Genomic DNA, 576,716 nt, shown 5'->3' with positions numbered 1-576,716 from the left:
AAGGAAATGCAGGATGGAAAAACTTAGAGAAACCACCCCCAAATATTCACACAGACTATTTGTGCCTGACCTGTGGTAGAGCATTCCAAGCTCGTATTGGTCTGATCAGACATATTTGGGCACACTGGAACTTGACTCTAGCAGAGTGATGTCATTTTGGTCCTCTTCAAGAATGAAGGACAACAACTAACCAATTAACCCCATTTTACAGTTGAGAAAACTGAGGTTAAGTGATTTGCCCAAGGACACAGTATCTGAGGCAAGATTTGAACTTAGGTCTTCGTGATTTCAAGCCAAATGGTACCATCTAGATGCCCCTCTATGTATAATGATGATAATGATGAGGTGTAGTCTAACCATCAAAGATTAAAATATAGGAAATACTCACTCTAAACTATAGAGAAGTTATTCCATTCAATTCAATAAAGACCTACTTGTATTCCAGGTACTGCATTAGGCTCTTGGGATAAAATAAGAAAAACATCTGCTATCCTTAAGGAGCTTATATTCTATTGGGAAGAAATAGAATGTACACAGAAAAGTAAATGCAAAATGTATACAAAGTAATTTCAGAGAATGTGGGAAGGCAGACCCAAGATGGCAGAGTACATTGTGGTCTAGAAAATGCACCAGACTGAATATTGCTTGAGAAACCAATCAAGTAATCAATAAACATTTATTAACCACCTAATTCTGTGCCAGGTACTGTGCTAAGTACTGGGGATACAAAAGGAGAGGAAAGATAATCCCTACCCTCAAAGAGTTTACAATCTAATGGGCAGACAACATATAAATATATATATGTGAGGTATATGCAGGGTAAACAGAAAATCATTAATCACAATGAATCATTTTTACAGCCAATGTCAGCATAGGGAGATTGACAGAAAAGTTTGTGGACCTTGGGTCTAGGCTGGGCACCAGAGCAAGAAAGAGTCTCAGATCCAGCACAGAGGGGCCTACACCTGTGTAGAGTTCAGGAGTAGGTGCCAACTATCAGTTCTATTGCTTACTACCCAGTTCAGAGACATAGAGGTCTCAGTTCCAGCTTCTGACAAAGTCAGAAGCCTGCAGTAGAATTAACAGGGCAAGTATCTCAGATCAAAAGAACCCTAGAGTTCTGTTATTCTAACCAGCAGAGCTTTCCAGCTGTCTAATAGTGGCTTTACCTAGCAGCAGTCTACTGTTGCTTAGCACAACTCAGATCAGGAACTTGCAGAGCTCATATCAGAGGGGCAGTAATCAGACTTGCCCTGTATCAGACCACTTTGGAAGCACTGAAGGTTTGTAGGTCCTCAACCTGAACTATCCCTGAGAGCCTGGTATTGTTATTGTTGTTTGGTCTTTGTGGAAGAGGACCAATGACAACAGGAGAGTGATGTCTTGACTTGCAAGTGAATTGGATTTAAGTAAGGCAGAGTTGTGCAAAGTTATCAGCCTCTCTCCTCCAGAGTCATTGGAGTCCAGTGGCAAGACATAGGCCAAGACAACTGGCGATGGCCCAGATGCAGTAAGAGACCTTGGCTTTTAACCTAATATCTTTCCCAGGGCTCAGTTTGTCTGAGGCAATGTTTATTCAGTAATTAAAGACTAGGTAAGAATTGAGGCAAAAGATGGCTTAGTTTTCCCTCATAAAGAATCAATCTGGCACCTACCCAGCAAAACTGAGTATAATCCTTCAGGGGAAAAAATTGTCATTCAGTGAAATAGAGGACTTTCAAGCATTCCTGATGAAAAGACCAGAGCTAAACAGAAAATTTGACTTTCAAATACAGGACTCCAGTGAAACATGAAGAGGTAAACAGGAAAGAGAAATCATAAGAGACTTATTAAGATTGAACTGTTTACATTCCTGCATGGAAAGATGATATTTGTAACTCATGAGAACTTTGTCAGTATTAGGGTAGTTGAAGGAAAAAAATTGTACGTATGTATATATAGATAGAGGGCACAGGGTGAGTTAAAGATTAAGGGGTCATATCTGGAGAATAAGATTAAGGGATGAGAGAGGATGATACTTGGAGAAGAAAGGAAGAGGTAGAATGGGGTAAATTATCTCACAAAAAAAAACAGAAAAGAAAAGTCTCTCACAGTAGAGGGGAAACAGGGGAAGGTGAGAGGGAATGAGGGAATCTTATTCTCATAGGATTTGGCTTAAGGAGAGAATAAAGTACACATCCAATTGGGTATGGAAATCTGTCTTACCCTATAGGAAAATAGGGGGAGAAGGGGACAAGAGAGCAGGGGGATGATAGAGAGGAGGGCAGATTGGTAAAGGGGGTAATCAGAAGCAAATACTTCTGAGGAGGGACAGGGTGAAAAGAAAGAATAGAATAAATAGGAGGGCAGGATAGGATTAAGGGAAATAGAGTTAGTTTTTCACAACATGTCTACTAAGGAAGTGTTTTGCGTAACTGCACATGTACAACCTATATTGAGTTGCTTGCCTTTTCAATGAGGGTGGGTGGGGAGGGAGGAAGGGAGAAAATCTGGAACTCAAAGTTTTAAAAACACATGTTTTAAAAAAAATGCAACTGGGAAATAAGAAATACAGGAAATGGGGTACAGAAGTCTATCCTGCTCTACAGGAAAATAGAAGGGGAAGGGGATAAGAGAAGGGAAGTGGGAAGGGGACGGGGTATTCAGAATGCATGCCATCTTGGGGTGGGGGGAGGGGTGAGAAATTTGGAACTCAAAAATTTGTGGAAAATTTAAAAAAAAAATTTTTTTTTAATCTAAAAAAAAAAATCAATCTGGGAGGGGAAGAACCTCAGAATTTCTGGCCAGAATAGAAACAGTTCCAATTTATACTCACTCTGAGCCATCAAAACCCAAACAATGAACAAGTGAGGCTTGGAAAGGGACCTATTATTGGCCCTTCAGTGAAAGCTAGAGTGATTTGAATGTAAAAACATAGTCAAGTAGATCCATTTGAATCACAATGGGCTTTAACAAAGCCTGGTTTTTCCAAGCTAGTTTTCAAGAAATCATAAAACTACATGAGACAACAGAATTAATTGTCCTAGTTTTCAAAAATATATATAATAGAATAAATAAATAAGGAAGAAAAAAAATCTAGCCCACACACCTCAAGATACTTTGTGAAGTATAAATGATAAAAATTTATATTACTTGATTATTGATGTGGTTTGGGGTCGTTGGGAACCCCAAAATCTCAGGGTACAGGGCTAGAATGAATTTACAAACTCAAACCTCCTTCTAGTCAAATGACAAGGTTTATTGTAATGCCAATAGAATGGAGCTGGGTTCCTAGTGAACCTGCAACTTTATGGGGTTGAAACTAGTGCTTATATACAAAAAGGATAGTGAAAAGAATCTAGATTAAGGAGTGGTAAGTAGTCTGGGGTAGGCCAGATGCAACAAGAAAGGAGTATTAAGTAGGCTAATTAGGTGATCTAGATGAGATTAGGGAGTGGTCTATATATGCAAGTGGTCTGGGTGGACCAAGATGGACCAAAAGGAATGTCAAATAAGCTAATTAGGTGATCTAGGTGGGCCGGGGTGGTCCAGTTACCTTGACTGGAGATGTCAGTGTTCTGAGCTGCTGAAATGTATGGGAAAATTCAGGGACTAGATTGCTTTCAAAGATATGGTTCCATCACCCTATCATTGTGACTCCCCACATGGATAGGAAAGGGGGGAGGAGGAGGAGGAGCCTAGAATAATAGAATCCTCAATACCCCAAGAAAGCAGCAACAGGACCAACCCATACCTTTCCTCCAGAAATGCACAAGGTCTGACTCTAACATAAAGTTGGAATTCAGAAAGTAGACTAGAAGAATGAGCAGACAAAAAATAAATCTCACTATAAGAAGCTATTATGGTGCCAGTAATGCTCAAGACAAAAGCCCAGAAGAGAATGATGCCAAAACATTTGTAGGCAAAGCCTCAAAAACAAAACAAAACAAAACAAAAAAACACACAGCATGGATACAAATTCAACTAGAATTCCTAGCAGAAATGAAGCAAGAGTTTTTAAAGAGTTTAAATTTTTTTTTTAATAAATGAGAGCACTAGAAGAAAAAATTTGAAAATAAATGAAAGCCATAGAAGAAAGAATTGGAAAAGGAATTAAAAGCTTGGCAGAAGAGGTATAAAACCTTACCAAGTTGACAAACTTGAAAATTAGAATAAACCAAATAGAAATTAATGATTCTATGAGACAGCAAGAAATATTAAAACAAAGTAAAAAAATTGAAAAAGAATAGAAGAAAATGTGAGGTATCTTATGATAAAAACAACTGATCTGGAAAAACTGATTAAGGAGAGATAATTGAAGAAACTTTGAATGACTGAAAACCATGACCAAAAAAAGAACCTAGCCATCACATTTCAAGAGAAGTACCCATATCTCTTAGAACCAGAGAGCAACGTGGAAATAGAAAGAATCTTCTAGTCACCTCCTGAAAAAAAATCCAAAATTAAAACTTCCAGGAACAGCATAGCCAAATCTCAGTTTCCAAGTCAAAGAAAAAAATATTTCAAGTAACCAGAAAGAAAGAATTCAGGTACTAAGGAGCACAGTCAAGATCACACCTGATTTAGCAGCCATTACAAATGAGCAGAGAGCTTGGAATATAATATTCCAGAAGACAAAGGATATAGACTTACAACTAAAAATAAATTATCCAAAAACCCGAGTATAATCTTATACAGTACAAAATGGATCTTTAATGAAATAGAAGAATTCCAAGAATCCTTGGTGAAAAGACCAGAGGTGCATTACCCACAGTCCAAACATAGGAGTTAAGAGAAACAAAAAAAGGTAAACATAAATGAACAACCTTTAAGGGACTAAACCAGGGGTAGCCTTGAGGCCACATGTGGCCTTTGATACTTCAGTGGGGCCTTTTGACTGAATCCAAATTTTACAGAACAAATTTACAGAAAATTTGGATTCAATCAAAAGGCCACACTTAAAGATCTAGAAGGCCACATGTGGCCTCAAGGTTGAAGGTTCCCCACCCTTGGTAAACAAATATAAACTGCCTACATTCTAATATGGAAAGATGATTTATGATTTGAAACCCATAATCATCAGGAATCATAGAGAGAGTTTCATTAGACAGAAGTCCTGGGAACAGTTCAGTTATGTCTTCATGATCTTAAGAGAAGAATGGAAAGGAAGAAGAAGAGAAATAACTGGAGTGGTGGGAAAAAGGAAGGAAGGTTAAGGGAAATTATCTCACATAATTAGGGTTCAAAAGTAGACATCTATACAAATAAGGAGGAGAGGGGCAGAGAATGGTTAACACTTGAACATTACTCCCATGTGAACTGGTCAAAGAAGGGAAAAACACACACACTCACACTCACATACACACACATACACAGTTGGGTACAGAAATATATTTCATTTAATAGGGAAAAAGGAGAGAAAAGAGAGAAGAGAAAGTTAGAGGGAAGGTAGATTAAAAGAGATTGGTCCTAAGCAAAACAAACTCTTGACTAAAGATATATAATAATACTTACAGCTTTTTTTGAGGTGGCAAAAAAATGAGGATCTGAGTGGGTGCCCTTTAATTGATGAATGGCTGAACAACTTTTGTTATATGAATGTGATGGAATACTATTGTGTTGTGAGAGATGATGACAGAGATGAAACCTGGGAAGGCTTGTATAATGGATAAAGGGTGAAGGGAACAGAATCAGGAGAATAATTTATACAATGACAAAAATAGGGCAAAGATAAACAATTTTAAAAGACTTTAGAGCTCTGATCAGCATAATCACCAACCTGTTCAACCCATCTCCTGATAGAGAGGTGACTTTGTCTCAGTGCAGAATGAGACATATGGCATATATGTGCAAAGATACACACATATGGCATGACCAATTCAGGAATTTGTTTCACTTGACTATAACTTGTTTATAACAAAGTTTGTTTTTTTGTTCTCTTTCATTCTCAATTGGGTGGAGTGAAAGGGAGAGAAGGCAGATTTTTGCTGAGTGAAAAAAATAAAATTTAATTAAAAAAAAGTAATTTCTGGAGGGAGGGCCATATATGAAGGTAAATTTGTTAACAATATAAGAGAGTCCCAGGAAGCATAATGGAAGGATCAGGTATAGTGAGATTGGGACACAGGTGGGCTGAAGTCAGTGAGAGAATGGATTGTTAAATTTTAAAGTAAACATTTACACTTCAAAAATTGGCAAAATGCTACAAATAAGGGCTTAACTTATCATTTTGTGGATTGCCTAGGCTTTAGAAAATGATGGACAAAATGTTAATAATGCACATTAAACTTAAAAGTTTGTCCTGCATTATTTTTTTTTTCACAGCCGATTTTAAAATATTTACCCAGTACACCCCTTGGTGGGACTGATATACATGGGGATGAAGGAGTAAGTTGCGGTGACCAAAAAAATGATCTTCTGCCTAGGCAGTTTCCGGTCAGTATCAAGAGAAAGAAAGCCAAAGGGGTGAGCCTTTGTAGGCTGCAGGGAAGATGGTGAATGAGTCACTGGTCCTGTCTATAATAGTCAAGGCTGGAGTCTCAGGAATTCTGAGGCCTTGCCTCCAGTTTTTAGCCTCATCCTCTTTGTCCCAGGACTTACTACCAGGATGATTATCTGACCTTAGCTCTGGACCAGGAAGTATAGTTTGAAAAATAGAAGCATCTGACTACTTATGGGGGGACCCTGCTCCCTAAAAAGCTTGATGCCTACAGCAAATAATCTTTGGTTGGAGATGAAAGATTGTACTGGATTAAGACTTTTCTTTTCAGGAACAGAGAAGCCATTCCTTAAATAAAAAAAAAAGCTGGAAAGGTTTTTCCCTCTAGGGAAGACTATTGTTAGCTCCTGGCTGAGAGCTTCTGCTTTTCTAAAAAAACTATAAAAAGCCTTGAGAGTTTTAAATTAAAAGAGCATGGCAGAGTCTACTCTTCACATGAGGAACCCCTTAGCACAATGCTTGGCATATAGTAGGCACTTAATAAATGTTTATTGACTGACTGACTGTGGAAGAAAAAGTACTGCATCCAAGGACTTTAGTTGCAGCCCGATGCTGGAAGTAGAGATATGCTTTACAATCATATGCACAACGAGGCTGTACCTGGCAGCATCTGACAAAAACTATTTATTAGTGGAGCAACTTCTGGCAAAGACAGTGTATCCAATGAAGAACAGTAGGGAATAGACCTGACAAGAATATATTGTTGGCCCCATAGCATCAGAAGAATGAATTACCTTTCCATATGTGCCCTGTTCCCTGTGTGTGTCCTTTCTTCCCACTGATGTTGTGTACGTTTCTGGGACAATGTGCCCCAGGGAAATATTTTCTTGTTATGTAGTTTGTACACTCTGGCTTGCTTTTCTAGAGCTAGGCAAGCTATCTCGGCCTCTTGGGGTTCTAGAGTATCTGAAGGAGTTGAGATTCCCTCCTCTGCTGACATTGACTAAAGCCTCTATCAGGGGTGTTTCACCTGCTATTAAGTGCTAGTGTATAGTGCCCCAATTCCATTTAACCACTTAGCATTGATTAACTTTTACAAAGGGACATTTACTTCAAAGATACAGCAAGAATAAACATGCATTTCTCCCAACACATCAGAGGTATATCCTCCACTACACTACTTCTGTATCTGGAAAGAAATAAGCTCAAAACTTGGCTCAGTTCCTACATAACGCCAATCCCACCATCAAGTTCATGTCCAGATGCAGCATGACTGCTGGATGAGTCCTCATCTCAGCTTCCACTGGCCTGAGTCCAGAAGGTTACTCCTGAAGTTTACTCCTTGACCATCAATGCTAGGCTGGCTTCAAAACCTGGCCTGGAATCTGACTCCCAGGTTGCCGTGGCTCACTCTCCTGATCTTTTGAAATGTAAAGTCAGAGACTCCAATCCCTTCATTTAGAAAGGAAAAGAACAGAGGCCAAGGACTGAGGCCTGCTCCTTGATGAGAAGAAAGTCCCAAGACTTCTTACCCTTATAGCATTTTCTCTCAGTGGACACTTTGAGCAAAGGAGTCCAACTACAAACAGCAGCAAAAGGACTTAGGCAAGAGAGACATGGAGAAAGCTGACTAAGGACTTTTGAATACTTCCACATCCAGTTAAAGAGCCTTCTCTTCACCATGTGATTAGCAGACCAAAACCAGTTACAAAATGTCTGCCCATGCACCACAGGCCCTCCAAGGCATTTCCCTTACATGTCATCATGACAGAAGCAAAGTCATTAGCTTCTCCAGATGGAGAGATCCCATCTGAGGTGCTCTACCCAATAACTTTTCATTCCTATGTTATCAGCTCTCTTTGTTTTGAACTAATCACATATTTTTGTTTAAAGTTGAATCCATCAACAGGGGCTCATGGAGTATAATTTTAAGTAGATGTGGACCCACAGAGTACCTAGAACCTGGAATACCTAGCTTGAACCTTGTCTGAGGAACATAAAGTATCCTATAAGTTGAGGAGATGTCAAAAGGTGCTCCAAGATGGTAGGCAGTGTGGTGCATGCAGTAGAAAGAATGTTGAATTTGAATTCAAATGATCTGAGTTCAAGTCTTGACTCTATTTGTGTGATGGTGGGCAAGTCACTTTACTTTTCTGAACCTGGTTTTCTTATTGTTACCAATGAAGGCTTTCCTGTGAAGGGGGAGGACACATCAAGACAACGCACCCCATTCTAGAAATGATTTCCCTGACTTAGGAGCTCTCTTCAGTCTTTCAGCGTAGTCTATAGTGTGAAAGAGAATGTGGAGGAGGGATTTCAGAAAAGGAAAGCTAAGTAAAGGAGATATGATTTCCCGGAAATGCCTCTGTCTCCCCCAAGAATTTTCTTTGACCTTCCAAGCTGCTTAAACTCTCCAGGAGAATGTGAGGATGGGGTGGGGGAGTTTGGGGCAAAGGAGTGCTTGGAAGGACTGAATGCACTCTGTGCATTTTCTCTGGTTGTCCCCCATGCTTGGAATGTGTTACCTTTTCAACTCTGCCTCCTGACTTCCCTGGATTCCTTCAAGTCCCAATTAAAATCCCATCTTCTACAGGAAACATTCTTCAACCCCTCTTAATTCAAGAGCCTTCCCTCTTTTAATTATTTCCTATTTTTCTTGTATTTGGCTTATTTGTACATATTTGCTTGCTTGTTGTTTCCCCCATTAGATTGTGAGCTCCTTGAGATTAAAGACTTCTCTCTTTTTGTATCCCTTTAGTGCTCAGCACAGTCCCTGGCACTTAGTAGGCACTTAAATTAAGTTTATTGATTGACCACAATGGTCACAGTTAATGTTAGATAACTTGAATTTGTAGTGGAAAATGGAAGGGCAGAAGACAAAATAGGTTAGAATTCAAGAGTAGAGGGCAGATGAGCAGGTAGACTCAGCAGGAAAAACTTATATGAATGGATGCAGAGTGAAATAAGCAGAACCAGGAGAACATTGTACTCAGGTAACAGCCACATTATTTGATGACTCAGTTTGATAGACTTAGCTCTTCTCAGCAATGTAAGGATCTAAGACAGCTCCAAAAAACTCACAATGGAAAATGCTATCTATATCCAGAGAAAGAACTTGGGAGTCTGAATGCAGACGGAAGCATACTATTTGCTCTCCTTTCCTTTTGTTGGTTTTGTTTCTTCTTTCTCATGGTTCCTCCCATTAGTTCTAATTCTTCTTTACATCATGACTAATGTGAAAATATGCTTAATATGAATGTATAAGTAAAGCCTATATCAGACTGCACACTGTCTTGGGGAGGGAGGAGGAGAGAAAGGGGGAGAAATTTAGAACCAAAATCTTATGAAAGTGAATGTTGAAAACCAAAAATAAATTAATTAATTATGAAAAAGAAAAGAAAAGAGAAAGAGTGGAGGGCAATGTTTTCTAAATCACTGACTATATATGGCCAAGATTGTGAAGGTAAGGAAGTATAGCAAGAACAAGGAGGAAATGAGCTTCTGGACATTTCTTGTAGGGCCAAGAGTAGTTCCAGGCAGAGTATGAGGCAATAGGAAACACAAAAAGGACAGGAGATTACGGTCAGAGAAAGACATTTCAATGTTCATGGCATTGGTTGTGAAGAAGTTTAGGGTTATAAAGGCTGTTGGGGATGATCTACCCCAATCCCTGCAGTCTGCAGAGTAGGATATATGCATTCTCAAAAGGTAAAGTCTGTTCCCCAAAGTTGCACACAGAGAATTAGCATCAGACTCAGGACTAGAACCTAACTCCTCTCTTTGACTCCTACTCCAATGTTCTTTCAGTGTTAGATAGGCTCTAACTTTCTCTTCATCCTCTAGACACATGACTATTTCACTTCTGGACTGGGAAAAAGGCCCCTGTTCCATTCTGGTTTTCTTTTTATCTGTCTAATCTATTCTCAGTCTCCTTTGTTATACCCCAAGGCTTTGTCCTGGACCTCTTCTCTCTCCATTTCTTATCTCTTGGTGAGCTCATCAGTTGTAATGGATTTGACCATCACCTCTTTGGACATGAATCCTAGGTCTATTTTTCTAGATATACTGCACTACCAGTCAGACATTTAAAAAGGCATATTCCACAGGCATATCAAACTTAACATGTCCAAAAGAGAAGTAATTTATCTTCCCCATTTTAGTTGAGTGTACCTCCTTACTTCAGTTAAGCATGTTCACAGTCTCAGGGTCATCCCTGATACTTCCCTCTCCTTTTTCATTACCATGTCCAATCAGTTGCCAACTCTTCATCACAAGGCTACCAACCCAAGTTCAGGTCCTCATTAGAGAAAGCTAGATAGTACAGTGGATAGGGGTTTGGACCTCCAGTCAGGAAGACCTGAGTTCAAATCCAGCCATAGACATGAGTGGTGTCACCTTAGAGAAGTCACTTAACTTCTCTCTGTCTCAACTGCACAATGGGAATAATAATAACACCTGTGTCAAAGGATTGCTGTGAGAGACAAAGGGGAATATATGAAAGATTTTATGAGTATGGAAAGGTAAGGACTTGACAACTAGATGTGAAGGAGGAGGTAAAAGAGAGTGAAAAGTCAAGGTTGCACCTAGGTTGCCAACCTAAGTGATGAGAATGGTGATGGTGCCTTCGACAGTAATAGCAAACTTAGGAAGAGAGAAAGGAGAGAGGAGTAAAAAGCATAACAAAAAAATAAAGTGTAATAACAATAACTAGCATTTATGCAGCTCTTGAAGGTTTTCAAAGCGCTTTACAAATATTTAATTTTATCTTCAGAACAACCCTACGAAATAGGTGTTATTATTCTTCCCATTTTACAAGTGAGGAAACTGAGACAGACAGAGGTTAAATGACTTGTCCAGGGTAACAACACAGCTAGTAAGTGTCACATTCGAATTTGGAACTTCCTAACTTCAGGTGCAACCCTCTATCTAGGAAGCCACCTAACTTTTTTCCCCCCAAAGACTGGAAAGGTAGTAATATGCCATACTTAAAGAAACTTAAATACCAAACAGAGCACTTTATAGTTGATGTTGTTGAGTGGGGGAGGTGACATGACCAGACCTGAGTATTAGGAATGCTGCCTTCCAGGTGGCAGTTGAATGGAGGATGGATTGGAATGGGAAATCATGTGAAGCTGGGAGACCAGTCAGAAAACTTTTGCATAGTCAAAATGAGAGGTGATCAGGGCTGTGTGAGTAGAGAGGAGGCATATTCTCACACATGACAGATGTGAACGGAGAAATAAGATTTGAAGACAGATTAGATATGTGGGGTGAATAATAGTAAGGAGTTGCAGATAACACTGAGGTTGTGAACCTGAGTAACTAGGTGAAGGGTGGTATCATGGACATTGTTAAGAAAGTTGGAAGGAAGGGAGGGTTTGGGAGAAAAAAATTATGCATATTTTGGACATGTTGAGTTTGAGATACCTATGAGACATACTGTTCAAGGTATCCAAAAGGCAATTGGTGATATGGGACTGGAGCTCAGGAGAGAAACTAGGGCTGAATAACATAGATCTGAGAATCATCTGCACAGAAATAATTGTGCATGTGGGAGCTGATGAGATTACCAAATGAAATGTTATAGAGGAAAGAGAGAAGACTTAGCATAGAGCCTCTGGGGATAAACACAGATAGTGGATATGATGTGGATGAAGATTCAACAAAAGAAACTGAAGAACAATCAGATAGGTAGGAAAACCAAGAAAGAAGAGAACTGAAAAAATATAGGAGGATAAGGTGGTCATTGGTATTGAATGCTACAGAGAAGTCAAGAACTGAATGGATTGAGAAGAAATCATTACATTTGGCATTTACGAGACCATTGGTGACTTTGGAGACAGCAATTTCAGTTGAATGATGAGGTTAAGAAGTCATATTGCAGGGGGCTAAGAAGAGAGGAGAGAGAAAGTGAGGACATCTAGTGTAGGCAGCTTTTGAAAAGTGTTAACTTGAGAAGGGAAGGAGAGATATAGATTAGCTGTTGGGGATGGTAGGATTAAGTGAGAGTTTTTAAAGAGTGCTTTTAATTGGAGCAGCTAGGTGGCTCAGTGGATAGAGCACTAGCCCTGGAGTCAGGAGGACCTGAGTTCAAATCTGGCCTCAGACACATAACACTTACTAGCTGTGTGACCATGGACAAGTCACTTAACCTCTTTGCCTAGTCAAAAAAAAAAAAAGGAATGCTATTAAGTCATAATGTTTGTAGACATCAGAGAAAGAGCCAACAGATAGGGGGAAATTGGAGATTAGGGAATGAGTGTGATGGTGGGAGCAATTTGCTGGAGTAGCAAGGGAGGGAATGTGATTAAACCTTGAGGAGGCAGCTAGGTGGCGCAGTGGATAGAGCACCGGCCCTCAAGTAGTCAGGAAGACCTGAGTTCAAATCCTGCCTCAGACCAAACATTGACATAGCTGTGTGACCCTGGGCAAGTCACTTAACCCCAATTGCCTAAAAAAAAAAGTACCTTTAGAGAAGCAAGAAGTACTACCTGTTCATGTGAGATAGGAGTTACAGAGGAGATAGTAGGCAAAAATAGGTCTGAGTGATGTGAGATGAAGAGGAAGGAAGAAGACAGCTCATCAAATTGCCTCAATTTTTTTTTTTGGTGAAATATAAGCCCTCCTCAAATGAGAGTCTGGGAGGAGGTTGCATACAATGAGTGGCTTGAGGAAGGATGAAAACTTTTGGAATAGCTACTGTGATGAATGGGATGTTGAATTGATTAGGGATGTATAAAAGGATTGCCTTGCTACCATGAGGGTTTAGTTGAGATTATGTAATGTAAATTTTTAGTGGTCATCACTACTAGCAGAGTTTTGTGATTTACTCCAGCCTTGTTCAGCAGTATGTGAATTGGAGTGAATAGGGTAAATGATGGGACTAATCCAAAATTCAAGTTTGACAAGGCTTAAGTGGGCAAGGGATTGGAGAATAGAAAATAGTGTAGCATTGAACTGGGTCACTCAAGGTGGGGAAGGGAAGAGAGTTCATTCAATGCAGAAGTGACAGCTTGAGAGTAAGAAGGAGGACCACAGTAAGAATGAAAAATAGGGTTAGGTGGTCAAGACATAAGTAAACATGGAATGGACAGCTAGGTGGTGCAGTGGATAGAGTGCCAGGCCTAGAGTCAGGAAAACCTGAGTTCAAATCCAGCCTCAGACACTTACTAGCTGAGTGACCTTGGGCAAGTCACAACCCCATTTGCCTCAATTTCCTCATCTGTAAAATGAGTTGAAGGAGGAAATGACAAACCACTTCAGTATCTTTGCCACAAAAACCCCAAATGGGGTCATGGAGAGTTGAATATGATAAAAACAACAACAAACATGGAATTACAAAAGAATATAAACACATAAAGAAATTTTGGAGTTCATGAACATGTAAGCAGAACAGTTGTAGGTGACAGCAAGATCAAACATTTGATCATCTCTGTGTGTAGCTGAGGTCATGGGAATTGGGGAGATTGAGGAACTAGAAAATTAGGATATTTGAGGAGGTATCAATATGTATATAGGCATGAGATGCATGAGGACCAGAGTTGAGGTATGAAGACTGGTTCAGGCACTGAACTCATTGAGGAAGGAAGGGGCATTAAATATCTTGCAAGGTGATAGATAATGGCCAGTAGGATGTGGATTGGTTGTGCAAATTTGCACAGCATAACTTCAAAGGAGATGTTGCTATGATGGCTGTAGGAAGAGTCTGGAAATGGCAATAGGGAGTAAGGAGTGTTCTGACTCCTCCACCATGAATGGTGTTTGTGTGGCGGAAGAGAAACAAGGTAGAATTATGAATGAAAGTACAACCAGTACTGGAAAGAGTGGTTAGGGATGCAGAGTTCTCTGGAGGGTGCCAGTTTCTATGAGTGTCAAGATGGAAGGAGTGCGAAAGAAAAAGGTTTAGGATGAATAGAAAGGTCAGGCAGATGTTGAGTGGGACATTGGGAGAAGGGTAAGTTCCAAGGGGATGGGAGCAAGGGAGTTGGCAGTTGGGAATGAGGAACAGGATTTATATATCAGTGACTAGGGGGTTCAGAATCACTAAGATGAGAGGTAGGAGAAGGCTGATCATTGAGGAATGATTATAAAGGCTAGGCCAAATATCAGTTTGGAAAGAGGTCTGATCAGGGAGCCTGTTGATTAGGCTGTCTTTCCCCACTCCAATTTATCCTCCATATTATTGCCAAAATAATTTTCTTAAAGTCTAATCTGACTATTTCCCCTGCTTAAGAACATTTATTGCTTCTGGGATAAAATACAGAATGTCTCAGAGTTTGGTATGTAAAACCCTCCACAATCTGGCTCCAGTTTATCCTCCCAGGTTTATTGAGCTTGTATTCGACTCTTTTACACATTCTAGGTTCCAGCCAAACTGTCCTATTTACTCTTAACTGAACTTAACACTCCACCTCCCACATCCACACCTTTGCACAAGCTGTCCTTTATGTCTATAATTCTCTCCCCTCTTTACTTCAGTATCTTAGAATCCCTAGCATCCTTCATAGCTCAGCTCATATTGCCATCCATCTCTGATTGGAAGACTTTCCTGATAACCCTCAGGTACTACTACTTTCTCTCCCTCAGATTATCATGTGTGGGGTTTTTTTCTGCTTCCAGACTGTATTCTCCCCCACCCCCAGTAAAAAGAATTCTTAACTACTTGGGACTATTTTTTTCACTTTATCTTTGTATTCTTTGTACTTATGCATAGTATTTTGTGTGTGGTTGGCACTTTATAAATGCTTGTCCAGTTGAATTAGATGTGGAACTATTAAATTAGATCTGGAACCATTCTACAGTATTGCTGAAAAACGAACTTGTCAGACAGAGTGAACTGCATGAGCAAAGGCAACGATACAGCTAAGCCAAGCCTGAGACAAGTTCAGCATCCATCAATCAAGTAGCCAGTATGCATAAAATACCTGAAGGAGCATCTGGGGAGAAAGGTAAGCCAGAGTTAAAGAGGGGATGCCAGTCATAATGGTGAGCTTGATCTGAGATGTATGTTCCTTTCTCCCAGCTGAGGCACTGGGGCAGTCCTGGAAATTGAGATAAATGGTTTTGCTTCTTTGCCTGGATTCTCCTCCCTTAAGAAAGGGCTCAAGCCCTATCTTTTTCACAAAAGGGTCTCTAGGGCCAGTGTATCAACCTCACACCAGGGTACCTATCTCCTGAAGACAGGTCAAGGCCAATCTCTTCACTCTCTAGGCTGATGTTTTATTTTTTTGAATCTTCCTCTCAGTATTCCGGAAGGTAGCCTCTTAGAACCTGCATATCAGGAACATAGAGCTTGCTTATTGTGGCTGGGAAGTTTATGAAGCTTCTCTTCATTTTTCTCCACTCCCATGCCACTCCTACTCCACACAGCATTGTGTTGTGTCTCATCTTGCACCCATATGTTATATTTATACTGTATCACAGATATGTGCACACAGGATGCCTATTCTATTGGACCTGTGGTCTCACCTTAGACAGAAAGTGAATCACTTCCATCCCTGTCTTTCCTTTGGCTCTTAGCACTGTGCCCTATATACAGTAAATCTGTGCTTATTTAATTGAATTTCTCATACCCTTCCTGAAGGTGGATACAGCATGCCTTGGACTGTGCTTGGAGATCATTTGAGGGTTCCCTGCTTCAGGCTGAATAGTCCCTACTTTAGAAACCCTGGCTGCCTTCTCCAAGAATATGGGACTCTATATACCATATTGGCCAGAATGACCCTGGTTGTAGTGCCTCTATTGGAGACAAGGGGGCAGCATTATCACAGGGAAGCTTTAGTGTGGAGTCCAGGCTTCTAGGCAATTTCTTATGCTGTCTCATGCTGTAGGGCAGAGAAATGCCCAGCATTTTAGTGGACCCGCAGGGATACACTTACGTGCACCCATCACCCAGTCAGTTGAATTAGTCGTGTCACTTCGGGAAGTATGTGCCAAAGAAAAGAATGAGTGCTTTGGGCAGGGTGTCTATACTCTAGACCATGATGGAACTTGTGGCTCAGAGGGGATTGTTTCAGCTGTGTCAGGGTTCTGGTTGGGCTCCAGGGAAGGGATAGGTATCTCTTAATCATCCCTGGAAAACTTGGTGATGAGGGGATGACATCTCCAGAATGTCTGGAGTTTTCTTCAATCAGTCAACCAATTACTCAATAAGGATTTATTTTGTACCTACTATGTGCCAGGCATTGTACTAAGTCCTTCAATTGACTGGTATCTCAAACTTTCAAATCACAGACTCAAAGAATGTCCAGAAAGGTCCATTCACCCAGTTTCTCCATGGTGGAAGCTTGACTTTTTCTTCTGCCTCACCTCTCATAAAGAAGTCTTGCTGATTCTATCTCCCCATTCAGAAGCCAGCAGACTGACTGAGGGGGCAAGGTGATTAAATTGAATCACAGAGAAAGGGCTCAGGAAGGCCAGAGTTGAGAGATTCCTTTTAAGGTACTTGGGAGTCAGGAAGATTTTCCTCTCAGGGTTGAACTCACTAAACTCTAGAAACTTGGATAAGAGAAGCCAAAGGACCAGTTTTGGATTTTAAGATGCCATGTATAATGCAAAGAGTTGAATGTGAAGTCAGAGGACCTGGGTTCAAGTCCAGACTCTGTTATTTGCCACCTGTGTTACCTCAGGTAAGTCACCTAACATCTCTTGACCTCTGTTTCCTCATCTATAAAATAAGGGAAAATTGGACTATGTGAATATTACATAAACTCTTTCCAGCTATACTGTAAATTTGTGATCTATTCTCCTTTCCATTTCCTCTCTACAGCAAAATAGCCTCCTAACATATTTTCCTACCTCCATTCCTACCCACTCCAATCTGCTTCATACCAATGTCTAATCTTTTTCTGCACCTATCCAAACAACATCTAGTAGTGTCATCTCTTTGCTTAAATTGTCTATGACAATTTAAAATTCAGTTAAAATTCAAACTTTTTTGACTGACTTTCCAAGCCCCCTCTAATTTGTTACTACCCTATATTTCCAGTCTTATAATTACTCCCTTCCATAATCTCTGTAATTCAAACTGGACTACTCTTCCCTCTTCATATCTTTTCTATATGATTTCCCTTTGCCTGAAATACCCTTTCTCTCACCTACTGGTTTTCTGCCCATCCTTTAAAGTTATTTTTCAAATGCTACCTCCTCTATGAAGCTTTCCCTGATCCTCCTGCTAGTCATGACTTTTTTCTCCTAGAACCTCACATAGCACTTTGCTTAGCTCTTCTCTTTAAAAAACAAAAAACTTGTCATGTATTAGCATGTATTATAGTTATCTGTATTAATTTTTATCCCTCTATTAGACTTAGCTCTATGAAGGTAGGGTCCTCATATTATCTAAATGTTATATCTCTCCCAAGTGTTTAGTATAATACTCTGCACACTGAAACTCTTAATAAATGCTTGTAGAATGTTGAAATCAATATTTCAATGAAATGGAACCTACATTTCTAATCAAACCCACCCCTATTTTTCAGATGAGGAAAAGGAGGCCCAGAGAGGGCAAGGTCAAGTTATGAATTGACCCCAGGTCTCTTGTCTCCCAGGGCAAAGGTTCTGTCCATTATATATCAGAATGGTGTTATGGTCATTCCCTCCCATCCCACCCCCCTCACCTCCAAAGAAAGAACCTCTTTGGGGCCTCACACCTTGAGAGGCAGTTTTACTGGCACCCAGAAGAGGGACAGGATGAGGCAGGACAGGTCTGGAGCCTAGAGCAGGCCAGTTGTGGTGGGGAGGAAAGCTCAGTTCCTTCTGGCCTCCCTTTCAGCTCCCTCTCCCCTTCCACCTTTCCCTTGACCCAATCCAGCTCTACAATGTCCATGGCAACTGGAAGTCCTCAGGACCCAGTGGGCAGCAGTGAGTGGCCTCAATGTTCTTCATATATTTCTGAGCCAGGAATATTGCAAGTCTCTTCTGTTGGAAAGGGGACAGGTCCTCACCCACCTTCCAGGGGAAGTCTGGGCCGTGGGGATTTGGGGAGGTGCTTTGATTCTTCCACCTTAATTTCTTTCTGGACTTATTGTTCTTAGTCTTATACTTCTGCAATATAGTCAAGCACCATTTGCCATCCACACAATATTTCTGGCACACGGCAGCCTCTTGCTCTGGGTTAGCTGCCTGCAGCCAGTGTTTCACAGCCGCCACAGTCTCATCCGTCATCGCTCTGGGGTACCGGTATTTTAACAGTTTCAGTAGCAGGTAGTTGCCTCGGTTGCCCTCCAAGTCGATAGCGCGGGGGGCCTGATCGTCATTGTTCTCCGAGGAGAGAGCCTCAGTGTTGACCGCTTCATCCAGCATGCGGCGGATGAGCAGCACAGGTCCTGGATAACAGCAAAGCTGCTCTGCCACGTTGAGGTTGAAATGCTCCCGCACAGTGCGTTCTACCAATCCGTTGCAAAAGGTAGGTAGCACTTTCAGGGCCAGCGGCATGAGATCGTCAAAGGGAGCGTCTAGCACCAGCGCACCCAGCTGCGGGTAAGTCATGGTGGCCCACGTAGCCGTGAAAGTGCCAATGGACCAGCCATAGATCACAACGCGCTCAGGTAGAAAGTTCAATCTGTGCAAAGCGTATTTGACTACCACATCCATGGCATTGGCGTCGTTCTGTGGTGAGGCATCGCTGCTGCTCCCAGCGAAACCTGGGTGGTTCCAGCCCAGGACCGAGTAGCCAGCCTCCAGAGGCGCCGTAAGACAGCCCATCTCATAGAAGCCTGCGTTGCCCTCGCAGCAGATGACTAGGTGCAGGCCGAGGTTCCAGCTGCCAGGCTGCTGGCGTCGGTCCAGAAACATGGTGTCAATTTCTTTGCCATCACAAGCCTTCAGCTTAGCCCGCTGTCCTTTATACCTGTCCAGGAGGAGAGCTTGGCCCTCGAGCAGCATCGGCAGCAGCGCTTTGGTAGTGATGAACATGGACCCGGGATAGACGAGCCAGCGGCCTAACGAGTGTGCCAGCGCATAACTGGCCAGCTGGATCTGGGAGCCACAGCGGCTGCCTTGCGGAGTAGCCTGCATCAACAATACACCCTCAGCAGCCTCAGCTCTACTCCGTGCCGGGTGGCCATTGCTTTGGGTGCTTACCTCATCCCAGAGAAAGTCCACCGGCCAGCTCCTGAAATCATTGTAATTGTCGTCAATTAAAGTTTTAAACACGTGCCCAAGTGACTTTGCGAAGCAGTTCATACACATAAGCAGCAACGGGCAGGAGCTTCCATAGCGGGGTAGCGATAGGGATGAGGTTAGGGATGACATGGGGAAAGTACTAGGGCTAGGGAGGTTTGAGGAGGAAGAGGGAGAGTCTACAGAAGCCCCAAGGGACCATCAAATGTCAGGCATCACCTTGGAAGAAGCAGTTGAATGGCTGGTCAGCTTCTGTGGTTTCCATTCTTTGCCATTCTCCCCCATCTCAGAGTAGATGCGGCTCTGAGCCAGCCTGACCCTCAGTCCCCTTATAGGGGCTGCCTTTATGACCTGTGCTAAGTCATCAGTTAGGGGACACTGAAGGCCAGACAAGAGATGGTGATGGGGGTGGTCTGCTTTGTGAATTAGCATTGGTCCAGAACTGGTCAAAACAAAGAAAAAAAGAAAGGAACCATGAGAAGCTCTAGGTCATGAGTTTTTAAAGGTATGGGGACTGGCCAGATCTTGCTCCTTCAAAACATTCAACACTTCTAAATTAAAATCTCAGGACATCTAGGTGATGCAGTGAATAGAGTGCCGGCCCTGGATCAAGGAGGACCTGAGTTCAAATATGCCCCTCCCCCACTTACTAGTTGTGTGACCATGGGCAAGTCACTTGACCCTGTTTGCCTCAGTTTCCTCATCTGTAAAATGAGCTAGAGGAGGAAATGGCAAATCACTCAGAAGAGAGGCAGCTGGTGTTTTAGATAGAGTTCTGGACTTAGAGGCAAGAGGAACAGAATTTGAATCCCGCCTCAGACATGTAATAGTTTGTATGACCTTGAGCCTAGTCACTTAACTTTTTGGGGCCTCAGTTTCCTCATCTGTAAAATGATGTCCTCTAAGGTTCCTTGCATCTCTAAATCTACGAACCTATGATCTTCTATCCTAGACTGTGGGTCATGTGAGTGTTAGGTGTAGAGAAGGGTGTATGTTGAGGCCCCGGAGTCCTGGATTTAGAGTTGGAAACTTGGTTGGAATTTGAACTCTGCTAGTTACTATATGTGTTACTTTGGACCAGTTGCTTCCCCTCTTGGGGTCTCAACTTCCTCTGCAAAACTGGGGGGGGGTTGGAGAGTATAATCTTTAAGGTTTCTTCCATCTCATGATGGCCTTATAATCCCTTACAGTTTAACTGGGGTATGTGAATTTATTTTTTCAAAAATATTTTTGGGGCAGCTAGGTGGCGCAGTGGATAGAGCACCAGCCCCCAAGTCAGGAAGACCTGAGTTCAAATGCGACCTCAGACCAAACACTTGATACTTACTAGCTGTGTGACCCTGGGCAAGTCACTCAACCCCAATTGCCTAAAAAGCAAATATATGTGTGTGTGTGTGTATGTATATATATATGTATGTATTTGATAACTGCATTTCAGTAAATTAGCTTACTTTTTAATCTGTTGTGCTTTATTTTACACATTTAAAAACATCATTCTGAGAAGGGGTCCATAGATGTCACCAGGCTGCCAAAGGTATCCCTGACACAAAAAAAGAACCCTTTCTATGGACTTAACTCTCTTGCTTCCCTCTTTTCCTAGGATTAATGGGCACACTAGAGGAAGAGCTCTGAAATTTTACTTTCTCCTGAACAGCAGCTTCCAGAATCACAGAATTTGAGAGGCAGAAGGGACATCATCCGTCATCAAGTTCAATCGATACAGGAAAGAAATCCCCTTTACAACATACCCCACAAGTGATTGTCCTGACTCTGCCTGAAGAAGACCACCTAGGAGGTAAAGCCTACCACCCTCGATACAGTTCATTCTACTTCTGGACTGCTCTAATTATTATGGAGTTTTCTCACATCAAACCTAAATATGCATTTTTGCAACATCCATGCATCTCTCCTGATTCTGCCCCCTCGGGTGAAACAGAAAAAATCTAATCCCTCCTCCATATGGCAGCTTTTCAGATACTTGAAAGTTATTATATTCCCATTAGGTCTTCTCTTCAACAAACTAAACACGCACACTTCTTCAACCAATCCATATAGGACATGGACTCAAGATGCTTCACCATCCTGGTTGCCTTCTTCTGGACACTTCAGTATATGAAAGTCTTTCTTAAACTGTGACATAATGTGAACTGAACACAATACTGCTGACATGGTCTGATCAGGGAAGAGTACAAAAGAATTATCCTTATTCTTGGACTTTATTCCTCTCCTGATGTAGCTCAATATTATATTAGGTTTTGGGGGGCTAGTGCACCATACTGCTGGCTCATATTGAGCATGTAATCCATTGAAATCTATACATACACACACACATATATATGTAGGATTCTCTATATGTATGTGCATATGCATATATATATTTAATTTTATTTTTTTTCAAGAAAAACCTCTTTTGTCTCTCTTACTTTCCCCCTCCCCTTGAAAAACAAACAATAACAAAAACCTTATAACCAATGTACACGGTCAGGTAAAACAAATTTCCATGTTGTGTATGTCCACCGCCATGCCCCACCTCCCCCCTAGAAAAACTAACCATGTCTTATTCTGCACTTCGAGTTCATCACTTCTCTTGTTAGTAAATGAGTAGCATGCTTCATCACTGGTCCTCTGGAATCCTGGCTGGTCATTTTGTTGATCAGAGTTCTTAAGTCTTTCAAAGCTGTTTGTCTTTACAATTTTGTTGCTATTATACAAATTGTTCTCCTGGTTCTGCTCCCTTTATTTTGCATCAGTTCCTACAAATCTTCCCAGAATTCTCTGAAACCAAACCTTTCATCATTTCTTATGGCACAATTGTGTTTCATTATATTCATATACCATAATTTGTTTAGCCTTTCCTCGACTGATAGGCATCTCCTTAGTTTCTTTGCCATTACCAGAGCTGCTATAAATATTTTTGTATATATGGGTCAGGCCTATTAGTGGTATCTCTGGGTTAAAGGGTTTGCTCAAAGTTTGGTAACTTTTTGGTCATGGTTCCAAATTCCCTTTTTTTTTGGTGAGGTAATTGGGGTTAAGTGACTTGCCCAGTCACACAGCTAGTAAGTGTTATGTGTCTGAGGCTGGATTTGAACTCAGGTCCTCCTGACTCCAGGGCCAGTACTCTATCCACTGTGCCACCTAGCTGCTCCCCAAATTGCTTTTAAGACAAATTGTTATTTTCTGTTATGTTAATAACGTATCATTGATTGGGATCCAGGCTTTTTATTTCCTCATTCAGGGACCAGCCCCTGTAGGTCAGTCAGCCAGTCTCTGAAGGGCATGGCTGATAGAGAAGATTGCCCTAATCCTCGGGTACATGCTTCTCAATCATAGGCAGGACCCCACCCAACTAGGAGATCTCTTCCATTTGAAGTGTAAAGAGAATCTAATCTAAGTAAATTCTTTCTCTGGGGGAATAAGCCCATCTCCTTGCATCCCCCCGCTGGAGGTTAGGGTGATGCAGCTCATGAAGGAGAAGACCAATCACAGTAGTCTGGTTGGAGACGGATTCTCTGGTCCAGGTTGCTGGAGGCCCTGAGTCTTGTGATCAGCTGGAGAAGCTGTAGCTCACCTCCTCGTTTAAAGATCCACCAATCAGGGTTAATTACTCCTGTCAGGGGCATTCCCTTTCAAAAAAATATTCAAGGCATTCAGTGTCTCCACTAGGTGCCTTTGGTTACCAAAAGAAACCACTGACCATCAGTTTATTGATTATTAGTTAACTTAATTAATAAATTGGTTATTAATTACCTGGAAACTGTCTTTCAGGTTTTTCATTCATCACCCTTTTCAGAATGGCGGAAGCAATTCACAGCTCCACCAACAGTACATTAGTATCCTACAGCCCTGCCAACATTTTTTTGGTGAACTTTGTTAATCTGATGACTGTGAGATGGAACTTCAGAGTTGATTTAACATTAATTGCCCTAATTATTAGTGATTTGGAACCTTTTTTTTTTAATACAGCTATAGATAACTTAGATTTCTTCCTTTGAAAACTGCCTGTCCATATCCTTTTACTGTTTATCAATGGAAGAATGGTTCTTGTTCTTACAAATTTTAATCCACTTCTTATATATCTTGGAAAGAGACCTTATCAGAAAAATTTGTTGCAAAAATTTTTTTTCTACCAGTTACCTGCTTCCCTTTTAATTTTAACTGTATCGGTTTTATTTCTACAAAACCTTTTTATTTTTATATAATCAAAATTATCAGTTTTATCTTCTTTGATGCTTTCTATCCCTTGTTAGAAATATTTTCCCCTATTCATAGATCTGAAAGGTAATTTCTTCCTTGTGCCTCTAATTTGTTTATGGTATCAACCATTATGTTTAAGTCATGTATCCTTTGGAGCTTGTCAAATCCCAGATCTTTTTCAGAATAATTGCTGGATAGCCATGTCTCTTCTATCTTATACTTGTGATGTTGAAGTGAAAGACCATTTCCATTTATCCCTACTGAATTTCAGCTTATTAGATTCAGCTCAATGTTCTAACCTGTCAAGATCCTTTTGGATCCTTATTCTGTCATCCGCTGTGTTAGCTATTCCTATTAGCTTTGTGTCATCTTCAAATTTGCATAGCATCTATATATTTATCCAAGTCAAGCATAGATCCCTAGGGTTACTTCCCAGGAGAAATCCCACCAGTTACATTAAGGACTTTTTGAGTTGAGCCATCCAACCAGTTCAGAATCCATCTGTTTGTATTATCATCTAATCCACATCTTCTCTCCAGAACAGCATAAGAAACTTTATGCAAAGCTTTGTAAAAATCTACATAAACTATACGCACAGTATTTTCCTCCTGTCCTAGTTTAATAATCCTATCAAAAGCAAGGACAAGAGGCTAGTCTGGTATGAACTGGTATGATGATGCTATACTAGCTCTTTGCTGTCACTACTTCAGTATCTCACCAATTATCTCTTTAATGATCCATTTTAAACATTTCCCAGGAACTGAAGCCAAGATCACTGGCCTATAGTTTGTAGAATTTGTTCTCTTCTCTTTTTTGATATTTGCCCTGCTCCAACCTTATACCTCTTCCATTTTTTCCATGATCTTTCAAATATCATCAATAGGAGTTCAAAAAATAACTTCTGTAAATTCTTTTAGAAACTAAGGATTTGGTTCCTCTGAGTGATTTGAATTCATCAAAGGCAGCCAAGTGCTTCCCTACTCTCTCCTTACTTATCTTGGCTATCAGTTCCCTGTTAGTCATTTTTATTCTGTCATTTCTAGTGTAAAAGTCATTCTCCTTTGCAGAGAAAACAGAAACAAAAGTTGAACATTTCTAACTTTTCTCTTTTGTTAGCTATCATTCCCTCCAACTCAAGCAAAGCTCCTATCCCTTCTTTGATCCTCTTTTTTCTTCCAAAATAGCTAAAAATGCCCTTTTCATAGTCCTTAGCTTATTTCATTAGCCTCAGCTCATTCTGAACTTAGCATTCCACAGACCACTTTAACTGGATACACTTTAATAAGCATTTTATGTTACCTACCCTTGCTTCCATCATCTGTACATTTCTTTTAAAAATCTAAGCTGGTTGGCAAATTACCACTTCATACACATCAATCTCTTCAGAGATTTTTCCTCTTCTCACTGGAATTATTCCTTTTGTCTTCCGAATTTTACTCTTGAAGCATCTCCCATCCCTCCTAGGCTTACTGCTTCCTGTCAAACATTTTAGTTCGTGGGATGATCCCTACTTATATTTCCTGTGGATGCTTTGAAATCTACTTTTCCCAAACCTAGAGGGCGTGCCAAGCTTCCTAATGGTATCCCTAACTTCCTTCAAGAATCATTTCAGGTCCCATCTCCTAGAAGTCTAGCCAGATCTCCACAGTTGCTAGTACCCTCTTCCAGAAGAAAGTTTTGTTTAAATTTTACATTGCATTTTCTGTCTATATGTTGTTTTCCTTGGGGACAGGGACCATTTCGGGTTTTGTCTATGTATTCCAGAGTCTAACACATTGACCAACACATGGTAGGTGTTTAATAAATGCTTTTTGAGTGAATGAATAAATGGAAGTTTTAACTTCATGGATTTCTCCCCCTGCCTATACATCCTTATCTTCTGAGCTGAGATCTTAAGGAAGGTGTAAGAATCCAGGGTTTCCTTGAATTCTTGGAGTGATATAATGATGTTCAAGAGTGACCAGAGAGTCACCCTCACCTTGAACTAGGGAGTAACCATCAACCTACATTAGATAGAGAGTGGCCTAGTTTCAGCGGAGGCTAGGACCTCTTGCTTCTTCTTATTTCTCCAAAAGGAGGGAAGAGAATTCACATTTCTGTAGCAGTTGGAGGTTTACAGAGCATTTTATTCACAACAACCCTGTGATGCTACAAGTATCACTATCAACATTTTACAGAAAAGGAAATCCAGAGACATATCTCATGTCTTGCCACATGGCTAGTAAGAATCAGAGCTGTGACTCCAACCAGGTCTTCTTACTCCAAGTTCAGTCTTTTTACCATTACTCCAGTTTTATCCCCTATAAAGTTCCTTTCTAAAAGTTACCGCTGCCCTGTGTCCCATTCCCACCTTTGCCTAATCCCACAATGAACTGGGTGATGGAGAGGTGATGTTCAGAAGAATTCACTTTTTTTTTTTAGGTGTTGCTATTCAGGTTCACACTCATGGACATTTGTCATAATGTCAATGTCTCTTGCAGGTCACTGGTGCATCTATAAGAGTAAGCCAGAGGCCTTAGCTTTCCCAGTGATCCCAGCTAGAATAGATTTTTCTTCAGAACAATTTATATTTCTCTTTTTTGACTCTCCATTTTTATCTACCTAAAGATCCTGGTCAATGGACTAAGAACCATGGAATCCCAACTTGCTTCACTCCCCCACTTTTAAACCAGGATATAAGGAGCAGGATGGAGATCAGTGCAAGGGTCTACAAGCACAGACAATGAAGAGGGGAATCAAGTTCAAGTTTATGATTGATTTCAAGACTTACCCTAAACCCCCTGTGATTCCACTCCTAGGGACATATGGATGAAGTCACCTAGTGGAGAAGCCAGGGAAGGCAGTGGGTTTCTGATGTCTTGTCAGCTAGATCTCTATGCCCCAATACCATTATTCTCCTGGTTCTTCAGAGTGGGACAGATATTATCAAGCATCCCAATCCTGCAGGTGGTGGGTACCACCCTGGGGTTATGGTCATATCTAGTTCCTAAGGGTAGGGTAGGACAGAGGCCAAAGACAGGTGGTTGAAGAGCCTGATGACTCCAAATGTCAGGGATTTTACAGAAGGGCAACTTCAGGAAGCTGGGACCTTCCCAGGAAAGAGGGGGTAGGGATTCAGGTTGGAAACCCCCATCCAGCCAAGTGCTGTCCTAGATCTGCTTTGCTGCAACTCTGGTAGTGTTTGACCTTCTCTATATTTGAGGTGGGAAGGAGGTAGAGACTTCCTCTTTCTCAGCCTCCTGAAGTCCATTCCCCTCCAGCTCTGTCTCTCCTACCCTCACCCCAGCCAAACCACCTCATTCACCCTTGTTCCTCTTTGCCAGATTGTGGGGACAGGTTCTCCTTTCATGGGGAAGAAGGGGTTGGGGGAGTCACCTGATTGAGGCTCTGAGGAGCCTCTGAGCTCTGGAGGAAGAAGCTGTAGAATTAATATCCACCTTTCTGCTAATCAAAAATCTGGTGGAAGGAGGACCTAGCACCTACCCCTCAGAGAAGTTGACCTGTGGTAGACAGTTTTGTGCTTCTTTTGAAGAGTTTTAAAGTATGAATTTAGAAGAATTCCTTGTCCCCCACCTTTACGCCCATGAATATCTGAGCCTCTGGAAGGAAGATAGACAGATCCAGAGAGGCTAGAGAGGCCAAGGGACTCCTCCTTCCTTGCTGGCATCCATCATTGTCCCATTGGCTCCAAGCTTTAGCCTTTTCTTCCCCACTTTCCCTGAGCACATTAGCCTAAGAGGGAGGGCAAGTATCTTTGGGAGAGGGAAAGACTCTGTCCTGCCCCAGTAGACAGGCATCTATCTGTAAGTGAGCATATCCTGAGAAAATTTACTTCTCTAATCCTGGAGTGGAATGAGCCTTAGATTTGGAGTCAGAATTTGATTTGAATTGGACGTGTAATACCTGTACAATAATCAGTAAGCTTCAGTTTTCTCATTCAAAAATTGAGAGAATAATATTTGCTCTACCTACCTCAGTAGTAAGTCAATAAAGATTCATTAAGTGCCTATTATGTGCCAGGCACTGTGCTAAGCACTGAGGATACAAAGAAAGGTAAAAGACAATGTCTGTCTAATACTGGACACAACATGCAAGTAACTATGTATAAACAAGGTATAGAGGAAAAACTGCAAATTATTAACAGAGATAAGGCACTAGCATTGCAATCGGGGGAAATCGAGAAATGCTTCCTATAGAAGGTGAGATTTTAGGTGGGACCTGAAGGAAATCAGGAAAGCCAGGAATCAGAGATGAAGAGTGAAAACATTCCAGGCATGGGGGATAGCCAGTGAAAATGCTTGGGTTTGGAAGTATCTTATTTGAGGAACTGCAAAGAGACCAGTGTCACTGGATCAGAGTAATTGGGGGGAGGTATGGGGTGCAAGAAGACTGGAATGGAGGGGGTGGGTCTAGGTTATGAAGGGCTTTGAATGCCAAACAGAAGATTTTATATTTGATTCAGGAGATGACAGAGAACCACTGGAGTTTATTGAGTAGGTTGATGATGTGGTCATTAGGAAGAAAGTGTTTTGTAATACTTAAAGCAGGTATATAAATGCTGGTTATTAGTAATATAAATGGTGAAGATATACCTTCTTTGCCTGAGGGATGTTCCCAAAATCTTGAGGATTGGGGGAGTAGGCATGGGGAATAGGGAGGGCTAAAGAAGCTGCTGAGTTCCCCAAAGGGGAGGTCCTTAGACAGAGGGGAAAAGAGTCAAAAAGTGAAAGTAAAATAATAGATTGAGTCAGAAAGCTGAATCTGCAAGGGATTGGGGAGAGGTGCCACTAAGAAGTTGTAGCAATTTCTAATTAAGGGAGAGTGTTGGGGACTGGAAAGGCAGCTAGGTGGTGAAGTGGATAGAGGGATAGAGTGCCAGCCTTGGAGTCAGGAGGACCTGAGTTCAAATCCAATCTCAGACACTTACCAGCTAGCTGTGTGACCCTGGGCAAATCACTTTACCCTGTTTGCCTCAGTTTCCTCATCTGTAAAATTAGTTGGAGAAGGAAATGGCAAACCATTCCAGTGTCTTTGCCATGAAAACCCCAAATGGGATCATGAAGAATCAGACACAATTGAACAACAGGGTCTGGAAATCAACAAACAAAAGTCAAGGAGGTCAAAAGCAAAGGTCACCCAAAGGTGTTAGTTCTCTTTAGCCTTCTCGCCAAGAAAGGGTTTTTCTAACCAAACCTCAGAAAACTTCCTTTATTTGGCATTGAAGTCCTTCAGGATCTGGTCCAAGCCTACCTTTCCAGGCTTATTATACACTGCTTTTCTTCACCTACTTTATGTTTCAGACAAACTGACCTGCTTTCTTTCCTCTGTACAAGACATTCTATCTCCCTTTGCAATGACTGTCTCATCTCACCTTCTTACACCCCCCCCAACCGTACACTCTCTCCTCACCTCCACCCAGCTTCCTTTAAATCCTACTTCTTAAACGAAGTCTATCCTGAACCCTCTAGAAGTGACTTTGTGTCTACTTTGCATAGACGTAGCTAGGTGGCTAAATCCTGTGACTCTGTACAAGTCAGATCTTCTCTCTCAGGCTTAATTTCACCACCTCCCTCACAGGCTTACTGTGAGGATTAAATGAGATACTGTATGTAAAACACTTTGAAAACCTTAAAATGATACTAATTGTTTTATGTTGAATTTTCATGTGTAAATATTGTTTTCTCCCAGTAGAATATAAGCAACTCCAGATCAGGGACCATTTTGGGTTTTGTCTGTACCTTCCACAGTGCCTGGCACATAATAGGTGCTTTATAAACACTTGTTAAATGAATGAATGAATGAATGAATGAATGAATGCTTCAGGAAAGCTCCTGCCCCTACTGGTATGTCCTTCTCTTCTGGGCTGAAATTTTAATGAAGGAGTAGGGATCCAGGGTCTCCCTTGAATTCTTGTAATGGCATAATGATGCTTAAGTGACCAGTAAGCCACCCTTGCCATATGGGTAGGCAGTTCCCACCAACCTGGGTTATGAAGTAGCTTAGGCTAGGAAATGACCAATTTGAGAAATTCCTTGGCGTGACCTTCTGATTCAGGGGGTAACAAATATGTCCCTCTCAAAGCAAAAGTTGGCTGTAGATGCTAAGTCTTTTCCATAAATTCTAAACTCTTATCTTAATCCCTGTGTCCTGGCCTTGTCCTGGTCAAAGCAAAATTCTACCACTCTGATCCTTCAGCCTGAATGTTTAAAGTCCTGTTCCTTCATTGAGATACTTTCGACTCCAGTTTCCTTTCTTTCAACATCTTTTTGCCACATATCTTTATAGAAATTGCCTCCATACTATCACACACAGATAACTAAAATTGTTTAACAAGAAAGTTACCCAAGTTGCCTTCTTGATGACTTTGGTACAATACCAGGATTGGTGTTTCCAACATATATTTCCCAAATATCCTGAACTTGGGTTCCTCCCCAGCAGAGCACCTTGGCCACAGTCCAATCATTCATTCCATGCAAAAAATTGGTTTAATTCATAGGACTTAAAATTGGAAGATGTCATGGAAGTCATTGATTATTCTCCCCTTTTTTAATAGATAAGCAATCTGAGATATTTTAGGAAGGGCAAATCACTTGCTTAGACTCAGTCACACAGCAAGGAGAGCGGAGGTTCAAACCATGTCCTCCAATTCCTAATCCAGCCTCTTTCAACAACACCCTGCTGCCTCTCAAGCCATCAGGAAGCTTTGAAATGTCTGGTGGGCTTTTGGCACTCTATCCACAGAATCCCATCTATGACTCACTTCTTTTGATTCTCTCTCTCTGCCAGGAAACCTCACATTACATACTGTCACAGACAGTACTTCCTATCACCATGAAAAGAAATGAAACCAAACAGTTCACCACAAATGTTTCCAAAGATGCCCAGATCCTTCATACCAATTCAATTTAGCAACCATTTATTGCGCACCTACTATATATGTGCAAGGCACTACTTCAGGCACTGGGGAGAGAAACAATCCTCATCTTCTGGGAACTTTCTACTGGAGGGCCACATGTATATGAAAAGGTACAGCATGAGCAAAACTGAGGAGACAGAGAACATTGACAATTGGTAGAGTAGGGTAAGGATTAAGAGAATAGGGGAAAGGGATCAGGGAAGGCTTCATAAAGGAGGTAGCTCATGAGTTGAGCCTTTAAGGGAAAGGATTCTGAGAGGAGTTGAGGAAGTGGTATATTCCAGGCATGTATAATAGCTTGTATAAATTCCTGGAGATGGGAGATGGAGTTACTGTTACAATAATAATAATATACTTTGAAGTATAGACTTCATGGAAGGGAATAGGAAATGTAGGTGGCAGCCTATTTGTAGAACGCCTTAAATGACAAGGCTAAGGAGCTTGTATTTGTAGGCAACATGGGGCAGGTAGCCAGGTGGTGAAATGGATAGTGTGTGGGCCCTGGAGTCAGAAGACCTGACTTCAAATCTGGCCTCAGACACTTACTAGCTGTGTGACCCTGGGCAAGTCATTTAACCCTGTTTGCCTCAGTTTCCTCATCTTGAAAATGAACTGGAGAAGGAAATGGCAAACTATTCCAGTATCTTTGCCACAAGAGTTGGACACAACTGAACAAAGGCAATGGAGAAGCTACTGAAGGTTTTTTTTTTCCTGTGGGGGAACCTTTGCCTTGGGGAGATTATTTTGGCAGCTGCATGGAAGATGGATTGGTTAGGGTAAAGATTCACATCAGGTATGCCAGCCGGTTATTACTGGAGTCCAGGTAAGAAGTGATAGGGCCTGAACCAGGGTAATGAACAGAGAAAAGAAGACAGATGCCAGCGAGACATGTGGAAACAGATCTGGGAAGTCTTCATCATTGAATGGATATGGAGATCAGGGAGAGGAAAGATTGAAAGATGACTTTGAAGTTGTGAATCTGGGTGACAACAGAAATAGGGGAGTTTGGAGGAGGTCAGGTTTAAGGTGAAGAATGATGATTCAGTTTTGGATATGCCCACATAACATCCAGGAGAGACACACTGCAAGAAGTTAGTTGGTGGTGCATGATTGTCTAATGTCCTACCTCCTCTGGAGCCATTTCCTCAATCTGTACTCAGACTTTGGCTTTATGTTCCCAGAGAGTCAGCTGACTACTTATTTCTCAGGGTCCTGGGGGAAACCCCAAGGGTTTAGGCTTTTGTTATTGTTGCTCATTAGACCCCACTGGTATCCTTCCTATTAATTAGATTTTAGAAAGTAATTCTAAAGTGCCTAACTTCTATTTGTGCCCTCCATCTTATTCCAGAAGCTTACCTTATTATTGCTCTCTCTTTTCTGTCCTCTCTTTCCCCCTCTACTTTCTCTCAAAGTAGGAGACAGAGACTTACACTAAAAGGCGTGGAAGAGGCACTGAGCAACAAAGAGCTTTGGAATAGGTACTGAGACAAGTGGGATAGATCAAGGAAGAAGAAAAAAAAATTGTGCCCCAGTGAGGGCCAAGTTGAAATTAGACGGCATTAATTTTTTAGTGGACGTAGCTTTCACAGTGGTATGACTTCCTCCACAGCAGTTCAGCAGCCCAGGAATACAAAGAGAGAAGACAAATGCCAGGAGCGGTTTAAGGTTGAAAATGGGCACAGAGAAAATTGTGATAGGTCAACAAGAGAGTCAAGAGTGAAAGATGTACAAGGTCAAGAGTGAGAAGAGGTGAAATCAAGGACAAAGTAGGGACAATAATAGAGAGGGGCAGAGAGAACAAGGAGGGATGCAGCCAATAGAAGTGCAATGAAGATAAAGCACAGATTTAGGAAGGGCAAAGGAGAAATAAAGAGATTGTGATCAGAGCATGGGCTAAGTAACAGAACATGCAGCTTTCTCATGAAGAGCTGTCTCATTCAGTAAGATACTGGATAGACAGGCTGCCTCTTCTCATCGGCTTTCTCTTCTTCCTCCATGTGAATTTGATGTGGGACCTTGGAGATCTGAGCTGACCTCTTCTCTGCAGAACTCATTGGGTGACAGGGCAAAGGCCAGTGAATGATGAGGGGCCTCAGCAGTGGGACTAGAAGCTGGGAGGATAGGCAAGGAATGAGCTGAGCTGCCTCTTAGTGGGCAACGTTTTGCTGAAATTTATATTGCGACTTGTCTCTCCATGAGGTAGGGAAGGAAGCCAACATAGTTATAGGTGAGAAATGGACATTTTGGGACAGGGGGAAGAGGATATGGAGGGAAATCTGGGTTACCACTTGGTGCCTCTTCTTTTTTTTGTGTGTGTGCTACTTTCAGTCTCAAAACTTGGGGGAGGGTGTCTCAGAAACCCTAGGATGGAATTTTAATCCAAGGATGGAATTCTGAAGGGACAAACAGACCCTTGAAGGACAGAGGGTGGGAGCCTATCCTGTAGGCTTTTTCTCAGGAGAGGAAAAAGCAAGGACTAGGAATTAGTCAATCAAACATTTTTAAGCTCCTGTTATATACCAGGAACTGTGCTAAGCACTGGGGATACAGTCCTTGCTGTAGAGAGTTCACAGTCTAACGGGGAAGACAATATGCAATTAGCTGTGTACAAACAAGATATACTAGATAAATTGGAAATAATCAACAGAGAAAAGACACTAACTAGAATTAAGGTAGATTGGGAGAGGCTTCCTGCAAAAGATAGGATTTTAGCTGGGACTGAAGGAACCCAGAGAAGTCAGGGGACAGAGATGAGGAGGGAGACTATTCAGGTAGGGGGGACAGCTACTGAAAATGCCTGGAGTCAAGAGAACACTCATCCTACCTGCATGTGGAAGAGGGTCTTGGGGTGGTTGGGGTGGATTTCCCATTGTAGGAGGCAATAGTGCCCTAAATCTCTAGCCTACAGTCATGTTTCTTCAACCTAGGTTTTCTATAAGGAGGAGACAAGAAAGAGCATCTCATCTAAAGAGAAGGACCTTGTTTTATACAGTAGATGGATTCCTGAAAAGTTTATGTACAAATCAAATTTGTGCATATCAAATCATATTTTGAATATACCAGGAAAGCTGATTATGGACATTGAATCCTTCCCTAATGGTGATTTATCGCTCTTATAAAAACACAATTTGTCATATTGGGTTTTTCTAGAGTGGGACCCACCCCTGGCATCAAGAGACTAAATGGCCCAGTCCATGGGAAACATTTGAAAGATAGAGTTGTCAGCCAGAGCCCAGAGCCCAGAGCCCACATCAGAGACAGATCCAGAGGGAGCAAAGGTTAAATCTCTCCTCACCCCCACCCCTTAGGGCCCTGCTTCTTTGCCTTGTGTCTGGCTTGTCCCCCACCCTTCCCCTTGGGAAAAGTCACTGCCCCAGAGTCGCCAGCTTTGCTATGAGACAGGAAAGCATGTGACAGGAAAGGAGCTACCCCTCCATTAGTCCACTTCTGAGCAGCCCCCCTCCAGCCAGGACCAGATGCAACCACTGTGACCTCCTGCCCCCTCCCACCCCCATCTGCTCAGGAAAGCTTTAGAAAGGGGGGCAGGGAGGAGAGGTACATATCTCCCTGTTAATCAGATCTTAAGAGACCACCCCTTTTCTTCCTTCAGACTTCACAATCCTCCCACCGCATTCTATCCCTCAATACCAGCCCCCAAGAGATATCTGAGCTCCCACCAACCCCTTGCCCCCACCCCCTCAACTCTCCCTTCTTATTCTGAAGCTCTGTGGCCTCTGACCTCAGCCCCACTAGCCCTCAGGGTCGTCAAGCCAGCTCTGATCCCTCCCCCAGAGCAGCCACTGCAGCTGAGCTCCTCCAGGCCTCTGCAAGCTGCCAGGAGAGACCTCTCCCTTCCCTGGCCTGTGTTCTCAGTGGCCTCCAGGGAGCTGAGTGATTTATTCCGCCCTGAGCCCAGCAAAGCCTGTGAGAGGAAGAAGCTAAATAAAGAAAGGAGAGCTAAAGAGGCCTGTGGAGAGGGTGGGGGAGAGCTAGGAGATGGGGTCTTCCCCAGGGTGGATGGGGGAGATCTTGGATCATATGTGGGGGAGGATTCCTTACGCTAGGGTCTCCTCTGGAGAGAGAAGCCCCGCGTCCAACTACCTCCTGAGAACAAAGAATAAGGTTCTGTCCGTGGGTTGAGCAGACCACATGGGTAGTCTGAGCCCCAGAGGACAGAGAGGGAGGGAAGCTGAGCAAGTTGGCAGGAGCGAAGTGGGAGGGGGGAGAGAGGAAGGGTGGAAAAGGGAGAGAAGGATGCATTGCTTAGAGCTGAGATGGAGAGGTAAGGGCCACGCCTGAAGGCAGGGCAAGGCTGAGAGGAAGGAGAAGGGGAGACAGGCTTAGAATCCGTGGGAGATAGGGACAGGGATGAAGAGATGAGCGAGAAGCAAGGTTTCCTTTGCGCAAACAATTCAGCGCAGGAAATGGGGTGCGGAGGGAGGAAAGGTGGGGAACAGGGTCAGTGCCTGAGGACAGGCAGGGGAGAACTTCCTGGCGGATGCTGGGGTCAGGCAGGAGGGGGAGGAAATGGCCAAGACAGCTGCTGAACATCTGGTATGGAAGAGAATACCCAGAGCCCTGAGGACAGCTGAGCAGCCAGGGAGTCGGGGGTTCAGGGGGAGGGATGGTTACCGCCAACGCCTGGCTTCCTGTGCAGCTCATGTTATGTTTACCTCCATCTCTTCCTTTGTCTCCCTTTACCCCCGAAATGAGCTTAACTTCATTTCCTTGCTAGCCTGAAGGTGAACCTAGGGACACACTATGGCCCCTGAACAGAGCCAGGGTCCAGAGCAGATTGTTTCAGGTAGGGCTGAGCCTAGGGGCATCTGAGTTTAGGCCAGGACTGAGCACATGCATATGTAATTGGTTCTTACCTCCACCCTAGAGACTGAGGAAACTGAAAGCTGGAAACAGCTCCTACCAAGTAGTTCTGAGCTAAGAATAAACCTTTACCCACATGTTAAAAGCCCTCCAACCTCAGGTCTCAACCTGCCCTGTATTTAGTGAATGGCTATACTGACCACACCTTATATATGACCCTTCTTTGAGGACAAGAGATAATATGGAGGCTCAGCTCTCCTCCTGCTAATCCAATCTCTCCCTCATACACACTGACCCTCCCTCCTCTCTCAGTTCCATCCGATGAGATTTTCATTGTCTATTCCCTCATTTCATTCAAGGATAGTTGGTAACTGTTCCTACCAAGTAGTTCCAGGCTAAGAATAAACCTTCCTCCACATGTTAAAAACCCGTATTTGGCAAATGGCTATACTGACCACACATTCTGCATAACCTTGCTTTGAAGAAAAGAGATAACCATGGTCTTCCTCCTGCTAACCCAATTTCTCTCCTTCATGCAGACTGCACTGTTCCCTAGTTCCATCCTCTAAGGAAAAGGATGAGATTCCAGCTATCTATTCCCTCATTTCATTCAAAGATAGCTTATCACACACTGGAAAAGCCTAGAAATGCTGCCTCCATCATCCTCCTGTCCCATTCCTACCCTCCCCTACCACTATCACCACACCCTCCTCCCATTACAGGGAGGGAGAGAGAGAGAGAGAGAGAGAGAGAGAGAGAGAGAGAGAGAGAGAGAGAGAGAGAGAGAGAGAGAGAGAGAGAGAGAGAGAGAGAGAGCAATAGTGCTTTGCACTGCTTATGAGAGGCCAGCTCCCTTCACAACCCACCTAGTCCTTTTAGGACACTGATATTGAGGGCTCTCAGCCCTTTACCATACACACTCAAGACTCCAAGAGCTACAGTAGATCTGGAAACAGTAGAACCAGCTCAAGAGATGTGACATTTATAGACTCACTGTATCTTATAGAGCTTTAGGTGAATTATCTCAGGTATCTAGCAGAGCCCGTGGGTAGCCCGTGAGTAGGCACTGATGTGGAAGAGAAGGTATGATTTAAAGTGGGAAATGGAGTGGTGAGGGCCAGTAGTTTTCTCCCCTGCACTCCAAATTTACACTGTCCAGATTTTGTACTAACATCTCTGTTACTTCTTCCCTTCCCACACTTCCCCCAAAGCTCTTTAAGGTCAGGGATTGTTTTAATTTTGGTCTTTGTATTCCCTCATGACTGTAAAAAAGAAACTGGAAAGCTTCTCCAGGCAAAGAAACCAACCTTTATTAAGAGAAACAAAGGTGGGGTCTACAGTCTGCCCAGTACGGTCTGAGACCCAAGATACAGGATTCAGTGTTATTAATAGGTCTCTTCATTCATGGATGGAGCAACAAAGTCCTCTAGAAGCTGATTCATGCAAAATTGCATTTTGCAGGTCACTATGTCCTAACTTTGTGATGTCCTAACTTTATACTTTCCATGATGTCTCAATTAGCCCTTTATAGGACTTTCTTACTTTACCATTTTAATGTAAAGATTAATATATAGGTATGATTATGATGGTCACATACTTAAGATCCATGCTTTATAATAGTTTAGATGCACTCCTAGGGTTAACTAACACAGGAATTTCCCTGGGACTATATCATAGTTTGGTTACACACAAGTTTTTTTACCTGGAACCATATTTTTACTATAAATCACACAGTTATTTTTATCCTAATGATTATAGCAGGTAAAAGATTAGTAAGCCAATATAGAGCAAAGCACTCATGGCATTGATTATTGATCTTTTCCCTTTCAATTCCCCCCTCAATCATTTTCCTTTAGAGAAGCTTCCCAGTTTCTTTTTAACATGGCCTAGTACTGTGCCAGCCACTTGTTGTTATTCAATTGTTTCAGTCATACCTGACTTTTCGAGACCCCATTTGGGGTTTTCTTGGCAAAGGTACTGGAGTGGTTTGCCATTTCCTTCTCCAGCTCATTTTACAACCAGGGACATAGTAGGTGCTTAATAAAAGCTATTGAATTGAATTAATGTAGATATCATTGTGACTTGTGATGATATAATGTATCTTTTCTGTTTTATCTTTGAGCCTCACAACAACTCTGTGAGGTAGTAGCAGCTTCAAGCATAATTATCTCCATTTAACAGATGACAAAACTCAGATCCAGAGAAGTTAAGTGACTTGCCCATGGTCACACAGCTAGTGGAGTCTGGAGGCAGGATTAGAACCCAAGTCTCCCAATTCTTTTTAACATATTACATTGTCCCTCAACAGCAACATATAGAAATGCTGGTGCTGGGTTCTACAGAGAACCTAGAATATACCAGGGGTTACCTAGCTGCCATGCTTAGAATCTCACAGGGTAGTCCCTGGTGAGGCTTCTCACTCACTGAGCTTCCTAGAACCCATTGATCCTGGGAATCTAAGGTGAGCAAAGGCAGACTGGCCTGGCCATGAGAAAGGAAACAGGTTGGCTTGGCTATCTATGGAGGGGTGGGAAGAGAAGCAGAGAAGCTTCTAAGTTCTGGTCATGCCTGACTACTTATCTCTGCTTTCTCCCTCTTGCCTCCCTGTAAGCAGGATGTTCCTGGTCCTGTTCCCTGGCTTTCCCTCACCCTAGGGATTTGCTCTCCCCTACTTGGTGTTTTGAGAACTACTGATTCCCACCCCTCACCCCCCTTCACAGCTGCCCCAAGCACAAAGGTCACCCCTGGCTCAAGGGTCACAGATCAATCACCACCTAGCCATACAAGCAGGGTCACTCCAGGCAGGGTGAGCACCCGGCTGAGAAGGGGAGTGAGAGAAGGGGGAGGATAAGGGACAGCTGGGCTATACAAGAAAAGAGAGGCTGGATCTGGCCTATGAGAGCCGAACACACCTCCTGCCACGAGGTTTCAAATCCAGATGCAGAAGCCATTCCACAAGTTCAGGAGATCCAGTCCAGGCTTTCCCTTCCCTACAGCTCGGAGGATGGCTACCTGAGTGGTTAAGTCCTGGATCTGATGATGTGAGATGGTCAGACAAAAAGTTCGTCCTGGATTTCCCTCAGGCCAAGTTCTCGCACACTCGGGCTGGGTCACAACCTCGCCAAAGGGGGCTGGTCCACGACCGCTTGTCTGCGCAAGTAGCATCTGGGGCTAGGTAGGGGTAGGGGAAAGACAGTTTTTGGTAAAAGCATGAAGCGTCTTTTCCCCTTCGTCTGCCTCGGTTTTCTCTTCCCCAGAGTCTGACACTTCCACCACTTTAAGCCGGGGTCCAGGACCCAGGAAACTGGGAGAGGGATGTGAATGTGTGTGAGACAGAGTCTGGGGTAGGGAGGAGGGAAGGAAATAAATAGAAAATTCAGGATTCCAGGTTCAAAAGCAGAGACAACAACACGGAGCGATAGTTTGTGAAGGTTTCACTTGGACTTTCACTTAGTTGAAAGGCCTTAATCCTGCTTTCTGGTACTGGGACGCCGACCCAAACCCGTATCCCACAACACTTCACCATGCCTCACTCTCAGCGCAACCTGCCAGGTTAGGACCATAGCAACTCTGGAGCACTGCTCTTTCCAAAGCCTTAAGTCAAGCCTCGGTCAGTCAGTCTTCCCAGGCAGTATCAAGCATATAGCAAGTACCGAACTGTTTGCTAAACCAGAATATTAACCAAGATCTTCTCCCTTGACAGGATAGTTCCACTTCGGCAAGAACTTAACAACTATGTGAGATTGGGAACCGGGATACGGATGTAGATTTAGCAGACGAAGGGGTAGAGATTCAGCACATAGCCCCTTTTGGTGATGTGCTGTTTCCTGGAGGTAGGGAATGGACTAAGTCCATTATATTCGCCCAGAAGCTGTGTTTTTTGTTGATCAGCCCAACTTAGGGATTGAACTGATTTCCATCAAAAGTTGATTTCCGGGGAGAGGAAAGCTCCTGATAGCTCCTGATGCCTATAGCAAAGAATGATTTCTATGCTTGATTTCTCTTCACTTGCCTACTCTCATGATGGAGACGTCTAAAAAAAGTTCCCCAGGATGGTAAAGAGAAGGGAGATCATACTTTATTATCAGATGAAGGAACTAGAAATATTTATCCTAGAGAAGAGAAAACCAAGGAAGAATGTGGTGACTATCCATTAGTTACAACTTCGTGTATTTGAAAGAAGAGTTCCATTCCTTCTGATGGGTCCCTAAGGGCAGAACTAGGAAAAGTAGGTGGAAATTGAGAGAAAAATTTTATAATAATGGCTTTTAAACAATATTTTAATAGCATTCATATAGTTGTTATAGCACTAGTATAGTGCTTCAGGGTTTGCAAAGTATTTAAAAATATTATATAATTATATTCTCACAACAATTCCAGAAGATAGGTACTATTTATTACACCCATTTTGCATATCACCAACTAAAATGTTAACTGACCAACTCAGTGATTCTGGTGTTCAGGTATAGGTTAAGCTAGATCATCTCAGATGTACCTCATAACACCTGTGTGATCTTGGGCAAGTCAGTTAACAGTTCAGTTTCCTCATCTAGAAAATGAGCGGGTTGGACTGGATCAGAGGTGTTAAACCTGGAGCCTGTTGTTCAACATTAGGATTACAACATTCCCTAGTACAGCAGAACCAGATTAAAATGTAATTGGGAAATGTTTGACAAAATAAATAAAAATACAATATAACAGGTCTCGTTACTTTTGGTTTTCTAAGTCAGTATGTGGCCCAGAGATCTAGTGTAATGATACTTTTGCTCATGAGTGATTGGTACTGCATGATGATGAAGAATATTCTGGTTTTCTGAGTATCTAGAAGGATAGAGGACTCAGTTGCTGAACCAGAACTGTATATCCATACAAGAGGAGTGACCTTCTCATCTGAAAGTCTTTTTGCTTCTTTCTCTTCTAGATGGGATGAGGTAAAGCTGCTATGAGTTATTGAATTCGGAGGAAGAGTAGCTAAACTATCTCCTATCTGGTTGCCATGTGTCCATGAGCATGTGGCACCTCTTTTTTGTGTTTATTTTTTCATTCTCTTAGATGAATGTGTTTGCTGAGAGGGGAAGTGCCTCATACTTCACTGAAAATATTGAAGGCATTCACCATTAGTTATCTGTTCTCCCTTCATCTCATATCACTATAATATCCTCTGTCACTCTCTCCTCCTTCACTCTTGTTTCACATAAAGAGGTGGCATTTTTCCTTGCCAAGCCTAACCCAATTTATTATATGTATAAGTGATCCCATTCCATCCCATATTCTTCAGCAAATTTTCCCTTCTATCATCCCCACTCTCTCACTTACCTTCAATCTCTCCCTGTCTACTGGCTGGTTCCCAGCTGCCTACAAGTTTGCCAATGTCTCCTCCATTATGGAAAAAAAAACCAAACCCTCATTTGCTCCATCCATCCACACTAGCTATTGCCCCATCTTCTCCATTTTCTAGCTAAATTCCTTGACAAGGCTGCCTACAATAGGTTTCTCTACTTTCTTTCCTCTCATTCTTTCCTTAACTCTCTACAGTCTGGCTTCTGACCTCATTATTCAGCTGAAATTGCCCTCTCCAAAATTTCTAGTGATCTCTTAACTGACAAAGCCAATGGCCCTTCCTCAGTCGTCATCCTTCTTGACCTCTTCGCAGCCTTTGACATTGTGGATCACATTCTTTTCCTTGATTTTTCTTTCTAGGTTTTTAGAACACTATTTTCTCTTGGTTCTCCTCCTACCTATCTGACCATTCCTCTATTTCCTTTACTGGATTTTTTTTTTACCAGATCACACCTGCTATAGAAGGTGCCCAATAGGGCTCTATTCTGGCCTTCTTCTCTTCATCTTCTACATTATTTTATTTGGTGATCTCATCAGCTCCCATGGATTCAGCTGTCATCTGTATATTGATGATTCTCAAATCTGTTTATCCATCACAAACCTCTCTGCTGAGATCTCCAGTGTCACATCTCCAACTGCCTAGTGGTATCTCAAACTGGATATCCTGCAGACATCTTAAACTCAATATGTGAACTCAACAACTAAACTAATTTATCTTTCCCCAAAAATCTCCCCCTCTTCCTAACTTCTTTATTACAATGGAGAGTATCATTGTCTTCCCGGTCAGCTAGGCTTACAACGTAGATGCCATCCTTGACATTTCACTCTTTCTCATCTAGGTTCTAAGCCTTGGTGACTGGGAAGACAATGATACAAAAACATTCCATTGCATACTTGCACTGAAATTACATTCATGTATTAATCACCAATCAATGGACATCTATTTGTTTCTAGTTCTTTGATAGCCCAAAAAGTGCTACTATGAATATTTTGTTGTATTTGGAACTTTTCTTTCTGTTTTTGACTTCTTAGGGGTTAGCAGTGGGTTCTCCTGGTCAATGAATACAGACACTTTAGTCACTTTTTTAAAAAAAAGAATAATTCTAAATTGCCTTCCAGTATGGCTAGAACAACTCACAGCTCCACCAATAGCACAGCTATATTTTTTAAAAGCAAAAAAAGAAATTAGAGCCAGAGATAGTGGAACTTTGAATTAACCTGGAAGGAAACACACTACAAAAAACATTGCCTTTGCCCATTTGTTATTTATTGATTTCCTGGATTCTACCTTATTAAATGTCAGAGTTTCATTTAAGATTTTACTCCCTATTTTGTATATTTATTTGATTTTAATAGTTTTTTATAATAAAAACACATACATGAAGAAAAGATCTAAGATGAAAGGGAGTTGGTTAACAGCAGAGCAGAGATTATAGAAGGCAATGGAACAGATTGTGGTTTGTTCTCTGTTCTCAAAGAGGACCATGACAAGATGATGCCATGACTTGCAAGTGAATTGAATTTAAGTGAGAGAAGGCTGTACAAAGTAACCTTTCTCCTCCAGAGCCAGATACGGATCAAGACAACTGGAGATGGCCCAGCCAATGGAACAGAAGGGGCAAAGGAGGAGATAGACTGTTGGGAGTGGAGGGAGAGAGTTGTGATGGATAGGGATGAGTTCCTAGAATGGTAGGAGGGCAAAGGGATTCTCTACACAATTCATAGTATTTTAAAGTATTTCCTTCACACCAAAATGCTCTTCCAACTCCCTCTAACCTTTGAGTTTCTGCCACTGATCCCAAGACACAAGATTAGATTCCATATTTAAGGAACAGGAACAAAATTCATCCTTTCTTGTAGAAACTCGAAGCTCCCATCTGATGCTTTGGCTAAGGATAGTGGAAAAAGCAAACACCTTGACCTGGGTTTGAATCTTGCTTCTGACCTTTACTAGCTGGGTGACCATGGGAATGTCATGGGACTCTGAAACTCAGTTTTCTTACCTGAAAAAATGGGAATAGTGTACCTATATTAGTGTCTCGTGCGATTATTATAAAGATCAAATAATAGGGCAATAATAATGCCTGTTTATATGGTACATTAATGTTTGCTGATACACATGGTATTTAAAGGAGAAGCAGATACCAAAAGCATTAAAAACCACCACCACCCAGGACCTTATTGATATTGAGAAAAAAAGGTGACCACAACTCCATTAACATACTGTGTATCCAGTATGTGATCCTGGATCACAGTATGACCTATATACCTACCTTATCATCTATACAAAATCTTTTTGAGGGTCATCTATAATCAAATTGGGAGGGCATCCTTGATGAGTATATTAGTAGAGGAAAACCAGGCTTTTGCAAATACTATTCAACAATAGACCACATCTTTATTATCTCTGACAATAAACATTAGGTGAGGCATAGATGTACGCCTACTAAAAATATTAAGAGCTGTGGTGAAGGAGATTCATCAGAAAGCTGAGGTTGGGGAAGGACTGATTCCCTTCGAATGGTGAAGTCCTCCAGATGCTGCAGAAGTCCTTCAGATGACTTTGTGCTGACTGCATCAAGCCCCAAGACATTACAGAAGCTTCTCTAAGAGATCTGTAACTGTCCTAATCAATAGTATCAAACCCAATTAAAAATGGATCCCCAAAAGGCCAGCCTTGATTCAGAAAACCACAGATTAACATTATCTATGTTGTATTGCATTTTTACTTATTTTTGTTAGACAATTCCAACTTATACTTCAATCGAGTTTGGGTTGCAATGGGTAGTTTAACAGAAAGGCCTGAGTCTGACATTTCTGTCCATCTACACATGAAAGGTCAAATGATGAAGAATATCTTTTGCCCAGATTTCAACGTGTATCTGAATGGATACCCTATAGAGGTATATCTAGGACAGACAATAGACTAGTGAGCTCATCTTAGATTTGAAAAGGAGAGAAGAAAAAGTGGGCTGGATTTTTTTTTTTGAAATTGCAAAGCACTTTTAATGACCCTAAGCTTCCCATAACAACAAAGGCTCATCTTTTCAATACAAACATTTTGCTAGTATTGCTGTACTGTGGCAAGTCCTGGAACAACACTGTCACTCAAGTATTAAACATGAGCATCACAGAGTGAATGATGAAAATGCATATGGTGGTTGTGTGAGCAGGTTGCAATCTACATCCCATGAGGAAATCTAAAGAAGAAAACAGGGCTAAAAGCTGTCATCAAGGACTTGTATGTCGAAAAGAGAAGATGGGCTAGTCATATGGGGAGAGATGACCTACAGGCAATCAGAGTGCTACATCGGTACCCTCAGGAGAAAGTGAGGAAGGCTTCCAGCATTTTGGGTGGATTCCCTATGGTGAACTTTTGAGAGATCATGGATGACAATCCCACAGGATGGGCAGGTATTGTGATCTACATCTTTGGAGTGAACTTCTGAATCACTGAGATTACAGGAAGATTTGAATACTTGATGTCTGCAAGGCCCTTTCCTCTCCATGAGATAATGTATATAAGGCCCTTTAAAAATTTTAAGCATGATGTAAATGTCACTTGTTATTATGATCATCATTATCCATACATGCGTTGGACTTGGACACTCACAGATCTGCTATGTACAAAGCCAAAGCCAAAGGAGATGTGGGTAAGGGCGGAGACTGAGATTGAGGAGTTCTTATTCTAATTTCCTTTCTCCATTTAGCTCACAGACACTAGCATAAGGGGAATGGGGTGGAGGGAGCAAGAACTGCTCTCTATTCAGACATTAAGGGAAGGGCATTCAAATCCAGAAGTCTCTCTCTTCCCGACCACTCCCCTCAACCCACCCTACCCACATTGTGTGAGTATGTTTTAGGTCTGTGTATGTTGATGGGCATGGTTTTGCTAGTTTGTGTTTGTTGACATTTGTGGATGTTTGTATTCCTTTGTTTGGGGGTGGGTGGATGAATATCGAGACCTCCTTTCCTTAGGACACAAGGCACAGAGCATAGGAAGGGGAGAGATACTGGTGAGTTGGTACTCTTTGATTTCCAGTCGCCTTTAGCTGCCTCAAAGTCTCGTCCAGAAGGCTGCCCTCTTTTCTGAACAGCTGCCCTGACTATGCACGGAGGCCAGACTCTTTCCAGTTCCCTAGTATACTCCATGTATCCCAGTCAGGCTCACGTGCATACTAATAATTCACATACATGCTCACCTGTGAACATATGCATTCATATATACACGGAGATGCATCTGCTCACTTATGAATTCACATATATGCATGCACAGATGATAGCACATACACATTAATACACAGATACATTCACAGAGACATGAATATACTTGTGCATACTGGTGACATGAGTTTGCACATCATGGGTTTGCTGGGTTGGTTTACTCATTTTGTGCCATCAGGGCGGCCACAAGGATTAGCAGGGAAGTAGCACAGCCCCAAAATCATGATTTCCTAAGCAGAAAATTCATTCAGATTGTGTGTGTGTGTGTGTGTGTGTGTGTGTGTGTGTGGTGTGTGTGACAGAGAGAGAGAGAGAGAGAGAGAGAGAGAGAGAGAGAGAGAGAGAGAGAGAAAGAGAGAGAGAGAAACCATTTAGAAAATGGAGGAAATCACAGAGTCCAAACACTAGGAGAAATCAAGGTAGGGACAGCTACAGAGGCAGAGATAGAATTAAAGAAGTGTGGTTAAAATCAAAGACCCCACAAACTCCTCAGATCCAAGGGACATGTGGCTTTTTTCCCCCTGTGCTCAACAGCTCCTCTGGGGGGGGGAGGAGTGGGAATGGGGAGGAGGCAGGATGGAAAGTGAGTCTGGGGTGGCTGAGGAAAGGATGCTCAACTCCACCCATTACCTATTCCCCTCCTCCCTGCCCCTGAGTTCTACCCAGATCTAGGTTATAGTTCTCTCAACTCTCTCTAAGTCACTTGCATGGATTAAAAACAGCAACTGTCCCAGTCCTGACCCCAGGGGACCTCATTGAAGACTTCCTCCCCAGCTCCTCTCACAGGCACTCTCTGTTCTCAAATTTAACCAGAGTCCTTGCCTGTTTGGCTGCAGCCCTCCCTGGAACTACTCCCTAACCCAGCCACCCTCTCTCCCTGTCCTCAATCCCCCAGATGAGACTTGGGGAAGAAGCAGACCACAGGCCAAGAAGCTAGAAGAATCCTGTAGCTAGCACTCCATCAGATGATCCTCATTCTGGTTCTGGGCAGGGGGGGTGGTTGGTGAGAAAGGATGGAGAAGAAAAATCCTTCCCCCTCCCCCAACCAGAAAGCTTGGTCTATGGGAAGACCCAACTCCTAAACTCAGAAAGGATTATTTTTCTGTGATTCTCACCTTAACTTTCTTCCTGTAGGGAAATAGAAAATAAGGTTGGGAGGATGGTGAGGGAAAGGGAGGGGGAGCATAATCTGGAGCTCCTCCCCAGCAAGGGAAATAAGTATTTCACAGAATAATAGATCTAGAACTGGAAGAAACCTTAGAAGTCATCTAGTCAAACTCCAATAATTTTACAGATAAGGCCTGAGGAGACTCAATGACTTGTCCAAGGTCACAGGTATTAAGTTTCAGAGTTGGGATTTGAACCCCATGTCCTCCACTCTAGAGCCAAGTATTATGATCCCTCCCCAAATCCCTCTTTTCTTTCTTTTTTTTTCTTTTTAGGCAATTGGTATCAAGTGACTTGCCCGGGGTCACACAGCTAGTAAGTGTTAAGTGTTTTGGTCTGAGGCCGGATTTGAACTCCTCCTGACTTCAGGGCCAGTGCTCTATCCACTGCACCACCAGGCTGCCCTGTATGGTGATTGGAAACTCTAGAGTGACCAGTGTCCAAGGTGATGAGATAGACATATTGTTTTGCAAACAATGTTGTACATATGACATCATGTACAGGCAAGCACGCGCACACACACACACACACACACACACACACACACACACACACACACACTATGATACCGTACATACAGCTTGTTCCTATCCCTTTCACCCCATCCCATCATCTAAAAGTGGCTCTTCAAGGATGTGTCACTGAGGGTCCTTGTACGGCCAGGCTAGTTGAGGCCAGAGCTGGCTTTGCTATTTGGTTGTAATGGTCGTAAGATCACTGATTGAAGATCAGAAGGACTCTCATCTCTCATGACTAGAGGTCATCTAGTCTAACTCCTTCATCCGTAAAAGGGAAGGAAATCCCTCTCCCTCTCCTCCTCCCCCCACAGCCTTCTGGGTGGGCTCAGATGGAAAGTCTCAAATGCAAAGAAGGAGCAGTATGGTGCAAGGAAAACAACAATGGATTTAAATTCGGGGAATTTGGGGATCTGAATTAAAATAATAGCTCTAGCACATGTTAGCTGTGTGACCTTGGACAAGTCAACCAGTCTCTCTCAGCTTTTGTTTCCTCTCTGATCCCTCAGAGAGGTTAAGTGATTTGCCCAAGTTCCCAGAGCTAGCAAAGGCAAGTGGATTGTGGATAAAGTGCTGGGCCTAAAGTCTAGAAGACCTGAGTTCAAATCCAGCCTCAGATACTCACTAGCTATGTGACCCTGGGCAAGATACGTGACCTCTACCTCAGTTTCCTCAACTGTAAAATGGGGACAACTGGAAAAGGAAATGACAAACCCCTCCAAGAAAATCCCACAGGGGTTAGGAAGGGTCTGACTAGATTGAACGACTCAACAATACACTGCTAGCAAACCGCAGAGCACTGATTTAAATTCAAATCCCCAGCTCTTTCCACTGTGATGCATTGCTTCTTCGGTAGTGTTTGAGGCTTACCATTTCAGCCCACTCAGGATGGCTGGGAGAGGGAATAGGCCCAATATCTTGAGAGACCTACTAACATTGGCCACCATAAGCTTCTCCCTTTTTTCTTCTGCTGCCTGACTGCCATCCCTATACAAAGAGAAAAAATCCAGGCGCTCATTGCCCAAACTGAGCTTCCTTTGAAGCCGATAGGATTTTTTTTTCCGGGGGGTGGGGTGGGAGAGTGTGATGGTGGTGGAGGTGAATTGGGGCCCAGCTTGGGGGAGGTTGCGTGCTAGGCTGCTCTGACCACACCCCACCTCCCTGATCGTTTGGGGCCACCTGCTCTCTGCCTGTGTGGGAGCTGGGGAAGTGACCACAGGGGCCAAGCCGTCTGGGAGCGAGTCTGGCTTTGATCTGCGGAGCCATGGCCTCCGGAAGCACAGAGCGCCCTACACAGGGGTGCCTCCCCCCCAGTCCCCATCTTTAAGCGACAGAGACCCTAGCGGTTTCGTAGGCGGACCTTATCCATTGACCCTCACTTCCAAGTGGCTCCCACCTCACTGCTCCAGGCTCTCTCATCCTCAGCCAACTTTTGACCATCCAAGGTCCTGTCTGTCCTAGGAGACTCCAACCTCGCCGACTCGGATTCTCATTCTTCTCCTCCCCGCTTCCTCAGCCTTGCGCCCAGCCCTAACCTAGTAAGGAAGGATCAGCGGCCACCTGCGCCTGGGCTGAGCCCTTTCCCCGCCCAGTTACAGACAGCTACGCCTACTCCACTCTTGGTCATCGCGTAGCGGCGGGGAGGGAGATAGAGGGGAGGATAGGGGACAGACTAAAGGATAGCCTCAAAGAAAGCTTCTAGGCCTTCCAGGCCAGGGAATAAACAGCCGCTTAAAAAGAAATGAATAAGCCTCCCAAGTGGAGCCAGGGCTTCCTGCAAACAACAGCGCCCCCGCCCTCCACTTTACCCCTTTTCCTTCGCTCCAAGTAATCCCACCTGCAGTCCCACGCCTTCTTTGCCCCTGGAACTAGGCTTTAACCCCTTAATCTCTGTACCTTTTCCCTTGGGGTCGAGAGTTTTTATTTTAAACTGTGTTCGTGTTTTCCTATCCCTCTCCTCACCCCGACCTCCGGTGCCCGCCCCTTCAGAGAATCTTGTCTCGCCACTAGCTCCCTCACCTAGTTACCGTCGCCCGTTCCCCCCACCCCCTCCACCTCCACGACCCTCCCATAATCAGTCCGTCACTCCCTCAGGGGTCCAGTGGGGAGGGGGTAGGTCATGAAGGAGTACCGAGATTTAAAAATAGAACACGTATTCCTCTGGCTAGCGGAAAGCCCCTGGGGTGTATGGGAGGAAGCGGGCTGGCTGGGGGGCAAGGGTGGGGGCTCAGGCCCAGGGGCCGGATCTCAAAGTGGGGGGGAATAGGGGTGGGAGGAATGTTCAGGAAATACCCCCGGCTGCGGTGGTGCTAGGAAAAAGCTCTAATGCAAACAGGGTGCGGTTGCAGTGGAAACTCCCAGGGCAGAGTGGGGCCGGACTAAAGACTCTGCTGTCCAGCAAACCTCAGCCTTTCCTCCAGGCGCTGGGAAAGGCGGTAATCTGTGGAACCTGCTCGGGCCCAGGACCAGATCCCGAGTCCTACACACCGAGCCCCTTTTCCACCTCCTACACCCCCCCCCAACAAGGAGTAGCTTGGTTCTAGGGTCTCTTCCTTATCTCTCCCTCCCCTTTCCCCACCTAGCTAATTTCCTGAATATTCTTATCTTTCCAGTGATACTGAATTCCTAGTGTCTCAAGCAACCCCTCTGCCCCTTTTTATTCCTATCCACTTCAGCCCTAACTCTCCTAAATCCCAATCCAGCTCTGCTTATACCTTTCATTGTGTTGTTTTGAATCCTATTTTATCATTTATACGCTTCCCTTCATCTCGGGCCTCTCCTCTCCTGCTTTTCTCATGCATTGCCCTGCCACTCAGAGACCTAATTTACCCCCAAAGACAGGGCATCTCTGATCACCCTTCCAGTACTGGATGGATGAAACTTCTCTTATAATTATACCAAACACACTGGTCCAGGAGGAGTAGTTTTACTTCTTGCTCCGTATTGCCACTCCCACATCCTCCTTTTACCATCACTCAGCAGCCTCTCCTTTGAGGTTCGTTCTAGAAGATATTTCATCCTTTCCAAATTCTCTGGCAGTTAACTAACTGCCTCCTTTCTTTAAAAGTTCAGTTCCTGGATCACAGTATTCCTCTCAACTCCAGCCCCAGCCTTGATGCTGGAGGACTAGTACATATATGTGTGTGTGTGTGTGTGTGTGTATATATATATAAACACATATATATTTGCATATATATGTAAGCTCCGTTAAACAGCTTCTCCTTCCCTTTAAACATCGTCCTCCTCAATTCCTATGACCTATACCTTCACTCCACTCAATGCCACAGATGCTTTCAATTTTTATCCCACCTTCACCAACAAATGTCTCAATTCTATAATTAAGAATTCTGAAAGGCCTCTGACTATTTTTGTTGTTCAGTCATTTTTAGTCGTGTCCAACTCTGCATGACCCCATTTGGGGTTTTCTTGGCAAAAATACTGGAGTGGTTTGCCATTTCCTGCTCTAGCTCATTTTACAGATGAGGCAACTGAAGTAAACATGGTTAAATGACTTGCCCTGGGTCATACAGCTAGTAAGTATCTGAGGTCAGATTTTAACGTGGGAAGATGAGTCTTCCTGACTCCAGGGCCAGCACTCTATTCACTGCCCCACCTAGCTGCCCCTATCTGACCATAACCTCCTACTATTCCATCTCTATTTATTTCTCACACCTCTTAAACCTATTATTTGTCCTCATCCATCATCCTCATCCATGTTTCCTCCATCCCTCAATGCTTTCCCAGATTTCACTTTCCTCACTTCCAAGTTTTGTCCTTATAAATAGCCAGTTCAATTTTTCACTATCTCATCTATTCTCAAATCCTTTGTCCCCTTGTCCTATCACTAATTATGTGCTTAACCAAACCCCTAACATGGATTACCCCCACCATCTATGTCCTCTGCTCCTACTTTCCTATAGTATTATAGTCACTAAGGCACTCTGTCAATTAATGCTTTGCATTGTACAATGTCTATTGTGTGTATAGTTGATGGATATTTGCTATAGATGGTGCCCTAAGGTGATTACCTGGAACTCAATCATCCTTGTTCTGTCAAGTGGTACTGCTCATTTTGATGCTGTGCTCTATAATTTTAGATGCCAAACATACTCCATCTGATTTTGCAGGGGATTTCAAAATTCCAGACCCCAGGGATAAATGTAACTAAGTGTTCAGAATGAATTTCATGGAGCCAGTGAATGGCTGTAAAATCAAACTCTGTGAATACTGGGGACTGTAATCACCAACAGAAATTGTCCTGGGGAAAGAGAGATTCTCATGACAGTCATACATAGGTAAAGAAGGAGCCAAAGTGATTACATTTGGGATGAAGTTTTAGTTTCAAGAGAAGAGAGAGAGAGATAAGCTCCCTCAGGTGTTTTGTGATGTGAGTTCATAAGCTAGATTCTAGGCATTGTAGGCTTGGCTCCAGGAGCCCATCCACTTATTAGAAAGAAAAAACAAATTCTGGTGGATATGCTAGAATAGACTGTAGATGCCTACTGTTGTCACTCCTTGGGATCAGGGAAAGGGCAATGAAGGTTTAACTCCCTTCTTCCTTTCCCTGTGCCTTCAGCTGGCATGGATTTTTGACACAATTTCTTTAAATTGTTCTTAATTCTTAAGGATTTCATGTATAAAACTATGACCAATTATGATTTCTATGTGATTTATTGTGTACAGGGGAATTACAACATAGTAAATGACTTATAGTACACAGAACTAAATAAGATCGAGAGTTGAACCTCAGTTCAAAATAACTAAGGTTTCTGAACTGAATAGTGAAAGAATCTTCTAGAAATGTGTCCTTTTATTTAACCAACCTTGCCAGATAGCACCACCTATTGGTTACCCCTGGGTATATCTATTTGTGCCCTGTTCTTTTCTTCAGAAAGCTCCTTGAAGGTGGGGACATCTTTGTATCTTCAGTACCTAACAGGGTACATGAGAATGATTCATGGCCGGAACCACCAGAGACACCCACAGAATCCAAAAGCCTCTCCACATGACGTTCCTAAGTAGGAAATGCCCAATGTTTTGAGGACTGAGGACTTCCCCACACACATATACATGCGCACTTCTTAGTTTATAGCAGGCCTGCACAACATACAGCTCGAGGGCTGTTTTCAGCCCATCAAAGGATTTTGGGAAGCCCAGGAAAAATGTAGAGGATGTGAAAGAAAGTAAAGGTGGAACGAGCGCTTTGTCCATGCCCCACTTAACCCACATTCCACTAGTCACTACGGTACCCGTGACATAATTTGGTGAATGGGTTGCCACTGTGCACTCTCTTCTGTTTGTCACATGACCAGCAGCAACCAACCATCATCAGTCTGTCTCTAGTCTGAGAGTTGTATCTTTTCTGTGTGTTTTTGGTCATTACTGGTGTTGGACAGGGACAAAGCATGTGTAGCCACGAGCCAACACATCTGAGGCCCACTCCCGCTCGATATGCGATGAGTGGCAACAACTCTTTTGCTTCCTTGCTGCAGGGCCGCCCTCCACCTCACATGAGTGTCTGGTGCTCTCTCCAAGGTCAAACACTCAGTTCAGCATTTCTACGCACATGAGCAGTTGCTGTGGAGAGTTTTTGGTTCTAACATTAAAGTTTTAGGGTGACTTTGTAAAATGGGTGATAAAAAGAAATGGAAGATCAATCATAGAGTATTTAATCCAGAGTGGACAAATAGATACCTGTTTACTCACACAAGAGACAAAATATTGTACCTTGTTTGCCAAGGAGTAATAGCCATTCTGAAGGAATACAATCTTGTTGCCATTTTGAATCAAAACATCCTGACTTAAGCAAATTGGACACCAATGAAAAACAAATTAAAACATCCAAATTATTGAAAAATCTCAGTGGGGAACAACAGTTTTTCAAGAAAGTAAACTCAGAAAATGAGGTGGCTACTAAGGTTAGTTTTCAGATTTCTAAAGAAATCAATTTCAAATGTGATTCTGGAGTATAATAAACTGATTGCTAACAAGAAGTATAATACACCCCATTAACTGAATGTAAATAGTAAGAAAACCTGAAAAATGTATTAAAACTTGTACTGCTTAGTAAAGTAATTTTTTAAACATTAATGTGATTTCATGATAAAAATCTTAAGTAATAAATGTAATTAATTGGTATTAATTGAAATTTCCCTTTTTTAAAATATGGTGTATTTGCAAAATAGTTTAATTGTTAATTAGAACTTTACTTGGAAAGTGAGCCACTAAAGGCCTATCTGCAACCTCAAGAAGTTTAGCCTATTTTAATTTTGGCCCCTATCTACTACCACACAAGTTTGGTTTACAGGTTTTAGCATATGAGAAGATGGGGTGATTCAAAGCTGGGAGTTATCTGTGCCTGTAGCCTAGTTCCTTCAGAGTTGCTGACCAGGACCATATACTCCTTGGTTACACTTCCAGCATTCCTCCAGCACCTTTCTGGACAGGTGAAAAATCACCCTTGGCTCCCGATTCTGTGCCTTCTTTTCAGTCCAATCTTCATCAAGCTTTTCCCACAAATCAGGCACAGTTGAGAATTCTTTCAATTAACTGGCTGCCTTTATAATCCTGCAGTAATGATTTTCTCTCTCCTCTGCATTCTCTCTCTCCATTATCCACTTCCTATATCTGTTCCATTCTGCACTTATCTGAAGTCAGCCACAGACGCCATACACACTTCCCTTTGCCCTAGTATTTAGAAGTTCTCCATTTAATGAATTGATCAATTCAGTTCAGCAAATATTTATTAAGGATTATCATGTACACAGCACTGTGAATGGGTGATTAGTCATTTTACTCTCTGAGCCTCAATTTTCCCATCTGTAAAGTAGGAATACTAGACTAGATGATCTCAAAGATGCTTTCCAGTTTTAACATTTTGTGAATCTACCCCTTCTACTCTTTTAGACTTGATATTCCATTATTTCATTTTATCATCTCACTCATAAAGGCTAATGTTAGGATCCTCATTATATAGACTAAGAGATCGAAGTCCATAGAGGTGAATTTATTTGCTCAAGATTAAACAGTAAGTTAGTAGGGGTTTTGGAAACTAGAACCCAGGACTCCAGCTGAAGCTTTCCTCCTAGATGTAGGCCTAGGGTAAAGACTATAATGCCTTCTAATGATTCAATTCAATTCAATAGACATTTATTAAGGCATATTCAGAACCTTATAGCATATATTATACATCAGACCTATTTCCCTTCCTCCCTCTTCAAATTGCCTAATACAATTATATAATTTGAGAACCAAATAAAGTGTTGAAAGAATAATGGCTAACACATACCTATGGCACATAAGGTACTGACATATTAACAGGAACCTTCAATACCTTGACCCAAATGATTGACTCTTTAATCTGATTTCTGGTTGATGAAGACACAATTTTGGAAGGGGCAAGGCTTCTTGGTGGTCTAATTTCAACCACAATGTGCTTACTGAATCTCTGGGTATAAGGCTTATCAATTATTCAATTAACATTTATTAAGCACCTACTATGTGACAGGCACTATTCTAAACCCTGGGGTATAAAAAAAGAGGCAAAAGACAGTCCCTGCCCTCAGGGAGCTCACGATCTAATGGAAGAGATGAGATGCGAAGAAATATAAATAAACAAATTATATAAAGGATAAATGGAAACAGTTAAGAGAGAAAAGACACTAAAATTAAGAGGGATTGGGAAAGACTTCTTGTAAAAGATGGGATTTTAGCTGGGCTTTAAAGGAAGTCAGGAAAGTCAGTAGGCAGAGCTGAGGAGGGAAATTGTTCCAGGCATAAGGGATGGCCAGTGAAAATACCTGGAGTGGAGGAAAGAAGGGTATTGTTTGAGGAACAGCAAGGAGGCCATTGTCACTGGATCAGAATACCTGGGAAGAAGGTAGGAGCAAGGTAAAGTATAAGAAAACTGGAAATGTAGGAGGGGGCTAGACTAGGAAGCACTTTGAATGCCAAATGGAACATTTTGAATTTGGTCCTGGGGGTATATGGAGGCACTGGAGTTTATTGAGGGGTATAGGGGCATGACATGATAAGACCTGTGCTTTAGGAAAATCACCTTGGTGGCTGAATGGAGGATGGATTGGAGTGGGGAGAGACTTTGAGCAGATAGACCCACCAGCAAGTTATTGTAATAGTCCAGGCATGAGGTGATGAGACCATGCACTAGAATGGTGGTAGTGTCAGAGGAGAGAAGGGAGAATATTTGAGAGATGTTGTAAGGGTGAAATCAACAGGCCTTGGGAACACTGGATATGGGTGTGTGTGTGTGTGTGTGTGTGTGTGTGACAGAGAGAGAGAGAGAGAGAGAGAGAGATAGTGAGGAGTCCAGGATAACACCTAGGTTATGAGCCAGTGGGCCTGGGAGAATGGTGTTGCCCTCTATAGTAACAGGCAAGGCAGGAGGCAAGGAGGGTTTAGGGGAAAGATAATGAGTTCTGTTTTGGACACGTTGAGTTTAAGATGTCTATTGGACATCTGTTTAAGATGTCTGAAAGGCAGTTGGAGATTTAAGATTGGAGGTCAGTAGACAGATTGGGGCAGGATAGGTAGAGTTGAGAATCAGCAGCATAGAAGTGGGAGTTAATTCCATAGGAGCTGATGAGATCACCAAATGAAGTAGTGTAGGGGGAAGAAAAAAAGAGGGCCCAGGACACAACCCTGAGGGACACTTATAGTTAGAGGGTATAATCAGAATGAGGATCCTGCAAAGGAGACTAAGAAGGACTGGTCAGATAGGAGAACCAGAAGAGAGTGATATACCAAAAATCTGGAAAGAAGAGAGTATCTAAGAAGAGAAGGAGATCAACAATGTCAAAGGCTGCAAAAAGGTCGATAACAACGAGAATTGAGGAGCAGCTGGGTGACGCAGTGGATAGAGCTCCGGCCTTGCAGTCAGGAGGACCTGAGTTTAAATCTAGCCTCAGACACTTGACACTTACTAGCTGTGTGACTCTGGGCAAGTCACTCAACCCTGATTGTCTCACCAAAAAAAAAAGGCAAAAAAAAAAAAAGAATGAGGATTGAGAAAAGGTCATTGGATTTGTCAACTAAGAGACCATGGAACTGGAGAAAGTAGTTTCCACAGAATGATAAGGTCAGAAGCAAGATTGTAAGGGGATAAGAAGAGAGTGAGAGGAAAGAAAGTGGAGGCACCTATTGTAAAGGGCCTTTTTCAAAGAGTTTAGCCACAAAGGGCAGAAAACATATAGGACAATAGTTAGTGGGGTTGGAAGGATCGAGTGAGGGGTTTTTTTGAGGATATGGGAGACATGCACATGTTTGTAAGCAGTAGGGAAGGAGCTAATAGACAGGGAGAGATTGAAGATAAGTGATAGAGTAGGGATGACAGAGGGGACAATCTGTTAGAGGGAAAAGGATGGAATGCTATCACTAGTGCAGATGGAGGGATTAGTGTTGGTAAGGAGTAAGGCCACCTCTTCACATCAATAGTTGTGATGGGGACAGTATATTCAAGTATCCAAAGGATCTGGGATTTTCATCAGGGGGTCTAATGGAGAGATTTGAGATCTCTATGAGGTGGAGATAGATCACAGGAGAGTTTTCTGAAGCACATAGGGGTTTAATCTTGCAAGGGTCTCACAACTAGTAAGTGTTAGAGACAGGATTTGAATTCAGGTTTTCCTAATTCCAAGCCCAAGGCTCTATTCACATGTGTGGCTCTGTGGCTTTGTATGTATTTAGATTAATTCAGCAAAGAAATGTTCATTGGATCTACTACATGCAAAACACTGTGCGAGGGATACAAATATGGGGCAGGGTGGAAGGGGATGCAGTCCCTGCCCTAAAGGAGCTTATAATATTATTGGGGGGGGGGGAAGAGGAATTAACATGTATACAAATGAGTGTGATCTAAAGTAGAAAGAGAAAAAGCAAAGGGGAAATCCAGCCAAAGTGCTCCAGGAAAACTGAAGGAAGGAGAGATCAAGTTCAGCTGACGGAATCAAGAGAGCTTTTATGTAGGAGGCACCTAAACTAGGCTTGGAAAGGAGAGAAGGAGTTCAGCGGTTTAACATTGATTGAATAGAATCAGATAAAGAGAGTGTGCTTTCCAGATTTGGGAGAACTGCCTATACAGAGACAAGAGGGAGTGTGCCTAGTGCAGTTGAGGAACAGTGAATTATTAAGTTTGATGGAAATATAGAATCCTACTGATCTAGTCCAATCAGAGAGTCCTTGGGTTCCCCCAGCTAAGAGAAGCCAACAATGCCAAAGACCTTGTTGCAATTATGTCTGACTCTTCATGACCCCATTTGGGGTTTTCTTGGCACAGATACTGGAGTAGTTTGCCATTTCCTTCTCCAGCTCATTTTACTGATGAGGAAACTGAGGCAAACAGAGTTAAATAATTTGCCTAGGATCACACAGCTAGTAAGTATCTGAGGCCATATTTGAACTCAGGAAGATGTCTTCTTGCCACCAGGCCCTGCACTCTATCCACTGCACTGCCTAGCTTCCCATGTGCCTAAGACCTAGTCTATCCTAAAATAACTTCTATTCTTCCTGTGTAGAAGAGCTATAACTAAGGTAAGGTGGCCAGGGCTTTTTGCCAGAGTGCCAAAATTTAGAGGACTTACACTCCCTCAGCATCATGGACACAACTGAGCATAGCAACAAGTTAGCAAGGATAATTAGTTAAAAGAGGAAATTACCAGAAGGCACCCTTCTTCCTCCCACTACTCCTATCTGCACCTCTCTGAGATCTTCCTTAAGTTGGCTCCATGCTGATCCCTTTTCTATGGTGGTCTTCCCAGCTACCTCAGCATTGGTCTCAAGGTGTCCCATAGTCTCTGCCCAGGAGAAATATATCTTCCCTCCACAGGGGCAGTGTCCTGGAGTCCCTTTCCTCAAATAAATTTGTCTTAAAAGATTGATTAAGAGGTAGGTATATTTTGTGAAGCTAAAACATTACAACTCTGATGTGAAGGGATGTGTGAAGCAAAGCTGTAGACTTTGGAGCTGGGAAACCTTCCTGCCTAGATCTGTGCTCCTCTCCCATGTGTCCCTGTCCCTGAGTCCTGGGATACTTCCTCCCCTATTCACAACCCCAGCATTAGTCCTCCCATCCTAAGGACTTCATCTTGTTTATTGGAGACTTCCCGCTACTTTCTGGATATCAGTCCAATTTCCACTGTGATATTAGGGACGGCATTGAATGATGTCCTTGATCCCCTAACATAAGAAGAAGGTACAATCTCTGGACACAGTCAGGATAGCCATACCCAGGTGAGGAAGGACAATCTCTCTGCTTTAATTTGTCCCGCTCCCAACCCCCTCCCTACCTTACACACTTCCTCAGCAGTCTGGAGGGAGGAGGGAATGAATTTAACCAACCCATGAGGCAGTGACCTCAGAGGAATGAGTGAGGCCAAAGTGAATGATAGATTGGGCCAAGGGTTTCCTCTCAATCCCACCCCTCCTCATTTCGGCTCCTCCTGGCTTGGTCTGGCTTCCTTATAGTACTTCAAGGCCTTCTCTAAGTTTGTCTAGCCAAAGAGTGGAGGAAACATAGGTCAGCAGGGGTGGGGAAAATCATCGCTCATTTGACCATCCTCTCCTCACTCCCCCTACCCCACTGGCCTCACCACTACATCTTGCTGAGGACAGACTGCCAGGGCTTTTCCTCTTCCCCAGAGGAAGAGTCAACTCAGGGCCAGCTCCCAGAACCACCTGAGCTGGAGGACTGGAGGCCCAGAAAGGGAGTCAAGATCTAAGGATGAGACTGAATTCAGAGAGAAAGGAAACTGGAAGGATCATTCAGGTTAAGGGTCCCAGGGGCCTGGGATTCTTTTACTCCATTCTCCTGATTTCTTTATTTCTGTTCATTAGCACCACCATGCTTACAATACCCAGCACTCTCTGCCTCCTCCCTCTTTTTTCCAGGCCTGCCAGGCTGCTTATTTTCATACAGATACACCCTGCATTTTCATTCCTCTGAACCCATGCTCCTAATATAGCGGACAGTGTACCAGACTTGGAATCAGAAGACCTGGGTATAAATCCTGGTGCATCTCCGTAATGTCTATTTGAGCTTGAGTACATCACTCTTAACCTCTCTAGACTTTGGCTTCCTAATCTGCAAAATGAGAAAGGTGACCCAGATGATATCTAAGGTCCCTTCCAACTCTAAAATCCCATGATTTCATGGCCTCCACACCTGGAATTTTTCTCCCTCCCAACTTTTCTGTCAAAAAACCTACCCATTCTTCAAAGTCCAGCTCAAGTTCAGCTTCCTCCATGACATGTCCCCTGATCCTCCTCCTGCATCCCCCTGCCAAGTCTGGAAACACTCTCTTCCTCATCAAATTTCCTGTAGCACTTTTCCTGCTATATTCCATCTTGTGTTCTCATTATCTGTATACATATTTTATCTCCCTCATTTACTCATCTTCCTGTCTCTCATGCTGTCTAGCACAGGACCTGTCCCTAGTAGATGCCCGTTCAACAAATTAATGTTGAATGAGGTGTTATTAGGGGTCAGAAGGTCTTCTCTGAATTTATTTTAATTTCACTTTTATTTATTTAATGAAATGGACAAATTGATATGCCCAAGGAAGAGGAAAATGGACCAATTGACCTCACAGTGTACCCTCTTACCTTGGGGTGGTTTTTACAGGTTCTATTGTGTGAGAAGAATAGATACAACAGCCTTTCTTGGGTGTAGAGAAGAAGATTCCTCTGAGTTTGATCCCAGGACACAATTATTTTTTCAGTCCCCTTCAGGCTCCCTGGGCTCTACCCGTGTCGTTGGATTCTCACCAATCCTCCTTCAGGGATTTCCCAGACCATATTCCTTTCCTGCTGAGATGTTCCTGGCATTTATCTAGATTGAATCTCTGCCTATAGATTTTTTTCTTGGTTCTCTAAACTCTGGGGATGTTTATCCTAGAGAAGAGAAGACTTAGGGGGGAATGTGATAGCTGCCTTCAAATATTTGAAGGGCTGTCCTGTGAAAAGGGGATTAAACTTGCTCCATTTGGCTCCAGAGGGCAGAACTAGAAGCAGTAGGTGGGAGCAGCAATGAGGTGGATTTCATCTCGATATATAAAGAAAGACTGCTGATAGTTTGTAGGATCATAGTATTCGAGTTGGAAGGGACCTTGGAGGACATTAAGTCCAATCCCCTCATTTTACTCATGAGAAAACTGAGGCAGACATAAAATGAGTTGCTCAGGGTCATACAGTAATAGAGCTGGAATCTGAAGCCAGGTCTCTCTTCCTGAAACTCCAGTGCCCCATATTACCTCTGAGAACTGTCAAAAAGTTAGAATAGGTTGTCTCAAAAAGTGGTGAATCATCCATCAATATTGGTATTCAAGTGGAGACTATGTAGACACTTGGTCATTTAATAGATGGAATTAATGATTCTGCTGGTGGTTGGACTGGGGTGACCACTAATGCCCCTTCTGTTACTCTAAGATTCTCTATAGATTATTTTATAGTTTCTCTTTTCTCTCCTTTGTTTTTTTCTGGTTTAAAATACCTCCTTTAAATTTGATTGGTGTGTTATTGACCATTCCCCACTGGTATTTACAAGGGTCTTTCACAAGGCTTTGAAAACTTCTTATGGCTGGGGTTGAACTTTCCCCAGTATAGTCAGAGGTAACCTGGGCCTATCCTTTGCTGAGGTGGTGGTAGAGGACAGAACAGCAGGTCTCTCAAGGAAGGAGGAAGAAAGTTCTGGGTCCTTCGCTTTATGGGACATGGAATTGGAAATATAGTTTCAGACACCATTGGGTGAGGATTCTGGGAGCTTCTTATCTGAGAACAATCCCCAGCCTAAGTCCAAGTTCTCTCTACTCCTTTTGTAATCCATTTTGCTGAGGGGTGGTTCAATGAAAAGAATTTCTTGTTGCTGAATCATTCAGTGGTGTCTAACTCTTTGTGATCCCATGGACACCAGGCCCTTCTACCCTCCAGTATCTCCTGAAGTCTCTCCAAGCTCATATTGTTTCATAGTGTTTCTACAACACTATCTATCCATTTCATCCTCTGCTATCCCCTTCTCCTTTTGCCTCCAATCTTTCTTAACATCAGGGGCTTTTCCAATGAGTCCCGTCTTCTCATTTTGTGGCTAAAGTAAGCTTTAGCTTCTGTATTTGTCCTTCCAATGAATAGTGTGAATTAATTTCTTTAAGTATCAACTGATTTGATCTCCTTGCTATCCAAAGGATTCTCAAAAGTCTTCTCCAGAACTGCAATTCAAAAGCATTGATTCTGTGACATTCAGCTTTCCTGAGTCCAGTTCTCACAGCCATACATTATTATTGGAAAAACCACAGCTTTGGCTCTATGGACCTTTGTTGGCTAGGTGGTACCTCTGCTTTTTAGTATGCCATCCAGATTTGCCATAGCATTCCTTCCAAGGAGCAACAGTCTTTTAATTTCATAGCTGCAGTCACTGTCTGCAGTGATCTTTGAGCCCAAGAATGTAAAATCTGACATTGCTTCCATTTCTTCTTCCTACATTTGCCAGGAAGTGATGGGACCAGTTACCATGATCTTATTTTTTTTTAATGTTAAGCTTCAAGCCAGCTTTTACATTCTCCTCTTTCACCATCAAGAGGCTTCTTAATTTTTCTTCACTTTCAGCCATCAGAGTGCATATCTGAGATTGCTGGTAAATCTCTCAGTAATCTTAATATCAACTTTTGGTTCATCCAGCCTGGCTTTTCACATGATGTACTCTGCATATAAGTTAAGTAAATAAATAAGGTGACCATATACAGGATATAGGATAAGGAAATAGGCAATGAACTTATATCTTGGACAAACCTCTCAATCCATCAGTAAATCAACTGATTTACAAGTATTTAATGAGCACATTCTATGATTATGGTTTGGCAACTTTCAGGACAAAATGTTCAATCACTCAATCAAAAACCATATATTAAGCACCTATAATGTACCAGGCACTGTGCTAGGTGTTGGGACTACAGCTTAAAAAATCAAGATATAGCTCCTCAAGGGACTGGTATTCTGTGGAGGAAGGGGCATATAATATTTTCACAGATGAGTAAATGCAGGGTATTTAGACATACAATATACATACATGTATATACACATACACACACATATATGTGTGAACATGTGTGCATGCAAAATATATGCATAGGTATATGTACATGTTTCCCATATTTACTCATCTGTGAATATTATATATGTATACACGTATATATCTTATATATAAAATATACGATATACATTTGTTGTATAAACATATAAAATATGTGTATATCATCTACCTACATATTTTGTGTATAACAAAAACATATATACACCTCCTGTGGGGCTATTCTCACCAACTGGGAACTTAAATTCACACCTTGGGGTCCCCAGAGGGACAGTCACTACTACCCCATTCAGAGCTGTATAGGTACCCTGAGGGCCTAGGTTTCTAGTAGTGTCACTCAGGATCTTCCACCACTGTGATTCTCATTGATAATCAGCCAGTAGCCTCAATTACCTTTTAGTAAAAGGAATTTACTAAGCAGATATAGTAAGAGTCCCAAACTGGGAGCACACTCTCTTTTTGTATACGCAAAGTCCCTACAGAGACTGGGATCAAACATATTAAAACAGTGGCGAAGTACACCCATAGAGAATATCTATAGCCAAAGGGTAAACTAACAACTCCTAGTGACTAGAAATCCCTTTTTTCCCATTTGGGGGGGTTCTCATGAAGTTCACTGAGGAATGAGGCATCAGTAATAGTTGAGACATTGCACTGGGCTGTCTTCTCTCAGGGCATGATATGATACTGGATGGGTCAATCTATTGCCACTCTGAAATCTCTCCAGATCTTGAAATGCTCACAAATTGGTTTCCTGGGACTGTCCACTTCAAAGGTTCTACTCAATCACCTCCCAGCTCCTGTGGCTACTGCTACCATCTCTGGTATAGTCTGCTGCTAACTTCAGTCACTGGTAGGACCTCTAAAGCAATAGGGATTACCTAAAGTTTATTTTGCAAGATGACATGGTCAGATTTGTTCTTTAGGATTATCAATTTGGTAGCTTGGGAAGGATGGATTCAAGAGGGGATTCAGAGAGACCAATTAAGGGGTTCTTGCAATTGTCTAGGCAAGAGCAGATGAAGGTCTGAACTAGGCTTAGGGTTAAGGTGATTGAAATGTGAGTGGAGAGTAGGAGGTGAATGTGAATGATGTTGAGGAGGTAGAATCAATGATACTTGACAACTGATTGGATAAGAAGGTTGAGTGACAAGGAAGAACCAAGAATTAATCCTAAACTGTGAACCTGAATAACTGGAAGAATGGTGCTGTCCTCAATGGAAATGGTGAAGTTACTGGAAGGGTAAGTTTAAGGTGGAAAATTCATGAGTTCTACAGAATGCTCCAAAAGTCTTAGTGCCGTTTTAAGCTTTAGTAGCTATTTAATAGTTATTACATTAAATATAATTTAATAGTTATTACATTAAATATAAATACATAAAAATGGATATACATAAATATATATCAAATAGTTATTTAAGCTATTAAAGATTTAAATGGCACTAAGATTTTTGGAACACACCATATTTTGGACAATTTGAGATACCCATGGGACATTCAGGTAGAAATGTCCAGCAGGTAGATGAAATGATGTACTGGAATATAGGAGAGAACTGAAGTACGTAGATCTTGAGAGTCATTAGCATGGAGATCATAATTGAATTAATGGGAGCTTCTGAGATCACCAAGTCAAATAGGTCAAGGCAACAAGTATTTTTTAAGGTGGGCAAGTCCAGAGAGTCAGAAGCAGAGTTGTGAGAGGAGCAAAAGATGGTTGTCTTGGGTGCTTCCTCAGAATGGAGGTTTCAGGAAGAACTCACCAGTGGGAGAAGGTGCCACAAGGGTGGAGGGATATTCCAAGGTGAAGAGGCCACAGGCCTTGGGGGACCTTCCAGGATGAGAGAAAGCAGGGTGAGAAGAGGGCCTAGGACAACATCTTGAGTGCACCTATGCATAGGGGGTGGGACGTGGATGATGATACTGCAAATGAGACTGAGAAGGGTCAGCCACATAGGTAGGAAAAGAACTAAAAGAGAGCACTGTTATGAAAACCTAGGGAGGAAAGAGATCAACAGTGGCAGTTATAGCAGATAGGATAAAAAAAGTGAAAGGGATGAAGATTGAGGAAAGACCATTGGCTTTACTATAAAGAGATCATTGTTGACCTTGGAGAGAACAGTTTTAGTTGAGTGATAGGACTGAAAGCCAGATTGCAAGGAACTAAGAGACAAGAGGTGAGAAGGTATAGACAAAAAATGTAGACAGTTTTTTTCTAGGAGTTTGACTTTGAAAGGGAAGAGAAATATAGGACAACTGAGATGGTATGATCAAATGAAAGGTTTTTTTAAATTAATTTATTTTTAGTTTTCAGCAATCACTTCCATGAGCTTTTGAGTTTTAAATTTTTTCTCCCTCCTTCCCCACCTCCATCCCTAAGACAGCATGCAATCTGATATAGGCTCTACATATACATTCCCATTAAACATATTTTCGCATTAGTCATGTTGTAAAGAAGGATTAAAACCAATAGGAGGAACCACAAGAAAGAGGAAACAAAACAAAACAGAAGAAAAAAACAGTAAATAGTATGTTTTGATCTACATTCAAACTCCATAGTTCTTTCTCTGGATATGGATAACATTTTCCATCACAAGACTTTTGGAGATGTCTTAGACCTTTGCATTGCTGAGAAGAGCTATGTCTATCAAAGTCAGTCATTGCACAACGTGGCTGTTACTGTGTACAATGTTCTCCTGGTTCTACTCTCTTCACTCAGCATGAGTCCATACAAGTTTTTCCAGGTTTTTCTGAAGTCCTCTTGCTCATCATTTCTTATAGCACAATAATATTCCATTACATTCATATACCACAATTTGTTCAGCATTCCCCAAATGATGGGCATCCCCTCAATTTCCAATTCTTTGCCACCACAAAAATAGTTGCTGTCAATATTTTTGTACATGTGGGTGGGTCCTTTTACTGTTTTTATGATCTCTTGGGGATACAGCCCTAGAAGTAGTATGGCTGGGTCAAAAGGTATGCATATTTTTATAGCCCTTTGGGCATATTTAAAATGAAAGTTTTTTAAAGATGAAGGAGTTAGAAGAATGTTCATAGGCAGAGAGAAAGGAGCTAGGAGATAAGGGGAGAGGTTGAACATTAGGAAAAGATGGAACAATAGAAGGGGTAAGCTCATGGAGGAGATGGGGAAGATTGGATCAGTAGTATAAGTAAAAGAGTTGGTATTGATAAGGAGGGTACTCTATCCTCTGAGAGTGGATCAAATGATAGAATGGGCCATGATGCTAATATGATTTCAGATGTGGAACTGGGGAAGAGAGAAAATTTGAGATGAAAGACCTTAACTTTTTCAGTGAAGTGCGCTCACGGCTGTGTTTATATTCTGGTCAAGTATGAGAGAGAGAAAGAAACATGCAGGCCAGGTGGGTAGCAAGTAAAGAACAAGCTCCGTTTATTAATCTGAGGGCTGGGTTTTTATACTACACTCATGGGAACAGCACCAAGAGTAGCAAAGGCAAAGTATCAACAATTATTTTTCTCATGGGAACAGCAACCAGGGGGAGTCCCCGCCTTGAACCGTTTCCTCGCCTCCTGTAATCTTCAAGGTCCTTCTGTTCTCAAGAGAGACAGAGCAAGAGGGGTTGGAGAGCCCACATTTCTGACTTACGCAGCTATTGGATACAGGAAATCAACAGGTAAAACCTCAATTGGCCTAAATCCTCTGACTTATCAGTAATGGCCCTCAACAAAGTATGAGATGAAGATCTTTGCTAAGACAGAGAGGAAAGGTAGTGGTATAAGTAGCTTGAGGAGAAAAAAAAAATAGAATAGCTACCATGATGGGTACAGAGCAGGTTTCCATTGTGATAGAGACTCATAATTAAGTCCTGGAGCACACAATCCAACTGAGGAGATAATAACCTCATACATATGGATGATGAGCAACATAAGTATTGTATAGATGCCCAATGGGGAATTCAAGGGAGGAAGAGGGCAGAGATCACTGTGGACTGCATTGATCAGGAATTCAAAGAGAAAGTGTGGCTTGACTTTTAGTTTCTTCATTTGCAAAATGAGGAATAATACCCTGTCTATCTCAGAGGGTTACGATGAGAACCAAGTGAGACCATGGATATGAAAGCCCTTTGGAATATTAAGAACATTGTGGAATATATTGGGTTTTATCAAAATTGAAGGGCAGAAGATGGAAAACAAGCAGCAACCTAGTAGAACTCTTTCAACATTCCTTTCCTAACAACTTTAAAATAACACCTCAAATAAAATTTTGGAGTGGCAGAGCCAACAAAATGTCTGAGTGAGACATTTTTCCAGCCTAAGACAATGGTCTGTGACACTCAGTAGAGGCCTGTCCAGAGCTACCTTTTGCTGGCAATAGGTACAGCTGGTGCTGATTGGCAACCCTATTGCCCATAAACAATTCTGGGTTGCAGTCCCAGAAGCACTTCTTGTCAGGCACAAGAGAGCCGGGCCCTGGTCCCAGTTCCAAGGGGGAGAGTAGCACTAGCATTTGTGGCTTCAGGAGAGCAAGGGAGCCATTCACAATTCTAAGGCCTAGAGGAGCACTAGCACTTGTGGCTGAAAGGGAACAGGGGCCCTTCCTAAATAAAGACCAAAGCTCAGACCAGAAAAGCAGTGACCACACCTCTCCTGAATCACATCTCTTCCAAAGCACTGAAAACTTTCAGACCCCCAGAACTAGCTCTGAAAACAGCAGCACAACAAAGCCTAAAGCTTGGGATACCTCCCAGGTGAGCAGAGCCCAGCTTTAACATAGAGTTCAAAGTCAAGAAATAGGTTGGGAAAATGAGCAAACACTAAAAACAAACAAACAAACTACTATGGTGGCATGGAAGACCAAGACACAAACTCAGAAAAAGAAAACAAAACCTCAGAGAAAAATATTAATTGGACCCATGTCCAGTAAGAATTCCTGGAAGAGTTAAAGAAAGAGCTAACAGTGGTAGAGGAAAAATTGGGAGGAAAATGAGAATGATACAAGAAAATTATGAAAAGAGAATTAATAGATTGGTGAAAGAAATATCAAGAAATACTGAAGAAAATAACACTATAGAAAATAGAATTGTCCTGATGGTGAAAGAGGCACAAAAATTCACTGAAGAAAAGAACTCTTTACAAGCAGAATTGGCCAAATGGAAAAAGATACAAAACTCACTGAAGAAAATAATTCCTTAAAATGAGAACTAGGCAAATGGGAGCTAATCAGACAGCAAGAAACAATAAAACAAAATCAAAAGAATGAAAAAATAGAAGAAAATATGAAATATCTCATCAGAAAAACAACCTGACCTGGAAAATAGGTCAGGAGAGATAATTTAAGAATTATTTGACTACCTGAAAGCCATGATCAAAAAGAAACGAGGCATCATATTTCAAGAAATTATATATCTTAGATCCAGAGGATAAAATAGAAATGGAAAGAATCCACTGATCACTTCCTGAAAAATATTCCCAAATGAAAACTCCCAGGACCAAATTCCAGAGCTTCCACGTCAAAGAGAAAATATTACAAGCAGCCAGAAAGAAACAATTCAAATTTCATGAATCATACAAATAATACCTTCCAATGAACAATTATGAAATTTCTCCAGAGCTTTTTTTGACTTGGCAAATTTTTATCTTTAAGTAAAAATGTTGTTCCTGGAACAATGCTATTTATTTTGGTAATTAATTTTTATTAGATGTTTTTAGATGAACTTGCTTTTCTCCCTTCTTCATCATCATGTTTCATGCCATCCTCTCTTGTTCCAGTCTCTGATGAAGAGGTGGTCAACCTTCACCTTGCCAAGACTAAGGCATAATAGCAGTAGTAGTAGTAGTAGTAGTAGTAGTAGTAGTAGTAGTAGTAGTGGTGGTGGTGGTGGTGGTGGTGGTGGTGGTGGTGGTAGTAATAGCTAACATTTATATAGCATTTACTATGTGACAAACACTATGCTAAGGGCTTTACAATTATCATCTTAATTGATCCTCACAACAATCCTGGGAGGTAGGTGCTATTACTATCCCCATTTGATAGATGAAGAAACTGAGGGAAAGAGGGTTAAGTGATTTGACCAGGCTCACATAGCTAGGGAGTGTCTGAGGAGGGATTTAAACTTAGGTCTTCCTGATTCAAGGTCCTGAGCTCCATCCACTTTACCGCCTTGAGGCCCCTACTTATGCTCTTAATCCCATTTCCTCCCTCTCTTCTATGATCTTTCCCCCTCTGAGTATTACCTTTCTCTCATCCTTAATTTCTCCTTATCATTCACTTCATGACACCCACAAGCATGTCCCTCAAGTCCCCTCATTCTTAAAATACCTTTTACTTAATTCTGTCATCCCCTCATTATTTTTTTGCCTATTATTTTTTTCTCCCCTTTTGCTGCTAGATTTCTAGAAGAGGAACAGGTGCACTTATTTCTCCTGCTTCTTTGCCTCCCCATTACTCCATAACACTTTCTAATTTGACTTGCTATGAATAAATGAATAAATGAAAATGCTTATGTTGAATGCTTACAAAGTGCAATGACCAGTGGCATGCTCTGGAGACACAAAGACCAAACTATGATAGTCCCTGCTCCAAAGTTTACATTCTAATAGAAGGAGACAATACATAGAGGAGGGTTCAGCCATAGGGCAGATGGCGATGCCTTTATGGTACTATCCCATTACTGGACTGAAACCCTTTTCTCTAAGGTTATCAATGATATCTCAACTTCTGTGATTTCCTTTCACTGTCTGACTGCCACCCCTCCTCATCTCCGAGGCCTATCTGGAAAAGAGGGGGATTTGGACTATGAAGGTGAGAGAGGAAGTAATGTGACACAGTGGCAGCAGAGAATGATGGTCAAGGTCAGAGTGAAAGTGGCATGGAGATGTGGTGGTAGCATGGCTCATTGCTGGGGCTTGTTGCTGATTCAATTTACCTTACTCTTTCATGTATTAACTGTGGCCACATGAGGTCAGAGGTCCCTAACCAGACAGCCAAGACAGGAGAAACATCAACTCTTTTTGAGTTCTAATTTTGACTAGACACCTTGTTCCATGCTCTAATGTTGTGAACCAAGACTGTAATTCCTAGTTTTTGTGTCTATGACTGATGACCTAAGGAAAGTGTGAGCTGAACATCCTGTGGTAACCATGTTTCAGTTTCCTTGCTCCAGGGATGACTCAAACAACATTATCTACAACCCTTTGGTCCACATGGATCCTATGTCTGGGAGACTTGGGGGATATCGGACAGTGATGAGGCTATACAGACTGCAGCCTCTCAGTAGTTGTTTATTGTTCGTTATTATTCATGGTCTCCTTGTTATTAAGCACTGTTATTTATTTATCAATTCTATGGTAAGTAATATTGCTGCAGTCAAAAATCCAGCATGTTTGTCTGCTTCCTTGGGGAGCCAATTCCATTATGTTAAGGTAATATGACTAGTGTTCATGGAAATCTAAAGGAGGTGGGTTAGGTGGTGAGTAAGGTCGCTGAGATAATATCGAATGGATAGATCCCCAAATCTGCACAACCCTAGACAAGGGCTGCTATCCTGTGGTGAGAGGTGGAGGTGGGGGATAAAAGATCTCACTGTTTGGTAAGCAAAGAACAAGGTTTTAACTCAGCATTTCAATCCCAGTGAGTAGTTATCTCTGCCAGCTGGTGGTTAAATTCCTAAATCTAATGGCACTTTCTCATTCTTTATTCTACTTGATCTATCTGCAGCTTTTGACATTTCTTTCTCCTGGAGCTCTCCTCCCTTAGCTTTGCTAATGTTTATCTTTCCTGCTTCTTCTCCTACCTGTTGACCACTCCTTCCCAGTATTCTTGGCTGGATCATTACTCTTCTTATGCCGCTAGGAGCTTTCCCACTACGAGCTTTCCCAAGGCTCTGTCCTGGAGTATTTTTCCTTCTCTTTCTACATTTCAATAGAAGATGACCCTTTCATCTTCTGTCGACAAAGATGAATGCAAAATCTGTGTATTCAGTTCTAATCTCTTTCTTGAACCCCACCCCTGAATCACCTTTATCTCCTGGTTACCCTCACCTGAAAATCCTGTAGGTAACTCAAATTTAGCATGTCCAAATAGAATGCAGGGTCTTTCCCTCCTAAAGAAGTTCTTCCTTGTAATTTCCCTATTCTATTGAAGGTGTCACCATCCTTCAAGTCTCCCAGGTTTTTAATCTTACAGTCATTCTTGACTGCCCTCTCTCTCACCACCTCTCTCACCTCCAATCCGTTGCCAAGCCTTGAAGATTCTACCTCTATAACATTTCTCAACTGTACCTCCTCTCTGCTCACATAGCCTCCACCCTAGATCAGACTCTCATCACATTTTATCTGGACTATAGCCTCTTGATTAATTTCCCTGCCTGAAGTCTCTTTCTCCATCAAACTGATCCTCCATAAAGCTGCCAAACTGATATTTTTAATCCACAGATCTGATTATGTCCCTCCTCTACTCAAAAATTCACAGTGGCTCTCTGGGATTGAATACAAGGTTCTCAGCATGGCATTTAAAGTCCTCACAATCTGGCTGCTGCCACCTTGCCAAGTTCATTCCCATTCACTGTGCTTTGCACACTCTCTTTTCTAGTCAGACCAGCCTGCTAGCTCTCCCTTGCACAGGACATTCCACGTCTAGCCTTTGCACAGGTAGTCAGTCCCTCTTGCCTGAAAATCAATCTTCTGTCCTTTCTGCCTCTCAGAATCCCTACTTTCTGTCAAAGTGCACTGAAGCACCACCAGCAAAAAAGAAAAAAAAATTGTTAGTACTCTCCCTCTTAAAATCACTTTGCATTACTTCATATATGCTTTCTGCTTGTTTAGTTGTGTGCATGCATGTTGTATTCCCCCAAAACATGAAAACTCCCTGTAGTCAGGGAGATTTATTATTGTTTCTGTATACCTAGTACCCAGCACAGTACCTGGCACTATAGCAGGTGCTCAGTAAATGCTTATTGAATTGAGTGAAGTATTTGTTCTCAGTGTAGTATCACAGGATAAATTATAGGTAGATCTACGGATACTGTCAGGTTTTTTTTTAAAACTTAAACAAGCAACAAAATGGTCGGCTGTCAGCTATTTTAAGGGCTCTGGTCCCCCAGCGGCTGAGACCAGGATGTCTCCAAGGAAAGGCAAAACGGGAGCCCCTGTTCTAACATGTCAGGGTGATCTTGGAGATAAGAACCTTTTCTCTTGACCAAGTCCCACCTAAGCCTAGCAGGGCTAGGCACTTGGACTGTAGGGCTCTCTGTGGGAGTGAAAAGAATCTGTTATTGGATCTCTGAAGCAACAACACAACTACAACCTTCCCTTTCTCTCTTTCTTGCTCCCTTTTCTTGGCTTAATGCTCAGTGAAGAGGATGGGAGCTCGTGGAGGGACAGCAGGTAGAGAAGAATAGAGTTATCTGGGAAAGGCCCTAGAATCCCTGATTTCTGGAAGTCCCCACGGGCTGCCTTATACAGGCAGCTCTGTAAGGATCCTTGTTTGATCCATCAGTCAATAAAGAAGTCTTTGTTGAGCTCCTGAGTGCCAAGCCCTGTATATGTGGAGTATTGTGGAAGAAACAGAAGGATGAGACAGAGTCCTTGCACTGGGTAGCTCATAATCTGACTGGAAAGATAATCTCCTAACTCATGGATAGCCATTCCCTTCCCTGTCCCAAACTCCATCTCAATAGACAAGTTCCTGCCCTCTGCCAAAGGCAAGCTGTCCTCATCTCCCTCCCTCCCTTGGTGACCACATGCTTCCCTTCAAGGTAATCACAAAGCACCTCTTTAAGGACGTTATCTTCAAATTGCTTGGATTCTGAGCCACAAGTCACAGTGAGGACAGACTGTACTATGGACCACCCATTTGGCCCGTGTGAGCCTGGATATCCTCTTCCACTGGTCAACAGACTGATTATAATAAAACTCCAGCTGACGGGGATTCAGATAGGGTCCCAGAACAATCAGGGCAGAGTACAGAATCTCGGAGTGCAGCGTACAGCAGACAAAGGTAAGTCTTTATGTATGGGGGTGGAAGGGAGATTTTCCTAGATTTTGCCTTACAAATTTTTATACCCCGGACTATGCCCTATTTCCTGTGCATGATGCTACTATCTTTGGGCAGGGTCATGGGTCTGTAGGCCATGAGTAATACCCAGCTCACTGGGTATTGAGTGAGGTTTTAGGGGGAGAGTTTTTATCAGGTTAAGCCCTATTACAACAAACCCTTGGAGATCAGAGGAGACCTATGACTGGTCCACATGTGGGCAGAAGGAGTTTTGCTCCAGGAAGTTTTGCTTCCTGGGCCAGGGCTGAAAATCTTTGAGTTGCATAGGCTGCACAGGCCACAGGAACTTTGGGGAATGGTTTTGGGTCCATCTTCAGTCTAGACTTATGAGCCCCTATGTAATGTTTCCCTTGTGCAGTCCCTAGCTGGGAACCCTCATCAGCTACTTGATTCTAGGGCTCAGAAACCTTCCTATGTGACAGGATGTCACTGGTGCCCTGTTTCCATATTCAGAATGTCTCTTTCCCCTTCTCTTTTTCTTTATCACATGTTCTTTGCTACCATACTCCCCTGGGTAGGAATACTGACTAGAAATACTTCACTGAAAACCACAGAATCCCTGAAATTGATCCTTCTTAGCTGGGGCCTGGGAAGGGCAGGAAGAATTGGAATCAGCAGTCTGAGGTGCCTACCCAGCCCGGCCTGAGCCAGGAGTTTTCATGTTTTGGGGGAATACAACATGCACACAACTAATGCACCCCTGAGGAAGATAGTCTAGGGCTGTGGTCACATTCCAAATGGGCCAAGGCCCCTGCCTGCCCCCCTCTCTAGGGCTCCCAGGCACAGTCTGCTCCATCTGGGGTTTCACTTGGACAGATTTCAGGGCAGCCAGGGCCTGGCTGAGGCTTCTGTGAACAAAGGCTTTGGAAGGGAAGGGAGGGGGACATCGAGGGACAGAAGAAGAAAGAAAAGGGAAGGCAGAGGAAGAGGAGGAAGAGAGAAGGGTGAAAGGGACAGGAAAGGCCTTGAGAAACTCAGGCCACCATTTGAATAAGGCTGCAAGGTTTGAGGCAGCTCTCCAGCCTACAAGAACCCTTCCCAAATCCCTCAGAATTCTAGTGCTTTCCCTCTATTGATCATTTGCTATTTATCCTGTATATAGCTTGTTTGTATGTAGTTGTCTGCCTGTTGTCTCCCCTATGAGATTGTAAGCTCTTACAGGGGAGGGGTACCCTTTTGCCTTTCTTCCTTTGTGTATCCCCAACACTTAGCACAGCGTCTGGCATATGTTGGTTGACTGGCTAACTGCCTGACCTTTACCCCTTATCTACTCACCCCATTCCCCAGCACCTAAAGGACTCACTTTAGGTTCCTGGGTCCCCACCTCCTTTCCTCTGGGGTTGAAATCTGAGAACAGGAGAGAACCTAAGAAACCACCTTTAGTTCAACATTTCTCCCACCTTTTTCAGAGGAGGAAATTGAGGCCCAGAGAGGGGAAGTGATTTTCTCAAGGTCACACAGTGAGCTCGTGGCAGATTTGGGACTAGAATTTAATCTTCTGGAGTCCCAGTTCAGTGTTCTTTCAGCTCTGCCATTGTTTTAGGGGGGTGCAGGGGGGTATAGAGAATGAGTGGAGGTGGTTGGATGACACTCTGAGCTTCTGACCTTCTTGGTGTCATGGAGATATGAGGAAGAGGACCGGAGGATGGTCAGTGGGGAAGGTTATGGTGTCCCATAGGCCATATTTACTTAGGGAGAAGTTGCTTAGAACCTTCAGGAATCTAGCTGGGAGAAAGAGGGAAGGAACAGTTAAGGCCTGAGCCCCTTCTTCAGGGGAGGAGCCATCCTCAGGGGATCTGAGCCCTTCATGGCCAGACTAGACATTGTCTGTGGCTTTTGTGGTACCATAAACTAGAGGGAAGTCCTGACTTCTGGGCACTGCTCCTCCAAGGCCCTGAAGTCCTCCCCACAGCCACAGGAGTTGTGGAAAAATGGAAAGCAGCTGACCTTTAAAATCATAAAGAAAGAAAGAAACCCTTAGGGGTACTGTCCCTGCCCTAAAGGGACAGACATCCCAGCTGAGTCTGAGCCCCAAAGGAGAGAACAAATTTGGACCAGCAGGCAGAAAGACAGGACAACTCCCTCATTTTCTTGCCCTTCCCCTTCCCCTCCCACTCCTGCCCCTCCCCCTCAACTGGGCTCTGCTCCGCCTTCTCCAGTGGGGAGAGCTGCCCTAAGTTAAAAATAACGCTAGGGCCTCTCTGGAAACAGAAAGGGCTTGAGGCCCCAGTAGAGCAGGGCCAGGGTGAAGGCAAGCTTCCCTCCCTCTTCCCCCCTCCACCCTCCCCCCACCTCCAGCCTCCACTAAATGGGGTCAGTGGAATAGAAGGAGGAGAGAAGGGAGGAGGGGGAGGAGGAAGAGGGAGCTCAGGGAGTAGGCAGTGAGAGCAGAGGAGATGCAGAGCTGCGGTGGGTGAGGAGAGCACCGAGGGAGGGGCTGAGTGGCCTCCAGCTACAGTACTTAGGTGGGTGTGGCAGACCTATAATGGATCTAGCAGGATGGGTCTGCACTGAGGAGGAAGGAACTCTGTCACTCCCCAACTTATCCATCCTCCCTCAAGCCTGGGAGCCAGGCCTCTCTTGGTACCACAGCTCCAAGGCCACCCTGGACACAGGTCCATCTCTATCCTCACCTTCACTTTATACACACATACACACACACACACACATCAGTGACTAAAGGGTACCTGCTAGGAGGGGCTGACAATCACCCAATCTGTTGTTCAGCTATATGGATGAGAAGAGTCTGAGTCCTGGGACGATAGGCTTGACTCAAGTAACTGTCAGGCTTTGGTTTAACAAGAGGCATGAGAGGGCCACACCCCTCCTGAGGTGTGCAGCCCAGTCCTCAGGAGTCCAGGCCACAGAATTTTTATCAATGTTGTTCCTTTCTTCTCAATCCCTATACTCCCCACTCCCACACCTGGCCACATGCACACACACCTTGGGAATATAGTGCAGGGCCTCCCTAGTTTTCCCAGGTACATATCTGAAGGAAGAAGTATCCTTTATATATGTAAGTGTATATATGTGTGTGTATGTATGTAGGTGTATATATTTATAAACAAGTATGTGTGTACAGCACTTTTAATATTTTCTGAAGCTCTTCACAGACTCTGAATGTGAGAAAGGACCTCAGAAGTCATCCAGGCCAACTTGTACTTGAATAGGAATTACTCCAATGAGTGGGCACTTGAAGAGCATGAGTCATTGACAACTTACTTCCCAGTAAGTTGTCAGCTTTCTACTCAGCTCATTCCATTTTTGGAGAGCTCTAATTATAAGGAAATTTTGCCTTATATCAAGTTGAAATTGGCCTTTGAACAGCTTCTAGTCCTGCCCTCAGGGGCCATGCAGAACAAGTTCAATCTCTCTTCCACATTTCAGTCCTTCCTATCATATCCAATTCCCCCTCCCTACCCTCCCCCCTCTCAAAGTCTTCTCTTCTCCAGGCTAAATATTCCCATTTCTTTCATGTGATCTCCTTATATAGCATGGGCTTAAGGTCCTTTGCCATTCTGATTATCTTCCTTTGAATATGTTGCAGCTTGTCAATGTCCTTTCTAAAAAAGGTAGTGCCGAGAATTGGGTGGAATGTGAGGAGAATGGTCAAAACACTCCATTTGTGGTCTGACCAGGGCATGGTACAATAGCACTATAACCTCCCTCATTCTGGACACTACACCTCTCAATGTAGCCTAAGAGAGCAGTAGGTTTTTGCCTGCCTTGTCACATTTGGATTTATGTTGAATTTGAGGTGTCTACTAAAACCTTTGTGTGTCTTTTTCACATAAACTGTTGTCTAGCCATGACTTCACCATCTTTTACTTTTGAAGATGAATTTTTGAACCCAAGGACAGACTTTTAAATTATTCTTATTAAATTTTATCCATCTAGATGAAGCCCATTGTACTAGTCTATTGAGATCTTTTTTGACCTTAGTTCTGTGTATCCACCATGTTGACTATTCCTCCCAACTTAATGTCTACTGCAGATTTGACAAGCATGCTTCTTATGAATCTTTCATACACAGTATCTCATTTGATTCCCCAAACAACTCTATGAATTAGGGCAGGGGTTATTATTCAACTTCTCCAGACAAGGAAACTGAAAAGGGCTGAAAAACCTTAAATAATTAGGCTAAGGTGGCACACTGAGTGAAGGAGCAGAGGTGGGGGATCACTGGAAAAGGTGGGAAGACTTTTGCTATTTGTACCAACCTGATTATGGAGCTGGTTTAAGTTTTCATTTTTTTCATTCACATTCATTCATTCAACAAACATTTATTAAGTGCCTATGATATTCAAGGCACTAGGTGTCTGGTGCTTGGACTACAAAGACAAAAAAAGACACAATCTCTCCCCTCAAGAAGTTTACATTTTATGATGAGGGATAGAATATGTACATGGATAAGGGTGACAGAATTTGGGCAGTTTGGGGAATAAAGATGAGGTCAAGATTAAATGTTCCAGGAAAATTTGAGGAGGGAGAGAATACTTTCTGGAGGAGTCAAGGAGGGCTTCACAGAGGAAATGGCACTTGAATAGAATACTGAAAAAAAAAAAGGATTCTGAAAAGCATTCCTGAGGAGGAACTACATGCCAACTGAGTAGTAAAATTTGTATCAATGCACCAAAAGAGAAGAGTGTGTGGTGAGTCTGAGGAATAGCTAGTAGTTCAGTTTTTCTGGAACACAGAGAGCTAAAAGGTAAATTAAGGGAAACAAAGTTAGAACAGTAGCTTGGAATCAGAAGGCCCTTAAAAAATATCCTTGCAGCAATAGGGAGTGATTGGAGGATTTTTAACAGGAGAATGACAAGACCAGACCGGTGCCTTAGGAAAATCATTTTGATGGCTGTGTGAAGGATGGTTTGGAGCAAGGAGAGACTAGCTATTTAGGAGACTATTACAATACTCTGGTCAAGAAGTGATGAAGGCCTGAACTGGGGGGATGGCAATGGGAAGAGAGAAGGGACAAATAAAAAGATGTTGTGGATAGAACTTAGCAATTGATTAGGTGAGAGAGCAAGAGTCAAGCATGATTCCAAGGTTTCAACCCTGAGTAATTTGGGAGATGATGATGCCCTCAACAGAAAAAAGAAGAGACGTGAGTGAGGGGGAAAGAAAAGGAATTCATTCTGCTTTGGATATGTTAAATTTAAGACATCAATAGGGCAATCGGGTAGAGAAGCCTAGCAGGCAATTGGAGTGCAACTGGTGTTCAAGAGAAATAATAGGAAAGGATATGTAGATTTACTATTAGTCTACTTAGAGAAGGTAATTGAATAGCTAGGGGAAAAGCTTTGCTTAAATGGCAGGATGTGGATAAACAATGAAGGAGCTTGAGAAGGATTGGTTAGATTAGTGAGAAAGGAGCCAATGGAGAGAAGGGTCCAGGAGAGAGCGGAGAGGATCTGGAGGAGGGGGTAGGCTGCTGTGTCAAAATCTGCAGAAAAGTCAAGAAGGATAAGAACTGAGAAAAGACCATTGGATTTCCCAGTTACAAGATTATAGGTGACATTTGAGAGAGTAGTTTCAGTAAAGTAGTTAATGACAAGTCAGATTACTTGGGATTGAAGACTGGGTGGGTGGTGGCAGCAGTCAAGCCAGTGTATAAACTGCTCTAAGAGTTGAGCAGTGAAAGTGAGGAGAGGAGCAGATAGGTGGTGCAAAGGATAGAGCACCAGCCCTTGAATCAGGAAGACCTGAGTTCAAATCTGACCTCAGACACTTGACACTTACTATATCTGTGTGACCCTGGGCAAGTCACTTAACCCCATTGCTTAGCCAAAAAAAAAAAGTGAGGAGAGATATGGGATGATGGCTGGAGGGAAGTTTTTTTTAAGGATACAGGAGACCTGAACATAAGGAGAAGAGCCAGTAGATAGGGAGAAATTGAAGATGAAAGAGAAAAGAAATGATTAATGGAGGTGATTGTCAAAGGAGATGGGAGGAGATAAATGAAAGGCACAAGTAGAGAAACTGCCCTTGACAAAAAGTCTGACTAATCTAAGACTGGAGCAAAGGGGAAGAGGATTGATGAAGACATAGAGAGATATTAAAGTATGAAGGAGCAGAGAGACGAGGGAGTTCTAAATGGATGATTTTCACCCCCAACAAAGTAGGAGACATGATCATCTACTGGGAGACTGGCCATGGGAGACAGAAGAAAAGGTTTCAAATGGCCATTGTAGGAAACAGGGTGGAGAGATGAATAAAAGGATCATTGCATTTTGTCAGTGAGGCCCCAGTTGAAGTTACATAACAAATTTGTAGTGAATCATATTAGCATAATTTCATGGCTTCTTGCAACAGTGTCTGGCAGATCAGGAGTACAACTAGAAGTGATCCAGGGTTGAGTATTAGCAGGGCAAAACACATGCTGAACTATTTGTCTTGGAAGCTCCAGTTCATAATCTTAGTGTTGCCATGAGGGGCTCAGCCTCTATCTCCTAGCTTCACATTTCACCTTCTACAAAACCATTTCTCAGGGAAGGGAAAGTTCAAGCTCTCCTTGTAGGGTGGGAGGTCTCCTTCTTCTACAGGTGTGAGCCTCTGCCCTTCCAGGTCCTGCTACAGAATGCCAAGGATCTGGGCTAAACTCTGGCACAGGGAGCTGCAATCTTCACTAGGAATAATGGGGGACCCCAAGAAAGGAAAGCAGATCATGGTCCCTCACCCTTGGTAAATTTAACTTAGGGGAAGTAGAATTCACTTTGCATGTGATTGGCTCCCAGAAACCCTTCAACATCAGGGAAAGAATTCGTTGTTGGAGGTCTCTTACACTCAGAGGAAATCTCATTCTTCAGGGAGGCTCACCACTTCAGCTCTCTCTTCAGCAGATATGATTGAGACTGCTCTTAAGGTGAAGGCTGGGAGCCCCCCACCATGTTGTCCAACCTGGTCCAAGTTGGTGGATTCAATGTGGACTAAAGTTCCCACTGATGAACTATGGGAACGCTTCCCTCAACTCCCAGGTCCCTATTCAGCACAACAAGGGAAAAGCTCCTGGATCAGACTGTAAACTCCCCCTAGGGCTTAGTGTCTACTCTGGCTTCCAAAAACAATGCAATAGGCTAAATAGGGGTGGGGATCAGTAAAGATTTGTTGGAAAACATTAATTAATTCTGCATGGAGGACACCACCTCAAATCTGTCCTATCTTCCCTCTCTTTTTATTCTCCTTTCTCCAACATCACTTTCTAAAATAGCGAGCTTTTTTTAGTCACACAATCTAATGTAACCCTCTATCTCATGCAGGAATTCCCTCACAACATTACTAACGGTGGTCATTTAGCCTTTCCTTGAATGCTTCCAGTGATATTCAGTACCTTATGAAGCAGCTTATTTTTTCTTGGACAACTCTAATTGTTAGAAAGTTTTTCCTTATCTGCCTTCTTGAACTTCATATCCTATTTGTACCCCTGGAGCCTTATGAAAATAAAGTCCTCTCCCTTCCATATGACAGCCCTTCAAATATTTGGAGACAACTGTCATGTTTTCCCTAAGTCTTTGTTTCATTAATCTAAACACAGTCAATCATCATATGATATCACCAAACTGGTTATCCTTCTCTGGACACCCAGAAGCTTGTCCATGTTCTTACATAATTATAGAATTTAGGAGTTGGAGAGGACCTCAGAAGCCATCTAGTCCAAATTCTCTTCTATATCATCACTGACAAGTGGTCATCCAGACTTTACTTGAAAGATCTCGGGTGGGGGAGAACCCAGCAGCTCTTAAGGAAGCCCTTTCTACTTTTGGCCAGCTTGAAATGTTAGGAAGTTATTCCTCACCTTGAACTAAAATTTGTCCCTGTGCAAGGTCCAAGTTTCATCCTCTGAAGCCAAACAGAGCAATTCTAATCTTTCTTCCCTTCTAAATGTGGCATCCACAACTGGAAAAAAAAATACTCCAAATGTGGTCTAACCAGAGAGAGGGCAGAAAGACTATCACCTCTGGGTGATGTTCTTGGCACTGCCTCTCAAAGCAACCTAACATTTGTCCCTATTAAATGTAATCCTATTTATAACCCTACCCAGCCCTTCCAACCTTCCCTGTTATTATAGAGGGCAACAACATTCTCCCAGTCCCTCAGGCTCACAATTTAGAAGTTATCCTAGATTGCTCCAACCCCAACCTATTGCCAAGACCTGTCAATTTCACCTTAGCTATCTCTCATATACTCCCCATTCTCTCCTCTGACCCTACCACCACTCTGGTTTGGGAAATCATCACCTCATGCCTGGACTATTGAAATAGACTGCTGGTTGATCTGCTTGCCTCAAGTTTCTCCCCATTCCAATCTATTCGGCCACCAAAGTCATTTTCCTAAAGCACAGGTCCTACCATGCCACCTCCTCTGACCCTCCTCCAATAAACTGCAATGGCTCCTTATTGCCTCCAGGAGCAAATACAAAATCCTCTGTTTGACATTTAAAGTCCTTCATAACCTAGCCCACTACTACCTTTCCAGCCTTCTTTTATCTTACTCTGATTCAATGGCATTGGCCTCTTGGTTGTTCCATGAACAAGACACTCCATTTCTTGGTTCTAGGCATTTTCTTTGGTTCTCCCGTATGCCTGGAATGCTCTCTCTCTTCAACAGTGTTCTACTGACTTCCCTGGTTTCCTTCAAGTGTCAACTATTATATCATATTTTGCAGGAACTCTTTCCCAAACTCTCTTAATTCTAGTGTTAGGTCTTTGTTAATTCCTTCCTCTTTATCCTATATGTAGTTTGTTTTGTATATATTTGTTTTCATGTTCTCTCTCCCATTAGAATGTAAGCTTTTTGAGAGCAGGGACCATCTTTTGCCTCTTTTTGTATCCCCAGTACTTAGCACAGTGCACAGCACATCGTAGGCATTTAATGTTTGTTGGTGATTGGTTGATTTTTCCAGTCTTTTGAATTCTTTTTTGAACCTTAATTTGTTGTCCAACATATTCATTAGTCCAATCCTCTGCAATAACACATTCAAAACTGCCCTCTTCAAGGCTACCAATGATCTCTGACTTGCCTAATCTAATGATCTTTTCTTAGTATTTATACTTGTTGCTCTTTCTGTAGCATTTTAGATGACTGACCAACAGCTCTTCCTGGACACTCTCTCCTCTCTGGATTTTTGTGACATTGCTCTCTCTGGGTTCTCTTCCTTCCAGAGAAGGCTTCCTTCTCAATACTCTTTTCTGGTTTGTTATTCATGTCATATCCACTTACTGTGGGTGTACTCCAAGGCTCTGTCCTGGTCCCTCTTTTTTCTATATCCTCTTTTACTTCATTACCTCATCAGCTCCTGTGAATTTAATTATCATTTCTAGGCAAATGACTCCTAGAGCTATATATCCAGTTCTAGTCTCTCTCCTGAGCTCCAATCTTCCATCACCAACTATCTAGCAAACATATGGAATTGGATGTCCCATAAATATCTCAAACTGACCATGTTCCAAACTGAACTCACTATCTTTCCATCCCAAACTTACCCTTCTTCTTGTCAAGGGTACCACCACCCAAGTTTACAACATTTCCATCCTCAATTCCTTACTTTCATTTATACTAAATATCTAATCAGTTGCCAAATTTTCTTCATTTCTATCCTCAGCATCTCCGGAGTATGTCCCCTGCTTTTCATTTACATGGCCATCAACCTAATTCAGACACTCATCACCTTTCACCTATACTGTTGCAAATAGCTTCTTAATTGTTCTCCCTGCCTCAAGCCTCTCTTTACTACAATCCCTCCTCCACAATCTGCAAAAGTTATTTTTCCTAAAGTTCAGGTCTGACCATATCACTTCATTGCTCATTAATTCCAGGGGTTCAATATTACCTCTAGGATCAAATATAAACCCCTAAGGGGTAGCTAGGTGGTGCAGTGGATAGAGCACTGGTTCTGGATTCAGGAGGACCTGAGTTCAAATCTGACCTCAGACACATAACACTTACTAGCTGGGCAAGTCACTTAACCCCACTGCCTAGCAAAAACAAACAAAAAAACCCCCCAAACAAATATAAACTCCTCTGTTGGTCATTTAAAGTTCTTCACAACCTGGCCCCTTCCCACCATTGCAGTATTTTTATGCCTTACTCTCCTCTACCCACTTCTGCTCTACAGCCCAGCCATGTTGATATTTTTGCTGTTCTTCACACATAAAGCTTTAATCTCCCATCTCTGTACCTTTGCACTGGTTGTCCTTCAAGCTTAGAATGCTCTTCTTCCCTTGGGATACTTGGTTTCCTTTAAGATTCAGCACAAGCAGTATTTTCTCCAGGAGGCTTTTCCCTATACCCACAGTGACCCTCTCAAGGTTACACACACACATATAATGGGGATAATCAAGGGAACCCCCTGATTGGCTAGAGTGAAGGCTGCGGGGACCATCTCATGGAGCATGAATGGGGATGGGCCTTCAGGACCTAGTCCAGCAGAGAAAGGTTAGGCTTCCCAGATCTCTGAGGTTACATAAGTATGCTTCCTCTCTATTAGATGTAATTAGAATTACATTAGAATGCAAGCTCCTTTAGGGTAGAGACTCAGTCTTGCATATTCCTAGTGCCTAAGATAGGGTTTAGCACATACTCATTGCTTAACAAGTGCTTGTTCATTTTTTAAAGTCAGTGATAAAAATGTTGAACAGCTGAGAGTCTTGAAGCCTGTCATTAAGAGACTTCCTTCCAGGTTGACATTGATTCATAAATCAATCCTTTGTGCAAAATCACCCAATTAGCTACAAATTCATTTAACTGTATCATCCTCCCCATATTTCTCCATCTTTTCCAAAAGGATATAATGAGAAATTCTTATCAAATGCTTTGCAAAATTCAGCTATCAGTATATTTAAGTCCTCAAGCCTCTGTCATTCCTCTGCTCTGCCAGGATAGTAATACTACTGTCTTTGGAAAAGAAAAAAGATTAATTTGACTTGGCTTGTTTCTAGTAAACCCATGTTGGCTCTTAGTGATCAAGACTTTCTTTTCTAATTATACATAAATTATCTGTTTGGGGGATTGTTAGACTAGGCAAATCAAGTCCTTCTTGGCTTGGACATACCCAGGGCTAAACTCCTTGGTTAAATACCACTTACTGCTATTGCCCCTCCTGCTGTCACTGGCCATACTTCCTCTTACTATATCGTGCCTTCCCCTCCCAACTCCCTTTCTCTCCACACTTATTCCCATTCTCACCCCTCAGTGCCCAGAGATCTGGTCAGGTGGTTCTTTCAATGACTCTCTACTAATAGGGAGGATTACTCTAGCTAGGCACAAAAGACAGAGGGAGGGAGGGAGGAGACATATAGAATGTAATTATGAGGAGCCTGTTACAAGAAGGCAGAAACCTGTCTTTCAGTGGGATTTATCAGTATCTGTGAGATTTTATCATTCGTTTTCAATTTTCTTGTGAGGGTACATTTAACTCCTAGATACTATTCTAAGAGTAGTCTCTTTTCCAGACATGTTGGCCTAAGGTTCCAATTGGTCCAGGAAGTAAATGATATATTCTTTTTAGCCTCAGGTTATGCCCCAGTACCTATGCCTTTATCACTGTTCCTGTAAGTGTGGGGCAAGAGAAAGGAGTCTGAAGATTGGACACATTTCAGGAAGTCCACCCTTTAATGGCATGTATTCTTCCTGGTACAGCAGGAGAGCACTGAAGTGCTCGGCCATAGCGAGAGATGCTCAGTGCTTCTGTCTGTAGTAAAGTATTGAGTTCACCAAGAGGCAGTGGAGGCATGGACATCTGGGATTAGGCTGGACAAGTGCAGCAATGGGAACCATGTGGGAGAAGTGTAGTCTCTCTTTTCCCTTGCCCTTGCCCCCATGCCCTTGTGAGGCACACCCAGAGGAGACGGCCCCCCATTCCGGGCGACACACCCCCACCCTTCCTTCCTCAGGAAAACCTGTGATCTGATAAAGTCGCCCAATTCTCTGGGTATCAAAAACCACCCCGGCACCAGAGCCGTGAGATGCCCCCCCTCCTCAGGAAAGGGTGTGGGGGGTGCACCTCATCTTGCTGAGCTCAGCAACTCCCTTGAGGAGAGAGCAGAGCCCAACCCACCTTATCCTGTACTGTCTTGGGCAGCAACTTCAGAGGAAGGAAGAGGAGCTTTGGGAACTGAATAAACACAAATTGGGGAGACTCGAGGGTAGGTAGAACCAACAAAGTACCAGCTTCTAGGTTAGGAATCAGGGTTCTGGGGTTCTGCTCCTGAATTCAGTCCTACCTTGATGGTTGACCTGGAACTAGGTACTCAATATCTCTGTTCCTGTTTGATAAAATAGGAATCATCTCTTTTTCCCATACTCCCTGAAAAGAAGGGAAGTTTAATGAGATCAGTGATTAGATCTTTATTAAGTTATTTGTTGTAGAAGAGCTGAGCTGTAGAAGAGATATTGAACTTTAAGCCTATCCAATAGGAAAGAAGTTCACTCAGGACTTCATCAGCCTTCGATTATTTTGAGTTTCTTTTAGTTCTGTTGTCCTTTCCATATTCTCATTCATTCATTCATTAACCCATTCATTCATTCATCTATTCAGCAAATATTTAGTGAAGCCTCTTGTATTCAAAGCTTAGCTTTGGTTGTGAATGAAGGTTAGGAAAGGAATGTGGATATAAACAAAACAAAATCCCTTTCTTCTCAGAGTGCACACTCAGGTCATGTACATGACACATCTATAAGTAACTGGAGGAGGTAGAATGTGACAGCATGCCTAAATGCTATAGAGGAGGGAGTGATAGGCAAGGCTTCATTGAGGAGGCATGGGCTCCTTGGGTACAAAGAATTGATATTGTCACTCAATAACTCAAAAACTTACCTTGGCTCCCCATTGCTCATGTAGTAAAAATCAAATTCCTTAGTCTCACATTCAAGAATTACCTTTCTGTTTTATGTCCTACTATTCCCTTTCATATACTCTTCACTTCAGTCAAACTGGACTATTTGGAACACATACCATACTCTCTTTGACTTGCAGCTGACATCTCCTCTATGTATTATCTCCCCCAACTAGAAGTGAGTTTTTTGAGAGCAAGGTCTCTCTTACTTTTCTTATATTTCCAGAACCTAGAACAGTGCTTTGTACATAATAAGCATTTAATAAATGCTTTTCCTCATTCATTTCCTTCCTCTTTGCCTTTGCAGACAATATTGCCTATACTTGTAATGCTTTCTCCACTCCACCTCCAAACCTGACTGTTGATATCCTACTCATCCTTCAAATGTCACCTATATGATACCGTCCTCAAGCTGCCCCTTCTGGAAGTGAGCTCTCCCTTATCTCACTATATAGGACTTTGAATTCATATTTGTGTACTTATCATTCTAATTTACATATTAATGTGCTTATATGTGATTTCATCTTACTTGGTTATAAGGTTATTGAGGGCAGGAATCCCACCATATATCTTTATATCTCCCCAGGGCCTTACAAGTAAGAGATGCTTCATAAATGGTTATTCATAAGATCATTGAATTTAAAATGTAAATAAATAAAAGTGAATGAGGTTGCATTTGAACTGGGTCTTAAAGGAGGCAGTATTTTGACAGGTAGAAAAGTGGGGGTGAAGGAGTGAGGAGAGGTGTATATTTCAGGCAGAGGGACCAGGGAAAATAAAACAAATTGGGCACAGAAGTGGAAAAGCTCAGGGTATATTTCAGTTTGTTTGGAGCATAGAGGGCATGTAGGGAAACAGTGAGCAATAAAGTTTAAATCTGTCCCACTCAATAGTTTCTGAGTAGATGAGTGAAAAGATTTGAACTTCAAGAAGATCAGTGACCTGCATTTCAGGATGACCTGGGATTTGAGTGTGTATATGTGGAGGGGATGAGTTAGGGATACCCACTAGCTTTTATATTCAGGCCAGGCCAGATAATGATAGGTAACTTTCCAGTCCCCAGCCCAAGTAGCCTGAAGAATAGTGTGCATGAGGGTAATAATGGTACCCTAAAGAATTCCCAATGGCTTTCACTAATACTAAAGAGATCAAATTTCAGGTCCCAATGCAGGATGTTTCCAAAGTCTGGAGCCCAGACATGTTGTTGCTCCCTAAAGAACTAGGAATTAGAGATTCCCAATGGGAGGACAGGGAGGAAAGAAGAGAATCTAGCCAAGTAAGTGTGGACATACATATATGTCTACTGCAGTATATGCCACCCATACACATAGGACCAAAACACCTACATATACATGGAGTGTGGGTCATGCATACATACATGTCCAAAGATAATCATGACTGGAAAGGAAGAGGTAACAGGACCAGCTTCAATCTTTCCTAGAAGGGAGCAACAAAATCATTATGGTTGATTGTGTAAACATGACTCTGTCTGTATTCTGAGAAAAATGTGAGGCAGATAGAGGGTAAGAAAGAGAAACAAGGAGAGGCAGACATTCAGCACAAATAGAGAGACAGTGGAAGCAGTATGATACAATGGAAAGAGCACTAGATAGGCAGTCATAGGACCTGGGTTCAAAACCTGATTCTGCCATTTATGGACTCGGTGACTGAGGGCAGTCACTTAATTTCTGTGGGCATCATTTTACTCATTTATAAAATAAGAAACTAGATGATCTTAAAGGTTTTTTTTTTTCCAGCTACAAATCTGTAAAGAGGTAGGGGTAGAGAACTATACAGATAGAGACAATGGAAAACAGAAAGACAGAAAAAAGAGAAAGAGAAAAAGGTGTTGGAGAGGGAGGAAGAAGAGAAGAAGAGAAAAAGAGAAGGGAGGTAGGGAGAGGAGCAGAGATTGAGATTGTGAAGAAGAGAAGGGAAGGGAAGGAAATGGAAGGGAAGGGAAGGGAAAGAATGGAGATTTATTTAGGGACCAGCTATTTCACAGAGGAACCACTGGGTACTGTTAGATTGGAGGAGGAAATAAAAATTCAGATTGTTTTGCCCAATGTTGCATATCTGCTTGGGAGGGAGTATAAACCAGTTCCATTTCCTCTGTGTCCTGAGCTTGTGATCCAGGCATTCTGACCTTCTACCTTCTGCCCTGGCACTTACTTCCCTGATTGATAACTGAAACTCACAAAGGAGAAGCCACAAAAAGATCACCAGCTTCCCAACAGCACCCATTGACTTCCGTCTGATTTGCTGGATAACGGTGGGAACCACCAACAAAGTTTCAAAAATATCTCCCTTATCTAAAGCACCTGAGGGGGAATTTCCACCTGGCTCTCATAGTCCCAAAAGAGCACTTCTCTTACACGAAGATATGGAAGCACACATATACCCACACACCCACAGGCTTGCAATAATGGATATATACACAAACACACAATAGTGTATACTGTACATATATATGTATATATACCCACACACATATATGCCCACAGCAGTGAATTTGACACACAAAGGACACAGATTTATTAAGTACCCACTGTGTATACAGGACAGTGCTAATGGGAAAGGGAGAAAGAGGAAGAAAAAGAGCATAGTGCTATGCAGACAGTAGGTACTTAAATGTTTGTTGACTGACTGAGTGAATCAAATACAGCAGTGTATGCCACCATACACATGAGACCAAAGCAGACACATACACATGGATTTTGGGTCACACATGCATACACAGACTTGCACATAGAAAGTGAGTTTGAATATACATAAAAGATATGTGCATGTGGGCATATCCACGTGTGCTTGTGCGCATGGGCATACAGACACACAGACACACACACATACAACTGCTCACCATAGATTCCATAGACCAAAAACTCCATCCACCCACTGTGCTGCTTGCAGTGATCTGGGCACAATACTGGGCAACTCAGAATCTGAAGCTGAAGTTGATATTTGAGGGAAAGAGAAGCACTCCATTAGGAATCAAGTACAATAAGTTCAGAAGAGAAAATGTCCTGCAGTGTCTGAAAGATATAAATAGAGACACTTGGAATGAGAAAAACATTGTGAGGCTGATAACTGCACTAAAATGCAGGGGATTTTTAAGATCCCCAGAAGATCAGAAGGATCTTTTGATCATTGAAACTTTTGTATGGTGATTAATTCATACCTAGGGACCTTAGCCAGTTTCCCCAGCATAACCCAAGGCAGCCCTGCCCAGCCCAGCTTATGCAAGACCTCCACTCCATCAAACCCTGTGGGAACATCATTGTAAATTATGCCAGGACCCCAGATCCACTATTATTGTTATGTTATTGCTGCAGATACTTACTGCACAGTCACCTAGTCACAGAGGGGCCGAACAAAGCCCTTTGGAGAAGTGAACAGGGGATTGGGCTGGTCTAGGTTCAGACACTAGGGTTTAGACAGTGTCCTGAGGCCAGGATTCTCCCCACTATTCTGAGTACCAGAGAAGGGCTAAGTGACTGATTGGGAATGAAGGCAGAGGTAGGGGTAATGAGGGCTAGGCAATCCTTGGGATCCATTTTGACAAGTAAAAAGAAAAATTGAGGAGGAAGGTAGAGTAGGGGCAGGAATCATGTCTAGGGTGGAGAGCTGGTCAGTTCCAGGGAGGTAGGGGCTCCTCTTTCTTCTAGGTCCAACCCTGCGAAGGGAGGTTGAGGAGGGGAAGAGAGCACTGAAAATGCTTTAGCTCTTAGGTGATGACAGAAAATCCACTTTGTGAATGAAAAAGACCTCTGATTTTATTAATAGGATCCTCAGTGTGAGCACAGGCCCCTACATCTATCCATCTGGTTTAATTCCTCATTTCAGAGCAGAAGTACATTCAAACCTTCCCAGACAAAAGTGTCTCTTTTTGCTTACAAATGTCCAATGAAGAGGCCCCTCTCTTCTCAGCATGGTCCAACACCTTTTGCACCTGACAGGGAGGTTAATCACAAATTAGAGCTGGAAAGGAATTTGGGGGTCATCTCCTCCCAATCCCTTCATTTTACACATAGAGAAACTGAGGCCCAGAGGTTAAACGACTTGCCCAAGGTCACACAGTAAATATTGGAGGCAGAATTTGAGCTGAGATCATCTGACTCTAAACCCCAGGACCTTTTTTCCACTATGCTATGTTGCTTCCTAAGGTCAAACTTCCAAATCTCCTATTGCATCAACAGAGTCCGAGCTAAACAGTCCGTTTCTATAGATGCCTTTTAGCTAATGCTTCCTCACCAATTTCCCACATGGGGATATCATCCCAGGCAGGAGGGCAGGGTGCCCAAGCTGGCAGGCCCCGGACAGGAGGGGCAGAATAAGTACCGTGTCCATTTCAACAGAGTTTGCCTATCTTTGCAGGAATCAAAAGCCAGCAATGTGAGCTAGAGGAGCCTCTTTCACAAAGGAGGGTGGGGTCCACCTGGGAGCCATCCAGCCTCCCTCCCCAGCCTGTTTCCAATGCTAGGTGCTATTCCAGATGATCTGGGACCTGTACCTCCCTGCTCCCCTCCTTAATCCTCCTTCTGCAGGATCAGCCCTGTTCCCTCTGCCTGATAAACTCCTCTGAACAGGAAGTGCTGACTCCCACACAGGCTTGAGGGGTTAGGGGGAGCCATCGCCATCATCCTTTAAGGGAAAAGGAGTTTCCAGATAATGTCTATGGGGAGAATGCCAAGCCTGGGAGGCCCTCGGTTTGGGCACAGCCCCACATATCCTCCCAGTTACAGTATCCAGAGATGGAATTACAGCCCCAAGATCTTGTGCCTATGTAAGGGACTTCCTTCTGGGGCTAAAAGGCAGGGAGTGGGGATGGGGGTGGGGGAAGCCTATCCTATACCAAGTCCCTCCTATATTGGACCACGGCAAAAGGGGGGAGTGTGGAAGTAGCTGGGAAACCCACACTTTTTCATTTTATGGATGAAGAGAGGGAGGGAGAAAGAGAAAAGGAAGTGGGGGATGGAACAGCAGTGGCTTGAGCTCCTGGAAAGCCTGCCCCATGGCCTGGCTGGCCCCTTGGGCAGTGACCTTGCCTTGTCCCACCCTGACCACTGTAACCATGACAACCCAGCCTGGCCAAGGGAATGCAGATTCATAACTGCAGCAGTGAAATGTCCAGTTGCCTTCTCTGGAGGTTCCCTTAAACACAGAGCTTCTCACTAGATGCGGCTGGGTTAGGCAGCCCGGAGGCAGAGGAGCTGATGTCTAAAGTAGAAGCAGGATATCCTTCCCCAGTCAAAACATCAGAGTACCAGGGTCCCCTTCTGGGAGAGTCGGGTCAGGTCTGGGGGACTGGATGCTGGGAATTCTATGGCTGGCTTCCGGCAGGGTTGCTTGTAATCAAGAGCCCTGGGGAGCTTCTGAAAAGAACCTTTATGTAAAGCTTTCAAAGTGCTTTAAGTACATGATCCCCACAATAACCTCACAAGTGCCACAGGTATTGTACCATTTGCCTGATGAGAAAACAGATTCCGGAGGTGATTTGCTCATGGTGATACAGCTGATAAGTGTCAGAAACAGTATTTGAACCAATGTGTCTTCTGACAAAGTCCACCTCCAGCTCCCATCATACCTTGTTGCATTTCTAAACAAAAGCCCTTCTCTGCATTACTCAGGTTCCCATCCAGTACCCCCTCTAACAAAGAGGAGTCTGTGTGCCAGGGTGGCTTAGGGAGAAAAATAAGAGGGTTATGGTTTTCTAGGATACATAAAGGGAAATTGAAGTGCAGAAAATGTGATGTACCCTTCCCAGCAACATCCAGGGAGCCAGAGGCAAGCTGGGACCAACCCTGGAGCCTCTTGACTCAGGCATACTTCCTCCAGGATGCTTTCATGGACCAACCCCACCTATTCTACAGCCTGTTAACAGAACCTGAGATCCATCCTTTCCCTAGATCTTTGGTAGGTATAGCAATGATAGATTGCTGTTGAATAAAATAGATTGTAAGCTCTCTGAGGAGAGGTATTGGTCGCATCTTTTCTTTGTCCTCTAACTCTCTCTGTCTCTGTCTTGGTTTCTTGCTCTGTGTGTGTGTGTGTGTGTGTGTGTGTGTGAATGTATATGTGTATACACCACTAGATATGAGCCTAGAGGGAGGAAACACTATTCCCAACTTGGGTTCCTTATTCCTTTTGGTAAAGTGACAATCAAGGTAGTTTCTGCAGGAGTGACTGTCCTGAGGATGCTCACATAGCCCCTTAGAGTACTGGCCTTTTTAGTCCCTTCTCAGGGAATGAATTCACTGCTTTTGCCCCTTCAGCAAGAGATTGAAGGGCCAGGCACTGGGACAGTTTGGCCTAGAGAGGAGAAAGTCAAGGGGGATAAAATAACATTCTTCAGGACAATTAAGGAATGTGATTTAGAGGACAGCGGCCAGCTGTTCTCCATTGCCATGGAAGGCAGAATGAGAGACACAGGGCTAGAAGTGCAGTGCCAGCTGCTAGATGCAATGCAATCTCAGAGACTATATAGAAGTGATCACAGTTAGGTGAAATCTTGTCTAGACTGTTGTAGTTGTCTACCCACCTCAGCTTGGACAGGAATGGAAAATGTGGAATGAGGGGATGATGGAGGATAGTAGCAAAAGATATAGGTCTTTATTAAGCAGTGTCAAATGAACAGAGCCATGAATGAAAAGCAACAAAAAAGTAGAAATTGCCTATATATGCATCAGGAGAGACTAAATTTAGACATAAAGAACTCCCTGAGGGTTGTTAAGTATTGGGCCCTGAAAAAGTAGAACCTTCTTTTCCTGAAAAACTTTCCTGAAAATTGGGCTAAGAGTCCATGTGTCCAGGTTGGTTTTAGACGCAAGTTTTCCTAGAGGGCAAGGAACCAAGAAATCTCTGTAGATTTCTTTTTTTCATGGACACTGTTTTCCTTGGACTTCATGGGAGATATGGATCAGATTGGGTTGTATAAGTCTTTGTGGCTTTGGCTCTTGTGCCCCAGAATTATCTGAGAGAGACATGGTAGGGGAGGGGTTTGGAATGGTCCATGCCTGAGTCACATTAATTGAAACGCTAGGTAATCTGTATCCTGACGCTGCTGAGACACATAGAAGTGCCCAGCGCTACTCCTGGCTTCCTCATGATGAGCCTCTGAGAAGAGGCTAGAGGTGAATTAGGTGGGGGACTTGGGGACAAATAGAGGTAAAAAACCTGATTGAGCACTGAATTTGAAGTCAGAGGACTCAGCTACAAATCCTTAGTCTGCTGATTACTACCTAGGTAACAATGGTCAGTGAGACCTCACTGGGTTTTAGTTTCTTCATTTGTAAAATGAGGGTGTTAAAGGTAAAATGACCTCTAAGATGCCTTCTAGATCCAACCTTATGATTCTGTGATTCCTGGTTCTTCATTTCCTTTTCACCAAGAAGGAGACACATGAAAGACACCATTCTTTCCAGCCAACACAGAAATGTATCTGTGTAATCACAGACACCTGGCCTCATGCCCAGCCACCATTTACTATCCCTTAAGCCAGAAGACCCCAGATACTAAGAGACTGAACTTGTGGTAAAATCCACACTTGCCACACCCTCCATGTGGCCCTAATCCAAGGCTATGCATGAACCAGCCAGGATCCTCAGCAATACTTTCTCTACCTGGGATGCCTGCCCAGATGAGTTGAAGGCTCAACAGGAGAAGGCTATGGGCCAGACAGGCTGGTATCTATTTTCAATGCCACCTTTCACACTCAGCCATGGTTGCCTCACAGTAGAATAATCTGGGGCCTAAACCCAGCTCCAGGAAGCATTCCTTTTGGAGAGGCTAGATGGAGCCTGGAGGAGGCTTATTTGGCTCAGGCATACCACTTCCTTTTGCTTCCTACCTCCTTGTCCCCACCCAATACCCCAGGGGAGAAAGGAGCAGTGTTTGTGGCTTGAATAGTTCAGTGAGCTACTCATCTGTCTCTACATTCTCTGCCCCTTATGTTGAGCCCTTTGAGATCTCCTGACCAGGGGTGGGCTGATAGAGGGTGGTCAAAGACTTTACTGGGGTCTTGAGCTATTTCAGAAAATATGTTGGAGAGCATATGTCAGGGACAAGAACTCTAACTAGGACATGGGATTGAGCTTCTTCTCCAGAGCATCAATATTGGGGGGTGAGGGAGTTCCTACCCCTCGCAGCCTTCCCCCACCGTAGCCCCTGTGGTTTTGCCACGTTATTTAAAGGTCTCATCCCTGTTCTGCCTGACTACTGAAACCCAATTCTGCCCACTTCCCTGTATCTCCAGGGTCGGTGGGGGGTGTCAGGGTTTGCTGGTTCTGCTGTCCCCAATCAAGGTGGACTGTGCTCATAGCTCCTCACCCTTCAACTGAGTTTGTCCTGAGTACCAGAATTCCTGTTCTGATGGGAGAATAACTCCGAAGTAGAAGAAGGAAGGAAATGAAAGTTTTTTTAATTCTATCCTTCCAAAGCCCTTCCTGGAGCCTGCCAGACCTCTCCCTAAGGTCAGACTATGGCTGTTCCTTCATACTCTACTCCCCCAGGAAAAAGGCCATTAGGGCCAGAGTCTTCACTGTTAGACCCTCCTATATTCCCCTCACTCCCTGATAGCTCCCCTAAGATCCCACCAGGCACACAGTCCATTATCTCCTAAAAGAATGCCCTTCACTTCCTACTATCTGCCCACTAAGCCACAATGAATTAGGTGAGCATTCTGCATAGTTTCTCTGAGTCCTAAATTTTGTGCCTGCATCCTCAGCCTCAACCTCTCTGCTTCTCGGTGCCTTCCTCCAGCTCCCCAAGGGGAGAACATGCCAAGCTGAGGGAAGATATGTTCCAGGGCAGGGTCCCAGTAAGTGAAGCCTAAGAGGCCAAGGAGGGAGCAAAATTGGGGAGTAGCCCAGCTTCCCTAACAGTTGGGAATGACAGTGGGGAGGCTGGTGCTTGGGAATGACAACTGGGGTATTGGCAGTTGGCAGGGGCATTTTGGAAGGACAGTTGGGGGTTAGCAATTTGGAATGAAGGTTGGGGGTTTGGCAGTTGGCAGCGTGGCAGCTGGGAATGGCAGTTGGGAATTGGCAGTGGTGAGCGAGAGATTGGGCTGACAGTGGGGGGCTTGGCAGGTTGGAGTAGCAGTTGCAGGGAGGGGGGGAGGTTGGCAGTTGGCCCTCCTGGACCTGAAGAATTGCTCTCAAGAGGTCCTCTCAGGGAAGACTGTGAAGGGGAAAGAGCAGGGACAAAACAATCCATAGTCTGGAAACCTTAGCTTGTTATGATGGCTAAAAGGTAAGAATGACTGTAGCCAGGCTCAAGGAGCAAGGAGATTGCAGAGCCAGGGCCTGGTGTATGGAGCATAGTTTCACAGCTCCTGGCCCTTGGAGGCTGATCTTGGGTACCTCAGTAGATAGATTGCTCCTGCACTTTGAGACTTTAGCTTGCCACAGTGTCTTGGCATTACACCCTGACTTTGTACTTCCAGGGGATAAGTGAGAGAATTTAAAGCGTATGGCAAAAGTAGCCTCCCTCTTTGTGAGTAGTGTTGCAGCCTGAAGCCAGATCCCTGTAGCCAATAGAAACTAGTAGACTCCTGGCAGAAATGGGTGTTCAGCCAGGCCAAGCTTTGGAGGGAGTTTTTTTTTTTTTTTAGGAAATTCACTGTGTCTTTTCACCCCTTATCAAGGAACCCAGTTGGAATAGACTCCCCACTTCGTTTCGGGTCCAACCTTGCAATTTTCCCTTAATTTGGAAAATACTGATCCATTCACTCTTGTTTGTATGATCAGATTTTCAGTAAAAAAAAAATCCTTCAATTGAGGAGTAAGAAAAATTGAAGGGAAGGAGGGAATAGAATGTAGGTTGGGTAGAAAGGGAGAAGGGAAGAAGAGGGCTTGCATTCATAGAGGATCATAAGGCGCTATCTGTCAAAAAAAAGCATACCAGTGACTGCCAGCACAGGTGTTATTGGAAATCAGTGTTTATTGAAAAAGAAAGGCAGCAAATTCTAAAGTAAGGGGTTAATGGGGGCATCTGTGCAAGAGCTGATAAAAATCCATTCTCTTGGTGGGATTAGCAAGATGAGGAGCAGCAGCTTTCAGGGAAGAGCTGCTGTGAAAAGAACGTAAGTCTGAATAACCTTTCTATAGGACTTGTCAGGAATCTTGATTCCTCACCCAGAAGCTCCTCCTAAGTATTCCCTCACCTCACCAAAGTTCCTGTTTGTTGCTTAATACTGAGATTTCAAGTAGAGTTTCCCTCCTTATCTCTTGGATTCCCTGGCTTCCTTCAAGTCCCAACTAAAATTCCACCTTCCACAGAAAGGCTTTCCCAATTCCTCTTACTTCTAGCACTTTCAACTGTTTGTGGAGTTGTGAACTGGTCTAGGCATTCTGGAAAGCAATTTGGAATTATGTGCAAAAAGCTATTAAACTATGGATACCCTTTGACTCAGTAAGACTACTACTAGGTCTATAGCCAAAAGAGATCAAAGAAAGAGGAAAAGGACTCATATGTACAAAAATAATTACAGCAGTTCTTTTATTTTATGTCAAAGAATCAGAAACTGAGCGAGTGCTCATCAACTGGGGAATGGCTGAACAAATATGCCATAAGTATAAGAGCATGATGGAATACTATTGTGCTACACGAAATGATGATGGAGATAGTTTCAGAGAAACCTAGGAAGACTTGTATGAATCAATATAGAATGAGGTAAGCAGAATCAGGAGAACAATTTATGTAGTGACAGTGGTATAAAGATAACAATTTTGAAAGACTTAGAAACTATGATCGACACAAGGACCAATCACATTTTTTTTGGCAAGGCAATTTAGGGTTAAGTGACTTGCCCAGAGTCACACAGCTAGTAAATGTTATGTGTCTGAGGTCAAATTTGGACTCAGGACCTCCTGACTCGAGGATCAGTGCTCTATCCACTGAACCATCTAGCTGCCCCTGACCAATCACATTTTAAAGGACTTGTGATGAAGCATGCTATCTACCTTCAAATAAAGAGGTGATGGACTCAAAGTCCAGACTGAAGCCTCTTTTTCTTGTCCTTTCTCCTTTCATTTCTTTTCCTTTCCTTTCCTTGGGACATGAATAATGTGAGAATTAGTTTTGCTTGACTACACATATTTGTAAAGGGTTTTGTTTTTCTTGCCTTTAAATGGAAGGGGGAGGTGAAGATGAGAAGGAGAGAATTTGGAACTAAAATAAAATAAAAACTGAACAAAAAAATAAACTTCCAGAGTGATCATTTATGCCTCAGATATTAGCTGACTCTGCAAATCAGGGCTTGATTCATTTTTTCTTGATTGTCTAGACTTGGAAAAGTCGTGGAGAAAATGTCGATGATTCAGATTGAACTTATAAGTGTGAAAAAGAATTATCATACTTTCCCTCGGTTGATTATTTATTTATCCTGTAGATTGATGCAGCTTTTGATAATCAATACCTTCTCAGCTCCCTCAGTTGCCTCTCCCCTTTGATTGGAAGGCAGAGCAAAAAACTCTTCCCAAAGCCTCCCCTTATAGAGGACTCAAAATCCCAGACCTCTTCATTTGTCACCAGTTGCTTTGCTTGGTTTCAACCCTACCTTCATCATCATCACCATGACTCCATGCCAGGTGATCTTTCCCCCTCCCCTAGTTTTTCAGCTTCATTTTGTATATTGTCTTTCCCCATTAGATGATGATGATGATGATGATCTTATTGAAGGCAGAAACTATCTTTCTTTTTTTTTATTATTTGTATCAGTGCTTAGCACAGTCCCTGACACATAGTAGGTGCTTAATATATGTTTACTCAATTGAAATTTAATTGAATATATATCTTGGTTGTACATAGTTAATTTTGTGTTGTTTCCTCTGTTAGGTTGTGGGTTCCTCAAGGGCAGGAGAACTTCTTGCCCTTCTTTGTATCTCCAGCACTTAGCCCAATGCCTGGCACATGGTAGGTGCTTGATACATGTTTATTAACTAACCATGTGACTCTGGGCAAGCACTTAACTTCTTTATCCTTCAGTTTCTTTATCTGTATAGTGGGGGTGATATTTACCTCACAGGGTTGTTGTGAGGATCAAATGAGAAAATAAATGTTAATTGCAAACCTTAAGGTATTATATAAACATAAGCTATTTTTAAGTTGGATAGAACCATACCACTTAAGTGTACCATTTCTAATTCTGACTCAGATGGACAGTGGGCCATTACCTGCTGAGAGAGAGAGAGAGAGAGAGAGAGAGAGAGAGAGAGAGAGAGAGAGTGCGTGTGTGTGTGTGTGTGTGTGTGTGTGTGTGTGTGTGTGTGTGTGTCTAGTATTGCTAGGTGGAATAGTGGCTAGAGCTCTGGACTTGGAGTCAGGAAGACCTGACTTTTCATCCTGCTTCAGATACTTAATCGCTGTGTGACCCTGGCCAAGTCACTTAACCTCCCTATACCTCAGTTCCATCATCTATAAAATGAAGAGGTTAGATTCAATGGCATCTGAGGTCTTTTCCAGCTATAAAGCCATGATTCTATTATATGTCAGCTTTTAAGGATATGCTATATGTTCTTGATGTCCTTTGTATTTAAAATTGCTCCTTAAGGGAAGACATATATAGAACTCCCCAAAAGTCTCTGTGTGGTTTTAAGCTATTAATAGCATAAATAGCTATTAGCTGTAGCTATCTAATAGCTCTTAATAGATTACAAAGTTACTAATGCTTAAAACCACACTAAGATTTTTGGGGCACCCTGTAAAAACTGTTGTCAAGTGAACCAGGAAAATAACAATATATACGATTATAACAATGTAAATAGAAGAAACCCCCCAAATTGAACACTGTGTAATTATAACCACAAAGCTTGGCCCAGGAGAATAGATGAGAAAATGTTACCTCTCCCCATCATTGCACAGGCTGGGGACTTTGACAGAGGAATATTGCATACCATGTCAGACTTAGCTGATATATTGGTTGATTTTGCTGACCTGTTTTTCCCCCTTTTATGTTTTTTTAACAAGGTAGGGGAGAAGGGAGTGATATATTCAGAAATGAAGGCGATGTAAAAACAAAGTACATCAATAAAATCAAACATTTAATAAAGAAAATGCGAAAATGTTGCTTCTTGAGCAATCCAAATGTGGATGTGGCTACAGATCAAGTCGGCATCCAACTGTCTTCCCTACTCATGAGAAAGCTGCCTGGAGTTGAAGTCCCAACTGCAGTTTGCAGTTCTGAATGACTTTTTACCTCCTCGCCTTAAAATGACCCTGTTCTCTCTGATACAACCTCTCTCTCATAGCTGGTCTTCTTCTGTCAGACTGGTCCTGTGACTGACCCCCCTCTGTTGGGTTGCATAGCCTTTCAATTGTGATTTACTATGTCCTGACATTGTCTTCTCAGCCTATTGGGGCATCCTACCCTCTCAATAGGTTCTCTGCTTTGCGTAGAGCAGTATTCACTTTGGTGAATGAGGAGAATCTGAAACATCGATGCCTCAGGAATCTTTCCATTCTGTCCTCCTTTTCTGCCTTTGATGGTTCTATCTTTAATAAATGAATATACAAGCATTTATTAAACATTTATTGCCAATTAAACATTAAGTGCCAAGGATACAAAGAAAAAGCAAAAGCAGTTCCTACTCTCAAAGAGCTTCCAATCTAATGGGCAAGACAACACATATATAAAAAGATACACCCAAGATACATACAGAGTAGGTGGAAGCTTATCTTAGAGGGAATGGCTTTATTTGGCACAAGGGTTCTTTGCCTCTTTTCTGTCACGGACCCTTTTGGCAGACTGATGAAACTTATAGTCTCCTGATGTTTTTAAATGCATAAAATAAAATACATAAGATCGTAAAGGATACCAATCATATTGAGTTCAAAACATAATTTTTCCCATGTAAGTTCATAGTCTCCTTGTACTTTATCTGTGGATGCCAGTCTAAGAAACCCTACTTTAGCAGCTGGAGGCAGCAGGGGTGGGGAACCAGGACATGTTTCCTGTAGAAAATGGCACTTGATTTGAGTCTTGAAGGAAGCCAGGGATTCTAAGTGGAAGAGGTGAGGAGGGAGACAATTCTAGATATGGGAGGCAGCTACTACAAAGGCAGAGACAGGAAATGTAACATCGTGTATGAGAAGCAGCAAGTAGCATGGCTACATCATAGCATGTACAGAGGTAAATAATGTGTACAAAGACTGGAAACATATGACAAAGACAAGTTATGAAGAGTGCTGTAGCAATGCTGTGGGCAAATAATAATAATAATGACAATAGCCAGAAATTACATAAAAGTCTTTCTTAAGGAGCCCAGACATTGATGAAGATTTTGCAGTGAAATGGTGGAAACCATGCAACGTTATCATTGCTGATTTTTTAAAATGTAGCACCTATTAAATACCTAGAAAGACATGATCAAGTGTGCAGAATTATACACCAGAAGCTCAGTATCCCTTATTAACTAACAGACAACAAATTTCTATACTGCCAATGAAAACCCCAAAATATACTTGGAAAGTCAATGAATAAATAAAGTATCCTGGAGTGGAGCATCATCATAGACAAAAATGTTTGCAAATAATTCCCTAGATATAACAACCCATAAAAATTAGGAACAGTATTTTAAAATAAATATCACTGCAATTAATATTAATAACCAATCTTCATACAATTGAAAAGCTTCCAAAACATAAAGAGTAAATGGAAAAAATAAAAACTATGTGGAAAGATGATGAAGTACATATCTTCCCATCATTTTATCTGTTACCTGATTGTCCAAAAGATGCTTTCAATCATCCTATTGAGGATGAGCTTATATCCCAATACATCAGTTTAAAAAAGCAATCATTTTTGTCAAATTGTGCAATAATTCACTGAATATTAAAGAACAATAGTAGGACAGCAATTTATCCCAGGACTATTTCTATCTGAACTCTGTCATATACGAGAATGAGAATAATGACTATTGATATATTAAAAAGAAGGAAGAAAACATTTATTTAGAGCCTATTTACTTTATTAGCTGTGTGACCCTGAGCAAGTCACTTAACCCTGTTTGCCTCAGTTTCCTCATCTATAAAATGAGCTGGAAAATCTGGCCTCAGACACATGATACTTACTAGCTGTGTGACCCTGGGAAAGTCACTTAACCCCCAATTACCTAAAAAATAATAAAAAAATTAAATGAGCTGGAGAAGGAAATAGCCAATTACTCTAGTATGTTTGCCAAGAATCAAATGGGGTTACGAGAAGTTGGACATAATTGAAAATGACTGAAAAACAACAACAAACTATTTCCCAGACACTGTACTAAGTAGTTTACAAATATGATCTCATTTCATCCTCATAATAGCCCTGGGCGGTAAGTGCTATTATTATCCCCATTTTAGAGTTAAGGAAACTGAGGTTAAGTGACTTGTCCAGAGTCAAACAGCTAGCTAGTGTCTAAGTCTGGATTTAGACTCAGATCTTCCTGACTCAAGGTCCAGACCTCTATCTACTGCACTATCTAGCTATACAGCAAGGTTTAGAAAGTGGTTTATATATACAATAACCCTATGAAATAAGTGCTATTTATTTCCCCATTTTATAGATGAAGAAACTGAGACTCAAAAGGGTCAAGTGACACAACTAGTAAGGTTTGATTTGAAACCAGACCTTTCTGATTCACAGAATAGTTTCTCTCTTGGATCCCATTTTAGACAGCTCACACAGAGGCCTTATGTGCTTTTGTGTCCTATGTCTTATCATCTTCCTAGGGGAGTCTGAAAGTCAGAGCACAGGCTTCCCCAGATATTCCTTTGAACTGACTCTGGAGATGTTGAGAGATGTGGACTGTCTCATTCATTTGGCTCCAAAGTCCTTCCAGGTCTCTGAGTTGTTCCTTTGGCCCTAGTGTTTATGTCATTTCTCAGAGTCAATCATTTGCTATCCATGTTGGTATTTTCAGCTTGGGTCCCCCGATCTGGGAGAGCTGCTGAGATCAGCTCTAAATTGCAATGATTCTGTGTGACACCCAATTCTGCAGGTGTCTCTTCAGTATATTGCAATGGATTGGCTGTAATCCTAGTGAGAGGGAAGATCATTATTGATTACTTCAGTCCTTGGGTGCATGGGCTAAGCTCTGTCTGAACAGACTACTGGTCCTGCTGGTGAACACTGAGAAGCCACTGTTCAGATGCTAGAGTACATAAATGCAATGACGTTGTTTGTGTTCTCCCAGGTTACACAGGTAAGGGAATAGGAATTCTGAACTGTTTTGATTTCTACTAGCTTACTTTCCTAATCTTAACACTGGTTTAACTGATCCTGGGTGCTGATAACAGAGAGAGACTTGCCTTTCTGTTTGTTTTTCCCTCCTTGGAATTATCTTAACTAGGAAATACAGCTAATTCCTCTGAAAAAGGCCTTCCCTCTTTTCAATCTTCCTTAGTCTTACCCTTCTTTTGTTGTTTCTGGAACAAATGAAATGGGCATCCCAGTCCTGACTACTGTCACTGCTTTGGTGACCCAGTTAAAGTAGCTTGTAGCAGGGGAAAGCTGGGACACAGAAAATGGATTCTCAGACTAGCCAAGGGTAGCAAGAAAAGTCATTTGAAAACAGCCCTACTGGGCTTCCATGGACACAAATTCCCCCAAATAGCACTTAAATGATTCCCAAATGGATCTCAACAAAGTTATCCACCCCACAGCTTCTGTGCAAAGTGGTCCCATCAGTGCTTTGTAAAATCCAGCTTGGAAATGCATCCCAGTCAGCCTCTGTGCTGAGTAGTGACAGTTACAAATCCATCCAAGTGACAAAGAGAAAGGAGAGACTGACCTGGTGTGGGGCTAGGGGTTGGGGGGAGGTGGTAGTGGTCTATCTGCAAAGGCAAAGGAATAGAATCAGAAACAGCGATAGACCTTGCAAACAGAAATTGAGGTAGTAAAAATCCTTTCCAGGATTGCCAGCATAGGAGGGCATTTATTGATTTGACAAGCATTTATTAAGCATCTACTGCATGTCCAGGGTCAGGTATAGACTGCATCAGGGGCCCCACCTTCCAACACAGATGGTGAGAAGATAAAAGGACTATGAGTTCTGCTTTCATTTCTTTTTTAAAAAATGAGCTAGATAGAAACTCCCCCCTCACCGCCACCCCTGCAAGAGAAGCCAATGCTCTCCTTTCAGGGATCCTACAACCATGGATCAATCAACAGATGCTTATTAAGCACCAAGGGCTGGGCACTGTGTTAGGCCCTGGAAATACAAGGACAAAGAATGAAACAATCCCTGCTCTTTGGGAGTTTACCTTCTTTTCTAAAAATTAATTTATTTATTTTTAGTTTTCAACAATCACTTCTATAAGCTTTTAAGTTTTAAATTGCTCCCTCCCTCCCTCCCTGCCTTCCTCCCCTAGGCAGCACACAATCTGATATAGACTCTACACATACATTCCTATTAAACATATTTTCGCATTAGTCATATTGTAACAAATAATAAGAACCAATAGGAGGAACCACAAGAAAGAAGAAACAAAACAAAACAGAAGAAAAAAAGAACAAATAGTATGCTTCAATCTGCATTCAAACTCCAAAGTTCTTTCTCTGGATGTGGATAGCATTTTCCATCATGAGACTTTTGGAGATGTCTTAGATGGTTGCATCACTGAGAAGAGCTAAGTCTATCAAAGTCATTGTACAACATGGCTGTTATTGTGTGCAACGTTCTCCTGGTTCTGATCTCTTCACTCAGCATCAGTTCATATAAATCTTTCCAGGTTTTCTGAAATCCTCTTGCTCACCGTTTTTTATAGCACAATAATATACCATTACATGCACATACCACAATTTGTTCAGCTATTCCCCAATTGATGGGCATCCCCTCGATTTCCAATTCTTTGCAACCACAGAAAGAGCTGTTATGAATATTTTTGTACACGTGGGTCCTTTTTCCATTTGTATGTTCTCTTTGGGATACAGCCTTAGAAGTGCTATTGCTGGGTCAAAGGGTATGCACATTTTTATAGCCCTTTGGGCACAGTTCCAAATTGCTCTCCACAATAGTTGGGCAGTTTACCTTCTAATGGGAGAGACAACAAATACATACAAAAATGTATACAGCACAAATACAAAGCTAATGCATATGCATTCAAAGTATTTAAACATAAGGTAGTTTGGGAGAGAAGATACAAATAGTAGTCAGGATCAGGAAATTCATGCAAGAGATGGTGCCTGAGCTGCATCTTCAAGAAAAAGAAGCACTTCCTAAGGCAGCAGAGGTAAAGAGAGAGTATATTCCAGATCTAAGGTGGGGGGCCTTCGAGGTCTCAAAAAGGGGAGATGGAATGTCATGAAGGAGGAACAGAGAAAAGGTCAGTTTGACTGGATCACATGGTGCAAGAAGCAGAATAATGTCTAGTGTAGAGCCTGGTTATGTAGCATAGAAATGGATCCTTTCAGAACACACATTGACATCAGAAACCCATAAATTAACATTATCAATGTTGTAGTGTATTTTTATTTATTTTGTTAAAATTTCCCAATTGCATTAATCTGGTTTGGCTACATTCAGGAGTTTTGTGGGTGGACTGTGTATTGGATTCCTCTGATGTAAGGCTCTAAAAGCTAAACCGAAGAGTTTTATATTTTGTTCTAGAGGCAAAAGGAAGCCACTGCAATTGGTTGATTAGAGGAGTTACAGACCTTAATGTCTATGATTAAGGAAATTACTCTGGCAATAATATGTAAAACGGTTGGGGGTCGGTAGAGACTTGAGTCAAGAAGACCAATCAGGAGGCAATAATCTAGGAAAGAGGTAATGAGGAGGTAGCTGTGTGAGTGGAGAGGTGTCATGTGTGAGAGATATTGAGAACACAGATATGGCAATTTATATGGGATTAGGTAATGTAAGAGTAGAGAATAATGCCAAAGTTATAAAGCTGAGACACTGAAAGTGGTACCTTTGACAAAAATACAGATTTATATTTGGAAGAGGGAGAGTCTGGGGAAAAGATGAATTCTGTTGACTTTAAGATGTATGTCTCTAGGATGCTTGCTTTGAAATTTCCAATAGGCAATTGGTGATATGGGACTGAAGCTAGGAGACCTGAGCTGGGTATGTAGACTGAGAATCATGTACATAGAGATGACAGTTAAATCCATCAGCATGCATGAAGTTACCAAAAGAGTATATCGGGAGAAGAGAAGAGGGCCTAGGACAGAATCTTAGAAAATACCCATAGTTAAGTGGAGTGGGGATGGGGAGGTAAAATGTCTATGAGCCAATAAAAAAGACTAGGAAGGAGAGGTCAAACAGGTAGGAAGTAAGCCAGGAGAAAGTGGTGTCACAAAAAACCCAAGAGGAAAGTATATTCAGGAGATGGTGGTCAACAGTGAAAAATATAAGAGGTAGGTCAAGAAGAATTAGGATTGGGATTAGGACTGATTATTAGATTTGGTTATTAAGAGATTATTGGTAACACTGGAGAGAGGAATTTCAATTGATTGATGAGGTTGATAGCTAGACTGCAAAGGGTTGAGGAGTCATTGAAAGGAAAGGAAGTGAAAGTGGTAAGCACAGACAACTTTTTCTAGGAGTTTAGCTGAAAAAAGGGAGAAATATAGGGTGATAGCTTGAAGGACTGGTAGGGCTAAGTGAAGGGCTTTTTTTAAGGATGGGAAAGACTTTAGTATGTTTGAAAATAGTAGGGAAGGAACCAGTGGATAAGGAACCACCCATTCAAGTATCTTATATCCAGCTATCCACCTAAGCCTCCATGAGGGAGGGAAAGGGCTTCAAGGAAAAGTTGTCTTACCCGGTGAAGCAGCATGATTCCTCTGAAGGGCAGAATGAAGAGCTTCTGCTGGCCAAATTTAACTCTCCACCCTATACCCCCTATGGTTAAATGATGACAACCCCCAAATCTGCCAACCACTTTCCCCTTCAAGCAGGGATATTTGGAAACAACTTTTGCAAAGCAGATTGAACAAAAATTCTTGAATCCGAAGACAGATAGAGGCAAATACTTTCAGAGTCAGCTTAGGGGATAGAGGAAGGGGTCACTGGGCAAAAGGGAAACATTAATTCAAAGAGATTCCTGGCTCTTACAGAAATGGGAGCCAGAAGGCTATTCCCTCCTAAAGGATACAGGACCAATTCAATGCCAGTCAAACCCAGGGGCATCTTCAGGGTGTATAGCTGGATTCTATCCCCCTACAACTTGCAGACACCAGGTGGCTCATGGTGTCACCCTCAAGATGGGGAGGCATTGGAAGCCAGGAAAATATGTCATAGCCCAAATTGTTTCAGTTCTTCTAGGTTGTGGTGAAAATGATCTCGAAAAGTCTGACCTTGTGCACTTTTTCTATGCTGCTTCCATTCATCAATAAATGTACTAGTAGGATTGAAGCCCCTGTGCTTTCCATCCTTTATAACCACAGACGGTGGTACTTCGTTTCATTACAACCACTTAAAAAAATCAGGAGAAACAATGTCCTCAGGGTTGTTATTTCATTTCAGTCTTCTCTCATCACTTGTAGTCAGACTTGCCCTTGTTCACTCAAGGAGAATTCCCCCAAAGTTTGCCCTCCCACTCCCTCCAGTGAATGCCTCCTTACACATCATGAAAAAAGTACAATTATGACATGCTGCCTCCCACTAATGAAGGAATTCTAAGTCACTAAGCCCCATAGGGAGTGAGGACACATACACCCTGCTGTGTCTTCTCATTGGCTCTGCTAAAATGTGGTTTACTCCCCAAACTGTCGGCTCACTGGTCACACAGATCACCTCCCTTTTTCCTTCATGGTCCCCTGAGGAGGAAGCCAAGTGACCTTTGGTCTAGTGCAATTCAAACAGGAATGTGGGACCTCAGACCTCAGCTCTCATCCTGCCTACACACAGTTCTGAGGAAATGGAGATGGGAAGAGCATTTTCACATCATCCCTCCCCCTACCCCTATCCAGCTTTTCTATGCAGTTGGGGGGGGCAGAGAGAGAGGATGCTGAAAGAGAAGTTGCAACACACCTGCTCCTGCCCAGTCATAAATGAGGGTTATAGAGTTTGGGACATATGGACTCCAGATTCAATTGAGCTCTCCTGGAGCCCCACAAAATTTGGCCCAGAAAAGCAGAGAAGAGAATACCAGGAAATAAATGCTCAGAGCCAAGATCTTGCTCCTTATTCTTGAATATCTTCTGGATGTACAAGGTGGCTATGGATGCTTTCTTTCTTCATTAGAGCAAGTTGCTGAAACTGGGGAAATGAACAATCACTACAATTTGCTTCATGTTTGCAAATAATAACTAGAAGGTTGCTATAACTTAGTCATGACCTTGTTGGTAACAGTTCCATCAATATGGTAAGAAGGCAGCAAAATTGGTATCACTAATAAAAGGGGGTAGGGGAGGGAGGATGATAATCCAATTCCAAAGCATAACCTCTTACTCACACTGTGCGGTTTGTACCCAGAAAAGTCCCAGACCTATAACCACATCTGGTGCATGAAAAATAAGTCATTTCAGAATCACTAGAGGACTTTGAATACTTCTCACTTAATTTCCTGGAGTTAAGATAAAAGAAACAGAAAACCCTTAATGCCAAATAGCAACACTAGTAATTCTTTAATGTGCCAATAATAGAAATATCCTTCAGAGAGGGGGAGCTTTTAATTTTTAGTTCTGCTGAGTAAAATGTTCACAATTTCATAGCTTTTAAAATATTTTCTTCCAAAACTTTGACAGTGACCAAGTATTAGCAACAGGAGGAATTGGAAACTTTATAAGTTTGGCTAGTTTACAGCACTAAGGGAAAAGATCAAATGCATACAGATAGGCTGGGGATGCACGAAACCCTTAAAGAAATCAGCAAATAGATTTCAGAAACTAGAATTCAAAGTGACGGATAGTGTTCAGAACTTACCCACGTGCCGTCCCCTCCCCCCGCCCTCCAAAAAGAAAAACCAATCCGACAAAAACACCAAAGGAAAATCTTTCAGGCTGGGGACGAGCCTAGAAAACACGTGCTGAACCGACTTGTTGGAAAAGCCCCGAACCAAGGAAAGGGGCTGGGCTAATGCTTTTTCCTTCAACTTTCCCAGAACGAGTTCTCCTCCACGCCCCTGCCCCCGCAGGTCCCTCCGGTTCTGTGTTTACAGATCTGGTCCCAAGGACCCCGAAGCAAAGAAATTATAGACAAACGCAAGGCCAAAGACAGCCGCATCCCGCCGGTAGACTGGCGGATAGCTAGCTCTCAGGTCCAGCTCTCTACCCAAGCCCGCAGAGCATCCTCAGGAGGCTGGACTCCACTGCCCCTCAGGTCCTCAGAAGTCCTACTGACAGATGTCATTACAGAGAAAGCAGCCCCTGGGAGAGGGGTGCACCCCCAAAGCTGGGGGACAGGGGACCCCTGGGCAGAGCCTCAGGTTGGGAGGGGGAGAGCCTTAGGTGGAATGTTAGAGGGAATCAGCAGCCCCCAGGCCGGACCCTGTACCACCTACATTCTCTCAAACTGGCCACCCCCCACGACCCCTGAAGCCCCCCCCAAATCAGGGGAGGGGGCGCTTCCCACAATGCCCAGCGTTCTCCAGCCCTCACTTCCGCTGTCCAGCTACCCAGTTAGAGGGGCGGAGGAGACCCGAACCCAAACCTTCAGAACACTGGCCCCTCCATGTTACCCCTCCCCAGTCCCGCACCTAGAAGCAGAGACTAGACACACCACAGCAGGGGGGCGTATGGACGGGGGCGGGGCTAGGGAGCCAGGGGCAGGAGGGGCGGGGCTTAAAGAGGGTGGTCGAAGACGAAAAGGAGCGGAAAGGGGCCAATCAAGAGCGGCCGGGCGCGCGCCGGGGGGCGGGGTCAGAGACCGCGAGCGCTTGCCCGGCGCCTTTCGCGGGCGCGCGCGAGGCAGGGGGCGTGTGTGAAGGGGGGGTGGCGGAGCCGGCCGGGGGCGCGCGAGGCTGAGCGGGGGCGCGCTGGAGCGGGTCTGACTGACGGACTGACTGAGAGCGGAGCGAGCTAGAGGAGCTCCGGAGGCGAGCCTCGGACCCGGCACCGGGATTCCGGGGGCGACGGTCAGGGGAAGGGGCCGAAGAAAAGGGCTTCTGGCTGGACGAGGGTCTGCTGGCCGCGGCTCTCGCTCCTCCTTCTCATCCTTCTCCTCCTCCGGCGGCCGCCCTCGCTCCCTGCCTCCCCCCGCCCCATGGGGTAACAGGTAAGCGGCGAGCCCGGTTGCTCATTGTCCGCTCCGGCCCGGCCCAGCCCGGCGCCTGCCCTCGCCTCCGCTCCGCTCCCGGGCCGGGGACTCCCCTGCCCGGCGCCCCTGGCCCTGCTCCCCCCCAGCCCCGAGGGTTCCCCCGGGGCTCAGGCGCCCGGAGCGAAGGACCCTGCGCCCCCGTGCGCGGGGCGCCCCCTGTGGCCGGGCGGCTGCGGCGGCGGAGCAGAGGACCCCGGGCCGGCCGGGGCTGGGGGTGACAGGCACCGGCTGCCCTCAGCCGGCCAGGGGACGACCCCGCCGCGGCTGCAGCCGCGGTCCCCTTTGCCCCCTCTCCCGGCTTTGCCCCGCGGGCAGGGCCGGGGCGAAGGGGTATTGGCGTCCCTGCCTCCTGGTCCGTTCTGTGCCCCCTCCCTCAATTGCGCCCGGCGGGGGTGGCAGCGGGTGGCAGTTGTCTCTCACTCCTCCGGGCTAGCGGAGGGGGTGGTTGGAAGGCACAGTGATTCCCCTCCCTCCTTCCCTCCTTTTTCCCCTTCTCTGCCACCAGGTCTGACGGCGCCTCACTCCCATTTTATACCCTGGCAACACCTCTCCCTGAACCGCTTTGAACCCCCTGGGGCCACCGGGCAAGAACCACCAGCTCTCGGGGCTGCGGGGGGAGGGAAGTTGGAGGATGTCTGTGAGAGTGAGCTTGTGTGTGTGTGTGGGGGGGGTGTTCGTGTTGTACTGGAGGGGCGGGGGCGGGCGGACACGGAGACTCTGGTTTTGGAGGAGGGCTGTTAGTGAAGCGAGGTAAGTCTGGTGTGTGCCAGGGTTTAACCCCACACCCCCTCCCTCCCCTTGTGCCTCCTCCTCCTCCTTCCCTCCTCCCTGTAACCTCCAAAAGGGGAATTTTCCAGCCGGTAATTTCTGCTGCGTCAACACCCAGCTCTAGGGAGAGGAGACAAGGGGCATTTTAGTAGCTCCCACTGCCCATGAGAGGCTTCTACCCAAACCCCAGAATTAAAATTCTTCCCCCAAAACGCAGCCTATAGGCAAGTTGCACCAAGAGTTTCTGAAGAGTCTATGTCTCAAAACTGCCTGGAAAAAGGGGATGAGGTAATACAGAGAAGCTTGTGTATTTCTTTCTCTCTCTCAGGCCTGTTTTGGGTTATTGTCTCCCCCTAAAGCCAGACACAGATCGCCTGGCCTTGCCTCCATTTTAATTACAGGCTGAAATGGGGGAAGAAGTGACCCTAGAACAAAACTGCAAGATCATTTCTCTCCTCTTTGGTGAGGCAGCTAATTGAATGTGAGACTTAACCAAAAGGGCTGAGATTTCTTTATATGTTGGGTAATAGATTCAGTTGGGGTAGCTTTCCCTTATCACCCCTAGCCACCCCAGAGGCATGTTCTGTAAGGAGAGAAGAGGAAGGATTGGACTTGAAGGTGTGTTTGCAAAATAAGGGTTTGTAATGCTGGGTTGGCTTTGTCTCCCTGTAAATAGACATGTCAGTTTCACGAAGTAATACAAGTAAGTGTCTGATAACTCAATCCCAGATGACAGGGAATGAAGCTGAATTTTCAGGTCTAGAAAAATTTCTAGTTGTTTATTTTTTTACCCTCACAAATTTAGTATCTTGTCTGGTTAATACACCACACACACAAAACCTGTCAGTAGCTGTACTCCAGTGATATCTGAATGTTATAGGAAAAAATGCTTTTGACACTTGATAAGGAAATATAAACAAAAGAAAGTTTAATGGAGATTAGCAGAGAATTTCCTCATGCTTTCTATTTTACAATCTCAGTGATTCATTCAGCATGGATTACAGTGACAAGATTATTATCAGAATTGTTTAAAGAAATGCTAATTAGAAAACGTGTTTTGCAAACAGCACTGAGCAGACACCTGTACTGAAGTTCTGACTTGCATTTTAATTTTATCAGTGGTTTTATATTTGATTTATTGTAATATCTAACTTCCAGTTTTTTAAGAGTTATTATAAGTTCACTTTCTACCTAAGCATCTCAGCCTTTATTGTTGGTTTATGTAAGGCATTTTCTCTAAGAATGGGAAATATATTTTATTCATAAAGAATAATTACAGTAAGGATTTCATAGTAGCAGTGAAACAAAAAAAGAGTCTCTTGTTGCAGAAGAGTTCTTCAATTTGATAACTTTATGGATTGTCCTGGATCAAACGATACTCAGAAGTATGTAATCTTTGTAATTACTGTTTGATTTAACAGTTTACCTGCAGTGTGACCATGTACTTCATTTACTGTAACAAATACAAATGCAAACATTTTTTCAATGAAAAGTTTTGTAACTGTTTTAGTATCTTTCATAAAATAGGTTGCAGTCATAGCATAGTAAATGTGGTAAAGAATTATCACTGAGGTATTTGGGGATTGAAACCTAATATAGAAGCTATTGCCCAGTGGGCCAGCCTGAGAACTACAAAGGAAAACTTATTTACAGGAACTGTCATTTTACCTGTTCCTGAAAATTAGAATTTTGTTTTGATAAGCTTTTTAATTGAATATTTTTAGTCTTTCTTGTGTTCTGATATGTTGTTTCCTCATGCTTACACCTCAGTTAATTCCATGTCCTTTTTGATATGATGTAAATGCTGTTTATCCTTATGTAGTGAATTCCACCACCCTCTGCAGTTATGAAACAACCTCATTATATCACTGATTCGTTTATACTTTGGGTCAAATCTTGTCTCTGGTGTCCATAGTAACATATAGTGTGTTTTTCTCACCAGTAATGAGTGCCTGTAACATGGGTGTGATTCTTGTACCTTAAATAGTTTTATGAAAGGAGTCTACTCTATGTCTGTAAATCTTGAAACTTCTTGAATATTTTAAAATTGGATTAATTTTGGGTACCTTGTTCCAGTGTTAGCAAATAACTTATTTACAAGTGTTAATAAACAGATTTACAATTTCATAATCTGAAGTTTGAATATTGTCCTTTAACTGGCTTTTTCAAATGGGAAGAGAAATTGGGCCAGGTTGTCCCTGTGGTCTGTGTTTCTGGGACGGTTGTACTTGGTCTTTTCAAAGGGATTTTATGACAGCTGTAAGCTTAGGAAAATGACTTTAATGAATGTTAAGTAGAGGGGAAAAAATCCCAAAAAGCCCACAAACTTGATAAAGTTATTACTTGCTGTGACTTTATAAATGAAAACAATTTCCATTTGATTTGGCATCATCTTCCTCTTCTGTTGGATTAAAGTAAGTTATGTGTATTTAAAAGCCTTCCCCTACTTGCTTTAGAATCCTGCATTCGTTCTTGTTTGAGCCTACATAGATCTTAAATTTTTTTTCATTTTTTGCTAAGTGCAAGTTCTTCCCCAGTTCACATTTCATTTTTACATCCAGAAATCATTATATAACAAATCATATTTTTCTTCCTGCCCTTTCTTAGGATATATTTTAATAAATTGTGCAGTGATGGTAGATTGTTTAGGATGCTGTTCCTGTCTCTTTCCCCAGACCCCAATAATCTTTCTTTACTGATAAATATTTATTTTTAATAGTCTAAATGAGGGATAAGTGAACACTCTTTTAAGTACACATTTTAAGGGAAGAGGACTTGGTTTTAAGTCTCTGAAATGCTTTCTTTACTTCTAATTGTTGACCTTTTCTCTAGTTGTAGTTCCCTAGAGCCCTTTGCTTTAGTGTGCCCAGTATAGGCAATAAAATTGCACCAGAAAAAAACTGAGGATTTTAGAGAAAAAGACTAATGATGCTTCTTTTTTGTATTCCGTCTTAAATACTGGTTTATCATATAACCCAAAGCATTGATCATTCCCCTGTTCTTGTTGAAAAAGTTTTATATTGTATTACTCATTAGCAGTGACAGAAAATGCCCCACAATGTTTTCCATGACTGGCAAAAGGCATAGTAAGAAAACATGAAAAGTTCCTAAGAAGGTTATGGTAAATGAGGAAACTAAAGAGTGAAATCAACCAATTTTGTAATTAGGTGTTACCCAGGTGTTCCTTTAAGTATGTATGTGTGTATATACACACATATATATATTTGTATGCAGTTGAATAACTGTAAAGATTATCATTTTGACCTACAATCAGTCAACAAGCATTTATTAAGTGCATACTATATGCCAGGCATTTTGTGCTAAACAGTAGGGATACAAAGACAAACATGAAACGGTCCTTTCTCTCAAGGAGCTTACTTTCTAATGGGAGATACAATATGTACATATAGAAAGCATATACATAATAGGTACAAATAGATATAAGGTAGTTTAGGGAAGAAGTACACTATATATAAATAAAAATCATCTTGAAATATCTTTTTCTAATGTGGATTTCTAGCTAGGTTTGTGTATGCTTATTTGTATGTTGTCTCACCCATTAGACTGTTACCTTCTTGAGAGCTCCTTTGCCTTTCTTTGTATCTCTAGCCCTTAGCATAGTGCTTAATAAATGTTTTAAGTATTTAATAAGTGTTTATTGATTGATTGAATAGATGTGTTAAATTTCAAAGCCTATTGCAAGTTGAAGGTACAATGCTAATCATTTATTTTTCATCAGAGGTAACTGTGATAATGTTCTTTTATCAAAAAATTAAATATGTCTTGTGAGTCACATCAGACTAACAGGCAGCCAGCTTGCTCTCAAGGAGCTCACAGTCTAATAGGGAAAACAACATACAGAGAGTTATGTACAGACAGACTGTAGACAGGATAAATTGGAGATGATCATCATAGAGAAGGCCATAGAATTAAAGGAGATCAGGAAAGGCTTCTTGTGGAAAGTGGGATTTTAGCTGGAACCTGAAGGAAGGCAGGGGAAGGCAGCAGATAGAGATAAAGGAGAGAATTCCAGGCATGAGGAAAAAAGCCAGTGAAAATACTTCAAGTTCAAGGATGGAGTGTCTTGTGTGAAGAACGGCAGGGAGGCTAATGGAGTTGAATTGTAGTGTGTGTGGAGGGGAGTAAAGTGTAAGAAAACTAGATAGAAAAAAAGGTGAAGGTTGTAAATGGTTTTAAATACCAGAGGACTTTAATTTTTATTCTGGAGGCAATAAAAAGCCACTAGAATTTATTGGAGTAGCTAGGTGGCACAGTGGATAGAGTGCTGGGTCTGAAGTTAGGAGGACTCATCTTCTTGAGTTCAAATGTGGCTTCAGGTACTGGGTGACCCTCAGCAAGTCATTTAACCCTGTTTGCCTCAGTTCCTCATCTGTAAAATGAGCAGGAGAAGAAAATAGCAAACCACTCCAGTATCTGGCCAAGAAAACTTCAAATGGGGTCACAAAGAATTGGACACAACTGAAATGACTGAACAACAACAGAATTTATTGAATAGGGGGTAAGATGCGATGCAACAAATTAATAAACATTTATTAAGTGTCTGCAATGTGTTAAACTCTAGGGATACAAAAAGAGGCAAAAGACAGTCCCTGCACTCAAGGACCTTGCAATCTAATGGGGGAGATAATATGTAAATACATATATACAAAGTAAGCTATCAACAGATTAAATAGGAAATAATTAACAGGGGATGGCTTCCAGTGAAATATGTGGTCTTAGTTGAGACTAAAAGAAAGCTGGGAAAGTCAATAGCTGGAGCAGAAAAAGGAGAGCCTTTTAGGCTTGTGGGACAGCCAGAGAGAAGACATTCAGATCCTCTCTAAGTCAGTTTGAAAGCTAAGTGGAGCATGGGACTGGAGTGGAGAGAGACTTGTGGCGAGGAGATCAATTAGCAAGCTGTTGCAATAGTCCAAGTGTGACATGATGAGGGCCTTTTCTAGGCTGGTAGAAGTGTCAGAGGAGAGAAGGGGGTATCTGTGAGACATGTTATAAAGGTAAAATAATAAGGCCTTGTCAAGAGATTGTATATAGGGGATGAAAAAGAATGAGGAGTTAAGGATGATACCTTGTTTGCAAGCCTGATGGCTGGGAAGCTGGTGGTATCATGGACACTAATAGGGAAGTTACGTTGAGAGAGGGAAGATAATGCAGTTTTGGTTATGTTGAGTTTAAGATGTCCATAAGACATCCAATTTAAGATGGACAATAAGTAGTTGGAGATGGGAGACTGGAGGTCAACAAAAAGATTAGGGCTGGATAAGTAGATTTGAGAATTATTAGCAAAGAGATGTTTGTTGAATCCATGGGAACTTATGAGATCGCAATGTGAAATACTATAGAGGAAGAAGAAAAGATGACCCAGGACAGAGCCTTGTGGGGTACCCACAGCTATTGGGTATTACTGAGATGAAGACACAATAAAGGAGATGAGAAGGAACAGACATATAGGAGGTGAACCAGGATTGAATAATGTCACGAAAACCTAAGTGAAGAAGGTATCAGACAGAAGAGGGTGATCATCAGTGTCAAAGGCTTCTAAGACAAGGAGGATGAAGATTGGGAAAGGCCATTAGATTTAGCAATTAAGAGATCATTAGTAACTTTGGCAGAAGCAAATTTTTTAAATTACTCATTTATGAAGTTTTATTTTAATAATGGTTTCAAAATAGAATATCAGATGCATTCTTAATAGGAAAAGGTAGTGATAGTTTTCAATATGTTCACGCGCATAAAGATCTTATGGTGCAGTGTGCAAAAAATCAGTTGTAAAGTAGCAGTTTTCCTAATACTAAAGGAGCACACTTAATCATTGTTTGAAATAAATCACAGAAGAAAGTGTATTTCCTCTATTTCTTTTGAATTATTTTCAGACAGTATCATGTCACTAAATGCAACTATAGTTTGATGAGAATTCATTTTTTCTGGCCATAGCATAAAGTTATGCAGAAATCGTCCTATATGCATGAATAATTTTTAATTTTTGCATAGAGGTAGGGTAGAGAAATAGTTTTTGTTTATAAAACACTGCTGTCCTTCATATTTTCATCCCCATAGTTCTATTTATTTTGCAATTAATGTAAAAATTATTTTACCTGACAATACATATTTGTCTTCACTGTAGTATTTATTATACACTTGGAGATCCAGTATAACACTATTTTCTGTAGAGCTGAATTCGATCTAAATCTAATCCAGCTTGTATCCATCAAAGGGGGTCTAATCACTGAAATGCCATCTCTCCTATGTACCCCTTCTCTTTTCTGACACTGATACCACCCTGGTGTGAGCCTTCATTATTTCAAGCCTCGTTTATTTCAGTAGCCTGATGGTTGGTCACTCTGCCTCAGATCTCTCCCCGATCCAGGCCATCCTTCTCTCAGTTGTCAAATTGATCTTTCTAAAATACATATCTAACCATATTCTCCTCTTCCCATTCAGTAAACTCCAATGTCATCCTATTTCCTCCAAAAACAATTATAAAATCTCCTGTCTGGTTTTTAAAGGCCTTCATAACCTGGCCCCTTTCCAGTCTAATTATACCTTACTTCCCTCCATGTACTTTGTGATCCAGTGACACTGGCATCCTCGATGTTCCTCACTTGGGATACTCCTTCTCTACACTTCATATATTTTCTCCAATTTTTCCTCTTGTTTAGACTTCTTCCTGCTCATGTCTGCCTCCTGGCTGCCTTCAAATCTCAGCTAAAGTCCTATCTAATGCAAGAAGCCTTTCTCAGTCTTTCTTAATCTTGGTGCCTTCTCTCAGAGATTATCTCCAATTTATCCTATGTATATCTTGTTTGTATACAGTTAATTGCATGCTGTTTCCCCCATTAGACTGTGAGCTCCTTGAGAGCAGGGACTGCTTTTTTTTAAACCTTTCTTTGTATCCCCAACACTTATCATAAAGTCTGACACAAAATAGGCACTTAATAAATGCTTATTTACTTCACTTATAAGGTAATTTTACCTAAAAGGTAGCCCCCACAACATACCTAGAAAGATTGAAGCATAACAAGGCAACACTGTCATTATTTAGGTATGTATATTTTCCTTTTAGAATGGGATCTCAAGGTAAGAGTGGCAAAAAGAAAAAATACTCTTACGTATGTTGATGAGCAAGATGTTTGTACAGACCTATCAACACTGTTTATTGAATAACTGCTACTTAGAGATCTCTGTATTAGATGATATGGTGACTTATAAAGGAATTTGAAGAATTGGTCATTGCCTTTAAGAAGCTTATGACCTAAAAGAGGAAACAGGATAAATACAAGTTGATATACATGCAGAAGTGACAAGAATATACATTTGTGTAAAAGCATGTAGCTATATGTTTACACATACACTCAACTCTAGCTGCTTAGAGATCATATATGTAATCAGAGCAGGGAAAATGATAGACAAGGCAAAGGGTTCTCTAAGTGTTACAGCTGGAACCAAGAGGAATTAATCTAAACAAATTTCATAGAGGAAGTTATTCTTAAATATTTTGTTGGAGAACTGGTGTTGGAGAAATGGTGAAACCATTCTAATCAAGAGGAATGATATGTCAGTGATTTAGAGGTAGAAGAGGGCACATAGTTCTTATACTCAGTACACATTTATTGAACACTTACTGTGGTCTAGGCACTGTGCTAAATACTGAGAGATGCAAAGAATGAAAAATTGCAAAGAAATTGCAAAGAAATGCAAAAACGTGTCCCTGATCTCAAGGCACTCACATTGGAAGACAACATGTAAATGCCTATGGATATAGAAAATGCATACAAAAATGTATGGAAAGTAATTTCAGAGGGAAGGCATTTGCAGCAGAGGGGACCAGGAAAGATTTGCAGAGGGTGGGATTTCTGCTGAGTCTTTAAGGAATCCAGGGAAGATAGGACCTAAATGTGAGCAGGAAATGCATTCTAGGGATAGGGGACCGAAAGTACAAAGGAACAGAATTGGGAGATGGAGTGTTATGTGTGAGGAACAGCAAAGTAGAACGATGAAGCTGAATTGTAGAATGTGTCGAGCGGACTAAAGTGTAAGAAGACTGGAAAGGTAGAAAGAGGCCAAAGTGTGAAGGGCTTTAAATGTCAAACAGAGGACTTTATTTTTCAACCTTCAGGGTAATAGGAAGCCACTGAAGTCTGAGCAGAGAGCAGTGCTTTAGGAACAGCTCTATGCTTTAGGAATATCAATTTGACAGCTGAGTGGAGGATGGCTTGGAGGGGGAAAAGACTTAAGAAGGGAGACCAATTAGAAGGTTATTGCATGTTACTCTTAAAGAGAGTGGCTGTGGGAGATGAAGGAGTTGGTTAAGATGAGACCAGTTATATAGCCTGATACTTCCGTATAAAGTGTAGGTAAATAGAAGACATTAAATGTTTGTATAATTTGCAGTGATTTCAATCTGTGTAGGTACTCCTTTCACCAGTTCAGATGATAAGCCATTCCTGATTTCTCATCTTTTATAATTTTTGTCCATGTCTTTCCATGAGTCTTCCATAGAGGCTGCACCCTACAAGCTAGGGAACTTGTTCCTTTTCTTTTAGTATCTTTGGTTGCAAGGGTAGCACTTGGGCTGACTATTTGTTTTCTTTTATTCACTATATGATTTGCCTCTCTCCTTTTATGGTCATAGTTGTCTTTTTCCCACCTTACAGATCATAGGATCACAGACCATTAGAACTGAAAAAAGACTTGAGGGATCATCTAGTGTACAACCCTTTCATTTTACAGATGAAACTGAGGCTCAAAGAAGTTAAGGGATCTACTAGCTATGTGACCATTGGCAAATATCAGAGCTGAATCCAGGTCTACTGATTCCAAGTTGAGTGTTCTTACCACTTCAGCAGACTGCCTCATTTCATACCAAGTAAGTCATTCTTAGTAATATGCTGTTACCTATTTACATCTTGTATGTCTTAACATTTCCCTCTGGGGCAGAATCCCAGATTGGTCCAAGAGGCCACTTTAAGGCTCTGAAAAGGGAAATAACAGAATAGATTTAGAGAAAAATTGTTCTTAAATCCATCCATACATAGAATGTGATAGGAGGGTTGGCAAAAAGGTTATAGTCTAGGTCAGGCCTCTGGTGTTTAGGAGCCAGGCTAAAACTTGGAAAATGAAAAGAATGGGGAAGATCTGAGGAATTTTATGGCAGAAAATGAGCAGAACTTAATGGTGGACAGTGTGAGAGTGAAAGAGAAAAGTTGTAGTTGATTTCATGGAAATCAAATGGAAGGATAGGGGTGCCAGTGACAAGAGTAGGGGTAACTTGATAGAAAAATTAACTGTCTTTTTAACATATTCAGTTTTAGATAGGGTACCTGAATTATTGTGTCCTGTAGACTAAGAAATCTAGAGCAGGATAGAAAAACGGTTAGGGTAGAGAAGATCTGTGTTAGTTTGTATTATTAGGATAGAGTCATTGATTTAAATGAATTAATCAGATTCTTTCCTAAAATGAACATTTCTTGGAATAATGTTTTATTATTTTTTATAATTACACGTACAAAGAATTTTTAATATTTGATTTTTTTAAAATTTTGAGTTCCAAATTCTTTCCCTACCTCCATCTTCTCCCGCCCTCCCCTCTTCCCTCCCTGATAAGGCGAGCAATTTTATATAGGTTATGCATGTGCAGTCATGCAAAATATTTCCCTGTTGGGCATGTTGTGAAAGAAAACACAGACCTCTCCCCAACACACACACACACACACACACACACACACACACACACACACACACACACACACACACACACACACACCCGAGCATGAAAAATACTATGCTTCGATTTGCTTTTGGACTCTCAGTTCTTTCACTGGAGGTGGATAGCATTTTTCCTTATGAGTCCTTTGGAGTGTCTTGGATCATTGTATTGCTGAGAATAGCTAAGTCATCCACAGTTGATCATTGTACTTTATTGCTGTTACCATGTACAGTGCTCTCTTCACTTCACTCTGCATCAGTTCATCATCAGTCTGCATCAGTCTTTCCAGCTTTTTCTGAAAGCATCCTGCTCGTTATTTCTTCTAGCACAATAATATTCCATTACAATCATACGCCGCAACTTGTTCATCCATTTCCCAATTGATGGGCATCGCCTCAATGTCCAGTTCTTTGCTGCCACAGAAAGAACTGCTGTAAATATTTTGTACATATGGGTCCATTTTCTGGTTTTTTCTTACTCTTTGGGATACAGACCTGGTAGTGGTATTGCTCGGTCAAAGGGTGTGCACAGATTTATAGCTCTTTGGGCATAGTTCCAAATCTAAAATGAAATTTTAAAACATTCTAAGATTAGAATTCCTTAGGGGCAGCTAGGTGGTGCAGTGGATAGAGCTCTGACTTTGGAGTTAGAAGGACCTGAGTTCAAATGTGGCCTCAGACACTTGACACTTACTAGCTGTGTGACTCTGGGCAAGTCACTTAACCCCAATTGCCTCACCAAAAAACAACAACAACAACAACAAAAAACCCAAAACAACAACAGAATTTCTTCCTACTCTACTACAAAACTGAATTTAAACAAGTATTTCCTTCTCTTTGAAAAGTCTCATTTCAGGTACTTATTATAGGATGTTAAGATACGTAGCACTCTTGAAAAATATCTTTTTATTATTGTTAATGATTGTACAAGTTATTGTATTCAGATATTCCAGGGGATCTTTGATCTCACATACTCACAGAATTCTGAAGTTAGATGGGATCCTATAGTAGCTGAGTTAGTTTAATCCATACCCCAGAAGAAATATCTACTCTACCTGATAAGTGTTCCTCCAGCCTTTGTTTGAAGATTTCTAATCTATTACTTAGTGAGGCATCCCATTGTACTTTCAGATATCTGCCTGTAAGGAAGCATTTCCTGGCATCAAATTTGCCTGTTTGCAACTTCCACCCATTGCTCCTGGTTCTGTCACCTGGAGCCAAAATGCCCAAATCTGTTCCACCTGTCAACCCTTCTTATGAAGATGGCTTTCATGCCCCTCCTACCTCCCACCTCATTCCCCCAACTTTTTCTTTTCCAAACTAGACTTTCCCAACTTGTCAGCCAACAATCTCATCAATATGGTACTTTGTCCATCTTTGCACATTGTAATCCATCCATACCTGGCCATGTTGTAGAACCCTAATCCATGATCTTTGAATCTGTCACAGCAGATACACTCAGTTTATTGGGGGCCTTTTTCTAGTTTTCTTGACATTGCATAGATCACATATTACTACATACCTTTTAAAAATAAATTTGTAAAAGAAACAAAAGATGTGTATATTAACATTAACAATATAGTAAAAGTCATTATATATTTTGTTGTTGTCCAGTTGTTTCAGTTGTGTCGAACTCTTTGTGACCCTATTTGGGGTTTTTTTGGCAAAGATATACTGGAGTGGTTTGACATTTCCTTGTTCAGCTCATTTTACAGATGAGAAAACTGAGGCAAACAGGATGAAGTGACTTGCCCAGGGTAACACATTTAGTAAGTGTCTGACACCTTAGATTTGAACTCAGATCTTCCTGACTCCAGGCCTGGCATTCAGTGCACTATGCCACCTAACTGCCCCGTTATATATTTAACATACTTTTATTACTGTTGACATTGTCTTCTACATATTGCTTCTATATAGAGACATAGTGTGTGTATTGGTCATTTGGGTCTGTCTTCGACACTCTACATCATTTTAGTTATATTTTCACATATATCTCTGAATTCTTCATATTCATAATTTCTCATGGTAATATTCTATTCCATTCACACACTGTAATTTATTCGGATATCCCATGACACCCTTTAAGCATTTCAAAGACATTTTTAAAATATCATCTTGAAAACTTAGATTATCTGGGAGGAAAGAATCAAAAGAAACATCCATTTTAGAGATGGAGAAACATATGTGATTAAAGGAATTAGTTGCTTTGCTCATTGTCTTTTTTTCAGTTTTGTATTCACTAGACCACAAGAGGAACATGCAGTAATTTTAACTGTGCTAACAATTAGTTCATGTAGTCTTGCATAAAGTTCTTGACAACAATCAGGACTTGATGGTTCAGAGAAAAGTATTTAGCTTCTCAGATATCATGGTGATGACCCCTTAGGCTGTCATAGTCCTTAAACTATGTATACAGGCCTAGAGAAGAAATGTCTTATCAACTTTGACTTCAGTTCAAGCTGCCTCCTTTTTTCAGGTGAGCTAGTGTGGTACAATGGCACAGCAGTCTCAAGTACTATGACAAGAGCTACTATTTGGTCCATGTATTTCTCAATTGTTTTTTCCTTTTTTTACGCTATTTCTCAGCTGTCCTAAGTATATTATTGTATTCTACTTTTTCCAGCACATTTTGACCATAGTGACTCTCCATATTATCTTCTTTAAAGAAGAGTACTTAGTCACTTCATTTATTGATATTGTATATAGATTAAGCATCTCCAATGATCTGTATAATACATCATAGAAAAGAAGAGAGTCTATGATGGGAATTATAGTTATGTAAAAGAAAAAGGATGTTCAGAAAAGGAAAATTTGTTTGAAGAGGATTGGATTCTATATTGGTACATTATGCATTCAAGGACTTGGGCTGTGAGAGTATCTATAAGCAATTTATAATCCTTTACAAAGGATTATATCTATTGTACAAGAATGAAAGAGAAATTATTTAGTAAGAAAAGTGCTATTTAAATAAAAATGTTTTGAATTGAACTGTTTCCTTGTTAGGTTGTCACAGTGGACTCAACTCATTTCAAAGAACATTTAGCAAATGCTGACTATGCAAAGCACACTACAGCATTTAAAATATAAGTCTTGGGGCTGTGTTTGTGAGATTTCTAATATATACTATAAATTTATTTTTGTAATAAAATAGGTGCCCAGTCCTAAAAGGTGGAGATAGTTTGACCACAGTTTTTAGTTTTCTATCCTTTTGTTTTTCCTTCCTGTCATGCCCCACCCCCGTCCCAACAAAACATGTTTTAACTCAGTTTAAATTATAAAATACCGTGTAACATCTTTAGTGTTATTTAAAAATGTTTTGTCTACTTTGAAGAACACTTCATTGCTTTCGTTATCTCTTTTCTAAAATATTAGGAAACTCATTATTTGAGTTATAGTTTTAGTTTTCCTTGTTCTTTAGAAGCCATAATAATAAGAAAAATTGGTATAAAATATAAATTCTTTCCAGCAAGTTGTTAGACATAACATGATTTATGCATTTATATGTAAATTTGCATATAGTTATATATAAATTTACATATATTTATTTATATATAAATTTACATATATATTTATATATAGCCATAATGCAGTACAACACAATACAATTATTTTAATTTGAAAGATAATACAAGTAGTTTTTAGTATCATCACAAAAGCTGATCTTCTGTATTGGAAAGATTGCCTTTTTTTACTGGTTTGATTCTGAATGACTTGAGATGATGTTTCCCATCAGTATCTGAAGTTAACAATTAAATGTGTTTGAAGCTACCCGAGAGCTCATTAACCACCTAATATATTTATCTGAAGGTGAAGTTAAACATATAGAATTAAGATTCTTTTGGGGGAAAGTGTTCTGTAACAAATATTTGCATTTAACAGTGTATCATTATATTAGTGTGCTTGTTCATGCTGTACTGAATAATTTTTTTAGTCGAACATGGATAAAGCTACTAACAAGTTTATAGATTTTTCCATGAGTATTTACTGATGTTCTCTTTTCTAAAACAATAGGGAAATAAGTATATATATTTGTTTTTGTTGTTTTAGCTTTGCTTAGTTTTAAGATCATATGTTTTTATTCTTCAACTACAGGACATATTGAAGAACTCTTCAGAGACTATTTGTAGGAGCATTTTTCCTCGATGCATTAAAAAATGTATTATACTACTGTGACACACTGAGACAACTAAAGAAACAATTTTCAGCATTGGTATGTTTTAAGACTTTTCCTGAGTTATTAGAAGAGTAGGACAAGAATAGGGATTACAAATATAACCTTAGCTTTGGAGTTTCAGGTTTGGGTAAAAGTTGACTAAATTTGGTAAATTTTTAAATGTTATATTGCCTTTTCTTCTATTGTTACGTTTTTTAGCTTCATAGAAATTCATAATGTGACATAATTTTTGATGTCATGAAAGTTATTATAGGGAGTTCAAAAATAATAGTGGGAATTTTTACAACACTCCCCATTTTAACCACATCTATACTATAATATTTTGTGTCCGCTAATAGCGTCTGGGCAGCCCATAAAGCTAAGTAGTATAATGGAATGATAGTGTGACGGAGAAAACCATCTTTAAACATTAGTATCTTAAAAACACTCCTTTCTTTTTTGAGAAGTAGCTAAAAGAGTTAAGCGGCTCCACCTGCTTCTGTAGTAACTGAAACTTCAAAAATCAAATTCAAATATAATAACTAATCAAAATAAATAGAGTAAAAATGCCTTATGTTTCTGTAATTCTTTTTAACTTTTAAAAATACCTTCATGTCAAGTCATCTTCCTAGAAAAGCTTTGTGAAGTAATTAGGGAAGGCATTGTTAGGTTCATTTGACACATGAGAAAACAGGCATAGAGGAATTAAGTAATTTGCTTAAAGTCATGCAGCTGGTTTGTAGCAGAGCTAACACTAAATCCAATACCCTTTTGTACTGGAGTTCTTAATCTAGTGTGCCATGAACTTATTTTTAAAAGATATTTTGGTGACTCATTTCAATATAACTGGTTTATTTTGTAATCTTAGGTATTTTATTTTATTCATTTAAAGCATTATTCAGAAAAGGGGTCTGTAGGCTTCACCAGACTGCCAAAGGGCCCCAGGACACAGAGTAAGGCTAAGAATCCCTACATTAGCATTATCTAGAAGAATAGTAAGATGTAGGCAACCAAAATCTCTAGTATTTAATGCCAAGATAAATCTGCTTTTATGATTTTATAGTATTTACACCTCACAATTTTATGCCTTATGTTAGGCTATATTTTACATGTTTGTGTCATAACACAATTAGAATAATATTAAATAACTAATTTGTTATAATTAAACTTTCATATGTACATAGTAATTAAGAAAACTAAAATGCTGATGTATCTTTTGCCTGTTAATAAAAATATTTTTGTGTATGCTTTTTGCTAACAAGGAGACTGGAATTTATTTTTTTTTCAAAAGGAACTATGTAATTCTCTGTGAACAAAAATAATTACTTTTAGTCTTTTTTTCCTAAGTTCTTGAGAACTCCTGCCTGAGCAACTTAACATTAAATGATCTTTTAAAATATTAGATTTGAATCTAGTTAATGAATTATAGGAAGCTATGTAGTAAGATTTCTTTTTTAACACAAGAAATGTTTCACTTCTGGTTTTCATTGTGTTTACAAAAAGTACAAGTTAAATTTACTTTTACTTCTCTTTCCCCTGTGCAAAAAAGTGAGTATGTTATGTTCTTAAAATTGAAATCTTTATATTAAGAAGAAATTCTGTCACAAAATGATTTTAGTATTTCAGTAACATTGTAGTGAAATTTACATTTCAGACTTCATAACCAAAAAGTTTTGTAATTGACATTCTATCAGTTTATTTGAAGGTATACATTTTTGTTTGTTTTAATATCACCATTCTAATTAATAATAAGGATTAAAACTGAAAGATATGTAGTATAATCCTTCTGGTGAAGGGGAAATTTAATAAAATAGATTTAACAATCAGTAATGAAAATATCATTACTCTAGAGCTTATATTAGCCAATATGTTTAATAAAGAGGATACTAGAAATTTGACTGATGAAGGTGGCTGGGTAGGTTTTGGGTAGGTGAGGGGTTCTTCCTCTTCCATCCCTGTCTCAGTACAACTGGTCATGTTTTTATCCTATCAACATTCCCCAATTACTAAGGCAAAAGGTAGACTTCTCACAAAACCTGTTAAGACAAGATGGCACAGGCCTGATTATTGCACTCTGGCACATTAGTGTAAGACTATACTGGAAGATCAGTTAGTTAGCAAGCATTTATTAAGTGCCTACTACATGTCAGACACAGTACTATGTGCTAGGGATACAAATGCATAAGCATTTGTAGACAGCCTTTGCCCTTAAAGAGCCTGTGTTCTACTGAGTGGGATATTTGTTCACAAATAGTTAAATACAGTGTGTATACAAAGTAAAGTGACTTGGAGGGGTAGCAAGCAATGATGAGAAAAAAAAATTAGGTACAGGAGCAAAGTGTAAAAGTATACCTTTCCTAAACCATCATTGTACCTTAACTCAGAACTGAAAAAGAACTCATTTAAGATGGAGGTCAAGTTCAATAGATTACCTCCTTATGTCCCTTACTGTCTGTACTGCTACCTTGTATTATTATTGTTAATACTTTGTCTGTATGCTCTGTCTCCAGAAGTAGACTGACAAGTCCTTGAGGCAAGGGTTTTGTCTTTTTTCTTTTTGTATCAATAGCACCAAGCATAATGCCTTGTAAGCGGTAAACATTCAAAGGTGTCTTGATGAAGGTGTCATTATGCTATTACACAATTTCTTCTTACACTTCAGATAAGAGAATCTAGATGTGACTTCTTGAAAATTAGTAGCTTTTCTTTAATCATGATGTAATTAAAAAAAAGTTTATCCTTTATGTTCTGCTACTAATCTTAAGGGAACATTTCAGTAAGTCAGCGTTAAAGGATAAAAAGGTTCACTTGTTTGGTACCAAATTCACAATTCAAAACATGGAACTGATCCTTCACAAATTAGGGAAAACAGAGTGTATGTATTTGGTACAGTGAGGAGGTGATAATGCATTTCTTGTGTCATCTCTTTATTTTGAAAGTGTCCAGCACATTAGTGATTTGGGTTTCTCCTCTCTATAGCTTTCTTACCCCAAGAAGATCACCTGAATATGATTCCCATTAAAGAAAATGTGTGAAAGTTAAGGTCCAAACTATGAATCTGTATTGTGGAATTTTCCAGCACTGAAATGTTTAAGGTTCTAGCTAGAGTGAGGGAAGATAAATATAGATTTCTCACATATTCATGCTAAATTTAACCTCCTGGCTGTTAGTTTCCTGTCTCCTTAATCTGTCCAGTATAAGTAGCATGGGACATACGTTCAGTTTTGTTGTTGTTTTTAATTAGAAATTTGAGTAACCCAAGGGAAAAAAAATAACCTGAGGAACATATACCTCAAATTCATTTACATTACTTATAAGTCTTCTAAGAGAGTTTACTCTTCTGAGAGAGGTTTTTTGTATAATTACAACAACCTTATATTCTGTTTCCCTCCACTTATTTGATATAAATGTTTCCATATATTGACAACTACTAATTATTTAAAATAGTTTTATTCTATTAGGTTGATATATGAAATTTTGCTTAGCCAAAAGAAGTTATTAGGCGTTAGGGTTGTTTCTGACTTTTCACTTTGATTAGTAGTACTGCTGTGAATATAGGATCATAGATTAGAGTTGGGAGGGAACTTAGAGTTAAACCCTCTAATTTTACAGATGAAGAAATTGAGGCCCAGAGAAACTAAGTAACTTGCCAGGGTTACAGTAAATATTGGAGATAAAATTTGAACTTAGGTCTTACCTCCAAATCTGTACTCTATTCACTTCACCATGCTGCCATCTTCATAAACTTTTTATGTTTTAAGTTGTTTGCTTGAAATATATTCTCAAAAGTGGAATTACTTGATCAAATGTTATAAACCCCTTTTTGACTTATTACATATCACCAGATTATTCTCCTGAAAACTGAACCAATTTAAAATGATACCAGCAGTATGAACGGACCTGTTTTCCCACAGACGCATGGATGTATGATCCATTTCATACCTATTTGATAGTTCTATACGCTTTCAGTTCTTACTTGAATTTTTTCTCCCAGAATTCAGTTTCTTATGGGTGGGAGAAACCGCATTTATTAAGTACCTACTGTGTGCCGGGCACTATGCTAAGCACTTTACAGATATCTTATTTGATCTTCATAACAACCCTATGAGGTAGGTGCTACTATTATCTCCATTTTACAATTGAGGAAACTGAGGCACACAGTGGTTAAGTGATTTGCCCAGGCTTGTACAATTAATAAATGGCTTAGCCTGAATTTGAACTAAGATCTTCTTGAGCCTAGGCCCAGCAGAGGCCTCACCTGCCTTCATTTCTGCCCTGATGAATAAGATTTTACATTTTTTATGGTGAGCTTAAATTACAGTTAATTAGTGTTAGCTGTAAACATTGGTGGAAATGGAATGGGGGGGGAAGAAAGAGAATGGTGTGTAGGAAACAGTATCAGATTCATTTAGCTGTAGCAAAATTCAGATAATGTAATAGTATTATAAATTATTTTATTAATAATAAGATTAGGATTATTTTCATCCCAAAATCTCTGGGAGGAATTTGAGTTTTTAGGTAAATAGAAGAAAAGGAATGAAGAAACTATGAAACTTTTTTTATCATTTAAAAAAATTTAATTTATTTTGATTGATGCTTTTTTATGTCACATTATCCATCCCCTTTTCTTATAGTGATCTTCTCTTTGTAGCAAAGGATTTTGTAATGAAGACGACTAAAAATTGGTTCATCAAAACCAGCTACCACATTGAATATGTTTGAGGATGTATCTTCTCAACATCTTTTTAAAAAACAGATTCTAAATTGATAACAAAAACATGCCTTTAGACTATTTTTGTTGCTATTTTGATTATAACCAAAGGGAAAACGTGGAATTATTTATATGTCTAGGATTTCCACAGTGAATGTTTAGTAGGTACTTTCCCTTTTCTATTATTATCAAACTTCATTTTTAGTAGTTTTACTTAAAGTTTAAGTGATATTCTTTAGCCATATTTATCCCTACTTTTTAAAATAAGATAAGTTATTAATCATCACTTAAACAGGGATTGTTTAATGGGCATTTCGTGTGTCTATCATAATGTACCCTTGGGAACCACAGTGAGTACCACTTGTTAGGCATCTCTCATGATAGACTTACCTCTCCTACCTCCTACCACTCTCTACTCCTCAAGCTAGCATTCTCCCTCCTTCTTTATTCCTTATGTATTCCTCCATCTCTTTCCACATCAATTACTCCCAGGTTGGGTCCACAGGAGAATAACTATGATTTCAGATTCAAGGGTACTCTTTGCATCTATGCTTCTAAGACTATAACTCTTAAGGCCACACTAGTGTGTAGCCAGAAGGTACAGTTAGCTCAAAGCAAAGGCATTTACTGAGATGACATCGTATGACCAATAGTAGCAAAACATTCTCCCTGTTAACCTGGGGCACACAATTATAAAACTGCATACACCATCAGTGGGAAGAGTGGGTACATACTTGCAGAGAAATTTATTCATACTCAATTTTTAATTTTCAGTATGTTCATCCAGAACATATGGGGAAGTATACTAATTGTATAGGTAAAAAAGCCAGACCATAGGCTAGTTAAGAAAATGATAATGACTGTATGTAGGCAATTCAGTTCAGTTCAATAGGCATTTATGAACTACTTCCTATTTGGAAGGCATTATGCTAGGTCCTAGGGATATGATGACAAAAAACAGAACAAACCATGTTCTTAAGGAGCTTATGTTCTAAGAAAAATATGTAAATTATAATATATAATATAATACAATAATATGTAATTATTAATATATTATGTTAATATATTATAATATTAAATTATAATAATAGCTCAGATTTGCATAGCACTTTAAGGTTTACAATGTGTTTTCCACACAACAGCTTTGTGAAGTAAACATTGTAAGTATTTTTATACAATTTTACAGATGAAGAGTTAAGTAACTTACCCAGATTGATACAGTTGGCAAATGTTAGAGCCTGGATTTAGATTTTAAGTTCTCATTCTTTCATACTGACTGTTAAAAGAAGGTTTAATAAGGTTTGAAGTAAAATAGTTTTAATTTTCTAGTATAAAATATCCCATGATAGTGCCCTCCTGTACATATTCTGCACACCAGATAAATTGGCTGGCTCTCTGTTACCATGTACATGTTCTGTACTTTACTACCTCTATATTTTTTCTCCATTCTGTTTTCTATGCTTGGAACACCATACCTGGGGGGAAAAACCCACAGTCTTAGATCAACTTCTTATCCATGAAGTCAGAGATTTCATAAAGTCTTAAAGTTTTGATAGAATTGTGTGTGTGTGTGTGTGTGTGTGTGTGTGTGTGTGTATGGGGGGGAGGAGTTATATGTAACTAAACAGGGGTGTTTTCATTTTCAAAATTTGTATTTTTTTACATCCCCTTCATTTTTCAATATCTCTCCACCTATTCCTTCCAGAAAGCCATCCCTTATAATAAAAAAGAATTTAAAACCTAGTTTAGCAAAACTAGCCAATACATCAGTCAAGTCTGACATTAAATACAGTGTTCTACAGTCTTCCACTTCTGTAGAGGTCAAGATTGGTCATTATAATTTCATAGTATTCAGTTTCAGTTATTTTGTTATTCTTTCCTTTTATGTTTTTGTATTCATTATATATGTTTTTTCCTGATTCTGTTTACTTCACTTTACATCAGTTTATATATCTTTCCTTATCTCTTTATATTAATTTCTTCCTGTATATTCCATCACATAATTTGCCACAGTTTGTTTAGCCATTTCCCAATTGAGCATTGTATACTTTTCAAAACTAATACTATCAACAGTGAAAGTGGTACCAGTAAATTGGGCTGGTGCTTAAGTGTCTTCCATTCCCCAGGCATCCTTTTTGTCTTCCTCCTTTCCTCTGTCCTTACCATTATGGATCCTCCTGTGGAAACTCACATATTAAGGGGTCGGGAAAAAGATGAGAAGCTAGTGTGATCATAAGATCATAGATCTAAAGCTAGAATAGATAGAGGCCAGTGAATGCAACCCCCTCATTTTCTGGATGAGGAAACTAAGGCCCAGAGGTTAAGTGGCTTGCCCAGAGTTATATAAGTACTAAGTATTACATCCAGGATTCATCTGTGTCCTCTGATTCAAATCCGTTATTTTTCCACTTTACCATATTGCATCAATTAGAGAAATAGGAAAACAATGAGAGTATTGTATCTTGAAGCTAAAGAAAAAGTATCCAGTAGTGAGAAGTGAGAAGCTGTAGAGGTCAAGGAAGATGGGATCGGAAAAAATCCATTGGATTTTGTTGATTAGAGTGCCTGACCTCTGAAAGAACAGTTTCATTAAAGTGGTCAGATGTAAGATATTACAAAGGAATAAAAAAAAAGGATGAATGCTATAGAATTGGCAGCATAAAACCTTTTGACCCAGCAATACTGATGCTAGGTCTGCACTCCAAAAGAGAATGGAAAGTGAGAGGATATCCAACAAGTTGAGGAATAGCTGAACAAGTTGTAGTACATGATTGTGATGGAAAACTATTGTGCTGTAAGAAATGATTGACAAAAGGAATGGTTTCAGAAAAACCTGGGAAGACATATATGAACTTATACTAGGAGCAAAACTAGGAGAACATTGTACACAGTAACAGTAATATTGTTATGATAATCAATTGTGAAAGTCTTAGCAACTATGATCAATACAACAATCTATGACAGTTCCAAAGGGCTTGTGATGAAAAATGCTATCTACCTCCAGAAAACTGATAAACTCTGAGGGCAGATTGAAGCATGTTTTTTTCACTGTCTTTGTTTTTATTGCTTTTTTTTTTTTGCAACATGGCTAATGTTTTATGTGTTTATGTTTTGTATGACTTCATATGCATAATGGATATCATATTTCTTGCCTTGTCAGTGCCTAGGGGAGGGAGAGAATTTGGAACTGAAAATAAAAATTTTTTCAAAAAAAGTTTAAAAAGGTAAAAAGTATTGGCAGCATTGGGTAAAGTTTTGGAAACAGTTGCTGCAGTGAATGAGGTAAGGAGTTGTATAGAGTAGGGTTATCAAGTGACTTAGAAGGCCTACCTACCTAAGGTGTTATGTACTATGAATTTATAATGAATAAAATAGGATCTGTTTCATTACTTTAATAACATTCAGCAGACCAGGAGTTGGAGCCAAGAAACTGGATGATGGGGATTACCCAATGATGAAGATTTTCAAGTCAGGATAGATCGAGGCAGATTTTAGAGGCAAGTAATACTAGAAAGGAAGAGGTCTGGATGGATAAGGGGTAGGTCAAGGAGCCTGAGGTAGGTGACAAGACAAGGATAGGTTTAGTATGAATCAGATAGTGGGGTAGATGGAAGTATGGGAGGAATTTGTGGATTGAGATTGAGATTTAAAAGTTTTAGATCTTGATGGTGTTAATTATTGAGGTATGGGGAGGTCTAAGGAATAACCATGACATTTGTAAATGAAGTGGAAAAGGAAATCATTGGAATTCGGGATATTGATGAATTGTGTGGTAGGTTAATTAGAACAGGCCTGCACAACCTGGGCCCATGGGCCACTTGTGGCACACCAAAGGATTTCTGGTGGCTTGCCTGAGAAAAATGTAGAGGATGTTTTCTTACACCCTACATTTTCCTACGTCCTCTAGAGGATGTTTTCCTCTACATTTTTCTTAGGTGGGCCAACCAAAATACCTTGGCGTGCCTCAAGAGGCCTTTGGGCCCAGGCTGTGCAGATCTGTTTTAGAGGAATCTTTACTATGAATATTAAATCCTAAGAAGCCACTAAATCAGATACTTAACATAATTGAAAAAGTTAGGAGAATGACTAGAGGTAAGCAGAAGGACAACGACAAGAATGTGGAGAGATTGGCATAAATGAATTACATGAAGACATGATTGTGGGGAGTTCAGATAAACTTGGATAGCCTTTCATGAAGTGAACAGTGAAGTAAACAGGATCAGAACAATATACATAATGATTAAAATGATATAGAAGAAAAGAATACTGAAAGGAAACTATGCTGAGTAAAGACCAAACTCGATACCAGAATGAAACTCAGCAAGGTGGGGGGCAAGGGGTTGAGAGGGGTGCACAGGAAGAGAATGTTGCATACACTGCTAGATATAAGGGAAGCTAGGTGGTTCAGTGGGTGGAATAGAGCACTGGAACAGGAGCTGGGAAGACTCATCTTTCTGATTTCAAATCTGGCCTCAGACACTTACTAGCTGTGTGACTCTGGGCAAGTCACTTAACCCTGCCTCAGAAGGACTTGTTGTGATGTAGTCTGTGGGGTGACAAAGAGTTGGAGGTGACTAAATAGCAGCAGTCAGATATAACCACTTTTTTAAACTTGTTTTTTGTTGTTGTTGCAAGAAAAGCTTCTCTTTATATGAAAATGATTGTTATTTAAAAACCAAAGTCATGAATAAAATTGTTAAAATTAAAAAATTGATTATATTACTCTCAAAAGAGGGATGGCTATTCAGGGATAATGGTAGAACAGTAGCCTGAAAGATATGAGAAGTGTGCTTACTTCTCCAAGTCCCTGTGAATCATACATAGGGAGTAGCAAAAGTAGTAGCCTTTAATGAAGGAGGGTTACAAGGGATATGATGTCTTTGTGGGGAGAGCCTGCAATTTCATCTTGTATACAAGTTGACCTAATTTTTGTAGAGTATTTTTAAACTTAAGAAGTCAACTTATATGTAGAATTGTTACTATCTACAAGGTTTTAGCTATAAAACTCCACTGCTAAATGTTTCTTTTTTGCCCTTAAAATTGATGGAAGATAATAAACAATCTCTTTACCACTCTATTATTGAGAAATAATAGGTCCAGACTGAAGTCTTGATGAATCAGGTAAGAGATTGATTTTCTTAGAACACAAATGTTTGTTTACAATTAATCATTAAAAGAATAGCATACCTTTTATTGTACTTGCCTAAATGTAAACTTGGCTTTAATGAAGTATTTACTTCAGTGTGCTTCTTAGTAGATGGCCTATTTAGTAATATCTTTGATAGAAAGCATGGGCTTATAGTGAAAACACATTGTTTTATAAGAACACTTTTCAAAAATGGTTGGATTCAAATTAACCTAGGTACTTATACTATATTATAATCAATGGGCAATTTTTAAATTTTGTCCTCCTTCTAATCTGCTACTCCCAGAAATACCTTTACAATACCCTTTTTTGGGGGTTCTCTTTTTGTAATTCAGCACTGTAGAGGCTACTTAGGTAATAGTTATACTATAATTGACAGTTCTGTTAACAGTACCAACTCTGGATATTGTGAATTGCACATAAAAATAGGAATGTTTAGATGCCATTTTTTCCTTTTCCATGCTCACTACTTGAAAATTTTAGGGTAAATATAGCACTATAAAATGTAAAATCCTGCGTATTGGTTGTCCTTGAGTGGTAGAATAAAAAAATTAGATATAGAATGGCCTTGGAAGACACAGATTTCCACTAATGCTTGAGAAATATGTTTGTATTATAAAAGTTAATTATTCTGTGTCAGAGTAAAAGGAAATTTCATGAATGAAACTGCAAGTAGACCAAGCCATATGTGTAAAGAGACAGATGTAAACCAATCTGGCTTGACTGGGCAAAGGCCTTATGAATCCCTTTATGCCCGCTGCTCTAAATCCCACCCTCCAACCTAGTGAATACAGAAGTGGTTGGAGACTCGAGAATATTCTTCCTTTTATCCAGTTCTTTGAGTCCTCCTCAGATCATCTGCTGTTACTGGTTAGGGAGAGGGAAAGAAACAACAACAAAATTCCCCAGGGCACTATTGAGGGGAATCAAAGCTCATACCCAGTTCCTTTCTAGAGTCAGCAGAGGGAGCACAAAGATAGACAGGTGGCAAAAGCAGTAGCAAACAAACTTGAATCAGGTATAAGATTTAGTAGGTTGCCATTGTTCAGACTTAAGTTTATTTGAATGTGATGGTAATATAAAATCTAATTACACTGAGTTTTTTGAAAAAATCATTAGGATAAATAACCTGACAGTATAGTTCTTTCGGGACGAAAACCACTATCCTGGACCTTGATTTAGTACTTTGCATACATAGAGTGCAGCAAATGAAATATATTCATGACAGTCTTCAAATTTCATGGTTTTTGTGAGTTTTCAGACCTGGTGATTTATATGGTCCTTATCCATGAAGCATTAACTGTTGTATGATTGAGTTGGAATGAATAATAAATGTGTATTTTTACTATTATAGTTTCTGTTTGTAATTTTTAAAAATAACATTAAAGTTGAAGTCTTTTTACTTTAAGTTTTAGGTAGAAAGGATTTTATTTCTTGTTGCCAAGGTGACCTCATGTGACTGGCACCCAGAGATTAATATTTTTAAAGTTATTGATTTTATAACCATGTACTACCAGCATCATCTTCATCAATTAATATTTACTGTATTCTTATTAGGTGTTTAGGAAAGACATTCCTGGGTGAATCAAAATATGTTCTCTCAAGGAGAATATTGACTAAAGCAAAATATTTACATGTGTTATTTTTATTTGTTCTTTTTCTTAGGATTATTAGAATCTTGGAGGGATCTGTTTTTATTGGGCTATCCAGATGAACCAGAGGTATTGCTTTGCTTTTCTTTAACATGATATCTTGACTCTGGATCAATACTAGTTGGCCCTGGATCAAGAAATTGTTGACTCAAGAAACTACCACTCAGTTCCTGATATTTCCTAGGATTATAGTGCAAATCTCAGCTCTACCATTTACTGCTTGTAACCTTGGACAAGTCATTTAACCTGTTTGGGCCTCAGTTTTCTTATATGTAAAATAAGGGGTTGGACCCGATGATTTTTAAGGTCCCTTCCAGCTTTAAATTTGTGATCCTATGGTTCTAGTTCAACTCTCTCATTTTAAAGTTAAATAAACTGAAGTTTAGAAAAGTGAAAAGTCTGGTGTCTGGTGTCACACAGCAAGAAGTAGACCATAATTTGAATCTTTGTCTTCCTTCATCCAAAGCCAGCATGCTTCCCCAGTACACCATTCCAGTTCTCACTAAAATTCCAGTGATGTCAGACTACTACTTAAGACTGACCATTCTGTAAGTCCAGGGACTGTCATGGTATATTTAAAAAAAAATGTTGCCAGAAAAAGATACTGAATTCAGGTACTAAGGACACAAAGAAGAAGACAAGAGTCCTTGCCTCTAAAAGATATTATATTATGTTGTGGGGAAGAGGGATTTGGGAGGTGATATTAACACTAATACATAAGTACATTAGATATACAAAGGAAATACAAAATAATTCCTGGAAGAGGGGGAGGGCACATGAAAAAAAAATTCACTCATATGAAAATCCACAAACTTGAGGGAGGAGACACAGTGGAATGCATTTGAATAAGTATCAAAAGAGGAAGAAACACACATGTTATAATGATGCAAATATTCTACAGGCTGATAGGACAGCTGGAGGAATTGGAAGATGAGTTCACTAATAGTTGATAAAGCTGGTATAGATGCAAGATATATTTATGATGAGAGAATTCAACTATCCAGAAATTTTCTGAAGATCTGTCTCGGTAAGAAGCAGGGAAATTGATAATTCTCAACTTCCTTTGTGTCTAATTTAATCTCTCAGAAGGTAAAAAAAAGTAATGAAAGGGCAATAAACTGGTGTTTGATTAAAAACTTTGAGAGGTAGTGATGGTGTCATTGTAGCCTTTAAAAGAGGAAACTACTGGTAATAGTTTGGTATTTACATTAGACTCTAGAAGAGTGAATTTCAGAGAGTCTAGAAATATTTTAGAGAGGATCCAGTGACCTGAGACTGTAATGGGAAGTTAGTTCAAGGGAGAAGGGAAACTCTGAAAAATTAAATTCTGGTGACACAGTCAGAATTGATTCTGATGGAAAGAAAAAAGGGATATCTCTAAAGGGAATGATGTGACTGATAGTGATCTTACTGACAAAGTTCTGATTTTAAAATTATTATGTATGTATATGTGCATATATGTATATGTATAATGTATATATACACACATATATACACACAAAATGAATATGTGCATATATACACATATATCTATATACATATAAAATAGGGGACTGACCATGAGGATCAGTCTTTACTGTGTATGTGGATTTGCCCTTCCTGGTGGGTTTTACAGAGCATGCATAGTATTCTCTGCCTATTGCCAGTCCAACCAGTGGAACTTTTGAGAACCATTTCCTGACCATGGATGACCAAGGGGCAATGAGTGACTCACTTTGTAATGATGAAAAGTCTTCTGATTGGTTGAGGAACTCAAAATAATAACTCAGTAGAAGCTGAGCCAGAACAGAGTGTTCCTGCTAAAAGGTTCTAGCATAACTTTTAAGTGAGGAGGACTGATTTCTTCAAGCCTTTCCCCTACCTGGCAGCTATGTGTTTAAGGAATTAAAGGCCAGTAGAATGGCAAGGTCCTATAAAAATACTATCATTTAGCATAAGAATATTTTAGTCTAGAATGAATCTTAGACTCATTGAAATATTTTTTTTAAGTTCTATAGAGGGCAAGAGAAATATCAAAGAAAGGGTAGAACCTCCAGCTTTAAGAGCTTGGGAAAGAGGATAACAGAGAGGGACACAAGACAGAGCTACTAAATTTGTGCTTTGATTAAATGAAAAAGCATGTTATCAGGTGCTTTCTTTTTGTTAGGCACTGTGCTAAGCACTGGAGATGGAAATGAAGAAAGCAAAACAGGCCTTGACTTCAAAGAATTTACATTCTAACATAGGAAGACCACACATGTAGAGGAGTGGTGGCCAAGGGGGTGTGTTTTGGTCAGAGAATCCATAGGGATAATTAGTAGAGTCATAAAGCAATTAATTGATATTTCATATCCTGGAAGGATAGTGTTGAATTGATTACTGTTTCAAAAAACAGCAGTATGATGGGTTTAGGTTGGGCTAAAAATGGTGAAGTCTTACCATTCAGAAGCCCAGGATAAGAGTTGGAATACCCAGTGGGATGGCAGAGACATGGCATGAAGATGACCAGGAAGCACCAAGACTTGGCAATTGATTGAGAGAATGTTAAAGAAATCCATCACCATTTTCATCATCCATTGCCATGATCCTGAATCACTTTTGACATTACCTTTATGATGTTTCCTGACCAACTAGCAACCCAGGTTCTTTTCTTTTGAGTCAATAATGAGAAAACCCATGGTTTTGTTGGTGTGGGCACTTCTTCACTGATGTAAATAACAATCCCTCAATGGCTTAGTAGGTAGTCTTAGGGAGTTGCTGCAGCTATAAAATTTATCATCTTAAGACCAACATCTAGCTTAGCTAGGATATTTCTCAGATGATAACTATAGTCTGTTACTAAGCCCTTAAGCAAAACCTTTCTGCTTGGTGGAAGACCTAGCAGAACTTGTACTTTGATAGCATATCTTTAAAGAACCTAAGGATCACCTACTGGACACAGTAAGGAAACATAGTATGACTTCAATAGGGAAGTAGCTTTTTTTTTAAACTAAGAAGAAAATAATTTTGGGAGCTCACTGTTGGGAAGGATATTTACAAACTGGAGCTTATCTTAAAGAGGGTGATTGGGATAGTAGTAAAACTAGAGACCATATTATATAAAGATTGGATTGACTTATATGAATACCACTAGAAAATGTTACTTACCAAAATAAAGAAAAATTTAAATAATTGGAGAAATATTAATTGTTCATGGCCAGCTAGGTGGTTCAATGGATAGAGTGAAGGGTTGGAGTCAGGAAGACTCTTCTTCATGAGTTCATATCTGGCCTCAGACACTAGTTATGTGATTCTGGGCAAGTCACTTAATCCTGTTTGCCTCAGTTTTTTCATCTGCAAAATGAGCTAGAAAAGAAAATGGCAAACCACTCCAGTATCTTAGCCAAGAAAACCCCAAATAGGGTAAGGAAAAGTTGAACATGACTGAAAAACAACTGAACAACAACATTAATTGTTCATAGTTGGGCTGTGGCAGTATAACAAAAATGTTACTGCCTAAATTAATTTACAGATTTAGTGCCATTCAAATCAAGCTACCGATGAGTTGCTTTAAAGAAGCATATAACAAAATTCTTGTGAAGGAATAAAAGATCAAGAACTACAAAGGAGATAGTTTTTAAAAGTAGGATTGGGGGCAGCAAGGTGGAGCAGTGGATGGAGCACCAGCCCTGGAGTCAGGAGGACCTGAGTTCAAATCCAGTCTCAGATCAGACACTTGACACTTACTAGCTGTGTGACCCTGGGCAGGTCACTTAACCCCAATTGCCTTAAAAATAAAAAAATAAAAATAGGATTGGAGAGGGCCTACCAGTACCAGATCTAAAACTATGCCTTAAAGCAATAATTATTTTTTTAATTGTACTGGTTAAAAAAAATATGGAAGGGTTGAACAGTGGAACACACCAGGAAAATAAGACCTGGAAACAGTTTAACATGATAGCATAGTACTTGGTAAACATAAAGTCACAAACTACTGGCATAAGAAATCCCTGTTTGGCAAAAAATGTTGAGATAACTAGAAAGCAGTCTTGCAGAAATTAAGTTTAGACAACAACTTATATATTATATAACACAAGGAACTCCAAATGGATTCATCATAAAACATCATTTCACCAAAAAAAAAATTAGAGGAGAAAGGAAGAAAGCACCTTTGACAAATGTGCCTAAGTAGATAATTCTCAGCTGAACAAAGGCTTCAGGTATGATCATAGAAGACAAAATGGACAATTTTACTGACATAAAATTGAAAAGCTTTTGCACAAGCAAAATCAATGTCATTAGAATTAGGATAGAAACAACTAGGAAAAAATATTTGCAGCAAATTTCTCAGATAAATTGCTGATATCTAAGATCTAAGAAGTGGTTTACAGTCAGAAGAAGACGAGATGATCACTAAGAGCCAGAAGGTGTTTATTCAGAACAAATAATATAAGACTAATCTCATTTCCTTTTTGGACAGTGTTATTAGACACTATAAGTTAGAGGAATGCTATGGATATAGTATGTCTGGATTTCAGCAAGGCATTTAACAGATTTACTCATTACATTCTTGAGAATAAGATGGAGGAACGTGAACTGAATAATAGTTGGTTGGACTTAAGACAGGATGACTGACCAGAGCAAATAAATGGTGATTAATGAATCAATGTCAACCTGTAAGGTAGTCCTTCCTAAGAGAATGTCCCAAGCCTTTGTCCTCAGCCTATTCTTTGTAACATTGTTTATCAATTATGTATTTACATGAGGGCATAGATGGTATATAACTCCACAAGTCAGATTGTGGGAGAAATTGCTAGAAAGTTTTCATGTGGAAAAAATACTAGGGTTTTTATTGGACTTCAGGGTCCATGTGAATCAGTAGTGTAATGTGACAGCCAGAAAGGCTGACACAATCTTAAATTTCAACGTTAGAAATATAGTATCTTGGGTGGATGAGTGGGATAATAGTCCTACTATTCCAACGTTTCCCCCACCACCACCACATTCTCTTGAAATACCAAGAATTTCATTTATACCAAACCATTTTCTTACTACCCCAGATTTCAACTTACCCCAGAACATTTCCTAGGAAAAGATTATTGTGATGTTAGAAAAGTATGTTTATTGCTCTAATCTAACTCTTAAGATACTAGCTTTGTGACCCTGGGCAAGTCACTTAATCCTGTTTGCCTCAGTTTTTTCATCTGCAAAATGAGCTAGAGAAGGAAATGGCAAACCACTCCAATATCTTTGCCAAGAAAACTCCAAATGGGGTCAGGAAGAGCCAGACACAACTGAAAACAAGTGAACAACAAAACTTCAGAGCTGCTTTCCATTTGCGTTGTAGCATGCACATTCCAGTAACTAGGGCTTTGCCCCAGGCCAGGTAGTTGCCCTTGGATAGTGAAATGTATTGTTGTAGTGTAACTTTTAAGAGCTACTTTCCATTTGGGTTATAGCTTCCACATTTCAGTAACTGGGGCCCTGCCCTAGGTTAGGTAATTGCCCTCGGATTGTGAAATTTAGCCTAGGGTTTAAATTTAAAGGGATCACTGACAAGTTGTATTCCCCTAAGGAAAAAGATCAGACTAGGTCTGGTGATGGACTTGGTGTAGCCAGGCAGAACTGGTGATTGCATGGTAGGAAGGGCAGGCTTTCTCTGAGCAGTTTACTACCTCGTTTGGTTCCTTCAGCAAAGACTGAAGTGGGGGAAGGGAGGGATAGACATTTTCTGCCCAGGTTGGGGGATAAGGGTGGAGATTATTCTCTTGAATGACATAGGCCCCTTAGTGTGGATATAGTAGGTGGCCCTTAAAAGTTAGGGTTAGGCCCTTCAAGGGCCATCTCATAAAACATTTTACCACTTGGGAGAAAGAGGCATCCAGTGACCAAAGGTAGACTAGAAAGTCTCACCACTCCTCTGTCTATGATTGACCACATCCATCTATTCTGATCCCTTGGCAGGGATAGGCAAAGTAAGGGAGGGAGCCATGGCTACTCCCCCATCCCTAGACTTCGAGGGATTAGAACTAGCAGTTCTAGTCTTTAACACTCTCTTGGTCTCTATTTTCTCTGTGTAAAATGAAGAGGTTGGACCAGCTCTGACAGTCTGTGAATCTAAGTCATAGACTCTATTTGACTTAAGCTTAGCTCAGCCTCAGTTTTAGTAAGAGTTGAATGAACTTTCCTCTGTGACCTCTTTACTTTCTGAGTAAAAATAAATGAATAAAATTGAGTTGGACTAAATGATCATTAGTAATGAAGATGATACTATCATTCTTGGAAAAGATCAGCAATCAAATGCCCAGTGACCATGCTCACTATCCCCATGACTACTAAAACATGCTTCCTTGGCCACCATTGCCCTATATATATTTTTTTTCTTTTCCTCTTAGAATGTAAGTTCTTTGAAGACAGGGATTCTCTTGCTTTCTGTATTTGTATTCCCAGAGATTAGTACAATGCCTGGTACATAGTAAGTGCTTAATAAATACTTTTTTTATTGGTTCATTCTTCATTCATCCATCCATTAAGTTTACCCTAAGGTCCTTTCTAGCTCTAACTTGATGCTTTGAAGGTTTAGGAGGTGAGGTTGGTTTTAAGATGTTTAGTTTCCCCTCCAAAATTATTTATCTCTTATAAAGGTTACCACTCCATCCCTACACCCTTGTAATAAGGCTTTTCTGATGAAAAATGTAAAGAAACAATTATTTGTGTTAACTCAGTGTTAAGCTCAGTTTAAATAGAAAGCTGCATATTGGCCCTCTTACTCTGGGATAGGATGGTGATGTAAACAGCCTTCCCAGGAATGGTTTTATTTCCTGAAGGTCCCTATTTCCATCTTTGAGTTGATGTCTGGACTGACTCCTTCCCCACCTCCCCCTCCCCCTCCCCATGGCAAACTGAGGGTGGCTTTCCTGCCCTTTGTCCTGGGTACAATTTGTGAAATTCCTAGTTGTAGATTTTCTCCACATTTACTTCTTTCCCATCTACCATTTTTTGTGTGTATATTTATTTTATCCTCATATATCTGAGTTCTATCTATCTTCCTTCTCTGTGTATACCTTCACTTCATCATTCTGCTGGGTGATTGTTAAGATTTATTAGAGTGAGGTTGCCCAGGAAAAATTTATCTAGTAGCTTTGTACATTTGTCTTTGAACTAAAACTTCCTTCAGGTTATGATATATGCTTTAATCCTGTGTGTTCGATAAATACATAGCTGTTTCCAAGTAATAGTTTATATGAGATGGTATGTCCTCCACACCCTCAGTAGAATGAAAGCTGCTTGAAGGTAGGGACAATTTCATTTTTTATTTTGTATCACCATTGCCTGGAATACAGAAGATATACTGTGCATATTCAATCAAATTGTGTGTTTAGGAACCATCTGCCAAAATAATGCTCTTGACAAGGTCAAAAGATCCTGAGTTCACCAGATTGTTGGAATTTGTTGTGTTCTTGGAAAGGAGTTGGATAACAGCCCTTTGAAATATCTAATAGAATGCATTATCAACAAATACTCTATAACCTATTAAATCACTTTAATGAATTGGGTGTGTTCCACCGGTTATGTATCCAGGAAAGGAATAGTGGAGTAATATTGTGCCACAGTAGAAACACCTAAATCTGTAATACTCTGGTTTATTCATATATGGACAAAATTTTGAAGGTCAAATAACTATAAATAATTACAACTATAGTTAAAGTAATACTTATATAACTAAAAAGCAACTATAAAAAACTATAAAATGTAGTTGTGACCTTACTGGTAATCAGATATTTCAGCCACTTAAAGGGCCATTTACCACAGGCTACCACAATGTCCATTTACCTATTTTAACTATGAACATCATTGGTTATGAAGAATATATTATTTAAAAGTAGAATTTACTAATTAAAAGTAGTACTCATGTTTCCCCATATGTATTTCCTATCCTGATGCTTTTTTGCTCTTTTTTAAAATTGCATTTTTTATTATGACCTTATATACCAAGAAAAGCATTTATATAATCAAAAAAGAATGCAAAAAGAAGATTCCATGAATCTTCACTTCACACTGCTTGCTTTTAAAATACTTATAAATTCTGTGTGTTACTTTCAAATCCATGTCTTTTGAGCTACTTTCGTTTGTGTGTTTAAAAAAATGTTACAATAGCCCTCTTTTTTTCTTGCTCCCTCTGCTCCCAGGCTTTTCTCTCCCTTCCCCTCCCTACAACTGAGAGAAAAAAGAGGAAGAAAGAAATTCTTGTAACAAATAAACATATTCAAGCAATCTACAAAGTGGCCACATCCAAAAATGTATGTTTCTGCACCTTTTTTTACCTCACTCTTAAACTTATCTACCTCCCCCCATTCCTATTGGTTTCCCTATGATGTTTGATAGTTATACACCAGTTTGTGTGTGTGTATTTGTGTTGTGTTTGTATTTGTGTATTTGTGTTCAGTATTCCTCCTTTGTCCATTTCTGATAAGACTGAAGTTCATGTGGTGTCTACTACCCCATCTGTAATTCCATGTTTGTATATTCTTCTCATATCCCAATTATGAAAAACAATATTATTCACATTCTACTCCCTTCTTTTTCCTTTCTATACTACTGTATTCTTTTTTTAAATTGATTTATTTCTTTTTAGTTTTCAACATTCAGTTCTGCAAGATTTTGAGTTCCAGATTTTCTCCCCATCTCTCCCCTTCCCCCACCCCAGGATGGCATGCATTCGAAATAACTCTTCCCCCAGTCTGCCCTCCCTTCTATCATCCTTCCCCTTCTCTTATTCTCTTCCCCTTCTATTTTCCTGTAGGGCAGGATAGATTTCCCAGTTGCATGCAAAAACAATTTTTAACATTGGTTTTTAAAACTTTGGGTTCCAAAATCTCTCCCTTCCTTCCTCCCTACCCACCTTCATTGAGAAGGCTAGCAACTCGATACAGGTTATATATATGTAATCACTTCCATAGTAGTCATGTTGTAAAAAACTTCATCCTATCCCACCTCCTGTTTATTCTATTCTCTCCTTTGACCCTGTCCCTCCTCAAAAGTGTTTGCTTCTGATTACCCCCTCCCTCTCAAACTGCCCTCCCTTCTATCATCCCCCCCTTATCCTTCCCCCCCCCATTTCCCTATAGGGTAAGACAGATTTCCATACCCAATTTAGTGCATATGTTATTCCCTTCTTAAGCCAAATCTGAAGAGAGTAAGATTCACTCATTCCCTCTCACCTTCCCACACTTCCCCTCCACTGTAAAATCTTTTTCTTGTATGTTTTATGTGAGATAATTTACCCTTTTCTACCTCTCCCTTTCTCCTTCTCCCAATATCATCCTCTCTCACCCCTTAATTTTATTCTCCAGATATGATCCCTTCATTTTCAACTCACCCTGTGCCCTCTGTGTGTGTGTGTGTATGTGTGTGTATATATATATGTATGTATTTTTCACTGAGAAAGTCCTCATGAGTTATAAATGTCATCTTACCATGCAGGAATGTAAATAGTTCAACCTTAATAAGTCTCTTATGATTTCTCTTTCTTGTTTACCTTTTTATGCTTTTCTTGAGTCTTGTATTTGAAAGTCAGATTTTCTATTCAGCTCTGGTCTTTTCATCAAAAATGCTTGAAAGTCCTCTGTTTCACTGAATGCCCATTTCCACCCCAAAGGATTATATTCAGTTTTGCTGGGTAGGTGATTCTTGCTTGTAATCCTATCTCCTTTGCCCTCCAGAATATCATATTCCAAGCCCTCCAATCCCTTAATGTAGAAGCTGCTAAATCTTGTGTTGTCCTGATTGAGTTTCCACAGTAATTGAATTGTTTCTTTCTGACTGCTTGCAATATTTTCTCCTTGACCTGGGAACTCTGGAATTTGGCTATAATATTCCTAGGAGTTTTCCTTTGGGGATCTCTTTCAGGAGGTGATTGGTAGATTCTTTTAATTTCTATTTTATCCTCTGGTTCTAGAATATCAGGGCAGTTTTACCTGATAATTTTTTTGAAAGATGATGTCTAGGTTCTTTTTTTGATCATGACTTTCAGGTAGTCCAATAATCTTTAAATTTTCTCTCCTGGATCTATTTTCTAGGTCAGTTGTTTTTCCAATGAGATATTTCACATTGTCTTTTATTTTTTTCATTCTTTTGGCTTTGTTTTATAATTTCTTGATTTCTCATAAAGTCATTAACTTCCATTTGCTCCATTCTAATTCTTAAGGAATTATTTTCTTCAGTAAGCTTTTGGACTTCCTTTTTCCATTTGGCCAATTCTGCTTTTTAAGGCATTCTTTTCCTGATTGGCTTTTTGGACCTCTTTTGCCATTTGGGTTAGTCTATTTTGTGTAAGGTGTTATTTTCTTCAGTATTTTTTGGGTCTCCTTTACCAAGCTGTTTACTAGTTTTTCATGATTTTCTTGCATTACTCTCATTTCTCTTCCCAGTTTTTCCTCTACTTTTCTTACTTGCTTCTTAAAATCCTTTTTGAGCTTTCTCATGGCCTGGGACCGATTCATATTTTTCTTGGAGGCTTTGGATGTAGGAGTTTTGACTTTGTTGTCTTCTTCTGGTTGTATGTTTTGATCTCTTTGTCACCAAAGTAAGATTCTGTGGTCTGACTTTTTTTGCACTATCTGCTCATGTTCCCAGACAATTACTTGAATTTTAAACTCTTTGTTAAGGTAGGGGTCTGCTTCTAGTGTGGAGGATGTACTGTCCCAAGCTTCAGGGGTTTTATGCAGCTGTTTTCAGAGATACTTCTAGGGACTTGTAAATGTTCAGTTCTTCCAAGGTGCTATGATGAAAGGAGAGGTGTTTACTCCTTTCCTGGCCTGTGCTCTGGTCTGTGAGTGACCACAAGCACTCTTTTCTGCCTCGGAATTGTGAGGAGGACTTCCTCTTCACCACCACCACAAGCTTCACCATGCCAGTGCTCCTCCTCACCCCAGAACTGCCACCCAGGACTGTGACCCAGATCCAAGCATGGGCAAAACAAGAGAATCCTGCCTCAGCAGCAGCAAAGAGATCCCTGCAATCCCCCTCTGATCAGCTGCTTGATCCTCCCTCCATCTGTGGGCCAAGAGCTCTGGAAGCAGCAGCCACCCTCAGGCTGCACCAGGACTGAGCCAAACCACACTCCTCTCTTACCCAGATCTGACAGACCTTTCCTATTGACCTTCTAAGAGAAGTCTAGAAACCGCTACAACTGCTAGTGATTCAGTCCTCTGAGGCCTGCTCTAGGTTTGCTGAAGCCTGGTCTTTGCCTGCATGGCCCACACTGAACTGCACTCCTCTTGCAGCCCAGCACAACAGACCTTTCCCATAAACCATCCAGTTTGTCTTGGACTGGAAATTTGTTTCACTCTGTCTTTTTGTGGGTTCTTCCGTTTTTTACAGGTATTTGGAGGGGTTTGGGGGAGAGCTCAAGCTAGTCACTGCTTTTACTCCCTATACTAGTATATTCTTTTACCTTCCCTCCTCTCTTCAAAACCTGAGAATAAAACCAATCCAACCTCTCCAACTACACAAGGACCTCTTTTTTATTTACTTTCCTCACTTCCCTTTGAAACGTTAAAGCTCTGAAGGGACACCTGTTTCTTCTCCTCCTATCATCATATAATTCCTTCCAATCAAATAAATGTACCTAAGTTTCTCTGGACTCTTGTGTTTGTATTTCAGGGTCCCTGCTTAGCTCTGTTCTTTTCATCAGAAATGCTCAAAATCCCTCTATTTCATGAAAGACCCATTCCTTCCCTCCACCCCCCCTTTCCCTGGAGTTATACTCAACTTTGTGGAGTAAATTATTCTTGGTTATAAGCCTATACCTTTGCTTTTTGGAATGTTAATATTCCAGGATCTTGGGGCAGCTAAGTGGTGCAGTGGATAGAGCACTGGCCGTAGATTGAGGAGGACCTGAGTTCAAATCCGGCATCAGACACATAACACTTACTAGCTGTGTGACCCTAGGCAAGTCACTTAACCCATTGCCTAGCCAAAAAAAAAAAATTCTAGGATCTCCTGTGGTTGTTAGTGGAAGCTGCCAGACCTTTTGTGATCCTAACTATCCTTGGTTACTTGAATTGCTTCATTCTGGTTGTTTGCAGTGCTTTTTATTTGATATGAGAGTCTTAGATTTTAGCTGACTTTCTTGAGACTTTTCCTTTTAAGGTTCCTTACGGGAGGTTTTCATCCAGTGGCTTCTTGCTATCTTCACTTTGCTTTCTGATTCTGATAGATCTAGGCAGTTTTCATTTATGGTTCATTGAAATATAGTATCTAGGCTCCTCTTAATTATGGTTTGCAGGGAGTTCAGAGATTCTTAAAATAACTCTTCTTGACCTGTTTTCCAGGTCAGTTGTTTTTGATAACAGATAACTTATACTTTTCTCAATTTTTTAAAGTCTTTTGATTTTTCCCCCCATAATATTTCATGTTGTTTCATGGGGCTCCTGATTTCTGTTTGCCCAAGTCTAGTTTTCAGGGAATCCAATTCTTACTTACTACTTTCTTTCTTTCTTTCTTTCCTTTTCTTTTTTCTTTTTTTTTTGGTGAGGCATTTGGGATTGAGTGACTTGCCTAGGGTCACACAGCTAGTAAGTGTCAAATGTCTGGTCTGAGACTGGATTTGAACTCAGATCCTCCTGACTTCGGGGCTGGTTCTCAATCCACTGTGCCACCTAGCTGCCCCACTACTTTCTTTTCTAAACTACTTATTCTCCTTCCAGTGATTTCCTCTAGAGCTTATATTTCATTTTATTTATCTCTTTCTTTATTTCTTCTAAATATTTCTATAGTCCTTGTGAAAAATCCATTTTTTCCCATTGGAGTCTCTGCTTGCATTTGTTATGGAGTTAGATTTCCAATAACTTTTGACACCAGCTCATATTTTCTTTGATGTATTCTTCTCTTTGGCTGTGCTAGAGTTTTGTGCCGAGGTCAGACTGCCTCCTGATGTACCTCAGGGTCTTACGGGGTCCCTGCTTCGGTCTCACTCTGTGTTCTTAGGCTGACCTCCACCTCTGGGAGAGAGGCTTTTCTGGATCTCTGAGATTCATAGACTTGATTGGATCTCAGGGCAGAGTGTTGCAGACACTTCCCTGGTCATTGCCCTCTGACACTTCTTGGGGCTTCTAAGATCACCACCCTGGACCTTTTTGACCACCTGGGGACTTTCTCAGGAAAGTCCTTGGCTCTTGTTTGCTCCCAGAGACAGAAAACCTTGCAGGGTACATGTTTCTGGTTGTGTTGTATGCACAGCTGCTGGCTTTGCTGGGGTGGGAGCAGAGAGAGAGCCCTTTCCTAAGGCCTCCAGTCTTCTGGTTGACTTTTCATACAGTCCTGTGGTGGAAGAAGTACTTTACTATGTTTCTTCATTGGACTTCTTGATTATTATTTAGTTTCCTACAAACCACAGACTTTTGTTTGAGTAGGTATTGGGAAGCTAGGCTGTGTGCCTTTCAGTGTTGTGGTAGGAACCAATATTTCACTTTCCACTTCACCCAAATGAGGAGCTAAACTAAAATCTTCCCCATACATACCTACATGTTAATTTATTTTTTATTCAGATCCTCTGTCTGTGAAGCTAGTAACCACTCCCTTTTCCCCCATTTTTTTCACCTCCAAATGTTTTAAAATATCTTTCACTTTACTTTGTGTCTTCTTCATTCTTAAGGATAGGAAGGTATGCTCTTCAAGGGAAAACTGAAATTATTTTTGTTATCAGTAGTGGATTTACCTTTTTAAGAATGCATCCTTTCCAATTTAAAGCCCAGAGGCAGGGATCTCAAATTGCAAGGATTTTTTAATCTTTTTGTAATTGATGGTTGTACTATTACTACCTAAATCTGTAGTTCTTTTTTTCACAGACTACTTAATCTGATTATCTGTTTTTTTGAACAAAGGGCCAAAGGGTGGTAATATTTGAGGGGACTAAAAATTTGAGCTGGGTTTAAGCTCCGCAGTCTTGAATCCTGTTGTGCTTCCTCTTATGTTCTTCATCACTCAGCATTATGTATCACTAACCTTAACAAGAGGTGGGAAAATTGTAATAATAGTTTTTAAAATAGTGTTAGCAGTAGATAAAAATGTAATTTTAAAAATGTTGTTAGCAGTAGATAAAAAATGTTTTTTAAATGTCACAATAATAAATGCTATAATGATGTAGCTACAAATGTTTTCATATAAAAAGGCTATTTAGAATTGCTAACAAAAGTGGCCTTCAATTAAATATTCCATACTTCAGATATTCTTAACATCCTTATCCTTCATATTTACGTTATCCTTACAAGGAAATGTCCCCCTTGCATGTTCCCTTGACATGGCACACCTTTTCTTTTAAGTAAAACTTCATATTATCATGTCAGGGATTTTTGTGGGACAGTCAACTTAGCTTTACATTAAAGTTTCATCATCAGCCATAGAAATTCTTCAGGAAAATAATATGTTCTGGGGCAGCGAGGTGGTGCAGTGGATAGAGCACTGGCCCTGAAGTCAGGAGGACCTGAGTTCAAATTTGGCCTCAGACCAAACACTTGACACATACTAGCTGTGTGACCCTGGGCAAGTCACTTAACCCCAGTTGCCTAAAAAAAAAATTTTTTTTTAAATAATACATTCTTTGAAGTTTTACTTCCTTTTATATAATGGACTATAAGGTCAAATTTCCTAGTAGTAAATTATGACAATATCAGGTTAATATTTATCTGTCTTAATTTGGCATTGAAGAGTTGTATTATTAGAGATATATGAATATGTAGCCTAGGAAGTAAACAATTGTTAGTATGATAAATTAAAAACAAAAACAAGCAAGCTGCATTATTCATGTATTTTTTTAAGATGAAGAAAAAATTAAGGTTATTTAACAAATTTCCTGAGTTTAAGTCATGCAAATTAAACTGTAGTAACATAATTTCCTGTGATAATTTGGAACATATATATTAGGAAAATAATCAGAATAATTCTCTTAGTGTCCTGTATCTGACTTTTTAATGACAATCTAAATAATTTTCTTAACCAATCGCTCTGTACTTTTAGTTGGCCACAGCTGTCTGCGTGCCACTAGCAAGCATTTGCCTTTGATTATTTCTTTGCAGATCTGAGGTGTGTTTTTTAAGACTTACAAAAATTTTACAGGCATTGAGAGAAGATATTATTAAGTTTCAAAATCACTTCAAAATTTTTTCCTTAAAAACTTTTACTGTGTCTAGAGAAATTTTTGGACTCTTTAATGTTTCCTATTCAATAATTTTTTCCTACAGATTACCCCCCCCTTTTTTTCCTTTTAATGTAGAACTTCCATGATTAACTACTTTTACACACACACACTCACACACACTCACATACTCTCTCTCTCTCTCTAGGACTTAATGAGAGCTAAAGTGAATGTACTAAGCACAAGTCCTGGTTTTTCTTCTCTTGTCCACCAAAAGAGGCTACTACTTTTACAGAAGATCCACTATTCCTACAAGATGTATCGTGATCAAATTAAGCTTTGCTTTAAAAAAAACTATTTATATAACTTTACAAGCATTTGTTATCACTCCCATAGTTCACCTCTACCCTCCCTCCCTAAACAAAATTGAACAGTTTGAAAAAAATCCCTCAGAAAATAACCTTGTCCAGCAAGACAAATTCCTACATTGGCCACGTTGAAATATCTATATCTTATTCTACATTTTAAGTCTATCACATCTCTGTGAAATTGTGGGTGGTGTGCTTCATGGTCAGCCTTCTGGACTTGTAGTTTATCATTGCTCAAATTGCTGGAGTCTATAAAAACTGTTTTTCTTTACAGTGTTATTAATATTGTAAAAATTGTTTTCTTGGTTCTGTTTTCTTCACTTTGCACCAGTTTAGAGATGTCTTCCCAGTTTCCTCTGAAATTGCCCATTTTGCCATTCTTATGGCATAATAATATTGTTGTTATATTTGTATTACCATGATTTATTTAGCCATTCATCAATAAAAGGTACTTCATTAGTTTCCAGTTTTTTGCCACCACAAAAATTGTTGCTATAAATATTTTTGTACCTAAGGGTTCTTTTTCTCTTTCTTTGATCTCTTTGGGTTTTCACCCAATAGTGGTAAATGTGGATCAGAGGTTATGCAGAATTGATTAACTTTTTGGTCATGCTTTCCAGAATGATGGGACCAGTTCACAACTCCATCAGCAATGTACTGTTGTACTTGTTTCCCTTCTTATCATTTCCCTCTTTTGTCATCTTTGCCAATATGATGGGTGTGAAGTAGAGCCTTATAATACTTCAGTGGAAATTTCTCTTTTTCATTATTTGGAATGTTTTTTATGGTTATTGATAGGTTGGTTTTCTTCCTTTGAAAACTGCCTGTTCATATTCTTTGACCACTTATCAATTGGGAAGTGGCTTTTAATCATATATGTTAATATCATTTTTCTATATATCTTGGATATGACACCTTTATCAGAGAAACTTGATGCAAAGATTTTCCTTGTTACCTATTTCCTTTTAATTTTAAATGTATTAGATTTATTTGTATAAAACCCTTTTCATTTTATATAATCAAAATTGATTGTTTTATCTTCTGTGTCCTCTCTATATCTTTTTTGGTCATGAGCTGTAGATTTGAAAAGTAATTTCTTTTATACTCTTTAAACTTATTTATGATGTCACCTTTTATATCTAATTTCTGCTAGACGGCTTTCAAGCTTTCTTAACAATTTTTGTCCAATAGTGAGTACTTACCCTATAACTGGAGTCTTTGGTTTATCAAACTCTGTCAAATTCTGCTGTTTATTTACTTATGTATTTTTATGTACCTGATCTGTTGCACTGATCACCAGTACCAAATCTTTTTCATGATTACTGCTTTCTACCATAATTTGAGATCTGGTACTAGGAAGCCCCTTCTTAGCTTTTTTCATTTTTGCCTTTGAGATTCTTACCTTTTTCTTCTTCCAGATGAATTTCTTTGTATTTTTCTGGCTAAGTAAAATAATCCTTTAACTGACATGGTATAGAAGAATTAGATTAATGTTTCTTAATTACTTAGGTCTGTATTTCTGCAAAGTGTTTTGAAGTTAAATTCATATAGTTCTCGGGTATGTCTTGGTAGATAGACTCCCAAGTATTTTATACTTTTGGTAGTTATTTTCAGTGGAATTTCCCTTTCTATCTCTTCCTGATAGGTTTTGTTGATAATATACATGAATGTTAATGATTAATGTGGATTTATTTTATATCCTGAAACTTTGCTAACTTCATTATTTCAATGACTTTTTTATTTGATTCTTTAAAGTTCTCTAAGTAAACTAGCCATGTCATTTGCAAAATGTGACAATTTTTGTTTCATTTTTGACAATGATTATTCCTTCAATTTTTCTTACTTTCCTTATGGTTATAGCTAGCATTTCTAGGATTTTATTCAATAATAGTGTGAATAATGGGCGTCTTGGCTTTGCTCTTGATTATTGGAAAGGCCTCTAACAGTTCTCCGCTATGCATAATATATATAATATACATAATATTTGGTTTTTTAGATCATTATTATTTATTATATTAAGGTAAGCTCCTTTCCCTTCTATGTTTTCTAGTGGTGTTGTTATTGTTGTTGTTTTTAGTAGAAACGTTTTTTGGGTTTTGCCAGAAGTCTTTCCAGCTTCTATTGATATAATCATGTGGTTTTTATTATTTATAGTATTAATATGACATTATATTTCTAGTCTTCCTTATGTTAAATCCTGGTGTAAATCCAACCTGGTAATAATGTATGATCTTTCCAGTGTTTTATATCTTATTTGCTTAATAGCATCAGTGTTAATTAGTTATATTGATCTGTAGTTTTCTTTCCATGCTTCATTTTTCCCCAGTTCAGGTATCAGGAACATATTTGTATCATAGAAAGATATTAGAAGAGTTCTTTCTTTTCCTATTATTGCAAACATTTTACATAAAATTAGAATTATTTGTTTTTTGAATGTTTGATAGAATTCACTTGTAAATCCATCTTCTTCTGGATTATTTTTTCCTTTGGCTATTCATTTGTGCTTTGTTCAATATATTTTTCAGATATTGGGTTATCTAAATAGTTTGTTTCTGTTTTTGTTAATCTTGGTATTTTATGTTTTTGTGAATATTTATCAATTTCCTCTGTTACAAGTTTTGTTGGCATATAGTTGGGCAAAATAGTTTGTGATAATTTTATTTCCTCTTCAGTTGTGAATTCTCCATTTTTATTTTTGATAATAATAATTTGGTTTTCCTCTTTTTGAAGAGATTAGATGATTATTTATGTTACAGTTTTTTTTTCTTTTTTTAACATATATTTTATTTGTTTTAATCAGCCAAAATCCACCTTCCTACCCTCTGTCTCAAGAGAACATAAGAAGAGTTAAACTCATTACAAACATGTATAGTCAATCAAAACAACTTTCCACATTGCCCTAGGCCAGACCTGCACAACTTGGCAGTAGGTAGGAGCCAAAATTAAAATAGGCTAATCTTCTTTGGGCTGCAGATAGGTTTTCAGCAGCTCACTTTCCAAGTAAAGGTATAATTAATGATTAAATTACTTTGCAAAATAAACATATTTTTAAAAAGGGAAATTTCAATTAGTATCAATTACACTTATTAAGATTTTTATTTATCGTGAAATCACAATAATGTTTTAAAAAATTACTTTGCTGTGCTCACTTTGTCCCTGTTCAACACCATTAATGACTGAAAACACAGTAAAAAGATACCATAATGGGCACAATAGTGATGAGTGGAAGGCAGGTTTAGCGGGGCATAGACAAAGCACTCGTTTACTTCCTTTTATATCTTCTACGTTTTTCATGGGCCACCCGAAATCCTTTGGTGGGCTGCAAGCCGCAAGGTGCGGGCCGTATGTTGTACAGACCTGTCCTAGACCAAAATAAATCTGTCTCATTCTATACTTACTTAGAATGAGTACTTCACCTCTCAGGAGGCAGGTAGCATGTTTCTTCATTGTTCCTCTGGAATTGTGGCTGGTCATTACACTGAGAAAAGTTCAGCACAATTGTTTTCCATCACATTTATATACCATAATTGGTTTGGTTCTCCAATTTCTGGGTACCCCCTCAAATTCCCATTCTTTGCCACCTCAAAAAGATCTATAAATATTTTTATACATCCTCAGAGTTTGTTTGCTTAGGACTAATCCTTCCTTTAATCTGCCTTCTCTCTAAGTCTTCCTCTTTACTTTTCCCATTTCCTTTCTATTTCCTTGTTGAGTGAAATGTATTTCTGTACTCAACTGTGTGTGTGTGTGTGTGTGTGTGTGTGTGTGTGACCTTTTTTCTTTTGACCAGTTCAGATGAGAGTGAAGTTAAGGTGTCAGTTGCTCCCCTTTAGCCTCCTCCTCTTTGTTTGTATAGATGTCTACTCATGCACTCTGATTATTAAGATCATTTCCCCCAACATTCCTTTCCCTTCTACCTAAAATAGTCTTCTTCCCTTCTCTTTCTGTTCTTAAGATCATTTAGACATAATAGAACCTCTCCCAAGCCTTTTCTATTTGGATTACATCTGTGACCCTTGATTATGATTGGAATCAGAGGATAAACCTGTATCATCTACCTATACCTGAATGTAAGCAGTTTATCCTTGTTTAGTATTTAGTCATTGTTCATTCATGTTTACCTTTTGATATTTTGCTTCACTAGTGAAGAGAACTTCTTTGAAGTTTGAACTTAAAAGATTCTATGCCTCTGTGGTTATTTCATCAGAAATACTTGAAAGTCCTCTATTTCATTAATGATCCATTTTCTTCCCTCTAGCCAGGTAAGTTATTCTTGGCTATAACCCAATATCCCTTTGTCTTCTAAAATATTGTATTCCAAGTTCTCTTCTCCATTATAGTGGTGGCTCCTAAATCATGTGTGAACCTGACTGTGGTTCCTTGCTACTTGATTCATTCTTTCTGGCTGCTTGCAGTACTTTTTTCTGTGACCTGGAAATTCAGGATTATGGCTATTATGTTTAGGGGTTTTTTTCGGTCATAGTGTCCAAATAGTCAAGTGATTCTTAAATTTTTTCCCCTCCATCTATTTTCTGGGTCAGTTATTTTTGCTATAAGATTTTAGATTTTTTTCCTTTTCTTTTTTCCCCACCTTTTAGCTTTGTTTTAATTTTTCTTTGTTGCCTCATGGAGTCATTGGTTTCTATTTGGTCCCTTCTAATTTTCAAGGAGTTTATTGATGGGACAAGATTTTATACTTTTTGTGTCAGGCTGTTAATTCCCTTTCCAAATCCTTTCTTCCATAGCTTTCATTTCTTTTCTAAATTTTTTTCTCATGTCATCATTCTATTTATAAGAATATTTTAACCCTTTTTTAAAAAAACTCTTGCTTCATTTCTTCCAGAAATTCTGGTTGTGTTTTTCTCTGAAGTTTTGTTTGGAGTTATTCTCTTCTTTTGAGTCTGTGTCTTGAACATCCTTGCCCCCATAGTAGCTCTCTATGGTGGGTTTCTTTTTTGTTTGTTTGCTCATTTTTCCAGCTTATTTCCTAATGTATGACTTGAGGTTAGGGCTGGGCTCTACATCTGGGCTGATCCTTTGCTGCCTTCTTAGGGTATTGAATATTGTGTTATTCGAACATCTCAGTGATAGACTGTGGTCCAGCAAGCATTCGGTGCTCTCAAAGTAGTCCAGTCCAGGACAAAGCCTGTTTGCTGTCCCCTTGGTTCAAGCTCTATAAGTGTTTGACCTGGGTTTCATTCTGAGCAGGAGTAGATTGCTGCCAGACTACACCCCTACCAGCCAAGTGGAAAGCTCTGTTGGTTCAGAGTGACAGAATTGTAGACTCCACTTAGGTCTTCAATTCCTATTCTGGTTATTCCTCTGTAAGCTGGACTAGATGCTAGAAAGGAGACCCTGCACTGGGCCGCAGCTTCTGAACTTCTCCTTTCTTTAAACACTGCCCAGGGCCTCCTCTGCTGGGAATGTCACCCCTATGTGCAGAACCCCTTCTTAGTCTGCTCTACTGTGAACCAGAACTGTGCAGTGAGCGACAAAACTGCCAGTTGGTAGGTACCTTTCTCCATCTTAATGTCTCATGGGTCTGGGATCTTCTATTAACTCTGATACACAGCCCTCCTGTATGCTGGAGTGCTTCGAGTGCGGGAAGCTCCCCTACAACCTGTCTCTAGTGTACAAAGACATAGCTTTTGCTTTCGTATTCTGAGCTGGGATGGACAAATGACTCATTGTGACTTTTTCTGGATTTCCCCATCAGGATTAAGTCTGGCACATTTTCTAGATCTGTTTAGAGGAGTTTTTTGGAAGAGAACTTGCATCACTACTTCTTACCTCCCCCATCTTGGCTATACCCCATTAATTTTTCCCCCAACAAACCAGTTCCTTGTTTTATTTGCTAATTCAATTTTTTTTTTGCTTTCAGTTTTGTTAATATCTTCTTTAATTTTCAGAATTTCTATACTTTGTTGCTTAGATGAAGGCTTTTGATTTTTTGTTCAAATTATTTTTAGTTGCTTGCCTAATTCATTGATTTGTTCTTTCTTTTGCTGATGAAAGCATTTAGAAATATACGTTTTCCCCTAATAACTGCTTTAGCTATATTCTATAAGTTTTGATATGTTGTCTCATTATTGTCATTTTCTTGGATGAAATATTCTATTGTTTCTCTATTTTGTTCTTTGACTCACTGATTCTTATGTTATTTAGTCTCTAGTTACTTTTTTCATTCTTAAATGACCCTTTATTTAATATAATTTTATTGAATTGTGATCAGTAAATATGTGTTTGGTAGTTCAGCTTTTCTACTATTAAGTTAATTTTTGAATAAATATTGGATCTGGTTGCAAATAATATTAGAAAAGTAGAGCCAGTGTATCATCTTAATATATACTTCTTAATTATTTTAGAAAACACCGACATTTATACTTAAACATAATTGCTTACAAAATTATTCCTATATTAACTTCTTCCTTTCTTTTGCTTCCCTTATTCTACCACCATCATTTTCACTAAAATGGGGAAAAGCATTTGTATTTATGTTGGGGAAAAATAATGAATAAAATGTAAAATGCCATAATTTGTGTGTGAAATGTTTGAAATGTTGAAAATTACCTTCAAAATACCAATTCTGTATAAGTCCTGGATAATAAGCTAATGCCCTCAGATTTCACTGAATTTTTTTAAAAAGACTAACAAACAGAAATCTCCTTTGTATTTGGAGATGCTCTGTTTTTAGTGTTTAAGTTGAAAAAAATTTAAAATATAGTTAATGGGCTGCCTCAGGATGAAGTAGGAAGTCTTCAAAGAGATTTGTGTAACTACTCATTGGGGACATTGTACAGAAAATGGTTCCTCAGATACAGGTTTCTTAAAGCTATATTCAGTCAACTATTTTCTCCTGCCCAACATCTGCCTTCATATTTGGAGACATCATTATACATATTGACTCTCCCTCAAATACTGCAACCACCAAGTTCCTAAACTACACACTTCCCATGACTTACTCCTCTGTCCCCTCAACCACACAGAGAGATGGTCCTACACTTGATCTTGCTGTCATCTCCAAATGAACCACCTCCAAGTTCAAAAACTCCCAGATCCCCTTATCTTATTATAATCTATTGATTATCCATCTCTCCTTACCAAACCGTATTTTTCATCTATACTGTGACATCCAGTCTCTTGACCCTTCAGTTGTCTCCTAGGCCATCAACCCCATACTAGCCACTCTCATCTCTTTTTCTCATCTTGGCCTCTTATGAACCAGTTCAACTCTACACTGTCTTCTCTTGAATCCCTGTGTCATAACATTGATTGCATCCTGCCTGCAAGCCTCAGCCTTGGATCACTCCCACCATCTGCCACTTTCACTTCTACACACATGCTGTTGAATGAAGGTGTGGAAAAATCACACAACCATTCTGATTTGGTCCATTACAAATTAGTGGTAGACCATCACAACTGGGCCTTCAGTTTTGCTAGACAATCTTTATATACCTCCCTTATCAACTCGTTCTCTAGAATGGATCCTCTAAATCTTTTCACCTCTCTTCAAACCTCCCATAGCTTCCCTTCTCCCTACCCTCTCGGCTGAGAGCTTTGACTCATATTTTATGGAAGAAATTGAGGCCATTTGCTTTGAGCTTCCTGTTCTCTTCATCTTATATCACTCATATGCCTTCTGTCACTATCTCCTCTTTCACTCCTATGTTACATAAAGAGTTAGCATTACTCCTTACCATGGCTTACACCTTTACCTGCATAAGTGATCCCATTCCATCCCATCTTCTCCAACAGATTATGCCCTCTATAGTTCCTATTCTCTTTCTTCAATTTCTCCCTGTCTACTGGCTCCTTCCCTACTATCTACAAACATGCCCATATCTCTCCGATTCTCAAAAATTCTCACTTGATCCTTCCATCCCCAGTAACTGTTGTACTATTTCTCTTCTTTTCTTTGTGATTAAACTCCTTGAAAAGGCCATCTACAATAGGTATCTCTACTTTCTCTCTTCTCACTCTCTCTTTAACCTTTTATGATCTGGCTTCCATCCTCATAATTCCACAAAAATTGCTCTTTCCAAAGTTGCAGATGTACCCAAAAAAAAGTAACTTAGGTTTAGGGGCAGCTAGATGGCATAGTGGATAGAGCACTGGCCCTGGAGTCAGGAAGACCTGAGTTCAAATCTGGCCTCAGACACTTGACACTTACTAGCTGTGTGACCTTGGGCAAGTCACTTTACCCCATTGCCTCACCCCCCCCAAAAAATCAAAGTTATTAATGATCTTATGCTTTAAAAATATTTTTCACATTTATCTTTTTTAAATTTTGAGTTCCAAATTCTCTCCCTCTCACATTGAGAAGGCAAGAAATGTGATGTCAGTTATACGTGTGAAATCATGCAAAACATATTTCCATATTAGCCATGTTGCAGAAAAAAGCAAGAAAAATAAAGAAGGTGAAAAAAAGTATGCTTCAGTCAACACTCAGCCTCTATCACTTCTTTCTGTGGCAGTGAATAGTATTTTTCACCCTAAGTCATTTGGGATTGTCTTGAATCATTGTATTAATCAGCATAGCTAAGCCATTCACAGTTCCAGTATTGCTATTACTGTGTACAGTGTTCCCCTGGTTCTGCTTACATCATTTTGCATCAGTTCACATAAGTCTTCCCATATTTTTCTGAAACCATCCTGCTTGTCATTTCTTATTGTACAATCTAATGATCTCTTAATTGCCAAATCCAGTGGTCTTTTTTTTCAATCTTCATTTTCCTTGATCTCCCTGTAGCCTTTGACACTGTCGATCACCACTTTTCCTTGATACTATCTTCTTTCTAGGTTTTTAAGACACCACTCTCTCCTGGTTCTCCTCCTTTTCGGTATCCTTTGCTGGATTCTCATCCAGATCATGCTTTCTAAACCATAGATGTCCCACAGGATTCTTTCCTGAGTCCTTTTTTCTTTTCCCTTTAGACTACTTCACTTGGTGATTTTATTAGCTCCCATAGATTCTATAATTTTGATCTCTATGCTGTTGATTTTCAAATCTATCTATCCTTCCCTAACCTCTCTGCTGGCCTTCAATCTTGCATCTCTAGCTGCCTTTCAAACATCTCTAACTGGATATCCAAGAGATATCTTAAATTCAATCTGTCCAGAACTCATTACCTTTCTCCCTAAACCTTCCCCTCCCCACCCCCGCAAGTTCCCTATTTCTGTAGATGACAATACCATCCTCCAAGTCCCTCAGGCTCACAATCTTGGTATCATCCTTGACTCCTCACTATCACTCACTCTTCATATACAACCTGTTTCCAAGTCCTGTCAATTTTACGTTTGTAACATCTCTCAAATATGTCACCTTCCATCTTCTGCCACTGCCACCACTCTTGTCCAAGCCCTCATTACCTCATGCCTCTATTATTTTTTAATTTAATATTTTATTTTCTCCCCAATTACATGTAAAAACAATTTTAACATTCTTTTTTCAAATTTTGAGTTCCAAATTCTCTCCCTCCCTTCCCTCCCCCCCCCACTGAGAAGGTAAACAGTTTGACACAGGTTATACATGTGTAGTTATGCAAAATACATTTCCATGTAAGTCATGCTGTGAAAGAAAACATAGGCCAAAAAAAAACCTAAGAAAAATAAAGTAAAGAAAAATATCTTCAATCTACATTCAGGCTCCACTAGTTCTTTCTCTGGAGATGGATAATACCTTTCATCATAAGGCCTTCAGAATTGTCCTGGATCATTGTATTGCTGAGAATAGCTAAGTTACTCACAGTAGATCCTCTTATAATATTATTGTTACTGTGTATAATATTCTTCTGGTTCTGCTCATTTCACTTTGCATCAGTTCATGTAAGTCTTTCCAAGTTTTTCTGAGAGCATCCTACTCATCATTTCTTTTATGTATATATATGTGTGTGTGTATGTGTGTATACTGACATTCTACTCATCATTTCTTATAGCACAATAGTATTCCACCATAATCACATACCACAACTTGTTTAGCCATTCCCCAATTGATGGACATCCCCTCAGTTTCCAGTTGTTTGCCACCACTAAAAGAGCTGCTATAACTATTTTTGTACATATAGGTCCTTTTCCTTTTTGTTCTTTATGTCTTCGGGATACAGATCTACTAGTAGTATTGCTTGGTCAAAGGATATGCATGGTTGTATGGCCCTTTGGGTATAGTTGCAAATTGCTCTCTGGAATAGTTTAATCAGTATGCAACTCTACCAGCAGTGCATTAGTGTTTTAATTTTCCCACATCCCCTCCAACATTTGTCATTTTCCTTTTCTGTCATATTAGCCAAGCTAATAGGTGTATGGTGGAGGCTCCGTTGTTTTAATTTGCATTTCTCTAATCAATAGTGATTTAGGGTATTTTTTCATATGACTATAAATAGCTTTGATTACTTTGTATGAAAACCGCCTATTCATATCCTTTGACTATCAATCAATTGAAGAATGGCTCTAATCTCTATAAATTTGACTCAGTTCACTATATATTTGAGAAGTGAGGTCTTTATCAGAGAAACTTGCTGTAAAATTTTTTTTCACAGTAATGATTACCAACTATGTATTTCCCTCCATCCTATTTTTCCCATTTATCCTGCTCTCTCTCCTTTCACCTTGTTCCTTCTCAAAAGTGTTTTGCTTGTGACTGTTACTTCACCCAGTCTGCCTTCCTTTCTATCAGACCTCCCTTCTCTTATCCCATTCCCTTCCTACTTTCCTATATGATAAGCTAGATTTCTACACCCAGCTGAGTATGTATGTTATTCCATCTTTGAACCAGTTCCAGTGAGAGTAAGGTTCACTTGCTCCCCACCAACTTCTCGATCTTCCCCTCCACTATAAAATCTCTTTCAGGCCTCTTTTATGTCAGACAATTTATCCCATTGTACCTCTCCCTTTCCTCTTCTCCCAGTGCATTCTTCTTTCTCACCACTTAATTTAATTTTTTTAGGTAATCATCCCATCATATTCAACTCACACCTGTGCTTTCTGTCTATGTATATTCCTTCTAACTGCCTTAATAATGAGAAAGTTTTTAGGAGTTACAAGTATCATCTTCCCTTGTAGGAATGTAAATAGTTTAACCTTATTGAATCTCTTACTGTTTCTCTTTCCTGCTTACCATTTTATGCTTATTTTGAATCTTGTATTCGAAAGTCAGATTTTCTATTCAGCTCTGGTCTTTTCATTAGGAATACTTGAAAGTCCTCTATTTCATTGAGTACCCATTTTCCCCTGTACGATTACACTCAGTTTGCTGGGTAGGTGGTTCTTGTTTGTAATCCTAGCTCTTTTGCCCTCTGGAATATCATATTCCAAGCCCTGTGATCCAATACTTTAATATAGAAACTGCTAAATCTTGTATTATTCTGACTGTGTTTCCACGGTATTTGAATTGTATCTTTTTGGCTGCTTGCAACATTTTCTCCTTGACCTGGGAGCTCTGGACTTTGGCTACAATATTCCTAGGAGTTTTCCTTTGGGGATCTCTTTCAGGAGGTGATCAGTGGATTCTTTCAGTTTCTATTTTGCCCTCTGGTTCTAGAATGTCAGGGCAGATTTTCTTGATAATTTCTTGAAAGATTATGTCTAGGCTCTTTTTTTTTAATCATGGCTTTCAGGTATTCCAATAATTCTTAAATTACCTCTCTTGGATCTGTTTTCCAGGTCAGTTGTTTTTTCAGTGAGATATTTCACATTTTTCTATTTTTTTTATTCTTTTGATTTTATTTTATTGTTTCTTGATGTCTCGTGAAGTCGTTAGCTTCCATTTGCTCCATTCTAATTTTTAAGGAATTATTTTCTCCAGTGAGCTTTTGTACTTCTTTTTTCCATTTGGCCAGTTCTCCTTTTCTTTTCTTTTTTTTAATCAATTCTGCTTTTCAAGGCACTCTTCTCTTCATTAGATTTTTTGTGCCTCTTTTACCATTTGGCCTATTCTGTTTTTTAAGGTGTTGTTTTCTTCAGTATTTTTTTAACCAAGCTGTTGACTATTTTTTCATGGTTTTCTCGTATTACTCTCATTTCTTTTCTCAAATTTTCCTCTACCTCTCTTACTTGATTTTTAAAATCTTTTTTGAGCTATTCCATGGCTTGGAGCCAATACATATTTTTCTTTGCGGATTTGGATATAGGAGTTTTATATCTTCTTCTGAGTTTGTGTTTGATCATCCCTGTCACCATAGTAACATTCCATCGTCACAATCTTTTTCTGCTGTTTGCTCTTTTTCCAGCCTATTTCTTGACTTTTAACTCTTTGCTAAAGTGGGCTTCTGCTTCCAGAGTGGAGGGGGCAGTGTCCCAAGCTTCAGGTTTTTTTGTGTAGCTATTTTTAGAGGAAAGTCTGGGGACCTGTAAGTTTTCAGTTCTTCCAAGGTGGTATGATTTCAGGAGAGATGTGGTCATTGCTCTTCTGGGTTTGCTTTGGTCTGTGAGTGACCATAAGCACTCTTTTCTGCCCTGAAACTGAGATAAGGATCTCTGCTCCCCTGTGGCTGTAAGCTCTGCTGTGCTAGTGCTCCTCCTTGCCCTGGGACTGAGACCTAGGATGGCAACCCAGATCCAAGTACGGGCAATTCAAGAGTCTTGCCCCTGGACCACTGTAATCTCTTTCTGACCAGTTGTTTGACCCCTTTACTGTCTGTGGACTCAGAGGTCTGGAAACCGCTACTGCTGCCACTGATTCAGTTGCTCCCAAGGCCTGCTTCTGGTTTGCTGGGGCCCAGTCTGCACTGGTGTGGCCAGCACTAGCCTGCCTTCCACTCTTCACCCTGGTGCAACAGACCTACCCTGCTGATCTTCTAAGTTGTCTTGGTCTGGAAAATTATTACACTCTGTCCTTTTGTGGGTTCTGCTGCTTTAGAATTTGTTTTGAGACATTATTTAAAGTATTTGGAAGGGTTTGGAAGAGAGCTCAGGCAAGTCCCTGCCTTTTCTTCACCATCTTGGCTCCATCCTCTCATTCCTCTATTATTGTAATAGCTTACTGGTGAGTGTGCCTGCCTCAAGTCTCCCCCACCCCAATCCGTCCTCCATTCATTCACCAAAGTGATTTTCCTAGCTCAAGTATCCAACCATGTTTTCTCTCCCTAGTTCATAAACTGCAGTGGCTCCATATTGCCTCCAGGATCAAATACAGAATTCTATTTAACATATAAAGCTCTTCATAACTTATCCCCCTGCTACCTTTCCAGTCTTCTTACCTTTTTATTATGTATATACTCTACCACATACTGTTTGATCCAGTGTCACTGGCCTCCTTGCTAATCCACGAGCAAGAGACTCGGTCTCTCAGCTTCAGGCATTTTCTGTGGTTGTTACCCATGCCTGGAGTGCTTTCCCTTCTCATCTTCACCTCTTGGCTTTGCAGATTTTCTTTAACTCCTATATTTTACAAGAAGTCTCTTGTACCTCTAAATTCTAGTTCTTTCCCTCTGGCAATTAATTCCTATTTATCCTGTATATAGTTTGTATGTATTTGTTGTTTCCCCAGTTAGATTATGAGCTCCTGGAGGGCAGGTACTGTCTTTTGCCTCTTTTTGTATCCCCAATGCTTAGCATAGTGCCTGGCACAGAGTAGGTGCTTAATAAATGTTTATTGCTTGTCTGTCAGAAATCATAGAATAAACTACTATATCCTAGGCACTATGCTTTATACAGGGGATACAAAGACAAAAATGAAATATTCCTTACCCAAAAGGAGTGTATAGAGGGGAAACAAATATACATATAAAGAAATTAAAATGTACGCAAAGTAAATGCAAAGTAATTTCTGGTGAGAAAAGAGGGGAATGGCAGTGAGGAAAGATTAGGGAAAGTCCTTTTTTGTAGGAGGTTACGCCTTAGCTGAGCTTTGAAGGAAGCTGGAGATTCAAAGCACCTAGATGGCTCAGTGAATAGCGTGCTGGGCTTGGAGTCAGGAAGATCTGAGTTCATATCTGGCTTCAGACACTAGCTGTGTGACCCTGGGCAAGTCATTTAATCTGTTTGCCTTGGAGCAGCTAGGTGGCTCAGTGAATAGAGTACTGGACCTGGAGTCAGGAAGACCTGACTTCAGATTCAGCCTCAGACACTCACTACTAGCACTGTGACCCTGGGTAAGTCACTTAATTTCTGTTTGCCTAATCCACTGGAGAAGGAAATGACAAACCATGCCAGTATCTTTGCCAAGAAAACCCCACATGGGGTCACAAAGAGTCAGACAGGACTAAATGACTGAACAACAAGAGATTCAAAGAGGCAATGATGAAGAGTGTGTCCCAAGCAGAGGAGATATCCTGTGTTGTCATAGAGACAAGAGGTACAAACATGAATGAAAAATGTCCTGTATTCATTTTGAGGATTTTGGAAAATATCAACATTTTTACTTCAGTATTTTGGATTACAAATGAACATTGTTCATATAAATAACTTCTGCCTTTGATTTTTGCTTTGTTCTAATTTGGAGTATATATCAATCAGTCTAATTATTAATTGACATGCACGGTGCAAGACAAAATGCTATAGCTGCAGGGTTTTTTTGACAAGTGTCATATGATCTTAACCACTCCAGGTATCTAACTCAAATTTGGATCTCTGTGAGCCTCTGGTGCTAAGCAAGTTCTGTCATTGGAAGCCTCATCTAAAAATAGGTTATGCACCGTTCCTTTTTGGGCACGTGAATAATTCACATGGGGAATTTGAGGCTAACTATGTTCTCTGCCTCAGTTTCCCTAGTCAGTTAATTGGAGATAACACCTAGTTGCTGTTGTTTTTGTTTTGTTTTTTGTTTTCTCAGGAAAATTATGAAGGCTAATGAGATGATCTTTAATGTCTTGAGGTCGTTGGAAAAATTCATCAATTCTCCCAAAACTTGAATAATGTATTATTCCTTGTACATTTTAAAATTTAAATTAAGAATAATCTAAATAAAACTTAGCAATGAAAATTTTAATTTGAATTAATTCAGAAAGGCTTATGGGTTCTTCAAGCCTCTAAGAAATTTAAAAAGTACAGAATAGGACATTTAGGAGGTAACTGAGTCTAGTTAATATGTGTTCCATTTGATATGGCATCCTATTACTGATGTCCTTGCACTGAGACATTCGTTAGTTTAAAAAAAATACTAAGTCATAATATGAAAACCAGGGAATTGAGATGCTAAAAAGAAGTAAGACTTTATGCAGCCAGTATGATAATAAAGGCAAAAAATGAAAAGATCAGAGTCTAGTTAGAAACATCCATGGAGGACCAATGGAAGGTAAAGGTTGTGTTTTCCATAACAGTAAATGTAGTAAAGTATTACCTCATGCTGCTTTTGTTGGTGAAGTATCCAATTAAGTCCAGAGCATTTTTTAAATTAAAATTATTCTTTATATATGTATTTTTAAAAGGTAAAAACTTATTTTTCCTCAGAACCATCGTCTCCATTCTCTTTCTACCTTTCTGTTTCAGAGAAGCAAGTATGTCAATTGCTTGATAAGGCTAATTTATGAAGAGCCCACTAGATGCTAGGCACTGTATTCCAGTAGCTCACATTCTAATGATTTTTTCTTAAATTTTTCTCTCTCCACTATATCCTTTATATCATAGCCTTTTGTTTAGTCTATGGTTCAGTCATACCAGAATATTATATTCTCCAGATCATACTCTACAGTATTCCAGTTCTTTCTTTACTTTTGTGTATGTTTTTTGCCCATTAAATTCCTACTTGGTTTTTGGAGCCCATTCAGGTGACATCGCCTCTGTGATCAGCATGAAGAGGTGGTATACTGGAGTGCTGGATTTGGAGTCAGGATCTGGGTTCAGCCTCTGACTTTGCTACTTACCACCTGTTGACCTATCAAGTCATTTAGCCTCTATGAATCTCATTTCCCCCACATTTAATATAAAGAAGTTGAACTAGATGTCCTCTCATGTCCCTTCTAATTTTCAATCTGTTTTCCTAAGCAAGCTCTTCCATGAACTCTTGAGTTATTTCTTCAGTCATTAATATGTGAATATCCCTTGAAACTCATATAGTGCTCCCTTTGAATTATAGTTATTTTTGTATGTATTATCTCTTCCTACTAGACAGTAAATTCCATGAGGGTTGGGATTATGTTTAACTTTATATATCCCTTTGGTGTCAAGCATAATGCTCTAAACACAACAAATGTTTAATAAATACTTGTTAAATTTTAAAAATTGAATTGCATTTATATTTTTAAAACTTTTTAACTAAGTATAAGAGCAGCTAGGTGGTATAGTATTAGACCTAGAGTCAGGAAGACTCATCTTCCTGAGTTCAAATGTGACCTCAGACACTTATTAGCTGTGTGACCCTGGGCAAGTCACTTAACCCTGTTTGCCTGTTTCCTCATTTGTAAAATGAGCTGGAGAAGGAAATGGCAAACCACTCTAGTATCTTTGTCAAGAAAACCCCAAATGGGGTCATGGAGAGTTGGGCGTGACTGAAAAATGACTGAACAACAACCATGCATAATGATTGGAATTTTGCCTGTGTAACTGATATATGATAGTTTCATTTTAGCAAGAAAGCTACCTCCTTTAACTTTAGTTTCTGTTTACTTTGAAGGAGGTGGTGCTTTTGATTCTGGGAGTTAGATGTCTGTGTATATAGGATTCCATTCAGAGCTATATGTTTGCTGTTGTAGTTTTAAGTCTTGTACTTCAAGTCTTCCTCCTCATCTCTGCCTCCTAGCTTTCCTGGCTTTTTTTAAGACTCAGTTCAAATCCCAACCCACTTCCCCCATAGAGGGAGGTCTTTCCTGGTCCCCTTTGCTGCTAATGCCTTTCCTTTGAGATTACCTTCCATTTATGCTGTATATATGCACTGTGTGTACTGCGTTATCTATGCGTTGTCTCCTTCAACAATGCGCTCTTTTAGGGCAGCATCAGTGTTTTTGCCTTTCTTTTTATCCCCAGTGTTTAGCACACGGCTTTGCCCATAATATGTACTAGGTAAGTTCTTGTTGACTCACTCACTGACTGACTGACTTGGATAAATCACTCTATCCTTGATTTGCCTCATCTGTAAAATTAAGGAGTTAGGCTAGCTGAGCTCTAAGTTTTCTTCTGGCTCTAAATTCTACAGCCCTGTGATCTAATTTAAGGTTACATACCTCTGTGACCCTGCTTTTCCCAATAATGTGACATGATCAAAATAATACCCAGCATGTGTGTCACATTAGGAATTTGCAGTCTGATCTAGGCAATAATTTTTGTTTGTGGTGACAGGTTAATCCAGTGAAAGTTTTAACTTTTCTGAAATTGCCTTTGACTGTGCTTGTAGGATACCTACTAGTAATAGTTTCATTTTTACCTTTGCAGGGCTTATAGAAGAAAAAACACAGATTTCCAAATGAATAACAGAAAGGAAGATATGGAGATTGCCTCCCATTACCGCCATCTTCTTCGTGAACTCAATGAGCAGAGACAGCATGGAATCCTCTGTGATGTTTGCATTATAGTAGAGGGGAAGATCTTTAAAGCTCACAAAAATGTTTTGCTTGGGAGCAGCCGCTACTTCAAAACGCTATACTGCCAGGTACAGAAGACTTCTGATCAGGCTACAGTTACTCATTTAGACATTGTCACTGCACAGGGCTTTAAAGCCATCATTGACTTCATGTACTCTGCTCACCTTGCTTTAACCAGCAGGAATGTTATTGAAGTGATGTCAGCTGCTAGTTATCTTCAGATGACTGATATTGTGCAAGCCTGTCATAATTTTATAAAAGCAGCTCTTGATATAAGTATAAAGTCTGATGCATCTGATGAACTTGCAGACTATGAAATCGGGGCTCCTTCCAGCAGTAGTACTGATGCATTGATTTCAGCAGTAGTAGCTGGTAGAAGTATTTCTCCATGGTTAGCTCGGCGAACAAGTCCAGCAAATTCCTCTGGAGATTCAGCCATTGCTAGTTGTCATGAAGGAGGAAGCAGCTATGGGAAAGAGGATCAGGAACCAAAAACAGATAGCCATGATGACATTTCATCACAGTCTTTGTGGACTAGTGACATAGGATATGGGTCTTTACGTATTAAAGAAGAACAGATTTCACCGTCACATTATGGTGGAAATGAACTGCGTACTGTCAAGGATAGTTCAGTACAGAACACTTTCTCAGAACAAAGCATAGGGGACGGTTGGCAGCCCACAGGCCGTAGGAAGAATCGAAAAAACAAAGAAACTGTACGTCATATTACCCAGCAGGTAGAGGATGACAGCCGGGCAAGTTCTCCACTGCCATCTTTTTTATCTGCTTCAGGATGGCCATATAACAATCGTGACCCAAGTAAGCTTTTCATTTTTACATATATTTAATTATAATAATAAAGAAAAATGCTTGGTACTTTATGTTAGGTTACTTCTTTCTTATTAGAGTAAAGGAATATTTCAGTAAGTAGAATAAGCCAAGATGTTTGTGTACTTAGCATTAAAAATAGACTATGAAAAATTTCATTTCCTAAGATGTCAATAATGATATGATGTCCTTCAGTGGGCATTGTCATATCGTATAATTCACAATTATCCATTTAGTGGATCATGTAGCATAGCTTTAAATCTCAAACTGATTTCTTCCTAGCCCCCAAAACATTTGATGGATGCCTCTCCTCATGGTAAATGGGTATGCTCAGAAATTGTAAAGTTATATTTTTAATATTAATTTAACATAAATGTAAACATAAAGACATTTCTGCCAAAGAAAATAATTTAGTGTATTTTAGAATCAAATGTAAATAACTTTGGTGTTTTTCAGTCTTTTGAATCATCAAATTGATGGGTTTTCTCCATTAGTACATGTAATTGAAAATTGTCTCTACTGGACACAATTAGTCTGCTGTTATGTAATTATTTTTTAATTATTTAATTTTCTATTTTTTTTTTAGGCATTTGAGGTTAAATGACTTGCCCAGGGTCACACAGCTAGTAAATGTCAAGTGTGTGGTCTGAGGCTGGATTTGATCTCAGGTCCTCCTGATGTCAGGGCCGGTGCTCTGTCTACTGTGCCACCTAGCTGCCCCTATTATGTAACTCTTGTCCATACCAAAGGATTATAGAAACCCATGAATCTGGACATGTTGCAGCAGTTATATGTATACATATATGTACTTATATATGTATATATCTGTATGTATATATATATATGTATATATATATGGAAAATTAGTGAGACAATTTAGATGTACTTTCGTGTATTCTCAATTTGAATTACTTATATTTAGTTTAGGAGGAGGTTTTCATTGCTTGTCCTGTAAGCACCTTTCATTAGTACTAAGCTCATTAACTTAATTTTTAAAAAGTGACACACTTCTAAATGAGAAAAAGGAACATTAAATAGGAAAGAAATATAGGCAGAAATTGGTTGCTTACCTTGTTCCTCTGATGGCTGCTAACATTTTTTATTCTTCATTCTGCATATACCTATTGCTTTTTTGGTATAAAGTCAGTGTTCAGTAAAAATGTCACTTTAATTGGTAACATTTTCTTCTTAGAATTAAATTGTCAAATATTCCAAGCTTAGGTGAATAACATGAATGAGGCATTAGTGTTACTCTTTTTCACTGGATGAATGTGTGGTATTTTCTAAGTAATTCAAATTCTGTTAGGCATGACTTTTGACTTTTTATCTTTAGTCTTTGATTCCAAATTTACCTTAAGCAATTAACTTGTTAGATGATCAGGGCAGGAAACTCATTATGACATATTCATTTACAACTTTATTTCTTCTAGTCTTGAGTGGAATAACTAAAGATATACAAACAACTAAGAATTTTTATACAAAGACCCTTTTCCTTTAGTTCTCAATCAGCATATTTGTTTCAAAAGAAGAATTAAATTTGCTTTGAAATTTTCTTTCAAAATTTGAAGAATGAAGATATCAAGATGATATGAAGTCATACTTTTCTGTATTGACTGTCAAAAAGGATAGTTGTTTGAAGCATTAAAAGAACAAGTGATTTTTAATTATCATATAGTTCTTTGTATAACCTTTCATCAAGCTTGAATTCATACCAAGAAGTCACAGTAAAACAATAGAAGCCCTTGGAAAGAGATTTTCTGTGGTGGAGTACTAAAATGGCCATGGGTGTTCCTAGAGGTGATTAAGCAGTTATTAGTGTGATGGTATCTTTTGTGTTATATGTAGAACTAAAGCACACTATAATATTATTCCATCAGGTCACTTAGCGTTGAATTAAGATACCTAAACCAGAGCAATTTCATCTAAGGGTATTTGTAATATATTAGAGGATCATATTATTACTAAATAGGACATGTTTGAAGCTAGTGGGTTTTTATATTTTTACCTTGGTTGTTTAGCAGTAGAAGGTTTTTTTAGAATCAAACAAGTGATTTTGACTTCATGTACTTCATGTAGTCTTAAATCCCTTGTGTTGCCAAGGAAACCATAAAATGCTTCTGCTTGGATTATTTTGAGTTGCTAAGAGAAAAGGTCTAAAGTTGGTTATTTAATCTTGTGACTATTTTTGCCCTTTTATTGGAAAGTTAGTCATGTAATTAACATTATGACTGTATACCTAGTCATAGGATTTGAAAGTATGAAATGTTGCACCTGATAGAAATCAATTTACCTTCATTGAAGGTTTATGTAACATTGCTAAAGATGTTTTTTTTCCCCTTGTACAGTTTGCTGAAAGGAGAAAAAAAGCTGTCTCCTTTCTAAAGGAATGTATTCATAATGTCTTCCTAATAATTCAAGCTGACTCAAATAGTTCTGATTCAGGAATCCTTTCTAACTAAGGAAACTACTCCCACTCATAACACTTTGCTTCTCATTGCCTGAAGCTTTCAGTGACTCTATTACCTATTAACTTTTAAGAGTAAGGCTGGGGCTGTTATATTAGTGTTAGTGATTCTCAAAACAAAGCAAAGCACATTTTAATTATTAGATTCCAAGAAACTACTCTCATTGAAACTTATTTATAAGTTTCACCAGGTAAATAGTTCATGGCAAAGAACAGTTTAACATGTCAATTACTTGTGCACACATCGTTATAGCTTAAATAACAGTACAGGTAAACCTTACTTAGCACAACCTATACATCGCAGAAAGGTTCATTGTAAATCAAATATTTGTAAATTAAATTTTTAAAAGTACATGAAGGAAACTTAGATTTTTGTATTGAATACTTTAGTTGTAATTGTGATATACTTTTTAAATGTTTAAAAATATACTTTCCATATCTGTAAGGCTCCAAAATTTGTGTGCACAGTATCAAAAGTTTAATGGAGCTTTGGGCTTTTAGTAGAATCAGAAATCTTTAGAGGACCTCACTAAGTCAGTATCTGAAAGTATTTCAGTATGTGAAAGGGGTTCATGCATTCATCAGTGTTAATATTCTTCTTTCCATGGGCATAGATCGATCCCAAGTCCTGTATACCTTACTAGGACTACCTTCATGAACTAATGTGGCTAAAAACAATCATCACCTATTGACACTGTAGTGCTGAACTCCTCTCAACTGAGGCTGGTCCTTTGAGAAGACAGTCCCTTGTTAACCTTTTATAGCTTTGTAGGACCTACCAGAACTTTTGCCTTGGTGCCGTGGGTTATTTCTGCTCCATGGTGAGGCATTGCTTCCTGCCTTCAGTCAACATTAAACATTTCCCATCTAATAAGTGATTACTTATCTCTTACTATTTCATCACTATTTTAAGGTTTTTTCCCTCTTGGTTTTTGGCCTCTTTGAACACCAAGCCTAAATTTTCGGTGACATATGGATATAGCTGGATTATGTTCGTGATTGATTAATTGAAGGGAAAGAAGAGAGCAAGAGTGAAAGAGAGAGAGAGAGAGAGAGAGAGAGAGAGAGAGAGAGAGAGAGAGAGAGAGAGAGAGAGAGAGCGCGCGAGAGCATGCACTACACTGGCAACATTGCTTGCTTTTGTTTGACATTCTTTTTTTTCTGCCATAAAGTTATTTCAAAGCAAGAGAAGAGAACTGTTTAATTTTGTGGAAGGAAGAAGGGAAGCTGTACTAAGGAATAAGGAATGCCCTTAACTTCCTTCTACTTATTCTCTACTGTTTGCCTTAGGAAGCCATTTTAGTACTTAACTAAAAGTTGCTATTTTATATCATGTAGGATATAAAGTAAGTGTGTATGTGATGTGTGTGTATAAAAATTTATATAGAACGAGCATGGCACACTGTGAAAAGCAGTGAAATTGGTTTTTATAAAATTAATTTATGAAATTGTTTTTAGTAGACCTGGGTTCAAGTTCTGCTACTGACTAGCCCTGTGACCCTAACTAAACAAAGCTTCTTGATTTGTATATTGGAGTAATACTTCTTCTACCTACTCCCCAAAATAGTCATGAGAATCAAATGAGATAATATGTGTGAATTGCTTTATGAAATATAAAATATTGTTTCTTTTTAAAAATCTATTTTGTCATTTTATTTATTATCTTTTTAGCAAATTAAGTTTAGAATTTAATAATTTTATAACTAGATTCAAAAAGTAAATTTTCCTACTTCCATCAGGCTTTATCCATCCTCAGTAGACTAATTCTAATGTGTCTCATTAGAACCTTTCTGATAAGGGAGCATTCCAAATTAATTCTGTTTTAGCTTTGACTTCCTGATGAGTCAGATTATTAGTATATTTGAAAGAATATTGTAATTATTTATAGCTGATGACCCACAGTGGGCTTTCACCTATGATACTTTAAATCTTATACTCTATTGCTTGCCTTTTCAATGAGGGTGGGTGGGGAGGGAGGAAGAAAGAAAATCTGAAACCTAAAGTTTTAAAAATATATGTTTAAAAAAAAGTTTTAACATGCTACTGGGAAATAAGAAATACAGGAAATGGGGTGCAGAAATCTATCCTGCCCTACAGGAAAATGGAAGGGGAAGGGGACAAGAGAAGAGGGGGAGAGAGATAAAAGAGAGGACAGACTAGGGGAAGGGATATTCGGAATGCATGCCATCTTGGGGTGGGGGGAGGGGTGATATGGGGTGAAAATTTGGAACTCAAAAACTTGTGGAAGTAAATGTTGAAAACTAAAAATAAATTTATATTAAAAAAAATAAATCTTGTACTCTGGATTCTTTGATTCTAAGCCACTTTATTATAGTTCTGTATTTTAGGAAGCACAGTGTCACAGATGTTTCAGAAACTTCAGTTGCTGAAATGGGGAATTTCTCCTGTTCTACCATATCGTGAGAAATACACTTCAAAAGTCATCTTTTACAGACCCTACCTGAGCTACTGGGAGCAGCTAGGTGGAGAAGTGGATAGATTTCTGGGCCTGGAGTCAAGAAGACTTGAATTCAAATGTGGCTTCAGATACTTACAAGTTATATGACCCTGGGCAAGTCACTCAACCCTGTTTGCCTCAGTTTCCTCATCTATAAAATGAACTGGAGGAAGAAATGGCAAACTACTCTCGTATCTTTGCTAAGAAAACCATGAATGCTGTCAAGAAGAATCAGATGTGACTGAACAACAACTAGAGCTTACTAGTTTCAAAAATTTAGTTAACTATGCATATGAATACATTTCTGCCTACTTGGGAAAGGAGTTGGTCAGAATACCCAATTGGGAAAGGAGTTGGTCAGAATACCCAATCTGGTGATTTTCCTTCCTCCAGCCCAGCTGATGAAATCACAGCAGATAACAGAAGAATTGGAATTGGAGGACAGTTCGCTATGACTGGCAGAAGATTGGCTATGTCCCTGTTGGCCTTTAAAATACTAGCTTCTCAGCTCTGGAGGCAGTCAAGACAGGAGAATGTCATGGAGTATGACTTCTGACAGTCTAAAGCAGGGATGGGGAACCTGTAGCCTTGAGGCCACATGTGGCCTTCTAAATCCTCAAGTGCAGCTCTTTGACTGAATCCAAACTTCACAGAACAAATCCCCTTAATAAAAAGATTTGTTCTGTAAAACTTGGACTCACTCAAAAGGCCTCACCCAGGGACCTAGAAGGCCACTTGTGGCCTCAAGGCCACAGGTTCCCCACCCCTGGTCTAAAGGAAAGCCACCTATGGGTAAAGAAACGAGTTCCTGAGAAGTAATTGTTCTTCCCTTCTTGTGGAAAGAGAGAGGGGGCATTTTTCTCTTCCCCTGTAGGTGTCCTGCAGCAGAGCTTCTCATCATATAGGAAACTTCATACCCACCAGAGAGCAGGTCCAAGGAATCAAGTGGAAAGAGTCAATGTAGGCAATTCTGAGGACAGTGACTACAGGCAGTAGAGAAGAGAACCAACTATGGATTCAAGAGAGACTTATCCCTGGCACTTTGGAGTTGAGCTATGAAGAGGAACTGGCCCAGGAAACCCATCTGAACAACCTGCCTAGCAGAGTTGCTGTGCCCAGAGAGGAGTATAAAGATTCCACAAGAAGAGGAATGACACCAGGGCCCTGTAGTGCTAAGAGTGAATTGTCATGGACATGTGTTCCCTCACTACCTGTATTCTCTATATCCATGTCTCTACTCTTCCCACAAATTTGATGTGGGAGTAGTGAGCTGAGGTTTATGGGTCAGGTCAACAAGCATTTATTAAATGCTTACTATATGCCAGGCATAGGGCTAAGAGCTAGAAATACAAATACAATCAGAAATAAAGACAGCCCCTTCCCTTAAGGAGCTTACATTCTGATGGGGGAAGACGACACATAAAAGGAAACTTGAAAAAGAGGACAGGGAGCTGGCCAGGTGTGGTGTGAATTTCCAGGGTGGAGGTTTGTATGGCATGGTGGAAGAAAATAGAGAGTCAGGGCAGGAATATAGCCTGAAGGGATTTTTTTTTTTGCAGTGACTGCTCTTGGTATGCTATGCGAGGAGGCTTTGCTTTGAGCTAATTGTTTCTAATGGCTATTAAAGGTGAATGTGCAGGAGGGGACTGTGGAGCTCTAATTTGCAGATTATATGTCCACAGAGAGCCCTCAAACCCAGCGTAGCAGTCATGCCTTCAAGGGACCTAACCTGTGAGTTTGAATTGGGGGGTCCATACCTAGATGGGATATTACATGTACATTACTTCTAACATACTTCCACATACTTGTATGTGAAATGTAAAAATTTCTTCAGTAACACATAATTACTCTTTTTTAAAGCCAGAAATTAATGTCTTAAATGAAACTTGACAAACTTTCTTTACACACTTTGCTTTCCTTAATGTTGGTGTCATCATGAAGGTTTAGCCATTTCCCTCATATTATTTAGTCAATATACATTTAGAATAGTATTTTAAAAGCTCTCTTAGGGGGAGAAACATTTCTTCTCAAAAACCTAACATAGCATTAATGTTCTCTGGTGTTTATATTTTACTGTGTCTGAATGGATGAGTGAGTAAACGTGCTTAAATAAATCATGTATCAGCTGTAGTGTATATCAGAAGGATAGTATTTAATTAGCCTCACTTTATCTAGACTGAATTTCTTATCTTAATATACTAGGATTCTTTAGAGATAACAATTTCTCCTGACAGTTTGAGAATTGTTGTTTTTCCCTTTCTGAATTGTTTCCCTTTCTAAATATCTGCAAGAATCACCATAAATAGGTCTTTCTTAGGCCACATATTGAAGTATTGGTTGTTTTTTACCATGTTCTTTCTCCAGGTGATTTTATATTTCACTTAATTAATCAATGGCATTGAAAAATGAGCTATTGTATCTTGTTAAGTTTAAAAAATTCTTTTTATAATGCCTCTTCATCATATCTATGATTTACTTGTATTATTATGTAATCCTTTTGGCATTTTTCCCTTTTATGAACATGTTGCCTTATTTTTTCCCTCATTCTAGAGTTTACACCAACTAAATTAATTTTTTTCATGTAACCTAAATTTCTTCAAATTTTTTTGAAATTTGACAGGTGACTAATCTATTAAATTATTGCCTGTCATCACGTCCTCCTGCTGACTTTTGAGCAAGGTTTATTTGTTGGATTTCTTAAATTAAAAAAAAAACCATAACAGCCTCACATGTTTCTATCAAGGTACAGAAAAGAGGCAAGACATTTCAGGGCAATTTTTCTGTACTCTGTAGAGAAAACGTTATACTGATCACATAGCATTCAGATTTTGAAAGGACTTATATGGTATTTAACAGGACAGTATAATGAGACTGAGTGGTATGAAACCCTGAATAGAAACTGGAGCCACTAGATTGTATATAAAGATCCCTCTGGGCCATATATTGACTTAGAAAACCACACGTTTATATATTTCTTTTTTTATTAATACATCAGCACATTAAAATCAGATCAGAACTACATTTTAATCTGGATCAAGTGGCATTTGGAGTATTGTGGTCCATGTGCCTCTTGCAGGCTGAGTGCTTGACACCTCTGTAGTAGAGAACTTTACACTTTAATATTAACAACTCTTACCCTGAGGTCTATAAGATCCTGATATTAAGTCCCTTGTATCGGACTGGCTAGTCAGTCATGTTTCATTTTACTACTCTGCCATCTTTTTGCCAGTTGCCTTGCCACTCTGCACAAAATATCCTCTACCCCATCTATAAAAGTATTTTATAGACATATATTTCAAAGAATGTGATTGTATTTTACTTTTTATAAATTACAACTTAATAAATATCTCTTGAGAAAATTCATCTTCCTTAGGATTGGTGCTTCTGCTGACCAGTTTTACATGTGAGTAAACTTTTAAGTATATAGTAGATAGAATATATATTGATATTATTTCCAAAAATTAGAGCAGAGTGTTCCTTAGATGCTATCCATGGCAGTAAATTAAGTATTTTAGCATTAGGTTTTTTCAGATACATGTCTTATGAATTCTTTCCTGTTATCCTCTTGGAGAATAGATTCTTTAAGTAAACTTCTACCTAGTAATCTCCTAAGAAGGAGATCTGATTTCTTCTGTCCTTGAATCAAATGGTATATACATCCAAGTAAAGTGTATAGTATCCTGGATTTGGAGTCAGGAGGTCACATTTTAGCTTTGTGCACTTTAAGACTCTTAATGTTTCTGAGCCTCAGGTTTCCATCCATTAGTTGGGAGAGATTACGCTTGTACTTCACAGGAGTACTATTTCTTTGTAAAGTTCTTTGTAAACTGTAAAATGCCATATAAAGGTGAGCTTTTAACTTTCCTGCCCCAGATGAGATCCTGTTTGATACTTCCTGTTTGCTAAAGAGTGAGGTCTTTCCCTCTGATTAAAGAATTAGAAGCTTGATTTTTTTTTTTTGCCTCTTACATTTACCTTTATTTCTCTAGATGGCAAATCTTTAACTGTTCTTCCCTTTATCATTTATTTCTTCTCCCCAACACCCAGATAACCCCTTTTCCGCTGTAATTTTACATTATTCATTTAGCAGCAAGCATTTATTTATTATGTTCCTACTGTTTTCGCCCAGCCCTGTGCACCAGCCATTCAGTCAGCTGGCATTTAAGTACCAGACATTGTGCTTACTGAGCGCTGGAGATATACAGAAAGCCAAATTCAAACAGTCCCTGCTCTCAAGGAGCTCACAGTCTCATGGTGGAGACAGCATGCAAACAACTAAGTACAAACAAGATCTAGAAAGGTAAGGATGACAGAAAAAGCCTTCAGGCAGAGGCAGGACATTAGCTGAGCCTTGAATGAAACCAGAGAAGCCAGGAGGCAAAGGGGAGGAGGGAGAGGGTTCCAGGATTAGGAGATGTGAGGGAAAACTCTTGAGGTTAGAAGATGAGCATCTTGTTTAAGGGATGACAAAGGAGTAAAGTATAAGATGCCTGGGAAAGAAGGAAGGGGTGAGGTTATGAGGGCTTTGAAAGCCAAATAGAGGATTTTGTATTTGACCCTGGAGGTAATAGGGAATTAGTGAAATGTTTTGAATGGGGAGGTGATATGGTCAGAGCTAAATTTTAGATCAGATTGACAACTGAGTGGAGGACAGAGTAGAGTTGGAAGAGACTTGAGGCAGAGAGACAATCAGCGGTCCTGAGGTGACAGCGGCCTGCCCCAGTATTGTAGCAGTGTCAGAGAAGAGAAGGGGACATATATGAGAGATGTTATATGGGTAGAAATGACAAGACTTGCCATATAGGGGTGGGGTGTAAGAAAGAGTGAGAGGTCAAGGGTAACTCCTATGTTGTAAGCCTGGGAGAATGATGATACCTTCAGTAGTAATAGGGAAGGTAAGAAGAATGGAGCATTTTGGGGAAAAGATAATGAGTTCAGTTTTGGGCTTGTGGTGTTTGATGTTCTGTGACTTCTAGTTCAAGATGTCTAATGGGCGGTTGAAGATGTGAGACTGGAGTTGAGCAAGAAGCAACAATTCCACAAGTAGATCTGAGAGTCATCTGCATAGAGATGATAATTAGAACCATGGGAGCTGATGAGATCACCAAGTGAATAGTATAGAGGGAGAGAGCCCAGGACAAAACTTTGTGAAATACCTATAGTTAGCAGGCATGATGTGGATGAAGATCTGCCAAAGGAGACAGAGAAAAAATGATGAGATAGGTAGAAGAGAACCAGGAAAAAGCAGTGTCATGAAAATCTGCAGAGAAGTATCAAAGAGAAGAGGGTAATCAACAGTGATGGAGGCTACAAAGTGCTCAAGAAGGATGAAGATTGATAAAAGGCCATTAGGTTTGCCGGTTAAAAGACCAATTTTAAACTTTGGAGAGATGAGTTTTAGTTAAATGAAGGAGATCAAAAGCCAGACTGCAGAGAGTTAAAAAAGAATGTGAGAGGAAAGGAAGTAAAGGCACCTGTTATAGATGACCTTCTCTAGGAGTTTATCCATAAAAGGGAAATTATAGGATATATAGGATAGATCAAGTGGGGGTTTTTTGATGACGGAGGAGACATGGACATATTAGCAGGCAGTAGGAAAGCAGCTAAAGGAGAGATTAAAGATAAGAAAGAGAATAGAGATGATAGAGAGGGCAATCTACTGGAGAAGATGGGATGGAATGGTATTCCTTGTGCATGTAGAGGGGTTTCCTTGGCAAAAAGGGCCACCTCATTATATGAGAGAGAGATGAAGGCCGAAATTGTGGTAGAAAATATATGGGAGAAATGAGTTTGAAGATGGAGGAAAAACAGGAAGCTCTCAGCAAATGACCTCCATTTTTTTTTTCAATGAAACATAAAGCAAGATTTTCAGTTGAGAGGGTGTAGGGAAGGAAAACTATGGAAGGCTTCATTCAGGAAGGATGAAAAGGTTTGGGAAAGCCACTGTAAGAAGTATGATAGTAGGTCAGTTAGGGAGGTGTAAAAGGATAGCCTTGCTGTAGTGCGGGCCCAATTGAAATTACATAACGTAAATTTGTAGTGGATACAGTCAGCACGCTTTAATGATTTTCTCCAGCTTTGTTCAGCAGCACTTGAGTAGGAGCAAATTCAGCAGATTGTTCGAGTAATCCAAGGGCTGAGGCTTAGCAGAGCAAGATTGACGATAGGGTAAGGTGGCAAGAGATTCAAGAGACAAGGACAGTGTAGAGTTGAACTGTTGACTAAGGGGTCAAGATGGAAAAGGGAGTAGAGTGTAGCGAAGGAGTGCAAGAGTGATGACCTGGGAACTAAGGGGTTTAGGAAATGATGGTGAGAATGAGGAACAAAGTCTGGGGTTGCAAGACAATAGGAGAAGTGAAATGATAACGGTCTAGTCCAAAGGCATGAACTCTGTGAAAGCTTGGGCCCCAGTTACTTCTAGTTCATCAGGTACCAGTCCACTCCCTGGAGAGCATTTGCCTAATTGCTAGTGATGACTTACACTTAAGTGAAATGATTCCGTAGGAAATTGTATAATACTATGGCTAGTCATGAGAGTTAGGAAGATGATGTGTGAATTCTTTTTCAAAAGTCATAAAAATACCTTTTTGTCAATGCTATTTTGTTTCGAGAGAATTACTGAGCACCAAGTAGGGGTTGGACTATATGATCAGGTCTTTCAATTTGTCTGCAAATGCTATTCTTTTGTTTTGTTTTGTTTTTTGAGGCAATTGGGGTTAAGCGACTTGCCCCAAGTCACACAGCTAAGTGTTATGTGTCTGAGGCCGGGTCCTCCTGACTCCAGGGCCAGTGCTCTATCCACTGCACCACCTAGCTGCCCCTGCAAGTGCTGTTCTGACATTAATGTTCTCCAGTTTACTAATACATAATCATAGACTATCACTTTCTCAGTCACTGGTAGAAATTCCAGTCTTTGTTGGAAAGATTCTGTTTCCTATTAATTTTTGTTAGAATTGAGTTGGGCCTGGCCTTTAAGTGACCATGCTTATATGTAACTTCAGTATGTGTCTCTTCCTCCATCTTCCTTCCTTTCCTCTCAAAAATCACTACATTTGAACTAAATTTTCAGAAGAACCAAGGTTAAAAAAATTTTAAGTTAAATTCTAAAGTTTATAGGTTTATAAATGCAGACGTCTGCTGCTGAAATACAGGAGCCTTAATTTTTTTTTTATTTAAAGGAGGAAGAATTGATCTAGATCCTTTTTCTATTTTTGTACCCAATATTTCATGCCTGAGGGGAGTATAAGAGATCCTTTTTCAGACTGTAATGAGATCTTGGTAAAAAATTTTCAAAGTTAATTGAATGGCAGGTTCACCCTTCTGAAAAGTAAGGGAAAATAAAACATTTCACTGAAAAATCTGTATCTTTTTCTTGAACCTTATATTTTTAGTTTAGATATGATGGGCTAAAGGATGGAGGTTCATTTTGGGTTCTTATCTGAAGTTCTCTTTTTCTTCTGTTCTGAAAGTCAACCACTTGACATCCTGTGGAATATGAATACACTTCTTTGCTTGGTGTACTACAGAAATGAATGAAGGGGCTGAATATTATCTTAAATGCAAAAAAAAAAAAAAGAAGTAACAAGAGCTATTAACCCCAGTTGGAATGCTGTACCTGTGATGCAGAAATGCTTAGAGGTAAAACTATACTTTGTAGATGAGAATCTTACATAGTAAGGATAGTAAATTAAAATGGAAGGAAGGTGATTTACATTGAAAAGATCAGTGTATTTTTCTAATGAAAAAAATAGCATTTATCTTTAAAACAGATTTTAAGGATTTATATTTCTGGGGGTTTTCTAACTAATGGTGCTTATCTAATACTACTTTTTAAATTTAAGTAGGATAGACAAAAATCAGCTTTTTAAAATGTCATTAATTTTTTAGCAGTTGTGAAAATGATTTGAAATAGTTTAACTGGTAGCAAAGAAACTCAGTTGTAATTTGAAGTAAGTAACATACCACTATAGAAATATATATTCATCAAAAATTGAAGAAGATACTAAATTGTTCAAAGGCCAAATATGTAGGTTATTAATGCTTACAAAATTACAATTCTCTCCAAATTTATTTTATAAAAATGTTGAATTGAAGTTTCTTGTGACATTGATGCACAAACTGCTTTTTTTTATGAATATTGATTTGTGCTGGCTTTGAGGGGGTTCCACAGTTCTGTGGCCTAATAGCACCTTCAGAATTTTTCCTTGGAGTTTAAATCAGCTTAGTCTGTCTTTTACATTCCACTGGCCAAGAAAACTGCTCAAACCCCAAGCTCTTTTTTTTTTTTACATTCCCCCTTAAATATACCTGGTATTGGTTTTTTTAAAAAATACGTAAGAAAATGTTAGGCCAAGCTGGTTGAGATAGTAGGACATATAGAAATATACTCAGACCTGTGTTATCTAGCAGTTATTGATTGAAGAGTTTAAGTATTTTCCTGGGGAATTGTTTTCCTACCTACCTAAAATTTTATTTTAAGAAAAATTAATGGAATGTAACCTTTTCGGGAAGAATATGTAATTATTTTAAATTTCCATGATTAAAGTTGGGCTGTTTTCAAGTCTTTGGAAAATCAAATGATTGCTTTAAATCCAGGTTGTTTTTTGCCCTGGGCTGCACCCTGTTTATGAAATGGTTCTACCCTAAACCAGTTTTTAACTCAAAGTTCTGTGTCTGTTTCCCTTCTCCACCCTGTATTCCAATTTCCCCAGACTCTGAAAGCTGCCCTACACCTTCCTATGTTAACAGCTATGTTTCTACTAAGCTGTTTTAACTCTCCAGATCACAGAGTACACTGCCCTTCCATTGGAGTACAGTTTACACCTCTTTAATTTATCCTTTTCTTAAGTAGAGACTATCCAATTCCATAATCTATTTATAGCTTACTTTAAAAAAATGTTTTACTATTCATCTTCATCTTTTAAAAATTATTTTCTTATTTTAGGCATAAACTCTTGATTATTATTTAAAGACTTTAATGATGAACTGAATTTTTAAAATAGTGAATAGTGAATAGTGAGAATAAAGCATTTTTCCCATACTCTTGTCAGTTATTCCTAAAAATGATTTTGCCGAGACCTGAGAAGGACTAGTCTTGTATTTTATGTAGGGAGGAGATAACATTTGTTTAGATTCACTAATCATCCATATAAAACTTACAAGAGCAATGCACAAAAGTAATCTTTTCTAAGATTATCCATTGGTGTTTCAAGAACTTTGTTAAATGGCCTTTGAAATTATAGCTTAATCTCATGAAGTGTAGAATTAAAATTTTAATGTGAATTTCATAATAAAAGGGCCATAATGTATCTTATTGGACATAATCTTAGAATGTATAAATATTGACTAGACAGTTAATTATAACTGACATATTTTTACCTTGTGTTGTTAGTTATTCATTAGGGGAAAATAGATTTATTTTTAAAAGTCTATAATCAACATATAATAAAGAAAAGTCAAATTAATTTTTTATTCTGATCAGATTTCAAATTGAGAGGGGAAAATATCTTAAAGGGAAATATGTAATTTTAAGCTGGGTCTTTGTGAATTTGGTTTGGGTCGGGGGGTAGTGGTTGCCAATTTAGAAAGAGATATATAACCTGGATTTTTTTTTCTTATCTCAGGGACCAGTCATGCAGCAATCTGTCATTGTCCTTTGTGTTTAAAGATGACATTTCTGGTGATGTTGCTACCCAAGTGTGCATGAACAGCAGTCTTTTCCACATTGAGACTGACCTCAGATTAGCAGCTGTGGCCACTACAGGTAGAATCCTGTTTTAACAAATATAGTACTATTCTAATGTCCAGCTACATATAACAATGCTATTTTATGTCCGAGATAGATTAAAGGAAAAACCCTATGTAACAAATCATTCATAAGTCCTTTATCCATTTAAAATTAGTCAGTCTATTTGACCAAGACATCCTTTTGATATTATATCTTGAGTTCTTGCCTTTGAATAGCTTGTTCATTGTTAAATATCAGTAAATTTGACATGCTTTCAAAAATTTTCTATTGGCCTCCTTCCCCCTCTTTTTTTTTGGGGGGGGTAAAGGGGTCTCCCAGTGGGAACTGGAAGGCTGTTAGTAGACACAGACCAGTGGCTACTAAAATTCCTGACCTTATATGCTAATAAAGTATAATTTAGGAAGAAATATGGAGTCTGAGACTCAGGTAGAAGAAACTGGATACAGAATAAGATAATCAATTGATAGAAAGAGGCCAGATGAGGTTAAATAAAGGCAAGAGTGGATTCTAGTCAGCTGGGAAACGTGGATCTATCTCACAACATGTAGAAGAAGAGAGTAATAAAAATAACACATTGAAATAACACTTCAAGATATACAGAGTAAGCTTGTGAGGTCGATAGTGTATTATATTCATTTAACCGATGAGGAAAATCAAAACATTGAGATTTGAGCTCAGGTCTCTCCATAGTTCAAATCCATTGTTCTTTCCATTTTGCCACATTTGCTTTCCAAGAAAGATACCCTGCCAAGAAAATAAATAAAATATTATTGAGGACCCTTCCCCCAAAAAAACCCCATCTTACTGGAAAGCAGATTTTTGTGTGTTCCTTTAACAAAATATGAACTTGTAGGGTCAAAGTAAAGGGGTATTATTAAATGTTCAATTGTTTTGCTCCCTTCATTTGCCTCAGACATCTGATGCCTGCTACTATTGGGCAAATATTTATTAAAGTATAGAATAACAAAGAGGCAGGAGAAAGTCTGTAGGTATCAGACATGATTCTTCCCTTCAAGGTGCTCCTAATTTAGGTAGGACACACACTTGAAACAGAGAACAATACCAAACTGTTGTTCATCATTTGTACTTGAAGACCAAAATGACATCACGATTTTGGGATCAAAGTACAGTGTGTTGAACTATGGCTAATCAGACCGATATGAACTCAGAAGACTTTACCACAGGTCAAGCACAAATAGTCTTAACATTTGTAAAAGAGATGTCTCTAGATTTATGTATCTCACACAGAGTGTAGTGAAGCATTAGATTCAACAATTCAGACTATAGAATTCTGGAACAAAAAAAAAGGTTCCTGATGATTGGAATAGTGAGAATGTCCTATCAAAAATTGAATGGGTTTGTCTGAGATTATAATGGCAAAAATTACCATTGTGACATTTTGTAGGACTTATTAGGATTTATTGTCTTTTATTGATATATTTTGTTTTTACATCCCCTTTATTTTCTAATATCCCTCTTTTCCCTTTTCCCTCCCAGAAAGGCTTCTCTTAAAACAGACAGGCTTTGGCAACATTGTTTGTAGCATTCAACAGCCACAGATCTTCCACCCATGCAAAGAAGAGAAGGTGGTACCTTCTATTATACCTTTTTTGTGTCCAAACTTAATCATAATTTTACAACATTTAGTTTTAGTGGTTTCATCATACTTCCTTTCATTTACATTGTTATAATTATGGTTTTTTCCTAGTTCTGCTTACTTTGCACCAAATCATAAAAGTCTTCCAATGTTTGTCTTTATTCATCATATTCATTCATCATTTCTTACAATACAGTAATATTCTTTTACATTCATGTGGCACAGAGGGTTTAGCCATTCCCCAATCGATTGGTATCTACTTTGTTAAGTTCTTTGCTATTACAAAAAATGCTGCTAAAACTATTTTGGTGTTTATGAATCTATATTTTTACTGTTAGCCATATACTTTAGTACATTAAAAGGTCAATAATTTTTTTGGCTTGATTACAAACTCACTGTACCTTCATAGACTGCCCTTAGTTACTGTGGCCCAAACACGAACTCATGGTAAGCCTTTCTAGACTTAGGTTAGTCCTCAGAAAATATTGGTCTTATGTAGAGTCCATACCCAAAGCTTTTTCAGCTTGATATAGGACCTTCCAAAGCCTGAATTCTGTAAACAAGAACCCAGGGCCATTTCCACACTAGGATAAAGTATTAGAAGGTTTCTAGTGAAGGATTGGGTATATGGAAAGTTAATATGTAAGTATAGAGGCAGCTAGGTGGTACAGTGGAGAGAATCCCTGGACCCAAGTCCAAGTCTGGCTTCAAGACACTTACTAGTTGTTTGATCCTGGAAAAGTCACTTAATCTCTACCTTACTTTCCTCAGCAGATAATATGAGCACCTATCTCCTAGGGTTGTTGTGAGTGTCAAATGACATGATATTTTTAAAGTACTTAGCATAGGGTCTGACATATAGTAGACGTTATATAAATGCTTATTCCTTTCTCTTCCGTAATAAAATATTAATAAATATTTAGAATCAAGTAGTCCTGGAGGTGCTAGTGAAAAAGAAAAGTTTATCTTTACTTTCTTATCTACCTTATTACCAGATGGAGCTCTCTTCTGCTTTTCCCTGGTACCTTTCCCTTCTCCCACCCCTAATTGCTAAACTAATTTTCTCATAAAGAATAATTTATAAAGACTGGGGATATTCTCTCTTCCTAGAAGCATTCACATTTTAATGGCCATTTTTTGAAAGTGTAAAAGTCTTCAAGATGAAAGGAATGAATCTTAATTGTTAGAATTTTCTGGCCTCAGTGAGAGATGGTGGTAGATTTTGGCATCAAGGGGTCTCTCTGGCACACCTCAAAAAATACTGTGTTGAAACTGATCTGTGGCTTTGTAAGGCTGACCCTGCCTACAGTGCTGAACTTTTTGTCTATGTGACTTTTTTAGGACATGTGACATTTGATACTTGAACAGAGTGATTAGGCATGAGTGAGTTTCAATTTACCCACATGGATGAATCATTGGAGTATTAGTTATTAGAATTAAATAAAGCAAACCTTAATCTAGAAGGATATTTTTAGTGTTATCTTCTTGATTTTGCCATTTAGTATTCTCTTATTTTTAGGATCATGCATGTATCTAGAGGGCAGGGGGCTAAAAGTCAACCAGTGTAGTGATTTTCAAACTTTTTGGTCTTGGAATCTCTTTATATTCTAAAAAATTGTTGAGTCTCCTCCCAAAAGAGTTTTTGTTTATGTGAGTTATACCTATCAATATATAACATATTAGAAATTAAAATGTCTTAGTATTATCATGAAAATAGTTTTGACCTGGCAGACCCGTTGAAAGGGTCTCAGGGAGAACTTCCAATCTAATCCATCCTACTCCATCAGATTGTGAACTCTTTGAAAGCAGGAACTGTTTTTGTCTGTCTTTGTTTCCCCAATACTTAGCACACTGCCTTCTGGCACATAGTAGATACTTAATAAATGCTTGTTAACCTTAAAAAACCTGAAGTGAGAAAGGTTTTTTACCTTCCTAGGTACACAGAGGTAGTAGCAGAAGCAAGATTTGCACATAGGTCTTATTCCAAAAACCAGTACCCTTTCCACTATCTCATATTGCTGATCCTTGTATCTCATTTGTTCAGTTCCCCATTTCATGTGTGTACACTTAAGTGTGAGTATGAGAGGATAAGTTTAGATGTCAAGATGCTATTATTGAACTGGATGTTTAAAATGATTGTTTGGAAATTGTGGTACCATCATCCCTGTTTCCTCTCTACCCTTTCAGAGAGCCATCCCTTATAACAAAGAATTAAAAAGGGGCAGCTAGGTGGCGCAGTGGATAGAGCAATGGTGCTGGAGTCAGGAGGACCTGAGTTCAAATCCGTCCTCAGACCAAACACTTGACATTTACTAGCTGTGTGACCCTGGGCAAGTCACTTAACCCCAACTGCCTAAAAAAAAAATTTAAAAGAAGAGAAAGAAAAAAATCACAAAACTGATCAATATACCAAAAATATACATTATATACAATGTTCCACACCCATGTACTCCCCATATCTACAAAGGGATTGGGATGGGAAGGGGAGTGGAGGTATGGGGATGGGAAAAAAAGGAGGGAAGAAAGATGTCTCCTCATATCTTTTCTTTGGTAGTAGGATTATTCTTTATGACTTTGCAACTTTTTTTACACTTGTTTTGTTGTGGTTGTTCATTCCATTTACATTGTTATAATAATTGTGTATACTGTTTTCCTGATTTTGTTTAATTCCCTATATTTCAGTTCATCTAAGTCTTTCCATCCATCTTTGTATTCATCATGTTTGTTATTTTTTTCAGCATAGTAGTATTTCCTTATACAATAATTTATTTATCCATTCCCCAGTTGATGGGTATCGACTTTGTTTCCAGTTCTTTGTTACCATGAAAAGTGCTGCTTTAAGTATTTTGGTGGAAGTGAGGAATATTTTTGTTTATTTGTTAATGACCCCTTTGGAGCAAGTGCTTGTAAGTGGAATCTCTGGATCGAAGGGGATGGACATTTTAAACAATTCCAAATTGCTTTCCAGAATGGTTATACTAATTCAGAGCTCCACCAACAATGCATTAGTGTTGTCTGTCTTTCTTTGACCTCTAACATTGATTATTTTTCATCTTTTGTCATCTTTGCCAGAGTATGAAGTGAAACCTCAGAATTGTTTGCATTTCTCTTTAGTAATGATTTGGAGCATCCTCCCCCCACATTTTGAGAACTGTTTGTTCATATCTTGTGATCACTTTCCTATTGGGGAATGGCTTTTGGTTTTATGTATTTCTATTTGTCATTTATATATCTTGAATACTAAACCTTTCTTAGAGATATTTGATTATAAAGATTTGTTCCCAGTTGACTGCTTTTAGTTGCCTCTTAAATCTTTTCTTTGAATTAGTTTTATTCATATGTTTGATAAGATGTATGTATCATTGGTAGTATACTAAAAAGGGATATAATACTGTTCCTATAAGGTAACATTTGATCAGACATTTATCAAACACTTTTTGCATGTAAGGCCTCGTGCTAGTTACTCTGGAGAATATGAAGGAATCACAAGATGTGGTGCCTGTCCTGTTTCAAGGGTCCTATACAGTCTAGTTAAGGAAATAAGACACATATGAAAAACTAAACAATAACACTTCAAAAGATCCAGGAATTTTTCAATGTGGGAACTTCTGTATATAGCAAGCCCTCTGTTTGGTCTCATGAGTTTCTGTGGTTAAAAAAAGAATTAATTATCTAGTGTCCAACCTTCCAATGATAAGCCTTTTCAAATTCAGGCTGGCCGTCTAACAAAATGTATTAAGTAATGTGTGACAGACAACCATATGTGAAATGTTAATTGCCAAATAAGTGATGTGGACAATAAATGACATAGGAGTTTAAAGGAAGAAAAATTCACAATGACTGGACTGTCTTGGGAAAGATTATACATGATGGTCATAAATTGGGTTTTGAAGAATGAGTAGCAGGGCAGCTAGCACTTACTAGCAGTGTGACCCTGGGCAAGTCACTTAACCCCAACAGCTTAATCAAAAAAAAAAAAAGAATGGGTAGGATTACATAAAGGGTGACATCATAAGTAAATTAAAGGAGCATGAAAAAAATCACTTGTCTATCAATAATATAAAAAAGTGCTCTAAGTCATTAATAATTAGACAAATGCAAATTAGAATGTCTCTGAGGTACCATTTCACACCCATAAGATTGCTTAAGTTGCCCTCCCCCCCAAAAAAGGAAAATGAGAATTGCTAGAGGGTGTATGAAAAAACAGGTACTTTAATGTACTGTTGGTAAAACTGTGAACTAGTCCAACCATTCTGGAAAGCAATTTGGAACTATATCCAAAAAGCTACTAAACTGTGCATACTACTACTAGGTCTATATCCCAAAGAGATTGAGTAAAGAGAAAAAGAACCCATGTTTATAGCAGATATTTATAAAATATTTATAGCAGCTCTTTCTGTGGTAGCAAAGGATTGGAAACTGAGGGGATGTGCATCAGTTGGTGAATGGCTGAACAAGTTATATAGGAATGTGATGGCATACTTTTGTACTATAAGAAATAATGAATAGGATGGTTTTAGAAAAACTTGGGAAAATTCATGAGGTAAGCAGAACTACTTTATATAATTTATATAATAACAAAAAATTATATAATAACAATATTATAAAGACAATGAACTCTGAAAGACTTAGGAACTTTAATAAACACAGTGACCAAACCTACATCCTAAAGACTTATCACCTCCAAATAGGGAAGTGATAGACTCAGAGTACAGATAAAAGCCTATTTTCTTTTCTTGTTTTCTTTTTTACTTTTCCTTTTTTTCTTCGATTTTTGGACATGGCTAATGTGGGAATTTGTTTTACATGGCTATACATTTTTGTATTTGGCTTTGTTTTTCTTGCCTTCTCAATAGATGAGAGAGGAGAGGGAAAGAATTTGAAACTGAAAATAAAATTGAATTAAAATAAAAAATAAGTAGAATTTGTATAAGTGTAAAAGAAGAAGAAGGGCATCCTAGGCAAAGGGAATAATATTAGCAAGAGCATGTTTGGGGGAAGACAGTAGAATATAAGTTTCATACAACTGGGGTATCTCCTATACATCAAATTTATTCAGGATTCCTTGAAAGATGTAAAACAGAAATAGCTTTGTCATTCCCTCATCAGTGAGCATCAGGTAAGGCATAAAACAAGGAGATGTATCTTTGTCAAATTGTTTGCCACTGTGACAGAGGAGATATTTCAGAGAGTCCAAGTTAAAGAGGGATTTCCTGTGGATGGTGAGGTCATTCAGATATACCTTTTTTTAAAAGACATTTTGCTAGTTAGATAGATGAAGAATTAATTATATAATCTCAACTGAGCCCTAACTGCAGCGGTCTTTCTACTCCTCCTTAATTGATTCTCTATTCCACTCACCACAGCATCTGTTCCAAAACTTTTTCTCTCCTGAAGTATCCCAGGGCACCTCTCTTCTCACCCTTTCAAATGAGGACCTCCTCTGATACTTCAACAAAAACCAGAAGCTTTTCTCTTTGAACTACGATTTCTTCCCATTTCCTCAATTCATATCCCTTTACGTTATCCGCCACTGTCTCCTCCTTTACTACATTCTCTGATGAGGTGGCCCCTCTACCTGTACCCTTGGTAGCATCCCCTCCTGTGTCTTCTAATAGATTGCTCCCATTATCATTCCTTTTCTCTCTTCTAATCTTCAGTCTCTTCTATCTACTGGTTCCTTTCCTGTTGCTTACAAACACACCCAAGATTCCCCCATCCTATCAATCCACTCACTAGACCCTACCATCCCATTGGCTAATGTCTTATATCCTCCCCTTGTCAACTAAATTGCTTTAAAAAGTTTTCTGTGCTTGTTGAGAATGCTTCCTGTTCTCTCACCATCTCCTAAACTTTCTGTAATCTGGCTTCCAACCTCATTACTCAACTGAGACTGCTCTCTACAAAGTTATCAGTGACTTCCTTCCTGATTGCTAGATCTAATTAACTTTTCTTAATCTTCAGCTTTCTTGACCTTCCTATAGCATTTGACAATATTGATCACCCCTTTCTCTTGAATTCCCTTAGCTGTGTCCTGATTAATGAAAATAATGAATCTTGTGAAGTGGTCTCAGTGTTTGAATTCATACTGCGTATTTCCATTGGTCTGGGACCAGTTACCATAGTTTATGTAATTATAACTTCAAATAGTGTAAATTCAAATGCATACAATTACTTCTGGGATTCACTAGTCATGTTAATTGGGACCTAGTGGTACTCTCTGATTTTCAGAATTTTGCTCTCTCTTTGTTCTCCTACCTGATTCACCACTTGTCTTCTCATTCTCCTTTGCTAGATCTTTCTTTAAGTCACATTAAACAGTAACTGTGGGTATACCCCCAAGTATCTTTGCTGGGTCTTTTACTCTTTTCTCTCTACGCTTTCTTACTTGGTGACCTCATTGGTTTTCATGGGTTCAGTTGTCATCTCTATGCAAATGACTCTTGAAATTATATACCCAGACCTAGTTTAAGCTCCAGGCCTAATTGCCTTTTGGATGTTTCAAACTGGATCTATATCCATAGGAATCTATAGGGAGCAATAGGGATCTATAATGGGAACAATATCCTAACTACACACACACACACACACACACACACACACACACACACACATATACACCCCATGCAAGTTTATCAGGTTTTTTCTTTAAAAAGCATTGAAACCATCCTCAAAACTTAATTGGCTCTGGAGACTAAAGGCTCAGCCATTGATATTAGTTCCTGGTTGCCATCACACAAACATCCATGAGGAGCTCCAGCTGAGTGACAAGTAAGGGAGCTTCCATCAGCTGAATTAAGTCTCAGTGTCTTCAGTGCATATCCTTATTGAAGATCCTTTGCCTTCCATGGCTAAGTAAATCTCCTTTTGTTAATTGTTGGATGATATAGATTCATTCCAGTATTGGAGCTAAACTACAAAGAGACCAGTCTGAGTCAGGCTCAGCCCAGAACAGCATGTCAAACACAACACCCCAAAACAGAAATTATTATTTTTTACCCCAAATCCATCCCTTTTGTGAGCTTCTCTCTATGTGTCAAGGGTACCACTATCCTTAATGTCACTGAAGTTCACTACCTCATTGTTATCCTCAGCCTCTCACACATGCTCACCCTATATATCCAGTCAGTCGCCAAATCTTGTTTCTTGTGAAACAATATCTTGTGAAAGACATTGTCCATTATATATCTTTCATATGCACCCCTTCTCTCTACTCACAGGGTCCCCACCTTCATTTAGGCCATCATCACCTTTCCCCTGGACTGTTTCAGAAGCATCCTAATTGGTCTCAAGTCTTTCCCCACTGTAATTCATTTTTCACACAGCTACCAAAGTAAATTTCCTAAAGCGCAGATCTTATGATGTCACACCTCTACTCAAAAAACTCCAGTGTCTTCCTAGTATCTCTAGGATCAAATAGAAATTCCTTTGTTTGGCATTTAAAACCACTCCCACCTTTGCAGTCTTCCTCATTACTCCCTTCCATGAAATCTGTGGTTTAACAGTACTGGCCTGCTTTCTCTTCCTCATACGTAATGTGCTATCTGTCCTGTCTCCAAGTCTTTGTACTGTCTGTCTTCCTTGCCTAGAGTGTTTTTCCTCCTCACTTCTACTTCTTGGAATCCCTAATTTCTTCCAGATTCAGCTCAAGTGCCACCTCTGTCCTCATCCTGCCTTATCCGCAATGCTGATAGAGCCTTCTCTTCTAAGGTTATTTTCTTACTTTACTTGCTTTCTTACTTATTCTAAGGTTACTGTCTATTTTCTATATCTAACCTTGTGGAACTGCTGCTGGGACCATATAACCTGGAATGATGAGCAGTTTGGAGAAGGTTAAGTTCAGGGGGAACCTGCTTCTAATTAGGGGAAATGGGTTCCCCTTTCCTCCACACTCTTTGGCTCATTAAGTGCCTCATTGTTCATCCAGGAGAAAAACCACTTAAGGCTCATATCTAGGTATCCCCCAAGAAGGAGTAAAAGAAGTACTCAGTGAACAATCTGAATGAGGGTATGAGACAGGTAATTTATTCTTACATGAATCAGAATCATAGTGCATATGAACAGAATATTTAGAACAGAATTCTGTAGCTTAACTTGTAATTACTATTACAGTTTGATTCGAGGCTGATACATAAGCATTAACAGAACATAGAACAGTTTGTAGGATTACTGATTAGACATTTTATATTTTACTGCCCTTACAATTCTGCTGGCAAAATGACCAGGCTGAAGCCAATCTTCTTGTTGGTAAACAATATCTCACATACAAAAGTTTATCCTGGCACCAGCCCACTTCACCCCAATGGTACTCAAGACGTCTAGACTTCTTGAATTTACAAGGTTACTTCCAAGCCTGACCATGTACATTTTGACATACTCTTTCACCTAAGATTAGGGAATAACGGACAACAAAGAGCAAAGACAAGAAGCATAGGTACAAGCTTGCTTCATCAGGACATATGCTTATAACTTTGTGGAGACCAGGTGGGAGAAGGGGCAGTTGTCCCTTTAACTTTAGAGGAAACATCTTGAGGTATAATCCTCACATGCTAAAGAGATAGAAAGGAAAAGGTAGAGAGCTAGGTCAATCCCTTTGGAATATTCATTGTGACTTTACTCCTCTGGCTCAGCAGCCAGTTAGGAGACCTTTTATTATATCACAGTGCAGGCCCTTCATCTTTGAGTCATACATGGCTAAAAGTCATCTTTAAAGTACCCAAATGGTCCACCAGAACCAGTAATGTCAACTCTGAGGGTACTCTGTGGGATGCCCTTGTTACATATGTATGTCGTATATACCTATAAGTGTACATGTTGCTTCCCTCATTAGAATGTAAACTCCTTGAAGGCAGAGACTGTTCTGCTTCTGTCTTTGTATCCCCAGCACAGGCACAAAGTGGATGCTTAATAAATGATTGATTGAGCCCAGGGACATTGCGGAGCCTCCTAGAAGAGGTCTGTTGCCACTGAAGGGTATGACCTGACCTTCCACATGAAAGACCAAGTGAATGAAAAATGTCTTTTGTACAGATTATGACATGCAATTAGAGGCATATACATCAGTATATTTATCTGATGTCAACAACAAAAATGAACAAATGGCATAGGGCAGTCTGGATTGCTTTTTTAGGAAATTGCAAAGCTCTTTTTATGATGCCAAAATTCTCCCAGAAACAAAGACCCAACTTTTTAATACCAGTATTCCATATTATTTGTGCCCTATGATTATGAAACATGGAATATAAAAGTCTTTGAAGAATTGAAAATGAACATCACAAAGAAGGCAGTGGAGAAGACTCACGATAGGTGTGAGCAGACTGACATATTCAATGAGGAACTTTGAAGAACAGGAGTTAAAGATAACATGAAAGGCAGCATGGCATGGTGGATAGAGTTTTGGACTTAGAGTCAGAAAGACTTTGGGTCAAATCCTAGCCAAGTAATTTAACTTTTTTGAGCCTCAGCTTCTTCATCTGTAAAATTTAGGTGTCAGACTTAATGAGTTTTGAGGTCCTCTTTAAGCTCTTAATCTATGACCATTAAGGAAATGTATAGTAGGGAGAGAAGACAGGCTACTAGTATCCTTTCTCTGTCAGGACCAGCTAAGGAAGGCCTTCAGAACTTTAGGTGGACTTCCCGTGGACAGGAATGAGAGTGGCTAAAGTGTAGGTCTTACCATATCACCCTACTACTTAAAAAACTCTGTATCTTCCTGTTTGCCTCCAGGATGAAACATAAAATCCTTATTGGCATTTAAAGGTCTTCATAAACTGTACCCTTGCTGCCTTTTCAGTTTTTTTATACACTAAATGATCCAACTATAGTGGATAGTCAGCCACTTACTTGCTATTCCTTGCACAAGACTCTTCATCTCCTGACTCTGTGCCTTTGTCCTGTCTGTTCCTCATGTCTGGAATACTTTCTTTTTTTTTTCTAAGGCAATCAGGGTTTAAGTAACTTGCCCAGGGTCACACAGCTAATGAGTATCATGTGTCTAAGGCTGGATTTGAACTCAGGTCCTCCTGATTCCAGGGCTGGTGCTTTATCCACTGCGCCACCTAACTCCCCCTGGAATACTTTCCGTCCTCACTTCTGCCTTCTAGTTTGCCTGGCTTCTTTCAAGACAACTCAGATCACACCTTCTGCAGAAGTCCTAATCCCCCCTAGATGTCTTTGCCTCTCTCTCTAAGACTGTTTTGCATCTATTTTGCATGTATTTCATATCTGCCTAGTAGTTTACATGTCTAACTGTGAGAATGAGCTTCTTGAGGACAAGAACTCTCTTTGCCTTTCTTGGTATGTTTACCCCTTAGCACATTGCCTGCCATATAGAAATGCTTAATAAGTGCTTGTTCTCTTACTGACTGACAGGATGGGCAGACATGGATGAGTTGTGAGCTTCACTGCATCATTACAGGGAACTTAGAAATTGATGAAATCCTAGATTCATTTGAGTATCGAGAAATGCTTTCTGTTAGGGTGAAATAGGCAATGAGGTAAAGAATAGGCTATTTCAGGAACCTGACTACTATTTATAACAATTTCTAAGGCAAACATGTTCAGGGTGCCAAACAACTGACTTACAGATTTTTTGGAATACATCCCATTTGTAGGTTGAAGACAACCTACACATTCTATTGTGGCAAAGAGCTAGATGTGGAATTAGGAAGTACCAGAGTTCAAATCCTACCTTTAACCTTACTAGCTGTGTGACCATGAGCAAATCACTAAACATCTTAGTCTGTTTCCTCATCTGTAAAATGAGTGTGATAATACTCATATTATACTCCAATTTCACAGGTTTATTTTCAGTTTTATATTAGATAAGATATATAAAGAGCTTTGTAAATCTTAAAGAGATATATAAATGTCAGCTGTGTTTTTGTGAGCTAGTCTTTAAGGGAATCACTTATCAATACCGAATCCGCCATTTATTACAGAACTGTCTCACTGAAATTCTCCAACGTATCTTCGTTGTGGAAAGAGATTTTAAAACCTTCATTAACAGAGATGTAGAATTTGCCTCTCATGACTTTTAAAGAGAATGAAATTATGCTTTTTTATGCCAAATCCAGAACTTCACTTACAGAGTATAAAAATGTTATTTACAACTGGGTTTCACAGATGATTATATCATATGTTCTCACATTCATAGTGACCATTTAAAGTTTTACATAAAGAAAGTGAATATTTAATCCAGGCCAAAGTAAGAGAATGCTATTTGAACAGTTACTTACTATAGTCTAGACTCATTCAGGTTATGTGATTGGTAAAAGCATTGTACCTGAAATTTTGCTCTTAATTTGTTTTAGAAAATCTTGAGGCTCAACTTTGTTTTTTTTCAAAGTAGCACTATTTTAAGATTAATTTTTTAAAAATAATTTTGTCTATATTTTTAATTTAAATTTAATCTAAATAATCCAAATTTTCCACATAGAACTACTCAGGACTGAAATGTTGTTTTGATCAGAGAAAGTTTTAAATCAGTATAGTCAACTTTGTGCCTTAGATACAACTCCCACAATTTAATTAAGATTTTCATTTTTCTTTGTCAGCTTTTATCATTTAAATAGCTTTAAAATAGCTCATTCAGTAGCCTTTTTGTTCTCCTTAATGCTATAGTAAATTTCATTCTTGCCTGGAAAACAGTTCCAGGTTCACTACCTAAATGACTTAAATCTGGGGGCAGATTTTCATGAAACAACATAGCCAAACTTATTTGCTGCTCAGAATCTTAAATCAATGTCTAATCCTTATAATCCCTGCAACTATTCCAGAAATAGTTGGTTCCTTTGTTCAATGACTCTATAATAACATTTCTACCTGTTATGAAACTTATAAACACACAAAACAGTACACTTTCAAACTTTTTTGAAACAATTCTGTTTTAACTACTGTACATTTTAAAATTATAACCACAATTGCTGTGCCAATCAAAATGCTCCTGTGATATTTTGAATTTTTCAGATTTTTGCAACTCTGGTGCTTCATTGTAGCATGAAAGTTGCATTGAGTTCTTTTATGTGATAATAGTACCTCAGTTTTAGATAGCACTTTAAGATTTACAAAGTGTTTTACATATATTTATTTCAGTTCATCCAATGTGGTACAAACTCCAGTAGGCCTTAATAAAATGTCAAGCATGCACTTATAAAGTGCCTACTGTGTGCTAGGCACTGGGGATACAAAGAAATAAATGAAGCAATCCTTTCCCTCAAGGAGCTTACATTCTGTGGGGGAGCTATATTCATAAAAGAATATACAAAATAAATATGAGGTCTTTTTGGAGAGGAAACACTAGATGCTAGGAGAGAATCAAGAGAAGTCTTGTGAAGAAGGTAGTGTTTGAACTAGTTTGAGCTGAATTGTTATTTTATATTTTTTTTAGTAAGTAGTATTTTATTTTTTCCAATTACATGCAAAGATAGTTTTCAGCCTTCATTTTTATAAGATTTTTTAGTTTCAGATTTTTCTCCATCCCTCCTATTCCCCTTCCCCAAGATATGATATAGGTTATAAATGTGCAGTCATGTTAAACATATTTCCGCATTAGTCCTGTTATGAAAGAAGAAACAACAAAAAGGGAAAAGCCATGAAAAATTTTTAAAAAGTTAAAATAGTATACTTCAGTCTACATTCAGACTTCATAGTTCTTTCTCTGGATGTGGATAACATTTTCCATCATGAGTCTTTTGGAATTGTCTTGGGTCATTGTATTTCTGAGAAAAGCTAAGTCTAACAAAGTCAGTCATCACACAGTTTTGCTGTTACTGTGTACAATGTTCTCATGGTTCTGCTCACTTCATTCAGCATCAGTTCATATAAGTCTTTTCAAGTTTTTCTGACATCTGCCTGGTTTGAGCAGAATTCTAAGAGATGAAAGTAGGAAGGGGGTGCATTTTGGGCATGAGAGATGATATGTTTATACGTAAGAAATAGAAAGACCAATTTGACTATACTAAAAGAGTACAGCCAATGTGAATAATGTATAATTCACCTGGAAAGATAGTTTGGAATGAGATTGTAAAGGGCTTTAAATGAAAGAAAAAAAAGAAGAGTTTATAGAGATAATTCTAGAGGTAATAGAGAACCACTAGAATTTATTGAGTACTAAAACACTCAGATCTGTGTTTTAGGAATATCATTTTGGCAACTGTGTGGAGGATCGATTGAAGAGGGGAGAAACTAGGTAAGGAGGTCAATGAGGAGATTATAGCAATAGTCCAGACAAGAGGTGATGTGGACCTGAACTAGAGTGGTACTTGTGTGTGAAGAGAAGAGAACAGATGTGAAAGATGTGTGACTTTGAGGTTGTGAACCTGGATGATTGGAATCCTTGGCAGAAATAGGAAAATTCAGAAGAGGCATAAGTGTGCTTGAAGAAAACATAATGAGTTGTTTTGGACATATTAAGTTTGAGATGCCAATAGAACATTCAATTGAAGATGTTCCATAGTTAGTTAGAAATGCATTACTGGAGTTCAGAAGAGAGACGAAAGATAAATTATATATTAGACTGTAAGCTCCTTTAGGGCAAGGACCGTATTTATATCCCAAGTATTTAGCACAGCAATTTGCTCATAGTAAGCTCGGAATAAATGCCTTCTCTTTCATTCATGTATACCTCTGGGAGTAGTCTGCATAAAGATGCTAATTGAACCCAGGGGAGCTTAATGAGGGTACCAATTGGAAGAGTACAGAGAGAGAAGAGGGCCCAAGATGGAACAATTGGATTGATAGGAGAACCAAGAGAGAACCATGCCATGAAAACGAAGAGAGGAGAGAGTGTGTAGGAGAGGGTAATCTCTCAACAGTGTCAGATGCTTCAGATAGGTCAAGAAGGTTAAAGATTGAGAAAAGACCATCGGATTTGACAAATAAGAGCTCATTTGGTAGATGAAAAAAATACTAACCTGGAGATATCTGTATCATCTGGGGGTCAGATGTTTAGGATAGAGAGAGGTTCATCACCAGAAAGTGGCCCACAAGGAAGAAAATTCTGCCACATGCTTACTGAGTCACTGGAAGTTCTTATACTAATCAAATCACATAACTTTCTAAGTATCTAAATAACTTACATGGCATTCTCCTTCTAGATCATCCTATTTACAGATGGGTTTGCTACACTGGATATATCTTAACTATTTTACTACGTCCTCAAGCTCATTATACCAACCCTAATTCCCTCTAAGCAGAGGACATTGTCCCCTACTTTACTGAGACAAATGAGGCCATCTATCATTTATCATGAAATTCCACTTTTCTTTTTTTTAATTAATTTTTAGTTTTCAAACATTCACTTGTCTAAGATTCTGAGTTCTAAATTTTTCTTCCCTCCCTATACTCTCCCCTCCACAAGATGGCATGCAATCTGATATAGGCTATACATATATGATCATATTAAACATATTTCCACATTAGTCATGTTGTAAGAGAAGAATCAGAACAAAAGGGAAAAACCATGAGACAGAAAAAAAAACCAAAAAAAAGAGAAAATAGTATGCTTCAATGTGCATTCTGACTCCACAGTTCTTTCTCTGGATGTAGATAGCATTTTCCATCATGAGTCTTTTGGAGCTGTCTTAAATCATTGCATTGCCCAGAAGAGCTAAGTCTAACAAAATCAGTCATCACACAATATTGCTGTTACTGTGTACAGTGTTCTCCTGGTTCTGCTCACTTCACTCAGCATCAGTTCATGCAAGTCTTCCTAGGTTTTTCTGAAGTTCACCTACTTACCATTTCTTATGAAACAATAGTATGCCATTACATTCATATATCACAACTTGTTCAGCCATTCCCCAATTGATGAGCATCCCCTCAATTTCTAATTCTTTGCCACCACAAAAAAAAAGTTGCTATAAATATTTTTGTACATGTAGGTCCTTTTTCCATTTTCATGGTCTCTTTGGGATGTAGACCTAGTAGTGATATTGCTGGATCGAAGGGTGTGCACAGTTTGGCCTTTGGGCATAGTTCCAAATTGTTATCCAGAATGGTTGGATCAGTTCATAACTCCACCAGCAATACATTAGTGTTCTGATTTTCCCACATCTTCCCCAACATTTATCATTTTCCTGTTTTGTTATGTTAACCAATCTGATAGGTGTGATGTGGTACCTCAAGAGTTGTTTTAATTTGCATTTCTCTAATCAGTAGTGATTTAGAGCATTTTTATATGACTGCAGGTAGCTTTAATTTCTTCATTCAAAGACTGCCTGTTCAACCTGGAAAGACTTGTGTGGACTGATGCTAAGTGAAGTGAGCAGAGGAAAGGAACATTGTACATAGTAACAGCCATGTTGTGCAATGACTAACGTTGATAGACTTAGCCCTTCTCAGCAGTGCAAGGATCTAAGACATCTCCAAAGGTCTCATGATGGAAAATGCTATCCACAAAGAAGAAAGAACTATGGAGTTTGAATGCAGATCAAAGCATACTATTTGCTATTTTTTTCTTCTGTTTTGTTTTGTTTCCTCTTTCTGGTGGTTCCTCCTATTGGTTTTAATTCTTCCTTATAGCATCACTAATCTAAAAATATGTATAGCCTATATTAGTTTGCGTGCTGTCTTGGGGAGGGAGGTAGGGGGAGAAAAATGTAAAACTCAAAAGCTTATGGAAGTGATTGTTGATAAATCAAAATAAATTAATAAAAAATAATAAAAACTACCTGTTCATGTCCTTTAACTACTTATCAGTTGGGGAATAACTTGTATTCTTATAGATTTGATTAAATTCTGTATGTATTTTAGAAAGGAAGCCTTTATCAGAGATACTGGCTGTAAAAATTGTTTCCCAGCTTTCTGCTTCCTTTCCAATCTTGGCTGTGTTGGCTTTGTGCAAAACCTTTCTAATTTAATGTAATCAAAATTATCTATTTTGTATTTCATAATGTTCTCTATCTCTTTTTTGGTCATAAATTCTTCCTTTCTCCATAGATCTGACAGGTAAACTATCCCTTACTCTCCTAACTTGCTTATAGTTTCACCCTTTATGTCTAAATCATGTGCCCATTTTGACCTTAAATTGGCATACAATGTTAGTCGTTGTTATGTTGATAAGATATTGGTCTGTGCCTAGTTTCTGCTACACTGTTTTCCAGTTTTCCCAGCAGTTTTTGTCAAATACTGAATTCTTATCCCAGAAGCTGGAGTCTTCGGGTTTATCAAACAGTAGATTACTATAGTCATTGACTGCTATGTCTTGTGTACCTAACCTATTCCACTGATCCACCACTAAAATGAAATTCCTTTTTTCCCTTACTGTGTATCATCCTCCATCCTTTCTTCCAGTCTTTGAGAAAAATTTAGGGAGGACTAAACCCCCCTACTTATGCCTCCAGTTTTCTTGAGAACTTGACCCTTCCATCATTCCTCCTTTCAAAGACCAATCTCTTTACTTGTGCCCTTGATCCTATTTCTTCCAGTTTCCTCTAGGTGCATACCTCTTCCACCATTCTTTCTGTTGCCCACATCTTCAACCATTCCCTTTTTACATGTTCCTTTCTGGTTGCCTCCAAGCATACTGAGGTCTCCCCAACCTTTAAAAAACACCCTTTGCTTGACTCCTCCTTTCTCTCACACTGTCAGCCTGTATTTCATCTCCCTTTTATAGCCAAAATTCTAGAAAAAGTTTTCTCCCTTTGTGGCCTTCACTTCCTTATTTCCCAATCCTCATTCCCATGCAGTATTGCTTTTTATTTTCCTTTTCGGTATGGCAGTTGGACTTAAGTGACTTTCCCAGGGTCACGCAGTTAGTAAATGTCAAGCATCTGAGGCCGGATTTGAACTCAGGTCCTCCTGACTCTAGGACTGGAGCTCTATCCACTGCACCACCTAGCTGCCCCCATACAATATTACTTTTTTGTTTTTTTTGAAACACTGTTTTTACTTTATTTTTCTTGAGGTTTTTTTTCTTTATTTTTTTAAAATTTCTTTATTTAGTTTTAGTTTTCAACATTCACTTCGACAATATTTTGAGTTCCAAATTTGCTCCCCATCTCATCCCTTCCCCCACCACAAAATGGCATGCATTCTGAATATCCCTTCCCCTAATCTGCCCTCCCTTCTATATCTGGCCCTCTTCTTTTATCCCCTTCCCCTTCAATTTTCCTTTAGGGCAAGATAGATTTCTGTACCCCATTGCCTGTATATCTTATTTCTCAGTTGCATGTGGAAACAATTTTTTTAAACATTTGTTTTTAAAACTTTGGGTTCCAAATTTTCTCCCTTTCTCCCTCCCCACCTACCCTCATTGAGAAGGCAAGTAATTTGATACAGGTTATACATGTGTAGTCATGCAAAACTCTTCCATAGTAGTCATGCTGTGGAAAACTAATTATATTTCCCTTCATCCTATCCCACCCCCTATTTATTCTATTCTGTCTTTTGACTCTGTCCCTCCTTAGAAGTGTTTGCTTCTGATTGTCCCCTCCCCCAATCTGCACTCCCCTTTATCATCTCCCTGCTCTCTTGTCCCCCACCCCCATTTTCCTGTAGGGTAAGATAGATTTCCATACCTAATTGAGTGTGTATGTTATTCTCTCCTTAAGACAGATCCGATGAGAATAAGATTTATTCATTCCTCTCACCTTCCCCTCCATTGTAAAAGCCTTTTCTTGTCTGTTTTATGTGAGATAATTTACCCCATTATACCTCTCCCTTTCTCCTTCTCCCAGCATAATCCTCTCTCACTCCTTAATTTTATTCTCCAGATATCACCCATTCATCTTAAACTCACCCTGTCACCTCTATCTATCTATCTATCCATCTATCTATCTATCTATCTATCTATATATATATGTACATATAATTTTTTCCCTCCAACTACCCTAATACTGACAAAGGGATTATGAGTTATAAATATCATCTTTCCATGCACGAATGTAAACAACTCAATCTTAATAAGTCCCTTATGATTTCTCTTTCCTGTTTTCCTCTTCATGTTTCTCTTGAGTCTTGAATTTGAAAGTCAGATTTTCTGTTTAGCTCTGGTCTTTTCATCAAGAATGCTTAAAAGTCCTCTATTTCACTGAATGTCCATTTTCTCCCCTGAAGAATTATACTCAGTTTTGCTGGGTAGGTGATTCTTGGTTGTAATCCTATCTCCTTTGCCCTTTGGAATATTATATTCCATGCCCTCCAGTCCCTTAATGTAGAAGCTGCTAAATCTTGTGTTATCCTGATTGTTTCCACAATACTTGAATTGTTTCTTTCTGGCTGCTTGCAATATTTTCTCCTTGACCTGGGAACTCTGGAATTTGGCTATAATATTCCTAGGAGTTTTCCTTTGGGATCTCTTTCAGGAGATTTTTAATTCTTTCTCTTTCTAGAATATCAGGGCAGTTTTCCTTGATAATTTCTTGAAAGATGATGTCTAGGCTCTTTTTTAGATCATGGCTTTCAGATAGTCCAATAATTCTGAAGTTATCTCTCCTGGATCTATTTTCCAGGTCACTTGTTTTTCCAATGAGATTTTTCACATTGTTTTTAATTTTTTCATTCTTTTGGTTTTGTTTTACAGTGTCTTGATTTCTTATAAAGTCACTAGCTTCCAATTGTTCCATTCTAATTTTTAGGGAAGTATTTTCTTCAGTAAGCTTTTGGACTTCCTTTTCCATTTGGCCAATTTTGCTTTTTAAGGCATTCTTCTCCTCATTGGCTTTTTGGACTTCTTTTGCCATTTGAGTTAGGCTATTTTTTTAAGGTGTTATTTTCTTCAGTATTTTTTTGGGTCTCCTTTAGCAAGCTGTTTACTAGTTTTTCATGATTTTCTTGCATCACTCTCATTTCTCTTCCCAGTTTTTCTTCTACTTCTCTTACTTGCTTCTCAGAATCCTTTTTGAGCTCTTCCGTGGCCTGAGACTGATTCATATTTTTCTTGTAGGCTTTGGATGTAGGAGCTTTGACTTTGTTGTCTTTTTCTGGTTGTGTGTTTTGATCTTTTTTGTTACCAAAGAAAGAAAAGAATCTCTTTTCATGTTTGCTCATGATAATTACTTGAGTAATTACTCAAATTACTTAATTGCTACTCTTTGTTAAGGTAGAAGGTCTGCTTCCAATGTGGAGAATGTACTGTCCCAAGCTGAGGGGTTTTGTGTAGCTATTTTCAGAGATACTTCTAGGGACCTGTATATTTTCAGTTCTCCCAAGATGCTATGATCAAGGGGGAGGTATTTACTCCTTTCCTGACCTTTGCTGTGGTCTATGAGTGACCACAAGCACTCTTTTCTGCCTTGGAACTGGGAGGAGGATTCTCTCTTCACCACCACTGCAAGCTCCACCATGCCAGCACTCCTCCTCACCCCAGGATTGCCACCCAGATCCAAGCACAGGTAAAGCAAGAGAATCCTGCCTCAGCACCAGCAAAAGATCCCTGCAATCCCCCTCTGATCAGCCACTTGATTCCCTCTCAGTCTGTGGGCCAGAAGCTCCAGAAGCAGCCACCCATCCTGGGGCTGCAGCCAGGGCTGGGGCTGGAACTTCATTTCTCTCTCACAGCAGTCACAGACTTTTCCTAGTGACCTCCTAAGTTGTCTTTGGCATTTGTCAGTTGAGAAGTCTGGAAACCACCACAGCTGCCCGTGATTCAGTCCCCTGAGGCCTGCTCCAGCTTCACTGAGGCCTGTTTTGCCTTCACACCCACACCGAACTGTATTCCTCTCTCAGCCGGGTGCGCTAGACCTTTCTAATTATCCATCCAGGTTGTCGTGGGCTGGAAATTTGTTTCACTCTTTTTGTGGGTTCTGCTGCTCTAGAATTTGTTTAGAGCCATTTTTTTTTACAGGTATTTAGAGGGGTTTGGGAGAGAGCTCAAGCAAGTCACTGCTTTTATTCTGCCGTCTTGGCTCTGCCCCCCTCTACAGAATTACTTTTGACCCAACTACTTTAAAAATAATAATAACATCTAACATTTACATGGGACTTTAAGGTTTGCAAAGTGCTTACTAGCTATTGCTTTATTGCTAAATGATAACAGTGGCTCAGATATCTTTTTTTCAATCCTCATCCACCTAGACAGCCTACACAACCATTCTACATAACCTCTGCATATTTTCTGTCCACTTGGCTTCTACAACACTGATTTCTCTTTGTTGCATTCCTCCTTCTTAGCTTTCTTTGCTATGTCATCAAACATTTTCTGTCCCCTAAGTATGAATGTCCCTAAAGGCTTTGTGCTGGATAATCTTCCCACTTTACATTCTATCTCTTGGTGTCTTCATCAGTTCCCATTGGTTCAGTTATTTCTATGCAAATGGATTCCAGATTTATATCTCTAAACCTAATGTATCTTCAGAACTCCAAAATGGCATTGCCAAATGCCTGCCATACCTCTCCACCTGGATGTCCCATTGGCATCTCAAACTCAACAAGGTCAAAAAGAACTCATAACTAATTCTCTGTCTCTGTCTCTGTCTTTCTCTCTGTCTCTGTTGTGAATGCTTTGTAGTTCTTCTTTTGAGAACTGTTGTTCATATCATTCGACCGTTTCTGTATTGGGGAATGTCTACTAATGTTTGTATATATACACACATATAAAATTGTTTGTATATTTTGGATACTAAACCCTTTTCAGAGAAATTTGATACAACAATTTTTTTCCTATTCTGCCACTTCTACATGCATAAATGTTGTCTGTGTAGAAGCTTTTCAGTTTCAAATAATGAAAATTATTTTATCTTTTGTAATTGCATCTATCTCTTGTTTTAGTTAAGAATACATCTCTTACCCATAGACACAAAAATTTTATGATCTGTTTCTCTTTTTTTACATTATGATCTTTAATATTGAAGTCATATAGCTATTTATTGTGGAGTGTAGTATAAGGTTTTGGTCTAAACCTAATTTCTGTCAGATTGCTTTCCAGTTTTCCCAGGAGTTTTTCATCAAAAAGGGAATTTATCCCTAGGTAACTTAGTTTTCCACTTTATCAGACACTGGGTTATTATTTTTTGAATATCCCTTCTCTAGTCTGTTCCATTGATTTATCTCTCTGTTCTTTAACCAATACCAGATAGTTTTGATGACTGGTCTTTTATAATATAGTTTGAAGTCTGGAAGTCCTATTCCTCCTTCATCCTTTCTTCTTTTCATCATTTCTCTTGATACTCTAGACCTTTTGTTTTTCCAAATGAATTTTATTATTTTATCAAACTCTGTAAAGTATCCTCTTAATAATTTGATTGGTATAACATTAAAAGTATAATATAATTTGGATAGTAGTTTCATTTTTACTATAAAGCCTGTCATTTTAAAGCAAATACATACCAGTTTAAACCCTCATCATTTCTCAATTAGACTGTTTATTGTAATAACTTCTTAAGCAATCCCTCTGCTCTCCACTATCATGCACATGCTTGTCTTTTATTTTTGTATCCAAAGTAATCCTCTTGAAGCAGACAATGTCACTGTCCTGCTCAAGATCTTTCGTAGTTCTCTCTTGCCTTCAGAAAATCTTCAGCCTGGCATTTAAAGGACTCTATAGTCTGTCTCCTACCTACCTTTCTAGGTCTGTTTTTTTCCCCTATTATTCCTCTTCAAACATTTCATTCCAGCTGATGTGGGCTATTAACTATTCCCTGAAATCACTAGCTTAATGTAGTAGGTAGAATGCTTGACTGGAATTCAGGAAGACCCAGGTTCAAATCCCCCTTCATAACTTAGTATGTGTGTGAGCCTGGGCAAGTTATTTAACATCCTGGCCTTAATTTCCTCATCTATAAAATGATTATAATGTAGTATTTAACTTACAGGGTTATTGTGAGGATCAAATGAAATGTATATGACTGTCAGTTATTTTCTCCCTTCTCTGTGCACAGGCTGTATGCCTCATGCCTGGAATACATCTTTTTCTCACTTCTTATTCCAGAATATTTATCTTCTTTCTACTGTAGGCTTAACTCAAGTGCTTCCTTCTCTCTGATGCCTTCCTGGTTTCCCCCAATAATTAATGCTTTCTCCCTCTTTAGATTCCCTCATATTTACTTAACTGTGTACATGGTCTATTTCCTTAGTAAAATGTAAGTTCCTTGAGGACAGAGACTGTTTCTTTTATATCTGATACTTATTACAATGTCTTTCACATAGTAGAAACTTAGTAAATATTTGTTGAATTGAATTGCTTTCAATTTCTTGTTATAGTCTACTCCATGTAACTTCCTATTTTATGTTATCATCACCTCAATCACTTCAGGACAGAAGTTCAGGAGGAAGTCTTTTAAAATTCAGACAGTTAATTACTTCCCTTGTCCTAAGGAACATGAGAACCACTCTGCTTATGCTTATACCTTGTATCCCTCTGAGAGTGACTTCTCTCATTCCTTCCTCTCAATCCTCCAGAGTGGAGATTCAGGGCAGTACTTGTTTCCGGAAAGTGAATTTCATTTGAATGGCCCTATCCTTACATTAAGGATTGTCTTAAACTTTATTCCAAGAGCTTTTAAAAATAAACCTTCATGGAAAAAAAAATAACCAGCATGCTTTGTTTGGGAGAAACATTCTCTTTGGAAATGCATTTTCCTACAAAGTTAGTGCTACCTGGTGCAAATGAGTATGCTTCCTTCTGGGGAGAATTTATTTTGTCTCTGGAGATGTTGCACTGAATGCTAGCTTCTTTGATCTCAAGTGTGGAGATTAGCTGATCAAGCCAATTTGGAAAGGATCCAAGAATCTGTCTACTTTACCAACAGTGTGCCAGAGTCAACAGAATTCATGATTATTACAAAGTGCAAATTTTCTCCCTTGAAACAGTTGGAGTATATGTAGATTCTTAGTAGAATAGTCCATACTTATTCAAGCTTCCAATAACTTTTGAGCTAGATGGTAAAAACTAAGATTTTTCTGCTCTCAGAAACAGATATGTGAAAGTATTTTCAGCCAATGCATAAAAGGCCGTTTAAATCTTTCTCAGAACGTATGTTCACATTCTTGAAAGAATTACACATTAATTTTTGATTCATGTGACTGTGAGAATATGTTTTCTGGAAATAGACATGGGCTTCCAATTTATAAACAAAGGATTCACCCAAATTGGATTGAGGAATTCCTCAAAGGGATTCCTTCCTCCCTTGTAGAGTGTGTGTTCAATTTAAAATGACAGATTTTATAAATGATTTTGGGGGGGGTGGGTTGTAATCAAGTAATCAAGATAACAGAGTAATAGGGAACAGATTCTTATAGTCAGTCTTCAAAAATATTCAATTTTTTTATTCCTAATGCAAACTATTTCTCATTTCATGGCAAGAAAGGAAGTTCTGGTAATAGAATAATACACCTGGTTGCAGATAAGGGATGATAGATTCTGCTCTGTTGGGGAAAGCACCAAAGTGAAAATTAGATTGACCGAACTTTTTCCAGACTTAATCAGGGCTTTTTATTAATTTTACAGAATTTTATTGAAACCTTTTGTTTTGACACACCTGGCATTTCCCAACAAACACCAAAGCAAAACCTCCATAACATATATTCCACCCAGTGGTCTGAGTATCAATAATAGCACATTTCCCTTTTGAAGATCAGAAAGAAAGGATTTTCCTTTAATTTTGAAAGTACAGTACTAATGTGAGCTATATTTGACCTGAGTTTTGTTGTCTCTTAGTGTTGTCTTTATTTACATTGTTATAGACACTGTGTACATTGTTCTTTGGGTTTTCCTTTCCTCTTTTCATTTTTTGCTAATATTTTATTGATTGTTTACATTGCTATAACTTCCCAATAATCTTCCCTTCTACTTCACTAATAGAACACTTCTCTGTAAAAAGAAGCATACTTAAGCAAAAGAAAGCCAATGTGTTGTCCGTATCTGACCACATATGCTTTATTTCTCACCCATAGTCATCAGCTGTCTACTGAAAGGAAAGATGCCCTCTGGTTGTTGCATTAATAGAGTTCTTGTATCTTTCAATGTTGTTTTTCATTATTTTGTTGTGGTTATTATATAAAAAATTATTTATGTGACTTTGAAGTAAATTGTTATTTACTTCACTTTTCATCAGTTCACACAAGTCTTCTAATTTTTTAAAATGTTTATATTTATCATTCCTTATCCCAGTAACATTTTGTTATATTCATATACCATAATTTGCTCATTAATTGCCCAGTCACTAGTGTGTGCAATGTATATTTTGTTTACAGTTTTATCATGTTGCTATAAATATTTGCCTTCAGGAGCCTCCTTCGTGTGTAGTCCCAGGAGTAGGATATCTGGAGCAAAGGGATATGAATAGTTTAGTAACTTTCTTTACATAATTCCTAATCATTTTCAAGAAGGTTGAGACAATTTACAAATCCATCAGTAGTAAATTATTCCTGTTTTCCCGCAGTCCCCTTCCTTCAACAAATTTTTATATCTTTTACCATCTTTACTAATTTGACAAATGTAAGATAATACTCTAAGTTTATTTATATTTGCATTCCTCTATTAGTCATTTTGGACAAATTTTCATAGGGCTTTTACAGTTTATATTTCTTTTGAAAACTCTTCATAGCCTTTGATCACTTGTCTATTTAGGGAATACCCCTCATGATACTATCAACTCTTTATAGATTTTGTGTGTCAGGTATTTTATTGTAAAATATTTTCACCCCCATTTCCAGAGGAAATATTAAACAAAGTTTGAAGCTTTGTCATGAAGATAAAATGAGTTTACTAAGAATCACATCAAGGAAATGAATAAAGGGCACAATTCAGGATTGTTTCTTAATAGATAGGAAAATAATCAAATTGTTTTCCATTTTAACCACATGTAACGAATTCTGAATCAGAATAAATGTTTGTCTTTGCCTTCCACAACTGTTCCTTTAGATGAAGATTCTTTAACCAAGGGTCCCGTTAACTTGTTTGTTTGCTTTAATATATTAACAACTGTATTTCAATGTAATAGATTTCCTTTATGATCCTGGGTATTTTATTTTATGCATGTAAGAACATTATTCTGAACAGGCTTTCCTATACTGCCAAAGGGTTCCATATCACAGAAAAGGTTAAGAACCTTGAATGTAGGAGAGCTTCTTTGACCTCAACATTAATTGGTGGCCTTTTCTCCCTTTAAATTTCTTCTTTATCATTAAACAGGAATGTAGTATGCTGTGTAAGTCTAGTGTGAAAAATCTGATACTGTTCTGTTATAGAAATTGCCAATAAAGTAGTCCTGCTTACTTTGTCTTCTATTTCTTGCTGTAGAATTTAGGTAATAGTCCAAATTATTTCAAATTTCAAATTTTTTAAATTAACAAAAATCTATTATTTTCTCCCTCCTACTTCCCCTCATTGGAAAAAGACAAGAAAAACAAATTTGTAATAGATGTGCACAGTAAAGCAAAACAAATTCCTTCATTGGCCATGTTCAAAAATATTTGTCTCATTCTGCACCCTGAATCCTTCCCTTCTCTTTTAAGAGATGGGTAGCATGTTTCCTCATGAGTCTTCTAAAATTGTTCTTTTATAGAAAACAAGTTGTTATTAATTCATGTTGTTGCTGGTAGTTATTTTTTTAAGTGCAGCAAGAAAATCTAAGGATTTTTTTATTTACCAAAAACAAGTTTTAAAAATTTTAAATAATTCAGATTAATGAATGTATTTCTTCTCTTGGTCAAATCTTCAAAAGATTCTGTGCAAGCTATGGAGGCCTTTCAGATACTGTTATTTGTGTTTCCAAAGTGAGGAGTAAATGAACAGCTCTTGCTGATATTGAATTGCTATTATTGAGTTTGAATTTCATGCTGAAAACGCCTAAGTACCTATGTGAAACTTCACCCTGAACATTTCTTCTGGTAGATAACATTGTTAATAAAGGACCTTGTACGTGATAGACTTGATGGACATATGAATAAAGTATTTTGAGTGCTAGTCACCTTTAGAGAAGAGACATAACTTTAGATCCTAAGAGCATCATTGTAATATCCTGACAGTAACTCTGTATTGTCAGAGATACCCTAATCATTTTAAAGAGTTGTTATACCTTCATGAGCACCCAGAGAAGAGAGAGAGTGAGTGTGTGTGTGTGTGTGTGTATAATTCCCTTGATTTCATAGGATCACAGATATAGAGCTATAAGCAACTTTAGTGGACACCAGTCCAATTCCCTCATTTTACACATTTTACAGCTGAGGCAACAGAGAAGTTATGTGACTTGCTCAAAATCACACAGTTAAGTAGGAAAGCTGGGATTTTAATTCAGATCCTGTGACTCTAAGTGGAAGTGAAAAAAGTACTATTAAAACACCCAAATTTATAGTGAATTTATACCCCTTATCATATATAATCATCATTGTATTATTATAACAATGATAATTATTATTTTTATATTATATATTGTTATATATAAATATATAATTAATCATAATTACATGTAATTATGATTGATTCTAATTTAAAAACATGACAGTTAAAAATTATAACAATGATCTAGCCTCTGTAACAAAATATAAAATATTTTCATTTAAAAATATCTCAAAGAATAATTTTTTGATCAGACAAGCCATTTTGAATTCTGTTCTGTGTATAAGGAGTTTGATGTTTGTTTTGTGATAGGTTTCCAGCACTACTGGTGGCTTATTTCTTCCTCTACTTGTTATCCAGCATGGCAGGATGATACTGTTCATTAAAGGATATTTGGAGTACTTTTTTATTCTGACTTTCACACTTCCACAGATATTTATTCTTTTTTTTTTCACAAAAAAATTTTGAAAGCGCTACTAGAGACCCACTTCCCTTTTATAGAGAGATTTACTCATTACATTAAAAAAGACTTTAACTAGAGTTCAGTTGTCAGTATCCCATCCCTAATTATGGGGAGTATATGAATGTTGAATTTTTACTTCTGAAATGATTGCATAAGACACAGCCAAGATAATATGTTTTAGAAATGGCCCAGATCAGAGGTGTCAGACATGCAGCCTGTGAGCTGCAAAAAGTACAGACTGAACCAGATTAAAATGTAATTGGGAAAAATTTAACAAATTAAATAAAAATGCCACAAAAATAGATAATGTTAATATTATGTAATTTTCTTAGTCAATATGTGCTAGCAGGGATCCTTATATACAGTTTAGTGGCCCTGTTTATATTAGAATTTGACCCAGATAATTTTTTTTAAATTAAGAAGAAAAGGCAATTAGATTGTTTCCATTGTTTTGACTGAAGTAATTTAGATCAATTTGCTTAGCTCATAACTTAATTTCTCCATTTTATTTCTTGTTGTAAATATTAAGAGAGAAATTGTGACTCATTTGACAACTTCATTAAATGAAATGTATTTGATTTGAAGTTGAGAGAAATAAGTGTGAGATTCATTCTTGAAATTCATATAGGCTAGGTCAGCTGCATTCATGTCTTAAGTAGGTTCAGGTTTGTCTCTGTTTGAAACCAGCTATGATTAATTTGGACCTGATGTGCCTTTGGAGGGCTGGAGGTTTCCAGAGTACCTGGGAGGCCTTCATACTGTCTAGAATGATCATGGACTTCGAACATGATTTTAGTAGTTGGACTATACAGGGCCTGTTATAAAGTCAGCATTTAATAAGCCTAAGGTTAACAAGAGATCAACTGCAGAGCAAACATGCAGGGAAAGATGAAAAGAAATAGAAAGATTATGGAATGAGTGTGAAAAGTTGGGATTTAGTGGCAAAGGGGTCAAGCTTTAGGTAGTAGAAGGTAAGTACCCAATTAAGTGGATCAAAAAGATAAAAAGCCAGGTTTTTAAATGAGTGACAGGTTTAAGTGGTTGAGTAGTTGACTGGAGCTAAAAGATCACTTGAAAGAAGACTGAAGAATCAAATGAACAAGAATAAAAGAACACTAAAACAAGTCTTCATTGCTTAGAATGCATTGTTTGTCCTTTTCTGTGAAGAATGATTTGTAAGAACTGTATGCCCTCCAATAAGAATTTGAATTATCTACAACTGAATGAGACCTGTGTCAATTCACTTCATCATTTAGTAAGTGTTCAATCTGTGTAAACGTCTGACATGTACTAGCTGTATTACTGTGGGCAAATCATATAAATTATAGATGGAACTTACTTGCATCAGTAAGAGGAATTTCCACACTTGGAGTTTCCCACACAGATGAAATCACAAGTCTCAATCAAAAAAAAAATGTAGAAGGCAGTGTCGTTGGTTCTAGGATAATAAAGACAAAAAAAAGAAACATTCCCTATCCTCAGGCAGCTTATGTTCTAGTTGGATATACAAGTATACCGATAACTAAATACAAGATCATTTGAATTTGAGGAGAGAAAGAGAAATAAGGGGAAGAGGAAGGAAATACGCATTTACATAGTGTCCACTATGTGCCAGACCGTGTGTTAAGCACTGTACAAATATTATCTCATTTTATCCTCTCAACAACCTGGTGTGGTAGATGCTCTTATTATCCGCATTTTACGGTTGAGGAAACTGAGGCAAATAAAAGTCAAATGACTTGCCTAGAGTGACACAACTAGTGTCTTGAGGCCAGATTTGAACTCAGTTCTTCCTGACTACAGGCCCAGTGTGCTCTGGGGTCTTCTGGGTAGATATAACAAAGGAGGTAGCACCTGAGCTACGCCTTGAAAGTGAAGATGAAGCTTCTGAGAGGTAGAGATGGGAAGGGAGTGTATTCCAGGTGTGAGGGACAGCTTAAATGAACACACAGAGACAGGAAATGGAATGCTGATTTCTGGAAACAGCTAGTAATGGCGTGTTCTAAGCTAGTAATATAGTATAAAGTATTTGAAAGAGAGTATTCTAAAATAAGACTGTTATGGTAGGTTGGAGCGAGATTGGGGCAGACCTCAAAGGCCAGACTGAGGAATTTGTATTTTGCCCTAGAAGCAATGGAGAGGCATTCAAGAGATTTGTGAACAGGAGAATGAGGTAGTCAGATCTGTGGCTTAGGAGGATTATTTTAGTAGTTGTGCAATGTTTTTGCAACTATTGGCCACCTACACCTGGCTTGAAATTAACTTTCCTAGCTTTCAGATTTCTGGAATGCAATTTTAAGGTAGTATGGCCTATTTATTGTTCCTTTTTTGTTCTCTAACTGGCACATTACTTCATACCTTATAATTTCACTTTTTAATTGTAAATTATCACTCTTCTTTTTTGAAAAAGCAACAATAGAGACTTTTTTACTTAGGAAAAATAGAAGGAAATCATTTTGAATAGGTCAAACATCTCTGTGGCTCCCATTCTAATTTGTTTTTTTCTCGCCTGTGTGCCCTACTTTATTTCCCAAGTGATACTAAATTTTAAAAATTTGTGTCTTTATTGGATAACCAAATACAGATCATTCAGTTATTTCTTTTTAAGAAATAGTTATTTTTTAAAATCTTGAAATTTACTCATTTTCATTGTAGGACTTTCTAAAAATTCTGGCTTTCCTTGAAGTTATATTGTTAATATAGCCCTTTAATTCTATGTGATTTACCTTTACAAGCTAAAATAATCATTAAATAATGCCATCAGATTAGAATTATTGAAATAATGGAATTGTTTGCTTTGAAGGTATTGTGAGGTAGATATAGGATTATAAAATTTCTGTGCTTAACGAACAATAGTAATAATAATAGCTTTATATAGTATTTTATCATGATAAAGTGCTTTCTCATATATGTGAGCCTCATAACAACCCTGTGAAGAAGTTAGTGAAAGTGTTATTGCTCCCATTTTATAGACAGAGAAAATAAAACTCAGAGAATGTGTCCCCTGCCCAGGGTTACACCCTAAGTGGTGGAGCCAGAACTTGAGCTGAGTCAACATCCAGGGCTTCTTTGACTCTACCCTCGTACGAGGGAAAGAGTACCAGGTTTGGAATCAGCATCTGGGTGTGTATCTCTGCTCTGCCACCTAATCAATCTCTGAAATCTTAATAATTGGTCATATCCTATATCCTCATGTAATCTTTGTGAGGTCCTTAATAGTATGATATTAATGTAGCTTACATTAATGTAGCACTTTAAAGCTATAAATTGCTTTCACAGACATCCTCCTTTAGGCTTCACTCACTATAATCCTGTGAGGTAAGGTTGCAGAAGCTGATTTATCCCTATCCTTGTGACTGCTCCCTGCCCCAAACTTGTGACTCCCATCTCTGCCCATATATGTGTTGTTTTCTATTAGAATATAAGCTGCTTGAGCGCAAGGACTGTCTCACTTTTGAATTTATGTTCCCAGTGCTTAACACAGTGCCTGGCATAGTGCTTCTAATTAAGGCTTTAATAACAAGTATTTAATAAAGACTTTTTCATTGATTTTACAGATGAAGAAGCCATAGGCAAATGATAACATTCATAGATACCATAGTGAATCAGTATTGGAACTAAGATTTGACCCCACATCAGTAAGTCAGTAAGCATTCATTAAGCACCTCCTCTTTTACTAGGCTTTAGGAATATAAAGAAGGAAGCAGCATTTGAACTGAGCTTTGAATGATGCCCAGGATTCCAAAGAGGCAAAGAGGAGGGAGAGCATTCCAGACAGCCTTTGCAAAGGAGGAGGAAGATCAATGCTGTGTGCAAGGAATAGCACATAGGCCAGTTTGGCTGGAGTATAGAATATGTGCGGGGGAGTAAGTGATGTGTAATCTGCCTGGACACATAGGCTAGAGCCAGATCATGAAGGGTTTTAAATGCCAAGCATGGAAGTTTATGTTTTATCCTAAAGGCAGTGAAGAACTATTGAAGCTTCTTGAGCACAGGATACATTTTGGATTAAGAAGAAAGACATCAGATACCAGGTGAAAATCAATAAGGATTTGGACTAGGGAGGTTGTGGTATGAGTAGAGGGGAGGGGAATGAAGGAAAGGAATAGCCCTTTATTAAGGGCCTACTATGTGCAAAAGGCTTTGCAAATGTTTTCATTTGATCCTGAAAAAACCTTGTGAAATAGGTGCTCTTATTAATCCCTATTCTACAATTGAGTAAGCTGAGGCAGAGAGTGACTTGCTCAGGGTCACACAGCTCGTAAGTGTCTGAGGCCAGATTTGAACTCGTCTTCCTGACTCCAGGCCCTCTCCCCCAGTTAGATACTTACCTGCCTCTAAGAGGTGTTTTTAAGGTGGTATGTATAAGACCTCCCCACTAGATCAGGGAGGGATCTGCTTGCTGGCCCTTATACTTTTCTATAACTTGGAAATTAATACTTCCTACTGCTGGGATAATTAACATTAAAAGATGTTGACTTTTGTACTTTGAATGAAAGTCTCATGTTAGTTTTACCTTTGAATTAGGGTTTCATAAGATCAGTGTTTGACATCTTGCTTTAAACCCCCCCCAAAAAAACCCAAAACCTATTGGTATTCTCTACTCTCAATATTATTGATCTTCTCAAACTAGTTCTAGAAGAGATTGAATCTTGAGGTACTTTTCCATGTTCCTCTTTCTTGAAGTTCTTTATTAAAATTATTGCTAGAGGGGCAGCTAGGTGGTGCAGTGGATTGAACACTGGCCCCTGGAGTCAGGAGGAACTGAGTTTAATCCGATCCCAGATACTTGACACTTATAACTGTGTGATGTTGGGCAAGACACTTAACCTCATTTCCTAAAACCCCCCAAAAAATTGTTGCTAGAATTTGATTCACATGAACAAAAAGGAACTCAAAGAAAAATGTAAATTGAAAGCATTGGGAAATTTGGGCTGCCAGGTTTACCAAAATGTTAAGAGAGTAGTCAGAGCCAAGAAACCTTGGCAAGGGATTAAAGATTTTATATGATTTGACTATGACATATTAAATAGAACAACTTGGTTTCCAAGCTAAAAGTTTATATTACTTACATTTATATTACTTAACAGTTATGCTGGATCTTCCAATAGATCTCAGCTTTACTCAGTAAATATTTTTTCCAGCAGTTAAGAATAGGAACTAGATCTGTTACTATATCGGTATATTTTTATACCTTACTCTCTCTTACTTTCAAAGGTGTATTCTTATCCCATACTCTTTGGACAGTGACTCTGGCCTCCTTGCTGTTCCTGAAATAAGACACTCCATCTCCTAACTTTAGACTTTTCGCTGGCTATCCACTATGCCTGAAATTCTCTTCCCTCTCATTTCTATCTTCCTGACTTCTTTCAAGTCCTTGCTAAAATCTCACTTCCAGCAAGAACCCTTTCCTGATCCCCCTTAGTACCAGTGCCTTCCTTCTGTTTCTTATCTTCAATTTATTCTGTATATAGCTTGTTTGTACATAATTATTTGCATGTAGTCTCCTTTGATTGTGGGCTCTTTGAGAACAGGAACTGGTGTTGTGTTCTGTTTTGTTTTGTTTTTTGCCTTTCATTGTACCTCTGAGGCTTAGCACAGTTTCTGGCACATAACTAGATGCTTAATAAATGTTTGTTGGGGCAGCTAGGTGGCACAGTGGATAGAGTACCGGCCCTGAAGTCAGGAGGACCTGGGTTCAAATGCGAACTCAGACCAAACACTTGACACTTACTACCTGTGTGACCCTGGGCAAGTCACTTAACCCCAATTGCCTAAAAAAAAAAGATAAAATTAATAAATGTTTGTTGACAGTTGGATACAGAAATACATTTCATTCAACAGAGAGAAGGAGGGAGTTAAAGGAGAGATTAGTCCTAAGCAAAAATAAATTTTAAGGATGTACAAAAATATTTGTAACTCTTTTTGAGGTGGCAAAGAATGGAAATCTGAGAAAGTACCCATACATTGAGGAATAGATATGGTATGTAAATGTGATATCAGTTATCAATATACACTTACTGAATGTCTGTTATGTGCCAGGCACTGTTCTAGAAAGAGGCAAAAGACGGTCCCTGTCCTCAAGGAGTTCACAATCTGTTAGGGAAGACAAGCAAACAAATATGTACAAACAAGCTATTTGCAGGATAAATAGGAAATGATAAAAGAGGGAAGGCACTAGAATTAGGAAGGATTGGAAAAGGGTTCCTGTTGAAGTGGGATTTTAGTTGGTACTTAAAGGAAGTCAGAGAAGTCAGTAGATGGAGTTGAGGAAGGAAAACATTTTAGGTAGACAGCCAGAGAAAATGCCCTGCGTTGAAAAATGGAGTGTTCATTGACTTGTTTGTTTTCATATATTAACAACTGTATTTCAATGTAATTGGTTTTCTTTGTGATCCTGGGTATTTTATTTTATGCATTTAAGGACATTATTCTGAGAAGTGGTCCATAGGTTTTACTACACTGCCAGTGGGATTCATAACACAAAAAAAGTTAAGAACCCTGAATGCAGGGGAACTTCTTTGACCAATTAATGTTGATTAATTGGTGGCCTTTTCTACCTTTAAATTTCTTCTTTATCAGTAAGCAGGCATATAACACGCCATGTAAATCTAGTGTGAAAATATGACACTGTTTTCTATAGAAATTGTCAAATAAATAGTCCTGCTTACTTTATTTTCAGTTTCCTCCTACAGAAATTTCTAATTCTAATAATATGTGACAGGGAGTAAGGTATAAGAAGAGTGGAAAGGTAGGAGAGGGTTATGTTATGAAGGGCTTTAAACATCAAACAGAGGATTTTGTGTGTGATCCTAGAGACAGGAAGAGGACGCTAGAGTAGGGGAATAAACTGTGATTTCAGAAAATCACTTTGGTGGATGAATAATCAATTGGATAAATAATAATTGGGGGGGCAACTAGGTGGCACAGTGGATAGAGCACTGGCCCTGGAGTCAGGAGGACCTGAGTTCAAATCCAGCCTCAGACACATAACACTCATTAGCTGTGTGACCTGAGGCAAGTCACTTAACCCCAATTGCCTCACCAAAATAAATAAATAAAAATAAATAATAATTGGATTGGAGTGGGAAGAGAGTTGACGCAAGCAAGTCCACAGCAGTTTATTGTAGTAGTCTAGGCATAAGGCAATGAGGACCTGCATCAGAATGGTAGCAGTGGCAGAGGAAAGAAGTTGGCGTATGTAGCAAAGGTGAAATTAACTGGCTTTTGCAATATATTGGCTATGGAGGCTGAGAGATAATGAGAAGCCTAGGATGACTCCTACATTGTAAGCCTGAGGGACTGGGAGGATAGTGCTGCACTAAAAAGTAATAGGGAAATGGAGAGGGGGTGGTAGCGGCAGTACAGGGGGAAATACAATGAGTTCAGTTTTGGACATGTTGAGTTTAAGATGTTTATTGGACATCCACATAGAGAAGTCTAAAGGACAGTTAGAGATGTGAGATTTGAAGTCCGCAGAGAGGCTAGGAAAGGATAGGTAGATTTGAGAATCATCAACATAGCGAAGGTATCCATGGGAGGTGATGAGATCACCAAGGGAAATAGTACAGAGGGAGAAGAAAAGAGGGCCCAGGAAAGAGCCCTGTGGAACATGTACATGAGAAGAAATGGTCTTATAAGTAGGAAGAGGACCAGGAGAGAGTGGTATACCAAAAACCTAGAAAGAAGAGAGTATCAAGAAAAAGATCAGCAGAGTCAAAGGCTATAGAGAAGTCAAGGAAAATAAGAATGGGGGTGGGTGAAAGGCCATTGGATTTGGCAATAAAGAGATCATTAGTAAGTTTGGAGAGAGCAGTTTTGGTGGAATGATGAGGTTAGAAGACAGATTTACATGGGCTTAAGAAAGTGAGAGGAAAGGAAGTGGGGGCACCCATTGTAGATGGCCTTTTCAAGGAGTGTGACCCCAAAGGGCAGAAGAGATATAGGATGTTAGATAGTAAAGATAAAAAATATCAAGTGAGGGTTTTTTGAGGATAGGGGGGAGTCATGGGCATGTTTGTAGACAGTAGAGAAGAAGCCGGTAGACAGAGAGTGTGAAAAAAATAACTGATAGAGTAGGGATGACTGTGGGGGCAATCTGTTGGAGGAGACAGGTTGGAATGGGATCACTTGTTCAAACAGTAGAGGGTTTAGCCTTGGTATACTATTGTACTGAACTCTTACCAACTTAATGACCAACCAGGATTCCAAAGAATTAGTGAGAGAATGCACAATGAAACAAATATTTTTTGGACATGGACGATGTGTAAATTTGTTTTAATTGACTATATATGTTTGTTATGGGTTTTGTTTTTCTTGTGTTCTCTACTGGCCAAGATCAGAAAAAGGGGTGGTGACAGGGAGGGAGGTGGGGTGGAGTGAGGGGGACACAAGGCAGATCTTGGCTATTAAAACAAAGTAAAATATTTTATTTTTAAAATGCTTGTTGACTGACTGGTATAAGGAATTTCAGGATAAGGGTGCTCCCTCCACCAATGAAAGTCAGCACTTTCTAAGGGTTACTCTTCTAGTATATGTGAGAGGTGGGATTTGAACTCAGATCTTTCTGGCTCCAAGACCAGCTCTTTATACACTACACCTTGTAACTTGCCAGCTCTTTTGTCCAGAAATTTAGTTTACCCAAATTTTCTTATGCTATTTAAGTAGTGTTATATTTAGAAATAGCAGACTTTTTAAATGTGAACAGATTCTGGTGTAAATAGCTATAGTAAGGTTAAATGAAGTTTTATATTTACATATATATACATATCTATATCTATATATCAAAGCACTTTGAAAATCATAAAGTACTATATAAATATGAAATAGTAATGTCATGTGAGCTATATTGCATTACAAAGGACAGAAGTCTTTCTTATTGTTAAAGCTAGAATCTTTTTGGCATGTCTTATTGAATATCTTGTTGTGGTTAGTATTATTCTTTGAGTTGGAACAGTTGATCCTTGTGGGCAGCATGTAGGAACTTATTTATGCCAAGTGTTAGTTCAGATCCGCTATTATAGATGCAAATTTGAAATAGGAAACCAAATGGAAACTTATTTGCATAAAACAATTATCTGTGACACTAAGGTTTAATATCTTTTGAATGATTTAGTATTATAAACAAAAAGGAAATTTTTGGGACACGTACCAGTAGTACAAATAAGATATAAATCAGGGCTTACATTTAATAAAGATTATAAATTAAAGGAAGGATACAATCTGAAAAACTAACAATTAAACTTTCTAGCACCTTTCTTGCAAGGTGTGGAGAGCTTCCTTGCATCTGTCTTGTTTTTGTTCTTCATGGTATTTTCACTTTATTCTTTTTATTCCTTTCTTTTCAGTAGGTTATCTCCTCTCATTCTTTGATATCTCCAAAGAATCAATGCTCCTCACTTTTACTTGTCTGCCATTACTATTTCTTTCTTGTCAGCAGGTTCCCTCTATTATCACTTTCCATTGTTTCTCTCTAAAACGGATTTATATTGAAGCTGGAATCTTTCAGACCAGACTTCTTCTAGAAGTTATCCAAATACTTTGACCATTATTTTTCATGTCTTCCCTTATCAGCCTTCTTTGTATTACTCTGCTCTGGATACTACTCTTTTTGTAGTGTGCAAGAAAGCACTCTCTACTAAAAATTATTTTTCTTTTTTCATATAGACTCTCAAAGTTGTCCTGACCAACATCATTTTGCATTAACATCATTAATACATTATAGCCAAAACCCCACAGTAAATTTATTAAGCTGGATGCCCATTTGTAAGAAACTTCCTATGGAACGAATTGACGCCTGTAACATTGCTTTACCTTAACATCATGTTTTCCCGGAATTAGTTAAGATGTTAGGCAAGATAGGCTGTACTTTTTGTGGGACATAGATGTTAACTAATCTTATTTTTCTTCTAATTTTCACCCAGTATTTGGTTTTCTTTCCCTCGGCTACCTCCTGAAGTTGTTTCAGGGACCACCTAACCTAGGGCTTCTTAACCTGGGATCCATAAACACCTAAGGTGTCTGTGGGTAGATTTTAAGGGGTCTGTGATCCTCTATGGGAAAAAAATCACATCATCTTTATTTCAGTATAAATTTGTTTCCTTTGTAATCCTATACTTTATGCATTTTAAAACTTTATTCTGAGAAGGGGGCAAAGGGTCCGTAGTCTTCACCAGATTGTCAAAGGGGACCATGATACATAAAAGGTTAAGAACCCCTGATCCTAACCCCTCACTTGTCTCCCCTGGTTCCTGACAGCCATCTCATTTTCTATCTACAAGTCATGGCAACCTCTTCATCTTCTATAGATGGAGAAACAGAAGCATAGCAAAGTGTTGCACAGTATTCAAGGGAGAGTCAGGCCCATGTCTGTTCATGGGCACCTGCCTCATTCTTTACCCTGTTGTTCTAAATGTGGCTCCCTGATGCTTTTAGGTTTTCCAGCAGCATGTAGACGTCTTGTGATTTTCAGTCAGCAGGCTGGGGTAAGATGCCACTTGTGTCCTACTTTCCACTGTTAAACCAGAAAGCTTGATTTGATTTATTTTAATTCAGATTCTTGGCAATTTAGAGTTTTTTGAATGGCTTCAAATATATCTAATAAGATACAATTAAATTGGCTATTAAGTTTGCCCAAACTGTAGTTTGGTAGGGCACCCTTACTCTGGCAACAAAGACAATTATTATCTTTGATCTTCTTAAATTTGTCTCATTTTCCTTATAGTTTTAAAAATCTGTTTTCTAATAGTGTTTTTTAATCTCACAGATGCTGACTTGACCATGACAGAACCCAGCAGCTCTGATAGCCGGGGGGAGAGAGCTGACCTCTATGCAAATGCTGATGAGGCCCTCCTTGGAGGAGAAGCTAGCTACCTGTCCCAGCCCCTCACCCCAGAGAAGGAAGATGCACTGCACCAGGCTACAGCTGTTGCTAATTTACGGGCAGCTCTCATGAGTAAGAACAGCTTGCTGTCTCTGAAAGCAGATATGCTAGGAGATGATAGCTCTCTGCTGTTTGAATACTTGCCCAAAGGCACACATTCATTATCTCGTAAGTTTATATATATATATATATTTTTTTCCTATTCTCCTTAGCTTTTGTTTTCAAAAGCTATATTGAAAATCTCATGGGAGATAAGGCAATAATTTAAGCCACATCATATTTATTAAATTCAGTATGCTATTTGAGAGTGAACACTCTTGTGTTCCTTCTAAGGTAAAGATTAAGTTGCTAATTGTTCCATATGTTTAGATCTTGGGTTTTTAAAATAATATCACAGGAGAAAGCTTGTGTGTTGAAAACTTATGGAGAAAAATGTATCTTAACTTTTTAAAGGAAAGAGTTTAACTAACATTGCACTTGCTAATCATTGCAAAGAAGGACATTAATTATTGTGGACTAATTATTTTGAAATTTAGTAATATATATACTATAATAATACTTCAAACACAGATTTAAAGGCTCCTGTCAAACTTTATCCAAAATTTGGTTAGATGTAAAAATGTAACAAGCTACCTTGGAAAACTTTAGCATTCTAGGAAGTTTAGAGAAACTGTATTAGATATAATAGAATATAAATTCCAAAAGGTTTTGTGCTCCCTCTGCTGGCTCTCTGCTGCTGCCAAATTGTTCTGATTCTACTGCAGTGTGACTGAAAAGCAGTTTTTAAATAGAACCAATGAAGAAGTGCTAAGTATTTATATCTACTTTTATTTCAACAGAAAATACTGGTTACAAATGAGTTATGTAAGAGCTTTTTTTGACTTGGCTTGACTTAAATGTGTTAAGTTGAATTCTGGATGTACAGAAGATTTGATAAACTACTCTGAGAAATTATGAGAATTAAGGGCAGTATTACTTTAATTTATTGAGTAACTGATGCTATAAGGGAATTTATTCTGTGGTTTTCTTTCTATCTAGTGGCTTACATATTCTAAACCAGATACTCTCCTCTTTTAGTATTTGTTGAGAGATTCAAGTTAAGACTATTAAGATTATGGTCATTGGACTATACCACACCTTTCACAAGACTTCTCACTTTGGGACAACTAATTCCTTCTTTGTTGTGATGTTCTTAAAGCATTAAATTGGTAGACTGACACAGGAGCCTCTGACTAAGCTTGTTCAGCCTGTACTTTCTCCAACATAAGAGTTCTCTAAAGGTTTTTTATGGCATCATGTGTAAAGTAACTTTTTAAAATGGCTTTACTAAAAAAAACAAAACCATCACTATCCTGTATGCTTTTTCGCATTTGGGTGATGGGTGTTAAGTTGTTACATGGCAAGTAGGGGTATGACAGAGAATTAGGTTTATTAATGTGTCCAATTGTTTATTAGATGGGAAAAGAGAACTATGATTAAATGTGCTCTGTGCTAAGGAAAATAAGAATAGAGCAGCATATGTTATTGTTTGATTTGTAGAGACCACTTGGATCATCTTAAGTGTATTTGATATGCTTGCATCTGCTCAGAATGTAAGGAAGAGGGGGGAGATGCATGAAGTCTTGGGCATCTCACTATACTCTACAAAGTAAGGGTAACTTTCCAACTATGAATAAAATTTTGTGACATTTATAAATGCTATAGATTTAGTTTTTTCTACTGGAATAATGGAGGTTGAAGAAGAGGTTACCAATCATTTTTACCCTGAGGAATCTAATAATGTATTTGGATTTTAAATCTCTCTCCAACTTTGTTTTAAATAAGACTAAAGGATTATACTTTAAAATTTGTAGTTTGAGGATATTAAAGAAAATTGTAGTTCCCTTTGAGTAAAGAATTGGGGATATCTTGTGTATTTTCCTTCCTAGTGTATTTTATTGCTAAGGTTTCTGCAGTATGTTTGCTGTTATCAGTGTTTGGATTTTAAAGGATTCTGGATATTAGCAGTGATAAAAAAAAAGATAGATGGAAAGTATTCCAAGCATATGAAATCTCTGAAAAGGTGGAAACTAAGGAATCTTACAAATAAAGCCATTTTAGGCTTGACATAAGCAAAAACTTCTTAACTGAAGTGGAATGGGCTACCTCAGATAATGGTGGCTTCCCTCTCACTGGAGTTCTACATACAGAGGCTGGAAATAGTTATTAGAGAGGAGACCCCTATACAAGCATGGTTTGGACTAGATAACTTCTAATTCCCTTTCAACACTAAGATCCTATGAATTGGAGAGCATTTGGGGTTTTTTGGTTTTGTTTGTTTGGCCAGTGGAGAAGATGAGACATATGGGAGAATGACAGGGAGGTTAAGTAGTATGAGATAGCTTCCCGAAGTGAAATCAGATGACCTTGATCATTAGAGATTTCCCTAGTTATTCCACCAAACAGATCACTTTTCACTTAGTAAAATCATTTTTTTCTTCAATGTGATTTCTCTGCAAAATTTTAATGACATTTGATTTAAGAACCCAGTGGTATTTGATTTAAGCCCATAATTTACATTATGGCCTTTTAGACTCATTTGTATGTTTTAAATGTTAAGTCTTTCACATGTGTATGTTTTTCCATTTTCCTCAATAGATCTTAAGCTTCTTAAGAAGTTGTCCTTTGTATGTACTTAGTGCAGGACCTTGCAGCTAGTGTGTGTTCAAAAAATACTGATCAAGTCTGCCTTCTTCATCCTTTGGAAAGCTGGAGTGTATGGATAGATTTATTTTATTTGACTGTCTAAATTAAAGCATAAAGGTCCCAAATTAATGATCAGGCAGTTTTCTAAAAGTTTGGGAACTTAGAATGTATCTTTCCATTGAACCATGTTATAACTAGCAGCGAGATTCTCAGGCTAACCCGTGAAAATCTAATTAGCCTATAATGTAATCTTTGATATTAGAAGTATTGCCCTAAATTTTGAGTCCAAAGATCAGAGAATTGTTGTAGCAGAGAAGAAAAAAGAAAAAGAGGTTTTTCTTTTTTTTTTTAATTTAATTTGTTTAATTTTAACAGTTTTTTGAGTTCCAAATTCTCTTCCTCCTGCCTCTCCCCCACCCACTGAGAAGGCAAGCAATTTATCAGTTATACATGTGAAATCCTGTGAAACATATTTTCATATTAGCCATATCATAAAAAAGTAAGAAAAAGAAAGAAAGTGAGAAAATTATACTTCAGTTTGCACTCAGAGTTCATTAGTTCTCACTGTGGAGGTTGATAGCATTTTTCATCATGAATCCTTCAGAACTCTCTTAGATCATTGTATTGATCAGAGTAGCTAAGTCTTTCACAGTTGATCATCATTACAATATTGTTATTACTGTGTACAGTGTTATCCTAGTTCTGCTCACTTCACTTTGCATCAATTCATAGGTCTTTCCATGTTTTTCTGAAGCCATTCCCCTCTTTATTTCTTATAGCACAATGAGTATTCCATCACAATCATATACACTTGTTCTGCCATTCACCAATTGATGGACATCCCCTCAATTTCCAATTCTTTGCCACCACAAAAAGAGCTGCTATAAATAAATGGATGAACGGTGGGGCAGCTAGGTGGCACAGTGGATAGAGCACCAGCCCTGGATTCAGGAGAACCTGAGTTCAAATCCAGCCTCAGACACATAACACTTACTAGCTGTGTGACCCTGGGCAAGTCACTTAACCCCATTGCCCAACGAAAAATAAATAAATAAATGAATGGATGAATGAATAGATAAATAAATAGCCTTTTCCCTTTGCTTTGATTTCTTTGAGGTACAGACCTGGTAGTGGTATTGCTGGGTCAAAGGTTATACACAGTTTTATAGCCCTTTGGGTGTAGTTCCAAATTGTTCTCTAGAATGGTTAGACCAATTCACAACTCCACCAACAGTTCATTAGGGTACCTATTTTTCCCTCATCCCCTCCAGCATTTTTCATTTCTGATAGATCTGAAGTGGCACCTCAGAGTTGTTTAAATTTGCATTTCTCTAATCAATAGTGTTTTAGAGCATTTCAATATGACTATAGATAACTTTGATTTCTTCTGAAAACTGCCTGTTTATATCCTTTGACCATTTATCACTTGGAGAATGTTCTTATTTTTATAATTTGACTCAGTTTTGAGTCTTTGAGAAATGAGGCCTTTATCAGAGAAATTTGATGTAAAATTTTTGATATTACTTTATTATCTTTCGTACCTTTTAGCAAAATGACATTTCCCTGATTATCTTTTTAAAAAAAGATTTTCTTTACCTTTTTTTGATCTGGGAAGGACTTAGATAAAATTTGTCTTTGGCTTCAGCTCACCAACCTTTTTGTACACCCCACTTCTTTTACCTAGTGCCAGCTTCCCTTGATACCTAGTGCCCTCATGTTGCTCAAAGCAGGACCTGCTAACAGCCCGTTTTATCCTCAAAAATGCATCATCTTCCAAAATTATTAGGTTTCTTCTCCCCCCAAATTTTCCAATCTCTCTAATAATTAATTCTACCTAAATATCTTGAAGAAAGAAGTCAGATAAAATTATTATACATGTATAAATGACTAATAGCCCTGTAACTTTCCAGAGTTATTTGCATTTTCCAAGAAGATGAATATTAACCCAAAAGAATGCTTAATTAATAGAATTTCAAGAGTCTAACAAGATAAAAAAAATTTCCGGCAGTGTAATGAGTGAGATAGTTGAAGGTAGGAGGAGAGCCACACAAATATGCAGTACAGTTCTGCCCAAGTTTGCCTTTATTATCAGTCCCTTTAAGTTCTTTTGATAATTTCTTCTCATTCTCTACTTCTGTACTTGTGTATGTACTACATACTCTACTTCTAAAAATCCAAGTTTTTTCTTCATAACAGTTCTCAGAAGTGTGTGTGTGTGTGTGTGTGTGTGTGTGTGTGTGTGTGTGTGAGTGAGTGAGTGAGAGAGAGAGACACACACACCAAAGGCAGCTATTTGTTATATATAGTTTGTTTGTAAATCAGGGACTACTGCCTGTATTAATTTATAAGATCTGGGGGAAATATTCTTATTGAACTTATTATCCTTTGAAAATACACTTCCCCAAATCATCCTAAATAAATCAAATTTAAAAGTAGAGTTAGAGAGCAAGTGAATTAGCTGCCTTTTTTTTTTCCAGAAAGCACTAATCATAAATATTTTCAGGGATTTTTATGTTGTTTTCTATAAAGCAAACTATAATAAACTAATAGACTTTTTAATATATCTTTTAGCTTTCACTTAAATAACACTTGACCTGTCATTTTTCCTTGTTTCCTTCATTTTTTTCCAATAGGACAGGGAGCCCAAAACACACCTGAATAGGAATGAGTTGCTTCTGCTGGATAACACAGCCTTTGCTTCAGTGTAGTGAGGAGTTCACTCTTTCCCTAGGCAACCCATTCTACTTTGGGATAGTCCTAGTTGTTAGGACATTTTTATTTACATAGAATGAAAACATTCCTATCTGCAACTTGTACTCATTGTTCTTGATTCTACCCTCTGGAGCTAAATTGGACAAATCTTGTCTTTTTTCAGTATGAGAGTTCTTCAAATACCTTAAGACAGCTATCTCCCCTGAATCTTCTATTCTCCAGGTTAAACATCCCTCAATCAGTTCTCATCTCACATGGTTTCAAGTCGCCCACTTTGTTCTTCCTTTGAACATGATCTGGGTTTTTTATGTCCTTCCTAAAATTTGGCTTCCAGAATTGAAAATAGAAATAGAATTCCATATGGGTCTAACCAGGATAGAGTACAGATGAACTATCAGTTCCCTTGTTCTGGACACCATGCTTCAATTAATGTAGCCTGAGATAAAATTGGAGGGTTTTTTCGTTTGGTTTAGTTTTTGGCTGTTGCACTGCTAATGCATATTAAGTTTATAGTTCATCAAAACTTCTAGATTAATTTGGTATTTTATAACTAGCAACAGTAATAAATTAACTGTCTTTCCTTATCTGATATTTGTGCAACTGAATTTTTCAACTTACATTATCACTTTATTTTTCTGTCTCTCTCTCTACTGTAAGAGGCCAAACTGTGGCTGCTTGATAATGATGACCTTGTTGAGAAAAGAGGAAGTAAAGGAAGAGATTTTTTTTCCCTTGGAAATAATAGAATTTGAAAGAAAAACTCTTTAATTGTGCTGTGTAGCTTTTAGGTCTACTTTACCTAGCAGCATCAGTGTTTTAAGAGCTGATAAAAAATATATTAAGACTAATGGTTTTATCTCTTAGCCTTTTTTTCTAATGGGTTTTAAGCCTGGGAGGACAGAACTTGGTAAGCTACAGTTAGAACTTATTACTAGATTATTTCGTTTCATCTCTCTCTTATTTCATACCTATCCAAGATGCATTTAGAGGTGGGGGAGTGGAAATGAAGGTTAAAAATTGAAAACAGCTCTCTGTGCCTTCTGATCCACAACCCAAAGTTCTGGCTCTGCCTAGAGCAGGATCAGTCTAGAAAGTGCTTCATGGGGGCAGCTAGGTGGTGCAGTGGATAGGACGCCAGCCCTGGAGTTGGGAGGACCTGAGTTCAAATTCAGCCTCTGATATTGTCACTTACTAGCTGTATGACCCTGGGCAAGTCACTTAACCCTATTGCCTAGCCCCCCAAAAAAGTGTTTCACAAACCACATTTTGGTTTAGTCTTTTCTGAGAATATTAGGATTTGACTCATTTTATCCCCTTCCAAAGGATTCATCCCAGGAACATAAAAATATAGCTTACGTCTGGGTTCATACAGAAAAAATCAAAGGGCTCTCAGTTTCCTTACAAGCACTCCAGTTAAGATTACATTGAATATAGAACAGGTTTTATTTAACATAACTTTTTAAAAAACTTGTACAAAAATGGAGAAAGGCCTTACATCCCAAGCCCATAACCAGTCACGACAATTTTCCCTACCTCTGTTGGACCTTCAGTTTCCCCTAAGAAACTACTTAGTGATTGGCCCTCCCCCTCAAAAATAAAAGAGGGCATGCACTTGGGATTGCTAAAAAGTCAATCACAGGCAGTGGTCAAAAGCAAAACATTAGTGAGGAGGAAAAAGGAGAAAGGAGAAAGAAAAGCATATACAGGGAGAGGGGGGAAAGGATGAAGAGAAAGATACAGAGAATTATCATAATTGTGAATGTGATATATGAATGTAACGGAATGCTATTGTGCTATAAGAAATGATGAACAGGCAGACTTCAGATAAACCTGGAAAGACTTGTATGGTTTGATGCTGAGTGAAGTGAGCAGAACCAGGAGAACATTGTACACAGTAACAGCCACATTAAGGAATGACTGACTTTGATAGACTTAACCCTTCTCAGCAGTACAAGGATCTAAGACATCTCCAAAAGCCTTATGATGGAAAATGCTATCTACATCCAAAGAAAAAACTATGGAGTTTGACTGCAGATCAAAGCATACTATTTGCTATATTTTTTTTCCCTTCTGTTGTGTTTTGTTTCCTCTTTCTGGTTGTTCCTCCTATTGGGTTCTAATTCTTCTTTACAACATCACTAGTGTGAAAATGTTTAATAAGAATGTACATGTATAGCCTATATTAGATTGCGTGCTGTCTTGGGGAGGGAGGTAGGAAGGGAGGAGGAGAAAAATTTAAAACTCAAAAGCTTATGGAAATGATTGTTGATAAATCAAAATAAATTAATAAAAAAAAGAAAATAAATAAAAAGTCAATCCCTCCCCTACTTCCACCAGTGAGTCCCACTTCCCCAGAGATCTAGCACTATTCTTATGCTAAGGCTCTCTCATTAGTGTAAATAACTGAGGATCACTAGAGAATTAAGGCCTTTTCCCAGCCTTTATGGGCCATATAACTCATAATAGAAGAGAAAGGCAAGATTTTGGATTGCTGCCCCTCAACCCTGGCTCCTGCCTAATCCTAGATCCTCCTTCCGCCCCTCCATTTATTTCAACAACTTGGCATTGTCCAGGAACACCCTCTTCTCTACATGAAGCTTGTTTCAGGAATTCTTCCACTTTGCTAGAACTTCCCTATTGTTCTGAAGCTGCTTTTGGCCACTACCATCTCTGGCTCTATGGTTCCCTAGAGGGGTTGCACAGATACACAGGCTTCCTTCTAGGGAATGGGGACCCATTCTAGGGAATGGAGACCTTTCTCTTTTCTCTCTTTTAAAATCTAAGTTCAAGGTTGTATCTCAGATGTGTAGCTATGACTTAAGCAATAATGTTCAAGTGAGACATTATCAAAGACCTCAGCTCAAATATAGTTTTGTTAACCTTGACCAGGCAGCTCCTAGACATACTCTGTACATTAAAAAAAAAAACAGAAACAAAATAAAACCCTAATCTTTATTTTTAGAGTATTTGGAAATGTTTTCAACAGAGATTAGAGTAGGGGCAGCTAGGTGATGCAGTGGATAGAGCACCGGCCCTGAAGTCAGGAAGACCCGAGTTCAAATGTGGCTTCAGACCAAACACTTGACACTTACTAGCTGTGTGACCCTGGGCAAGTCACTTAACCCCAATTGCCTCACCAAAAAAGAGAGAGAGAGAGAAGCTAGAGTAGAGCAATAATAAAAGGTAGCCCCTGATACTAAATTAATGAAAAAATGAAAGGTCATAACTTTTATTTTTAGCATATGGAGACATCATTATCAATTATCATTATCAGTTAAAATGACATTGAGTTGGAGCTTGAAAATGTAGTAGCTTTTTGGAGCCACAGGTGAGAGTTGAGTGCCAGGCAGACACCAGAGGTAGACAAGCAGCCATGAAAAGACCTTTGAGAACCCTCACACCAGAGGTGCTCCCTGAACACCCATACACCCCAAAACTTTTGTGTGTATTGGTTGTCCACTGCCATTTTCATCCAGGCTCTTTGTTTAGGGAAGAGGCAAACAACAAAATGCTAAAAGATAATTAGATGTAGAATAAGTATAATATAAAATGGTTCTTATCTGGTGTGGTAGAAAGAGTACTAAAGTATGAGTCAGTGGACATTGGCATTACACCTAGGATAGTTAATCTCTAGAGTCCCTTGTAGCACCAAAGTTCTGTGATTATGACTTCAATATTATTATTTTTAATTTATCTGCTCCTCCCACTTAACCCCCTTCCTCCAATGGAGCAAACTTTTTTAAACTTGAAAAACAAATCCTTCAAGTACATCTCAAAAGTAGTCTGACAAAATAAATTCCCACATTAGCCATGTCAGAAAATGTATATCTCTTTCTGCATTTTAAGTTAATCACCTCTCCATTGAGAGGTGAGTGGTATGTTTCATCTTCATTCTTTTGGACTCATTTTATTAGTGCATTGAGCAGAGACCTAAAGTCTTTCAAAGTTGCTTTTCTCTATATTTATGTAATATTATTATTTAAAGTATTCTTCTAGTTCTGTTCACCTTAATACTTCATTAGTTCATGGAAGCCTTTCCACTTTCCTCTGAAATTATCCATTTCATCATTTTTTATAGCATAATAAGAATCCATTAGATTCATATACCCACAATATGGTTAACCAGTCCCCAGTAGGAAGCTATTCCCTAAGTCTCCAATTTTTGGCTACCATGAAAAGAGCTGCTGTAAATATTTTTGTCCATAGATTCCTCTCCCCTTTCTTTGATGTCCTTGGGGGTACAGGCTTGTGGGGGGTATCCTGGGTCAAAGGGTTTATGCACAGTTTGGTAACCCTAGTTCAAAACTGGGATTCTGATTCTAATAAAGTTCATTAACTCATTTTTATTCATTTGACTTATAGACATGTCTTGGTCCTCCTTCTTTTATAATTTGAGCTCCCCATTTATTTTCTGAAAAGGATTTGGCCTAACACTTTCAGTGAGTTTTAGTAGTTGGCAGTCTGTTTTGCACACTAAACTATGAGCAGTAAAATTTAATTTCAAAGTAGTCTAGAACATATCAGCTGGTTCGCATTATGTGTCAGTCCCCTTTGTCTCATGTGTATATATACCTGTAAGAGAAGTTTTTTTTTAAAAAAAAGAAATTGACAATGAAATTGGTTTTGGGGAGTTTTTAATTGAATTTTCCAAAGTGTAGCATCAAACAGAATTCTAGTTTTTATGGTTGCTTTTATGGTTGGACTGCAAGAAGCCTTTTCTTTGGTGTGAATACAGCACTGTTCTTTGATTCTCAGTGCATTTGGTGTTTGCTGTTTATAAACTTTGTCATCTTAGCTATGAATGCAGTTTACATGTTAGCAGTTTGTTGAAGTATACTGTGTAAAAGCATCATGAGAATTTTTCTCATTCAGGCATAACACTGAATATTTTGCTTCTAGAGGTTTTGCTATGGATAGAAGAAATATTAATTTAAACTTGAAAATATTTTAAGTAAATCTATTTTCCTCCAGTTATTGAATTTTGTTGTTGTTGTTGTTGTTGAGTAATTGGGGTTAAGTGACTTGCTCAGGGTCATGCAGCTAGTAAGTGGCAAGTGTTTGAGGCCAGATTTGAATTCCGACTCCAAGGTCGGAGCTCTATCCACTTCACCACCTAGCTGCCCCGGGTTATCGAATTTTAATGTGTTTACATTTTCATATGCAGGATCAGCATGAATTGTGGATAGAGGTCCAGTCTTGGTGTCAAGAAAGACCTTTAAGTCTTGCCTCTGACACGGACTGTATAATCTTGGGAAAATCACTTGACCTTTTGGTGATCCCAGGCAGCTCTTTAAGACTTTTTTTTTCTTTAAGGCAATTGGGGTTAAGTGACTTGCCCAGGGTCACACAGCTAGTAAGTGTCAAGTGTTTGGTCTGAAGCCACATTTGAACTCGGGTCCTCCTGACTTCAGGGCTGGTGCTCTATCCACTGTGCCACCTAGCTGTCCCAGCTCTTTAAGACTTTAAGTTAATTTTGGAACTCAAAATTTTATAAAAGTGAATGTTGAAAACAAACAAAAAAGACATTAAGTTGAAAAACAGCTGCTGATTTGCACTGATGATAGGGGTTTCCTCACCAAGAATTCCCTACCCTAATTGGGGGTGGGAGGAGGGTTGTGTCCTTTAAAACATTTCATTATTACATTGCACTTTAACGAAAACTTCCTGAAGAATTGTATATTAGGACAATGCCTAGTAGATCCTACACTATCATACGTCAAAAAATTGTTCAGTCCTGTTGAATACCATTATTTTACATCTCAAAAAGTGTTTTCAATAATGAACTTGTTGCTCCTTAAAATCCTGGTGTTTGGCATTGATGATTCAGTGGTAGAATTGTCACTTTCCACAAGGGAGGATTCATTAAAATCCTAATCACAATACAACATTCCTTGTAGCTGCTTTTGGGCCAGTTCCCTGTGAGCATAAGATAAAAGATTTAGACTGAAAGGAACCTTAGAAGTAATTCAGTCCATCCTACTCATTTTACGTATAAGGAAAGTGATGCCAAAGAGGTGGAATGATTTACCCAAGTTTTAAGTAGCAGAGCCAGGATTTAAAAACTGAGTGTTCTCATTCTAAATTCAAAGATTTTCCTCCTGCCCCATGCTGCCATATTTCATTAACACAGTGCCAATGAGACTAAAATAACAACTTCAAGTCCAGTAAAGAGCGGTTACGTTTGCTTTCCTCTGTGTCCAAAGTCTGACCAGTCATTTTTTAAAAAGTGTGCTATTGGTAACCTGGAGAAGAGTGTGACTGTTTGAAAACAAAGGCATTTTCACCACTGAAAAAGCAACTCAGACTATGTCTGCCTACCACATGTGGATCATGATGATGGTTCAGAATTGTCATCTTCATGTACAAAAAGCATATCATTATACTACATTTGTCTAGTTTGGCTTTATGTAATATTTGGTTTCACAGATACTAAGAATTAACATTCCCATTGAGTACATTAATGTCATAAAAGTCCAAGTGCAAGAACTCAGGCACTTTTGTATTTGATAAGATGCTGTATGGCATTTATGGAAAGTTATTACAAATTCCTTGGCTGGAAGAACATTGTTCAGATTATTAATTAGTAACATAGATTAGTAAGTGAAATTATGAAAATCTCTTCAGAATGTCTTTAAAAATAGAGTAATTGTTTATGGTCTAGGATGAGTTAGATATATTATTCTGATTCAAGCCATGGAAATGCCTGATGAATTCAATTCTGTGAGTCTGAATAGGAAAAACATCTTAACTTTTGCTATAGAAATTTATGTTTCCCTGTGTGTGTGTGTGTGTGTGTGTGTGTGTGTGTGTGTAACATCTTTCTTCTACAGAGCTCTCCTGAAATTATTAAAATGAAAAAAAAAGATATAGATAGCTTTACCTTTCTTTAATCATACCAGAAACAGTGAACTAATACTGAAAGATCCTGCCTACACTATTAACTTATACATGCTCTGTGATAACTATAAATGTAGAACTAGGTTCTCTATATTCCTGTTCTTTAAACTTATGTGTTGTTTTGCATTGTCTACTTTGAGAATGCCTGTTAATGTCCTTCTACCCCCTCTAACCTTTTACTTTCCCTTCCCTAGGTTTAATTGGCAATAATGTGATTTCTAGTCTAACAGAGTTTATTAGTATGGATGGTATTTGACACATGACGGTTTCTCATTGTTTTCATCATTACTATCATCAAGGACTAGGCACATTTGGTGGCTTCCCATTGATATTTTTAACAGAACACTAAATACAGTGAATGTAGGGAAGAAGACACAACCACTAACCTTAATGCTTGTCTGGTATCAGATTAATACAATCAAGGCATTTTTCTTCTTGTCAGAATTTCCTAGCCGTAATGATTTTATAGAGAGACAGAGAAATGGTAGGGTGCAGGGGGAGAGGGATTGTATTATTGTAACATAAAGTGTCGATCTATACCAGCTTTGTAAGATGAGGCAGGTAGTATTGGCTTTAAATATTTTAATTTAGATAACAGCAAAGTATATGACTAATGTCATTAATGGTATAGAGCAATTGCAAATTCTACTCTGAGTCATTCAGAGAATGTTTAGAAACTGCTGTAGTTTGATTTTCTTGTGGGTAAACACACAGTAAGCACATTGATTTGGTTGTTGTAGTCAAAGGTTTGTGGTTTACTTAATAATTGAAAGCAGCAACAGATCATCAATCACTAACCAACCCACTGTAAGAAGGTCTTATGCATTTATCATTTTATTTGACTCTGTTGATTTCCATGAGCTGACATCCTGACCTTCAGAAGTTAATATTAAAAACATACATTTAGTGGAAAAACTTGGTGACACAGTGGATAGAGCACCAGGCCTAAAGTCGGAAAGACCTGAGCTCAGATCTGGCCCCAGATACTTACTATCTGTGTGACCCTGGGCAAGTCACTTAACTCTGGTTGCCTCAGTTTCCTCACTGTAAATGAGCTGGGAAAGGAAATGACAAAGCACTCCAGTATCTTTGCCAAGAAAACCCCAAATGGGGTTATGAAGAGTCAGACATAACTGAAATGACTGAACAACAACAAAGTGGAAACACTACAAAATAATATCTTTCTCCTTGAAAACATAAATTTATCATAAATTCTGTTTATGTATGTGTAGTGGTCATTTGGGGATCTTGTCATAAGTTAAAGTTCTAGTCAAATCAAAAAGTCTCTGAGACCAAGAGCAGCAGTTTGGTTTTTTGTAAGAAACTGGAAAGGAAACATCCCCACTGAATGAAGTATGTTATATGAAATTGAATTCAAGCATTTGGAGGTCCTTAGATACTTTTGTGTTGGGCAAGTCCTATGGAATGTTTCTGGAATAACATGAACAAGAACCATGAGAAAGCATGTTGGGGCAAAATTAACCAGTCGAAGATCCATAGTATATCATGTGTGACTTGTGCTGATACAAATGCCATGATATGAGGGCAAAGGGTTGTCTTCTAGCTATACAAGCTTTCTGAGAAGTTCTTAATTGGTTGAAAACATTTTGACAGTTTGGATTGTGATTGGTCCGTGGATTCTTTCTTTTTCAAAGTTGTTTTTCTTAAAGAGTAAGCATTTCCCAAAACATTTATAGGAGGTGTCTCTTAACTTGATTTGAATAATGTGCCTGACTTTCCTGCCTTAATTGGATATGAAAATATGCCAAGTTCACTTTTGTTCTGTAGAGGAAAAAAATTTCTAAAGGCATTATCAAGGATTTTTCAAATCATTAGCATAATGCTAGCTATAGCTAGTTGAGAAAACCAGCAAAGCAGTTACACCATTTGTATGTAGGGGCTCCCTCCTCTCAATCTCTTTTCTCCAAAACACCAAAAAAACAACATGAGTATTTAGAAATAATTTCTGGATGAAATCCTTTTGGGTGTGTGAGAAACAGATGTGTTTTTGTTTGTTTAGGTTTGGGAAGATTTTGTCTTTGTTACCATTTTTAAAATAAATCTAGAAATAATAGATTTTATACTAGCATTATACAGCAACTTTTCTGTACAACATAATTTGATAGACATCTCAGCGTACTTATAGCTGAATATCAGATGAACACATTTGAAGTACTTTAAAAGGTAATTTTTCTAAAAATCAAGAAAAATAATTGTACTCGTGTTTTTCCAATGCTGTGCAACTTTCTGTGCTATAACTCTCTTTAGTGACCATTTTGCTGCTGTGAGAGAGAAACCCCCAACCCAGACAACCTATGCAGAGACAACTGGCATTTTGGGTGGGCAAGCTGATTAAAGTAATCCAAAACCCCACCTCCAACAAAAACCCTGGCATCAGTGCACTGCTGTGCTCCCTCCCACTGAAAGAAGATAAAACTACAAGTGCTCATTCAGTGCCTTTCAGGGCCTTTTAAAAAACCACCAGCTGGTGCTAGTTCACGTGGGTGAGACTCGTTTCCTGTGTTCCCCAGGGCCTGGCACCAACTTGAATCGTTCATGGGGCGAATTTGATAGCAAAGTGGAAGCATCATCTCCCCAGCTGCCTTCATCACACCTTTCCAATCAGAGCCCCCCTGGGATCTACCATTCTGGTGAAATGTCACCAGAAACTATGATCAAGGGAGAGATGCCTCCTTCAGCTCAGGTAAGAGTAAAAAGATAGCCATGGTTTTTAGCACTGGGTTTCTTTTACAAGCTGAGTACAGACATATCTGGCTATATAGTTTTGGTATTTATCTGACTAGCAAATTTTAACTGTATGGCATCAGATTAAACCAATTAAAACCATTACTTGGATATGTTCCTTGACTGAATTTTAAAGTGATATTTTAGATCATATTATCTTATTACACACATAACCTCTGTGCACCTCTTTTCTCCATCTTAAATCAGGTTCTGGTAGAAAACATAGCTACAGTTCTGCATTTTAAATTGTTAACTAATTATTACACTAGTATGTGATCTGAAGTTGAACTGATCCTTAATATTTGTGTAATTTTAAAAATTCACCTTAAATTTAAGCTGAGAAGAAAAGTTCTTTCACCAACATAAAATATCTGAGCAGTGGAGCAATGGGTGATGTTATTATATAATAAATTAAAATCTCACCTCTTAAAAATGGATTATGATCAGATATTTTAAAACATTTTTACAGACCCAGGATAGTTTTATGTTTCTAACAAATCAGCCTTTATTTGTGATCTGCTGTACTCTGTAGAGGGGGTCACCATCTGCCAGACCATGGCACAACACAGTTTACAAAGACAGCTTTCATTTATAAAATAAATGTTGAGCAGATACTTTATGTAAGGGAACCTACAAAATATGAGTTCTTATTAGATTTATGTATCTCCTCAAGAAAAAACATTTTCCAAAAAAGCTTAATAATGTAATTTTGATCTTGAAAAAACTGATAGGCATGAGCTAGACATTCTCTTAAATGCTTCTTCTCAATGCAAACCATAGTTTTAGTGGGAGATTTTTGCCTTCTGTTAACACTTGGTGTTTGGTTCTTGTATGAATTTATTCAAAATTAATTGTACTCTTTATTCACAGGCCACCTATAACAGGCTTTTCACCATGTGGCAACTGGACACTGACACAGGTAAATGGGAGGTCAGGATACTCATTTATTTCTATAGTTCCATTTTATTGTGTCCTGGGAGTTTCTAACTTATGTATTTCTGGTTTTAGATCTAAGTACATCAAGATCCGAAGATGTCTGTTTAAACAGCAAAACCCTCTTTCTTGATCCTGGCTTGAATCAGAGAACACTGTGTGGCTTCTGTGGGAGGGTTCTGGCCAGTCCAGAAAAGCTAAGGGAGCACATCCAGAAACATGCGTTTTCTATGTTTCTCCCAATTGACTTGACTGATTATTCTCGACCTCTCATCACTAGTTTGGCTGATAATGCACACCCAGGTCAGCTTGACCGTTTCCAGTGTTCCAGGTGCCCAGCTAGCTTCACCTTGAAGTCCAATATGGACAGACATGAAAAAACAATTCACTGCAACCACAAGAAGATGCAGTGCTCTTGCTGCTTAAAGTTATTTCGGGACAAGACAGACCTGAACCGACACCTTTTATCAGTGCACTCAAGAGAACGTTCTTTTATGTGTCTCTTCTGTGGCAAGGGTTTTGGTACCCAGAAAAACCTTACCACCCATGTCAAAGTGTGCTACGTGGGCCCTTCCCAGACAGTGACAGAAGAGCTTTCGGATGTCGTAGAACCAGATGAGGAAAGTAGTTGACTAACAAAATGATGAGAGGGGAAGTCAGAAAATAGCAAGTCTTGTGGGAGATGGACCTGAAGCTTGACTTATTACTTTTAAATGATTAGCCTTCTGTTTTGCAACGTTATATTCAGCTGAACCCAGGTTTATCATTAAGGGAAGACAATCAATGCCCACATGGTGGATCAGGAGCTCCTTTGGCTCCAGATGCCTGAGTTCAAATTGAATAACAATCAGCTAGGATCTCCAGCCACGCTACTTTGTTAAGGTTGGACACGTCTAGAAGGAACTAAGAATGTAACATCAGCTGCAGGGGGTGGGGTGGAGCCCAGTCCCTTTGATCTTTGTAATTAAAATCCCATTATATCCTGGAAAACCAGGAGAGTGGAATATAACCAAAGTGTATTGATTTTGTGAATGTATTTATACATGAGATGCCCTTTGTATTTGAAGATAATATTGGCAATGATGCCTGACCTGTTATGATTAAGAAGACCTATTAAGAACCAAAAATCCTTCCTCATATCAGAATATTTCTGATAATGGTTTTGAGTGCCCTATGTTCTTTGGGTTCTGTTTTTTGTTAGCTGTGGTTCTATTAAATCATTGTCTTATTCATTTAAAACAGGAATTGCATATCCTTAGAGACTGGAAGGAATCCAGGGTAATGGTTTACATTTTGCTAAAAGCAGCCAGTGCAGGAGGACCCTGGAAAGAAGCAAGCAGAAGGTTAAAGCCAGTATAAGTTGGTGTGTGTATGTGCATTTTTCAAGGGGGTTAGGATACCATTAGATTTGGTTGTCTTTCCCTACCACTTCCAATATAAACTTCTTTTTCTCCTTCCCTCAATTTCCCCTTCTCACTCACATAATCAGACTCTTTTCTTTTCCTTTCCTTTCCTTTCCTCCCTCTTTCTTCTGTCACCTTGACCAAGATCTATGAAGATGATAACTAGCATTTATATAGTGCTTTAAGGTTTGTAAAGCATTGTACATGTTATTTTATTTAATCCTCAAGATAACCCTGTTAGGTAAGTGCTTTTATCATCCCCATTTTATAGATGAGGAAACTGAGGCTGAGAAAGGTTAAATGACTTGCCCAGAGTCACACAGTAGTGTCTGTGGCAGGAATTGAACTTAGGTCTTCCATACTACATCTCCCAACACTCTTACCTACTGCATCATTTCCTCTGTAGGAAGATCTCTCTAAAACCTGACCTTGGGGCCCAGAGTTTTAATTTTATGCCATGATTCCTGGGATATCTAATTTATCCTATCTACAGAATACCTATTTTCTGAGCTTCAGGTCCTTCTGGTAATTAATGGCATAGAAAGATTGCCTGAGAGTGGGGGGAGAGGAAGGCTTAGATTTTTTTTTTAAAGCATGTTCTCTCCTTTGTACCTGTTTCAGTATATTGCACTATTTGACCAAAAATGACCGTGAGGTAGTGATCTCTTTGTATGTTGAAATGACAAGCTATTGTCAATTTTTCTGTGGTTTGAAATTTTTCATTGCTTCAGATTAAATGCCTTCAGGAGTTTGAAGTCACTTATACAGAGGAGGAAGCTTTAATTTTTTCCTGTAGAGTCGTTTTACCACACTAGCTCTCAGATGTTACAGATTGAATTTGTTATGATCCTGTTCCACATTAATCACATAACCCTGTTCTGAAGCTGAAAATGGAGCATTCTCAGGTAGGGAAAACAAACTATACTCCAAACAAGACAAGTCTTTCTCTGAAGGAAAAGTAACATTAGAGGTTAAGACTTTTCCTTTTTTTTAATTCACATACAAGGTTTAAAGTAGGAAATCCAGTTATAATGAGGATGGAGTAAAGGCATAGTAAGTGGTCCTTAGATCGGCTCCCAAACATCTTTTCCCTCTTACTTGAGCTTTTCGTTACTATGTGTAGTGATCTCCACGTTCTCAGTAATTGATGTTGTATTGACTTTCTGAAATAGTTTAAAATTTTTTAGGCCAACTGCACTCTAAAAGGTAAAAGAATAGGTTTGTGATGTTAGGAGAAAAGGCAAAGATTTAAGACACAGATTCTGCAAAGTTGATCTGTTATTCTGCCAAAACATTTGAATCACCCATCTCGTGGAAATTAAGATAAGTCCCATTAGTTAGTTATTTGTCTTCAGTACTTCAGTTCTGCTGAATTTCTTGCTCTAAGGTATTAAAGCTTAGAGTTTGATTTCAAAAAGAATCTATTTTTCAATATGCTACATGAATATTTCTTGGAAAATAAGAAAGGGCCAGGGGCAGCTAGGTGGTGCAGTGATAGAGCACCGGACCTGAAGTCAGGAGTACCTGAATTCAAATCCAGCCTCAGATACATAACCCTCACTAGCTGTGTGACTCTGGGCAAGTCACTTAACCCCAATTACCTCACTAAAAAAAAAAAAAGAAAAAAAAGAAAATAAGAAAGGGCCTTTTCCCCCAGTGATAGAGTAAGAAAGATAATATAACTTAAATGAATTTACTACCATAAAATTTGCTTCATCCTATGATAACAATCACATATATACAGCATTTAGAGACATCTTGATAAGTGGAATAAATATTGGGTTTAGAATTGGGGAACTTGGGTTTAAATCCCAACTCTGCCACGTAATACCTCTCTGACCTTGGGCAAGTCACGTAATCTTTCTGGATCTCAGGTTCCTCATCTGTAAAATAAGGAGGTTGGACTAGATTATCTCTAAAGTCTTTCCAAAATCCATCTATGATTTAAAAGTTTATAAAGCTCTACCCTGGGTAGCGTCTTATGATTTCCATTGTACAAATGAAACTCAGAAAATTTAAATAGTTTGCCAGTAGTCATTCAGCTAATAGATAGCAGAGCTGGAATAGTAAAGTCATTTCCTTTAAATAATCCACTGTTTTTGTCAAGTTTGAATGTAGATGACTATTCTTCCTTGAGACTGAAGGGATGATAGTTCATATTGAGGTTTTCATGCTCAACTTTTTAAAATTTTCAATTCTTTTTCTAGCACAAATAAATTACAATTGAAAGAGCTTTTATATTGGATTTTAAAACAACAACAGCAGCAGTAATATAGCACCTTAGAAGTTTACTATGTGCTTTCTTCACAGTTTCAGTGAGAGTGCGATAAAATGTAAATATTATTGTCCCCATTTCATAGAGGAAATTGAGTCACAAAGAGGTTAAGTAACTTGTTTAATATTACATAGTGAGGATCAGAGGCAGCACTTAAACTCAGATCCTCTGACTCTTAAGACATAGTCTTTCCACTTTCCACTGCCTCTCTACTGCAGATTTTATGCTGCAGTAGAAAAAGTGCCAGACTGACTCTCCAGTTTAGAAACCTAGGTTCAACATATTGCCATCACTTAAGTTTTCTAAAAGGGCCCCCGTTCTCTTATTGCAAAATGGAGGCTGAACTTCATGATCTCCAAGATCCCTAAAATTCTACTGCATTTGGATTTTGATGACCAGTTGTCCATGAATTGGTTTGGTGCCAAATGATTTGGTGGGAGACAGTTTTTTTTTTCTTTTGGTGAGGCAGTTGGGGTTAAGTGACTTGCCCAGGGTCACACAACTAGTAAGTGTCAAGTGTCTGGTCTGAGGTCAGATTTGAACTCAGGTCCTCCAGACTCCAGGCCCAGTGGTCTCTCCACTGTGCCACCTAGCTGCCCCTATAGACAGAATTGAGTTATTTGTATAATAGCAACAAAGGCCAACAAGAAATAGTTTTGAGTGCATAACAGCTTAAGAATTGGAGCTGTATCCTCAGGAGGTATTTGTGAAAGCCAAATAACCAAGAGAGAAATTTCCCATTGGTGTTTTGTAAATACTTTGTTGAGAAGTCTTGAAGGTACAGTTTTCTGATAATTAGAGTAAGTATAGGAAGATTAAGATCTTCAAGTGGTAAAGTGTTTACTTAGAGGAAAAAATTGTCACATAATTCATTGATGCCTTAAAGTGTGCTAAGCAGGTAAATGTTTTCTTTCACAAGAGTTCAAAACAGTGTTAAATAGAAGCACTTAGTTTGGAGGGATTGTTTGGCAAGATACAGTTATTTGTTGCCCTTTAATGGAGGTTCCTTAGGGTCTTTAACTTCTAATAGTGCCTTAAGTAAAGTTGCAGGGTTGACAATTTCATTTTAAGAGTGAGTGATGTGTGTAATAGTGTGGCATCTCCAGCAGTGAAGTATTTTGTCAAGTACCCCCTGGTACCAGAAATCTATATAGTATAGAAATGTGGCTGCAGAATTTGGGAGTTTTTTTGCACAAATATCCCAGGACCTGTGGTCAGTTTGGGAGGGAGGGAACTAAATGCATGGCTTTTGACAAGGGTTGACTATATACTTTGAATTTGGCACTGACTACTAGAGCAACATTTTTGTAGATGCATTTCTAATTGTAGACAAATGTTATGATCAAACTTTCTTCATTAGATAACTGATGCCAACCAAAATGTGATGTTTTTAGTATTGATTTGGAAAACTTATGCTGAATGAGACTGGGAATTCTCTCTCAAGACAAAGATTTTTTAAAAATTTTCTAAAATGGTTACATATTTGAACTTAGTGCACTAGATTTTGGGTTATTAGAACTAGTGATTTAAGGGCTTTTTAAAAATTTGGTGATCATCATCTATTTTTATATACATTAATTGGTCTTGCATTGTTTAATATTTAAAAGTTTATTCATTTTTGTCTATGAAAATAAATTTATGTGGTACACAGCTCTTCCTAAAATACATTGTCTGTAAAATAACCTTTTTAAGGGTGGTGCTAAATTATTTTTAAAATGCATAATCAATTTTAAATTACCTTAGTAATCTTGGTAATATTAGTTGAGAAAATGCAAAAATGTCTTATTTTTTGATGTCTTTGTAAAATGCATGTTTTGTATGAAGTATTTCTAATTTTGTTTCAATGTAGGATTTTTAGGGAGGAAATACTAAATTACCTCATGCTGAACTTTATGCTAGATCAATCAGTCAATCAACAAATATTTGTTTACCTCAGAGCTCATGATCAGTGATTACTTTTTAGGACTCTGATGCGGCTACTTTTAGGGAATGATATTTAATTTTGTTAGAAAAAACACTACTAAGGTACATATTTGTATCATATTTATATTACTTTTGGTTTTGCCCAACTTTATGAAATTCAGAAACCTAAAATCTAAAACATTCAATAATTTAAACTTTTTTGTGTGTTTTTGAGTATTTATAAAAGTAGAAAAAGAAAACATGAATGTTCCTTCCCTACCCCTGCAAGTCAATTTTAATAAAGTAACTAAAACTCATTCCCTTGTTTTGTTTTTTCCATCTGAAAATGGAAATTTTAGATTTTGTCGTATTAAATATTATCTTTAGATAGTTTTATGTTATATGTTTGGCTGTCAAATTAAGTGCAACATTTGTGTTGCTTATTTTAACTTTATAAAAGCATCGAGTAGGAGTTACTGATTCCTGGTTCAAAGTATGAAGTTGCTTGTGGTTTTTTTCTTTCTTGGTTGAATAACTGAGGAAAAAAATTATTATTGCTGATTCAAGGAAAGATTCACAACTTCCTGAATGATAATGTATTGTTGTAGCCGTAAGAACTTTACAGATAAAATTGGTGATCATGATACTGTCCTAGAAAGTTTGCAATATAGTTAAATCATTTTTCCTCCTGCATATTCTCTACTCTACCTTCAAGCATGGGCATACCACAAGGTGAATTGAGCAGAATATTTACAAATTGCAGTTTATCCATTGGATGATTTCTTTGATTTAATCTCTGTCCTTAGAGCTATATGAATAAAATAATACCTACATAGTAACATGCATGCCCACTTGGAGCAGCTCACTTTGTGATGCCGAGCTATGTCTTGGCTACTCTCATATACTGAAAAACAGTGTGGCCCCTCCATACCAATCAGTGAAAAACACTAATAATTCCCTATCATGGAAGTCTAGAAAAAGTGGTGCAATTATTCTTATTCTGACTTGAGTGGCTGTACTTTCTACTAATAGTAATTTGGCTATAACTGGTATATACAGAGTATGGATGTGATGTGCTACATTAAAACTACCTTGCTGTCACATCTCTGCTATACTACAATGTGGTGGAACATATAAAGAGTGCTTTAGTACTCAGTAGAGATCGGACAATGTAGGACTTTCTCTTGAGAAACTTTGGAAGGTGTAGGAGAGGGCTCATCATCATTGCCTGGGATTAGTTGTCTATCTAATTTACACTAAACATATATCCTCTCACCTCTATCCCCATTACCATGTGTTGTATGAAAGCAAACAGGGCTGTGTGTGGGATGGCATTACTTGGGAACTGTTTATTTGATGTCCATAAAATTAAGCCCTGGGACTTTTTTGATTGATGAACTCAAACTAGTTCTCCCAAGTGAACTTGGGCTTAACTTTGGAGAAGTTTGGGCCCATAAAAATGTAATTAGTATTAAAGAACCCCTTAGGAAGCAAACACCTGGGTGAAAAAACATGGAGTGACTAAGCTGTGCTTACTTTTCCTTTTAAGTATCTTATGGTGTTATAAATATCCCTGATGCTAACAAGGGCTACATTGACCTATGTTCACTTTGCCTCATGTGCTTATAACTGGCTGCTTTATCTAGACTGCCTGGTAATTGGTTCGTGGTGAGCCATAGGAAATGCCAGAATACAGTGTTTTTGTACAACCCATTGTTAGATCTCTCCCTTAGCTGGCTTGTGAATGATCATCAGACACCGATTTTAGTTTCATGCTGTTTAAACTTCCTGATGGGTTTTCTAAAGTAAATTTTTTAAACAGATACAAAACAGATCAATTTGATTATTTAGGTTTAATATGAGACAAGGTCTTGAGACAAAACACCCCGTTTTGTTTAAGTAGCAGTGTAAAATAAGTCGTGGTTCACAGTTTTGTTGGGGTCTTTTTACATACATTTGATCAAACGTCTTTCACAGGCAAGGAAGTTATATAGTGGTAGTGCAATCAACTGCCTAAAAAAAAGCTTAGTAGCTATTGTGTACTAAACAATAGGGCAGCAAACATCTTTAGATACTAGAATCTCCTTTTATTGATAATGACTAGTGACCAGGTCTCTAGGGTTACAAGTACTAGAGCTATAAATGTAGACTATTAAGTGCTTTAGAATTTGTTACACATGTGGCTTTGCCTGTGATGAAAGGCAACCATTTCTAGGTTGAAGAGAGCTTTCAAAGAGTCAGTCTAGGCTGCTAATGAGAACCTATTAGGAGAGCAAAGGATGAAGGGTGAGCAGTCTCATTTGTGCATTTTACATTTTTTCCCTAGCATTTGGCCCAGTAAGGCAGCTTTCAATAAGAAACAAGTTAGTGTCCTGGGATTTTTAACTATAACATACCTCTGGATTTCTCTTTTCAATTGATTTGAACAAAGATTCCGCAGCACAGATATCTTGCTATATCTGCACTAGGCTATATAATAAAACTCATGACCACATAGGATCTGTTCTACACCTTGTAAATTATCAGGGTCCTTTGTTTCTTCTTCTCCTGATGCCTGCCTTTGGACTACCCTATTGTTTCTAAACTCCTAAACTGGAAAAAGGATTGGACGTAGAAGAGGAAACTCAACCTAATTAATTCTGCTATTTAGCAGCCTGGTTAACATTTTTGGTAGGTTTCATAGGTTAAGCTAATTGGCTAACAGTAGGTGCCACCAAGGGCCTACTAAAATGATGTTAGCATTGTTGCCTGTGAATTTTTGCCAAATACCCTGAGATAGTCATCCAAGGTAGCAAAAGAAAAAAAAAAGACTTTTTAAGGAGACATTGGAGGATGATGTCTCTAACAGTACTGCATGTTCTAATCCTACACAGCCTTGTCAGCACTGACTATGGGCCTTAGTCCTGGAGCGGAATTTGAACCCACAACCATCAGGCCCGAATGTGAGTATACACTGTGATCCACCTCTTGGTAGTAGCTCCTTATATATGAAAATAGATAGCCAGAGATGCTGTACATAGAAATGAACATTTTTAAAATCAGCCCTGCCTCAACCACCCTCTTGGCCTCTCCAAAAAAAAAAAATCTGCATTCACTCCAACAAGAAGCCACGTTATTTAGTAAAAATAACTTGGTAAGTTAGGGAATAATGAATGAGTTATTTATAGCATAACCTCAAAATCAGTCTTTTGGGGTCATTGTGCTAAGGAAAGTCACACTGCTTGTGCTCAAGTGTTTACACTTACTGAGTTAGCAGCTCATAATATTACCAGGTGTTCTGCTCAAACAGGACTTGCATTCTCCTTTTTCCTCCAGCATTGGAAAGGTAACACTGTGCAAAACCCAACTTGTAGCTTTGCAATGAAGGCATTATTCAGCCCATATTGGATTCCTTTATGCCTGTGAAACTATGAGAGGAGTCAGGAAGTCCAAGTTGCCTTCACCAAATGTTATTTTAGATTGTAAAGCAGGGCGCCTCACAGGACCTCTTTCTGCATGGAGCAAACAAAATTTCAGATAAGGGAGATATTTAGAGTTCTGCTGAATTATATTTTCATTTAGTATCTTACTTTTGAAGAGAGAAAAGTCTTAGGATGAATAAAATGTGAAACTATTATTTCCAAATGTGTATTTTTATACTGGTGAATATATAGTGAATAACAGGTGTTAACCTATTTTATCTTCCTTTTATATTTGCAATTTTTTAAAAATTTCCTTAGGCAGTAAACATTTATTAAGTACCTGCCATGTGTTAGGCACTGTGTTAAGTGCTGGGAATAGAAATACAACTAAAAGAAAGTTCCAGTCCTTGAGGAGCTTAATAGGGAAAGATAACACATAGAAGGGAACTGACAAGAGGGTGAGGTAGAGAAAATATCCATGATGGGCTCATAGTTCCAAAGAAGGCCAAAAGCAAGGTAGCTTGGAAAGTAGAGGGAAATGGGGGCAAGAGTGGGAGAAGGAACTGTGCTGAGCTTGGAGCCTGTGGCCTGCCCTTCAGTCAAAAAGTCCAGTCAGAGGAGTAGAGGGTACTGAGGAGATGTGAGTACCAGGCAGATTCAATCTCGTAGCATAATGAGATTTCCAATTGATGAGTTTCCTGGGGAAGGAAGACATGATGGCAATGTCCAAAGAAGTCTAAACTACAGTATAACTGGTGATAAATGGGGAGAAAACACATGTTCAGTCCCATGGATAGCATGTTCATTCATTTTTATGTGCTGAGGTACCAGAGAACTACATCAAAACTACAGGGTAGAGGAGATGACCAGCATTTGAGCTATGGGCCCTGACCCTGGGCTGTTTAAAGGTATATCCAGACCATTTTAACTGAGAGGACCACTTCTGTTACATAATATTCAGTAATAGATGCCTTAAAAAATTATCTTTTGAGTAGAGACACATATTCAGTTGTTAATTGACAAAGTATGTGAAACTTGAACAACCAGGGGATTGGTTAGAGATACTGTTCGGTCCTTTGTATCTGTCTTTTTCTAGTCCAAATGATTATAAACTCTTGTACAGAAACATTTATCAAAGGTCTCAAGGGGCTCATCAGTTCATAAGCATTGTTAACAACACTGTGTAGGGGTTGGGCCATAAAGATCATTTTAGGCTTATTTTATAGCAGTCTCCCCAGAGAGTTAGCCCCTGACGATTTAGAGAGCAGAACTCTTTGGTCTCAGCTATTTCTGTGTGCAGGGCCAAGTTACAGTTTCTCCCTGTCAGGACATGGATTGTAAGACTGGATCTGGACTAAGATTTCGGGCTCTTGTATTGAGGTCAGCAGTTTCTTAGTTTGATTTTGAACACAGTAATTTCCCTTTCTTTCCCCTTAAGAAACTTGAAAGAAGTTAACTGATAGAAGCTGGTTCTGGGGGGAAAAAAGACTACTTAAAATTTATGAATGTTTGACATAAGAACAGGAGACTTTACAGAACAACCATAAGGGGAATAAAGCCGTGTTAATCTTTTGAATGAAAATGTAAATGGAGACTATTTCAGGGTGGAGGGTTCACCAAAAAAAAAATAGTTTGGATGTATGAAAGGTAATGTATTTGTTCTGCTTGCTATTTTTCAGTAAATGAATTCACGGTGATTAGAAAGAAGTTCAAGTGCCCATACTGCAGTTTCTCAGCTATGCACCAGTGTATCTTGAAGAGACACATGCGATCCCACACAGGTGAGAGGCCTTACCCATGCGAGATCTGTGGGAAAAAATTTACCCGGCGGGAGCACATGAAGCGACACACATTGGTGAGTAGAGAGAGACCTGTGGAGATGTTCTTCCTTTGGAATTGCTGCAAAGGCAGGGAGCCCCATCCTCTCTCACTTGCTACCAAGATGTGGACAGAGGGAAGAGATCTAAAATTCCATTCACTCCCTTTTTCCACCCCCTAAAGTTTTCATTACTTATGTGTTTATTAAGGGCTACAAGGGACCTATGGGGTCATCTAGTCCTAAACCCTCTTGTTTTAGACAAGAAAACTGAGGCTCAGATACTTGCAAAGGTAGGAGGTAGCTGTGCCAGGATGTAAACTCAAATTTTCTGACTCCCAGTCAAGTGGTCATTCTACTTCATCATGTTGCTTTGAATTGTCCAAACTGTGAGACATGCTTCTGGGAGCTCTTTAACATGCAGCATCTCTATTGTCCAGTAGCTAGAAAGGTTACTAACACTCTAATACACTTAGCAGGTGTTATCATATATTAATGTGGCAATTAGATCCCCCCCTTTCTTGTACATGTGGTGTCCAGAAAGACTACCCCCCCAAAAAAAAAGAAAAAGAAAAAAGACCACCCCAGCTTGAAGGCACTCTGGAGGTCCATATCTATTCAAAACTGTAGTTTATGAGCCTCCGCAATGTACTTACTTTTATTAATCAGCCAGGGGATACAGTTAGTTCAGAGTGAAAGCATTTAATGAATAGAATAGTAACAAAAGAAGCAATCGAATATTTTTTCCATAAAGCTGAAGTGCACTCTCCCACAAATAACATACTGTCAGTATGAAGATCATACATGCCTAGGTAATAGGTGTGAGCAGGACAACTTACACCCCCAACATTGAAGGGCTCATCTTCATTTTCTGTGCCTGTCATTCATTCCTACCAGAGGAAATTTTTCAGTCCCTGCAAATTATATGGGATACACAAAGATACTTGTGAACATAGAACTCACATTTTGAAATTAGCACATAGGAGAGTTAAATAAATTAGTATATCACATAATTACCAGCAACCATAGTATAATGCGCATATAAGTTCCTGATTCAAGAGATTTATATTAAAATTGCATGCAGGTAGCCATAGTGTTTGCAACAAACACACAATACTTCACACATAATCACAGCATATGTGACGGCATTGCATATTATACATCCTGGAATACAAATCTTATGCAGTATATGACACATAGCACATATAATACACCTGCAGAAACACAGCAATACATATATAGCAAAAGCTTATGCCCAGCAATGCATATTAGTATAGGTATTAACAACATATAAATTAATGCAGTAGAATATAAGGGCAATATATATGTGTGTATATGTATGTTATGTGCATTGTAAAAATGTTCATTATCTGGGCATGAGTAACCACTTCTTTTTTTCCCAAAGCATCGTAAGTAAACTCAGTCACTAGCTGAAAAGGCCTAATTACCCTTTTCCATTGCCCCTTGGGCTGGTAGATGGCCTAGGCCTAACCATCATCATCTGTTGACTTGAAATAATCCTAAGTTTGTATATGTCCCAGTCTTATTATCATTGTCTCTAGGAACTGTGGGCATGCATACTTTTCACTAGGGGCCTATACACTTGAACCATTGGGCTAGAAAGGGGCTGCTTCTGAGCTGAGCCCTCCCATCCTGGCCCTGCCATCAGAGGTTCCTTTGAAGCCAGAATAAACTCAGCTGAGTTTCCTTGCTCTCTGGTAGGTAACAACACTCAGTTTCTTCTTCATCTGAATCATTGTCCTTTGAGTAATTATCTGGTTCTAACCATATTTCTGTAAATGCTGGGGGAGCTTTAAAAGCTTAGATAGAGCTGGTCCCAAATAATCCTGACATACTAGAGATCTTTCCTGCTTCTGAACTTACCAGAGCTAAGGAGCTTTTGCCATTGTCCATGACTTCCTAACAGAACTTCAACTTCAAACTAATATAGCCCAAATATGGGTAATCTTTTTTTAGTCCACAGGTGCCTAGGCCTTGCATAGGCTATAGAGGTATCTTTTGTAAATGTCTCTTTTAGAATAACTGTACTATAATGGTCACTTGAGATCCACTATTCAGAATGTTAGGATGAACTACATCTTCGTTTCTCAGTCACTAGGTTTTATCAATCTAGGTAGAAAGGGGTCATAAATTCTTGGTGATGAGGTCAAACTTAGAATCTTCAAAATCTGGAGTGTTCTCTGTCCCCGACCTCACCTTGATTTCCTGAAGCCAGTCTACTGTCATTCACAACCCTGCCAGGCCTTGCTCATGGCTTCCATGAGGTAGGGTCTTAGGACACTCAACCTCATGCCTTTTGGCTGGGCTTCTGGATATCCTCCAGGCCTCCTAGTTCACCTTCCAGAGGTCCCAAGATACACTGCCTCTTGACTCCTTAATAAGTTTCTGGATGCTCCTGGGACATAGTACCACCAGGCCCTTGCATGATATCGGCTGTAGGACATAGCAGTCCTTGCCTCCTGGCCAGGGACATGCCACTTCTCCCTCTGACTACCATGATGCAGGGCTGTGTCAGAAATGTAAGGGCCAGCCTTGAATCTTCCAGGAGCACACCTTCTTCTATGGGAACCGACACTAATTCTATACCATCCTCTGCTCTCAAATTGTTCCCTTGTCCTGCTGCTGTGGCAGCCTTGCCAAGTTCCAAATCTGGTTTCCCCCTACCTTAAGGGAAAAATACTAATTTATAGACTCACAGAATGTTAGAATTGGAAGAAGTTACAGAGGATATCTAGTCAAATCAATATCTGAACAAGGATCTTTTTCCTGAAAATCTATGGTGAAAAGGAGCTCACTACTTCCCAAGGCATCCTATTTCACTTTTGATTATTTGTGAGTGGTTTTTTTTTTTGAGCAAAATCTACCTCTCTGCAGTATTGCAATATGCAATATCTATTATTCCTAGTTCTGCCTTCTGAGGCTAAGCAGAAAAAAATTTAATCCCTTTTCTGCGTGACAGCCTTTTATGTACTCGAAGAAAGCTATTTTGTCCTCCTTAATTCTTTTCTTCTCCAATCTAAATATCTCTAGGTCCTTCAATCGTTCCTCATATAGTATTTTGAAGTGCTTCATCATCATGGTCACCTTCCTCTGAACATTTCTTACTCTGGCACTCAAGGTCTCCAAGGACTGACTCTAAATCTACTTTTCCTGCTTTGTCACACTTCTCTACTTAATGCACTATGCATTCCAGCCCAGTTGAACTATTTGCTAATTCCTCATCTTTATCTGTCTTCTCTCCTCTCTGTGCATTTATGTATGATATTTTTCATCTTGGAAAGAAACTTTCCACATTTCTGCCTTTTGAAATCCTTGTCTTCCTCCATGGTACAGCTCAGATGGCCTTTCTTCCACAAGACATTCATTGACTCCTTCAGTAGAAGTGATGCCTCCCTCCTCTCAAGCCTGTGTGACCTCATCTCTGCCCTATTTAACTTTTAATTTGTGTATGGTTAACTCTGTACAGGTTTTATCTCTCTTAAGTTGTAAGCACCTGTAGGACTTTCATGGACTGTAATATTTCACCTTTGTAAGCCCAGCACCTAACACAGTATTATTGCATGCAGTAATAGGATCCTACAGCCACAAGTTTAGATCCATGAGGAGCCTTTGAGGCCAGATAGTCAAACCCCTGGATTTTACAGGTGACTGAGGCTCACATAACCAGAGAGGTTACATGGCTTGCCTAGCTCACATAGGTAGTAATAAATGTTTGCTGAATTGAAGACTCATTTTTCGTTCTTGTTCCTGTAGTATGAAAAGCCATATACTATTAAAGATGTACTGCTGCCTTGCAGACCAGTAGAGTCTAAGTCTGACCAAGCCATTGTTGGACAAAGGCTACCCCTTGTTATGTCTCTTTTTATACTTTTAGCAATGTCATGCCACGATTACTAGAAATACTTGTGGATTAATGAAGTTAAGATGAGTGTACAATAAACTGAGTTAAAAAGGAGAGTGATGCATTGAGGAGAAACAAAATCTGGTGTTCTTGGAGCTATACCTACAAGAGGTGTGCCTAGATAGTTCTCAGATAGATCTGGGGATTTTAATGGACTGCATGCTCAAAATGGATCAACAGGGTTATATTTGTTGAGTCTTTTTTCAGTCATGTCTGACTCTTCGTGACCCCATTTGGTGTTTTCTTGGCAAAGGTACTAGAGTGGTTTGCCATTTGCTTCTCCAGGTCATTTTACAGATGAAGAAGCTGAAGCAAACAGGATTAAGAGACTTGCCCAGGGTCACGTGGCTATTAAGTGTCTGAGGTCAGATTTGAACTCATGTCTTTCTGATTCCTGGCCTGGCACTCTATCCACTGTGCCATCTTGCTGCCCTAGCAGTGTTATAGAGTAGCCAAAAAAAAAAAAAAAGCTGATATGATCTTACAGTGCATTAGGAGAGAAATAGCATCCCAGACCAAGGGGGGGGATAATCTAGCTCTACTCAACACTGTCAGGTTGTGTCTGAAGTATCATCTTTAGTTCTGGGTGCCATATTTTAGCAAAAATATTGATAAGCAAGAAAACATGTAGAGGAATAACTAGGATCTTTGAGACCATTCCTTTTAAGGATCATTTGAAGGAAATAGGGATGACTTGTCTGAAGAAAAGAAACCTCATGGAGAGGGAACAATCATTGTCTTCACATATTTGAAGGTTCATCATATAGAAGGAGAAATTAGATTGTTTGGTAGTGTCACCTCAGACAGAAGACAGAACTATTAGCAATGGATATGTAGCAGCCCTCTCTGACATACCTTCCTGCATGATTCTTCAGGTCTGTCCCCTTAAAGCTAAAGTTTGTGAGAAGGCAACTAGGTGGCTTAGTGGGGCACTCTGCCTGGATTCAGGAAGACCTGAGTTCAAATATAGCTTCAGACACTCATTAGCTGTATGACCTTGGGCAAGTCAATTAAGCTCCGTTTACCTTAATCCCCTGGAGAAGGAAATGGCAAACCACTACAGTGTCTTTACCAAGAAAACCTCATATGGGGTCACAGAGTCGGACACAACTGCACAGCACCACCAGTGAATTTACCATTAATGGTCAGCCAGTAGACACAATTGGCTTAAAGCCAAAGTATTTACCAAGTTGGCATAATAATAATAATAGTACCTACAAAATATCTTTTCTCCCCCCCAAAAAAAAATATGGGGTACACTCTCCTACAAATATAGCATATGTAGAAAACAGCGGGCACAAACTTAGAAGACAACAGCAGTGAGGTACATATGTAAGAAACATATGTGGCCCAGACAATTTACACATCTAGTACTGCCAGGTGCCAATGTTTTCCCTCCTCTTGTAGAGTCCTCACCCTACTCTCCTCTTGGATTAAGTCTTTCTGCTGAATGGGTCACTCAGATGGCCTCCCTGCATCTGTTCCTCTCAAAAGCTCGATTCTTGACTTTGAAAGCTAGTTCTCTCTGGAATCCATCAGCTTTTCTCTGCTGCCAGAACTCTCTCTCCTTTGAAGCTGCCTCCTGCCTTGAATGCTTCCTTTCTGTGTCTTCGTCTTTCTCATGGGCTTGTTTCTGCCCCATGCCTCAAACTACACACTTCTTCAAACTGCTCCTTGATGAAAGGCAGCATCTCTTAGTGTGCTAGTAGTTGTGCTGTGGAATGCCGTGTCTAATGTGAAAGGGAGGGGAGGTGGAGAGAAAATCCTTTCTTTCCTTCCTCCCCCATCACTGCCCTCTGGTTGAAGTACAGGGATCATATTCCACATAGCTGTTTCATACCTTAACTGCCTCACATTCTCAACATGTTTAGCATCTTTTAAGGGCTTCTGGGGTGTGGCCAATATTCTGTCCAGCCAGCAGCCAGGCCCCTCTTCTAATTCAATCAAGGAACTTTTTAACACTTCAAAAAGGGATACAGAGCATATGTATTTTAATACCTTGTTATATAATATCTAGGATTGCATCCTGGGCTGGGAGGGGTGGAGGTCAAGAACCAAGTACCCCTTTCAGATGAAAGTTGCAAAGATTTAGGTTTGATTTTTTTTAATCCTAAAATTAGAGGTATTTAAAAGTGGAATGGGCTACCTCAGGAAGTAGTGTGTTCTGCCTCACTGGATCCCTTCCTGTAAAGGCTGAATGACCACTCATTGGGTGTGTTGTTGAAGGGATTCTTCTTCAGGTGGAAGCTAAAGTAGATTTGACTCTGAGATCTCTTCCATCTCTGAGATTCTGTTATTCTGATGTGCCCTGTTATTCCCCTATATAATTGCAAGAATCTCAGAGCCAATGAAGCATCTGAAAGTTGCTTATTTAAATGAGCTTCAGAGTTCTTTATAGCTATGTTTGTTCCACTGAAACAAAAAAAAACTGCATGGATAACACAGATTTTCATTTTTATTTGAAGAAGTCTACTCAGTTGAACAAAAAACTGACTTCGAAGAAATTAATCCATATCATGTGGCTCTGAGAAAAGAATTCTTTTATTTTAGTAATCAGACATTTAAAACTGTTAACAGCAAAGGTAGGCAGGAAAAATGCTCTCTTCTTTAAAAAACAAAACAAAACAAAACAATATTTATCTTTTAGTTTAGTTTTCTGATCCTGAGTCTATTTTGCTCATTGTCCCAATAGGCTAGTCAGCCTCAGACCTAACAGTGTGAGGAAGTCCTCTACCAAAAATGTGTGAGACTCTTTAGGGTTTTAATCAATATTTTTTTATTCAAAGCAGCAGCAAAGGCAAAGAATTCACTAAGCCTGTTTTGCCCCTGTTATTCATATGTTCTTTAAAGCCATTTCCTCAGTCCCCTTCTTGGGAATGAGAGTTTGTAGTCAGCTGGTAAGCTGTTGTCTGTCAGTGGAGCAGATGCCAGGATCGTGTTGTAGTTTGCCAAATGGTGATGTTTATACATGGATGGGGTGGGCAACCGGCCCACACCACTTACACCACAATGCTCTAGGGGCTTATGTTCTCTGTTGCCATGACACCCAAAACCCCATCATCTTTTGCTTCCCTCCATGAGTGTTTGTCCATTCGGATGAGTGCCCAGCCATCTGGTCCTGGGGCTTAGTGCTCCCTAAGATGCCCCTTCTTACCTCCTCTGGGTGCTGCTCTTCTGGCATTCTGTGGGCTCATCCAAACAGCTCGTTCAGTGTCCCTGCAGACACAGAAGGCTTCAAATGCCCCCTCTTGGTTTGGTAGTCCCTTTGCAAACACCTTGTTTTGCCAGCTGGTCCCCAAGACTGTCCCCAATCCTAATATAACTTTTTCCTGAGGTTTGTGCCTAAAAGCATTATTTCTTTAAAATTTATTTTTTGAATTCCTTGTGTTTTAAAATAACAAAAATATAACCTTTTGGAAATAAAGTTTATAAGTGCCATGTCACTAGAATCACACATTTAAAAAAATAAAAGTTCTATTTTGAGCCTTCAAGAAGTTTAGTAATTTAAAGAAAACAAAAACTACATATGAAACAAGTAGCAACTTGATTAAATTGTATGTCTTGGCTTTGAGAGGTAGCCTGATAAAATGGATAAAGTATAAGATTTTGAATCTGGGAGATCTATCCCAAGTACTGCTTCTAGTTGTTATTATCTGTAAGACTATGGAGAAGTCACTTCAGTTCTCCCAACTTCACCAATCAAGTGAGGATAACAAAGACCACAGTCCCTACCTCAGAAGGGCTATTGTAATGTTCAGATGAGGTTGTGAGTATATGTGCCCACATGTGTGTATAGGTATAGATGTATTAATATAGCCATATATTGTGGATATAATATATTCATGACATATCCATATAATACATTAATATAGCTATATATATATATATATAAACATATGTATATCTAACCCATGTATATGCATGTTTGAATATGTATGTATGTGTGTATATACTTTTAATTATTTTCTTGAAAACCATGGCACTATTGAGAGAAATCTTATGAAATTGTGCTGGTAGCTTTACATTTAAAATTGATGTTCTTATCCATGATTATATTAATAATTTGAAAATCAGTTTGCAATGAACATTTGGACATCTGTGGTAAAAGTCTATCCTGTCTCCTGCCCATGAAGAGCTATGCTATAATAGAGGGCACTGGAGACAAAGAAGAAAGAATGAGCAAAAGAGATGCACCAGGAACCACGTGAAGAAGAAAAACCAGATCTCAGATGTGTCTACCTCAGTTAAGCCAATTCTGGAAAATGTTTTGGATACCCAGCATTATAGACTAGGGCTTATCAGGCTGATCTGCCACCCCAGGTTCAACATTAGAAAATGAAGCACTCAGAAGTTCTGACAGTTAACAAAAGGAGAATTATTTAGCCAGTTTCTCTGCATCTGTGTGGGTCATGATAGTCCCCAACTTAATCATCAAGGGCAGTTAGAGCTTTTTTTTTTTGGTACTCAGGTGACCGGGAAACCACATCTACAGCCTGAGCCTTAGTTTCCTGAGCCAATTAAACATCAAGGACAGTTTAATACCTTTTAGAGGAAGAAAAATAGCCTGTATGGGGTAAGACCTGGGATATTGCCCCTCATCAGACCCTATGTAACTTTTGAGTGAGAAGAAAGGCTTTGGATTCAGTGAAAATATGTGTGTGGTTCAGAAGGATGAAGGTGTTTGTTTTCTGCAGTCTTTTCGTTTAAATCAAGCAACATAGAAAGGACTGAAGTGTTTCCTTTATTTGCTGCCCTTGTATCAAAAGTTCTGAACCTCATATGGGTGAAGAAAGTAGAAAGACGGAGAACAATAGCAACAACAACGACTAATTCTTACCCCTTGGTGCTCATCAGTCTAGAGCAGAGATTGGTTCCATTTCTTGGCTTTGCCCTTCCTACTCCTCTTACCTGGCTTTTGAATGTTCAGAGGGACTATCTATGGTTAGTCGATAGGTGGGAGTGCATACATCAAAGATAACCTGTTGAGGCACTCATTTATACTGTATATGTAATGAATAATTTTAATAATAATAGCTCATGTTTCTAGAGTACTTTAAGATTTGTAAAATACTCTTCTAAATAACAACTGGGTAAGGTAGATACTACAAGTATTATCATTCCCATCTTGTTCAAATACATAAAAGATCTTTGATTTTGTCAGTGCTCAAAACTGTCAATGTGAGAATTCCCTCCTCCAGCACATCTACCCCTATCCTAGGGAACTACCTGAAGCACATAGAGGTTAAGGGGTTAACCTAGGATCCCGAAGTGTCGGAGACAGGATCCAGACCAGATCTTCTTAATTGCAAGACCATCTCTCTGTCTACTGCACCATCTTAATTTTTGTTCCATCTTACAGATAGATGCTCAGTGAGGTTAAGTCATTTGCCCAAAATAATAAGAGCCTCAAAACAGAATCACCAAATTATAGAATCTGAAAATAGAAAGGGCCACTAATCCAGCTTCTTCACAAAGAAATCCCCACCTGACAAGTTGTCATTCAGTCTCTGCTTGAAGACTTCCAAGATCTCAATTTGATCTCACATTGTGCAATATGGAAGTGTTCTTTTCACAGTACTAGATGTAGGTAATATGAGTTGTCACTGTTACATAGTCATTGTTTATTACACAGCTGAAGAAGTATGAGAAGTAGGTTCTGTGCTGAAGGGATTTACAGTCTACTTGGAGAGCTAGCTGTAGTCGGAAAAACAATTAAATATATTAAAATGTAGCATTCATAGAAATGTAACAGAAGTTCCAACGTGGTAGAGTCAGAAGAGACTTCGTGGAAGAAATGGAATTTGGTTAAACTGAGCCTTTAAGGATAAGTAGGATTTGGATGTGTGAGCGTTCCATGCTGAGGGAATAACACAAGCAAAGGCAAAGAAATAGTCATTTAAAAAAGGAAATAGTAATGCATATGGAATGTACAAAGAATAATAGGAAACTCACCCAGCTGGAATGGAGAGTGTATTTGGAGTATAGTGGAAGATAAGATGAAAAATTAGAGGAAAACCAAATTATGAAAGACCTTGAAAGCCGTGAAGAGGAGTTTAAACTTGACATAATGAGCAATAGGAAGATGCTGTAGGCTCCTGAGAAAGGGTGAGAAAGGTAAACAACTCCACCTGCCCGCAAAGATGGCCACATAGTAGGTGCTTAAATACTTGACTAACTGCCTCCAGAGGTACAACTCTGTAAATTCATAGATTGTTAGAGCTGGAAGGCACCTTAGGAAACCCAGTCCCATTTTATGATGAGGAAGCCTAACGTACAATAAGGTTAAGTGATTTACCCAAGCTTACACAACTAACAAGTGACAGAACTTGAACCCAGATCTTTTTGTTTTTTTCCATTGCCCTTTGCACTCTAACAGTCTGCCTACAATTCTCTGTCACTAGAGTTCTTTGAACAGAGCCTGTATTTCTGCTTCCAGTATGAGTTAACTAGATTATTCTAAGATCTCTTCTAGGTATGAGTCTGCCTGTGATTCCCAAATTTCTAACCTGTGTTACCAAAAGAATACTGGTATCACTGAGAAAAATGGGACAGGTAAGAATGGGGAGATAGTTTGGGGAAAAGGAAATGTCTATTTTGGATATCCTAAGGTTGAAGTGTTTGATCAGCCATTGAAAATACAAGGCTCTACCATCAAGGCCAAGGCCAGAGTACCTAACTACAAAGCATCATCACTGATGAGCATTTTATTGAAGGCTGTGTAGGCCAGTGAGGAGGCCATATTTCCACAGTTATTTTCAATAAGCACCACTACTAGTAAAATCCTGGTTTCCATAAGGAATGTTGGTTCTTTGCTGAACAATGGGAACATTGAAGGACAGAGTTGCTTCACAGTTTGGCCTTTAAGTCGTTCATAGCATAGTGCCTACCATGATATTTTGTTTACTCAGGGGCAGAGTAGGATGAGGTAGGTGTGGTCTTAGGATGTTTGGCCAAAAATATGTCGTAAAAGTGTTAATGAAAAAAGAATAAACAACAAAGATAGTGTGCTGTTTCAAGGGAGAGGCATTCAGTTTGGCAGGAAATTGCATTTTAGTGCCTTTTAACAGTGTAAGAAATGGTATAAGAAAAGGCATCCAGGAAATGTGTGCTTGGAAAAGGAGATGGGCTGATCATGTTGTAAGAGAGAGGGATAGTAGGTAGACAATCCAAAGGCTGTTCTGCTAGCCACAAAATGCAAAAAAACCTAGTATGATGGATAGCTCCTCTATAGATGATTTATGAGACAGCACGGAAAAGAATTGCGCAGGAGGAGAAGGTAGGAATGGGTTGTAATATACATGACTGGTAGGAGCACCCACATCGATAAGATCATACTTTGTAAATTTATATTAACAAAGAGACAGCAGTGTGTTGTAGAAAGAACTCTGGGCAGAATTTTGGAAAATTTGATTCTAATGTCAACTCTGTTACTACTTTATTCTGTGACTTTAAACAAATTCTCTTTTCCCTGAGTCTCACTTTGTTTGACAGAGTTACTAGACTTGTAAATCAAAAGGAATGCTTAAGACATGGTATACATGGATTTTAGCAATACTTAGAGATGGAAGGGATCTTAGAACTCATCCAGGCCCATTTCTTTCTTTTATAGATGATGAAACTAAGCTCAAGAGGTTAGGATTTGCCCAAGATCACACAAGTAACAAATAGCATGGCTGGACTGAACCTAAGTCCTGACTTCAAATTAAGTGCTTTTTTCACCACACCATGCTGCCTTCCCTTTTTGGTAAAGCCTGTCGAATTATCCTTATAGACAAGATGGAAACACATGGACTAGATCATTGAGCAGTTAGATGGATTTGCACCTCATTGAACCAGCAGACCCCCAAAGTAGTAGTTAATAGATGGATGTGAACCTGAAGGGTATTCCCTAGTGTAGTGAGTATCTCAGGGATCTGTCCTTGGTTCTGTTCTATATAACCTGATGAATCAGTCAGTCAATCATCAAGCATTTATTAAGTGCCTATTATATGCCAGACAGTGTGCTGAGCACCAGGGATACAGAGGCAAAAATGAAATAGCCCTTGCTTCAAGGAGCTCATATTTGTTAGGGTAGACAGAATAAATACAAGGTAATTGAGTAGGGTTCAGGGTCTACAATCTGAGGAGATAAAGATTTCATATATGAGTTGATATTTGAGCCATATGTTTCAAAGACAAAAAAATTATTTAAAGTTGTCCTTTAAATAATCTCAGTCATAAAATATTAGTATTTTTTATTGTTTGAGACAAGTAAAGGAAATGAAGCTCCCATATAGTTTTCTGATCCACATAAAGAGAAAGCCATGGTCTAGGAATTTGCTATGCTTACCAGTACTTTAATCATGGTCCAAATTTTTTATCCTCATAATTGGACAGGAAAGGATGCAATGGTTCCCATCTTTCCATGGGAAGTCCTTAAACAAAGTGCAGAGATGGGGCAGAGGATGAACCTAGGACTTTCTTGATACTTCTGTGATTTCATATAAGCATTCAGCATGCTAAATAACACCTTGGCAAACAAGACAAAGTAAGGGGCTTTTGTGGGTCCTTGAGAGCAGCTGCCCCAGAGGGCAGACCCTGCCCAGCAAGGACAGTACCTACCTTCCTTCCATTCCTCTGCCTGCTTCCCAACTTCCAACAACTGCCATGCCCCACTACTGCCAGAATTAGAATAGAAAGTTAAGTTTTGAATGAAACTAGGAATTCTAAAACTAAGAAGTGGAGTTGTGGAGGGATTATATATTAGACATGGGACATATAGTTGTGCAAAGGAAAAGGTAGGACATGGAATTCTGTGTGAGGAGTAGCGATAAAGTCAGTTTGAGTGAGCCTGAGGGTGCAGGAAGAGGAGTAAATAAGGCTGCTGAGGTAGATTGGGGCCAGGGTATGAAGAATTCTAAATACCCAACAGAAGAATTTATATTTGAGCTTAGAGGCAATATGGAGCCACTGGAATTTATTAAGTAAGGGTATAACATGGACATAAAATGTATGGTTAAGGTGGAATTTAGAAGAATATCTAAGATGTTAGACTACAGAATCAAGATTCCCATACACCTCCACCATTTTAGCGGTCTAGGATGGGCCAAACCTGAGATGAAAGTTTAGAAATAAATGTAAAGTCCTGAACTTTAAGTTTTGAAAGACCAACTCATCCAAGTACAGGATTTTACATTACCAACTTTTGTGTACTCTGATTCCAAACTGGATTACTGGCTGTTCCCTGAACTCAACATTCTTTTACCACCATTTCTTATTTCTATACTACCCCCTATTTCTGGAATAGGAACTCTCCTCAACTCTGCTTTTCTGAATTCTTCCTTCAAGTTTTGGCTCAATTTCTGCCTTGTCCATGCAGTTGTTCCTGATCCCTCATTTGTTAGCACTCTTCCACTCCTCAAATTACCTTGTATTTATTTAATTGTGTATAGGTATTATCACTCCCAGTAGGATACAATCTCTTTGTGTGTAGGGACTATTTAGTTTTTGGTCCCCAGAGCCTAGCACAATGTCACATGCATAATATTTGATTGATGAGGATGGGGCTCCATTGGCCAGGCCCCCATTACATCATATTGATTTGAATTTATCTAAATTTTACCCCCACCTCTCCCTCTCAGTAGATGACAAGAAAGTGGCCATCCATCATGAACTCCTTCATCTCCCCTCTTCTACATCTCAAAACCTCTCTACATTTTCATCTCTTCTCTTTTCCAGCCTCATAGGACAAGGTAACATTTCCACTTGGGCCTTTGAAGCCATTCTTTCCCATTTCCTTTGGGAATTTACTCCATTGATTATCCCTGCTTCCTCTCTCAGCCTTAGCCTTTCCCAACCTCTTCCCTGATCTCTACATATGCTTTTCTTCTCTATCTTTAAGCTCTTCCCTTGAACCTTCTTTTCACTCAGCATAGAGCCTATAACTCTCCTGCCTTTCCCTACTAAATTTATAGAAAAAGGAGTTTTGACTTTTTCCCTCCACTTCTTCACTGATCATTAACTCCTGAATCAGCCCTTTGCAATATGACTTCTGATCCCATCATTTGTTCAGACGCCTCAGGCTCTTAATTGCTAACACAGTCTTTTCTCAGAATTCATCTAATGTCTTTTCTGCAGCATTTGACACTGTTGCCTACCCTTTCTTTTTACCTGTTTTCCTCTAGTCTATCTTGACTTCTTTGACACTGCTTTCTCTTAGTTGTCCTGTAGCCTATCTGTCAGATCTGCCTCCTCTGCTGGTTGGTTGTCTTCTTCCTGACCCCTGAGTATGGATGCTCCATAAGATTCTGTCCTAAGCCTTCTTCCATGCTCTTTTTATACTTTCTCTTTTAGTGATCTCAAGTGCTCTCATGGATTCAATTACAACCTCAATGCAGGTGGCTTCCAAGCCTATATATCCAGTCTTAATCTATCCCCTAAACTCTAGTCCCACATCTCTAACTGCCTGCGATGTGAATGTCCTACTGGCACTTCAAACTCAGTATGTCTAAAACTGAACTCATCCTCCTCCCTTCTAAACCTGGCCTTCTTCTGAATTTGCCTATATCTGTTCATGTTACTACCATCCCTGTCACCCAAATGTGAAGCCTGGTAGTCCTCTTTGGTTCTTCCCTCTGTTGTCACCCACATACATTCCATTACCAAATCTTGTCATTACTCCTGCCCCAGCTTCTATATTTCTCCTCTCTCTTGCATTGACATTGTCACTAGCCTAGTTCAGGCCCTGTGTTTTAGCTATTTCCCAAACTCAACATTCTTATTCCTGCTTCTGTGTATTCATGCAGTCTGTCCTCATACCTGGAATTCATTTCCATATCCCTGCTTTTCACAATCCTCATCTTACTTCAAGTCTTAGCTCAGGTGCCTTCTATAAGAAGCCTTCCTTGATCCCTGCCCCATCCAACTACAAATGTCCTTTTTTTATCTCTCCTTTGATCCATTTATTTCCTGTATTATATAATACCTACCAGTGTACTTGTCCTTTCCTACATCAGCCCCTAGTGGAAAATAAGCTCCTAAGGACAAGCTCTGTGTGATATAGTGGAAAGAGTTCTGACTTTAGAGTCAGAGGACCCAAGTTCAGATCCTGCCATGGATACTACCTTTGTGACTTTGGGCAAACCCTTTAAACTCTCTGGGCCCCATTTTCTTAATCTTTAAAATAAGGGAGTTGGTCTAAATGATTTGTAAGATTTCTTTTAGCTCCAAACATATGATCTTGTGACTTTTGCATTCCCAACAACTTGCACATAGTAGACATTTGGTAAATGTTTGTTACTAAATGAATACATAGGAAGGCATGCTTGTTCTTATGAAAAAGACCTGGGAATTTTTAGTGGAATGCAGATTCAACATGAGTTCATTCAAGGCAACATGGCAGTCAAAAAGCAAATTTGAACTTAGGCTGCTTTAAAAGTATTTATCAAGAATGAGTGGAGTGCAAAAAGCAGTGACTTGCTTGAGCTCTCCCCCAAACCCCTCCAAATACCTGTGAAAAAATGGTCTAAACAAATTCTAGAGCAGCAGAACCCACAAAAAGACAGAGTGAAACAAATTTCCAGCCCAAAACAACTTGGATGGTTGATTAGAAAGGTCTATTGCACCAGGCTGGGAGAGAAGCACAGTTCAGCATGAGCATGCAGGCAAAACAGGCCTCAGTGAAGCTTGAGCAGGCCTCAGAGGACTGAATCGAGGGCAACTGTGGTGGTTTCTAGACTTCTCAACCCACAAACACCAAAGACAACTTAGGAGGTCAGTAGGAAAAGTCTGTGACTTCTGTGAGAGAGAAGTGCGGTCCCAATCCCAGCCCTGGCTGCAGCCCCAGGATGGGCGGCTGCTTCTGGAGCTTCTGGCCCCTAGACTGAGGGGGAATCAAATGGCTGCTCAGAGGGGGATTGCAGGGATCTTTTGCTGGTGCTGAGGCAGGATTCTCTTGCTTTGCCTGTGCACAGATCTGGGTCATAATCCTGGGTGGCAATCCTGGGGCAAGGAGGAATGCTGACATGGTGGAGCTTGTAGTGGTGGGGAAGAGGAAATCCTCCTCACAGTTCCAAGGCAGAAAAGAGGGCTTGTAGTCACTCATAGACCAGAGCAAAGGCCAGGAAAGGAGTAAACACCTCCCCCTTGATAATACCACCTTGGGAGAACTGAAAACTTACAGTTACCTAGAAGTATCTCTGAAAACAGCTACACAAAACCCCCACAGCTTTGGACAGTACATTCTCTACATTGGAAGCATACCCCCACCTTAACAAAGAGTTTATAACTCAAGTAATTGGCTGGGATCATGAGCAAACTGAGCAAAAAAATCAGACCACACATAAAACCAGAAGAAAACAACAAAGTCAAAGCTCCTACATCCAGAGCCTCCAAGAAAAATATGAACCAGTCCTAGGCCATGGAAGAGCTCAAAAAGGATTTTGAGAAGCAAGTAAGAGAAATGGAGGAAAAACTGAGAAGAGAGATGAGAGTGATGCAAGAAAATCATGAAAAACTAGTAAACAGCTTGCTAAATGAGACCCAAAAAAATACTGAAGAAAATAACACCTTAGAAAATAGCCTAACCCAAATGGCAAAAGCGGTCCAAAAAGCCAATGAGGAGAAGAATGCCTTCAAAAGCAGAATTGGCCAACTGGAAAAGAGAGTCCAAAAGTTCACTGAAGAAAATACTTCCTTAAAAATTAGAATGGAGCAATTGGCATCTGGTGACTTATGAGAAATCAAGACATTGTAAAACAAAACCAAAAGAAGAATGAGTGGAGTGAGTTTCTTGTGATTCATTGTCCTGGTCAGAAGATGTTGGTAAGTTTCCAGCAGCTATGATAGTGAAAGGGCTAGGAAAAATCCCTTACTATCAGCATTTGAGGAGACCAGAGATATTTGGCCTGGAGGAAAGAAGACTCAGAGTGGACATAATGGTTATCATCAATTATTAGAAGGATTGTCATGTGAGGGTAAACTGAGCCGTTCATTCAAAAGTAATTTATTAAATACCTATTATTGCTAGGCACTGTGCTAGGTGCTAGGGATATAAGGATGTAAATGAAATAGTCTCCATTCTTAAGGAATTTATATTCTATTGAGGGGAAACAATTTGCACAGAGATAACCACTATAAATACAAAATATATACAGAATAAATCCTAAGTAATTTGGAGTGGGGGAAGGGTACCAACAGCTAGGGTGATAGCCAAGGCCTCATGTAGGAGCCGATCCTTGAACGAAACTAGAGATTCCAGGATGGGGAAGTGAGGAGGGAATGCCTTCCAGGCATGGGCACAGCCTGTGAAAAGATGCAGAAATTAGTTGGAGCATCATATATAGGGAACAGAAAATAGGGCAGTTTAGCTGGAACATAAGAGTACATGAAGGAGAGTAAGACAGAATAAGTCTGGAAGAGTATAATAGAACTAGATCATGAAGTACTTTAATTGACAAACAGTGGGGTATTTATTTTATCATAGAGACTCTAGGGAGTTTCTGGGTCTTTTTGCCCTGGGGAGTGATATGGTCAGACCTGTGCTTTGGGATTATGAATTTGGTAACTGTGTGGAGAATATATTAGAAAGGAGAATTAAGTCAGGGAGACTAACAAGGAGGCTCTTTCAACATTCCTAGTTAAAGGTGATGAAGGCCTGAACTAGGGTGATGGCCAAGTAAATGGAGAGAAGGGGACATACATGAGATATAGAGGTAGAACTGACTAGACCTGGCCACTGAGTTGGATATGAGCAGTGAGGGTGAACAAAGAATTGAGAATGATTCTGAGGTTAGATGAGTGGAAGATTTGTGGAGGCCTCAACAGAAACACAGAAGTCCTATGTCTTCCTAGAGGGTGAATTTGGGGGAAAGACAATGAATTCATTTTGGGGCATGCTGAATTTGAGCTGCCTAAAGGGCATCCCAGTTGGATCTGTGTATTAAGTAGTTGCTGATATAGGACTGGAGGTCAGGAGAGAAATAGGAGCCATAAGAAGAAGTCGTAGAGAAGCAAATTTTAGGTTGATCAAAAGAAAAAATGTCTAATAATTAGAACTGTCCTAAAATGGAATAGCCTGCCTCAGGTGGTAATTCCCTTAACTGAACATCTTCACATGGAGGCTAAATGACCATTTATTATGGTTGTTTTGTAGATTACAGCTTAGGCATGGGTTGTACCAAATGACTTTGGCAAGTCTCTTCCATATCTAGGTTAGATTTTAAGTAATTATTCCCATTATGGCAGAGAACATGAATCAGAGGCCTTTGGGGGCTAAACTCTCCCTTACCTGATAGTATTGCTGGACTCTAGCAACATATCCTTAAGGCAGCAGAATCTCAGGTGGTACTGAACTGGTCCTCACTATTACGAATACTACCTGTGCTTTTTACAGAGAATTCTTTTACCAGCCTAAAGTTTTACTTTCATTCACCTTCTCATGTAGGGAAAGAGTGGCTAGTACAACAAAGTTGACTTCCCCAAGTTAAAAAGAAGTTAATTGCATGACATCCTATTTGGCAGTGTTATTTGTAACCTCCAATCATATACCATTTTGTGTTGTATTCTCTGAGTGGTTTTAGGCCTAGCCATAGATAAGCTTTGGGGTTTAATTGTAGCTTGAACATTGGGCTGTTTTTAATATAGGCCCATGACTTTTTTGCTGCTTGGGAATTCTTGCTCTCCATTGTATTTGAGCACAAATGGTCAGGTCCAAGCAAGTCTCCCTTGAGATTTGTAACTATTTGAATATGAGTAGAACCCCATTTTAATGACTATGTTCTATCTTGGCCCTTATAGTAACTATTAATTCAAGTGTTTATTAAATTTGAATATTAAATAATTACTATAAGCAAAGCTCTATGCTAGGTATATATATCTATATCTATATCTATATATATATATATAATATAGATAAATTTAGATAAGACAAAGGATTATAGACTTAAGAGTTAAAGTGATTTATACTCTCATGGAACTTCCAGCTTAGTGAGTTCACAGAATTTTAGAATTGGAAAGGACTTCAATGACTATGATTAGTTTAATCCATAACCAAAAAAGAATCACCATTCTGGATAAGTGGTCATCCATACTCTACTTGAGAGACAACCTCTTGCCTCCTGAGGCAGTTCATTCCATTTTTGGAAACTTTTCCTTATATCAAACTTAAATTTACCTCTTTGCAACATCCATCCTTGCTTTTGGGCCTGCTTTCTGGAGACAAATAGAGCAAGTCTTTCTTATAACGGTTTTTCAAGTACTTGAAGACACCTATTATGTCTCTGTCTTTGCTCTTCCCAGATCTCCCAAAGCCTTCTCTTCTTCAGGTTAAACAGCCCCAGTTCCTTCAATTGATTCTTATATGGAATAGACTTAAAGCCCTTAACCACTTTGGTAGCTCATAAGTTTATTAATGTTCTTTCTAAAATGCCATGTTTTAGGGGGGCAGCTAGGTGGTGAAGTGGAAAGAGCAGTGGCCCTGAAGTCAGGAGGAGCTGAGTTCAAATCCAGCTTCAGACCAAACACTTGACACTTATTAGCTGTGTGACCCTGGGCAAGTCACTTAATCCCAATTGCCTAAAAAATAAATAAAATTAAATGCCATATTTAGAAGTAAATAGAATGCCCCATATGTGGTCTGATGAGGCCAAAGTATGGAGGGATTATCTTCTATTTCTTCCCGGAAGCCATGCTTCTCATCAAACAACCCAAGATTTAATTAGCTTTTTTGGCTGCCATATCACTGCCATGTTGACTTATTGAGCTTGTAGTCCAATAAAATCCCCAAATCTTTTTCAGACAAACTACTAACTTTGTTTCCTGAATCTTGAACTTTTGGAATTGATTTGTTGAACCCAAGTGTAAGACTTTATGTTTATCCCTATTAAATTTCATTTTATTCTATTGGCAATTCTAGCTTGCCAAGTTCTTTTTGAACCCTTACTCTCATCATTAAGGATGCAAATTGGTGTAGTGGAAAGTGTGCTGGATTTGTCAGGACAGGATCTCAGTTGAAATACTTCTTTTCCTACTTTCTAGCTGTGAAATACTGGTCATGTCCCTTCTCTGGGTCTCATTTTCTTCATCTAAAAATGAAGGAGCTTTTTAAAAAATTAGTAAAATTAAAAAATTAAAATACATAAAATTTAATTTAATTAAGGAGTTCAACTAGACGACATCTGGCTCTAAATTTATGATTCTATAATCTTGTGGGTTAGCATCCCTTCTAGCTTCATGTCATCTGCCAATCTGATAAAGATTCCATCCTTATCTTACCCTAGATATTTAATTAAAATGTGAACTAGCACAAGGCCCAGAACAGAGGCAGCTAGGTAGTGCAGGGGGTACAGTGCTGGGCCTAGAGTCAGGAAGACCTGAATTCAAACCTAGCCTCAGATACTAGCTGTGTGACCCCCAGCAAGTCATTTAATCTCTTTCTGCCTAAGTTTCCTCAACTGTAAAAATGGGGACAATAATCATTCTTATCTCACAGGGTTGTTGTGAGACTCAAATAAGATAATATTTGTAAAGTGCTTAGCACAGTGCCTGGAACATAGTAGGTGCTTTATAAATGCTTGTTCAATTCCATTGCAGATCTCCAGGACACTGCAGTGAAGACTTCCTTCTTACTTGTCATGGAACTACTAATGATTGATCTTTTGGGTTGTCAACCAATTTTCAATCTATCTTTTATCTGCCCTAATTTCTGGATATTTTTTCCTCTATGGATTTTTGGTTTTGGTTTTCATTTGACAATTCCTGTCACCTTTGCTGGCTCATCTTCTATATTATACCTTGCAACTGTGGGTGTTCCCCAAGGCTCTCTCAGAGGCCCTCTTTTCTCTACATTCTCTCTCTTGACAAACCCAACAGCTCCCATGGATTTAATTATCATCTCTAGACAGATGACTCACACATCTATATATCCAGCCCCATTCTCTCCCCTGAGCTTCAATCTGACATCATCAACTACCTATTAAACATTTCAAACTAGATGTCCCAGATTCATCTTAAACTCAACATTTCCCAAACAGAACTCATTCTCATTCCTGCAAATCCCACTTTTCCAGACTTTCCTGTTTCTGTCAAAGGCATCGCTCTTCATCCAGTCTCCCAGCTTCCCAAACTCAGCACTATCCTTGATACTTCACTTTCCCTCAACCCCCTTAACCTCCTCCAAAGACGTCTCTGCTCACACAGCCTCCACCTCAATTCTGGCCTTCATCAGTTATTGTCTAGCCTTTTACAGTGGCCTCCTGATCCATCTCCCTGCCTTATCTCTCTCCACTCAAATCCATCCTCCACCTGGCTGTTCATTGATTTTCCTTAAGTATAGGCCTGACCATGTAATTGTCTTACTAAATAAACTCCAGTCACTCCCTATTGCCTCTTGAATAAAATATAGGCTTCACTGTTTGATTTTTAAAGCTCTTCACAACCTCGGTCTCATCTTCTCTTCCCAGCCTCATTCTACCTCACTTCCTTTCCTGTACTAGGCAGTCTAGCCATACTAGCCGCTTCTCTGTCCCTTACATGAAGCGCTGCATGTCCTACCCCATGCCTTTGATTTCCCATGCCTGAAATGCATTTTCTCCTCACCTCTACCCCACTGAATGCTTTTCTTCCTTCAGGATGCCGCTTGGGCCCCATCTTCTATATGAAGCCTTTCCTGATACCATCAGTACTAGTTCCCTCCCTCCCTATCTACACACTATTTAATTATCTAGAATTTATTTTGTGTTTATTCTGTCTGTTTAAAATGTCAAGTACTTGAGAGTGGGGATTGGTTCATTTTTTTTTAGTATTTGTATCCCCAGTACTTAGCACAGTACCTGCTAAGTAGTAGATGCTTAACAAATGTTCATTAATTGATTGATTGATCAAATATTCTGTCCCTATCATCTGGTATGTGGCTTATAGGACCAAGCATTGTTCAGAGTAAAGTAAATTGTCTGAAATGAAATAGTATATGTCAGAGAAGGTTTTAGTGCGCCCAGTTTATTTCAGATATAGGTTTTAACATAATAAAGATGTTACCTGAGAATTTATTGCTTATGACATAATTTGGTAAGTACAAATTCTTTTCATTAAAAATGTGCTACTCTTAGTCTTCCCACCTTGATTGAAGACAAGGACCATGTTTTTTTTACTTCTCTGACATTTACAGTAGAAGTGTGCAAATGAATGTTTTAACAACTGGCTTTCCAGGAAAAAAAAAAGTGTATACATGATACACTTATAAGTTAAATCTGTGTTCTTAATATTTTCTCCATCACTTTTTTCAGTCCAGAAATCATCAGAATAATAAATAGAGCCTTGATTTATGGCATTTGCTCATTACCAAATTGTAAATGCTCACATTGAAAGTTTAACAGTTGGCTCTCATGAGCTGATTTGAGCTGGCTTCTAGTACAATTGACAGACACATTGATAGATTGACTAAAAAGTTAAATGAACCACAGATTCACAGCAAACTCAGTGATTCAGTAGTAAAAGGAACTGGCCTAGGGGATAATCCATAATTTTTTGTGAATATGTTGTTGTTCTGTTGTTTGAGTTGTGTTGACTCTTCATGACCCCATTTGGAGTTTTTTTGGCAAAGATACTGGAGTAGTTTGCCATTTCCTTCTCCAGATCATTTTATAGATGAAGAAACTAAGGCAAACAGGTTAAGAGACTTCCCCAGGGTCACACGGTGAGTGTCTGAGGCTGGATTTGAATTCAGGTCTTCCTGACTCCAGGCCCACCTAAACTGTCATGTGTGAATGTACTTTTCATTCATTTTGAACCTGGTGCTTAATGATCCCTGGATTATTAAATAATCAGGTACTATTTCCTGAACTATTATATTCTTTACAACAGACTTTGCTTCAGAAAACAATGTGGGGCCTTTCCTTCTCCTGAATTGACTCGTGCATCCCTTTCTTTTTGTCCAGGTTCACAGTAAAGACAAAAAATATGTGTGCAAAGTGTGTAACCGAGTATTTATGTCTGCGGCTAGTGTGGGAATCAAACATGGTTCCCGCCGCCATGGAGTGTGCACTGATTGCTCAGGCCGAGGCATCCCTGGCCACTTGGATCAGAATGGAGGAGAAGGCTCTCCAGATGAAATGTACCCTGGAGAAAGTCAGTATATGGAGGATCCCGATGACATCAAAGTGGAGGGTGACGAGGAGTTAGGTGATGACGATGAAATCAAGTGGAAAGATGATGTTGGTATTTCCCAGGATGATGTGATTTTAGAAGATGACAAAGAGGACGTTGACTCTCCCCAGGAACATGAGAATTCTGGGGAACACGACAAGGATTTTACCTGGATATCGTAGGGAACTGTCTTTGGGAGTCAAGGGGTAGGGGAGGGAGGGAAGAAGGAAGGAGAGTGTGGAAAAGCAAAGAAGCCTTGTTGTCTACATGTGTAAGTTTTGTTTGTTTTTGTTTTATTTCAGCAAATGTAAGTCTTTAACTGTTTAATTCACCTATTAGTTAAGGCCACTTTGAGTGGCAAATTTTATTATCCCTTCTCCCTACCTTCCCAGCTTCTTTCCCGTTACTTCCTAGGACTCCTTCTCTTCTCCCTCACCCCTTAAATCTGCCTTTGTCTCAATATGGAAGCAAATCCAATTGCATGCAAGTGACTTTATTTCTGAAGAGATGAGCTTTGTGAATGGAGTGAGAGGTGGGGAAAGGGAAATATTTTTAAAGGCATGTGCTTTTTTTGTTTCTTCAAACTTTCCCCACCTTAAATCAAACATCAAGGGATAAGAGGATGGCTTCTATCCAAAGTAATAAATAAAAATTCCAGCAGTAGTGACTGTGCTTATCAGTCCATGTAAATCAACCAGTACAGATGGGTCTCCCCAACCCTTCAGTGATCACTTTGCAAGGCAAACCTCTAGTAACTGGGTTTTTTTTTTCTTTTTGGTGGGGAAAGTTGGCTAGCACAGTTACAACCTACACAAGTTTGGTTTTCTGGGGGTGGGGAATGGGTTTGGCTGTCCAGGGCCTGGGGTTATTAACCCCACTGTTTATAGCTATACCTAACTCTGTGTTCCAGATACAGTGTGATCTCCTAGGAGGTACAAAATCATTTCTGGCCTTGGGGTAAAATCAGCTAGCTCTCGGTTGGTTTACATGAGTCTGGTTCCCATTCTCTTCTTTACCTCCTACCCTCCCTTTCATAGGTATATGCAAATTCTGACCAATTGAAGACATTTCAAAAATGGAAACGAAAATGGCTAGGATGTCTATCTTGACCTTTGTGGCTAACCTGCACCATTCCAGCTCCATGCTTCGAAGGAGATTGATCCTGGTACTTTATTAACCAGATAAGCCTACTCAGGGGCCACTTTTGGTTCCTTCCAAACCTCTCTTTCCCAGCAAAGCCTGACTCCAGCCCCTGGATGTCCCCTCTGTCTAATGGAGAAGACTTTCCTCAGTTTTATTCCATGTGGTTGTCAGCTCACTCTTCCCTTCTCAGCCTGATGCCTTCCTCTGACAAGTTTCAGAAAATAAGTGTCCTGTTGTACAAGGAAGAAAGGCTCTGCTGAACCTCTCACCTCTGTGCTTTGGTGCTGAAAATAAAACAACACTCCAAGTCGAAGACCTCACTGTTTTTATACAGCATAAATGGCAGCCGTGGGGCCATCCTGAAACCTGCCACCATAATCCCGGTGTAACCCGGTAAGCCAAATGATTCAAAGGTGCTATTTTCCATAATGGGAGAGGCAAAATGCTTGTGAAAGCATCAAAAGATCTCATGATTTCATTCATTTAAAATAGGCCTCCTCCTTGGGCCATGGGGAAGATTTTCAATCTCATAGTGCTTGGGGATTTTGACGGCTTTGTGCCAAGCATCTCTTTTCAAGTGAGCAGGGTAATGTGGATGTCTCCACCTCACCCATACTTGGAGAAGTGGCCCTTTGGGCTTCCTACCCTCAGCTCCATGCCACCCTGTTAATCCACAGCCACTCTTAGTTCCTCTTTGAAGAAATGTTCATCAGTTTTCCTGCGCGTGCTTCCTTCTGGACCTCGGGCAAGCTTTGTGCAACACTGGGGCTCTATCCACAGCAAGCCTGCATTATTGGGCTGAAGAGTTCCCCCAACTCGGGCTAGAGCTGCTATCAGTTGACTTTGGTGGAAGGGGATCACACGGGCCAATCTTCTAAACCACTGCTACTGATAGCCCCTGTTACTCTGAGCCAAAGTCTGGGATTGCTTTCTTTATTGCTGCTAACATGATGAATTGACAAACCTATCTGCAGTTTGCTGCTTAAACCTTCCAAAATGGGTAACCATGTTTTTTTAAGTAGTCAAGGAATGATGTTTGTAGTAGGCATATCAAACTGTTGTTTGTGGTTGTTTGTTTTTCTTTGACAAATCTGTACAAAGTTGTTAGGCATTTAGTCTGTTGAAAAGCCAATTGCTGATTTTTTTTTTCCAAATGAAGCCACAGATTGCACCTTTTTGCTTTTTTTTTTTTAAGTGCAAAACACAATCACTCATCCTGTGCACTGTATAAGAGTTCCAACTCAGCCCAAGCCCAGTGCTTCTTGGTCTGAGCTGCAGAAGGTGGCTCTGCGTGGCACCGTTTGCCTGGGATCCTTTAAGTACGACTTCCTTTTGCCTATTCTTCTAGAGGACATCTGTTGCATCCAGACCAATGCAAACAGTACTTTCTAAAATGGCTCTATCGTGGCTTTTTCTATATTAAAGCTATTTTTAAAAACACTTTGGTTTCTAAGACATTCCACAACTTTCATCCAACTTGACGTCAGTGTAGAGATTTACTACCTTAAGCTATTGTATTTTAAGGGATAAAAGTTGGATCCTGGGCTGACTTTTGTTCCCTTCCTCTCTAGGGTGAACTTGATTTTGTATGAAGATTTTTGGGGGTGCTGAGCTTTACTTTGTGTTGATTTAGAAGTGTTTTATATTACTTTTTGTCTTTTTTTCCACGGACAGTACAAACCTGTTCTAATTGTGCCACTTCTGTGCTCTTTAGGCAAAGGAAGCAAAAAAAGAGAGAGAGAGAAAACCCACAAAAAGGCTAACTTGTTATAGTTATAATGATAAAATGATATATAGCACATGCTTCTATATTACTAACACTGAGTATATAAACCAAATAAATAATTCTGATATGTGATATAGACTTTAAAGTGCGTTGTTTTTGATGGAGGTGTGCAGATTTGGAAATGCAAAGAATTCAGGTATCATTTTCTAAAATATTACCCCATAGGGCAGAAATCCTGGGTATTTTTTATGTAAAATCAGTAATAGTTTCTATAAAGTAGAAGAGGGTACTCTCTATACAACTTTATCAGCTGCTTTAATTAGGAGTGTAAATATCACTTAGTTGGAAACTCTGCTGTCCTTTACTCAAACTAGAGTCTGTGAAGAAAAATGGAGACCGAAGATTTTTCTATCAACAGGAATATGGAATGAAAGGAGCCAGGAGCCCATGGCCTGAACTCTTGGCATCTAACTTGCTGCTTCTTCTCTTGCTCTGGGTTTGAATTGGTGTTGTTTTTGTTTTTTAAATTTCTTTGAAGGGCTTAGTTTCTTTCCCTATTTACCAGGAATAGTCTTAGTACTAAGCTAATTTTTTTTCTTCTCTCAAGTTTGGCTTGAACTCAAGAAACTTAATCACATCTCACCTTTTGTACCTCTCTGAGAACTTTGAACCTTTCATTGAAAGGTCCCTTTTTTAACTGCTTTTCTAAATACAGACTTAGTTTCTTAGAAAATACATTTGGAAACAAGATCTTTGCTACCAATGGGAATTTCCTGGTTCAGCCTTCTCAGTTTTGTATCAATTTCCCAGTCTCTTTCAAGTTGGGGTCTGCTCTAACCACCTTTTGATAAAATATGATGGCTGGGGACTGCCTCATTTTCTGGTGGTCGCTTTGCACATAGCTGAGGAATTCTTCTCCAGCTCCAATTCTTTGTGTCTCTCCAAGCTCAGGATACTTTGCTTTTTTGTGGGTTTTTATTTTATTTTTTAAAATACTGCTGATTCTCTCCAAACTGCCCTTAGTAGCCTGTCTCTCGGGTTAGCCGTTTGTGCCGTACTGTATGAAAGGTTTTTTCTTCATTTTTTTTTTTAAGAATAGTGAACAGGTAAATTTAGGTTCTGGATTTCCCCTCCTGCCAAGGACCCTTAAAGTGTTTTTTAGATACTAATTAGTGACTAATATATGCAGTTTCCTATTTGGAATACTCTGAATTTTAAAGTTCAAGGTATGAACTCAACATACTCATAGAGAGGCCTAGGAGGGGAGAAGGGACATTATATAATGAAGTTGTTTGTTTTTTTTTAAGTGACTGACCTTTTTTTAAAATCAGTGTTTAAGCTAATAAAGGAATATTTTTTTATGAAAAGGAAGACAGTGTAGATTACATTTCACAATTTGTATTTTTTTAATTGCTTTTTTTGTGTTTCCAAAATTGAAAATATTTGAAGGTCGTCTTTTTCTTTTTTTTTTAACTATATGATTTATGTATTAAACTCTGGATCCTGACAAAGTTGTATATTTGGGCTCTCTCTCTCTGGGTTATAGGATACAGTCAGAACACTGCCATCTTTCAATAGGACCTCGGCTAAAAAGACACACCTTAATGCTTCCAATTTTGCACATCTTCCTTTTTAAAAGAAAACTCCAAGAAAAACGCAAAAACTGGAATTTTTTGCAATATTATTAAAGATAATCTTGTTTTAGCTCATTTTGTGACATGTGCAACTCTTAAAGCCATACTGATGGTTCTTTTTACTTTTAAATCTAGCCTATATTGTGTTTGAGATGCTGCCCTTTTTAGAACCAACTGTAGTGAGAGTGCTGTGCGTATGCTTTTCATATATATTTATTTTTTCAACCTGCTTTCAACCTGTTGTCAAACAAGAGACAAAAAGGGCAGTGTTTGAAGTGTTTGAAGATTATTGATTTTTTGCTGGGAATATTCTATATTATACTGACTTTATATTAATTATTATAAACCTGTGTTTGTATTGGAGATGTGTTTAATATTTGGGGGGGAAAGATTTTAGTAACCAGAAGTCAGTGGGAAAACATGAATGTGTGTTGTACTGATTTTCTGTAACTGTAGTACAGGTAAATATGACTTTATTTTCTAGTTGATCTCACAGTTTCTTGTCTGTGTAGGCATGCCAAAGGTGTGCCTAGAAAGTCTATTTACTTTATGTGATGGGATTAGCTTAGACATACTTGCAAAATGGATCAGTTTCAATAAATCAGGAAATTGCTGCTAAAAAATTTTTGTCTGAGTTTATTTCAGAGTTTCATTCATTGACTTTGACTGTTCTAAATCCCCGTGAGTGAGCAAATGGAAGGGGACCCTAAACTCAGGCTAGAGCCAAAGGGTCTGCAAATTTATTAGAGGAATTACCTTCTCAGCAGAGCTCTGAAAGGAGAGAATGCCATCTAGTGGGAGGAAGAGGAGAGGGAAGGAGAAGGAGTGGAGGGAGGAGCAAGGGGCGGGGAGGGAAGGAGGACTTGGAAAAGGAGGAAGGAGAGGGAGAGGCGGAGGAGAAGGCAGCGGCAGTGGCAAGGGCATAAATAGGCTGAGATTTTCCCCCTTGTCTCCGACTACTTGCTTTTCTTTGTTAAATACATCGGTGTCCCTTAAAGCTCCATCCTGGGACCTCTTGTCTAACCTTACTGATCTCACTAGTTCCCATGGGTTTAATTAACGTCTCTGAATACCCACATTCAGGGGAGTGCTGTATTTGCAGTCAAAAGCGCTGGGTTTGAATCCTATCTCTGACACTTTATGACTTTTGGTAAATTATACCTCTCAGTTCCCTCATCTGTAAAATTTGGACGGGGTGACCTCTCATCTTCATCTGGAAAGGGGTCATATCTGGCCAAAAGTAAGACGGCGTTCACCCCTTTCCTTGTTTCTTAAGTAATATATGTGGTGGACCATATCAGAGGGACCGAGCCAGTGAATCCCTTCAATTCTCAACCCAGGGATCCTCTCCAAGCTTAAAGGCTTGTCCAATTCCAGCCTTCGAATTCCCTGGATTCCCATCTTGCTTTCTTACTAAACTCCGTAGTTAGTAAAGATTGTAGGATTGTCTAATGGCCAGAACAAGCACACCGTCTTATGGACAAATATCCTTTTATCTCCGGTCCCTAGGGAGAGAGGGGGTGGCCACGGATGACTGGAGGACTAAGCTGCGGCTACATGGTAATGCCTTGCGCTAATGAGAACCGCCGTTCTTTAAAATTATGGATGAACTGAATGACAAGTGGAAATTATCACTTAACCAACATTCAACAATTGGGGCTGATATTCCATAGTAAGAGTGGCAGATAGGAATGCTCTTGGTCCCCCGTCACTGGCTTGTCCTGAACCAATAAACTTCATAAAATAGGGAGTGCGGGAGACCTGAGTATTCCTTGGAATGGGCAGTCAGCTGGGCCCACACCAGTGGGCAAACGAGTTACAGACAACGCGGAGCTGACCAGCAGAGGGAAGCCAAGAGCCCCGCTCCCGGACTGGGGCTCTGGGCGGGGCACGTGCACCCCCACGTGACCAGCCCCAGCCATATGCTTATGCCCCTGCCCCCCCCACTTTTGTGCGAAATAAACCGAAACCAGACTTCTGGAAAAAAAAAAAACACCGAAAACACTTTACTTTCTTTTCTCGCCCTGATACAGCTGTGTCCAAGAGGGCCCAAAGCGAGAGACCTGAGCTTCTCCTACGTGATACAGTGTCCGCACGACCCCACCCCGCCAGCCCAGCCAAGAACAGGCGCCGGAGGGCACCCCGCGAACGGTGCAATTTTCTTTCCCTTCAACCTCTCATTGAAGACCTAACGTCGTTAGTTTAGCAGGAAAAAGTTTCAAGAAAACCGGTTTGCAAAAAAAGTTTGGAATGTGATTCCCGATCCTAGGGCCGAGGCCAAGCGCCCCCGAAGAGGCGGCACCGAGGGGGCAGGGAGTGGGGTGAAGCACGGGAGAGATGCCCCGAGACGGGAGCCATCTCCAGGTTCCCCTTCAACGTGCATTGGACACTGTTGCTCTCGCGGAGGCGAGGACTGGACACTCGGGGCCTCCAGCCAGCTTCTGCCCCCGCAACTAGTCCCTCCCCAGGCCTGGAGCAAGCGCCCGGAGGCTCCAAGCGGGGGCGGAGAGCGCAGCTGGAGCCCCTGGGGCCGTGGGCGTGATGCAGCTGTGCAGTCCCTCCCCGGCTTCAGGCCCGGGGGAGGGGAGGAGGGAGGGGGCGGAGCCCCGGGAATAGGGGTGTGGCCAGACTCCCACCTCCTCGCACCGCCTCGAGTTGCCCGCGCGAAGGTGTAAAATCTTTAAAAACATTTTTGTCTTCCTCGCCTATGTCCACACCCAGTCTACTTTTGCAAAGTCCAGCTCTTAGAGACCCAGAAACTCCACTCGGAAGGGACAGGCACCAGCGAGTCTGACACACTACACAGACCAGACACAGGACACACGACACACACGTACACGGAGGCATAGGGAAGCCCCTCCTGCCCCTAAAGCAAAAGGAAAATCACGGTCACATGCAGGCAGATCTGTCTCCGTTCGAGACAGAGTCAGGCTTCTTTTGCCGGGGTCCACAGCTTCGCTGCTTCCCGCTGCATGCGCAGCCGAGGGAAAGGGTGGAGGAGGGGGCCGGGCGCGACCCCTCAGCGTTTTAGTGCAAACTGCTGGTTTCCTCAGGCACTTTTGAGTTGTCACACACATCCCCGCCCACACGTGCAAACGGGGCTGGGGGGAGAGGTAAGGGGAGGGGAGGGGACAGAAGGAATCCTCTCGGGGCACCACCTCCAAACCACCAGCCCTTTTGTGGGAGGGGAGGGTGAAGAGAACAATAGCTTATTTCCTTTTTTTTTAAAAAGCGGGGGGGGGGGGGCGAGTTTAGAGGCTGTGCCACCTATCCTCAGCTGGAGGAGGGGCCTTCTGGAGACCCCACAGGGGTTGGGGAGAAGAGCTGCCCCCAAGTCACTAGAGAAGGGAACAGCCTCCCAGACAGGGCGGGGATTTCAAGGCACCTGCAGTGCAAACTGTGCAAGAAATGGGGTTGGGGGGAGGGCTGGAACAAGCTGGGCTTCAATCAAGGAACCGCTGACAGGCCTTCTTCCAGCGACAGGCCGTGCACCACATGTCCCGGTTCTCCATCCCATACACCTTCCGGCACTTCTTGGCTTCACCCCGAGGCTTCCTGGGGAAGGATGGGGCAAGTTGAGACTCCCAAAGCCAAGGTTTCTCTGAAGCTTGGTCCCAGGAGGAGACAGGCTTCCCTTGTCTACACAATCACGTGAACAATCTTGGTGTCTCTCTCTCCTCTGGGCCCATCTTCAGCTGAACTAGGAAGATCCTAAGGGGAGGGCCCTGGATCTCTTCCTCACTTCCCCACAGGACTATTTAGATACCAATTAAGGGTCAGCAATGCTTCCAAATTTATTTCTCCTTCCATCCTCCCCAAACTGGTAACAACTTGGCCTCCAACCTCAATGTGTATCTACCTTATTCATCAGGATTAGGAGATACACTTCTGCTTCCCTAATACATCCTTTCTCCTCTCCTTCTGCCCCAATTCTACCCTACTAATCCTGCAGGGCCTGGCTCCTGCCTCATCTCCTGCAAGTCACTACTAGATGCTGTGGAAAGGCTGCTTCAAATCAGGTGGACCTAGGTTCAAATCCTGACTCTAACACCTGTTAAGTATGTGATCAGAGGCAAATTACTTTATTTCTCATATCCTTGGTTTCTTCATCTGTAAAATGGTAATAGTACTTATATTACCCAACTCACAGAGTTTCTGAGACACTGCTTTGAACTTAAAGTACTATTATGGAAGGGAGGCAGCCTGGGAGAGTGGATAACCTTGGAGTTAGGAAGAACTAAATTCAACTCCTGCCTAAGATTGTTTACAAGGTGTTTGACCCTGGGCAAGTCACAACTTCTCTCAGTATCAATTTCACTTTAAAGGAAGATAATAATAGCACCCACCTCAAAGGGTTCCTGTGATTATCACATAAAATATGCAAAATACTGCGCAAACTTTAAGTCACTGTATAGTGTTAGCTGCTGTTACAGAAATGCAAGTAAATATAATTCCTTGATTACTAGTCCTCAAAGATGAACTTTTAAAACTATTTATACCATATGGTTTAGTTTTTAACTAAGCTCTTCACCCTTCCCTATTGTTCCAAGTTCATGAAGCATCTCTCTCCAAACAGAACATGGGCTCCCCCAAAGCTGTGACTACCATATCTGCTGCCCCAGTCCCCATATCCCAGCCGAGGCCTAACTAAGCACACAAGAGCTATCAGTAAATATTTACTGAGTCTGCTGCTCAGCAGGACATTAAATTTAACACGGCACAAAGGAGTTGGATTTGAATCCCAACTCTGCTACCTACTCGCTCTGTAGTCTTGGCAAGCCTTCTAACATCTGTGACCCTCTCTTCCTTGTGTGTAAATGGAGGAGAGGAGGCAAGACGACAGGAGGCTTGGAACAGATGATCCTGCACCAACACCGAGATCCTACAAAGAGCTACAGCTGGAAGTGAAGGGAGGCTCTCTTCCCCCCTCCGAGCCACAACAAGCCTTCCTCTGATCCAGCCAACACTCACCTTATGCCTGTGGTGGGTTTGAGGCCAGAGGGTATGGCTGGTACAGGGGGTCTGATGACTGTGGGTTGGGGAAGTTGTGGCCCCTTATCCGATATCCCAACTGAATGGACCGGAGTCAGACAGCCCTGGGGGAAAAAACATATCAGCTTATCCTCCACCTCCCTTTCCAAAGAAGGTGGGAGAAGAGCCACAGATGAAGTACTTGTTCAGTGTACCTGGTAAGCATGGTCAGTGTGGACATGGCACAAAGTAGTGGGAACCACAGAGCTCAGGATGGTGGGCATGGCTGTGGTCTCAGATGGAGCTGGGACTGGCAGATCCAAGCTGGGGAAGGCTGGGGGCACTGAGGAAGTGGGTGACATGGGGGTCAGGCTAGATAGGCCATCAGTCAGTGAATCCACATTGATGTCCAGCTCAGTGTAGTAGAAATCCTCTTCACCATCACTTTGATCTGGCTCTGCCCGACGCCTGAGTGGGGACAGGGTCAGAAGTCAGCCTGGAATGCCCAGACTAGGCCCTCTGGAAGCAGCAAGACAGAGCCAAGGCATGCTGGCCTCATGGGATGTGTGCCATGTGTGGGCATTAAAATGTCTGCCCCCACAGGCCATGCCAGCCAGCCCTCCCTTCCCTCCCTACTGATCATACCCCAGGTGCACTGTTCGGATGTGCTTCTGTATTCCAGAGGAAGTGCTCAGCACTTTCCCACAGCTCTTCCACAGGCATTTGAACATCACTTTCACCGAATTCTGGGAAGAAAAATGTCATCAGATCTGAGGGACTCACTCCTCATCCCATTCCACTTCTCTCCTCTCCCAACCTCCCCCACCACTCCTCTGAGCCCGCTCACCTTCCTCTTCCGAGGTGTGGGGTCCCCGAACAGAAAATGGGCAGCCTCAGGGGGCAGTGGTGGTGAGGGTGTGGAGGGAGAAGACTGGTCACTGGGAGGGTCCCAACCCCAGTCCCCACTGTTGTTGCTACTGCTGTAGCTGCCAGACGGTCCAACTGAAGACTCCTTCCAAGGATCACAGCAAGACTCTGCCAGAAGGAATGGAGAGAGGAAGATTCTGTGTCCCAGGATCAAGCAGGGATCCCAAGACAGAGCAGTGCCCATCCCTCAAAGGATACCACTCCTAGAACAGACCAGTGGGGCTATAATGGTATCTCCTGGCTGGGACCTCAGCCTGTACTTGAACTTCTTTATCTTCCCCATCCCCTCTCATTCCACCACTACCACCACCACCACCATCCTGCCCCAGCTACTCCCTAATCATTACCTGGGCTGAAGGGTACAGAAGGGGGACCCAAAATCAGCGGGCTAGTAGACAAGCTGGTAAGGACTGCAGCAGCCATGACTTCATCCAGCCCAGCCTTTCCTGGGGGGCACCTGCAAATTGTAGGGGGAAGGATCTGTTACTTCCATTGCTTAGGACTCTGGAAGAAGGAGGCAGTAACCAGAGAGAGGCGGGGCCAAGAGGCCAGTGTCTGCCCACACCATCTGGGTCAGGGCCAAGCTGGGAAGTCTGCCCAAGCCTAGGCGGGGCTTGAGAGGAGGATATGGCAGATAAATAAGAAGCAATTTCAGGAGGGGCTGCCCCTCACCTTCCCCTCTCCCTGACATGGCCCGGTGAACACGTGCACATCCTGACACGTGTGAGCACACATGCATCATATGCATATGCCATCCTCAGGATTTAGAAATACACTGGGCTCTACACCCGCCTACCATCCTTGTGGCTGCTGATCTAAAATTCATCACAATCATGCTGGGGGAGACAAGGGTGGTTCAGTCACCCCTCTCAAGGCTCCTCCCTTTAGAGGATATTTTTGGGGTGGCAGGAGTCTGATTTCTGTTATGCCCTGGGGCCTGATTTCTTAAGCTCACAGCCACAAGACAGACCTAGGTCCATTTCTGAATCTGCTCATTCTGCAGACAGGAGCACCGAGACCCAAAGAGGAGCTGAAGCCTCTCAGAATACAGCTAGAGCCCCCTGCTTCCTGTGACCCTGTTCTATCGCCCCCATCCTGCCTCCCCACTTGGAGGGAGGACTCCACTGAACTGAAGGGAACTCAAGGAATCACACATTAACCAGAGTTATGCAATAATGAGACTGAGAACAAACAGACTAAAGGGAAGGGGGGAGTAAGGGGTGGGAATGACTGCAGCCCCAGCCTCTTGGGGGGAAAACTGATCATCGACCAGTGGGGAGGCATATCTATTACCACCCCTCTAGAATTTAACCAGGGTCCACATGCCAAGTGCAGAAATAGAGCCTCATTTTTCCTCTACCCCCATTCAACCCAATAAGGGGGTGACCCCTCCCAACCCACTAGGCAATTCTCCCTTGTCCATCTCCCCCAGAATGGAGGACAGTACATACAAGGTTAAGGATAGTAGCGGAAATGAGGAATTCTTTGTCCTAGGGATTTCTATCCTTCTTAGAACAGAGAACTGTCAAATTCCTCCAGCTTTCTGCAGCAACCAGAAAAAACCATTAGGAAAAGAGCTTCTTAATCTTTCTTTGTGTCATTGACCACTTTCGTAGTCTAGTGAAATCTATGGACCCCATCTCAAAATATTTTAAATGCAAAAAATACATAGCATTGCAAAGGAAATGGATCATATTGAAATAAAATTACCAAAAACTTTTTTTTTAAGTTCACGGACTCCAAGTTAAGAACTTCTGCTTTAGGGCAACCTCTGAACTCAGGCCAAAGCCTGGCTGTTTACTAAACCAACAGAGTTCCTGTCTCCTTAGCGCCCAACTCAGTGACCTACTGGGCACAGAAAAGTGCTGAAGCCTCAGTCCAAGGGAAAGGAGCCAGATCAACAAGCTGTCCTACAAAGGGTCTCCATTGGATTCTTCAGCACCCTCCCTGTTCAGCCCAATTCTACTCAACTCTACCCAGTCTACCTTATTCCCAAAATGCCCCTAGAGCTCAGTTAGTTATACCTCACCCAAGAAAGCCATTAGTGCCAGGAAGTATCTAAGACACTACTCTACTACTCCTCTCCCTGTTTCCTAGTCAACCTCACCATTCTGTACCTAGAAGCTTGGATGCAGAAAGTGCTAGGCTAGAGAGCTACCCACAGGCCTGGAACCCAGGAGTCGAGTCCCAGTCTAGCTACCGCTTTCACTCTCTGCCTTAGTATATCCCTCTGGAGGATGGGCCATTCCTCACACACCTGTAAATACTCTGTCTATTCCAGTATAGACTGTCAGTGCCCCACTAAACACACCTTTCCCTAGAACAACACAGTATGAATGCAACAACTTTTCATGACTGGGAAAAGTGGAAATAGGCAGACCTAGTTACAGAGGACTTGGGAGGCAGACATCTTCCTCCCTTAAGAGCTTCTCACCTCTGCTTGGGGACAGGGATGTATGCAGATTGCAGCAGCCCACTCTGGTCCCAGTCTCCAACCTCATCCCAGCTCCCCAGGCCCCATGGATCCTCGGCTTTCTGCCCAGGCAGCAATTCCTCTGGCCCCACTTGGCCACTGCAATGGATAGACCCCTGCTGACAGAACACAGGCCTGGCTTAGGCAAGGCAATAGTATCACATCACTCCCTCCTTAACCCCCATTCTCTCCAAGTTTAAAGTCCTCTGTCCTGCCCCACAGAAGAGCCCTCCAAACTCTGGGGCTCCATAATGGAGCAAAGAACACAGGAGATCTCTCCTAGGTCTGACTAGGTTATTCTGCAGAACGAACACACGAACACACGAACACACACACACACACACACACACACACACACACACACACACACACACACACACACACACACACACACACACGCATATTGCTCGGTGGTTTTTTAAACCCCATTCCCGCGGCTCCCACAGATTTCCTGGGGCTGCAGACCGGGGCCCAGGGAACACCTCCGAAATGAATCCTTCCTCCCTCTGGCTGGCACCAAGGCAGCATACACGGGGTGCCAGGGCCCGGAAGTTTGAGCGCCCCCCCCCACACCCCAGCTAGCGCCTCGGGCCTTCCCCCTGGGCCCACCCCACGTGCCCTCCCCCCAGCGCCGCCCGGACGCCGGCCCCGCCCCCTCCCTGCCGGGCCGGCGGGAAGTCTAGCTCCAACACCACCTCCCCCAGCTCCTAAGGCCCGAGCCCGCGCTGCTCGGGCCCGCCCCGCCTTCCACCCTGCGCCCGGCGGTGTGACTGACGGGACGGCCCGGGCCGGGGGGGAGGAGAGCTCGGGGGGGGGGGTCCTCTTCCCCTCCCCCCGCTTCCCTCCCGCGAAGCCCCGGCTCCCTCCCTCCCCCCGAAGCCCAAACTTTCTGCAGCCGCCTCCAGCTGCGACGCCATCTTTGCAGCAAGAGAAAGTTTCTCGGGAGGAGCCCCCGCTCCGATCCCTGCCCCCCCCCAGCGTCGACCCCGACAGTACCCTACCTACGTCCAGGAGCCAGGGCCGACCTCGGCCCAGGACTGTCCCGCGCACCACCCCGGCCCCCAGCCCCGCCCTCCGACCCCCCGCCCAGTTACCTGCTGCAGCTGTCCGGGCCTCCCCGGGGCCGGGGCCGACCCCGACCCCGCCTTCCGCCTCAGCAAAGATTCGTCCACCAGCACCGTGTAGACGGCGTTACCGGCAGGGCCGGGGCCGGGGGCTGCGGGGGGGCCAGGTTTGCAGGGCGGAAGGACACCGCAGCACAGCCCCCGAGCCGGGGGACAGTCTGGGCAGCCAAGCGCGGCCGCAGCCGTCAGTCCCGGGGGCGGGGAGCAGATCCGACTACCAGCCGCCACAGCTCGCTGGGACTCCATGGAGGGGGACCCCGGGCTGCCTCCGGGCCGCTGTGCCAGGGGAGGGGGTGGCTAGCCACGGCCTGCCAACACTGTGCACCCCACTCCCCTGCTTCCCTCCCGGCCTGCCGGCCGGCGAAGCCCCTAGCCCTGGAACCGGGCCGGGTGGCTTCCTTCGCCGCTCTCCCGGGTCTGCAACAAGGGGGACCACGCCCCCCTCGCGCGCCCGCTCTCTAGCTCTCCCTAGCTGCGCGTGCAGCCCACCTCCCCTCCCCCTGCCGCACGCTCCCATTGGTCAGCGCGCTGTATCAACATTCCGAGATGGAACGTGGCCCGGAGCCGGCTCACTCTCTCATTGGCCTGGGTTCGGGGGGGGGGGAGAATGGAGTGTTGCGCTGCACTCGCTCCTTCCCCACCCCGCCTTCACTCCGCGCTCCCGCCTCCGGCTACACTCCACAGGCAAGAGTCCGGCTCCCGGCCGGTATTCTGTGGGGAGGAGCTAGGCCCGGGAGGAAGCGAGCGGGAAGGGCGGGAGTTCTTAGTCCGAATCAATGCGGGATCCTGAATAGCAGGAAAATAGTAAGGGCTGTAGGAACGCGGATTCCAGGCTTAGGAGGTTGAGAGGATAGACATTCAACCCCCACCTCCCCCCGAAACACACACACATACACACACACGCAGTCGCTAGGTGCGTCGGGTTTACTACGCTAAAACACAATCCATTATCCTAATGTGTCAAATCATTTTATACGGAGGGACTGCGAGACCTTTCTCTCCGTGCCACCAGGCCCGCCTGGCTCAGGGCCCGGGCGCGGGCTGTGGCGGACAGCTGGCCCATCCAGGCCCGCGTTAGAGGTGCGTCTAGAGGCCATACTTGCCCTTAGTCCCCGCCCCGTCCCGCCCCTCCGCGCCTTCTCCGAGGTCTCCGGCTCCCACATGGCCAGTTTGGGAGCTACGTTGCAGGGCTCCCGACCCTGGGTAGTGGGTTGTTGGAGCCTGCCTGTTCCACTAAAGGATTTTTAAACTGACAGTGTCTCAGATAAGGCTGTTTTGGGGAGGGGGTGCAGAAACGCCCCTACCATGCCCGTTATACTCCATGGGCCTGCTTCCCCTTAGAACCCTCCAGCGCTGCCTCTGAACTCTGAGCATCTGAGTCTTTGAATCCCCAAAAGTTGGGACCTGGTTTCAAGACTGCTTCTTGGTATAGATCCCTGATGAGGAATGAGGAAGCCGGTACACTGATTTAAACACCAAAGCAGTAGTGTTACTCTATTCACTGGCCTTGTAGACCTCAGGGCAAGTTAGGCACATGGCACCCAGAAGATGAAAAGGAAGTCTTTGTAGTTGGGGCTGAAGAGCACAAATGGGCCTTAGCACAGGTCACCTACCTCCCCATTTCTGTTTCTCAGGATTTAATGCCCTGTGGCCCAGAATGAAGTACTTCCTCCATCCCATCGTCCCCTCCATCTTCTTTTCACTAGGGCCAGCCTTGTGCACTGTCCAGGTTAATTTTCAACAACCAGTTACGTAACTGTGGGGGCTGGGCAGACCGTGGATGGGCAAGCCTTCGGCAATCCTATGCTTCTTAACCCTCTCCTTCCGACAGCCAATATTCACCAGCCTCCAGAGAATGTATTCCTGCTAGAGGTCAGTCCCCAACCCTGCATCTCTAGGACAGGGGGACCCCTCAGCTCACTGCTTCAAGCTATTCAAGCACAGGAAGGGGTGGTCTGTTAGCTGACCAACATCTTATTCCAATGTTCCATTTTCCTTGTGTTCCATTTTGTTCCCTCATGAATTTCCTAAATGTGATCTCTATATCACATCTCTACTTATTTTGTCTTACTTTTTTCCCATGCCTTCTCTAACACCCACCCTTCACTTATCAATCCTCTGAACTGCCACTGCATGATATGGTCCATACACATTAACATTCAGTCTGCCAGACTGTCCTGTGTCTCAGATTGCATCTCCTCTGAGTCCCATAATATTCAAATATAGGAGTCTTCATCCAAAAAGCACTCAGGGAGAGACAGAAGCCCAAGAAAAGAGTACCTGAACAGGGGATGAGGGGGACAGATTGAAAAGTTCCCAACCTCAGACTGCCTTCTCTCCTTGTCCCTCCACCCCAATCCCATGATTACAGGTATATACACACACAACTGGACTCCTTTTGCCTTTATTTCCCCCCCCCATTTTCATAAATCTTCAGAGGGCTTATGAGTCTGTGCCCTACCAAGCCCCTCCATCTCACTGATGCTCTCATAAAAATTCTCAGTGGGCCCATTTTCTGTATCCCTGCCCCAGGTGGGACTGCTAGTCCTGTAGGAGGGGTTTGTGGACGGACTCAGGCTCTGTTCATTTGCAGTCTCCACTAGGAGGATTTGAGTATTTCTGTCCAGCTGGTTACAGAGAGCGCTGTTCCAGGTGGGCTCCAAGGGTTTCCGGCCTACCCTGCTGATCTTTGAATACAGAACCTCCACCTGGGGAAATATGCAGAAACCAGAGTAACCTGGATACCAATGAGGATCCTGGCCTCTTCAGTTCTACATCTTGGTTTGGGGAGGGGGAAGGGGGGACCAGGAAAGAAAGAAGGAGAAATTGGGAACAGAAAGGGGAGATACTATAGAGTTCTCATGAACTGACCTCCCCCCCCCCCACCATGCCTCTTCTTCCCGAGCACAAACCCTGCCAATATCTCCCCTAGCCCAGAGCACTCCAGTCTCTCCAGACCCACTTTACCTCAGCTGCTTTTCCAGGTTGCAGGGTTCCTCTCTCCCCAGGGATTGAATCATTGGGACCTGTCATGCTGGGTCCCACCTCAGCCCCTGTCTTGTTCCTCTGTACACAGGCATACTCTGCTATTACCAACTTCTCTGAAATACTCAGCTGTTCCTCTCCCCTTTGCGTCATGGGGGGAGCTCTTGGGGCAGCTGCCAGCCTCACATTGGAATACGTGGACTCAAGGGCCAAGGAGTCTGAAGCAAGTGGGGGCTGGGGCAACTCACGGTGAATAAAGACAGAAGGCACTGTGGTCATCTGAACATCAGCCCTGATCCCTCCTGGCCACCGTGTGTATAGGAGGTCACTGCTGATAGGACGCTGGGCTAGGGAAAAGGACAGCAAGTTGGGAACAAGACAATGGAACTTGGGGTGGAGAGAAGGAAACAAGGAGAAGATAAGAACCTACTTGGTCTCTTAGGGGTAGGGTAGGAAAAAGACTTGAGACTGAAAGGGACAAAGAATCCCTCACCTTTACTGTTCCTAGGGCCCTGGTTGAGTTCATGCAGTCTGGAGTCTGACTTGCTGAGTGAACGAAGCTGGGTCTGTCTCAGTAATGACTAGGGGATGAACGAGGGGACATCTAATTAGTACTTCCCCCAGTTTCAACCATGAGCCACATTCCTGAAGCCCAAAGCCCATGTAAGGGGGGGGCGTGTCACACTATCGTTGTCCCACCTAAAGTCACTCACCACATCCACTAGCTTCAGCCCAGACTGCTGCCTTCTTTTACCCTTCCTGGAGGACAGAAGTGGGGAGAGGAGATTAAGGGGGTTAGTCTTTGTCCATAGTGAGTCTCAGGCCCTGAGTGGGAGGGGTTTACTCACCAGTGGGCAAGACCCCAAGTTACCACAGACTTCCATCACCACTCCCACCTGTCACAAAGATTGGGGTTGGGGGAGAAACGGAACTAGAGGGGCATGGGTATGGGTATTAAGGGCAAAGTATCATTCCTAACTGATGTCACAGTATCATATGATTACAGACACGTATAAAATTTTCAGGTTTGCACAGCACTTTGCTCACAATAATAAGCATTACCATCTCCATTTTACAAATAAGGAAACTAAGGCTCAGAGTAATTAAATGACTTGCCCAGGGTGATGCTGACTATCAAATCCAGGATCCGAACCCAGGTCTCTCCAATATTTATTCCACTATATCATACTGCCTCTAAAATATTAAGCTTCTAAGCTTCCAAACCACTTATTTTGTTGAGGAGGAAACTGAGGTACAGAGAAGGGAAATTACTTACCTAGAGTCATGTGGAAAGTTTTAGAACCACCACTTTCTGTCTTGCTTCAATTCATTCTGCATATCTCCTGCCACACAACTCTGGCTTCATCATTTGGTGGTTTCACACAGGATAAAGGCCAAACCCTCACCAACCTGGATCAACTAACACCTTCCTAGCTTCATGTCTCACTGTCCCAAAACATACATCATCTTATACTTCCTTTAGCACTCTTTTTCTCTCTCTCCCTCTCTTTGTCTCTCCCACCACCACCCCCCTTCTCCTCCTCCTTCTCTCTGTCACTATCTCTCATTCCCATTTTGTTCTGTGGAGTAATATCACAGCTCCTATTTCTAGGGAGCTTTGCAAATCTGTAAAGTGTATGCCTTACAACAGGCTGTGAGGCAGGACATGAGGTCACAGTATTTAGAGCTGGGGAAAAACCTTAGCAATCATCTAGTTTAACCCCTTCATTTTACAGAAGAGAAAACTGAGTAGGATCACAGAATGTTAGAGCTGGAAGGGACCTTCACTTTATCTAAATCTCTCTTTTTAATGGATGAGGGAACTGAAGTCAGTTTGAGGTGGAGAGAGAAGTGACTAACAAGGTAACATGGTGTTGAACTCAGGCCTTCTGATTTCAAGTTCATTGTTCTTTTCGATACATCAAGTTTCCCCTCTGCCACACTTTCCTTCCCCAATCCCTGCTCTGAAATACCAGCCATCCTTCAAGACCAGCTCAAGTCACATCTCTGTCTGTGAAAAAAGGTTGAGGGCAGGCTACCTCAGCTCATGGGGCTCTCCACCTCCTCAACCAAAGCTCTATCTTCTTTCATACATTGGTGAATTTAGCACCTCATTCTATTGCTTCCTCAAGTCTCACCTCTCCAAGCAGTCTGAGTTCCCCTAGAGCTTCCTCATTGGCTCCTCCCATCTGTCTACAACAGGCCCTACGTGGGTATGATTAATTGAACTGAATCCCTGATGGGATGACGGAGTAATTTTGAATGATGGGTGACAGGAGGACATACCTGTGACAGGTGGTACACAAGGCACAAAGCATAAGTATCAAGGCCAGGAAGCTCAGGATCCAAAGGGCTGGAGGGGATTGGGGCTTGGGGACAGTCTGAATCACTGCCATGCAGGGAGCTGTTGTATTCTGGCCTGTGAAGAAGGGGCCAGGTCAGGAAGTATGGTGTAGTTGTGATGGAATTAGAAAATACCAGTTTGGATCTCTGAAGGATACAACCCCTTCCCCACCCCCTCCAAGAGCAGATGGTGGGATGCTGAGGGAGGGGATGCTCTGACTCAGCGAACAGGAAACCAAAAAGCTTCTAGGCCCCCCTCCCCCACTGCCTGTGGTCTCTGATGTAGACGAGTTGCTTACAGTACCTGAGCTGGTGCCTTAAAAAGCCATCCTTACTGATCTACATATGATTTCCATTTATGTCCAAGTATCCATCCATCAGGTTGCTACATGAAGCACTCCCAGCCTGAGAACACTCTAGTTGTGTTTGTCCTAGCTGTGTTCCTGAGACTGCTTTCCCACAATGTCAAAGGGAGTTGGGGGTACATCTTTGTCCTAAAGGCTGCTCCCCGTGGCAAGGTCTGCTACACCAAGGCTCCTGGAACCTTGGAGGGGGAGGGGAGGAACAATGAAAATGGCTCACCCATCCCACTGACCCCAGTTAAAGAGCCTCCTTCCCCCCACCCCAATAACCATACTTGGGAGATTTCAAGCCCTGCTGACCCAGAATCAGTTGTGGTTTCACCCCAAACCACAGACAAGTACACCCTACTGACCCCACAAACCACAAAGGCTGTAGACCTTACTGAGGTGGTGATTTTATCATTCTAAGTTCACCACGTTCAGCCCCACTAATCTCAGATCCTGCTTTAACTTTTTTTTTTTTTGGCTGGGGAAATGGGAGAGCAAAGGGAGTGAAGGAATGATGATGGAGGAAGTGGTGAAGAGTTCACCATTGCATCCAGGATGTGAATGGAGCATTTCTGATGAGAATACGTTTACTTTAGAAATCCAAATGGTAAGGAAGGCCTTGAAAGGTATCAGCTTTTGCTGCCACTGAGCCCAACTGCTGGAAAAGGAGGGAAACTGCCACCCTCTCTCCACCCTTCAAAATGCCTTGGTGATTTCAGAACTCTGAGGCCAGGGAGCTACACATAAAGAGAAGAATGCATGGATATCATAGAGGAATCAAGGAAGGCAGGAGTAAGTTGAGTAGGGCATCTTGCAGAAGACCTTAGGCTAAGCTTCAGCTTCTGAAGCCTCTCCTTGTTAGCCATCCTGACAGGGCAGCAACAGAAGCCCTTTCATACAACCATCTGCTTTTCTGTTTCCTGCCTGATGACCCCAACCCCCCAAGGTTTAAGAAGTGACATGAAGGTTTCTGGTGTGTGGAGGTGAGGTTCCCCCTAACCCAACAATGGGGACAAGGTAGTTTCTAGCTTTGAATTAAAATCCAGAAAACAACTCTCTCTTACCAGTACAGGGTTCCTAGTGGAGGATGAGTGATGTGACAGGGAATAGTGGCCAGGAAGCAGAATGGAACTGGCTAATTGCTAAATTGGGAGAATTCTCCCTAAGATTAAAATACTAGGTTGTTTTAATTACTACCCCCAAAACTGGTAAAAGTGTCTTTGCTTAGAGTCAGTTAGGGCAGGGTGGGAGGATGTAGTCCCCAAAATTCCTAGGAAAGCAATCACATAGCTTTGACCTTTTAGCTCCATACAAACCAATTTCGAGCCATTGCTTCTTCCTTCCCCACTGCTGGAAAGAGGCTGGCTTTGCTCAACTGGTGGTACCCCTACCCTGGTATTTGGCTTAGTGAAAAGCATTTAGCTGACTTCAACCATAAGTTTGTTAGATGCTAAGTGGGATAGCTTCTATACCAAGGATACCAACTTCTAATTGTCCCCTGCCTAAGCTTGGGGGATGGTTGGGAATGGTTCACTGGGATCTAATTCCCCTTTGCTTTCCAATGGCTCCAGAGGCCTCTTCTTGTAGAACCCAAGAAGCCTATACAGCACTTACTTTCAGGCAAACTTGACCGGTCTTTATATTCAGGTTCCTCAATCACTGGTGCTGCTTCTGCTGCTGCTAGGGTATCTTCGTCTTCACGCTGCTGGATGGAGGCTCTGGACCCACCAGCCAGCCTCCGGACAGTTCCACCATGTCTTCTAAAGTGGTGGCTGCTTTGTTCAGCCCCCACCCTTAGCACCACGGGCTCATTTCCTGGCCCGTGCTTAGCACATCTCCCCACCCAACCATGTGTAGTTTCTAAACCTCTAGCACCTACTCCACATTCTGCAGACTGGAGGGACCTAGCAAAGAACTGCTCCCTCTGCTGGAGCCTTGGAATGTTTCAGTCCAGCACCCTTGGCCCCTCTAGTCAATCCATTAGGCTCAGTTAATGAATTCTAAGCAGTAAATCAAAGGCCAACAGCCAAGCCACCACCCACCTTGTACACTGGTAACTTGTGCTGAATTATAGTCAATCTGGGGGTGAAACTTCAATGACATGCTCTGGGTTCTTTTACTTGCTATTCTGGTCTCTCTGATTTTCCTTTTGACAGAGAAGCTGTATTTGGACCAGGATTAAGGCTGGGGCTGAAAGGTTTTCCCCCATCTGACTGATTGCTCTCTTTACCCAGATGGCCATGACCACTTTTGAAGAGGTAGGGAACTAGTCAGCCACAGCTCCTATGAAGCAGTCCCTACTCAGCCCCATTTTCCCCCTACGCTATATCTTTATATCCTTGAGTCCTATGCCCTCATTTTGTACCCAGGGAGCCGCCTTATTTTTGGTCTCAGCCCTCACCAGAGACTCTCCACTTAATGACACAGCAACGAAGTCACTTTAATCATTTTAAGAAAAACTCCTTCCTAAGGCCTTGTGGCAGAACTGGAAAACAAGTGTCAAGAAAAGTGTTCCCCCCTCCTAAGAACAGGCTGCCCCAGTCACAGTGCCATCAACACAGCTTGGTCTGTGTCTGGACAGGCCTGGGGTCATCAGGAAAGTGAAGGAGACCTTGGTCTGCAGGCCCAGCTCCTCTGGACCTTCTCTCTTGTTCCATCTGCTCTCAGGGGTGTTTTGGGAGGAGAAGGAGTGACACCTGACCTTCCTAACATGCCTCAGGCTTCAGTCTTCTGTAGAGCAGAGGCCACAAACTGGCTGATGGGTGAGGCTGGGAGGGAGTCTGGCTCTAGGGGAGTGTAGGAAAAGGTGATTTGTTATAATTTCCTGGGTCTGTCTAAAGCAGGTACAATTCAGGTCCCCAAGTCTGGTAGCTTAGGAGGCAGAAACTATAACTCTAGCCAGCCCATTCCCTGGGAGTCTCCAGCTAGTCCTAACCCCTCACCCCTTAATATCCACACCTGTGGCCCAAAAGAAGGGGTCTCCAGTCAGTGAGGCTGAAGCAGAGCTCACTAAAGATGGCACAAGTATCCCTAGTGGGGCCTGCCCCCTCAAGTACCCAGGGAATAGGAGCAAAGGAGAATGGAGGGAACTTGGGCTTTCTGGCCTGAGCCACACCCACTGTGGGGGTGGGGACAGGTAAGATGGGTAAGTGGGAAGGTGAAGAGAAAGGGGGAAGGATGGACTCAGGAGAGAACTCCTGTTTCAGCACTAAAACTCTGTCATTTTCTTGTGTGTGTCAGCAGTCTTCTGTTCCCGCTGCAAACCTGCCTCCTGGGCCCGGAGGTTCTTCAGCTCCTTCTGGGCTCCGGCCAACTTCTCCTCCAGCTGGGCTGTAGCCACGCTATGCCTAGAAAGAAACCATGGAGTTACTCTGGGAACCAGCCTCAGCTTTACATCAAGGAAACCTTCCCCAATTAATTTAGTTGATTCTCCAATCTCTGCTACAATCCCTGACTTTTCCTTTGTATTTTTCATGATCTGATATTGATTGCAAAGTTGTATCCATCTTGTCTTTCTCATTAGACTAGAAGCCCCATGAGAGCAGGGGCTGTCTGCTTTTTACTCTAAGCAATTTAAGGGTGACTATACCACCTTTGGGGGACTCAAAAACTATGTAAAGGCTGGCAAACTGAACTAACCCTACTCTGTCCTCAAAAGATATTCCTGGGGCAGCTGGATAGTACAGTAGATAGAGCACTGGCTCTGGAGTCAAGGGGACCTGAGTTCAAATCCTGCCTCAGACACATAACATTCACTAGCTGTGTGACTCTGGGCAAGTCACTTAACCCCAAATGCCTCACAAAAAAGAAAAAAAAAAGATATTCCTTTCTGGAGCCAAGTGCTCCTCGTACAGTCACAGCCTGGTTGGGAGAGTTCAAGGCTACCAATCTCTTATCCTTGAACTGAGATAAAAAGGATGTGCTAAAACAATGACCAGTTAGCACTTAATAAATGGCTTGCTGATTTGGCTCTTGAGCCTAATAGGCTAGGGTAATTTCAGATGTGTGGCTGAATCCTGTCTTTCTTGTTGGCTCCCATCGAACATCCAATCTCTCCCCAGGGTCTTCCCTCTCCAGGAAAAGCCTATATCATACCGGCCAATGTTCCGGGCCAGGGCTTCTTGTATACTTCGGATGTCCCTCTGAGTCTGCTCCACCTTCTCCAGGATCTGGAAGAGCTGTACACTTAGGGATCGCTTGGTACTCTTGCTGGCATGGTAAAGCTCCTTGCTACTCCTCTTAAGGGATGGGACCTTTCCTTCCTCTTGGACCCTAGGAACCTTGCCTTGGAGTTTCTCATTTAGGAAATCAAACACATTGCGCTGGGGTGGGCGTCCCTTGACTCCATTCCCCTTTGCCTGGCTTTTTCTTGGCTTGCCAAGGTCTGGCTTACTGCTTGTTCTCTTCTGGAGAATTTCAGCACACTGATCTAGGGACTTCCCCTTTGGAAGCACCACAGCATGGATGGGCTCTACCCGGCCCTCAGCATTCTTTCCAAGACCTAGGATGACAAAGGTGGGTTGTGAGCAAAAGAGAAATGTTATCCTTCTACATGAAATTACAGAACTACACAGCTGGAGTCAATGCTGACAAATCAATGCCATTCTTCAACATAAATATGAAGAATGTTAGGTTGAAGACATGCCTCAAGGGCTAAAAAAAGTTACCTTTGCCAAACTCATAGCCCATCTGAGAGAGAAGTTTGGAACCTATGCCTCGGGTATGTGCCTCCCAGCCAGCAAATGAGGAGCTGCAAGCAGGGCCCCAAGCCCCTTTTTCCAAGGCATCTGACTCCACAACTACAAAAAAACCAGAGATGGACATTAGCTTTAACTAAGGAAGGGACCATGTAGCAAGATTCCTTCTCATGAAACCTGAACTCAGAGATCAATTATTCCCATATACTCTTCAGCAGAACGGGCATAAGTTGACTTCAAGGGGGACAAGAGGCATTCTATAGAAGCTGCGATTCTCCTTACAGATGCATCTAGTAAGCACAGAACCTAGACAGAGACTGTATATGGAGGACCCTACTGCTATAGAGCCTCTCCCTAGAGAGCAGCAGCAACACTGCCTTTCTCCCCTTCTTTCTTCCTTATCAACAGTAACACTATCCCTTCCACCCCAACTTCCATACTCATCTCCTCCGTAGATTAGCACCATTTACCAACAGAGGCTCCAGAGGGGTTTGGTGTTGTGGCAGCTGGTTGTAATGGAAGAATATTAGACTTGGGAGTCTGGAGCCCATATTAAAAACATGGGTCCATTATGTACTAGTTGTGTGACTGTGGGTGAGGAACCTGGCCTCTCTGACCTTCGCTCTCATTTGTCAAATGGAGATAACAACATTTGTTCTATCCTCCTGGCAGGGTTGCTGTGAGGAAACACTCTTCAAATACTGAGGCACTATAGAAATAAGAGTTACCAAAGAACCCCAAGAAGACTGGGATGGAAAAAAATACTTTCTAACTGAAGAAAGACCTATAGATGCTTAGCCCCTGCCCTTCCACCTGACTTCATAAGAACAGAGAGTTCTACATTTCCTATAGGCTGAACTGGAATACTAAGGACATTAGTGCTCCACTGCTCAACATGAGTAAGGCAGAGCCATCTCAGAACCTTTGGCATAGCTGGAGTCATCCACATCATCTCCATCAGACTCTGAAGGTGTACTGTCTTCACTGCGTAGGGGAGGCATAATACCATCCCCCTCCACCACAGTCTCTTTGAGAAGCAGTGAGTCAAACTTGACCGTGTAGTAGCCACTGTCCACATCTGTGGGAGGAAGAACAGAACACCAATTAACTTCACGATCACGTGAAACAAACAGGATGAGCAAAAACAAAACAAAACAAAACAAAAAAAAAACCCAAAAAACCCCAAAAACCCCACAAAAGTGGAACTGGAAACTAAAACATTACAGATAGGTAACTGAGGCAAGAAAAAAAAGGCCAATTACTGCCCAAAGTTATACAATGTCATGTGTTTAGCTGAGAATGATAATCAAGTATTTTTAGGTGAGTCTAGTGTCCTGTTCCAATATTTCCCCTGGCTATGACTATGTCACACCTCTAGTTAAGAAGTTTTTGTAGCAGTATAGTTGTAGTATAAAATACATACCAGTCTGTTTGACATTTAAAGCACTTCTAAGATCTGCCTCCAATTTATTTTTCCAGACTGATTTCACGTTACTCTCCCTCACCTATTCCATGTACCAGTCAAACTGACATACTTGCTATTTGTTGTGCATGACATTTCAGCTCCAGTCTCTGGATCTTTGCTCCCTGGAATGAGCTCCCTATTCACTCTGCCTCTCAGAATTGTTTATTTCTTTCAAGGCTCAGCTCAAGTGCTACTTCCTGATACCTTAAATTGTTAGTGCTATCCTCCATGCTAAAAACTGCTTTATAATTTATATTGTACATATTTTAAATGGACTTATCTGCAAATGTCTTATTTACCCCCAGTAGACTCTAAACTCCTCAAGGGCAGGGAATTTTTCATTTTTGTCTTTATATTCCTAGCACCATGCCTGCAACATCATAAACTTAATAAATACTTGTGGACTCAATGGACTGAATAAAGGTCAATCTTTGACAATGTATGGGGGATCAAGTTTACTTCAGTGTTCTACCTGATGACATTGAGGACCTAGACACAATCCTTGGCTTGATTTACTGCTATGTTCAAAGAGCTTTTCAATAATTGTGTTCATTAAATATTGTCACAGAAGCAGTACAGTTAAATGAACAAAGCGGAAGAAAGAGAACAAATGCCATTCCCATTTCAGTATCCAATACATGATGGAAATAAAGACATCAAATTTAACAACAAACTGATTTCATCTGAATCTTGAAAAAAAAATCTGAAATCAGATGCAGCTTTCAAAATCACTGGCATGAGGCAATCATTTCAAGAGATGCTGGTTAAAGAAACCCTTAGTCCTCCCTGTCTTAACAGCTCACCTGTAATCCGGGCTGGATACCAAATTCCATCATCATACTTAGCCAGACAGGCCGAACCTGTGTGCAGGGCACTCAGGTCTGGCTCCTGGAAGGGGCGAAGCTCATCCACAGCAACTACTTGCCCATGGGAGAACCTGCAGGAATTAGGTTAAGCACAAGTCAAATATTCCCACCCATAAATGGCACTAACATCAGGTACCAAGAAGAAGTAAATCCAGTACTTGTCAGAACTTGCACTCAAATGTAGAAAATCAGATAGATGCCAAAAAAAGAGATATCCCATTCAAAAATAATGGGGAGTTTGAGGGATATTTTATTTTTACTATTTTTGGTGGGACAGTTTGCAGTACACTCTCAGCTCTCTGGGAGTGGATTGCCAGATCAGCAACTTATCCACAGTTCCTTTATAACAATCAATTCGGTCCCAAGTTGCCAAAGTACCGTTAAAGTAAGAGCTCACACAGCTGATTCTGAGGGTCTTGGATTATATATTTTATCATATTTTTCACATCACTGCTCATTTGGTTGGGCTGAATTCTTTTCAATGAAAAACAGTATGTAAAGTCAAGGAAGAAAAGTCCCACAAGCCAGCTTAAGGACAACATAGAAATATGCTTCTTCATAAACCTTGCAAACCAGAACAAAACCAAAACCAATACCCTTTAGGCATCCCTATTCCACCCCGTCCCTGCCCCTCCCCAAGACACATGGGAGTAAAGCCCCACCACTGCATCTCACTGGACACATAGGGTACTCACTGTGGGTGAGTAGCTACAGCATTTGCAAGGTTGCTTCACACATGTGCGATACAGGAGAACTCAAAGCACTCAAAGAAGTATAGTCCTATTTAACAGAGGAGTAAACCGAGGAATGGAGAAGGGGAGATGTGCCTAGGATCAAACTCTGGTCCAAGAACCCTCCTCCCAAAATGTACCCCCTCCACCAAAAAAACCCCAAACCCTAATTTCTAAATACTGCCATGCCCTATATTGTGCTAATGAGAGCAAGAAAACAACACTGAGAGTGCCTCAACTACCTTGCACCTCTTGGCAGCATGAGAGATGATTAAAAACTAAACCAATCACTCCCAACCATTCCAAGCTGAGGCTGCTGTCCTCAGCTGTCTGAGTGTCTCCTGGTACCTGTAAGGGCAGAACGGGATGGGAGAGAGAATTACCTGCAGTTCTCTTTGAATCGGCATTTTCCCTCCAGGAAGAAGGGACAGGGCTTTAGGGACTTGTGAGTTGGGTAGAGATAAAGCACACGAACCCCTGCTGTGCCATCCTCTGAATGCTCTGTCCCCACAATCATGGCATTATGGTATTCCAGAGTGCCCCATGAACTGTAGTATGGAGCATTCACCTTCATCCCACTCAACTCTTCCTCTTCTTCCTCTTCATGCCCAGATCTGTCAGGCTCAGTTTCTCTTCTTTCAGGAGAGGTTGCAGTTTCAGCACCTTGAGTCTCAGAATCTCCTGTCACTTCACGAATGGCATTCTGGAAAGCCAAATACTCAGCTTCATCCCTTACTGCACTCTCAATTAGGCCAAGGCTTGGGTCCAGTGTGGCCAGGAGCTTGCTCTTCTTGATGGACACAAGACTGGACTCAGTTAGCTCGATTAGCTGCTTTAAGTCAGCCTGGAGCTGAAGCAAGTCAGCTTTTTCTGTAGGGTCCAAGCCGGTCCCCAGGGCCAGCTCCACTTGCTGCAGCTGGACATGGTAGGTCTGGATGGAAGCTTCCACACTATTCTCATCCATCCTGCAGAAGCAGTCTGTAGCTCTTCTGATGATCTACTTAAGTATCCCTACATCCTCCAAAATGCTGGCTAGGAGGCAGCTGCTCCACAACAACCTTTAGGAATCACGAGCTGCAGAGAAGAATAAGGCCATTTCAAACAGAAGCTTAACCACAACAGAAAAAGTCCCTGTGTTTGTGCCCTGTCTCCCCTTCTCAGACCAGGGGGAGTGTCATTACTCATAAACTGACAGCTACTCCAGAGCAAGGCCATGTGTCCAACTTGGACTAGGGAGGGCAGGAACCACGTCTTCCTTTAAAATTATGGTTCTTAAACTTAAAGTTGTCATCTGGTTACACAGGTCTGAAGGGAAGATGGGATGTAAAACCTAGGAGGAGGAAGAGACATAGGCCACAGGGAAGAAGGAAGATGGATCGAATGAGACCATGGTAGGAAAGGGCAGGGAGGAGGAGGAGGAGGGAGGGAGAAAACTGGGGAGGGAAAGGTAGCAGAGGAAGGATGGTGGGAGGAGGAGGAGGAATTATTTACCTGGTACAAATTGTGTACTGATTTAGCTGCCTAGATCTTATTTCCCACCAGTACAATGTAAACTCCTAAGGGCAGAGAAGAGGAGTAAGAAAAGAACAAGGTGGAGAAGGAGAATGGAAGACGAAAACGAAGAAGACGCGAAGGGAGGAAGGGAATGGGGAGGAGGAAGGGGGGGCGGAGGGAGCAGGGTAGTGGGGGAGGGGAGATGAGGCCTAGCCCTTGGGCGTTCTCCGCAGAGACCTCGCCCATAGAGCCGGGGAAGGGGGTGGGGGGGAGGCGTTTCTTCATCTCTAGTCCTGCTCCCGAGCCCCGTCCTCCCTGCCCAGGCATTTTCGGGTCCTACTCCCGTAAGCTCCGCGTCTCTTCAGCCGCTCACCCCTCAGGCCTGGGAAGCAGCCGCCACCGCCACCTCCACGGCCGCCATGAAACCGCCGCTCGGGCAGGCCAACCATAGATGCCGTACTTCTTCTGGCTAGAGAGGCTCACAAGAGCGCCTCTATTCCTTCACTGGGTCGCCACGAACCCACCGGAACTCCCTCCCCAGCTTCAGCCGTCCACCGGAAGTGCAAGCGTCGTTAAGGCTGATAAGCTTGGCCCTCGAGGTCTTGTGGTGCCTGCTGGGATTCGTAGTTTCCAAAAGGCCTCTCCCTGCTCCAAGAGGTGGGTGTGGACTCTATGTCCCAGAAGTCATAGCGGCGGGGTGAGCGAGAAAGGTCGACTCTTGCTGGCCGTAGAGGTAGTGGCCCGGTAGGGTCTCTTCCGGCCCTAGTAGCTGTAGTAGCAGTCGCTCCGGCTCCGTCTCTGAGGCGCTAGGCCGCAGGTAGGAGCCCCGCAGCCCGTTCCCTGTTGCTTCCTCACGGGCTCCACGTTCCTTGTGGAAGTCCCCGAGCCGCTGACCTAGGAGTTTGAGGCCGGACCAGACAGTTCCCCCTGCGGGGAGGGCCCTTTGGCCGGAGCCGGCCTCTCCCTGGAGACGAAGAGGAAGCCCATGGGTCACTCTCAAGCTCAGGCACGACCCTCCCTTCCTGGCACAGGCCGAAGCTGGGCCATAGGACCTAGTTTCCTAGGTGACGCTCAGGGCCCCTCTTCTCTACTTGACTACACGGTCCCCTCCTCCGACTTCCGAGTCGGTGGGTTTGTCCTGCCCTTCCCCGCCTCTTCTGAACCTGTGTCCCTGTGCTGCCCCCTCGCTCCCCATCTTAGAGACCGTGGAGTCACTGCCCCTTCTTCCGAGGACGTTGCTCCATCTGAGCTAATGGGAATACATCGTTCTCTGCCAGACTTTTGAGCCAGTAGAGCTTTCCTGTTAATAGAAAACTGCGTTGCCCCTTTTTTTAAAATTTCCGTATCACCTACGTTGCCCTCTACCACCACCACCACCAAAAAGAAGGGAAGAAAAATAAAGTGAAAAAAGTATGCTCCAGTATTCACTCAGTTCATCAGTTCTGTCTCTGGAGATGGACGGCATTTTTCATCACAAATCCTTTGAAATTGCCTTGAATCATTGTATTGATCAGAGTAGCTGAGTCGTTCACAGTTGATCATTATTACAGTATTGCTGCTGTTTGTATTTGTTGTTGTTCAGTCTTTTCAGTTTTGTCTGACTCTTCTTGACCCTGTTTGGGGTTCCTGGCAAAGATACTGAAGTGGTTTGCCATTTCCTTCTCCAGCTCATTTTACAGATGAAGAAACTGAGGGAAACAGGATTAAGTGACTTCCGTAGGGTCACACAGCTAGTAAGTGCCTGAGGCTGGATTTGAACTCTGGTATTCCTCTGACTTCAGGCCCAGCCCTCTACCCACTGTGGACTAGCTGCCCCAATATTGTGTTACTGTGTACATTGTTCTCCTGGTTCTCCTCATTTCATATATGCATTTCACATAAGTCTTCCCAGGTTTTTCTGAAATCATGCCCCTCCTTATTTCTTATAGCACAGTAGCATTCCATCACAACTTATTCAGTCATTCCCCAATTGATAGGTTGCCCTTTTTCTGAGCCATAGAGTCCTACTCTGTGTCCCACCCCAGTTTCATTTATAAGCTATCTAACCTCAGATCTAGTGAGTCTGCGCTGCCCTCTTTGTATGAGTGTCCAGATCAGTTGGTCTGCCTACTGATAGAATGTCTTTTATCCTACTACCGAGGCAGTAGGTCTATCCTATCCTATACTTGTGTTCCAAACCATGATTTGAAAACTAATACTGTTCTCTTTACCTGCTAGCTGAGCCTGCAAGTCAGCAGTAATGAAGATGGTTCCCTTGGTGAAAAATTAGTCTTGTTTTTGTTGGCTGTGGTGGAGGTGTGGGTTTGGCCCATGGAGTACAAGTTATGGGAATTTATGAGCCCCCAAATTTATTTCCCACAACCCTTGAAAGCTCAGTATCTCTGGGTTATAGTGGCTTGAGAGAAAAGGATAAGACTCTATGTAGGTGAATGATAGTGGCCCCTGTAAAAGAGTTTGATGTGCTGTGCAACTTTGGTCCCTGGGTATTTTCAGCTGTAGGCCCTTATGCTGGGAAAAGTTAAAAGGCCCAATTAGCCTGCTGAGAAGCACTCAGCCTAGCTCACTGCATAAAAAAGAAAGCAGAAACTTACTCTGATATATACCATTGTCTTTGGGGAAACTTTTTCAGTCACATAAAAAGAGCAGTAGGATGAGTGTAGTAGTATTGTAACATAGTTATCTCTAATTTTTCCCAAAAGCTTAAAGTTTTTCAGGCAGAATCTAATCTTTACAACATTTCTAGAGAGTAAATAAGTCTCTGGTATAATACTCATTTTGCCAATTAGGAAAATGACTGAGAAGAGGTTGATTTTTCTCAAAGTTACACAGCAAAAAGCATGGAATAGGATTTTGGCCCTTCTGACTCTCAAGTTTGTTTTATCTATTGTTGTTTATTGTTGTTGTAGTGAAGGAAACAAGGAAGATGCTGTAAGGAGTAGAGTCCTGAATGGGGTATTCCCCAGTGATTCCTAGTTTCTTGTACTTTACAGGAGCAGAATGTATACACTCCTGTCAGGGCTTTATAAATACATGTTCCGGAGAGATGAATACTGCATTCTAATCCTGGGGTTGGACAATGCAGGAAAGACGGTAGGTAGTTTCTTTTTTGGGAACCTCAATTGTTATTCATAAAATTTATTTTGCTACATTTTTTTTTCATTCAGTAAAATTCCACCTGATCAGTTGTAGGTCTGAGAGAAGGTTATTGTAAGTAATTGTAAGAAACAAGCATTTTAGAAAGGGGAAGGAGAGACAGTTATTATAGCAGAGGTGTGATAGTAAGTGTGTAATAGCTCTCAAGGGGAAAAAATGTTCATACAACACACTTTTATGTTTAAAATGCATTCTTAACATTTCCTTCATCATTTTCTTAAGCCTAGGCAATCAACAAAACAATAAATCAAGATTTTATTGTAGTATTTCTGAGGTATAGTCACTGAAAATTTAATAGTCAGCTCTCATGAGTTGGTAGGAGCTGTCTATGGCACACTTCTGGGTTGTAGAAACTAACAGAATTTTGGAGCTGAAAATGAGCTCAGCTTATCTAGCCAGCCCTTTCTGAAATCATGAATCCCATCAACAAAATCCCTAACAAGTGTCATTCAGCTTCTTCTTGAAGATTTCCAGTGATAGAGAACTCATATTCCTGAGGCAGCCTGTTCCATTTTGGACAATTTTAAACTTGCATTTTTGTTTGTTTTTCTATCTACCTAGACTTTCCTGGAGCAAACGAAAACCCGATTTAACAGAAACTACAAAGGGATGAGTTTATCCAAAATCACCACTACAGTGGGACTGAATAGTAAGTGGATCTTTTTGGGTTACAGAATCAGGAAAACAAATAGATATAGTACTTTATGGTGACCTAGGTGAGATAGCCAGGGAGTAGCAGATTATTCATTGATATTCTTGTGTGGTAAAGTAAAAAAACTGAATTTCTGAAGAGTTAAGTACAAAGTATCTTCCTTATCTCAGTGGTGCTACTCTATAGAGTAATGTGAAGTTATTTTGCTTCACTTCCAGATGAGAAGACTGGGGAAAATGAAATTTCTGTGACTGGAATCTTGTATCTTACCTTTATTTTCTCTTTTCTTCCCCCTTCTTCTTCCCTTGAAGTTGGTACTATTGATGTGGGCAAAGCTCGACTTATGTTCTGGGATTTAGGAGGGCAAGAGGAATTGCAGTCTCTCTGGGACAAGGTAAGAAAGGAACTGTTTCTTTTTTTTTTTTCCAGGCTTGTGCTCATGCTTAAAGTTCCACAAAATTCTTAGAAATCCTATGGGCCTTGGGTAGCCCCATCACAAACCTGATACTGAGCTAGGTAGACTATTGGGGTAGTCCTCTGGTAATTTTACTGTTCCATAACTTACAATATGAATGTTTTGACTTCTTATAGGAAGAAGCTTTACAAATAACTCCTAGAAATCTACCTGCTCAAATATATTATTAGTATTTTTTTGTCCATGTGGTTAGAAGCTCGAGTTTCCAGATGCCAGTTTCCAATCTGTGCCTATTAGTAGCTGTTTCTTGCTCTGATATTTCCCAAAATATCCCCCGTAATCTGACCATCCTGCCAAAAAAATTCCAGTCAATTTACAATAATGGTTATTTCCCTGAAAGAGAAGCTTTTTCCCAGGCTGATAAGAAGACCATTTTTCTGTCAGCCTCAACCAACACTGGATTGCAAAGGAAGGATTCAGTTAAGATTTCTCATTATTTTGTTAGCCAAGACTAGGTTATCTGGCCCATTTCAAAGCATTAAGCATTTTGGACTTATATGTCCCGAGACTTCTACCCAGTGTCACATAGGAAGTAGAATAAAACAATGCATGAAAAGCCCTTTTGAATTATTTTCTTTTAGGCTAGGAAGAGCATTTCCTACATGGAGGTTTGCCCATTGCCTGCTCTCTTATACCATGAACTATCTCCACTTCAGAATAAGCAAAACTGACAATCACAGTAATTTAGAAAATCCTGTTTATACCAGGCCCTGTGCCAGCAGTTTGTCACCTCTCTCTTTCTCTCTTTGATCTTTGAAATGTGCTCGGATGGCGGGGAGGTATGATAGAAGGGAGGGCAGATTAGGGGAGGTGGGTAATCAGAAGCAAACACTTCTGAGGAGGGGCAGGGTCAAGAGAGAGAATAGAATAAACAGAGGGTAGGATAGGATGAAGGGAAATATAGTTAGTTTTTCACAACTATATTTTCCACAAAATATGGTTAGTTTCACAACTACTGTGGAAGTGTTTTGCATGACTGCACACATATAACCTGTATCAAGTTGCTTGCCTTTTCAGTGAGGGTGGGTGGGAAGGGAGGAAGGGAGAGAATTTGGAACCCAAAGTTTTAAAAACAAATGTTAAATTGTTTTTATTTGCATATATAAGATATACAGGCAATGGGGTATAGAAATCCTGCCCTACAGGAAAATAGAAGGGGAAGGGAATAAGAGAAGGAGGTGGTGATAGAAGGGAGGTCAGTTTAAGGGAACAGGTATTCAGAATGCATGCCGCATTGGGGTGGGGCAGGGGTGAGATGGAGAGAAAATTGGAGCTCACAATCTTGTCTAAGTGAATGTTGAAAACTAAAAATAAATTTTTTAAATATTTTTTTTTTAAAAAAGTGTGCTCTGAATATAGTGAAGCTACTTCTGGATATTAACCCTTCTACTGTCATTCTAGTACTATGCTGAGTCCCATGGGGTCATCTATGTCATTGATTCTACCGATGAGGAGCGACTCTCAGAAACCAAGAGAGCATTTGGTAAGTTATGGTTTTGACCTAAGAGGTCCTTGGTTTTGTTCATTCAAACATCATTTGTTTTGTGCCTGCTATATTCAAGTCTGCCAGGAAGACTTGGCATGGCAAATGCAAAAATAAATGAGACATGATTTCTGTACTAGATAAGGTAGAGTTTAGTAAGGGACATAGGGCATGAGCTCAAATAACCACATGCAAGGCATTATATAAGTACTTTATTAGTAATACCTGCAAAGTGCTAGATGAAGGAAGGTTCAGAGAAGGCTCCGGAGAAGTAGCATTTGAACTGGGCCTCAAAAAATGGGTAGAATTTCTATAAATGGAAATGAGAGGAGGAGGGCCATTCTAAGCTGTGAGAAACATTTGAGAAAAAAAAACATACAAATCAGATCTGGGAAGAAGCGAGCAGTCTTTTTTGGCTGGAACATGAAATTTGTGTAAGGGAATAAGTGGGAAATAAGGCTGCAAAAATAATCTGAGGCCAGATTGTGAAGGATCTTGAATATTAGATTACTGAGGAGTTTAGATTTTATTTAGTCCATCAGAGTTGTGCTCTAAGAAGAACTATTGTTCACATAGTGCTTTAAGGTCTATGAAGTTCCTTTAACTATTCCTTTGGAGTAGGTAGTGCAAGTATCTATTTTACAGATGAAGAAACAAACTCAGAAAGGTGAATTGATTTGCCTAGGCTTTTTCCCAGCTAGAAGGGTGAGATTCAACCCTAAGTCTTCTGATTCACAGACTGTTGCTTTTTCCATAGAAGTAGTATAGATTTGAGTGGAGAGAGACTGTTGGCAAGGAGGCTATTGTAATAAGGACCTAAGCTGTAGCAGCAGCAGCAATAGGAATAGAAGGAATGGATTTGAAAAGTATTTTAAAGGAAAATTTGAGAGGCCTTAGCATCTGACTGGGTATGGGGTGTGAGAAAGAGAGAATCTTCAAATGTGATTATAAGATTTTGATCTTGGATGATTAGGAGAGAGTGATTCTAATACGGAATCAAGTACAGCAGTAAGAAAGACCCTTTAATGAGAGAAGTGGGGCAAGTGAGTACAGTCTTAAGCATACTTATTTGAAGTGCCAGCCAAGATATACAGGTAGAAATTTCCAGCAAGTAGATGCAAATGGTAGTTTGAAGGTCAGGATAGAGGTTTGGACTAGACGCATAAATTTGGAAGTATTCTGCAAGGAGGTGACAGTGCATGAGAACTTTTGGAGGAAGGTCTGAAGAGAGAGGAGAGGCAAGGACACAATATTGGGGAGTAGCCCAATTGAGGGAATTGAGAGGAGGAGGAGACAGCAAAATAAGAAGAGATCAGAGTGATGGAAGGAGAACCAATGTTGTGCAGCATGATTAAAGATGAGGAAACAGAGTTTCAGGAAGGAAATTTCAGTAGTTTTGCAGATAGGTCAAAGAGGATGGAATGAGGCCTGAGGAAAAATCCACTGCATGTGATGATTAGGTAGTCATTGGTGACCTTTAAGGAGGGCTGTTTTGTAAGTTAATGGGGGCGAAAGCCATATTGGAGAACTTGACAGGACAGTAGGTTGTGAAGAGGTGAAGGCATGAAGTAGAGACCACTCATTTGGGTACTGTGACCATGAAAAGAACCCATTCTGTTTATCTGAGTCTTGAAAATGAAATTCCTAACAAAGCTTAATGCCTCTATCTCAGGGGGAGCTCATCACTCATCATTTTTATTTCTACCAGAAAAAATGATCACCAGTGAAGCCCTGGAGGGGGTCCCTATCTTGGTCCTGGCCAATAAGCAGGATGTAGAGGTGAGATCACTGGCTCCTTACTCAGTCCTAGATTGCTTTCTTTGATAAAACTGGACTTAATACTTTTCTGAACCCCAGAGGCAAGTGAAGGTGGGAAATCTTTTGTCTTATAGGTTGGCATAGATAATATTTTAGTTTGAGTTGTATGTACCTACTATGCTCAGGACCCAAGGAAATGTGTCTGTGGTAGTCTGTATCTGAGACTTTTTGTGTGAAGTTCCCAAACCCTACCAGTCCTCTCCATATGACTTACCCCTTTAGGTTGAAGGCCCTTTTCTTTGGTAGTATGTCTTCCAGGACTTTGGATCCTGTAGTTCTTTAGTTCCTCTGCTGCCCAATATTGTGTCAAAATAGTGTGCTTAAGGGCCACTAATCTGTGACTGGTTTTGACTCTCCATCTGCTTAATGCTGTTAAATTTGCTATGGTAAAAAATAATCGTCTTTTTAAGCTCCTTCCCTCTGTGCTTCAGAACCCAGTTTCTTTTCATTACTTCATCACTGGGACTGTTGTCCTCATCTTTCCCTTTTTCATTACATCTGAGGATCTGGAAGATGTACACTTGAAGCTGCAGAACTTTTTGTTTTTGAGGAGTTTCAAGTCATTAGTTAAGCTGAGATTTCCTTTTGAGAGTCACCTGATGATCCCTTCTCTCTGACCTCCACATAGATGTAGGACTGTGTTCTGCCCACTGGAGGGAGGCAGATTGACATTATCGTAAGACACTGTTGAGAAAAAGGATGAATCCATACTTACTAATGTGTATAAATCCCATTCTTCTTTCATGCTACCTCCATCCTCTAATACACTAAATTAATTCACACTCTATATTTCTGCCTCACTTTTGGGCCTAGGACTTTCACCAACAGGTACCTAGAAGTAGGCTATTTGACATAGAGATGGTCCTGCCCTCCTCCAGAAGCTGATATTTTACTGGGACTTATCTTTCTATTGGTGTTGAAGGGATTAAAGTGAATTTCTCCCCCCCCCCCAGCAATGCCATTGTGGTTTCTTAGATGGACTAGGGCTGGAGGAAATAACTACCTCAACGTCCCTGAGGCAAGAGTTCTGGAGAAGACTGGATTTAAGAAGATCTTGCAAAGGTCTTCAGAAGGAAGATTTACAAATTGGTGAAGGAAATTAGATTAGGACCTGTTGTCATTAACAGAAATGCTTTATTCTTATATGTACTGCTTTAGGTTGAATGTTCATTAAGCTTTAACCTACCTCCAAGCGATAAAGGGAGTATGGAAGAGAAAGGGAAACTGAAAAAAAAAGTTATCTTAGCCTCCCAAGTAAGTCTCTGGAGGAAGAGGAGCTGGTAGGGCACTACCCTGATTCATCCTGTTACCAGTCACATCTGGAGCCTATTATTGTTTGGAGGAGTAGAGTTCACTGTGGACCAGCAGTAGCATGGTGGAGGTATAGTAGAAGGAGCATGAGATATGTAGTCAGAAGACATGGGTTCAAGAGCCACTCTGTTACTATTTGTGTGAACTTGAGAAACTCTCTTAATTTTGGGCCTCAGTTTTTTAATCTGTAAAAGGAGAGAGTTAGTTGTCTCAGATGATCTCTGAGGTCTTCCCCAACTCTAAATCTGTGATCCTTTGAAATCTCTATTTTCCTTGGCCTTCCTTTCTCCTCCTCCCTGCTATTCTTATCTCTAGTGAGCCCTACCCATGGGCAGAAAGGAATAGGAATATGTGCCCCATGTGTTTCAGTTGTTGGCCTGTTGTGAATGTTGGTCCTTGACTCATTCTTCATTGTTGATGGCTGCTTGCTTGTATAATGACTTTTAAATATACCAAGATTTTTCTCTTTAGATGTTAGGGAGTCCAGAAAGCTGCTTTCCCAAGATCATTTTGTTTGTAAATACTGGACTGGTTTCTTGTCTCATTTTTGTCCTTTAGTTAAAGTTTTAGCCTTTTATGATTCATTGTGATCAAATGTCTGGCCTTGGGGAATAGCAGCCATCCTGGGGCCAGTACATACCATAGGATCACAGAATATCAGAAGAATATTTCTTTTTCTTGACCTGTGTGTTTTATAAAAATCTCCTGGGGGATGGCTAACAGACTGGTTATCTCTGGTTAAGGGTCAATCTTCATTTCCTGGCTTCTTCCTAGAATTCTGTTTCCCTCTAAGCACCAGCTAGGTCGAGCCTGCTGGCTTGCCTCTATGCTGTATAATTTCCAGAGTCCTATGTTAGTGAGCCTTGGAACAGACTGACGCAGCAGGGGTATCTCCTGGAAGCAGGGCTTTGTTTCAGTCACCTGTCTTCCAAGCATCTGTGCAGTATTAAGTGATGAGTAGCTTCTCCTCAGTCCCTCCTTCTGCCTCCAAAGTGACCTTCAGTTGTGTTTCTTTTTGTCCCTTTAACTTAAATTCATTGTGACAAAGAAAAGATGTTTCCAGAGAAAGGAATGAAATTTCTGCATAGGAGAAGAAAAACATTTCTGTGCCCAAGTGGTTAGATAAATGACTGCATGAAAATGAAAGGAAGACCCTTCCAGAGTTGATTGTACTAGAGCTTCCTACCTTGGTGCCCTTCCTAAAAACAGGAGATTAGCCTCAGACCTTCTGCTGTTTTACAGAATTCTGCTGAAAGCTGGGGGAAAAAAGTAGTGGCTAGGAACTCATTTGTTGGGTATTTGAGAGGTTGTCATGGTATACATATCTCTCAATCCCCTCAATTTTTATGGCTGAAATATGGTTTTATTATCTTCATTTGCTCTGACTACATAAAGTAAAATTTTTTTTTAGCATTTTTCTGGGTCTTATATTTATTTCGCCACTTTTTGGGATGGTGGGAAACTTCAAAGAATCTCATAAGTTTTATGAGGTAGTAAACTAATGCTGGAGGATCCCACGAACATCACTTAGGGCTAGTCAGATGTTATTTATTGTCTACCCACCCATTCCTATCTGAGTTTCAGCCCCTTGCTTCTTATGTAAGTTCCCATTACAGCTTGTTGTAAATAGGTGGTCAGTTCTTTGGTGGGGGGAGGGTCAAGGAATGGGGAGAGGGGAAGTATTGGCAGCAGGACTGAGCTGAATTCTGTCAGAACTGGAGGAAGAGCAGATGCTAGAAGGGAGTCGTAAAATGGGAAGATTATGTCTTGAATTCTATATGTAGCTCTTTCTGGCTTGTCATGTGACCTTCTTGCACAACTCCCTTAATATCTTTGCCTTAGTTTCTTCATCTTTGAAAGGGAGGGTTTATCTCTTATCCCCTGGAGATAACGTAAGGAAGAGTTCAAGTCTGTTAAACAGTGAAGCTTCTTGAGAGAAGATTGTTCTGGGAATAGGTTTTAATAGCCCCTTTTATGCACGAGGTCTCAAATGAACCTTTAGAGAGCGTTAAGCAATTTGTTTTGGCAAGTGTTTATAAAGGAGTTTGATTTTTCTTGGTTTCCACAATTGATGCCTTTTCTGTTAGGTCTTTTTTCTTTGAATCTCCTTTTTCCCCTTCCCCCACTTTCCTCTCCTTTTTTGTCTCCTTTGGAGAATGGCCTGGCTTTGTTTATTAGCTATGAGTCCCTCACTCCTGCCATTATCAGGTCTCAAGAGATTCCCTGATGGTGAGGCTGAGCTGTTATTGACAGCTGGAGAGGTCTAGGCTGGTAGCTGTACTTATCTCATCCCTTTCTAAATTACCTGCTGTGTTTCCTTGCCTTTTCCCTTTCTTTAAACCTTACTATAGAGTATCATGGGGACAATGTGATGTTTTCAAAATGTTTACATAAACCCAGAATGCAGCCCAGAATCCCTTCTTTACCTGTTGGAGAGGAGGAAGGATCCTTGGGCCAGGGCCTTATGAATGAAGAGGGACACCCAACACCTGAAATAAAGGGATGCTCACCTGGAAAATGGGTGGCATTCTGGTTGATGAATGAAATGAGATAAGCTGTTCTTATAGTGCATATGGGTCCTGCCTTTACCATTTGCCATTTGTGTGGAGGGCCACAGGCAGAGAAGTTAAATGGTTCCATTTTAAAGATGAGTGACTGCTGTGCCCTGCTGACCCAGAATAAATGAAAAGAGAGGCCAGAGATAAGTTAGGTATTCAATAAGCACTAGGTTGACCTTGTAACTTTCCCTTTCTTTTGGATACATTCTTCTAAAAGGTGGCCACATCATTCCCAGCTGTCACCAAGTGTCTGAGGACAAATCAGTTGGCATCCCTGAGGCTGCTGCGATCAAAAGACCAGCTTTTTAACATTTCTGTCATTTTCCTTTCTCATCAGACCTGCTTATCCATTCCTGACATCAAGACCGCATTCAGTGATTGCATTAATAAAATTGGAAAGAGAGACTGCCTGACACAGGCTTGCTCAGCTCTCACAGGGTAAGTGTGGGGAGGCATAGCAGCCTTACCAGTGGGTATTTCCTAACCATACCCTCTGCCATGCCAGTAGACCATTTTCACCAGGCCTAACAAGATCCCAAAGTATCAGTTTTTTTCATGGCTTAGACCCTAGGCACTGTCAGTGACCAGAGAAGAATTTGTATTCTTAGCATCTTAGTATCCAGGGTATTTCTACATGCCTGCAGCTGTTGCTACCACATATAAATGGCTTTATGAGGAGAAGGACCAGAGACTTATGTGGCAGAACTGGCTCAGCATCAGGAGCTAGGTGCTGCTAGTCCTTAATGGATAGAGAGTCAACAAGGATATGTTTGTAATCTTGGCAGGAAGGAAATATGGTCCAATCCTGTCTGGTGCGGTCATGTGTAAACATGAATGAGGTCTGTAGAGGGAGCTTGTAGCTGTGGCCACTATCTCTTTTTGACTGTGAGCTATCCCAGGCGTGTCTTCAAAGACCATGGAGTCATCTCCAGGGCCACTCCCATTTTTCCCCATCTCCCACATCTTTTGAAGAACTGTGGGGACCCACTGCCTCACATCTGGTGTTTTCTCAGCAAAGGGGTGAATGAGGGCATCGAGTGGATGGTGAAGTGTGTCGTGAGGAATATCCACCGACCTCCACGGCAGAAGGACATCACGTAAGGTCGGAGTAGCACTGCTGCTGTGCTTGGACGGCTGCCCCCAGCGCAGATTCCACCCACCCTCCTTGTCCAGGGAACAGGGCCACGACCTTGTCATCAGTTGGATTCTTTTCATTTGGATTTTTTATTTTGTTTATGTTTTTTCCTAAGACAAACTTTTATCTCCATCCAAAAAAAAATCATCTTGAGGATTCTACCTGGTGGTTGGAGAGGGAAAAGGGGAGGGTGTTCTCTATGACCAGACACAAGCCCCTCCTGAATGGGGAATGGTAGGACCAACACCTCACCTGAAGCATAGGCACTGTCAGGTGTCATGAGTGACTTTACCCACACCACCATGAGGTGTGGCTGGATACTCCTCAGTTGCTCAAGGGAGCTGGTGTTTTTTTGGTTAATGACCTAAATTTAGTCCTTCATCTCTTAAGACCAAACATGAAAAACTGGCTCAGTTTAGTCCCTGGTGTGAGTGTTGATGAGAGGTTGTGATAGGCATGTAAGGCAGTGGATCTCATCTGCCCTGAAACTCTAGTTTTCTTGGGTTTATTTGGCCGAGTTCTGGCTGGAGCGGCTGTCCTTTGGCTCTAAATCCTTGTGTTTTCTAATAACTTCCCCATTGCCCCTTCCTGAGGGTAACGGCCTGCGCTTGTCTCCCCAGCCTCTCACAGGATGACGAACCACTAACACTGCAATCGAGGCAGAGGTGACCCTCGTTGTGAGGCCCCACACTGCTTGAGGTGACATTTTTTTGCTGCTCATAGCAGCTGTACTAGGTGATATACAAAAAATGGGCTCCAAGGGATACTTTGAGCCAAAACAGTTGACACTTCTTTGCAGCTTCTTTTCCAGCAGACACCACCTGCTCACCTCTGACAGCATTTGACTCTTAATCGTGCTTTGGCTTCTAGGGCCCCAGCCCTGGGGTCCAGAATAGGTAGTTGAAATAACTTGTTCAAACCTGGCCCAGGCGCAGGCTCATAAGCCATAAATGGTTGTGGGGTTTTCCCGGAGTTCTAAGTGTTGTTGAAGAGCAGCCTTGGCTATTTCCCCATAGAAATCAGCTCCAGATAATCCAGGTCATTGGCCAAATTGCAGTATTGCCCACAGCAGAGGCAATGAGAGATAGGAAATCCTTCCTAGAGTTTCATAGAAACCTTAGGTGGAAGGCTGTCCTAGCCAGCTGACTGACCTTGAGTGTCTGTCAGTTTATCTTTGTAAGACCCGGAGTAGCTGAGGATCAGTAGTGCCAACTAGAATCAGCCTAGGTTGGCCAGCTTCCCTGTTTTCCTGTTGTTTATGCTTTTCTCATTCTGAGGGGTTTGACTTTACTCTGGAGGATAGTGTGATCCCTTAGAGCCTGTTATAAGAAGGCGTGGGCAGCTAGCGGGTGGCATAAGAGCTGATCACTTCTGGACCCACTTCCCTAGAACTTGTGTTAGCAGTGACAGAACCACAAAGCTGCCCTTCTCTGACACTTCCAGGTCCAGCTGAGAAGCCAAACACTTGGGTGTCACTCTTAGAATGCCTGCAGGGAAATGGAAGGGAGGCAGGTACTTAGGGAGAAATTTTTCTTTCTTCTCAGGCTAGACTTATGTGGCAGCTTGAATAGAGAAGATGAGCAAGTAGCGTAATGCTATTGGTAGCCTTTATCACAGCTGATTTTAGCCTCCCAAAAAGGGGCAGAAAGAGGGCTAATATAGGAAAGCCAAGGACAAGGCATCGTAGGCTCTTGCTTCCTACTTTGTGGGTTCTCTGCCTTTGTAGCCTGCATACTAAGTTGTGCATTAGACAGGGTCAGTATTATGCCCGGGTAGATTTCAGGCAACATTCTCTCATAATTTATTCTTGCCACATGGAGACCATTTATAGGGTAAAGTAAAGGGGTGGGCAGTCCTTCCAGGATATGGCCTTGGCCACAATGGACCTGTTGGGCAATGTGCAAGCTACAGGTATGAAGTATGTCTGAATGTAAGCCAATCCAAACCCCAGCCTACTCTTTATTATGCACTAGAGTCAGTTTCTCTTGTGGCTTTAGAATCCAGTGCAAGAGAAGCACATCTCTAAGCCTCAGGCAATATGCTCCTTTACTTTTTAATTTAGAAAAGTTAGCGTATAGAATCAGGAAGAAGCAAAACTTTACCTGCTTCCCTTCCCTTTCAGTTTAAGGATTTTGAACTGAACATTTCCCTCCAGTCCTGATGCTAATTGAGCAACCTATGTAGCTGCTACTTCTTGAACTGAGTCAGAGGAAAAGAAACATGGTTCTGAGATCCTCTAACATCCCTGCATGATCTTGGACAAATTCCCTCTGATACAAAGTTTATCTTTCATAGAGGGGATTAAGATCTGGCCCAGGGAGGGCCAGTTACCTGTTACTTCTTTGCGGATTGGTGATGAGAGAGTTAATGTTCACTGAGAGCTTTGAGATCCTGAGCGGGGAGAAAGCTGCCCAGATTGAAAGTAAGCACACTCCAAAAACCAAAGTAGGATTTGTTCTTTTATCTTGTCTTTGAGGGAGGAGTTCACATACTTAATGTTTGTCTTTAGGTCATGTTTGCCCCTGCAGGAACATCACGTTCTTCGTGTTACATGGTAACAAGAGAATATGCTTGTGCAGAAATCCCCTTTATAAAAAATCTGGCAAAGTTAAATGTGCTGCCTTTCTTCTTTCTCGTACAGTGAACCCTGGGTGAGTTGGGAGGGATTGGGATAGGATATGTTCTGTGGGGCTTCTGATCCATAAGAAAGAAGCAAGGCCAGCGGTTCAGTTGAGGTTAGAGAGATCTGTGAAGCATTGTATCTGCTCTATCCTCCATACTCCAAATCCCGCTGCTCCAGAAATCCAAAGGATTCCTATAGATTTGGTTCCTATAGGCAGTCCAGTAGTGGTATGGCTCAGCAGCTCCAGCTAAATGTGGATTAAAAGAGGGTCAGCATTAGAGTTAGGGTCAGGATCAGGCTTCAGAATCAGGACCTTTCGAGATCAGAGGAAAGTGCTTCTCATTTGTTTGCTTTGGCCAAAGAGATGACAGTTTGAGGCTTGTCGTTCTGAAACATGACTGGGTGAAAACTCTACCTTCTACCAAAGTCTAAATATCCATGTTTCCCATTAAATACCTCCTTGCTTTGGTAAAATGAGGCTTGTGACTCAGTGGAGAAGCCTCTCTAATTTGGCTGTTGCTGAGGACTTTCTACTTTTCCCCCAAATATCTTAGGATTCTGCCCCTTGCCACTTATCCCAGCCCGCTCTTTTATTCTTGGACTAATCCAAACCAAATAGCAACTCCACAGCATAAACATCCTCTCTTCTTTGGAAATTCCAGCCTAGCCTTTGCAGCTGCTGGGTTGGAACTCTCTATCCCCTGTTTTGGTCCTGTTCTAATTTATGAAAGCTTGGACTCTTTTAGAGTACTTGATGGAGCCTCTTTGCCCTGAGGCCCTCGCAGCTATAGCTTCTTGTTCATAGTCACCCTGACAACTGTAACTGGATTAGAAAAAAATTGAAAAAAGATATGACCCTAGTAGCTTTGAGGATTTAGTTCTTTCACACAGCAGCAGCTCTTGACTTGGGGATTGAAGGATCAGTGATGGTTCCCAATGTACTGATACCCATTCCCCAGCAGTATTTAGCAGAAGTTTGGCCGGATGCTTATTTGTCCAGCCTTATGCTTAAGTGCTTGTGGTCACAGAGCCATATTCTGTCTGCCCACTGACACCATCATCTTGACCATTAACCAGGCAGGGGTCTGGCCACTGATTGTCAGGGTTGTAGGCCACCACTCTCAAGGTGAACCAATTGTCTTTAATCCCCAGTGATTCTCTGTGTTTGGAAAAATAAAAATCTGATCAGGAATATGAGCTGTTCTGTTCCTTCCTGGGTAGGGGGTTGTGCCAGGCTTCCTAAATACAGTAGAGTTGCTTATTTGAATTTTTTGCAAATGATTTTTCTCCTAAGCACTAGTCTCAATGGTGTGTGCCTTTGGTTCCCAGCTCAAAGAGGTGTAGGGTGTGAAGGGAAGTTCCTGGAACTCTTTCCTATCTCAATTCAAAAAGCATTTAAGTACCTACTATGTCATACACTCTGCTAAGCACTGAGTATTTAAAAAAAGGTAAAAACTGTTCCAGCTATCTAATGGGAGAAAAACAACATCCAAACAACTATATCTGCAAACTACGTATATAAAATAAGTTTGATGTCTTTTACAGAAGGTGGGATTTTAGCTGAGATTTAAAGGAAGCCGGGAAGCAGAAGTAAGGAGAGAATCCTAGGCATGAGAGCCGATGCAAATGCACAGAACAGGGAGATGAAATGTCTTGTGCAAGGAAGTCAGAGTTGCAGAGGTTGTAGGAGATGAAGGTGTAAGAAGACAGTAAAAGGTAGAAAGGGATCTGGTTATGAAGGGCTTTGAATGTCAAATGGATGATTTTATATTTGCTCTTGGAGGCAACAGGGAAACACTGGAGTTGATTGAATATTATCTTGACATGGTCAGAAACGTATTTTAGTTAAGATCAATTTGAGAGCAGAGTGGGGAGAGATACTTATGGTAGGGAGACCAACCAGGAGGCTGTTGTAACAGTCCAGGCCAGAAGTGATAAGGGCCTACACTGGGATGGTGGCTGTTTTAGAGGAGCAACAGATACACACACAAAGATAGAGCAAATGTAGTATTCATGTGGTTTAGCAGCAGATTAGATATTGAGGCTGGGGGTGATGACACCTAGGTTGTGTGCTTGGGTGACTGGAAAGATGGTCACACCCTTGTCAGCAACAGGGAAGGCAGGAAGATAGGAGGATTTGGGGAGAAAGATAATGTTGAAACTGAGGCAAACAGGATGAAGTAACTTGCTGAGGGTCTCACAGCTAGTAAGTGTCTGGGGCTGGATTTGAACTCGGCTCTTCCTGACTTCAGGTCAGGAACTCTATCCATTAGGCCGCCTAGCTTCCCCAGGCTAAGAAACACCCAGTGGGGGTGGGGCATTTTCTCTTTCCCCTCTCCCTAGGAGACTGATTCCCTGCCCACCTGTGTTTCCATTCAGTTATTCATGGAACTGAGATCCAGCAGAGCTGCATCTCTTGCCTCCCTGTTGCCCCCTTGACACTTCTTGTTGTGTTGAGTTCAGCTTTAATCCATAAGATAAGGGTTTTGGAAACATTTTTCCAGCAAGCAAATTTACAGCTTGGGAGAATCACCTGTCACATTGAGTCATTGGAAAAGAAAACTGCGGAAAGATACCAACTGCCCACCTCCCTGTGGCAGGCATCAGGATGAGGATTTCTCCTGAGCTGACCACTTCAATTCTTCCAAGGCCTCTAGGGCACGAAGGAGCTCAAGGTCTTACTTTCAAATATTTAGTCAAACTGCAGGAAGGACCTAGGCTGTCTGAGGAGAAAGGTCTAGGAAAGGAATGAGGCATTATCTGTGGACCGTGCTGTCAGTCAGCTACTCCTCTGTCCAGAGCTAAATCTCTTGCCTCATTCTGGACTCCCCTTCTCCAGGTCTGGGACAAAAGAGCTATTGAGGGAAAGCGATAGTTTCCCAGAAAGCATGTGGGAATGAGAACTCTGGGAGGGGGTCAAAGGTGAAAGACCTGCTGGAAGCAGAAGTTTCTGAAAAGGGCAGAGGACTCTTACAAACTGGTATTGCTATTTCTTCCAGTGCTAGGAAATCCCCTAATTTCACCACCAAGGCAGGGAGGGAGGAGCTAGCATTGGCACAGACATGGGATGAGAATCTGATGTGATGCTGGTAAGGTCAGGTCCCACACTCAGACCCCAACCTGTTTCCTTATCTATCAGTACTCCCACCCCTAAGAAGCACTGGGCAGTTGGCTTCAGGCCCAGACCCACTGCCTTCAGGAGATGTTTGTCCTGAGGGAACATGAGAGCCAAAATGGGGGAGGGGGAGGGGAAGAAGAGAAGAATTATGTGCCAAAAGAGAGAAGAATGATCCCAGAAAAGGTGGCCTTTCTTTCTCTTTCTAGGAAGTGGAGTACAGTTGATTGAGGGGGAGTTTGAAATCTTGAGGAGTAGTTCAGGAGAGAAATCACCAGAAGGAAAAGGAACTTGGTAGAAAGGGAGCAGCAAGAGATAAAACCTCAGACTCCGCCTTTCTACACTTGAACACCTAGGACTGAACCCCTTCTACTACACCCCTCCTCTGCCTGTCCTTCAGTTTTCTCCCTCTTTCAGTTCTCTCACAACTCACACCTTTCACTATGCCCTTAAGGCCAACATTCCCTTCTATGTTCCTTCAGTTTCTTCCCACCTCCCAGTTTCCTCTCTGTGCCTTAGTTTTCCACTTCCTTTTGTACCTCAGTCTCTCCTAAACTACTCTCTATACCTCAATGGCTGGGCTGGGGCCTCTGGGGAAAAAAGCAGAGGTGTCAGGCCTGCACTAGCCCCACCAGAGAAGTTCTGGGGTCCTCAGAGCATAGGAATTCACATGGAAAGAGCCAGCCTTAGAGAGGGAGTTGTCCTCTGTAAGTGATCACAGACAGATTCCTCATCTTCCCAGGAAACAAAGCCTAGGGAAATGGAATATAGCTGGAGGGCTTTAAGAAAGACCATAAGCATTTCTCTCTCACCCCCAACATGGCGCCAAAGCAGAGAAGGAAGGACCCTCCAGGGTTGAGGTTTCCACTCCCTCTTCAGTAATTTTCCTGTGTGCCTACTTTTTACAAAGGATTGTACCAGACCATACCCCTCTCTTCTGAATCACAGGTAACCTCCACTTCCTCGAGGGAGTCTTCAAGCCAATTCACCAACTTTCTAACACAACTTTTTGACCTGCCCTGTCCAATGGTGCATTTAGGTATTACATCTTTTATCAGGATAACAGCCATTGAAGAACAGGGACTTGTTAGTGCAGTGAAAAATGTGTGTGTGTGTGTGTGTGTGCACACGCATGCACACGCTCGAGCTTCTTCAGGGAACTCTGCAGACCAGGTTCCTCCATTCTTGGGACGCTAGAGAAACCCAAGGAGGGAAAATTGGAACCACTTTCACAAAGATTTAAAAACACTTCCAAAAAAAGTACATGAATAAGTGAGAATCAGAGTCTTGGTGGGATCAATCAGGTAAAACTTACAAAGAGAGGTAAGTTCGACTAGGGATGTGGATTTTCACTGCCTTCTGCTTAAGACAGAGGTTTGAAACAGTCACTCAGTCAACAAACATTTATTAATCCCCTACCATGTGCCAGGCACTGTGCTATGCACTAGAAATGGGCACAAAAGTGGGCTTACAAAACAGTTTTATAAAAAATAATTTTTCATCATGATAATTATCGAGTCCCATTAGCTCCATGTATACCCTGGTAAAGTTGGGGTACTGGGACCTCTGAAAATAGAGGGCTGATGGAGATGGAAATTGTTCAGTCATGTCTGATACTTCGTGACCCCATTTGGGGTTTTCTTGGCAAAAATACTGGAGTAGTTTGCCATTTCCTTTTCCAGATCATTTTCCAGATGAGGAAACTGAGTGGAACAGGGTTAAGTGACCTGCCCAGGGTCACACAGGTAGTAAGTGTCTGAGGGCAGATTTGAACTCAGGAAGATGAGTCTTCCTGACTCCAGGCCCAGCACTCTATCCACTGTACCACCTAGCTGTGAAATAAATAAGCCCAAAGAGTAGTAGGAGGCCCAGAAGGGACACTGCCTATTGGCTTTCTCCAGAGGAGAGACTGCACCATGGTCTGAGCTCCAGAACACTTCCAGGGTCTAGCTTCCCAGAGGAGGAGCTGGCATAATGGAACCTTGGGCACATCTGGGGGTTGGAGGTGGTCTAGTCTTTCAGGTCAAGGAAGAAGCGCTTCTGAATATTCCTCTCCAAAGTGGTTAGCTTAGCTTTTCGAAGAGCCTGTAGCAACTGTAGTAGAAGGCCTGAAGATCCCTGGGTCTCACTGAGTTCAGTTAACCTGTGCAGTAGCTCCTTCTGCACAGCAGCCCGGCTCTCTGGCTCTGGCCATTGCCTATGCCAGCTACCAGGGGCCTCCAGGGCCTGCTGCAGCCTCATCAGTCTCTTTAGTGAAATGTTCTGGAAAGCCACAAAGTCAATCACTGCCTGTTCACATTCCTTGTCACCTGCAGTGGGAAATATGGGGGTGGGGGGTAATTGATTAAGGACAGATGAATGGGAGGATCCTTTCTCCATCACCTCCCATTCCAGAGAGGATAAGATCTACCTCCTGCTATCCCTGCTGGCTGGGTTATGTCCAAAGGCCAAGGCTGAAGTCCTCACTCCCTCCTTTTAGGGAAAGGTCCTACATTACAGGGGGACCCCCTGCTCCTTACCTCCCTGTGCCTCTTTGTCCCTGAGTAAATCTTAGTTTGAAGGCTGAGCTGGGACAGTCAACTAAAAGGTAGTATTCTCAAGTGAGGCTTAGGTGGATCGCAGTCTCAGGATCAGGGACCTCAAAAGGCCAATCTCCTTTCAACTGTAAGTGAGACAGAGATGAGGAGTGGGGTGGGGAGAGCTTTCTTGCTCTTAAAATATTAGCAGGGAATGAGATTTTACAAAAGCTGCTTCTAGGCCTTTCATCCACCCTTGACAAAGATGAGGATTGTTCTTCCCGGATTCTTTCATCTCTCTCTCTCTCTCTCTCTCTCTCTCTCTCTCTCTCTCTCTCTCTCTTTTTTACTTTTTAGGCATTGGGGTTAAGTGACTTGCTCAGGGTCACAGAGCTAGTGTCAAGTGTCTGGTCTGAGGTCACATTTGAACTCGGGTCCTCCTGACTTCAGGGCTGGTGCTCTATCCACTGCACAACCTAGCTGTCCCCTTCTTTCATCTCTTCTAAGGCTTCTCCTGTATCCCTCCAGCTTCTTGGGCTCCAGCCATGGAGAGTAAATTTCTCCAACCACTTTAGTTGTTCTGCTGCACCCTGACTCAGGCCTCTTGGGAGTGATGGAATGGAAGAAGCCAAGTAGGGAGGCTGATTCAGAGAGAATCTCATGCCCTCAGGTTTCTGTTTTTCAAAGGGAAGTAGATGATTGTAGAGGAATGGGGGAAGCCCCTGTTCTCACCTGGCTCAGGAGTGCTGCTCAGGAAACCAGAACAGCGTGTGCAAATGGCATCATGGAATGAAGTCCCAGGAACATTGAGGAACATGCCAAGGGTGGTGCAATTTCGATGTGGCTGGCACCTCTCTGTGCTGGAGCTGTTATCTGAAAATGTGCCTTTGGGGCATGGCTGGCATTGTGTGTTCTGGTTTGGAGTCCCTGTGGAGAGGGAACAGTGTCAGGTAGAAATCTATGCAGCCCTGGGGTGGAGGGAGGGGAAGGAAGGGGAAGGGTGATAAGCATTTTTATATTCCTACTATGTGCCATGTGCCTTTTTACAAATATCTCATTTGATCCTCACAACAACCCTGCCAGGTAGGTGCTTTTATTATCTTCACTGTACAGTGAAAATGCAAATGAAGCAAAGAGGTATTAAATGACTTGCTCAGGGCTCACATAGCTGTCAAGCGTCTGAGGCAGATCTGAATTCAGATCTTCCTGCCCCCGGGCCCAGCGCTGGATCTAGTGCCTGTGAGCTGAGAATGAAGTGAGGGAGGGGATATAGATGTTTCTCTCCTGGGTTCTGTCCATTTACGTTATTTTCAAATCAGAAACTTCCAGGCATCCCTCCTGCCACCATCTCAGTGCTACCATTCTCCACCCCCTAGCTCCCCAATCCAGCACAGAGTAAAGTGAACAATTGTGACGACCTGTGGGAACCTAGAGAGCTCAGACCAGCCAGGGTAGAGGAGATGTGGGAAAAGGGAATCTAGGGTACCTAGAAAAGGACTCAGCTCTGGGGATACAGAAACCACCACCTACCCAAAGTGACCACACCAGAGCCTGGAGGGCAGGCTGAGTGCTCAATGCAGAAGTCAGCATGGGCATAGTAGCCCAACTGGCAGCGGCAAGCTCGGTTGTGAGTGGCGTTGCAAGCCTGAACTTCCTCTTCATGCTCCCCGCAGAACACATTGCAGTATCGGCATTTCTCCAGGTAGTTCCAGTACTGTGTATAGTGGAGTGATGGGCATGGCTGGCAAACTGTGGGACTCTTGTAGCTGCAGTGGTGCTTCACAAAAGTGCCAGGTGGGCACTGATCACACACTAGCCACTCCTGGGTCTCTGCATCTCTCCAAGAGTAGGTAGGGAAGTTGCCTGCATCCCCTGGCATCACCAGCAACAGCAGAAGCGTACTGACTATCCACTTTGAGACAGGGAGACAAAGGGTTCCAGGTCAGAACCAGAGGTTTTCCCATACTTTTCTGGGCGCCCTTCTCAGGCTGGGCCAGGTCACTACAGAGAACTTCGATAAATTCCCACCATGCCCATTTAGAGTTGAAAGGATAGCTCAGTGTTAGTCTAGACCTTACCAAAAATTTTATGTTCCGGGTTGCGAGATCCATGGTTCTTGGTTGGGATGGATGATCCAAACTCTGGAAGGAGAAAGGTCTTTTGAATTTTCGGGGGATGCTGCTGAGAAGGGAGATTCAAAACTTTCCTCTTTTGAACCGGGTCCCTGGACCCTCGGTGACAAAAGACTGAGAAAGGAAGGGGAGGGAGTCACCAGGGGATGGGGAGCCAGTACACCGGCACGCAGATGGGTTTTCCTCCTCGTTCTCGGCTACCTCCAGTAAGAAGAGCACAAGGGTTGTATACCCCGGCATGCCCGTCACATCTCTAAATACGCTGGGTCCGGACTGAACCTTTTGACAAAGAGGCGCAGATACAAAGCGACTGACCGGGGACAGCACACAGCCCCGGCGGCCTCCCCTTCCCTTTCCCGTTGAAGCGAGTTGGGCTGGGCCAGGGTCAGGACCAGGACCACGCATAGTGACCGACCGACCCCAGCACCCTCGGCCACAAAGAGCATAAAACGAAAGGCGGGCAGGGACACGACTTTGGAGGAATCCCAGCTCTTCCCGCTTCCTGCTCCCCTCCTCTTCCCCCGAGCCCTGGCTCGGGCGGAGCTCTCCCAGGCCCCGCCCTCCCTCTGCCTCAGTCTCCCGGCCAAGACATAAAACGGAGGGGAGGGAGAGGGCGCCATGCCCGTACTCCTCTTACCTATCCCTCGCCGGGGCGGCTCCTCACTTCTCTGCGCTGTTCCAGAGCAGCCGCCCTTTATTAATCTCGAATCAAAAGGGGAGTGGGAGGGCGGAGGCAAAAGGGGGCGTGACCCCCGGCTTCGGCCCCAGGAAAAGCCCTCCCTCCTCAACCTCCCCTCCCCCAAGACTTCATAATCAGGACACTTTCCACTGAAGTAACTTACCCTGCTCTTTTCTGGGGAAGGAGCCAGACCAAGAAGGAAGGTATTTGTTCCTCTGCCCCAATCAGAGAAAGAACTGAGCGCCAACCACCATGTGAGAAACTAACTTGCCTCAAATTTAAAAAAAAAAATTGGAGGGTAGGTGGTGGGGAGCAAAGGTAGGGCCAGCTCCAGGAGTGCTAGCTTAATATTCACAAGGGCACTTTAGCCTACAGAGTAACGAATGAAGATTTTGGAAGCGAATCACTAGCCTTTTTTTTTTCTTTTTTGAGTCTTAAATATCCAAAGCAAAAAAAAAAGCATTTCTATACACAGCAGAAAAAAGAATTTCTATGAAAGATTCTATAAATCTCCATTTCCTATCTTTTTTTAATGATGAATTCTATAGGTTACTTTCGAAACTGCTCTATTTGTGCTTCTTCTTGTTCTGTTCCCTCCTGTGCATTTAAATAAATGATTCAGTAGTACTTTTTTAAAAAAAATTACTTTTGTTACTCCATCTACCCCTTGGTTCCTTCCCCCCCCAAAAAAAAACCCTACTTGTAGCAAATAATGGTCAAATAAAAGGAATCTACAGTGGCAATGAACAAAACTGTCTCTGTACTTTGTGTACATCACTTCTCTAAACAGAAAATGGGGAATATACTACATCATTGGTCCTCTGCTGACATGCTTGGTCATTGTGCTGATAAAAGTTTTAAGTCCTGACTCCACTTAATTTCCCCTGAGTCAATTTATCCTACCCAGAATTCTGAGAAGTCCATTTTTTGTTACTGATTACTGCTCGATAATTTTCATTACATTCACATTCCATGACTTGCTCAGTCATTTCCCAATTGTTGAAGAGGAGATCGAAGGCATCCCTTTGTGGATTCCAATTCTTCCTCCCCACTTTTTTACTACCCCCTTCAAGATCAGGACTTTTTTTTCCCTCTGAGATGAATGATCCTCCCTCCTAATTCCCATCCCTGTCCCCATCTCAGCTTTTCCCCTGTTTGAGAAACTCATGTGTGCATTCAGTTCTCCTTTGTCCTATTCTGTAAGAGTGAGATTCATCAGATGCCAACTCCTCCACTCCTTCCTGTTTGCATATTCTTTTCACAATTCTAATTATGAGAAATGACATTTTTTCAAGTTCTACCCCTTCCTTCCTTCTGTACATATGTGTATTCCACTTATCCTCACTTTTCCGTCCTCTCTTCAAACCCTCAGAAGAGGACCAATCCACCCCCAGGACCTCTATTTGTCTTATATAACTCCCTCAATTTCCTTTGAAGACCTTAAGAATTCTGAAAGGAGACTTCTCCCCCATTAGAATGTTAGCCCTACTTCATATAGTTCCTCACAACTTTACCTTTCTAGGTTTTCTGCTGATTCATACTCAGCTCTCGTCTGTTCATCAGAAATGCTTGAATATCTTCTATCCCATTAAAGATCTATTTCCCTCCCCTTGGATTATATTCAGCTTTGTAATGTTAAGTCTATCACTTACTTTTTAGAACACTGTATTCTAAGATCTCATCTCATTTGTGATAGAAGCTGTCTGTTCCTCTGGGATCCTGATTAGTCCTTGGTACTTAAAACTGCTTGTTTTATTTATTTGATGTAAGAGCTCTCTGGATTTTGGCTATGACATTTGTGGAGCTTCACTTCTGGTTCTAACACATTTGGGCAGTTTTCATTTATGACACTGAATTTTACATCTAGTTTTTTTTCCCTTCCTTATTGCGTTTTCAGGGATTCCAATAATTTTTATATTTTCTCTTCTTGACCTAAGCCACTTGTTTGTAATACCAGATCTCACATTTTATTTTTTAAAAAATCTTTTGATTTTGTTCTAACATTTGTTATCTCATAGTCATTGATTTCTTCCATTTATTCTAGTTTTTAAGGATTTCATTTCTTCAGTAAATCTAAGCTATTTGTTCTCTTTCCAATTCTTTCTTCAAGAGCATTTCGTTCACTTTTTAGCTCTTGCTACATTTCTTCTAGGTTTTCCAAGCCTGCTTTTTCCTCTGTAAAATAAAGAAAATGGAAAATTTTCCTGTAAAATGAAATCTTAGTCCCTTTCAGCTCTCTCTTCAGGAGTGTTATGAAGAGCCCATTCATTGCTAAACTGGAAAAATCTGTCTACACCCAATGCTTCTACTTCCTCACCACCCACTATCTTCTCCAAGGAGTCACTGCAATCCTTTGTCATCTGGCTTTCACCTCCACTGCTCTCAAATATCACTTATGACCTCCTATTCACTCAATTCAAAGGCCTCTCTCCCCACCCCCATTTTTATCTTCATTGACTTTATCTTGCTTTTGAGTTGATTGACTACTCCCTCCTGAAAGAGACTCTTTTCCATGGTGTCAGATTCTGACTTGTCCCATCTTTACTAGCTCTTTATGCTTTTCTCAATCCATAAGGTAGGTGCTCCCTAAGGTGCTGTCCCCGGCCCCTTCCTCTGAATTCTTCCTTGACAATCTCAATTCTCATTGATGTATATTACTCACATATCTCCAACCACAGCTCTGACCCCCTTCTCTTCTGAGGGCCAGTCCTACCTACAGCTCTCTCTGCCTGGCTACTTAAATGTTCTACAATGAAGCTAAGTAATCTTTTCCCCAAATGTGCTCCTCCACCCAGCTTCACTTTTTTGTGGCATCATCATTCACCCATTCTCCCAAGTCTGAAGTGCTGAGTTTTGTTTTTTAACTTTTCAGCTTTTTACAAGCATTTATCAAGTGCCTATTATGTGCTAGGTACTGTGCTGGCTCAGGGAATTCTGATATAAAACTAAAATGGTGCCCTCAAGAAACTTACATTAGGAGAAAACAATACATGCACACTTGTAACATAGAAAAAAATACAAAGTAATTTGGGAGTTGGGGAAGACACTAACAACTGGGAGATCATGAAAAACTCATGTAGGAGGTGACCTTTGAAGTCTGCTTTGAAGGGAATTCACTTCAGGAATGGAGGCAGGCCCATGTATGGGTACAGGAGATAGGATACTGTGTATGGGAGATATCGTGCAGGTCAGTTTGGAGGAAAATGTAGCATGTGAAAGGGAACATTATAGAATAAACCTAGAACACTAGGCTGATCTCTCTGCAACACCAATTCCCCTTTTCCTCTATTTTAGGGGTTTTTTTTTGGGGGGGTTGTTGTTTTAGGCAGTGGGGTTAAGTGACTTGCCCAGGGTCACGCAGCTAGTAAGTGTCTTTAGTCGAATTTGAACTCAGGTCCTCCTGAATGTAGAACCGGTGCTCTATCCACTGCGCCACCTAGCTGCCCCTCCTCTATTTTATTTTATAGGCACTTCACCTTCACCTCTCATATTCAAATTGACGGCAGGCCCATTTCTACAACATCTGCATCTCTCCTCTCTATAACCACTTCTACCACTTTAATACAGGAACCTATTACCACTTGTGTGGACTATGGCAATGTTTTCATTGGTCTTCCTGTTTCCACTCCAACACCTACACCAAGCTAATTGCCATTACCAAGCTAATCTTCCTTATTCAGAGATCTCATGTTATTCCTCTGTTCTAAAATCTTACATGTGGCTCCCTATCACCTATTCCTCTCCCTGTCATTCAAGGCCCTCCATAACCTGGCACCAATCTTTATTTCACACTCTATCTCCTATTATTTCTTTTTCTTTCCCTCCTTGTCTCCCTTTCCTTCGAGGTCATTTCTCTTTGTAAAGCATCAATTCTCAGCCTTGAAGCAAAGCTGGGAAGAATTAGGAAGCAGTCTCTCTCTCACATCAGGTCTTTGTGTGTGTGTAAAGATACAGTTTTTGATTCTTGATATGTGAGATGGTCTGGTGAGTCTGAGAAAATTGATTCATTGGGGACTCCTACTCAAACGCTAATCAGTATTAATTAGTTCATTATGATTGTGAGTAATTATTTCAACATATTCATCTAGTAATACATATTTAGTCAGTTATCTAATAATAGGTTTAGGAATAAGCAATGCACTAATCCATATTTTTTTAAGTTATATAGAAATATAGATTCTAATAGGAGGGCCCTATAATAGGCCTCAAACTTTAATATAATGTTCTTTACTTGTTTACCAGCTATGGAGCTCACTTGCACAACCACAAGAATGCTAACAAAGATATCTCCATCCTGTTTTGCTCAAATTCCATGACCAAACATGAGTGGTGGCATGGTACAGAAAGTTCCCCCCACCCCCAATATGTTCTTGAAGCATATGTATAGCTTGTACCATCTCCTCCTGCCTAACATTAGGAGTCTATCCATTTTCTGACAATATGTCAACCAATGAAATTCTGTATTTTACCATGCTTCTTTTGCATATTGAGGTATTAAACTCTATAAATACAAGGTTCCAGACGAAGGGGGCATCTCAGATGGAGAGGAAGATCTGAGGTCCACTTCATTAGAGGGGACAATGGACCCTTTAGTAAAGTGCCATCTGCTCAGAGCTCTGCCTCAGTCTTTTTTATTGTAGATTGGACAATTTTAATCCCAACTCTTCTTCCCTTAAGGAAATAAACCAAACTGGAAATGATAGGAAATCCATTCCAGTCCTCCAGCAACACTGAGGACTGAGTCTAGGCTAGAAAGTTTTGGAGGTGGAGATGGGGCAACACCTTTCCTGTTTTCAGATATCTACAGGGAGGTATGATCCCCAGCTTCCTTCCCTGATTCACTCTTGAATCTTGCTCCATGATGACAAGTTCTTCCCAATTATCTAGCCTGAATGTCTACTGGTTTCATTTTGATGTAATTCCTTTCAGTTTACTCTCAGTAAGGGGTATTGGTATTTGAAGACATAAGAGGACAGGCTGGGCAGGGAGAGGTGAGACCACACAGGGAATACAGGTCTCCATGCACCAGAGACCTTGGGCAAAGAACAATGAGCTTGGAACCAGAGGAGTGGATTTGAATCTTAACTCTTTTACCTGTGTGGCATTAGGCAAATCAGAACGCCTCTGGCCATCTCCTCATTTGTAAATCAGTCTCCGAGGCCCTATGACTAATCTTTTCTTTGGCCCCTTATGATGGCATTTGACTATTCCTGCTTTCCTGGAAGCATATATCCCAGACAATTATCCATTTATTTCAGGACTGTTTGCTGTGTTAGAGAAACAAATCAGATGTCTACCCACAGAACAGCTGCGAAACTTTTTTTATTTTTTTATTTTATTTTATTTATTTATTTTTTAGGCAATTGGGGTTAAGTGACTTGCCCAGGATCACACAGCTAGTAAGTGTCAAGTGTTTGGTCTGAGGCCAGATTTGAACTCAGGTCCTCCTGACTTCAGGGCTGGTGCTCTATGCTGTGAAACTTCTTGAAAGAGGCAAAGAAAGGCTTCCTTTCAGAGCTGATTGTTGGGAATTCGCCTCTAGCATGACCACCTCTTGTCCTGAAATTAATATGTCCCTGGGCTCAGCAGTCAACAACTTTTATTTATAGACTTGTTTTTCCACTGGATTTTTTAAAAAAGTCTTAATTTATACCATCTCAGGGTAGACAGCGGCAAGTTTTCTTCCTTTTTTTTTTCCCCATTGATTATTGTACAATACAGCACTGGCAGATACAGTGACATCAGAGCTAGGAAATCTGACTTAGTTGATGTGGAAAACTGATAGAGAAGATATAATGCCTCTGACAAGTTGCCTGAGGTTGAGCAAAAAAGGTGTCCTTCTCCCTGACAATTTACAAAATGTTCCTTATCCAGGCAAAATTATCCCTATTTGCATTCAAGATGGTTTACTTAGAAAACCCAAGAGAATTATCAGAGCTACTGAGACAAAAGCTTCAGTCAGGTAGCAGAATACAAAATAAATCCAAATAATCATCAGTACCATGTAGCAATTATAAAATTCAGGAGGAAGTAACAGAAAAGGAAATGACATTCAAAATAACTACAAAATGTACAAAACATCTGGGAATTACCAAGGCACAATAAATAAAATTACACAATAACTAACTAAAAAACAAAAAACCAAGCATAAAAACAAATGTTCTTTACCCATTCCTCAGATTCCCCCACCCCACCACTACCATGAATACCAAAGTATGCTGATCTCCACTGGAAATTGGGATATACAGGACCTCAGGATATATAACAATACTGCTATAGAGCCTAAAGTCCACATCCTACATGGTTGGGAAGAGGGGGGCAGTACACAACTCTCATATAAAGATCATGGGATCCTGAGAAGACTTAGCTGGGGAATGACTCCCACCATTGGCTAGAGACACTGGAAACTCCATTCTTCCATGAATGTATTATTTGCATATGAGAAAGAAAGGTGATATTAGTAGAATCTAGGAACTAGAACTGGACAACTCAAATTTATAATCAGGGACAATGGAGGATCTGAGTGTTGTGAATGAGATGCTAAGATGCTCCCTAGGCATTTCTCAGTAATGACAGTCTGAAAATCTATTGGTCCAAGGAAAGGATGTACATTAGATGCAACAAGATGAATACGACAGCTTGGCCATATTGCCAAAACAAGGCAAAATGGGAAACAGTGCCAGGATTATGGGGCTAGACATGCCACAACTTCTTTCTTAGGTGGTAGGATCTGCAAGGGGTAAAATTCATCAAGAATATCTCAAGTTAACCCTGTGCATGAGGCTCAACCATGGGCAACAGAGGGTGCAAATCTGAGTTCATCACTAGGTTTTCTTCCAGAAGAAGACTTGGGTGAGATATCTCTTCTTGGCAATGGCTCCACACTCTGGACATTTCTTAGTGGTCTGGAGAGGCAACAGGAAAAATAAGGTAGTTTAAGAGGGATCCATTATAGCCCATCTGCCAGGAGGAAGGAATGGACAAGCAGCTGGGTTAATAAACAATCAAATGTTGGCTCCACCTATATCCCTTAGAACCTCGCTGAGAATCCCAGAGATTCCTTCCTTATTCTTTGTTCTGTCTGTATCTTTTACCTTTAGCTGCTTGAAAACCCCCGACTAGTGGTGGTTTTCCAAATGCAATGGCTATCTAGTGACTGATTCTGAGACCCTGCCTCTAGGAGCTGTCTGGCTAGAAGGTGGAAACAGCATAATCTGTAACAACGGGCAATCCTGGAAAGAGGCAGAACATTGGATTCATCTTGAAAAACGGGTAAGGGGCTGGGGGAAGGGAAAGAAAACTTCTACTTGTCTTGTATTCAGTGATTCAGCTGTTTGATGGAAATGGCCCTGACAAGTGAGTTTATAGTGCTAAAGACAACAGGAATTAATTCTTTAAAATGCACACAGACTGATAAAGTCTTGCAGGCCTACATCTAGGGGAGAACTATGGGATAATGGTTCCCCTACAAGGGGAATGAGGGCCCTGGGGTGGTTGCCATAACGAACCTGATAGGAGGGACACAGAACTGTGTCCCTTGCATAGTAACTTTGTAGACACAGGAGTAGGAGGAACAAAGATAAGAAGTTAAGCCAACCTTGAAATGCCATTCCCAGCATGCCTTACAGGAATGAAAGTCACAAGCATGGCACTGAAAGGGCACCACATCCTCAGCACTGCAACCAGGACAATGGAAACCTTCTGAAAGAGGGTGGGGGTGGAGAGGAGAGACAGGGACAAAAATTTGTGCCTGACATCCACAGCTGTGGCCATCTCAGGGGGACCTTAGGAGAGGTCCTAGGGGGAGCTCCACGAAGCCATGTATGGTAGTCACTGCAGTTCTAAACATGCACCATAGTGCCAGTTCCATTTCTAAGTACCCTGCCCTATACTTAGCTTCTATTGGAGGAGTAAATAAGAGTGACCCTGGCCTCTCAAGTCTACTGCCAATGACATGAAATTCACAGGCAGGGGCAATTAGAAAACAACAAAAAGCAGCTTACTGAATAAAATATAAACTCTTTGGGTAGCTAGGTGGCACGGTGGATAGAGTGCTGGGTCTGGAGTCAGGAAGTCTTATCTTTCTAAGCTCAAATCTAGCCTCAGAGACTTACTAGCTGTGTGACTCTGGGCAAGCCACTTAACCCTATTTGCCTCAGTTTCCATATCTGTAAAATAAGCTGGAGAAGGCAATGGCAAACCACTCCAGTATCTTTGCCAAGAAATCTCCAATGGGCTCGTGAAGAGTTTGGACACAACTGAAATAACTAAACCACAAAAAATAAACTCTTTACTTTGGCATTCAAGGCTACCTACAATACAGATCTAAACTTTCTTCCTTTTTGCACTCAAAACATTGACTATATTTTACTTTCATTTCTCATTGAATGGTATATGGATACATATTGTTGTAAATACTTGATCCTTTTTTGGAAAAAGAAAAATAATATATGTACGTGTATGTTTTATATATAAATGTATATGTATAGATTGTAACTGACAATTGTTCAGATTGTTCACAGAATCCATAATTAAACTGATTAGCAATTGATTTGAATTTCATTTTTAGTTTAAAAAAAATGAACTATTATCCACTTTTATAGAACTGAAGTGGTGGCAGGCATATGACTTAACTGTGAAGTGATATCCTAATGATCACTTCCATCTACTTCTACCCATACTACCATAGCGGTACTTTCCACAAAATGAAAGACATGTAAGCTGGATGATTTTTGTACTGTCCACACCCTGAAGTCAATTATACTCATTTCCCCCCAGTATCTTTCCACTCTCACAGTTTTGCTTTCTCTTAATCTGATTCACATGTTTGCAGCTCTTGGATCTGAGTGTGTCTGGGAGATGTGCTGGGGGAGCAGACTAACACATAGCTCACATCTTTCTAAGGAGCTGAAGGCTGAAGTAAGACATGTGGCCCTTTGTCTGCAGAGATGCAGAGACCTACAATCTAGCTTTCTGGGCTTTTCACACAATGCTCCCAGTCCTGGACTTGATATCTTGGGCAAAGAAGTTCCCAATTGTCCTCTGTTCACATTTACCCTTTCCCCACCTCTTTGGGAAGTCATGGGATCCTTCCATGCTTGGAATGGATTTTCCTCATCCTGAACTTCTCTTCCTGCTGAGATCCCTTCCTTCCTCAGCTGCTGCCTCCCTCAAGAAGGTATCCCTGACGCTCCCAACCAACAGTCCTCTCTCCTTTTTCACATTTCCCATATGTAGCAGCTTGTACTTCTTGTCTGCATTTATCCCATTCTGCCATATATCCCACTTATCCAAGCCTTCATATTAGCATGAGAGCTCTTTGGAGGTTAAAACTGGGCCTATTTCACTTTAGTATGAAATAAGCCCAAGGCTCGGTACAAAGTAGTTGTTTAATATGAGCCAAATTAAATATAAACAAGTGATAAAACATGTGGTACTGGCAGAAAGTGCTACGAATGATCAGGAAGAGGACAGACCTGCATTGGCTGCGGTTCCAAGAAGATTTTGCAAAGGAGGTGGAATTTGATGTGGGCCTTGAAGGATGGAGATGATCTGGGATGGTAAAAGGCATTTGAACCCTAATTCTCTCCTGAAAACCATAATCTTATTTCTATTTCCTTTTTATTGCGCCTCAAACTTGATTCCAACCTTCAAGTTTATGTCTAGCCCAGAGATGCCTCTGAAAGCTTGAAATACATATTTTTAAGCTGCTGCTAGATTGAGACAAATATGTTTGTCCTTTTGCAGCTGGGCAACACAAATATTATCATGGTGGCTAGAGTGAAAAGAGGTTGGAGAAAGAGGCAGGAGACTTGGATTCTAATCCTGGCTCTGTCATTAAAGACTATCTGACCTTAGATAAATCACTGAACTCACCTGTGGGATGAGGGAGTTGAGGTGATGTTTTCTAAGATCTCTTTCCAGGTCTGACAACCTAAATCTATGGAAGCCTTTCAGCACAGGGAAGATAAGATGGTGCCACTGTTTCCATCATTCCCTATCTTATACTATACCTCTATATCTAGGACTAAAGATCTGGAGCTTGAAGGTACCACAGGGACCATCTAATCCAATGCCCTCCATTTGTACATTAGGAAACTGAGGAGTCTCAAGGAGGCAAAATGACTGGCCCAAGATCACATAGGTGGTAAGAACTGGAGGTGGAATTTTAATCAGGCCTGTTTCTTCTGTCCCAGGCTGCGTGATGGTGATACAAAAACCATTTTCAGTCTTTGTATCCATAGGGCTTAGCACAGTGTCTTACACAGAACAGGTGGATGAGATGGGTACTTTTCAGCCAGATCAGCCTCAAGTTGGCAGCTTTAGACTGATTTGGTGGGAGTCAGAAGAAAACATTGTTATGTAATTCTGCAAATCCAGAATCTGTCCTCCTCTGGGTCCCAGTGCCTCCTTCACTGGACTTCACTATCATGGACCTTGGTAGGGGTTAGGGCCCTCCCAAGTCAGGACAGACCCATTTAGACTTGGAGATAAGGTCCCAATTCGTTCCAGGCTAGCCTACCAATGTTTTGGGATGTAAATTTCTGTGCTTTTGGCTCAATGCAATGCATACAGATCACATCTCTCAAAGCCACTAAGATTCAGCTAAATGGGACGTTGGAGATAAAGGTCTAAGACACAGAGCTGGCCTGAAAGTCAGTAAGACCTAGGCTCAAGTCTGGCCTCTGATGCATACTGGGTGTGTGACCCTGGGGAAATCACTTACTTTCTCAGTGCTCAAGGCAAGCCTCTAAGACAGTAAATTGAAATCTAAGAAGGTACTGCCTTCCATTGGCAAAGGGAGTTTCCTTATCTGGAAAAGTCCCAATACCAATGAAATTACAGGTCCCGTAACTATCCCTAGAAACAACAAAAAGTTCAGGATTGTCACTCACCCCATTCCAGTTCAACATTAGAAGGGAGAGCAGGGATTGGGTCAGGCTCCGACCTCGCTGGCAGGTGGCTGGCACCTTCAGGAGATTTAGTTCCCGGAGATTCTGATTTTCTCAGTTTGCAGCAAAAGGAAGAGATTTTGCTTTGAACTTTCCTGGATTTCTCAGGCTCTGAGAGGTCTGTGGGACAGAGAGTCCTGGTTAAAGAAGGCAGGCTGCACCCCACCCTGTTGTATTCTCAGGCACTCAAGTCATAGACTATCCTAAGTCGTCACACTTGTTTCTAGAACATTCCCACCTAGACCACACTATCTAGATTTTTTCCTCCCTTGCTTCTCCCACACCTCCCACCCCCATAATACACATCATTTGAGTCTGGAACACTGGGTGTAGTTATCAGGAAGAAACTAGAGCAAACATGATCTTGGGAAAAAGTCTAGATATCCCAAAATGACTCAGATACCTCTGTGTTTAGGATCTAAGTGTGTCACACAGGAGGGAAGCAGGCAGAGTCCCTGACTGAATCATCTATCATTCTGTAGAGAAAGTAAAGTATCTTCCTCATCTCACAGAAACCAAGCAATTTTTTTTTAAGCAAGTGAGATAGTCACACTAAAACAGAATCTGTAGTTGGTATCCCGGGATCCTGGTGAGTAGAGAAGACAAGAAAGCCCAGATTTATGTGGTGCTTATGGAAATGAGAAAGAAGCCCATGTCCTACCTGGTTTGGACCCTGCCACCAGCACCTGCACTTCAGTCTCTTCCTCTACCAGGGGGCCAAGGCTGGAGGGTTCTGGGTGGCTCTTCCTGGGAGATACCAGGGTCCCTTCTTTAGGGCATGTCCCTGTCAAGTCCATACACATCTGGAGAAACTGCTTCTTATGATGAGGGCGAACAAACATGGAGAACTCTGATAAACAGAAGGATAAGCCATCAGGAAGGAGAAGAGGAACTTGCTCCTGCTCCCTGCCACTCCTTGCTCCATCCTGTCACCTGCTGCTCCAAGGGCCAGAATTAGAATTTGCAGCTTGGCCTCTGAGTTGCCTTGGTTGTATCTTCACAGATTTGTCCCACTCTATATGGTCTCAAGCCCTCTGAAAATAGAGAACTTCTCATCTCTCTCCAGCTTGAGAGAAGCAAAGAAAAAAAACTCTGTGAATGGGATAAGAACAGAGTTTGTTGCTAAGTGTGGCACCAGGAGGGAGTCATGGCCAATATATAATAGCCCAGGAAAAGGCAGAGGACCTGGGATCTCTAGAGTTGGAACCTCTCCCTAGTTTTGCTTTGAGATTTTCTACTTCATTTCTGGGAGCTCCTGAAAACTCTTATTGATTTCAGAGGGTCAGCCATAGGGACCAGCAGAGGACTTTTCTTTACTACACTTCATGCCTCTTTGCAGAAAGGCAGCAATACAGCTGGCCAAGACCAAGAAGCCTATGGAGACGGGTTACTGCATTTATCCAGAGACTACCGAATGGGTCTTTAAGGTTATTCACAAGGCCAAGGTGGCATACAACACTTGCTTTGTAGAAGAGGCAAGTCCTCAGGTTTCTCGGTGGTGAGGGCAGCAATCACAGACACCATGGCTTCATAGTTGTCATCTTTCTTATAAGCAGAGAGGGCTGTGGAGAACTGGCTGTAACAGCTTGGACCAAGGGATTTCTTGACATCTGCAAGATAGGCTGTGATAATAGCATGCCCCTTCTTCTCCCCCAGGGGCTTTTGGCTCCACTTTGGCTGTGCTGCTCAAGACACTTGGGTGGTTTTCTCCTAGGGGAGAAGGAAGGCAACATTAAGAAGCCTTTTTTGTAACTAGGTAAATTCTGAGCTACAATCAGCAGAGTGGGATGGGAAAGCAGCATGGAGGATAAAGTATTTCTCTGGTCCCTATACATGGGCACACAAGCAAGTTTTCTGACCAAGGAACTAGCTCAAAAAAACAAAACAAAAACAAAATCCTCAGTCTAAAAAACAGAAAATCCAACTTAAATAGACCCAGAAGCAATCAAATATAGTAGAATAGTATTTTATAAACCTAAGGATTCTTATTACTACTAGGATAAGGACTCGCTATTTGACAAAAGCTGCAAAACAATTTGACAGAAATTATGTTTAGACGAACATATCACACTTTACAACACAATAAGCACCAAATGGATACATAACCCCTAGATATGAAAGGTCCTACCACAAGCAAAGAGTTTTTGATCAAATGGGGAATAAAGAAAATCACAGGTGATAAGAAAGAAAACTTTGATTACTTAAACTTGAAAAGTTTTTGTAAAAATTACTGCAAGGCAGAATTAGAAGGAAAACAATTAGGAAAAAATCTTTGCAATAAATTCCTTACATCTAAGATGCATGTGTGTATATGTATATGAGCTATTACCCAATAGACAGTCAAAGGATGTGAAAAGGTAGTTCTCAAAAGAAGCTCAAGCTTTTAGCAACCATATGAAAAAATGTTCCAAATCTCCAAGGTGACTCTTAGGTTATATGTTACACCTCTTACAATGGTAAAAAATGACAAAAATGGAAAATGACAATTGTTGGAAGGGCTGCAGGAGGACAGGAACACTATATATATATATATATATTGTTGGTGGAGCAGTGAAGCCTAGAAACCATTCAATGAATTCGTAACTAGACCCAAAAAGTCATTCCACTGTTTATACCCTCTGACCCAGAGATAACAGCACTAAACTAATACTCCAAAGAGATCACAGAAGGAGGGTAAGGACTCATCCAAAAATATTTATAGCTTCTTGTTGTAGCAAAGAACTAGAGATAAAGTTGAAAACCATCAAATGATGAATGGATGAACAAATTATGGTTTTAAATGTGATGAAGTATTCTTGTACCATAGAAAATGACAAAAGAAACAGATTCAGAGAAACCTGAGAGGGATTATATGAACTAAAGCAGAGAAAAATGAGCAGAATCAGGAGAACAACATACACAATGACTACAACACTGTCAAGGAAAACAACTAGGAAAGACTTCCGAATTCTAATCAATAAGAGAAATGCAAATTAAAACAACTCTGAGGTACTACCTCATACCTATCAGATTGGTTAACATGATAGAAAAGGAAAATGAAATGCTAGAGGGGATGTGGAAAAACAGAGACACTAATGCACACTGTTGGTGGAGTTATGAACTGGTCATTCTGGAGAATGATTTGGAACTATACTCAAAGGGCTATAAAACTGTGTGTTGACCCTGTTATATCACTACTAGATCTGCATCTCAAAGAGATCAAAGAAAAAGGAAAAGGACTTCTACATACAAAAATATTTATAGCAGCCCTTTTTGTGATGGCAAAGAAATGGAGATTGAGGAGATGCCCATCAATTGGGGAACGACTGAACAAGTGGTGGTATATGATTGTCATGGAACACAACTGTGACATAAAAAACCAACAAGCAAGATGGTTTTAGAAAAACCTAGGAAGACTATACGAATTGATGCAGAGTGACACAAGCAGAACCAGGAGCTCACTGTACCAAGTAACAGCAATACTGCAACAATGATCCACCAACTGTAAAAGACTTAGCTGCAATGATCCACGTAAATTCTAAAGGACTCATGAAGAAAATGCTATCTACTTTTAGAGAGAGAACTGATAAACTTTGAGTATAGGTTGAAACGTACTTTTTTCACTTACTTTATTTTTTCTGCCTTTTTTGGGAGGGTAGGTGACAGCCATGGCTCCTGAGGCAGCTAGGTGCTGCAATGGATTCAGCACCAGCCTTGGAGTCAGAAGGACAAAGTATAAATCTGGCCTCAGATACTTACTAGCTGTGTGATCCTGGGCAAGACACTTAACCTCAATTGCCTCCAAAAAAAAAAAAAAGGAAAGAAAGAAGGAAGGAAGGAAGGAAGGAAGGAAGGAAGGAAGGAAGGAAGGAAGGAAGGAAGGAAGGAAGGAAGGAAGGAGAAGGAAGGAAAGAGAGAGAGAGAGAGAGAAGAAAGAAAGAAAGAAAGAAAGAAAGAAAGAAAGAAAGAAAGAAAGAAAGAAAGAAAGAAAGAAAGAAAGAAAGAAAGAAAGAAACATGGCTCATAGGGAAATGTGTTTTGCACAATTTAACATGTATAATTTATGATATATTGCTTGCCTTCTCAATGGATGGGAGAGGGACTGGAGGAAGGGAGTGAATTAGGAACTCAAAATTTTTAAAAAAAAAGAACATTTAAATAAAGTATAATTTTAAAAAAAAGAACTCTAATAAATACAATGACCAATTATGACTTTGGATGACTGATACTGAATAACACTTCCCACCTCTTGGCAGAGGTGATCGACTAGAGAAGTCAAATGAGACATACATTTTGAGACACGTGTGGACTTGTTTTACTCAACTTGTTACCGGAAGCTTTTATTTTAGGAAGGTGAGCTGAGAGAGAGCACTACAAAGGGAAGTGTGGGAATAGTGATACCAAAAAAAAAAAAGAAAGAAAGAAAAAGAAAAGCACATCAATGAAATGTCTTAAAAACATACAGAAGAGCAGAAGTTGAAAAGGGGACTCAGAGAAGAAGGTGAATGAAATAACTGTGTTAAATTTGGTATATACTTTAAAAAAACTGTACAGTAACGATCCTGTTTATGTTCTTTATCTAAGGAAACGTTCATATTTGTCGAGTTCATAATAGTAATATAAAAAAACAAATTAATCTTGACCTTTGAAAACAGCCTTTTAAGGCCTAAAGTGTCATAAAAAAGATGAATTTAATTTTTTCTAAAGAGATATACCATACATTCTTTCCAAATATCCATTACTGGCACCATTCTCTTTCCTATTAAGAATTTAAAAGGTAAAACAGCAAAAGATTTGCTTTGAACATCCTGAAGAGTCTAATAACTAGTGTGTCTATTTCCTCATTTCTCTGTTGAACCAAGCATGTAATTCATGAGATGTTAGATAAAAGTCAGGGTACCTTGGGTGGTGATCTCAGATACCAGGTAGGTTCCTCCCTGGTTCAGATGAATGTCTGAGTTGAGCTGTTGGGCCACACCCTCTGAAAAGGCCCCTTTGATCTTATTCTGCTCCTCTGTAAAGAAAACCATGTGTGAAAACAACCATAGACCTCCTACCTATGGAACATCAGGAAAAGCACAGTTAATCACATAAAGTCATGTCTTCTTCCACTTCTATATCACCACTAAACAGGGCCCACCATCATGGGACTTAACAAGCTGAAGATACTGCTAAATAAAACTCATTTGGTTGGGCAAGGGAACATACAAGTATGATGGAGCCCACCCACTCCTAAAGTCAAAGCAACACAGAAAAGAGGTGGTTTTGGTCTGCTCTGACAGGTCTGCCTTTCTCTAGGAGCCTTTGACCTCTGCAAAGCAGAGTTGACAGAGGCACCAGCAGACATCTGGGAGATGGCATGAAAGTTTCCAGGCAAGCCTTTCTCTTTAAATGGCCTGCCCTAAGGGCTACCAGCTTTTCTTCATGACCCATGACTGAGCTCTCTCGAAGAACTGATCAAAATCCCTCTTGAATTTGTTTTATTGAATTTTCAGTCTGTACCATCTCCTGCAGAAGCAAGTTCCTTGGTTTACTCTTTGTTGTAAAAAATGGAACCTTCTTTATATTTGCCCCCAACCAGCCTCTGTGAAATGTATATTGATTTTAATATCCAGGACCTGGATTCCAGGAAGGAAATCCATGCCTCCCAACCTCAAGCCTCCCTCCATCAAGAGTTTTACTGTGGTTTTTTAAATGCCCCTTACCCTTATCCCAAATTCTTAGCTAGGCTTGATGTGGTAAGTGTACCTCATCCTTGGGCTCACTACATTATAATCTGTATTTATTTTCAAAGAACTAAGGCCATTAAAGTGCTCCTCTCAGCTACAGCTGTGGTCATGTGTCCATTCCAGGTAACATCACAGGTGAGGTCCACTGAAGGAACACTTTAAAAATTCAGTGGCATGATATGGAAACTCCCTTGAGGGAGCTCTAGCAAGGATGATGTTCCCAATAGTATTATGTCTAACCAAAACATAGGCCCTTTTTTGCTCTAAACCCCCAACACCCAATGAGATAAGTAACAGATGGACTTCCAGGAGCCAGATGGCAGAGTAAGCAATAAGTTGCTCTTACCCTCCCTTATTGCCCTTGAAAAACCCAGAGAATATTACCCCAGGAAAAATCCTGGAATAGTAGAGCCAGCAGAAAGATGAGATACAGCACTCTTTAGCTAGGGAGGCTAGGGGGATTAATGGGAAAGGTCCCTCTTGCTGTGGCTGAAGAGGACCAGTATGGGATGGGAGGCATCCTGGCAAGCCAGTGGCAAGCCCTATTTTGGCAAACCAGGGAGAGGTCCTGAGCCCTATGGTGGTGGAACAGGCAAGTGCCAAAATCAGGCACACAACAGTCACCATCACCAGCTCCAGCTCAGCACCAAGTAAACTACCAGACGCCTCCAGCTGCCAACACTTGAGGCCCCAGCACACAAAACCAGTAACCAGGCCCCTAAACTCCAGCACAAGAAGCCTAGGTCAGTGGCCCCTGTGCCCCAGAAGCAGAGACCAACTTTAAAAGCCAGAAGAAAGGCAAACAACTTGAGCAAGAAGCAACAAAGAAAAACAATGACCATAGAGAAGTAGCTTGGTGATAGGGAAGCTCAAAATAAAAAATTCAGGAGAGGACAACACTGTCAATATACCCACATCTGAAACCTCAAAGGCGAATATGAACTGGTTTCAAGGCCAAAAAGCCTTCTTGGAAGGGCTCAAGAAGGATTTTAAAAGTCAAATTGGAGAGGCTGAAGAAAAATTGAACAATTCATTTAAAAATACAATTGACAAAATGGAAAAAAGGAGTACAAAAGCTAACTGAAGAAAACAATTCATTAAAAATTAGAATTGGGCAAGTGGAAGCTAACGAATCTATGAGACATCATGAATCAATCAAACAAAATCAAAAGAATGAAAAAGATTGAAGAAAAAATAAAACACCTCATTGGAAAAACAACTGACCTGGAAAACAGATCCAGGAGAGATAACTTAAGAATTATTGGTCTACCTGAAAGCCATGATGGAAAAAAAAAAGCCTGGACAGCATCTTCCAAGAAATCATCAAGGAAAACTTTCCTGAGGTCCTAGAACCAGAGGGTAAAATTACTTAATTGAAAAAGATTAAATAATAGTTCAAGGAAAGACTAGCCTTTAAAAGAAGCCTGTTTAACTGGCAGAGTTCAAGTGGTTACTACAGAAAAAAGAAAAAAAAGGTATCTTTGAAAGAAATGGAAAGTTCAAATAAGGAGAAAAAGGAAATTCACAAAGTAGGCAGGTCAGGTATAATTCAAAAAGGACTTTGAGAAACCCTGCTAAGGGACTCTAAAACCAATAAAAAGGGTCTTAAAAATATAGGATAGCTTGAGGATGGTGGAGCCAAGGGGATGCTTTCGAAAGGCGAGGAAGAAGTGGCTGACAGAGAATTCTTTCACACTGTCTTTATTTAGGACATTATTAGGGAGATGCTTAATTCAAAACTGTCCCCTAAAATGAACTGATTGAGGGAAAAGGTACTCAATAGTTGGGAGGATGAGTCAAGTAGAAAATGTAGGAAGATAACCAGGGTCGAAATTCTAAATTAAGGTTGAAACTGGGGACCTGCTGATCACAATGGGTGATCCATTCTTTGCAGTGGTCTGGAGAGTTGAAGGTTACTGATATCACTCTAACAGAAAAGGGATGTAGAGGAAGATGACCATGGGCCAGAGGGGAAAGGACTCCAAAGAGGTAAGAGTACAGAGCATTACACACTAGTAAGCCTTGCCTCCAAATTGTACAAGTTGGTAGAAAATATGAAAATACTGCATATACATCAAAGCATTCTTAGAAGCACTTTTTGTAGCAGTATAGGAAATGAAGATGTCCACAGACAGAGGATGGCTAAACAAACCATGGCACATGGATGTAAAGGTAATGGAATATTATTGTGGCTTAAGAAATGATGGAATGTGAATAGTTCAGAAAAGTTTAAGACTTACATGAACTTATGTAGTGAAGGAAAACAAGGAAAACAATACAGATAATGACTGTAGCCATGTAAATGAAATGAACAAAAACAAAAACACTCTCGAAACTGAACACTGTCTCAACCATGACCAGGCTTAACCCTGAAAAAGAGACAAGAACATACATACTTCCCTTTGTTTGTTAGAGGTGAGGAACCACGGGCATAGAATCCTACATTTCCTGTCAGTCATGTGGTGCTTTAATTTTGCAGAACTGTCTTTCCTTCTTCTTTGTATTTTATTATTCGTAACAAAAAATGGTTCTCTGGGCAGGGAAAAGGGAAGGCATATCAGTTGGCAACGAACAGCAGTTATTAAACACAACGTGCCAGAGGGCAACTAGGTGGCACAGTGATAGAGCACTGGACTTAGAATCAGGAAGACTCATCCTTGTGAGTTTAAATCCAGTCTCAGACACTTACTAGCTGGGTAATGCTGGGCAAGTCACTTAACCCTGTTTACCTCAGTTTCCTCCTATGTAAAATAAACCAGAGAAGGAAATGGCAAACTACTCCAGTGTCTTTGCCAACAAAACCCCAAATGGGGTCATGAAGAGTGGGAAATGACCGAAAACGACTCAACGACAACAGCAACACAATGTGCCAAACACCTCCCTAAGCACCGGGGACACGAACAGAAAAGGCAAGACAGTCCCTGCTCTCTAGGAGGTTAACAGTCTAGCATGGGGAGACAACACCCAGAGAAAGCTGAGCAGAAGGAATGGCACTGAAGTACTGAGGGGGCGTCAGCTGCTCAGATGTCAGGGCCAGGAGGCTGCCAGTTTTGGAGGCAAGACAGCTAGTAAAGCCTGGAGGACATCAGGAAGCCCAGGGCTCCTCCCTCTCACTGGAGGACACAGAGTGGGTGCCTTCCATCTTATGTGAGCCACGTGAAGGATTCTGGGGCAGCCCTGCTGCAAGAAGGGATGAAGAAGAAGGGCGAGGGGGTGGGGGGGGAGACAGTGGCCACAAGTGGTGCCAGCTCTTCCTGCCTATAGAGTGAATGCTGATGTAAAAAACAAAAAAGATACCAATTACAAATTTTAAATTAAATAAAGACAGCATCCAATAAGCATTTATTAAGTGCTTTCTATGTGCCAGGCCCTGTGCTAAGCTCTGGGGAAAGGCAAAATGATTTCTGCTTGGGAAAATCATGTCTGATATTTACTAGAGAGCTTCAGAGAGGTTAACAGGCATTTGGTAAAAGAGAACTAGTAAATGCTGTCAATGTACAAGTAGTCTTCCCCAAAAGCCCCTTATGAAGTACCATGCCAAAGGCTACTAACCATAGCCTGGAACCATAAATGAGGAAGGAGCTTCATTATTTGCACCGACTGAGACCTACTTGTAATGGCCAAAGGTAATAAAAAAAAATTAACAAATCTGTGAGAGAGAGCTGAGAAATGGCAGATGAATCTTTACATAGACAAATAAAATGACTTCAGGGATTTAAAAAAAAAATCCACACCATACATATAAAATGAGGGCCCGTGAACTCATGCGTGCTGTGGTAGAAAGAACACCAGAACTGAAATCTGGAGAACCTTGGTAAATACTAGCTTTCAGAGTCAACTCCACAAACATTCACTAAAAAGCATCTCTGCTTAAGGAGCTCGGGAGATAACAATGAGGACTGAGAAGTTAAGAGGCAGCTGTAATGAGGGAAAGCAGTTCAGACATGGCTTATGCAATAACATGTAGGGGAAGGAATGTTTATGTAAGGAAGGGCAAGCAAGTAAACAAGTAGGAAATTTGGCTAGAAGGTAGAGTACCTGAAAGTAGTAAGGTGTAGCGATCCCAAAGAGGTAGAATGCAGTCAGACTGGGGAAGAAGACAACACCTGATCTGGATATGTTGGGCTTGAGATACCTATGGCATGTCCAGGTGGAAAGCTGTTGATGCAAGAATATTGTTTAGGAGTACTTATTTGGGAGTCATCTCCACAGAGATAAGGATACCCATGAAAGCTGGTGAGCTTGCTAAGACAGAGGGCCAGGGGGCCAGGGATCTAGAACTAGAAGGGTCTGAGGCCATCTCATGCAACTGCCTCATATTACACATATGGAAATTGGGGTCCATAGAGGTTAAGTGACTTGTTCTATGTTACATGGGGAATAAGCAATAGAGATATCCTTTGAACCAAGATCTTCTGACTCCAGAGTCACACCACACTGAAGAGAAAAGGGCCCAAGACAGGCCCTTTGGGGACAACGATGGTTAAGAGCCAGACGTGAACGATGAACCAGAAAAGAAGAAGGAATCAGATTATTCAGAAAGGTAAAAGGAGAACCTAGAAAGGCTGGCACAGAACAGTGGAGGGAGTGTGAGATTTGCAGTTGGAGGACTTAATTCTGTGAGTGATAACTATTATTACTGTTCTTGCTGAGCAGGAAATAGGGTCACTGTCCATGGTTCTATAAGAATGCTGCCCTGACATATTGCTAATGCCTCAATACTGAGCTTGGGCAGCTTCAAGGTAGGTCCTTGAATCAAATCAGAAAACATCATCTTCGCCTTCTAAGGAAAGAGCTCTGCTAAGGTTACACCTGAAATTTCATAGGCAGTTTTAGTCACTAAACTTTAAAAAGGGGTAATTCAGAGAAGAACTAGAACGATTAGAGACTGGTTAGATTTATGAACAACAGCCAGAGAAGGCAGCACGTGGTGGGTAGAGCTGGCCTCAGAGGCTGGGTGACCTGTATTTAGGTCTTGCCTGAGAGACAAACTGGTTGTGTGAGCCTGGGCAAGTCACTTAGCTAACTCTCAGTGTCCCAGGCAATCATCTAAGACTCTTAAGTTTGTCAAAGAATTGTCAGATTTGTTTGTACTGGTAAGAATTTCCTCATAGGGAGCTCTTAACACTGATGAAATCTCAGAACCAGACTGAAAAAGAGCCATAAGTAGCTACCAGGACAAACAGCTAACTTCAAAGATGATACCTACGTGCTTCCGTGGGATCCTTCCTGGACATGGAGTTGGATGGACCATCAATCTGACCTAGTGTGGTAAACACGTGCTCCAGAATTCACGGGCTGAGAAGAACTGGCCCGAGGTGGGCCGCTTCGTTCACCTTTGTAGGGCACTCACCGCTCAGGCACCAGCCCATCTCCACTCAACTTTCAAATGACCATATTTGAGGGGATGGGGCAAGGCACTTTATTCCACTTGTGGCCTCCCTCATCTAATCCACTGCCAAGGCTTATTTACCCACACCTCCAGGGTGACCTCAAACACTTGTGAGCCTATCACACTTCCAAGTAGGAAGCCTGGCCATTTGGTGCTCCCGACATACATTGCCCTTAAACAGGACAGTGAATAACTGTCACAGCCAAACAGGGGGCATAAACATCTCAAACTTTAAAAACAGCAAAGGGACCATCATCTTCCCAAGGAGCATTAAAGGGGGAAGTCACAGGAGGCTGAGGATCCTTTCTCTGCAGACCCCATAAAGTGGGAGCCACTGATAAGCACAGAGGTTTACATAACATCCTTATGGGAAGAAACCTTGAGGAATTATCTAGTCCAGCCCCTTCCCTTTATAAATGAGAATACATATGCCGATGAAGGGAACAGTCAGGGAACTGGGCCCAGAGGGGAGGCAAGGAAACATCAGTCAGGGAATTATGGAGGCCTAGATTTGAATCCCACCTAGGACCAGGTAGATTTTATCTTGGGCTAGGCACTTAAATTCTCTCTCTCTCTTTTTTTTTTTTTTGGTGAGGCAGTCAGGGTTAAGTGACTTGCCCAGGGTCACACAGCTAGTAAGTGTCAAGCGTCTGAGGTTGGATTTGAACTCAGGTCCTCCTGACTCCAAGGCCGGTACTCTATCCACCGTGTTACCTAGCTGCGTATAGGCACTTAAATTCTCACACTTACTAGCTGTGTGACCCTAGGCAAATCACTTAACCCTGTTTGCCTCAGTTTGTTTATCTGAAAAATAAGCTAAAGAAGGAAATGGCAAACCACTCCAGCATCTTTGCCTAGAAAATCCCAAATGGGGTCACAAAGAGTCAAAAACAACTGAAGCGGCTGAACAACAACAATAAAAATAGGGATAACACTCGTAGCACCACCTTACACGGCTGGGGTTCACAGGGATCAAATGAGAATGTATATAAAGTCCTTTGTAAACTTTAAAATGCTACAGAGAATCAGGGCCTGAGAGATGGAAGAGAATCGAGGTCATTTAGTCCAACCTCCTTATCTTACAGATGAAAAAATTGAGGTCCAGACAGATGAAGTAATTTGCCCAAGACCATACAAGCAGCAAATAGGAGCAGTAGAATTTGAACCCATTTTGTATGGCTCTGAATCCAGTCTTTTTACTACACCACCTTCATCATCACCTTCATCACCATCATCATCATCACCATCATCACATATACACCCTCGATTGTCCAGAGCCAAAAAACATCCCAATTGGCTCAGACAGAGTGGACGTGTGCAGCCGATTTTGGTAAGGTATCTCTTCCCCGACCTTCCACCTCAGGTGCTAGTACAAGCCCTTCAGGCAGCTTACCATTTGGATCCTGGACCATCTGCTCTCTTTTCTCACGTGGAAGGCTATGCTCAGGTTTGTAGCCACAGCTTTGCCCAGTCAGCTTGAGGCATGCTTCTTCAAACAGCTTCTTGTGGTGTGGCCGGACAAACTGGTAAAATCCTGTTCAAAAAAGAAGCAATAGAGGCAGCAAGTGGTCACCATGTGGAAACTGGTCCCTGAATTAAGAAGCTAGTCAACAGGCACTGATATAACTTCAGTACAGTATGAAAGACTAAGTTAGCTTTCTGAAGGAACACACACAACTCTACTTCATTGGAAAGTCTGGGCATTACCGGCCAACCATTTGGTTTAGATTAGTTTGGGTATGATCCTGTGGGTTGTCTGAACAGAGACTTAGATGGTTTCAGAAGAGCTGAATTATCAAAGGAGAATATTTAACTAGGAGAAAATGACAAGTAGGGCAATATGGCAGGGTAGAACATTCTTAGAGCTATGAAGTGTGTTCCTGTTCAAATAAATATGCTAATGAGGCCAATGGAAGGCAAAAGTTTTGTTAATGTTCAATTTTCTTTGGGATTTTCCAGCCAGAAACATTTCTAGGAAGCAGTGATTCTCCCTGCCTTCAATGTACTTTTCTCATTATTTATTTAACTGAATAACTGAATTATCAGAGAATTGAGTAGAGCAGTATCATTGTCTCAGCCCATTCTCTCTCTGTGTCTCACACACACACTCTCTCTCTCTCTCTCACTCTCTCTCTGTTTCTCCCTCACTAGCAGTCTAACAGGCCTCCTCTGTGCCTCAAACATCATCAGCACTACCCTCTTGCTTTTCTCCAGTTGATGGCAGGTATGGATTCCTTAGCTCCAAAAACAAATCAGTAATCAAGCCCTGCTCGAGTTGGTAACACTTTGCCTACCCAGGAATAACTTGTATTTAATTGGAATTAAATTGTAAAATCTGTTATTTGGGCTCAAAACCACCTTTGCAAATATAAGATGGGAGAGGTATGGCTATATAGTGGTTCTTCAGAGAAAGATCTGGAGGGTTGTAGTAAATTATAAACTCACTATGAATCCAGAGCATGATTTGGAAGCCCAGAAGGCTAATGGGCTCTTGGGCTACACTAGGAGAAAAGCAGCACAGTGTCCAAGATGAAGGGTATAAGAAAGGTCTGCTGTCATGTCTCCTGGTCAGAGCATATCTGGAGCACAGTACTGTTCAGTTTTGGTGTCACAGTTTAACAAGGCCAACACTAAACTAGAGAACTTCCAGAAGAAAGCAAGCATGATGATGAAGGAACTTGAGATCAGGAGAGAGAGAGAGAGAGAGAGAGAGAGAGAGAGAGAGAGAGAGAGAGATGTATATGTATATGTGTGTGTGTATATATATACACATACACACACACACACACACACATATATGAAAATATGATGAAGTCTCTGGGATATTTAACTGGAGAGAAGAAGGCTGGGAGGGGCAGGATATTTTTCTTCAAGTCTCTGATGGGCTGTCAAAGACCAGTCGGATCAGACTTGCTCTCCCTGGCTGCAGAGGACAGGACTAAGACCAACAGGTAGAAATTGCAAAAGACAACTTAACTTATTTAAGCTCAATCTGAGAAAACTTACTAAAAATGATGACGATCCTAGTAGAAAGAGCTACCTTGGGAGCTAACAAGATGCTCCCTCTCTGGAAGGCGAACAAAAGGCTAACTGGCCATTTGTCTGTTGTCAAGGGGATTCCTATTCACGAATGGCTTGGACTAACCTGGATTCTGTGATCCTATGAATCTGGATTGTGGCAAAATATAGACTTGCCACGTGCTACCCATAGTGCTGTTGAGCTTCACTCATCGTGCTCGTCAGAGCACACATGGGGGGTGTGAGAAGGGATCGACAGATAAGCACGGGAGTAGGACAGAGACAGAACTACAGTACCTTGGAGCAAATGGTGCTTCTTTGGGTCCTCTGCAAAGAGTGTGCTAATGTGAATCATCATGCTGTGGAAGTCATCTGTCCCCTTATATTGCTGCAAGGTTCTGGTGAAGAGGTCAAAGTTGGCCTGGCTCAGGGACTGCTTCACTGATAACATAAACAGCTTGGCTTTGCCTACCTGCTCCATGGGGATAGATTCTCTCTTATCCTAGAAGGGAAACAAAGACATAAGCATCTAGAAATTTCCACTGTTTCTGGATAAGGAGCTCAAAGCTCAACAGATTCTACTCTAAGTATTCTTATACACTAGAAGATAAGAATAATTTTCACTTACTGAGGAAGGAGAAAGGACAAGGAGAGAGGAGGCGGTAAGGCACTGAGTTTAGAATCAGTAAAAGTCACAGCAGGGAGAAACCTTTGCAATCGTTATAGTGATGGGAAAACTGAAGAGATTAGTGAGTTGACTTTCCTGACATCACATAGTAGAAGGGAATAAAATCAGGATAGTCCAAATTCCTAATTCAGAGCTTATTCAAACTACACTACCAAGGAGGAACTTGTAAAAAGATATAATTTATTCAAGTTTTGAAAACAAAAATCAACCCCAAAACAAACTTCCCTTTCCTTCATCAAAAGTTGTGGGTGGGGCCAAGAGCAATAGTAATGCCAACTAGGCTTTAGATAGAGTTCAGATGTATAATGTGGGAAATCAGAAAGGTAGGAATGTAGGAATGAAGACGGCAAAAAGGAAAAATGTTCTTGGGGAACGTACATCAGACTAAAGGATGGGTTAATCAAGGCATGCTGGAAGTGGATTTCAGAGAAAGCTATCACTTAGTTGGGAGTTTAAGCTGCAGAAAGAATAGTCTTGATCTGCAACTCAGCAACGAGAGACTAAGTATATACTGGGGCTAAAGGTATAAGACAGATGTCCTCGGCACTAAACTGAGAATAAAAATTTACGAAGTTGGAAAAACATCAGTTGCTCATGGGTAGGCCATGCTAATGTAATAGAAATGACAATTCTACCTAAACTAATTTACTTATTCAGTGTCATAGCAATCAAACTACCAAAAAATTATTTTACAGAATTAGAAAAAATAATAACAACACTCATTTGGAATAACAAAAGGTCCAGAATATCAAGAGAACTAATGAAAAGAAATGCAGGGGAGGGTGGCCTAGCCATTCCAGATCTTAAATTGTATTATAAAGCAGCAATCATCAAAACTGCTTGGTATTGGCTAAGAAATGTGGTAGATCAGTGGAACAGGTTAGGTATGCAAGATGAAGTAGTCAATGACTATAGTAACCTACTATTTGATAAACCCAAAGACCCCAGCTTCTGAGATAAGAACTCACTATCTGACAAAAACTGCTGGGAAAACTGGAAAAGAATATGGCAGAAACTAGGCATAGACCAAAATCTTACACCATATACCAAAATAAAGTCAAAATGGGTTCATAATTTAGATATAAAGGCTGATACTATAAGCAAACTGGGAGAGCAAGGAATAGTTTACCTGTCAGACTTATGGAGAACAGAAGAATTTATAACCAAATAGGAGAAAGAAAACATTATGAAATACAAAATGGATAATTTTGATTACATTAAATTGAAAAGTTTTACACAAACAAGGTCAATGCAACCAAGATTAGGAGGCAAGCAGAAAACTGGGAAAGAATTTTTACAACCAGTATCTCTGATAAAAAGCCTCATTTCTAAAATATATAGAGAAGTAAGAAGTCAAATTTATAAGAATACAAGTCATTCCCCAAATGATAAATGGTCAAAGGATATGAACAGGCAGTTCTCAGATGAAGAAATTAAAGCTATCTATAGTCATATGAAAAAAAAATACTCTAAATCACTATTGATTCGAGAATGCAAATCAAAACAACTCTGAGGTACCACATCACACCTATCAGATTAGCCAACATGACAAAACAGGAAAATGATAAATGTTAGAGAAGATATGGGAAAACTGGAACACTAATGCATTGTTAGTGGAGTTGTGAACTGATCCAACCATTCTGGAGGGCAAGTTGGAACTATGCCTAAAGGGCTATAAAAATGTACATATCCTTTGACCCAGCAATAGCACTTCTAGGGCTGTATCCCCAAGAGATCATACAAATAGGAAAAGGACCCACATGTACAAAAATATTTATAGCAGCCCTTTTTGTGGTGGCAAAAAATTGGAAAGTGAGGGGATGCCCATCAATTGGGGAAGGGCTGAACAAGCTGTGGTATATGATTGTGATGGAATACTATTGTGCTATAAGAAATGATGAGCAGGATGCTCTCAGAAAAACCTGGAAAGACTTACATGAACTGCTGCAAAGTAAAATGAGTAGAAACAAGAGAACATTGTACACAGTAACAACGATACTATAAGATGACCAACTGTGAATGATTTAGCTATTTTTAGCAATACAATAATCCAAGACAACACTGAAGGATTTAGGATAAAAAAATGCTATCCATCCCCAGACAAAGAATTGATGATGCCTGAACACAGATCGAAGCATACTTTTTTAAACTTTATTTTATTTTTTTGGTCTATGTATAACATGTATAACCTATATCAAATTACTTGCTCTCTCAATGAGGGGTTATGAAGAGGCAGGGAGAGAATTTGGAACTCAAAAATTTTAAAACAAATGTTAAAAATTGATGCTTAATGTTAATGCGTGTTAATGTTAATGTAAATGTTAAAGTTACATGTAATTGGGGGAAAATAAAATACTAAATAGAAAAAAAATTTTAAAAAGGTATAAACAAAAAAGGGAGTAAAGTGAGAGGTGGAATTACTTGTTCAAGATCACATAACTAGTAAGGAGCAACACTAAGACTTAAATTCAAATTTTAAAAAAAGTATTATATCATGATGCATCATGGTGATTTATTTCTGCCCCATTCCCAGAGACCCAAACTGGACTTTAGAGAAAACATAACATTCAAAAGCAATGAACAGGGAAGTAAGACTTGTTCTCAAAGTGATTCTTCCCATAGTTATTCAGAGCTAACCAGAATTCAAGTCCAAAAAGGAAAGGGAAAGAAGATTCTCTGTGGCCTTCTTGAAAAGTATGGCCTTTCCTCAAAACTAGAATTCTTGTGAATCTGGTCTTTGTTGTATTTCCCGAAGTCACCTCTGTAAATCTCAGGGTTATTTCTCTCTAGCTCAATGACTTCCAGATAGAGAGACTCAGAACAGGGTTTCTATGTCAAATATCTCTTTGTCCAATGCCTGGGAAGTGGAGGCAGTTACTTAATTCCAATAAAAAACCTCTCTTCCCAGAAGCAAAGAGCTAAAACACACATAAGTCTCAAAGTAGTAATAATCCTTGGGGATTTCCAACAGGGAAAAGCAGCATAAGGGAGTTCCTAGATGATATTTTTGAGTAGATTCATCCTGGTTCAAGCTGAAAGACATGAGGGAAAAAAATCACCATAAAACACTCTACAAACCAAGACCTTCTGTCCAAACATTGTAAAAAGACTGGAAACAATCAAAGGGATGAAAAATAATGCTGTCTGTGTGATGTGGTCATGCTCGGTTTCTGGAAACAGAAAGCACATCCATTTACACTTTGCAACTACTTGGAAAAGCAAAACGTCAACTAGCATTGGGAGGAGGTCTTGTTTACAACACTGTCACTGACTCAGTATCTTTCCACTTACTCTCTCCTAAATCAGTCCCATATGCAGAGTTTGAGGTTTTTAGACCCTTCACAGGGATGAAGAGGAAGCAATCCCAAAGAATGCTAGGAGCAACTGCTGCCTAGGAAATCTCAAAAAGACTTTCTGCCAATAGTACAGTATTTTGTACATAGGATGTTCGTGTGTGTGTGTGTGTGTGTGTGTGTGTGTGTGTGTGTGTGTATGGGTGTGTATGTGTTTCATTAACAGCTTCATTTTATTCAAATGCCAAAACACAAGTTTCAAGGTACAAATTGTAGTTACACTGCATCAATCACAATGTTATAAACAACTTCCAAAACTTCATGCCAGTTGTTTTGCTGTTGTCACTATATAACGTGTCCTGGTCCATTTCTGGAGGATTATTGTCAAAAGAATTAAAATCTGGGCAGCTAGGTGGCACAGTGGATACAGCACTGGCCCTGAAGTCGAGAGAACCTGAGTTCAAATCCAGCCTCAGACCAAACACTTGACACTTACTAGCTATGTGACCTTGGGTAAGTTACTTAACCCCAATGGCCTTAAAAAAAAAATTAAAATCTACTGTAATTTTCCACTCTACTAAATGGAAAATTATACAATAAAAGTTAAGTAATAAGTGAAGTTACAACATAGTATCGAGGACTTCCTGAAAATAACCATTATTGGGGAAACTAAGTAGGATACACAAATCTGACTTGGCAAATGAGCATCTCTGTACCTATCCCTTCCAGAGATAAAAATTTCACAACTCTCCTACTATCATGTAAAGTCATAATTAAATCAGCTATTCAGTACAAGATGAGGGCTTGTAATTTAACTGTAGAGCTTAGTGTTTTTTCTTCCTGACAAAATGCACGAGGAAAATCCTCATCTTTAGTAAGCAGACTAAACTAATAAAATAAATGAATATCTAATTAAATCAAGTTTAAATTCATTTTTTTAAAAAGTTGAACTAAATGTATAACAATAAAAGCTGCAGCAACATTTTAGCAGGAAGGGAAAAAAGCTGAAAAAGTATCTAAAGATTTTGATATTTAAAATTTTTTTTAAAAAAAATCAAAAATCCTTTACTAGTTTCCTAAGTTTTCTGCTAAAGGACCAATTTTTTTTCATGTTCAAATCCTCCAAGGGATTCAGTTTTGCTCCTCTTTGTTTTGCTGCAAGTCCCAAATCAATGATGACCAAGAAAAAGATGTATAACAAATGAGAGCAAATAACTTAGAAGTTATTTTTGTATGAACAAATTCACCACTGATGACAGAAAAAAACTCCCTTATAAAGTTATAAGGAAATAAGAGGTTAGACGAATACCCAGCACCAAAAATCTGATGCACACTAGCTCTTTAGAACATAATTGCACAACATTAAAAGTATTTTATTTAAAATTTAAACATACCTACATGCTGTATTGCTCACTTGTTTTTTTCTGTGAGAAATTTACCAAGATTCCAATTCCATCTCCTTTTCCATTGCACTGAAGTACATCTCAAATGGCCAATAAATCAGATTGGCCAATAAGCAAACTGGCTTTTATACTGAAATCAGTTGGTAAGTTGGTATCATGAATTAGCAAAACAGCCTAAGGATATAACTAAACATCATCAAAATTCAGTAATCTTGGATACTTTTCCATATGTCACCATTAGTATGCATTTCAATTTCAAAGCTGGATAAATAAAAATAAATATAATAAATAATAAATGAAAAGTTTGATCTCTTCAAGAAACAAATGTGGATGAACTAATGATATATCAATTCAGTTTTAAAGGAAATTTATTTTTCCATTTGTAGAGTAACATTATTGTAAAATTCATTAGTTACTGGCAATACCTACACTGCATAATATAACTCTTCAGAACTTTGTTGAAAGCACATTTGAAATAACTGAACCAAAAATGTATATTTCATTTTTGAACACTGTGCCATTAATGTCCACATAATGTCTACTGCATAAAAACAATGTGAAGTTACAATAACATCCATGATCTGATTCTTATCCTAAAGGCTTCTGACCATGTATAACATCCAGGATAGATCCGATGCCTTTAACGTCAGACTGTAAAGCCCATTAATGATCTTAAAACAAAAGCGAGTGATTTCAATGGGAGAAAGGTTTAACATTGTCTAACTGTTTGTAGCATCTGCTTGCTGAGGCCATCCTTCCTCTCGAGCTCCAGAGTGATGGTCCTCTTCAGATGACTCTTTAATTGGAACCATAATGTATCCTGGCTCCTTCCTTCTATGACTTCTTTGTCAACTGCCACACATACAATGTCAGAATTTGGCACTGTGAACACTGGTTCTAGCAACAGCTTTTCCATGATAGATCGAAGGCTCCTTGTACCAGTCTTCATCTTCATTAACATCAAGCTTATACTTGTCCATGTTGAATAATGCCTGGTACAACTGTATTATGTGGTTCAATAAGAATCTATATGTGTTTTTTCTAAGCTATGCAAGGAAACTATCATGGGTAACCATCCCACAAACTCTGGAATCATGCCAAATTCAATGAGATCGCTGGCTTCTACATGACATAATAAACAATCTTTTTCTTCAATGGCCTGGTGAGCATTTCATTCCCCACTTCAGTTGGCAAGATCTGCTGCTGCAGGCCTCCCGCCTTTTCCTAAATTAGCTTGTTCCAAATCCTAGATAAAAGCGCCAGATGCAACAAATAGTATTTTTGTTGTATCAACTTGCACTGTTTTTCCATGAAGTTTAAAGGAATTCTGTTCTGGAACACTGACTATTGTATCTTCTAACAGTTTTAACAAATTTTGCTGAATGCCTTCTCCACCTACATCCCGTAAGTGATGAGTGCCTGGCTCACTGCCAATCTCATCTACTTCATCCAGAAAGACAATTTCTTGTTGTGCTTTTTCCACATTATAACTGGCATCTTATAGCAATTTGGCAATCACAGATTCAAGATAGTACAGCTAGCGAAAGGTACATCAAAGCACTTGGCTAGAGTTTGGGCCCGCAACATTTTACCCAACCCAGTTGGTCCCAGCAACAAAGTATTACTTTTTTGAAGCTTTATGTCATCATGGGCAGAATCTAGGACTTCACCTCCCTGTTTCTCTTGAGGTATTTGTTGATTTGCTTGTTGCGCCACTGATAACTCCTAGAGTATTATCATGTGGACTAATTCCAGCAATCTGAAGCAGTTTTGTACATCCTGTACTCATCCTCCCACCTTATTTCTAAAGAGTTAATTTCTTAGGAGTTAAAGACGTCTGCTTCTCAGCTTCTGCTTGCTGCCTCAGGCTGGCTGAGATACTATTATAAATTCTCTTGTAATAATCGTACACAGCAAGTGAAAGCACCTTCTTGGTGAACGACTGACCAATGGCAATTTGTCGAGGTAGTTACACATCTTTTTGGGTGGAGAAGGTGGTCTCCTGTTGGAATACCAATTTAAAGCTTCTGCTGCTGATTCAGGCTCTTTAACGATGCTCTTCTTTGAGTCTACTTCAGACGGCACAAGAGCAACAGTAAAAACATTTTTTTCACACTTCACAAATTGGGTGTAAGACATGAAAGCGTGCACACGTGAGCACAGATCACCACATTCTGGACATTTTGGTTTCTTCCTTTCCCAGAACTCCCAGTGCCTGATTTTTTTACTGCCTTCCTCACTCACTGGTTTCTTATTTCCATTTGCTGAACCATCCTTGCTAGTCCCATCTTTTGGTGTTTCTGAAAAAGTCCTAAAAGGAGTTCTTCGAAGAATCTGTTTCAAAGATCTCCTGCCTTCCTAAAACTGGGAAGTGACTTCACCCACAAGAAATATGTCTCTGCTCAGAGCTCAGCAAGGTGATGAGTCGCATGGCTGTGCAGGTACAAGTGCAGCAGCTGGACATGTCCACCGGGCCTAGGCTGGTGCTTCCAGGCCTTAGCTGCTTTCCCTGCCCAGCCATCCACTCAGGCTTGGCTCCAGTCACCCTTGCCTGCCCTGAGTTCAGTGCAGAGCCTGCTCACCTTGTCACAAGGCTGCACTGTTCTTCACACCTTGCAGCCACTGGCTCCATCAGGCAGATATCTAACCATGCCCCCCCCACCCCACAACATTCTTCCCTTCCTCCCCTCCACTGCTCCCCTACCCCGCACAGTATGTTCTTAATAACTGTTTGTTAAATTAAAAAAAAAACACCATGCAGAAGGAAGTTTACAAGAGGATACAGACAAGCAGAGCAGTTTTGAAAACTAGCATGTTAAATGTAATATTATACTTTAATAAAAAAAGAAAAAAATTTAAAAAGGCTTATTGTCTCCCCAGTGACTTGTCTCCCCAGTGACTTCTACAGGAGACTTTCTTTTGCCATTAGCCAAGGAATTTTCCCTGCAAAGACTTCACTCATGGGATTTATGACTCCTTCCCTTTCTCGGCTTCTGGAGTACCCCTCCCAACCACTGTCCCCCTGCAAGAGAGCATAAACGACAAGCTGCACAAACTAGGGAGTCCGTATCAAGCCCTTCTCTATCCTAAGCTTAAATAATGAAGGTTGACAATATATTAGAAGCAATCTATAAACTATCCTTAAAACCAGATTTGTTAAAGTTTAATTTTAGAATATTACACAATTGTATACAACTTATCCTTAAGGTGAACGAAGGAAATGCCACCAGTGACATTCAGGTAAACTGTGTCCTTCAGCAAAACTGAAGTTCTTATTAGCCAGGAGAAGGAAATTCAAGTTGTCTTTAAATCCATGAGATTTCTCCTCTCGTAGCTACAGACTAGATCAGGGACCTCTAAGTCCTCAACTTCAGCCCTCTGACTGAAACCAAACTTCACGGAACAAATGCCCTTAATAAAAGGATTTGTTCTATAAAATGTGGACTCTGTCAAAAGGCAACATCCAAGGACCTAGAGGACCACATGTAGCCTCGAGGCCACAGGTGCCCCACCCCTGGACTAGAGCATTAAATTTAAAGAGTGTAAAAACTGCAAGCCTCTATGAAGACCCTGCATTTACTCTGCCCAGAAGAAGACTCAGGTGCAAGCCATGTACAAAATCAAGAAGTGGAGGTATATGGGCCAATGCTACTTAGGGAGTTTGACATGTGCCTCAGTTTCTCCCAGGCTCTTCTTATTTCATGCCACAGGTATGGCCAGCTCCTCTGGGGAGCTTCTGGTCCTTTGGAATACTCTCCTTCCTACTCATCCCTGCTTTTGTCCCCAGGCTGAGAAGAGAGGCCTATTTCTTAGCTTTCTTTTCCCAGAGAATCAGAATCCTTTTTAATTTTTTTTTTAAACTCAGACCTTAAGAAGTCTGCTTCTCAGCATCAGGTTAAACCTACTTCATAATGTACTTGAGAGAGCCCTGATTTGCTCCACAGAAATTCCTTGAAGTCAGCTGGTATCTCTCCTGAGCACATAGTCCTCTATTCAGATTCATGGAGCTTCCCTCTACTCTCAGGACTTCTTCACTGACTGTCCTTGTGGCACCCTGACTTAGTTTGAATTAGTTTTCCTTTTCAGGTCCCAAACCCTTTACATAGCTCCTTCCATCAACATCACTACCTCCCTATTCCTTTCTTAGGTCACTCCCTACCCTTTCAGCACTGATTTGGGTTCTTAATCTCTCCTCCGACAATAACACATAGAAAGATGGGATATAACCAAACCACATTTCAATTCTTCTAGTCATGAATTTGGGGAATGGATTGTGGTTTTTGTTTTTATTAATACAGGAGGCACAATACCTGGTTGCTAACAATTCTGATTTTCTTCTTTCCTCCTTTTTGCTCATCTGTTAATCTCTTCTCATATTGTAAGGATAGGGTAGAGAGACGCTGAGCCTGTAAAGAAAAGAAAATCATTTTTGGTTCAACCCAAAAGGGATGGAAGGGATACCTTAGAAACCCACAGGAGGATAGGACAGGAAACCAGAACTCAAAAGATTAATCAGTTGAACATAAGAGTTATTGACCATTTATTCTGAACAAGGATCTGAGACAACTCCAGGTTGATAACACCAGGTCCCAAAATCCCTTGACAACATAAGATATTGATCCAGAAGTCCCTAAATAGGAGCAAGTTTGTCACTATCCTGGTAGGCCCACTGGAGGGAATAACTGTGCTCCTCTGTTACTGGTGCATGCTATGTACCCTTGTGTACTGTCTAACTAAGACAAAAATGAATTTCTAGATGTGATATGCAAATGTCACTTTGAGAGGGTAAAGACTATATGACCTATACTTGATTGAGAGCAACAGAACACTGGAAGCACTAGAAGGCTGGAAGTTTGATCCTAAGAGTCATGTAAATCTTCAGGGATTTTAAAACAGTCAAGAGAGAAAAAATGAAGAGGGAAAAAGACCGAGAAAGATATAGTTTTAACCTGGAGCTCAGCTCAGTTCTTAGGGAGAATTGAGACTGAGATTTTTGTCTTAAACCATTTCATCCCAAGCAAAGATGGATTCTTGACTGAGAACCTACACTGAAGATCTGTAGACATCTTGAAGGTCTCTTACACTGAGCAAAGCAGGTCTGAGCAAAGTAGGCAGAGAAGGAGCTGCTTTAGGTGGCTTATGAGGGAAGAAGGGGACAAAAGAGGACAAAAGATGGAGGATGCAGTCACTATGATGAAGTCTAAAGAAAAGAAACCCTTCAGTCCTTTGAGCAATAACAGCAAAAGTGGCCAAAGATGACCTTGGGAGCCTTCTTTATGATGGCACTCTTGGTAGTTTCATCACTCACAGATACTAATGTCTCAAAGTCTGTAATGGTTTAAGAAGAGCTGATGCTCCCACTTCTGAATGGACTAAGGCTGTGCATCAAAAGTTCACACAACTACTCCACCGAAGGCTTGCAATGGAAGGTTAAGGTAGGATAAGGCAAGACAGGGAGGAAGGAGAAATCAGTTAATTCCCAATGCACCTGATTAGACCTAGTTAATTAGCAGTACCTTTTCTTCTCCTGGAAGTGTGTTGGTCTCATCAATTTCACTTTTGTTCTCACTACGGTCCAGTGCGGCCAGCAAACCTCTGGGCTTCCTCTGTGGGGGAACTAGTTCCTGTTCATACTCTCCCCACAGGCTGGCTTCACTGTTCCCACTGTCCAGCGATCCTGGGAAAACAGATGGGGGTAAGGGCATTAGCTCTTCATGACATCAAAAAAATCATCATTTTGCCTAAGCCAGACTCTAGGAGGCAGGAAAGCCAAGTTTCTGTGTTGACTCAGGCTTAAAGTAAGCAGATCCTCTACCTTCTAAGTATACCAGTTTTTCCATGTGTAAAAACCCAGTACACTGAAAGCAGAAAGAAAGCAGGTTGTTTTTAATGCTTGTTTGGATCATCTGCCAGCTGCAGAACATTAAGTCACCTAGGGTGCTGGGCATGTGAAGAAAATGCTACATTTGGTTCCTTAGAGATATGGCCTCTCTCTCTTTCCCTCTTCACTGAGCTATGAAGGCCAAAGGGTAGATACCCACCTGTACACTTCCTTTTCAGGCTAGGAACATGTACATCCAGGCTCTTGGCTTTCTTAGATGAGAGGAATAGGCTGAGTGAAGAAGTGGAGGCTGCAGCAGCAACCTCTCCTCCACAGGGGCTCTGGGGAACCCGTGGGATGGGAACAGGCATCTGTTTAGGAGGGAAAGACTACTCATTAAAGAGAGGTAAATGTTTTGCTTTTGGGAGAAAACCTCTGCCCAGGACAGGTCATATAACTGAGTCAGGAGAAAAGCATTTCCTGGCTGAGTGGCTATCTCCCCCTCACTGGCTACCACCAAATCCCTTAGGAATAACTAGATGCCTTGAGAAACAGGACAGTACTCTTTGTAGGATGGATCAACCTACCCTCCCTTTCCTGGACAAGCTCTAACATCTCCATCTGGGTGGAGTTGGGATACTTACAATTTTCTGAGCAACTCGGAAAAACTGGGCTGCATCACGGATAATATGGCCAAAGTTGTCATAGACCTTGACATAAGGGCGCACCCAGGAGGGCAGCTGGGCTCTGGCATCATTGTTAGTGAACCTGGGAGAAAGAGGATATGTACATTTTGCATCCTCTCAGGATGGCTTTAACCCAGTTGTTTATATCTCTCAGCCCTTCAAACCTAGTTTGGGCCTTATCTACGTTGACAGGAGACACTAAGAATGAAATCTACATACACTCTTCATGGTTAGATAGAATTTATCTAAGAAAATATGAAGATGTACTCATCAGTCCTAACACCCAGAGTCTTGAACACAGTAACCACTCATACATTCAGTGCCAAATGAATAAATAGAAGTTCATCTGCAACAAACATAATTAGGCTGAGGTCCTAAAGAGGTAAGGTAAGCTCCAGGACAATTTTTACAACTAGAGATGAGCATGTTTTCATTGTCATCCAATGGGGATTAGCATACATTCAAGTTCCAGCTTCTAGTATTCAGAGCAGTTTCCAAAGTGGTGGGACTGGAGGCAGATGACCATGGGTTCAGTTGTCAGTGAAGATCACTCTTTAAAATACTTTGTCATTGAAAGGCAGGAAACAGCTGGTGGTGATCAATAGAAGATTAATTTTTGTTTTGCTTTCAATAAAGTCAGGAAAGATCTAACTAAGCATGCTTCTAAGTGAAGGGGAAGGAGCCATTGGAGAGAGAAAGATTTAAGATGGAAGAGGTGTGGAAAGAATGATTAATTAAGCATGGTGGCATGGTAGACGGAGTGCTGGGCTTAGAGTCAGGAAGACTCATCTTCTTGAGTTCAAATCCAGCCTCAGACACTTACTAGCTGTGTGACCCAGGGCAAGTCACTTAACCCTACTGGTCTGTTTTCTCATCAGTAAAATGAGCCAGAAAAGGAAATGGCAAACCACTCCAGTACCTTTGCCTAAAAAACCCCAGATGAGATCATAAAGAGGCAGACATGACTGATATGACTGAACAACAACAAATCTCTTAAAAGAGAATGGACGAGAATATTAACAATTCACACCCCAAGATGGACAAACTGATTTCCTCACAAGAACCCATAAGAGAGGTATTACAAGCACTATTATCCTGATTTTAAGACAAAAAAAAAACCTGAGGCTCAGAGAGATTCAATGACCCACAATTATTCTCCTGATTATAAGGCAAAACTGGTATGGACATGTGGAGAGAACATGGCTTCTGACTCCAAGTCCACAGTTCTTTTGAATATATCATTCAGCCTTTCAGCATGGGGGTGACTGAGGTGGGGAAGGGAACAGCTATTTATCAAGCACCTACTATGTGCCAAGCACTGTGTTAAAGTGTTTTACAATTATTATTATCATTTTGATCCTTATAACAACACTGGGGAGTAGGTGCTATTATTATCCCTATTTTACAGTTGTGGAACTGAGTTCCCCAAGGTTACACAGCTAGTAAGTAAGAGGCCACATTTGAACTTATGTCTTCTTGACTCCAAGCCCAGTGTTCTATCCAATCAATTAAGCAATAAATATTTATCAAATATGTACTATGTGCCAGATATTGTGCTAAGCACCGGGAATACAAGAGGCAAAAGACAGTCCTTGCCCTCAAGGAGCTTACAATCTAACTGGGGAGACAACATGCAAACAAATATATACAAAGTAAGCTATATCAGAATAGGAAATAATTAATAGAGGAAAGGCATTAGAATTAAGAGAAGTTGGGGAAGGCTTCAAGTATGAGATGGGATTTTAAGGAAGCTTGGGAAGTCAACAGACAGAGATTAGGAGAGACAGTATTCTAGGCACAGGGGAAATGCCAGGAGCTGAGAGATAGGCTCTCTTGCACTGGGAACATGCAGGAAGCCAGTGTGACTAGCTTCATGTGAGGGCAGAAGAATAAGGTGTAAGAAGACGGGAAAGGTGTCACCTAGCTGTCTGATCTAGCATGGACCAAGGCAAGCAGGGAAGACATTAACCTTGGCAAGGAAGAAAACAACCTTCTCCTCTACAGAAGTATTAAAGAGGGTGAAGGAGACTTTAGGCAGCTCACATCAGATAGCTATGCTCTTCTCAGCAAACAAACCAAGAGCATCTGCTCAGAATGTGTGAGCTGGGATAGAACCCTATGAGTAGGAGGACCGAAAAGAGAGGAAATAACTGGAATAAGTGCTCTACAGGACTTGATGGGAAAAATAAATAGCTAAGCAACTATGAGAGTTCAGTAGAAGTCAGGCTGCATGAATTTACAATTAGGAGGATCAGTACAGTAAGAAATACAAAAATCAAGAAGGTAAGGGATCCTATGATGGTGGCTGACCTAGGACTATTGGCAAGCAAACTAAAGATGGAAAATAACCAATTAGGAGAATAGGAAGTGATTGAAGGACCAGATGTAACATCAAAGAAGAGGTTCAATAGCAATAAGAACAAGAGAAGAAGAAATACAGGAGACTGTAGTGACAGAAGTTATCTGCAGAGTTCAGTATCCTGGAGGTGATGCAGTTTCAGGTGATGGTGCCTGTTAAGCTGTGGTCACGTAGGTATGTGGCTTATGTGTAGAGACAGAGGTCACTGGACTCAAAGAGGTTCAGGAATAATGAGGGAAGGATGTTACAAGGGTCATCAACACGTATATATACCAAACATATATATATATATATATATATATATATATATATAATATATATATGTCAAAGTTACCAAGGAAGATGGTGGGTAATGGGAAGATTAATACTTTCTTGGACCTACGGTTTCATCAATGTAGGCATTACTTATAACAATGTAGACTGTGCACTATGTATGCATTCTCATTCTGCATGACTCTGCTTTAAATCCTCCCATAATCTTCCACAGGGAGTACAAGAGGCCTTCTTCTGGGTGTTCTGACATTACATGGGTCCCAGGGGAGAATGCAGGCTGTCCACCCAGCATCTCTTAACTCTCATAACATGACGGGCTCATCATTTTTTCTCATCATCTCTGTGATATTTTGAAATAATCTCCTGAGTAGGTTTTGTCACTGATAATACATTGTAGCCTATTCACAATAACCAGGAACCTTTCCATTGCTCTTTAGGTGATCTTTCACTTTACATAATAAAGTTAATGTTATGTCTGTTGCAGTAACTCACTACTGACTAATCATGAGGAATTTATGAAAGCTGAGCCTGTGGCCAACTCTGGAGAATAGCCTAAAGAAAACAAAGGCATACAGTACCAACCAACATGGCCACACCATGTTAGAGTCAGCACTCAAAAGAAAACATCTGAGTTCCTTTACAGGAAATGAACCAGTAGTTGGATCAGTAGAGATTTAGTCACCTTGCTTAGAAAAACAGGATGGAGAAATATGGAGTCCCAAGATATACAGAATCCTCTGACTTCTCCTGTGGTCATATCCAGATTGCTCAGGGTAAGTAAGCAATACTTGAAATCACATCTCCCCTGGGCTACTTCAGTCACTTTATTTCCTTGAGACAGACAGTGTGGATTTCTATGGCCTTCCTTAGTGTCTGGTATCTTACAAATTTAATCAAAAGAATATTAAAATAAAAAAGGAAGTAGAAAACTCCCTATGTGTATCCACCAGCCAAGATGTCATAGAGGATAGCTACAATGAAGGAAATATCAGTTGAGACATGCAGAAGTTCACAGGAGACAGACCCACAGTCTCAAATGTCTATATACAAATATACAAAGTTTAGGCAACAAGAAGTCCTAATGCAATTAGACAAAACTGACATCAAAAGTATGGGTGAGACTGGGCAGGATGAAATCTATGATTGTGATGGCTTTGGGTGGGTATATCTTATTTTTAAAAAAAGACAGGTAAAATGTAGCATTGTATATTAAAACAATATTCTCATGTGAGGAAATCCAGCAACTAGACAGGGGAAACATGGTGGAGAATATTTGCTTGAAAATCAATGGAGAGCGAATCAGAAGCAATTTTGTCATAGACCATATGAACAGAAAGAAGAAACAGATGAGGAGTTGAGGATATAAATTACAAAGACATGATAAAGTAGTGATTACCCAGATATCTTCTGGAGCTCTTTCTGTGCCAAAAGCAGAGCAGCTAAAAACTTTCTGACTTGCCCTAGTAATAATTTCATCTTTTGGAAGATAAAGGAATAAATGAGGGGTAATTCTATTCTGGACACCATTCTCACTAACAGAGAGGAAATGATTGCTGGAGTGGAAATGAAAGGAATCTTAGGGGGCCCAGGAACTCCTCTCCCTCCCCGAGTTTGTAGCAAAGGAAAGGCAAGCTAGGCATAAGCTCTCACACATCTTAAATTTTGGTAGAGTAGATTTCAAAGGATAGAAAAGACGTCATGGACTAAATTCTATAGGGGAAGTCAAACCAGAAGAGATGGAAAATTCTAAAGAATAAAATTATGAAGATAAGAAGAGAAACAATTATGATTAGGAGGGAAAAAATAGGAGTTATCTGAAGACAGTGACATGGATACATAAGAAACTTAGATGCAAGCAAGGGCAGGTAACAAGATCAATGTTGTTTAATGAACTGAAGCTAGTGAAAAAAGCTAAAGGCAAAGAAAAGTGGTTTTTTTTAGTTTGTTTTTTTAAGCTGTAAGGGAGGAAAGAGAAGGACCAAAGATAGGATGGTTATGCTGCTTGGGATGGATGGAAAGATAAATAGCAAAAGGGATTAATTCAAAAGTGGGCAGAGCAGGAAACAACAAAAAAAATTTTTTTGGCCTCTTTTCTCCTAAGAAAGTGAATGACCTTTGGACTGGAAATGACCACAAAAATGACTAAAAATGGGAGTTTATACTCAAGATAAATAATGACAATAGTTAAGCGCTGCCTTTGATCAATTCAAGTCACCGAACCCAAGTGAACCACATCCGTGGATACTGACAAAACTGGCAGGTGTGACTGCTGACCCACTTTCAGTGATATATAAAATACAGTGGGAAATGGGAAAGGTACAGAAGGGTTAAAATGGGGAAATATTTTCCCAATTAAAAAAAAAAGGAATTGAACAGAGTCTACAACATATAGGCCAGTAGTTTGACTTAGAATCTTGAGAAAATTCTACAATAAATTAAAGAGAAGGTGAAAGAAAACCCAGAAAAGGAAATGTTAGAATGGATTCATTAAGAACAGGTCATGACAGAGAAACTTCATTTCCTTTTCTGACAGTTACCGAACTTCTGGATCCTAGGGACCCTATAAAGAGTTTAGCTAGGTTTTAGGAAAGTATTAGAACATAAGCATAAGAACAGTTAGTCAATAAGCATGTATTAAGAATTACTACTGCTACTAAACATTTATCAAAGGTACTATGCTAAGCTCGGGATACAAAAAGAAGACAAGGAGATGCTTACTAACAAGTATCTTCTACTGTTCTTATGAGAAAGATGGAAATATGCAGATTAGACAACGGTTAGGAGTCATGTAATGTCATGTACTGACAGCTACACTCAGCACTGGTTGAATGGCTGAACTAAAGGAAGAGTTGTCAATGGTTCAATGTCAGTGCAGAACTCTTGGGAACCCCCAAGAGATTTGTGTGGCTCTTTTGTCCAAGACAGGGGTGGGGGCCACAGGTTCCCCACCCCTGATCCAAGACTTAAAGGCATAGAGGGCATGCTTATCAGTTTTTCAGGTGATACAACACTGGAAGGGACAGGTTACACTGGATCACTGTCATGATCCAAAAAGAACACTGAACTGACTCTAAGAAGAAATTCAAAAGGTCTTACAGTTGGGTTAAAAATAAAGTCAGTTTCAGAAGTAAAGAATGAGGGAGATATGACCAGAAAGTAGTTTGTCCAAAAAATATCTGGGAGATTAGTGGACTTCAGGCTCAATGAATGCTCAGTGAGTCAACAGTGGGATGTAGCCAAAAAAACCTAATGCAATCTGGGACTCAAGAGGCCTGGCTTTCAGGAAAAAGGAAATGACAACGTCCCTGTTCTGTGCTCCAGCCAGGCTACATGTGAACACTGTGTTTACTTCCAGGTACCACAGTTTTAGGAGGACATTGATAAGCTGCAGAGGGTCAAAAGGAGGGCAAACAAGAGGGAGTAGGGCTCTAATCTATATGTCAATTAGTCAAAGAAACTAGAGATGTTTAATTTTTTTTTTTTGCTTTTTTTTTGGTGAGGCGATTGGGGTTAAGTGGCTTGCCCAGGGTCACACAGCTAGTAAATGTTAAGTGTCTGAGTCTAGATTTGAACTCAGGTCCTCCTGACTCCAAGGCCAGAGCTCTATTCATTGTGCCACCTAGCTGCCTCCTACAGATATTTAATCTTGAGTAGAAAAAGCTCTGTGGGGCCATAAGAGCTGCCTTCAAATATCCGAGAGGCTGTTCAGAGGAAGAATGAGAATTATTCTCTTTGGCCCCAGACGGCAGAATCAAGGGCCATGGGCTGAAATAAACAAAAAGCAACTTTAAGCTTGACACCAGGAAACCTTCCTAACAATTAGAGCTAACCAAAAGTGGAATGGATTGCCTTCGAGGGGTAGTGAGTTACCCCTCCCTGGAGTTACACAAACAGGGCCTAGAGGAGTCTTCTTTGGGTATAGACTAAACTGGATAGCTTTGGGAAATCTCTTCCCATTCTAAAATGCTGTGATTTCCTTCATTTTTTAACTAGGAAGCTAAGTCACAGCGAGGGATAGTGATTTGTCCAATACTACCCACTAAAATGGGAAGCTGGAAATCCACATTAAAGGACAAAACAAAAATAAGCCAGGCACATCTGCACATAGTCTATCATTCTCCCCAGTCACACCCACAGACAAAAAATAATGAATGACACAAATTCTGCTATAGAACTAGAAATGAGGATAGGCATTTTTGGAGAAAATAACTACAAAGAACATTGAAAACATTACTCTTTTTTTTTTTTGGCTTTTGAAAGTACATGTGTTTAAGAATTTCTATTTCTTTTCTTATCAGTTTTATGGTGATTAATTGCCGTTTTCCATTTTTCTCAAGAATGTAAAAGAATCAGTGAATATAGTCTCAAGTTTAAAATGTTATGAATGGGGGCAGCTAGATGGCACAATGGACAGAGTACTGGCCCTGGAGTCAGGAGGAACTGAGTTCAAATCCGGTCTCACATATCTGATGCTCACTAGCTGTGTAACCCTGGGCAAGTCACTTAACTCCACTGCCTAGCCAAAAAAAAGTTACGAATGTATACATATTTTTAAAAATTAAATATTGACCCAATAGGCAAATTAAATTTAATTTACTCTGAGCTTGTCCTGAAAATCTGAACTTAGTTTTATTTGATTTGGATGAAGCAGAGCATAAAAGGAAGCAGCTGACTCAGTGGATCTCTTTATACTAACCCAGTTTGAAGAAGATTCTTTTTAAAATGTATATTGAAAAATCATATATTCTCACATGATTCACACATCATTTTAAAATGGTGTTTCATTTACCATAATAATCCTTGCATTTGCAAAAACTTTTAACTATTTCTGTGGATATTTATTTTGGCCCAATTTGGATAATTAAAATTGGCCTAACAATTATGGGGGAAAAAATTGAACTGCAAAAACTAATCTGTTAATGATTATTTTTCATTTATAAAATGTTTTTAAAAAATTTGTTAAAATACCACTAAACTTGTGGCCTTGTCTGAATACAGAACTGGGAAAGAGAAACTCCTGGGTTCAATGCTGTTTAGGCTGATCCTGGGAAGTTCAACTTCAATGAACATTTGCTAAGTCCCTACGATTTGCAGAGGGTTGTGGTAGATAAAACACAAATATTAAGTGGTCTCCTTCCTGGAATTTGAAAATTTAAATCATGACACACACTTAACCAACAGAAATTGAGAGGCAATCTGGCGCAATGGAAAGATTTTTGGATTTGTAGCAGGACAACCTGGGTTTGAATTCTGGCTCTGTTACTTGTGACTTTAAGCCAGTCACTTAACTTTTCTGGGCCTGAATTTCCTTATCTGTAAAATGAGGGGATTGGACTAGATGACTTCTAAAGTCCCTCCCAACTCTATCATCTTATGATGCCATCTATGGCCTAAGAGAGGCCCTTCCAGACAGACAGCTCTCTTTGCTCCAGAAAGGCAGGCACACTTCACCTTGTGCAGACATTATACAACACCTGTGATCACAGAGGAAAATAGCCCCAAAGTCCTGGCGATGTCGGATGACTCTGCCGATGGCTTGATTAACCGCCCGGGAGGCTTGCTGCCGGTACCACTCATGCCCAGATAAATACTAGACCAGATGCAAAAGAAGTCAGTGAGGTTGTAGCCCGCTGTCTCGGGCTGCCTGCCACCCTAAAGCCTAGTATTCCAGATGGTCACAACTCCTTTCAAAGTCATGAAACTATTCTGGAACCTTTGAGGGAAGTTTCACGTCATCACCACTGCCAATGATTAGTCATTGAGAGATGTCCCTGTTCTGACACTCACTAACCTCGTAACCTCAGCCAAATCAATTTACTTCTCTGATTGTGCAGTGCTTTATGTGTAAAATGATGAAAATAATACTATATGCCCCAGCTTGTTGTGAAGATTAAATAGAAAAACAGACATGAAAAGTGCTGCGTAAACTGTAAAGCCCTATGCAAACACACTACATTATTATTTGTTAGGGTATGACATTATAGAAAAGCACTTTGTGAACCTTAAAGCAATATATAAATGCCAGCTTTATTATTAATATGTGTATTAACCTCTCCCATCCAACTCATTCCCCTTGAGGTTTTCTTGTTATACTCATGCTATTACTCATCTTACATAGGATAGGGACTTAGCTCAAAGGCTGATGAAGAAATAATGCCCTTGAAAGACACCTAAACAAATACGGGGAATGCGGACAACCCATTATCTCAAATCAGCCAAGGGTAGGGCACCTACAGTTGTTGGTATCCACCTTCATTTACATTTACTTTGGATATCTGCCCACCCCACCATGCCCTTTCTTTACTCCATGCTCAGGGTGTGGAATAGGCAACATCAGGGCATTGGTGACACATGGGAACATGTATCACCAGTATTCCAGACACAAGGAATGTGAAGAAGTCTATCTATCTGTAGGCAGGGCAAAGCAAAGAAGAATGGGCTCTCACTTCTTACCTGGCCCCCTGGGCCACCTTTTCCTCTCATCTCATCAAGGAACTGCATCTTCAAAATGACTCTGGGATCCATTCGTGGAGGAAATGGGAGACCAGTGATGATGACTCCACGGCCATTCACATCTGCAAAATCCAAGCCCTCACTAGCCTGGAGGATAAAATTATAGCAGGAGTTTGAGGAGGTCTTTATTACAAAGATAAATCTACACAGGGGGGTAACATACAGGTGATACTGTCTGTACCAGGGAGGCCCTAGGCATAGCCCAATGTCACTTAGTGCTAGAGGCAAGATTCAGCTTCTGGGGCACTTGGAGACCAAGAAAGGGAGGCTGAGCTCTGTATAGGGTTGCAAACAAAGCTGGGTATAGACCCATGGAGCCTAGGAGTTTTTGTCAAGGTATAAGAACCCAGACTTATACATGAGAGTCTAATGTAATAGACTAGAGATGAAGAAAAGCATGTAATTTGGTATTTAGTATTTTTTTTGTGTGTAGAGGCACCTTTACACAGCACAAGTGCAGATTCTTACCTTTCCCCGGCACACAGCCATGAAAGCAGCCCCATTTGATTTGGGACAGACAATTTTCTCATAATAAGCATCAATAACCTAAAAGAGATCACACAGGACATCAGGCCCATGCCCTGGTCCTCCTTTCCAGTGAGATTGCAGATAGATGAACATACAACCCAAGGAAACAGTGATCAGTTGTCAGATTTTAGAAAGGTCTTATTCATGGTATAGTTTCAAGAAGTTTCTTGAGCAATTGCATTAAAGAGAATGGAGACATTTATGTGGTTTTTTAAAAAAAACCAAGAAAACCACTCATTACTTTAGGCCAGAGGGTAGGATCATAAAAAGAATAAACCTTCTATTTTACTGGTAGCATTTCTATCTCACAAGTGGGTACCCATCACACAAACAAAGCAAACCTTAGAACACAGAGTAACTTGCCCATGAAATTTTTTTCTAGAGATAAAGTGAAAAGCTATATTCAAAAGGTGGCAAAAAATGCCAAACAGTGAGAGGGAAGTGCTATCAAATCAAATCAGGGACATAAGTGCCTTGGAGGAAGCTAAGAGAACCTCCCCATACAGAGAACACTTTGGATTCTGACTAGAGACAGCAAACACCCTTGTAGTCTCTTTAGTGCCAGGAAGTAACTGTGCACTGACATCAAGGCAGGCACACAAATCTTCCTTCACTAACTTCCACTGGTCTCAGGATTTCTCAGTCACTGCCCCGTACTGGGCAAGGACAAAGGGAAGAAGGCAAGACCAGGTGAACTGCGTTTGTACTGCTATCCTCTCCCAACTTATTTCTTCTGTTGTCAAAAAAAACCCCAGATGCATGACATAACCCACGAGGAACAGAAACCTACTTCTCAGGAAAGCCAAACCAAACCAAACCAAACCAGAGTGAGAGATGAGCCACTGACATGATGTGATGGCTCCTGGACTTCCAGCCTCTCCCACACTAATGTTGAGGACCATTTGGAAAGAAATGTACTGAAGGGGGAAAAGGAGAAACAGACAGAGGCTTTTGTGAAGCAGGTGCCCAACAATTTCTCTGAGAGGCTTCTGAGCACAGAAAACAGATGGGGGGGAAATGCAGGAACTTAAGAGAACTGGCCATCCAGTCACCTTCAGTTCATGTTTACAGACCTCAGTAAAGCCTCCTTTACTTCTCGGCTCCACAAAAATTGCCTTTAACTCTTCTATCTTTCTGGCAAAGTCATGGTCCTGTTGAGAAGAAATATGATACAATGAGAAAAACCACCCCAGAAGCCTTGTTGTCCTGGTTCTTCTAAAGACCAGGAAGGGAGCTGAAGCTTTCTTTTCTTTTCATTATTACCCCTGCTCCACCCTCTCTAGACATGGTCTGCTGCCCATCCCTGGTTCAGCTTACCACCTTTTGGCTTACACAAAATATGAAGATGCAGTGAGAAAACAACATACTCGCCAGTACTCAAGACTTTTTTCCATGACAGGGTATGATGGGAAGAATACCAACAGTCCATGGGGCACAACTCGGGCAATATTTCCTGTAAACACATTGAAAAAAAAATGGGACACATGAGTCTAACACAACTTTAGATTATGATTAGATCCTAGTTAGATTGGAAGCAGCACCTGAAATATGGGCTGATCTGGCATCACAGAGTGAGACATGGGCAATAACCTGCGTGAAAAGCCCTTCCCTGGTTTGAAAGGCTACAAAGATGAAGGTAGAAGCCATGACCCAGATACTGAATCTTCTCAGAGAAACCCTTTGCTTTAACCAGAACACAATGATGCATCAACCCTCCATCTATAAGAAAAATGTCCATTTCTTGAATTAGATTGAGTAATTAATTCAGAGGCAGCATGGTGTAGTGGAGACAGCCTGGAAATCAGGAAGACCAGGGTTCAAGTCCTGTCTCCCACACATTCTGGCGGTGACCCAGGGCAGTGTGCACTGGTCATCCCTCTAAGGCTCTAAGTTGAAGAGAAAGTGACAATCTATAATATTAGAGGGAAATTTCCTCACCTGTAACTTTCCTTTAATGGTAAAACCACAGGTACAGTTTTTATCCTTAACTAGATTTTAAGCTTCCTAAAGGCAGAAAATGTACTGATTCTTTAGTATATTCCTCAAATATCTCCTGGTAAGCAGCTTCCTACCAAATAGGTATTCAATTAATATGTGCTGTTTCAACCTTCAATTTCGTACTTCTTACCTATGGTTTTTCCTAAGGAAGACAAGCATTCTTCAGAAAACCTAGAGAAGAACAAAAATGACATTTCCTTTAGTACTGTTTATCATGATTTTACCTGGGCACTCTTAATCCTCTATTTTTGTGCCAAACACATGTGCTTTATACATATCTTGAACTGCTGATTCACAGCTCTTCTCCCCAGAAGTATTCGCCATAACTTTCTGACCCTGTGTTGAGAGGGGATATAGCCTGACTTTCCTGGCACTCATCGGAGTTTCATTTAGCTTGCTCCCATAGCACACACCAAGGTAAAGATAAGGGTAACTTTCGGGTACAAAGACAAGGGAATTCATCACACATCTCTTAGTCATCATCTTGGCCCATTGGCAGACTCATCTTACACTCCCTATCCTAAGACCTCCTCACCCAAAAGCTTCAAGTAAGAAATAGTCGACATCTGATACATAAACAGTAGTAAACCAGGTAAGTGTTACGGTGAGGAAGCCTGCTTTGTATGAGCAACTAAATGAGAAAAGGAAAGGGAAACACACCACTCTAGAATTTACTTACTGTTTTGTTGCTTATTTATAGCCTTAAATTTCTTCACATATTGTAATCAAGTTGACTTGATTTTTTTACCAATCTGGCTTCTATTACTTAATTCATGACAAGATCTAATGGGAACATAGTAGGAGCCAGGGAATTTCCTAAAAGTGATGACTCAGTTCTGTGAGAGCTGCCTCCAGCTATCAAATTCCCTGGCTGGGGTGGGATCAGGAGAAGTTTAGGGGGATAATCTGTTTACCAGACAATGCAAAAAGAGCGAAGTCTGACAGAGCCAGATGTCAACAATGTGATATCAAGATGACAACATGATGGAAACAACTTGGCAACTGGAGATGAGAATACAACTGAAAAAGTATCTGGTCTTATATTCCAAACTATACACACTGCACAGTTTCCAGTGAATACCCAGGTTGGAAGAATATTGCTGAAATCATTTAGTTGCTCCTCTCCTCCCAACCCCACCATGGCAACCACACCCTCCAGACCCCCAAGGGCCATGTCCTCCCCACAGTGGCGCCCTATCTTGGTTAGTACTCCCTTATATGCATTGTCTCCAGGCTATTCGAATGTAAATTCCTGGAAGACAGGGACCATCTCACTTCTGCATTTTGTATGTTATCTTCAGCATTAAGTAGAGGGCCCAGCAGAACGCAGACATTTAAGAAAGGCTATTTCACTTAACTCCACTCCCAACTTTCATGAAATAGGACTGGAACCCTATATAAACAAACTGTCTTAGATAAATAAGATTTATCTTTTTATTGAATGGGGTGATGTCTTCATAGATCCTATACGTTCCTATCATTTGCAACATCAAGCTTGTTGCTTTAAAAAAAATTACATAACATAATTTTAACTTCTACATCTTTTTTACTGCTATATTTATGTGCTGTTATCACATTTTCTAATTCTATTTCTATTATACACTTACATTACCTGTTCCTGCCATATCATTCATTTCCTGATTCTTCCTCACAGACAAATCCATCTAAGCTGAAGAATTCTCCTACCTTTTATCATATGCAGAACTCAGCAATACGCCATCAGGGCCTTTGGGGACAATTCCCACCCAGATCTGATGTTTATCAATAACATGAGGATTCTCCAAACAAACAGGGAAAGGACTGAAAGCACGAAAAGGAAACAACAACAATGATAAAATGATGTCACAATACTGAATTGCTACCAGAGGATGTGGTCACTTTATCCCGCCTTCAATTACGCATCCAATGTAGAAACTCCCTAGTTGTCCTTTCGGTGGGGAGGTAGACAGTATAGGTTTGAGAATGTTGAAAACACTGTTCTGCACAGTCACTGTGCAATGCTATGAACTAGATAGTGTTGCTTTTCTGTTTTGATTTCTTGCAAGGAAAGATTTAAAGCTAGAACAAAGGGGAAAGGATGGGGTGAATATTTGGAAACACAAATATAAAAACAAATGGTATCCATCCCTCCATTCTTTACAGGAGGGAAATATTGCATATTCTGTCAAGCAGGTTGATTGGTTTTGATAAATTGTTTTTTTCCCTTTTAAAAAAATCTGTTATGAGATATGGCTACCTGTATTAGGGAAGAGGGAGGGATATATGTAGGAAAACATGTAATATAAAAATTAAAGACATCATTAATAATCTAAAAACAAACGAAACAAAAGGCTTCATTGGTGGTCTTCAAGCAGAAGCTAGATGACTACTTGTCAAGAAGTAGCCTGTAGTAGGGATTCCTTTGGGTTATTGATTGGATTGGATGGCCATTGAGATCCCTTCTAATTCTATATTCTGTAATCATGCAATCAAAAAAAATTTTTAAATGATAAAGTTGTTCATCATTTGGGCTGAAGAAAGAAAGGAAAAAAAACAAACCTATTTTCTGGAGGAATCCTGAGATATAGGATCTAAACTCCTACAAAACCAGCAGCTAAAAATGAAGAGGTCTAGGGGTTTTGGGGTTCTGGGACCCTAAGATCGCGGTACTGGGCCCTGCTGAATGAATTCAACTCAAATCTTCTTCAGCCAGAGGAAAAGTTTATTAGTAATAAATCACATTGACCAGGTGACGCCTGTTAAGACGAGCGGGCAAGAGAAGTTCTCAGCCTTTTGAGCGTGAGATTCTCAGCATCTGAATGAGGGCCAAGGCGGATCTTAAATAAATACTAAAGTAACTTTGGGTGGCCAGAGAAGGGGGTTGGGAAAAGGGTCTAGGTAAGAATTCTAATTGGGGAGGTCAGAGAGATTGAATAGACAATGGGAATAGATAATGGAGGGAACAGGAAGGCAGAAGTTTGAAAGGCATCTGCACAAAATCAGGGTGGGGCTAGGACTTTCAAAAGGAGATAAAGGAAGTCTATAAAGAAGGCCTTTCTGGGGCCTATAGACAAAAGGGAGCCTAAGGCTTTCAAAGGGAGATGAGGGGAGTCGAAGGTTTAAGGGTTTTCCGGGTCCTGTAGATAAACAGGAGCCAGATTCTATTCAGGGCAAGGGTTGAAGGTTCATCTGAATAAGATCTAAAGGTAAGCTAGGGCTTTCAAGGGAGATGAGGGTCTGGGGACTGTGAGTCAGATTCCCTTTGGGGCAAAGGGCGAAGATCTTGGCTTGGGCCCTGCCCACATCAAAAAGAGACTAAAGGATTTTCCTTTCTACCTCCAGATCCTTACTAAATTCAACAGCTATTCCTGAAGTCCCTAAGCAGCTTGAGTGACTGGAAGGGAAGGGAGGTGGAAATGACAAGAAGAATCCTGAAGAGTCCTACACACACATAAAAACTACCAAAAGAATTCCCCCAATCTCTAAGGGCAGATTCTTGGCCTTCTCTTGACCATTTTCCACCTTTCTCCCCCCCAGTCTTTAATTTACTTGGTCAAAGATTCTGGACAATCAGCAGGTGAATCTAAAATAAGTTCTTTATCCTCTTCCTCCTCCTCCTCTAATCTAAGCATTTACTGAGCACCTTCTAAGTGCTCGATGCTGGCACATCTGTCCCCAGTTGTCAATGCCAGATACTTCTAAAATAAGTTCTGGCTTCACTAACCACGGGGCTGAGAAGACACTCACATTTGCATCTCCATAGTGAAGGAAGAAATTGGAGCTAGAGTCCCGCTGGTGAGGATGATGGTACGCACTTCCTGTTGAATTAACTCATGCATGCTAAATCCTGGACTGAAACACCAATAGCTTAATATCTTTCCTGAAATGAAAAAAAATGACACATTTTTAAAGGCTATTACTATAGAGGACCTATGACTGCAGAGAAGAATAGCTAGACATATGGTCTCCATAAGGATTTCTCTATTTTGATGAGGCTAATTAATATCTGAATGTATGAAATAGGCTCATGTGTGAACAGCCACATGCCTAAAGACCATGTAATAAATTATTTAGCAACTTTCAATTATATTAGTGGTAAACTTTATGATTCTCCTATTTTAATTTTCCTTTTTTCTCCTTCATTTACTGTCACTGATTATATTTTCATATTAGAAATACATAAGAGAGTACTTAAACTTCTATTAGGCCCTTGGGTGACATCCTATCCTGGTGTCATATGAGTTCAGGTTATATACATCTTTGGTAGGGAGAAGATAAAGGATGTATAACTACAGGAGGTTTAAGCATAAGCAATTGATACGAGAAGGAATAAGTTAAATGCCCAACTCTCTATCCCACAGGCAGACTGGGTATTTATTTAATCCGGCCCCATAGAAGCCACAGTAACCAAGAGATGGCACCATATTACATTCATACTGCTTGGGCAGTATCAAGATCTGGGGACAAATTCTGAGTTTAGAATTCCAGGAGAGGTGAGAGTTGAAACTATTTTGTCTCGTTATTTCAAAGAAAATAGTGATAGGCTGGTTTAGAAGATATGCAGCACAGTATGCCAAACAGTCACCGCAATCTCACTCTCATTAATCATGCGCGATTTCATAAAGGTAACATATATGAGGCTTCTAGACTACTAAAACAAAGAGGGCAAAATTACCAGCATCCATTTTTCCATTAGAAACTGGGAAAACCAAAAGTGTTTTCATGAAACCACTTATTACATGGCAAGAAATAAACTTTCATTAGTTTATATACAAGATTAGCCCAATTCCTAGAAATGCCTACTTGGTCTTGAACTGCGGAGTATACACACATTCTTAATACTGGGTTTGAGTAACTGTGAAAGCTGAAACAGTGAGTTAACACAAACCAAGAACAGACAGCAGCTGGGAGGCGCAGAGATATCAGTGGTAAGAGTCTGGCCAAGGCCACAACCTCTCCCTGACCTAACTTTTAAGAAATTCTGGGCATTCAATCTTATACAAGCAGAAGTCAAACACACAGCTGTTAACTATGGCTAAAATTCTAAGCACATATTCCAACTTCTCCGATAAAGAGGAAACTAAAAACAGAAAACTTTCTGGGCTGTCCTGAGTTTTAGTATTGCTGCTCTTTTAAAATAAGATGAAACTTGTAAAGCCAGGACAGCAGTGTATTCCTCACTAGACCTCTAAATCTGGGCTCTGTAGAGAAAGGATGGTGATTCTCCTACTCTCTCTCTTGACTAGGGTTAGGACACAAAAACAGTTATAAAACGTAGGTTGAAATAGGCTGCTTTTCACCTTGTTTGAGTGCCTTTCAGGAGGGGCAGAAACCTCTAGCTCATGGCTGACCTCCCAGATAAAAGGATCCCCTACATATTCTAAATATTTTGACATGAAGATACACAAGAGTCCCAGTCATCTGAAGATGGTAATACAATTTGGCCCTAAGATGTAACCTTTAACTTCTTTTTATTTTTGTAGGGTAAGGGAGAGCGAGGCATGCAATCAGGGTTAAGTGACTTGCTCAGCGTCATATAACTAGTAAGTGTCTGAGGCTGGATTTGAACTCGGGTCCTCCTCTATCCAATGAGTCACCTAGCTGCCCCTAACCTTTAACTTCTGAATGCTGTTTGTCAACGTGAAGTTACATTGCATTCATCAAACAGAGCCCAGAAAGAGGGAGATTACAGTCCTGATGTTCGTGGCTCTGGAGAGAATGCATCTGGGACAATGTGGTTTCGTCTGGGTCCCACATGTTAGGAATGACAATGGCAACCATCACGAACAGGTAGATCAGAATAATGAGGAAACACAAAACGAGACCACACGAAGACAAGTTAAAGGAACTGGGGATATTTTACTTATGGAGGATACCTCTTAAGGTGAAAAGGGAGGAAGGGGAAGGAAGGCTAGAATAGGATAAGAGATCTTTTCAAGCATTTGAAGAAATGGCATACTTCATTGCTTTTTTTTTGTCATCAGAAGATAAAACCAATTTCAGAGGCAGATTTCAGCTCAGTATAAAACAAAATGAAACTTCCAAACCAATATAATTCTCCCAAAGCGAAATGTGCCATCTCAGGCAGTAGTGAGCTCCTCATCACTGGGGGTCTTTAAACTGAGATTAGCTGACCACTTTGTTTTATAAAGGTGATTGCTGCTCAGTTGGACTAGTTGACAAAGACAGAATATATTCTCAAGAGAGGACAGGTTCAAGGCAAGTTAAAGGAGAAAAGAACATAGAAATCTAGCAACCAAAAAATACAGATGTGGTAAGGCATAGATTTCTAAACCTGAAAACATGTCCCATGAGGGAAAGAAAAAAATTGCTGGGCCACTTTCTTTCTGAGAAAGAACAGATGCCACAGCTTTGGAAGGCCCACGTCATTTCACTGTCTCCCCTCTCTCCCACTCCTTGCCCTAGGCTGTCTCTCCTTGGATAAGCTTATATTGGCAGCTGCTTATAGAGACCAAAGGAATGAAATCACTTCCTATAAGTAAGGGAGTGGTTAATCCTAGAGAGTCTTACTGAAAAAGGAAAAGATTTCAAAGGCTGGATTTCAATGGAAATCATTTGAAACAAAGCTTATTAAACAAGCACAAAAGATAGCTGACCCAGCGATTCTGCAGTCTCAAAGCACTAGTCACCTTTCTTTCCAGTCATGCATACTGGACCCTTCCACATTACACATGGACCTTTCCTTACCTAGGTGCTACACCGGCTTCCAGCTCGATCTTGGATGCAGTGGCTCTTATAAGATGTGTCCTAGGGACAGCTGTCCTGCTTGCCCCTTAGTTAAACCACACACTTGATTTTCCAGGTCTGCTCCAGGCAGCTTTCCCCATTCTCAACTATCTAAATTGCTTGTTGGACTAGGCCAGAAATGACCTGATCTACTGTGAAAACATGAGCAAAGCTTGGAACTTGAAGATATTAGACAGAAAAAATGGTGAAGAGGAATAGTGAAGCCAGAGAGAGACAACAGGGCTGGCCTAAGAGGCCAGACTAAGATTAGAAATCTTCAGTCTATAAAATCAAAGGCTAAGAGGAAATATGAGCTAAGGAGTATAGAGCAGTGAGAAAATCACTGGGCAGGGCGTCAGGAGACCTCAGTTTTGGTCCTGCTCTGTCACTAAATAGCTGTGTAACCCTGAGCAAATCATTTAATTTTGCCTGAGCTCAGTTTTCTTATCTATAAAACATGGTGGTTAGATAAGACCAGCTCTAAAATGTATGAAAACCTTTAAATTTCACGGAATGAAAATGATCAATTTTAACAACACTATTGAGCATAGGAATAAATGGAGTCTTCCTAACCCTTCTTCCAGGTCCAAGATTTTCCCAACTTTTATGACAATGGGGGAATGCAACCTGGGATTAAACATTTGCCACAGGCAATTCACCAGGAATCAATAGCAACAATTTACATTTAAATAGTACTTTAACAAAGCACTTTCCTCAAAACAACCTAAGTAAGTAATACATGCATATAAGTAAGAATTGACTAGGAAGAAACCTAAGGAATTACGGACATAAAAGCAGCAGGATGGCAAACCAAGTAGAAATCTCAGAAACCCCTCAGCACCTTGTTTTTTGGCCACAGGAACACTCCAAGCATCAGTCCTCTGGGTCTTTTTTCTGTTACTGGTGTCCAAGTGGATGTGGACCTATTAAATAAACACAAGATTGTTCCACAGGTTGCTATAAAAATGGTCAACAATGAATTTTTGCTATTATTTCTACTAGCAATCCAGGGCATCCAAAGGACTACTTCTACCTATGATACGGACTCTTCCTACTGCGTCTTTAGGATGTATGTCAAAAGGACATTTTTGCATGGCCAGCTGTTATAACATTCCCAAATACCCAAAGGCCCCCTGGAAATGATAAGCCAGAATTCACAAAACCTCAGTATCCCCAGTAAGCAGATGCTCAGAGTAAAGATCCCTTACCTTATAATATTTTGAAACTGTATGCCCCACCATGGGATTGGTTGTACCTTCTGGGGGGTTAACACTGAAAACAATCTGTAAGAGAGAGACCAAGGGAAGACAAACTATAAAAATGACAAAAATCCAGAAACAAGCATGGAAGCAATTAAATAATCAATTTTCTGCATCTGCCTCTCCTTCCCTGCCCCAAGAATCTTTCTTCCTCTTATGGAATCTTTAAATAATATCGTTTCTCTACAGAACCCTAAATAAATGCCACTTCCTTGATCTGTGATTCAGGCCAGAGAAGAGGAATGTTCTGGTCCTGGCACAGATCACAGCATGGCAGAAAATAAGGCTGAGAGAAGTCTGGGACCCATTCAGTAAATAGTCTCTCAATAACCAGAATGAATACTGGGTTGCGTTGGTAACATGCAAACAAACAGTACTAAACAATATTATCTCAGTTATGGCTGCCAAATACTGGACCTTCAAAGAGAAACCAAATTACAAAATACTCCCTTTGTCCTATGAAGCCTTTCAAAAAAAACCCCAAAAACAAAAAACCTCTGACTGCCTGGAAGAGACCTGCTGGTCAAAAATGGATCCTGGGATCCACAGTGGGCTTCTTGGGCTCAGTACTGCGGAAATACAAAAGATCTAAGAGTTGGAAAGGACCTCAGATATTACCTAATCTACCTTGTAACATTACAACCCAGCTGACAAGTAGTTGTCCACCTTTACTCGTAGAGCTCTAGAAAAGGGACTGCTCTTCCTCCTTCACAAGCAGCCCATTCCATTTCTGCATGCCTTTCTTAGAGCCTTTCCTGTTGACAAGCCTAAACGACCCTGCTGCAGCTTCTGCCCCTTGCTCCTGGCTCTCCCATATAGGGTCAAGCAGAATCAATCTAATCCCCCTTTCATGGGATAACCTTTCAAACAGCTGAAGACAGTGATCGGATCCCATCTTTCCCTCTCCCAAAGTCCTTTCCAGGCTCCTGAAATCTATCCTCATATGGAGGGTACCCAGCTTGTCATTATCATTGTCCTCTTCTGCACATATTCCAACTTGCCTATGTCTTTCCTAAAATGTGGCACCCAGAACGGGATGCTACACTGCAGGTGGGGTCTGACTTGAGCAGAACACATCAGAAATATCACTTCCCATATTCTGGGGCATTATATATTTCTGACTATAGCTATAAGCTAGAGTTGGCTTTTTTTGGGTTTCCCTAAAGAAGAACTATGTTTTTGACACCTAAGATATAATTAGAAAAGCAAAATATATACATATGAAAGATCTGAATAATAATAAGGGGCAGTAAATTATTTAATGCCAAAATGAATGATGCAAACAATAAGTAACACAGGAAATCAGAAAAAAGGGGAAAGCTAGTACATGAAACAATTTGAGAAGATCTCATGAAGAAGTGAAAATTACACTGACTTCTCCAAATGACTGGTAGAATTTGGAATAAGTGAAAGGGAAATGGAGAGGGCACAGCATAAACAAAGGTTTAGAGTCAAAACCCAAGGTGATTTATACAAAGTAGAATGAGGAGATCAACCTGACTAGAGCACAAGACTCATATAGAGGGACTGCTGGAAGAGAATATGGACAGGTGGAATGGGGGTCTAATTGTGGATGGCCTACCGTTGAAGTTAAATCTTATCATGCAGGCAACAGTGCAGGCCAGGGGGCGTTTCTCAGCAGGAGATGAAACGATGTTGAAATTATGAAAATGGCATTTTAGGGAAATAAACAGTTAGTTGTTGATATATCCAGGCATGAAGCTTCAGTGGGAGTAGAAAGGAAGGGGCATATATGAGAGACACTTTGAAAGAAGAACTGACAAAAACTGGCAACAAACAACACAAGAAAGGGAAAAATTAAAAATGAATCCAAAGATTTGAACCCAAGTGACTAGAAGAATAGTAAATGCTACTAATGAAAACAGGAAATTAGGAAGAGAAATCAGTGTGAGAAAACCCCAGATCAGATAGTACCGTATTTGATTGTTGGGTAGGTACAAATTCCAAGATCTCTCTCTCTCTCTACCAGGTTTATACTCAAACTTTCTGTAAATCTCACTCCCCTCTCCCCTACCCCAACGAAGAGAAAAACCACTTAACATCATCTCAGCCACCCCAATGGTGACGGTAGATGGAGTTCCAATAAATTTTAAATATTTCATCTTATTTTTAAATTTATATTTCCTTCAGGAGATAGTATGCAGCCCAACTTGTCTTATTATGACTAATAAAGGGAACAGCAATGAACAAAAAAAAAAATCCATCATGTGAAAGTAGCAAATCTGCAGATGCCCAAGCCTTTTCAAAATGAAGCTAGACAACTGGAAATTTCATTCAACATTCGATAAGCATTTTCTGAACACCGATCAAATGCTATTTATTCCTTCTTTCCCAAGTTCAGATTTATGCAGTGCTTCAGGATTTACAAAGTAGTCTCTGTATATTATCTCATTTGAACCCAGCAGCTATGTTGTAAGGTAGTAGAAATATTATCATCCCCATTTTACAAAAGGGGAAACAGAGACTCTGAAAAGTTAAGTAAATAGATGATTATACTTCTTCTGAAAGGCTGTCTAGTTTGAGTATCTAAAGCATGCCCAGTTATGTACCACTGGCTTGTCATCATCTGACTGTTGGATAGTTAAAGGCAGGAGTCCAAGGAAATGCAAAATAAATGAGGCAAACTCATCAATACACTTGGGATTACAGATGATGTTAAAGGAATTACTTCCCAAACTTGAGGCAATTCTATGTCATATTTGCTAAGATAGGGAACATGGTGCAGTGCAAAGAGTGATGTCAGAGTACGGTTCAAATTTTCAATCTGCCATGACTACAGGCTCTTGGGCAAATCATTTGACCTGCCTAAGCCTCATTTTTGTCTGTAAAGAAGGGAGTTAGTTGGATTACATGATCTCTGAGGTCCCTTCCCAGCTCTAAATCTATGATTCTAAATCACTTCCTCTCTCTGGACCTCAGTTGTTTTTGTTTTGAAAATCTGTAAGAGCAGAGGGTTAGAAGAGATGGCTTCTTTCGACTTCACATGCACAATTCCTGTGAAGTCCCAGGGAATCACTTATCGAGAATGAACATCCCATCCCTGCTCTTAAGTTGTGGCTAAAGAGAAACACTAGTTTCCCTGGATAGGACTGCCTCAGACTGTAGGGGAATAAGCCGCACAGGCCAACATCACAGCAAGGCAAGGGTCTTTCTTGTAGCTTTTGTCTGTTCTCTGGACAGTGACTCCAGCAGGACTTGTGAGACCTATTCATACTCACACATGAAAAAGAGGAGAATAATTACTACCTCTATGCTTCCAAAGAGTTGTTTTCTTTTTGCCCATTATCCCTCTGGTCAAAAATGCAAGAACCCTTAGAAGCACTCAGAAGAGGAAAAAGGGGAAGCCTTGTAAGGAATCTAGAAACACTAGGAAAGCAAAATCATATTTCATTCAAGTAGATTTTTTTCCCCTCCCTTTCTCATGAAATGGTACAGAAACTAAGAAATCCAGAGTAAGTTAGGTGAGAATGACAAGGGACCTTTTGCAGCAATGACCCTTTCAAAATTTGTAGTGGAAAAACTGAAGCATACATCAAGAGTACTAGTGCTGCTGTCTGTTTCCAGGAATCACTAACAGTGAAAACACCAAATGAGGACAAATCTAATCACACTGCCTTGGTACTTGGAGTGAAATATCTAACATACATATATGGTCCTTCTAAATTCTGTCACACTGACCTACAACAAAACAAAGAAGCTACTGATACCTACAAAAGGTACTGATTAAGATGCTGAAACCTTTACAAAAGTAATGACAGTCTAGTGGCCACTCCCTTGATGAGTACTAGAGAGGGCAGGATAGAACACAGTCCTTGCCAACAGAAAGAAAGATAAGGAGTGGGAAGGGGAAACTCAGAGCAAAGTATAGTCACAATCTTAATCAAAGCATAGTCACTTGATCTCAATCTTTTGGTCACTGCCAGAAACGCTGGAAAATGACATAAAAATGCAGGATATGCCAAGAAATTAAGCAACTCTATATACTCCAGATCCAGAACAAAGTCCAGGCCAATTCTTCTCCCACCAGTTCATTTCATAGTATTTGAACCTGTTTTTTTGGCTTAATTTCCCTATTCTGTAATTAGCACCTCTTTTAGAATTCAAGATGAAACATGCTACTTACCTCCTAATAGAGAGGTGATAGACTCGGGGTGCAGAATGAAACAAATTTTTTTGGATATGAACCAATACAATAATTTGCTTAATTTATGCATATTTTCCTCAAGGGTTTTGTTTTTCTTTCTTTTTCAACTAGGAGGAAGGGTGTGGGAAAAAATATTTTTAAGTGAAAAGAACTACATTTTTAAAACTAGCACCTCTTTTATAGATCATTTGTGTGATAGTAATGAAAGAAAGAGCTGTTCCCCTTAATTTTTTTCCAGTGGTCCACAATTTTATATGCACATAGGGTTTTTTCCATTCCACAGATCCTTCATAGATCCCATCCTCTAAAGCCTAGCTCAGGTTCCAGCTTCTCCTTGAAGTTTTCCTGAACAACATCAGTTATCTGTATTTGTGGCACTTACCACCTATCCCACCCATTCTGCTATCTCCTAGGCTTGTTTTAGATTACTGTCTAATTGTTTTATGGCTGTCTCTAACCAGATTGTAAAAGCTTCCAGGGCAAAAACCATGTTTCCTACTACTCTAGTCCCTAATGAGTAGACATGGTTGCAGATTACATAATAGATGTCTTAGCATAACAGATAAACAGGTGATTCAGTAAGCCCAATAAATGCTTACTGAATTGTACATACATGACTTGGGGCTTTCTTAAGAAAGCCCTGCTGGGCTAAGCAATGTTCCTTTCCATTCCATTCAATGATGTGGGTGTAAAGGAAAAAACAACAGGATTTTAAGTTCCTTACAAAAATACAGCACAATTACAAGGAGCCAGGTTATTTTGCCAGTGTATCAGAAAAGCTAAAAATGTTTATATAACTACTCAGCTCAGGTTACCTACACTCTTTCTAACAGCATTTATTAAGTATCTACTTGTGGTAGATTTTCAGAGATGACACACAGTATTTCATCCAACTCAGAAAAAACTGAAGTAAACTAAATTGATTTCATAAACTTACATAGAACACCTAAAGAAGTCCTCAAACAATAATGATAGCAGCTCTGAACAATATGCAGAAGTAGGAAGGGCCACTACATGTAAATGCTTTGTTAAAAAGATCACTATAGGGGGCGGAGCCAAGATGGCTGAGTGAAAGCAGTGATTTGCTTGAGCTGTCCCCCAAACCCCTCCAAATACCTATAAAAAATGGCTCTAAACAAATTCTAAAGCAACAGAACCCACAAAAAGGCAGAGCAAAGCAAATTTCCAGCCCAAGACAACCTGGATGGTTGATCAGAAAGGTATATCGTGCTGGGCGGTGAGAGGAGCGCAGTGTGGCACAGGAGCGCAGGCCACAATGAACCTTGAGCAGGCCTCAGAGGACTGAATCTCGGGCAGCTGTGGCGGCTTCCAGACCTCTCAACCCACAAATACCAAAGAAAACTTAGAAGGTCAGTGGGAAAAGTCTGTTTCTGCAGTGCTGAGAGAGGAACTAGGTGAGAGACAGCTCCAGAGCGCAGAGCGTAGAGCGTGGGTGCCAGGGTGGTGGCTGCGTCCTGACCTTCCGGCCCACAGACTGAGGGGGAATTGAGTGGCTGATCAGAGAGGGATTTCAGGCATCTATTTGCCAGTGCTGAGGCAGGAATCTCTTCCTTTGCCCATGCTTGGATCTGGGTCACAGTTCTGGGTGGCAGTCCTAGGGCAAGGAGGAGTGCTGGCATGGTGCAGCTTGTAGTGGCAGTGGAGAGAAAACCTTCACAGTTCCAGGACAGAAAGGAGTGCTTGTGGTCACTAACAGGCCAGAGCACAGGCCAGGAAAGGAGTAAACACCTCACCCCTTATTATACCACCTTGCAAGAATTGAAAATTTACAGGTCCCTACAAGTATCTCTGAAAACAGCTGTATAAACCCCCAAAGCTTGGGACAGTACATTCTCCACATTGGAAGCAGACTCTTACCTTAACAAAGAGTTTAAAACTCAAGTAATTGGCCAAGATCATGAGCAAAAAGCACAAAAAGAGTCAGACTATATTATCTTACTTTGGTGACAAAGAAGATCAAAACATGCAACCAGAAGAAGACAACAAAGTCAAAGCTCCTACATCCAAAGCCTCCAAGAAAAATATGAATCAGAATCAGTCCCAGGCCTTGGAAGAGCTCAAAAGGGATTTTGAGAAGCAAGTAAGGGAAGTAGAGGAAAAACTGGGAAGAGAAATGAGAGTGATGCAAGAAAATCATGAAAAACAAGTCAACAGCTTGCTAAAGGACACCCAAAAAAATACTGAAGAAAATAACACCTTAAAAAATAGCCTAAGCCAAATGGCAAAAGAGGTCCAAAAAGCCAATGAGGAGAAGAATGCCCTAAAAAGAAAAACTGGCCAAATGGAAAGGGAAAGCCAAAAGACTACTGAAGAAAATACTTCCTTAAAAATTAGAATGGAGCAATTAGAAGCTAGTGACTTTATGAGAAATCAAGACACTGTAAAACAAATCCAAAAGAATGAAAAATTAGAAAACAATGTGAAATATCTCACTGGAAAAACAAGTGAGCTGGAAAATAGATCCAGGAGAGATAATTTAAAAATTATTGAACTATCTGAAAGCCATGATCAAAAAAAGAGCCTAGACATCACCTTTCAAGAAATTATCAAGGAAAACTGCCCTGATATTTTAGAACCAGAGGGCAAAATAGAAATTGAAAGAATCCACAGATCTCCTCCTGAAAGAGATCCCCACAGGCAAACTCCTAGGAATATTGTAGCCAAATTCCAGAATTCCCAGGTCAAGGAGAAAATATTACAAGCTGCCAGAAAGAAACAATTCAAATACTGTGGAAACACAACCAGGATAACACAAGATTTAGCAGCTTCTACATTAAAGGACCGCAGGACATGGAACATAATACTCCAGAGGGCAAAGGACATAGGATTACAACCAAGAATCACCTACCCAGCAAAACTGAGTATAATCCTTCAGGGGAAAAAATGGTCATTCAGTGAAATAGAGGACTTCTTGATGAAAAGACCAGAGCTGAATAGAAAATCTGACTTTCAAACACGACTCAAATGCAACAGGAAGAGGAGAAAGAAGTTAAAATGGAGCCTTCCCTTTGTATAAATTGTTATAGAGTGAAATAAGAAGAATGAAGAGAACACATGCAGTGGCTGCAACAGTGTGAATGAATGGATCACAAATAGGAAGCTAAAAGCGTAAGTAATGGAAAAACCAGAGAAGGTCCTGGAGAAAAAAGTAACAAAACACTCGCTAATCAACAAGCATTTATTAAGTGACTACTGTGTACCAGTGCTAGGTAGTGGCGATACCAAGACCAAGAAAGAAACCATCCCTGCTCTCAAACAGTTTATACGCTACTGGGAATGAACATAATTCCTCCCTTTAGGTAGAAAGGTGGGGGACTACTAGGGCAGAATAGTGTATACCTTGTCAGATCTGGTCTTATATTGTTTATTTTTGTTTAATTGTTTTTATTTGTCTCAAAGGAGGGATCACAGTCTGGAGACTGAAGTGGAAAATTACTGTGATGTGAAGACGGAAGGCATCAATAAAAATGTTTTTAAAAAAAACAACGATATAACAGAAGGATTCCAAAAAAAAAAAAAAGAGGCTATGTAATAAATACTTGTGAAATGAATACACATTCCACTTGTTGAACACTGATAGTGGAAAGCCCTGAACAAACCAGAATGTCTGATGTATTCAAAGACCATCTGTTTCAAATATGTGATTCAACACAAAATAATATATGGAATAGAGATGGGAAAAACTCTTTTGATGAACCCAGACATCTGGCATATCCTTTCCCTTTCTCTCCTTCTCTCCCTTTTTTTTTCCTTTTTTTTTTTTCAAATAAAAATTGTATTTCACAAGAAGTCCCAGCTCCATCTGGTGGTGATGAGAAAGGAGCACACCACAGTTTAATGTACCTTTAGTTCAGAATTAATGGTGTAATAATGAGGACAAGAAACTAAAGCGCAGAATTGAAAGTGCTTTCAAATGCTGGAGCTTCTAAGGAGACTATAGGAAAATCATGGCAAACAAACAAGGAATTGTTGAATGAGCATAAGTTTGTTTAAGTGTCACCTGGATAGGACCACAGAATATGAGACTCCCAAAGAGTTTTATTTTTTCTAGAACTATCTGGACATAGCTGGACCTGTTCTTGTTTTTCGTTTTGTTGTTTGTTTGTTTTTGCTAGGCAATGGGGTTAAGTGACTTGCCCAGGGTCACACAGCTAGTAAGTGTCAGGTGTCTGAGGCCAAATTTGAACTCAGGTCCTCTTGACTCCAGGGCCAGTGTTCTATCCACTGAATCACCTAGCTGCCCCAGCTGGACCTGTTCTTAATGAGAATCTATTTGCTTGTCTCCTTCAGAAAATGTTGATGGTCATTCCCAAAATTTAACAGAAAAACAACCAACTTCATAGGGCACTGGGCAATGCAGTAGAAATGGCAGCAGTAATAATAACAATAACATAAAATAGCTAGCATTTATATAATATCTTAAAGGTTTGCTAAGTGCTTTACATAACTATTGGCCTTGGAGCCAGGAAAACCTGGGGTCAAATCCTGTTGCAGACATTTACTAGATCTGTGACTCTGGACAAGTGACTTAACCTCTCCAGACATCACTTGTCTCCTGTGTAAAATGAGAGGGCTCAGGGCAGCTAGGCGGTGCAGTGGATAGAGCACTGGCCCTGAAGTCAGGAGGACCTGAGTTCAAATCCGGCCTCAGACCAAACACTTGACACTTACTCGCTGAGTGACCCTGGGCGAGTCACTTAACCCCAACTGCCTAAAACAAAAAGGTAAAAATAAATAAATAAATAAAATAAAACGAGAGGGCTGGAATGGATGGTCCCTTCCAGATTAAAACTATGATCTATGACCAGAATCCTATGTACAACAGGATTTCAAGACCATGCCTCAACTTGATGCCTTTGATTTCCATCCAACAGCTTCTGTTAAGTCTTTTCTGAATGCACATCAATCCAACGATGCTTTTAGATAGAACCTTTTCTAGTTCTTGAGGAGAGAAAGCTGCCTTACTGTCTCTCTGCCATGTTTCTTATTATGCTTATGGGCAGAGCAAGACAAAAGATGAGGGCTGATTTTTTTTTCCCCATCATTTACCTGAATGATGTCCACCAGCTTTTGTAAGCCTGCTGTGCTGCTAAATACCCCAGTACCTATGGACAAGGGCAAAAATGTAGTAAGTTTATCTCATATGAGTACAAATAGACATCTAGAACAAAATCATGCAACACTGACACCCTGTCTCTCTGAATGGTCTCCTGGTCAAGAACTGTCTAAAAAGCAGAGTACAACTAGACCTGCAGAGATCAAAAGAGCAACTTTAAATGCCTACACTGGTCCACACACCCATAACACCTCAACTAGACTGCAGACAATATCTTTACCTTTGGTTTACTCCTTGGTAGTCAGTACTATCAGTTTAGGAACACTTAAGTTTTCTTTTCTTTTCTTTTTTTAGGCAATTGGGGTTAAGTGACTTGCCTAGGGTCACACAGCTAGTAAGTGTCAAGTGTTTGGTTTGAGGCCAGATTTGAACTCAGGTCCTCCTGACTTCAGGGCTGGTGATCTATGCACTGCACCATCTAGCTACCCCCTACTTAAGGTTTCTTGTCAAGTTAAATGCTCAATGCAGAATTTGTTAATGAAAGAGAATCTCAACTGCTTTCCCCAGAGGAACAAACATGTGAATTTATAGAGGAGGATAATTTTATCTCCTTTGGATTAAAAAAGGGATGTGGGGTTGATCAGGGGAATAATCATGCCACTTATCCCTATAAAGCACATAATTCTAGGCAGGAATTCTGCTGAGAATTTACTATAAAAATTGCTAATAAAAATTCAGGTTTTGCAAATCCAGTGTAACTCACATGGTGAATAATGCTAATTCCTCAATGTCAAAATCACAAGGGATAAAATACTTGATCTCTGTAAACAAAAGAGCTTACCCTAAGTTTTATTTCAAGGCAATTACAATTCAGTTTGAAAATGATTCTTGGTGATCTGCAAAGCTAGGGGGCCTGCAGTAAATAGTCACCAAAGCACTGGCAGTGAATGTCCTGCTGGTCCTACTACATCACTGCAAAATTCCTTAAGTTACACTGGCCAGGGTGATGGCTCAAATACCAAGAATCAATCCACTTAAAAAGCCCCTGTCTCTTTATCTTCCTTTCTCCTCATATACAATGGGTACCCCACTTGTTGGGAAGGGGAGAAAAACCTGTTAAAACCAATCATGTAACAGAATGAGACAAATTTGGAGCTAAAAAGTTGCATGCTGAGACAATGACTTACGTCCTGCCATGAACTGTATGATCTGCTCCAGTGACTCCAGGAGGGAAGACTTGGTTTGAAAGGTTATGTGGGCTTCAGCAAACAGATCAAAGATATAGCTGCCAAGTAAGAGGAACAAAGTTTTAGATGTGACAAAAGAACACTGTTCAAACTTGCGAAGAAAGATCCAGATGCTCACATTACCCAGAAAAAGATGTGAATTGGTATTAGGCACCACGGATATACCAAAGCTTTTTACCTATGGCTCCTTCACTTGCCTTATCTTAGAGATGGTAACTTCAGCTGTGACTGATCCTTTCCTGCTGGCTCCTTTTTCCAAGCTTACCCCACCCACAAATGATGCCGGCTAAGTCTCTAAGTCCTGATAAGACTCCACAAAGGCTCTCCACCCACCAATGTTTATTTGTTCAACAGAAGACAATGCAGTACAGCCTGGCCAAATAGCATCTCACATATTTACCACCTATGAACCTGGGCAAATTCCTTTACCTCTCTAGACTTCAATGACATCATCTGTAAAATGAGAATGTAGGACTTGCCCTCTGAGGCCCTCCAGTCTGAATGCTGTAAGACCTTATCTAAGCAATGAGTTCCCTGATCTACTGCCCTGATGGTCACACACAAAAAAATTCCTAGACTTTTTTGTACTACTATCTACAATTGTATTTTATTCAATATCATTAAATACAGCATGGAAAGTTAAATAAGCTTATGTCCAACATGCTCTATTTATACTGGATATAATGGAGAAACACTGCAGTGTTTCTGAGTGGTTCTTCAAATTTCCTGAGCTTTCTCCTTTACTATTGCAGACCAGCATGCTGAAATTAAGCACCAGCAAAGAAGTTAAACTTTCTTGGTGGACGATAAGATAGTTTCCTCTACAAGGTCCTACTCCAATGCCTCACAGTATTGAGGATGGGTGTCTCTGGGTGTCCAAAGGCTAAGCAACAGCACAGTACAAGTGCTACAGGTTCTGCCGTGTTGCAGAAGGTCTGAGTGTGGTCCCAACAACTGCCTGAGCCTCTTCCTGAGAACCAGCCCAGTCAAGAAGGGAGGGATTGGTCATCTATAGGCTGGCTATTTGGTAACAAAAGAAAAATGCAAAATGGCTCTTGGTCCTGTCCCAAGCCCTTCCACTACTGAGGCAAAGGTAGCAGAGGTGACATAGGGGGTGAAAGGGTAGCAAGAAAGAGTTTTATTCTGACTATATATATTGACTTAGCTACTAGCATTCTAAATGTGAGATCCCTGTCTAATGATACAACACTTGAGAAATGAATTCTATCAGCCTTCACATTTTTGTTATAAACAAATACAGAAGACAAAAAGAAGCTGAATCTAAATGGAAAAATAAGTTAGGATAAAAATTTAAATCAATTGGAAAAACAACTTGCTCCAAATATTTCTTTTTATCTATACTAAGGGAATTGAAAAAGATGACAAAAATAGAAATGGTTGATGCTGTAAGAGCTGTGGGAAGACAAGAACACTGGCCGATGGAGTTGTGAATTGGTACAAAGATTCTGGAAAGCAATATGGAATTATGGTGGAAAAAAATGACTAACATATCCATATCCTTTGGTCCAGAGATCCCACTGCTACACACTGTGCTATCCCACATGTAACCCTCTCCCCCAAAGAGATCACAAAAGAGATCATAATAGCATAATAGCAATTTTTGTGATAGTAAAGAAAAAAAAAACCTCTCCACTGACTGGCTAAACAAAGTTGGGTTATGTGAATAATGAAGTGTTAAAATGTCATAAGAAATGATGACTATGAAGAGCTGAGAGAAGCATGGGAAGACATCTGAATTGATGCACAGCAAAGTAAGCAGAACTAGGTAAACAGCACACACACTGACTAACAATTTAAACTAAAAGATTTTTAAAAAAGAGACTAAAAGCTATGTTACTATCATGACTAAGCCTGGCCTTGTGGGTCACTGGATAAGGAATGCTGTATACATACTGTCATACATGGTCAGTTATGGGTTAGTTTTGCTCAGCTTTTTAAAAAAATTTGTTTTTTAATCTTCACCAAAAAGTCATCAGTATTTGATTTCCATCTTGATTCTGAGACTGCACACATTCTATAAAATGTGCTTTTTGTAAGAAGTACTTTCGAAGAACTTTCCAGAATGGTTAATTACCTAAAAGGAAGCTATCATGATTCAAAAGCCTGGAGACAGTCCATAAAATGAAATATTCAGAAACCACAGAAGTCTCTATGATATACTGAACTGATTGGATGGAAGACAGAATGGCAAAGGAATTATTACAATTTTGTTTCCTCTTGGAACACCTACTATTTGAGGGTAATCTGGTCCATCAGTTCTGCTCTACATAACATATGTAAGAGTACTATAAATCATACTTTGGGAAGGTGAAGAGGGGAAAAGAGGGAAGAGACAGAGAGACAGTTCGAGGTACTGGGGAAATAAGGAAGTCCATAAGGAGTTTATATTTCAAAGGGGAACTAGGAAGCAGGAAAAAAGGGGATGGGAGACAGAGTACTCAAGCGAAGCTGCTGATAAGTAAGTGGAGACATTCAGAGAGTGGGTTGAGTTAGGAGTAAAGGGAGCAGCCCCTCATGGAAGGGCAGTGAAGGCTTAGGACTCAACAATCCCTTGGGTGAAGCTCAGGGCAGAAGTATCTCTACAGTAAAACGGCTGCAGGCCAGGAGTTTAAGTTCTGAGAATGCAAAGTACTGGAATATGATAATCCTATATTATATATATCATGAATAAGCACTTTCACATTTATTCATCTCTATTTTGGTGCTCGGTGTTCATGGACAATTATCTACAAAAAAACTACAATGCAAATAATGATAGCTTATGTACGACATCTGCTGGAGAAGATGAAGAGGTGAATAAATTCTACAAAATTAGATCAGCATATACTGGGTAACTTCAATGCAAAGGTGAACATAAATAAGGATGTTGAGAAGGGTTAGAAAATGTGATCTGGGAATACGAAATGAGAAAGTCCAGAGTTTTGTAGAATACACAGAAGCTTCACATCTATAGATTTAAGAATGCTCACACTGAACCTTAATCTCATCAGAACTGGCTCAAAGGGGGAATAATATACACACTTAATTGGGTATAGAAATCTATCTTACCCCACAGGAAAGTGGTGGGGGCGGGGGGAAGGGGATAAGAGAAGGCAGGGCAGATTGGGGAAAAGAGTAGTCAGAAACAAAACACTCTTGAAGAGGGACAGGGTGAAAGGAAAGAGAATAGAATAAACAAAAAGGGGAACAGGATGGAGGGAAATACAGTTAGTCTTTCACAACATGACTATTATAGAAGTGTTTTGCTACACATGTATAACCTATATCGAATTGCTTGCCTTCTCAATGAGGTGGGGTGAGGAATGAGAAAGGGAGAGAACTTGGAACTCTCTTGGAAGTTTTTAAAATGAATGTTAAAATTGTTTTTACATGTAACTGGGGAAAAATAAAATTCTAAATTAAAATAAATAAATACTAAATAAAAATATTAAATAAAATAAGGAATGCTCACGTCAAGGAAAGAATTGGGAGGTGCAGAATATGGCCAGCACTGAATTACATCACAAAGCGAAACTGATTATATTGTAACAGATAAATTGTTACTAATATGGGAATGATTCCTGCAACAGTTGTCTGTATACACTCAAGTACTAACTTACTAAGAGCAAAGATCAACATTATTACAAAACTAGAACAAAAGTGAAAGAAAAGATATGAGTACAATTAAAACTATTTAAGTTACTAGTGCAGAAGAAGGAAAAGATACCACCACCGAATATGATTTCATACAGAAATTTAACTAATGTAAATCAACTGCCAATAACGAAAAGACAAAAAAATTCTAAAAACAAATGCAGTCAGCACTCTCTCCTTGCCAAGTGGAAAGATATGGCAGCCAAGGTCAACAGTAGGTAAAATATAAACCTTATTTGTAAAATCTTACAGAGAAGAATGGTGGAAGATTATGAGCAATATCCCTCAAAAAGCAGTGAGAAGTGAAGGGAAAAACAGTGAAGAGAGATCCGACTAAGCAAAGTCACCCCAAGGGCATTTAAATTGGCAGGACAACAGACAAAAAAATGGAAAGGATCTAAATAAGTGTTTTTAAAAAAGATAATAATAACAAACTTGACCATCAAAGCCATTCGATTTTAATATCAGATGTTAGGACACCAGATGTTTCTTTGGGAGGAATAACAGCACCAAAGAAAATAACGTGGTGAAAAGCTGTTGAACTGAACCAAGTATTTAAAGAGAGGGTCTCTGTGGGAGAAAACAACTTTCAGAGAATTTAGAGGTTGTCAAGTTATCTGAAAGAGGGGAAAATATCAAAGGCATAGGAAAACTCTCAGAGCTTATTATAAAAAAAAAAGAAACCAAGAAAACATTAATAACTACACGACATTTTCATGAGAACAATCTATGTACGCATCAGTAAGGCTATCCTTAAACTACATCTTGACCACTACACAACTGCCTCCTTTACAAAATGTAAGACCCTACTGATAGTGAGTATCTCTACTCAAACAGATCTGTGATCTTATAAATCTGGTAGTGCTTTCCAGTGATGCAGATCACAACTCCTCCATGTTATGACTCTTGTGAGTGTCCTCCCCGAAGCTTGGCACAACAGGCTCACCCAGGGTGATGAAGGCCTTCCTCGCTTTTTCCTGACACCTCAGAGATGACAATGGAACACTCTGGCTGCCCACCCTTCCCATATGACCAGCCTATCATCTCCTCCTACCATCTGTTTCCTGGAAGACATCTTTTCTTCTTTGTCTTTGTTAGTTATGTACTGCTGCCTGCACATGTCCATCATATGCCTCTCCACTGGCTGCTGTGTAATAATGTCAATGCTTTATATTCCACATGTCACTGCCACACAGCAGCACTGGTTTTAAATGAATGGTAGTTTAAAAAAGATGAGCCTTTGTTTTTAGGAGCAGCTTGGGGTTATTAAAGGTGTTCTGCAATTTCCTAAAAGCAATCCAGTCTGCTCTTCTCCACCTGTTCAAATCCTTCTGCACTGTCAGTCTTGCATATACATAATAGTGAGCTAGCTCTAAGGTCATGCATACAAATGGATCTCACAATCTGGACAACAGACATTCTTCATCTACTTAGTCATTCCTGTGTAGATGGTTGCATCAAACTCTTGAGTGATTTCTTTCAGAAAGCTCTGCAATGTTTCAGGGCATATGACACTGTGCTGCTTGTATCAATATCAATAATCACCTGAAAAACTGTTCAAATTCTCAAATAAACAGAGATATGTGAGTTAAAACAACTGTGAGATACAACCTTATGGCCATTACACTGACAGTGGCAAATATTATTGACAAGAGAAAAGTCCTATCTATACAAAAAGGCACATAGTAACATCCTTATAATAATGGAAAACCATAAACAACCTATGTGTCCAAAGTCTGAGGAACAGCTAAATAAATTATGGTACATGAACACAATGACATAAGAAATGACAAATATTAAGACCATAAAGAAATATGGTAAGACTTGTAAGAAATAAACTGAACTAGGCAAAATCACAACAATATGAATCCTGACTATAACTATGTAAATTATAATACAAATAACTTTCAAGTCAGATCCAGCAGGAGGTATCTGGGTCATGTGACCAACATGATGGAAGATTAGACATTTTCTACACCCCTCACAATCTCTCAAAACTCCCCTAAATCATAACTGTGTGCAAGAGATCAAAGCAATTGCAGCTAACTCCATAGACCAAAGTTAATTATTAAGAAGTCTAACAAGATAACAACCTGCTACATTATGAGCAGAGAAGGCTAAGTCCTAATCCTTAATGCACTCACTTGGCATCCTCTCCCTTAGCAACTCCCAAGCTCTGGCAGGGAACCACCACTTCAAGCCTGTTTTCTGGGATTCACTCCATCATTTCTTTGCTGCTGCTGCTGCTGCTGCCACCATCTCTGTGAGCATACCCTGACTCATGTGGCATCGAGCAATAGAACCCAGCTTTGCCCAACTCCCCTCTCCCTTTTCCCCACAGGCCCTCCTCCTGTGGAGGTGGAGGTTTAGAAAAACCAAAGAGTATTCTGTCTGGGCCTGCAGAGTACTGATAGAGCAGCACTCAGCTAGAAAACTAATGAACAGAGGGAACAGCAACAGGGCACCAGAGTGCGTAGGGGCTGCACCAGGCCTAAAGGAAAGGGGACTGGCATTCATCTAGGACCAGTTTCTGTCCCCCCAGGAGCTGCCTGGGGCAGGGAATGAGGCTGAGAAGATTGAACACCTCAGTGTAGGAGGAAGCTTTGAGGTCCAATCCTAGGGCACCTACTATCAAAGAGGAAGCAGTCAGAAAATGAGCAGTAGAGGAATATAAATCCAAAAGACAAAAACTGCCAAAGATGTCAAGAGGAAGAAAACTCAGTTAAAAAGCTGGAGTACAAACAGATAAATTAACAGAGGAGATATTAAAACAGAAAGGAAAATGACCACCAGAGCACTTAAGTCCAAATGCTTTAGAATAAATATTGTAAGACCAAGGAAACTGAATCACCACCTGATGAGACAGAAGACCCTGTGGATTCCCAAGAGAGCTTGGGCCCACAGCAGGAGGTTCTCAAATGGTTCAAGAAAAGAAATAAGAATTGTGAAGGCAGAATATATGGCTTGAAGAGAAAAAACAATTATCAGAATAGAAAAGCTTGAGGCCATAGTGACATGTCTCTTCAAATCAGATTCAACCAAGAGGCAAATGAAGCATTTCTTATAACTGTTATTACCTGTGCCCCAAAATGGAACCAAAAACTTCTATACAATAGAAGGTAAATTTGTATATAAGGAGACATAGGTGAAGGACAGCAGTATAAATGTCTCAGCTAGATTCCTCCTATTTTCAGCAGGTGTCTGATCTGTTCCTTGCATGAGACTTGATGCTAATTTGGTGGCTGAAGACTAGCCTACCCTTCTGGAAAAAGCAAGTCACAAAAGCTAAAAGAGCAAGATAGAACATTCTAAAGAATGAGAGTGCATAAAATTTCTAGTAACAATGGAAAGATATTATTTGAGGAGTGAGAGACAGAGAAAGAAATCCAGTTTCCTACCAGTTTTTATAAATTCTGGGCTGTTTCAAAAGGAAAAGACAACATAACATATGATGCAGAAATAGATTCAAGAGAGAAAAACTGAAGAATTCTGGCATTCTGACCAATCAATCAACAGGCATTTTTTTTTTCTTTTTGGGTGAGGCGATTGGGGTTAAGTGACTTGCCCAGGGTCACACAGCTAGTAAGTGTTAAGTATCTGAGGCTGGATTTGAACTCAGGTCCTCCTGACTCCAAGGCCACAGCTCTGTTCACTGCCACCTAGCTGCCCCGTCAACAGGTATTTATTAAACTCCTTCTATTTACTGGGCACTGTACAAGGTGAAGGGGATACAAGTACAAAAAAATAGTATGTGTAATTGGAAAAAATAAAATACTATTTACAATAAAATCAGTCCTCTTCTCAAAAAAAAAATTACAAAGAGTAAAACAATCTCTGCTCACAAGGAGCTTCCATTCAAAAGCAAGAGACAAGTGTACAGTATAAATATAAAGTGAATAAATACAAATATATCCCAAATAGCTAAATACCAGGTAGTTTGAGTGGGAGGGTACTGGAAGTTGGGGGAGTCAGGAAAGGCTTCAGACAGAAGATGGTGCCTGAGCTGCATCTTAAAGGAAGAGAGATTTCTATGAGGTGAAGTCCATTCTAGACATGATGCACAGCCAGTGTGGCTATACTGCAAAGTACATGATAAGGAGAGGGGAGAGAGGTGAAATGGGGGTTATTGTCTAATGAGTTAGAAATATGTGGTTACAAACCTGGGAGACTAGATGGATGGTTGTCCTTGGTGGAACTGGAACGTTTAAAAAGAGGAGAGAGTTTTTTTGGGGGGAAAGGTAATGAGAAAAATAATGGTCACTTGAAAGAATAAAAACACATTTATTAAGCACCTATCATGTGCCATATACCCTATTAAGCTCTGGGGATACAAATACAAAAGTTAAATAGCCCCTGTCCTCGAGAAGCTTATATTCTAAGGGGCAAAGATAATACATAGGAGGAGTGGTAGCCATAAAAGGAGTTTTAGGTTGGGTTGTCACAGGAGAGAGTAAAGCAAAGTCACAGAGCAGTCATACAACATACCCTTTTCAGAAGTATTTCAGAAGTGTGACAGTGCTGATTTGATTACTGCTCCCCAGAATACAATGGAAAACATGGAGGGAGGAGGAGGCAGGAAGTAGAGAGGCATACAGATAACAAGGTGGATGACTAGATGGAATGTGAAGCATAGCATAGGCTGGATAGATAAAGTGGGTTAGGCTGGTTTGTAATGAACTGGCCTCCATTCACTTAGAGTTGTGAACCATTTGGGGCCTACCATCATCTGAGAAAGGCCTAAAACCTAGATTGGTCAATCAGGAGAAAGACATTTTGGCACCCTCTGAGTTTAACCTACCATAATGCTTTGTGTGCTCTGGCATAACAGACATGTTTTGCTTTGCTCTCTGAGTGAAACCAAAATGCCCCTTCCTGTGTCAGCAACTACAAGGCTAGATGAAGCTGGAACAGGAACATTCTTCTGTTTATGACTACCAAGGACAAGGCCCCTTGAACTGGACATTATCTTGAATAATGGGACTTTTCTTATGTTATAGTATGTCACATTAATGATAAAAGAAACACAGACATCCTAGATCTATAATTTCATCTGATATCTTGACATTCTCTTATCTTATTGTATTTACAACCTATCCCATTAAGAAATTCCTTTCTCAGAGGCAGCTAGGTGGCATGGTGAATAGAGCCCGGGCCTTGGGAGTCAGAAGGACCTGAGTTCAAATCCAGTCTCGGACCAGACACTTGACACTTACTAGCTGTGTGACCTTGGGCAAATCATTTAATCTCAACTGTCTAAAAAAAAAACAAAAACAAAAACGAAATTCCTTTCTCACATTATGGTTAAACACATAGGGAGACTATAATTTTGGGTTCACATAGGCATCCTGAGTTGGGATTGCTCTAAGTTTATAAAGGGTCTCCTTCAGCTTGTTTACCTCTGAGTTCAGAATTATTTTCTGACTCCATCATGCATTATAATCTGGCTTAGTGTGAATAAATAAGCACATTATAGCACACATATAGCCTGATTCTGTTTGTTCCTTATCCAAACGTTTGGTTAAGGTGAATCCCATTCTGCTTGTTCTTAGGACAAACCTTTGGTAAAATGGTTGACAAGAGTCTACTCTGTAATCATCCTAATGTGTCAGGTCAAAGCGAGGATGGCTTTTAGGGGCTGAGCTCTTAGTCATTTGTTCTTCAGGATCTCAAGCCCCAAAGAGAAACATAAGGGAACCTGCCCTAACCAAGTGATATAGGCAGAAACAATACAAAATGCAGAACCCTGGGACATGAGCCTCCAAAGCTATGTGAGAGGTAAGAAATGATTATGTTTCCATATAAGGAAATTGAGAGAAAAAGTAGCTCAGAGGTTCTAGAACCAGCTGAAAACAGATGAAACTGTTGTTTAGTTAAAGAGGCTGGAAGTAGGACAAAGGTTAAGCTTTACTTAGAGTGAGCATGCATAATGGGCTCATTAATACTAACTTCTCCACCCAGAAGGGAATAATAGCACAAAACTAGGCACATTTCATATGTCAGCGGTAGGAGGGACATGTTACAAAGTGGGAGCATCAGGAAGATTGTAACCTGGAAGACCAGGGACCAATCCCTACTCTGAAGGGAGGGACAAGAAGGGTCTAACTGCATAAAAGGCTTGCTCTGGAGTCTGTCGGGGTGTGTGTGTCCCTTTTTCTTTTTTGGGGGGATATCACACACCTGATTCTTGCATGAACTTCTTGTAAATAAATAAACATCCCTTTGCTCATGTCAGTTGAAGTTTTGTTTCTTAAGTGTGAGGACGGAATTCCACATAGTATGTAACCCTACCAAGAAGTGACTGAACCAGTTTCTCACAGCTAGGACTTACCTTCCAGGCTTAGTCATGCCAATGTTATTTCCTGGAAGCTCAATGGCATCGATTACACTTTCCAGCTTAAGTAGAATTACTGCCAAGGCAAACAAAGGAGAAAACGAGGGAAAAGACTGGTATAAGCTGCTATACAAGCTTCACAGTTCCCCTTAGGCAGGTCTACACACATATCTCCTAGCTCTACACACAATATATCCAACCTCACACACGTCTATGGGGTCTAAAAGAAAAAAAGTCTTCACTAACACTCTGACACCCAAACATCCAGATACTCATGTAGCGGTCAAGCAACAAAATCTCTCTTTTTCAAGTATTTAGGGCAGCTGACATCATGGTAGTGCTCAATGAATACCATCACTACTTCAACCATGCCTCTACAGATCTCTCTGAACAAAAATGGGGTCTTTGTTTTCCTAAGTAAAGTCAGAGCTTCTTTGGCCTGTGCTCTAAGGAAAAGTCTCAATCTAAAGAGCACTAGCAACTCCCATTTGTCCCAAAATTGGCCTGATACTTTGCTCCCTTTGAAATTCTGATAGATGGTCCTTTTTTATTTTCTTTTTAAAAATCATATCAATCATTTTGTTGGAGAAGGCAGATGTTCCCTCTTCCCCTGCTCCAGGCTGAATCCTCCATTGTAATACAGAAAGACAATTAAATGCACCCACCAATGATAACTATACCAGACAAAGTATAAATATTCTGTTCTCCTTTCCAAACTCACCATAGTGAGGAGAAAGGCATTCCAGTATCTCTTCCCTGGGGCCAATTGCCTTTTAAACTCCTAAAGAGTTCAATTTCCCTCTAATGAGCTCTCATTTACATTCTCTTAGTCACAGAGTTTATAGTTCTTATTTGGAGGATTGCATCGTCCATCAATTCACAAAAATCTTTCTAAGTTTCTGAATTTTTCATACTCATCATTTCTTACTACACAATGCTCTGTTATATTTATATGCCACAGTTTTTGAGTCATTTTTCAAATGTCATTCCTTCACTTTGTGTACAATTCTTTGCTATCCTAATGGCCACCATGAATATTTTGGTATATTTGGAACCTTTGTTTCTATCTTTCACCTCCTAGGGCCATATGCCACTAGCAGAATCATTAGATCAAAGGGATGTATAATTTAGTCACCTTGCAAAATTCCAAATTAATATCCAGAATGATTAGACTAATTCATAGCTCAACCACTAAAAGTTCATTAGTGTGTCTGTCTTCCAGAGGTATCTCCAACATTTATCTTTGCCATCTTTTGTCATCTTTTCGAATTCATAGGATGCAGTGAAAACAGTTGTTTTAATTTGCATTTTTCTTACTACTAGTGATTTGAAACATGTTCCCATACATTGTTCATAGTTTATAAAATTAACATGAAAACTATTTGCATCATTTGACCACTTATCTATTAGAGAATGATGGGGGTGTTTTATATATATCAATTCACAACATATTTTGGATGAGATTTTTAATCAGTGATATTTGATGCAAAGGATTCCCCTCCATCTGAATTTCTCCTCTTTCTTCGATGATTTCATTTGTGCAAAAGCTTTTAAATTTTATATAATTATAATTATCTAGCTTATCTTTTATGAACGCCTCTATCCCTTGTTTGGTTAAGAATTCTGACCTCCCTTGCTATAAATGTGAAAGATACTTTCTTCCATTTTCAAATTTGTCTATGATGTGACCTTTCTATATTCGGGTAATGTATCCATTTGGAGTTTTTGGTGATATATGGTGTAAGATGTTGGTCTAACCCTAATTTTTGCTAAATTGCTTTCCAGTTTTCTTGGAAATTCTTGTCAAAAAGGGAATCCTTCATCTAAGTAATTTATGACATTGAGTTTACTGAACACTGAGCTACTATTTTGTTCCACTAATCTATCTTTCTGCTTTTTAAGCAATACAAATAAGTTTTATGCTTACTGCTTTATAATATAGTTTTCCTCATTATATCCCTTGAGATTCTAAACCTTGTGTTCCTCCACATTAATTGTGTTACAATTCTGTATTGTTCTATAAAGTATGCCTTTGGTTGATTGATCTAAGCATTAAATTCGTAATTAATTTAAGTAAGAGCATTCTTTCATTGTATTGGCACAGTCCAACTATCTGCAGTGAACCTCTTTCCAAAGATTTGTCTTCTGTTATTTCTATAGTTTTGCTTCCATAGATTGTACATGGTCTTGGTAGGCCTAACCCTTAGATACTTGAGGCACTTTGCGGTTATTTTGAATTCAATTTTTCTCATTACTTTCCAGGTTTTTGTTAGTACTGTATGATGGTGATTTTTGTAGATTTATTTTGTATTCTGCTACCCTACTTCAAGCTATTATTCATCTCAACTAGTTCCTTCACTGATTTTTTGGGGGGTGTTTTAAGTATACCATCATGCCACTTACAAATAGGAGTAATTTTGTCTCCTCTTTGTCAATTCTCGTAATTTTGTTCTCTCATTGCTATAGCTAGACTAGAATTATGCCAAAATTATGGGTAGAAGTTCTTTTTAAAGGGCTTTAACTGAAAAATTCAATAATAACCACCTATTTAAATTCAACATTCAACCAGCATTCCTATAGAGCTCAGTTTCTTAGAAAAAGAGGTAGAATGAGAAAAGTTGGACTTACTTTTTACCTTAGCTATGTCTTCAAGCTCCATTTTCAGACCTGTACAAAACAAGAAAGCAAACCAATGCAGAGTCAGCATGTGATCCTACTGACAATCAGAATGCTTTATACTAGATGTAGGTAGAGTCTCTGACAATCATCTTTCCCCATTATATGTCAGAGGACAGAAGTAATACAAGCAAAAAATCAGAACTGAATAAGGAACCTAAAAACCCATCTAAAGACATGTACAGTTCAGTTTTGAGACTGGTAAGTTAAAAAGTTCGTACCACCCATTTGTATATACAATGCTCCAGAAGAAAACAAATACAAACAAATTTGGGAAGTGTCCAAAATTACTGATACATATATAAACTTAACCTTAGAATTTGAGACACCGACCCCTTTTCATCTTAAGGAAGGCTGCTGTTACCCCAGTGAATAAGTTTCAATGGGTACTTGGCTAGAACTTGGATCAGCGGGCTTCTAGGGTCCCAAACTGTCAGAAAGTCAATTTTCAAATGGTGGAAATCCTGTTTTTCTTCGAGTTTGAAGTTCAACTCTTTATTATTTCTCAAAAAACCCTCTTTCTTGACTCCCCTGATCTCATGCCCACCTGAAGTGTCAAGTTCCATGTTGAGTTCGGCATGGATTTCCTTTTGCTGCAGCAATCTCGTCTGTTCTTCTAGCACATGATTTATAGCATCTAGACCAGCTGCCAGGTCAAAGGGAGTCAAGTCAAATGAAGCTGATTCTTCACATACCTTCTCCTGCGAAGCAAAGAGGCCCAAGTTGAGAGCAGAGCCAGGAAGGAGAGCTGCACACACGTCAGCTCCTAGTAGCTCTAGAGTCAGGAAAGCCAGAACAGCCTGCTAGTAAACTGGCAAGTCTCTAAGGGTATGTCTGTCATGGACTGAGGTAGAGAACACCTGGAGGAAGTTAAAAGCGCAGGAAAATGACACCTAAATCCTGTAATAAAAACAAACCTGATACCTCCCTAGCAAAAGGATAGAAGTTAACGGGAGTAGCCTGGCTATCCCCTGTATCTTAGACTCTACAGCTGCTCTGCGCAGGCAGAGATCTAACAATTAAGGTACTACCATGAAGCAGCACAGCCTCTCTGGAGTCAAATTCCTTTCAAATAACTATAATAATAAAAACTAACATTTATATAGAGTTTTAAGGCTTGCAAAGCACTTTACCTGAATTGTCTCATTTGATCCTCAGAACAACTCTGTGAGGCAGATGTTAAGATCATCCCTATTGTAGAGATGAGGAAACTGAGGCTGAGAGATGTTAAGCAACTTGTCAAGGGTCACACAGCTACTCTCTGTCTGGGACTTAAACTCAGGTCTTTCTGACTCCAAGTCCAATGCTCTGTCTACCATATCAAAGAAAATCGTCTGACTCAAATCTCAGGACTTTGGCTAGCTCCTCATGAAAACAATTGGAAAATGCAAGTGACATGAGTTCAATATTGAACATTCACTGATGAAACCCATGGATTCTACCCAAGGCAACTAAGAATCATATAATGTTGAGAGGGGAGTCAGAGAGACCACTCCCAAATCATGGATAGAATCTCCCCTGCCCCTGTAATCCAAAACACGGCCCTCCAAAAACATAGTCCAATCTCTACTTGAACATTTCTAGTGACAGGAAACTCATTACATCATTTCATTTTTAACTTTAGCTCTAATTTTTAAGATGTTCCTCCCTACACTGATCATTCATCTATTCATTCAATGATCCTAGTTCTGAAAGAGAGCTTAAGAATTAGGGCTTGAAACATACCTTATTCCAGAACCATTTCTACTCAGCAGGCTTTAAAAGCCACAATTCCCTGTGGTAGTTTTTCCTACTCACAAAAACCAGTGGCCTTGAGAACAGAGACAGTAAGTGTTTCCTTTCAGGACTAAGGTTAAGGAAATATTATAAAACAAGGAAATGATGGCCAAAAGGAGAGAATTTACCTGTGAATCATTTTCAAATGCCACTGCCCCCAAAAGATAGGAAAAATAAATCCACACATCATCACATAATTTCAAGAATTAACTATACACTTTAATGAAACAAATTCTATTACATTGTTGGTAGGACTGAAGAATGGCTTCCAAGAGACTTCTAGCAATCTGGCAACACACAATAAAAGCCACAAAACAAACCATATATTTTACCCCAGCTGTTACGACTCTATTCAAACAATGTTATTAGGAAAAAAGAAGGCCCTATCTATACATAAATGTTCCACATACTCCCTATTTATCCAATTGTTGGGAAATAGCTAAATAATGGCATGTTAATATAATATATACATGTAATATATGTAATATTGTGTCATAAAAAGTAACAGATACAGAAGAATACCAAAAAAATGGGAAGACCAAAATGAAGCTGACTCCAATTATATGAATAAAAATCAATAAAGGAAACCAAATTTTGAAGTGCCAAGACTGACTCTTACTACCTCCCTTGTCCCACCCCTAAATAGTCCAGCAGACATATACTTGTCAGTCTGCTTTTAAAAAGGACTTGATCTAAGTCTCTGGGAAATCCAATCCAATTACATGCCGAGGGAGGAGAATGTCATGGGCTTGGGGAGATGAGAAGATCTTTGGGTCAAATGTGGAAAACGCTAATTCAAAGCCAAGGGGAAATGTAAAGAATCCTAGAAACTTACCACATTGTGAGCCTCATCAAAGATCACTACCGTCCCTTTAAGATCAATGTTGTGTGCTCTCCGTGTCTGCAAAAGCAAAGTGAAGGAAAGGGAATGTATGAGGCTGGAGGCAGATGAAATAGAAACTAAACTCAACACCCACATGGAGTTGTGAAAGGGATCTTTGGGAAAAGTGTATTCAAATGGTTTGGACTGACCAGTCTTTCAGACTAAATGGTATTTGTTTTGGGGAAGCAGGAAAATAAGAAAGAAAACCGAGAGGCCCATGCTGGGGAGACATTCAGAAGAATATCAAACACGAGGAGCCTGGAGCAAGTACTCTGGCTTCTCCCAGCTGCCTTCTTTTGCCTCCAACTGTTACCAGAGAATGGCACGGTTTTTCCCTCTTGGTGTGCTCTTAGTGGAAATGAAGTTCCAGAGGATACTGACCCAAATGATGCAAAGGTTTCCTTTCTGCTTAGGTACCAAATGACCACAATCCTTCTGACAAAACAAATATTTGAATATTTGACAGGGCTGCTCTAGAAAAGGACCTTTCCCAATAGCTTGGCACTGTTTATGCTGCCACAGAATGACTGATTTACAACTTTGGTATATTTAAGCCTCTGCCTGGCAGTCCCGGGCTCCTGGCAAATAGTAAAGTCTGAGCAGATCTTGGTCTATTGCTGCTGTCAGAAGATTTCAGAGTTTTTTACTCTTGTTCTACTCTTTGTGGCAGGGAAGGTACAAAGGACCCTGAACCAAACAATAACTTAACTAAGGCAAAATGTGTACCTGAAGCGTCCCTTCCCTTTAACCTTTTATACCAGGCTTAAGTCACTAAAAGTCAATAAGGAAATAAGTATTAATACAAATAATGAAGTATTACCTTGGAGTCCAACAGATAATTGTACGGCATAAAAATTATGTCTGCTTGCTGCTTTAGTGTCCGAGATAAATAATAAGGGCAGACTCTGTTAAAAATGAAAGAACAGGGAATCAGGTACTAATACCACTCAGAGAAAGATGAGAATGTACTTTCCTTTCTTGATTACACTCAAACTCAAAGGACTGGACATGTGAACTGGATTGACCTCCTGAGTGAGGAAACTCCCTTTATAAGTGTACCTTCTCTGCAACTCAGAAAGAGTTTCCTAGGAGAGGCTGAGATATTCCCAATGGATAGAATAGGCATGTTAGCTCTGAAGACAGATGGCTGCCAGGAAGGACAAAAGCCCAACTTACAGGTGCTTCCACATGTTAAAAGATCATATAAGGGGAGAAGATCTGGGAAGCCACATGGATCAAAAGTAACATTTTAGTTTTCTGTAACAGGGATCCAGGAACAACACTGGGATCCCTATCAAGTCTATAACACTCTAAGTCTTCAAAATAATGTGGCTGTAGCTTTATAAGTCTCAGCCTTCTTTCTGAAGAGCTTTACTTGAAGGAAGGTAAAGACCTACAATGTAATCAGGTAACACTGATCTCTGGCTAATAATCCTTTATGTTGCTTTCTGAGATAGCCAAGAGTCCACAAATAAGGAGAGGTAGCACCAGAACCAACTCCTCAGCAACAAAAAGGACTTAGCTGGGTCCCAATGTACTCAGGGACATCAGCAAAAACTGGCATAGGGTTAGAACTGGCAGAGGTCTGGGCTATAAGTTGAAAGGACTTCTAAGAAGAGCCAACTCCAATGTCTCCTCTCTGGCAACTTCTTATCATTGTTACAAAGCCCCATTATCTACAGTAAAGCTAACCAAGAGACCCTGTGGTAGGTAACAGGAACCACGAGCCAGCCTTCCTCTTCCTTCTCACAAAAGCAGGGCAGTGAAGGGAGGAGGGGAGCAAAGGGGCTTCTTACTTGTGCTTGTTGCCACTTTTAACCAAATCTTCAATATCCAAGATGGAAGTGACCAGCTCCTTCTCTGTGCTCTTCTCTGTGACAATACAGCCAAGAATGAATAAAACTCTTCTTTTTTCTTACATTTATTTTTAGTTTTCAACATGTACTGCCATGAGATTCTGAGTTCCAAATTACCTCCCCAACTCTCCCCTCCCTCCACCCCAAAATGGTGTGCAATTTGATAGAGGCTCCACATATATATTCATATTAAACCTATTTTCACCTTAGTCATGTTGGGTAAAGAAGAATTAGAACCAATGGGAGGAACCACAAGAAAGAAGAAAAGAAGAGAGCAAGCAAATAATATGCTTCAATCTTCATTTAGACTCTATAGTTCTTTTTCTAGATGTGGACAGCATTTTCCATCAAGAGTCTTCTGGAGTTGCCTTAGATCTTTGCATTGCTAAGAAGAGCTAAGTCTATCAAAGTTAGTCATTGCACAACGTGGCTGTTGCTGTGTGCAACGTTACCTGGTTCTGCTCATTTCACTTAGTATCAGTTCACATAAGTCTTTCCAGGTTTTTCTAAAGTCTCCCTGCTCATCATTTCTGAGAGCACAACAATATTCCATTTACATTCAGATACTACAACTTGTTCAGCCATTCCCTAACTGATGGACATCCCCTCAATTTCCAGTTCTTGGTCACCACAGAAAGAGCTGCTATCAATATTTTTGTACATGTGGGTCCTTTTCCCATTTGCATAATCTCTTTGGGATACAGATTTAGGAGTAGTATTGCTGGGTCAAAGGGTACATACAATTTTATAGTCCTTTGGGCACAGTTGAAAGTCTATTTTTCACATAAAGGTTTCCTGAGTTCTGGAGTCAATGCTCAAGCCCAAAAGATAGAGATCATTCCATAAGCTGGGCAGTATAGCTTCCCAATAGCAGGGTGCTCTGGGATAATACTTATGGCAAAAATACAGCACCTGGCACACTGCAGACTGTCAGCACCATTGTAACTTCTTTGGGGAAGTCTGGGGAGCATCAGTGAAAGTCAGCAGGAACAAAGAAGAGATGCACCCTATACCTCAGCATGAGTCCTCCCACTCTAGGCTATACATCTATATCAAAACCCACAGTCAGATGCCACTCAGGTGAGGACACAAAGCCAGTCTTTCTTCAGGGTCCCAACAGAAGCAGAATAGCTAACTGCTTCTTACCTCCATCCCCAGGCCAAACTGCCTGGGATCAAAGCCTGGGGAGGCAGGAATGCCAAAAGAGCTCAAAGGGGGCTGAGTAAGAATGCCCATGGGCTGGGGTATTATTTAGCCTTACGGGATGGAGGAGATAATAGAAAAGTAGCTCACAGATTCTTGGAGGGTAAACAGACTTATCCTTTTCCTTGTCATCATCCCTCACTCAGGCAGCTAGGTTGCTCAGTGGGCAGAGTGCCAGGCCTGGAGTCAGGAAGACTCATTTTCATGAGTTCAAATGTGGCCTCAGACACTTACTAGCCATGTGATCCTGGACACGTCATTTAACCCTGTTTACCTCAGTTTCCTCTTCTGTAAAATAAGCTGGAGAAGGACTACTCCAATATTTTTTTTCTTTAGGCAACTGGAGTTAAGTGACTTGCCCAGGGTCACACAGCTAGTAAGTTGATAAGTGTTTGGTCTGAAACTGGATTTTAACTCAGGTCCTCCTGATTTTAGGTCCGGTGTTCTATCCGCTGCGCCACCTAACTGCCCAGACTCCAGCATTTTTGCCAAAAAACAAAAAAACCCAAAAAACCCCAAATGGGGTCACATGTGAAGAGTTGGACACATCTGAAAAACAACTGAAAATCCCTCACTCAACCTGACAGACAATCTTCACCTCCTTTTAAAACGATTTAAAAGACAGCAGTTGCAATGGATTGCTGTTCTCACATCATCTCAATTCAAGCAAACCTCTAGAGACAGTCAGCAGCCAGAATGAGCTGTCAGGCTGCAATGTGCAGATAATTCACTTCTTCTTGATTTGTCCTCTCTTTACCAATTAAAATGAATTTTGGTGTCTTTAAACATAAAAAGAAAAAATCAGGTTCGGAAGCCATATAGCATAGAAGAGTTTAAGGGACAACCAAAATCTGTAGCTATAACCAGAGCTAAAAGGATCAATGAGATGAGATTAACCAGATGCATAAACTCCCTACTGTTCCAAACCGGATTACTGAATGTACTGTGGAACAAACCCAGGGAATACAAAAGGGACCTAAAGAGGAATAACCTAGCAGAAAAACAGGCTTGCCACAAGGAGAACAAAGAAACTAAAGGCCCATGACATGAAAAACTGCAGATAAACAAGAGCAGGGGGCGGAAAGCACAGTAAGGGTCAACTCAGTGGAGATCTATCTGGTCTAAGAAAAGGGACAAAATCAGGATGGAGGAGCCAAGAACAAACCTTAGAAAAATTCTGCATAGTGGTAAGATTTATTAGATTATGTAATAATTTCAAACAGTCCTGGGGAAGGGGGGAGGGAGGAAGACCTTGACAAATTTCAGTGATGAAATAAGAAGGCTGTTTCAGTGATGACTGCTCTGCTATCTTTACTCTCACCTTCCTCTACCATAGCCGACAGGTAGTGATTATCCCAGGCCAAGCAGGATCAAAAATTCTGAAGTGAGAAAGCTCTACAGCTGGGAGAACAGTGGTGTGATTAAGTAACCTAAAAATGCTAGCTCTCCTTGCTGGCAATGGAAACCAGGCATCAAAACTTTTATGTTAAGCTGCCAGGGATTCAAGGTGAAAAGCCTCACTTAAGCATATGAAACACAGTTTCTGAGTCACTATAGGCCCTTTGCGGGGGGGGGGGGGAGAGGAGAGTTATGAGAAAGTACAAATATATAGAAGGTGCATTAACCACACTACTACCTATTCAATCACTTTCTGAGTAGAAGTCCTTAGACAGACTAAGCCCTTTAGCAAAACAGTTCTCTCTGCAGAAACGTGGCATAGGCTTTCCAGGCATTTCTTTGCCACAACAGTAGCTAGCCTTTATATCAGTGAGTTCTCTGGTTTGGTCCATTCCACAACCAAGTACTAGGATGCTAATTCCAATGACAAGAATAAGCAAATACTTGTTACCTCCTACAAGAGCCCTGCTCTCACTGAAAAAAACAATCCCTCTGCTCCTCCAGAGCATGACGGGCCCAAAACATCTCTCGGGTTCTCAGAACAGGGAGATTAGGGACAGGCGGAGACAAGGCAGAAAGAGGAGGGAAGGTATCCATCCAGCAACACCATAGCAACGGCAGCAGTCAACCAGCAGGCTGTGTGCTAGAGCTCAGCCAGAGACCAGCACAAAGCCTTCCTATCAAGAGTCACTGTTTAACCCTGGCTGGCAAACTCCCCAGGCTATACTTTCTTCCCCTTATAATTTAAGATCAACTAATCAAAGAAGCAGCTAAAATAGGAGCAAGAGGAGCCATCTCCTGAAAATCCTAAAATCAAAGGGATTAACACCTAAAATTGCTTTCTGAAAACAGTTCTCTCTACCTGGCAAGGAACTGGAACATCAAACATGACTTTCCTTGTTCCAAATCACTTGCTTTTGTGATTTTTTTTTGGGGGGGGCCCTAGGCAATGGGGTTAAGTGACTTGCCCAGGGTCACACAGCTAGTAAGTATCAAGTGTCTGAGGCTGGATTTGAACACAGGTCCTCCTGCCTCTAGGGCCAGCGCTCTATCCACTGCCTCACCTAGTTGCTCTAAATCATTCACTTTTGCTGTGGACTGACAAGTTAGTTCAGATGGCTCATACATGCAAACGTGAGCTGGGATATGGGAGTGTTTCTGTAACACCAGAACCTTCAGACCATGGGCACCAAGCTTGTTCCAATAAAACAGATTCATTGGGAGGTACCTTTTATAAGAAGCTCAACATTTAAGAAGGGAGCCAAAGGGGCAAGACCAGGAACACTGTGGTCCACGTTACAGTCTCCCTGACAACCCTAAAAGCCTCTGCTTCCACTCTAGAAACCTCAAGTGATTTGCAAAAACAATCCCAGGTCCAACTGGTCAAATCCAAGCTTTTAAACATTTAAGAATAGAAAACCGATCTGGCTTGGACTGTTGAGTGATCTGTAAATGTAAAGATGATTGACTACAGAGGACCAAGAGGAAAGAATTCACAACAGAAAGGTGCTATAAAAAATTTAAAGGAGTCAGGGTGAAATTAGTTGCAGCAGGAGCTGGAAACAAGCGAACCAAGAGCTAAGGGTAAGCTATAAAGAATTTTAGAAAGAATTCAAAGATAAAAATCCTCTTGCAACATGCAACATGTCTGTCAGCTTTCACAACTACAGGTGCTAGATGGGCCAGGTGAGTAGGAATGGAGTAGCCAAGGCTCGTTACAGAAAAGCAGCCTTGGGCTGCAGAGTTGACAGCCACAGGAAGTTCTCCAGGAAGGTTCCTCAACAGATGTAGAAAGGTAACATGACAAAAGAACCCGTTTCTTAGTGCCTTTGACTTAAACCTTCCTGGTTCCTTAATATACTCCCAATTTATCTTTCAAGAGACTGAATAGGGGGGCAGCTAGGTGGAGCAGTGCATAGAGCTCTGGCCTTGGAGTCAGGAGGACCTGAGTTCAAATCCAGCCTCAGACACAGACACTTAGTAGCTGTGTGATCCTGGGCAAGTCACTTAACCCCAACTGCCTCACAAAAGAAAAAAAAAAGAGACTGAATAGGAAGATAAACAATTCTCTGATACCCTTTTATCCCTCCCCTTCCTTTTCTATCTTGTGGTCTCTTTGGCTGTTTCTCCCCTATCTGTTTTGTGTTGATTTCTGCTTGCACTGAAATCTCCTGATATTTACATTTCCAACAACTGACTCAGCTGCTCCTGCCCCTCCCCATTCCACCCTTTCTGGTCTTAGCCAATACTGCTGATGTTAGGCAGCTTCCCAGAAAGCTGAGAGGCTGGCTGTCCTATGCTGAGGCCTGGAGCTGAAGCACTGGCTCAGCAAGGACTTTCATGGTTTTTTTTTTCCTCCCTAGTAACAGCAAGTCTGGCTGGACCTGGTTTAGGGGCTTGTCTGTAGCCTAAGCATCAAGAGAAGTAAAAGTCAAGGCATGAGGTAAAACAAAGGCAGCTATGTGCTTTCTCCAGCTTGCCTCCCCTTAACCACTGCTGTGGATGGGTACCCAGAGGCAAGGGCTCCTGGGGATGAGGTCTCTACAGATTCCTTTAGCTGGATGGAGGGGGCATTCCTGGTAGCCCTGATGTCATCTAGGCCAGCCACAATAGGTAGAAAGTAGAATTACCCATTGAGAACATCAGGAGCCTTGGAGCCAAGGCCTTTCCTGAACTAGATGATGGCCTCAAACAGTTCAATTACTCTATGTGCTGTGGTTTCCTCAACCAAATGCCTACTATAGGCCTTCCAGGGAAGTCAAGAAGAGAACTGGGAGACACCAGAAAGCATATATCAAGAGCTCATGCAGAGTAGCTATTTAATTCTAGGCCACAATCATTCTGCATTTTTCAGCACAGTATCAAAAACTATCAGCATCCTTTTGAGAACAATCAACCTTCAACCCAGGAAAGCATTCACTGGGGATTCCAGCTCCTTTGCTTCTCCCTCCTGTGGTTTTCTTATGAACAATATCACTGGTCTTTTATATTTCCACCACAAACTATGTGGATTAGGGCCAGAGGAGGCAAAGAGAGTCAAGGAAAGGAGGAGAGAGGGGGAGAAGAGAGGTGGAGCCTCCCACACAATTCTTGTCAAGGACCCTAGGCACATGTTGTACAGTGGTTTCCCTTTGCCATTTTTGATCAGGAGATCTGGTCTCTGATATTTCCTACTATTATGGCTGGCCTAGATGGCATCAGGGCTGCACAGCTATTGTGGGAAAGAAGATGGAGAGTAGGTATGGGTTTGTGTGTGTGTGTGTAAGGAATTAACAGATGGCTAAACAAGGCGGTACTGTTGAAGGAGTAAGGAAGAAAATGTACTCTGGTACATCCCAACAAGTCTAAAGGAGTAAGATAAAATGAAAAAGGTTGGAAACAATGGCTTAGAGGAACAGGTCTTAAATATTGGTTAAACTAATGGGGAGCCTTCATCCCTCATTCACCACCACCAAAGGCCAAGGTAGGTAGGTAGAGGCAACCACTGTTCAGACCAAACAAAGAACTCTTGACACAGATATCCCTGCCCCAGCTTATACTCTGGCCTTTGTCACTCAACCCTGGGAGGTTGGAGTTCCAGCCCTGCTGTTCTCAAGGACTGGAACTGAAGGCCTCCTCAATCCCTGGCAATTGTGCCCTCCATCACTGCTTATCACCCAGTATTAAGGATATAAAAAAAACAGCACCATCAACCTCTCCTCATTATTGACTGCCTGAGGAGGTTGGGGGCAGGAATGGGGTGGGGTGGTGATGGTGTTGTGGGGCTGCTGCTGAGGAAGGAGGACATCCTGCTACCACCGCTGCAATGATGTGAAGTGGCTAGGGGATGCCTGGGCCTCCTTTACCACAAGGCTCTACCAGAATCAGTTTATCTCTATCATGAAGGTGCCTGGTAGCATTTTGCCCAAGATTCACAACTATCTCCATTATACATCCTTTCCAATCACCATTATCATTAACCCTCCCATCACCTTTACTGACCACCTGAATGAAGGCCCTTTCCACTGGTCTATTTCCCTATGGCTAGCAAGTTTCTACCTCCTGCTCCCCCAACCTCTACAACTCAGAACTCTTCTCTTGCCAAGGTAAAAACCTCTCTACTCTGTTTCCTCTTCCTGGCCTCAGTTCATCACTATCTTCAACTCTCCTGATCTCCCTTTCCACTTTAATCTCAGCCATCCCCAGGGATGGGGCCCCCACTTTAGCCTTCATCAGCACTCAAAATGTTACATCTCTCTAATCCTGACTGAACTTGCATTCCGTGATCATAATGCTTGTTTTTCTGTAGTCTACTGTTCTGCCTCCCTGTGACCTCCAATCATTTCCTCCTCTCAACCTGTTCTCCTAGTGCACCCCCCCTTTTCTGGCCTCAATTTCCTCTTTTCACGATAAATCAATCAATGCACATTTATTAAATGCCTACTATGTGTCAGATACCACGATAAACTCTGGGAATATAAAAAGAGGCAAAAGGCAGAGATCACTAGATTATAAGGGTTATGAAGAGAGTGAGAGGAGAGAAGGTGGAGGCACCTTTTTGAGGACTTGCCTACAAAGGGCAGAGGAGATAAAGGATGATAGTAGGGGTGGCAGAATCAAGTGAGGGTTTTTTCAGGATGGAGGAGACATGAACATGTTATTTTAGGCAGTAGTGAAGGGGCCAGTAGACAGAGAGAGATTGAAAATAAGTGATAAACAGATTGCACATTGTTTGGGGAGGGAGGGGGAGAAAATTTAAAACTCAAAAACTTATGGAAGTGAATGTTGAAAACTAAAAATAAATTAATAAAAAAAATTATTAAAAAAATAAAAATAAAATAAGTGAAAAAGCAGGGATGCCAGAGGGGGCAACTGTTGGAGGAGACAAAATGGAAGAAGATTGCTTGAACAGGTAAAGGGGTTAGGCTTGGTAAGGAGTAAGGTAGCTAAGTGGAAAAGTAGACAGTTTACACTGGGCCCGGAATCAGGAAGATCTGAGTTCAAATCCGACCTTACTAATTATGTGACCCTGGGTAAATTACTTAGCTACTAACTTGGCTTGATACATATCTGCTAAGCTCAAGCAGAGCCTCAGACAACAATCACATTTATTCACGGAAGCTGAGGACCCAGAGTGAATGATTTAGTTAACTTCAGTTAACCTATTTATTCACAGTGGAACAGCAAGAACAGGCCTAGAAGTTTTGTGGTTCTACTGGCACAGGAAGGGGAAAGGATGACGAACATTAGGCCACTCTCATAAGGCTGCAGCCCAGGAGAAAGGAGTCCCAGACTAGATGGCAGCAGTGAGTCACCAAAAAATCATCCAAACTCCCAACTAACCCTGAGAGTGCCAGAACGCTCCAGTAAGGCCCCAAAGGTCTTGCAAAGACAGACACGGCCACTTGAGATCTAATAGGTTGTGGGTAGAATAACAGAGCTCTTAAAACAGATCCCAGTGATAGAACTGCCAGGTTTTAATTGGGAAACCACTTTCCATATCTAGAATTTGTATTGCATCTACTTCCTAAGAGATTTGAAACAACTTACAAAGTTAAATACATGGAAAACAAGATAATTGGAAGAGTTCTCTCCTTCCTAGCATTCTAGCCTTTGCAAGGCCACCTGCCATGATTGGGTTTTATCCTCGAGAGTGTGGTAAAACAAGCCTACTAAGAATACAAGTGGCAACAAAGTGTAATAGGACGTAATAAATAAATATAAACATGGTTGATTTGACGCAACCATTCAATTCTAAAGATACCAATGAATACTTACTATTTTTTTCTTTTTAAAACTTTTTTTTTATGTGATGCAGCTTTAGCAACCATTAAACTTCTTTGGTAACAAGATGCAGCATCTTAAAAGAAAAGGAATGGGACTTCTGGTGTGGCCACTCCAGGCCTGGGAATACTCACTTTTTCCTTTCTGGGGCATATTTTGGTTCTGGATTTTATCTAAACTATGCAATTGGATAATTCCCCACTGTGCCCTTCTACCCCAAAGCAATAGCTTACCACTGTGCAATAGACCAGGGTATTTGGAAATATGGATGATTTGAGGATTATTTCAGAGGTACCAGACAGAAAATGACATATGACCATTTGGGGAGAATATGTAAAATATCAAGGTGTTAAAAGGAAATCCTGTATCCTTTCTAGCACAGGAAAAACAGCACAACCGCAACATTTTTTCACATAAGACGGCTGACTTTTCCCCAGCTAGAAGTTTATTTCACAAATCACCTCTTCCTCCTGAGTCTGTGTCCTCACCTATAAAATGAGAATAAGACTTCCATTACTTACCTAACACTGGCCATTAGCAAAGTGCTTCGTAAACTCTAAAGAGCCACATAAATGTGAGCTACTGTTATTGATACAGACGAGAGTTTTACCTTCAGCACAGCTTGCTGATGTTCCTAATGTAACAAAATGAGCCCTAAGGTCATTTGCTATTGAGGAAATATGATAAATACTGAACTCCAAGGACCACACTGGCTGCCTGACTTTAGAACCAGGCCAGTTAACAGTACTCAATTCAACACCATCTGACGGCACTGATCCTGATGATCAATGATTTGCTTCAAGAGGCCATGTTTTAGAAGTACTTTCTCATTGATTTCCTGCTCATTGGAACCAGTAGGAATGCTACTGGACAAATAATCAAAAGAATGCCAAAATTTCAAGGGAGAATCCGAACTACCCTTCAAGACATGACAGAAAAATACTGATATCAAACCATGGCAAGGATTACCTACCTACATTAGGGTCTATTTGGAATAACTCCCTTGTAGGAATTCCTGAGGAATTAAAAGTCATAACACTCATTCAAACATACATCTCTGATTATTGTTCCTATGTGGCCAAAGGGCAAGTCCCGTGAGCTGGACTATTTATGGTCAGAGTCAGAAATAAAATCCTGGTATCTTAACTGTTAGTACTTGGCTCCATCCAGTAAAGCACCTACAAGGCAAGTAGGTGAGTCCTTAAGAAGTAGGCCATGTAAACTCATATTTTATATCATTCTTCCTCAATGCCTCTTCCAAAGAAGCTGAGGATGTTTCCATTTACCTTCCACATTGTTGTAGAAATGACAAGAGTGAGTTGATACCTTCTTTCGACACACATGGATCTGGAAAATAAAATATATTTGTGTACTCATCTGAAGGGCCAATGTGCCCAGAAGGCAAAAGAAAAGTTTTGTTATAGAAGATCTGAATGACAAAAATCAGTTTAGTTGGATACCAACTGTTTGGGGTGCTGTGCTCCCAATTTTGTTCTTCCTTGCTCTAATAGACAGTTGCTAGTTAGAGTTTCTGCACTGGGTCAGTGGCCTATTCACCAGCAGTCACTGGCCAGGAGACTGTCTTACAGGAAGTGAATTCCCCATCACAGGACAAATTCAGCAGAGACCGGATGGCTCCTTGTGTGGTTGGTGTCAAGCGGATTAGACTAGATGAATTCTAAGATCACTTCTCTAAAGTCATTTCAGAGACTATGATTCTAGGAGCAACTACTTCTCCTGGGTGACCTTCATATCACAATGCCACAAAAAGCAGAACAAAGAGAGGTGAGCATGGATTCCACACCTCAACCATAATCCTATCCAGTTCCAAGAACTGGGAATCAAGATAGTAAGAGCTAATGAAATCTAGGCCTAATACCATCAATTAATCAGCAAGCACTTGTTAAATGCTTATTAGTACTAGAATATACAAAGACAAAAATCAAACAGTCCCTGCCCTCAAAAAGTTTGCAATCTACCAAAATAAACACGATGCACGAAAGTTATACAAAATAAAAACAAGGTAATTTTAAGGAGCAGGCACCAGCAACTAGGAAATCAGCAAAGATGTCTCAGCCACACACAGAGATGATCACAGCTTGGGTTTCTCCCTCATCCAATGTTCCAATTCCATAATCAAAAGCATTCTTCTATCTGATCATAATTCTCCTTATCATTCTGTCTTTCTTTATACCTTACTCCTCCTAAACCTATTCTTTGTCCTGATCACAACTCCCAATCCCTCTACCTGTCAGTACTTTCTCAGGCTCTTCCCCCACTCTGATTTTGCTTTCCTTCCTTCACAATCTCAACCCTGTTCTACTCTATTTTATCTTCTACTCCCAAATCCCTTTCCCTCTTCTCCTACTGCCACTCATGCCTTGCCAAGCACCAACCCTGGATCATTCCTACCCTACGTTTCCTCTGCTCTTCTTCACATGTTGCTGAAAGGAGCTGGACAAAGAACCAGCCAGGTCCACTACAAATTCAGGTTGTCTTACCTCAAATGGAGCCTCATCACAGCAAAGCAATTCTTTAATTCCTAAGTGATTCCCCAGGCCGCTCCTAAGGACCATTCAAACTTTCTTGTTTCAAATGTATATCACCTTTCCTCCCTTCCTTCCTAACCTCCCCTTCCCTGCCGTCCAGCCCCCACCTGCCCCCAAACCTCAGGGAAGGATTTCACCTCATACTTTACTGAAAAAATAGAGACCATTAGTTTGAGGTCCTTCTTTTCTCCATATCCTCACAACGAAACCCTCTGACATCATCCCACATTCTCTCCTTTACTCTAATCTCTGATAATGAGATTGATGGCAGGTTTTTTTTGCCAAAGCCAACCCTACATGTGCACTTGATCCCATTCCCTTCTGTATTCTCCAGAGCCCTAAAACATCATCCTCCTGCTAATCTTTAAATCTCTCCATTTCTACTAGTTCCTGCCCTACTAACTACAAATATGGCCAAGTCTCCCCCACACTGAAAAAACCTTCACTAGACCTTATCACCCCCTAAAGCTATCATCCTCTGTATCTCTACCCTTTCTTGACCAAACTACTAGAAATGTCTGCTGATATTCATAGCTTCCCTTTCTATTCCTCTCACTACCCTTCTCAACCTTTGAAACCTGGCTTCTGATGTTATCAATCAACTGAAGTTACTTTATCTCCAAAGTGACCAGACCTACAAAATCTGGTGGTCTCCTCTCTCTCTAAATCCTTCTTGATCTCCCTACAGATGAAGCTTTCCTTCTGCATACTCTCCTTTGAATTGTCATGACAGTTCTCTCTTCTAGCTTTCTTCCCAGCTCCCCAACTGGTCTTTCTCAGTAGCCTTTGCTGGATTATCATTCACATCACACTCTCTAATTACAGGCGTACTCCAAATTCTCTGGCCTGTTTCTTCTTTTCTTTTCCTTTCCCCTTCGGTCCCCCCTCCTTCTGTCCATACTCTCTCCCCTGATGACCACATAAATTCCCATGAATTTACTATCTCTTTAAAAATGATTTCCAGATCTACACATCCAGTCCAAATCTCTCTCCTGAGCTCCAGGCCCAAAACACCAACTGCCTAATGGATACTTTAAAAATGGATGGCCTATAGACATCTCAAGCCCAATACATCCAAAACAGAACTCATCAGCTTTCTTTTCAAACTCACCCTTTCCCCAAATTTCCCCATTTCTGTCAAAAGTATTTTTGTTACCCATTCAGCTCCCCATATTCACAACCTCAGCATCATCCCTGACTCCTTACTCTTCCTTACCCCACATTATCACATCTGTTTCTAAATTTCGTTGTTTCTATCTCCACAATATCTTACATCTATCCCCTTCTCACTATTCACACAACTACCACTGTAGTTCAATCCCTCATTAACTTTTGTAAAAGGCTTTTAAATTCCTATTGCTTTTTTAATATTTATTTTAAAAAATTTTGGGTTCCAAATTCTCTCTTCCTCCAACCACACCCCTACCCCACTGAGGGTTTTTTCTAAACATTCTTTTTTTTTTTTTTGGCCTCATTAACTCTTAACTGAACTATCATAACGGCCACCTAATAGTTCTTCCTCCCACAATTCTTTACTCATTTCAATCTGACCTCCAGAGCTGCTGAAGTGACCTTCCTTGAGCACAGGTCTGACCATGTCATTTCCCCACTCCATACACTCTAGCAGGTCTCCACTGCCTCTAACGATCAAATATAAACATTGCTGTTGGGATTTTAAATCCTTTGGCAACCTGGCACCAACCCACCTTTCCACATTTATGATAGGTGCATTACCTCCTTTCCCACAATCTACCATCCAAGCAAACCTGTGTTGTTGCCATTCCCTCACACACAGTACTTGCTTGTCTGTTCCACAGCCACCCTCCACACCTGGAACGCACTGTACTCTCTTTTCTCCTAACTCTTAGAATCATCTTTTGCCTTTAAGATTCAGATTGACTGAGCAATTTCTACACAGAAGCCATCCTGGTCCCCCTAACTGCTAGTGCCTTCTATTTAAATTACTTAAATTACTTCAAATTACTTTGAATTTCTTCTAAATATATTTAGATGTATACAGATAGTCTTCATCAATAGAATATAAGCTCTTGAGAGTAAGGACAATTTTATTACTGCTATTATTGTTATTTTGCATCTCCAGTGCCTAATACAGTGCTTGGCACACAACAGGTACTCAATGAATGCTTACTGATTGACACAAGTATAACAAGCCTGAAAAAGTAGGTTAGAGCCAGGTTGTGAAAGGCTTTAAATGTCAAACAGAAGAGTTTGTACTTGATCTTAAAAGCAATTGGTTACACCTGGAGTTTATTAAGGGAGGGGAGAAACACTGTCAGACCTGTGCTTCGGAAAAACTGCTTTGGCAGCTGGGTGAAGGATGGAAATGAGAGAGGAGAGACTCTCCTCCCAGGAAGCTAAGTGGAGGGCAATACCACTGAGCAGAAGAATAAAGAAAGCCCCTAATACGCATTCAGAAAATACTGCTGAACTTCCTGATGAGTCGTAAGCAAATGGAAAGGACATATAAAGTGGAAGCACTGAAGACTCAAAGTCCAGCGTAGAAAATGCCAAGTTCCTACCTGTACATGGTTACTTTCTATCTTCTTCACTTCAGGGTTGATGCACAGCTGTTCTCTAGAGCCCAGTACACATACCTTTGGCCTGTTTAAAAATAATGTACAGTTAGTAGGAAGAAAGAAGAAAGTTCACAAAACAGACTGAAAAAGACATGGCTCAGACAGAAACTGGACACATGCAGAGAACAAGCATAGACAGGGTAGCTAGCTATAAAGGTATAGGAAGAAGACCAGAAAGAAATACAGGTGGGCAGTACAGCTTTGAAAGCCTTAGGATGAATTTATCAGATACTTAAAAAGAAAAGCAAACTCTGTATAAGACAGATCTGAAGCTTCAAGTACAGTTTCCTTTTTTGGTTCTAAAAATGCATTAAAAAATGCCAATTTCATTTGGTGTTTGATAAGTTCAGAATAAAAATGTTTTAACTTTTTAAAAGCTATACTGGAATGGTTATGGTTATTTACACTGGCCACTGAGTGACCCTTTTCCATCTTAAATGGATCACCTTAAATCCTCCTCTAATCCAGGCAGTTTTGTTAAAGAAGATTTGGTGGGGTAGATTTGGTAGATTTCTTAAACTAGGTGGAGGAATGGAAGGGGATGAAAAGGCAGAGGGGAAAAAATGATGCTCAAGTGTTACACAATAATGGCCTGCTTTAGGAGCCTAGTAAGAGGCAGGAAATAAGGAGTCCTAATCAAAATCCCTACTTATCATGCAGAGAGCTACTCCCTCAAGAACTCAGAGTACAAAAGGCTTGCTCTACTTGAAGTGGTAATGGAGTCAAAGAATTACAATAAGCAAGATCGGGAACATGGAAGTGTACACAGAAAAAACATGCATGTTGAACCCTGACCTAAACATCTGAGTTCCTCCTTACTCCTAACATGAGAAAGCTCTTTAGACACTAAGACCTTCTTCTCCTCTCCGTATCTATTATATTCTTATGTTTACTGACATACTTACGAGTAAGTAGTGTTCCTTAACTCACTGATGACCTGAGTGAGCTGAGAATGGGTTCTGGAGGCATAAATGATCTTCGGAATATCAGTGTAGTATGCTGACAAAGTGTGGAAGTGAGGCAGAGGAGGCAAAAATAAAATAATTACACAAGGAATAGTCTAATAAAACACATTTATTTTTAACAAAATTGGCATTCAGATAATAACTCCCTCTCCTCCATAGATAATGGAGAATTATACAACCTAGGATAATCTATTGGAAATGAGATAAGTAGATAGTTTCACTGCCATAAGAGAAAATGTTCTAACCCCAGATTTACGTTCAGAAAGGGTAGTAAGAAATGAGACAGCCACAAATACTCTCACATCCCTTTGGTTCAAAAGATAGGGACAGCTAGGTGGTGAAGTAGATAGCACACTGGTCCTGAAGTCATGAGGACCTGAGTTCAAAAGACAGAGAATGGGAGAACTTGAATCTCCTTCATTTCTTCTCTAGCTTGGGCTAGATATCTTCCCACTGAACCCAGATGATACTGGAGGAGAAAGTAAGGCTGGTGACTTTGCACAGCTCTTCCTTACTTAGATCCAATTCATTTGCAAGTCATGCATGGCATCACCTTCCTGATGTCATGGTCTTCTTCAAGAAAAAAAGACAAACAACAACAACAGCTTGGGCTATTCCCTGGTATGATATTTCCTGCCAGGGGGTGCTGGAGGCAAGGGGAGGTTGTACCTGTGGTATCTCCATCTGTGGCAGCATTCCCCCATGATGACATTGGTCTATCAGGAAAGAGCTCCACCCCTTGCATCCTCTCAGCAATCTTTCGGGCAGTGATTGTGTCTTTAAAGTGCTCCCGCCAAGCCAAAGTGGTACAAAGAAGGCAAAGAGTCTTTCCTGTTCCTGTGGGGCTCTCAAGAATGCCATTCACCTTCTGAAGACCAGGGAAATGAGGGAAAGATTTAAAAAGGCAAAGTCAGAGGGACCATGTTGTCCTATATTAATCACAGAAGTTAAGCAGAGTCACTATTTGAATCCCTCTAATAACTCATATTCATGACACTTTTAAGGTTTACCAAGCACTTTCCTCACAAAAATAAGTAGGCATTCATTTTACAAATGAAACTGAGGTTCAAGGAGGTTAGATGATTTGCCCACAGTCACATACATATCTTGTAGAGTAAGAAGTGAGGGCATTAACAGAAACACTATTTTCTCACTACAGCATGCCGTCTAGGTACTTCTATGGTGCATGTCTTGGCTCCTGCTGCCCTGGCCATCTATCTCCTCTACTGGCCACAGCAGCAGCAGCTTTGCTGCCTAGACCAGAAACCTTAAGAAGGAGGTTCTCACCCCTTCATCTCTGCGACTTCTGTCCTGCCTGGTGATTGCCTTACCCACCCCTCTTTCAGGAAAAACTAAGACCTGCATCACTTCACTCTCTATACCCCTGACAGTCTCACCAGCTGTGTGGCCACCTCAAACACATTTTTCCCAAATTTGGGAACCACGATTAAATCAATTCTGCCCCTGTTCCTGGTGGCACCACTCACCATCCCCTTAACCTTCTAGACCAAAGTGCTCCACCCTGCCCTGCATTGTTTCCCCCATTAGAATGTAAGCTCTTCCAGGGCAAAGGGCTATTGTTGCTTTTACATCTGTGTATATATCCACTGTGCTTGACACTTAGTAAACACTTAACACAAAGTTTTTCATTCATGAGTCAAAACTGACCAAGCAAGAGACAGTATTTTATAAAACAAGTAAATGCTAAGATGTTACAATTTAAGTTGAAATTCTCAAACTAGTTCCACAAATCACAGCTTAACTTGGTTTTAACTTTTTTTTTCATTGAATAAGATTATGATGGTATATTCAACTCAAAATTAACAGCAAAATACTTTGCTGGGGACTCCTTAAATAACAAATAATTTTGCAATTCTGAATTTAGGCTTTCAAACAGTTGCCTTGTCTGAAATCCTAAATGCAAATCTAATATGTGAATGCCTGTAATCATTAGGTTCAATGAGAAGCTAATAACACAGCTCTCCAAAAGCTGTGAACTTAGCTGGGGTTGAAATGCATCCAAGTCTCCACTTTGTTAGAAACAAACCAGCTGACCAGAGCTAAAACCTAGGCAGGATGCTAACAGCACACAGGAAATCTCAGCTCCAGCATCATAATCAGAATAAATCCTCAGATGGGAGAATTATGGACAAGGAACATTTCAAATTCCATCAGAAATTGCTAATGTGGTGGTTAGTTTTTAAAAGGCTCCTGCCTGCCCAGCACAATTTCTTTTTGAATCTTTGCTACCAAGGATGGTTCAGTAGGGATGTATTTGAAAAGAAATGTGAAATTTAAAAAAATATCAATGAAAAATAAGATAAAATTAGAAATAAATAGCCAATACATACTACAAAGTACAAAGGAGAGAAACAACTGTAATAAATACTTGTTCAACTGAACTTAATGGCAAAGGCACAAAAAACATTATCTTGATCCCACTTTAAAATGCAGAAAGAAGCACAGAAGAGTTGAAAAAAATGAATCTTTTTTATAGATTGACTGAGTCATTACAGAGGTGGCGATTTGGGATTGGACTAGATGAACCTCTCAGGTTCCTTCCAGCTATAGATCCCATGACTACAAGTGGGGAATATTGCACATCCACAGAACTGATGCATTAGCAGGTTTTATTGAACCACTTTTTTTTTCCTCTTTCTGTTTTAATCTTTATCTACAAGTGGTAGTTCACTAGGTAGGGGGAGGGAAAGGAAAGAAGGATACTTTTGCAAATAAAGGGATTGTAAAAACAGAAGATACCAAGAAAAATAAATGAATAAAATGGGAAAGAAGGGGAACCAAATCTGGAATTCTTCCAACAGATCATGCACTTCTCCTTTGTCATTCTGGTACTCCAGGCTTACTGTTTTGCATTTTAAAATAACATAAAAAAATAAACTTCCCTATGGGGGGAAGAGAGGAATAAATATGTAAGAAATAAATATTAGGTACTTTTTGAATCATAGCCTTAACATGAACTTGTGACTCAGACAAAAATTCTAAGGGATGTCTCACCTTCTGTAGGCACTCCAGGACTTTAGCCATATAATCTTCCTGACACTTGTATGGTTGGAAAGGAAAATCCACTGTAATGCCATTTAATGTTATCTTGGGCATATTTAACTGTTTCCAGTACAATTTCCAAATTTCCTGAAATTCAGTATATTTACTATTAAAACGCCATGAAAAAATCCCAGACTTCTGAATATTTCTGTGCACACTGATGAAGGTAAACAGCTATGACATTTTTGTAAATAATAATCTATATCAGTTAATTTTTTTGCGGTTTGGGGTTAGTTGCCTCCCAAAGGAGAGAGATGATAGTTAACATTTACAATTGCATTAAGGTTTTTGCATGCAGGGTTTACAAAAGCTTTCGTCACAACAACTCTATGGGACAGGCTACAGAAACGACCTCCACTTTACAGATGGCAAATTGCCCAAAGTCAAACAATAGCAGAGCCAGAATGGGAAAGCAGATCTCCCAATCCAAATGTAGCATTCTTTCAACATCACTACTCTACCATGCCCCTATCTCATGAAGTGATAACAAGTGACAATGGAAGGTTAAGCAACTAGTATGCACAAAAGCAGTCAGAGACCTGATTTGGGTAGTGTAGCACACTGAAAACTGATCAGAGAGCAGGGGCGCAAATCCTACTCTGCTACTTACTTCCCAGTTGGCCTCCCAGGGTTTCTACAAAATTGAGGGGGGCAGAGGTAGATTTTATGACGTCCGAGGGTTCTTACACTCCACCCTAAGACCTCCTGCTTTTTGCCAAGGGTGTTACACAAAAGTTCAAACACAGAGCTTAAGCCACACCAAGTCTGGGCGACCTTTAAAAAAGCAAAGGTCCTACTTAACTGAGGCCATTCACTATGGAGTACCTAGGAATTCTGAGTTGCTCTGCTAGGTTCCGGAGGACAGGACTGAGCCATCGCAGAAAGCTGCAGAGTGCCTAAGGGGAACTCCCTTCTCAGCCCACCCACCGCTCCCGAATAAATGCAGGCTCCCCCAGTCAGAATGGAGGCTCCCAAAATACAGGGGTGGTTTCGTTTCAGCATTTGCATCCCCAGAAATTGGCACAGCCCCACAAGTCTTTAGCACTCAATAAATGCTTTTTCTCGCATTCCTAGAGAGGCATATTTAGGCCTCCAACAGAGGCTACTTAACAATCCATTGAAATAACAATTAAAGCTGGTCCAAAAGAGGAATCGGCCAGGTAAGGGAGGTATTAGTGGGATTCCTCCCCACCCCCACCTTCAGAGTACTCCAGCGTAAGGAGAACCCCTGAACACACATATTGTAGAGGGGATTTCTGTTCAAGTGAACGACCTAGCCTAGGGGAGCTGTTATGTCTCTTCCAGCTGAGACTTTGTGATTTTGTGACCAGTGCGAGGCTCAGATTTGTGGGGGGAAAGGAGGGAGCAAGAAACTGACAAGAAGACGCAAGCTGCCCGCGGTGCCCTCGAGCCCTCCAACGCAACGCAGGCTTCCTTCCCAGGGAGCGCAGCCAGTCACCGCGCAGCCTGCTGGGAGCTGTAGTTTTTTCTAAAGATCATCCTTCTAACTCCAGAAACCATTACTTCTCCCTTGACTTCCAACAGAACCACTGAGTAGACACGGGTGGAAGGACGGATCCCGAGGAGTACTCACCAGCCCTTTTCAAGAGCTCTTCTATCTTTGTGTCCCCGGCTCCTCCGCAGTGCCCCAATTTGCACTTTCCCGGGCAGCAGAGAACCATTGGCATAAGTTGTCACGTGGTACTTGCGTCACATCCCAGATCCAAAGCCGATCCTTCTTCCCGTGATGCCCCGGGCGGGCGGCGGTAAGGGTTAGCCTCTGTTGCTACTGAGGCTGCGCTAAGTGGAAGTGAGGTCCAACCTCTTCTTTCTTTGGTTCTGCGCGCTGTTTGCCTCGGTCCTTGTCCACTGTGATCCGATTAACGCTACCTTCTGTGTTGAAGCTATTTAACCTGAACAAAACAAACACACCGTCCCTCCCAAAATAAGCATTTCAGTAAGCAAAGTAGAACACAAAGGTTTGTATATGAAACCCAGAATCTCTTCCATAGCGATTGCTTTTTTTTTAAAGCATTAAATTCAACCCGTTATAACCTTACCTTGCTTTGCTTCCTTCTGAACTGCTTTATATTCTGTGAACTTCTAAAACTGGTTAAATGATTCTCTCTCTCTCTGTTTTGTTTTTTTGCCATCAGCATTGCTGCTACCCAACCTCTCTCCCTTAATTAAAAGCAGGGAAAAAATAATAAACCCTCGTAACAAATCAAGCAAAAGAGGTGCCACATAGGGACTGATGTGGGAAGATCTAGATGAGATTAAGGAGTATCAAGTATCAAGTAGACCAAATGCCCCAGGCAAACGCCAGGCACTGGGTTCTCGAAATTTGTGGAAAAGTTAAAGGGCCTTTCCTTTCAAAGGTCCAGATTCCCCCCCCCCACCCTTCATCAGGACCATCTCACTTCCTGTACTGATGGGGTGCTTGGGTGCTTGTGTTTGGATGCTTGTACTTGGACCACAATTTTTCCCTAGCCTCAGAAACACTGTCTCTGGCAGTTTCTCCCCAGCCCAAGGACACTGTGCCTAGCAATTACTCATGAGTGGGCCCCAGCAAGACCTTTATCTCTCTCCCTGGTGCTGTTACAAACAGCATCTGAAGGAATTATTTGAACTGGCTTTGCACTGGGTCGTAAAGATATTGTTACCTACTAGACTATCTATACTACCGCCCAATCTCATTATCTACATCCTGGAATCCATATTATCTGTATTCTAGGCTTAAGACATATGTATACTCCACACATGTCTTGTCAAACAAGACATTTTCTGGTAGCAGACTGGACAACTCTCAATTACCCCTGAACTTTAGTTAACTTAGTGATGGTAGCAGGCCTAAAACCACACCTCTATGTGGCCCCCCCCTTGTGGGCTTTTCCCAGTGAACGCTGGGTAAATTGCCTGTGCAGTAGGTATACAAGAAGTGTATGTTCCTTTAAGAACTGACTACTCCTTAACCACTCCCTAATCCCACCTTGAATCACCTAATTAGCATATTGAGCACATGTTTTATTATATTTTATCCTATATAAACTTTAAGTGTACCCCTCTAAGATCACAGTTTCCTTAGGAATCCTTGCCCGCTGAAAAGTGTAGCAATAAACTTTTTGCCAACTTAACTTAAAGAATGCTTGAGTCTGTGAATTCATTCCAGATGACCCTGTCCTATACTCTAGTCTTTGAGGAGTCAAACCTCTCATACCGCAACAGCACCTGAAGTCCATCAACCCCACTGTCAATAGTGCTTTATCATAAGACCTCAGTGGTTTTAGTTGTCATTGCTTTTATCAGCGTTCTTAAGTCTTTCAAAAGTGTTTTTTTAATGTTGTCAATGTATAAATTGTTCTGCTAGTTTGCTTTAGAACCCTTCTGCATCAGTTACTGTTTCCCAAGTGTTCTTCATTTCTTCATATTCCATTACATTCATAAACCACAGTTTATTCTGCCATTCTTCAGTTGATGGAAACCCTTTAGGTTCAAGTTCTTCTTTTCTTTTTTCTTTAAATTACTTCCTTGAAGATCAGGAAGTTTGTTTTGCTTGTAGCTATTCCTTCCCTTATTTCCACTTGTTTCCCTGCTTAAAACGGCACAAAGACTTTGGGGACACTATTTCTACACCAAGCTACCCGTGTGGGAAGGGGGTGGTGGTAGTGGTGAGTGTGTGTGTGTGTGTGTGTGTGTGTGTGTCTGTCTGTCTGTCTGTCTGTCTATATCTGTGTGTGTCTGTGTCTGTGTCTGTGTGTGCGAAAACCTTTATCCAGTTCAGATAAGAGTAAGGTTTATCTGATGCCTGCTTCCTACTCCCACCCCCCACCTTGCTCCATTTTTGTATGCTCTTCTCATGCACACCAATTATGAAAAGTAACTGTGTTCATATGTCTTGGGACCACATACACTATAGCTTGCCAGATCCTTCTGTCCTCCACTGTCTTCTGAAGTCTATCCAAGTTCATACTCGTTGTTTCCATGACACTATCCATCTTATCCTCTGCCATCGTCTTTTCCTTTTGCCTTCAATCTTTCCCAAAATCAGAGGCCTTTCCAATGAGTCCTATCTTCTCATTATGTGGCTAGAGTATTTAAGCTTCAGCTTCAGTATTTGACCTTCCAGTAAAGAGTCAGAGTTAATTTCTTTAAGTCTTGACTGATTTGATTTCCCTGATGTCCAAGGGACTCTCAAAAGTTTCCAGCACCATAATTTGAAAGAAAGTGTTGATTCTGCAGCACTCAGCTTTCTCTATAGTCCAACTCTCACAGCCATACAATGCTGCTAGAAAAACCATAGCTTTGACTATACAACCTTTATCAGCAAGGTTATATCACTGCTTTTTAGTGAGCTGCCCAAATTTTCCATAGCTTTCCTTCCAAGGAGCAAATGTCTAAATTTCATGGCTACAGTCGCCATCTGCAGTGATTTTTAAGTTTAATATAAAATTTGACATTACTTTCATTTTTTCCTCCTATTTGCTAAGAAGTGATGGGACTAGTTGCCAAGATCTTAGTTTTTTTGATGTTAAGCTTTAAGCCAGCTTTTATGCTCTCCTCTTTCACTCTCATCAAGGGGCTTCTTAATTCTTCACTTTATTGCTGATATTTCCCTCAGCAACCTTAATTCCAGCTTTTGATTCATCTAGCCTGGCATGTCACATGATATACTCCGCATATGAGGTAAGTAAATAAGGTCACAGCATGTAACCTTGTCATATTCCCTTTCCAATCTTAAACCAATCAGTTGTTCCATGTTCAGTTCTGACTGTTGCTTCTTGGCCTACATACAGGTTCCTCAGCAGACAAGTGAAATGACCTGGTACTCCCATCTCTTTGAATACTTGCTACATTTTGTTGTAATCCACACAGTCAGAGACTTTGGTGTAGTCAATGAAGCAGAAGTAGATGTTTTTCTGGAACTTCCTTGCTTTCTTTCTCCATAATCCAGCAAATGTTGGCAATTTGGTCTCTAGTTCCTCTGCCTCTTTCAAAACCAGCCTGCTCTTCTGGTAATTCTTGGTTCATGTGTTGCTGAAGCCTAGTTCGCAGAATCTTAAGTATAACCTTTCTGGAATGTGAAATGAGTGCAGTTGTTGGTGATTTGAACATTCTTTGGTGTTGCCTTTTTTTAGGATTGGGACATGAACTAATCTTTTCCAACCCAGTGGCCACCATTGAATTTTCCAAATTTGCTTGCATATTGAATGGAGCACTTTAACAGCATCACCTGTTAGGATTTTAAATAGATAAACTGGAATTTAGGAATTTAAATAGCTGAATACCTCCACTACCTATATTGTTAGCAATGCTTCCCAAGGCCCACTTGACTTCATTCTCCAGGATGTCTGACTCTAGATCAGTAACTATACCATCATGGTTATTGGTGATGTCAACATCTTTCTTGTATACTTCTTCTGTGTGCATTTGCCACCTCTTCATAATCCTTTCTACTTCGTTTAAGTCCCTACCATTTTCGTCTTTTATCATACCGACTTTTGCATGAAATGTTCCCTTGGGATAGCTCTAATTTTCTAGAAGAGATTTCTTGTTGTGTGGGATGCCACTCAATTAAAAAAAACACAGAGGCATCCAAGGAGAAACACAAAGTTAATTTATTTGCTATACTCGAGAATAGGGTGTCCCAGGGCAGCTAGGTGGCGCAGCGGATAGAGCACCGGCCCTGAAGTCAGGAGGATCTGAGTTCAAATCCGGCCTCAGACCAAACACTTGACACTTAACTAGCTGTGTGACCCTAGGCAAGTCATTTGACCCCAATTGCCTAAAAAAACAAAAAACAAACAAACCAACAAAAAAAGAGAATAGGGTGTCCCTCTACCAGAATGCTCTGATGAGGGGAAACAGAGTACAGGAGCTAAGAACCAGATTAAATAGGCCTAATGGGTAAAGACCCCCCTCCCACCAACTGGCCAATGTTTAGCTCACAATCTATAGATTTCTTAGTTTGCTAAAGTAACACTAAAGAAGCAATTAAAAATGTGCAGTCAAGCTAGACACTGTACTGTGTAGCAAGGTCACCATAACCGAAATGTAGCAACAAGTGTATCAACAAAATACGGGGCAGGGTTTCATGGGTTTAACAATGGCATAAAGGGGGGGGGTACCTGGGGCTGGATTCCTGTAAATCAGGTGATTTCTAGTAAATTGAAACTTAGGCCTGTCAGGCTGCTATGCCTGCCTTGAGTCACAATACAATTTCTATTTATTCTTCTAAAAAGTCTTCACAGGACCCCTCATCCCACTCTTATCCCAAACCTTAATTACACTGAGGAGTCTTCACTGGGACATCCCATTCAATCCCTCCTCTTCTCTCATACTATCTGAAGACTCGTCACAGTTAACCAATAGGGTGGTCTTGGACTGGCACCCAACCCTGACCCATCAGCTTGATTTCTCCATTCCCTTCCATCTTAACCAAGGTGAACAAGGAGTCTTGCATACAGGGGAGACACACCAGGAGTAGGACAATACTTCCCCTCAAATTTTACAATGTACGAGTTTTTAGAAATATAATACAATTTACAAACAGTAGTAATTTTTGTAATACAAACAATAAACTTCAGATAACATCAATTGCATTTCTATATTATCAAACACCTAGCCTTAGGCTTTTATTAAATCTGCATTCAAATTCTTCTCAGCTCTTTTTCTTCTCTCCCTAACCATCACTCCCTTTAAGTAAATATAGGAAGGATTGATCTAAACATTGACAAATCAAAGGGACAATCCCTTCATAAATGCAGATACAGAGACCCAAAAGAAAACAATAATGCAATTGTCCCTTTAAAATTCAAAAAGTCTTTTCTTATACAGCTGTCTGGCAGGGAACGTCATCAATGAAGTACTCTTGTCCTTGGTATTTATTCCACCTATCTCCAGTACAGCATCTCAGCATCTTCTTCTTCTTGTCTTCTTGTAGGAACCAGCTTTCTGTCATTCTCCTACAAAAGTGACCTTAGCACAATTTTAATCACCTTTCTAATCCTTATAATCCTGATCATTTTTTTACAAAACAAAACTTTAAGCAAGTATGATATTATCCAAATAACAAAATAACATTCCCACAAGCCCCTAATTGTCTCCATACCATTACCAAGAATTAAAGGACCCTAAACTCATACTGGAACACACACAGAAACACTAGTCCCAGTTCTATAGTAACCTAAGATGTTCCATAATCAATTATTTTACCTAAGGAACATCTCCAAAATGAGCCCTAAATAACTTGCATGCATTTCCACTCTTATTCATAAAAGCTTACTAAGTTGGTACAAAAGTCCTTAAGTAACACAAATTCCAGAGTATTATCAAGAAACTGAATTCCTAATTATCACAGAATCCCTAAATATCACAAAGTTCCTTGGTCAAAAAGTGTTATAATAAAGTCTCACATTGGTAACAGTAAGAGACTGATTACAGGGAAAATACTACCATTCTCAGAATCCTTTTTAACAAAGGGAACATCTTAAGGTGAGTCTTAAGCAGTTTGCATAAATTTCTACATATGTTCTAGTTCTAGATAAAAATATCATTAGATTTCCCAGTAAGATAACACAAAAGAGCTCATATCTTATACTAACTACTTGCTGTAATCATAGAAACTTACTATAGAAGGAAAAAGAGCAGGGGGACATGTCCTTAGCTTTGTTTAAATTCAGATAGAGTCACAGTTCTCCAATCATGTAGTATCTGTTCCACATCATAGCCAAACTCAGGAATAGTCAGGTGGGAAACATTCCTTTCCAAAGGAACACAATGGGGAAACTGAGCCAGGAGGATCCCATCCTAGATTGAGGCTAAGATTATGCCCTTGGCCTTTTCCCAAAAGCAGATCTCCACCTGTTCTTGTGGCATTTCTGTCAGATACTGATTTAACTCAAAACAAAATTAGTTATAGTCCCAAGAGCCTTTTACCTCAAACAGCAAGTTTCACTAATCACAACTTAAAGCCAGATACAGTTAATTTTACTCCCATGCAGTTGCAATAAGCAATAAAAATTTACCAGGACTCACATACATAATAGATTTCACTTTACATCTTTCTTTCTCAAATTTAAACTTGTCCTGTACAAAAGCCAATCATTAGAAATCATTTCTATCTATTGTAAATTCTCAGCAAGCTAAGTTCATTCTCTAGGAACTGCATAATCCTAACAAGTTCTTTTCTCAGGGCAGATGACCTTGCCCACACAGAATTGCCATGTACCCCAGAGAGGGCTGATACTGGTGCCATAATCCCTTTCTTTCCACATAAAATAATTAATTAACCCTCTTAGGTTTTAGCATTAAAACAATAACCCCCAAATAACTTAGTTAACAATCTCACAAATTTCATAAATGATAGCAAAACAATTTTAACTAAAAATTCCCTTTAAATAAAGACAAAATTTGGAAGTTTTATGCTTTCTCAAATTACAATACTTAAAAGGAAATGTTACAAAACAGGATCATATAGAATGCCCCAACAGCCAAATTCATTCCCTTTTTCTCTTTTCTCTGAAGGCACAATTAATTTAACATTCCAGATTATAAAAGAAATTGCCCTTCCAGCAACATAACTAATACAATTGAAAACAGACCGAATAAAAAAAATATTTCTTTCTTTCTAGACCCCTTCACCAGGTCCAACAGTCTCCTGGGGCCACTCCCACCCCTACAGACTGGTTTCTCTTTTTTTTTTTAATCTATGCTAGCCCATCATTGTCTTTTACTGGTCTGATAGCCCCAGACTACATCCAGATTCTACCTCAATGCCACTCCCAATCAAAGTACTTCAGGGCCTAGACTTCCCCAGGACCACTAGTCCCTGCCTTAAGAGCCTGGCTCATACTGCCCAACCCCCAACAAACCCGGTTGTTAGCCTTAAGAAGGAACCTAACAACATTTAGATTATAAGAAAAATTGCTTTTCTGACAGCACAGATGATACAGTTGCTTACCAAATTATGCAATAAGAGAAAATTTGGAAATACAACAGTACCATAAACCAACTATCATCTATTTAAACTTTAGAACAAAAACCAAATAATTACTACTCTGGTGGCATAATATCCCCGGGAATGAATTCCACCACCATCCCCTTACTCAACAATAAACTAAAGTAAATAAAACTTTCTTGGGGCCACATAGTTAATAAATTTATTAATGCCAAGTAACAATATGTACTCTTAAAATTATACAAATATACATTTCTAAGTTCAATACCCTTGGCCCTTTATAAAGGAATATTATCCACAAATTCATATATTTCTTCAATATTTCAATTCCCCATTCATGTCCACATTTTCTTCCAAAGTTTTACAAACAGTTTGGAATCACCTATTGTAATCAGGTCAGTTTAAAATGTACCAGGCCTGTACTCTAACTATTTCTTTTTGCTTTCCTTCCAGGTAGATACCTCTGGAGCTTAATAATTAATTGAACACTACACAGCTTTCTTTTGCATTTCTGAAGGAGATAATTGAATAGGGCCGTCCCTCCCCCTCTCTCTTGCCAAACTGCTTTTACAAGTTTACTATGTATTCTAAACAATTCACTTATCTTACACAATTTTTTCTATTTTTTTTAGTTTCTTTCAATTTACTTTAATAACATTGAAATTATGAAAAGCTACTTGACATAACAATACAAAAATTTACCAATTTGCAGATCTTTACATTTTCCCAATTTATCTTAGTGCCAAACAGTGTAATAACTTCTAAATATCACATTTCATTTCCTGGCAGCCACTGAACCCAGTCATCTCCAACAAGCCACTGCCCTCAGCACAGCCTCAGCTGCCCATAAATTACCTTTTGTTTGTGTTCTAGTACACAAAAACTTTTCTCTTTTAGGTAAGGCAGGGAAAGGTTAAAAGCTTATTTTAGCCTGCATCCCTTTAATCTGATTTTTTTCTCCTCCTCTCTCTCTTCTACATTCAACAATTTGGCCAAAATTGGGATGCGGGAGAGAGGAAAAAAATATTTTCCAACAACTCCAAGAGTTTCCAAACCTGAGGTGGAGCCAAGATGGCGGAGTGAAAGCAGTGACTTGCTTGAGCTCTCCCCCAAACCCGTCCAAATACTCATAAAAAATGGCTCTAAACAAATTCTGAAGCAGCAGAACCCATAAAAAGACAGCAGGAAACAAATTTCCAGCCCAAGACAACCTGGATGATTGATCAGAAAGGTGTATCGATCCAGGCTGGGAGCGCAGCAGCACGGCATGGGTGCATAGGCGGCAGTGAACCTGCAGCAGGCCTCAGAGGACTGAATAGTGGGCAGCTGTGGAGGTTTCCAGACTCCTCAATGCACGAATGCCAAAGACAACTTAGTAGGTCAGTGGGAAAAGTCTGTTTCTGTCGGTGCTGAGAGAGGAAGGCGGGGTCTCAGCTCCATTCCCCAAGAGCATGTCCCTGGGGGTGGCAGCTGCTTCCCGAGCTTCCAGCCCATACACTGAGGGGGAATCCAGTGGCTGATCAGAAAGGGATTTCAGGGGATCTCTTTGCCAGTGCTGAGGCAGGAATCTCTTGCTTTGCCCATGTTTGGATCTGGGTCACAGTTCTGGGCAGCGGTGCTGCAGTGAGGAGGAACACTGGCATGGCGGAGCTTGTAGTGGATGTGGAGAGGAACCCTTCCTCATACTTACAGGACAGAAAGGAATACTTGTGTTCATAGGCCAGGAAAGGAGTAAACACCTCGCCCCTTATCATACCACCTTGGAAGAACTGAATATTTACAGGTCCCTACAAGTATCTCTGAAAACAGCTGTACAAACCTCTGAAGCTTGGGACAATACATTCTCCACATTGGAAGCAGACTCTTACCTTAACAAAGAGTTTAAAACTCAAGTAATTGGCCAAGATCATGAGCAAAAAAGCACAAAAAGAGTCAGACTATATTATCTTACTTTGGTGACAAAGAAGATCAAAATATACAACCAGAAGACAACAAAGTCAAAGCTCCTACATCCAAAGCCTCCAAGAAAAATATGAATCAGTCCCAGGCCTTGGAAGAGCTCAAAAGGGATTTTGAGAAGCAAGTAAGGGAAGTAGAGGAAAAACTGGGAAGAGAAATGAGAGTGATGCAAGGAAATCATGAAAAACAAGTCAACAGCTTGCTAAAGGACACCCAAAAAAATACTGAAGAAAATAACACCTTAAAAAATAGCCTAACCCAAATGGCAAAAGAGGTCCAAAAAGCCAATGAGGAGAAGAATGCCCTAAAAAGAAAAACTGGCCAAATGGAAAAGGAAGGCCAAAAGATTACTGAAGAAAATACTTCCTTAAAAATTAGGATAGAGCAATTGGAAGCTAATGACTTTATGAGAAATCAAGACACCGTAAAACAAATCCAAAAGAATGAAAAATTAGAAAACAATGTGAAATACCTCACTGGAAAAACAAGTGAGCTGGAAAATAGATCCAGGAGAGATAATTTAAAAATTATTGGACTATATGAAAGCCATAATCAAAAAAAGATCCTAGACATTACCTTTCAAGAAATTATCAAGGAAAACTGCCCTGATATATTAGAACCAGAGGGCAAAATAGAAATTGAAAGAATCCACAGATCTCCTCCTGAAAGAGATCCCCAAAGGCAAACTCCTAGGAATATTATAGCCAAATTCCAGAGTTCCCAGGTCAAGGAGAAAATATTACAAGCTGCCAGAAGGAAACAATTCAATTACTGTGGAAACACAATCAGGATAACACAAGATTTAGCAGCTTCTACATTAAAGGATTGCAGGGCATGGAATATAATATTCCAGAGGGCAAAGGAGATAGGATTACAACCAAGAATCACCTACCCAGCAAAACTGAGTATAATCCTTCAGGGGAAACAATGGTCATTCAGTGAAATAGAGGACTTTCAAGCATTCTTGATGAAAAGACCAGAGCTGAATAGAAAATTTGACTTTCAAATACAAGACTCAAGTGGAACATGAAGAGGTAAACAGGAAAGAGAAATCATAAAAGACTTATTAAGATTGAACTGTTTACATTCCTGCATGGAAAGATAATATTTATAATTCATGAGACCTTTGTCAGTATTAGGGTAGTTGGAGGAAAAAAATTATTTGTATATATACGTACGTAGATAGAGGGCACAGGGTGAGTTGAAGATTAAGGGGTCCTATCTGGAGAATAAAATTAAGGGATGAGGGAGGATTATATTTGGAGAAGAAGAAAGGGAGAGGTAGAATGGGGTAAATTATCTCAAAAAAAAAAGAAAAGGTGCTTGCACTGGAGGGGAAATGGGGGAAGGTAAGAGGGAATGAGTGAATCTTATTCTCATAGGATTTGACTTAAAGAGGGAATAACATACACATTCAATTGGGTATGGAAATCTGTCTTAACCTACAGGAAAATAGGGGGAGAAGGGGACAAGAGAGCAGGGGGATGATAGAGAGGAGGGCAGATTGGGAAAGGGTGTAATCAGAAGTAAATACTTCTGAGGAGGGACAGGGTGAAAAAAGAAAGAATAGAATAAATGGGAGGGCAGGATAGGATTAAGGGAAATAGAGTTAGTTTTTCACAACATGTCTACTGTGGAAGCATTTTGCATAACTGCACATATACAAACTATATTGAGTTGCTTGCCTTTTCAATGAGGGTGGGTGGGGAGGGAGGAAGAGAGAAAATCTGAAACCTAAAGTTTTAAAAACATATGTTTAAAAAAATGTTTTCACATGGTACTGGGAAATAAGAAATACAGGAGATGGGGTATAGAAGTCTATCCTGCCCTACAGGAAAATAAAAGGGGAAGGGGATAAGAGAAGGGGGGGGGCGGGGAAGAGATAGAAGAAAGGACAGACATGGGGAAGGGATATTCAGAATGCATGCCATCTTGGGGTGGGGGGAGGGGTGAGATGGGGTGAAAATTTGGAACTCAAAAACTTGTGGAAGTGAATGTTGAAAACTAAAAATAAATAAATTTATATTTAAAAAAAGAAAAAAAGAAAAAAGAAAAAAAAAAGAGTTTCCAAACCTTTATACTTTCAAAACCCCTATTCACATTGTAAAGTATTTTTCTCTCTTTCTTTCTCCCATCCACCCACTCCTCTAAAGCTGCTGTTACCAAGGAAGAAGAGGGGGGGAGAAACAAAACAGCATTTCAGAGTCCAACCACAGCCCTTGGAATGTTGTTCTTACTACCTGGCTGCAAAGGATCAGATTATATATATGGACAATCAATCATACCACATACACAGAGACACAAACACAGAAATTAGACATACTTGATCATTTTCTTTTTATCTTTCCCTTATATTTTGATGGTTCATTCCAATTCTGAAGCTTCTTGGTATGCCTTTTTTTTTTTCCCTGCTTCATGGTGCTGGGTTTGGACTGCTCCTTACTCATTTTAAAATTTGGTTGAAGGCCCCTCACCAAGCCCTCCCAGGTCAATGACCTACGAATTTTCTCAGGACCTCACCTTAGGCCCTCCTGGAGGGGTTACCCCCTTCCCTCAGTCACCTGAGCACTCACCTGTGGTGTCTCTCCAGGGATAGTCCGTTCTATCCCAAAGACTCACAAGTTGTGGCACGTCCTCAGGTTAAACACATATAACTTACGTGACTGCTCTCTCCACCGGCTGGAGGTTTACTCACACCACTACCGGAGCTTTCCCTTTTTTTTTTTCCAAGGTAGTTTCTGTTCCTCCGAGTTCCTCTCTTCGGGACATCTGCCGCCCAAGAGGGAGACCGATCCCCAAGTCTGAGAGCCACCAAGAAAATGGTTGGTGGGTGCCTGCGCTCAGCCCTTAGAGAGAGTTGACTCCTGAGGGGCTTAATTTCCCAGCCAATGCACCAAACTGCGTGGGATGCCACTCAATTTAAAAAAACACAGAGGTATCCAAGGAGAACACGCTTAGAGGTTTTTTCAAGGAGAAACAGAAAGTTAATTTATTTACTATTCTCGAGAATAGGGTGTCCCTCCACCAGGATGTTCTGATGAGGGGAGACAGAGTACAGGAGCTAAGAACCAGATTAAATAGGCCTAATGGGTAAAGACCCCTCTCCCACAAACTGGCCAATGTTTAGCTCACAATCTATAGATTTCTTAGTTTGCTAAAGTAACACTAAAGAAGCAATTAAAAATGTGCAGTCAAGCTAAACACTGTACTGTGTAGCAAGGTCACCATAACCGAAATGTAGCAACAAGTGTATCAACAAAATACAGGCAGGGTTTCATGGGTTTAACAATGGCATAAAAGGGGGGGGGGGGGCACCTGGGGCTGGATTCCTGTAAATCAGGTGATTTCTAGTAAATTGAAACTTAGGCCTGTCAGGCTGCTATGCCTGCCTTGAGTCACAATACAATTTCTATTTATTCTTCTAAAAAGTCTTCACAGGACCCCTCATCCCACTCTTATCCCAAACCTTAATTACACTGAGGAGTCTTCACTGGGACATCCCATTCATTGTCTTTCTCATTCTATTCTTTTCTTCCATTTCTTTGCACTGCTCATTTAGGAAGACCTTCTTATCTCTCCTTGCCATTCTCTGGAATTCTGCATTCAGTTAGGTATATATTTCCTTTTTTCCATTCCCCTTCCTTCTTTCCTCAGTTATTTGTAAAGCCTAATCAGACAGCTATTTTGCTTTCTTGCTCTCTTTTTCTTTGGAATGTTTTTTGTTGCTGACTCCTGTACAATATTGAAAGTCTCTGGCCATAATTCTTCCAGGCAGTCTACCAGATCTAATCCCTTAAAACTATTCATCATTTTCACTTCATATTCATAAGGGATGTTATTTAGGTCATACTTATAAGGTCTGATGATTTCCCCTAATTTTCTTCAATTTAATCTGAATTTTGGAGTAAGATGCTCATAATCTGAACCACAGTCAGCTCCAGGTCTTGTTTTAACTGCATAGAGCTTCTCCACCTTTGGTTGCGAAGTATATAATGGATCTGACTTCAAGATTGCTCATCTGGTGATATGTGGAGAGTAACCTTTTGGGTTGTTGAAAGAGAGTTTGCTATTACCAGCAAATTATCTTGATAAAACTCTATTAGTCTCTACCCTGCTTCATTTTGTACTCCAGGCCAAACGTGCTTGCTATTCCAATTATCTTTTTGTAGCGGGAGAGCTGGCTCGGAGTCGGTAGGAATACCAAGGCCAGAGTCCTTCCAAGCAGGGTTTTATTATAGTAAAAGCAAAGGGAACCAAGCAGCTCAGGATACTGGTAGGTTGTTAGAATAGAGAAGGGACAGGGTTTTTATGGACGAGAGGGAAGGAGGGATTGAGGAGATCTACCTCTGTGGGTGTGTCAGGGGAGGGGAAACAAGGAAAATCAGCTCCAATGTATGCAATCAGGGAAATTCTCTAGTGCCAAGTCATAGTTGTTGAAACATCAGCAACTGCATTCTGGGAATGGTGGAATTTACATAAACATGAGATTATAATTAGGGCTGACATGTCACATAGGTCACTAGAGGACAGTGAAAACCCTTATTGCACCTTCAAGAAAATAGGGAAAATCCCTTGACCACAAGGTCGCTATCCATTAGAGGAAAAGAGACCTTCAGACCATAGGGGCCTCAGAGGCTGAGCACCAGGATTTGTGCAAGACTACGGAGAAAACAACAACAACAAAAACAACAAAAAGGGGGGGCACTGACTTTTTGCCTACATTTTGATTTCCTACTTCTGCATCCTAATCCTCGATAATAAATGTGACATCTTTTGGGGGGCTATTATTTCTAGAAGATGCTGTAAGTCTTCATAGAACAATCAATTTGGGCCTCTTAGGCATCAGTGGCTGTAGCACAGATTTGTATTACCATGAAGCTGAATGGTTCGCCTTGGATTCAATTAGATATCATTCTGTCATTTTTGAGATTATATCCCAGTACTACTTTTCTCACCCTTTTATTGATGATGAGGGCTATTCCATTTCTCCTAAGGGATTCTTGGCCATAATAGTATATGTAGTGATCACCTGAATTAAATTCACCCATTCCCATCCATTTAAGTTCATTGACACCCGAGATATCAATGTTTAAATCTTTCCATCTCCTGTTTGACCACATCCAGCTTATCTTGTTTCATAGATTTTACATTTCAGATTCCTATGCAATAGTGATCTTTATAACATCAGCCTTTCCTTTGGTCGCCAAGCACACCCACAGCTGAGGTTCCTTTTAGCTTTGGCCCAGCTGCTTTATTAGTATTAGACCTACTTGTAGTTGTCCACTGCTCTTGCCCAGTAGCATGTTAGACACATTCCAACATGTGGGGCTCATCTTCCTATGTCATATCTTTTATAATTTTGATACTGTCCATGAGATTTTCATGGCAAAGATAATGGAGTGGTTTGCCATTTCTTTCTCCAGTGGATCACCTTTTGTCAGAACTCAATACTATGACCTGTCCATCTTAGGTAACTGCACGGCATAACTCATAATTTCATCAAGCTACATAAGCCCCTTCTGCCAGGACAAGGCAGTGATCCAGGAGAGGGTAGTGGGTGGTTTTTTTTTTAATCCTCTCTTTTCTTTCCCCTCTTAAAACACTCCAAAGACAACCAATCTAGCCCTCCCTCCCTCACTCACCTCTGTTTTTCTTATTTAACAACCTCAAAACCCTTTGAAGACTTTAAGTTTCTAAAGGCATACTTAGCTATTTCCCCCTATTAATAGATTGCAATGTAACAACTGCAAGATATTTCACAAATATTATCTCATTAGATCCTTGCAACACAACAGCCCTGGGAAGTAGATGCTATTATCCTCATTTTATAGATAATGAAACTGAGATTGACTGGGGTTAAATGTCTTGTCTAGAGCCACACAGCTAATAAATTCCTGAGACCAGAGTTTGGCTTTGAATTCAGTTCTTCTTGACTTCAAGTCCAGTGCTCTATCCACTATGCCATCTACCTGCCTCAGATTAGAATGTTAACTTTTTTCCTTAATTAATAAATGGTCAAAGGATATGAATAGGCAGTTTTCAGATGAAGAAATTGAAGCCATCTATAGTCATATGAAAAAATACTCTAAATCACTATTGATTAGAGAAATGCAAATCAAAACAACTCTGAGGTACCATTATCACACCTATCAGATTGGCCAACATGACAAAACAGGAAAATGAAAAATGTTGGAGGAGATGTGGGAAAATTGCATTGTTGGTGTTGTGAACTGATCCAACTATTTTGGAGAGCAATTTGGAACTATGCCCAAAGGGCTATAAAAATGTGCATACCCTTTGACCTAGCAATAGCACTTCTAGGGCTGTATACCCAAGAGATCATACAAATGGTAAAAGGACCCACATGTACAGAAATATTTATGGCAGCTCTTTTTATGGTGGCAAAGAATTGGAAATTGAGGGGATACCCATCAACTGGGGAGTGGTTGAACAAGTTGTGGTATATGAATGTAATGGAATACTATTGTGCTGTAAGAAATGACGAACAAGCTGATTTCAGGAAAACCTGAAAAGACTTGTATGGACTGATGCTGAGTGAAGTGAGTTGTTACATAGTAACAGCCATGTTGTGTGATGACTAACTTTGATAGACTTAACCCTTCTCAGCAATGCAAGGATCTAAGACATCTCCAAAAGTTTTATGATGGAAAATGTTATCCACATCCAGAGGAAGAACTAGGGAGTTACAATGCAGATCGAAGCATACTTATTTGCTGTTTTTTTCTCTTCTGTTTTGTTTCCTCTTTCTTGTAGTTCCTCCTATTGATTCTAATTCTTCCTTACAACATGACTAATGTGAAAATATGTTTAATAGGAATGTATATGTAGAACCTATATCAGATTGCACATCATCTTGGAAAGGGAGGAGGGGAGGGAAGGGGAGAAATATTTAAAACTCAAAAGCATACGGAAATGATTGTTGAAAACTAAAAATAAATTAAAAATTAAAAAAAATAATGTTAACTTTCCATCATCATATAGCCTCTTCCAATTGATTGCTCAAATAAATTCACCTTTCTAGGTTCCTCTGGACTTTCGTATTTGTATTTCAAAGTTCTATTTAATTCTGATTTTTTTTTCTAATCAGCAATTCTTGAAAGTCCTGTATTCTATTAAAGGTCCATTTTTCCCTCCTGGAAGATTTTTATTCAGATTTACTAGTTAAATTATTCTTAGCTGTAAAACTACATCTTTTGCCTTTTGGAATATTGTATTCTAACAGGCCTGAAACCTGTTGGTGAGTTAGGGGGATGTCTACTCCAAGCATGTGAAGGCTTCCTCTAGCAGAAAGGCAGATGAGAAAATTTTATTCTAACGACCATGAAGGTGACTAAGTTATGGAGTGCTTAGAGCTTGGTCAGACATCAGAGATGCCAGGGTCATCCACCACCATAGTCATCCACTGCATGCGAGGCCATTACCAGTCATCTTAACTTTTGTCTTGCCACTGGACTTTGGTGACTCAGGAAGAGAGAGTGAGGCTAAAAACTGTGCAATTCTGCCTCATTTAAATCTAATTCACTACAAGTCATCACCCCATGATATCAAAGGTCCTCTTTGAAAAGGAAGGGCAAGGTGCAGTTAGGTGGCACAGTGGATAGAGTACTGGCCCTGGAGTCAGGAGGACCTGAGTTCAGATCTGGCCTCAGACACTTGATATTTACTAGCTGTGTGACCCTGGGCAAGTCACTTAACCCCATTGCCTAACCAAAAGAGAGAAAGAGAGAGAGAGAGAGAGAGAGAGAGAGAGAGAGAGAAGAAAGGACAAAGAATAACACCTTTTACAATGCTCTATACTAAATCAGCTTCAGTGGCTCTCCACTGACAGGATAAAATATAAACTCTGCCTTCAGGCTACCTTTTCAGGATTATTTCATATTGCTCTCCTTTAGATTGTTGTTGTTCTTTGCATTTCCATTGTGGCAATCACTGCTTCTATTGTTTACCTCATTCTGCCTACTTGAATTTGTATCCATTCATTAGTTTTTCCCCAGCTTCCTTGTATTTTTCATATGCATAGTTTCTGATATGTTGTATTATCTTTTCCTGAACACCTGTAGGATATTAGTCTTTTAATGCAAAATAGCCAATGTCAGCATTAAAAATACATCGTACAAAAATATTTTGTCATAAAGGATAGTAATCTGGGAGGAAAAGGAGGGTTACCCCCCCCATTCCCACCACCCTCATTAACTATCTCATTTATACTATTGTTAAAAGCCTTCTTATTAGTTCCAGCTCTAGTCACTCTTGTTTTCAATTTCTCCTTCACACAGCTGCAAAAATAATCTTACTAATTTACAGGTCTGACACTCCCTTGCTCAAGTGGCTCTTATTGCCTACAGAATCAATTCAGTTCAGTTTAATCAACATTTATTAAGTGCCAGTGTATAAGGAACTATGTGCTGGATGCTGAGAAAGATGCAAAGTCTAGTCTCTGACATTGTGGAACTCACAGTGAGGTAGAGGTATGTGACACAAATAACACATGCCCAAATAACTTTAAGCATGGGTCAGTGGAAAGATTATTACATCTGAAGTCAGAAGGCCTGGGTTTGAATTCTGGTTCTCATCTGGGTAGCTTTGGTCAAGTCACTTTAACTCTCTGAGCCTCTGTTTTCCGTATCTGCAAAATGATAATTAGATGATATCTAGAGATTCTTCCATCCCTAAAACCTTATGATCTTATAAAGTATAATAATAATATATAAGTGTACAAGAGATGTATAACAGTATTTTGTATCTACTTCCCAGGGTTATTGTGAGGATTAAATGAGTTAACACATTTAAAGTGTTTTTGCAAACCTTAAAGTGCTATGTGAATGCTACTATTTATTTTATATATTGATTTAACCTATGATCAAGAGCCCCCTAAGGACCTTAGGCTCTGGTCCCATTGTGGGGGTTTGACCCCTACATGATAATCAAATTTTCTTTTGCTTATTAATGCCCCTACCCAATAGTAAAACTAAAGGGGAGTTCTACTCTAAGTCTAAAGTATGGTTCACGTTAGGGCTTGCTAATAAATGAGTAATGGTGGACCCCTAAAAGATCCTGGACTTTCCCACATGGCCCAGTCCTTGGAGTTCGCCTGAGGCATCTGGTCTACCAGCCCACCTTGATTACTTAATTAGTTTACTTGACACTCCTTAATCCCATCCAAATCTTCCCACAATCTTTTTGTATAAAAGTATAGATCTTGTCCCCATTGAATTTCAAAGATTCTTCAAATCTGGCCTCCAGTACTGGTGTTACAAATAGCACCGACTCACTAGGAGTCTCACCTGCTTCTATTGGTGTAACAGTAAACTTGCTACTTGGACTGAAAGAAGGTTTGAGTGATTGAATTCTTTCAAAGCAGACCCCAGCCTGTACCCTTGCATCTCAGGGTACCTAGCACCCCTAGACTGCAACAGGTAATAGAGTCTTCTACAAAGGAACTCAATATACAAGATGGGCATTGTGTTTGGGATAATTTTTTTTATTTCTTCTACCATAGACAATGCAGAAGATGCAAAGGATACATAGGAACCCATACATACATAAATTCATCATAAAAGAAACATGAAATCATCTTAAGAGAAACATAAAATCATCAAATAACTGATTACGTTCATTACACTGCCTAGAAAGGTAAAGATGTTCTGCACATGTTGAAATTTCCCATTGACTTCACACCTATACCATCTGAATGACTCACAGAAGTTATTAGAGAATGTTAGCAAGGTCCAGCTCTCCTGGCCAGCAACAGCATGGCTTTAATCCTTCAGCTACAGAATGGTCTTCCTGTTGGCGATTCTCTTCTCTTCCAAGAAGCACATTGTTGAGGAAATTTCACTCTGGGAAGCTGATACCTGATCACTGGGGTCACCCTCAATACAACCCCCAGGCTTCCAAAGCTTAGGATTGCATCATTGACCTAAGAAGATCTACACTTAGCAATTTTATCAAGATAACTTGAGAGAAATTTATCCTTACTACATAGTAATATGAGGTGGGAAGGGAGGTCATTATCAACTGAAAGAATTAATGAATACTTCATGGATGAAATGGTATTTCAGTTGGGCTTTAAAGGATGAATAAACATTCAATGAATAGATAAGCTGGGGGGTTAGGGAAAGAATAGAGAGTATAGGGATGATTTATGTGAGCAAAGACATAGAATTGAGAAAGTGCAAGATAGGTACAGAATAGTTTAGTTTAGTATGAGATAAGACTAGAAAGATACAATGGCACCAGAATCTGGAGGGTCTGAAGGAATATGAACTTTAATAGATAAGTAATTAGACAAAAAGAGTTTCTGAAGGGTTCTGAACTCACAAGTAACAAGATAGATTTTTGCATAAGGAAGATTAGTCTTGCAGTGGTCAGATGGATGATCTGAAAGAGTGAGAGAACAGAAATGGAAAATCTGTTAGGAAACTACTACAAGACTCCAGGAAGGTAAGTGATAATTAGGGCCCACTGTACTAGGATGGTAGCTGTGTGAATTAGGGGGAGAGAGATGTCATTGTATTTCAGAAATGGATTTGGAAAGACCTGCTATGGACAAAGTGAAGGATGAAGGTAAAAAAAAAAATCATCAAAGTTTGGAATTTAAGGGAGTGGATGGTGCTGTTAACAAAAATTGTGAAGATAGAATGAAGACTGCTTTTGGGAAAAAGATAAAAAGCTCATGTGTTCAGTTTTAATCTGCTGAATTTGAAGTACCTATGTGACATCCTGGTAGAGATGTAGGCAGTTGGAAGTCTAGCACTTATCAGAGAAGTCAGAACTCTTCTCTGTGAAGCTTTCCCTGATCCCCACAACTGAATAGTGTTTTCTCTTTCCTGGAATCATTCAGACCACTATCATAGCTCATCTTTACTTAAAGACAGTCTAACTTGTATTTTATTTACTTTCCTCTGTAAGTTTCAATTGTAAGACTCTTGAAAGCAATATTGCCATCTTTCATCTTTGAATCCCCAGTGTTTTGCTCAGTATCCTGCACATAGTAGGATACTTAATAAGTACTTATTGAAAAGAGTCAAACTCTCACTAGTGAAGTCTTCTCGAGTGCTCAAAACCTGTAAAGTCATCAGCCTGGATTGGTAGGAGGAGAATTGTCAGTGGATGGGGTCAGTATGATTCAATATTATGAAGTGATTTCTTTCTTATCTTTTTTGAGTTTTTTGATCATTATTTTACTAGACTAGTTCTTCTGATCCAGTTTTCCTTTTAAGACCTCCTTTGATCCCAAAACCTGCTGGGAGAGTAAGAGAAAAGACAGAATAGCAAACTAGTCCAAAAAATTTAATTTATTTGTCCTTTCAGTGACCTTCACTGAAGGAAATGTAAGGCAGAAAGCACTTCTGGTATGAAGAACACAGAGTCTGGAAGAAAAACATAGATCAGATGGCAGAATTATAGTTCAGAGTTTGTGTTTCTGCTGAGGTTCAGAAAATAGTCTCAGGGTCCTGCAGCATGCAGAAGAGCTGTAAATCTCCAAAACTCAACTGACCAGCACTGCCACAGACCCATTTCCTTGCTCTCTCTTCTCCATAAGACCATGTGTTATGATCCCTGAAAGGATAAAACTGTATATTAAAAGTCCTTTGCCTCGAACTAGAAGGAGTTACCAGGCAAAATTCTTCTTGCATCATTCATTTTTCCAAGTGTCAAGTCAGCCAAGAGAACCAGTATTTTTTTTAATAACTATATCATGTCATCCTTTTTAAAGGCTCAAAAAAAAAAGATATAATGACAAAAAAGGGTACATTTTGTCTGACAAAAGGAAACTGGCATATGGTGGAGTAATACCAAGGCACTTTGCCTTGCTACATTTTGTGTGCAGTTGTTTAATTAGTTGTTCCTCACAACTTCTACGTGAAGTCACTTTTTCCCCATATTTTTCCTTGCATAAATGAAAAAACTAGGAGAAGACTGGGGGGAAATTAGTTATCAAAAGAAATAGCAGAATGTGATTTGAGCCCATAAGTTTCTGATTCTTCATTTAATTTATTTTGCATTCTTCCTCAAGTACTTGAAAGGCTATCCTTTAAGAGCCATTAACTTGTTCTGCTTGATTCCAGAGGGCAGAAGTAGGAACAATTGCAGAGAAGCTGTCCAAAATTGGAGGACTCTTCAGGAGGTAGTGATTTCCTCACCAGTGGAAGTTTTAAGTAAAGTTTGGATAATCATTTGTCATGGAGGGGATAACTTACTATTCAGCAACAAATGAGACTAGATCCCTGGCCCTTCTAAGATTCTTTTATTCAATTCAAGAGCTACATATTAAATGCTGTCCTAGTCCATGGCAGCAGTTTGAAACTTCAAGAAGGTTTTACAAAAGAATAAGATAGGTTGATATATAAACCCCATTCCCAATCTTCAACTGGTTGTTCCCTTGCTTCTATCCATTTCAACCTTATCACTACAACGTTCCACCATAGATCTGGCCACTCCTTCTACTGAGACCTCTGGAATTCCTGCTACACAATTTTCTCTCCTCTCTATCTCTTGTCCTTATATTAGGGGACTTCTATATATACAATGACTTCTGCATACATCATTTCTCATCTGGATGCTCTTCTGGACTTTGACATTGTCTCCAGATATTCATCTTCCTACAAGATAGAATCAACTCTGGGACTCACACCTCCTCAATACCTCTTTGTCTCTGAGCCCCTCTGATTAGAAAGGGTAGAAGGTGTAACTGTCCTCCCAGATTCTCCACTTAATGAGGGAGCCCAGGCTACCATCTAGCTGCAGTACTTCAACATATCTTCAAATCAGGTATGCTCTCCTCCCTCACCCCTTCCCACTTTTCAGCTTGTTATCTTCAACATTAGATTGTCAGCTCCTTGAAGACAGGGACTGTCTTTTGCCTTTCTTTGTAAATCCAGCACTTAGCACAGTGCCTGACACATAGTTGGTGCTTAATAAATGTTTATTGACAATTCACTATTGTAAATTGATTTTAATTCTATTTTTAAGACTTGGTCAAGCTGGCATAGGTTACTATTAACTCCTAACCCTTGTAACTTCACCTAAAGGTCAAGCTTTTGTCTTGTAATTACCTCTATCCTCTATTCAGGCATCCTCTAGGTCATCTGAGTCTTAATTCTATTGTTTTATTTTTTTTAGTTCTTTGTGTGGGGCATTCAGGGGGACCAGCATCTCTAATGTGAGGGCTTGCCAAGCTCTTTTCTGGGCAGCTCATCCACTTTTGGTGTCCACCTGATTCACCCAACTCTCACCTGTGGCTCCAAGAAGCTGTAGCATGCACAGTGGCATGTACCCCAGTAAAACCATCTCAGCAGGCTGGTTAACCTAGGTTGAGGGTAACCAATAGGCTTCAAACCTGTTGGTGAGCTAGGGAGATGTCTATCCCAAGCACGGGAAGACTTCCCCTGGCAGAATAGGCAGATGAAAAAAATTTGTCCCGATTGCCATCCAGGTGGCTGAGTTGTGCAGCCCTTAGAGCTCAGACATCAATACTCCAAGGTCATCTACCACTGGACTTTGAAGACTTATGGAAGGGAGTGAAGCTAAAGACTGTGCAATTCTGCCTCACTTAAATTCAATTCACTAGCATGTCAAGACATCACCCTATGATATCATTGGTCCTCTTTGAAAAAGAAAGATAAAAAAATAACATTTCCATTCCCTCCCATAGCCCAAGTTTGTAACTTCACCAACCACCCATTTAACTCAAATGCAAGTACCTTTGTAATCTCACCCACCACCCACCCACTCAGCCAACATTCTGGTTGATTCAGCCCTGCAAGACTACTCTTATTGTCTGCGTCCTAATCCTATTATCTGAAGACTATTCCCATTTTTTTAAGGGCCTGAAGTGATTCATCCCACCTCCTTATTAAAAAGTCTACCAATCAGGATTGTCTTACCTTTGTCAACAGAGATTCAATTGTTATACTGTCAGGCCAATCAGAAAGAAGACAAACCTAAGTTTGTAGTGGCACAGCGGATAGAGTGACTGGCCTAGAGTCAGGAAGACTCATTTTCCTGAGTTCACATCTGTCCTCAGACACTTGCTAGCTGTGTGACCCTGGGCAAGTCACTTGCCCCTGTTTGCCCTAGTTTCTCATCTGTAAAATGATCTGGAGAAGGAAATGGCAAACCACCCCAGTGTCTTTGCCAAGGAAACCCAAAATGGGGTCATGAAGAGTCAGACACACTGAAACACTCAACAACAAAAGCATAACGAATACCTTTAATCTACTTTAATCTACTCAATTCTCAAGACCTGTTTCTCTGCTCAAGTAGAGCATATGCCCAGAGACAGTTAAAAGGAAAATTCTTTGGGCTTTTAACCTGATTATCAGGCAAAACTCAGGACAAAGAGAATTAGAAAGAGTTTATTACAAATAAATCAAGGTAGCAATATGTTGGTGGGATCACTGGAGATCAGCAAGGGATTCAAGATGGAGTCAACTTTTATTGATAACTTTCATAAAGAGATAAAGACAATCTGGAAAAGTAAAAGGGGATGGGCCATTGCATCTCAGTTCCTCCCCAGTTGCCTGTAAGTGATGTTTAACAGATAGAAGTATGTGCTAAATAGCAAGTAATACAAAAACTGCAGAACGGGTGATCTTCACCAGCAGAACCTCCATCAACAGAGCCTCCCCCAACACAGATTTACAAGGAGGGCTGGGAGAAAGGGGTTACAGAGTCAGCATAGCTTTCAATATAGTCATGCCTTTGATCTCACCATCACCCACAGTATTCTACTTCCATGATCATGAACCCCCAAATTCCTTTATCAAATCACAAACTTTTATCATTCCATCTTTCCCTATGACTTATGACACCTAATCCTGTTCAGAGTCTTCACCATGATCTCCATTCCCTTTACCCTCACTTCTTTTGAAAGTTATCACTCCATTACTATACTGGCCATACTCTCTTCTCTATCTTGACCTCTTGTTGAACCAGGTAAACTCAAACACTGTCTTCTACTCTAGAATCTTTTTCTATTGCTCCCTTTTCCTATTGATAATTAAAGCCTACAAAACCCCAACTCTGGATTAATTCTACTGTCCTCCTCTTTACTCTTATTCATATGCTACTGAACAGAGCTGGAACAAACCAAGAAACCACATTGACTGGGTCCACTAAAAGTTTGTTATCTAATCTCAGCTGGGTCCTCAGGGTAGCAAAAACAATCTTTCTACTCCTGAATAGATTCATTATCTCACTCTTCACAGCAGATGTCCCAAACCTTCTTAACTTTCCTTAAGTCTTCCAAAGTACCCCCCTTCCCCAAACCCTCAGTTGAACACCTTGCTGAAAAAACTGAAGACATTTGCTGGGAGCTCCTTCTTCTCCCCACCTCTTCATATCACTCAGACATCTTCTTTCACTATATTCTTCTCTCCAACCTTGAATGAAAAAATGGCTCTTTTTCTTGCTAAGACTAATTCTTCTAAAGGCACCCTTAATCCCATACCTTCCCATCTTCTCTAGAAGATTGCCCCCACGACCATCCTGACTCTCTTATCTTCAGTCTCTTTCTACCTGCTAGCTCTTTACCTGATGCCTACAAACATATCATCTTTGCCATCCTTTAAAAAGAAAACCCTCCCTTCCTCCTACCATCCTCTGTAGCTATCATCCTAAGTCTATCCTTCCTTTTCTGGCTAAATTCCTTGAGAAAGCTGTTTTACTTCCTCTTTTTTTTCTCTTCTAAACCTTTGACAATCTGGTTTCTGACCTTATCATTCAACTGAAAATGCTCTCTATGAAGTTAATAACAATCACTTAACTAACAAATTCAATGGCCTTTTCTCAATTCCCATCCTCCTTGACCTTTCTGCAATATTTGAATAGCCTTCTAATTAGTATTCCTGCCTCAATTATCTCCCCACTCCAATACATTCTCCACTCAGTTGCCAAAGTGATTTTTCTAGAGCCCAGGTCTGACCCTCTCCCTCCATCATTCAACAAATTGTGGAGACTCCCTATTACATAAAGCATCAAATATAAACTTGTCTAGTTGGCATTTTCTTAATAAATATTTCCTTTATAATCTGGACCCTTCCTACCTTTCCAGTCATCTTGCACTTTTCATCTCTCTATGTAGTGTGTAGTGATGTAGTATTCTACTTGTTTCTCATACATGTCCCTGCTCTGTCCCTTTGCACTAGCTGTGCCTCATGCCTGGAATGCTCTACTTCCCCACCTCCACTTCCTTGTTCTTCTGGTTTTAAAGACTCAGATTAAATCCCACATTGTGCAGGAGGCTTTCCTACTCCCTCCAACTACTAGTGCCTTCCTCCTGAAGGTTACCTTTCTCTGTATAAACCTTCTATGGGAAGCTAGGTGACACTGGATAGAGTGCTAGGCCTGGAGTCAGGAAGACTCATCTTCCTGAGTTCAAATTTGGCCCCAGACATTTACTACCTGTATGACCCTAAGCAAGTCACTTCACCCTGTTTGCCTCAGTTTCCTCACCTATAAAATGAATACAGAAGGAAATGGCAAACCACTCCAGGATCTCTGCCAAGAAAACCCCAAATGGGGTCACAAAGAGTCGGACACGACTGAACAACACACCTTCTATGCATAAAGATATTTCTATGTTGTCTCCTTTATAAGAATGTAAGCTCCTTGAAGTCAGGGACTGGTTTTGCCCTTTTTTCTATTTCCAGCTCAGCACAGTTCTTGGTACATAGTAGGCACTTAACATTTAATATTTCAAATGCTTGTTGATGACAACTGACAGATCAATAAATTCTGCCTGCAATGCACTCCATCCTCATCTTTGCCCCCTTGTTTCCCTGGCTTCCTTCAAGTTATAGCTAAAATTCCACCTTCTATAGGAAGCCTTCACCAATCCCTTTTAATTCTAGCATCTTCTCTCCATTGGTTATTTCCTATTTGTCTTCTATGGAGCTTGTTTGTACATAGTTGTTTATGTGTTGTTTTACCCATTAGATTGTAAGCTCCTTGAGTGCAGGGACCATCTTTTGCCTTTCTTTGTATCCCCACTGCTGTACAAAGTGCCTGGCATGTAGTAGGCACTTAATAAATGCTTACTGACTGGATGACCAGGCCCATTTTAACTCACATAAAGGAAGGCTTAAAGAGATATACTTTAGTGCAGAAATATAGGAACCAGCACAGGACATCTAGATAACACAGGTGAAGGCCATGAGTTTTATAGGGAGAGACGTAGGGATCTCAGGCATATCTGGTTGGTTTCTCATTTCTGATTTCGTAAACAGGGAGACACTGGGCTTTGGACAGGAAGGTCCCAGCTGAACAGACACAGGGTATGGAAGTTTCCAAAAGTTTCTAGAAAAAGACAGGATAGGGGTCCCAGGCATAAATAGGGGACATGTTGAGAGCAGAGAGAGCTGAGAGACTAGCGTCTCCAAAACAGAAATGTGATGACCTACAACTGGTAACTGTCATGTACAAGTTACTGTGCTTGGTGCTAGGGCTATAAAGACATAAAAAATATAATTCTTGTTCACACGGAACTTACATTCAAATAAGGAAACTGGAAATTCTAAAGAAAGTTAAAAAGTAATGGGAGCAAAGGAGAAGTTTAGAAAAAGCACTTTCAGGAATACTGAAAGAGGAGGGAGAGACCATATGCAGCTTGGGAATGCAGAAAATGTTTTGAAGAGGAAATGGCACCTAAGCTAAGCTTTGAAGTAAGATTAAGATTCTGAGAGAGAGATGAGGAGGAAATGTATTCTGGGCATTGGGGGCCAGGGAAAGTATGGCCTGTGTAAATTCATGGAAATAAGAGAAGGCATGCAAAGTTTGGGGAACCATGAAGAGGAGTAACATGAAATAAGGCTGGAAAGGTAAGTTAGAGCCAGCTTATGGAGGGCTTTAAATGACAAGGAAAGGAGTTTGTATTTTAATAGTAGGAACATTTCAGAGCCACTAAACTGACCAACTCCTGCTAATGACTTAATACTTTGTATGTTTTTTGCATTTATTTATACAATTGATATATGTTGTTTCCTTTGATATCGAGCACGGACTCTTTTTTTCCCCCTTTGTATCCTTAATGCCTAGCACAGTGCCTTGAATATAGTAGGCATTTTTTGAGTTCCAAATTCTATCTCTCCCTCTCTCTCTTCCCTGTCCCCTCCCTGAGATGGTAAGCAATCAGATGTAGGTCATACATGTGCAAATATGTAAGACATTTCCATATTAGTCATTTTGTACAAGGAGACATGAACAAAAGAAAATGAATGAAAGAAAGAAAGTGAAAAATAGCATGCTTCGGTCTCTATTCAAACAATATCAGTTTTTTGTCTGGAGGCAGACAGTATGCTTCATCATCAGTCCTTTGGAATTGTCTTGGATTACTGTATTGCTGAGAATAGCTAAGTCATTCATAGTTCTTCACCAAATAATACTGCTGTTACTATGTACAACATTCTCCTGGTTCTGTTCACTTCATTATGCATTAGTTAATGTAAGTCTTCCCAGGTTTTTCTGAAATCACCCTGCTTGTCATTTCTTATAGTACAATAATATCCCATTACAATCAAATACCACAGCTAGTTTAACCATTCCCCAGTTGATGGGCATCCCTTTGATTTCCAATGCTTAGCCACCACAAAAAGAGCTGCTATAAATATTCTTATATAAATAGGCCCTTTGGGATAATAAAGACGTCTTTGGGATATAGACCTAGCAATGGTATCGTTGGATCAAAGGGTATATACAGCTTTATAGCCCTGGGCATTGGAACTTCTATTTTTAAGAAATACCCAGGCCAACTGTCCATCACTCTTCTGTCTGCTTTCCTTTTGCATTCAATACTGTGTCTCAGTGTGGATACCTTCCCTTCCCTTTCAATTCACTTTTATGTATTGATTAAGATTACATTAGACTGTAAGCTTCTTGAGGGCAGGGACTGTCTTTTCTTTTTACTTGTATTTGTATTCCCTGTATTTAATACAGTGCCTCGCACACAATAAGTGCTTAATAAATGTTTGTTGACTTGGGGGTGGGAAGAGTGAAAGATTGATCTGATTTATGAATGTGGATGAACTTGAAAGATGGGTAATGTCTTCAACAGAAACAGGAAATTTTGGACATCACATAGCTTTTGGAGAGGGAAGAGGCTGATTTGAACATATTGAATTTTAGGTGTCAAGAGGATATCTGGCAGTAAATTTCCAAATTGTCTGGCCATGCAAGATGGGAGTTAAGGAAAATTAGGGCTGGATTTAGGGGTCATCTGTTAATAACTGAACCCATGCGTTTAGATGAAATCACTAAGGGAGAAAGAATAGAGAGAAAATAGAAGAAAACCCAGGACAGAGCCCTAAGGATCACATATGCTTTGGAGTGGGAGATGGATGGCCTGGCAAAGCAAACTGAGACACAGCCAAACAGGAAAGAGAAGAAAGTAAGGAAAGAGATAATATCCAGTCGGAGGAGTCAGGTGACAGTGTCAAATCCTAGTGATGTCAGTGATGGTGAGGATGGAGAAAAGGCTAATCATTAGTGTGGCCCTTTGACTGAATCCAAACTTCACAGAACAAATCCCCTTAACAAAAGGATCTGTTCTGTAAAACTTGGACTCAGTCAAAAGGCAGCACCCAAGGATCTAAAAGGCCACATGTGGTCTTGAGGTCACAGGTTCCCCACCCCTGGGCTAATGGATTTATCATTTAAGGGATAATTTGTAATCTTTAAGAAAGCAATTTCAGTAGAATAGACAGATTGCAAGGGGTTAGAGAGTAAGAAGGTGATTAGGAAGTGGAAGCAGTGATTATAGATGACTCAGTGTAGCAGTGAAAGAGGGGAGATATAGGAAAATAGCTTGAGGGAACAGCAGGGCAAAGTGATTTTTTTTTTTATGATAGGGTAGACATGAGGATATTTACAGGAACTAGGAAAGGAGATAGTAGTCAGAGAGAGAGAGATTGATGAGAGAAAAGAGAGAAGGTATCTCAATTTGTTTTGTTTTCTTTTCTCCCGCCTCAATCTCAACATAACATAATATTAACTTAATATAACATTAACAATCATAACAATCTTAACAAATAGAACTAATTTTTTTCTCTCCCACTTCCAGCTTCTGCTAGCTTGCCTATTTGCCCTGCCAGCAGGAGCAGGCACCTAGAAAGCCCTTCTCCCCCAGTCTTCTTATGAATGTTCCAATTCCCTTTCCCTCTTTTGCTTGGCTGCTGACCCCATCTCCACCCTTATGGGGGAACACGCTATAGGGGTGTGCTGGAGTCAGTTCAAACTGAGTCTTGAGAAGTGATTGTTAAATTTTCAATGTGAGCATTTTATACCTTGGAAATCAGCAAAGAAAAAATCAGGGCTTAATTTATTATTTTTTTTGATTGCTTACATTTAGGAAAGTGATGGGGGAAAAGTTAATAATGCAGATTAAACTTAAAAATTTGTCATGGATACCTTTTTTTGGAGAGTAGATTGTTAAACACTTACCAACACACCCCTGGAACTCAGGATCCCAACTCACTACAATCCTTCAATATGGTGAGCTGTGTCCCTTTAACTCCTCTCCATCCTTTTGCCAGGCAAAGAAAGATGACTGTGCTACTTATAGGAACAGAGAATCACTAACTACAATTCTTCCTGTAAGTGGAGAATCACCAGGCCATACCATCTGCCCTGCAACTACACCCTCCCACCCACTGGGCCTTACCATCTGTCCTTCCACTATGCCCTCCAGACCCCCAAGCATTGCCATCTGTCCTCCATTTCCAGAATGTATTCATTCCTCATCTCCACGTCATAGAATTCCTAGCTTCCTTCAAAACTCAGCTCAAATGCTACTGCCTCCAGAAAGCCTTCCATGACCTATTCTTATTGTGCTCTCCTAATTACTTTATATTTACTGGGTATGTATTTTGCACTTACGTATGTGTGTGTATATATATATATTATATACATTATATATATGTTTATATATGTATATGTATGTGTGTATGTGTGTGTATACAAATATTTTGTTTCCCTCAAACAGAAACTCCTTTCATTTTTGTTTTGGTATCCCCAGTACCTAGCACAATGCCTGGCATATAGTAAGTGCTGAATAAATGCTTGATGATTGATTGATGGGCAATGAGGTGACTCTTTTGGGGTGGGGGTATAAAGGGATGGGATCCAAGGTACAAATGGAGGAGCTGGCCTTGGCAAAGAGGAAGATTACCTCTTCCTCAGAGATTGAAGCAAAGAGAGGATGTGTAAAGAGGAAAGAGGGGTTTTGATGGGTGCAGTAGGGGAGTTGAGATAGTTCATGCCAGGCAGCATTGTTTTCTCAATAATGGAGCCAAGATCATATGATGAGAAAAAGGGGGTATGGAAGGGTCTTTAGGAGCCTGAAGAAGAAGAAATTTTCAAATAGCCAGATTAGGGAGTGGCATAGTGAAAAGGAATTGACTAAAAAATATTAGTATGTATCAGTGAAGGCCCAATTGAATTCTATCTCTCATGAATTTGTAGTCCCAAGTCTCTAGTTTTTATGACTTCTTATTCAACAGCCTGGGGGTAGGAATAGTTGTCTGTTGTTCTTGAAGAGGACCAAAATGACATCATAAGTAGGAGTGGAGAAGGTAGATGGTGGCAATGTGATCCATAATCAAGGGTTGGCAGAAGGTAAATGGTAAAAGGATAAGTGGGCAAGGATTCAAAGATGAAGGGCAGTGCATAGTTGAACTTGTTAACTATAGGGTCAAGACTGTGAAGGTATGAACATGAGACCATATGGGGAAAGGGCTGATAGACAAGGAAGACAGGAAATGACCAAGAGACTGGAGGCTTTGAAAACAGAGAGCAGGCTTAGAAGGAATGTGGTAGTGGGAGAGGTGGGAGGACAGAAGATTTTGATCAGAAATGGAGAGTTCTAGAGTTTAAGGTCATAGAGGTAGAACAGTTTTGGATAATGGTGAGGTATCAAGTATGACCATCTTTATGGGTAGATGAGATGAGAGTAGATATGAAGGTCAAGGGAGTTGAGGAGGTTAATGGGTTGGCAGGCCAGATTGTTAGGGGACAGTAAAGTGAATTCAATTAAAATGAACAAACATTTATAAAGCACCTTCTATGTGCCAGGCACTGTGCTAGATGTTGGGGATATAGACAATAATGAAAACCATTCCTGCCTCAAGGAACTAACTCTCTCTCTCTCTCTCTCTCTCTCTCTCTCTCTCTCTCTCTCTCTCTCTCTCTCTCTCTCTCTCTCTCTCTCCTTCTCTCTTTCTCCTTCTCTCTCTCTGTCTCTCCGTGTGTGTGTGTGTGTATGTGTGGTGCGTGTGTGTCTTGGACCCAGTCTATCCCCCCTTATTTCTTTCAAATTATTATTTACCTTAGGACCCAGGATGATAAGAGATCATTTCCTTTCATCAGGAAGCTCTAGGAACATGTTCTCACAATGAGCTATATAAAAATAGAAGGGACAAGATCTCTGTCCAGAATTGGCTGCCTTTATTTCCTTCTGCTATAGGCAGTGAGCTCCTGCTGAGATTGTACTAAGAATTTGGGAATAAGACTGTCTAGCTGTGACTCAAGGCTCCACCTGTGAGGTATGTCTAATAGACTATGAGACACACAGTACATGCAGTACTGTGTCCTGTGAATATGGGGGATCACTTCCTCATATCCAATCTGTTGCCAAGGCCTGCCAATTTTACCTTAGTAACATCTCTCATATATGCTGCCTTCTCTCCTCTGACAATGGTACTACCCTGGTACAGGCCCTCATGGCCATCACAAATGTCTGCCTACTACAAGTCTCTCCCCACTCCACTCCATCCTCCACTAAGTTTTTCAAGTGATCTTCCTAAAGTGCAAGTCTGACCATGTCACTTCACATACTCCCCCACCCCCATACCCATTCAATAAACTCTAGTGGCTCCCTATCACCTCAAAGACCAAATACAAAATCCTCTGTTTGACATTCAAAGTCTTTCATAACCTGCCTCCCCCCAGACCTTTCCAATCTTTTTACTCCTTATACCACCTCTCCTCCTCCACAAACTCTGAATTCTGCAATCTGGTCTTCTTGCTGTTCCTCAACAAGACACTCAATATCCCACCTCCAAGTATTTTCATTGGCTATCCCCCATGCTTGGAATGCTCTCCCTTTTCATCCTATCTTGTGACTTCCTTGCCTTTCATGGAGTCCCAGCTTAAACCCCATCTTCTACAGGAAGCCTTTCCCCAACTCTCTTCATTCTAGCTCCTTCCCTCAATTAATTATTTCCAGTTTATCCTGTATATAGCTTATTTGTACATAGTTATTTGCATGTTGTCTCCACTATTACACTGTGAGCCCTTTGAGGGAAGAGACTGTCTTTTATCTTTCTTTGTATACCCAGCATTTAGCACAGTGCCTGGCACACAGTAGGCACTGACTAAATTCTTATTAACTGACTGAGTAGTGTCCTATTCCAGATGTGGGATAAGGGATAGAGAATAATAGATTTACAATTTCTTGATATTTTAAGCAGCTTCAAATAACTACAGAATTTTGAGTTATTTTGCTCTGGGGAAAAGTTCAAGAGAAACTAACAAACCCCTTTGACCCCATTTCCCACCTCATATATTCCTATCTCCTCCTGCTGTAGTTATAGCTGAGCACCAGCTCCAGCCCCTCAGTATTTAATCTTGCTCTTCTTTTTGGTGCAGTAGAAAAAGTATAGGATTTGGAGTCTGTGGACATGGGTTCAAATCACAGTTCTGTGTAAGTCATTTAATCAATTTGGGTTTCAATTTCCTCATCTGCAAAATGAGAGGGTTGAACTAAATGGCCTCTTAGATCCCACCCAACTCTAAATCTTTGACTAATGATTATATTACATTTTCAGAGAATCTGCAAAGCAGTAAGTAGATGATTATTTTTAAAAGACCCTGAATTTCCCCCAAACAGCCGAATTTAAAACAAACAAACAACCCACAACACCAGTCTCACCTATTTTTTCCCCTCATCAATGGAGGAGGCAGAGGGGCTGAACTTTTCAGGCTGGTCCATCTACAATAAAGGAGGGAGGATAGAAATAAGGGCGTTTTCCAAGAAGGAAAGCTGTCCACTCTGACTGTCTATGACAGTCCTTCTTTCCTTCCTACTACAGGCAGCTTCCATGGCATCAAGAGCAAAGGAAGGCAGTTTTTAGAAGGAATGATTCGAACCTCAAAGCAACTTGCTTTGATCTGCCCATTGATGTTCTGAATAGATGACCCCTCTTTTCCTTCAACTCTTCCTTTTCCACTTCTCGGCCCCTCCTTTCTTCCTCCCTTCCTCCTCCCTCCCCCCTCCTCCTCCCCTCCCTTCCCTCTCTCCTCCCTCTGGATGGCTGCAGCCCCCTAGAGCTGAGTCGCTGGCTCTCTTTGCTCTTTTCCACAGCATTGCAGCAGTCGAGCCTACAGCAAGCAGCTTCCCATCTCTGCGGCCACCTGCGTCTTGGGCCTCGGCAGCTTTTCCTTCAAGCCCCAAACCTCGCAGAGCCTGAACGCCCAGCACCATGGCTAGCACCGTATCTGGTAGGCTTGTGTACATCCCTCAGAATTCGGCGGCTTCTAGTCTTTGCAGAGGGAGCCATAGGCTTTCAAGGGGCGGCTGGGCGGGGTTGGGTGGGTGGGGAGAGAGGAAACCGTAGCTTCTATTGTCTTCATCCAGGCTGGATGTTTTCGGATTTTGTTTTTTATACTAGAAAGAATGCTGGTCTTGGAACCAGATTAGAAGAGAATTTCAATTCTGGATCCGATACTTATTGTGTGACCTTGCGCAAAATACTTAACTCCTCGGTACCTTAGTTTCGTCATCTGTAAAATGGGATAATTACCCTTGTATTATCTACCTAACAGGAATGTTTTATGGAAACCACTTTGTAAACCATAAAGCTGTATAGAAATAGATGCTATTTTTGTGTTTTCCATTCTCAGTTGCTTCCCCCTCCCTAATCGAGAGTCAGGATCCGCTGCCAGTCAACCAGGCAGAGAAACCCCCCGAGGTGCCAGTGTGAAGACTTGCCTGGTAGGGGCAAAAGGGACTAGAGAAGCAAGAAGGAGTAGAACAGCCTGGGGTCAGGAGGAAAAAGAGCATCTTTGCTTACTGCGGATTATTCAGAGGTAGAAAGTCTGGAGAAAGGTTGATCATAACCTCAGGATCTGAATGCCCTGAAATAGCGGGGTGAGAAATCGGAGTAGGTTGGGGAAAGGTGAAAGGAGGAGAAAATTAAAAATGAGGATGAGGAAGCGGCAAGGGAGAATAGGAATGGGGAGCGGCCCCGCATTTGCAGTGTCTAGTCGAGTACTCCACTCCCCCTCCTCCCTTGCGGTAAGGAAGGGCAGGGCGCGGCCCATCTTCTTTCCTCAGAACCCCACAGGGCCACCTTTTTTATTTTTTATTTTTTGGATTTGATACTACAAGGTGTCCTCTTTATGGGGTGTCCTTATCTACCAGTAATCCCCTCCCTTCTACCGCCCCCCTTCCGAGTTGCCCTGCACCACTTGAGGGAGCTCCTGGGGCTGAGTGGTAGATGGGAGAGGGTTGAGCAGCCACTGCACTGGCCTGTAGCTAGAAGCACAAGCAGCATCCTCGAATTTTCTTTTTTACGGGGTTAATATTGCTCAGCCCCATGCTCCACGGAGACTTGGCGCAGGGGTCCAAGCTACAAATACAGATGGAGAGAGACCAATGGATCTGCATAGACACAGTGAAAAGAAGGAAGCAGATTCCAGATGCACAGATCAATATCCCTGATACAAGTGATGAGCAAGGGAAGGGAGGTAGCATCGATATATTAAGAGATACATGATACTAATAGATTCTGTTAGATTAACTTAAAGCTATAAAGATACACTCATTAATCAGCTGACAGCCAAGATAACGGGCATCCTAGGAAACAGATCCTTGTTTTAGGACCTCACTGCTAATGGATCCAACTCCTTAACTGCTCATTGATATTCTAAATTAGTGACCTCTCTTTCCTTTTCTCTTTCTTTCTCACTCCTTTGTCCCCCCCCTCCTTTTTCTTGTCCCTCCTCCTTAAGAGTCTCCCTTAGGTGGAGGAAACAGGGATTGTGACAGAGTTGATGTGAGGACTGTGGAGGAGCCATAGTGGAGGTGGTTTCAAAGACTCCTTCACAGCCCCATTCCCGAAGAACATCTGGGGGGTGGGGGGGGGAACACTCCCTGCGGTAGCAGCAACAGCAGCATTCTCTGCGCCTGTCCTCATTTTTCCCCATGTATCTTCTGTTCTCTGCTAGCTTTGGTTGGAAAGATTTTTTCATTGCAGTGGCTTGTCTCTGGGTGACCCTGTGTGAATCAATTCAATTCAGTTCAACAAATTCATTGAGCACCTACTATGTGCAGGGCAGTAGACTGGGAGTAGAGAAAGGAAGTGGATCAAAAAAAGATGAAAAAAAAGTAGTCCTTGACCCTCCAAGGCTTTATACTCTAGTAGAAAAGGGTGGGAGGGGAGTCTTTCTTAGTCTAGGGAGAGGAGTTTGTCCTCCGTTTTGTTGCAGACCTGGTTCTGCTTTCATTAGCTCAGTTAAGAGGGGAGAAACAAAAACAAAACCCCAGATCTCTCCATTTGAAACTACATTATGAAGACAGTGAGTGAATGACACTGTATACTTATTAGGCACTTCAGGGCACTTGCCATTATTTGCCACTCCTTCATTAGGTTGTTTCCCCCCCCCCCCATTTCTCAGAATATTTTGAATTTCTGGGGAAACTGATCCTAGTATGGGGACCTCAGAGGCCAACTAGTCCATCCCCATTATTTTACAGATGAGGAAATTGAGGTCTAGGCAGCTTAACTGACCCAAGGTCACACAAGAAGTAAATATCAGAGGCAAGTTTTGAACTCAGATCTTCTGACTCCAAATCTAGGTTAAACAGAATCCTAGAAAAGACCTTGAGAGGACATCACATCTAATTCATCTCTCTGCCTCGTGACAAGAACATACCTAAGCCATTTTAAGCAGATGAAAATCTATTTTCTATTGCCCTCAAGACTACAGAGAAGGAAATCACACAGCTTCTTGGGTCATCTGTTCTCTTGGTCATCAATGTTTAATAACTCTGGCTGTCTGGAAATTCTCTCTATCCAAAATCTGACTGTCATTCCAATTCACTTCTTCTGATTCTGGTCGCAGAGATGAAGAACAGCTGGTCATTCTCCTCTATATAATAATTCTTTGTAAATTTGAAAATAATTATTCAGCTCCATTTAGCATTCTCATCTTTGGGTAAAATGAATTATGAAAGGCATAGAAACAGGTTTTGGTTTTTACCTTTTTTATTACTGTTTTCTCCTGAACCCTTTCCAAATTTAAATATACCTCTTGAGCTATGAGGACCAGAACACTACCATTTTCTGAAATGGCTAAATGATGCTGACTATGACAAGAGTATTACATTGTAGTTCTGATTTTCTATATTCCCGGTAGATTTTTCATTTTGTAAGCAACCCAGCATTGCTGATTCATCTCCATGACGTTTCACTCTTGCCCCCTGGAGATTTTTCTCCTATGTTCTCCTACTTTAAAGCTCTGATGTTTGCCTTTCTTTCTCCAGGGCATCCACCTTTTTTTCCTAATTTAATTTCTTATGTTTTGATGTGGAAAGTATCTTAAAACTTAGGGATTGGGTTTTTATTCCATCACTGAGGGTCCTAAAAAAATACAAAGTAATACTGGGATAAAGCCCAGTATCTGCCAAAAAACATAATATTCTCTTGGGTTGATATTGAAGCAAAGCTTTTAAGTATAACCCTTCTGCTAGTTTGCACTTCATTAAGAGTCTTATTGTCTTCTGCAAATTTTCCCTTTTCTTTAAAAAAAATGTTATTTAAAATAACAATGAAAACCTCACTAAAGTTCATACACAGTGTTTTACCACTCACTGAGCATCTCAGAAGAACTAGTATTCTAGCTAATCTCCCTCAGTGCCTGGAACACAGTAGACACTTAATACTTGTTGGCTGAATTGAATTGAATTGAATGCTTTAGTGAAGCCCCATCTAAAAGTGGCAAGAGCTCTAGACTTGGAATCAGAAGCCCTTTTTGCTTTAGCACTTATTCCTGTGTGATCCTAGGCAAGTCACATCAATTCTCTGAGCCTCATTTTCCTGATTTGTAAAATGGAAATAATGATAACTGCCTACCTGCCTTAAAGAGGTGATTTGAGTTAAGCACTTTGTAATGCTACACAAATGTAAACTATTATTATTCTCCTAATCTGCTCTTGTCCATCACTCTGTCATAGAAGATAAAATTCACTGACAGCTCTGTGGGTAATTAACCAATATTATCTTATAGAATCATAGCGTTTAGAGCTGGAAATGACTAGCCTCTGCTGACCACCACGACTTAGAGATTAACTAGTAGTTGAGTGCTGCCCCCCCCTTTAAAAAATTTTTTTTTACACATGAGAAACTGAGATCCAGTTAAGTGAAATAATTTCTCTGAAGCTTGTGAGGGACAGAATTGTGACTACAAACAGAACTCTTAATTCTAAGCTCAGTTCTTTATCCTCTACACCACATATATTAGTCTCTGATTGCTTTAACCCTGTTTTCTATACTTTATAAATTCTCTAAAATTATAGTTAGTAACCCTGGTTGCAATTCAAGAGAATCATAGGATGAGGGGAAGTGACTTGCTTACAGCTAGTAAGTGGCAGAGGCTTCGAACCTAAAACATCAATATGCATACGTTATTGTTATTATTATTGTTATTATTGCCCAAGGTCACAACAGCCTATTCTCACACTCAGGTCTTCTGACTCCAAGTTCAGTTTGGAATTGCTATAGCTCCATTATACTAACATGGTAGCCCATGACCTCTAGAACAGAACTAATCTAACTGGTTGATTTATTTCTGAAAGGCCTTCTTCACTTTTGGGTCAGTTTCCTTTCATTCTATTCTCTATATTGCTTATTTTAATCTCCAGTATGCTATTTTCTTTGGTAAGGATCAAGATTTTATTTATCTTTTTAAAAATTATTTATTTATTTTTAACATTCTTTTTTTATTTTTAAAAATTGTTTATTTAGTATTTTTTTTCCAATTACATGTAAAAACAATTTTTAACATTCCTTTTAAAAATGTTGAGTTCCAAATTCTCTTTAAAATTCTTTTTGATATAGGTAATAGATGTGTAGTCATGCAAAACATATTTCCATATTAGTCATGTTATAAAAGAAAACATAGACCAACCCCCCCCCCCACAAAAAAAGAAAGTAAAAAAAAGTATGTTTCTATCTGTATTCAGACTCCATCAGTTCTTTCTCTGGGAATGGATAGCATTTTTAAAGATTGAGATTTTTAAAAATATTAATAAAAGTATTACTAGGATTCCTTCGAAGTCTATTTCATCTTTTCTTCATGTTATATTTAACAACATGTTTTTTCATCCATATCCTCCTCTCTCTCTAACATCTCTACTTCTGTTGAGGGCACCATTGTTCTTCTAGTCACTCAGGTTTACAATCTTAGAATTATCCTGGGTTCTTCCCTCACCTTCCCTGTCATCTTCAGTCAGCTGACCTTCACACTAGATTTTGCATATATCCCCTGCTTTCCCCTTATACAACTACTACCCTAGTTTAGGCTCTTATTACTACTTGACTGGACTACTAAAATAGCCTTCTGATTGGTCTTCCTACTTCTAGGCTCACTCCTCTTCCACATATTCTGTACACAGCTGCCAAATTGATATCCCTAAAGCACTGATTTGACCAGATTAGTTAGAAAACTCCACTGGTGCCCTTTTGCTTATAGAATAAAACGCAACCTCCTCAATTTGCTTTTTTTTAATTTATAGAATAAAACAAGTGCTTCCATAACATAGTATAATTTAAAAAAAAGATGATTGCACATGAGACTGCAAATTTACTATGTACAATGTGCTATTCCTTTTAAATATGTAACAAAGCTATTGTGTAAATTTCCTTTTTTTCCCCTTCCCTCCCCACTCAGCCCTCTATTTGGCTTTTAAAGCCACTCACAATCTGGCCCCAACTTATCTGTCAAGGTTTACTGTGTATTACACTCCTTCACAAACGCTAATTAAATTGCCCTGCTTGCCACTGTCTGTGGACAACACTGTATAGTTCTATAGAATGGCTGGAGTAACTGAGAGGTTAAGTGACTTGCCAGGGATTACAAAGCCAGTATATAAAGGAGGGAGGACTTGAACCCAATCTTCCTGGCTCTTAGAGGCCAGCTTTCTATCTGCTATGCCAAGCTGCCTCTCTACATGGCTCCTCCTATCTACTTAATTGACAATCACTGGATTTTAGAGCTGCAATGGATGAAGTATTTATTAAGCATTTACCATGTGCAAAACACTGTCCTTTAGAAGGGACCTTACAGATAATGTAGTCTAACCTCCTCATGTTACAGATCAGGAAACTCAATTCCAAAAGAACATAAAATGTTTTGACTAAGGTCATACAGCTAATGAGTGGCAAATCCAGAATTCAAAGCTAGGTGTTCTGAAACTGAATCGAACACTCTTTCCAATATATCACATTGCCTCCCACCTATATTGGCTAAAGTAAAAGGAACTTTTACAAGGATACTAATGGGCAGGAAACACAGAAGTATAGCAAGATACATGTTTGACAGAGTATATAGTCTTCTGTCTCTAACAACTCAATTATAGTCACAAATTGGCTCTGCTGACATAGCTTGTGAAGCACCTTAGCTCAGGGACTTAAGAAATGTTTGTTGTTATCATGTCAAAGGAAGTCACCACAGGGTTTTATTCCACTCTTGGAAAGAGCAAGTAGTCATTGCCCAACCATTTCATCTAGGTTTGCCACCATAGTAGGTCCTGAACTAAGTCTATTTGAGCCAGGATAGGAAACATTTTTCCTGACTCCTCTGCACTGGAAATTTTAACCTTGACTCTTCCCTGTGTAATCTTTGACTCTTCCCTCTTCCCAATCTTCTTCCCACATCCAATCAGTTGCCAAGTCTGTTGATACAGGATCTATGATTCTAGATTCCTATGATTTTACATTCATAACATTTCTCCTATTCTTTCACTTCTCTCCACTTACATGGCAATGATCTTTGTTAGGCCCCCATCACCTTGCACTTGGATAATTGCAACAACCTTCTAATTGACCTTCCAGTCTTTTCCCTCTCTAACTCATCTTTCATTCAGGTGCAGAAATAATTTTTCTAAACTTCAGGTCTGACCATGTTAACTTCATTGCTTAAAACTCATCTTCAATGTCTCCCTACAGCCACTACAATAGGATATGAACTCCTCCCCTTGGCATTTAAAGCCCTTTAAACTGTGCCTCCAATATAGCTTTCTGAATTTCACATTACTTTCCACATACTTTATGTTATAGCCAAAATGGCCAACTTGTCCCCCAAACTTCACATCCTAGCAGCCTCTGTATAGGTTTCCCCTTAGCTTACCACCTTGGTTCGTGTCCTTATCATTTCACAAATGTCATAACCATTTAATTAATTTCCATGTTTCCTATCCCTCCCCTTTATAATTCATCCTCTATATAAATACCTAAGTGGTTTTCCTAATGCACAGATCTAACCATGTTACTTACTTAGTCAAAAATTCCAGTGGATCCTTTTATCTTTAGGACCAAATATAAACTTCCTTTGTTTAGCATTTAAGCATTTAAATGTTTAGCATTTAGCCTTTGCAACTTGGTCCCAACCTAACCTTCTACACTCATTATACATTATTCCCCTTCATAAACTCTGTGGTCCAGTCAAATTGGCCTTTTTTCTGTTCCTCATACTTCACTCTATCTCCTTTTCCTTCAAACTCATCTCAAGTACCACCTTCAACCTGAAGTCTTTCTAGCCTTCCTCATTCCCCTTCCCCTAGCTATTCATGCCCCCCCCAAATTATCTTGCATTTATTTTGTATCTACTTATGCATGTACATGTTGTCTCTCCCATTTGAATGTAAGCTTCTTGAGGGTGAAGGTTTGGGTAAGCTTTCTTGCAGTGAAATCCTAGGTCCAGTCAAGATTTAAAAATGAAAAGTGGAGGAGCAATCCATCTCATGGATATACCTGTAAAGACACTAGGAGTAAGAGGAGCAGAAGAGAATGAGAAGCTAGAAAATAGAGAATCAGAATTAGTTAGTGGTGATAGTCCATTCATACCTAACTTGGTGATCTTACAGAAGTAGGGTCAGTACAGATCTAGCACAATTTTCTACAACTATAGTCTTATTATAATAATAATAATAATAATTGATATTTGCATAAGACTTAAAAATTTACAAAATACTTTATATATATTTATCTTATTTAAGCATCACAATAACCCTATGAAGTAGCTACCACAGGTATTGGAAACTCAACCACAGGTATTAGAACCTCAGTATCAGAGAAGTTCATTGTGTTTAAGGTAAAATCATTTAAAAATTGTGCTCATTAAAAAAATTATGCTCATTTAGTTTTAGTTTTATCTTACTATATTATGTTTTTTTTAAAAAACTTATAATGTAGATAACCAGAATATTAAATTACCCATAATATTCTCTTCCCCCCCAACTAGGCATTCTGGATATATAGACTTTAACCATATTTACATACAGGTTTGATTTAGATTGAGTGAGGGTTATAGTTTTCAGTAGAGAGGATATTCCACTCAGGGAACAGCTTTTCGTAATAGGAAACTTATGAACATATCATCCAGGGAGGTTCTATGTACCCATAACGGGTACTCACTGGTTTTTGAGCTAGGGAATTATGTGACTCAACTTAAACATTTATTAAATGCCTACCATGTGTGAGATGCTATGTTCAGTTCTGGGAATACTTATTTTGGTACTTCCATGCTTCTATGGTCTCATTGCTGTGGATATTTCCTATGGTGGTACAGACTGCAACCCATTCCATGTGATTCTTGTCAATGACATCCTCCCTTAAATCCTCCATTGGGAGTCCACCAAACACCTTGAGGGGCCTTTGTCTGCATCTCTTAACATTGTGTGGATATTCAGTGTAACACTCAGTCTCCACTGGTTATCCTTTGTTTTTACAGCATGACTAGCCCTCCTATTTTTTCAGTCTGATTCCTGATAATATCCTTTAATCACTTCTCCAGGGCAAGAGTTCAGTGGTAATATGCTATAACCTACTTTACTCTCCATTAGCCTTTGGCTGACTCTAACATTTAATTCTTTGGAGACTATATAGATTAGTTTCATAAAGATTTTTATAGAGGTGGTAAAGTAGTAACATGATTTTTGTCAGTTCTCTCCACCTACTCAATTTTCCTTATGCTATATTTGTGTACATGTTGCACAGTAGAATGTAAGCTCTTGGAGGGAAAGGAATGTTTTATACATTTTTCTGTATCCTGGCTTTAATATTTAGCACAGTACCTTGCATATAGCAGGTGACGAATGTTTGTTGAATTGACCAATGATTATCAATATTTTTCTAAGAACCCTGTTTTCAATAATAATGAGGTCCATGATCCTTTAAAGGTATTTGGTACCTTCCCCTCTTTTAGTTATCTGGAAAAGAAATATCTCAATATCCTCAAAGTGGTAGAGTTTTATATACAGTCTTCTTGACCTCTCTGCTACCTTTGACACTGTAGATTACTATCCCCTCCTGGATACTCTCTCCTCTCTAGGTTTTTGTTGACTCTGTTCTTTCCTGGTTCTCCTTCACCATGTCTGACCATTCTTTCTCAGTCTCCTTTGCTGAATCTTTAGCCAAGCTCTGTCCTGGACTGTCTTCTCTGCCCTCTCTATAATATTATACTTGGTGACCTCATCAGCTAATATGGGTTCAATAACCATCTCTATGCAGATGATTGGATGTTGCACAGACTTCTTAAACTCAACATGTCCAAAACAAAATTTATCTGTTCCCCTTAAACCCTTTCCTCTTCCTAACTTCCATATTATTGTTGAGGGCACCACCATTTTCTTAGTCATATCCTTGACTCTTCATTTTTTTACTCAACCCACCTATACAATTTGTTATTATTTCTACCTTTCCAACATCTCATATATGTCCCCTTCCCTCTACTTAAAGAGCCATTACACTAATACTAGTCTTCCTCACCTCTCACCTGGACTCAGTGGCCTTCTAATTGGTCTCTTTTCCAATTTGCCACCACTCTAATCCACCTTATACTCAACTGCTAAAGGGACTTTTTAAAAATTATTTTTTTCAGTCACTGAAAGAAGGGGAGCCACCCTCCTTTTCATTGAGAAAGCAAGAAAAACAAACCCCCTATTACAAACATATCTAGTTGAACAAAATAAATTTCTGCATTGCCATGTCCAAAAAAGGTATATCTCAGTCTGCACTCACCATTTTTTTTTTTGCTTTTTGGTGAGGCAATCAGGGTTAAGTGACTTGCCCAGGGTCACACAGCTAGTAAGTATTAAGTGTCTGAGGCTGTATTTGAACTCGGGTCCTCCTGATTCCAAGGCCTGAGCTCTCTTCAATACACCACCTCGCTGCCCCTGCACTCACCATTCTATCTCGAAGTGGGTAGCATATTTCATCACAAATACTTTGGCATAGTGGTTGGTCATTGCAGTGATCAGAGTTCCTAAGTTCTTCAAAGCTAATTATCTTTACAATATTGTTATTGCATAAATTGTTCTTCTGGTTCTGCTCATTTCACTTTGCAGAAGTTTAAACAACTCTTTTCAGGTTTTTCTGAAACCAGCTCCTTCATGATTTCTTATAGCACAATAGCATTCCTTCACATTCATATACCATAATAACTTGCTCAGTCATTTCCCAGTTGATGGGTATCCCCTAAATTTCCAATTCATTGCTCCTACAAAAAAAGAGCTACTATAAATATATATGGGTCCTTTTCCTTTCATCTTTTTGGAGTCCTAACCTTGTAGCAATTATACTAGGCCAAAGGGTAAGCACAGTTCAATAGTGTTTTCAACAGTTTCATTTTGTTTTCCAGAATGGCCATATCAGTTCACTGCCTCACCAACAGTGCATTAATGTACCCATTTTTCCAACATTTGTCATATTCCTTTTTTTGTAAACTTTGTCAATCTGTGGGATGTAAGGTAAAACCTCGGAGTAGCTTTAATTTGCATTACTCTAATGAGTGATTTAGAGTATTGTTAAATAAGGCTATTGATAGCTTAGATTTCTTCTCCTGAAAGATTTCTTCCTCTGAAAACTGCTAAATGTACAGCAATCAGGAAATGGTTCTTATAAATTTGAATCAGTTCCCAATATGTTAGAAATGAAATCTTTTTTTTTATTAGAGAAATGAATTTCCCCCTATTTACTTACTTCTCTTTCAATTTTAACTGCACAGGTTTTGTTTGTATGAAAACTTTTTAAATTTTATGCAATCAAAACTGTCCATTTTACTTTCTGCGATCCTTTCTATCTTGTTTGGTCATGAACTCTTCCCCTATTCATAGATCTGAGGGATAATTTATCCTTGTTCCTCTAATCTGTTTATGATGTTACACTTTATGTCTAAGTCTTGTATTCATTTGGAGCTTATCTTGGTACAAAATGACTTTCTAAAACCCAACTCTGACCATATTACCTCCTTCCTTAATAAACGCTCCAACTTCCCCATTACCTCCAAGTTAAAATAAAAAGTCCTCTGTTTGGCCTTTGAAGCCCCTTACCACCTAGCCACTTTTTACCTTTCTTTTTTACCTTTCTATTCTTACACTTTACTTCCTTCCATACAGTCTTTGATCTAGCTGCATTGGCCTATTTGCTACGCCACACGGTACTCCAGGTCTCAATTACATTCCTTTGCACTCTCTGTCTCCTATGTTTAGAATGCTCTCCCTCCTAACCTACTCTACTCAAACCCTATCCTGTGCATTCCCATTCACTGCATTCTCTCCACCCCAACATCTAGAATCTTTGCTCTGAGATTACCTTCCATATACATATATCTTGCTTGTTCACAGTCATTATATGTTGTCTCTCATTGGAATGTGAGTCCCTTGAGCACAGGAATGGCATTTTTACTTTTCTGTGTATCCCTAGCACTTTAGCACAATGTGCATCACATAGTAAGAACTTAATAAAAGCTTATATACTGACTTACCAACCTTATCTGTATGTACCTGGACTAATACAGCTGTTCTTTCCATCTTTGCTTTTGTTAAAGCCATTTCTACTTTTTTATCTAACATATCAGGGACCGTGATGCAAGACTACAAATGTGGTGGTTCCACTGTCACTGATGGTGAAAAGAGATTGCTGTTGAAATCTTCACAAGTCATCTTTTTTTTTTGTTGTTGTTCATTATCCTTTTGCTTTCATTCTTAATGACCTTGGGATGTTCTGGCTTAACTGGATCTCTTCAGAACTCTTCTGAAAATTTGTTTTCCTATCCTTGCTTCTTGCTGTTTTGTGAGGTAATTCAGAGGTATGCTGGTAAATGTTTAACAACTGGTTTTCAAAAAAATGTACATGGGACACACTTTTAAGTTTAATCTGCATTATTAACATTTTTCCATCATTTTCTTAGATCTAGACAACCAAAACAATAAATCAGACCCTTATTTGTTGCATTTGCTGATTTCTGAAATGTAAACGCTTATACTGAAAATTTAACAATCAGCTCTTGTGAGCCAGTTTAAGATGGCTCTAGCACACTCCTGTATAATATTATTAATAATATTTCACTAGAGGAGCTTATATTCTAAACCGGTGATGCCTTTGGTACTCATATTGCTCCACTTGGCAAGGAAATCAAGTGTTTGTTGGCTGAGCGGGTTTTTAAGATCTTACACTCTCCTCATTGTGGTGACTGATTCAAATCTGCCAGACATCTTTAGGAAAATAGTGATAGTCTAATTTCATTGGTCAATTTTAACAACTTGTTCTAATAGGTCAGGATAGAGTTGCCTCAGTTTCATGCTATATATTCTCATTTTTATTCTAATTTGGTATTGATTTTGGTTTAATCTAACATGGAGGTTGTCTGACATTGACAGCTGATTCAGAAATGGCTCCCACATTGGCAATTAGTTGTTTCTGTCAAAATATAATCAATTTCATTTTTTGCAGTGTTATTTGGTGCTTGCCATGTCCAGTGTCTCCCAATTTTCTTCTTGAAAAGATTACTCTTGATATATGCATAAGACTTCTGTAAAATCTACAAGTCCTTGGCTTCTCTTGTTTCTTACTCCTGAACCATATTTCCCAATTTATTTTTACCCTACTTCTCCTCTTATCACCTTTGCTTCCACATAAGTATTAAGGTACACAATGATTTAATTTGAAATTCTGTAGATACTGAGTTCTTTGTATAATTTATCTTCTGCCTCATTCACTGCAACTGATGTTGCATGTAAGCTGCAATTTTTACTTCTCCCTAATTGGTTTTATATCCTACGCCCTACATAGGCCATTCCAAACATTCTCTTCTTTCTTCAGACCTACCTTATTATCTATCCCCTGCCCAAACCTCTCAACTAAGGATCTTGCCTCACATTTTAGTGAGAAAATGGTGAGTTTACCATGAACTTTCTTTTCTCCTTTTTTGTACACCCCGAAAACCCTTTGATATCACCCTCCCCCCCATTTTACTGCAGGCTGTGATGATAAGGTAGTCCTTGATCTTGCCAAAGCCAATCCCTCTACATATACCCTTGATCTCATACCCTCCCATTTTCTCCAGCATATTGTGCCCAGAATCATTCCTTCTCCCTCCATCTTCAATCTCTAATTAAATGCTTCATCTCTATTGTCTATAAACACACTCAAATATCCCTCATGCTTAAAAAAATCTTGTTAGACCCTATTATTTCCACAAACTATCATCTTAGATCTCTCCTGTTTCACAGCCAAACTTCTAGAAAAAGCTGTCTATACTCATTGTCTCTACTTCTGACCTTCTCACTCTATTCTCAACCCTCTTCACTCTGGTACTCATCCTCACTGCTCAACTGAAACTACTTTCTTCAAAGTTATCAATAATCTTTTAACTACCTGATAACCTTTTCTTAGTACTCATCCTTTTTGACTTCTCTGCAGCATCTGACACTATTGAGCAACTTCTTATATATACTCATTCCTCTCCAAGTTTTCCTGAAACTGCTCTCATTTGGTTCTCTCACTTGTTTGACTGATATTCCTTCTTAGTCTCGTTGCTAGCTCATTACGCACATCTCTCATTGTGGGCATACCTCAAATTCTGTTCTGGCCTGTGTTCTCTTTTCTCTCTACGGTCTTACTTAGTTACGTCATCAGCTCCCAAGGGTTTTTGTCATCTCTAGGCAGATGACTCCCAGATCTTATATATCCAGATCTCCTCTTTCTCCTGAGCCACATTTTAAATTGCTTATTGGACATATCAACCTGAATGTTTGAGATAAATAAAATTCAACAGGACCAAAACAAAACTCTTCCTCCCCCGCAAGTCCACCCTCCTTCCTAAATTCTCTATTTCAGTTGAAGGCACCACCATTTTATCAGTTGTCCAGGTTTTCAACCTCAACATAATCTCAATTATTTGCCTTTATAGCCTACATTTCTAATTAGTTGCCAAATTCTGTCATTCCTACCTCTACAATATCTCTCCTACCCATCTGCTTTTCTTTACTCACACAGTCACTATCCTAGTTTAGGACTTTATTGTCTCTTGGACTATTACACCTTCTAATTGGTTTCCTAGCCTTAAGCCTCAACCTATTCCAATCATTCTTCCACATAGCTACTTAAAAGACTTTCCTAAAATATAGGTCTAACCATATTACCATCCTATTCAATAAATTCTAATGGCTCTCTATTGCCTCCTTTGTTTGGCTTTCAAAGCACTTTATAACCTGGCTGTTGTTGTTCAGCTGTATCCTCCTCTTTATGACCCTATGGACCACAGCACACTAGGCCCTTCTATCTTCCATATCTCCTGAAGTGTGTCCAAATTAATGTTTATTGCTTTCAGGACACTATCTATCCATCTCATCCTTTACCATCCTCTTTTCTTTTTCCCAATATCAGAGTCCAATTAACACAAAACCACAATGAGTTTCATTTTCTCATTATGTGGCCAAAGTATTTAAGCTCCAGCTTTAGTTTTGAAGTGAATAGTATGAATTAATTTCTTTAAGTATTGACTAATTTGATTTCCTTTCTGTCCAAAGGCATCTCAAAAGTCCTCTCCAGCTCCACAATTTGAAAGCATTAATTCTGTAGTGCTCAGCTTTTCCTATAGTCCAATTCTCACAGTCATACATTGCTAATGGAAGAATCATAGCTTTGATTATATAGACCTTTGCTGGCAAGGTGATGTCTCTGCTTTTTAGTAAGCTGTCCAAATTTGCCATAACTTTCCTTCCAGAGAGCAAATGTCTTTTAATTTCATGGCTATAGTCACCATCTGCAGTGATCTTCAAGTCTAACAAGATAAAATCTGACACAGCTTCCATTTCTTCTCCCTTTATTTGCTAGGAAGTGATGGGACCAGTTGCCAACATCTTAGTTTTTTTGATGTTAAGCTTCAAGCCAGTTTTTATACTCTCATCTTTCATTCTCATCAACAGGCTCTTAATCTTAATCCTTCACTTTCTTCTGTCATCAGAATGGCAGAATCTGTATATCTGAGATAATTGGTATTTCTCCCAGAACCTTAATTCTAGCTTTTGATTCATCTAGCCTGGTATGTCATATGATGTACTCTACATATGTTAAATAAAGTAACACAGCCTTGTCATACTCCTTTTCCAATCTTAAGCCAATCAGTTGTTCCATATTTGGTTCTAACTGTTGCGAGACAAGATGATCTGATACTCCCATCTCTCTGAGGACTTGCCACATTTTTGTTGTGATCCACACAGTCAGAGGCTTTAGTGTAGTCAATGAAGTAGAAGTAGATGTTTTTCTGGAACCTCCTTGCTTTCTTTCTCCATAATCCAGCAAATGTTGGCAATTTGGTCTCTAGTTCCTCTGCTTCTTTGAAAACTAGCCTGCTCTTCTGGTAATTCTTGGTTCATGTGTTGCTGAAGCCTAGCATTACCTTACTGGAGTGTGAAATGAATGCACTTGTTCAGTAATTGAACATTCCTTGGCATTGCCCTTCTTTAGGACTGGGATGTAACAACCTATTTTCTGAGCCTCAAAATATATTACTCTCTTTCCTGCACCTTACAACCCAACCAGACCAGCCTTCTTGCTGTTCCTTACACATAATATTCCACCTATCCTGCCTTTGCACTGTTTTCCACACCTTGAATGCATCTTTTCTTCACCTTTGTCTCTTAGAAGTTCTTGTTTCCTTTTAAAACTCAGCAGAAATTTCACTTCCACATGAAGTAGAAGTGAACCTTTTCTTAAACCCTCAACCTCCTAGTCTTTTCTTTCCAGAAATTACTTTGTATTCTTTTTGTACATTTTATAAATAGGTAATGGGGATCCAGCCCTCTCTCACCCAAAATCAGCATGAAGCCAAGAGTGCATAACAAGTGCAGTGGTACTGGCCAATGATCCTAGTCCTTACGAATAACGGCAGAGTATTTGCCTCTGCAATTCCCACATGGACTTTGTAGCATATGGAAACATTTTGCAATTGGTACTGGTCTGCTAACCACATGGTGAATGGAGCCTCTTTGATTTGCTTTAGCTGTGTTGCCAAAACTGGGAGTATACTTGCAAGGTAATAGTTAATCTTGGCTTTCCTCTGCTGAACTGACTTCTTTCAGTCTGGGGGCATTCTGGTGAGAGGCCATGCTGTAAGCAGAGAACATGTATCAGCACTTTCTGGTTTCACTCTCTCAGAACAAGGCCTACTATATCGCCTTCTTGGGGTTCTAGGGATACCTCTGAGGAGTTGGAGAGTCTTTTCTCTAATGCCATTAGCTTAAGCCCTCCTTCCTACTTGTCCTTCCCTCATTTTAACTTCCAGTGACTAATATCTCACTCTCATTTAACCAATTAACATCATTATCTTTTACAAAAAGAACATTTACTTAGAGAATTTAGCAAGAACAGAAGCACAAAAATTTCTGGGCAGAACTTCAGTGATGCACTTTCTCCCGTACCATCTCAGTCTCTGGGAGAGTGGGCTCAGACTTAATGCAGTTTCTGCATAGCCTTACCACTAAGTTCACTTCTAAATGCAGAATTCTGCTGGAATAGCCCTTGTCTCAACTATTGCTGGTCTGAGCCTCAAAGGCCACTCTTTAGGGTCAATCAAAGAGGCTCCTATTTCCCATGTGGTTAGCAACTCAGAACCAGTTACAGAACGTCTATGCATGCTCCAATGGCTATACGGGAATTACAGCAGCTAAGCACTCTACATATTCTTATAACGACTATGATCATAGGCCAGTCACCAATTGTACTCATCATGTGCTCTTGGCTTCATTGTGGCTATGTACATGTACATAGATATATGTATACATGTTATCTCTCCTGAGAGAATACAAGCTTCTTGAAGGCAGGGACTGTTTTACTTTTTTCTTCATCCCCCAGCACATAGCATAGTGCCAGACTATATTTATTAATCGGTTAATGAGGGTCATTTTGCAAATGCTTATCATGAGCATTGAAATATAAAATGACTGAGTCCCCCAAAATTATGTTTCTTGTTGCCTTTGGATGCATGATAAAAACCAATTTTACCAGCTCCTTTATTTACCTCTCACAGGAGAACCTATAAACCAGCCTTTCACGTAGCTGCATCTTCTTTTCGTACGTGGTCTCATTTATAGTGAGAATGTCAAGTCAAGCCAAATCAATAAGCATTTATTTGTTAAGTACCTACTATGTTCTAAGCACTGCAATAAGTACTTGGGATACAAAAAAAGTGGGAAAAATACAGTCTCTACCCTCAAGAAGCTCAAAATCTAATTGGGAGGGGGAAGACAACATACAAACAACTATGTACAAACATATGTATGTGTATGTGTGTGTATATGTATATAGATGTGTATATATATATACACACATCTATATACGTGTATATATATACATATATACACATCTATATACATATATATACACACACACACACACACACACACACACACTCTATATATACATAAACTCTCTCTCCCTACCTCCCTCTTTCCTTCTCTCTCTCTCTCTCTCTCTCTCTCTCTCTCTCTCTCTCTCTCTCTCTCTCTCTCTCTTTTTCCCTCCCCAAAACAAAATGTGGCAAAGACAAAGAAGAAATTCATTCAAAATGTTATATGGAAATTTGAAGTAAGGGAAAATTTTTAGGTTGGGTGGGCCATCAGGAAAGGCTTTACAGAGGAATTGGCACCTCAACTAGGCCTTAGATGAGATGTGGAAGATAAATATTTCAGGCATGTATGAAGAACTATACAAATCCATAGAGGAAGAAGAGTTTGGGATGTGATCAGGGAACAATGAGTGGTCCAAAGTAGGGGAAGTATGAAAAAAGATTACACTGGGATTAGTCTTATGTGAGAGCCTTAAATGTCAGTATAAGGAATTTATATTTTATTCAATAGACAACATAGAGACACTGAAAGTGTTTGAGCAGAGGAGTAACGTGGTCTGATGCATGACTTAAGACAATATGCCAGATATTTGAAGGATGGATGGAAGAGGAGAGACTAGAAAAAGGAGGCTATCGATGATGAGGGCCCGAACAAGGATAATGGCATTGTGGAAGGAAGGGATATTGTATAGGTAGAACAAATAAGGTTAAACAAATGATTGCACATGTGGGCTGAGGGAGAGGAGAAAGGTAAAGATAAGCTGGAGTTTCCAACTTGTGTGACTTTAAGAATAGCTATGCCACCAACAAACAGATATCTATGTCCGGAAGGAAGATGACTAATTCAGTTTCGAATATGTTGAGTTTGAGGTATCAGCAGGACATCAAGGTAGAGAAGTAATCAGAGATGTGTCTTAGGAAACAACATGATAACAGTGTATAGGAGGGATTGGAGGTTGAGGTGAGTGAGGATTAGAGGTAAGGAAACTGATTAAGAGTCCATTGCAAATGCACATGAAAGAATAATCATAAAACAATAAAAATAAATTCTGCAAAATTATAGAGAACTTGGCTCTCAAAAAGAGATAGAAGACACCTCTCTGCTTCGCTGCAGAGGTTGGGGTTAATGGGGTGGGAACACTGCATATAACATCAGATTTTTTGGATATATCAATCAGTTTTGCTGAATTTTTTCTCATTTTCCTTAAATTTTTTTTCCTTACAAAGGAAGGAAGAAGATACATCGGTTCTTAGGCAATACAAAACCAAAATACAAAAATACAAAAAAACCCCAATACAAAATACAAAAAGAAATACAAAACCAAAAGATTTCAATAAAAAAAAATATTTTTTTTGCTTTTTGGTGAGGCAATCGGGAGTAAATTACTTGCCCAGGGTCACACAGCTAGTAAGTGTCATGTGTCTGAGGCCGGATTTGAACTCAGGTTCTCCTGACTCCAAGGCCAGAGCTCTATCTACTGCACCACCTAGCTGTCCCCTAATAAAAAATATTTTTCAAGTCCTTTAAAGAGCAATCCTATATTCAATTCAATTCAACATTAAGTACCTTCTGAGTTCAAGGCATTTTCCTAGGTGCTGTGGATAAAAGAAACAAATTGGATGGTCCCTCCCTTCAAGAAGCTTAAGTTCTACTGCACTTAAGTCTTGGCTATGGGAAGAGGATAGGAGTAATATTTCAGAGGTCAAATTGACGATTTATGGATTGATGGGATAAAAGAATCTACTCCCTTCATCCCCTTGAACATTTTGATTTTACTGTACCTTTTCCTAGAGCACTGGGCCTGGATTCAGGAAGACCTGAGTTCAAGTGCTACTTAGATACTTAGTAGCTCTATGACCCTGGGCAAAACACTTAACCTTGGTCTGCCTCAGTTTTCTTAACTGTAAAATGGAGATTATAATAGCACCTACCTCTCAGGGTTGTTGTAAGGATCAAATGAGATAATATTGGCAAAGCTCTTAGTACAGTACCTGGCACATAATGAGCACTTCATAAATGTTTATTCACTTCCTTCCTTATCATTTTCTTTCTCCCTCTGGATCTTTCCCTTCTCTTGCTCCCCTTTCTCTTCCTTGATATGTGGCAATAAAAATCATACGCACTATTTTAGGTATAGGAAACACTAGTTTTGTGAAAGAATAGAATACCTATAGTATTGGTGTTAATAATACCTTTATCACATTGTGCCTTGTATTAAAGTTATTTGCGTACATCTTATCTCTTTTTACTCTATTGTAATCTTCTTGAGGGCAAGGATCACTTCTCATCTCTTTAGATCATGCAATGACTAGAAGAGTAGCTTGCTTACAATAGATTCTTATAGATTACAATTACGTGACAATTATGGAAATGAAACTTACCAGAATCAAGTTTCCAAAGTCTCCTCTAGATCCCTTTTCATGGAAGGAAGTCAACCTTCCGGCCATTTGACTGAGTGACCAGTTGTAACAAAAGGTTAAACACCTTTCTTGGAAGGAGGAAAGGTTTGATTTATTTAGCCTTTCAAGATAAGAGAGGTATGTTCCTACCCTAGGGTGGCTGTTTACATATCCTTTGTTTCAGTGTAACATCAATAGGAAAAAAAAAGTCTATGTGTATCTAAAAAGTGATCAGGATAAAAGTACCTATGACTCAGGTTCCCTACCTCCGTATGTTAACATGCTGGATTAAGCAACCTATAATAAGCAACTTTTTTTTTTCTGGGAGGGTGGGATGGATGATATGAGTAGTGATGCCAGTGTCCACGAGACCCTTTAAAAGAAATTTCCAAACAATAGATATACTTACCAAATCTCAGAAAATATCATTGGCCACAATCACATATATAACCTACTCCACTTCCCATGCCACTTCTATACCTTCTGGTTTCTGATGTCCAATTATCCAATATCCAATTCCACTAGGAGTATACATTCTCCTGAGCTCAACACTACAACACTGGCATTCTACTCTGCCTTCAGTTAAATAGCTCAGCATTGGGTATGCCTTCCCTGAAGGTTGTGACAACTGACATTATCTAGAATTTCTATATTACAATGTTAGTAGCAGTTACCCAAAACAAAACCCTCTTAGACACCACTTTTTTTCCCTTCTAAACACCTCCTCTAGCTCCCTCTAAACTACTGAGCCATGATACATCTGCTTGGTTTTGTACTCACTGGCTTAGTACATTGGATATGAGAGCTAAGAATTTTTACAGCTGTCCCTTTAGTTATGAACTCTCACATTTGGAATGAAATTCACATTTGTGAAGAGCCCACTATGTTCCAGGCACCATGCTAAATGCTTTACAAATATCATCTCGTTTGATCCTTACAACCATCCTGTAAGGTAGGTGCTATTACAAACACTTTACTATAGCTGAAGAATCAGTGACGGAGGTTAAATGACTTGACCAGGGTTGTTCAGTTGTTTCAACTGTGATGCCATTGGTCCTCTTCAAGGACAAAGGATGAACAACAGTCAAGTCTCTTTGTGACCCCATTTGGGGGTTTTCTTTACAAAGATACTTGAGCAGTTTGCCATTTCCTTTTGAAGCTCATTCTACAAATGAGGAAACTGAGGCAAACAGGGTTAAGTGACGTGCCCAGGGTCACACAGCTAGTAAATGTCTGAGGCCACATTTGAACTTGGGTCTTCCTGACTCCAAGTCCAGTGCTCTATCTGCTGCTGTTGCATGATATGTATACATATTATGTATGTGTGTGTGCACACGTGCGCATGCATGAGAGAAAGAGAGAGTCTGAGTGTGTTAGTTTTTTTGGGAGGACCACAGGGAATATTGTTTTCATTCTCTTCTATCCTGATTTTTGTCTTTGTAGCATACAAGGAAAAAATGAAGGAGCTATCTGTGCTTTCACTGATCTGTTCTTGCTTCTATACCCAGCCACACCCAAACACCATTTACCAATATGGAGGTAAGCGTCCTGTCCACCACTATTGCAGCTAGCAAGATCCTACTCCCATAACTCTCTGGCTTTACTAAAAGAATCTCAAGCCATGCCAAAAAGCCTCAAAACTAGGAGACTGACTGCCAGCTCATAAAGGATGCCCTGCCTTATAAAGGAACTGGCACTCCTGTATTTGGTCAGAAACAAAATGAGGTTAACTACTTCTGGCATCTCCTTCAATATGTGCTATGTGATTACATAGAAGAGAGAAGGAAGAACCCAGAAAATCTTAACTGTTCCCTTCCTCTGCCTTTATGTTTGACTCTGGCCCTTTGTTCACGAGCCTGGCTAAAATCCTTGGCACAGATGGTGAACGAGAGGCTTTGAATCAGAAATAGAAGGAAGGTAGTAAAAAAAAAAATAGAGTAAGGATATCAGGGAAGATGCTGATTTAAAATCCAGCCAGAAGTTGAGGCATGATCCTCTCCCCCAACATAGCTGCCTTAAACATGGATGTGCCCTGCAGGAAGGGCTTCTAAGGATTCTTCTAAGTCCCTCATCTTAGTCCAGCTTTTCCCTAGGTAGTATGGATGATAAATGCATCAAACTTGCCTTCTTCTCATAGACATGGAAGTGAAGCAACTGGACAAGAGAGCATCTGGCCAGAGCTTTGAGGTGATCTTGAAGTCACCTTCAGATCTGTCCCCAGAGAGTCCTATACTTTCTTCCCCACCCAAGAAGAAGGACATTTCTCTGGAGGAACTGCAGAAGAGGCTGGAGGCTGCCGAGGAGAGAAGGAAGGTAAAGAATTCTCTCCTACCTGCTCATGAGTTCAAATGATGGTGGCCACAACCTTAGCTTTTCTTGCTCTGGCTCTATCAGTCATATACCTCATTATGTAAATATGAAGAAGTTTGGCAACCTTATTCTTTCTAGAGTTTTGGTTGTGAAAATGCTGATCAGCAGGGCTGGTGGCTTAAGTCATATGGGGCTTTTCCTTCTCATAGGCCTTTCTGTAAAATGCAGGGTAGTTTCTATAGTTCTTTCCACTCTGTCTACCAAGACTATTGGATTAGAGAAAGGGTGCTGGGATCTTCAGCAGCCTGGACCTTTGGAATTGGTAGTTTGATGCAGGAACCAAAGGCAGCTCCATCGCCGTGGAAATCACACTATTGTGGAGAGCTTGCATGAAAAATATCACCTTTATTGGATCCCAGAATGTGGCACTTTAACAGGTGACAGGGCATTTATCAAGTGACTACAGAACTATGTTAAAGCAAGCTCAAACAGGCTCTTGAAAGCCAGTTGTTAAATTTTCAGTGAGACATTTACACCTCTAAAATCAGCAAACACAGATCAGGGTTTGATTTGTTTTTTGTTGATTGTCTAGACTTAAGAAAATGATGGAGAATATGTTAATAATGCCGATTAAACTTAGAAGTACATCTTGCATACATTTCCTCAACCCCCAGAGAACTGGTTGTTAGATATTTACTAATTCACCCTTGATGTTAGGCCAGCTGCTAGAACAAGGGTTTTTAACCCAGGGTTCACAGGACCTCAAAAGTTCTGGGGATAGATTTCAAGGTCAGTGAACTTGGGTGGGAACATTTTTTTCATCTTTATTTTTACTAACCTCTACATGAAATTTAGCACTTCTTTAATTTGAATGCAGTCAATAATGTGTAGGAGTCCATAGGCTTCATCAGATTGCCAAAGGGGTCTATGACACAAAAAAAGTTTAAAAACTACTGCTATGGGGGCTTGCCTAGCATTGTGCCTGCAACATATTAAATACTTAATAAACATCTACTGACTGCCTGCAGCTAATACTGTCCATCAGAAGTGGTGTCTCTTCTGTATCCCAAAGCATCACCTTCTAGCCCTGGGCTAATGGGAGTACTGACCAGGAGTATCTAGTAGACAGAACAGACAACTACTCTCTGAGTCCTTTTGGAAAACACTTTAAAAAGAGCTGTTTTTTTAAGGCTTTTCTAGTTTCAGGGTATGGACACTGAGGCACCTGATAACCCAACACAAGGGCCTTTTTCCCCCTTCAATGGCTTCCCCTTGGGGACTTTTCTGCATCTTTGTAGAATTAATTAGCGTCTCATGACGCAATCGGTCTCAGTGGAATTAATATTATTCAGAAAATTCTGTTGTCAAATTCCCTGCCTCACTGGCTCCCTTGAACCCCTGAAATGCTAAGTCCTGTTCCTTTATCTTTGCCACTGTAGCCAAAGCCTCCCTACCATGTGGTTTCCTAAACAGGACCTAGTCTTCTTAGTGTTCTAGAGGGTGGTCATCTTCGTAAAACCTGCTCACTATTCCTTAGCTTTGATCACTTATCTGTTCTCAGCTCTGGCTGACTGGTACACAACTGAACAGAACTCCATTCAGTTAAATTCAGCAAGTATTTATTGAGTAGCTGTGTTGTGTCTAGCCTGTTCTGGGTACTGGCAGTATTCAAAATTCATTCAAGTCAACATACATTAAGTGCCTACTGTGTGCAAATGTACTATGTTGTGCATAGGGAATACAAAAATCAAACAGTTCTTGCTTCTAAAAAATCTCGCAGTCTTGTGATGGGATCAGGAAAATATATTAAGTATATAATATACCACAATAGGACAAGCACACAGATATCTAAATAGAATGTTGTGGGATACTTGCAGTGCTTAACCAAGTGACTTACACTTAGTTGTTCTGTTGTTTCAGTCACGTCCAACTCTATGTGACGCTCTATGGAGTTTTCTTAGTTTGCTATTTCCTTTTCCAGCTCATTTTACAGATGAGGAAACTGAGGCAAACAAGGTTATACATAGTGGACACTAGCAAATGCTTCTGAGATTGAACTGGACTTACCATTGGTAGTGAGGAGAGAATAAGCATTTATATGGTGCCTAAGTGACAGGCACTGTGCTAAGGTGCACAAATGTTATATCATTTAATTCTTACAACAACGCTGGAAGGTAGGTGCTGTTATTATCCCCATTTTACAGATGAGAAAACTGAGGTGGACAGAGGTTAACTAACTTGCCCAAAGTAACACAGTGTCTGAGGTTAAATTGAACTTAGGTCTTCCTGACTCCAGGCCCAGTACCACCCAGCTTCTTCTCTGAGGGAAACAGTGAAGGTTTCAAGGAAGAGTGACACTCAATTTTGATCTTAAAAGGAGAAAGGTTATAGCAGGTATAATGTAGTGAGAAGTATCATGTCGCACTGGCAAGGACTAGACTTGGAATCATGACCTTTGACATTGATTAGCGGTGTAAAACTTACTAGTTGTATGACTACCGGCAAGTTACAACTTTTCTGAGGTTCCATTCCCTTGTCTGCAAAATTAGTTGAAGGAAGACTTATACTACCTACCCTTCCAGGGTTATTGTGATTAAAATGTGAGGCAGAAATCCTCAGGTGCTATAGAAAATGTGAGCTGTAATACTTGGATATCTGGAAAGATGCCATCGCAGTCATGGTAGGTAACAAGTACACAGGCACAGCTGGGAAAAAACAGGATGAAACAGGGGCCAGAAGTATGGAGCATGGGCCCTCCCTCAGCATTTACAATGTCATATACATCATTCAGTTAACTAACAATATGCTGCACACAGTTGCATCTCCAGTGACAAGGAATACATTATTACCAAGTTCTCCTCCATATATCTATATAACAGCTCTAACTGGCTCCTGTAATACTGTTTCAATGAATATTGTGCTTGCTCATCAGACAGGGAGAGCCTAAATATAATATATTATGACATTTTGGTAAAATGTATACGTTATTCAATACATAAACCTGTCATATATTTACATAAAACATATAAATAGGACTTTGCTGTTGTTTAGTCATTTTTCAGTCATATCCAACCCTTTGTAACCCTATTTGGGGTTTTCTTGGCAAAGATATCACAGTGGTTTGCCATTTCCTTCTCCAGCTCATTTTACAGATGAGGAAACTGAGGCAAGCAGGGTTAAGTGACTTGCCCAGGGTCACACAGCTAGTCCGAGGCCAGATTTGAACTCAGGAAGATGTCTTCTTGACTCCAGGCCTGGAGCTCTATCCCTTGTACCACCTACCTATCCATAAAAATAATTTGCTACTACATAAATATAAATACTGTTGTTGTTGCTACCATTAGCTTACAAAATGCTTTTCCCCACAACAATATCTAGTTCAAATAACTCCCAAATGATGCTTGTATATACATCTATAAAGCTCAGTGAAGGGTGGGCTAGAGTAATTTTTTTAAACTAATTTTTAGTTTTCAACATTTACTTTTATAAGATTTTGAGTTCTAAACTTCCCCCCTTCCTCCCCTCCCTCTTCCCCAAGACAGCTGCAATCTGATACAAGCTATACATGTACAAACATATTAAACATATTTCCACATTAGTCATGCTGTGAAAGAACATGAACAAAACGGAAAAACCACGAGACACACACAAAAAAGAGAGAAAATAGTATGCTTTAAACTGCATTTAGGCTCCACAGTTCTTTCTCTGGATGTGGATAGCATTTCCATCATGAATCTTTTGGTGGGCTAGAGTAATTGGGAAAAGCGTCTTGGAGGTGAGACTTGAAAGATTTAGATGTCTTTCCTATCCATATCCATTTCCTTTAGGAAGTTCCTAGGCAGGAAGAGATGCTGGTAAAGCACTTTAGCAGGTAAAACTATTATTATTGCTGAGAAGAATAGGGTGACTGAACACATGCTTGGAATGTAACTGGAGATAAGGTTGGGCCTTTCCTATCTATTAAATTCTTCTGTGTTGTAATTCTATTATTATACAGGGTATCCCAAAAGTCTTAGTGCAGAGTTTAGTTCTTAAAACTTAAAGATATTAAAGTTTTAAGCTATTAAAGCTTAAAACTTCACTAAGACTTTGGGGATACCCTGTAAAGTTTATAGTCTCATTCGCCCTATATTACAGCTCTTTCAATTCAACAAACATTAAATACTTAAGCTAATAATAACAGCTAGCATTTCTGTAGTGTTTAATGTTTGCAAAGCTCTTTCCATACATTATCTCATTTGATCCTCACAAGAACTCTGTAAGATGGGTGATATTATCATTTCCATTTTACAGATGAGGAAACTAAGGCCAAGAGAAGTTAAGTGACTTTGCTAGTGTCATGAAGATGTCTGAAACAAGATTTGACCTCAGGTCTTCCTGATTCTAAGTTCAACATTCTATCCAATGCTTCATCTATGCTGGGTGGGTGGGGGTGTGTGTGTGTGTTAAAGATTACAAAATAATATAACTGTTGCCATGTTTCAATTGATCAACAAACATTTACAATATGCCAGGCACTGTACTAAGCATTGGAAATACAAAGAAAAAAGTGTCTGTCCTCAAAAAGCTTTTATTCTAACAGGTTAGACAATGTACACACATTTAAGTATATACAAAATGCATACAAGGTAGATACAAAATAACCTTAAGAAGGTTACAGAAGGACAAACATTCCAGGCATACGGTTCAGCACATGCAAATACACAGAGAGTGGTGTGTTAGATGTGAGGAACAGCAAATATGACTAGATTGTAAAGTTTTTGGATGGGATTGATATGTAAGAAGATTAGAAAGGTAGGAAGGGGCCAGGTTATGAGTTTTACTGTTTGATCCTAGGGGTAACACTGGAGTTTATGGAATATATAGGTAGCATGGCAACACTGGTAAATTAGGAAAATCTTTTTGGCAGCCCCATGGAGTATATACTGGAATAGACAGAGATCTGAGGCAGTTAGGAGGCTACTGCAGTGTCCCAGTCAGAGGTGATAAGAGCCAGAACTGTCTTGATTTTCATCCGTGCGCTCCTAGTGCCAGTGTGGGGTCTTGCATATAAGATGAAGGGTGTAATAAATGTTTGTTGAATTGGAGGGTTTGATGTTTTAGAACTACGGAAGGTTACTCTGCAGGGGACTGACATGATTGAAGTAGTGGTTTTGGGAAGATTACTTTTGTGAAATGGGGACAAACAACCTTCTAATTCCAGGTTGTGAACTGAGAGGTTTGTGAGAATAGCTTCAGCACCACAAATCCGTTGTTGAAAAAGCAGCAAATTAGGTGCCCCATTTCTATTGACTGTGTTCCATGTTAAGGTAAGTTACTCTGTGTAATGTACCTACATTGTATAAAGAGTACATCTTTGATCCTTACTGCCGAGTATCTGCCAAGGGAAGACCACTCTATAACTGTTTATATAGTTAGGTAAGCCAAGCCTTTTTATGTTTGGGGGAGGGAAAAGAAGAGGGACCCTTCAAGAATGGATCCTTAGGTTTCACCTGGGACCATTTGGTTTGCCAGACTCAGGAGGCGCAGGTCCTGAAGCAGCTGGCTGAGAAGCGGGAACATGAGCGAGAGGTTCTACACAAGGCTCTGGAGGAGAACAACAATTTCAGCCGTTTGGCTGAAGAGAAACTCAACTATAAGATGGAACTCAGTAAGGAGATCCGTGAGGCTCACCTGGCTGCCTTGAGGGAGAGACTTCGGGAGAAGGTGAGTCCAGCAGCCTGCTGCCCCCTCATTCTACTATTCCCTTTCTCCTTCATTCAGGCAAAGAATACCCATAGGATAGATACCAATGAAAAACCAATGGAAAGAAGGCAGTTTCTATATTCATTAATGACCCTTAGTACCTGGGCTTTGTGGGTTAGAACTATAATAAACATCCCTTATAAAAAGTGTTTTCTCCAGGCTAGTTACTTTCAATTGTGTATAATGTACATGGGGTGGGGCAGGGAGCAGGAAGAGAAGACTGAAACTCAAATCTTTCAGTCCTCAGGCTGAAATCTTTCAACTCAGAAGCCTTTTCTCCCTCTTCCCTTCTTCCCCTCACCCCAACACCTTCCTACCTCAATTAAGAGACTCATTTAAATACCTGGCACTGTAAGAGGACCAGAGTTCAAATCCGGCCTCAAAACACTTAGAAGCTTCATGACCCTGAGCAAGTCACTTAACTCCGATTGCCTCACCAAAAACAAAAACAAAAAAAACTTGGCACTGACCTAACCCTTCCAGAATTGGACCCAGTATTTCAGCCAGGGCTGAATACAGTAGTTCTTTCTCTTACTGTAGATACTTCTGTTACTACTGTTCTGTTCTTGTTATTAATTTGGCCTAAAAGCACATTAGTTCTTTTGGTTGCTATGTCACAATACTCACTCACATTGGAGTGATGGGAAGAATGGGGAGGGATAATTCGTGTTACTTACAAAGCCTAAGAGCCTATTAGGCTAGCTGAATGCCATGAATCCAAGTTTTTCCCATTAATCTGACCTCATCTACCCCTCTAAAGGATAGGGAGCCGAAGTGGGGACTGAAGGATCTGAACCTAGGTATAAGAAAGCTTCCCAACATGAAGGAATGAGGAAAACAAGAATGTCAAGAAAACTGGATTTCTAGGCGGTGGTCTCTTCTTCCTCTCTTAACCCTTCCCATGTCTTTGCAGGAACTTCACGCAGCTGAAGTCCGCAGGAACAAGGAGCAGCGGGAGGAAATCTCTGGTTAATGGGCTTTTCTATATGCTTAGCACCTGGTTCCTGATCTAAAACAACAACCCCCCCCCATTTTTATTTTGTCTAGATGCAACTTTGTCTCTTCACTACCCTCCCCCTTTTCCTCTGCCTACCCTTATGCTAACTTCCCTAGTTCATGCTTCTCTCTTAGGATCCTTATCTGTCCAGTCCTTGTGGAAGGCCTTGCTGGCCTTGGAGAACTCTAAACTGAGTAGCCACTAGTTCATATGAATATACAGTCAATCACATTAATCATCTGACAAGTCAATCCACTTGGTTCCTTCCTGGAATCTTTCATAAACTTATGTAAAAGATGGAGACATTAATAAATTCAACCAACAGAGGCATGGACATGTAGATTTCTTATCCAAAGTTTGTTCATGATACTTTTTTTTTCATTTAAGAGAGTTTATTCTGAGCCAACTTTCAGTGTCTAGGGGTCAGGGAATCAAAAGTAATCATTTCTTCTCTGATGGTAAACCATGGGAAGAACAACAATCAATATATCCAGATGTCTTTAGGATTAGAGGTGGAAGGAAATTGGGTGGGAGAGTTAAAATTATGGTGGTTTCCCTTTGGGTTACTGGTTCTAGCCCTGATGAGGCTTGAGGTTGCAAAAAATAAACATAACCTGGGGATAGTTGTTAGTGGACTTGCTTAGATAGTCTATGTCTTAGCTTTATTCCTAGAAAACAGAAAGGAGGGACTGAATATATGGATGTCAAATACTAACTCATGGCTGGTTTTTCATTATTAAGCATAACATCAGTGCTCAGAGGTGATATGGAGACTGAAGATCTACATTCTATGGTAGAAATGAAGTTTGGAGTTGGGAAACCTGGAACTGTCTATGACAGTTCCAATCAGGAGCACTGACATGTCTATTACCTAGGACAGAAATTTTCACAAAAAACATTAGGATAGGGAGGATTAGGTATTATAAACCAATCTAAAGCATTGAAAATCAAAAACTTTGCAACGTGGGATAGTAACTTATCCTATATGGTACTTTTCAGACTTTTTATGAAGAGGTAATTATTACTAACACAGTTAACTCCTCAAGCACTACTAAGAAAAGTTCACAGGAAGCTCTGCTTTATCCATCTATAGACGTACATAAAGTTCATAGTTTATTTTTTTTCAAAGGACTTAAAAATGGGAAGATAAAGGACAATGGGTAGACTCACAAGTGTTGTGTGGTGGATGGAAGGCCAGGTTTTCTGCTAACTGTAGAGGACACCACCAGTGTGGACTGATATAAGAATGTGCTGTAAAGATGTTTTGGTATGTCTACTTGTTCTATGAAAGCAACAACCTAGGTAGACACAGATTCCAGATCCAGACCACATGTGAGAGTAGACTGAATACTAGAAGACAAAATAAAAGGCAATTACTCAGCATGACCTAGACCTTTCATCTTTTTAAAAAAGCCAAACTGTGGTTTCTTTGGTGGCCATTAGCTCAGATTTGTGACTTTGATCTTAGCAACTCATCTGTAATTTACCAAGAGTTGCCTAGAGTGCTGAAATGTCAAGTGACTTTCCCTGGTCACACAGCTTGTCTGTCATAGGTTTGGATTGGAGTTCAGAACTTCCAGACTCCAAGGTTGTCCCCTCTATCCACTAAGATCTTCTATTCTATGCTTGGTGGACAATAAAGATTTTAATTCTTTTCCTTCCTATATTTTTAAAACTTGTGGAAACTGGATACCATTTGCTTCTAACTTTTAGCAACCTTATTAAATATTTGTTTTTATTCACCTCTTTCTGGCACTCAACTCTCTGGTAGTATAACTAAGTTACATCAGCTGAGGATTCTTCCATATGGCATAGGTAGCATGCGGATAGATCATAGGCTCATGGTCTATCCCTGTGAGTTGGAGGTGGCAGGGATCTTAGAGGTCACCCGATCCTACTCTCTCATTTTACAGATAAGGAAACTGAGGCACACAGATAATTTGTTCAAGGTCAGGCAGTAGCACAAAGTTAATAGATTCAATTATCTGATGATAAGTGTCTGGGGAAGAGTTGAAAAGGGCTGAAATCCACAGAAATATTTCCTTAACTGAATCTTGCCCAAACATAGCTTATCATATTTTCTATTTTACTGATGGGAAAAATAAACAATAAAAAAAAATCCCAAACCTCTCTGTCAGTTCCAGTGGGGCTGATCATCTTTAATGTCACAATTCCTTTCTCTTAAAATGTAAAGGCCACCTTACAGCCTTGTTTAAATTAATCTGGGAACTGAACAAATTTTCCTTTTCATACATTTGCTGAATCTAGTACAAAAAACTAGGTTAATTCCTTTTACCTCCTAAAGCACTTGCATGAGTAAAAACCAAGGCAGGTAGACATTCAGAGTTATCTCACGTTGGCCAAAATATTCCTTTCACACTAAGTTGTTAATCTAATACTCATACAAATATTCATCACGTGTTTGGAGTTCTTTTGGCTAACTGTACCAGGTGTAAATTTGCTCCCCACCCTCTTTGCAAAGATGAGCTACTTTTAATTTCCTTTATATTGGAAGTGGTGAAGTTGGTGCCACTTTCTGTTTCATTCATGTTCCAATGCTAGGTATGACTTAAATCTACTGGGCAGGGGAGGGACCCCAGCCATTCAGCATTAAAGAAACCGAGTCCCCACAGCTGAACAAGTTTAGCAGTAGTATTTCTCCTAAAATTGCTGAAGACTCACCACCAAGATTGCCTCCATAGGGAGCTGGAAGCCATGATTAGGATTTAGCCGTGGCCAAAGGCTAAAGTTGCTTGGGGCAGCAAAAGGGAAGAAAAAATTGAACTGAAGGTTGAATTTCTTAATTGTCACCAGTTACTAGCAGGTAGCAACTCTCATAGCAGAAATTTATTAAAATTCAGACTCATGTTCTTCATATAATAAGGTAAAATTTAAAAGTTAAGAACTACTTAAGTTAAATAGTAATAAAATCTGTATGTGTGTGCTAGAGTGTAAGTAATGGTTGAAACGGTCCAAATGTTGGTATCCTACATCTTTGGGATATGGGAAACTGTCTGCAATTTATTAACTTTGTCCTACTACTCTATGATTGTTTGCTTGGGGTATAATTCCAAACTGAAACTTGTAAATACTTTTTATTAGTGATAATTCTAAGAAATGTTGTACTCATGAGTTTGAATACAACACAGCAAAACCATTTTCCCTTTTGACAAGGATGGGAAAGCTATTAGTTAGGAAACAGGACAGCCTCGAGGTACAGAAGCCACTCTCAAAAGGAGGATATTGAGTTGGGGTTGAAAGAGGCCTTATGAGTAGATCTGGACTTAAAGCCAAGGATGTTTGCCAGTGCTGCCTCAGAGGATTTAGCCTAAACTACCAATTTCCTGGGAGTAGCAACTGATGGTAATCAGTTTTCCTCATGAGTCCTGTTGAGGCCTAAGACATATGTAGTTTAAAAGAAAATGAAATGGTCAAGATAGAAGTATCAAGACCAAGGCTCCATATTTCTCTTAATAGAAAACTTCATATTCCTTACCTTAATCCTTGGATGCTACTAGGTTTCTCTAGGAAATACAGTTCAACTGCTTCATAGCACACAGCATTCCAATGCCCTCATCAGTTGCCTGAGGATATGATCCAGCATTAATTAGGGAAGGTCAATGCAATTCCTCAACAGCTCTTTCTTAGTGGCTTTGCTGATTGCTTTGATTTCTTGCTAACTCACTCTTACTGTCCAAGCTGGTCATCTGGTTAGCTTGTGTCAGGAGTGGGCAGTTTGGGACAGGCCTCCATCTTTTCACCTACTTCCCATAACCTTACTCTTTCCCTGTCTCCCAACCTCTGTTTACTAAGGAACAGCAAGTCTTAAAAAATAATTATGGGGACTTCATGTTGTGCTGAACCCCCGACATTCCCTAGATTGTAAATAGGCAGATAATATCCCTTAGCTGTGCAGCAGATCTCAGTTGAAATTAAAGATAATTATCTTTAGTGCTGGAAGTTGTTCCTGACCCCTCAAGCACAACAGTACTACTGCTGGTTTCGTATAAGATCAACAATTTGGAGAGTTATACCTTCCTTCAATCATGTTTGCAAGCCATTTCTGAGCTTACCCAGATTTCAAATCCCATTCCTAGAGAAGGCACAATGCCTGCCCCTTACATCTGACTAAAAAAACCTTAACTATCCTCCCTCTTCCTACTAGCTCACTGGTCATTATCAATCATTCTTTAAGGCTGGTTGGGAAGCCTTAAATTGTATGACACAAACAGCAATCCCATGAGTAGGTAGGAAATAGAACTGTTTCCTTTTGACTACTTCCTATCACAGCTTTTCATGGCTTTAAAGTAGGAAAATAAGGGAGATTAAAAAAAAAAGATATCACTGGAAATCCTGCAGAAGTAAAAATGTCAGAAAATAGATTGGGATTTTGTAAAAGGGTGTAAGCAGGAAAAAAAAGCCAATCCAATGCCATTTTCTCTGTGCAGAGTTGTCAGATGAGATTAGCTATTCTGGGAAGAGTGTGTGTGTGTGTTGACAGGGATCTGTGGTTTTAGGACATTTGCAATTATAACCCATTTCCTCTTTAAATTTTTGGTTAAGCAACCCCCTCCCAAAAAAACTGTCAAATCAGGGTAGTCCTGGTTTGTAGTCATGTGGTAGGAGGGAGGTTGGTTTTGTTGTAAACATTTTTTTGTGGTAGAAATATAAGGATAAAATAGAAATACTGATTGCAGACTGTCAGTGTAAGTAGTTGTTTACAAATTAATACACACTCCATACAAGGACTATAAGTATCCATTTAAAACTGAAATTTCAATGTTTCATTTGGGTTGGTCACTGGGCCAACGTGGTCTTCTAATTGCATAGTTCACCTTTGTCTGCTGTACCCTAGCATTTTATCCAACCTGCATTATTTCAAACATACATCTGTAATGTGTATGCATACACTATGAAGTACATAGATGTGCAGACATGTACATCCATGTTTTATGTATACACTGACACTTTTATCCCCACATGGTCAGGCAAAGGCTGATTATGGTGCTATAGTGATTTAGTTCCTAACCATGCTAGGGGATAAAGTGATATATTAGGACTAATAATGCATCTGTTGGTGTCCTTTGTGGAACAAAGAGGGAGTGCTGGCCACTTATTAATGCTTCTTTTATCAATAAGCTGGTGGATCATATCCTCTATGTAACTAATGCAGTTTCTTTTAAAAAAGACCAGACTACTGACAAAGAAAGTCAAAGCCAAAAGGGCACTCTGCACAGCCCTCAATGGACCAAGTTTGGGTTTAATGTCACTGGGCCTACATAGGATCCATTGCTTAAAAGACGGGTGTACAGCTTTCAAATATATAGAACAAGAAGCTTGTGACGGATTCCTACCAATCTGATGTCATCTAGTTCCTTTAGTGCATTTCATTGTCAACTTGAGGTTGTTGTTGTGCAAAAGAAGTGATGATAAAAAAAGAATAAAGTTGGTATTAAACTATGTGCTTCCATTTTATTTAACTAAAGAAAATCTGTTATGTCCAGAAAGTTAGATGTATATATTAACTAATTAAAAAGGAATCAAGAATTACTTCACCACTAGGCTGGATTGAAGATAAGCCTCATGTTTCCCTAAGAATGTATAGGTGCTTAATCAATTTCTCAAACATGATGTTTCTATTAAAGGCCTCCAAATACTGAACTAATAAACTTTATCTATGTTGATCTAATACAACCTCCAAATTTCTAGGACATCTATGTTATAATAGTTAACATTTACTTCATGCTGTTCTTGCTTTCAAGACTTATTCTGGCTGCTAACAGGGATATATATGAATGAACCAGACCAACTCTTCAGAATACATGTTAACTGCTATAATGAAAAGTATCATATTACACCCTACACTGACATAACTTGATACATTTTGGAATGAGACTTTATTATAGTAAAATACTGGAAGATATCTGAACCACCTGATGAATTAATTAGTTTTATTTTATTTTTTTGCTTTTTGGTGAGGCAATTGGCATTAAGTGACTTTCCTGGGGTCACACAGCTAGTAAGTGTCAAGTGTCTGAGGCCAGATTTGAACTCAGGTCTCCCTGACTCCAAGGCCAGAGTTCTATCCACTTCCCCACCTAGCTGCCCCCAAATTAACTAGCTTTAAAACAAATGGCTGAAGCAAGTTAAACTTGCCTTAGTTATGTAGCCTACATATTTCTTTTAACTACAAAATCTTTTCTTTGGCTTTTAAAACAGTTTTTATTGACATGTTTTGATATTACATCACATACATTTTCCATTCTATACTCCATTCCCACTCTCGGAGCCATTCCTATAAAAATAGGAGGAAAAAGTAGTTTGGCAAAAGTAACTAATATATCAAAAAAGCCTGACATTCTAAGCAGTATTCCATACTCATAGTCCTCAATCTCTGCTAAAAAAAAATAAGGAGTTACAGTCTCACCTCCACTTTGGAAGGAAATGGGCATTTATTAAACAACTACCATGCGCTAGGCACTTTCACAAATATTTATTCCTCACAACATCCTTGTAAGGTAGGTGCTGTCATTATTCCCACTTTACAGTTGAGGAAATTGATGGAGGTTAAATGACTTACCAAAGGTCATAAAACTAGTAAATGTCGGAGGCTGGATTTTAACCCAGGACTCCAGGTACTGTTCCATCTAGTTTTTCTTTTGTAAATGAATAACATCCACTTACAACATAGCAGACCTGGTATACGTGATTTTGCTTCATTTTGTACCATTTATATAAACCTTACTCTTTCTCTATATTCACCATATTCATTATTTTTGATCAAACAGTAATACTTCATTACTCATATATTACTATTTGCCTTTGGTTTTCAAAACCAAATCAACACAAATACAGAGCAAAGATATAAAAAAAAGCTTTATCTTTTACTATATTTTATAAAGCGACTATTTTAAAGGACAGGTTCCTTTTACAAGTGGAATAATTTCAGGGAATAATTTCACTAAGCTTCTTTTGTAATACAGGACATGTACACACACCCCTAAATGCAAACCCCATGTTGCTTTGGACTAAGTGAAGTCCATTTAAATTTTACAAGTACAGTTGGGGGAATCTTTTTGGAATAATAATTTATGTAGCACATTAAAGCTTACAAAGCACTTTTCTCACAACTTGATGAGATGAGAATAATCATATCTATTCTACCTACGTCACATGTGAAGAAACCTGGGCTCAGAAAAATTAGAACTTTCCAGAATAGAGCCAAGTAGAACCTGGATATTCTGACTCAAGACCACTTTCACTTCTACTATCTCTACTTCCTCTCTGGCTTACATAATGGAACACTCTGCCTTTGTTAAAAAAAAAAATCAAGGAGCTAGGCTCGCTATTGTTACATATATTGGGGAGGCAATGGGGTGAACTGACTTGCACAGGGTCACACAGCTAGGGTCAAGTGTCTGAGGCCAGATTTTGACTTGGGTCTTCCCGAATCCCGGGCCGGTGCTCTATCCACTTCGTCATCCAGCTGCCCCTTGGGCTCGCTATTGCTTCAGGATCGTGGTAAAGTGCAATCCTAGAGTCCCACCTTCTTTACCTTAGCATCCCCAAACAATTTATTAAGAGGAAATTACTCCCCCTACTCTGGATACCTCTCCATGGTGGCTGCAAGAAAGACCTACAATTTGACAGAATTAAAGGACTGAGGATTACACATCTAACTAAAGAAACCTTTCTAAGAATTAAGGCATTGAGATACCAGAAACGTCAAGTTGGAACCTTGGGCAGGAGGAGAAAGAACAAATGTTTCTCCAGGTGACCCAAATATTTTGCTACGCCGCGTAACTATCAGGCATTTCTAAGCAAACAATGAGAAAGTACACGGTGTTTTCAGGAGTGATTCTTCAAGATTTCAAGGGCTTACACATGCAGCCACATAAGCTTTTTCTCACAGGGATTGGGAACAATAACACCCATACATACTTACCAGAATAGAGTAATAAATAAAATACTGGACTTGGGAATCAAAAAGGCAGTGGTTCAAATACTGCTCTGACGCACACTTTCCTCATGTGGTTTTTGGGAGCTGGGTCGGCCGTAAGCAAAACTGAGGAATTTGCAGGATATTTACTCAAGGAGAAACTCTGGCCTGCTGGATTTCTCCCAAAGTGAAAACTTAACTTCCGACCCATCATCAAAATACAACATTCCTGTGTCCAATTTCCTACAAGGTTGAAAGGGATAACTTGTATTATGATGCCCATTCTACAGGTGGGTAAACCGAGGCTCCCACAGCTGAATTTGGGGAAGGGTGCTTTCTGGACATTCCCATCACATTCCCTAGATCAGAGATATCTTCCTATTTTCCTCACCAGTTTCACTTAGCGGCCCACCCACAACCAGCTTCCCTCAGCGCAGGACGATACCAGAGAAGACGCCCTGATCTCTCCACCCAACTTGAAGCCCGAGTTGGCTAACGCGGCTGCTCCCTGCAGCATGGAACCTGCCTTCGACGCGCAAGCGCGTAGAGGCCCGCCCCAGGACTTATTTCACAGTTCCCAGTCAGCCCTGCTCCCGCCTCCCTACGGAGGCTTTTCAAACCACAGGAGCACCAAAAAAGTCACCCCCTCCCCCTTCCGCACCCCTCCTGCGTGCGCGCCCCTCGCCTCCTGCGTCACCCGGGAAGCGCGCGCCCGAGCCGCCGCCGCCGCCGCCGAATATCCAACAAGGAGCGAGCCCAGTGGCCGCCGTCCTCGCCAGCGGAGTCGCCGCCGCCGTCCCCTTCCCTGCCCCCGTCGTTGGGCGTTTGAGCAAGACTGGTTTCGGTTCTCCCCGAGGTAAGCGGTAGCCACAGTGGGGTCTCCCCGGCCCGATCCCTTCCTCTCACCTCCCTCTCACCCCCCCGCGGCGAGGCCTCTCCGGCTCCCCTCACGCACCCGTCCGTCCAGTCAGGGGTCCCTGCGGAGCGTCAGGACGTTACGGCAGGAGGGGGGGGAGAGGAGGAGGAGGAGGCGACGGCGACGACGGCGGCGGCAACGGCCGCAACGGCCGCCGGCGGCAGTGACTGCAGCGTAAATACGGCGCGAGACGAAGCCGGCAGCCGCGTGCGTCAGGCCATTCCCACGCCCTCCCCCTAGCCTCGCGCCTCTGCCCCCACAGGGGGAGGGGGAGGGCTAGGGGGAGGGCTGGGGGAAGGGAGGAAGGGGACTGGGACGTGCTGCAAAAGGCGACCTGGGTAGGGGGTGGGGGAGCGCCAGTGGTGTCTCCGCCAACCGCCCCCGTCTCCTCCTCCCAGAGCTTCCCGGGGCGGGCTGGCGGCGCGTGCATGCCGGCCCCTTCCTCTCCTTCCCGGAGTGCGCCGTCTCCCGTAGCCTCCTCCCTCGGCCGGCTCGCCCGTTCCCTCCTTCGGAGCTCCTCCTCCTCCAGTTGCATGCAACAAGCAGGCCTCCCCTCCGCATCCGCATGCCCCGTGAACAGCTCCCCGCGGCGCCCTTTTGGTTCCCTCCATTACATGCGTAGAGCTGGCTCCCCACCCCACCCCCCCGCGGCCTCCCGGCAGTTGCATGTACCGTGTCCAGGCTGGTCCGAAGCCCTCCCCGCCCCGGGTGGTGCTGCCTGCAAAGTCCCGCTCCCCCCCGCCCCAGTGGGATTCCCCCGAGCTGGGTCTGCGGGCTCCGCCTAGCTGCCCGGCCGGCTGGCTGGGAGAAGGAGGCAGCGGCGGCGGCGGCGGCAGAAGAAGGAAGGAGGGGGTCCCCGCGCCGCGCTGGACGGGGCTGGGCGTTGTGCCCTTCTCTGCGACGCGGTTGGGAGGTGGCGTTTCCGCCCGGGGTCAGGGCCCCCGCGGCCTCTGCTCAGCCCCGGGCCCCCAGGCACAGGTGTCAGGTGCTCGGTCACAGGTTCCCCAACACTCCTGAAACTAACCCGACTTGGCCAGGCATGGCCCCGAGCCTCAGTCTCCCCACGACCCCCTCCATTGACTGAGGAAGTCTCTTTTTCAGACCCCTCTCCTTCCCCCCTTCCACCGTACACGTATGGCAAAACTCTGCACTCCTTGCAGAACAACATTATGCTGTGTTCTAAAAAAAAATTGGTACTTTTTTTTAGTCAGAAGTGTTCTATAACACTTCAATATTAAAGCAGATCATGAATATGAAAAATAACTGGAGAAATATCTTAATGTGCTAGAATCCCTATGACCATCACATTTAATGCAAAATTAGATTATTTGACGGGGATGTCATTGACATTATACCGTACTGTACAACCAATAACGCACAGTACTGTTGTCCATACAGTTAAGGTTCCAAATCTTGAGTTTATTTGAATGAAGATACTCATCCTTTATCCAGATTCTTGCTTGACAGTCTACTTGGTTATGTAGACCTACTAGCTTTGTGGGTGGACTAGGAAGGGGAAAGTTCATATGGCCATTTCTGGGCCTTTTCCCCCTCTCTCATTTAAAAAAAAAAGCAAATTGCAATAATATCCTTGGGTATTCTGGGTTGGAATCTGTCCTTTCACAAGGATAGGTGATGAGTGTTTAAGGAAAAATAGAAGAGACTTACTTTTTTGTGGACATGAAACTAGTGTGACCCTGAAAGTGTGTGCAAAATGAGTTCTTATGGCTAGTGTTAGGAGATTTGATGAACTTAATTAGTATTTCTGTTTTATGAAGAAGTGAATGCATTTAGCAAAGTGAGTGAGCGAACCAACCAACTGTAGGTGTGCTCAAGTGGGAACTTGTACATGTAACTTTTATATGTGGGGTGTAGAATATCTGTGTAGAAATGAGAAACTCATTTGTGTATTTCTCTTCTGGTTGCTCAGATGTGGGGGAGTACATATCTCTGTGGGCGATGCTGATGTTTTAAAAATAGTTTTAAAAGGAACAAAGTATAGGTTGATGATACAGCTGCGTGTGAAGGATCTATCTGCTTTAGCTGCAGTATTATTTAGCTGATTAGTAAAATTTAATTATAAATGTAATTGATAGTCTGTTAATTTAAAGACTAAGGAATTAATTTTAATAAAACTTCTTAAAACAGTTAAAATTCAAAGACTGCTGATAAGTTTGTGATTTCTGAGTGTGAAATAGGTTTAACTTAAATTGCATTTTTGAAATCTATTTTCTCTATTTTACTGAAGCCTTTTACTTCTACTTCACATTCATTTTTAAATATATTCTGCTTTGTAGCCTTCTTTAACAAAGTTTTTTTTTTAAACAACAGCTTGAACTCTTTATTTTCTCAAAGACATGATATAACTAACAATCAAGGTTTGTATTATGAGGTTACGTATATTTTAAAGAATGCCGTTCAGCTCTTTTTGCATTAAAAGTAGACCCATTTACAGGAATTGCATTAATATGGACTTCACTCTATTTTGTGTAGAAAACATTTTTCATTGATAAGTACATTTTTCCATTACTTTTTTTTGAAGAAAGATGAATTTTAAATACCAGACAATAACTTGGTGATTTTTTAAAAAGCATAATGATTCTGTTGTAGGGGGAAATATTGAAGTGGTTACCGACAAGCCCCCCAAATAGTTGGATGCCATCTTTTGGCTTTCAGTACTTATGTGTATAGTGCACATACTGTTTTATATACTATTTTTGTGGTAAGGGTAAGTTCCACATTGCCTATTCACATAACCATGCTAGTATATTTTTTGGATGTCTGTGGGTGTCATATCTTCTGTACCAGATTGAAAGCCCCTTGAATTCAGGATTGCTTATATTAGCCCTTGAGCTAGTGAGAACTCGATAAATGTCATGAAAGTGTTTTATTGTCACAGTTCTCATTTCCCTCACTTCTTTTAGCAAATTGGCTCCTGAAAAAAAAAATTTTAATACTATGAAAATAAACTGTATATAACATAGGATTTCATTTGTACCAGTTCAGTTATCTTTTGAAAAGGGAAGCTGAAATAGGTGGCATGCATAACAAGAGGAATAAAACAGATTTTGGATTCATAAGTTGTTTTCTTAGGAAGAAGGCTTGGATAAAATGTTTGTTTATATCAGACAAACATATATTTAGGATACCTTTGCAAGTACATTCATATACTCCCAAAAAGCCTTTCAACAAACGTTCATTTTTAACAGCAAGGTTCTTCAGATGCACTTTCAGAACAAAAGACATGCACGTTTCATTGTTTTGCATAGCATTTTGACCGAAGACAAATTACTGTGGTATTTCCATAAGAAATGGAAAAGCTGGGCTTTTGATTTTGAGTGTACCAATAGCACATTAAAGTTGAAACTGTATTCGTATTGAACTTATTTTTGTGTATAGGCTCTTATGTAAAATGTAGGTCATAGCTTTTTGTAATTTCTGTTCAGGTAATTTTTGTAGTTCCTATTTGGACATAAACTGAAATATATTGTGTTTGAATTTATCACACAGTGTAGATTTTTTGGTCTCTATATTGAAGATATGGAAAGTTATATGGGTATACTGTAGAATCAAGTGTTAATAACCTTTTGTAACCTTAGTAACATTTTGCCGTGTAGTTTTATTTTGTAGCCAAGGGTATTGTACAAATGACCTGTATTAAATTTACTTCCAGTGTAATATTAAAGTATTCTAGTTTCCATTAGAGAAATAGGAATTTTGTTCAGCGTTGTCTATTATATAAAGCAGTTTAGTCAAGCAAGATTTGGAAAGCCTCGAATCCCTGGGTAAGGAAGTTGGAGTTTATTCAAGTTGGATGGTCTCCAAACATTTATTAAGTGCATATTGTGTGCCCAGTCTGTGTTGACTCATAGGGATGAAAAAAATGGCAAAAACATGGTCCCTGCCCTCAAGGAGCTCATATTCTAATGAGGAGGACAATATGCAAACAAATATGTACCTTTGAGAAATTTTCACCAAATTTCTATTTAAGTTTGACTATTTCAGTGTAACAGCAAAACTCAGAGCTCAGCCTAGTTAAAATGAACAGAGCAGTTTTCAGCAGGTAAATTATTAATAAGAATAAGAAAATTTGAGTGGCCTTTTTTGATTTAGATGTTTCCAATTATGAAGAGAGCTAACGTCTAAGAAGAAAAGTTAAAATTAAGAAAGAACTAGAACTTGAATCAGTGTAGGATATTTACTTTAGAATTATTAAATGTTATTATTTTAAAAGTGTGGCACACTTAAAATAATTGTCCACGTGTGTATCTTACGTTTACAGACCTTTGTGTAGAAGCTTTAAGCTGCTTATGTAAATGCAAAATTTATTTTAAATATATACTGTTCATTAAGTGTTTAATACACTTTGGAGTGTGAATTTAAAACTGTAAATATAACTAGCTTCAATTTTGCAGCTTCTCTCACAGAATTGTTTGAAAATGGAGTCCATCTTCTGGAGATTCTGGCACAGGCTGGGTCACATGCAGCAACTGGAAGATATGCTCATGCACATGTGAACACTTCCCTTCCACTCCATACAGACATTGTATTAGCTTACTTTTTTGTTTAAAATTTAAACATTAATAAACAATGTATTATGTCAGAGTACTTTTTGGAGCTGTTTCTTTATTTATATACTTAAACCTTCTACTTTTTTAATGCTGTTTTCCACATTTATCAGTTTCCTAAGGCCCTTTAAAGCAGTATCATCCCCTTATCCTATTAACCTGTTAATAACTTGGAAGTTACTTGAGTCTTTTTCTAAGATGTCATATATATCCTAGAATTCTTTCCTTTTTTTTTCTCAGAATTCCCTCCCTACCTAAACCTTTCATGTCAGGACATTGCTCTTAAGACATCCACTTGTAATTTTTTTCTGACTACTTTTCCCTAAGAAGCATGGATTTTTTTTTTTTGAGAAATGATACTTTTCTTTGTCTCATATGTAACTTAGAAATTAATGTTTAAGTACTGTCTTCGTATTTACTTGATTTCTTGTCTCTGATTTATATATATCTAGGACTAAAAAGAAAAGTACTAATTTGCATTTTGGTGGACCTGTGAATCCCACTTGGTCACCATGCTCCTTTACCTCATTTATTACCAAACTTACTTATTTCTGGTTGCTGAATCAGGAGTGTTGGGAGGATCATTCTTTGTTAGGGAGAGGAGGATTCCAAAAGTTGTGGGCAAGTATTGTGGTCCTCATATTTGCCCATTCTCTTCATCATTATTTGTGGACCAACAATTAATAGCCAGCTGAATATCCAATTTAACAAATCTTTTGTAAAGGTATGCACATTCTCCCCCACCCCTACCTCCACCCAAATGAATTTAGATCAAAAGCTACTATTATGTCTGTTCTGTACTTGGTGTTAAATTTGTCTAATTTTTTTGTTTGCTATTTAAAGGCTAGATTGTCAGATACCCTTAGGTAACTCCTGAGTATTCAGGCAAAGTTACTTAAAATTTGTCCTGTCTTCCTTGTATATTTTGTTTTTCAGTCATATCTGACTCTGACCCCATTTCGGGTTTTCTTTGCAAAGATACTGGAGTGGTTTGTCATTTCCTTCTCCAGCTCATCTTGCAGATGGGGAAACTGAGACAAATAGGGTTAAGTGACTTGCTTAGGGTCATGCAGCTACTAAGTGTATGAGGCCAGATTTGAACTCAAGGAGATGAGTCTTCCTGACTCTGGGCCCTGCACTCTATCCACTGCATCACCTAGCTGCCCATATATGTCCTTTTATATTAAATAGAGAAAATAGTATTTATAATTTTTTAAAAACAAGGGATCACAACTGAGATATTCTTTTATAGTACTTTATAACTTGAAGAAACTTTAGGTGCTAAGTAAGTACAGAGTATGGGTTTAAGCCAAGGCTTTAGATTTACCTCAAGCCATTCAATTTTGCACAGATTAAATGTTGAATTGGCCAGTTTTCTGGAAAGTGTGGGTCACAAAAATGATTAGGTGAGAATATGCATAGGTTTGGGCAAATCTGTCATCATCTCTACTAAAAAAGAAACTCAAAACCCATGTCTTAGTGATAGTATTATCCTGATAGTACTGGTGAAAGATGACACTAGTGATCTCTTGAAATGTAGCACACAATATAGTATTCACTTTTTATAGTACTTGGAACAGTAGGTTTTATTAATAATTATTGGAGTTGAGAGTTTTATAAAATTTGACATTGCTGGTGTCATTTTAAATCTGATTTGGTAAAGATTATTAACAAAGGGTTCCTAGGTTTTTCTTTGGAGAGTTTAAATGATAAAAAAAAATCTGCCCATTCTTTTCTGCTATGTATTTGTTAGAGAAAGAGGTAAGGCTGTCTAGCTGACTGTTTTCCTTGCTTAGGAAGTTGAATTTTGCTTCTCAGAGCTGTGCCTGCCGGTGGGTTATAGTGCGGCAGTGGTGATGTTCTTTGAAGAGGTTCTTTTCATCAATTCCCACATTATTTGGAAAGACACTATCAGCTGCTGATGAAAATCCTGGGTTGCTACTTAAACCTTGAGTTATTGAGGTCTGTGACACTTCTTTGAAGTGCTGCCATACCTTTAGAATCCTTTCTACAGGGTACTAGACCAGAGCTTCTGGAGGAGGGATCTTGGCTGCTTAGCAATACCTTATCCTAGTGATTTTTAGATTCAGAGAAGTGATAGGACTTTAAATACTAATTTGTTCCTCCCAAATCTGAAAGTTCTGTCATTTCTCTGACTCAAAAAAATTGCTAGGATATCCTGCTAATATACTTATGTCAAGTATGGGGAAAAAGGATTGTAGTAAAAGATGGATCCTTGCCTTTAATCAGTTAATTGCAACTCAAAAGTTTTATTTATTTATTTTTTAGAATACTCTTATATTCCCAAGACTCTTCACTACAGTAGACTTAACAGATAAAGCTTATATAATCTAGTACACTGTGCATTGTGCATTTCAACGTGAAAACTATTGTAATAGAAATGTAGTCATAAATGTTCATTTTCTTCTTTAGTGCCTTTTACCAAAACATCCCAGTTTTTATGTGTCAAAACTTCTTAAAATAACCTGGGCAGGAGTGCTGTGAGCTTTTTGTTATACTGGAATTTTAGTGTTAACAGCTTTTGCTCAAAATAATTGTGCCACCAGTTGGATTGGGCTGTTATTTATATTATACTGAGCATTTTAAAAAAATTGGTTTTGCCCTGTAGTTATTTTATCCAAAAAAAGATAACTTACCTGTGACCCATTTGTGATCTTATTTATTTTTTGGCCAGGACTTATAATCCTGGGGGAGTCACTGCATTACTGGTAATTGGTATCTTCATCTGACTAATCATGGCAACCCCCGATGTGAGTGTCCACATGGAAGAAGTAGTGGTTGTGACAACACCTGACAATGCAGTTGACGGCAGTGGTGTGGAAGAAGTGAAAACTGTGTTGGTGACAACAAACCTGGCTCCTCATGGGTAAGAAACTGATCTTTCATCTTGCTTTTTGCAAAGTTACAAATTGGCATCTTGTTAGGGCTTTGTCCCCATCATAGCCAAGACATTTTTTTTTGGATGTTTTAAAAAGTGTAGCATTCTGCAAGATTTTCTTTTGGAGGCAGTTTGATGGCGCAGTAGGTAGAACTCTGAGGTTGGAATCAGGACCTAAGTTCCAGTGCAGCCTCAGACACTTACTAGCTGTGTAAACCTGGATAAGTTGCTTAACCTCTGTCTGCCTCAGGTTCCTGAACTGGAAACTGGGAATAATAAGAGTACTCCCCTCACCATGAGGATCAAATGAGATAATATTTGCAACACACTTAGCACAGTGTCTGGCACACAGTGTAGGCACTTAATAAATGCTTATCCCCCCCTCTTTTAGTTGAACACATTTATTTTAGAGTTGAATCAATTGATATGTTAAGTGATCTTTTTGAGAGGAGATAAAACATATTAGTCTTTGCCCGAAATCTAAGAAAACCTAGCTATAACCCCGTGATATTTATCTCCTATTTTGCCTACATCAAATTGGTGTCCTGGTACTTGTTTTCATGTTAGGTGAGCTGCCTTGGAGGTTGCTTTATGAATTTTTCTTATTAGAGACTTTCAAAAACTTTTTCTAGATGGAATTGAAAATTTGATGATTTCTATTGTTTCTGTTAATAACTTCGTCTGTGAATTTTTCTAATCTTACTATATTATGTAACAATAAAGAAATGTTGATTAATGAGAGGCTACTATTTTGTTTTCATTGACTTTTGTTTTTGGCTAAGCAATGAGGTTAAGTGACTTGTCCAGGAAGGGTCACACAGCTAGTTAAGTGTCAAGTATCTGAGGCTGGATTTGAACTGAGGTCCTCCTGACTGCTGGGCCAGTGCTCTATCCACTGTGCCACCTAGTTGGCCCTCATTGACTTTCCTTTAAGTAAAAACATAGCCATATGACCGAAGTGATTATCAGTCTTTCCTTTTCCATGTAAAAGGTAATGATGGTGATATAGATCCCATAGAGAGAGAACTTTAAGATTTACAAAAATATATTCCTACTGGTATCCTTATGAAGAGTAGGTAGTATTATTAAGCATTTGCATTTTGCAAATAACGAAACTGAAACTCAGAAAAGTGAAGTAGTTTGCCTAAAGTCACACACCTGCCTAATAAATGACAGAGCTAAGACTCAACTCTAGGTCTCCTGACTCCAAGTCCCATGTTCTTTCCATACTGCTGTGTACTTCAGTATCACCTTATGTGCAGAATAGAATGTACTTTAGTATTTTAAACCTAGAAAATGATGATAGTTTTTGTACTGCTGTCCTTGATCATTTACTGGATTATAAACTCCTTGAGTACATGGATGTGATAAATCTTTATATTTGCCTAAGCCCCCAAATGGGTACTTAGCAGATACTATACTTGTTAACTTAGTTTGCTGAAGCACCAATGACTTTCCCTACTGTCCTGTCACTAAACGGCTTGATTTAGCATATAAAAATAATTGGAACTTAAGGGGGGTTGTGGGGTGTGTGTGTGTGTGTGTGTGTGTGTGTGTGTGTGTGTGTGTGTGTGTGTGTGTATTTGCTTGTAACTTAGAGTGGTTCTTTTTCTTAAATAAATTTATTTATTTTTGGTTTTCAACATTCACTTCTATAAGATTTTGAGTTCCAGATTTTCTTCCCATCTCTCTCCCTTCCCCTAACCCCAAGATGGCATGAAAATTGATATATACTCAACATATACGTTCATATTAAACTTATTTTCACATTAGTCATGTTGTAAAGAAGAATTAGTACCAATGGGAGAAACCACAAAAAGAAGAAACAAAAAACAAAATAAGAGAGAGAAAATAATTTGCTTCGATGTGCATTCAAATTCCATAGTTCTTTTTCTGGATGTGGACAGCATTTTCCATCATGAGTCTTTTGGAGTTGTCTTAGATCCTTGCATTGCTAAGAAGAGATAAATCTATCAAAGTTAGTCATCATACAATGTGGCTGTTACTGTGTGCAATGTTCTTCTGGTTCTGCTCACTTTAATCAGCATCAGTTCATATAAGTCTTTCCAGGTTTTTCTGAAGTCAGCCTGTTCATCATTTCTTATAGCACAGTAGTATTCTATTACATTCATATACCATAACTCATTCAGCCATTCTCCAACTGATAGGCATCCCTTCAATTTCCAGTTCTTTGCCACAACAAAAAGAGCTGCTATAAATATTTCTGTACATGTGGGTCCTTTTACCATTTGTATGATCTCTTTGGGATATAGTCCTAGAAGCATAGTTCCAAATTGTTCTCCCGAATGGTTGGATCAGTTTACAACTCCACCAACGATGCATTGGTATTCCAATTTTCCCACATCTTCTCCAGCATTTATCATTTTCCTGTTTTATCATGTTAACCAAGCTGATAGGTGTGATGTGGTACCTCAGAGTTGTTTTGATTTGCATTTCTCTGATCAATAGTGATTTAAAGGATTTTTTCATATGACTATAGATGGCTTTAATTTCTTTGTCTGAAAACTACCTGTTCATATCCTTTGACCATTTATCAGTTGGGGAATGACTTGTATTCTTATAAATAGAGTGATTCTTTGTCTAGGCTTTGAGACTCCTTCTTTCACATTGCTTTCAAAATTGCCTTTGGGTGGTGGTATTGAAAATTAATGTTTTTCCTGGGATATTTTTTCCCTCTTACTTAGAATCTACTTTAAAAATATCATATGTATGTATCTGAGCTTTCTTGCTTAGTAGAAGAGCATCTCTGAAGTATAGATTTAAAGGTGAAAGTTTGCATGCCTCCTGTCCTTTTTCTGTAGCTTGTTCGTGTCGGTGAGGTACAACTTCAAAGTTTACACAACCCACATTTTAGCTGTAACAGTTTTTTTCCCTTCTGACTATAAATCATGAAGAGGAAATGTGAAAAAAAAAAAACCACTGTTAAAGTAGGTGACTATTAATACTCATGTGAAAGCTATGATCTAAAAAAAAGAAGTTTCATGGTCTCTTTATGTATATGCCTCATCTGCCAGTTACACAGGGCTATTTAAACATTAGCTTTTACATTCTTTAACTTGGTTATATCATAGGTTTATTAGCTTTCCAGAAACTGTCTCATTTTATTCTTACAAAGTTTATAATTTCTGTTGTTCTAGCATGTTTGAGTTTTTTTTAATATATTAACTAATAAACTTTGAGTTTTATACTAAACAGACTTTTAAAGAAAATTAAGAACTAACAATAAAAGCAAATGTTTTTCACTTCTCTCTTTGTCCTATTTCTTGTGTGTATAATTCCAAAGAACTGTTCTTTATTTATTAGACATTCGTAAAGTCATAGAACTAGAGTTGGAAGAAATATTGTGAGTCATCTAGTTCAAGTCTCTATTTACAAATGAGGAAACTGAGTCACACAAAAGTTGGAAATTGTCCAAGGTCATATAGGTGGTAAATGATAGAGCTGAGATTCAAACTGAGATCCTTTGACTCAAAGTTCATCATTCATTTCACTGTGTCACAGAAGGGAAAGCAGATCTGTGCATTCCACTTTGAGCAGGAATCGATACTTGGGGCAACTAAGGTAGATTATTTAAAGGGCCTAAAAATAGTTTGTTTTTGTTTCTGTTGGAATTTCCTATTTATCCAGCCCCTCACAGAGGTTTGATTGAGTTTGAAATTTGTTTTAAAAGAGCAAAAACAAACCAATTACTTTGTGAGCACTGGATCTCTTCTCTTTCCTTGTTTGTTGGGTGTTTTTCTGGGGGAAATTTCCCCATTAATGAAATTCTAGTAGTGCTTTTTCTCCTCTCCATTGTTTTGTATTGGCATCTAGCTGATTTCTTTTGGGTGAAAATGTGTACTGCTGAGGATGAAACATATTTTATGTGGCTTTTTTTTCCTTTCCGTTTTCTCTTACTAGAATGGACAGTTATTCTGCTTCCTCTCAGGAGAGGAAGGGGAAACAACAAATTGCCATGCTTGGTTTTATAATGTCTCCTTGAGCATCTGTTTGAAGAAATACTTCATGGCACTTTTCTTTCTCAGCAGTATATGTCAGCCTTTGCTTTAAAGTTTATGATCTCCAAGGCTTCTCTATTCCTAAATGCAAATTTTAGTGAATTAGACTTTCTTTAGCTGTGATTAGTATGAAGTATTACAGCAGTGATCATTTTCCATGTAGAAGCCATCTTTCATAAATTCAATTGATGGAGCTGGTAGGAGACTTGGGAAATTGTCGAGTCCAACACTCACTTCATTTTGCTGATGAGTAAATTGAGGCCCAGAGAGTTTAAGTGATTTGTCCAAGATGACACAGCTAGCAGGTAGAAGAGTTGGAGTTTAAACTTGGGTCCTCAGACTCTGAATCTGGCTCTCTTTCTACCATGCCATCCAGCTTCCACACTGTTCTGTCAACTACCTTATTTATTTAATTGAGCTTGACAAATTGCCCCTGAAGAAAAGTTATGAATAAATCAATGGAGTTTCACATTTCTTAATATGAACAATGGAAAGAGTATTGGGTAAGCTTGAGAGTATTCTGGGCTTAGTTTTCACTTTGACCTCTCTGAACGTCAGCTCTATATCATGTGTAAAATAATATCTGCCCAATTTACCTCACAGGGAGTGGTACAGATTAAGTGAGATATAAAGTGCTTTGTATTCTCTAAAAATGTAAATTGTTATTTTTAATAGTTAAATCACCTAAATAAAGGTGTGAGAAAGATTCACATTGCCACCTGCACTATGCACATGTGTCCACTAAAGCATGGTGATTTTTATACTGGTTGACCCTGGAAGTAAGCAGCACCTGACTTGCACTGAGGTGAAGGTACTTTTAAACTTTTTTTTAACTTTATTTTGCTATCACTAGTTCCATCATGATAACGTTATTTCATGTGGCTTAAAAGTTTAGAAAGTATTTGTGAAGGTGCAAAGTGCAAACCTCTATTTTACAGATGAGGAAATTGAGGCTCAAAGAGGTAAAGCAGCAAAACAAGGTATGAAACGTGGGTCTTCTGACTCATTTGTCATAGATTTAGGGCGGTAAATGGCCTTAGAGGCCATTGTGTGTGGGCTGTCTCCTTATTTTTAGTGGAGAAAACTGAGGCACAAAGACCTTTCCAGGGTCACATAACTGGTAGGTGTTTGAGGTGGGATTTGAACCCAGGTCTTCCCAATTTTAAGTCCATTGTTCTGTGTATGTTCTGTGTATGTTCTATGTACTACCTCTAAGACCAGAGCATTTTTTCTTCTTCTTTTCTCATACCTTTTCAAGATGCTTTTCCTCCCCACTGCTAGTCCTTTCCTTTGAGATTATTTTCCATTTATACTGTACAGAGTTCATATGTTCATAGTTGTTTGCATGTTATCTCCTCCATTAGAATAAAATCCTTGAGGGCAGTGACCATATTTTTGCCTTTCTTTATGTTTCAGCCCTTAGCACAATGTGTTAACACATAGTAAGTGCTTAATAAATGCTTGGTGACTGACTTCCAGTCTGGCTTCTGACCTGATCATTCAACTGAATGAACTCTTTACAATGTTACCATTGACCTCTTAATTTCCAAATGTGGTGGTCTTTTCCCAGTTCTCAGTCTTCTCCTCCTCTTTGTAGCATTTAACACTGTTGAACATCTACCTCCTCCTGGATACTTCATCTTCTCTGGGTTTTTGTGACTATATTCTCTTTTGGTTTTCCTATTTGACCTCTTTTTCTCAGTCTTCTTTGTTAGCTCATCATTCATATCGTAGTGGATATACCTTTGGGCTCTGTCCTGGGTCCTCATCTCTATACGCTTCTATGGTTTTAGGATTATCTTTATGCATGTGACTCCAGTTTGTGTATATTCAACCCTCATCTTTCCCGTGAGTTCTAGTCATATATCACCAATTGGCTATTAGACATCTCAAGTTAGATGTCCTGAGGACATTTTCAATTCAGTATGTGCAAAACTGAACTTTCCCTTCGAAGCCATCCTTCTTTCTAGCTAACGTGTTTTTGTTAAGGGTGCCACAACCCTTCTAGCCTCCCAGGTTCACCATCTTGGTATTATTATTAATGTCTCACTCCCCCTCACCCCACTTAACTGGTCTGTTGTCTGGTCTGTCTGAATGTTTTGGCCTTCACAACTTCTCTTACCTCTTCTCCACTCACACAGCCACCACCTTAGTTTAGGCTTTCATCACCACTCACCCAGACTGTTGTACTGTCCTCTTGCTTCAGGTCCTTCCCCATTTAAATGAATCCTTTACTCAGCTGCCCGAGTGATTGTCTGTCAGTGCAGCTCTGGTCATAAACTCCAGTATGCTGCCCCTATTGCTTCTAGAATCAGATGCGGACTCCTCTGTTTGGTATTTAGGCATTTAAAGCCTTTCACAGCCCTGTCACAATCTACTTTTCTGGTCTTATTATACATTAATCTGCTTCCCAAATTGGCCATCTTGGTGTAACACACACACATGCAGACGTAGACACCTATGTGGCTCTCTGTCTCTAGTCTCCTAGATTCTGCATGGTGCCTTTCTTGATGGTTCCTCCCTCTCTTACCTCCCTAAACTACTAAATACTTTGTATTTTTTTTTAACAGTTTATAATTTCATCTGTATAAGGGCAGCTAGGTGGCAATAGATAGAATTCTGGGCCTGAAGTCAGGAAAGCTTGTCTTCCTGAATTCAATTAGTATCTCATGCACTTACTAGCTTTGTGACCCTGGGCAAGTCACTGAACCCTGTTTGAGCTGGAGAAGGAAATGGCAAACCACTCCACTATCTTTGCCAAGAAAACCCCGAAAGACTTATGATGAAAAATGCTATCCATCCCTAGAGTCTGCATACAAATCGATGCATACTTTTTTTTTTACTTTCTTCATTGGAGTGGGGGGGTGTTGGTCTGTGTTTTCTTTTACAATATGACTAATATGGAAATATATTTTTAATGACTATAACTGTATAACCTATGTTAAATTGCTTGCCTTATTGAGGGGGCGGAGAGTGAGGAAGAGAATTTGGAATTCAAAATTTTTTAAATTAATCTTAAAAGTTGTTTTTACATGCAATTAGGGAAAAATAAATACTAAAAAAAAGAAAACCCCAAATTGGGTCAAGGAGAGTAGGACACTACTGAAAAACAACAAATAAGTAGTGCATGTGAGGAACTCTATCAAAGCATATAAATACCTACTCTTCAATTTAGCCTTAAAGAGTTGCCTGGGGCACTAAGAAGTAAGATGACCTGCCCAAGAAGTAGTATTTGAATCTACTATGGAACTTGCATTCTGGTCTTCCCAACTTCAGGGTCAGGCATACCTGACACCTAGTAGGTACTTAAGAAATGCTTATTGTCTGATTGATTACATCATACTCCCTTTCCCTGGTTTTTATCTGCCTTCAGATTCTAGACACATTTAGAAACATGTTACTTAGTGAGAGTGGGGAAGAAAATCCTAGGGCTATAATTTCATAATATCACCTCAAAGCCTTGATCCTGAACTTGAACCAGACAGTGAATCATATTAATATAATCAATCCTGAGTGCTAATGAGCAGATTTTAAGCTTGCATTTTTAATAAACTCTACTTTCTGACCTGGTTTAAAATAGAACAAAACTTTGAAATTTTGGAAAGTAGTTAATTATCCCTTTTTAGTACAGAACCCTGTGGCACAGAAGGGTGGCTGCCATAGTAATTAATTTAGGTCCTTGACTGGAATAGGTTGTTAATGGCCCTTAGGATGGACAGAAAAATCTTAAGCAAGATGCTCTTCATTGCCAGATATAATCTTTAATGGAGTCTTCATGCCCATTCTGCTCTGCAGAAGGAACCTTAGAATTTACAGGGAGAGAATGCCTACCCTGCAGGGCTATGAGAAAAGTGCATCTTAAACCTTAAAGCACCATGTAACAGAGTTGTTATTAGTCACAAGGGGGTTTGTGCCTGTGGCAGCTTCCTTTTGAATGATGTCAGCCAAAGACAGAAAGTCTTAAAGTATGTATGCTCTGCCCTCTAGCCTGAGTATTATAAATACACATATTTCAGAAACAAGGAAATGCTCATGTGATCAACAGAAACCCTGGGGCAGACAGTTTACCTGTGGAGGCCATGAAAAATACCTGGGGCTTTTTACATGTGGTCAGATAGACATTAACCTTTTCTGTACCCCTCACATATTTACCATATTCTGTTTTTATTATAAAGGGTGTGCTAAATAGCTTAAACTGCACTAAGACTTTTGGATACCCTGTATTTTTATGTGTACATATCTCCCCACCCTTACTGCATTTTACAGGCATTCTTGAGGGCAATCAATAAGAATACTTTATTTATCTTTGTAACCTCCAGTTCCTGGCACAGCTTATTTTTGCTGTTTATTGAACAAATGATGCTCCTAGTAGCATACTATGAGATCCTCTCCATAGGCTTGTGTGGATTTGTATTGATTGAGAGATATTTTCATTTGTTGGGACTGATAGCTAGTATTTATGTCAATCATTAGTGATAGTCTTTGACCTTGAAATAGAATGCAGTTCACTGGCCCAGAGTGGGTCCAAATGTCTCTTCTTTGTCTCTTCAGCATAATATACTCTATGTTTTTGCCAAACTGGACTACTTACCTCTTCCACCTCTTTGCTTTGGAACAGGCTGTCTGTCCCCGATGCCTGGTTTGTTCTCCTTCCTCATTGCTATCTCATAGAATCCAACATTACAATGTAATTAACTCCTGAGAGCAGAGAGCATTTCATTTTTGTGATTATATACCTAGTGTAGTAGACAGTCATAGCACAGTGCCTGATAGTAGTAAGTGCTTAATAAATGCTTATTGACTGACTAACTTAATAAATACTTACTGAATTAAATTATGTTCCAGCCAACACAGCTTAAGTAACAGTGCTTATGGATGTAGCAGTGGTAGACAGAACCAGAGCATTTCAGTGAGATGATTTCTAGTCAGAATTTAGCTATGCTAAGGAAGTTTAAGTATTTTGAGTTTTTAATATTTGTTTATTATTATTGTTGTTGTTGTTGTTATGCTGTGTTGATTACCTGAAAGCTATTGTCTTCCCAGGGCTTCAGTTTCCGGAACAAAGAATAGAGTCTGATAAACCTTAAATTACAGAATTTGCATGCAGACTACAAAGGAAAAGCTTTATGTGGTCTTACGGTAACTTTTGAATACCAAATTTTTTGGAAGTTAGCTCTGGAACTATGATTAGTTGATTTTAATGATTCACTAAATATTACTATACATTTTTTTCTTATATATTTGTTGTTTTCAGTCCTGTCTATTTATGATCCTATTTGGAGTTTTCTTGGCAGAGATACTAGAGTGGTTTGCCATTTCCTTCTACAGCTTATTTTACTGATGAGGAAACTAAGGCAAACGTGATGAAGTGACTTAGTAGGGTCACACAGCTGGTGTCTGAGGCTGGATTTGACCTCAGGAAGATGAGTCTGCCTGATTCCAGGCCTGGCATTCTATCTACTGTGCTACCTAGTCACACATGTAATGCTTCTTAGCATTCAGGATTTTTTTTTTTAGGACTGTAGGGATCCATGACTTTATTTAATTGTAGGGCAACTATCCTGGTCATCCCTTCCTTGTGATGCTAAATAAGGACAAGTAGTTGTTTGACTGAAAACAAGAGAATATTAGAAGTGATTATCTGTAAAATTAAGGATAAAGTAATTTCTAAGGTCCCTTCCAACTCTTAATATTCTGTGATCTCTACTTATTTCTTGTTAGAGAGCACAAACCAGAAGTGCATTAATTATCGTCAGTTCAGCATGGGACATCCTGTTAAAAGAGAAAAGTGATCTTAACATTTAACAGGTAAAAAAAGTCAGTCAGCCAGTAGGCACAGACCAAGTGTTTAATATGTGCTAGGCACTGTGCTAAGAGGGGCATAAAAGGAAAGGCTGGAGCATAGGTCTCCCTCGAGTTTGAATTCTAGTGGAGGAGATGGCGTGGAAAATAACTAACAAGATATAGTGAGTAATGAAAGGCAATCTCAAAGGAAGCTTTGAGCTCTATTCTAGGGAAATAACTATTCAGATTAGACTGTACACTAAAGTTCAGTAGTTTTGATATGTATACTAATTTTTAAAATTTTAATTGCTTTATCAGAGGAGACCTTACAGAAGACAACATGGAAACAGAAAATGCAGCAGCTGCAGCTGCAGCTGCTTTCACAGCTTCTTCACAGCTGAAGGAAGCAGTATTAGGTAGGAAACATGCAAAGCATTTCTTTTTTCATCACTTATTCTCATTACTCTACCTCAGAATATTTTAAAGGACTATGTTTGCCTTTTATCGATATTTGACATTATTCTCTAACTTAGAAGACCTATTTTACTTTTTGAAGAGACTATAGGCTGTCATTTTTAATGAATTTTCTTTTTTTTTTTACATCTATTGTAGTAGTCTTAATTTTGTCTTAAACTAGATTATCTCTAATGTCATTCTAGCTTTAAAATTCTGGGTCTGTAATTACATCTCTGCTATTAATTTGTCTGGTGAAGATAGAGCTTATCACGGCACTTTGCTGCCCTCTTCTGTTTCATTCTTTTACTATTAGTTTGTTCATTTGAGTACTTTATCAGGATTTATTGTTATGATTGTGTTGATAACTCACAACCAAAAACTTTTTACAGAAAATGTTAGTAGATATTTTTATAACAATTTTAATATTTTTCTTTCCACAAAATTAAAAATCTCATAATCATTGAAAACAGTATAAGGAAATTTCAGTATAATTGTTTTATTTGTTTGTTTGGTTTTTGGTTTTAGGCAGTTGGGGTTAAGTGACTTGCCTGGGGTCACACAGCTAGTAAGTGTCAAATGTTTGGTCTGAAGCCAGATTTGAACCCAGGTCCTCCCGACTTCAGGGTCGGCACTCTATCCACTGCGCCATGTAGCTGCCTCAATATAATTGTTTTAAATAAAACTTGACTTTACCTCCTAAAGGGATTCTTCAGCTTCTGGACTTTTGACTTTGCTAAATTGGTGGCCATTTCATGGATATCTGTTAGGTTTATCAGCAGCCCAGAAGCTGATTTGTATATTGATTGTTTGGAAGTTAGATCACAATTTCCCATAGAAATACTGTGTTGGGTGGTAGATAGGTTAGCAGGCTAATTTATATTGTAGCCTATGTTGTAGCTGAACTATTGTGGCAATAATTTAAGCTACATCTTTGATTAAATGGTTTTTGCTAAACCAGACTACTTGACTTTGCCCAGCTTCATCCTGTCATTTCCTTCTCTGCTTTAGCACATGCTGTCTTCCATGGCTGGAACACACTCCTTCCATCTGTTGAAATTCTTCTTTTCCTTTACGACCCAGTGTGGGTGACACCACCTCCATAGAATCTTCTCAGATACCCTCTAGCTATGAAGTAATCATCCCTTATTCGTATTTCTCATACCATTCTATTATGACTTTTCCTATGGGCTTAGGCTACTTTTGCATGTGGATTTTTTTAATAGTTATCTAAATGTTTGTTTTATTCCAGTGTAGATTATAAATTTTTTGAGGGTAGGTCTTATCTTTGTCTCCCTAAGGTCCAAAACATTACATAGCACATGGTAGGTGCTTAATAAGTGTTTGTTGAATTGAATTGAAATATACTGTGATGGGTTAGCCTGAGAACTTTGCCACCACTTGCCAGCATTATTTCTATGGGAGATGATTTTTGGATTGCCAAACTGGAATTCAGGATGTTGAAAACACATTTGCTCTATAGTAATAGCAAAAGGGAGTCCTTTACTCTTGTCTCTTTTTCCTCCCTGAAGTATAATAGATGTTTATAAATTAAGTGTCCTGTTTCAGGAATTGCCTATAGCTGAATTTTCAATTTGTAGGTAATTAGTTGTGCTTTCTGCATTTGCAGAAAACAGTACTGAGAGATTATAATTGATTTTCTTTTCTTTCCTTCTTCCTATCTGTATACCTTGTGAGAAGTGAAGATGGCTGAAGAGGAGGAGAGTTTGGAGACTGAGATTGTTTACCCCATCACCTGTGGAGATAGTAAAGCCAACTTGATATGGAGGAAGTTTGTATGTCCTGGCATTAATGTCAAGTGTGTTCAGGTGAGGATATATAACATTTTTCTGGTTTTGAGAGAGATTGAAGGAAGGAAGACAGATCTTATTTTTGAGTGGGAAGGCTAGTGGTGATAATACATTTCTGAGCATAAACTAGAACTTATATACTATCATGAGTTACAATTAACTTTCAGTTGAAAAATTAAAGAGGATTAAAATGTAACCTCTTATGTCATGGAATTAAGCTCTTCCTGTAACTAGTAGGTTTTAGGGATTAGAAGGTACACATTCCACCCAGGTGACAATATTAGGATTGCCTTATGATATCTGGGTGATTAAATCAACAAGAATTTATTAAGTGCTTATTATGGGCCAGGAACTGTGTTAAGTGCTAGGCATACAGAAAAAAGGCAAAAATAGTCTTTGCCCTCAGGGAACTTACATTTTAAAGGCAGGGGTGGGGGAAAGGGAGACAACGTGTATATCAATATAGGCACATATAAGGTCTATATTTTGAAAGACTACAAGAGGAAGCTATGAGTGGGAATTTTGTCTTGAAGTTGTTAGATATTTCAAGCCCTCTGTACATTGACTCTTTTTTTTTGGTTTTTGTTGTTTTTTAGGCAGTGGGGTTAAGTGACTTGCCTAGGGTCACACAGCTAGTAAGTGTTATGTGTCTGAGGTCAGATTTGAACTCAGGTCCTCCTGAATCCCGAGCCAGTGCTCTATCCACTGCACCACCTAGCTGCCCCTGTACATTGACTTTCAGTATCTTCTCCATTTACCCACCAATTAAAAGAATATTTAACACTTTGTCAACTAAATTTTCTTAGGAAAATCTTTGGAATCGTACCTACAAAGGAAACTGTTGACTAGGTTATATCTTCATTTGTCAGCAAGGCATGAGATTTTATTATTGCTTCATTTATGATCTTTCACCATTCATTTAGTCAACAAATTAATTCAGCAAATACCAAATGGCTACTGTGTGCAGAGTATATGTATTCCCAGTTGTTTTTATGGGGCCTAGGTAGAGGTTTACCACTTTTAAGATTGTAAAGCTCTTTAAGAAAAAAAAATTGGATTTTGAAATATGAATCGTATATAGAAGACTATTCTAAGAAAATAACCTTTAAAGGCATTGGATGTTTTACAAATATTTCTGCTAAACACACAAGACGATCTTTTTTGGTTATCTTATAGATGTAACAGAGAGTTTACAGTCACATGTAATGGTGGCATGAAATTCTAATCTCTACTGTAGGTAAAAGTAATTGGTTCCTCTGATCAACAGGACCAATAGCTACTAGAAGCAGAAAAGGATAATTAAAGATGAGAAGTGGAAAGCAAGACACTTTTCCACAAATCATTCTTAGCCCAAATTCTGTTAGGAAATTGTCCACAGAATCTTCCTCCTTGGAGCATAGGTTCTTGTAAGCAAAGCAAGGATCAGAGCTCTTTTTTCTTTGTCTGCCAAGATCCAGTGACTCATCCCCAGTTTTTTACTTTTTTATTTTTTGCTTCCTAAATTTGACTATTTAGCCCTAACAATTGTTTGTTGATTCAAGATCATAATTATAAAGTCTATTTTATTAGAGGGAGGGCCTCTCTATTTACCATCTGGATATCGTGGTTTCTTTAGCTTTTTTCTCCCTACTTAAGTCCATCTTATGTACTGTAGGCGAGATATAATTGTACAGTTTGTCATAACCACTGTTGAATTTCTTCAGTGGGCATCCTGCCACCTAACAGATCAAGCAAGCATCAATCTTTATCTTATGTTCCCAGGATACTCCATATACTTGTCTTATTCTAACTGCAGCTGCTTTCTGCTGTTGTAACCAGATCAACCTACATGTCATCCTCTATTCTTTCTGCTACATCTAATGTTTTATCTAAACTGCCCTCTATGTTTAGACTAGGTTGCCATGCTATATCATCCTGGGTTTTTTTTGCATACCATACTTATAATCCATCCCCTTTAGGAAGCCTTCTCTTATTAACCTATGTGTACCTCATACCCTATCTCAAACTGTGGGCTCCACCTAACCCTTTCTTTTGTATAAGTGTTAATATGTGTTTGTAGATTTTTTTTTGTTTATCCTACCAGAGATGACAAATTGAGCTTGCAAAACTCCTGAGTGCCAAAGCAGATTAAAATGTAATTAGGAAATGTTTAACAAAATAAACAAAAATATAATATAACATTAATAATGTTAACTTCTGGTTTTCTAAGTCAACATGTGGTCCAGAAAGATCTGTTTCTGTTTGAATTTGACACCACTGATATAGACAATACCTTTTTCTAGTCACCCATATTATATATGTTTAGACTTTTAGGATTTGGCATTAAATTATAAATTCCTTGAGGGTGGTGACTATTATCTAAATAGATATAGTCACCACCCTCAAGGAATTTATAATCTAATATGGATTCACATACAGAGTTTATCTGTTTGTCTATCTATTTATATCCATTTATATGTTGTCTAGTATCTTCTGTGGCTTCTTCTTTGACTCTTCTTCCCAACCCCTTAAAGTGATGGCTTCCCAGGAGTTCTGTTTTCCTTCTGAATGCTCTTCCCTCAGCAGTTTCATCTACTCTCACAGCTTCAATTCTTAACTTTATTTTGATGACTTCCAAATTTCTATCCCTAGAACTAATTTCTCTCCTGAACTCCAGAGGGATATCTCCAACCTCAGTATGCTGGTAGTACTTCCAACTCGACATACTCAAAATAAAGCATACCTTTTCCCTGAAGCTGACTCCTCATTCTCACTTCTCAGTTTCTGTCAGTGGCACTGCCATTTATCCACTCATCCATGCTCAAAATCTCCATGTTATCTTTGATTCTTTCTTCTCCCTCACCATTCATAGCCAGTCAGTTCCCAATTCCTATCAATTCTACCATTTCAGTCAGCTTTAGGACTTCCTTTTCTGTTCTCACTGATGTCATCCTAATATAGACCCTTATTGCCCTCTCAACGGACTACTGATTCTTGATGGTGTTCCTTCTGACATTCCTCCTCCTCCCTCATCCATCCTTCATACTACTGCCAGAGTAATCTTTCTTATGTAAACATAATTCGTAAAGTTTTGCTTTAATGCTATCTTGTGTTGTGGAAGACACTCTAATTTCTTTTCTGAGGCTATACCAGCAAAGTACAAGCCCTGGCAGGTCATACCAAGTTGGAATGATGTAAAATATAGGCCTTAAAACATTTATCTGTAATCTCAGGAGCAATCTAAGTACAGTGACTTATAACCAGTATGTTGTTCACTAAATGATGATTATTTGACCGTGGCAACTCATGAAACAGGTCAAAATCCAAAATGGCTCTTATTCCTTTGTGTCTCCCTTCTACATCTTCAGTGGTGGAGGAGGGGGCAGAGGATGTTACCTAGTTTTTAGGCTGTCTCTGAGCTTTAACTGTTTGGTGAATTGATATGCCACTAAATTGTGTTTATAAAGTCAGTTTCAGTACAAATGAAACCAGTATACAAAAGGAAATTGCAGCTAAATGGAAGGTGGCTTCACAAGCTGTTCTTGAAAGGCAATTAAAGAAGTTAGCTGAGTTGGTTTCATTGTGTACTCAAGGATAACAAGAAACTCTTTTTCAGAGAACAGTTGGCTATTTTACATTTGCAGCATTCATGATGAAAGTAGGTAAGGGTAGCTTATAAACCATCATCTATTGCAGAGGATTAAAAAGTAGAGAAATTCTACAAGTAATACAGCAGGTTCCACCAAACCATATTAACATATACTTAGTTACTCCAGTGTGAAGGTGAGTACACAGAAGTATAAACATTATGTTGGGAACATAATGATCCAGGATAAGAAATGAAATCAAAAGCTTATATATTATTCAGAAGGTTGTATTATGAGTAATTTCTTTCTGCCATCACAAAAAAAATCAGCTGTATATACATATTTATTTATTTTTTTGGCTAGGCAGTGGGTTAAGTGACTTGCCTAGGGTCACACAGCTGGTAAGTGTTATGTGTCTGAGGCCGATTTGAATTCAGGTCCTCCTGACTACAGGGCTGGTGCTCTATCCACTGTGCCACCTAGCTGCCCCCAGCTAAGTATATTTTAACAGACCAATTTGGTTACTCTAGGAGTCATTTCAGAATCAGACATCTATATATTGATTGATTTAAAAGGCAAAAATATTAAATTATAAGAAAAAATAAAGATGAGAAACTGAATGCTGTTATAATGACACATTTAAATGAGATGTTGACTTTGAAAATGGGAAGTAGACAAAAATAAAGACATTGATTGTGATTATTGCCTTTTCTTAAACTTTAACTAGGAGACCAAAAGAACCTAGAAACTGCCTTAGCCAGCAAACAATTTCCTTGCCAAGTGGAGAGACATGGTAGCCAAGGTAACAACAGTTTAGAATACAAGCTCAATTGTAAAACATTGAGGAGAAGGATGGAACATTTTGAGCAATGCTATACAACAGTGAAAAGCAGTAGAAGGAAAACAAGTCCTCAGAAAGCTGGGCATGAAATCCAGCTAAGCCAGATTATTCCAAAGGCATTTATAGATTAAATCAGAAAGACATATAGAAATAAAATGGGTTAGAGCATTTCTATAGTAGTTTATTCTTTTCACTGAAGGAAGTGTTGTGACCTTTCTAATTTTACCTTACTCAACTCACTTCTGTATGTATTGTGCTTCATCCAAACTGGATTACATGAAATTTCTTATTTATAGCCAGTATTTTCTTGTGCCTGGAGTACCTCTGCCACCATCTCTCCCTTTTGGAGTAATCCTCATCTTTCAAGATCCAGCTTAAATGTCAATGTTTCTAGGATATCTCCCCCTAATTTCCAAAGTTGGAGTGCATCAGTACATCAAGGACCTTGGTATGGGAACTCCCTCCATTAAGGCAGATTCCAATCTATATATAATATTATAGTTTAAGTTGCCTGAGGATCAGAGAGGTTAAATGACTTGCTTGTGGAAAATCAGCTAGTTAAGTGGAAGAGGCAAAATTTGAACCTAGTTCTTCCTAACTCTCAAGGTAAAATGCCATCTCTAGCCTCTGCTACCTTTTATTTCCATGGAAATCTTCTACTGTCTCTTAGCTCGCTTCCTATTAGCCAATCATTTGTTTTCATCAACTTCAGACTTTTTGAATAATCAGGTTTATCCCTAAAATCATGCCAAATCCTGATAGAACCAAAGATTTTGCCTGATATAATAACTTCTGACATTCTACGCAGTGAACATTATTTATTACTAGAAGATTGCTATGTAGCAAATGATCCTAAATTTCCTACATTCTTGCATATTACTTCGTACCTATCTTACCCTCTTGTTATAATTTATTCTACACTATTGTAGCTTTAGATTTGTTGAATAGCTTTTCATATTTATGTATCACACACAGATTGTAAGCCCCATGAGGGCAAGGATTGCTTCTTAATTTTCTTTGTATCTCCTCCAGTATCTAGCATTGTACTTTGCACATAAGAAGCACATAATAAGTGGTGAATGTAATGAATGTATAAATTCCTAGAAATGTTTGGATACTCGGTAGAGTTTTGCTAATGATGATGCAGTCAGAATTTTACACTTGGCTACTGATTGTTTTGTTTTTCTTTCTTCTTCAGTATGATGAGCATGTGATCAGCCCTAAGGAGTTTGTCCACTTGGCTGGCAAGTCAACTCTGAAGGACTGGAAAAGAGCAATTCGCATGAATGGGATCATGCTCAGGTCAGCCTATTTGGTAGCAAGTACCTGGATGACAATATAGCCTCCCTCTTTTAAGGAGAATCTTAGACTGAGCAATGGTTCTGATCCAGAAGTTGAGCTGATGAGTCATTGCAACCTTAATCATCCACATTTATTATTATAATTATCATCAGATATACCCAGAGTAAGCAGCCCGGTTGCCAGGGCCAAAGCTTCCCCTCTATATTTGCTCATTTGCATCTGGGTAAGCCCTTTAATGCTAAGTTATCAATATTCATTCCTGGTGACAGGAACCAGGAATTTTCTCTCCATTTAAAAAAAAAGCCAAACAAACCTTTAGTAGTGGGTAATTTTTCCTGCTCAGAATGTTAAAAGTTAGTAGTTCAGCTAAAATCCTCAACTATTCTGGAATTGGTCTTGGTCTTTGTCATGAGGCTACTTGTCCAAAAATTTTGCAGTTGACTTAAGGACAGGGGACTAGTTAGCAGGAGGGAAGATCATGGAAGATTTGGATAATTGGAGATAATGAGTGAGGCTAAGTCCATAGTTAAACAAGCACAGAGAGAAGATGAGGAAGAGAGAAATCTCTGCTTTAGAATTTCAGAGAACCCCTTTATAAGCTTTTCAGTTTTTCTTTCTCCACTCTGTTTAGGAGGCCAGTATATATCATTTGCCTGATTTTTCCTACACACCTGTATAAATAATCTCCTAGCTACTCCCACTGAATCCGCCATAGCAATGAAAAGAAATTGAAACCTACTTGATAAAAGTTTTTATTTCACCTGACTTCCAGTTCGGCCTTTTCAGCTACCTACCTCCCTAAGACAGCTAGGTGGCTCAGTGGATAGAGCACCAGAGTCTGGAGTCAGGAAGAACTGAGTTCAGATGTGGCCTCAGGCACTTACTAGGTGTGTGACCCTGAGCAAGTCACTTCACCTCTGTCTGCCTCAATTTTCACAACAGTAGACTGGGAATGATAATGGTACCTACCTCCCAGGGTGGTTGTGAGGATCAAATGAAATAATATTTGTAAATAAATAAATAAATGAATAAAAAGTGCTTAGCATAGTGTCTGGTGCGTAGAGGGCACTATGTAAATATTTATTCCTTCTTCTTAAGACTAATTTCTGGCTTCTAGTTCATCAGGCAGGCATTTGTGGCTCTTTTCTACATCTTTCCTTTTTCTGGCAGCTCATTCCAAAGTTAGTGGCAAAGCTGTTAGGCTCTCCTTTTCCATATTGTCTTCCTACAGGGAGTGTAAATGAAGCTTTTTCTAATCAACATTTCTTCCATGAACATCTTGCTTGAAATGTTTATAATGTTGCCCTCAAAAACTTCTCTCTTTCTTCTTTCTTCTCTCTCCACCTTCTGTCTTCTCCCTTTGCTCTTACCTCTCTCTCTTCTCTTTTTTTTCTCTTTCCATCTTTCCCCCCTCCTCCCTTTTCATTTTGGCCAAGCCCAAACTTTTGAACAACTTTTAGTAAGCTAAAAAGTTGAGTCAATTTAGTCTCCCTCTTAATATTTCCTTTGATTAATAAGAGTAACTGACATTGATATAGTACTTTAATGTTTGCTCAGTGTTTTACACTGCAGAATCTCTAACAGGTTCTGAAACTGTTCTGGGATTATATAGGGATTTGTCAACTACAAATGTTTATTATTATCAGTTTTAGAAGTATATTTATTGAAATTTTTAGACATGTCTAATATATCATTTCAGACATGCTGTATATTCCTTAGTCTTTTTTGGTACTTCTCAGTTTACAGATAAAATTTCAAGTTGCCCTCTGCCTAGTGGCAGCTCCCAGTATCTTCTTTCATTTTGAGGTTTCCTGGGTATATTTTCCTATTGCCTTTTGAGTATAATTGTGTCTGTCCAAACTATTGGTTCTCAACCCTCTTGGTCTCAGGAGCTCTTTATGTGCTTAAAAAATTATTGAACTTTTATTTCTGTGGGTTTTATCTATTGATATTTACCATATTAGAAATGAAAACTGAAGATTATTATGAAAATAGTTTTGACCTTATGGTCCCCCTGAAAGGACCCCCAGGGTCCCTGGACCATACTTTTAGAATTACTTGTCTAGACTCGGAGATGAACCCCTTTCACTCTCTTCCTTTGATAATTTACAATCTGCCCAAGTACCTAGAGTTCTCTGGTTGCACAGTCAATCCTAGAATACTTAGCATACTGTCCTTCTTCTTGATAATCTTGAAAAAGAAGGAATGGGACACTCTAAGGCTGAATGTATGTTACTTAACACCTTTCAGCTGATACCTCTAGAAAGGTTTATTGTTCAGTAAGATTGAATGTTATATTCCTTCCAATCCAATTAATTTTTAACCAAATCTCTCCCTGGCTGTTTTAGCAGTGATAACTTCTTTTCAAGTTTGGCCTAAAGCAGAAGAGCTTATCACCTTTAATATTCCATTTGCCTTCTCTTGTTTGCCAAAGCTGGCTTCCTGAGGAAGAAGCCATTTCTCCAGCAGAATAAACTTCGGTTGAAAAAATGGAGCCTTTTGGCAGAATCTCTGTAGCAAAGTAATCAATCCATCTGTGCCAGACATTGGCAAACAGATTTTAAAATATTTAGACACATATTTGCAAATAAACAAGCTTTAAAACTAAGCCCCACCCCATCATGAACTTTATATCTTAGTTTTCTCTTGCCAGAATATGACTTTGTTTTTTTCTTCCTTTTGACCACAAATCAGTAACACCTTATATTTATATTGTACTTCATATTTTTTCAAACTGTTTTTTTTGCTTTTTTTAAGTTCCATTTATCTCATTAGGCAGAGGGAAGTATAAGTCAGCTGCTGATTTTGTAGAATATGGCCTGATATCAGAGCTATAGGGAAAAAGGCAAAAACTTTGTTTTGAAGAACCTCTGCTTAAGCAGTGATACTATAGGAAGGAGGAAATGGAGAATCCTCATACATATAGTAACTTTAAAAAATGTAGATGATAGTATCTGCCTAGCAGTAATGAGTGTCAAGGAAGCCAGAGTTGAAAATAACCTGCTCGTTATCTCCATTCCCCTAGAACCCAAGGCAGAAGAATTACCTGCAGTAGGCTTTCTGACATTTATTTCTTAGGCTTTAGTTAGAGAGCATAAATTATACAAGCTCTTATATTCTAATATCTTAAGACTTTGTGGCCCATTTCCTTTTCCCCTCTGCTTTTTTTTCTGTTTGAAATTTTACTTCTAGAATGACATGGGAGAATGGCCAGGAAATTGTCAGTTAGCTTCTAGAGAGGGGATTCTCTAATAGTTCCTTTTGTTAGACAGTACTTTTCTCTACATATACTTCGGGATTTGCACTGATAACCAGAATTCTTAAGTGCTATTCCTTTCCTTCTGGTTTCTATAAACATTCTTCATAATTACTTCTTACCATTATCTATGAGTCATTTTTGCTAAATCAAGAATTAGATAATAGTCTGTTATGAATCAAACACTATTTTTCTGTCTTCATTGGCTTTACAGAAGTGTAGTGAGGCATTTGCATTTTCAAGCAAAAACATAAGAAAGGGCACCCTTACCCTTTCATTGTAAAGCAAAATCATCTCTAGATCCAGGTGCAATGCAGGGACTCGTTCAGTTGTTTGTAGTTTGGAGAGGAGCCTTTGTCAGCTACTTCTTCTGTAATTTCTACTCTATTACTTGTTTTACATTGGCTTTTTTCTTTTCCCATTCAGGAAAGAACAAATGATAAGAGGAATCTTGGTCAAGTTCATAATTTATGCAGTTTCACTAATATATTTCTGAAGAATCACAGTCATAGTATTTAGAGCTTGAGGGGGAATGTTAGAAGAAGCTTCCCTTGTATCCCACATTTTTATAGATAAGGAAATTGAAGCCCAGGGAAGCTTAGGGAACAAATGAGTGCCAAAGCCAGGACTAGAACCCAGGTCTCATGATTCCTAGCCCAGTGCCCTTTCCACTATATAACATTTTCTCTTTGTTTTTTGGAATTTGAAAGATCTTCGATAATAATATGAATATCTCTTACTAAATTAGCAAAACCTTTGAGCAAGTTGAAAGCTCTTGCTAACTGCTATAGCTACTGTGACTTTTCTGTTTGGCTTTTTGATTTAGTGGTAATAGTGCTGTATTTGGAGTCAGAGGACCTGGCTTCTAATTCTGGCTGTGCCACTTATACCTTTCTAACCACAGGTAAGTTGTTTAATTTCTATGGGCCGCAGTTTCTTCTTCTGCAAAATGAGGGGGTTGAACTGGATTACTGAAGTAAGGTTTCTTTCAGATCTAAATCTATGATTCTGTGATCCTTTAGCATAAAGGGCCCAAAACTTGCAGGGGCTGCTTGGCAGGAATCTTAACATGTTCTCAGATGCCATAAAATCATTGCGGAAGTTTCTTTTGCCTGAGCATATATTGTTCCTTTCCTACTTGTTCCAAGTTAAGGAAGAATAAAAGATGATTAGATAGAAAGATAAGTAATTCATATTTCAGTTGAGACAGTTGTGAGTTTTGACGTCAGTGTTCCTTTGGTGGTTTGTGATCAGCTTGTGATTATACTCTTATATATAATCCTTTGCCACAGGAAGATCATGGATTCTGGAGAGCTGGACTTTTACCAACATGACAAGGTCTGTTCCAACACCTGCCGCAGCACTAAAATCGACTTGTCTGGTGCCAGAGTGGCTTTAAGTAGTCAGACGTCAACAGAATACATCCCTATCACCCCTGCTTCTGCAGATGGTATGTTTTCTTCGTGCCCATCGCTGACTGAGCTATATAAATATGGCCTTATACTTTGTGACTATGTTCTAGGTACAGGCTTATTTCTCTTGCTTTATGTCAAATTTTGCTTTATATTTATGTTACTTCATTTTCTAAATTTACTGTTCTGTTAGGTATAACAGAATAATCACATAATCATATAAGCTAATGTAGATAGTTCAAGTAAATGAGTTCTGGTTGTGGTAAGCTCCCCCTTTCAGTGATTTCTGCTTGCAAAAGGAGAGATGAATAAGTGAGACTGCCTCCCTAGCATTATAAGAATTCCTCCTTGCCTCACTATGTTGACCTCTTTCTGTTTATCTCTGTTTTTAGTGGGAATATTATATAGTCACTTTACTACTTCATATAGGATTTTGAGTCCCATTTTCTACCAGCTTATGAAATGAACAAATGACTAATAAATTATTTAGCTTTTTTCACTGAAGTTTGCCTTAATTGAATTATTTATCATTTTCATCTGATAGAACTAAATAATCCCGAGAATTCTATCTTGTGGGGTTTTTTGAAGCCATAATTAAATCCTAAATGTAACTAATAATATTTCAGTGTGCAGTTTTGGATTTCCAACTCTTTTTTAATGTTTTTCTCAGCTGTTACTGAAGAGCTTCATTTGAAAGGGCTTTTTTTTTTTTGACTAGTCCTAAAGCAGTAGTTCTTTTCTTAATAGTCCTTCAGTTATAGCACATTTGTGCCTTTTAGTACTCAGGGAAGAATTTTGGGAGTGTTAGGACCATTTTATCTGATACTAATTTTAAAAGTCTTCATGGTTCTTCTTAAGCAGAGAATGTGCGTTTAAACAGTATCTCATTTAAAAGTCATGCCCAAGAAACACTGGTTAAGACCTAGAAGCTTCAGGCAGTTAGATATATGGTTTTTGATGCTTCTTTTGCATATTATGAGGGAAAGGTGGACTTTCAGTACATAAGTTCTAATTAAAGCATGTTGTTAGTGAAGTTGTAGATTAGAGCTATGTAAAGGTTATTTAGCTTTATGTGCCAAAGCTGCAAATCTTTCCTCAAGTCTTACAGGTCATTCTCCCTTTTTGTCAGCTTTGCCAGTATAGTGATTATGAGATGGATAATCTCAGAGTTAGTTTAATTTGTATTTCTCTAATTGTTAGTGATTTTGGAGCATATGACTATTGATAGCTTGGATTTTTTCCTTAGAAGACTGCCTATTCATATCCTTTGACCATTTATCAATTGGGAAATGGCTATTATTCTTATCAATTTGAATCAGTTCTATATATAGCTTGGAAATGAGTCCCTTGTCAAAGAAATTCATTACAAAGATTTTCCTAGTCTCACAAATCAATGCTTTTGGTCATGTGATTGGTTGAGAAACTATGCATGGCTCTTCAGAGGTTCATCCCAATTTCTGGAAAAAGCAACCTAATACCTACAGATGATTTCTCGGCATTGAATCATGTATTTAGAAATAGAATTTTTTTTAGCATTTAAAGGATGTTAGGAATTATTCAGTAATCCTAATTTTACAGAAGAAGAAGCTGGAGCCAGGAAGATATAAAATGACTTAACCACAGTTACCCAGCTAAGTAGTTGTTTCCTGATTACTAGAAAAGTGCTACCTATGCACTAATATCACAAATACCCATTTTATACTTATTGCAACACTGAGAGGAATCTTCTTCATATTGTATTAAAAACAACTCTTATGTTTTTTATCTTCTTTAGTCAATACAAGTTAACCAAATAGAAGTATAAATTAGTGACATTAACACAAATTACCTTTGAAATAACTAAGGGGTCTTATAAGGCCTGTGACAGTTCTACCCAGTAAGTACAAAAGAAGAAAAGTTTGTAATCCAGCTCATTGAAGGCTTGGAGATTTTTCTGTTTTAAGTGGATTCTTACAACATGTAATGTAAGTACTGTATACTAATTTAGTATTAGCATCAGTTCAAAGATCTAGTATCTGAAAAAAATTAGAAATTAGTCTAAGCCTAAAATAAATCAAGTTGTTGGCAAGCAAGAATATATGCTTATTAGAGAACATTAGCCCGTCATTCTTTATATTACTCATGTTCTCTGCTAAGTAGTGCATTATCAGTGGAAGTGGAAAATGCTCATAAAAATTTGTCAGTCTTGCCCAAAGGAAAAAATTAAGCTACCTAATCTTTATAGTTTTTTTTAATTAAATTACTTTATTTAGTTAAGGCTAGAGTATGTGCAGTTTTAAAAAATACTATGTGTAAATGGTAGATTTGATCAGAAATTCTGGAGGAAACACAGGATGGCCAAATTGAGATATATTCAAATAATTTAGTGAAGTATTTTTCAAGACCTTCAGTTCATAGGATTATAAATCAAGACTGAAAAGAAACCTTAGAGGTCTTCTTGTACAACTCTCTCATTTTACAGATGGGTAAAATGAGGACTGAAGAGGTTAAGTGACTTGTCCAACATCCAAGACACAGATTGGAAGAGCTGGGATTGAACTCAGCTCCTATAACTTTTAAGTTCACTGCCCTCTCCACTGTATCATATTGTCTCCCTAGTTTTTAGTCATTCAATAAACATTTATTAGGTCCCTACTATGGGCCTTGTACTGTGCTAGGCACTGGGCATACAAAGACCAAAATAGTCCTTGCCCTCAAGGGCTTGAATTCAATTGGTGGAAACAACATGTATACATAACAAATAAATACAAAATACATACAAAGTAAATAAAAAGTATTTTGGGAGAGAAGAAACAGATAAGGGGCTCAGGAAAGGTCTCATGTAGGAAGTAGCACTTGAGTTTTGAAGAAAGCTAGTGATTCTGACAGATGAAGTAAAGATAAAGAGTACTCATAAGATACTATTTATAAGTGAAGAGGGAGTGCATTTAGATATGGGAGAAGGCTGGTGCGGAGGTATGAGGATGGAAAATGTAGCGTTATAGGTGAGGAGCAGCAACAAGCAGACCATTTTGATTGGAATGTGGATTAGGTGAAGGGAAGTAATAATTCTGGGAAGGTAGGCTGGAACCAGGAAGAAAACAGCTTTAAATTCCAAACAGAAGAGTTTGTATTTTACCCTAGAGCAGGCCTACACAACCTGTGGCCTGCCAAAGGATTTTGGGCAGCCTGTGAAAAATGTGGAGGAAAACATCCTCTACATTTTTTGCGGGCTGCCTGAAATCCTTTGGCGTGCCCATGGGACGCTTACAGCCCCCGGGCTGCAGGTTGTGCAGTCTTGCCCTGCCTCAAAGGAAGCCAGGTACTAGAGCTTTTTGACCAAAGTAGTGATACCGTTAGTGTTGTGATTTAGAAATAGTAATTTTTCAACTGTGTGGATGTTGGATTAGAGAGGGATGAGACTTGAGGAAAGGAAACCAATTAGGAGGCTATTGCAGTAGACAAAGTAAGAGGTAATGAGGACCTGAACTAGGATGGTGACCATATGAGTAAGAAGGGGATAGGTATATGAGATATTGTGGAGGTAGACTACATTATCCTTGGCAACTGATTGGATATAAATGGTGGAAGAACATGGAGAGTTTAAGCTGTGAATCAGGGTGATAGGAAGGATAGGGTACTCTCAGCTGAAATCAAGAAGTTCAGAAGAGAAGGGTTTTAGGAGAAAGTTAATGAATTCTGTTTAAAATATTTTGAACTTGAGGTACCTACAAGACATTCAGTTGGAAGTATTCAGTTGGCCATTAACAATTTGGAACTAGAGCCCAGGAGATAGAGAAGCCAAGGCTGGATGTGTGTGTGTGTGTGTGTGTGTGTGTGTGTGTGTGTGTGTGTGTGTATGTGTGTGTGTGTGTGTCTCTGTCTGTCTGTCTGTGTCTGTGTCTGTCTTGGAGTTGTCTACATAGAAGTGATAAATGAACTCATGGGAACTGATAAGATCGCCAGGAGAAAGGGTGTAGAAAAAAAGATGAGGGTCTAGAACAAAGTCCTCATAGTTATCAGGAATGCTGTTGATGATGATCAAGCAAAAGAGACTAAGAAGGAGCAGGCATACAAATATGAAGAAAACCAAGAGAGAAGTGGAGAGAATATTAATGAGGGGAAAGTAGTCAACAGTGTCACATGCTTCATAGAGCTCCAGTAGCAAGAGGATTAAAAAAACACCAGGGGATCTGGCAATTTAGCGATTATTGGTAACTTTGGAGAGAGATGTTTCAGAGGAGTGATACAGTTGGAAGCCAGATTATGAGGGGCTGAGAAGCAAATGAGAGAAGAAAACGTAGAAGCAATGAACCTAGGAGTATGGCTGTGATTTAAGGAGTGATAAATACGATGATAGCTTAAAGGAATGGTAGGGTCAAGTGAAAGTTTTTCAAGAATAGGAAGAAGCTGAGCATAATTTTAGTTATAAGAGAAGGAACTGAGAGGGAAGGAGGAGAGGGAAAAATTCATATGACTGGGAGTTGGGGAAGAAGTGGGGCAGTGTGCAGCCTGCTGCAGGAGATAGAATCTAGGGTAAAAGTAGAGGAAGAGAGAATAGATATGAAGTCAAGAGGTCTTGAAATGAAGAGTAAAGGAGAAGAGGGAGTTCGAAGTGAAAGACCTCTATATTTTCTTTTTTGGTGAGGCAGTTGGGGTTAAGTGACTTACCCAGAGTCACACAGCTAGTGAGTGTTATGTGTCTGAGGCCGGATTTGAAATCAGGTTCTCCTGACTACAAGTCTGGTACTGTATTCACTATGCCACCTAGCTGCCCCTCTATATTTTCAAAAAAGCATAAGTCAGGATTCTCTATTCAAAGGGAGTATGGAGGGGAACCATGTGGGAAGCTTGAAGAGAGAAGAAAAGATTTGGAATAGCTATTCTAGGTCATGGGATTTGAAGAAGTTATGGTAGGTCAAGTTGTCCTCCAGTATAAACTGAGATGGCACTTGGATTACTATATTTCAAATATTGATTACATTGAATTATAGAAATTTACTTCTGAAAGAGGCCTTCTAGGTCGTTTAGTATGTAAGTTTGAGGCTGCTTTATTTTTTATTTTATTTTATTCTTATTGCTTAACATAGTGCCTTGCACATAGGCCTTAACAGATGTAAATTAGATTGGATCTATTCTAATGCAACTGCCTGACTTTACAGATGACAAACCTTTGACCAGAGACATCAGTTGACTTGCCTAAGATCACCCATGTATTTTGTAACAAATCTGGGACTAGAATCTAGGTCTCTTGATTTCCACTCCAATGTTTCTTTCTATTATACTGTGCTATTCTTCTTAGATGTAAGACTGATAAATTAACTCCTGGTATTTCTCCTAGCAACATAAAAAGTCCTCAATTTTTAAATCTAGAAGTATAGAAATATGAAAGATACTGAAAAACAAAATATCAATGAAACTTAAAAATAGCTTATTGTAGTCCTGTCTGATAATAAGAATGATTACTCTTAGGATGAACCTCCACAATTCTAAATAGAAAAGATTCAAACAGAAAAATACCTACATTCTGTAATGTTTATTGATATTTATAGAATAGATCTTAGAAACTGGAGAGTAAATAATTGAGAAAATAGAAGTAGGAACTTAATATGAGGCCAGTAAATTTTCAAGTACTGGGATGTATATATGGCATCATCTTGGAGGTGGAAATTAAAGAGAGTAGTAATATAACAGATAACAGAAAGGAAATAAACCAAAATTAACAAAGAAAAGCTGCCTACTATTTTGAAAAACAAAATCTGTATAAATGATTGTGGGTTTGGTTTTTGTTCTTGTTTTTGTTTTTGTTCTGGTTGCAGTGAATGGGTCTCCTGCTACAATCACCATAGAAACTTGTGAGGACACTGGTGACTGGACTACCACCATTGGAGGTATAATGCATGAAAACCGCAAGACAAAGGGTAGTGATTGTTGACCATTTGTTTGTCATTAATCATACAATTGGAAACTCTTATTAGAACTTTGAGGAAATGAAAAAGGAGACATTCAAACAAGGGAACTTGAAGGGAAGGTGCTATCTATACAGCATTGTAAAAATTGAATGTATGATAAGCTATTAGGGTATAGGAACTATATTTTATGTTATACTTGTTCACATGATAAGGCAAGATTTGGAAATTGTAATTTGTTAAGCAAAGGAGAATAGCTGTCTAAGAAGATAGTGTCAGAAAACAGACTTTACATAGCATAAAATAAAAAAAATAAATAGTTTGGTCTGAAATGGAGTATAACCAACAGAAGCTAGTAAAAAAGTTTCTTTGCCTCAAAACATGTGAATCTGATCAAAAAGGCTTCAAATTAAAAATAGAGAGTTCAAGAGAAAAACTGCCCATATATATCCACTAAACTAGATACCACAGAATATAACAAGTGGTATATAGGAAGAAGATTCTGATTCAAGAGGACTAGTATTTCAAAGCAGATGATATCCAAGAAGAGGGAAACATGAAACCTTATATCCTACATGTATATGCAAAATATGAGTAGTAAACAAGATGAACAAAAGTTATTAATGTGGGGAAGTTAATTACCACCTCCTGGGTATTATTGAAACTTGGTGGGCTGCTACTCATAATTGGAATTTGTTGATGGAAGGGTTTTATTTTATTCAAAAGGAATGGACTAGTAAGCATTGTATATTAAGAAAAAAGGAAATATATGAAATAGAGGGGGAAAACATGGTGAAGCATATTTCAATGACAATCAGTAAAGATCATTCAAAAATTATATTGTGGCATAAGTATACTAAAGACCACTAACCAGAAGGATGAAGTAGATGAAAATTTCAGGAAACAAATTGCAAGCTTGACACCGAGGCCATTTGGATATCTGTTTGGAGCTCTTTACCAAAAGGAGAAGAGTTGATAACATTCTCGATTAACATTTAATTCTTCAAAAGGTAGATAAAGTGACTGTAGGAACTCCTATACTGGACTTGATTCTGATCAGGAAAGAGGGACTGGTAGCTGAAGTAGAAGCCATGGAAACCTTGGGAAGAAATGACCACTGTATCTTGGAGCTTTGTAGAAAAGGAGGGGGAAAGCTTGGCATAATTCACTGTGCATCCCATATTTGGGAGGAATTGATTTTAAAGAATTAAGAGACAAGACAGGTAGGATCTTGCTTGCCTAAAATTCTACCAAGGAAGCTGGCATAAGATGGATGAGAAACTAAGTAAATGCAATTCTGAAAACAAACTGTTGTTGAGGGAAAATTAGTGGAACTCTCTAAAGTGACAAATTTGGAGTTACGTTTTTTTTTTTAAATATAAAAGATGGAAGCAAAGTCAGGTATCAGGATGAACATAAAAGAATGACACAGTCCTGTAAGGAAAGTGACAAGAATGCTAAAGCTTAGAGTGAGCTGGTGCTGGCAGTGACTGCTGAAGGCAACCAAAAGAGCTTCTTAAGGGTATGAGAGAAAGTTTAAAGGAGGAATGGAACCACCAAGATTCTGGACAGAGGTGGTTATCATGACAGAGAAAAGACAGAATTAGTTATTTCTGATTTTGCTTCTGTGCTCTCTAGCAAAGAGAAATTTTCTGTTGGAAAGGATACAGCAAAAATGGTTGACAAGCATTTGAGAGAGAAGATAAATGAGGCAATATAAACAGAGCACCTAGCTGTCTTCAGTGTGTTCAAGTCACTTGGTTTAGACAGACTACATTGCAGAGTACTGAAGAGCTGGCTGGTGAGACTTCTGAGCTGTTTGTTGTCTGAGTGCTTTTTGAAAAATCATGAAGAATGGAAGAGAGGCTGTAGGACTGGAGAGAGACAGAGAAATGTCTTGATTTTCAAAATAAGTGTCAGTGTTTATTAGCCTTTGAACTTAACCTTAATTCTGGGCAAAATTCTATAATTATTTAATTTGTGGTATCAGAGCATGAAAAGAGGTTTTGACTGTTTTTTGAGGGATTGATCCCTTACATTGTTCAACATTTCTATCAGTGACCTAGATAAAAACATAGGTGACACAATTATTAAATTTATAGATGACATGAAATTAGAATAGATAACTAAATTGGATGACAGAATCAGGATTCAAAAAAATTGACAAACCAAAACAGGAGTTCTTAACCAGTTTTGTGTCATAGATCCCTTTGGAAGTCTGGTGAAAACTAGGTACTCCTTAAAATAATGTTCTTAAATGCATAAAATAAAATACACAAGATTACAAAGGAAATAAGTTATATTGAAGTAAAGATGTAATTTTTCCCCCTTAAGTTCATAGGCCCCTCTGGAATCTATCCATGAATCCCAGATTCAGAACCCTTGGTCTAGAATTATGAACTAAATATATGAAATTTATACTTCAGTACCTAAGCAGATTTGTAATCTCATTGGGTATATACTCTCCATTGGTACAAATCTTAATTCATCCTGCTTTTATCATGCTGGGTAGTTCTTAACTGTGATCTTCCATAGTAAGATTCTCTTCCCACAGAGGGTCCAGACAAGGTCCAGAAGGCCTTCTAGGACTTTACATTTTGTGAATATTGGTAGAACACTCTGGCTATCCATCTTTTAACACATAACTGACTCATCTTCTTTTCTAATGATATTTTACTCCAGTTGTAGAAGGGATATCATCATTGGAAATCATAGATGCTCCTTGGAATTCTTTACTTTTTTATATCCCAGTAACGAAGGTCTTCTTGGTATTGTTCTATCTTCCTTTAAAGGAGACTATTTGGTATTTTTTGCTTATTCATACCGAATTTCAACAAAAGTGATTTTTGTTTCAGTACTAGTTAGTATACATAGGCAAAGAATTGTGGGAAATTCTATCTTTTTCCCTCCTTCCATTCCTTTCTTAAGTTAAAAGCATTTTGTTTAGATTAGGTGTGAGCACTCTTAAAACTTATGGACTGCTCAGGTTCCACCACCTATGCGAAGCTTTTTCCTGATCCTCTCAGTTATTACCAGTCTCTTCAACTTGAAATTATTTTGTATTACTTTATACATACTTTGTATTTACTTGAATACATATTGTATCCCACAGTAGAATGTAAGCTTTAAAGGGCAGGGATTGTTTCATTTTTGTGTTTATATCGCTGATGCCCATCACAGCGCCTGGTAAATAGTAGGCACCTAATACATGTTGGATTGGATTGACTTGAAACATGTTGTTGCCTGCTTGTGCTTACCATATAGTTCTCTGTTGTTCTTTGAATCACCCCCTCCTTTGACTCTTTGGAGATTGTAGCATCTTGGGATCATTTAAAAGCATTGTGTAGTTTATCAGCACTAACCCAGCCGACTCTGTTTCTCTTATTCGTTTTACTACCCAACTCATTGTTATACTTCCCCCAAATATCTATATTGTTGCACTAATTTAGTGAAGTGTCTATCCAAAGGCATGTCATGGTCCACACAGTAGGCATTTCTATCCGTTTAGTTTTTCCTGGTTAGATTGATTGGCTAATCTCTTGTCATTGAGGAAGCTCTGTAATGTGATGACTGCATCAGGTCCCAACCATTGCCTATCAAACAAGAACACTGGGAGACCCTCATCATCTATGGGCATTCCCTCTATCATTGGAACCTTCTCTGTTCAAGAGATCCATGACAGTGTGCACATCTTTGACTAGGACACACTTTCTTGGTATATTTCTCACTAGATATTAACAGTCAAAAGATTATTGAATAAAGTTATTTCTGTGGTTGCATTTATTAAGGAATCTTGTATAATCAGAGCATATGCAAGAGAAACTCCTTATTCCTTAAAGGAGAGCCCTTAAGGTTCTGTTTTGCTCTACTTGAGTCAAATGTAACAAACAAAAAAATAGAATCTTGTATTCTGTGTACCTTTGAATCACTTAAAACAGTTAAAGAATATGGTCTGTTATAGAAAATCCCTTACAAAAGCTTCCCTGTTCTCTTCTCATTTAATATCAAGTATGACACAGATGCATATGTAGATTCTTCTTTTAAAGAGTCTATAAAAATGATTAAATAGCCATTATGGGTTAGTAGTTACTGATAGTCTTAGTCATCTTTTAGGTATTACTATAGCCCATGATTTTTTTTTCTCACTTTTGGGGAGGTACGTTCTTCCTGTGATATCTTCTACAAAGAAGAAATAGGAATAAGTATAAAGCTCTGTACTTGGATTCAAGAAATCATCAGCAGAAATACAGGATGGGGAACACCTGGCTAGGCAGTAACTCTTGAAAATGAGTTGAGTTTTTTGGTGATCTATAAAATAAACACAAGTCAGTAGTATGACATGGCAACAAAAAAGTTAATTTCTTCTTAGGCAGCATTAGTAGACATTTAACATTTAAAACATGGGAGGTGACTCTGCCCTCTTCAGATCAATCTACAGTACTGGGTTTAGTTATGAGTACTACATTTTAGCAAATACATTGACCAGTTAGAGGTGGTCCAGAGGAGTGTAACCAGGATGGTAGAAGGCCATGCTATATGTTTGTTGTTTGAAAGGATTGGGTTTGTTTACCCTGGAGAAGAGAATGTGATAGCTACATTTAAATATGTGGAAGGGTCATTCTTCTTTCTGTTCCTAGATGACAGAGCTTGGAGCAATGTGAGTGGAAGTTACAGAAGCAGTTTATAGCTTAATGAAAAACTTTCTAACAATTACAGCTGTCTGAAAGAGGAATGAAGTACCTTAGGAGGTAGTAGGCTTCCCATTGCTATATGACCATTCACTGGTAATGTTATAGAGGGGATTCTTGTTCAGGCATGGATTGGACTAGAGGAGATTGGATTTTTCTTCCTACTCTGAGGCTCTCTGAAATCCTGAAATGAAAGACTTGAAATCCTGAAATGAAAGACCTGTTTCTTATATGCTAGGACCATATTCAATTCCATTCTACTTTTTTTTAAGGCTTAGCTTAGGTGCCACCCACTGTGTGACACCTTCCCTTCCACCCCAGTTGCAAGTAGTCTCTCCTTCCTCAAATTACATTCTATTATACTTAATTATTTGCGTGTTGTTTCTTCTCAATAGAATGTTATCTCCTCAAGGGAAAGGACTGCTAAAATTTGGTTTTTGAGCCCTAGACTCTAGCATAGTGCCTTGTGTATAGAAAGTATGTAATTAATCTTTGCTGAATTGAATTCTGAGAAGACAGAGGCATTGTTAATTGCAGTAAAACTTCATTCTTGACACCAGAGATTATTTTCTTTGTATTTCTCCAGATGAGACTTTTGCCTTTTGGCGAGGGCTGAAGGATGCTGGTCTGTTAGAAGAAGTGATTCAAGAGTTTCACCAGGAGCTGGTAGAGATGATGAAGGGATTGCAGCAGCGGGTCCAGGATCCTCCCTTACAGCTTCGAGGTGATAATTTGATAGCTATGATACCACAGTTGTCCCAGATTTTTGTCCCTGTATTGTTTGATGATTAGTACATTACCTTCCCTCTTTTAGTTCCATTTTCCTGCCTCAATAGAGGTAAGTCTGGGAGAATCATAGCTAATATCCATCCTATAGCATGGGGCTAACTGTCCTATAAAAGTCTGATTTTTAATCTGTCAGCCAGATATTTTTCCAACTGTTTTAGGAATTCTTGCTGCCAGTTAAGAAAATTGTACCTTATTTAGTTTATTATAAGTCAAGTCTTCTGTACTGTATGAATAGCATCAGAGTCTTATAAGAAATATAGGCTACAAAGTAAAACCTAGATCAAAGATTCCACCTTTTATGGTAAGAACCTATATTAAAGAATCCTCAAGATTTTAAGAAGTTTTGTTTACATTTTATAACCTCTTTCCTTTAGATAGCTCTTACTTTGGTATCCTGGTTGGTTGTTTTCCTAAGGAAAATACCAAGATAATTTGCTTATTTAAAAAGTTGTTTTGGGTCTAGTTTCTAGTATGTGTTCTTGAAAGCAATTCAGAGTCTTCCTTTGGGAAGTTTTCAGTCTTCTTTCAGAGATTATTGTTCCTGTCTTACATTTTCTTTTAAAGATGCTGTCTTACTCAACAACATTGTACAGAACTTTGGAATGTTGGATTTAGTGAAGAAAGTCCTGGCTAGTCACAAATGCCAAATGGACCGCTCCCGAGAACAGTATACTCGAGATTTGGCAGGTATGTACCACTGGGGCAAAAAACCCCAGCCATAATTATGGCCAAGTATCATGCTTTAGAAAAGAATGGTTTTCCCAGGGTGTATGTTAAGAAATCTGTCGAACAATGATTATCTCCATTACTAGCAGCAAATGAGTGTTGTATAAATTCAAAACTGCACGTTATTATTTTTGGATTATGTGCTGTCATACCTATATTGATGCATACTGTATTTTACTGACTAAACAATAAGTATGAAATGTTCATTTCAGTTCAGTTCAGCAAATAGTTATTAAGTGCTTCCATGGGCTAGTCACTGTCCTACATACTGGTAAAACAAAGACAAAAACACAGCAGTTCTTGTCCTCAAGCAGTTTATCTTCTGTTGGGGGGAAACAACATGTAAATGGATAAGTAAATAGAAAGTATACACAGAGTAATTACAAAGTAATTTGAGGGAGGGAGGAGAATGTTAGCAACTGAGGGGATAGACAAATTGGAGAGGAGAGAGATTGGAGTCAGAAAGACCATAGTTTATGTGAAAGGTGATAAGAGCCAAGTAGATGGGTTGGTGACTGGGTGAGTGGAGGGAGATGGTATGTGAGAGAGAGATGTTGTAAAGGCAAAAACAAGCAAACTTGGCAGTTGGTTGGATATGAGGAGTGAGAAAGAGAAGAATCAAAGATCCCTTTGAGGTTTTGTACTTGACCAATTGGAGAATAGTAGTGCTTCCAATAGGCATAAAGAATTTAGGATTATAATTCTAGAGTATGAAGGGACTTGAGATGCCATATAGTTCAACTCACACATTTTTTTTAACAGATGAGGAGACTGAGGCCCAGGAAGGTTATATGACTTGTTCAAAGTCACACAGATCCTCCAACTTTCTACTCTACTGTTCTGTCTTTAGTCAAGATGAGTTGGTTCCATTTTTTAGATTTCTATGGGATGTTCAGGTGGAAATGTAATTGGTAATATGGGACTAAAACTCAGGAGAAAAATAAGAGATGGATATATAGATTTGGAAGTGATTCTTATAGAGTATTTGAATCCATGGGAGTTTATATGAAAGTGCATGGAGAAGAGGGTGTAGGGGGAAAGTGCATGGAGAAGAGGGTGTCGGTTAGACCTCTAGAAAACATATAGGGGCAGCACATGGGTGAAGTTCCAGCAAGAAACTAAGAAAGAGCAAACAGGTAATTGGAGAACCAGGAAAGCCCAGATAAGAGAGAGTATCCAGAGGGGATGGTCAGTAGTATCAAACATTAAACAGGTCAATGAAGATAAGGTCAAGAAAAGTCTGTTGGTTTAGCAATTAAGAAATTGTTGGTAACCTTAGAGAATGCATTTTCAGTGTTTTGGTGGTCAGAAGTCAGGGTACAAGGATAGTGGAATGAACATGTGAATTTTAACATTATAGTCCTGGATATGCATCTTTTAAAAATAAAATTTATTAATGGTCTTTTTTCCACTGTGTCTATCATTACTTACCTATCTTCCTCTGAATCCCTTAGTAAAAGTTTTCCCTTGTTACAAAACCAGTGCATCGGTTATATTTGAGAATACTTGTCTGATTTCTGCACCTCCAGTCCATTGCTTCTCTTCTAAGTCTTTTGAAGTCAGAGTCCTGAGGTCTCTCAAAGTTGTTTCCTCTCATATTATTATCATCAACATAAATTGTTCTACTGGTTCTGTATAAATTCACATAAATCCCTCCATATTTCTCTGAAACTATCATATTCATCACTTCATATGGAACAATAAAATCTCATTATATATGCATACTGGGATTTGTACTGCCACTTCTCAATTCATGGGCACTTACTTTGTTTCTAGTTCTCTGCTACCACAAAAAGTGTTGTTGTAAGTATGCTTGCTCCTTATAGATCCTTTTGTCTTTGATGTCCTTGGGGGACATGACTATTTATAGGCATATAAGTAAAAGTGAAAGTGAGTAAAAATATAGTTTAGTGACTTTAGGGATATAATTTCAAATAATTTCAAATTGTTTTCCAGAATGTTTGAGTTAATTCGTAACTCTGCCAATAGTGAATTAGTGACCCTGTCTTCTCAAAACCCCTCCAACAATGGCTGTTTCCTCTTTTGACATCTTTGCCGATGAGGTGGAACCTCAGAATTGTTTTAGTTTATATTTCTCTTATTATTAGTGATTAGGTGCAATTTTTAATTAAGCTTTTACTTGAAATCCTAATATTGAACAACATTACAGCTACTTATACTTGTAGTTATAATACAATATATATTGTGTATAGCCATATAGTTAAATTATAGCCATATTTAGTTAAATTAATTTCAGTGAATAAAGTATAACTTTCTTCTTTTCCCATATCAATTTCTATCCACCAACTGACCCACCTTCCCCACCCATTCCAAGCCCCTAGTAGAAGTGCCCCTATGAGATAAATACCCAGCAGATTGACAAGAATGATAAAAGCAAAATAGTAATTGTAGAGTATGTGTATATGTATACATTCGCATATCTATGTGTGTATACATACATTTGTGCAAGAGTATGTGTAAGAATACATGTATATATATATTATATACAGCATATATATATATACACATATATGTGTGTACACACACACTCATACATATATCTATACATACATGGCATGTATAAGTCTCACGGTATATAGCCAAAGATATGGGGGAAAATTATAAACCTCATTATCATTTTTAAAAGGCAACAGAAAGAACATCGTTAACTACCAACCTATGTGCCTATTTTCCCATCTCTACAACATTTTTATGAGAGTAATATATGCACACACTGAGGGAGTTTCTAATGAAGTCTTTGGTCAGGCTTTCATAAGTGATATTCTACATTAGATTATATCTTTATAGTCACATAATTTTATCTGAATTCTAGAGATTACAGGATCCCATTCTGCTTATTGTTTGATGATTATAAAAAAGATTTGATTTGGTAGAACAAAAATGTCACTCTAAAGGCTCTCTTCCAGAAGGTTTTTCCCATGTATATGTGAAAATCATAGACAGTACCTTGAAAGATATAACAATAGGGAGAACAGGAGATGTATGTTTGACAAAGGCATTTGCCACCATCATAAAAGATGATCAATATAGAGTCCAAGTTTAAGAGAGATTCCACATAAACAATGAGGATTTCAGGTATTCCTGTTTGTGGGTGACATGCTGATCACATCAAGCCTCAGAATATATGGACTCCAAATTCATAATCACTCAACTTTTTGGCCTACCTATCAAAATAGAAAAACCAAAAGGATGAAGAATATTTATTGTTTAGACTGTGTTCATTTGCATATACAACTTAGAGTTGTCCTAACATAATTTTAGACAAACACTTAAAATGAGCATTGAGCTAGACCCAGAATTGAACAGGAAAAGGAGGTTTGCCTTTGGGAAACTGCATGATTTTAAAAATTAAACAAAGATCCATCTTTTGAACACCTGTTTTCTTCCACTGGTGATATATAACTATGATTCATGGCATATGATAGTTTTTGGAGAACTGAAGTTGAAGATCATCCAGAGAGCAAAGAAGAAGCACATGATGAATGTGAGCAGACTGAAAAGTGCTACAAATAAGGAATTGGTATAAAGGATGCTATTGGAGAAATGTACAACAGAAAAAAAAGATGGGCTAGTCCCATAAGAAGAGCAAAGGATAACTGACAGCCTTCATGCTTTCTTCATTGGTATCCATGCAATATGAAAAGAATGTTAGGAAAGCCACTAGCCCAGTTGGTTGAGCCCCATGGTAAATTTTTGGGAGAGCATGAACAAGACTCACAAAAGGTGGTTTGCAGTTTGCATTATTGAGGAAATATCCACATCATTTAGCTTACAGATCCAGTGAAGTATCTATATTCTGTGACTTCTGCATAGCATTCTACATTTTTGACCACTTCTACTAAAGCTTTTTCAGATGTTTCACAGATATGGCTGGAGGGAGAGTTCTTAAGCATATAAGAGATAATGGCCATCCATCACAGAGGATGAAATAGGTAATATCAGTTACAAGAAATTGAAAAACGTTTGCACTAACAAATAGTGCAGTTGGAGTAAGAAAGGAAGCTATAAACTTAGAGAAGTTCTGACTCACCATACTCATAATTCTCCTACTTAGATAACTTATCTTTGTTTCTTTCATTGGTTCCTCTTCTTCTTCCTGATACTTTAAGAATGGATGCTTACCAAACTTTGTCCTCTTTCATCTTCTCTTTTCTCTGTATAGTCTTATCACAAGGCAGTTTCATTCATTCCCATAGCTTTAGCTTCTGTCTTCATTTAGATGAATCCAAAATGTTTTTCTCTGGCTCTCATTTTTTTTTGTAAGCTCTAGACCTACATCTCCAACTATCTACAAGACAGCTCCAGCTAGATTTCACACCATCACTTTAAATTAAATGTGCCCCAAATTAAAATTATTATCTTTTGCTATAAATCTGCTCCTCCTAACTTCATTACTTCAAGGATGGATATCACCTTTTACCCATGAAGTCAGAATGTTAGGGCTGGAAGGGATCATTTGAGATAATTTATTCCTTCAGATTCATCTATGATGCCTTATGTCGCACAATTAAATGTCAGGCTGGAATTCAAATCCAGGTATTCTGAGCCTTTTGACTATAAATATGGTGATTTTTTTTTGCTACATCATGCTCTTCCTATGTTTGAAATACTGGTCTTATCTTTGATTATTCTGTTTTGCTTACTTCTCTTAGGTAGTTTCCAAATCCTCTTGATTCTACTTCTGATAATATCTTTTGTTCCATCCCCTTTTCTCTGTTTCCACTAACAACATCTTAGTATATGACTTTACAACTTCTCACTTGGACTTTTTGTAAGTCTCCTAAGAGGTCTTCCCAGTTACATTTTTCCAGTCCTCCACATATCCTTTAGTCAAAAATTAGTCTCCATGGCTCTAAAAATCTTTGTTGACAGAGAATGAGATCAGGTATTTTTTACAGGTATGGCTTGGGGGAGAGTTCTTAAGAAAACAAGGGACAGAGGTGATCACAAAAGATTAAGTAGACCATTTCAGTTACATGAAACTGAAAAACTTTTGCACTAAGAATATGTGCTGGAGGGGAGGGCGCGGTACAGAGCCAGGATGGCAGGGTAGCAGGAAGAAGTATAGGCCAGGTTCTCCCCTGCCTGCCCCAGCACTGCCACAAAGATCAAGAAAACACACCAGACCAAGTTCTTTTCAAGAAATAAAAAAAAAAAAACCAGTGAGTCATTGTTGCAGTGTGTAGCCCAGGTCAGCACAGGGAGACAAAGAGATGCATGGACATCAGGGAAGGGTGTCTCATGGCCAGGAGTGTGTCTCATGGAAGATTCAAGCACCAGATACTGAAAGAAGACTAAGGTTGTGCACCTGGGCAGGAAGAGGTGCCAGGGGCTTCCCCCAACCCGACTGTTGCAGGGTGTGCAAATGAGTGACATCTGGCAAACTTGTTGCTTGCTATCCTGATCCTGGTCATAGAGACAGAGAGGAATAAGGAGAAGGGTTCTGTGCCTAGGAGTGGCTTTCCAAGATGAGGATTGGGTGTGAGTCTTGGACTGTTCACTGAAAGAGAAACAGAAGTAAATAATAGCTGTGTAGCTATGACCCCTGGAGGAGAACAGGAAAGCATTTCTGCCAGCTGAAGCCTGCAGTGGAATAACCAGTGCAGGAATCCCATACAAAAAGGGAGCCTAGAGTTCTCTCCTGCAGAACTTCCCAACCAGCTTGATAGTGGCTGAGTCTAATAGCAATCTACTGGAAATTTCAACCTTGGACAAACCCACAAGCATGTTGCTGAGAGATCCAAATCAGAGTCAGAAACCTGCGGAGCTCAGACCAGGAGGACAGTAAGCAGACTTTGCCCTGGATTACACCATTTTGGGAGCACTGACTTGCAGGTCCCTGAAATAGCAGAATAATACAACACCCAGTATGCCAAGAAAGCTGCAGAAGGTCCCAAGAGGACAGAAGCTCAGCTCAGACATTCCCCCCAGAAGTGTGCAGAGCCTGGCCCTAACATAAAGTCCAAAGCCAGGAAGTAGGTTGTGATAACAAGCAGTCCTACCACAGAGAGTTGTTATAGTGACAGGAAACTTGAGATAGACTCAGAAAAGAATGACTCCAAAATAATTATAAGCAAAGCCTCAGGAAAAATGCAGCTTGGGTAAAAGTCCAACTAGAATTCCTAGAAGATATAAAGCAAGAATTTAAAGAAAAAAATAAAAATGGTTAGAGACTGAATGAGAGTGATAGGGGAAAAAATTGGAATAAAAATGAGAACTCTGTAAGAAAACTACAAAAGGAGAATTAACAGCTTGGAACAAGATGTAAAAAACCTTACCCAAGGGGGAAAAAAACAACTCCCTGAAAATTAGAATTGACCCTATAGAAGCTAATGACTCCATGAGATATAAAGAAATATTAAAACATGCTATTATCTATATGGAACATTGTTCCATATGTCTAATTATAAGAGAAATTCAGAACAAAACAATTCTGAGGTTTCACTTCAACCTGAACAATTTAAAGATGAGAAAAGATGGTAATAGTGTTGGAAGGGTTGTAGAAGAACAGGCATACCATTGGTTTAGCTTCGATTTGGTGCAGCCATTTTGAAGCATTTTAGTCATGGGGGATATCCAGAGAAAATGCCTGGAGCCAAGAGATTTGTGAAGCAACGAAGAGGCCAGTGTTGTTGAATTAGAGTATTTGCCAGGGAGTAAGGTGTAAGAAGACTGAAAAATGTGGTGGGAAGGCTATATTATGAAAGGCTTTCAACACCAAACACACATTTTTGTATTTGACCTTGAAGATGATAGCACTAGAGTTTATTGAATGAGGGTGGAGTGGGGCTAGTGACACGGTTAGATCTGTACTTTAGGAAAATTTAGACTTTTGTGGATGACTTGCAGTGGGGAGAAACTTGAGGCAGGTAATTGCAGTACAAGTGTGAGTTGATAAGGGCCTGCATCACAGTAGTAGCAGTGTCAGAGGGGATAAGGGGGCATATTTGAGAGATGTTGAAGAAGTGAAACTGACATGACAACAGATTGGATGTGGGGAGTGGTGGTGAGAAACAGAAGTCAAGCATGACAACCCAGATTATGAGCCTAGAGGACTGGCAGGATAGCAGTGCCTTTGACAATAATAAAGAAGTTGTTGAGGGAAGGGTTTAGGAGGAAAGATAAGGAGTTCAGTTTGGACATTTTGAGTTTAAGATATCTATTGGGCATCCAGTTGAAGATGGTTGAAAATCATGTGTAGAAGGGAGACTGGAGGTCAGTAAAAGAAGTTAGACAAAGATAGGTATATATAAGAATCATTAGATTTGAGAATCATCGTAGAAATGATAATTAAATCCATGGGAGCTGATGAGATCACCAAGTGAAGCAGTATAGAGAGAGAAGAGAAGAGAAGAAGGCTCAGGACAGAAACCTTTAGGGACACCTATGGTTAGAGGTTGTGATCTGGAGGCGGATCTAGCAAAGGAGACTGAGAAGGAGTAGTCAGATAGGTAGAAAGAGAATCAGGAGAGAGTGGTATCCCAAAAAACATAGAGAGAAGAGGATGTTCAACAATGTCAAAAGCCTGCAGAGAGGTCAAGAAGAGTGAGAAAATGCCATTGGATTTGTCGATTAAGATCATTGGTGACTTTGCAGAGAACAATTGCAGTGGAATGAAAAGGTCAGAAGCTTAAGAAGAAAGTGAGAGGAGAGAAAGTAGAGGCACCTGTTGTAGAATTTTGTCACAAAGGACAAAAGAGATATAGGAAAATAGTGGGGATGGAAGGATCAAATGAAGGTTTTTTGAGGATGAGGGAGGATGTTTGTAGATAATAGACAGGGAGAGATTAAAATAAGTGATAGAGTGAGGATGGCAGAGGGGTCAGTCTGTTGGAGGAAGAAACAGGATAGAATGGAATTGCTTGTACAGGTAGAGGGGTTTGCCTTATTAAGAAAGACTGCTTTTTCTAATACGAGGGTGAAGGAGGAGATGGTGGCAGCATCTGAGTGATAGGAGATGAGGAAGAGGGTAGAAGAGGGAGCTCACAGTGAATAGCCTTGATTTTTCCTGTAAAATATGAAGCAAGGTTCTCAACTGCGAGGAGAGGGAGAGGGGGAGCCATGAGACTTTTGAGGAAAGGTTGGAAAAGTTTGAGTCTCTGTGGAAAGTGGGATAGTAAGTTGACAGAGGAAGTGTAGAAGGATTGCCTAGCAGCAACAAGGGCCTAGTTGATGCTGCGTACTATACATTTGTAGTGGACCCAGTTAGAACAGTTGTGTGATTTTCTTCACCTTGTATGAAGGAGCAAAAGTAGCTTGCAATACTCAGTCTTGGATAGATCAATATGGATCTCCCATCCTAGTCTTTTTCCTGAGCTTTAATCCTGCCTCATTAACTGCCTGTTCAACATTTTGAACTGGAATACTCATAGGCATTTCAAACTCAACATGTCCAAAACAGAACTCATCTTTTCTCCTCAGTCTACTCTTCTGAACTTCTCTATAACTGTCCAGAGTACTACCATCCTTCTAGTCACCTAGGTTCACAACCTCAGTCTTATCCCTCTCTCCTCATTCTCACTCACCCTATATATCCTGTCAATTGCCAGATCATGTCCTTTCTTCACATCTATTGCATACTTTGCCCCTTCTGATTCCCATAGCCACCACCCTTGGTCAGGCCCTTTTCTCCTCTTACTTTGACTATTACAATAGCCTGCTTAATTGATCTCCTTGCTTTAGGTCCCTCCCTACTTCAGCCCATCCTGACCCAGCCATCACCTGTCTTCTTGCCTTTGCAAGTAAGTGCTCAATAAATGCCTGTTAATTGATTAATTGATAGGTGGTAAAAAAAAAAGTGACTTAAATGTCCATGCCTTTGACCCAGAGATCCTATTGTTAGGTAGATATGTAGCCTAAGCAGGTTGAAAGGTCCCGTGTACAGCAAAATCTTTGTAGTAGCCATTTTGTGGTAGTAAAGATCTGGAAACAAAATAGGTTCCCATCTAGTGGGCAATGGCTAAACAAAATATGATACATGAATGCAATGGAATATTACCATACTGTAAGAAATTATGAATGTGATTACTATGGAGAAGTGTGAACTTAAATGAACTGGATGAAGAGTGAAGTAAGCAGAACCAAGGAAAAAGTATGCACAATGACAACAATGTCAATGTAAAGAACAGCAGCCATAAGACAAAAGTGAATGTTGCAAAATTATAAAGAATTAGCGAGGTCCCAAAGAAGAGATATAAGAAGACATTTCCCCTTACTCTTTTGTAGAGTTAGGAGGTACACAGGTATGAAATTATTATTGGTACCATTTATACCACCTTGCATTGTTGTTCTCATTTGCTGCTAGAGAAGCAAGCAGAACAAGGAAAATAATATCCACAGTGAGCACAACAATTCAAATAAAAAACTGAATGCTGTGTAATTATAATGACCAGGCTTGGCTCTGGAGAAGAATTAAGAAAATGCACTTTTTTCCCTTGGGTTGTGGAAAGTTGTATTTACTCATACTTGGTTGATAAGATAAATAAAGAAGCTGTGTGCGAAGTACTGTGCTAAGTGCTTCTGGAAACAGATTCAAAAGGGAGACAGTCTTTTCCCTAAAGGTGCTTATAATAGTGGGAGATAATACATATAGGGCAGTGGTGTCTGGAAGGAGTGTTTTGTTAAGTCACAGCGATGATGGGTAAGCCATAGGATAGTAGATCCATTCCCAGTGGTAACACTGATTTGATTATGAGTCTAGAGCTGGAAAGGTGGTCAGAGTACATGCTTAATGACAGATGAGATGGCAAGAAAATGACTGGTGTATAGAGTGAAGCAAGTCTGGAGCTTTAGATATAGTGGATCATCAGAGGCACTAACAAAGCAGCATGAGCCTTTGGGTAGGAGTTCAAGATCTGAAAGGCTTAACTTTTCCAGGCAAGGTCTTTTGTCTGGAGTGTATTGCAACATGTTGGATGGAAAGAAAATGCCCCAGGTATAGAGTGATGTGTTAGCTGGCTTTGCTGACCTGATTTTTTTCTTCTTTATAAAGACAAAAATCATCGTTACAGGAGATAATTTTGCTTCATAGAAAGGGGCTGGGGCAGGGAGAAGGTATATTTTGCGAAGAAGCCAATATAAAAACAAAAAGATATCAGTAAAAAAAAGAATCTCCAGCGGTTCCCTATTAACCATCAAATAAAGTTGAAATTTCTTTGCCTAGAAATCCAAGCCCTCTTCAATCTGCTGTCACCTTTGTTTTCTAGCCTTATTTCATATTACTCTCCTCTTTGCATTCCAAACATGATCCACTTCAGTCAAACTGAACCACTCTGTCCCTGGAGTAGTTCTCCATCATGTTTTCTGGTCTCTATGCTTTTGCTCACATCCTCTCTCCCACTCTGTGCATGCTGAATTCTTATCCATCTTTTAACATCTGACTCACATAATCGCCTCTTCATGAAACCTCTGTTCCCCTGTCAGGAACAACCTTCCTTCTAAACCACAGTGCTCATATTATGACACTTTGTTTTGCCTCTGTAGTATTGTAACTAAACTACACTAGGACCATAGCACAGTGCTCAGCATGATTTATGTCATTCAATACATTTTTGTTGTGTTTGGATTCCATATCATTTGCAGATGGTTTATTTTTCCACAGTCATTGGCTTGCCTCATTTTGTTTCTTGTTTCCCCCCTCAGCTTTAGAGCAGCAGTGTGATGAGCACCGGAAAAGAGCCAAGGAACTGAAGCATAAATCCCAACACCTGAATAATGTGCTAATGACTTTGACCCCTGTCTCTCTTCCACCTCCCATGAAACGTCCGCGACTTACGAGGGCTACATCTGGGCCAGCTGCCATAACCTCTCAAGTACTGACTCAGTCTGCACAGATAGCCCTCACTCAAGGAGTACCGGTTTCTCAGCTTGCCAACCTGCCACTGAGCAAAGTGGTATCTACTCTTCCATCTACCATATTGGGGAAAAGTTCAACTCAAGTTTCTCCTGCTAGTTCCCCAGCCTCACCACTACTTGGGGGATATACTGTACTGGCTTCTTCAGGTTCTAATTTTCCCAGCACTGTGGAGATCCATCCTGATGCTTCCAACCTCACTGTACTCAGCACAGCAGCCATGCAGGATGGCAGCACTGTGGTTAAAGTGGTGAGCCCTTTCCAGCTGCTCACTTTGCCTGGCTTGGGCACCACCATACAGAACGTAACACAGGTGTCTCCTAGTGGTAGTACAATTGTGACTATGCCATCTAGTGCTGTGGAGAGTGGGGCAACATCAGAGGAGCATACCACCATTGAGGTAACCACGGTGTCAGAAGATCATGATCAGAAGTAAAAGAAAAATTTTTTTTTTCAAAGGAGGAGATGGACCTGTAACAGAACACTTAAAAATGGATTGTGTCTTTGAGAGCTGCCTTTTCCCAGTCTGTGCTGCAGAGTAAGAAAATGAGAGTAAAAAAGGTAGAAGGAATCAAAACTTAGAGATAACTTGGCTAAAGTGGGTAATGGTGAGGCTGCTGAACCAAAGAGAGAAAGAGAGAGAGAGAAAACACCAAAAAAAAAAAGTTAGATGAATTATACCAACTTCTGAAAAGTTTTCAAGTACTAAACTTTTCTCCCCCTTTTTTCCTGGGATATGTATTTTTCCATCTATTGCTTAATAGCATGGTTTCACATTTAGAAATAGCAGGAGAATGACTAGCAAGAAGCAAATCTAAGTAAAATAAGAGGGTGGATGAAAAGTAGAGGATGAAAAAGATTGAAGAGATGTTTGTAGACGTGGACCTAAAGAACCTCAGGAAAATGTTGATTCTCTAATAGTAACATTATATGTCAATTCTTGGGGTTTCAATCCCAGGTTTTCTGTCGCTTTCTTGTCATTTCCTGTGAAGGTTAGTTTGGTTTACAGCATAGGGTATATGGTAAAGTTCAGTTAATGCATTTTTGCACCAGATGAGGTCTGTATAAGACTTAGGAGCTTGGGGTGGCAAGTATCTGCACAACTTGGTGCAAATCAGTAGTCACATGTGCCTGTTTTTTTGGGTTTTTTTTCCAATTCTAGCCAAGTTCCTTGCCTGAGGTCTGAGAAGTGTTCAAGGGAAAAAAGGGACAATAATAAAGGTCTTGGGGACCATACCCAAGTGTGGAAAATCCATGGATCCTATGGATTTGGTGTCTTCCCACAGTTTTTCTGTAGGTTTTAATTTGGATAGTTTCCTTCCTCCCCCTTCCTTTTATAATTATATATACATTATATGTTCATATAATGTATATGTGTACACACACAGGTCTGGGAGAAAACTTTAGAGGAATCTTCAAAGTGCAGGTGAGTGAGTTCAAAGCAGGCCACATTGAGACACAGACTTCCTTTCTCTGTCTCAAGGTGGGTACTAAGAGGTGAGAGGGCATAAAAGGGGCCAATAAATGTGAATATTTTACCCCAAACTGGGAAGATTGAGCTAATGAGTCAGTCTATTTGTCCAATATATGATCCTGACTAGGCTAGATTAAACAAGTAGTTTGAATATTTCAAAAAGAATCATTTCAGCATTCAGGGAAAGTTAAATTTGTAGCATTTTAAACAAAAGAATGCTACGTGTATGGGTTTCCTAAAATGACTCTGGAGTTTGTATGTTTTATATTTTTTAAATGGCCTAGCGTTGTGTTAGCATCTTTCTCAGATAATCTCATGAGTTTATCTGAACCAATATTGAAAATTCTTGGGCTACTTTGCTTTCTCTATGCTAGTAGGACTTGGGGACCCTGTTCTGAGAAGAAGTAAGCATGGGTTCTTAATGGGTATTGCAACAGCTTATAGGTTGTTTTCAAAATTGTGTTATATTCACATGTATTAAAGAAGGACCCCTGGGAACTTAAGAATACACCTATCATCTAGGAACCCAGTTATGATTAGGCTTTGCCCAGGTGTTGGGATGCACCAAATAGATAGTAAAACAGTAACAGGTTACAAGAAATATAACTGTAAGATTTAGATAATGGTAGGGAACTCAGTTTTTTGTAAATCTATGAATAAGGTACATACAGTATGTTAAATGTTGTTATTGTTATAAGATTCTCAAATTTAAATTTGGTGGTTACTAAATGTTGCTCTCATACTTCACACATGCAGCTTTGTTATCATAGTTTTATCCCCAGCAGCCACCACTATAGCCACTTTGTCAGACTTAGACTGACTATCTCTGCCACCTGAGCCTTCAACAACTGGAAGCCTGGTGTGTACAAATCCTGCTTAAATAGCAGAGTTGGATGTGCCTAAGCAATGGTTTTCCCTGGCCTCAAAGCACCTCTTTGGATTTGCCAATAACATTTAAATCATGAAGTCCTAGTGGCTAGTCCTAAAAGTTTTAAACAGCAAAATAGATGGCTGCAGAAAGATCGTGTGCAGTGAAGGGCTTTCCTGTTCTGGATCTGGATTTAGGAGGACCTTGCTCATGGTCAGAGTGTAGTAAGGAATCAAACCATTGAATTCTTGATTGTGAGGTCATAAGCAACTTGCTAAGGTGTTCTGTGCTCAAAAGCATTGCTCATGAGATACTCTAGAGCTGCCAGGGGAAGTGTCTTAGAATAAAGAATCCAAGCTGCATTCTGGGTCAAAGGAAGAGAAGAAAAAGTGATTTTGCAGTAATCAACTTTGAAGTTTCCCTTTTTTTTTTTTAAATAAGGGGAAAATTCTTTCTTGAAGACTAAGGACATTTTCTTACAGGAAAATATCTTACAGTAATCTGAAAGATGAAAGTGCCTGAGTCACAATTTTAATTAAAGTTACCAATTTGGAAATTCTTGCATTTAAGTTTTTATTTTTCATAATTTTCTGGCCTTTGCTGACTCTTAAATTCCTTCTTCAAATTGCCCCCTGATTTACTGGGAAAGACTGATCAGCTGCAATGTGTGTTCTTTCCAGCAGCCTCACAGCTTATTCCAGGGAACTTGGTGATAAAGGAAGTTGAAAGCTGTCAGGTATAATTTCTTAAGAAATAGAAAGAAGTGAAAATATTTATTGAAGTGTTTTTTCTTATACTTCTTTCTGGGTATAGAGTGTGTCCTGTGTTGTAAGTTTACTTTGCTAGGGCAGCTAAAACTATACAATCTCATCAATGGCCTAAAATATATTTTTCTTTATGTTTGTGCATGCACGTGTACTTGTGTGTGCATGTATTTTGAAGGAAATTTTGGCCATAGCCCAATTCCTGCCCTCATAGACTAATTATGCCTTTGCTTATAGGTCAAGCCAGTTACATTTGTTTCCTTTAACAGTTTTGCAGCCCAGCAGCCCGTTTATTTCATTGTCTGACTGGTGGCTATTGTGGGGATCCTTTTTCCTAAGTACATCAGGGCAACATGAGGAGGCCAGTAGGTCACTCACTATCTCTTTACTCTATTTAAAGCCGTTAGAAAAGTGACTTAATTTAATGTAGTGTGGCTTTGAATGAAGCTCATTTTAAATGTGCCACACAATATTCCATCTTTGAATTGATTCATATACAAATCTATTGCTTTTCCTAAGACATTCCCACTTCTCAATTGTGACTTTCATCCCATATCGCTACTCTCTTACTGTGTCAAATTACTGAAGCGCTGGTGTTCTCTCTGTTAAATTTTGTTCACTTTTTTGTTATGAGTCATCTGGTTACATACCAATATTGACTTATTTATAGATATTCACTTTTAAAACAATTTTTTCATACTTCAGTTATGAGTCATATTACCTGTAGGAGTCTGGTTATACTTGATATAAGTATAGGGAATTAAAAGGGAGTGGTAGTATTGACTCAAATTATCTTATACATGATGTAACGAACCTAAGTCCAAAGGCTAAATGTTCCCCCAGTGCTGTAGGTTAAAGTATACTTACTACTTTCATTAAGCCCTGTAGCCTTACTATGTTAGCAATGGTTCAGCTGGCCAACCTAGCAACAGGTTTTTTCTGATGCTTCTAGGATGCTATGCTGATCTTGTCAATGTTCTCAACCTTGAAGGCTCTATATACTCAGTGAATATCAGACTTATCAATGGTCACCCTCATATTTTCCTTTATGGGGTGCTGTTGGGATAAGAATCATGTCACTAATAAAAAAAATGGTTGTTACCCTTGGGAAAAGCCTTTCATGTGGTTTTCTATTTTAAATACCTGATTGCACTCTTCCCTTTTCATGCTGTCTATAACATCCATGATCCTTTCTAGCTCTAAATATGTGATCCTTTGATCTCTAATAAATGAAGCTAAAGGGCTAAAATGGAGTAAGTGGGTCAGTTTCACTTCATTTTCTTAAAGCAAGAGCAGGAAACCTTTTTTCCCCCCATTTTGGCCTATTCACTCATGAGGGGAAAATTGAGTTTCACAGCCTAGCACAAATCAAAAGCAGCAATTAAGTGCCACAAACAAAACTCAACAATTTTGTTGTTCATTGTTAGCACGTTCTCAACTTCTTGCTCATGGTTTTGCTAACCCTGTTCCCTCACTCCACCACCAGTACATTATAAGAGTTGATCAACCACAAAAGCACTAAAAAGTGCTTTTCTAAAAGAGCATTTTTGAAGACCTGTATTTTTTTTTTTGAAGACATGCCACTGGCTAGATAAAATCAAGCAGAAAAGGACAGCCTCAGACCTTTGGGCCATAGTCTTAGGGGATAATGCTACCAGTTTAAGTTTCCAACATAATTAGAAAATGGTTTTAAAAGGGAGAGGATTTTTTTTTCTTAATGTGTGAAGGTGTGGATCCATTTGTTCTTTACAATAATCTTTGAGCCCTGTCAGTAGTGACTCCTTAGTTAACTTTTAGTATTCATGGCACCTAATAAAAGCTGACTTCAGTTGAATGAAAAGTTCTTGTTATTTTCAAACCCTTAAATAATATTTTAATAATTGAATCTTTTGCTTCACTTGGAAATATGGGGCCAAGGCCGGGATATGGAATTGGGTAATGAAGGGGCCTGGACTAGGAAAGGTGTGACTTCTGGAAGATACTGATGCATACTTAAAGAAATCATACCCCACTTAAACTCATCTGCAAGCTAGTTGTTGCTTCTGTAGTTAACATTTTCATATGCAGCAGCACACAACAGGCCCCCCCCGCCCCCCACCAAAAAAAACCCCCTGCTCTTTCTATTCTTTAATTTATGTAAATTAACAATATAGCACATGTACTCTATGTACTGTCTTTTTAGGACACAGGTCCCAGTTAGCATTGTTTCCCCTCACCTGACTCTCAAAGGATACTGCTCTCCTTACATAGGTCAGGACTTTTAACCCTAAGACTAGAAGAATACTTTGAAACCATGTACAAGAGACAGGTTTGCCATAAAATGAAAACTGTAAATACAGACAGACTGGTTTTATTTGGCTTCCATTTTCCAGAAGAGCTGGAATTGAAAGTTGCTTTTCCTAAGGGAATATTTGTTTCCTATCAGTGCCTGCTCAGAGATGATTTGGGAGGAAGGGTTGACATTTTGAGTTCTGTTTTGTATATTGTTTTTTGCCAGTATCTGCTTGATATTTTGATTTAAAATAAAAATTTTTTTTCATATCTGGTGTCTCCTGGTCATTGAGGATTTCTGAATCAGGTTTAGTTTAAAACATCTTACCTTTTAATTTTTTTAATTAATCTTTAATTTTTTCCCATTACATGTAAAAACCATTTTTAACATTAAAAAAAATTAAGTTCCAAATTCTCTGCCACCCTCCTTCCTCTCCCCCCTCATTGGTAAGGCAATGAATTTGATATAGGTTATACATATGCAGTCATGCAGAACTTATTTCTATATAAGTCATTTCATGAAGGAGAAACCTAGCCTCCCCCCCCTAAAAGAAAAATAAGTTTTAAGAGTATGCTTTGATCTTCCCTCAGATTCCATGGGTTTTTTCTCTAGCGGTAGACAGCATTTTTCATCATGAGTCCTTTGGAATTGTCTTAGATCACTGTATTGCTGAGAATAGCTAAGTCATTCACAGTTGCTCATCTTACAATATCGTTTCTGTGTCCAATGAAAAACATCCTACCTTATAGTGTCAGCTATTAAATGCACTTGAACTTTTGGTATGTAATAGACTTAGAAGAAGACATTCAAGGAGCTCATTCTTTCAATTCAAATCCACAAACATTAAGTTTTTCTATGTGCCCGGCACAGACCACATTAGGGATACATACTAAAATGAAAGTCTGCCTGCAAGGATATCATAATGGAGGGGATATAAGACATATACATAGTAAGTAAATGCAAAGTAGTTTACAGGGATCAGGAGCATAACAACTCAGGGAATCAGCAAAGTCCTATTTTGTAGGAGGTAGCTCTGGAGGAACACTTTGAATGAAGCTAGGGATTCCAAGATGTGGAGGTGAGGAGAGAGAACACTCCAGATTGTGGGGAGGGTTAAAGGGACAGGCCCAGAGACAGCCTATGCATGGCTCAGAAGCAGAAGATGGAATGTGGCATATGGGAAATAGCATCACTTCCCTTCTAAACCATCTGTAAACTGGCTTCAATCTTCCTTCAACTGAAAACTCCTCTCTCCAAGGTTACTAATGATCTCTTAATTGCTGATATACAAAAATGGCTTTTTCTCAATCCTTTTTGACCTTTCTGCAACCTTTGACATAGTCCTACCCTTCTGGATACTCTGTCCTCTCTTTGTAGCACTGCTCTTTCCAAGTTCTCCTACCAATCTGACTGCTCTTTCTCAGGCTCCTTTGCTGGATCTTTGTCTATGTCATACCCACGACCTGCTGGTGTCCCTAAAGGAGACCTCTTCTACTATATCACTGGGACTCTCATCAACTCTTACTGATTCCATTGTTATCTCTATGCAGGTGATTCTCAGACCTCTTTGTAAAGCCCTACCCTGTCTCTACCTTCAAGTTCCCATCACCGGTTTGAACTGGATACCAGTAGACATCTCAAACTCAAGACACAGAAAACTGAACTCATTCTTCCTCACCAAACCCTCTCTTCTTATGAGCTTTCCTCTTGCTATCATGAGTACCACCACCCTCTTAGTCACCCATATTAGAAAGGCAGGTATCATACTCAGCCCCCTCACTCTGGAAAGGTCATCATTTTCTCCTCAAATTAGCTTAGCAGGGACCGTATATCTTTAAAGATAACCAAACATTTTCAAATCATGTCCTATCTCCACATCTGTTGCAAATCTTCCCTCTCACTATGCAGCACTAACACAGCCACCACCCTAATTCAGACCCTCTTTACCTGAACTAATACAATAGCCTCCTGAATTGTTCTCCCTGATTCCGATTTCTCTGCACTTCAACCCATCACTAAAAGTGTATACTGAAAGTATATGCTTATACTCAGTGAACTCCAGTCATTCCCCTTTAGTTCCAGGATCAAACATAAAATCCTCTGTTTTGCTTTTAAAAGCCCTTCACAATCTGGCCCCTTCCTACTTTTCCAGTATGTTTATATTTTATTCCCCTCCATACAAGCTGTCCTCCTATATTGGCCTATTTGCAGTTCCTTGTACATGATCCTCCATCTCCTGATCTCAGCCTTTTTACCTGTTGACTCCATGTTTGAAATGTTCTCCCTCCTCACCTTTGCATGAGACACATAGTAGAAGCTTACTTAATAAATACTTCTTTCTTCTTGTTGTTCAGTGCTTTTTCAGTTGTGTCCGACTCTTCATGACCCCATTTTCAATTGTGTCCGACTTTCTGCGACCCCGTTTGGGATTTCTTGGCAAAGGTACTGGAGTGATTTGCCATTGCTTTCTCCAGCTCATTTTACAAATGAAGAAACTGAGGCAAGCAGGGTTAAGTGATTTGCCCAGGTTCATACAGCTAGTGTGTGTCTGAGGCCAGATTTGAACTCAGGAAGATGAGGCTTCCTGACTCCAGTCCCACCACTCTATCTGCCTTCCTTCAAGATTCATGTCAGATCCCACCTTCTGTAAGAGGCCTTTCCTGGACCTCCCCCATCACTACAAGTGCCTTCTCTCTGATATTATGTCCAATTTATCTATCATTAGCACTAGCATCAAATGTTATACAGTATATTTAATTTCCAAACTTCCTCTACCATGCAGTTAGATAACTTCTATAACTTTATGGTTTTAGAGAGCTGCCTCAGGCACTGAGAGCTTAAATGACTTTTCCAGGGTCACAGAATGAGTTTTTGTCTTAGAAGCTAGACTCTTAAGACTGGCCCTTTATTCATTACAGCAGCCCAAAGCTTATGATACCATGAATTAGTGAAAAGGTCATCATTTTCTCCTCAAATTAGCTTAGCAGGGACCGTATATCTTTAAAGATAAGAATATCTCTGTTTGTATATAAATAAAGCTTTGTACATTTGCCTTTTCTGAATAGGCTATACAATTTTTTAAAAAATTCTCAAATTTCTTTATGTAAAACTTATCTCCTTTAAAAATCTGGCTGGTGAAGGTGGCTAACACCTTTACTTTTTGATAATTTAATTTTTGTTGTGAATACAGTACCAACTGAATTATACTTGAACATAAATATCCAGATTATCAATCAATAAGTGTTTATTAAGTAGTGACATTAATTTCAAGAGAATTATTCATTACATTTTAGCCAATATGTAAAATTGTTTCTTGCTACTAAGAATAAATAGGCAATTTTATTTTTAACCTGGTTCTACATTTATATACAGTATACATATGACAAATAAAAAGGCATTGTTAAGAATAAAACAACAAAATTGTCAAATAAGTAAAGCTTCTGTTGACTTGTCTTTAAACTCAGATCACTCTGGCTTTCATTGAGTGGGCAATAATAGTCCCAACCCAAGGCTTTGTGGTTCATTGTTTAGTTTGGATGGCTTAGAACAAGTGTAAATATCAGTTGTTTTCTGTTCTGGCCTGAAACTCTGAGAGTCATTCTCTCCCAGAATGATATCTTCATGATGGTAAATTGGGCCATCTTTTATCTCTACTCTTACCCAGCCCTTAGTCATTGAATGGGCATTGCCTCAGACCGACTGAGACTTGGGAAAGACATTAATTTAGAAAGGCCAAGGTCACCCACTGCATCCTGGGCCATTGCAGTCACCTTGACTTTGTCTTGCCACTGGACTTTAAGACTAAGGCTGATGACTTTGCACCGTTCTGCCTCACTCATATGCAGTTCATGTGCAAGTCAAGACATCACCTTTGTAATGTCATTGGTCCTCTTTGAGAAAGAAGGATGGACAATGGCATCCAACTTTCACTTTACATATTTTGTTTGTATGTAGTTGTTTATATGTTGTCTCTTCAGTTGAAATATGAACTCTATGAGAGCAAGGGCTATTTTTCCCTTTCTTTGTATCTCCAGTACTAACTCCAGTGGCTGGCACATGGTAAGAACTGAAGAAATAAATGCTTTGTTGCCGATGCTGCAGCTGCATTTTAGATCATGGGTCATTTGTACTTGTCTTGGACCTTTGTGTTGCAGAGAAGAGCTAAGTCAGTCATAGCTGATCATCATACAGTGTTGCTGATACTGTGTACAATGTTTTCCTGGTTCTGCTCATTTCACTTTGCATCAGTTTGTACAAGTCTTTCCAGGCTTTTCTGAAATCTACCTGCTCATCATTTCTGTTCTATTCTGTAGGATTCTATTACATTAATGTACTACTATTCGTTTAGCCATTCCCCAAATGATGGACATTAGAACTTATTAGTTCTACTAGACTCTGCCCTTGTCTGACCACATTTGGATGTTTTTAAATGGAAAAGTGGAGTTGTTTTCAAGTATGTTAAAGGCTTTCCTGTGGAAAAAGGATTAGACTTGTGCTTGACTCAGAGGGAAGAACTAAAAGCAATGAGTGTGAGTTGCTGACAGGCAGATTTAGGCCTTGTAATGATAAGAGTTTTCTTGAAGTGAAATGGACTCCTCTGGAAGGTGGTAGGTTTTCCCTTACTAGAGATCTTCAACAAAAGGCTAGATGACCACTTTTTGTATCTATTGTAGAAGGGAATTTTGTTCAGATCTCATTGGACCAGATGGCCTCTGAGATCCTTTCTCAGTCAGAGATTTTGTGATCTCCCTAACATGCAGGAGGTCTTCCTTTAGACCTTTTAATAATTTGTGGATACCAGTGCTATATGTTCCGGTTTGCCATCTTGTTATCCTTCATTCTTACCCTGCGACAAGCTTATCTCCTTTTTCAATCATGCATGCTAAAGATCATACTATTTAAAAATTTTTAAAAAATATTTTCTCCCAACAAAAAAAATTTTCCCCCAATTGCTTATAAAAATAATTATATATATGTATATATATACATATATATACATATATAATTATTTTTATAATTATATATGTATATATATATTTGCTTTTTGGTGAGGCAATCAGGGTTAAGTGACTTGCCCAGGGTCACACAGCTAGTAAGTATCAAATATCTGAGGCTGGACTTGAACTCAGGTCCTCCTGACTCCAAGGCTGGAGCTATATCCACTGTGTCATCTAGCTGCCCCGAAGTAGAGTTTGTTTTTGGTTTTTTTACATTTTGTTTTGTTTTGTTTTTGGTGAGGCAGTTGGGTTAAGTTACTTGTCCAGGATCACACAACTGGTATCAAGTGTCTGAGGTCAGATTTGAACTCAGGTCTTCCTGACTCCAAGGCCAGAGCTCTGTCCACTGCACCACCTACCTGCCCCTTAATATATATTTTAAAACATTTTTGAGTTCCAAATTCTCTCCCTCCCTTCCTCTCTTCCCCCCTCCTTGAGAAGGCAAACAATTTGTGATATAGGTTATACATGTATAGTCATGCTAAACATTTCCATGTTAGGTTGTGAAAGAAAACAGACAAAAAAAAAACCCTAAGAAAAATAGAGTATGCTTTCATTGGCGGTCAGACTCTAGTTCTTTCTCTGGAGATGGACAGCATTTTTTATCATAAGTCCTTCAGAATTGTCTTCGGTCACTGTATTGCTGAGAATAGCTATTGTTCTCAGCTGATCATCATATAGTATTGCTGCTACTGTATACAATATTCTCCTGGTTCTGCTCACTTCAGTTTGTATCAGTTCATGTAAGTCTTTCCAGGTTTTTCTGAGAGCATCCTGTTCATCATTTCTTATAGCACAATAATATTCCATCACAACCATATACCACAGCTTATTCGGCTATTTCCCAATTGATAGATATCCCCTCAATTTCCAATTCTTTGCCACCACTAAAAGAGCTGCTGTAAATATTTTTGTACATATAGGTCCTATTCCTTTTCATTTTTCTTCTCTTTGGGATACAGGCCTAGTAGTGGTATTGTTTGGTCAAAGGGTATGCATGGTTTTATAGATCTTTGGGCATAGTTCTAAATTGCTCTACAGAATGTCTGAATCAGTACACCATTTCACCGACAGTGCATTAGTGTCTCAATTTTCCACATCCCCTCCAACATTTGTCATTTTCCTTTTCTGTCCTATTAGCCAATCTGATAGGTGTGGTTTGGTAGCTCATAGTTATTTTAATTTGTAGTTCTCTAATCAATAGTGATTTAGAGCATTTTTCCATATGACTATAACTATAAGTAGCTTTGATTACTTTGTCTGAAAACTGCCTGTTCATATCTTTTGACCATTTATCAATTGAAGAATGGCTCTTTATTTCTATAAATTTGACTTAATTCCCTATATATTTGAGAAATGAGGATTATTATGTATTTTCCTCCATCCTAATTTCCCCATTTATCCTACTCTCTCTCCTTTCACCCTGTCCATTCTCAAAAATGTTTTGTTTCTGACTTTTACCTCTCTCAATCTACCCTCCCTTCTATCATCCCTCCCCACCCTTCTCTTATCCCCTTCACATCCCACTTTCTTGTGTGGTAAGATAGATTTCTACACCCAACTAAGTGTGTGTGTTATTCCCTCTTTGAGCCAAGAGTAAGAGTAAGGTTCATGGGCTTCTTCCTACCCCCTTCCCCATCTTCCCCTCCACTACAGAATCTTTTTTGAGCCTCTTTTATGTCAGACAATTTACCCCATTCTACCTCTCCCTTTCCCCTTTTCCCACTGCATTCCTCTTTTTCCCCCCCTTCTTTTTAGATAATTATCCTGTGATATTCAACTCACCTCCATGCTCTCTGACTATGAATACTCGTTCTAACTGCCCTAATAATGAGAATGTTTTTAGGAATCAAATATCATATCCCCATGTAGGAATGTAAACAGTTTAACCTTATTGAATCCCTTAGGATTTCTCTTTCCTGTTTACCTTTTTATGCTTCTCTTGAGTCTTGTATTTGAAAGTCAAATTTTCTATTCAGTTCTGGCCTTTTCATCAGGAGTGTTTGAAAGTCCTCTATTTCACCTGTAAGCTTTCATTTCTTTCAAGGTGATATGATCTAGGAATAGGTGTGTTTACTACTCTCCTAGCCTGTGCTCTGGTCTATCAGTGACCACAAGTACTCTTTTTTTGCACCAGAACTGTGACCAGGGTCCGAGCTTCCATGGGGCCACAAGCCCTACTGCACTAGTGCTCCTCCTTGCCCTGGGACTAAGACCCAGGACTAGGACCCAGATCCAAGTATGGACAATGCAACAGATCCCTGCCTCTGGTGCCAGCGAAAAGACTCCTTACCATCTGAGGATAGAATTACATCTATCTTCTTCCTAATACATTATTAGCTTAGGGGATACAGTTTTCAGGTTCAAGCTAACTTCTGATAACTGTTCATTACTGAGTGGGAAACAGGACCCCAGGCTTTATGTCTGAGGTTTGACTTCCCTCCCCACCCCCAAACCAGGTCCACAATGAACACACATAGCATTTATCAAAGAAACTCATTTATCCAAATCATGGCAAAACATAAATAAGAGAAGGTATACATAGGAGAATATATCAGATAATTGAGAGGGAAAGAGCTCTCATTTGGAACAAGGTAACTCAGCTCAACCAAGAGAGAAAGTCCCAGATCTCACCCAAGGGGAAATTCTCCAAATTCTCAGCATAGCCAATTGGGGATAGGGACATGATGGAGACTGCCAGCTCCTCTTACATCATCCCTTGAAGTGAGATTGGCTTCATCCATCATATCTCTTGAAGTTGAAAGCCAGAAGCACCTGAAATGGCTGAAAGCCCAAAGTGACTGCAGAGTCTGAAGCAACTGGAAGTTTGAAAAGAACTGAAGAACTCTTCTCTTTCTCACTTTCACCACCATTGTCACAGGGCATTGATCTCTACCAATAAAGAGAAAGTCTCATACCAATAATCTTTGGAACTAGAGTTAGGGTTACATTTATAATTTTATTACATTCACTTTAGATTTGTGTATGTGTGGTTGTTCTTTCCATTTACATTATTGTAGTTATTGTATATATTGTTTTCTTGATTACACTTACCTCACTTTCCATCAATTCATATAACTTTTTCCATGTTTCTCTATATTCATCCCCTACATCTTCTCTTAACAGCATAGTAATATTCCATTGCGTGAACGTTTGTTTAGCCATTCCGTAATTGGTGGACATCTACTTTGTTTCTAATTCATTGCTATCACAAAGAGTGCTATTACAAATATTTTGGAATATATAGGAACTTTCTTCTTATCAATAGCTTCCTTGGGGTATGAGCCCAGTAACAGAGTCTCTAGTTCAAAAGGTATGGACATCTTAGTCACTTTATCTGCATTATTCCAAATTGCTTTCCAAAATGGTTGTACTATTTCACAGTTTGACCAACAACATATTAGTCTGCCTATCATTCCACATCCCTTCCAATGTTTATTATTGACATTTTTTGGTATCTTTGCCAATTTTCAGGGTATAAGGTGAAACCTCAGGGCTGATTTGGTTTGCATTTCTCTTATTATTAAATACTTGAAGCCTTCTTTCATGTGGTGGTAATACTTCACCATTCTTTTGAGAACTGTTTATTCATGTGCTCTGACCACTCATCTTTTGCAGAATAGTTATTGGTCATGTATCTATACCAATGTATATGTATGGAGATATATATATATATATATGTATATATATATATATGTACATATATATATATACACATATACATATATATTTATATATATGTATATGTGTATATATATATGTACATATATATATACACATATACATATATATTTATATATATGTTCTTGTTTGACCTTTGTTTTCAAAGAGGACCAATGACATCACAGGGTGATGACTTGCTTGTGAATTGGATTTAAGTGAGGCAGAGTTGCATAAAGTTGTCAGCTTCACTCTGTCTTCCAGTCATTCCAGCCAGGTAAAAGTTAGGGCGACTGATGATGGCCCAGGATGCAGTGGATGACCTTCGGTGTCTTCCATGTCTCACCAAGCTCTAAGCACTCCACAGCACCTGCTTCCCTGTCCCTTGAGAAGAGACTATTTTACGAACAGCTTGAACAAGCCAAGAGCTCAAATGGAGGTCAGATGAAGTGGTACAAGGTCTCTCTCAAGGTCTCTCCAAAGAACTTTTGTACCGAGTGTGAGACATGGGGAGATGCTGGCACTGGGCTGCCCAGCGTGGTGTGCCTATATCAAAGAAGGTCCTATGTCCTATGAGCAAAGCAGAATCACAGTAGCACAAAGAAAATGTGAGATGCGCAAATCTAAAGATATCTCCATCCCAAATGCTCAAATGAACTCTTTGTGCCCAACATGTGCTAAAGCCTTCCGAGTTCATATTGGATTAATCAGCCACAGGTGGACACATTGTACGTTGACCCCAACATTGTGATGTCATTGGTCTTCTTTGAGTATGAAGAATGAACACTAGGACCATATTTGTCTCATAAAAGGATTCAGACAGGGTGCTTTCTTTCTCAATTTTTGAGAATAATCTATGAATTATGATTACTAATTATTTAAAAATTTGACAGAATTCTATTAATCCAAAAAGACCAGGAGTTTTTTTTCATTGATAGTTATTTTACAGCTAGATATATTTCCTCTTCTGAGATTGGGCTATTTTAATATTTCTCTCTGGTCTTCTGATAGTATGGGTTTTTTATATTTTTGAAGGTATTCTCTATTTTTTGTATTCTCAGGGTTTTTATAGCATATATTTGTGCATAATGTGTTCTGATTATTTAAGACATTTCCTCTGGCTTTGTTGTGATTTCATCTTGTTCATTAACTATTATATTGATTTGATTTTCTGCCCTCTTTTTAATCAGATTAGCTAAAGGTTTGTCAATTTTGTTTGTATTTTCAAAGAACCAGATTTAGTTTTATTTACTGTTTTTCGGGGGTTGTTTTTTTTGTTAGTTTGTTTCTCTAATTTATCTCTTTTCAAATTTTTAACATAATTTCTTTTGTACTTGTTTGGGTTTTTTATTTGTTGGCTTTCTAATTTTTCAAATGTATATTAGTTCATTAAGCCTCTCTTTTTCTATTTTGTTAATATATGTTTGTAGGGCTATGATTTTTTTTTCCCAATGAGGACTGCTCTAGTCAAATCTCAGAAATTTTGATATATTGTTTCATCATTAACGTCTTTTTTTTTAATGTAACTATTAATTGTTTTCATGATTTGTTCCTTGGTCCAGTTGTTATTTAGGATTTCATCGTTAAGGCTACTTTTGTGTCTTTTGTTTATGGTCCCTGAATCAATGGCTATTTTTATTGTATTACAGTCTATAAAAGACATATTTACTGTTTTTTGTCTTTCAAAATTTGTAATATCTCTGTGCCCTAATAGATTGTCAGTTTTTGTAAAAGTTTCATGTAGTGCTAAGAAATAAGTATTTTTTTTTGTAATCCCATTTAGAAGAAACCATAAAGTAGGTCAAGATGGTATCAAGACAGTGGAGTGAGAATTAGCATTTTTGCCTAGCTCTTCCAATATACCTCTTTTACAACAACCTAGAAAATGTGCCAGAACAAATTTTGATCAGGAAAACCAAGAAAAAGTCACAGTAAGTTATTTTTGCAGCACAGAACAACCTAAGACAGACAGAGATGTCTGTGGATATACTACCAGCCTACCCCCAAACCCAGAAGTGATCAGAGTTCAATACTAACATAAAGTTGAAAGCCAAGAAGTAAATTGGAAGAATAAGCAAACAAATAAAAAAGAAGCTGACCATAAAGAGCTACTGTGGTGACAGGGAAGTTCAATACACAAATACAGAAGAAGATAATGTCTTCAAAACGTTTATAAGCAAAGCCTCAAAGAAAAATGCAGTTTGGACACAAGGCCAAAAAGAATTCCCAGAGGATTTAAAGTAAGAGCTCAAGAAAGAGATTTAAAAAAGAGAAAAAAATGATTTTGGAAACCAAATAAGAGTAGTAGGAAAAAATAGGGAAAGAAATGAAAGCTAATCAAGAAAGTTATGAAAAGAGAATTAACAGTTTGGTAAAAAGAGGTACAAAGGCCTACTGAGAAAATAACTTTTTAAAAATTAAAATTGTCCAAATGGAAGCTGATGACTCCATGAAACACCAAGAAATAATAATGCAAAGTCAAAAGACTGAAAAAAAATAGTAGAAAATATGGAGTATTTGACAGGAAAAATAATTGACCTGGAAAATCAATTGAGTAGAGATAATTTAAGAATCATTGTCTACCTGAAAGCAATAAAAAAAAAATAGATCCTAGACATATTTTGAGAAATTATAAAGAAAAATTTCCCAGATATCTTAGAACTAGAGGGCAAAGTAGAAATTAAAAGAATCCACTGGTTACCTCCTTAGGGGCAGCTAGGTGGTTCAGTGAATAGAGCTCTAGCCTTGGAGTCAGGTGTTCAAATCCAGCCTCAGACACTTAACACTTACTAGCTGTGTGACCCTGGGCAAGTCACTTAACCCCAATCATCTCACTAAAACAAAAAAAGAATCCACTGGTCACCTCCTGAAAGAAACCCCCAAATCAAAATCTTTGTAATATTGTAGCCAAAACCCAGAATTCCCAGATCAAGGAGAAAATACTGCAGTCAAAAAGAAAGAATTCAAGTACTATGGAGCCACAGTCCAGATCACATAAAATCTAGCAGCCACTAATACAAAGGAATGAAAAACTTGGAATATGATATTCTGGAAGATAAAAGATCTAGGATTACAACCAGGAATAACCTACTCAGCAAAATTTAGTATAATCCTACAAGGGAATAAATGGATATTTGGTGATATATATAGAACTTTCAAATGCTCCTGATAGAAAGAACAGTGCTGAATAGAAATATGACATTCAAACACTGGTTTCAAGAGAAACATGAAAAGGCAAATACGAGTAAGAAATCATAAGGGATTAAAAAAGATTAAATTATTTACCTGATTACATGGGGGCATTATGTATGTAAACCCTTAGAACTTTATCATTAAGAGGGATCTTAGATTCAGTCTAATTAGACAGAGATTCTGAGTGTAATTCTACTTTTTTGGATGATCTCAAAAGAAGAATGGAAGGATGGGGAAGAAAAATGCCCTAGGAGAGGGGGGCAAGGAGAGAAAGAATGAAGAAATTATTTCACATAAATGGGACACTCAAGGAAGAATTTATGCCATGAAGGGACAGTGGTAGGGAGTGGGCAACACTTGAAACTCACTTTCATCTGAACAGTTCAAGGAGCAAAGAATACACACATATACATAGACAGGTATAAAAATTCATCTTGTCCACATCAAAGAAGGCACTGTGCTCTATAAGTGAAGCAGAATTACAGTAGCTCAAAAGAAACATGAGATGCACAAATTTAGAGACATCTTCACTCCAAATGTTCAAATGGACTATTTGTGCCCAGTCTGCAGTAGAGTGTTCCAAGCTCATATTGGTCTGATCAGTCATAGTCAGACACACTGTACTTTGACTACAACATAGTGATGTCATTTTGGTCCTCTTTGAGAACAAAGGACAACAACCCCAAGGAATTAGTGATGATACTAATTGAGGCAATTAATAGCTTGAAAATAAATCCTCAAAAATCAACAGCTTTTTCTATGTTATAATAATGTAACACAAGAAGCAATAAAAGAAAGGGAAATCCCATTCCAAATAACTACAAAATACACAAAACATGTGGGGACCATATGCTCCTAAAGCACATAAGAGATTTATATAGATTCTATTACAAAGCATTCCTTAAAGAATTAAAAAACAATCTAAATCACTGGAGGAATAGTCAGTGCTCATGGATAGGACATGCCAATATATTAAATATGATAATGCTGCCAAAAATTAATTTATACTTTAATCTTTTTTTTGTTTTACTTTTTGGCTAGGCAATGGGGTTAAGTGACTTGCCCAGGGTCACACAGCAAGTAAGTGTCAAATGTCTGAAGTCGAATTTGAATTTGGGTCCTCCCGACTCTAGGGCTGGTGCTCTATCCACTGCACCACCTAGCTGCCCCTACTTTTAATCTTATACCAATCAAATTGCCAAGGCAATTTACAGAGCTTGATAAAATAATAACAAAATTCATTTGGAAAAAAAAGAAATCTAGAAATTAAGGGAAATAATGAAAAAAAGTAAGAATAAAGGAGGAATTGCACTTCCAGACCTCAGACTATAATATAAAGCAGTAGTCATCAAAACCATCTGAAATTGGCTAAAAAATAGATAGATCAATGGAACACACTACACAAGAGAGATTCAGAAACAATAAAAATTAATACCCACAGTGTTTAATAAAGTAGAAAAATAAGTTACCTAGGGGAAAACTCCCTATTTGATAAAAACTACTGGGAAAACTAGAAAGTAGTCTTGCAGAAATTAGGTAGGCTTAGAACAACATCTTACAGCATACTCCACAATACATTCTAAATGGATACTTAACCTAATTTTTTTTGGTGAGGCAATCAGGGTTAAGTAACTTGCCCAGGGTCACACAGTTATGTGTTTGAGTCTGGATTTGAACTTGGGTCTTCCTGACTCCAAGGCTGGTGCTCTATCCATTGTACCACCTAGCTGCCCCTATTTAATCAATATTAAAGATCATACTGCAAAAAATTAAATGAGAAACATCTTGTAGTTTTCATAGCTATAAGCAAGAGATATATTTTTAATCAAACAAGAGATAGGAGCAATTACAAAATATAAAAACTGAAAAGCTTCTGCACAGACAACATTATGCATCTAGGATAAGAAGGAAAGTGGTCAAATGGGAAAAAAAATCTTTGTGTCTAATTTCTCTTGTAAGGTTTTGATATCCAAGATAGAAATAATTAATAAATATATGTAAAGTTAATAGCCATTCTCCAATAGATAAATGATTAAAGGGTATGAATAAAAAGTTTTTAAAAGAACTGCAAAATATTTACAACACTATGAAACAAGATTCCAAATCCCTACTGATAAGAGAAGTACAAATTAAAGCAACCCTCCAGTTTCACCTCACCCCGTGAAAATTGGTAAAAGTGACAAAAAATGGCAACAGTCAATGTTGGAGAGGTTGTGAGAAGATAGGTACACTACTACATTGTTAGGGTAGCTAGGTGGCGAAGTGGATAGAGTGCTAGGCCAGGAGTCAGGAAGACCTGAGTTCAAATCTGGCCTCACATACTTACTAGCTGTGTGACCCTGGGCATATTACTTAATCCTATTTGCCTCAATTTCCTCAACTGTAAAATAAGCTGGAGAAAGAAATGGCAAACCACTCAGTATCTTTGCCAAGAAAACCCCAAATGGGTTTATGAAGAGTCAGACATAACTGAGAATGACTAAATAACAATACATCGTTGGTGGAGTTGTGGAATAGTACAACCATTTGGAAAGCAATTTGGAATTATGTAAATAATGTCAGTAAAATGTACATACCCTTTGAACCAGAGACTGTATAACTGGGCTTATACCCTGAGAAAGTCATTGATAAGAAAAAAGACTCCAAATACTCCAAAAGTTTTTAGCAGCACTTTTTGTGATAGCTAAGAATTGGAAACAAAGTAGATGCCCATCACTTGGGGAATGGCTAAACAAATTGTGATACATTAATGTAATGTGATATTACTACGCTATAAGAAATGACGTATGGGATGAATACAGAGAAGCATGGAAAGATTGATATGAATGGATGCAGTGTGAAATAAGGAGAGCTAAGAAAATAATGTACACAGCAACTACAACAAAGTAAATGGAATGAAAAAAATCAAAAGTAAATGAAACAAAATTATAAAAATCAAACAGAACTGAAATGAAGAGATATAAGAATACATCCTGAAATTATCCCTTAGTGGAGCTGAAAGGTCTACAGGAGTCACACTTTGCATATTTTTGGACTTTCTCAATGTATCTATTACTTATGCTAATTTTTTCCCTTCTCTTTAAAAAAAATCCCACTATTTGTCATATGGGATGGTTCTCTGGGAAGGGCAGAGGGATATGTGGGATATCATGGTGATGTAAGGAACAGAAAACATCAATAAAAATTAGTTTTAAAAAAACAGTAGAAAGCATAGAAATAATTAAGATGATAAATAGTATCTACATTAAATCAAGAGTAAGCATTATCTGTAATGGAGATAAGGTAGAAGCCTTTCCAATAAGATTAGGGATGAAGCAAGGATGTCCATTATCATTGTTACTATTCAATATTGTATTTTAAATGCTAGCTATAGAAATAAGATAAGAAAATGATATTGAAGGAATAAACACAGGCAATGAGGAAACTATCATCCTTTGAAGGTGACATGATGGCTTAGAGAAATGTAGAGGGTCAACTAAAAAACTAATCAAAACAATAAACAGTTTCAGCAAAGTTGAAGGATAGAAAAGAAACCCATGTAAATGGTAAGCATATCTGTATATTACCAATAGAAGATGCCACAAATTTTTTAGATTTAGTTTCTCTAGCAATTTGTTAAATTCCACTTTTTCCCTTTTGTTTATCTTTCTTAGATTTATCTATAACTAAGAGAGGGGTATTGAAGTCTCCTGTCACTATTGTGTTTCTATCTATGTCTTCTTGTAGCTCAGTTAATGTTTCTCTTATGAATTTGGATGCTAAGGCATTTGGATTATATAAGTCTGTTACTAATGTTGATTTGTTGTCTATGATTCCTTTCAGTATAATGTAGTTTCCTTGTTTATGCTTTTCTATTTTTTGAATGTTTGTTTTTGCTTTGTCAGATAATATGGTTACAACTTTTGAATTTTTTAAAAATTTATTTCATACATAACAAATTTTTTTCCATCCCCTCAGTTCAATTTTGTGCATCTTTGTTTTTTTAAATGTGTTTCTTTTAAGCAATAGCTTGTACACTTTTGGCATGTTTTCCAATCTATCTTTCCATTTCATTTTATTGTGTTGTTTAATACATCTACATTTATAAGACGTAGATTTATATTTTTCCTCCATTTGTCTGTAATATTGTTTTTTTAAGTTATGATTTTTTCCCTCTTCTGCTATAAATACACTACTATGTCTCTTCAGTTGCTTTAACTTAATCTTTTCAAGGTAGTCCTATTTTCAATGGCTCTGTTCTCTTTGCCTCTAATCACCGCTACCCATTTCTCACCCTTTTATTTTTGGTGTTTTGTTTATGAATTAATTTCTCTTTCCTGCTTTTATCTGTTTTAATTATTCCCCTCTGTTGAACTCTATTCAATGACTATTTGATGATAAACATCAGGCAGAACTGTGTGCTCACCAAAAATATTTGCCAGTGTGATAGAAGAGATCCAGTACAGAGTGCAGGTAAAAGAGGGGTTCTCTGCAGATAATAAGGTCCTCCAGATATTCCTGTTTGTGACTGGTATTGTTATGAATTAATGCATCAAGCCCCTAGACATTGCAGAACCTCTGGGATGAGATCTGTTATCACTCAAAGAAATTATGTTGGAGCAGCTAGGTGGTGCAGTGGATAGAGCACCAGCCCTAGAGTCAGGGGTACCTGAGTTCAAATCCAGCCTCAGACACATAATACTTACTAGCTGTGTGATCCTGGGCAAGTCACTTAACCCCATTGCCTAGCCTCCCCCCCCCAAAAAAAGAAATTATGTCCATCTACACAGGAAAGACCAAATGGGTAAGCAATGTCTCACTCATATTTCAACGTCTGAATGGTCATCCTAAGGAGCATGTCCAACATTTTATATATATGTCTGGGACTGATTTTACAAATGGACAAGGAGCTAAGTCCTGAGTTAAAATGGAAAGTGGGCTATGTTGCTTTCAGAAAATTGACTCTTTTGCTGACTCCAAGCTTTCAATGAAATCAAAAGCCTATTTTCAAATTCTAATGTTTACTGATATTGCAAGTCATTGAACACCACAACCTCTGAAGATTCAAGATAAGCATCACATAGAGGGCCATGGTAAGAGTGAGCAGGCTGAAACATCAGCAAAACTAAGCAATGCATCAAAAAAGTCAGTCATCAGATGCAGGGTTCCACACTCATGGTTTCCCACCTTTCCAAAGAAGTGGAGGAGGTACATTCTCATATTCCTTCTTTGGGGTTCTACCTGATCATTATATTTTCATAGCATGTACTTTCATTGTTGTTATTTTCATTTACATTGTTATAGTTATATGTAGTTTCTCCTGGTTCTGCTTAACTTCACTTTTCATTAATTCTCATGTGTATTCTCATGCTTCTCTGTAATATTTTTTACATACTCATTATTTCTTACAGTGAAGCAACATTTCATTATATTCATATGCCACAATTTATTTGGTCATTCCCCAATTGACCTTGTTTCCAGAACTGGAGGATCTTTGGAGCTAAAAGGAACCTTAGAGATCATCTAATTCAATTCCTTCACTTAAGAAATGAAGAAGAGCCAAGGGTCAACAAAGGGGAGCTGACATACAATACAATACAATACAATTCAATTCAATTCAATACAATACACTCCTCTGCCCAGAAATTGAAACTCTCCATAATTGTTCCAGACTTATTTCTTACTATGCTTCTTCACGCACTCTCTGTTTCAGTAAAACTGGGCTGCTTACTGTACCTCATGCATGGCATTTCATCTTCTGCCTCTGACTGCTCAGGCTCCCTCCTTCCCCTAATCAGGAATATTCTTCCTCTTCAAAGAATCCCCATCTTCATCTAAAGCACGGCTCAGATTCTACCTTCTCCAGTAGTACTTCGTTGATCCTTCTAGTTGTTAACACTCTTCCTCTTTAAAGTACTGTATTCTGACCCACTTTGTATATTCTTTTTATTTGCTGACATATAAAGGCTGTATTCTGATGCAATCCCCCATTCCCCCACACACTTCCTGTGACTGCTTTCTCTTTGTATCCCATGCATTTTTGTTTAATTGAACAGTATTGAATTGAATGGAAGATTCTATAGGGAGTAAGCAGCAGACCAACAGGGCAGTTAAGATATTTCCACCTGTAGTACTTTGTACTAGGAGTCCTTTTTTTTTCTTTTTTAATTAATTTATTTTGATTTATCAACAATCACTTCCATAAGCTTTTGAGGTTTAAGTTTTTTTCTCCCTCTCTCCCCACCACCCTCCCCAAAACTGCACAATCTGATATAGGCTATATATATGTACATTCCTATTAAACATATTTTCACATTAGTCACATTGTAAGGAAGAATTAGAACCAATAGGAGGAACCACCAGAAAAACAGAAGAAACAAAACAGAAGGGAAAAAAAAGCAAATAGTATGCTTCCATCTGCATTCAGACTCCATAGTTCTTTCTTTGGATGTGGATAGCATTTTCCATCATGAGACCTTTGGAGATGTCTTAAATCGTGGCATTGCTGAAAAGGACTAAGTCCATCAAAGTTAGTCATCGCACAACATGGCTGTTACTGTGTACAACATTCTGCTAGTTCTGCTCACTTCACTCAGCATCAGACCATACAAGTCTTTCCAGGTTTTTCTAGAGTCCGTCTGCTAATCATTCCTTATAGCACAATAGTATTCCATTATATTCATATACCACAACTTGTTCAACCATTCCCCAATTGATGGGCATCACTTCAATTTCCAATTCTTTGCCACCACAAAAAAAGCTTCTATAAATATTTCTGTACATATGGGCCCTTTTTCCATTTTTATGATCTTTTGGGGATACATCCTAGAAGTGCTATTGCTGGGTCAAAGATTATGCACATTTTTATAGCCCTTTGGGCGTATTTCCAACTTGCTCTCCAAAATGGATCATTTCACAACTCTACCAACAATGCATTAGTGTTCCAAATTTCCCCCATCTTCTCCAACATTTATCATTTTTCTGTTTTGTCATGTTGACCAATCTAATAGGTGTGATGTGGTACCTCAGAGTTGTTTGGATTTGCATATCTCTAATCAAATACTGATTTAGAGCATTTTTTCATATAACTATAGATGACTTCAATTTCTTCATCTGAGAACTGCCTGTTCATATCCTTTGACCATTTATCAATTGGGGAATGACTTCTATTCTTATAAATTTGATTTAATTCTCCATATATTTTAGAAATGAGGCCTTTATCAGAGACACTGGTTGTATGACAACTTGTTTCTCAGTTTTCTACTTCCCTCCTAATCTTGGTTGCATTGGCTTTGTTGTGCAAAACTTTTCAATTTAATGTAATCAAAGTTATCCATTTTGCATTTCATAATGTTCTCGGTCTCCTGTTTGGTCATGAATTCTTCTTTTCTCCATAAATCTGACAGGTAAACTATTCCTTGCTCTAGGAGTCCTTCTTTAGGCCAGTCCATAATCATTTAGACTATTCGTTGATTTCTCTGGGTCTTGACATCCTTTTGTGACCATGCATTTTTATACTGCTTTTTGCATGGGAATCATCATTGGTGAAATACTACACTTTTCTGCCCAGCATACCAGCTTCCATTGATCTTTTGATAACCCACATTTTTGATTCCTCAGAAATTATTGTGTTCATCCGTTCATAAGTATATAACATGGGAGTGTGCGTGTGTGTGTTTTCGTCTATACACACATA

At 39.9% G+C, this 576,716-nt stretch overlaps 11 protein-coding genes, 1 non-coding gene and 1 pseudogene across 34 annotated transcripts; 5 read left to right on the top strand and 8 right to left on the bottom strand.

Moving 5' to 3' along the window:
- Positions 1 to 18,036: 18,036 nt before the first annotated feature.
- ABHD16B (abhydrolase domain containing 16B) lies at positions 18,037 to 20,433 on the bottom strand. Its single transcript, XM_078149910.1, has one exon. It carries the CDS (start codon positions 19,667 to 19,669, stop codon positions 18,230 to 18,232), a length of 1,440 nt encoding a protein of 479 aa, XP_078006036.1. The 5' UTR covers positions 19,670 to 20,433; the 3' UTR covers positions 18,037 to 18,229.
- A 22,756-nt stretch (positions 20,434 to 43,189) lies between these two features.
- Positions 43,190 to 48,439, bottom strand: LOC110205224 (uncharacterized). The gene is made up of 3 exons (XR_013484706.1): positions 48,114 to 48,439; positions 47,588 to 47,704; positions 43,190 to 43,437 (listed from the first exon to the last, which is right to left on the bottom strand). It is a non-coding gene; the product is annotated as an uncharacterized LOC110205224 (transcript).
- Positions 48,440 to 107,558: 59,119 nt separating this feature from the next.
- ZBTB46 (zinc finger and BTB domain containing 46) lies at positions 107,559 to 276,519 on the top strand. 10 transcript variants are annotated; one of them, XM_078149903.1, is made up of 9 exons: positions 107,559 to 107,818; positions 117,377 to 117,512; positions 122,444 to 122,561; positions 134,027 to 134,082; positions 166,777 to 167,744; positions 221,467 to 221,751; positions 246,009 to 246,077; positions 248,216 to 248,391; positions 271,186 to 276,519. In XM_078149903.1, exons 4-9 carry the CDS (start codon positions 134,072 to 134,074, stop codon positions 271,573 to 271,575), a joined length of 1,899 nt encoding a protein of 632 aa, XP_078006029.1. In that variant the 5' UTR covers positions 107,559 to 107,818; positions 117,377 to 117,512; positions 122,444 to 122,561; positions 134,027 to 134,071; the 3' UTR covers positions 271,576 to 276,519. The 10 variants fall into 10 exon arrangements, with proteins under 10 accessions (XP_078006029.1, XP_078006031.1, XP_078006025.1 ...); XM_078149905.1 differs by having other exon boundaries at positions 248,216 to 248,317; positions 271,186 to 271,279; XM_078149899.1 differs by lacking the exons at positions 246,009 to 246,077; positions 248,216 to 248,391; positions 271,186 to 276,519 and adding exons at positions 236,409 to 236,581; positions 237,493 to 237,541; positions 237,631 to 243,452.
- A 1,352-nt stretch (positions 276,520 to 277,871) lies between these two features.
- SLC2A4RG (SLC2A4 regulator) lies at positions 277,872 to 285,892 on the bottom strand. 2 transcript variants are annotated; one of them, XM_020981626.2, is made up of 8 exons: positions 285,362 to 285,892; positions 284,229 to 284,386; positions 282,142 to 282,251; positions 281,715 to 281,902; positions 281,513 to 281,613; positions 281,083 to 281,335; positions 280,868 to 280,992; positions 277,872 to 279,451 (listed from the first exon to the last, which is right to left on the bottom strand). In XM_020981626.2, the coding sequence occupies exons 1-8, from the start codon at positions 285,635 to 285,637 to the stop codon at positions 279,340 to 279,342; spliced, it is 1,323 nt and encodes a 440-aa protein (XP_020837285.1). In that variant the 5' UTR covers positions 285,638 to 285,892; the 3' UTR covers positions 277,872 to 279,339. The 2 variants fall into 2 exon arrangements, with proteins under 2 accessions (XP_020837285.1, XP_020837286.1); XM_020981627.2 differs by having other exon boundaries at positions 284,229 to 284,383; positions 285,362 to 285,890.
- A 1,887-nt stretch (positions 285,893 to 287,779) lies between these two features.
- Positions 287,780 to 292,767, bottom strand: LIME1 (Lck interacting transmembrane adaptor 1). Its single transcript, XM_020981607.2, has 6 exons — positions 292,684 to 292,767; positions 290,663 to 290,795; positions 289,090 to 289,135; positions 288,870 to 288,957; positions 288,359 to 288,723; positions 287,780 to 288,099 (listed from the first exon to the last, which is right to left on the bottom strand). The coding sequence occupies exons 2-6, from the start codon at positions 290,770 to 290,772 to the stop codon at positions 287,815 to 287,817; spliced, it is 894 nt and encodes a 297-aa protein (XP_020837266.1). The 5' UTR covers positions 290,773 to 290,795; positions 292,684 to 292,767; the 3' UTR covers positions 287,780 to 287,814.
- Positions 292,768 to 293,488: 721 nt separating this feature from the next.
- On the bottom strand, positions 293,489 to 300,787 carry ZGPAT (zinc finger CCCH-type and G-patch domain containing). 3 transcript variants are annotated; one of them, XM_020981604.2, is made up of 7 exons: positions 300,696 to 300,787; positions 299,212 to 299,902; positions 298,035 to 298,168; positions 296,689 to 296,844; positions 295,737 to 295,868; positions 295,165 to 295,570; positions 293,489 to 294,416 (listed from the first exon to the last, which is right to left on the bottom strand). In XM_020981604.2, exons 2-7 carry the CDS (start codon positions 299,790 to 299,792, stop codon positions 294,278 to 294,280), a joined length of 1,548 nt encoding a protein of 515 aa, XP_020837263.1. In that variant the 5' UTR covers positions 299,793 to 299,902; positions 300,696 to 300,787; the 3' UTR covers positions 293,489 to 294,277. The 3 variants fall into 3 exon arrangements, with proteins under 3 accessions (XP_020837263.1, XP_020837264.1, XP_020837265.1); XM_020981605.2 differs by having other exon boundaries at positions 300,663 to 300,753; XM_020981606.2 differs by lacking the exon at positions 300,696 to 300,787 and adding an exon at positions 300,320 to 300,430.
- On the top strand, positions 300,774 to 316,722 carry ARFRP1 (ARF related protein 1). Of its 5 annotated transcripts, XM_078149909.1 has the most exons (9): positions 301,016 to 301,139; positions 301,990 to 302,055; positions 303,313 to 303,412; positions 304,037 to 304,124; positions 304,439 to 304,521; positions 306,004 to 306,085; positions 307,794 to 307,864; positions 312,110 to 312,210; positions 312,786 to 316,722. In XM_078149909.1, the coding sequence occupies exons 3-9, from the start codon at positions 303,320 to 303,322 to the stop codon at positions 312,871 to 312,873; spliced, it is 606 nt and encodes a 201-aa protein (XP_078006035.1). In that variant the 5' UTR covers positions 301,016 to 301,139; positions 301,990 to 302,055; positions 303,313 to 303,319; the 3' UTR covers positions 312,874 to 316,722. The 5 variants fall into 5 exon arrangements, with proteins under 5 accessions (XP_020837267.1, XP_078006035.1, XP_020837269.1 ...); XM_020981608.2 differs by lacking the exons at positions 301,016 to 301,139; positions 301,990 to 302,055 and adding an exon at positions 300,774 to 300,979; XM_020981610.2 differs by lacking the exon at positions 301,990 to 302,055.
- Positions 316,723 to 320,033: 3,311 nt separating this feature from the next.
- TNFRSF6B (TNF receptor superfamily member 6b) lies at positions 320,034 to 324,031 on the bottom strand. Of its 4 annotated transcripts, none has more exons than XM_078149907.1 (5): positions 323,931 to 324,031; positions 323,240 to 323,302; positions 322,692 to 323,073; positions 321,894 to 322,088; positions 320,034 to 320,954 (listed from the first exon to the last, which is right to left on the bottom strand). In XM_078149907.1, the coding sequence occupies exons 2-5, from the start codon at positions 323,270 to 323,272 to the stop codon at positions 320,656 to 320,658; spliced, it is 909 nt and encodes a 302-aa protein (XP_078006033.1). In that variant the 5' UTR covers positions 323,273 to 323,302; positions 323,931 to 324,031; the 3' UTR covers positions 320,034 to 320,655. The 4 variants fall into 4 exon arrangements, with proteins under 4 accessions (XP_078006033.1, XP_078006032.1, XP_078006034.1 ...); XM_078149906.1 differs by having other exon boundaries at positions 323,240 to 323,407; positions 323,931 to 324,002; XM_078149908.1 differs by lacking the exon at positions 323,931 to 324,031 and adding an exon at positions 323,434 to 323,710.
- A 5,610-nt stretch (positions 324,032 to 329,641) lies between these two features.
- RTEL1 (regulator of telomere elongation helicase 1) lies at positions 329,642 to 427,558 on the bottom strand. Its single transcript, XM_020981603.2, is given in 38 exon segments — positions 329,642 to 330,877; positions 331,570 to 331,673; positions 334,868 to 335,044; positions 335,586 to 335,774; positions 336,388 to 336,577; positions 336,579 to 336,634; positions 339,804 to 339,917; positions 347,418 to 347,558; positions 349,340 to 349,544; positions 358,737 to 358,832; positions 359,943 to 360,103; positions 360,468 to 360,618; positions 360,892 to 361,015; positions 369,040 to 369,155; positions 370,019 to 370,165; positions 370,547 to 370,624; positions 371,680 to 371,757; positions 371,974 to 372,059; positions 372,735 to 372,775; positions 374,291 to 374,404; positions 376,331 to 376,463; positions 380,172 to 380,253; positions 380,539 to 380,613; positions 389,825 to 389,880; positions 391,019 to 391,116; positions 401,061 to 401,139; positions 403,692 to 403,730; positions 404,287 to 404,440; positions 406,351 to 406,416; positions 407,219 to 407,303; positions 408,195 to 408,270; positions 417,080 to 417,106; positions 417,905 to 417,965; positions 421,708 to 421,789; positions 422,670 to 422,763; positions 423,399 to 423,597; positions 425,745 to 425,879; positions 427,387 to 427,558. Coding segments are annotated over 37 exon segments (3,957 nt in total). The 5' UTR covers positions 425,847 to 425,879; positions 427,387 to 427,558; the 3' UTR covers positions 329,642 to 330,796.
- Positions 354,858 to 357,030, bottom strand: LOC110205216 (ATP-dependent clpX-like chaperone, mitochondrial pseudogene; annotated as a pseudogene).
- A 33,431-nt stretch (positions 427,559 to 460,989) lies between the features above and the next one.
- STMN3 (stathmin 3) lies at positions 460,990 to 490,418 on the top strand. The gene is made up of 5 exons (XM_020981600.2): positions 460,990 to 461,223; positions 482,476 to 482,571; positions 483,170 to 483,345; positions 488,857 to 489,048; positions 490,001 to 490,418. The coding sequence occupies exons 1-5, from the start codon at positions 461,205 to 461,207 to the stop codon at positions 490,058 to 490,060; spliced, it is 543 nt and encodes a 180-aa protein (XP_020837259.1). The 5' UTR covers positions 460,990 to 461,204; the 3' UTR covers positions 490,061 to 490,418.
- Positions 490,419 to 498,540: 8,122 nt separating this feature from the next.
- Positions 498,541 to 557,461, top strand: GMEB2 (glucocorticoid modulatory element binding protein 2). 4 transcript variants are annotated; one of them, XM_020981597.2, is made up of 10 exons: positions 498,542 to 498,879; positions 506,203 to 506,394; positions 516,528 to 516,625; positions 518,364 to 518,491; positions 524,079 to 524,182; positions 528,731 to 528,888; positions 534,649 to 534,720; positions 540,013 to 540,150; positions 540,780 to 540,902; positions 551,604 to 557,461. In XM_020981597.2, the coding sequence occupies exons 2-10, from the start codon at positions 506,264 to 506,266 to the stop codon at positions 552,248 to 552,250; spliced, it is 1,599 nt and encodes a 532-aa protein (XP_020837256.1). In that variant the 5' UTR covers positions 498,542 to 498,879; positions 506,203 to 506,263; the 3' UTR covers positions 552,251 to 557,461. The 4 variants fall into 4 exon arrangements, with proteins under 4 accessions (XP_020837257.1, XP_020837256.1, XP_078006023.1 ...); XM_020981598.2 differs by lacking the exon at positions 534,649 to 534,720 and having other exon boundaries at positions 498,541 to 498,879; XM_078149897.1 differs by lacking the exons at positions 498,542 to 498,879; positions 506,203 to 506,394 and adding an exon at positions 516,216 to 516,391.
- Positions 499,548 to 503,547, top strand: LOC144455880 (uncharacterized). Its single transcript, XM_078149898.1, has 2 exons — positions 499,548 to 503,002; positions 503,355 to 503,547. The coding sequence occupies exon 1, from the start codon at positions 499,606 to 499,608 to the stop codon at positions 499,954 to 499,956; it is 351 nt and encodes a 116-aa protein (XP_078006024.1). The 5' UTR covers positions 499,548 to 499,605; the 3' UTR covers positions 499,957 to 503,002; positions 503,355 to 503,547.
- Positions 557,462 to 576,716: the final 19,255 nt, after the last annotated feature.

The sequence above is a fragment of the Phascolarctos cinereus genome, unplaced genomic scaffold (genome assembly GCF_003287225.1).
Source record: "Phascolarctos cinereus isolate Bilbo 61053 unplaced genomic scaffold, phaCin_HiC Scaffold_2;HRSCAF=192, whole genome shotgun sequence".
NCBI classification, from domain to species: domain Eukaryota; kingdom Metazoa; phylum Chordata; class Mammalia; order Diprotodontia; family Phascolarctidae; genus Phascolarctos; species Phascolarctos cinereus.
Note: the sequence above shows the minus strand (reverse complement) of the source record. Positions and strands in the feature narration are given on the sequence as shown.

Bases quoted from the DNA above. Each gene is read 5' to 3' on its own strand.
- ZGPAT (XM_020981604.2), bottom strand. From the start codon at position 299,792: ATGGATGAGAATAGTGTGGAAGCTTCCATCCAGACCTACCATGTCCAG. The intron at 295,571-295,736 runs GTAACTTTTTTT...TTGTCATCCTAG, and splicing joins GGGCTATGAGTTTGGCAAAG to GTCTTGGAAAGAATGCTGAG. The intron at 294,417-295,164 runs GTATGATATAGG...GTTTCTTTCTAG, and splicing joins CTGGCCCGGAACATTGGCCG to GCATAGCGTGGCTACAGCCC.
- ARFRP1 (XM_020981608.2), top strand. From the start codon at position 300,774: ATGCCGTACTTCTTCTGGCTAGAGAGGCTCACAAGAGCGCCTCTATTC. The intron at 300,980-303,312 runs GTGGGTGTGGAC...TGTACTTTACAG, and splicing joins GCCTCTCCCTGCTCCAAGAG to GAGCAGAATGTATACACTCC. The intron at 304,522-306,003 runs GTAAGAAAGGAA...CTGTCATTCTAG, and splicing joins TGCAGTCTCTCTGGGACAAG to TACTATGCTGAGTCCCATGG.
- STMN3 (XM_020981600.2), top strand. The intron at 482,572-483,169 runs GTAAGCGTCCTG...TTCTTCTCATAG, and splicing joins CACCATTTACCAATATGGAG to ACATGGAAGTGAAGCAACTG. The intron at 489,049-490,000 runs GTGAGTCCAGCA...ATGTCTTTGCAG, and splicing joins GGGAGAGACTTCGGGAGAAG to GAACTTCACGCAGCTGAAGT.
- ZBTB46 (XM_078149901.1), top strand. The intron at 167,745-221,466 runs GTAAGCTTTTCA...TTAATCTCACAG, and splicing joins ATATAACAATCGTGACCCAA to ATGCTGACTTGACCATGACA. The intron at 221,752-236,408 runs GTAAGTTTATAT...TGTGTTCCCCAG, and splicing joins AGGCACACATTCATTATCTC to GGCCTGGCACCAACTTGAAT.
- SLC2A4RG (XM_020981626.2), bottom strand. From the start codon at position 285,637: ATGGAGTCCCAGCGAGCTGTGGCGGCTGGTAGTCGGATCTGCTCCCCG. The intron at 281,614-281,714 runs GTGAGCGGGCTC...TTTTCTTCCCAG, and splicing joins CCACACCTCGGAAGAGGAAG to AATTCGGTGAAAGTGATGTT. The intron at 280,993-281,082 runs GTACACTGAACA...TTTTTCCCCCAG, and splicing joins ACACTGACCATGCTTACCAG to GGCTGTCTGACTCCGGTCCA.
- GMEB2 (XM_020981597.2), top strand. From the start codon at position 506,264: ATGGCAACCCCCGATGTGAGTGTCCACATGGAAGAAGTAGTGGTTGTG. The intron at 516,626-518,363 runs GTAGGAAACATG...CCTTGTGAGAAG, and splicing joins GCTGAAGGAAGCAGTATTAG to TGAAGATGGCTGAAGAGGAG. The intron at 518,492-524,078 runs GTGAGGATATAT...TTTCTTCTTCAG, and splicing joins TTAATGTCAAGTGTGTTCAG to TATGATGAGCATGTGATCAG.
- LIME1 (XM_020981607.2), bottom strand. From the start codon at position 290,772: ATGGCAGTGATTCAGACTGTCCCCAAGCCCCAATCCCCTCCAGCCCTT. The intron at 288,958-289,089 runs GTGAGTGACTTT...TTCATCCCCTAG, and splicing joins GGCTGAAGCTAGTGGATGTG to TCATTACTGAGACAGACCCA. The intron at 288,724-288,869 runs GTGAGGGATTCT...CCTTTTCCCTAG, and splicing joins GGGCCCTAGGAACAGTAAAG to CCCAGCGTCCTATCAGCAGT.
- TNFRSF6B (XM_078149907.1), bottom strand. From the start codon at position 323,272: ATGGATCTCGCAACCCGGAACATAAAATTTTTG. The intron at 322,089-322,691 runs GTAGGTGGTGGT...CCCTCTCCACAG, and splicing joins CTCTGGTGTGGTCACTTTGG to GGACTCCAAACCAGAACACA. The intron at 320,955-321,893 runs GTGAGAACAGGG...TTCCCACTGCAG, and splicing joins GAGCAGCACTCCTGAGCCAG to GTGACAAGGAATGTGAACAG.
- ABHD16B (XM_078149910.1), bottom strand. From the start codon at position 19,669: ATGTCATCCCTAACCTCATCCCTATCGCTACCCCGCTATGGAAGCTCC.
- LOC144455880 (XM_078149898.1), top strand. From the start codon at position 499,606: ATGTACCGTGTCCAGGCTGGTCCGAAGCCCTCCCCGCCCCGGGTGGTG.